The sequence below is a fragment of the Mesoplodon bidens genome, assembly GCF_964165515.1.
Source record: "Mesoplodon bidens genome assembly, chromosome: 17".
Taxonomy (NCBI): Eukaryota; Metazoa; Chordata; class Mammalia; order Artiodactyla; family Ziphiidae; genus Mesoplodon; species Mesoplodon bidens.
The window spans coordinates 2,875,633-3,452,348 of record NC_138174.1 but is presented as its reverse complement, the minus strand read 5'-3'; the positions used below and the strand labels follow the sequence as shown (position 1 = coordinate 3,452,348).

Genomic DNA, 576,716 nt, shown 5'->3' with positions numbered 1-576,716 from the left:
TGCTATATTTTGGACGAGTTTGAGAAGGATAGGTGTTAGTTCTTCTCTAAATGTTTGATAGAATTCGCCTGTGAAGCCATCTGGTCCTGGGCTTTTGTTTGTTGGAAGATTTTTAATCACATTTTCAATTTTAGTGCTTGTGATCAGTCTGTTTATATTTTCTATTTCTTCCTGGTTCAGTCTCAGAAGGTTGTGCTTTTCTAAGAATTTGTCCATTTCTTCCAGGTTGTCCATTTTATTGGCATAGAGTTGCTTGTAGTAATCTCTCATGATCCTTTGTATTTCTTCAGCGTCAGTTGTTACTTCTCCTTTTTCATTTCTAATTCTATTGAGTCTTCTCCCTTTTTTTCTTCATGAGTCTGGCTAATGGTTTATCAATTTTGTTCATCTTCTCAAAGAACCAGCTTTAGCTTTATTGATCTTTGCTATAGTTTCCTTCATTTCTTTTTCATTTATTTCTGATCTGATCTGTATGATTTCTTTCCTTCTGCTAACTTTGGGGTTTTTTTCTTCTTCTTTCTCTAAGTGCTTTAGGTGTAAGGTTAGGTTGTTTATTTGAGACGTTTCTTGTTCCTTGAGGTAGGATTGTATTGCTATAAACTTCCCTCTTAGAACTGCTTTTGCTGCATCCCATAGGTTTTGGGCCATCGTGTTTTCATCGTCATTTGTTTCTAGGTATTTTCTGATTTCTTCAGCGATCTCTTGGTTATTTAGTAGTGTATTGTTTAGCCTGCATGTGTTTGTATTTTTTACAGATTTTTTCCCTGTAATCGATATCTAATCTCATAGAGTTGTGGTTGGAAAAGATACTTGATACGATTTCAATTTTCTTAAATTTACCAAGGTTTGATTTGTGACCCAAGATATGATCTATCCTGGAGAATGTTCCATGACCACTTGAGAAGAAAGTGAATTCTGTTGTTTTTGGATGGAATGTCCTATAAATATCAGTTAAGTCCATCTTGTTTAATATATCATTTAAAGCTTCTGTTTCCTTATTTATTTTCATTTTGGATGATCTGTCCATTGGTGAAAGTGGGGTGTTAAAGTCCCCTACTATGAATGTGTTACTGTCGATTTCCCCTTTTATGGCTGCTAGCATTTGACTTATGTTTTGGGGTGCTCCTATATTGGGTGCATAAATATTTACAATTGTCCTATCTTCTTCTTGGATTGATCCTTTGATCATTATGTAGTGTCCTTCTTTGTCTCTTGTAATAGTCTTTATTTTAATGTCTATTTTGTCTGATATGAGAATTGCTACTCTGGCTTTCTTCTGATTTCCATTTGCATGGAATATCTTTTTCCATCCCCTCACTTTCAATCTGTATGTGTCCGTAGGTCTGAAGTGAGTGTCTGGTAGACAGCATATATATGGGTCTTGTTTTTGTATCCATTCAGCCAGTCTATGTCTTTTGGTTGGAACATTTAATCCATTTATATTTAAGGTAGTTATCGGTATGTATGTTCCTATTACCATTTTCTTAATTGTTTTGGGTTTGTTATTGTAGGTCTTTTCCTTCTCTTGAGTTTCCTGCCTAGAGAAGTTCCTTTAGCATTTGCTGTAAAGCTGGTTTGGTGGTGCTGAATTCTCTTAGCTTTTGCTTGTCTGTAAAGGTTTTCATTTCTCTGTGGACTCTGAATGAGATCCTTGCTGGGTAGAGTAATCTCGATTGTAGCCTTTTCCCTTTCATCACTTTAAATATGTCCTGCTACTCCCTTCTGGCTTGCAGAATTTCTGCTGAAAGATCAGCTGTTAACCTTATGGGGATTCCCTGTGTGTTGTTTGTTGTTTTTCTCTTGCTGCTTTTAATATTTTTTCTTTGTATTTAATTTTTGATAGTTTGATTTATATGCGTCTTGGCTTGTTTCTCCTTCGATTTATCCTGTATGGGACTCTCTGCACTTCCTGGACTTGATTGACTATTTCCTTTCCCATATTAGGGAAGTTTTCAACTATAATCTCTTCAAATATTTTCTTAGTCCCTTTCTTTTTCTCTTATTCTTCTGGGACCCCTATAATTTGAATGTTGGTGTGTTTAATGTTGTCACAGAGGTCTCTGATACTGTCCTCGATTCTTTTCATTCTTTTTTCTTTATTCTGCTCTGCAGTAGCTATTTCCACTATTTTATCTTCCAGATCACTTATCTGTTCTTCTGCCTCAGTTATCCTGCTATTGATTATTTCTGAGAATTTTTAATTTCATTTATTGTGTTGTTCATCACTTTGTTTGCTGTTTAGTTCTTCTAGGTCCTTGTTAAACATTTCTTGTATTTTCTCCATTCTATTTCCAAGATTTTGGATCATATTTACTATCATTGTTCTGAATTCAGACTGCCTATTTCCTCTTCATTTGTTTGGTCTGGTGGGTTTTTGCCTTGCTCCTTCATCTGCTGTTTCTCTGTTTTCTCATTTTGCTTAACTGTGTTTGGGGTGTCCTTTTCGCAGGCTGCAGGTTCATAGTTCCCACTGTTTTTGGTGTCTGCCCCCAGTGATTAAGATTGGTTCAGTGAGTTGTGTAGGCTTCCTGGTGGAGGGGACTGGTACCTGTGTTCTGGTGGATAAGGCTGGATCTTTTCTTTCTGGTAGGCAAGACCGCATCCAGTCATGTGTTTTGGGGTGTCTGTGACCTTATTATGATTTTAGGCAGCCTCTCTGCTAATGGGTGGTGTTGTGTTCCTGTCTTGCTAGTGGTTTGGCATAGGGTGTGCAGCACTGTATCTTGCTGGTGGTTGAGTGGATCTGGGTCTTAGTGTTGAGATGGAGATCTCTGGGAGAGCTTTCGCCATTTGATATTGTGTGGAGCTGGGAGGTCTATGCTGGACCAATGTCCTGAACTCGGCTTTCCCATGTCAGAGGCACAGGCCTCACACCCGGCTGGAGCACCAAGACCCAGTCAGCCACATGTGTCAGAAGAAAAGGGAGAAAAAAAGGAAGAAATTAAGAAAAAAATAAAATAAAGTTATTTAAAAAATAAAATAGTTATTCAAATAAAAAATTAAAAAAATATTAGAATAAAAATTTTTTAAGTAATTTAAAAAAAGAAAGAAGAGAGCAACCAAAGCAGAAAACAAATCCACCAATGATAAAAGTGCTAAAAACTATACTAAAAAAACAAACAAACAAAAAAAAACGGGCAGACAGAACCCTAGGACAAATGGTAAAAGCAAAGCTATACAGACAAAATCACCCAAAGAAGCATACACATACACACTCACAAAAGGAGAAAAAGTAAAAAAGTATCTATATCTATATCTATATCTATATATAAAAAGGAAGAGAGCAACCAATTCAATAAACAAATCTACCAATGATAATAAACTCTAAATACTAAACTAAGATAAACATAAAACCAGAAACAAGTTAGATGCAGAAAGCAAACCCCAAGTCTACAGTTGCTCCCAATATCCACCACCTCAATTTTGGGCTGATTCATTGTCTATTCAGGTATGCCACAAATGCAGGGTACATCAAGTTGATTGTGGAGCTTTAATCCGCTGCCCCCGAGGCTGCTCGGAGAGATTTCCCTTTCTCTTCTTCGTTCGCACAGCTCCCGGGGTTCAGGTTTGGATTCGGCCCCGCCTCTGCATGTAGGTCGCCTGAGGGCGTCTGTTCTTCGCTCAGACCGGACAGGGTTAAAGGAGCAGCTGATTCGGGGGCTCTGGCTCACTCAGGCCGCGGGGAGAGAGGGGTACGGAGTGCGGGCGAGCCTGCGGCGGCAGAGGCCAGTGTGACGTTGCACCAGCCTGAGGCACGCCCTGCGTTCTCCCGGGGAAGTTGTCCCTGGATCCCGGGACCCTGGCAGTGGCGGGCTGCACAGGCTCCCGGGAGGGGAGGTGTAGATAGTGACCTGCGCTCGCACACAGGCTTCTTGGTGGCGGCAGCAGCAGCTTAGCGTCTCATGCCCGTCTCTGGGGTCCGCGCTGTTAGCCGCAGCTCGCACCTGTCTCGGAGCTCCTTTAAGCAGCGCTCTTAATCCCCTCTCCTCGCGCACCAGGAAACAAAGAGGGAAGAAAAAGTCTCTTGCCTCTTGGGCAGCTCCAGACTTTTTCCCCGGACTCCCTCCCGGCCAGCCGTGGCGCACTAACCCCTTCAGGCTGTGTTCACGCCGCCAGCCCCAGTCCTCTCCCTGCGCTCTGACCGAAGCCTGAAACCCGAGCCTCACCTCCCAGCCCCGCCCGCCCCGGCGGCCGAGCAGACGAGCCTCTCGGGCTGGTGAGTGGCGGTCGGCACCGGTCCTCTGTGCGGGAATCTCTCTGCTTGGCCCTCTGCACCCCTGTGGCTGCGCTCTCCTCCGCGGCCCCGAAGCTTCCCCCCCTCCGCCACCTGCAGTCTCCGCCCGCGAAGGGGCTCCTAGTGTGTGGAAACCTTTCCTCCTTCACGGCTCCCTCCCACTGGTGCAGGTCCCGTCCCTGTTCTTTTGTCTCTGTTTTTTCTTTTTTCATTTGCCCTCCCCAGGTACGTGGGGAGTTCCTTGCCTTTTGGGAGGTCTGAGGTCTTCTGCCAGCGTTCAGTGGGTGTTCTGTAGGAGTTGTTCCACGTGTAGATGTATTTCTAATGTATTTGTGGGGAGGAAGGTGATCGCGTCTTACTCTTCCGCCATCTTGAAGCATATCTCGAAACTCAAAATTTAAATTGAATCATAGTCTAGTTAACTTTTATAATTAATTACTCCATGTACAGCCACTGATCATTTCAGCATCCTAAGTCCCAAATCTGAGGTAACTGACGTTTGGCGAAGTCGTTATCTGCTTTTGTCTGCTTTTGATTCCATCTGTGCCGTCTTAACTGCTCTTTGAAATTACAGGGTCCAGGTGTTGTGCAGCTTAGACTTTTTTTTTCGTCTCTTTGTTACTCTTATTTATATAATTGGGTTAATACTGTTTTAGTTGTGACTCATCTAATTTTTTAGAAAACAGCTAATATTTGGATAGCCTTAGGTTTAGGTCAGAGTTTACAGAGATGCAGAGAGTTCCAGACACACCGTTCCCGTTTCCCCCATTGCCGACGTCTTACTACAGCAGGTCTGCCCCAGGAACCCACACTGGTACATTACCACTAACCTGCATTCTGTCCTCAAATTTCATCAGTTTCCCCCAATGCTCTTCTCTGTTCCAGGATCCTGTCTAGGTTCCTAGATTACATTTAGCTGTCATGTCTCTGTAACCTCCTCTGGTTTGTGACAGTTTGTCAGGCTTCCCTCCCCTTGTGCTGCCCACTGACCAGGAACCCTGGAGGGCTTCATGGAAGAGGTCACATCCAGGATCTTTGCTTTACAGCATCCTTTTGATGGCAAACTGATCACTCACTTCTCTGAGAGTGAAAGGGACCCCGACCCTTTGCTTGTCCCAGTCAGCACCACCACCCGTGATAAAGGGAGATGTCACCAGTGTTGATGTCAATCTTCTCTCTTCTGCTGCTGAGAAACAGATGCCTCTTCTGTGAAGCCTGGTCCCCAGTGCGGTTTGTAACTGTCGCTGGTCCCCCGTGTGGCCCCTTCCACTATGGCGTGAGGCTGGGACCCGGCCATGCCCTCATACCCCTGGTAGGGCTCACCGATGGGTGGAAGCCTGTGCGGTATGAGGGACACAGCAAGGACCCTGTAGAGGCACACTGCCCCCACCCCGGACAGGCCGTGTAAGTCCTCAGCCGCTCTGGGGTTGGCCCCATCAGCTGCTCTGAGATCAGGACCAGAGGGTCTCTGGAGGCCCCCAGGGCAGACGAGGTTGCCCAGCCGTCTGGGAGGAGAGCGGGAAGAGGGGATAACATCTGAGGACTGAGGCTTTTGCCAAAGAGAATGAGCAGACCCCTGGGGGTAATGCTTCAATGATCCCATCAGACTGGATCGACTGAATCCTGGGAAATTCCCTCCCCGACGCCTCACTGCAGTGCCCGGGGCTCCTGGGGACAAGCAGCTCAGGGATGGAGAGGGGCAGAGGAAGGGGTGTGTGGGGGGCCCCTGCACGGGCCGTACATGCCCCAGTCGGGTTCATTGTGGGCTGCAGCTGCCGGGGCAGAACCCCAGAGCATCCTCTGTTTCATGTCCCCAGCACTTCTGTAAGTATCGGAGGATAGATGGGCTTCTGCAATTCCTAGTTATAAATTTCATCTTTAGTCATCATTCCTGCAAAAGGGACTCACTACGGGTTTCCAGATAATCGCAGAATACTGTGACAGATGGAGCTGCAGACCTACTTTCTGGGACACGAGGACGCTTTGCCTAATGAGGGAGATGAAACATTTATGACCCTCATGTTTCACTTCCAACCCAAAGCCTAGGATATTTCATAAATATTATTTTATATCAAAGCTTGCAGAATCACTATCCCAGGAGCATTTGATCAGTCAGATATTTCCTCTCTGGAAAGGCTCTTGTGAGATCAGAGCCATGTGTGTAGCTACACAGGACACACGTGCAGTGGGGAGGCCGACTCCCAGCCTGGGCTGTTCAGCCGAGAGCCGCCCCGGGAAGGAAACACCAGGCGCTGCTCTGTTTCATCAGCACCAGTGCTGCGCGGAAGGGATGAAGTCTGCAATGGAATTTAAACAGCTATGCGAGCTTTGGCGAGGTCCAATCCTCCCTGCGCTCTGGGGCACACAGAGATGCGATTTTCAGCACCTCGAAAGGGAGAAAAATGGGGGATCATGGCATAGGATGTAAGCGCTGGGGTTTGCCGGGAGGGGGTGTGCTCACGCCAATGTCACCAAGGAGGAAGCAGAGTCAGGGAGGTGCCGGGGATTTGGACCGAGGTCCCAGGGCTGCTTTGTGGGAACCAGAGTTCAGAGCAACCTCTGGGCAAAACCAAAACAAACCCCCAAGACTTCATCTGTGTAACTTTACCAGGAACTGTACTGCTTAGCATCTCCTTCGGTCTTCACTACAACCCTATAGATGATGTACAGCAAGAAGTCTTGTTCTCATCTGATGTAAGGATCGGAAGCTCAGAGGGACAGTTTCCCAGCTTAGAGCTGGGCTAAGCCTACTTCTGGCTCCACTGTGTGGTGCCCATTTCCCAAGAGTGGGTGAAGCTGGCCGAGGGCAGCTGCTTCTGACGTTTCCCACCGGCTCTCTAAAGGGGGCTGTTCTCTCCTCCTTCAGATCATGGCAGTGCTGGGGGACAGGACTGGTGGACAGTCAGGCCGAGAGCATCCCAACCACGCTCGGACAACCTGACACCGCCAGGCCAACTTCCTGGACATTGTTTGTTACCCTCACCCACCAAGCCCCAGTTTCCTCCTTTGTCCAACGAGGATACGTGTAAATCAATAAACGCACACGCGGGCCCACATGCACACACCCACCCTGTTTGCTGGCGAACAACAATGACACTTAACTTGCAAGACTTTTCTCAGGCTGAACACGCAACAAGTCTCAGTCACCGCATCCTTGCAGGGGCCCTGAAGTAGGGTGACCGTGATCCCCAGTTTGTGAAGGAGGAGGCTGGGGCACGGGCTCCCCACCTGGCATCAGCAGAGCTTTTGCCCCCCAGTCCTGCCTTAGGGTGCCCAGCAGGTGGGGACCGCGCAGGGATTGTGGGACCCACTGTGTCCATAGCCCTGACCACCTACGTGGAACCAGGAGATTTTTTTTTCCACATTTTATTTTTTTTAACATCTTTATTGGAGTATAATTGCTTTACAATGGTGTGTCAGCTTCTGCTTTATAACAAAGTGAATCAGCCATACATATGCATATATCCCCATATCCCCTCTCTCTTGCGTCTCCCTCCCTCCCACCCTCCCTATCCCACCCCTCTAGGGGGTCACAAAGCACCAAGCTGATCTCCCTGTGCTATGCGGCTGCTTCCCACTAGCTATCTATTTTACGTTTGGTAGTGTATATATGTCCATGCCACTCTCTCACTTTGTCCCAGCTTACCCTTCCCCCTCCCGGTGTCCTCAAGTCCATTCTCTACATCTGCGTCTTTATTCCTGTCCTGCCCCTGGGTTCTTCAGTACCATTTTTTTTTAGATTGCAGGCGATTCTTTGAGTGTAACGTCCAACTGTTGCAAAAAGTAAGAAAAATCATTCCAATCGTTCTTGTCTCCTTTTTGAAAGTGTGCTCAGAGCTCATTTCTCATGTCCCGGTCAGGATTCTGAGCGGGCACATGAATGAGCGGACTTCTGAGTGATGCCACGTCCTCAAAGGATCACGTCAGTGAAGCAGCCGAGCCCGGCGTTCAGGCTTTGATCTTGGCCTTGAATCAGGCAGCCAGTTAGCCGCAGCAGATCCTTCTTAATTATCCCAACTGTAACTGGGAAGCCCTGGCCAACCACTCGATATAGGAACACCCGGCATCTGACACCAAAGTCGCGTGTCCTTCCCTTGGAACACATCTGGAACCCCAGTACACACACCCTCACTCCTCCAGAGAGTGGACACGCCACTCACAACACTTTGCTATTATAAAATACCTCTATCATTTTTCAGGTTTAAAAGCCAAACACACAGCCACCTCTGTGCAGAGCGCAGGCCTTGTCCTCGCCACCTGGTCCTCGGACGCCCCATCCCCGAGGACACGCAGAGCCGGCGGCTGGGCTGGCCTCCGCCGGAAGCCCCAGGGTCTGAGGGGCCTTTCTGCACTGGGGGTGCTGGCGGGATCAGTTCCAGGTTGTCCCCAGGACGGGCTGCCTGTCTGGAGAGGACCGCCTACCTGGGGCCTGAGGTCCACGCCTGGCTGACCCCACGTCCCTCCCACCGCCACCGTGACACGGATGCCCCGCGGCCCTCTCTCCTTTCTTCTTCTTCCCAGGAGCCAGTGAGCATCTTTTGTCATCTTTCTTCCTCCATAGCTCACTTGTTTTTGGTTTCAGTCTTTCCACGCTCTTTTCTAAAGCGTCAAATATTCCGGATGGACCTGTGGCATTTTGATGCCACTTTGCTCACCCTGGACATCCCCTAATGTGACACACAGGGCAGATTAAATACATGCTGAACAAACGAATGAACTGTTGCAGGAAGGGGGACCCCTTCCAGGGCCCGAGGGCGGAGAGCAGGAGAGTAAGGAAACCCAGGAGAACTGCTCTCCGCGCGGCTCACAGTCTGGGGTTTACGGTGACGGGGTTACTTTCCGGGTTGTCTCTGGCCAATCATCTTCCTCGGCCCATATTTGGTCTGATTCGGCCCTTCCTGGTGGCGCGCGCAACTCTCGGCCAAGATGGAGTCCAGCGCGAGGGTTTCTGGGAGGCTGGCAGGACCAATCGTCTCTTCCCTCCTCCTTTCGGCCCCGCCTGAATTCTCCCGGTTAGTTCTCAGCGGCAGCGCTGCGTTCTTTCTGAGGATCTCCTGTGGTGAGACGACGCACAGGAGTGGTTAGCGTCCTGTGGCTAAGGCAGGCCGTTTCAGTCAGCGGTTCCCTAACAGGACGAAGGAGTGAATTTCATTTTTGGCCACACAAGCCACACCAGCCAGGCCAAATCCCCCGCGACCATGTCGTTCACCAACAGAGAACTGGGACATATTTCACTTGCTGATTTGGGATCGAAATTGAGAAGCAAGACATTGAAGAAGGTTAAAAAACCGTAAGTACCGATTAAGATCGATCTTAACGAGCTTTTTAATGCTAAAAACGGTCCTCACCTGGTTCCCTTGTGTAAGGAGGGCTCACTAACGGATATGTGAGGAGATGAAGACGTGAGGCGGGTCCTGTGGCCTCAGGAGGACAGAGCAGAAGCCTGTCTCTCAGTCTGAATGGACCTCAGCTCTCAGGGCAGGACTGCAGCGCCTTCTGTCTTTCACTTTGCTTCCACTGTTTTCTGCTATAACTCTATGTATTTCACATTCAAACTCCCCAAGAGGAGAATCCGATTAGTCTATTCCAGTGGTGAAAATTAAATTAACCCCCAATCCAGAGCAGGGATATTCAAACTAAGTAAGCCACGCTCTGGGCTTCCCTGGCAGCGCAGTGGTTAAGAAGCCGCCTGTCGGGCTTCCCTGGTGGCGCAGTAGTTGAGAGTCCGCCTGCCGATGCAGGGGACACGGGTTCGTGCCCCGGTCCGGGAAGATCCCACATGCCGCGGAGCGGCTGGGCCCGTGAGCCATGGCCGCTGCGCCTGCGTGTCCGGAGCCTGTGCTCTGCAACGGGAGAGGCCACAACAGTGAGAGGCCCGCGTACCGCAAAAAAAAAAAAAAAAAAAAGAATCCGCCTGCCGATGCAGGGGCACGGGTTCGAGCCCTGGTCCGGGAAGATCCCACATGCCGTGAAGAAACTAAGCCATATGCCACAACTACTGAGCCTGTGCTCTAGAGCCCGCGAGCCACAGCTACTGAAGCCTGCACGCCTAGAGCCCGTGCTCTGCAACAAGAGAAGCCACCGCAGTGAGAAGCCCACGCACCGGAACGAAGAGTAGCTCCCGCTCGCCGCAACTGGAGAAAACCCGCGCGCAGCAACGAAGACCCAACACAGCCAAACATAAAAATAAATAAATAAAATAAAATAAAATAAGCCACGCTCTAACCTGCTTAAGTGTTCATCAGAAACCAGCAGAAAACAGAAGTAGAAGTAAGATCCGTAAACGCGACCCTGTGCATCCAGAGGGAACGGCCCTTTCTCTTTCCTCCCCTGTCCTCCCACCCCCTTCCACCTCCCTCTCTCTCCGGTACGTACCCCAAACCACACTTGGTGGCTGTGTCAGTCCTTAGCATGACCGCCTCCCTGGCTGAGCAAACCCAGGCTCCCAGCCGGGGAGGTGGGAGGGGAGAGGAAGCCAGACTGGCAGCGTTGCCCAGAGGAGGGGCCGGGGTAGCCAATCCCCAGGTGAGGCGGAGGACCCTGCAGCCGGGGCACGTATCCTGGTGTGGCGCCCTGACATGGTGCCCGCTCTGTGACAGCCTGTTCAGAGGATGTACAGTGCAGAAACAAGTCTCTTTAGGCTGGAGGATTCAGCTCCGGTCCCATCACCCAAACCACGCTTGAGTGTGACTGTTTAATTTCGAGGAAGAAGGCCTGACGTTGCTATGATTTGCCCTGGGCGAAGGGTGGTATTTGTCTCTGGTACCGTGGTCCACTGACAGCCAGTCCCTCTTTTTCCCTGGGTAATGAAATCTCATCTCCATTCTGGGATTGGCTGACTGAGGGGAGATGGAACCAGCTCCAGAGGATGAATCGTGATGAGTCTCAGACAATCCTGAGAATCCTGTTCCCCTTTGTTAGTGATTGGGTTTGGGCAGCAGTGGAGTGAGGGCGTGCAACCCTCTTCTGGCCAATGAGATGTAAAGTCTCGGAGAATTTGGGGAAATATTTTCCTTTTTGATGAGAACAGATGTACATGAAGTGAATTTACCCTTTCCTTCCAGCCTTTGTATATTATTGTGGATGATGGGATGTTTGGAACTGTGGCAGCCATCTTGGGACCACAAGGAGAAAAAAAAAACCAAACAAAACAAGACAATGCAGAGAGGCTGACCTAGAACCTTGATATCATCAAACCACTGGATCAATGTGGAATTTTCTACCTCTACACTTATTATATATAATAATAGGTCACTATTGCTTATGTGCTCTTAGTCAGGTATCCTGTTACTTGCTATCAAGAGCTGGTTGACTGATACATCAGGCACCAACATGCCTTGGGACTTTCTTGGAGAGGCCCACAGTGGTGATGGAGTCTGGTGAAGCTTGTTGTGTACGTGGCAGAAAGCAAGGATGACAGGAGAAGACGGAACAGGTTCTTTTATTTAAAAAAAATTTTTTATTGAAGTACAGTTGATGTACAATGTTCTTTTAATTTATGCTGTGCAGCAAAGTGATTCAGTTATACGTATATATACATTCTTTTTTAAAATATTCTTTTCCCATATGGTTTATCATAGGATATTGAATATAGTTCCCTGTGTTATACAGTAGGACCTTGTTGTTTAGCCATCCTGTATATAATAGTTTACATTTGCTAATCCCAAACTCCCAATCCTTCCCTCCCTGAAACCCCTCCCCCTTGGCAACCACAAGTCTGTTCTCTGTGTCCATAAGTCGAACAGGTTCTTTTTTTTGATAACCCCTAGCTGAGAAACAGCACTAGCTCCCAGAAAATGTCAGGATCCTCTGTTGTCCCCACCCCTTCCCAGATGGTATCTCAGTCAAGGGGACCTATTGGTCTCTCTTGGGAGAGTTTGGAAAGGAAACGAAGGAAGAGACCCCAAAGTCAAGGAATACCCTGTATCTTGCTTCTGGGACATTGGGCTAGGATGAGCTGTGCCTACATGGAAGAGAACCAGCCTGGAGCCATCTTAAAAGGGCCTTCGTCCGAGAAGGTCCTGGGCAGGAACACTGGGGCAATGTCAGAGGGTCTGTGTATGTACGCGGGGTTGCACTGCCGGAAAGCTGGACCCTGTGGGGCTGGGGCTGTGGCGGGGAAGATGAGGGCCAGGCTGGGCCATTGCCCACATTAAGGGGCCAGTGGGTGAAAGGACTCAACAAAGGAGAGTCTCTAAACAATAATTACGTAAAATCCACCCCTACCTGGAAGGAGAGTGAGCTTCGTACACCTGCCAGGTTCAGAAGACACCAGCATTAGATGCAAGTGCACCTGTCAGGTGAGATGCTTCCTGCCCTTGTTTCCCCTCTGGTCCTCCTCCCAGCCAGACGTCAGGCGTGGGCGGAAGGAGGGGAGAAGAGCCCTTTCACTCCGGTCCTCAGGCTAGAATAGAACCGGGCTAGAGAGAAGCATTGGCTTGTTAATAAAAAATTCTTTTAATTATTATGGAAATGGCTCTCACATATACACAAAGGTAGAAAGGATAGAGTAATAAACCACCATTTACTCATCCCCTAATTTCAACGGTTATCAATATGCTGCCTTTTATGTTTTACCTCTTCTTCCCCAATGTGGTTTCTCCTGGAGGATTTTAAAGCAAATCCCAGACACGGCATCACAATACTGATAAGCACTTCAGTATGTGTCTCTAATACATACGGACATTAAAAACAAAATCACCACAATATGTTATTATCACACCCAACCACACGTAGCAGTATTCCCATAATATCTAATATTTGAGAGGCAGCACATGTTAGATTTTCCCCTTGACTCAAAAATGGATGCTTCGGTTCATTTATTCAAATCAGGAACCAAACGGGACTCCCTGTTGCCTTGCATTCATGGGAGAGGCATCTTAGGTCCTCACGTCCCTCCTGATGGTTTTTCACAGCCACTGACGATCATTCCCAAGCTCCACCGTTTCTCTGCAAGATTGTGATTTTCTAAGAATATAATTACTTGCATATTAATTAGCTGGGTTCTTTTATTAAGAATTTTCCCCACCGACTGCTGGGTTTCTCTGAAGTACAGTCTGTATAGGAAAGGAGTCTTCTCTACATTCCATCTTCAGAATAACACGTAGGTGTCCTAGCTGCCTCCAAAGATAACCAATAGGTTTGGGGGTTTTGTTCTTTGTATGTTTAATTTTGTTTGTTTTCGTATTATTATGAACCCATGAGTTGGTATATATTTGGTTGTCATCATCCTTCGTTTTGGCGCTCAAATTTTCTAAGTTTTGGTGAACTGATGAGCCTTCAGATTGGGTCTTGTGTCGTTTTAAAAATACTCTGGGCTCTTAGATGGTTTCCTAGGTTCAGGCTCAAGATGTCAGTTTCATCTTGTACATTTCCTGCCCCAAATCTGACCAAAGTAATTTCTTCAAGGAGCCCTGGTTCCTTTCAGTGGAAAGTGATACTTAGAAACCAAATCCAGATGGAGAAGCATTTCACTTTAAATGAATTTGGAGCCTCAGATAGCACATGGAAGTGGACATTTTTAATTACAGAGAAGTAAGACCGTGCTAAAATTGATGGGAAGACTTCTGTTTTCCAAGGCTGATGAGAGTCGCAGGAACTGCTCTAACTCATGCGAAGCTCTGCGCAATTGAATGAACGTTTCTAGCCTCCGGTCTTCTCATTTGTAAAATGGGAATAGCCGGTACCTACCAGTGGGCTCTGAGGAGGATGAAGTAAGAGTCTGTGTATCATTCTTATGCTAATGATGCTCCCCATGTGGTGGACGCCGTGATAATTATTGTTGTCTCTGAAACACAGAGGAGAGACTCGCCCTTCTTGGAGACAGGAAAGTCACCCAGAGGATGGAGGGTTCAGCTGGGCAGGCAGGAGCCTTCTCACGGTTGACCAGAGGCTGACTGTGTGCCCTGTGGATGCACAGACACCAGCTCTGCAGCAGGATGGAAGGTCCCCATGAGACAGCACGTTGGGCATTCTGATCTACGGGCTGTTACTAATAGGAACTGCACTAGTCACACACAAACCCGGCATCTGAGATGCAACAGTCACCCTGAGAACTGGAATAATGGACAAACAACGACGTGGAGCAGTGGACAAAAAGGAAGAAACCCTGCATCTGGCTGTTTAGAGAGCTGGTTGATTTTACCCACTGCTTCATGTCGAGCTGCGTGCTGAGCATGTGGCTCCGATGCCCTGCAGCCCTGCTGGGACACAGGGCTTCAGGCAGCAGATGAGCCCCGGTCCCCACCTTTACCAAGCAGGCCCACCAGGTACGCTATGGAGTTACGAGTGCCAGGCAGACAGCATCACAAGAGCAAGGCCGCGAGGAGGGGCGTTGGGCCACGAGAAACAGGTGTGTTTGGTTGGTGTCTCCTGGGATTTGGGCTGCTTTGTCACTCCGCACTACGGCAGCAAAAGCTCACTCGTGTGGCGTTGTTGCAGAAAGGTGCCTGCGACTTAGTGGTGAAGAAACAAACGTTTATGTGCCAACTCCACGGGCCTAAGGGATGCCCAGAGAGCCAGTAAAAGAGGAGTTCTGAGTGTGTCTGTAGGGTGTTTCCAGAAGAGATGAGCATTTGAATTGGTGGAGTCAAGAAGACCAGCCTCACCAGTGTGGTGGGCGACATCCAACACGTGGGAAGCCTGAATAGAGCAGCAGGGGAAAGGAGGGGGAGGGGAGTCTGCCCTTGCTGCTGGAGCTGACCCTGCCCTCGGCACGAGTGCTCCTGGCCCTCAGACTGGCACTCACACCGTTGGCCTCCCCCTCCCCTGCTTGGGCCTTTGACTGAGACTAAACTACATCACCTGCTTTCCTGGGCCTCCAGCTTGGAGACGGCAGATCCTGAGAAATTCTCAGCCCCCATAACCGTGGGAGCCATTCCTATAATAAATCTCCTCTTATCTATATCTAGTTTTATATCTATATCTATTGACATATTATTGATCTCTCAGTTGTGTTTCTTTAATGCATTATTTTGGAAAAAAAAAAAAAGAGCACGGATGCCAAAGAAGCTGTGCTTTCTCTACTCACATAAATTTTTTTTCTGCGGCATGTGGGCTTCTCTCTAGTTGTGGCGCCCGGGCTCCAGGGCGCACGACCTCGGTAGTTGTGCCACGCAGGCTTAGTTGCCCGACCGGGGATCGTACCTGCGTCCCCTGCAATGGAAGGCGGATTCTTTACCACTGGACCACCAGGGAAGTCCCTACCCACATAATTTTTATCCTTTGACATTCATGTCAGAAATCATTTCTCTTTAAAAAAAAAAAACAAAACAAAACAACGCGAAAAATGGTATAGATGATCTTATTTGCAAAGCAGAAACAGAGACACCCCAGCACAGACCCTCCCCCTCTTGCCCCAGGCAGGCAGGGCATTGGCCGTTTCTCCACATCTGAGGCTGTTTCCCGCCAGACAGAAGCTTCCAAACGCCACAGCCAAGGGAAGTACTTTGTAAAAGGCCTTCCAGGGAGGAAGGGAAAGCCGGCAGGCACTCTGGCTCTGGGAGTGGAGGGGTGTCCGTCCTTCAGGATGGAGAGCACGACGTAGATGGGGTCTGCGTCCGCCTGATTCTCCTCAGCTGCCCTCTCCATGGAGACACGAGGACCAGTTGATGGTGGTGGCTGGGGGAAAGGTGGTTTGTGTCCCAGCAAATCTGGGAGTGGAAGCAGTTCAGCTGGGGGAGATTATACTTGGAACCCTGAACATAAGTGTTACAATGTTATGTTTTCCAGTGACTTAATGTTTAGGATGTTATTTTATTTGGAAAGGTTATAATTTTCATTTCATATTATTAACTTTTATATAGTCAAATCTTTTAATCATTTCCTTTCCTCAATATATATATTTTTTTAATAGACTGTTTTTTTATGAGGAGTTTTAGGTTGACAGCAGAATTGAGTGGGAAGTGCAGAGATTTCCCATATACCTCCTGCCCCAACATATGCACAGCCTCCCCAGTATCAAAACCCTGTACCAGAGTGGTATATTTCTTACAGTCGATGAACCTGCATCGACCCAGTGTCATCCAAAGACCAGAGTTTACACTAGGATTCACTCCTGGCATTGTAAATTCTACGGATTTGGACAAATGCATAATGTGTAATCACATATATCCACCATTACAGTGCCATACAGAGTAGTTTCACTGCTTTAAAAAATCCTTCCTTCCCATTCACCCCCTGGAAACCACTGATCTGTTTATGGTCTCCATGGTTTTGCCTTTTCCAGAATGTCATAGAGTTGGAACCATACAGTAGGTAGGCTTTTCACATTGGCTTCTTTCACTTAGTCGTATTCATTTAAGGTTCCTCCTGGTCTTTTCATGGGTGACAGCTCATTTCTTGTTATTGCTGAATAATATTCCACCGTCTGGATGGACCACAGTTTATTTATCCATTCACCTGTTGAAGGACATCTCGGTTGCTTCCAAGTTTTGGCAATTATGAATAAAGCTGCTATAAACATACGTGGATAGGTTTTTGTGTGGATAAAAATTTTCAGTTCATTTGGGTCAATGTCAAGGAGCGTGATTGCTGGATTGCATGGTAAGAATATGTTCAGTTTTGTGGGAAACTTCCAAACCATCTTCCAAAGTGGCTTCACCATTGTGCATTCCCACCAGCAGTGAATGTGAGTTCCTGTTTCTCCACATCCTCACCAGCATTTGGCATTGTCTCTGTTGGGTTATGGCCATTCTAAAGGTATGTAATTCCCTCATGACATGACGTGGAGCATCTTTTCCTATGCTTATTTGCCATCAGTACATCTTTTTTGGTGAGGTATCTTTTCGGGTCTTTTGCCCATGTATTAATCCAGTCGTTCATTTCCTTGTTGTCAAGTTTAAAGAGTTCTTTGTACATCTTGTATAGCGGTTGTTAATCAGATGTCTTTTGCAAATACTTTTTTCTCAGTCTGTGCCTTGTCTTCTCGTTCTCTTGATGTTATCTTTTGCAGAGTACAAGTTTTTAATTTCAGTAAAGTCCAGATTATTAATAATTTATTTCATGGATTGCTACTTTTTTTTTTTTTTTTTTTTTTTTGCGGCACGCGGGCCTCTCACTGTTGTGGCCTCTCCCGTTGCGGAGCACAGGCTCCGGACGCGCAGGCTCAGCGGCCATGGCTCACGGGCCCAGCCGCTCCGTGGCATGTGGGATCTTCCCGGACCGGGGCACGAACCCGTGTCCCCTGCATCGGCAGGCGGACTCCCAACCACTGCGCCACCAGGGAAGCCCATGGATTGCTACTTTGGTGTTCTTTAAAAAGTCATTGCCAGGGCTTCCCTGGTGGCGCAGTGGTTGGGAGTCCGCCTGCCGATGCAGGGGACACGGGTTCGTGCCCCGGTCTGGGAGGATCCCACATGCCGCGGAGCGGCTGGGCCCGTGAGCCATGGCCGCTGAGCCTGCGTGTCCGGAGCCTGTGATCCGCAGCGGGAGAGGCCACAACAGTGAGAGGCCCGCGTACCGCAAAAAAAAAAAAAAAAAAAAAAAAAAAAAAGTCATTGCCATACCCAAGGTCACCTAAACGGTCTCCTATGTTGTCTTCTAGGAGTTTTATCGTTTTGCACTGTACATTTAGGTCTACAGTCCATTTTGAGTTATTTTGTGGGAAGGGTGTAAGGTATGCGTCTAGATTCATTGTTTTTGGTTGTTCTGGCATCGTTTGTTGAAAAATGATCTTTGCTTCATTGTATTGCTCTTGTGCCTTTGTTAAAGATCAGTTGACTATATTCATGGGGTTATATTTCTAGATTTTGTATTCTCTTCTATTGATCTGTTTGTCTTTTTTCCCCTCAAATACCATATTGTCTTGATTACTGTAGCTTTACAGTAAGTCTCAAATTCGGGGAGTGTCAGTCCTCTGACTTGGTTCTTGTCCTTTAATATTGTGTTGGCTGTTCTGGGTCTTTTAATTCTATAAACATTAGAATCAGTTTGTTAATATCCACAAAATGAATTGCTAGGATCTTGATTCAGGTTGCACTGAATCTGCAGATGAAGTTGGGAAGAGCTGGCCTGATGACAGTACCGTATCTTCCTACCTATGAACATATCCTAGATTTTACCAGGAGAGTCTCCCTTCTGCAGGACTAATGTAGCTCCCGCCATTCGATTTTTACTGAGTCAGAGAGCCCTCCAGGGCAAGCAGTAGTACTGATGCCGCATTCCTCCTAAAAGATGACAGGAAATTAATTCCATGCTTGTTTTCACAGCGGTTCCCATTTTAACCTCAAAATAAAAATAGAAGTAAAAGATGTTAGTCTAGTGACATGGTTAAACCGAGCTACTATAAATCTTTAATCAGCTTAAGTATTAATATGATTGGGGCATCTGTTACCTCCCAGAGGACCCTGTTATATGTGTCCACTGCCCAACAGTAAGAACTAGTTCTTGGCTCAGCAAATGCCTTGACCACAGGGAAGTACCCTGTCTCTCTCTGAAATCAGACCCAGTTCATCACCCCAATTCAGCTGCATTCTCCTCTTCGCTCCCTAGGATCTCCTCTGTTGAGGGTTTTCCAGCCTTGTGTGGAACGCCCGCATCTGGACTGTTGTGGCTACCGGAGTCCGCAGCACAGAATGCACCACTGTTTTGTGCTCAGCTGACACCGGTCCCTCCTTTTGGCAGCCCCGCCCAGACCCTGCTGCACATCTGTGGTTGACAATGAGTCTCATTTCACATTTGGGCCCTGCCGGGCATTGTCATGGGAACTGAGCACATGCCCAGAGGTTATAAACAAGGGGCTCTTCAGCAACAAATACTAACATGAAAAGAAAAGAAAAGCTATTTGTCTTTCCCTGTAATTTTTGGTTCCCCAGGATTCCTTCTCAAAGCTTCATGAAAACGCTCTGGCTCTGTCCTCCACACTGGTTTCCACCTAAATGGAAGCTCAAAGGCTTCTCTGGAGACAGATGGCAGGGCGGCATCTGTCCTGGGGTCAGTGTGCCCCTCCAGGACGTCTGCCCTCATGAACTTTGTCCAAATGCCCGCGAGGGACAGCAAAGCACAGGAGGTAGTCCAGGACTCTTAGAACAGTCCTGCTGGGGTCAACAGCAGGAGAAGAGGGGGTGTCCTGGAGTGGTCAACCAGAGCAGTGGTCCCTGCTGCCCGCTGTGGAAAGGGTCCAGTGTCGTTGGGGGGAGTCATGGGATGGTGGGGGGAGTGAGGGAGAGGGGTACCCGTCCCTCCCAGGGCGCTCCCACCTGCAGGCAGCCCCGCCCTCACTCCCATCTCCTCTCTCCATCCTCGGGGCTTTGGAAGGTCCTCCTCTGGGCCTGTCTTCCCCCGAGTTGGCCCCTATTCACCTTGGGTCCTTAGGGACTCACAGTACTAAGATGTGAGTCTTGAGCACACTGCTTACCTAGGGGACCCCTCAGCCTCTGTGGGCGTGGGGCATACACAGAAGGCTGCACGGGAGCTGGTGTTTGTTCAGAGTGTCCACACACAGGGGTGCATGTATTTTCTTTTCAACATACACAGTGATGCTGCTTGCTTTTCTACCCATGGAATGACCAACTCACCTTGGTCTGGCAGGGATTTTTATTTTTTTGGCTGCGTTGGGTCTTCGTTGCTGCGCACGGGCTTTCTTTAGTTGCGGCAAGTGGGGGCTACTCTTTGTTGGGGTACACGGGCTTCTCATTGCGGTGGCTTCTCTTGTTGCGGAGCACGGGCTCCAGGCATATGGGCTTCAGTAGTTGTGGCTCGCGGGCTCTAGAGCTCAGGCTCAGTAGTTGTGGTGCACGGGCTTAGTTGCTCCGCGGCATGTGGGATCTCCCCGGACCAGGGATCGAACCCGTGTCCCCTGCATTGGCAGGTGGGTTTTTAACCACTGCGCCACCAGGGAAGCCCTGGCAGGGATTTTAAAATATAAAGACACATCTCAGGAAACCCCTCAGTCCCAGGCAAACCAGGATGGTTGGGCTCTGTTTCTCTAAAGGAAATCTGGAAGATTTGCATATGATTTCTGAAGGTAGGGTCTGTGTTTTTCTGACCTTTGTGTCCCCGAGTGGACTGCCAGCCTCACGTAGCAAAGAGTGCTCAACCGTGATGTGAGAGCTTTTTCTTCCTGGTGGTGTGGACCAGGGGCGCTGAGCGCTCGCACCGTCTCAGCCGTCGCTCTACATGTAGAGGACGCACAGGTAGAACCTGGCTGTTGTGGAGCTAAGTCGGGGGACAGAGATCTTCCTACAGAAAAGAACCCAAGCGATGCCCGGCGCCCTGGGGCTGCCTGGGCCAGATCCCCCCTCCGCTTGCCAGCTGGGCACTGGCTAAGGGCAGAGCTGGTCTGGCCCCGATTCCCTCATTTCCAACAGTGGGGGTCCCTGCCTCTTGTGATCGGGAGAATTAAGTAATAATATATACAAAGCCCTCTGCCTGGTGCCTGACGCATAGGGTAGGCACTCAGCCAACGTTACCTCTTACTGTTGTCAACTTCTTATTATTAACCACCTGGGCTCTTTGTAAAGGGTTCCTGTATTTTCTAATAATGTTAAGGAATTAAATTACACGTGTGGAAAACAAAGCCCTCTAAAGAGAGAAACAGATGATGCCTGGAACTAGCCTACTGTTTGGATTCATATTTAAAAGACAGAAAATGAATCGATCAACTCCAAAGGGGAGAGAATGATTTCATCTGAGTTATTTGAAGAGAAGGTGGAAATATCTCATAAAGGACGATCATGATTGGCAGGAAGATAGATGGATGAAACCGAGGATCTCTGGATTTCATAGGCTTTCCCAACGTTATTAAGATGTATGTGTCTCAGGGAAATAATTTGATACAGTTTAAAGGTTAATGAGTGAATTTTCCTCCTTTATAGAATTGTGAGGACAAAGGACAAAAAGGGCTTGGTCTCTCTTCCACTAACGTCAGCCCGTTTCAGGAGACATCTGTGTATAGTGACATTTATGGTTCATAAATGTTCCTTAAACAAGAAAACCTTGAGGATCACAAGGGTCTTTCAGGACTAAGGGACTATTTCAGCACAACTGGTTTGCAGTTGTCAGTAAATGTAAAATGAGAACATGATTGACTTATTTTAAAGGCACTATGGTTTCACCTCATCTCAAACATTGAAGGCTAAGGAAGCTTTCATAAAGTTTTAAAAAAAATCATACAAAGATGTTGCCTCGCTCATATATCAAAAAAAAAAAAAAAAGGACACATATGCCACAAAGTCACAATCATCTGTTTACTCTGGGACTAGACACAGGACTGGACCAAGCACAGATTAAAATGGCTTGACTTCATTAGCTTAATTAGGGAGTTCCAAATTAGATTTTTGCAGCTAAATTCTTCAGCCGGGCAGGGTGAGCAGCTGTTGCCAGGCGCCGCCTCAAAGGGAGAGCTCGCCCGGCCGTCTGGCCAGCCCCCGGCCCTCCCCACGCTCATCTCAGAGGACCACTGTGCGGGCAGCCCAGGGTGCCACACCCTATGGTCCTGGCTCACTTTGACCCAAAGAGCCCCTGCCAACACTGTTTGCAGGAGAGACCCCGATGACCTTTTCTGTTATTCCTGGTACCTTGAGCTCTGCAGCAGGGGCTGGCTCCAGAATCTGCAGGGCCCAGCGCAAAATACAAATGCAGGGCCCCCTGTTCACAATATATTAGCAATTTCAAGTGACAGTGGGCCACTAGCCCAGCGGGGCCTGTGACACTGGCCGTGCCATGAAGCCGGCCCTGCTCTGTGGTCTGAACCAGGCACATACTTACCATCTGAGCTGTGATCGCTTCTCTCTCTCTCCTCCCAGGTCCTACCTCACCCATCTACTCAGCAAGGATGCTGAGGTCTATAGTAAGTGTGTTTTGTACATAATGCATGCATGATTGGATTGTTTACTGGGTGAGCACCTTTATCTTGATCTTGATAACACATAAACATGGCAAGATTTGGGGGAGGGATAAACTAGGAGTTTGTGATAAATATATACACACTATCATGTATAAAATAGAGAACCAACGAGGACCTACTGTACAGCACAGGGAACTCTACTCAGTATTCTGTAATAACCTATATGGGAAAAGAATCTCAAAAAGAAGAGATATATGTATATGTATAACTGAATCACTTTGCTGTACACCTGAAACAAACACAACACTGTAAATCAATCCAATATAAAATTTTTTTTAAAAAGCAAGATATCGGGCTTCCCTGGTGGCGCAGTGGTTGGGAGTCCGCCTGCCTATGCAGGGGGCGCGGGTTCGTGCCCCGGTCCGGGAGGATCCCACGTGCCGCGGGGCGGCTGGGCCCGTGAGCCATGGCCGCTGAGCCTGCGCGTCCGGAGCCTGTGCTCCACAACGGGAGGGGCCACAGCAGTGAGAGGCCCGCGTACCACAAAAGAAAAAAAAAAAGAGGAAAGGGGATTCCTGGAATTCTCCAGACGCTGGCTCAGCCAGAAATCATCTAGAGCGGACCTAAAAACAATGATCCATCAACATTTCAGCTTCTGGCCGCCCTGGGTTTGGCCTAAAAGCCCTTGAGCGCTTCTCTCGTTGCAACCTCATTCACTAAAGCTTGGAGAGAAGAGCAATAAAATGAACAAATAAAACTAAAAGAAAGGGCTTCCCTGGTGGCGCAGTGGTTGAGAGTCCGCCTGCCGATGCAGGGGACGCGGGTTCGTGCCCCGGTCCTGGAAGATCCCACATGCCGCGGAGCGGCTGGGCCCGTGAGCCATGGCTGTTGAGCCTGCGCGTCCAGAGCCTGTGCTCCGCAACGGGAGAGGCCACAACAGTGAGAGGCCCGCGTACCGAAAAAAAAAAAAAAACTAAAAGAAAAATTGGCAACTTTCTTTAAAAAAAAAAAAAAAAAAGCAAGATATCATCCCTAGAAGTATTCATGAACGGCAATGCACCATCACCAACCAAAAATACCAACAGATACACTAACCTAGGGTTTGAGTAGCACTGAATGACTTTGAGATAGCCAGGAAGACATAAATATATAGACTTCTGGAGGCCTAAAGATGCAGACCTATTGTATGATTTGAAAAATGAAGATCAGCAAGGTCATGGAACCAAATCCTGTGACGCAAATTTTGTCAAAGATCTTTCTCAGCAACAGTACTTTCTATTATTTGGGAATCATAGTGTCCAACGAAGTAGAGACAGAAAACCCAGCCAAGCAAACCAGAAGGAACACTGTAAGCCAGCTGTGTGACAGGGCGACATCAAGTTAAAGGTCTACAGAGCAAAGATATCAACCCAACTCTCTGGATAGCTTCTATGCTGACCCTCTCTCCTTCCAGCTCCTTAGCTGTGGGTTTTTTCCGTCCTTCCTCTCTGACTAAAGAAAGCACCCAGGGGGCTTCCCTGGTGGCACAGTGGTTGAGAATCTGCCTGCCAATGCAGGGGACACGGGTTCGAGCCCTGGTCTGGGAAGATCCCACATGCCGCAGAGCGGCTGGGCCCGTGAGTCACAATTACTGAGCCTGCGCATCTGGAGCCTGTGCTGCGCAACAAGGGAGGCCACGATAGTGAGAGGCCCGCGCACCGCGATGAAGAGTGGCCCCCGCTCGCCACAACTAGAGAAAGCCCTCGCACAGAAACGAAGACACAACACAGCCATAAATAAATAAATAAATAAATAAAAATTAAAAAAAAAAAAAAAAAAGCACCCAGGACCCAGAACACTGCCTTTTCATCAGAGTCGAGTTTGCTTCGGGATGGTTGATGGAGAAGGCTGAGGTATTCCCCGAACCACACGGGCTGCTGGTACCCAGTTCACACCTGGAGTGTGTTTACCTGCGAAAAACCGGAAAGGAGGTGGAGACCCCTGCCCGTCGGGGTCCTGCCCTGGTCCGCGACCTACCAGAGGGTCCTCTCTCCAAGCCCCTCCCTCTTACCCTTTTGTATTCCTTCCACCCTGACTCTTAGATCCTCCTGCCCCTGGGCTGCCTCTGTCTCCCCCTGGGGGCGGGAGCCACATGTCTAAGTGGGGCCCCTTTCTTTCGGAGTATTTCCCTGGGTTTCCGCAAGGACAGGGGATTCTTGCCTGGCTTCCTTGGGCCTTGGTCCTGCCTGAGGGCGAGCGGCAGTTGGCAGGAGACATGGTGGGAATGCTGGTGTGGAGCGGGGGCCCTGGCGGATTCGCACGGGTGAACGGGCAGTGCCATCCACCCTGAGTAACAGAACAGCATCTCTTTCCCGGGTGCAGGAAGAATCGCTTCTGGGCTGCCCAGAGAACCAGCCTCTCGTAATGATTTAAAGAAATAAAAGAAGAGCGCACACCACCTACGAGAAATGTCGTGCACATTCTGAACGAGGAAAAGCATTTTCTTTCCCCTCGCGCTTCCTGTCGGAGGTCGGAAGGGCGGAGAGAAGCTTACTCAGGAATCACCACCTACGAGCCGTGTCTGGCCTCAGACGAGCTGTGAACAGATGCCTCCGAGACGTCCAGGACAGTAAGATGTGTGTGTGCTTCCACGGTACGCCCTGCAAAAATTCAGGGAAACCGCTTCGGACTGAGATCGTAGCGGTCCTTCCGTATCCTCGTGGATGCTTGTGTTTCCTCTGGAAACACGCCTGCCAGCTGCGCAAGGCTGTGTCTGCCTCCCGGCCTTGGCTGTCGATTAATCGGAAGCTACACGTTTGCCAGAGGTAATAAGCCCAGAGCCGCTCTGGTGAATGCCCTGGCTTTGCTGCTCCGAGGAATGAAGGGAACGCGTGGGCGTGAGAACCTCATTGGGCGGCTCCAGCGCTAGGGAGAAAGGATGCTCTGTGCGCCTGGGAACCAGCAGGTGCGCCTTCGGGGCTGCGGGGACTTGGGGCCACCAGTCCGGCAGGAGCCACATCCTCGAGGCATCAGATGGCCCGGGGGCAGTCTGGCAACAGGATGAGGAGGAGTCATAAAAATAGATCTGCCTTTAAAAACATCGGGACCCTCAAGCTTTCACATGAGGTCACGTGAGGTCGGTGGTTATCAGTGAGTGGGCGGGAGCATCAGCCTGTCTGCGCCCTGGGTGGGAAGGAACTGCATTTTCCTGCCCCTCACTGGCTTTTCCTGACTTTTTGACTTTTTAATTTTTCCAAATGGTAATACCATTCTCTCAGGTACTTGCAAATATTTTCATTACCTCTGAAAACTTGGAAAATAAAGCCGTGGACATACAGGAGAATAGAAATCACCCAGAGTCCAGTGACCAGAGATGGCCACCGCTGCTGTCTGACTAAAGTCCCTCCTGGATGCACGTCGTTTTGCATAGTTGAGACTACCCTGGGCATGATGTTAAGATGGTATCTTGCTTTTTTCCTGCTGAGCTCATGTTATCATAAGCATTTTCCCATGTCACGAGAAATTCCTCATACAATAATGTAAGGGGGGGATGTATATTATTAGCAACTGATACAAGAATTCCTTTTAGGGAAAAATTTGCCCCCTTTTTTGAGGAAAAAGCTCTGGAGAAGCGTGGAGACAGATTTGTCCATTTCCCCAGGGAATGGAGAGTGGGCTGGCACCCAGCAGCCTCATCTAAGCCCCTCTGCACATCCCATAATGACACTAAAGTCACCCAAACCATGAAATGCTTGGGGGCCGTGGAAGCTGAGTTCGGGCAGCCCTGGACAAGGGGCTTAGACAGAAAAAATGCATTTGGGAGGAAGGAAGTTCTTGATCATCCACACAGTGAGTGGGAAAGCATTGCATTTTCATAACGTGTGGAGAGGAGAATCAGGGCACGTCAATCCCTGATTATCTGAGACAGCAAGGGACACCCTCTTAGGTCCCTAAGCTGGGATCAGGTTTGCATCCACCATGGTCTTTTGCTGGTTGCCTAGTATTCCATTCAACGGTGGTATCATTTAAATAGCAGTTTGAACAACTTTGTGTTTGGATGATTTCCTCGGACTTTGAAAGCACTAGGGCAAATGGTACAAGCGTTTTAAAGAAATCTGTTGCATTGTCACTTGACTGTTCTCAAGAATGTCCGTGAATGTATAGGCCTGCAGGCAGCGGTGCAGGAGCCGTCTCTCTGCATCTCCGCCAGCACTTAGCTGCTATTTCGGATTTACTCCATATGTCTCCAAGAAGCTTTTTCTCTGCCCAAGGAGAAGTAATTTGTCTTATAAACCCTGTAATGGCTCACTTCCAGCCTTGTAAAGGTGGCGATTATATTCTTTTTTATCTTATTGTTATTAGCATGAGCCCTTGAACTAGACTGTAAGCAGCTTGAAGGGAGCGTCTGCGCCTTTCTCATGCTTGACGTGCAATAAACGTTGAGGGGAGCAGAGACCCACGTTTCTTGGAAAGAGCTGGCAGCGCTTGCTGCTCCAGCTTTACGTCTGCTGACCCAGATTCATAAGAGGATCAGACTGTAAGCAGCGTTGTGATTAATTCCATGAGCGCATCCCTGAGGTTCTCTCTGGGGGCTCTGGAGCCCAGGAGGAGTTCTGGAGGGCTGCAGGTGGGTGGACGGTGCAGTGGTGTCCAGACAGGGCAGCAGGTGGACGAGATGGGGGCAGGAGTCCACCGTCGGATGCTAAAGGGACGAGTGGGGCAGGGGGGGCATTGGCCATCACTGGGGGTCAACAGGGGCTCCGTGAGGAAGTCAAACTGACTGAATTCCTCGTTCTGCCAGGATCACAGGTGCGTCACACCTGGGGAAGGCACACAGCAGGAAGTTTCTGGAACTTGAGCAAAGTGCCGGCGGTGGTTCTTATGCAAAAACGGAAAGAGGTGGGTTGGATGCAAGGACAAGTTAGTGAAGCCAAAGCTGCCTAGCAACCGCCCCATCCTTTGCAAAGCTGCCGATCCATGTCTAGATTGTAATGTGGAAATAGGCTTTAGTGGTGGTTCTCAGAGCTTCGTTCTTGTCTCCAAACAGGCCAATGGTTTTATTGGTCATGTGGCAGAAGATGTAGAAGGAGGAGGTAAGTCGTGAGTCAGATGTAGGTTTGACTAAAAGCTGGAAAGGGCGTGAATACAGTGGCAGGCAAGATCAGGATCCAGAAAGGCTCAGTGGATCAGAGAGCCAGGCTGGATTTCGTAAGACGGAATTTAACGTGGCTCCCTGGAAACAACGGCACAAGTACAGTGTCGGGGACGGGGGACTTCAGGCGACAGAATTGCCATGTGAGGCTGTGTGGCAGTCAGCAGTTCCCATCTGATCCAGTATCCACAGCTACAAGACAGGAGATGATGGTCCTTCCGCCTAGGTGCAGCCTGGACCATGACGCTCAGTTCTGAGCACATCAGAGGAGAAGGACAGCGTGGGTCCCTATCTCATAAAGAACACTTGAAGGAACAAGAAGGCTAACTTCACAAACAGAAGACTCGGAGAGACATCGGAGGTAGAGCTTTGAGTATCCGGAGAGGTGTCATTTGGAGGGTGCATGGACTTCTCTTCTGGAGAGGTGGTGTGGTGGTGTGGTTTTGGTAGATGTTGTGTCCCCAGGTGGCCAAGACAATGTCTCTCATCGCACATGTTCTTCTGTGTTACGATCTCGCCATCCTTTGATAAATAAGTGGAGTTTGGTCATCCTGCGCTCGAGGCTGGGCCACCCTGAGACTTGTTTTGACCAATAGAATTTGGTGGATGTGTCAGGTAACTTCTGGGTCTTTGCAGGCTGAAACGCTTGCTTTTGGGGTCCAGTTGTCATGAAAAGAAGCACACACTGGTCATTTGGCAAGAGCCATGTGGAACGTCAGCTGTCCTTGTCACGTGCCAGATGTGTGAAGCCACCTGCACGTCCCAGTTCTAGCTGCCGTCACACCTCGGTCCTCGAGGGACCTCAGTTGGTGCCAGTGGGACTGAAGATCTGCCCAGCTGAGCCCTGCCGAGATATCTGACCCACAGGATTCCGAGCAAATCAAATGGTCCTTGTTTTAAGCCACTAACATCTTGGAGAGGAATGTTACTCAGCAAGAAATATACCGGACAGTGATTGAGAACGTAGGCCTGGAGCCAGCTGCATGGCCTCTTACTGGCTGTTTGATCTGGAGCAAATCACACTTAATTTCTTTGTCCCAGTTTCTTCTGTGAAACAGGGAGGGCCCACCTCGTGTGATGACTGTGGGGATTAAATAATTTAATGAATGAGAATCACTTGGAACAATCACTGTTCCATGAAACCTGGGGTAGAACGAGGAGGAAGGGATGGAAGCTGTGAAGGTACAAAATAATCCAACTCTGTTGAAAACGCCTCTAACGGAACCATCCAGATGCAGAGTGAGCTGCCTCGGGAGGTGGGGAGACCCCTCCCCTGGGAGCCTCCCAGTCACGCACAGGCAGCTGCTTGTCAGGTGAGGAGGTTGAGGTCCTCTGACCCGTCGCGCAGGGGCCGTGTCTCGCTGGAGGAGGTGCTCAGTGTGCTCCATGCGCTGCTCTTGAGTCGACAGAGATAAGAGCCCTCATCCCGCTCAGTCGTTACCATTTCGAGCTCACCCAACACATTTGATCTCCTGTAATGTCTTCCCATCAGCCATGCGTGTCCCTGGACCGGTCCTCCTGAGCTCAGCAGCACCACTCCTGTAAGATCAAGGCCTTGAAGAGCCACATGGCTTATTCATTACTGAAGGGGTTGTTTGCAGCTCCTTCCTGCCTGTGAAGTCACAGCTGGACCACGAGGCCCTCACCTCTGGGTTTCCTTGCCCAGACCTTGTCCAGACTGTCCCGACCTCCCCAAATGCAGGGCCGAAAAGGCACAAAGACAGGTTCACTTCTTTCCAGCTTCTGAGACAAAGAAATAGCCCAGGTAGCCCCTGAATCACGGAGGCCAAGAAAGGAGCTGCCCACACAGAAGTTCACAAAGAAAGGGAGGCCTGGGTGAGCTGGGGCCAGTGTGATGGGAAAAGGCAGGGAAAACTTCCTGTCCGTTCCGATCTGATAAAGTGTCCCAGCCCTGGTCCCAAGGGCCCCGAGAGATAACAACACCAAAGTCGCTTGCAATTCAGCTGAACACTTCTTACCAGGTCATTCTAGGGCAGGGCACAAGATAGGGAGATAGAAGCAGGGGGACGGGGCCCTGGGTGAGCCTGGGGCGGTTCACTCTCTCCACACGTGGGCCTCAAGGGCAGCAGTCCTGGCGCCCTGAACGAGGACAGAATGACCCAAGAGACAGGGACAGGTGGTCACTTTGCCACTCCATCTGAAGGCCCCTATGGGGTACTGTCAGAGTGCTCCCCATCTGTGCCACCTTGGGGGTTAATCCCTGCCTCGTCTGAGCTGTAATCATTGGCTAATCAGACAAGGCACTCCAAGAAGCCCAGGCCACGGTTTTTGCTTGCTGTAATGACTTTTCTTTCATTAGAGCAGAGAGTAGGTGACCTAGAAATCTCCTGTGTGAGCTTCTGTCTTCCGCTAAACAAAAGCAGACACTCCGAAGAAGCAGGCGTGTTTAGAATGCACAGCCCTCCCTCCCCGAGGGTGATTTTAGTCCTCCCTCCCTGAACAGACAGGAACGAGAGAGCCGCGAGGAGGAGATCACATGATCCTGCTCTTTGCTGCAAACTGGAAAAAAAAGAAAAAAGGGAGGGGGGAAGCCTCCTGGTATTAGCTTGGGCTAATGAGCTCACTGGTGTGTGTCTGGGAAACATCCCAGAATGAATTCATCTGCTGAGATGTCTGTCTTTTGAAAAAAAAGTACCCTTGTAGTGGTGGATGGCAAAGGAGACACAAATGGGAGCCACGTGAAGCCGGCTCAGGGGCTAAGCCCAAAGCAAGGAAGCCCAGGAGGTGGTCAGCATCTGGGCACAAGTTAAGCCTGCCGTTTGGGGATTAACCCATCGTGGAGGTAAACATAGGGTTTGGTTTTTTTTTTTCCAAAGGAGAAAAATATAACATGTAAGTTGCCATGTCCCCATCATACTGGCCCAGCACCTGGGATGGAACAAGGTCCTGTCAGTCTGACCAGGTGGTAGCGTTTCACATTGAACTAAGTGTCACAGTGACGCGTCTTCTGGTCAGCATCCAGGGCTGGCATCGTGCTTGCTTCATGCCAGCCCCCAGCACACGGTAGACGCTCCGTTAAATGCAAATGGACGCAGCTAAGGAGGCCCTTCCTAAGATACTGGAGGTGGCTGTAACCATGGTCAGGTGGTTAAGTCCGTCTCTTTCAAACATTTACTAGATGTAATCGCCTTAAACGAAAAATGTTCTCTTTGAAGGAGAAGGCTTCAGAGTACGAGAGAGCTGGACGTGGGTGATGGAGTTGGGGAGCCAGAGGTCTTGGGATCTAAGACGCCGGCTTGTGCAAGAGGAGGTGGGAAGGAAGGTGAACCCCAGGGGGGAACTCCCTTCCCCGCGTGGCTGCAGGGTGGGTGGATCTGTGGCAGCTGTCTGCTCGAATCTCTTCTCTCCTTCCCAAGTCGTAGGAATGCGGCCAGGCACGGATCCGACGGAATTTCCCACTCTCTCTGTCGCTAGATGCGGCCATATGACTAGTTGTCACCAACAGAACGTGAAAGGAGGTGAAATGCACCACATCTGAGCCAAAGCTTCTTCCAGGGTTTCTTCTCCTTTCCATCAGCTGGATGCAGATGGCAAGAGGACCCCAGGGAGACACGGGGACGTGACTCCTGGGACCCTGTGTGGTTGAGCACGTGGAGGAGACCCACTCCACTGACCTGGACACTCGCCCCGGACTGGGGGGTGAGCAAGAAACAGTCCTCCGCTGGGTTGAGTCATTATATTGGGGGATCTGTTTGTTTTAGAAGCCAGCACAATTCCAAGTGAACACCTTAGAATGACCGAGGGAAGTAACCCGGCAGCTCACGAGACTCAGAAGGGGGAGGTGGCGGCCCCAGAAAGCGAGGCCTCGGCCTCTGATTGAGGTGATGGAGCCACTTGCCTGCAGGGGAAGAACCACACTCCTCACTCTCGTCACCGCCTGCGTTGCCTGAAAGTCAGGGTCCACTTCTGGGAGGTGGGCCCTGGGGCGCCACGAGGACTGACACTACGTAGAAAACTGTCTGACCATTTGTGATGTACCACAGGAATTTGCTGCAGCTCAGAGAGACACAGAGGAGCTGGGGTCCCGGCCATCACGTGGGGGTGCATACGATTCGTTAGCTGTACGGGGGTGCGAGGGGAGGACAATACTGTCCCAGATGGTTAGTATCCGAGCTCCAGTGGTTCAAAGCAGGACAATACATATTCAGGGATTATGTTCAGACTTGTTGGAACACAGACTATGAGAGCGAGTGTGGTGGTGTGTTGTGTGTAGGGGGTTAGGGATGGGCCAGGGCCAGGAAATTAGACTGGCGTAGGTAGGCAGAGATGCAGGAGAGAAGAGAAGACTCACCTGCTGACGTCCAAAATAGACTTTGTAGCCGATGGCTAACACTGCCTCCAGGTCAGCCCCAAAGGAGTGGGGCTGGGACACCCCACGGGCTTAGGAAGGTGAGCGCCCTTGTGTGTGTCCTTGTGCCATTGCAGCAGCCGGTGGGGGGGGGGCTATGTCGTGGGGCGGGGCAGGGAAGCAGGGCAACTTTCTCGACTCTCTGAGTCTGAAGGGAAGGAGCTGAGAAAGGCAGCCAGCACCCCCTCAGGCGTCTGCGTGGTCGTGGTGAGGAGGTGCCCGGGCACAGCACCTCCCTGAGCCATGCAGGTGACTCCTGCGCACCGTCTGTCTGCTGAGAGGGCTGGACCAACCCTGTGTGTGCTGCTGCTGCCTGTGGAGGAGCTGATACAGGGTGGAGCTCCCTTGAGAGGACAGAGGCACACAGAGCGGCCGGTGCTTGGGCTTCTGTGGTTGTTTGCAGCCTCTCCGGCTCACGCTGGTGAGTGCCTGTGCCTGGCCTCCTGTTGACACCTGTGGGCCCACATCTTGGGCTCTGGTTCTGGTTACCATCCCTGCAAGGATGACGTGATTCCCGCGGCTGAGTCTGGCCTTCCCGAATGTGCGTTCATCCGCGACCGAGGCCTGGTGTCCGTCCACACGCCCTCTGCTACCTGACCTCATTCTGCCTGGTTTTGGCTTCCCTGCGGCCACCTTGGTGCCGACAGCTTGGAGAGACCCCGCCCTACTCTGCAATCTGGGATGGAATAGTTTTTTCTTTTTTTTTTTTAACATTTTATTTTATATTGGAGTATAGTTGATTAACAATGTTGTGTTAGTTTGGGGATGGAATATTTTCTGAGTAGCTCCACCCAGGTAGGTAGCAGACCAGGAGAAAAGGGAACCGTTGAGTTACGTTCCCTCTGGATAATCCCAAGAGACCCTAGGATCTCACAGATGGATGTTAGGACCTAGTCCTCGTGGCCACCCCCATTTTATTTATTTATTCATTCATTCATTCATTTATTTATTTATTGTCTGCATTGGGTCTTCGTTGCTGTGTGCGGGCTTTCTCTAGTTGCGGCGAGCCGGGGCTACTCTTGTTGTGGTGCACGGGCTTCTCATTGTGGTGGCTTCTCTTGTTGCGGAGCACGGGCTCTAGGCGCATGGGCTTCAGTAGTTGTGGCTCGTGGGCTCAGTAGTTTTGGCACACGGGCTTAGTTGCTCCGCAGCATGTGGGATCTTCCCGGACCAAGGCTCGAACCCGTGTCCCCTGCATTGGCAGGCGGATTCTTAACCACTGCGCCACCAGGGAAGCCCCCATTTTCTTTCTTGTTCACTCTGGCTGGCAGTGGTACTGTCCCCTCATTGCTGGCAACTCCAGAAGTGCCTCCCATGACCTTGAAATCTGCCAAGGGCCCCCACTTGCTGGAGCACCCATGCCCAGTTTGAGCCCACCAACGTGGATGTCTGTGTCAAGGGCGCTGGTGACTGCGCTGAAGAGTGGAGGGGAGGGGTGCCATCACCATGCTGACAAGGATGCTTGTTGCGGGTAGAATCGTGTCCCCACAAAGATCTGTTGAAGTCCTAACCCCTGGCACTGTGGATGCGACCTTATTTGGAAGCAGGGTCTTTGTAGGTGTGACTGAGGTGTAAGTTCAGCATTGTGTGGAGGTGAAGGCAGAGTTTAGGATGACGTGTCTAGAAGCCAAGGGACGCCAGGATTGCAGCCATCACCAGAAGCCACTGGAGAGGCATGGCCTCTGCCCAGATGCAGCGCTGCCAGCTGCTGTGTGGCCCCTGCGCCCGGATCCCCGGCATTGCAGAGAAGCGCACATTTTGCTCTGATTTGGTCTCCTGTTGCACACCCCCGTGTCCCAGAATCCAGGTGCAAACCCACGGGGCCCAGGCCGAGTGACATCTTCTGAGTGATGACCTGCTGAGCCCAGACCACCTCACGCACTGAGCTTCCGAGTCATTCCAGAACCCACGTGGGTTCTCGCTCCTCATGGGGTGAGCTCTCTCTCCTCAGCAGCCCCAGTTGTGCACCGGGTTAATGTGGGAAATTACGAGTCGTGCTGGGCTTTTTACACCTGCATGTGACTCGTTAGAAATGAGTTCCTTCTCTGAATACACATATACCCGGAACAGCTATTAACCCACAGTGAAAGCTGATGTTCGGGAAAGGCAGGAATCAAAATATGAAAAAGAAAACATGAGACCTTCAGTCTAGCTTGGGGTCTGCTGTGCTGAGGTCCCTCTAGTCCTTATCCTGCCGGCCCTGGTCCACAGCACCCCTTCCCCAGGAAGGAGGGCACGGTAACCCCTGGCCAGGCTCCCTGCAAGGGGCACCCACTCGGGTCTCTCCTGGCAACTGTGCACTTCATCTTGTGGTCTCAGCTTGTACGAGGCCCACAGCATCCCTCAGAGGGCAGGGCCAGGCCTGGGATTTGTGGACAGAGTAGAAGCTGGGTGAGGGTCAGGGCTCGCAAAGCTGGGGCTGTTCCTAACAGTCCCCATAACAAGGACTTTGGTTTGGAGCACAGTTGAGGTCTTCACTTACATCACGGGCTTCTGACGCTTGCCCTGGAGAATAATCGTGGGGGTGGGAGTGCAGATGGACAGGAGTGGGGAGCTGGCATTTCCAGTGGGGCTGGCTGGGGTCCAGAGCAGCCAAGTGGTCTGAGGATGGGAGGTGTTGGTCCCAAGTCGAGCGTCATTTTCAGACTTCATTGATTAAACATTATCCCTTTAAAGACCTGAAGCAAATTTAAAGTAGAGCCTGTGGTCTCCTTAATGGGGATGCTGTTGCAGGGGCAGCTCCTCTGGCAGCCACACCATGGCTTGGAGGGCAGCTTGGAACCCAGCCTTCTCCACGTTGTGTTCTGGGTGGTTCCCTTGAGATGGAAAATTCCCCTCAGGAATCTTAGGACAAAGGCAGGGGCCAGGCTGGTTGGAAGACACCTGAGAAAGCAATTGATGATGATGATGATGATGGTGGTGGTGGTGATGATGGTGGTGGTGGTGGTGGTGGTGGTGGTGGTGGTGGTGATGGTGATGGCGGGCTCGCAAGTGATTCCTCATGCATTTCTCCAGTTTTCTTGTTTTGATTATCCTCGTCCAATGACAAGCACTCCCTTGTGCAGAAAAGACAAGCGCGCACACGTCTGCAGCAAAGGCATGCGCTGTGTACATTTGTGATGCATCCCGCCATTTTGGAATAGCTTTACCCTGAAGCCCCAGAGATGCTTCCTCTATTCCCTTCTTCTCTAATTTTCTGTTCACTCTCTAAATTTGGGTGGGATGGGGCAGTGGCAGGCTGGAGGAGAACAAATGAAAGAAGAAAGCATAACCTAAACAGAGGTGCTTCTGGTAAAATGATCTTCATGGTCACAATCTGTCTTTCAGAGAAAAAGTCACCATTCTGTGCAGTCTTTGGGTCCCCACGCTTGACTGTGAAGAGCAGTGTAAGGTGTGAGAAGCCTTTGCAGGGATTCATGACAATGGCCTTGACTTCCGTCTGCCACCCAACAGCATGAATGGACCCTAACCATCACCCTCCCGAGTGGCCAGAGGGTCTCTCCATCTGTCTGGTCCTTTTGGTGACGTCCTTGTAAGCTGGCCTCCCTCTTTTCTCTGTTGGTCCCCGTAACCAGGCCCTTGGGCTGGAGGACATCTGCGGGTCCCCACTCACACCACAGCTTCTAAAGCTCACCTTCCCCGGGGCCCTCGGATGGTTCCTGCATGCGGGCTCCCTTCCACCTTAGGACCACCAGGGCACCTGCCCTAGGCTGAAGGCTGCTTTGTCCCTTTCTCTTTGCGTTAGGTTCTGTGTCCCAAAGGAATGGTGTCCATCCCAAAGTCCTGGCCAGACTCCTTCCTGGGGTCCCAAGGATTCTCACATAAATGAGACTCATTCAGTCCGTCCTGTGAGATCAGAGCTCTCCAGTGGAAAAGCATGTCCACCTTCTCCCAAATCTCAGGCTCAAGGATGGGGAAGGGAAGAGTTTCTATAGACCACTTCATTTCCTTCTGACCCCAGTCATCAACTCTTTCAGACCCTGCAAGAGTTTATGAAAGAGTTTATTTAACCTTCCACCCCAGGATTACTGCCGTTCTGTAGTAACCCACGTAGCCAAGCAATTGCATGGTGTGTGTAAAAGAATTGAGAGGTTTTCAACTGTCCCCCAGGAGGCTGTGAAGAAATAACAAATGGGTTTCTCCTCATAGGGCTTCATACCTGTTTTCTCCCTATGGCAGTGAGGACGCTGACTCATCAGGGCAAGTGGTCAGTTAGAATTGGGAGAAGTCTGTCTGGTCTCAGCTTTGCAGTCTGTCCTGGCAGAGATGCATGCAAATAGTGGGAGAGAGCTGGGAAGAAAACCCTTTCCTGAATCCAAACTCTGATTTCTCAGTTTTAAAAGAGTGTCTTTGATCGAAATCAACAGAAGAGGGCAACTATACAACTAATAACCCCAAGGCCTAAATTCACACCGTGTTCCATGCTACAGAAGCTGCAATGGTTGTTATGTTACTAGTAACACTCCAAGTTCAGTCCATGGGGATTGGGGCTTCTGAGGCTTCTGAGTAGTGCACAAAAAAACAAAGCTCAAGATGATTAGGGGAAAGATGGATATTTGTATATATGTAAATATCACATGTTATTAAGTAATATTTAATGAATAACAATAATACTGTGTAGTAACTACTATTATTACATATTTATTACATATTATTAAATAATATGAAACATAGATTATATGTAGGCACATGCTTCTCCAAATTTCTTCTTTTTTTGCTAATAAGCCCTCAGCCAGGATCATGAAATCCGTTGCCAAGTTTACCATATTAGCAGCCACTTTCAAAGTCAAAACATAGCAAAGATCCCCACATTGGGCTGTTCCCTGGGACAAGATTTCCTTTTTCCCAGACCAAGCAGCCAGACCAAGTAGCACTGAGGGACACTGCTAGGCTTTTCCTTGCCCCATAGGGGAGAGGACTGCAGGACAGTCCTGGGAGGTGGTCAATGGGGGTTGCAGCAGCAGGGGCAGGAGTAACGCATGTTTCCCGCTGGATGGAAAAGGAGAGGGTAGACCCTGGACTCCAAGGACCACCTGTGGAGTGGACCTCAAACCGGGTCCTCCTTCCTCAGCTCGGTCAGACTGGGTGGTGTCTTCTGTGACCTCAGCCCCAGTAGTTGGAGTCTGGGATAAAAGCCAAGGTTGTCCCAAAGGACCAGTCACCTTCCACCCCAGGGAACTTGCACTTTCATTGCAGAGTTGCTGATTGGTATCTGACGGATGGCCGATGCTTTTGTAGCAAGAATCTGAACCTCAGTGATCCGGGTTCCCCATCGACCCGGAGGCTGTGCTCAGCCCTGGACAAGACAGATGTAAACAGACATCCTCCGTGCCCGCCGGGCTTGGTACCCAAATGATAAAAACGGACATGCAGGGCGTGGGAAAGGCATGAGGAGTCATGAAGTCCGGGGTCGGTGGTTAGAGAAATCAGTGTTTTGTGTCGGGTTGGATTTCTTTGTCCAATCGGGGGCATTTTGCGATCCACGATTGGGCTTCTGAAAAGAGCGATCAGGAGGAGGAATCTGAAGGTGGGGGAGACTGGATGGAATTTGCATTGCAAGGTTACGGCTCTAATTTCTGCAATCAGCTCGAGGAGGCTCCGCCGCCCGCTCTCGCCGCAGAAGAGCTGCAGCACAAAGCCGAGCCGGACGCGAAGTGGGTTAGGGCGTTATATAAGCCCCGGCGGGAGGGGAGATGGTCTTTTCTGCGCGCTCCTCCCGCGGCGGCGGCGGCGGCGGCGGCGGCGCGGCTCCGGTTGATTTAGAGCGCGGCTGACAGCGGGCTGGCGCGGCCGCGCTGACGCCAGGCTGCTGCGTCGCCATGGAGACGGGCGGGCGCGGCGCGGCTGTCAGCGGCGGGCGCGCGGCCGCGGGGGGCCGCCGGAGGAAGGCGCGGGCCGCGGCCGGGACCCTCGCGGCAGACATGGACTTGCATTGTGATCGCGCCGCCGAGCCGCCGGCCGCCGAGCCGCCGTCGGGCAAGATTAACAGAGCCGCCTTCAAACTGTTCAAGAAGAGGAAGCCGGGCGGCGCGATGCCTAGCATCTTCGGGGTCAAAAACAAAGGGGACGGGAAGGGCGCGGGGCCCGCGGGGCTGGTGCGGAGCCGGACGCACGACGGGCTGGCCGAGGCTCTGGCTCTGGAGGGCGGCCGCCGCGAGGAGCCGCGCGCGGGCGGCGGGGACGGGGCGCGGCCGGGCCCCGCGGCCCCCCGGGCGGGCCCGGGCGGCGCGGGCCCCGCGGCCGGCGGCTCGGTGGCCAAGTCGCACAGCTTCTTCTCGCTTCTGCGGAAGAACGGGCGGCCCGAGAGCGGCGGGGCGGAGCAGGCCGACGCGGGCAAGGCCGGCGGCAGACAAAAGCGGGGGCTGCGGGGGCTCCTGGGCGGCGTGCGCTGGCGCAGGAAGGACCGGCGGCCCAAGGATGCGGCACCGGCCGGGCGCGCGGGGGCCCCGGGCAGCCTGGCGCGGCCGGGGTCGCTCACCGCCAGCCTGGAGTGCGTCAAGGAGGAGGCGCCCGCGGCCGCGCGCGAGCCGGAGGCAGCAGGTGAGCCCACGGCGGGGGAGCCGGAGCCGGCCTGCGCCCCGGGAGAGGGCGCCGCGGGACCCGGGCGCGCCGAGCGGCCCCGCGCGCCCCCAGAGCCCGACCCCGAGCTGCGCGCCGGGGAGGGCCGGCCGGCCGAGGACGCCGCGGGGCCCGAGGCCGTGCCGGCCGAGACTGCGCCCCGGCCCGACTCCGAAGGCGGCCGCGCGCCCGCCGCCCCCGACCCTTCTTCGGTCGATCCGCCCTCCGACCCATCGGCCGATCGTATTTGTCTGATGTTCTCTGACGTGACTTCACTGAAAAGCTTTGACTCTCTTACAGGCTGCGGAGATATTATCGCAGACCCCGAGGACGAGGCAGGGCCCAGCTGTGCCAGGCATGCCCCCGCGCCGGGCCAGCCGGGCCCCGCCCAAAAGCCCCCCGGCGTGGTGGCCTACCAGGGAGGAGGGGAGGAGATGGCGAGCCCGGCCGAGGCGGACGACTCGTACCTGCAGGAGTTCTGGGACATGCTCTCCCAGACCGAGGACCAGGGCCCGGGGCCCCAGCAGGGGGCGGCCCCGGCGGCGGCGGCGCCCGAAGCGCAGGTAGCCCCCGAGACCCCCAAGGACGCCAGGCGGGCCGAGGGGGCCAAGGACGCGTCCTCGGTCAAGCGCCGGAGGCTGCACCGGCTCCCCACGGAGCTCCAGCCGAAGGAGGAGCCCAAGCACCCGGACGAGGAGCCGCAGGAAGGCGTCCCCAACAGCGACGAGGGCTACTGGGACTCCCCCACCCCCGGGCCGCGGGAGGACGGCTCGGGCGGCGGCGTGAGGAAGGCGGGCCTCCCCCGGGACAGCGACAGCGGTGACGCGCTCTACGACCTCTACGCCGAGCCTGATGGAAGCCCCGCGGCCCTGCCCGCCGCCGCCGCCGAGGACACGTCTTGCCCGTCCCGGTTAAAGCCCGTGTCTCCGGTCACCGTCACCTGTGCCCTGCGAACGCCGGGGAGCTTGCCGAAGGACTCCAAGATCCCGATCAGCATCAAGCACCTCGCGAACATTCCACCCAGCCACGCGGTGGTGCACCAGCAACCAGCCAGGAGCGAGCTGCCCAGAACCAAAATCCCGGTGTCCAAGGTGCTGGTCCGCCGGGTCAGCAGCCGGGGCTTGGCCGGGACCACCCTCCGGGCCGCGGCGTGCCACGACAGTGCCAAAAAGTTGTGAGGTCTCCGAGGCCGAGGTGGAGGGGCCGCTTGTCGAGGAACACAACTTTCCCCGGAAACCACTGCGGCAAGTTTTGCACCCCTCAGAGAAAGGCCTTTCGGACCGTCCCTGCTCCGAGCCTGGACCAAGGAGGTCTTTGTGTCGCCAGCAGGGGCAGAATACACCAGGCAGGGGGATGCCACACGCGGGATTTCCCCTCCAGATAAGTCCCTGAGAATTCTTTTCAAGCACTTTTTTTTCTTTTTTACCTTTTTAAAAATCTTTTTTTTCTTTCTTTCATTTTTCTTTAATGCACTGAACGCTAGGAAGTCACCTTTACTTGCCTTTGCAGAAAGCAGAACTTAACCCAATCTAAGGAAGCGTCACGCCATGATATTTGGCTGTGCCGGTGTCCAGCTGGCCTGCAGGAACCATGGGGAGAATCAGAGGAGCCCTCCTCTTCCTGACACTTTCCTTCCTTCTTTTCCTTTTCCTTTCCAGGAAAAAAAAAAAAAAAAGGACCCTTTGCTGTATCACTGTGTGGAAAACACCTACAAAGCTGAGTCAGGTAATTTACCTGATGAGCGGAAGCATCACTGATTGGCAGAAACCCCGGTACTTTCAGTTGCTAGGTATGCAAATAGGTATTTATCTACCACTAGGACGATCAAGGAGAGTTTGGATTTGGTGGGTTTATTTAGATCATTTGTTTGGAGAGAAAAAAATGCTCAGCAGAGCAGGTTTCCCTCCCTTTTTTTTTCCACCCAGTGCAGAGATCAAGATCAGGGAAAGATTGCACTAAATGCCAACAGACACAGTGTTTTAGCATTTATAAACTGTAACCTTTTCATGTGTAGATGATGCATATTTTACAGATTATCCAGCTGTCAACCTTTTATAATCTGTCAGTAACCTCGAGTTTAAAATCTGGTTTTATAGCTAGACACGATAACCGTTCCCAAACCATTGGTGGTCTTTTATGTACTCTAAGCGGAAGCAATTCTGTTTTTGTTTTATGTGGGTTCTCTGGCTTTCAGTGCAGGAAAAAAAATCTATTGTGTTGATGTCCCAAAGGAATGGTTCTGCCTTGTCTTGGTTTAAGAGTCTGTTTCTCACCCCAGACCCTGGTTTTCAGAGATTTTACCTTGGTTATAAAAATTTTGGATTCAACCGTTTCTCAGTATGGGGAGTCCAAAACGAGGAACACATAAAGAAAAACAATAGAAAATGTAGTTTTTCCTGTCATTTGACTTCTGCTTTATAGACTTAGGACTGAGCCACATATGTTCAGAATATGACACTGGGAAGCTTATGTATCATAAACATTGTGTGCCAAGATTATTTTTGAAAAGTGGTTGACTTATATGTGTGTTTTCTATTATTTTAGATGAAATATTTATTTCAGAAAGCATTACCATATGCCTCGATAGTTTGAATGATAAACTGAAGCCGCTCCTAGAATGTTCTTAGGGTCTAATGATTATAGAATATCCTCTTTGAAATGTATTTTAGTGTATTTAATCGAAAGACCAGAGCTTCTACTAGGAGGTGATTCACAGTATCGGGAAGGTTACACATATTCAAGTGAAACTACACACATGTAAAAGACACGCACACTTCTCTCTAACTCTCATTTTCCAGAGAGATTCCCTGAGTAATGAACTGGTAGTACCCGTTTTTTAAGTTCGTTTTCTGTTTTATAAAGGAAAGAAAAAGGCAAGTTAAGTATATGAAAACTTATTTTAATAATATGAAAGGAGTAACAAAAGAAACAGCTATCAGAAGAATACAGATCCGGGCCAGTAGCACAAAGCAGGTTGTTCCCCATTTTAAATGTGCAAGTGATTCAATTAGAAGAGGTGGTAGAGATTGGCTAAATTTCTTTATTATTCAGATTACTGGCTTTTATTGTGTCATGTCAGATCCTTAATGTGATTTTAAAGTAGTGTTTTAATATTTAATTTCCTTATGTCTGTAGATGAGGTCTTAAGGCAGACATAGCCTTAAGCACTCTGAATACACCACCAGGAATTCATAAAGCGGCTCACACTCACACGTGCTCATGCACTCAGCTGTGTACAACTAACAGACAAAGGCGTTCACCGTACACTTGGAGATGCTTTAGAAATTAGTTCTGTCTTGAGAAAGGGATTTGAATATGATTCAACGCTGATAGTACTACTTAGACTCCAGATACATTCATTACCCGCCAGTGAATGGGAAGAACATACATTTTATTCCTAGCTGTGAAACAAAGGATCTTTATTTTCTTCCTGTGCATCTTCTTGCAGGGGTTAGAAGGGTCTCCCCTGCATGAATCCATGGCAGAGTTATATCTGTTCACTTGTTCAGTTGCACAGGGAAGGTAGGAGGCCCTGAAGGACTCATGAGGATATTGTAATAGTAAAGGCAACCTACTTATCTATTTTGTAAGCACTGGAACAAAGTATTTTTGTTTTCACAGTTTTGGGACTTATTTCTGCATTTACACCACTGTGCTGTGTCTTGTTTTTATAAGTAAAGGAAAATGTCAGCAGCGTTTGCTTTATTTTCCCCCTGCCTGTCAGTGAACCACTTATGCAAGATTTAAACTATTTTCTTTTTTGTTCTTTTTTCCATATATTTTCCATGGTTTTTTTTTTTAACTCTATCTTTAAGAATTCCACCCACACCAGTCAAATGAAGGATTCAGGCAATGAATTAAATGGCCTCAATCACTTGATGGGAAATCAAGACCAGTCCAGGGAGGTATGTCTTAACCTTTTCCAACCACAGACAAGGGATGGTAGTTGCCTTTTTGTACCAAGGGCTACTTTCTCTCATTCATGCTCATGGAGATTGTTTCCTAGGATTTTAATGGATTTACATTCCAATTGTTATGGGTTGGCCAAAAAGCTTGTTCAGGTTTTTCTGTAAGATGTTACTTTTTGGCCAACCCAATATTAATGCATTGTCTAATTTGGCCATATTTGCTGTTTTTTTAAGGAAAGGATTGGATGTGGGCTGCTGACACCTTTCCTGTGTATCTGTGTTTCTGAGATACTTGGTTGATTAAGTCCCTTTAGTCAGAGTTGGCCAAATTCTATAGGAAAAAGTCACATCGACTGTTGGCCCTGAATTTGTCAGTCAGTTCAATAGCTCTACACAAAGACAGCATGACTGCAGTGTCTGCATTACCTGGGCAGTGTTACTTGGGCCACTGTGCTTCCGTACTAATGCTTTCATGCTTCCGTTAGCCCTATAGCATTTTGAGTAATTGCAAGAGGAAATAGATTTGTGTTATTTCACCTAATAACAACAATGGAATGTAGACTGTTATGGACTTCCTTTAGCTCCATTTCCCACAAATTATCTGCCTACTTAAATACAAAGTGTGTGAGATCTATGAAAGTGATGACTTAGGAGTCTAAGGGTTTATTCATTAATCTCAGAAGTAGTGTTCAGGTATTGGCACTCCCATGAATCTTCATACAACCCTTTGCCTACACAGCTGTCAAAGTACAAAGGTGGCATTAGGGACCAGGATGTCTTTGGCTGAACTTTCCAGGTTTTCATTGTTTACGTCTTTGTCAGGTTAACTTTCAGCGACCTTTTACTGTTAACTCTGTGTGAAGAGATTGGTTAGTGAGCGTTCAGTTTCCGTCATGTTTGCTTGGTGCCCTCAGGTAGCAGTACTGGGACGCTGCTCAGGACGTTGGCCTGTTTTGACATTCGTACGGTGGAACTCAGTCCCCGTTTATAGTCGTTCCTGATTTCTCTCCTGAATTAGGACTATCTGGACGTGGCCCCCTGTGCTTGGCTTCTACATTCACATGCAGTTAGCTCCCCCACCACTGTTAAGAAATTAATCCAAGAATTTTATGCCCTTAAACATATGGAAAAAGAACCACAGTTGCCTCTTGTCTCCCACCACTGAGGACGGCCCATTAGAAGAACCTGAATGAAATAAGAGGAGAAACCCAAATACCCCACCCCCAATCCCATTTCCCTCCCCCTAGCCAGGCAGACCGAGGGATGAACAACACAGTTCTTATTTAGGAGTTTTCAATTCTCCACGCACGAACATTTATAAAGCAGCTCAGGAGCCAAAGGCTAGCATGGAAGCTTGGTTTCTCAGGTGGGAAAGCCAGAGGCCAGCGTTTACTTGGTGAAGAGAGGAGGCTGTAACAGTGTCAGGTGCCGTGGCCATGTGGTCCCTCCTCGGGGCAGGCGCCCGTTCCGTGACCCCATGCTGCTCTGAAGGTTCCCTGATGGCTGTGCTGGATGGCTTCTTAGAGCCTTTTCACTGTGATGACCACAGAGGTGAGACAGTTCAGTTGTAACAATAGCCACTTACAAGGAAAGATGTTACCTCCCTGCAGATAATGCTTCTAAGGACTGATTCAGAATAGCTGTTTCATGATTATGGAAAGCAGCTCCTTCCCAAGCTGCAAAACAAAAGGTTGAAATAGCCACTAAGCCTCCAGAACTGAAACTGGGCACATTTTATGACTGATATTTACTTTAATTCAGTGCAACACATATTCACGGGGCATATACTGGATCTCATGCTTAGTAAAAACCCGTTCAGTTTGGAGCTCACAAGTAGCTGTACTGTAATCAGACATTCTTAATATTCATTAAAAACACCTTTATTTTATTTTACCTACTTTTATTTTGTATTTTTTTGCTGATAGTCTGTGGGGTGGAGCAGGGTGGGGTGAGATTGAACAAGGGTGGTGTGGATTAAGTCACACAAATTCCTCTAAAAGTAAGAATAGTAATTACAACAAGGAATAACGTGTGTTGAGTGCTTACTACGTGTCAGCCCCTTCCAGGAGCTTTACAAATATTTACCTAGCCCTCTCACAGCCATGTGGGTTAGGTAATGCTACCTCCCTCACAGAGCATATTTAATTCATCCTTTTGGTTTGTTTCTCCCCCATTCATTCCATCCCTGCATCCATCCATCTCTTTCTCTCTCTTCACCTAGGACAGGGATAGACACTCTTTAGTGACTTACAGTAATACAAGAGCTAAGAGCTGCTAAATCTCATCACCAGCTCACTTTCAGTAGAAAAAGAGCCAACCCATGTCACACAGCTGAGGATTGGTTTTGTGTCCGAGATCTTGGTGGTCACGTCATTCCCGGGGAAGGCTGCTGCTGGGTTCCAGAGGCAAACAGCCTGCCTTGCTTTGCAGGGATCCTCGCCTTTTGGGGATTAACTTCAAAAGTGTAGATGGGGGCTTCCCTGGTGGCGCAGTGGTTGAGAGTCCGCCTGCCGATGCAGGGGAAACGGGCTCATGCCCCGGTCTGGGAAGATCCCACATGCCGCGGAGCGGCTCGGCCCGTGAGCCATGGCCGCTGGGCCTGTGCGTCCGGAGCCTGTGCTCCACGACGGGAGAGGCCACAACAGTGAGAGGCCCACATACCGCAAGAAAAAAAAAAAATGTAGATGGACATCTCTTCTGTTGTCATGATGATACCTCTGCCCTGATAGGATTTCCGTCATGTGGAGCACGTTTCACTTGTTTTTCTACCTTAAGCCCAGTCCAAGCTGGTTCTGGGTGTCCTGGGTTGTTTGTTGAGATAGTAGCTGGCTCCGTGGCGCCTCGCCTTGACACAGGTCTGAACTGCAGAGACAAGCTCCTGGCTCTTTAGAAAGTAGTGCATCCCACGTTCTGCCTCCGACCATTGAATCCTGGCCTAGATTTTCTGATTCATTCATTCATTCAACTAATACTTTTTGCACACCTATAAGTCAGTCACTGTGAATTTGAGTGTTTTATATTTAATTAAACTAGCCTAACCTATGCTGTGTGTTTACTGCCAGCTGGGATGATGCTCTGTTTTCTTTGACATTCTGTCCACGAGAACCAGGCAAGGTGGGGCTTGGCTTTGTTCTACAGAGGAAGAAAATAACGGAAAGGTAGAATACCTTGTCCGAAGCCACCCATTTAGCAAGCAATGGACGAAATATGAACCAGAAATGTAACTCTGCTGCTTGTGCTTTAATTATAAACCTTTTTTTTTAGCCATGTGATTCAATTTTTGTATGATTTAGTAAGAAACTGATCAAAGTTCTGAATCACAAGAGCCAAACCAGATTTTTATGATGGTGGATACCATTAAAATGACGACTCTTTCAGTTAAAAGTGAACTTGGTTTTTTAAAAAAATTATTTGATGCCTTTTGTACACGCAAGCCTGAAAGGTAGATCTCAGAGCTAGCAGGGTTTTTTTTTTTTTTTCCACACCTGACCAGTCAAAAATTTGGGCCATAGTCACCCATTATTACATGCTAGCAGGACTGCATACAGATTTTATAATCTGATGACTGCTTTGTCAATAATAAAAACCTACAAAAACGTTTTATTCATATATGGGCTACCCACGCTTGATGAAATGCTTTTTTAACGAGAAGCAGTGAAAGAATTCAGTCACAGGTGATCATTGTGTTGAATTGTAAACTGGGGTTATTTTTTGGAAATTATTCAGTAATTGGGTAGAGTAACTTTCTGCTCTATGAGAGAAGATAGATTTTTAATAGAATACAGCCTAGGTCGTTGGTTATTAGAGGCATAATAAACTTTCTCAGATCCCTATCTGGATGATTAATACACTAAAAAAGAAAATATTAAAAATATCTGGTCAGATTATACAAGGGTCTTGAAGTGACACACAGGAAATACTTGTTATCATGTCATAAGATGAAATGGACCCAGGGAGCCTGGGGGAATTCATAAACCTTCCCAAATAACTACCTTACAAACCATAAGTAGTCCCCCACTACACAGTTATTTCTAAATAAAAGAGGAGAAACTCTAACAAAATAATATCAAGCATGTTTATTGCTTCCAGGATACATTTAACTGAACATGGAAGATCCGATGGTGGTCTTTTTACCAAGAATATAGGGGAAAATGGTTTAGATGTTATAGACCAAGTAAATTCCTGTCATTTTTTGGTGGACTCCAGCTACATACCAGGCTCATTGCTAACTTCAGGTTTTGCCCAAGTTATTTATAGGAAATATCTCAGTGTAATATAGGGAATTGCAGGTTATTTGAAAATAAAGACAGAACACAAATGAGAAACTCCATTTCTAGAATTAGTTTTCCTGAAAGTCAGGCATGTCTTTGAGGACAGACTTTTGGCTGTATTATTTTTGTGCACAGGAGGAGAGTTGTTAGTAGGTTTATAGATATTATTTTTATAATAGAATGTTAAAGCCCCCCCCCAAACATCAAAAATTGTCTCCTAAAGTTACTCTATGTTTTTAAGACTTGTTTTAAAAAAGGGTTCTAAATAGCAATAGGGTCTTTTCTCCTTTCTCCTCTCCAGTCGTTTAATGGGATAGATGAACCAATGTTTATATTTTTAAACCTGTAAATATTTTATTTTGGGTATTTTGTATATTTGTTGATATAATTCCATTTCGTGCATATGTATCACCGTGCATGTTGCTGGTTTTGATAGTCACTCTTTCAATGAATGTAAGAAGCTTGGACTAATAGCACTTTTTTTCATTCAGACATCTTAAGGTGAAAACACAGCACTGCCATTGGAACTGTTGTGTTTAATTCAGTCAATAAATTTTGTTGCTCCTTTACATCGATTGTGAATTCTGTTGGTGGTTATTTTTCCAGGATAAATTTTATTTCCAGCCTCTTCAATTTTTAGAATTTATACTAATGGTGATAATGACTGTGTGTGCCGTGTGTGTGTGTGTGTGTGTGTGTGTGTGTGTGTGTGTTTGACCAACAGGAGGCCCGTATTTCTTTCCACACTTTGTGAACAGGTGAAAAGTTACTGTTTGCTTTGAGCAGGTGCCTTTGGCAAAGCTTGTTTGGTATTCTGACTCTGATCTGATTTCTGAGCCTTTTACTCAGAAAATCTCTGTTCCTTATAACCCTCCTTGAGTTGGACTCACCTGCTGTGTGTGACTGCAAGGAGCAGTGAATTGGAGTCTTTCTGAAGAGCTGTTTTCTGTTTCGTTTTGTTTAGGGGGGTTGTTTTCACCTCAGCTGTCTAATAATTCAAATCCATAGTTACCTTTGAAACTTAATGTGAAGAATAATGAGATTGCGCCATCTTGTTTGAAAAATAAGAATTGGAGTCTGCCTAGATTGTTCGGAAGTCCACTTCCCGGAGAATGGGCTTGTCCACACTGCAGTTACTTACATTTCTCTTTAAATAACAAGAAAAAACTCATACTTATCTTTACAACCTGATTAGCATAAACTTCCAAAGGGAGATCTGATTTGTACAGAGAAGAGTCAGAGTAAGTGGACATAGAAGCACAAATAGTGAGACAAGAGATTCACAAAACCTGGACGCCTTTGCTGGCTCCCCCTTTTCCCGGCCCATATCGTCCCTCCTCTTCCCCGCTTTTCCTAGAATTCACACAGAAGGCACCTCACAATAACACACTCAATCTCCCTTTCATGAGGCCACGAGGAAACTAAAGCCCAGGGATGCCATGACTTTCCTGAAGCCTCTGAGGTGGTGAAGTTGGTAAAAAGAAAAGAGACCGAGTTTGGCAACCAAACAGAATCTGGGTTTGCATTCTGGTTTGGACACTTACCAGCCCTGTGAATCCAGGCAGTGTCCCGAACTTCTCTGAGCCACAGTTTCCTGCTCTATACAAGGAGGATAAGGAGATTTAATTGACAGGGTAGTTGTACCATGATTAACTTTCAGAAAGATAGGTGTTGAAAACATAGTATATTTTGTGTATATGTTAGTTGAGCTCCTTTTGCTTTTTAAAAAGGGGGTATTTATAAACATTAAAACTTCATGGATTAGAGTTGAAATACTCTTGAACAGAGACCTTGCTTTGATGTAGGTAGAGGTGAATCAAACTTCTCGGATTGGTGAAGACAGAGAAGCGTGCTGAGGATAGAGGGCTCTGAAGTGTGTTACTCTGAGGCTCATTACTCTGAAATGAAAAGCCTACACGTGCTTAGGGGAGACTAGGGGACGACATCACGGATACTAGCTGAGTATGTGGGGTCTTGGCAGCCTCAAGAGCAATGACCAGACACCATGGTAATCAAATCAGAAGGCAGCTTCCTCCCCTAGACTCCAGACAACGGGCTGTAAGACTTGGGGCACCCAGAACCTCAGGCAGAGAGCCGGGTGGCTTAGTACAGTGGAGAGAAATCGGTGGTGCATGCAATCTGAAAAAAAGTAACCGTATGGGCTTGAGAGATCGGAAATAATTTAAGCTCAAGGGCAGTTTCTTCTGCCATTTCAAGCAACGGCTGAGCAAGGCCTGTGCTCTGAATTGGCCTCAGTTCCTGAATGCCCCCGCCCCGAGTGAGCATCGCCCTGCCCTGGGATGTGGAATTCTGGGGCTTAAGGAGAACACCGTTTTCATACAACATGGCTCTCAAACTCAGAGCATCTCATCTCTCGCCAGGCCAGAGACACACCATCTATTCCTACACCGAGGGGGTTGGTGGCCGCTCTGGACAGGCTGGATGGGTGTCAGCCTCCGGTGTGGGCTTCTCGGCGGATTTTCAGGGTGTCCACAATCCTTACCTTTTATGCTGTTTTCACTGTAGGGAGAACTTTAGGCTGCAAGTTTAGAGTCCCGTGGAAGCAACTGTGTTAGGAATCTAACCCAAGAGCACAGAGCAGTGGAAAAGTGTCCTGGAACCTTTCCTTCCACCTAGGCCCTGCACTTGCAGAGGGCATGTTGGTGCTCAAGGCCAGCAGGGGTGTTGGGTGACACGTGGTGGGGTGGGGAGAGGGGTGTCCCCAAGAAAGAAGGGGCACCTGGGCGAAGACCAGGGTTCAGGGCTGCCGACAGAGCCCGTTGTCCTTGTTAATCCGGGGAGAAGCCCCAAAGAGTGTTCGGGCTCCATCAGAGATGGTTCCCCATTTCAGATCAGCTTTTCTATGTTTTTCTGGCTTCTAGTCCTAGGATTTGAGAGGTTAATTTCCTTCTCAGCTCCTGAGGTCTTTCTAGCCCTGGCACCCTGGGTGAAGGTGGCCTTTAGAGGTTAATTCAGAGTCCTTGGTGGTTATTCTCATGCCAGAAGCCACCTCTGTTTTGGCTTAGTTGGTGGAGCGAGGCACTTCTTAGAGGACTCTGGTCCTCGTGGGCAGCTCAGGGACGACCCTGGCAGGTGTTCACGTGGTCCCAGGCCCGAGTCACATGCTTGTTCGAGCTTTGTCCATCTGACAAGACGTCATACCCATCATATGTGGCAGTAAATGGATTCGCAACTTTGGTTCAGCTCAACGAATATCTAGAACTTAATGTGTTGGGCTGTGTGCTAGACGTGGTGGGTGCGGGTGAGACATAACACTGGCCCCTCTGCTAAGGTTGCTGTAACTTCCCAGTAAACTGCCTGTGCAAATCTGTGTCTCGGTGTCATTTCCCAGGGAGCTCCAACCTATTCTGATTTCCATTTTCTGATGAAAAAGTGAAGCTTAGAGATCTTAAGTGTTTCTGGCAACAGCAGGTTGGATAGAGTTAAATTTTCTTCTTGTACAAAATACTTACCAATGCCTGACAAAATTAATTTTTATTTCTTTAAATGCACAGTTGAGCTCTCCAGGAAGGGAGGCCAGTAATCCCCAGCTGTAACTCCTGATGCCTGGAGGCCTAGAACATGGAAGAATGAGCTGGGGCCATATGGGAGACATTAAATCCACAGTCAAAGCAGAAGGGCTATTTTGTAGACCTTTTTTTGGTAATTGAAAGATCGAGCAGGCACAAAATCTTTAAAGATAAAGATTTGAGCCACACATTTGCACACATATATAACCCTGGACCAAACAGTTAGAGAACCCACACTCTTTTCAAGTACAAACGAAACACGAAAACTGACCACATCCTAAGCCACGAACTAAGTCTTAACACGTTTCAAAAAAATCAGTTCCATACAGAACATCTTCTCTGACTACAATACAACTATGCTGGAAATTATCAGTAAAAAGATAACTAAAGCCACTCCATACATTTGCAAATTTTTAGAAAATACACCTTTCAACAACTTACGGATCAAAGAAATGAGTATAAACATTAGAAAACAATTAGGAGTAATCATTATGAAAACATTGTATATTAAAACCTGAAATGTAGCTAAAGGTTACTTAGAAGGAATTTTATAGCCTAAAATGCTTAGATTAGGAAAAAGTAAGCTGGGGATTAATGAGTTAAGAATCCATTTTAATCAACTGTAAGAAAAATTAGAAAAAGAATAAACCAATAGAAAGTATAAGTAAGAAGTAATATAGACAACAACAGAAAGTAGTGGGACAGAAAACAAAAATACTCTAAAGTGGGTCAACAAAGACAAACATTGATTTTTTGGGGAAAAATATCTAATAATATTTATTAAGAAAGAAATAGAGAAGATACAAGAAAGGTATGGAATGAGAAGATGGGTGTAACTATAGCTGCAGCAGAGATAAAAAGATAAAGAATGCTATAGAAGTTATGCCAATGGGTTTTAAAATTTAGACAAAATATACATATTCCCCCCCAAAAAAAAAATTGCCAAAAGCGACTTGAGAAGAAATAACCTAAGGAGTCCTAAAACTGTGAGAGGCATTGAATTGGCAGGTAAACCTCTTCCTGCCTTTCCAAACAAAGCAACACCATAAAACCAGATGGCAGAATGGATGCGCCACGAAACTTCAAGTCATCAGATAACTTCAGTCCAACCCAACCTCTTTCCTAGAAGGAGGGAAACCCTCAGTGCGTTGTCTGCCATCAGCAAGAGAGGAAAACTACAGACATCTCTCCATCATGGAATTCAGCATTTCTGTATAAGCTGTTGGAAAACCGAAATCTAGTCGTATGTAACACCAATCCTCATTCCAGGAATGCAAATATGGTTCACCTTAAAAAAAAAGTCTATTAAAATAATTCATCACATTAAGAGATTAAGGAGAAGCATATGACATCTCAAAGCTGTGGATTCACATGCCTAAGGCAGTTTTTAATGTTCCTTAACAAATCCAGAATCCGAACACTAAATCTTGTCATGTTCTTGAAACATTCAGGCTCTTAGGACAATGGGTTTCTTTATTTTTTTAATTTTATTGAAGTATAGTTGATGAACGATGTTGTGGACACTGGGTTTCTTTAAACATTTTGTCTCATAACATTCTTTTAAGCAGTTGACCATATTTCATCCAGTCTAAGATGCTATAGGTACACCATTCTCTTCTATATCGTGAAGGAAGAAAAAAATGCTGGCAGTTATCATTGTAAGACACCACTGATTGAGAGAAGTGCCCAATTTTAGAGATGTAAGTTGTTAAAATGCGCATCTTAGAATGGATGAAATATTGATGTGTTTGTTAAGAGTTTTAATAATCGTATTCTTCCTCTTCACTTAGGGAAATGAAGATTTACATGAAAAAAAGACAGTTATCTAAATGTTGGGTCTACAGCTACCAAATGTCCAGACGTTTGGAAGCAATTAATATTTAGTGAAGAAGATACCAAACAGACACAATCAAGGTCTCAAACTTTAGGGAAACGGTCTATTCCATTTTGTGCAGAATTATACGCTGAAAAAAATTCACACATATTTAAAGTTATTTCTCAAGCTTCTCACTTTGAAGAAAACGAAGGCCTACACATTTGACATCTTTGCTTCTTGTCTTTCTCTGTCTGCCAGGCCCTCCAAGTTGGCAGGCAAGAACAGAATGATGATCTAAAACGATCTTTGCCGGTGGCTAGCACCTTAGTGTTTCCCAGAAGACACCAATTTCTCATAGGTGTATGTCTCATACGTACTTCCAGATGGTAATGTGCTTCTTAACAAGCGTCCAAATCTTCTGCCCGCGGCACTGCATTGCAGAAGCTTCCTGTCACATCTTGTTTTCTCGGTCTTGGCCTGATGCATGACCACACTCGCCAGGATGTGCCTGGTCAGTGGGTGTCAGGGAACTTCTTCTGAGTGGGAACCCTGTCCACTGGCTGCTCCAAGCCCAGCATTGTGCTCCAGGGTGTTTGCCTCCGGACTGTGAGTACGTCTGTAAACAGCAATAAGAGGGGAAACCCTAGCTGGCTCCACCCTTTTCCCTGTGGTCTAAGTGCTCCCATTCCAAGGACTTGCATCTTTTCCTTGATCACTTCTTTTCAGACTGTATTTTGGTCGAAATCTTTCTTTCTTCTTCCCATCTTTGCTCTTTGTTCTCTTCACAACCTTCTTTCCTACTGACCTTTAGCCCAGAATTATCTTCCCAGCAATTCATTTGTTCTCCTTCAGGGGAAAATCCATATAATATCTGCTTTTTCTGGGAGGCTTGTCCTGAGAGTTTTGTACTGATAAACTAGTGTTGTCAGGGATTGTTTTGTAATAAAGAATTTGCTTGGTCTTTGTTCCTGCTTCCTGGGAGATAACCTCGAAATCCTTGGAATTTCCTGAGTTTTAGGAGTGTCTTTGTTGTTCATGGTGGGTCTCTCAGCCACACCCGAATTTATGCTAGTGAGGTGACTCGGGATGGGAACTGGTCACCCAGAAAGGCCGGCTGTGTGACTGGAGGGTTGCAACCTCCTGACTTCCTGGGAGGGGAAGGGGCTGGACACTGAGTTCAACCACATGGCCAGTGCTTGAATCACTTGTGCCTATGAAATGAAACCCCAGTCAAATCCCTGAGCGCTGAGGCTTCTCAGGGTAGCCTCCTGGTGGGTGAGCAGAGAGAGGGCACGAAACGACGCTCATTTTGCGTGGCTGGCATCAGGAGCGGATTGCAGTATTGCAGGGGGCACGGTGAAAAGGAAGGCTTGATTCCAACAGGCCCAAATAAAACCTTTTTAAAAATTATTTTTATTATCTATAATGAAAGAAATAAAAATTAATACTCCATTCTCATAGCTTATATATCTAACTGATCGACCAGCTACGCTTGAATCTGAGTCATTTTAGGAGGCTGTTTCTCTGAGCCTTTAAAGACTTACTTTTCCACTCACTGCTTATGGCTTTAACTGGATATTCCTCAGAGGTCCACTGGGGGGACCTGATCTCCTCAACCCTTTGGGCAGCCTGGCAGGGCCTGGAGTGGCTCGCCAGCACCCTGGTTTCGGGGTCCTTAGAGTATGGCTGGGGCAGAGAATGGGGGTCCTGACATCATCCCATGGTACCCACAGGCCTGAGCACATAGTACCCACAGGCCTGGGACCCCCTGCAGTGCTAGAAAGGGCAGGCAAGGTGACCCAGCATCTGCTGCCCATTTGATGGGCGAAGGGTAGGGCTGTGAATGGAGTTTGAGCTGGACAGGGCAGGGAGCAGGGCTCCACAGTCCAGGGTACAGCCAGGCTTGGGGTCAGGAGGCCAGGCCGCCATCGGCCCACCCACCTTGCATGCTTCTGTCTGTTTCTGGCTGAGGGGACTTTCAGCAGAGTGACTGCCCGCAGCGTGATTGTTCTCACACTCACGAGACAAGCACAGGGGAGCTTCCACACTACGGCGTCACTGGTGTCAAAAAGTCCCACTGGGTTCAAAATCCGCTCGCTCTTCTTCCAAGAACTTCCATCACGAAAGAAAAGGCAGAGTTCCTAGACTGTTGAAAGCTAATCTCAACTGTTATAAATGTTTGAGAGGTTTGCAAAGTGGTTTTCAATTTTTTATCACCCATCTATGTGGACACGTTTTCTCCTAGATGGTGACTGTCACGAGCTGGAAAAGAAACATAGAGCCCGGTAAGGCTGAAACCCCAAGAGACACGAGCTATGTACAGGAGAACAAGCTGGAATTTCTCAGGCCAGTTCTCGAAGAAATTTTATTGAAAAGTTTTATAGAAGGTCAGTGTTACGTATTTCCCCTGATACGTCCTATCTTATTTTTCTTGACATAATTATATAATATGAAGAAGATGTAATGTTTTTACCAAGTCCTGTGTGGTTGTTCCCAGGCCCCCTCTGCCTTGCCCCCCAGTGCTGTGTTCCGATTGTCATTCTCTACTGGCCGGTTGTAAAGGGAAGAGCTTGGGTGGGGCCCGGCTCTCTTTGGTCAGGAGGTGCCCAGGCTCAGGTGAGATTCACTCACATGTTAGGGAAACTCAGGATGTGGTCTGCAGTTACCCTCCCTGGTTCACATCAGAAAACTCCATTTATATTGTTCCACGCCCCTCCCCTGACAGCTGTTACATAATAACAGTACCAACACCATAAATCTCAATGGATTCTCATGTGACGTGTAATAGCGAACACAGGCAAATACACAGGTTTGATACTTTTTTTTATTCGTTTATTTATTTTTGGCTGCGTTGGGTCTTCGTTGCTGTGCGCGGGCTTTCCTAGTTGCGGCGAGCGGGGGCTACTCTTCGTTGCAGTGCGCGGGCTTCTCAATGCGGTGGCTTCTCTTGTTGTGGAGCACGGGCTCTAGAGCGCAGGCTTCGGTAGTTGTGGCTCGCGGGCTCAGTAGTTGTGACACGCAGGCTCTAGGGTGCAAGCTCAGTAGTTGTGGTGCACGGACTTAGTTGCTCCACGGCGTGTGGGATCTTCCCGGACCAGGGCTCGAACCCGTGTCCCCTGCATCGGCAGGTGGATTCTTAACCACTGCACCACCAGGGAAGTCCCTTAATACATTTTTAATTAAAGGAAATCAGAGAGCAATGCCATTGTGTCATGCTACTAACTTAAGTGACAGCTGGAGTGGCCTGGGCCTCTGCGTTTAAATGCCATCCTTCAAATGGTGGGAAACCCAATTAAGCCAGGATGTGGTTTCAGGGGAAGCCCCCTCCACGTGACCCTTGGGGGCTCTGGAATGTGTAATTCACCAGAAAGTCACCCCTCCCTGAGCCCAGGAGCAGGGCTTTGCATCCTCCCCACCATCAGCCGTAGGTGTGAGGCCAGCATCTTTGTCTAGGTTTCTTGGCCACATGGGTTTCTTTCTCTTTCTGCCCCTTCCCAGGCTTCCCGCTGGGTTTCCCCGACTCCCGAGGGACCACGCTGTCGCCCAGCCCCAGACAGGTCGAGTCAGGGCCTCTCGTACGCAGGTGTTTCCTGAGTAGAAATCCGTGCAGCCAGTGACTCTACCCTTGCCATCTAGGTCGTTAAGTAAGAGAAAACAGGGAGGAGAGGAGGCGTCGCAGGTGCTCTGAGCCCTGCCGGGCCCAGGGGTGTTCACAGACAGCTCCCTGCTGCTGCCCAGGAAGCCTCCGAGCGTGCTTGGCTGGAGCTGCGTCCCGGGCCTGCCTGCCGTGACTCGGGAGGGGGACAAAGCCCTGTCCCCAGGCTGAAGTCAGGACAGACCGCGCGGTGAAGCATGTGCCCTGCGCCCCCGTGGGGTCAGGCAAGGGGGAGACCCCCAGGAGCCATATCCAGGCTTGGTCTCCTCTTCCTTACAGGATGCTCCTGGGGCCATCTGCCCGGGGTCCCTGATTCCAGGGTGCCCAGGCTGAGGCCGAGGGGGGAGATAGACTTCATCTGAGGCCGAGATTTCCTGCACGAGGTTCAGAGGAGGAGGGTCACGAGGATAGGTGGATACACTGGAGCATCAGGGACCGTCTGATTTGAAAGTAACCGCTGTGAGGGGAGAAAGGCGAGCAAAAGAGAAAAGAGGGCCATGTCCTGCCTTTTGGGGGCGAGCCGCACTGGGGTTCGTGGTCCCCGCCTGTGGAGGCCATAGGAAGGTTCTCGAAGGCACCTGGGGAGGTTTGCAGTGCGTGTCCTTGGCCTTAGCAGGCGGGGCTGCAATTTTGCCTCCTGAGGACGCGGTTGCAGAAAGCTGCGCCCCAGCAAGGCCCGGGGGCCTCGTTTGTCCGCGGTCCTGCTGCGGGAACGCTTCCAGGCAGCTTTTGCTTCATCTGCTCTGTCTTCCTGTCTCTGCTCACCTCCGGGGCAGCAAAAGCGGAGCCTCTGACAGCAGGCAGAGCACCTTCTGAGAACTGGTGAGCATCGGGAGACTTTTTCTCTTTTATATTAGCTCACAAACGTGCTAACGAACATAGACAGCTGAGCAAACGTCTGGTACACAGTAAGTGCTCGGTAAATATTCGCGGTTATCTGTTGTGCCTTCTGTACCAGTTGGAGGTGACGCGATGAATGAATAGTAATTAACCACCTGCCTGGAGATCTGGAAACTAATAAGGCAGGGGGTTCAAGGACATTCTCATATTTCCACAACAACTCTGTGAGCTAAATGGGGCAGGATTGTTAGAACCAGAATCCCAGAACTGTTGAGCTGAGGGGACCTTGGAGATGATGAACTCCAGCCCCCTCACTTACGAATGAGGAAACTGAGGCCCAAGGAGGGGAAACGATCCCCTCGGGATCCCACAGTGAGTGAGGGGAAAGGTCCACAGGCAGAGCCGAAGGCGGAGCTTTGTCTGGGTCTTTTCCAGAGATGGATGGGATGGAGAAGGGCAAGGCTGGCGATGTGAAACCCGTTTTCAGGCTTTTGCTATACATTCAAGTGAGATGTCGGCAGTTCCTGAAAAGGGCCTTATGAATGAAGGCAAGTGCAGAGCAGGAGGGAGAGACCCCAAGATGAGAGGGATTGAGGACACAATAACACTACGTGATGACCAGCCCCCCTGGTGCCCAGGCTCATGGCCATGGTGTGACCAAGCTCGCTCTGTGACCGAGCTGATCGGTCCCCTCTTGTAGTCAAGGTGATTTCAATAGTGATCTGACACCTGTGAGCAAAAAAAGGATCCCGACTAGGGCACTAGGAAACATTAACATTTAACACGTGGTTCTCAAACTTGTCTTTGGACGTTGCGTGTACATGCGCGGGGGCTCCGGGGCTTGGTGAGGTAACGCTCCCTTCCTCCAGCGCAGAGCTGGGAAGATGGAAATGACATTTCCCGTTCCCCATCGAAGCTCGGCTTCTGGATGGGATTCAGACCCTGCCAGTAAGATGAGCCGTTCACAGACCTTGATGAGAAACTGGGCTGCCTCCTGCGACCCCGTGAGCCTCATGTGAGATTGATCTGGGACAGACTGAGAGCAGAGTGGGGCGCAGGCACCCCCTGCCCGCGCCGTTCCTGCCGGAGCTGGTAGAGATTTGGGGCCAGCAGCCCAGTGGTGGCTTTTTGTTTGGAAGCCTTCTCCCCGGGCAGAGGCGGAGCGGTTCCAGTGCGTGGCTTGGGGTTCCTGAAGTTTCACCCTCCCAACCCTCATGGGAACTCTATCCTCCTAGGATAGTCCTTGCTGATTCAACTAGCTGCAGTGGAGTCTGCAGTGTGCCGCTAACACCCTTGACCACTACTGTGCAAAGCCCATGTTTCTAGGGAAACAAACCACAGGCTTTGTCAAATTTTCAATAGGCTTGTAATCCCCAAAAGGCTATGCTCTGTTGGCTGGAGGGATGGAGGGTGGAGGAAGGAGCCCTGGGAAGGAGCAGTGAGATCTCTGGGGGCAGGGCGCTGGAGGGGCCATTCTGAGGAGGATAAATCAGCAGAATCGACTGCTCTAGAGGAGAGAGAGATTGGAATTAGGTCACTGCACTTGGCCGTTTCAGGAAAGTGGAAGCAGAATCCTAATGGCAGCATCCTGAGGAGCGAATGAGGATGAGAAAGTGCAGGGCGTAAAGAGTGTTTCTGAAGCAAACACGCGAAGAAAAGAAAAGAAAAAGGATGAGAGATTGATTTTCAGAAAGAAGGGAAGGTGTTTTCCTTTCTTTCCTTCCTCCCTCCCTCCCTCCTTCCCCCTCCCTCCTTTCCCCCCTCCCTCCTTCCCCCTCCCTCCCTCCTTCCCCCCTCCCTCCCTCCTTCCCCCCTCCTTCCCCCTCCCTCCTTCCCCCCCTCCCTTCCTCCCCTCCCCGTGCCTGATGGCTTCTCTTCGCTGTGGTGAGCAGGAGGGCGACGGGGGGTGTGTGTGGGGCCTGGCAAGGAACGGCGGGGGCTGCCTTGGGTAGTGGAGAGGATCTGGGATCAGTCAGGCTTGTCCAACAACAGTGACAGAAAACCCTGCTCAGCCTGACCTGAACAGAAAGGAAAGCTACTGGTCATGTCGTGGAAAGTCCAGGGCAGGGCTGCACCCAGGAGTTCAGACAAGGCCATCAGAACTGGCTTCTTTCCCTCCCTCCTTTATGTTGGCTCCAGTTCTCAGTGCCACTGACTGGTCCCTGGCAACTTGATCCTTTCCTTGGGATCAAGTACAGTGAAAAAGGAGAGGTTTCCTCCTGGAGATCCTGCCTCAGTCCTGCATTGGCCTGGACTAGACCACTTCGGATCTTAAGTTCATCCTTGAGCCCATCACCGTGGCCAGGGATTTGAATGGCTCTGATTGGTTGGCCCCCAGAACATGTGACTGCCTCTGATCCAGTCACATCGCTGGGAGATTTCAGAGGGAGGAAAAGCCAAATCTGGGTCCCACATTCTAGCCCTAAAGACTGCTGGGACCCATGGTCAAACCAAATCACCAAAGACGGAGGAAGATGAGGTTGACGGAAGGGAGGGAGACAATCAGTGTGAACTACAGGCGTTGCTTTAGTACAAACAGGGCTCATATGTTCTTAGTAAAGGGAACGGGAAGCTTTCTGCTGCCAGGACCAGAGTGTGGGAGGAGCTTCAGATGACCTACAGTCAGAAACAGCCCATGGGGACCCAGCAGAAGAGACTGAAATATGAATTAAAGGATTGTGTGCCCGGCTCTTAGGTTAGAGAGCACAAATACACAGTTGAGTCCATCGGCACAGTTAGGAGACTTTTTTTAGCAGCACTTGGAGTTTGAGGGGAGAAAGCCAAAATGTTGGTAGAAATAGACCCACTGCAGACACTTCTAGCCAGGATGTAAAATGTTCTGTATCATCGACAGTGCACTGACTCATGGGAAATTCCCAACCTGCCCTTGGAGGCCCTCGTTTGGGGCACACACAGACCAAAGACAAGAGCGGATGTGACCCACGGCTTCCTCATTTATGCTTGGGAAAAGTGTAACAACATGCTTTGGAATGGTCCCCAAACAAGGAGGAACAAGGAATGATGAGATGTGTCCTTCGTAGATTTGATGTGCTCATGTTAATCACATGTAACTACGCCGGTACTTAAAATAGCTGGGCCACCAGTGAATTGGTATGTAATTCACACAAACTCTGCTTTCAGTTTTAATTTTATGTTGCTCCCCTTAGGGTATTTTTAGTAGCAGCAATAGTGTTTCTGGATTCCTGATCCCCTCCCTACCCTCAGTCTCAGTTTTTCTCATTCACTCTCTACAATAACTAAGTCTTCTCTCTCAAAGATCTACAGCTGAGTCAAGAAACATTGACCCTGGTGGTGAAATGGGACAGTGAGGGTTCCAATAATTCCCGTGGAATAACTTTGAGACTAAGAGGTCAGAGTATAGGGATGGAATTAAGTATGTGTCAGAGGAAGAGTGAGAGAATAATGTTTTATCTATTGATACTGTAAGCAAATATGTGTACATTTCCAAACTAATATGGTAGGCTGCACCCTATTTCTTATAATGGGCATTTTGCGGCAACTTCCAAGCAAGTCTCTTTGCCTCCAGACCTTTTCCTTCATATCAACTCTGTGGCTGCCCTAGAGCACAGCTCTGCCAAGGCTGCCCTCTGCTCAGATACTTTTAATGCCTAGAGGATAAAGTTCAGGATCCTAGGCATGATAGTCTAGATCCTTCAAACTCTGTCCTCAAACTTCCCTTTCATTGTTTTAATTTTTTATGTTTAAATATTAAAGATTTCAATACACAGAAAAGTTCAGAGAAGAATATAACAGACATCCAAGTGCTCACAACCAAGATTAGACTGTTAATTAGTTTGCCTTGTTTATTTCATATCTTTGTTTAAAGAGAGCCTTACAGGTCCAACGGAAGTTCCCTGATGCCCTGCATGCCCAGGTGACGTTCAGTGTCACTGCCACAGCATCCCTCTCTGCTCCCTTGAGGGAATCACTATCCTGAAGTTGTTCTGTATCCTTCCCACCCAAGTTTATGTGTTTTTGTTAATTATATGTGTCTATAACTATCTAGTATTATTCAAGGAGACAAATTTTTAGATCAATTAAATCATACTATATGTATCATATTCCAACTTGCTTTTTTTTTTTTTTTTTTGTGGTACGTGGGCCTCTCACTGCTGTGGCCTCTCCCATTGCAGAGCACAGGCTCGGGACGCGCAGGCCCAGCGGCCATGGCTCACGGGCCCAGCCGCTCTGCGGCATGTGGGATCCTCCCGGACCGGGGCACAAACCTGTGTCCCCTGCATCGGCAGGCAGACTCCCAACCACTGTGCCACCAGGGAAGCCCCCAACTTGCTTTTTAAGAGTCAATATTTTTGAGATTTATCCATGTTAATAATGTGGATCTAATTCATTTATTTCAACTGCTGTATTATATTCCCATGTATGAATATAACAAAATTTATTTATGCATTCTTCTAATGATGAACATTTATTTTGTTTCTATGCAGCAACGCTCTCATGCATATATGTGGGTTTCTCTAGGGCAGTGGTTTTTCAAAATTGTGTTCTATTAACCTATTTTGAAAACAATACAGATAAGTGCAGAAAGTAATGAAACAGAAAACACAAATGTTACTATTATTTACCAAATCCCTCAAGAAATTGCCATCACGAGGCACAACAGAGAATGTTCTTTCAGTTTTCACAATCAAGAAACACTCTACTTCTGAACAACTGTTTTTTTTCTGTGACCCTTATAGTAATTGGAGCGTGCTTTTTGCCTTGGCTGCTAAGAAGCTTGGCACCAGATTTGTAGCCCACACTGGGAACTCTATAGCACTGCATGGCAGGGATTCTGTGTTCTAATCTCTCCCTGGTCTTTTCCCTCCACTTTATCACCTCAAGTACTGTGTGTGTATTGTATGTGTGTGTGCTTCCCAGAAGCATTTGTGGAGCGCAGCATAAATGAATCAGTGAATAAATAAACATTATTTCAGCAAGACTGCAAGACTAGACAGGGTAGACTGAGCAGATCACATGGACTGTACCCGTTACAGAACACTGCCTAAAAGCTTATCTTTGTCAAGATGCAATTCCTCTTTCAAAATTAATATAGTTTATAATCTCTTACTTTGGTGTTTTCTACTGGGGGACTAAGCTCAACCCCATCCTATATAACTGTCTCAAAGATTAAAGGTTGGAGTGTCATGTTTCCTTGCTTTATCAGTGTTAGTAAAAAAATCAAAAGGACAATTCATGAGCTTGCTAATATCCAGAGGTTAGAGTCAGGAACGAGAAAAGCTGTTATAACTAACCCACACCATTAGCCAGTGGATCCTTCCCTTTGAAGAAAAAGAAGAAAACATAATCTGCCTGCAGAAGAGTGTATGTAAATCATATGCAAATTAACACACTGCTGAAAGTGACTGAAAGCAGTTATCATGTCTCACACATTCAGCTCACAAGAAACGTGGGGTGTAACTAGTTCTTTAATAGTATTTGGGGATCTAGGCCATTCTTCGGCCTCAAATGAATAGGACTTTTCAATGTCTTGCCCTAATTAAACTTTTGTGTTTTACGTTGGAATCTTTTTCCACCTCAACTTAATAACAACTTCTGATGTTCAGCCACTTCATTTCATTATCAAGGTCCTATTTTTTCCTTTTCTGATTATGGAAGCTGTCTGTCCGTAATGTGGAAGGGATTTTAAGTGCTTACTTTTCCCCCTCTGAGCTACTGTTCTGCTTCGGTTCTGTTTTACACACAGATTAGTTTGGCAGTTTTGAATGACTTGGCAGGGCAAAGCAGTTTCTGGGGGAACAAAAAAATTGTTTTAAAGGAAAAACCAGTCAAACCAGAAATTTTTTTCCCAATGGACCTAACTGGTCATGGCAGCCACTGTCATTTTCTGGTTTAGTGAGCAATGAAGTAAAAATGAAATGCATATAAAAACCCCACTTAAGTTATTTTCATCTGGATGGACTTTCTCACCCCTCCCCCAATGGTGGTGTCTCTTAGCGGGCAGGGGATGTGGACAAATTGACCCATCGGGTGAATGGGGAGAGTTGAAAGGTCATTGAATCTCCGAGTCTGGTTATCTTGTTTAAATTACCAGCTGAATCTTGTGCCACACTCTAGAATAATTCATTTCTTCTTCTTTATCTGTTGCCCGAACAGCCCAACAGGAAGATTTAAAATGCAAGAAAAATCAACTGAGATCCTATTCTCCCGATAACAATTCTCGGTTTTCTTTGCAGAGACTTTGCCACAAGTGCACTTTGTACATAGTTGTCTCCAACAGTCTTCCCATCCCCCCCGAATAAGAAATGCCATTTGATCTGAGAGCGTATACCTTCTGGATACAAGGTCTGTTTCAGAGTCTTTGACCTCAGCTCACGAGCATTTGGGGCTGGATGGTTCTTTGTGGCAGGGCCTGTCCTGTTCGTTGTCTGATGTTTAGCAGCATCCCTGCTCTCACCCACCAGGTGCCGGTAGCACCCCAGGCCCCCCGGTTGTGACAGCCCCGAATGTCTCCAGACATGGCCCAATGTCCCCTGGAGGTGGGGGACTTGGCAAAATTATACGAGGGAAAGCAAGGTTGATGAGAGTGAAATCCTGTGGTCCGGGGCCGTGGTGGCAGCCCCTGAGGACGGCACGCAGGCCTGCGTGGCTGATCCTCACGGGAAAGCCCACCAGGTGGATATGGGAACCCCAAACGCCGCTCTGCCCAAATCAGAAACAAATAGTCACTCTCTGTTGGAAATGTGCGTTGTACCAGGTGCTGGATCTTAACCATAGTTCTCTGAGAGGTAATAGCATCCGTGGTTTACAGATGGGGAAACTGAGGCTTGGAGAGGTTAAGGAACCCGCCCACTAGTAAGCGGGGGACCCAAGATTCAGACGCCGAGCAGGAGGACGTAAAGCGCGGGGTCCACTTCCCACCACTGGACAGATCCAGACCTGCAGGCAGGTGCAGCGGGAGGTAAGCTGCACCCACCGGAGGGAAGGAGGGAGGCAGGGAGGCGGGGGGGCGGGCACCTTGTGTCCTGCCAGGAAACCACGCCTGTGGCTGGATTACTCAAAGGCGCTCCCAGCCTCTTGAGCGCTGGTTCGCTTTATGTCGTGGCTGACGGAGTTGATCTGGGCGTCTCCAGTGTTCTCATTAAACTGCACCTGCCCCGGGGCAGGGTGGCACAGAAAGGCAGTTGTCCCCTTAAAGCCCAGGGGCGCACAGGAGGAGGGCAGGACAGGTAGGGCCTTGCAGTCGTGGGTCTGGATGGGCAGCCCTGAGCCCACCTTGCTGTGCGGACTCAGCAGCCCCAGAGAAGCTGGTCGCTTCTCACGTCGGGGTTGCCTGTGTCTTTCTTCCCTGAGGGCCGGAGAGCCCCAGCGAGATGTCTGGGCCAAAGCTGTGGGGTTTGAGGTCCACACCAGCTGGTTTGAGGCTGATTCCAGTCGAGGGAAACTTCTGAGGTGTTAAACGGGTGTGCACTGGGCACCGAGTCCTCTTTACTGAATCCTCATAAAATCTTGAATGAAATCCACGTTTCACGTGATTGCCCCGTGCAGTTGGGGCAGCGATGGGAGATGGGTCTGATGCTGCTCAGTGGGGAGCGGGGCATGCGCAGAGGCGGCCTGGCGGGGCTGGTCCATCCAGGTGTTACGATGACCATAGGGAACAGTCAGGACAGAGCCCCCAGGGTCTCTGTGCCCTCCACACTCTGTGCTCACTGGCACCACCTTGTCACAGCCTCGTGTGGTTGGTGATAACTTTTGCCATTTTACAGTGACAGGAACCGAAGGCTAGGGAACTTTTGCAACTTTCCTAAAACGATGCAGGTAGTAAGTAGCAGGGATTGGAATCTACCTGTGACGGGCTGCCAGCCAGGCTCTTACCTGCTCCGTGGTGCTGTCTACTGAAAAGGAAGACAGGACCGAGGAGTTTGTCAGTTCTCAGGTGTCTTCGTGGGCAGAGGTGTGCTGATATTCTTTTGAGGCAGAGAAATGGGGGCCCTTACAGGGGGTCTGCACCAGCCAAGCCCTATCAGCCCAACTTCATGGGAGACAGGGCAGGCCCCCTGGAGAGACGAACACCCCCATCATCCTGTTCTGTATCACTCCCCAGCCTCTGTGCCCCAGAGGCCAGACAAACACATGATTGTACTCAGGCCTGGTTAATCTCAGAATGTACGTAACTCCTTAAAAGAGAAAAAAGCAGAGCTTAATGATTGCTGTATCGGCCCCTTCAGGTGAAGTATTTGGAAGTTATCATGTTAGCAAGCCCAGCAGTTTAGCCAGTCTGCAGCCTTTTGGCCAGTCTTGTTCTGGTTGACCATATGATGGTGTGCAAAGGGCATTACCCAGCAGCTGGTATTGTTCCCTGAGAGCTCTTAGTTGCATATCATCAAATACCAACCATTAGCCCCAAGGAACAGCTAAAAAGGATGCTGTAATGCTTGAAGAGACCAGAAGTCAGCTATGTCATGTTTAGTTACTGTTTGGAGCTTCAAAGAAGTATATCAAAGTGAAGCAAAGAAGAAGCAAGGGCCCTTTGCAAGCTGGGTTTGGGGACCCGAGTGCGGAGGTGAAGCAGAAGCAACCCACAGGGCCAAGCCAGGACCCAGTGGACCAGAATCAAATCCGAGACGCCAACAGCAAGAATCAGATGAGCCCTTGCTGGCCGCTGGGGAGGCTAGGGATGCCCAGAACTGTGAAGCACCATTACAGCCTTGAGGGAGAGAGAGCTCCGGTCCTCCCCAAAAGAAAACACAAAGAAGACCCATCAACAACATTTTGAATTCTGGGATGGAAGGAGGGAACCTTCACGTTCGTGTGTGTGTGTGTGTGTGTGTGTGTGTGTTTCTACCTTCGATGTGCGGGCACTTTTCTACGTACTTGGGATAGACGGACAACATAAACAAAAAACCCTTGCTCACGTGGAGATCACATTGAAACCGCACACCTCAGATTGGGACTTGAACCCACAGTCTTTTAATTGAGATCACACATCTGGTCTCAAGGCTTAATGAAGCTTAGGTTCTTGATGTCTCATTGCAGAAAGAATTCAGTGAGAGACAAAGTGATAGGTAAGAAGTGGATTTATTTAGAGGGAAACACACTCCACAGACAGAGCATGGGCCATCTCAGAAGGCAAGAGGCCCTGATATATGGCGTGGTTATTTTTTTATTTATTTATTTTTTTGCGGTATGCGGGCCTCTCACTGCTGTGGCCTCTCCTGTTGCAGAGCACAGGCTCCGGACACGCAGGCTCAGTGGCCATGGCTCACGGGCCCAGCCACTCCGCGGCACGGGGGATCTTCCCGGACCGGGGCACGAACCTGTGTCCCCTGCATCGGCAGGCAGACTCTCAACCTCTGCGCCACCAGGGAAGCCCAGGCATGGTTAGTTTTTATGGTCTGGGTAATTTCATAGGCTAATGAGGGGGATGATTATTCCAACTATTTTGGGGAAGGGGCAGAGATTTCCAAGAATTGGGCCACCACCCCCACTGTTTGGTCTTTTATGGTCAGCCTTGGAACTCTCATGGCACCTATGGGTGTGTCATTTAGCTAATATATTACAATGAGTGTATGATGAGGCCCAAGGTCCACTGGAAGTCAAATCTTCCACCATCTTGGACCTAGTTGGTTCAAACCAGTTTTTGTCATGTCCTATGGCTATGTCATTCTTTTAAAGGTTGTGCCCTGCCCCTTTCTCTCCTGTTTCAACATTATATGTATATCTATCTACTTTTCTATGTATACATGTGCAGAGTGTATCTGTGTCTGTATTTATCAAATCACATCCACTTGAGACCATCCTAGCAGCTAATAAAGTATTGATAAACTGCTATTCTTTCTTTAAAGAATAGATGATAAGCATGAAATAAAGAGCCTTTTCACTGACTTTGCAGATTATATTGCAAAATGCAAAAGCACTTTGTTCCTATAGTTAGATTATTATCTTATTGATACTACAAATTGATTTAACAACCTTTTTATGAGAAATGATGCTGTAGGAAGTAAACTTCTGTCCATCGAACACTTGAGCGATTGTGACAGGAATTAGAGTTTTGCGCGATCCAGGTTCTACTGCAGGCATTTTAGCACAACAGGGTAGGGCTTTGGGAGGTACTGGGTTTGGACTAGAGTTTGTGAAAGCCTGGGTTGCCTCAAGGTGTTGACGTTCTTTAGACAGAATAAAATATGTACAGTAAATGACTCATCCACTCAGTCAAAGCTTTCTTGTGGAAGTTCATCCGACTTCCTATTTCAAGACTTGGAAAATAATCCACTGCAGTTGAAAATGCAACCGTTGTCATTTAACAACCACACTTCCTTTTCTTGAAGTTCTTTATCCTTATTTTGTTACTAAGACGTAACAGCATTTGACTGTAACAATATATGGCTGTAATACACTGCGTTTTCCAAAGCCCTTTGCAAAAACTGTGGGGAACTCTTATTCGTGCTAGTGGACAGGCACGCTGGAGCAGCGGCTTTGGGAGTCAGTGGCAGTTTCTTACGGAACTAAGAATCTTCTTTTGCCGTATGATCCAGCAATCGTGCTCCTTGGTATTTACCCGAAGGAGTTGAAAACGTCTGTCCACACAAAAAATTGTATGCAGATTTTTTTTTCATTCTTTTCTCTTTTTTAAATTTTTAAGTTTTTTTGAGGTATAGTTAATTTACAATGTTGTGTTAGTTTCAAGTGTGCAGCAAAGTGATTCAGTTATACGTATATATGTATGTATAAATTCTTATGTATATATATTCTTTTTCAGATTCTTTTCCATTATGGGTTATTACAAGATACTGAGTATAGTTCCCTGTGCTCTACAGTAGGTCTTTGTTGTTTACCTACTTTATATATAGTAGTATGTCTCTGCTAATCCCAAACTCCTAATTTATATCTCCCCCGCCTTCCCCCTATGCCCTTTGGTAACCATAAGTTTGTTTTCTATGTCTGTGAGTCTATTTCTGTTTTTTAAATAAGTTCATTTGCATCATTTTTTTAGATTCCACAAATAAGTGATATCATATGATATTTGTCTTTCTCTGACTTACTTCACTTAATATGATAATCTCTGCATCCATCCATGTGGATGTTTATAGCAGCTTTGTTCACAACTGCCAAAACTCGGAAGCCACCTAGATGTCCTTCAGTAGGTGAATGGATAAATTAAATGGTGGTCCATCCAGACAATGGAATATTATTCAGCACTAAAAAAAAAAAAAAAAAAGAGCTATCAGGCCATGAAAAGACACAGAGGAAGCTTAAGTGCATATTGCTAAGTGACAAAAGCCAATGTGAAAAAGCTACCTACTGTGCGATTCCAATGCTATGACATTCTGGAAAAGGCTATGGAGACAGTATGAAGGCCAGTGGTTGGCAGGACTTAGTGGGGAGGGAGGGATGAATTGGAGGAGCACAGAGATCTTAGGGCATTGAAAGTACTCTGTATGATACTGTCATGGCGGATACATGTCATTATGCATTTGCCCAGAGCCATAGAATGTACGACACCGAGAGTGAACCGTGTGGTAAACTATGGACTCTGGGTGATGAAGATGCGTCCATGCAGGGTCATCACTTGTTACCAGTGCACCATCTGCTGGGGGATGCTGATGCTGGAGGAGTTCACTGGAGGGGGCACAGGGGCTGTATTAGAACTCTCTGTACTTTTGCTTAATTTTTCTGTGACCTTAAAACTGGTCTAAAAAATAAAGTTTATTCGTTTAAAAAAAGAACTTAACAAAAACTGACTGTGGGTTTAATGAAGTTGAGCATTCAAAGATGACCAACCAGACAGGCGTTTTTCTCACTTTGCCCGTGTGACTGATAACAAATTTGTACAGAGATGTTTGTGGGTAGCGCCTTCTGCTCCCCCACCCCGAACACGAGCGTCTTTTTTGCTTTCTGCAAGATTGGCTGGTGCAGCCATGGTGCATGCCCCCCACCCCTTTTGATGCCCTGAAAGCAGCATTGTGTAAGTGCAGCCTCTGTGCCCGTTGGCAATGTTCACTAATTGTTGACAACGCTCTGATTTTTACACTCTCTTTAAAGGATCTTTGTGTGTGCTGATTGCAGAGGTAATATTTCTGGTATCAGTAACCATGGGAATGAATCATCTGTCAGAATGGGTGCCAGCTGCGCCAGTGTCTGGATAGCAGCACCCCCTGCGTCTGCTAACGAGCCACTTCTCATTTGCTGGAGGGAGGACATTCCCACTCTTTCATGTTTGCTTGGGTTTGGTTAAGGGCTCTTTCTTGAGAACCACGTTAGATAAAATAAATCCCATTTACTGAAACCTGGATCTTAAGAGGAAAACATCCCTAGTTTCAGAAAGTAGAGCAAGCCTTTTGTAGAACGAAAAGCCCTTGAAGGTTGCGTGGAGAGGCCGACCCGCCCGCATTCCCCCCGGGCCTTGTCTCCAGCCCCCAGCATCGCATGGAGTCTGTTCCAGGCATGCAGAGAGCTTTCCATCAGCATTCTCCTCTGGCCACTGGAGAAAGGAGTGTAAATATTTCAAAGATTGCTGTTATGAATAATTGAAGAGAAATACAGAAAAAAGCTCCTAAACTCTCTTTGAAGTATGTAATGAGAGCTTTGAAATATGGTAGCATTTTGCCTTATCAGATTGAACTCTCTTCTGTGGGAAGATTGAAGTAGAAATGTAAGCCATTGTTTTCCTCCATGCCACTGACTAATGAAGGGACCAGGAGAGACGGAGAGCTTCCTGACCTTGGCAGAGATCAGAGCCTGCGGGAACGGATGCCCTTTGCATCTATGAACAGACAGGAGACCCTTACCAGCTTTTTCGACACCTGAATCCCTAACCACGGCTGCTTCAGCCCTGTGGCTTTTTTGCACAGAACTAAGGAAAACTGATATCCAGAATACCCGCTGAGTATCCTTTTTTCCTAGTCATTTAGACACGGACACGGGGTCATATGGTCCTGGTGTGGACGCTGATCTTTATGCTGAGCGCTCACCAGCTGCGTGTGAGACGCAGCACGTGTGTATATAAGGCTAACCTGTGGCGCTTTCCGTGCCGTTCTGTGTGCTTTACACGTGTCCACTTGTTTTCTCCTTCAGATCACTCTTTGATGGGGCCACCATTATTTCCATTTTACAGATGAGCAGGCAGGTACGCAGGTTAAGTAACTGGTCCAAGGTCCCCTGGCTGGTAAATGGTAGCACCGGGGTTCACATCCAGGAAGTCTGAGTGCAGAGCCCTTGATGTTGTCTGTCTCTCTGTCTCTCTATCTCTCTGTGTCTCAACACTCTACTGTGGAAGGAGGCGCCCAGGCAGGCTCGATTTCAAACCTCAGTACGGCTACTTGCCATTTGTCCCGTATAAATTCCTTTATCTTACTACATCTAGGCTCCCTTCCCCATGAAATGGAAATCTTAGGCCCGGCTTCACAGGGTCCTTGGGAGCATCAGATGAGATTAGACAGCGTCTTCCCTGGTGTCCAGTGGTTAAGACTCCACTCTCCCAATACAGGGAGCCTGGGTTCAATCCCTGGTCGGGGAACTAGATCGCTCATGCATGCCGCAATTAAGAAGCCCACATGCTGCAACTAAATATCCGACGTGCTGCAACTAAGACCCAGCACAGCCAAGATAAATAATAAATAAGTATTTTTTTAAAAAAGAGATGAGATTACGCACATAAAGCCTTTTAGAAAATCTAACGTGCTGTGCAGATGGGTGATGGACAGGTGAGATGATGACTATAATGATGATTGCTGGAAAGGAGAAGCATAAAAAATACATTCCCAAAGGATATTAAAATAACTGATAAGGATTCAAGTTTCTCAGAATTGGGTGATGAAGAACTCACTTATTTCAAAACATTGTTCCTATGGAATTAGTTTGTAAGTTCAAAATGCATCGTTCCAGGACAAGTCTGAGTCAGTCACATTAAAAGTAGGGTCTTGGGGGCTTCCTTGGTGGCACAGTGGTTGGGAGTCCGCCTGCCGATGCAGGGGACACGGGTTCGTGCCCCGGTCCGGGAAGATCCCACATGCCGCGGAGCAGCTGGGCCCGTGAGCCATGGCCGCTGAGCCTGCGTGTCCGGAGCCTGTGCTCCTCAACGGGAGAGGCCACAGCAGTGAGAGGCCTGCGTACTGAAAAAAAAAAAAAAAAAGTAGGGTCTTGGGATTTCCCTGGAGGTCCAGAGGTTGGCTTCTGCGCTTCTGCTGCTGGGGGCGCAGGTTCGATCCCAGGTCGGGGAACTGAGATCCCGTGCGGCTCGGCCAAAAAAATAAAAAAGAAAGTAGGGTCTTGCCCTGTCATGGTTATTGTTGGAAAATGTCCATCCTTTTCAGAGGGATTAACATAATACGTCACTTAAGAAAACAAGCCATAGGTCCTTTTCTGTATGCTTTGAGGCAACTTAGTGTAGGAACGAGAAACAACTGGCCAGCAAAGTGAGGCCCTTGATGGGAGCTGGTGGAACCAGAACAGTGCGACTCAGTGGTTAGCGCTTTGGCTGATGCAGGGAGGGGTTACAGCTCGGCTGCAGCTCGGGAACTTGGGGAAGGACAACATGAAGTGGCATAAATGGGACCGAGTACAAGGTTTAAGGCGTAGTTAGCAGGATGTATTTGGGAGGGGAGGGAGGAGTTAAGAGGGGGTGAGGGAAGGGCAAAGAGAGACAGAGATGAGAGAATTTGGGGGTTTCAGGCTCAGTAAAGGTCTCACGTTCCACAGCAGGGGGCTCATTTTTCTTCCATCCAGAAATGGTAACCCGACTCTGATTTTCCCTTTGCATGTATCCCCAGTAGAAGAAAGAGCTGCAAGAATATTTAATATCCTTACACATTTCTCTTAAGTGAACTAAAATCATCACTTGCTTTATTATTTTTTAATTTTATTATTTTATTGAAGTATAGTGGGTGTACAATATTATATGTTACAGGTGTGCAATATAGTGATTCACAATTTTTAACAGTTATATTCCTTTTATAGTTATTATAAAATATTGACTATATTCCCCGTGTTGTACAGTATATCCTTGTAGCTTATTTATTTTATACCTAATGGTTTGTACCTCTTAACCCCCTACCCCGATATTCCCCTTCCTTTCCCTCTCCCCACTGGTAAGCACTGGTTTTTTCTCCATATGTGTGAGTCTGCTTATTTTTTGTTATATTTACTAGTTTGTTGTATTTTGTAGATTCCACGTATAAGTGATATCATACAATATATGTCTTTCTCTGTCTGACTTATTTCACTTAGTCCATCCATGTTGCTGCAAATGGCCATATATATATATATATATATACACACACACACACACGCACGCACACATACACACAGACCACATCTTTATCCGTTCATCTATTTATGGGCACTTCGGTTGCTTCCATATCTTGGGAATTGTAAATAATGCTGCTGTGAACAGTGGGGTGCATCTATCTTTTTGAATTAGCATTTTCATTTTTTCCAGATATATACCCAGGAGTGGTATTGCTGGATCATATGGTAGTTCTATTTTTAGTTTTTCGGGGAACCTCCATACTGTTTTCCACAGCGGCTGCACTAATTTACATTGCCACCAACAGTGTATGAGGGTTCCCTTTTCTAAAAATCACTTATTTAAATGGAGATTTGTTTTTTGAACTTAGCTACTAGTGGCCAATAGTATTAAATCTTTTATTATCGTAGCTGTATTCCAGAATCCAATTGACAGGTGGAAAATGTGGAGACTTTGGTCTTTCTAGCAGTGAATCTCAGTGGAACCAGCTTTACCAACAAAAACCCTTGAACAGTCAGTTTTAGCATTGAGTGCCTGAGGCATGAGTGCTCACAATTTGGAAAAGCAGAGAACAGCCAAGAAGGTCTTTTCTGGCACTGGTGAGGGTGGGAACAGAACAGTCCTCCTGGCGGTGGAGCATTTTTGAGCACATTTATCCCATTCAAAACCTTTGCACGTCTTAGAAGGGATCCATTGGTAGAGACGCAAAAGGACAGATGGTGCGTGAAGGAGAGAGACTGATACCGTAGAACATGAATTTGCTTATTAAGAAATCAGCTGCTTGAGATACCATGGCAAGGTTCCACGGAAGACGCATGGGGTGTGATTCAAAGAGGAGAGGGATTTCCCAGCTGTTTGCTCTGAAGTCAGGGTTTGTCTTTGGATCACCATAATTTACAGTCATTTTCTGAAAGCCTCCTCTGTGAGTCTGGGATTCTCGCGTTGATTCCTCGGCCCTCACTTCCAGGCCACTCCTCCGGGACCCTGCCCCTCCCATGGATACCCAGAGCAGGTGCCCAGAGCAGGAAGCATTGATCTGGCTGCCCCCCTGCTCTGGGCCCCGCGCTGGGCTTGGAGGGGGACACGGGTGACTAGGAGACACGGCTCTGTGAGCTTATAGGTCAGAGGAGACCAGGGGGTGGGGGAGATGCCCTGTCGAGGTGGAGACAGCAGGTGTGAGCACACGCAGCGGCCTCCCAGGCGTAGGACGTCAGGGAGCCGGGGGGAGGACTGTGGAGGGCTGAGGCAGCGGATGTGAGCAGGGACATTTTTGTGTGCAAACGTCCGGCTTTTAAAACACCTCTGGTGGAGCAAAACACACGGGGGGGCTGAATCGAGCCCCTGGCCGGCCAGCTGTCATGTCACCATGAGACGTGGGAGGCCAAGAGGCTGGAGGAAGATCCGGTCCAGGACACACCGGTCCTGTCCCCTTCCTCCTCAGAGCAGTAGACTTAGGATGTTAATATTAACAAACAAACAACACACTCCAAGGAGAACAAAAAGCAAATATGAACAGCTTAAGCTCCTAGGCAGCCTCAGAACACGGTGGTGAAGCCTACAGCATCGGGATGTCAGCCCCCGGGTTTGAATCCTGGTCTGGGGCTGGCTGGCTTGTGTGCACACGGGGAGCCACGTCACCTCAGCCTCTTGGTTTTCTCGTCTGCGAGATGGAGGTAACAGTAGTCACCACGTTACAACTGTGGCGAGGATCAAATGAGTTGATGCGCGTGAAGGTCCTGGAAGTGTGTCTGGCACCATAGAAGTGTTAGCTGCTGTCAGAGTTATGGAAACAGATGGTTTCAGACAGGGAGGATCCCAGAAAAAGCATGAAGAGGCGACTCAGCTCAGGATGCCCTCGGTCTCCACCAGCATCTCCACGCTCGCTTGCGTGGTCCCTCCCCTCCAATCCTTGTCTCCATCCTTGGCTGTGCCTTCTTCCCACATGTGAACCAGCACCCCTGGAGCTGTTACGTACACATGAGCCACCTGGAGATCTTGCTGAAACGCATATTCGAGTTTTATGGATCTGGGTGGGACCTGGGATTCCGCACGTGTAAGAAGCACCCAGGTTTTGCCAACTTTGAGAAGCTGGGAGCTGAAGGACTCGCCACCTCCACATCCTCTTCCCAACAAAATTTTGTGTCCTCTCTTGCCTTTTAGTTTCAAGTCTCCTTCAGCCCCTGAGGTGCAGCCCGTGTGCAGCATCCTTCCCCTCCCTTTGCACAGCTGTCCTACGCGGCAGCCAGGAAGGTGGACCCTGCACCCACAGAGCATCCAAGCTTGGGGCATCGCTCCATCCGCCTCCCCGGCTCCCGGTGACTCAGGCCACACGTCCTGCCGTGGGAGCATCTCGTGTGAATAGAGTTTCCGAGCCATCCTCTGATCTCAAGCCACTGTGAAGAGAGTCATTTTTTCCCAGAATAGGCACAGCACAACGGAGCCTTATGCTGTAGGCTTGCTCCCCCCGGGACTCCCACCTTCCTGGCTCTGTTACACCCGCCGCGTGCAGTCTGTCTGCAGCAAACGTGTGAGGAGGCTGTGAAAGCATCTCTACCCCACGTGAGCGATTTGGACACAAGCCACACCTCATTTTTGCCCCAAGATGCCCAAGCCGCAGATATCCCATGAATTTATGAGAGTGTCACAATTCTCTAGGCTAAAACTCCCCCCCAAATCCAGGAATATGGGACCATAAGGCCTCTCTGTGTGTTGGTACTAACTAACCAGCATCCCAGCCACAAAGTAGCGGACAAGAGTGTTATTGGGGCTTCCCTGGTGGCGCAGTGGTCGAGAAACTGCCTGCCAATGCAGGGGACACGGGTTCGAGCCCTGGTCTGGGAAGATCCCACATGCCGTGGGGCGGCTAGGCCCGTGAGCCACAACTACTGAGCCTGTGCGTCTGGAGCCTGTGCTCCGCAACAAGAGAGGCCGCGACAGTGAGAGGCCCACGCACCGCGATGAAGAGTGGCCCCCGCTTGCCACAACTAGAGAAAAGCCCTCGCGCAGAAACGAAGACCCAACACAGCCAAAAATAAATAAATAAATAAATAAATAAAAAAAAAAAAAAAAGAGTGTTATTAACAGAAAGAAGACTCTGTGAATGTCTTTTTTTAATGGGAAAATGGCAGTTACTCCAAGCACAATAACATGACATCGTCTTCCAAAGTTCCAGTGTAGGTGGCCCCAGTGCCACTGATGCGTTGTCAGGGTCAAGGTCTCTTGGGGTTACGGTTGGTCTCCGTCCCCCCCGGACTAGGTGTCACATCAGTGACCCTCCCGATCAGTATCTTGTTGAATCGTGGACCTGTCTGTCTGTCCACTCTGCAAACATCTACTTCAGCCTGGTCACCGGCTGACATGTGGGAGTGTAGACAAGAGAGCAGCTTCGAGGTGGAACAGGAGGGAAGGGAAACACAGGTGATGTGGGTATCGTGTGCTGGGAAGTTTGGGAAGAACAGAAATGAGGTCTGGTGTGGGTCCTGCCCCCCCGCCAGCCCCTTGGGAAGCATGCTCTGCACACCCAGGGAAGAATCTAGACCGTTCTGGTGGAGGACACAGAAGATTTCGTGGGGGAAAATGGAGTTTTAATTACAGAACGATCCTGCAGGTGCAAGAGCACCAGTTTCCCGTGTGATGTTACAGAGACTGGCTCCTTCATCCCTATTGAGGCCCCAGGAGAGACCCAGGGAAGGTCTGATTCTAAGTTAACCCATGAGAAACCAATCTCAGTTTTCCTCAAATTATGGCCCAGAGACCATCCGCCTTGGAATCACATGGGAGCATTTGTTTAAAAATCGGGTTCCTGATCTCAGTCAGAAGCTCTGGGGTGGGGCTCTGGAATTTGCATTTTTAATAAACTCTCTGGTTGATTTGTCAGCACATTCAAGTTTGAGAACCACTGGATCCAGAGGTGGAGGAACTTGCCCGCCACACACACACACACACACACACACACACACAGACACAGACACATACACAGACACACCACACACACACAGACACACAGACACACACAGACACACCACACAGACACACACACACCACACAGACACACACACACACAGCCAAGACCAGGACTCGGCCCTTCTGGTCTGGCAGGCTTCCCACTAAACCCCTCCATCACTCACTAAACCCGGGTGCCCAGCGCCATCCATTGACACTGGTGTTTCTAAGATACTTGTCAAAATTCAAGTTCTCTCTTTTTCTTTAGGGAGCAGGGTTCCGATGATGCATTGCAGGGCATATGAGTAAAAGAAAAGTGTCTCCAAAGAGAAACCCAAAGGGAACCCTCCTAAACTGTGGGTGGGAAAGTAAATGGGTACAGCCACTATGGGGAACAGTATGGATGTTCCTCAGAAAACTAAAAATAGAACTACCAGATGATCCAGCAATCCCACTCCTGGGCATATATCTGGACAAAACTAATTCGAAAAGATACAAGCACCCCAATGTTCATAGCAGCACTATTCACAATAGTCAAGACATGGAACTAACCTAAATGTCCATCGACAGATGAATGGATAAAGAAGATGTGGTACATATATACAATGGGTTATTACTCAGCCATAAGAAAAGTATGAAATAATGCCATTTGCAGCAACATGGATGGACCTAGAGATTATCATACTAAGTGAAGTAAGTCAGAAAGAAAAAGACAAATACCGTCTGATATCACTTATATGTGGAATGTAAAATACAACACAAATGAACATACCTATGAAACAAAACAGACTCACAGACCTAGAGAACAGACCCGTGGTTGCCAAGGCGGGGAATGGAGCAGGGATGGAGGGGGAGTTTGGGATTGGCAGATGCAAACTGGTATCTATAGAATGGATAAACAAGGTCCTACTGTATAGCACAGGGAACTATATTCAGTATACTGGAATGAGCCATAATGGAAGAGAATACGACAAAGGATGTGTATATATATATGTATAACTAAGTCACTTTGCCGTACAGTAGAAATTAACACAACATTGTAAATCAACTATGCTCCAGTAAAATTAAAAAATAAAGAGAAACTCGTTTGCTCAGAGCGGCCCCTGCCGTCTTGGTCAGTTGACGTCTTAGAACCTGCCCCTCCATCCTTCTTTACCACCAAGGGAAAGAGGTTGGTTGGACCTAGAAGTTAAGTTCTAGGTTTCATGGTGAAACACTTGCTTTACTTGTGAAACCTGCATACTACATGTTGGGATGAAGGTTTTCCTCACATGGGATGTCTTGTTCTTGGTGAAGGAAGCGCCTTAGTTTGAGCCTCAGCACCCACTCTGGTCCTGATGGTGACGTGGGTGACGCAGCTCCACCCCCTCTCCTCTCAGGGCTGGCTCCCAGGTGGGACATGTCCTGCAGGGCCCCTGCAGGCTTCAGGTTTCCCGGGGTGGCCCTACCTGGACAGGGTGGGCACAGCGCCCTCATTCCGGGGTCCGACCGAGGATGCCCACTCTTCCACGGCCGTAAGCCCCATCCTCCAGTAATGGCCTTGTCTGTGATAAAGGTGATATTTTGGTGTCCCGTCAGCCTTACTCTCTCTGTTTGAACTGAATTACCTGCATTTGATTGAGTTTGTTTCTTTCTGGAGCTAAGGTGAGACGGAAGCTTGCCACCATGAGTTGTGTGAAAGGACCCCAGGTGTTTTGATGGACAGGGAAACACGGATTTGTTTAGTGGGCAAGGCTGTTCTCCCACGTGGCCTGCTGTTACTGAAGCCACAGAACCATGGCAGCCCCGAGCCTGTGGCAAACATCCCCCAACAGCCCTTGCAGAAAACAAGTCCCAGAGTTCAGGCCGTGAAGACAAGCATGGTGATGTCCCTAAGAGGGGCTGTGAGTCCCTGGTCTGGGACTGGTCTCCCTCAGAGCCTCCACTCTTTGACTTTTTTCACGTGGTGTCACCTTAAAAGTGATGTCATCTCCCACTCTCGCTAACACATCAGGACTTCTGAGTACCGCCTAGACTGTTACAGATGCAGGATGAGTCAAGCATGGCCCCGTAAGCACCATATTCTAATGTCCCGAGCACAGGACGCCTGTGACCTGCTTTCCTGGCCTGGGCTTTGTCACTTCCGGCCTGAGGCTCCACTGGGAGGTCAGGGACTCTAGGCTGCTCGAGGCTGTGTTGTCTAAGCTTCATGAATATGCTGGATGTGTTGTCTGACTCTGAAGGCTGCCTGCCCCTCTTCCAGAGGAAAACTCCTAAAGGCTTCCGGCTGTGCAAACGTGCGGGGAAATCATTCCTTCAGACACACATCAGAGTTGACACGTGTGCACATCTGGATGCGGAGTGGACAGGCCTGTGTCCCAGCTGGAGAGATGGAGCTGTGCCATGGTGATAGTAACAGGGGAGCAGAGGGTGTCCGGCCAGCAGCGAGAGGCAGGGGACAGTTACGACAATGAACACCGCAGGTGTGGGAGAAGGGATCCTGTAGGCTGGAGTGCTCAGAGGGAGGCTCTAGGGGCCACGGCGCTGCCGAGGGGATGAACTGAGGCCTGGAGTGAGGAGGGGATGCCGTGCAGGTCGCCGGCCCCGCTGGTCTCGCTTCCCCTTCCTTTTTCCCTGCCAGCTCCCACCCAACCATCACCTTCACCTTTTCAGCTCAGGGGACGGGCAGAGGTGACCCAGCCCCCAGGGAGCACACGTCCCACGCCCTCTCTTGCTCACCTTGATGTCCCCTGGGACGCCATCTGCCACGTAATGCTCCTGGTTTGCACTGGGGGAGTTGGTAACAGCGGGACAGCCGGTCCCTCCAGAGGCCTCCCTCATTCCCACCCTGTCCCCTAAGTGCCACCTCAGATTGGAGGTGACGATGCTGAGTTCTAGGGGCTGTTTCCTTTATCTGCTAGGAATGCTGGGACCAGGGCCTGGAGAACCAGGCCCTGGGGTGGGGGGGATGAGGGATTGTCATCAGAGGACTGGGGTCCTAGCCAGAGCCCTGGGGCCACCTGAGGGCTGGGGCACGGGTCGGGGTGGTGGTGGACCAGGCCCTGCCTTGCGGTGCAGAACGATGCCTGTGGACAAGCCGGGCTGCCGTGTCCGCACAGGTGATGGGCGTCATCCTCTGCGTGACCGTGGCCACATTTTATTAATCCCTCTTTTCCCAACACCAGGGCTCAATAAATGACTGTCCGTGGCATGAACGAATGGGTCATTTACTGCAAGAACTTTGGGGGTTTTCTTTGTTTCCTTTGCTTTTTGAATAATCTAAGAACTGGACAGAGTTTCTAAGGAACTCGTTGCCCAAGTGGTGTTTCTTAGTGCAGGAGCCACGGGCCCCTGAGTTCTAGCCCAGATACACTGGGTTCCTCTCCTTTCTCTGCTGTGATTCCTGGGCAGGTAGAGGGGGTCCAGCTGCCTTGTGGTCCTCAGCAGCCTGCCTGGAGAGCGTCCAGAGGCAGTGTCAGATGTGGTCCAAAGGACAAACCCGACTTTACCCATTTCTACCTTGAGGATGTGTGCTGAGTGGATGAACCTCTTTGGGCCTCAGTTTTGTCCTCTGTAAAATGGAATAGTAATCTCTCCAGAATTGCAGTGCAGGAGCCGGGCACCCAAAGGCAGGCAGTCCCCGGCACCATTCTGCCCAGTGGTGCCAGGGACACGGCCAGACCTTCGTGGTGTCATTTATTTGCACACCTGTCTCTCCCGCATAAATAACTCTGTCTTTGAAACCTCAGTGTCTGACACAAAGGAAGGGCTCGGTAAATGTTTGTTGAGTGAATAAATGATCTTAAGAAGAGGGAGAGAAAGGAATAGATGAAGTACAGCAGGACCTTCAACAGGACCTGTGATGTATTTTGTTGCGCTTTGTCAGTGAGCTTTTCGAATCTTATTCAGATGTCGAATCACGGGTACCAAAATTCTGAGTATGTAGGTCACTTTTAGAAAAGTGGAACTTAGCCCTGTGGGGTTTATTTCTCACCTAGAGAAAGGTGTGCCTTCTGCAGGCTCTGAGGGAGAGAGCCTCTAGAGGGTGGGTGGTGTCCCCGGAGAAGTGGGTGGGGGTGAGCCAGGTCTGAGGGAGTCTTGGTGTCAGAGTTTGGCCCTGGAGCTGGCCCTGCGCGGGAACCAGGTGGACCATGTGGAGGGGAAGCAAGTGGTCGTGCCCTCGGCTGTACTTGGACTAGAGGTTGTTGCCCATCGGTGCCTGAGGCGCCCTCGCTGTGGTTCTGGGGACTGGGCCCTGTGTGAGCTACGGCAGACGCCCTCACCTGGGCCTGGGATTCATTGCAGGACTGCTATTCCTCTCAACGTCTCCTTTCAAAATCTGCATGGAGAGTTTGCTGGGGAAAGAGGCCTGGATGGAAAAATGCTTCCTCCGAAGTGAGGGCATGCCACTGCGGAATATCCATCACCTCTGGCTAATAAACAAAAATACAGTTCTGACCGTGTGAAGTCAGGGGCCACCGGGGCACCTGGAACATTGTGGGCTGGCACAAGGGGAAGAAGCATCGGCCCCAGTTCCAGCAAGCCTCTTGCTGCTTTGACAGCTCCATAAAATACAGGGTTATCTGCAAAGACGGTCAAGGGGAGAATCAGTGTTTCCACTGCTAACATCTCAAATACCGATGGCACACAGGAACTTGGGGGTTCTGAACTGCTTAATCACTTCACGGCAGAAGGGAGTGAATTTTTAAAAATCCCAGTGTGGCCGAACCTAAAGGAACCTGAGGGAAACATCTGGTCCAACGCCTTCCTTTTGGCTGAAAGTGCAGAGGCATGGGAAGGCCCTCCGCAGGTGCACAGCCCCTGATTGCAGACTTGGGATCCGAATCCCTAATGTGGGGCTCTGTCTGCTCTGCTGTTGCTTCCCCTGACTAAGATGGAGAGCAAACTGTCTACTCTGATTTCTAAACATACATCTAGACATGCCCATAGGCCCGTGGGCTTCTAAGTTCTGCCTACAAGTTGCACTTCATAAATTTTGCTGAAATGAGATCATCAGCCTTTGTAGGAACAGCGTCTTCCTGAAAGGATTCAACCTGACATAGAACTTGTCCACTGGGAGCTCTTCTTGGGCATTTCACTGAGAATGGGACTTTTCTGAGGAGTCCAGACCAAAAAGGTGCATCAGGTAGCAGAGGGACAAAGGCCCACCAGGCGGGGGCGGTGCTGGGCCTGCTTCAGAGATGAGGGAGGGGTGAGGGCCTTGCGGTCCACCGAGCAGGGGGCTCTGCAGCCCCAGCAAGCGGGCTCCAGACTGTGTGGGCCCCGGAGGCCAAGCCAGCTACGGCGGGGGGCGGGGGGGCGGGACAGGGGAGGGGGGCAGCTCTTCCTGGCAGAGGGCACCTGGTGACGCTGCAGGGCATTCAGCAGGCACTGATGGCCCTGGATGGAAACAGATACCACCTCCCACAGCCTCGACCCACTGAGAAAGCTCGGCAGCCAGCCTGGGGCAGTGGGCTGGACCAAGCGAGACCTGCAGGTGCTTAAGGCAGACGAGAGGGATGGCGCCAGGTGGGAGAGGAGACATCTTGGGATTTCCAGGAGGCAGATGGGACTTGGCACCAGCAAAACCGAGGCCCAGAAGTGCAAAGCATTCACCAAAGGCCTGACTGGGCGGTAAAAATATAGAAAAGGGCCATTTTGATTTCCATGTACCTGCTTCTGCGTCTTGTGTGGCTGAGCACTTGTGCATTTCTGTGGCACCGCGATGCTTTCAGTCTTAGGGGCTCCAAGGCCTTAACTCGTAGCTGGGGACGAGGCCACCACAAGTTAAGGGCTGGAAAGGGAAGACAAAGCAAAGATGCTTCAGGCCGGGGGCTCAGGACAGCAGGTGCTGGAATCCGCCCCCCACCAGCCTCCCCTCCCCTCCCCCCTCCCGCCCCAGCCTGAGCTGGGTTAGGATGTGAGATGCCCCAGTTTTGCCAGGATTCAGCTCACTTTCCCTGCCTTCTCATACCCATGCCCTTCTCCAGACTCACACGCGTCCCCTGGCTCAGAAGGAAGGTTTGGCCCCGAGCTTTGGTGCCTGACATGCTTTTCCCGGCTTGTTGCCCACTGACCAGGGGTGTGTGGAGGAAATGACTTTGCCACCGTTAAAATCCTGGTGTGTCTCTTCCTGTCTCATCTCCCACCGCTTTAATTCACCTTCATACGGATTTTCCCAAATACCCTCTCTAGTCTGAGCCTGGCCTCTTGACCCAAACCCAGTCCCTTGTGTCTAAAGGCCAGTTACACCGTGTCTCCCTGTCTCTTTAAATCATTATGTTTCCAAGTGAACTGTCATCCTCATGACACTAGCTCTGCTGGCTTCTCTGTGTCCATCCCAGGCACCCCATCTCCTAGCCACCTAGTGTTATAACCATAGATCATTTTTGATTTTATCTTAGCATTTTTGTGCTGTAAATCCTTCCTTCCAATGTCTCATCACATCTGCATTTTCCTTTCTGGAAACAAAATTGCTGCAAGGGTCCCGGCCCTCACGTGAGTTCAGGTTTGGCAAGGATTGGTAGCAGTTGGTAAATGCTTGTTGGCAGAAATGATGAAGGGAGAGTCTGCTAGTTTGCAAGCCCTCATTAGACGGTGAGTGACCGGATGTCAGGGGCAGTGTCTCGTGCCCAGTGTCTGACGATGTGATGACACAGAGCAACCCTTCTGAACAGGTTGATGGATGCTGGTTAGAAGGAAAAGAACCATCTCCCTGGTCCTGTTACTGAGTCCAAGCTGATACTGCTCGCCATATGACAGGCCAGTAAATCGAGAGACAAGGTGTTGGGACAAGGAATAGGGACTTCATTTGGAAATCCAGCAGACCAAGAAGATGGTGGGCTTGTGTCTCAAAGAACCATCTTCCCTGAGTTAGAATTCAGGCTTCTTTTATTCTAAAAGGGGAGGGAGTAAAGTCCTGGCTCCGGCCAGACTCCAGAGGGGATGTGTTATTTCTTCCTTCCTGAGGTCATTCCTACGCGGGCCTTGTCAGGATGTTTCCTGTGAGCTAAACAAAGGTGTTTTAGCTTTATGCTCAGTACCTGGGGGGCAGGGGTCCCAGAGACCGGCCGTTATGTGTAATTTAAGCTTCTAGGCAACAGCCCTTTAGTGATGAACTTGTAGTAGAACACAGGCTTCTCCCTCTTACGGCCTCTACTCCTGCTAATCCACCTATGGAACTTCCATAAATAGTTTTTTTTTTTTTTTGCGGTACGCGGGCCTCTCACCGCTGTGGCCTCTCCCGTTGCGGAGCACAGGCTCTGGACGCGCAGGCTCAGCGGCCATGGCTCACGGGCCCAGCCGCTCCGCGGCATGTGGGATCCTCCTGGACCGGGGCACGAACCCGTGTCCCCTGCATCAGCAGGCGGACTCTCAACCACTGTGCCACCAGGGAAGCTCCATAAATATTTTTTATTTTCAGGTTTCCTCCTTCTTCAAAAATTTCAGTTTTCTCTTAAAAATCTCCTTTGGGTGTCTTTTGAGAACTCATGCATTTGGCTCAAGGCAGAGGAGAGAGGAGTGAGTGTGTGAGTGTGTGTGTGTGTGAGTGTGTGTGTGTGAGTGTGTGTGGTTAGAAAGAAGTTGAGGCTAGGCTGTATGAGGAGATGGAGTGAGGACAGAAAACAAACCACCCGTCTCACACATTTCCACCCCCTTGGAATTCAATCACTGAGGTTCTGAGCTTTGGAAATGATGACTTGATTGGTCAAGAAGCAGTTCTCTGTTTATTTCCACGGCAAGTTCTCTCTTGTGCAACCTCCTAGGATGGGATTTACATCCAGGACTTACCTTTGAAGGATCTGCCTTCGGTAAAGGCTGAGGCTTTACGAGGTGGATTGGTGACTATGGGCTGGGCCTCTGAGAATGTCTCCTGTGTTGTCACTGAGTTAGAGGGGCCGTGTGGAGGAGGGGACGGTCAGAGCTGACCACTGAAGTGGGGCACAGAGCGCTTCCCTAGTGAGCTCTCCCGACGTGGGCTCTAACCTGCACAGAGGGAGGAGGAAGAAGCACCGCTGATGACAAAGGTGCTGACGAAGATGGAGATGATGATGAAGATGAAGATGATGATCATGAGGATGATGACAAAGATGGAGATGAGGATGATGACAAAGATGGAGATGATGATGAAGATGATGAGGAGGAGGATGACAAAGATGGAGATGATGAAGATGATGATCATGAGGATGATGACAAAGATGGAGATGATGAAGATGAGGATGATGATCATGAAGATGATGATAATGAAGATGAAGGTGATCATGAGGATGATGATGAAGATGAAGATGATGATCATGAGGATGATGACAAAGATGGAGATGATGATGAAGATGAGGATGATCATGAGGAGGATGACAAAGATGGAGATGATGATGAAGATGAGGATGATGATCATGAGGATGATGACAAAGATGGAGATGATGATGAAGATGAGGATGATGATCATGAGGATGATGACAAAGATGGTGAAGATGGTGATTTCAACAACAGAACCCTATCAGGCAACCTGACATCCTGAGAATCCTGAGAATTGGGAGACCAATTCTCCAACCCTATAAATATCACCAGGAGTTGAAGCAGCCTTCAGGCAAAGAGCACATTCCCCCTTGTGGCTGATGGGCACAGGGCTGTTTCAGCTCCTGTACTTGGAAGCAGAAGCAGAGGCAGCGCGGGAAATGATTTGGAGAACTCTGATCCCATTTATGATTTAAATGGCCGTAGGGAAGGGAGAAGGCAGGAAGGTGCTTTTACATCAAGGTGGGTTCTCCCGTGAGCTACAGTAGTCATTTATAGGACAGAGCAGGAATGGTGCCTTCTATTCTATGATCAGTCCTGTGTGATTTTCCTTCCATATTTCAGGAAGCCAAGCCTTTCCCCCAAAAACACCCTGAAGCCACAAATGTAGCCCTGTTGGCTTTTCCAATAAGTGCGATGAATTATTCGGAGGTAATTTGAGTTTTAAAACCGTCTGGTCAATATTGCAGAGAATGGAGTGTCCAGATGATGGCAGCAGTGAGACACTCTCGGCCCATAGTCTTGGAACCTGCATTACTACTCACCGCCAATGAAAACAATCACTAGATATAGAATAATAATAACACATAAGTCTTTCACTCAATATTACTGAATCACAAAATGTGAGAAATAGAGAAAAACACATTTCCTGTGATTTCTGATCCAAGTGCCGTGTGTTTCTATCCCAATTTCCAGAAAGTAAATATTGCGTATGCTGTCGAAATTCATTGCTTCAACAGTGAATGAGGTCTACTGCTTAGAAATCTGCTTTTGCTACAACAGCTGGAAAATGAATTTTGGAAATATCCTATCAAATGTAAACTTTTGGGGAGAGGGGTTTTCTGTATTTTGGGGTGTCTCAGAAGGGACACCAGTCTTTTTCTTAGACAAGGAAACTGAGCTTAGTTGTTTTATTGCCAGCATAAGAGTTAATTTTATTCCCAGAAAGGCATCATTATGTGGGATTGTATATGCTCTTCTTGTTAATGTAAATAGACTGAAGTATAAACTAGTTATTATTCAAAAAGAAATGAAAGGTGTCTTCAAGAAATTTGCCTATATAAGCATGTATATATGTAAATACATATATTTATAGTTTAACATACTTTTCTACTTTAAGAATATTTAAAAGATATATATCCACCATAAATATCTGGTATACAGATATAGATCATAATTCACCTAACAGGAAAGTTCTTTTAAGCCCAATTTCATTTTATATTAAGATTGCAGGGGCTTCCCTGGTGGCACAGTGACTTAAGAATCCGCCTGCCAATGCAGGGGACACGGGTTCGAGCCCTGGTCCGGGAAGATCCAACATGCCGCGGAGCAACTAAGCCCGTGTGCCACAACTACTGAGCCTGTGCTCTAGAGCCCATGAGCCACAACTACTGAGCCCGTGTGCCCCAACTACCGAAGCCTGCATGCCTAGAGCCCATGCTCTGCAACAAGAGAAGCCACCGCAATTAGAAGCCCGCATACCACAATGAAGAGTAGTCCCCTGTCGCTGCAACTAGAGAAAGCCTGCGCACAGCAACGAAGACCCAATGCAGCCTAAACAAACAAACAAACAAACAAATAAATAAAATAAAAGATTGTAGATGGCTGCTGCCTTGGAGGTCTGTACCTTAGCTCAGTGGTATTTTTTAAAGCAGCTGGTCTCCATCTAGCTGTTTGTAGCTGGCAAATCCTGAAACTCATTGTGAAGCAGAGGGCACCTTACCTTAGTAGATGGTCCTGAGTGATGGAAATTGCATTAGGGACAATGCCCGTTAGTCTGGATGTACCTGAAACTCCTTAGAGGACCACAGTGGGGAGGATCAGTTGTTCTTTGGAACGGACTCCGCTAACTCTTACTGCCAGCGACCCTCTGTGTGTTCCGTGCTATTTTGTTATCATTCGTATACATAGGAACATATATACACATAAAAACATACACATACAACCAAGAACATACACACACATGAGAAAATCATTTCTGCATTTGTTTTGTCTCAATTGCAAAGGACCCAAGTTCCAGTCCCACCAGCAAAACTTCCCGGCATCATTTCTAAATGACAGACAGAAAAGCAGGGATGACAAAGGATCCAGACGCTTCAACCAAAGTCCCCTGCAACCTTTGCCTCCACTTCATTTCCTTGTCTGTAAAAATAAGGGCTGTGGATGACATGGCTTCTGAGGGCTCTTTCAGGTTTAACATTTCAGTATTTCTTTTTCTGGAGGCATTGTGAGAGGATTAGGATTTACTTCCTCCCCTGACGTCTGCCCAGCTCTACCAGAAGAAAGAGAGCACACGCTCTCTGCTTCAGCGCATCCAGACCAGCCAGCTGAAGAGACACCACACCAAGGAAATACAGGACTTCCACTGACTTCCCAAACCTAAGTTCTCATTTGGAACATACAGCTTTTACTTTTAGATTCATAAGTCTCAGGTCCCTACAAAGGTGAACGTTGTATTTTCCGTAACTACATTCAGAAAAGCAGTTCTTCCTATTGGTGCATATTACCACTGGCAGGAAGCCAATGTCAGCTCACTCCTGTGTAATTGATCTGTGGCATCTTAGTTTCAAGGCTTAGCCAAAGTAGTTACTAATAGATTTTAGATGACAGATATGGAATTTTCTTCTCTCGTCCTTCAGTGGGAGAATAAGAAGGATGAACTGCAATTAGGTTTTATGGCTTTATGGTAATTTGGGGGAAGCTTAAAATACTATTAAGAAAAAATATTGGAATAGGTATATATGAACAGTGTTTTAGTAGTCTGTTTAATGAACACAAATTTATTGAGTTGACTTGGCAGGTAAAGTGGATATTTTCTTTCATTATTATCGAATTTCACTAAGCTGAGGATTATGTATAGAAGCACCAGAACAATGCATGGAATGCAGTCACTCAACAAATGTTAATGCCATTTTTTGTAGAATGTACTTGAAGGGTGATTATTTGTCATCCTCTCAGGAATACCCAGATTATTTTTGTGATAGCAGCTCACATTAGGAGACTAAAGACCAACAGATTGTCTTAAATAAATGTTGGCTAGTTTCGCACTGGATTTTCCTAGACTAAGGTCTGCTGAGGCCCAAGAACTTTGAAGATGAATCGTCCTGGCAGTGAGAAAGGGTTCATGGTCTGTGGAGCCCATTTTATCCCCTCTGGTCTGCTTTCCTTTAATTTCGGCTACAAAAGCTCAAAGACCAACGTCTCCAGGAGGTTCTGTTCTTGAAGCTTTCCTTGTATACTCTGGAAGGTACAGGAAGCATCACATAGGTACTAAGGGTTCTTCAGATTTTCTAGTGTCACGAGATCTCTAGAAGAAATAGAATGTATATTTTACTGTAGTAAGAAACGGACCTGCCTATCTCAATAGTTAGGAAAACTTGTGAGTAGTTGTTATATTTCCACAAGATCTGCCCCAAAAGAGCCCTCTTTCTTTCTTTTTTTAAAAAAATTATTGATGTATAGTTGATCTACAATGCTGTGTTAAAAAGAGCCTTGTTCTTGATGGACAGCTGAAACTTCTCTCAATAAGTACCAGATGGCAGAGTCTCAGCATTTGTGACATGGGTGGAGGGACAGCAGGTTCTCTATTCATCCCCAAGGTGCCTCGAGATGTGAGCGGTAGAGAGAGGAGTACTGAGCACAAAGGTGCTGGGACTTGGGTGCTCACTGATTATGACAGAGGCAAATTCAGTGAACATTTGACAGAGAGACAGTATGTATTTTTCTAAAGGGAAACAAATGCCTTTTTGATTGTGAGATTGCTCTGACAAAGTAAATGTCAGGGTAATGCAAGTAATAGCCTACGCTATCTTCTATCACCATGGTTACTGATGTAGTGAGTCGTCTTAACTCTTTGGAGAATCAATATTGAGCGGCTTGATTTTTCCATTAACAGCCCTTAGCTGTGCTCTGTTGAACATCACCCCTCCTTTCTCTCTGTGAGGAGCCAGTCCGATTACATAAAACTTGAGTATTTCCAGTTATTAAAATAATTTCATTCTAAAAATAACCAGTCCTGTTTATTTGCTTTAAAACCGTATGTTAATATGTTTTTACTGAGGTAAACATTATGAAGTGAAGTGCATGTATCTTCTATGCAAGATTCAATTACTTTCAACAAATGTATATACCTATATAGGATGCAAGATGAATATGCAAAAATAAATTGTATTTCTGTGTACGAGCTCTTAAAAATCTGCAAGTGAAATTAAGAAAACAATTTCACTACAGTTGCATAAAAAGAATAAAATATTTAAGAATGAATTTACAAAATAGTGTAAGATTTGTACACTGAAATATACAGTACATTGTTGAAAGAATTTAAAGAAGACCTAAATAAAAGAGAAGACATCCCATGTTAATGGATGGGATGACTTAATACTGTCAACATGGCAATATTCCACGAATTGATCTACAGATTAAACGTGACTTCTATAAAAATCCCAGCTACCTTTGGGGGGGCAGACATTGACAAGATGATTCTAAAATGGAAATGCAAGGGACCCAGAATAACCAAAATAATCTTGAAAAAGAAGAACAAAGTTAGAGAACTCACACTTCCCAATTTCAAAACTTACTTTAAAGACCCAGTAATCAAGACAGTATAAAACTGGCATAGGATAGACATATAGATCAATGAGATTGAATCCAGAGTCCAGACATAAACCCTAACATTTATTGTCAAACGATTTTTTAAATAGATCTTTATTGGAGTATAAGTGCTTCACAATACTGTGTTAGCTTCTGCTTTATAACAAAGTGAATCAGCCATATGCATGCATGTGTCCCCATATCCCCTCCCTCTTGAGCCTCCCTCCCACCCTCCCTATCCCACCCCTCCAGGTCATCGCAAAGCACGGAGCGGATCTCCCTGTGCTATGCAGCTGCTTCCCACCAGCTATCTGTTTTACGTTTGTTAGTGTGTATATGTCCATGCCTCTCTCACTTCGCCCCAGCTTCTCCCTCCCACCCCATGTCCTCAAGTCCATTCTCTATGTCTACGTCTTTATTCCTGCCCTGCCACTAGGTTCATCAGTACCATTTTTTTTAAGATTCCATATATATGGATTAATAGACGATATTTGTTTTTCTCTTTCTGACTTATTTCACTCAGTATGACAGACTCTAGGTCCATCCACCTCACTACAAATAACTCAATTTCGTTTCTTTTGATGGCTGGGTAATATTCCATTGTATATATGTGCCACATCTTCTTTATCCATTCATCTGTCGATGGACATTTAGGTTGGTTCCATGTCCTGTCTATCGTAAATAGTGCTGCAATGAACACTGTGGTACATGTCTCTTTTTGAACTATGTTTTTCTCAGGGTATATGCCCAGTAGTGGGATTGCTGGGTCATATGGTAGTTCTATTTTTAGTTTTCTAAGGAACCTCCATACTGTTTTCCATAGTGGTCGTATCAGTTTACATTCCCACCAGTAGTGTAGTTGGGTTCCCTTTTCACCACACCCTTTCCAGCATTTATTGTTCCTAGATTTTTTGATGATGGCCATTCTGACTGGCATGAGGTGATACCTCATTGTAGTTTTGATTTGCATTTTTCTAATAATTGTGATGTTGAGCATCTTTTCATGTGCCTCTTGGCCATCTGTATGTCTTCCTTGGTGAAATATCTATTTAGGTCTTCCACCCATTTTTTTAATTGGATTTTTTTTTTGATATTGAGCTCCATGAGCTGTTTGTATATTTTGGAGATCAATCCTTTGTCTGTTGTTTCATTTGCAAATATTTTCTCCCATTCTGAGTGTTGTCTTTTTATCTTGTTTATGGTTTCCTTTGCTGTGCAAAAGCTTTTAAGTTTAAGTCCCATTTGTTTATTTTTATTTCCATTACTCTAGGAGGTGAGTCAAAAGAGATCTTGCTGTGCTTTATGTCAAAGAGTGTTTTTCCTATGTTTTCCTCTAAGAGTTTTATAGTGTCTGGTCTTACAATTAGGTCTTTAATCCATTTGGAGTTTACTTTTTGTGTATTTTTGTGTATGGCGTTAGGGAGTGCTCTAATTTCATTCTTTTACATGTAGCTATCCAGTTGTTCCAGCACCACTTATTGAAGAGGCTGCCTTTTCTCCATTATATGTTCTTGCCTCCTTTGTCGTAAATTAGGTGCTCATATGTGCATGTGTGTATCTCTGGGCATTCTATCCTGTACCATTGATCTATATTTCTGTTTTTGTGCCAGTACCATACTGTCTTGATTACTGTAGCTTTGTGGTATAGTTTGAAGTCAGGGAGCCTGATTCCTCCAACTCCATTTTTCTTTCTCAAGATTGCTTTGGCTGTTTGGGGTCTTTTGCATTTCCATACGAATTGTAAAATGTTTTGTTCTAATTCTGTGAAGAATGCCATTGGTAGTTTGATGGGGATTGCACTGAATCTGTAGATTGCTTTGGTAGTATAGCCATTTTCACAATATTGATTCTTCCAATCCAAGAACATGGTATATTTCTCCATCTGTTTATGTCATCTTTGATTTCTTCCACCATTGTTTTATAGTTTTCTGAGTACAAGCCTTTTGCCTCCTTAGGCAGGTTTATTCCTAGGTATTTTATTCCTTTTGTTGCAGTGGTAAATGGGAGTGTTTCCTTAATTTCTCTTTCTGATTTTTTGTTGTTGGTGTATAGGAATGCCAGAGATTTCTGTGCATTAATTTTGTATCCTGCAACCTTACCAAATTCATTGATTAGTTCTAGTAGTTTTCAGGTGGCATCTTTAGGATTTTCTATGTATAGTATCATGTCATCCTCAAACAGTGACTGTTTTACTTCTTCTTTTCCAATTTGTATTCCTTTTATTTCTTTTTCTTCTCTGATTGCCATGGCTAGGACTTCCAAAACTATGTTGAATAATAGTGGCGAGAGTGGACATCCTTGTCTTGTTCCTGATCATAGTGGAAATGCTTTCAGTTTTTCACCATTGAGTGTGATGCTTGCTGTGGGTTTGTCATATATGGCCTTTATTATGTTGAGGTAGGTTCCCTCTATGCCCATTTTCTGGAGAGTTTTTATCATAAATGGGTGTTGGATTTTGTCAAAAGCCTTTTCTGCATCTATTGAGATGATCATATTGTTTTTATTCCTTAATTTGTTAATGTGGTGTATCACATTGATTGATTTGCATATACTGAAGAATCCTTGCATCCCTGGGATAAATCCTACTTGATCTTGATCATGGGATATGATCCTTTTAATGTGTTGTTGGATTCTGTTTGCTAGTATTTTGTTCAGGATTTTTGCATCTATGTTCATCAGTGATATTGGTCTATAATTTTCTTTTTTGTGATATCGTTTCCTGGTTTTGGTATCAGGGTGATGGTGGTTTTGTAGAATGAATTTGGGAGTGTTTCTCCCTCTGCAATGTTTTGGAAGAGTTTGAGAAGGATCAGTGTTAGCTCTTCTCTAAATGTTTGATAGAATTCGCCTGTGAAGCCATCTGGTCCTGGACTTTTGCTTGTTGGAAGGTTTTTAATTACGGTTTCAATTTCATTACTTGTGATAGGTCTGTTTATATTTTCTAATTCTTCCTGGTTCAGTCTTGGAAAATTGTACCTTTCCAAGAATTTGTCCATTTCTTCATGGTTGTCCATTTTATTGGCATATAGTTGTTTGTAGTAGTTTCTTATAATCCTTTGTATTTCTGCAGTGTCAGTTGTGATTTCTCCTTTTTCATTTCTAATTTTATTGATTTGCATCCTCTCCCTTTTTTTCTTGATGAGTCTGGCTACAGGTTTATCAATTTTGTTTATCTTCTCAAAGAACCAGGTTTTAGTTTTATTGATCTTTGCTATTGTTTTCTTTGTTTCTATTTCATTTATTTCTGCTCTGATCTTTATGATTTCTTTCCTTCTACTGACTTTGGGTTTTCTTTGTTCTTCTTTCTCTAGTTGTTTTAAGTGTAGGGTTAGATTGTTTATTTGAGATGTTTCTTGTTTCTTGAGGTGAGATTGAATTGCTATAAACTTCCCTCTTAGAACTGCTTTTGCTGCATCCCATAGGTTTTGGGTCGTTGTGTTTTTGTTGTCATTTGTTTCTATGTATTTTTTATTTGTTCTTTGATTTCTTCAATGATCTCTTGGTTATTTAGTAGTGCACTATTTAGCCTCCATGTATTTGCTTTTTTTTTTTTCTTGCGGTACACGGGCCTCTCACTGTTGTGGCCTCTCCCGTTGCAGAGCACAGGCTCCAGACGCGCAGGCTCAGCGGCCATGGCTCACGGGCCCAGCCGCTCCACGGCATGTGGGATCCTCCCAGACCGGAGCACGAACTCGTGTCCCCTGCATCGGCAGGCGGACTCTCAACCACTGCGCCACCAGGAAAGCCCCATGTATTTGCTTTTTTTACAGTTTTTTTCCTGTAACTGATTTCCAGTCTCACAGCGTTGTGGTCAGTAAAGATGCTTGATGCGATTTCAATTTTCTTAAATTTTCTGAGGCTTGATTTGTGACCAAAGATGTGATCTTTCCTCGAGAATATTCCATGTGCATTTGAGAAGAAAGTGTATTCTGCAACTTTTGGGTGGAATGTTCTATAAATATCAATTAAATCTATCTGGTCTATGGTGTCATTTAAAGCTTGTGTTTCCTTATTTATTTTCTGTTTGGATGATCTGTTCATTGGTGTAAGTGGCGTGTGAAAGTCCCCTGTAATTTTTGTGTTACTGTTGATTTCTCCTTTCATGATTGTTACCATTTGCCTTATGTACTGAGTGCTCCTATGTTGGGTGCATAAACACTTATCATTGTTATATCTTCTTGGATTGATCCTTTGATCATTATATAGTGTCCCTCCTTATTTCTTGTAACAGTCTTTATTTTAAAGTCTATTTCATCGGATATGAGTATTGCTACTCCAGCTTTCTTTTGATTTCCATGTGCATGGAATACCTTTTTCCATCCGTTCACCTTCAGTCTATATGTGTCCCTAGGTCTGAAATGGGTCTCTTGTAGACGGCGTATATATGGGTCTTGTTTTTGTATCCATTCAGCCAGTATGTGTCTTTTGGTTGGGGCATTTAATCCATTTACATTCAAGGTTATTATAGATATGTATGTTCCTATTCCCATTTCCTTAATTGTTTTGGGTTTGTTTTTGTGGGTCTTTTTCTTCTCTTGTGTTTCCTGCCTAGAGAAGTTTCTTTAGCATTTGTTGTAAAGCTAGTTTGGTGGTGCTGAATTCCCTTAGCTTTTGCTGGTCTGAAAAGCTTTTGATTTCTCTGTTGAATCTGAATGAGAGCCTTCCTGGGTAGAGTAATCTTAGTTGTAGGTTTTTCTCTTTCATCACTTTAAGTATATCCTGCCTCTCCCTTCTGGCCTTTAAAGTTTCTGCTGAGAAATCAGCTGATAACCTTATGGGGATTCCTTTGTATATTATTTGTTGTTTTTCCCTTGCTTCTTTTAATATTTTTTCTTTGAATTTAATTTTTGTTAGTTTGATTAATATGTGTCTTGGTGTTTTTATCCTAGGGTTTATCCTTTATGGGACTCTCTGTGCTTCCTGGGCTTGGGTGATTATTTCCTTTCCCATGTTAGGGAAGTTTTTGACTATAATCTCTTCAAATATTTTCTCAGATCCTTTCTTTTTCTCTTCTTCCTCTGGGACCCCTATAATTCAAATGTTGGTGCATTTAGTGTTGTCCCAGAGGTCTCTGAGATTGTCTTCAATTCTTTTCATTCTTTTTTCTTTATTCTGTTCCTTGGCAGTTATTTCCACCATTTTGTCTTCTAGCTCACTTATTCGTTCTTCTACCTCAGTTATTCTGTTCTTGATTCCTTCTAGTGTATTTTTCATTTCAGTTATTGTGTTGTTCATCTCTGCTTGTTTGTTCTTTAGTTCTTCTAGATCTTTGTTAAACATTTCTTGTATTTTCTCAGTCCGTGCCTCCATTCTATTTCTGAGATTCTGGATCATCTTTACTATCATTACTCTGAATTCTTTTTCAGGTAGATTGCCTATTTCCTCTTCATTTATTTGGTCTTGTAGGTTTTTACCTTGCTACCTTGCTATGTCACCTGTGACATATTTTTTTGCCATCTCATTTTTTTTTTTTTTTATGAGTGGGATTGTGTTCCTGTCTTACTGGTTGTTTGGCCTGAGGCTTCCAACACTGGATTGTAGGCTGTTGGGTAGAGCTGGGTCTTGGTGCTGAGATGAGGACCTCCTGGAGATCTCACTCTGATGAATATTCCCTGGGGTCTGAGGTTCTCTGTTAGCCCAGTGATTCCAACACTGAACTCCCACCACAGGAGCTTTGGCCCAACTCCCGGTTCATGAACCCAGATCCCACAAGCCACGTGGGGTGGCCAAAAAAAAAAAAAAGAGAGAACAATAACAAAGTAAAAAATAAAATTAGACTAGGAAACTAACAGATGCCTTAGAAAGAATATAAAAATAAAAATACACATGAATCAACAACCAGAAGGTACAACACTACCACAATAGTAAAAAAGAGGAGGAGGAAAAAGAGAAAAAAAAAAAAAGAAGGGGGAAAAGCCCTTGGCTGTGGAGGGCGGGGCCTAAGCACGGGGCGAGGTTTGGGCAGTGGGCGGGGCCAATGCTCAGGACCCACAGGGCTGGAAAAGGCCCTGGGGGCCGTGGGGGGTGGGACTTAGGCTCAAAGAACAGAAGGGGCCCAGGCGTGCCCCCCACCCCTGGTCTCAGAGGGCAGGGGACCTCACCTGGGAGCCCAGCAGGCTTCCTGGGCTCGAGTGGGAGGGGCAAATGCCCTCCTCTCCTCTCCTGCTCCTCCGGTCCTGGAGGGCCCCTTCCCCCTGCCTCTCCTGTTCTCCCCTAGGCCTCCCTCCTATGCCCCCAGGACCAATGCGGTGGGGGGGGGGCTTGGAGGGCAGGGGACCACGCTGGGAACTCAGCAGGCTCCTGCAACCCAAGTGGGTGGGGCAAACGCCCTCCTCTCCTCTCCTGCTCCTCCTTCCGGGAGGCCTCCTCCCTCCTGCCTCTCCTGATCTCCCTGGCCTCCCTCTTATGCCCCCAAGGACCCACACGGCCTGGAGGGGGCTTTGCAGGGGGCGTACCAGTCTGGGAACTCAGCAGGCTCTCCCGCCCGAGTGGACCAGGTGATCACCCTCTGTTCCTCTCCCGCTCCTCCCGGAGGGTCCATCCTGCCTGCCTCTCCTGATCTTCCCGGCTTCAGGGGCGCTGACCCTGTCTGGCCTCTACTTCTCCAACCCCCTCAGTTCCCCTAGTCCTGCCGGTTCACTTGGGGGTTCCTCCCGTCTCCTTGGGCATCAGGGTCCCCCACCAGCAGCCGGCAGGCGCCCTAGTTGTGGGGAGATGCTAACTCCCTGTCTTCCCACACCACCATCTTTGTCAATCGATTTTTTACAAGGGTGCCAAGACCATTTAATAAGAAAGGAATACTCTTTCCAACAAATGGTGTTGGGACAATTGGATATCCACATTAAAATAAAGTTTGACTTTTACCTTATACCATATACAAAAGTTAACTCAAACCATATCATAGACTTACATGTAAGAACTAAAACACCCAGAGGCAAACTCAGGAGTAAATATTCATTACCATGAATTAGGCATTGATTGCTTAGATATGACACCCAAAACACAAGCAACAAAAGAAAAAAAATAGATAAATTGAACTTCATCAAAATCAAAAACTTTTGTATTTTCAAAGCACACCATCAAAAGAATGAAAAGAAAACCCATAGAATGGGAGGAAATATTTGCAAATCATATCTGCCAAGGGGCTTATATCCAGAATATACAAAGAACTCTTACAACTCAACAATAAAAAGACAACCTGATTAAAATATGTTATAAAAATGTATACACCTATGTAATCAGTGACTTGTTCCTTTTTAAGCTTCTAGCTCATGTTCGATTCATATCCCCACTCCAACTCCAGGCTAGACTTTTGTTCTCTCCTTCTTCCCCATTCCGGATCCCTTACTGGGAGGGCATGGAGAAGGGAGAGAAAAAGATGCTGTCTTCTTGCTTGACTGTCTGTTGCAGGTTACGAGGTCCTCCTTGATTGGCTGTGACTTCTTTTCTAGCTCATTGTCTACAGGCTTGATATGGACAAGGCTCTGCCAGTAGGAGCTGTTGTCTTCCAAACTCTTCTAAACTTTGGGGCGCTCTTGGGAACCTTAGCCACATCTCTGGACTATTAGCCAGCTGCTGGCATCAGCTGCTATTCCTCTGACGTGTGAAACTCTGAGGTCCTACACACCCCGTCTTATCTGTCTTTCATGGTCCCCAGACAGTACAATATTGTGGGGATAAACACACGCCCTGATACCTAGGTGCTTAACATCTTGTTGAGGGAACGGTATTGCGTATCACTGGCGGTCAACCCAACATCCCTTTTCTAGGCCCCCTTTCTCTTTCTAAGCAGCACCCTGATTTTTCCCCCACTATCCAGCTCATCATCAGTCCTGGGGTTGGCACTCCTTAGACCAAACCCACCTTTGCAATCTCAACTGATCCTCCCCTCCTCCAGCCAGCACTTGGTTTGGATGGAACTAGGAGAAAACTTGGGCCAAGGAGACACAGGAAGTGATTTGCTGGAGGTTCTGGGGAAATTCTTCCTTACTATGCTGGGAGATCTTCAGTAGCAATTCTTCCCACAAGGATGAGGGAGAAAGTAGCCTCCCCTGCAACGGTCTCACCCCCATGCATCCCTCTGGTGGCACAGAGATGAGCTGGAATGGTGAGATTCCTCGGTGCAACTGGTCCAACAACCAAGAAGACCTTAGGGCTTTCCTTTAGGGAGGCCATATATTTCCTGGCTATTTAACCCAGTTGGAGTTGGATTTTCTGATGTTTTCAATCAAAAGCAAACCAACTGAGTCAGAAGCAAAACAGATGTGAAGGGCAAAACCATCACTTACAGGATGGGGAGGATCAGAACTCAAACCTGTTCATTCTTCCATCTCACACTGCGCACCTAACTAGCGGCGTATTCTCACCCTTGCAGGCCATTAATTAGGAATGCTCGCTACTGAGTGTGATGTTCCCCTTACTAAGAAGGTTTCTTGGTTTTAGATGAATACCACTCTGTCACTAGGGCAGGAGCTTGGTTTCGCAATCCTGAGGGGAATGTGTTGCTCTCACTTCTCCTCCTTTAATTTTTAAAACTCAATGCATATGGGCCTCCCTGGTGGCGCAGTGGTTGGGAGTCCGCCTGCCGATGCAGGGGACACGGGTTCGTGCCCCGGTCTGGGAGGATCCCACATGCTGCGGAGCGGCTGGGCCCGTGAGCCATGGCCGCTGAGCCTGCACGTCCGGAGCCTGTGCTCCGCAACAGGAGAGGCCACAACAGTGAGAGGCCCGCGTACCGCAAAAAGAAGAAAAAAAAAAAAAAAAAAAGTCAATGCATAACTTACACACAATATGGTGCACACATCCTAAGTGTACATCTTGGTGAATTTTTATTTTTATTGTATTTAAACAATTTTTTAATTGGAGTATAGTTGATTTACAATGTTGTGTTAGTTTCCGGTGTAATTTTTAAACATGTATATACTCATTCATCGGCGACCCAGATAAAGATACAGAAAGTTATCAGCGTCCCAGAAAGTTCTCTCTTGTCTCTGTTAGTCAGTGCTCCCACCCCTGCAAAGTTTAGCTGCTATTCCTTTTCTTTCACCATAGATGACTGTGGCCTGTCCTTTACCTTCATAGAAATGGATCACAGAGCATAGACCTTTTCAGTTATGATTTCTTCGGTTTAACACAATATCTGCGGACGTCATCCATGTGGATGCGTTCATCATAGTTTGTCTTTTCGCCTCACTGCTGTGTGCTGCTCCATTCTTTAATATCCCTTTAATTAATTAATTAATTTTTTAATTTATCCATTCTTCTTCTGATAGACATTTGGATTTTCCCGTTCCAGGGTGTTATGAGTAAAGCTGCTACGAACATTCTTGCCCATGTCTTTTGGATCTAGGAACTCACTTATGTTGGGTAGACGCATACAGATGGAGATCCTGGATCGTGGTACATACATCTGTTTTTGTAGAACGTCAAGCAGCTCTCCAGAATGGTTGCCTCCATTAATACTCCACTAGCAATATAACCACATTTTATTTGCTTCACACCCTCTCACTTGGTTCTGTCAGTCGTTTTCATTTTAGCCATTCAGGTAGGGACGTAGTGATCTCACTGTGGCTTTAATTTGTGCTGTAGTGATGACTATACATGATGTTCAACATCTTTTTAGTACTTTCTGTCTATTTGGATATTTGTTAACTGCCTGTTTGAGTCTTTTCCTCATTTGATAAAGTAAAAATGAAATAAAATTGGATTGAGTTTTACTATTATTTTGTAGTTTTTTGAAGAGTCTGAAATGAGTACTTCATCAGACATATGGACTGCAAATATCTCCTTCCCATCTGTGACTTGCCTTTTTGCTTTCAATGTTGTCTTTTTTGAACAGAAGTTCTTAATTTTTTTTTTTTTTTTTGCCACACTGTGCAGTTTGTGGGATCTTACTTCCCTGACCAGGTGTTGAACCCAAGCCACAGCTGTGAGAGCACCGAGTCCTAACCACTGGACTGCCAGGGAACTCCCAGAAGTTCTTAATTTTAATGAAGATCAACTTATTAATCTTTTCTATCATGGCTACTTCTTTTTGTGCCCCGTTTAAGAAATTTTTGCCCACTGACAATCCTAAAATTTATATGAACCACAAAAGACCCCAAATAGCCAAAGCAATCTTGAGAGAAAAGAACAAAGCTGGGGCTTCCCTGGTGGCGCAGTGGTTGAGAGTCCGCCTGCCGATGCAGGGGACACGGGTTCGTGCCCCGGTCTGGGAAGATCCCACATGCTGTGGAGCGGCTGGGCCCGTGAGCCATGGCCGCTGAGCTTGCGTGTCCGGAGCCTGTGCTCCGCCATGGGAGAGGCCACAGCAGTGAGAGGCCTGCGTACCACACAAAAAAAAAAAAAAAAAAAAAAAAAAAGCTGGAGGCATGTCTTCCTGATTTCTAACTATATTATAAAGCTATAGGAATTAAATGCATTCTTTACATGAAAAAATCCTGACTCTACAGGTTTTTTGTTCAGTGTTATTAACAGATACGTAGCCCACCTCACTTGCCAATATCTTCTAGTCTTGAGGGGAGCAGGAGAGTTGAAATCCTCTTCCTTTGTGAAGCTTGTCGATTTGCACGACCTATCCAGAGGACTCCGTGCTGACGGATGCTACCTGGACAGTGATCTAAGCTGCAAAGTTTGCCCAGTTTTTTAACATTGGCATGATACCTAGACCTGACAAAAATTCTGCACATCCAAGATGTCTGATTAAGACAAGATTAACAGCTAGCTCCGTTCTTATGCCAAGTTCATTATTCCTGTATCCAAACAGAAGGTAACTTCTCAGCCTGCTTGGCTGTCTTCCCTAGGAACAAATGAGCCCTCACGTGGACTTTCTCTTGGCCCCTGCACTGGAGGCGAGCAGTGGCATTTGTATTTGGTGGGCGAAGCCCAAGAGGGAAAATCCAAAATGGAGCTCATGAAAATGAGTCAGTATTGGGCAAAGACATTGAAATGAACTTCTTGCCTCCTGATTCCCTTTCTGTGGAATGCGTCTGGGGAATCTGGGTGCAGCAGAGAGTTCTGGGGCTGTCCTATCCTGGTGGCATCCATGGCTCTGGAGCGAGGGCTCTTGGACTCGAGATCTTCTTCCTTGATCAAGGAACCACTACTCTCTTGTCTGTTTCCTGATCTTTAAAATATGCAAAGAAATGGTATCTGGGGGTGAACTAGATGAGAGAATTAGTATAACATGCTTCTTATGGTATCTGGTAAAGTAAATGCTTAATGAATGATAGCCGTCATTATCTGCTCAAAGATTCTTGTGCTCCTTTGTTGTAGTAAAATGGGTATGGGAAGTAGATGCCTCAGCCGTGCTGTCCAATATGTGACTCTAAGCACTTGTGGCTACCGGGCTTTTGAGATACGGACGTCTGAATTGAGACATACTGTCAGTGTAAAATTACCACAGGATTTTGAAGTCTTATTAGTCTGATTTTTTAAAAAAGAACGTAAAACATCTCATGAGTAATTTTTATATTGAGCACACGTTAAAACAATATACTGGATGTATTGCTTAAAGAAAACAAGCTATTGAAATTAATTTTACCTCTTTCTTTTTATTTTTTAATGCATCTTCTAGAAAATTCAAAATGAAACACGGGGCCACTTTACAGTTCTGGCCCCAGAGCTGGCTTAGGCGGTGTCCATGCAGACCTGGGCACTGGAGGCTACGTGTCCCGCCTGCGCACCAGTGAAGGCGTGAAAGGTCACCCCGCACTGCTGAGTTGGACCTGTGCTCAGCTCTGGTGTAAGTATGACGTGTTCTCGCGCCGACATGGTTCAAGCCCCAGGGAATCCACTTTTTACGTCCTAATGCATGTATGTTGGGGGCACTGCTGCTGACTTTGGAGATGGACCTTGCTCCAGATTAACAGGAGAGATTGAGGGCCAGGGGTGGGGGGTGGATGAAGTATTTTGATAAAAGACACCTAACTTAACAAAGGTGTCCTCTCAGCGAGCGTGCGATGGGTTTTGTGTAACAGAGCATCACTTGTCAGGGGTGCGCACATCCTTTGTGCCCCGCCGCGGTCCTGAAGCATCGCGAAGGCACAGATGCATGCTGGGCGGAGGAACCCAGTGGACACGCGGGGCCCCAGACCCTCTTCCCAGCCGCACACCCTTCCCCTCCCTGGGGACTCTGACAGGTGCTCACACCTGTGACCATCCCAGACACCTGTCCTCGGGATCCTGGGAGGTTCCGGAGCCCCCATAAATGTGGCCAAGGCTAGACTTGCCCTCCCTAACACAGGAATATTCTACCATATTAACATGTATGTGTATATATGTGTTTCAGTGTATACATAATGTGTGAGTATTTATCAACTCTTTACATTAGCAACTAGATGGGCATGAAACACTAGACCTGTGATAGCTTTATTCGTATAAATATGTGTATATGTTTTATATATATGCATATATATTATCCTTTGTGATAATATTTAATGAAATTTTGGAGAGAACATGATTTTCAGCTTTACTTAATTTATTTTGGATTAAAATTTTGATCTTAATTAACTATAACATATCTTGCCTTTACATTTTAATAGTCAATTTTAATATAATAAAACTAACTTTTTTGGAAAAATGTATATTAAAACAATTTAATTTCTTCATGTACTCTTCATCTTCATCATATATATTTAAAATTTTCACACTTCAACTACACTTACATTTTATTTTTAATCCCGTAGACAATAATTGTCGAAGAACACAAATTCTGTAAATGGCTTGATGATGAAAACCTAAATAGTGATTTTTGGACTTGAGTCCAAAATATAAAAATCATAACTCTACACATCTTTTTCTGTTCTTCTGTTATGAAGCTCTATTTGACAAGGCAATGGATAGAACATTTTATTTAACTGTTGGTTGAGTTATAACTTTTAATATTTATAACTTTTAAATACTGCAGACCTGTAAATATCAGGAAGTGCCAGTCTGGGAGGCTAGATGGGCTTTCAGTGGCATACTGATTTTTGAAGTTTGTTCCATAAGCTATTTTATAAAATGCATTAGAAGGAAATAGTTCCTTTTAAAATGCTATGACATTTCCTTGGAGGATGTGTGCGTTTCTCCCCAACTTCCTACGTAGATGCATGTGCCTGATCACTGCAGCCTCCTGGTCCATGTTCTCATGTGTGTCCTGGTGTCATGTTAGTATTATCATGGTATATTTCTAAGAATGCGTAGTGCCTACGGATTCTTTTTTTTTTAAATAAATTTATTCATTTATTTATTTTTGGCTGTGCTGGGTCTTCGTTGGTGTGTGCAGGCTTTTCTTTCGTTGCGGTGAGCAGGGGTTACTCTTCATTGCGGTGCACGGGCTTCTCATTGTCGTGGCTTCTCTTGTTGCGGAGCATGGGTCTAGACGCGCGGGCTTCAGTAGTTGTGGCGCACGGGCTTAGTTGCTCTGCGGCATGTGGGATCTTCCCAGACCAGGGCTCGAACCCATATCCCCTGCATTGGCAGGCGGATTCTTAACCACTGTGCCACCAGGGAAGTCCCATACCTACGGATTCTGTTTTTAATAAATTCCATTGGAAGCTGCTTAATGGTTTCTCCTGCTTACTGACTTCCTGCCCCTTGAAAGCACATCTGTGTCCACTCCTCAAATACTGTGAATACTGCATGAGGTAGAAAGCCCATGATACCTGTATTGATGCTGTAAAAGTACCTCCATCTTTCTTTGGTCTAAATGCACTAATATAGGTGCACTCTGTCTGTTTAGGCAGGCATGTTCTGGGGAGTCATGGCTGGACCTTCTGAATTGCCCTCGATCGAAGCCCCAGATTTCTAGTTCCTTCGGCCAGGAGAGCTCATCACCCAACAGATACAATCCCTTTCTGATATACACAGTTCCTTGCCTTTTGCAGGAGAATGCTTGTCTCAAAAGCTGTGTAGCCTTCTACACAGTGATAGCCATCGTATTTATATATACATACATTTAAAAGGCTAAGCAATAATTCTTGAAAATATTCTGTCTCATGGCAAATCTGGTGAAGCAGAAGCACTGACAGGTCCTTAGCAAAGCATGTTCTGAGCCTTTTTCTCAGGGCCTGCCTCCTGTAGGTTGACTGTTCAGTGGTATTTGGTCACCACTTTCCTTTGACTGGAAATAAAAGGCAAGGGACAGGACAGGTAGCTCATCACTTTCTTATCCAAGGTGCTTAACCATGTGACTCCTCCCAAATTATTTACAATAAATATATTTTATTTATATATATATTATATATTATATATATTATTATAATGGCCATTAGCCCGGTGATAGATCCCAAATGTGTCTGGATTTTCATCTAGCCCCGGGTGTTTTGTGTCAACATACGTATGTGTATGGGCCCGAGAAGAGTGGCTCATTATAGAGGTTTGTGTGCAGGTCTGTGTATGTCTTAATGGGCGTGTGATTTCGGAAAGGAGTCCCTGTTTATTTAGAAGCTTCTTCTTTTCGAATGTCTTACACTTGACGTATTCTAAAGGCTGATGTTAAATGTTAACTAGCTAGTGTCAACTTCAGTCTAACGATAAAATCAGACTTGACAGTAAGTTTCTGATCGAATTGCAGGCCTTTCCCCTCCGTGGACTTTGGTCTCCTTGGAGCAGCCTGATTACTTCCCATCTCCCATCAATTGCATTGCCCAGAAAGCCCTGGTAGCTTTGCCTTTTGCCGTTAGGTGTGACGCCCCAGGCAGGCATTCCCCAGCAAGCTCTTGGAAAAGAGGACAGTTTTGCTTACCATTCAATGACCCAGTTTTCCCAGCGGTAGTAGCAGCCATGGACAGCCCAAGGGAAACTAAAAACTAAAACTGAGGTTTGTCAGCTGCAGCCTCCGGCCGCGGGGGGAGAAATGAAATTATCCTTTCGGGGGTGCCTTTTCTTCCCTTGCCCTCAACTTTCAGGCCGTGCCATTTCCAAACGCCTCCCACATCCCAGAGGACATATTTTATGGGAAGATTGTAGTAAAGAAGATGAGTATTTTTTCTTTCAACATTTTAACAGATGAGAAGCTTGTTGGTTTAAGGGTCTCTTGATGTCGCTCCCCCTCTGAGGGGTAAATGTAGTGTGCTGTGATGACGTGACCACAGCCCGTATGGCTCACTTCGTGCTTTCTTTTCTCTCCAGTTCAAGGAACGTGTTCCTAGTTGCTGAGCATCTTTGTTCTTGGAGTGACTCTGGGGCCAGAGATTCTGTCTCTGGCTCCTCTTTCTGTTAAGGGATTGGGATGCTCCAGGAGATGGGGGGAGAGACAATGGAAATACACTTGTTTCCTAGCTTCCCATCATTCCCTGGGCGAGAACCAATGACATGGCCGTTTCTAGATGTACCAAGGAGCTGGGAAGGACAGGCTCGGGAGAGACAGCTCCACTCCATGGAAGGGAGAGGATGGTGAGGTTTGGCCAAGAGCCATCTGCCTTTGGACAAATTCCCTCAGCCTGCAACATCTAGTCTCCTCTTTAGCATCTAGCAAAATCCTGCTCATCTTAAAGGCTCGGCTTCAGTTCCATCTCATTCACCAGGTCCTCCAAAGCTCTCACTGTTGGAAATAATTGTCCTTCTCCCGTATATTGGCTCGTGCCCCATTATGGTCCAGGAAGCTACTTGTTTCCCTGTCTGCCTTCCCAACTGTAGAGGGTGGGTCCTTAAGACCAAGGACCAGAAGCTATTTCTTCCTGTGCCCCCCATGTCACCTAAAATTGCACTGCGCGCTCAAATCAACGTTTCCTGAGTTATCCTGAGAAATATTATTAGAACTGAGGCACTTGAGCATTAAGTATATAACCTTCCTCAAGAAGTATGATACCAGCCAATCGATAGGCACTTGTTAACCACTGGCTACGCCAAACCCAGTTTCTGTATTTAGGATGCTTATAACCTAAAAGAGAGGTAAACTATAAGCCCATTAAAAAAAAAAGAAGAAAATATTTAAACTCTTGAGGTACTGCTTTCAAAACCATCAGAAGACTGGTATTTGACAACCTGGAAACTGGGGAGGTCTCAGGGTTGAAGCACTGCTGTGTACACGGTATGTACATCAAACAGTATCTGTCAGTGAATAAATAACACAACCCAAATCCTTTATGTTTTTTTCCAATATAAATGTTCTGATTTCATGAGTTTTAAAAATCCTTTAAGTATAACTGTACCATATATAAAGTATATATAACCATAATGAAGTTCTCTATAACTTACCTATAGATTGAATCCAAAAGTTGAAATCTGTAAACAGCATTTATATCATTATGATATATATATATATATATATATATATACTCTATATGTACATGTTTGTGTACATATGCACACATTGTATTTACATGGTGACTCTATATATATAGCTTATTGCAAAGTAATATATGATTACATGTAATTCAACATTATAACCTCTGTTCATCTCAAAGGAAAATGCTCATGTGGGCTGTCCTTTTATACATTTCACCATTAGTGATGGAACATTAGTTGTTATAAAGTAAATGTCTCTGTTAATTAATATAACCAATAAAGTAACTAGAAATGTGATAACTTATACTGGGAAGAGGAGCAGGAATGGTAGGAAGTGGTAAATAAAACATTCTCATCTATTGTACCAGGAAATCAATAGTTCAATTGTAAGGCTGATAAAACAATAAATAACCGTGTATAATTATTATTAGAGAAGACCAACTGCTAGAAACACTAAAATCAAAAGGTTAAATATCTGATAAGAAGTCAATATCCAAAATGTATGAGCAGCTCCTACAAATCAGTGCAAAAAAACAAATAAGATGATTAAAAAGTGGGCAAAGGACCTGAATAGACATTTCACCAAAGAAGATATACAAATGGCTAACATGTATATGAAAAGGTGCTCCACATCGCTAATCACTAGGGAAATGTAAATCAAAACCACAGTGAAGTATCACCTCACACCTGTCAGAATAGCTATCATCAAAAAGACGAGAACGAACAAGTGTTGGTGAGGACGTGGAGAAAAGGGAACCCTCGTGCACTGTTGGTGGGAATAAAAAGTGGTGCAAGCACTATGGAAACAGTATAGATGATCCTCAAAAAATTAAAAATAGAATTACCATATGAGGGCTTCCCTGGTGGTGCAGTGGTTAAGGATCCGCCTGCCAATGCAGGGGACATGTTTTCGAGCCCTAGTCCGGGAAGATCCCACATGCCGCAGAGCAACTAAGCCCGTGCGCCACAACTACTGAGCCTGCGCTCTAGAGACTGCGAGCCACAACTACTGAGCTCGTGCGCCACAACTACTGAAGCCCGCGCGCCTAGAGCCTGTGCTCCGCAACAAGAGAAGCCACCACAGTGAGAAGCCCACTCACCACAACAAAGCGTAGCCCGTGCTCGCAACCAGAGAAAGCCCGTGCGGAGCAACAAAGACCCAATGCAGCCATAAATAAATAAATAAATAAATAAATAATAAATTAAAAAAAAAAAAGAATTGCCACTTGACCCAGCAACTCCACTTCTGGGTATTTATCCAAAGGAATTGAAGTCAGGATCTCAAAGAGATACCACATTCCTGTGTTCACTGCAGCAATATTCACAGTAGCCAAGGGGTAGAAGCCAACTAAATGTCCATCATTGGATGAATGGACAAAGAAAATGTGGTATACACATACACGGAATATTAGTCAACCTTAAAAAAGAAGGAAATGCTGCCATCTGAGACAACGTGGATGGACCCAGAGGGCATCGCGCTAAGTGAAATGAGCCAGACAGGGAAGGACAAATACTGCGTGATCCCACTTTTCTGAGGAATCTGTAATAGTCAAACTCATGGAACCAGAGAGTAGAATCGTTGTCACCAGCAGCAGGGGTGGGGGACATGTCCGTGACAGGTTACAGAGTTTCACTTGTACAAGGGGTAACTTGGAGATCTCTGTACAACTAGAGCCCCTGGTTACAACACTCATTGTGCACTTAATTTGGTAAGAGGCAGACCTTATGTTAAGTGCTCTTACTGCAAAAGGAAAAAACAACTTTTAATGAAAGTAAATGAATAAAGGAGGCCGAAGGAAACTTTAGGAGGTGATGGATAAGTCATGGCCTTGGTTGTGATAGTTTCAGGGATGTAATACTTATCCCCCAACTCATCAAGTTGCATACATTGAATGTGTACAGCTTTTTGTGTGTCCATCACACCTCAGTAAAGTGGTCTTGAAAAAAAGTGGTTTAACGTGATTACCTTGGGACTTCCCTGGGGGTCCAGTGGTTAAGACTTCGCCTTCCAGTGCAGGCGGTGAGGGTTTGATCCCTGGTCGGGGAGCTAAGATCCCACAAGCCTCGTGGCCAAAAAACCAAAACATAAAACAGAAGCAATATTGTAACAAATTCAATAAAGACTTTAAAAATGGTCCACACCAAAAAAATCTTTAAAAAAAATAAAATAAACTGATTACCTTTGTGATCAGGAGAAGGCATGCCCCCTATTCAACTAGACTTTAAAAATTACATGTGTGGGGCTTCCCTGGTGGCGCAGAGGTTGAGAGTCTGCCTGCCGATTCAGGGGACACGGGTTCATGCCCCGGTCCGGGAAGATCCCACATGCCGCGGAGCGGCTGCGACCGTGAGCCATGGCCGCTGAGCCTGCGCGTCCGGAGCCTGTGCTCCGCAACGGGAGAGGCCACAACAGTGAGAGGCCTGCGTACCGCAAAAATAAATAAATAAATAAATAAATAAATAAATAAATAAATAAATAAAAATTACGTGTGTGTTTATCTTTGATTCGTTATCTTTAGAAAAACATAAAATTTTAAATTAAGTCTTAATGATTTTTAAAAATATTCCTGAATTTATAATAGCTATTTTTCATTACATAGTTATGTATTCTCTTCATTTATGAATATTAAAAATAAATGCTATCATGTAAAGATCTGAAATTTGGGATGAAAAAAGTGTTTTTCATTTTGGAAATATATTGGGGGGTACAAAAATCATAGTTCAGAAAAAGTAGAGAAAGGCCAGTAAAATTAACAATTTTCCAAGGATAGCTTTCAGACCCCAAATTTAATATATCTAGGAAAAAATAGATAAAATAAAAAATTCTTTTTCCTTCCTACTTTATTAATATGCACATTATGTGGCTTTTTAAATATTATGTTTTAATTTGTATATATATAATGCATTCTGCTTTATATATAATATAAATGTATAACTATATAGTAAATATATGACAAATATGTAATGTTAATAATATAATATATATGTGTTCTCTTGGAGTCAGACTGGGAATTCACATGTTAAGTATGAGTTTTATACTCAAAAATACACATCCTTGATCTTGGGACTTTATGTTGCTAGGTATCTAAGTAACTGACAATCTGAAATAATTCTGTTAAGAAAATCCTTTTAAAAAGTTCCAGTCCTGCAAAGAGGATCAATTAGGAGGATCTGTTCTTGTTACAAAGAATCCATTACAGAGCTTCTTTAAATAATGGTCTTCACGAATATAAAATTCAGTTAAAGTTTAAAAAATTAGATTTATACACAGCTTTTTAGGAACACATCATTTGAAGAATGTAGTCTTGGAAAAAGCAAGTGCTAAGCAGGGTGTGATTAAGATGTGTGATGAATTTTCTGCCTCATTAACAAATGCAAAATGCTCTTTTCTTTCAAAGAAAGGCAGCATAGTAAAGCCATTTCAATGTGTAAATGGATAGGAAAGCAGATTCACAAAGATGTGAATACATCTGAGATTTTATTCCCTAGAGATGCTGCTCACGGACTGTTTACGTGAGAGAAAACCTATGATTCAATCTGTAACTTCATTTTCAGATTTTCCAGAAGTTTGGAGGATTGTAATCCCATGCCCAGGGACACTAAGGCATTTGAAACAAGGCTAGACTAGGCATCAGAAGGTCGTTTCTGCTGGGCAGCTAGTCGGTCCATTGTATTGTGGTTTATAGAAAACCTTGACAGTGGTTGGCAAATGTTGATTTCTGAGGAAAGTTTTTGTCTGGTAGGAAAAGAAACTGAACATATCAAAGGGATATATTCCTTCCAAGATGCTCCTGAGTCGTTGCTGTTGTGTTGTATGGCTTCATCAGAGCTCTAAGTCACCATGGTTTCCAAAATAAAAGGAAAAGTAGATTTGCACGTCTAATTCCTACGCTTTCCCTCTCCCTTTTTTGGAGTTTTCTGTTCATTTCATGATTTTCACCAGTGACAGGTTTGAATGCTCATCTGCTGGAGAGCCCACGCTCTGTAGAAAACCTCTCCTCCTAGATGTTTTTACAGATAAAACTTACAGTAGTCTTATGCACAAATAAGGCAGAATGAAGTAGGTTCTTATGCAAAAAAAGAAAAAAAAGGAAAAAAGGAGAAGTATCACTCTTGGGCTGTCAGGCTAAACTAAAGACCTATCATTTTTGGCAATGATGTTGAATTGTATGGTGGGGTTGAAAATATTGCAGCTGCGTATATTAAGTTGTTCAAAGAGAGAAGTACAACAGTGCTACGAAAATCAGTGCACGTGGGGACCCCATGACAAGAATGGAGAGGGGATCATACCTAGGGCGGTTCTCCTGCCTCTGAGTCCTGAGTCTGGGTCAGAGCTGAGGAATAAACGTCCTAATCTCATCTCGTTAGCCAAACTGGAAACAAAGGCTACAGACCTGCTCTTGTTCATTCTCTCTGGATGAGGACAGACAATGTTCACGGTACAACACGGCCCCAGGGGGTGTGAAGAACCCATTCTAAGTTAAGGAGTAATTCTTAGATAACAGACTAACCTCCATCATTCTGGGGTTCTGTTTTTAAGATTAATATGTCTTTACATTTTGAAAATTTTGCATAGAGGATATAGTTACAGGGTTCAACCTCTCTAAATATGAAAAGGTAAATGATGCAAGCCACCCTCCCATCTCTGTTCCTCGTCCACCCAGCCATCACCAAGCCTTACCTTTGTCCCTCAGATAACCACTGTGACTAGTTTCTTGCCTGTCCTTTCAGAGTATTCTTTTTTTAAAAATTTAGTTGATTGAAGTATAGTTGATTTACAATGTTGTGTTAGTTTCAGGTATACAGCAAAGTGATTCATATATATATATATATATATATATATGTATATATTCTTTTTCATATTCGTTTCCATTATGGTTTATTACAGGATATTGAATATAGTTCCCTATTCTATTCAGTAGGGCCTGTCATTCAGAGTATTCTTGTTTACGTACAAGCAAATCTATATATTCTTACTTTGCTCGCCTTTTTTGTTCATACAAATAGTAATGCACTACGCGCCCTCCTCAGAACCTTGCTTTTTTCAATTAACATTTCCAGTGAACATTCTGCCATATCAGTACACAGAGGGCATTCTCCGTGTTTGTTCAGGCTGCAAAGTGTTGCATTCTATAGATACATGTTAATTTATTCCATCATTTCTTCACTGTTAGATATTTGGATTGTTTTGGGGTTTTGTTTTTGTTTTTTGCTATTAACAACATGCTGAGATGGAATATTTATATAGACATAATTTTGCACCTGTGCAAATATGTCTGAAGAATAAATACCCAGGGATTGCATAGCTGGATCAGAGAGTAAATGCATTTGGAATTCTAATAGACGTTGTCAACAGTCCTCTGTAGAGCTGGCACCAATTTACTCCTAAGAGCCTTGTATACAGGAACCTGTTTGTTCACAGGCTCACCAGGAATCCTTTATCATATTTCTAAGTTTTCCTTCCTGATAAGTGGACAGTAATTTCTCAGCGTTGTTTTAATTTGCATTTCTATTATTATGAGAAAAGTTGAGCATTTTCTCATGTGTAAAACTCTTCTGTTTTTATTTTCCTGCTAACTGTTTTTCTGGTCATTTTTCTACTGGGTTGTTGGTCTTTTTCTTATGGATCTCTGGGAACATGTTGTTTTATTCCCACTTCCTCTTTAGACATTACTTCTAGTTAAAAAAAATTTTTTTTATAATATAGTATTAAACAATTTTTGTCATGACTTCTGGATTTTAAGTTACAATTAGAAAGACTTTTACCACTCCACAATTATAGCAAATTCTCTCACATTTATTTCTAATACTTTTATGACTCCATTTTTACATTTAAATCTGATTCATTTGGATTTTTTTCCTGATATATGTTAAAATGTTCAGCTGCATTTGTTTTCCAGAATGCTGCCTGTTGTCCCCAAACCATTTATTAAATAGTTCTTTTCCCCACTGATTTGAGATGTAATGTTTATTGTAATTTTTTGTAGGTATTTGTGTATATTTCTGGGCTTTTGTTTAATTACATAGGTCTCTCTATTCATGTGTCAGTACGATAGGGTTTTTAAATTTTAATTAATTAATTAATCAATTAATTTATTTATGGCTACGTTGGGTCTTCGTTGCTGCGCGCAGGCTTTCTCTAGTTGCGGTGAGCAGGGGCTACTCTTCGTTGCGATGCGTGGGCTTCTCATTGCAGTAGCTTCTCTTGCTGCGGAGCATGGGCTCTAGGCGTGCGGGCTTCAGTAGTTGCAGCACGCAGGCTCAGTAGTTGTGGCTCGCAGGCTCTAGAGCGCAGGCTCAGTAGTTGTGGCGCACAGGCTTAGTTGCTCCGCGGCATGTGGGATCTTCCTGGACCAGGGCTCGAACCCGTGTCCCCTGCATTGGCAGGCAGATTCTCAACCACTGCGCCACCAGGGAAGCCCAGTACCATAGGTTTTTAAAGAAAAATTAGTGATAACGATTTTACGTTTTAATATTTACCCTTCTTTTTCAGAGTTTCCCTAGCGATTCTTGTTTGTTTGTTTTCCAACATGAATGGTAAAACTGGTTTAATTTAAAAATGAAACAACAATAATAGTAACACAACAATAAAAATACCTGTTGGCATTTAACTTAGAAATTAACCAAGGAGGAACTGACGTCTTTATGATGTTGAGGCTTCCCGTTCAAGTACATGGATTTCTTTCCATTTAAGTCTTCTGTAGATTTTGAAATGTTCTTTACATAATTCCTGCAATTTCTGGTTTGTTAATTTTGATGTATTTTTCCTTTTTTGTTGCTGTTGCAATTGGGCTCTGTATCAGTAAGGGCTCTGATAAGTAAAGAAACGACATCATTTAAGTTGCACAACTTGGGGCGATAAAGAAGAGAAAGGTGGTATTTACAAAAATGTAAACAAGGTACAGAGAAGCAAGAGGGCAGAAGAGTTAGTACTTTTGGGCTGGGAACTGCAGACCTTGGGGCCTCCATTCACACACCAGGTGTGAATGGATAAGGGCAAGGAAGTGTTGGTGTATCCCTCACACAGAGGTCCTCTTAGAGATAGGAACTATGACCTTGGTCCAAGGACACCACCAGCCTGCTGTGATCCCACCAGAGAGAACAGGGGTAGAGGAGGAAATAAATATGGCACCTCCCTTTCCTTCCCCCTCCCCTTAGATCTCTTGCTGGGGCTTTCCATTGGCCAAACCCAAGTAGAGGCAGGAGGTCAGGAGAGCCCATTGGTATAGTTGGTACAGAGCCTTCCTGGGTGGAGTCAGATGCTTCTACTGAATCTTCTACTGACTGTTATTTTCACACTTGAAAGATACTGATTTTAAGATATGGATTTTTTCATCTTTAAAGTAAATTTGCATTCAATAACATTCACAGATTTCTATGATTTTGGCTAATGAATGCAATTATGCAAGCCCCACCAAAATCAAAATAGTAGTATATAGTCATTTAATTATGGATAAGGACTTATGTTGTCTGCCATTTTTCTATTTGTCACATCTCTTTTTAAAAAAATCACTCTAGGGAATTCCTTGGTGGTCCAGTGGTTAGGATTCAGCACTTTCACTGCCATGGGCCTGGGTTCAATCCCTGGTCAGGGAATAAAGATCCTGCAAGCCGCATGGCACAGCCAAAAAATAATAATAATAAATAAAATAAAAAATCACTCTAGTCCTTTTCTCCTGCCTTTTATGTATTAAACAAAAACTTTTTCAGTAAACTGTTTAATTAATCTATTGGCTTTTAAACTAATTTCATTGGTTTTAGTGGTTGCTCTAGGATTGCTATGTTTGTTTCTTAAATGTCATTTTCCATTGTCTGGTGTTAATATATAGAAATAAGAAAACTAGTGTAGATTGGTCTTTTATCCCTGATGGTATCTGGGGCTTTGTGCCCTCTTCCTGACCAGACCCATCTTCTTAGATCATCCCTCTATTTGGCACTTGTGCGGCAGTCAGGGTTTGTGTGGCATGGGGTCACTTTCAGGGGTCACAGTGCCCTCTTAAATAGCTGCATTTATATTTCTTTCCAGAAGACACATGTTTTTCTTTTTCTTTTGGGGGCAGAATGTCCCTCATTGTGTCACTGCCTTCATCTGCAATCCGTACGCAAAAGCACTCCCCCATTTCCACAACCTGTCAGCATCCGCTCAGCTTGTGGAAGCTTTACCTTGTAATTGAGATTTAGGGTCTCTCTGAGGTAACAGTCCAAAGCAGATGGCCTTACTTATCAACACTGGGGAGCTGAACCCATCCATCAGTGCCCACAGTTCTGGCCTAGGATGTTGTCAATGTATCAGTGAGTGACTCGGGGAAAGAAGGTATCCTGTATCTGAATTCAATGGCCTACGTTGTATAGAAGGAACAAGACCACAGCAAACACACGAGACATTTAAAATATGAAATTCTTTCCATTGAGGAGATATTTATAATGATATGGAAAACCTGCTAATATACATTAATCATCCATTTCAAGACGATTCCGACACAGCAATAAAATGGAGCAAGCTCCTAGTACACAACATGGGTGAATCTCAAAAACATTGCGCTCAGCGAATGAAGCCAGGCACAAGGGAATACATATTATAGGATTCTGTTTTGATAAAGCCCAACAATGGTCCACACTAATCTGTGGGGATAGAAACCAGAATAGTGGCTGCTTCTGGGTGGGGAGGAGGAGAGACTGGAAATGGACAGGAGGGACTTTCTGTTCTGTGTCTTTATTAAGGTGGTAATTACATGGGTGTATACATTTATCAAAGCTTATCAAACTGTACATTTAAGATCTGGTTGTCTTACTGTATGTGATTACACTTTAATTTTTGAAAAAGATGAACTGCTTTAATTCAATTTCCTTAAGGCCAGTGTGGATTCCTTGAGTCAGGACTGCCTAACTAAAGCAGTTGCAGTTTTATTTATTTTTTTTACAGCTTTTTTCCCAAAAATGATTTCTGGTCGTGTGTGCAGCACTTTGCCCTGATATGTGTGCTCTACAATAAAAACCAAATCTAATATATTCTGAAAATATATATATATGGGGGAATTTTCAGTTTACTAGGAAGTGCTTTTGTAAAAGCAAACTTTTCTTCTGAGAGAAATGTTTCCTTAATGTATCTTCTAATTACCAACAAATGGAGAGGCCATGAAAAATGTGTAAGTTTAGAGGTAAACCAGTTTCAACCAGCTATGTGAATTAGGCAGATTTAATTTAACCCCCAGAGCTGTGGTTTTCTTATGTGTAAACCTGGGATGCAAAGCGAGACCTTGCTGGGTTGCTGTGCAGATTGAGCTGTTACACGTCCTGAGGGCCCCGCAGTACACAGTTGGTGACCCATTATTGGTGGCTAGTCCCAGGTACAGCAAGGGAGCACGTATGTTGCATTTTTCTTAACCTTACAAGGGCAGAGTCTTGACTGCAAAGAATTCTGCTTTGCGTCTGGAATGAGCTCACAGAGATACTGATGTTCGGTCCACTCCTGCAAGCTGTCTTCTCAGAATGTGGCGGCCGGGCTTCCCTGGTGGCGCAGTGGTTGAGAGTCCGCCGGCCGATGCGGGGGACATGGGTTTGTGCCCTGGTCCGGGAAGATCCCACATGCCGTGGAGCGGCTGGGCCCGTGAGCCATGGCCGCTGAGCCTGCGCGTCTGGAGCCTGTGCTCCGCAACGGGAGAGGCCACGACAGTGAGAGGCCCGTGTACCGCAAAAAAAAAAAAAAAATGTGGCGGCCCATCTCTTGGCAAAAGGTGGAAATGGATCTTCCTTTCTCCTGGCCTATTTCAGAGCCTTCTTGGTGGTCTTCTCACAGCTCCCCGACCACTCTCCACGCTGCTGCTGGACTGTTCCTTTCAAAAAGCACAGGTGCTGGGCTGCCCCCGCCTGACCCCATCCTCTGGAAGATTCCCATGCCTGGAGACTTATGCTGTGCCATGGTCTCCTCAGCGCTCTGAGCCGGCCCACCTCTCCTGGGCCACCTGGCCCTCAACAGTGAAACCGTACTTTTCATTTCTGTAAATTGACGCTCTATCATCTACAAAATGACACCAGCGGTGCCCAAGGAAGGCTGGGCCCACCCACACTATCTGGAGAGTTTAGATGGCCCCAAACCATGTGTTCTAACAGTCATGGTGACCAAGGATTTCACGACATAGCTGCCAATCCTCAGCCCGCTGTCTTTTCTCCCCTTGTCTTTCAAAATAGTTATAATTTTAAATTAAATCTACGTTCACTGTTCACAGTGTCCTGCTTGTGCAACTATTATTCACAGTTGAATATTTAGTGCACTGTGAACATTCTTTCTGTTTTCCTGAAGTCAGTAATTCCCTGGCTTATCAGTCAATTACTAATTTTCCTCAGATCCTCCAAAAACTTTTCCCAAGGCCCAAAAGTTCCAGTGTTTGTTGGCCACGTGCCACCTTGGGGGTCTCACCTCCTCCTGTTGGGCTGGCCCCTGTCTGGGCTCCTGTAGCTGTCACCCTGTGTGTCCTGGCCTCTCCTACATGCATCTGCTTTTGCCTGGATCTTAGGCCTTCCTCTATCTCGTGTTAGTGCCTGTTTTGCATGAGCCTGCCCCCCGTGGTGCACTCATTAGAAGCTGGCACAGGAGCAGCACGGTACCAGTGCCCGAGCTCCAGGGTCTAGGCTCCAGGCCGCGCTGACTGTCCTCCAGGCCTGGGAGCAGTATCACCCTGCACCCCTGCAGCCCTCCCTGGAGAGTCCCTTTGCTTCTCTCCTCCTGTCCTCTGTATCTCACTTTTTTCTCTTTTCCAAGTTCCTTCTTTTAGTGGAAGACACCCTTAAGTTAGTTACTTTCTGCATCTATTTTAGAAAAAGAGAAACTGGTGCTCAAAAGCCAAAGGAATGCCCCCAGGTCTCAAGCTGGTACATGCTGGGCTGGACCTCAGAGCAGACCCTTTTGCTGACCTAAGTGCTTCCCTCTCTGCAGCATCACAGGGAGTGGGCGAGGGGACAGGTGGCAGCATGTTGGGTGTGCAGCAGGGGCCCAGGCAGCCCAGTGGAGTGGGGACAGCTGGGCCGGATCCTGGATCTGCTACGTGGGCTCCAGGAAGTCGTAGGTGACTTGGAAAAGAGGGTTGTAGCAGAACCACGTTTCAGTTCTCAGATTTGGATATGGTCAGGTCCAAAGGTGAGCTTTCTTAAGCTTCCTGCCTTGGCTCAGACCACAGCACCGACGTCCCCTCATTTCAGTCCCTCCGGTTCACTGCTGTCAGCCATCACTGGAGTGACGCACAAGGGGGTCTAGAAGGAACCGCTAAGCCAGCACAGGCAAGTTACAATAGCAGCATCACTGCCATGCAGCTTTCTTTGATGTTTTAAAGGGAAAAAAAAAACCTGCAGAAAGGGATAAGACATGGACATATGAGTGACTGGAAAACAAGGCAGCTGGCCTAACGGGTTTAACTGGAGGCATTAAGGGAAATGTAGACATCTCTTCTGTCTTTTGATCTTGTATTTTCACGTCGTTCACGTTAGCGTATTTTTTATCCTGCGATTTTTATGGCCATGTAAGTGCAAATGGGGCTTACGTTAAGTGGAATTTTACAGAAAAAAAAAAAAACCAGACAAGTGGTATTTTAAAAAATTCAATTAGTTTGTTCATCCCATGTACAAATTTGTTCTTCAAAGAAATATGATTTGGCTTCCCTATTGCCCGTGTGTGTGTGTGTGTGTGTGTGTGTGTATGTTGTTAGTTTACACCGGCTAATCAGAGGCTCCTTCCTGAAAGGGTGACAGTGGCCAGGAGACGTGAAGGGAGTGAGATGAGCCGGGCTGCTCTGTGATGAGAGGTCCAGAGGACAGCCAGCAAGTGTGTGAGGCCGGAGATGCACAGTTTAATGGACTAAAAGCGTCCACATTGCTGGTTAAATGGCATAAATCCATGTATTCAACTTTGTATTTTCATTGCTTTGTCTTTATTCAAGCCATAAACACTTGTTAACTCAACAAGCCTCCTTCTGTGGTCACGAAATAGAAAGATGTCACAGCAGGCTTCGAACATGTGATTTGTCAGTTTCCAAAAGGAAGCTGGTGATGTGTCCACGGGCCCAGCAGGAAAAGCCTCTTCAGGACTCACGCCTGCTGAGCAAGGGTCTCAATGTAACTGTAACAGCATGTGAGGAAAGCCTTCCAGAGCTTTCTCCCGTCAGGACAGCCCAGGAGCCTTCAGCGTCTGTGAGCTGAAATCACAGACTTCAGAGCAGTTATTCGTTTTTCAAATGTGAAGTCAGTCGATGTCAAGTCGGCTGGAGATGACCCTGGGGTTTTCCTCTCTGGCCTGTCACTGATATGTTTTATCTCCACTCAAATCTCTTAAAAGAAAATACCTGTGTCCTTTTAGGATCATTTAGCTGCCAAGGATGACATCCTTGCCTTCTAGGTTCTGGGCAAGGGGTTTAGTGTTTATGAAAGAATCTAAGTGACTTCAGCTTCAGCAAACCAAAAAAACAGATGGACGGACAGACACACACACACACACACAGAGACGATCAGCAGACAGCAGACCTAGAGTGCTGGGTCCTCAACAGTTACAATGTACGTGGATTTCAAAAGAAAATAAGATCAGTTCTGCGGTGCAAGTCACTAAACCGTTTATTAGGTTGACATCGAAGAGTGAAATAGCCTGAGGGCATAAGCTGAACTTTTTTTGTCACGTGTCCACAATTGAAAGATTCTTCCATTTCAGGTCCAATGCCAAGAAAAAAATAATAAACCTTAAATTTAAAAAGTCAAGCGTCTAAAGAGACTTCCATAAAGGAGCCGGATAAAAAGATAAAGGTTATTTACATGGAAAAGGGGAAGACCGAAAAGACAGACTATCAAAACCAAAAACCTGGGGTGCAGGGACAGGCGAGCTCCTGCAGTGGCTCGTGTTTGATTAGGGAGGCATTTCTCTTTGCTGCGCCCGTGGCACCGGCTCAGATGTTCACACCTGCTCAGATGTTCACACCTGCCTTCCAGCGGTGGGGTCGGTTTCCCAGTCTCTCTGCCATCGGTTTGTGAATTCCTGGAGAGTGGGAGCGCATTGCTTTGCTTCCCCTGCGCCGGTCCCAGAGTCTAGCACAGGGTTTGTGCTGAGTCAGTGCGTATCGAGCAAATGAATGAAGGCTGGATGGGGGGCCAACAGTGCTGACTGAGGGTGTGCTCTGGTGCAAGCTAACATCCTGTCAAGGTCAGCCAAAAAAAGTGCCCGTGTAGACGATGATTGTAAAGTAGATGTAATTCGTTCTTCCCAAGGACATGCGCAGGCTAAAATTAGAGACCATCCAGAAAGGATTTAAATAAGCTAACGGATGATGGGTTATTTGAAGGAAGCCAGGAACAGAAAAGATAATACGTGTCACTCAGCTCTGTGTATCCAGCGAGGTGGACAAAGGCGATGGTGCCAGGTGTGCTGAAGGTGCTCAGTAAGCGCCTTTCCAGCTTCCTTTGTGGCTGAGGGCAGACAGCCTGCGTCAATTGGAGGCCGTTCCCAGCCATCTCCTCTGACTTACTCTCTCCCCACGTTCCTTGAACCTGCCTGACCCTCCCTTGCCCAGGCTGAGCCCTGTGACATCAGTTCCTGGGCGACCAACAGCAGTGCTTGTTTTGCTGCCGAGATGGGAGTTCTGACCTAAGACCGCCGACCATACCACCAGCCCCTCCTGGGGGACGCTGGTCACTGAATCGTATTAACCAGAACCTCTCTGCCTTGATTAGAGGCCCCTTCGAATCTGGTGCCCTCACCTCTCCTCACTCTTGGGGTCCCCATTCCCAGCCTGGCCATCTCCCCACCTCCCTCGGCCGTGTTCTTGTCCAGTCCCTCGCTGTCTCCAATGCCTTCCTGCCCTTGGGTCGTCCAGGAGATCTTTCAGGAAGAAATCTATTCCTCAGCCTCCTCTCAAACTTGCAAATGCATTTTATCCCCAAATTCCAACTTACAAATCAAGTAAAAGCCGTTATTCATATTACAGTTGGATTCTTAGCTTTATAAAACCGTGTTTTACAGAATTCTTCAAATTGTGTCTTCTTTTGATCAGAAATTGCCCTTTATTGTTTTTAATTGAGATACGGTTGACATGTAACACTATATTAGTTTCAGGTGTACAGCATTAATGATTTGATATAGGTGTATACTGCAAAATAATTACAAGTCTAGTTAACATTCATCACCACACACAGTTACAATTTTTTGTAATGCAAAGTGTGTGTTTTAAAGCACACTGAAACAATTTAATTTACAGGAATTAGATTTACACATACATGTTACCTCCTCACTATATTTTTATGTCCTTATGGACAACTGCTTTTTTGAAAAAAAACCCCAGGTGCCTGGCATCTTCCTCAAACATAGTTACTGGATAAAGAGTTGCTGAATGAACCAGTGAACAAAAGTCAAAGTGGAGAGTAACAATTTGTTATCGTGTCTTCAATAGCAACAGAGTCGTGTGCACAGTTAATGCTTTGGGGGAAATCTGCCTAACAGTTCTTAAGGGCTTACTCTGGGGCAAATTCACTAGGAAACTCAATTTCAACCTCCCTTCTCTCCCCTTCATGTCTGCCTGGTACACTGAGGGCAGCAGGTGCTTGTATGGAGCAGCATAGCCACAAGGGGATTCTGGGCTGCGGTGATCAAACTTGGCGGCGGTGGTTAATGACACTGTCAGAGCCTGTCGGTTTTGTTTATGTGCCTGTCTCCCTGGGGTGCGCAATGAAAATGGTAAAAAGTGACTTCAGGATCCCAAGGTGACATGATTGTTTGATGCTGAGAATAATTTAGGGCAGTCGACATGAGCCTTTCTTACCCACGTTTGATTTCCTCTCATTTAATTCAAGTCCCACTAATGCACTAGAGCAATTCATGGGAATAATATTGCATCTGGAAATTTGGAGAGATTCTAGCTTGTGTATTTCTGTCTGCATATGGCTTAGGTAAGGATCTCCCCACATAATTAGCCTGACTTGACTTGTGGATTAACTTGGGAGTCCAGGGAGGGGATACGATGCATTTCTGTGTATTTCAAGTGCAGAAGAAATGTTTATCCAAATTAGTTAACCATAGATGATCACAGAAGCTGAGAAAAGAATTAACAGGAGTGGTAATTGAGCCCAATCTCATAGATGACAGTATCCTGCAAAGTATTGGGTCCATGACAAGCTTCAGGATCTCCAGACAAGTGGACGAACATTTCACTGCGTTAGCACATGCTAGTGAGAGGCCTCATTTGTGTTCGGCTACTTCCTTGAGGTCTAGTTGGCATCTCTGGTTGTGACACTAACTTCTGTCTTTCCTGGGTCCCGGTGCTCATGATTCATGGAACTGTGTTTCAGGGCGGCCAAGTCCTCACAACTGGGCCTCCCCACCCTCTCTCTGTTGCCTCTTCGGTCTCTTCCTCATTCTTTGTGGGAAGGGCGATCTGAAATCCAGAAGCACTGTCTGCATGCTTTCACAGACAAATTGACGGCCAGTGCCAGAAACGTTTCTCACCGGACGCTCTCAAAGTGGGCCCTGAGAAAAGATGGGGAAACATGTTTCAAAGTCGTTTACGGGAATCCACATCAGGAGAAAGGCTGGTCGACAGGACAGTTAACAAGTACTTACCGCACATACAGAGTGCAGAGCATCAGATTAGACCAGAGCAGGGGTGCTTGTTTGTCCCTAGGTCCCACAGTGATTTTATTAAGTCTTCAGAAGTGACTAGAGCACTAAGGAAAACCGTGCTGTGTGTTGTCGGTGAGGAAATCGACCTCTCGGATCCTCTTTTGAATCTGTACAGTGGTTAATGGTGGCTGCGGCCAAGAGATAATGCACGTAGAGGGCTAGCGGGGGCCTCTGTTGGCGTTAGCCTGTCCCCTCACATCCTATTTCCCTCTGCAAGGAGAGGACTAGAGATAAGGGTCAAAGTTAGAAAGCAAGGTTAGTTCTCACAATCAGGTAGCCACCACTTTCCAAGGATGTGCCATTGGGCCACCCTCCAGAAGGCGAGAAATTATTACAATAGCTAGCCCTATTATTTTTGTACCCCTCATTTATTATTCTCAGCAACCTCTGAGGTGGGTATTATTACCCATGTTTACAATGGGGGCAACCTGACTTGGAGGTGAAGGACCTTACCCAGCAGTCTGACCGCAGCGTCCATGCAATGACCATCCGGCCACATGGACAAACCCTCTGCCCCTCTGTGTGCATGCCATCAGCGTGGCAACCTTCCCTGCCCACTAAAAACTACTGAAAACATAGCCTAGCCTTTTGTTTGTTTGGTTGAAGAGGAAACAAACTCAGAAGGGTACCTGTATACCTAAGGTCACACAGCTGGTGACCACAGAATTGACCTGAAACCCTGACAGAACACCTGGACTTAGTCTCAGTTGGTTCCATCCAGGAAGTCACGGCACCTCTATACCCTCTGGACTTCCAGTACCTGCCTTTCTAAATGGCTTTATTTTACTTTATAGCGATGATAACTCCCTGATTTTTTGTTTGCTTGAATTCTGTCTGGCACTAGAAGGTTGGCCCCCAGGGCAGTGCCCTGGGCTGTTTCATTATCATTTATCTCCCCAGAATCCACCATCCACTAGTAGATGGGCACCAGTGAGAACCTGCAGAATAAGTGGATTTCTAACATCCGAGAGTCTAAGCACCTGTAAATAGTGAGGGAAAAGGAGCATGGGTCACCTTTTTGGGTTAACAAATTTACATCTTAACGGGGATTTTTCCATAGGACTTTAACACAGAGGAGTAGATTCTATGGTGAAAGCATCATGGCAGGTCGTTTGGGGGTCGAGTGTTAAGCAGAAGAATTTTGCAACCCTGTAAGTCACCTCCTCAGGAAACAACCTGTACCGTGAGGGGCGGCTGGATCTGAAGTCCATGATGTAATTTAGTGATGATTCCTATGATGGACATTTCAGGGAGGAAGGAGAAGCCATTCTGGAAGACCACTTGTCATGTCTGTGGGAAACAGCTCCCCACCAATTGCTTTTAGCGCTTCTCAGTCGGACTGTCCCTGTCCTCATGTGAAGTTTCTTAAGCCTGTCCTTTTCCTTATGCTAGTTTTATTTTCTGAAAATGGGTTCCCATTAGCAACTTAATTGTTTATAAATCAGAAAATCTTTTTTTTTGAGCATGGTGGAGGGCTGCACCACATTAAAAGCAGACAATTATGATGAAATTCAATAAAATCATTGTAATTAGTAAGGTCTGCATATATGATTTTGAACAGCCATGAGGAGCACATAGGTCAAGTCATCTGTTAAAAATCCTTGCCTCCCCCCAAGTTCCCCAATTAGTCTACTACTATAATTAGGACCAAGGGATTTAGTGGGGTCTCCTTGAAGTTTCCTTTGCTCACTTCAGGAATGGAGGAAGGTCGTGTGTGTGTGTGTGTGTGTGTGTGTGTGTGTGTGTGCGTGCCCTCGAAGCCTGAAGGTGGGGAAAGAAACTGTGAAACAGGACTCCTGTGTTTGCTTATTTATGTTACCACTTCCTCCACACCCTGTCCTCCTCTTAGTGTTTGTTTCCAAATCGAACCGTCCCCTCTTCTTCGCCTCGGCTTCCTCAACCCCGAGGATTCAAAAGAGACGGCAAGCGGCCCCGCCTTCTTATGAATATGCAACAGTAAGGGGCTGGGAGGAAGCCGGAGAGGAAAACCCTGCAAGAAACTCACCCTGTCTGCCTGAAACGGCTCCGGGCCGCTCCCAGCCTCTACCACGCCCTGCACGGGCCGGCGAACAATAGCACAGCCCCGGGGCGCGGAGGCGCGCTCGCCGCGGCAGAGGAGTCGCTGGATGTTCGTCGCCCGGGAAACGTGGAGTCGGAACAGCTCTTCAGAGACAGTCTGAACTCCGGCCGGGAAGGTAGCAACCGGACGGGTTTACCGTCTCCGGCCCGAGGGGCCCGAAGGTCCCGTCTTTTGCCCTGCAAATGAGGGGGGCGCAGGGGCCCTCGCGGCGGCGCCCGCCGGGGCCGAGTTCCTCGCCTGCTTCCCCGTGACTTCCTGCCCACCGGAGCTCGGCGCGGGGTAGGCAGTCCCTCAAGAGAGCCCCGCTAACGTGCAGGAATGCTGAGAAAGGTAGGCGGGTTTTCTGTGCTGGTGGTCACCCCTCCCTCACTTTTGGGGAGGGGACCACCCAGCAGCAGGTGGCTGAACTCCTGCGTCCGTGGCACGCTTTCTGAAGCGAGGGTGAGAGGAGGCGAGGGGGAGCGGAGCGCTGGGTGAGCTGAAGGTTTGAGAAGTTACCGCGGCCCCAGCAGGTGCAGCGCAAGCGCCACGCTGCGCCCGGGAGGCGCGAGCACCGGCCGGCGGCCCGCGTCGCCATGGCAGCGGGGGCGGGGCCGAGCCGCAGCATGCGTCGCCATGGCAGCGGGGGCGGGGGCCGAGCTGCGGCGTGCCTGGGTTGCCGGGCGACAGAAGGGCGCGGGGAGGGGCTCGCGCCGTCCCTGGGAGGTTGTCCGAGGACCAGCCACCAAGTCTGGGGTTTCTTTGAAGCTCGTTTCCTGGCCGTTAACTGCAGCCTATTGGCAGCGCTCTCCTTTGGTTAGGGAATCAGTCTTCTCGGCTACCACCTACTCAATGCCATAATACTCTTCTTTTGAAAATACTCGGATTGTGGTCTGATGGAAGACGTGAAAAAGTAGGAAGATATTCCTTTCTAAAGCAACAACAAAAACGTGTACTGTTTCCTCGTTTTCAAGGATATTCCTTAATTATTATCATGTTTAAAAACTAAAATAGAGTACGTGGTTTGGATCCATGAAAACGAATTGACCTTCGGCCTTTCCGACATATTAGCCAAAATCTTTGCTAAAGAAAAGCGCATACAACAGACAGCACTATTAAAAATTCAGACAGTCGCATCTTAAAATGTCTTAGAAAGACACGACTCTCACAATGCACGTGAGAGAATTAATTTCATTTTATTTCACTGGGTATTTTCTTGCATGTTAATGTGCCAAATAATTTTGGCTTCTTATTTTAAAGGTTGTTTTAGCTCTACACTACAGAATAAAGTTGACAAGGACTTTGCATGACCTTTTGCAGAGCAGTGACTGACAGTGACCGTAGTACTTCCCCCTACTCTTTTTTCCTTTTATCCTCCTATAGCTAAAAGTATCTTTTGGTGTTTTTCATCTCTTTCTCCAGATTTAAATTGCCAAAGACACGGGTCTGTTACCAGTACTTAAGATGTGTTCCACGCACTAGTTTATTTCTTCCTCTTCCTCCATTTTAAAATTTTCTACGTATTATTTATTTATTTGTGTATTCATTCATCAGACATGGATTGAGGTTCTGATATGTGCTGTGTCCCTTGCTAGACTCCAGGGAAGAGGAGTAAGTGGTGGGAGGGACACACAAAGTTGCGTCAGAAAAATGCACCGCTTAGGGAGAGGCAAAGGCTGGGAAGTCATCAGAATCCACTATGATACTTTCTCATCTAGAAATTCCACCCAGGATGACCCCTGCTACTGGCCGGGAGAGGTGCACTGATTATTCTTGCCCTTTCAAGGCAAAGGTAGCCATTTAAAATACGAGGAAGATGACGCTCATAAAAGTACAGTAATATGACCCAGGACTTACAGTCAGTAAGTGGTAAAGTCAGGATCCAAATTCAGATATGGCTCCTAAGACATGCGGCTTCTGAAGCATTAAGCCATTTGACCCTATGTGCCTACTAACCAAATTACCATATTTTGAATTTTGTGAATTTCCACCAAAAAAAAACACAACTATGCAGTTTCCTTTTTGGTTGAGCTATTTTTAAAGTCAGGTATTTCAAAAGTCAAATATGAATTGCATTGCTCAAGAATGTATGGTTTTCCTACTGAAATGTTGCTATCGTCAATAATCTTGTTTTCAGGGGTTCCCAAGTAGTTAATGAGAAAATTAAGATTTGGTTATTCAAATCATGTTTTAAGAATATTGGAGATACTTGTGTTTTTGTTTTTGTTTTTAATTTTTTTTTTTTTTTTTGCAGTACGCAGGCCTCTCACTGCTGTGGCCTCTCCCGTTGCGGAGCACAGGCTCTGGACGCACAGGCCCAGCGGCCATGGCTCACGGGCCCAGCCGCTCTGCGGCATGTGGGATCCTCTCAGACCGGGGCACGAACCCCTGTCCCCCGCATCGGCAGGCGGACTCTCAACCACTGCGCCACCAGAGAAGCCCGTGTTTTTGTTTTTTTTTAATTAATTAATTTATTTATTTTTGGCTGCATTGGGTCTTCATTGCTCCACATGGGCTTTCTCTAGTTGCGGCGAGCGGGGGCTACTCTTCGTTGCGGTGCACTGGCTTCTCATTGTGGTGGCTTCTCTTGTTGCGGAACACGGGCTCTAGGCATGTGGGCTTCAGTAGTTGCAGCATGCAGGCTCAGTAGTTGTAGCTTACGGGCTTAGTTGCTCCAAGGCATGTGGGATCTTCCCGGACCAGGGCTCGAAGCCATGTCCCCTGCGTTGGCAGATGGATTCTTAACCACTGTGCCACCAGGGAAGTCCCGGTACTTGTGTATTAAAGCGTTCTGTTGTACAAATAGTTACACAATTAGAATTCTTTAAAGCAAAGTACATTACTTCGTTAGCATTCAGGTTTTTATTACCTTTCCTGATTTTAAATGTTTTCAGTCAGATTTGTTAACTTCTTCTGGCATTGTCTTTAGATAGGTGATAATTGGAAATTGCTGTGTGGAAAGTTGTCCTAAAAAGTTCAGGCATGTACCTGGCTTGACCTGCAGTGAGATTTCACTCCATATACCCCGTCACAGCCCTGAAAACCACGTTGAACTAATTTCATAAGTGTTTTTACAGTTAAAATGTTATTTTCCTGAATAGATTGCAGGATCGATGAAGGCAGGAACCAGATCTTTTGTGTCTTTAGAATCTTTCTCTTAATACCAGCTACAACACTCTTCATAAATCTTAACTGGCTGGAGAAACAAATATAAACTTTATCAGGCCAACAAAATATAGAGTACAAGAAATAATCCTTTAAAATATATAAGATTCAGAGTCACAGAAGTTTTAATTATTTGTTGATTTTTTTTCCATGATACCTCACTATAAAATTCTAGGTAGTACCTTTTTTTTTTTTTTTTAAGATGTTGGGGGTAGGAGTTTATTAATTAATTTATTTATTTTTGCTGTGTTGCGTCTTCGTTTCTGTGCGAGGGCTTTCTCTAGTTGTGGCAAGTGGGGGCCACTCTTCATCGCGGTGCGCGGGCCTCTCACTATGACGGCCTCTCTTGTTGTGGAGCACAGGCTCCAGATGCACAGGCTCAGTAGTTGTGGCTCACGGGCCTAGTGGCTCCGCGGCATGTGGGATCCTCCCAGACCAGGGCTCGAACCCGTGTCCCCTGCATAGGCAGGCAGACTCTCAACCACTGCGCCACCAGGGAAGCCCCGGTAGTACCTATTTTGCAGATAGAAATTTTTACCCCAATTAATTATCCATAGGTGATCACAGAAGGTAGGAAAAGAATTAACAAGACTTACGGTGACTAGTATTTAAGTATTTTCCAGTGTGTTATCTTAATTGAACCTCACAACAACCCTGAAAGTGTAGGGGAGGAAAACTTTTTCCTCTACCCTCTGGTTTTTTTGGCTGGTCTAATAATTTAATTGACATAAGACAGATTAACAGGAGAAAAACAAATTAGTTATGTACGTAGGGGAGTCCCAAAGATATGAGACCCAAGGGCAGGTCGGGCAGCTGAGGCTTCTATACCATCCTGAGCTGAGGAATGGGATGGAGGCCTGAGGCTTCCAAGGGGAAGAGGGTCATGCACAGGACAGTAAGAAGACAGATGTTTGGTAAGTTGATGGTTGCCCAGCCATATAGATAGGTCATTCAGATAAAAGTGATCTCTGGTAATAGCTCCCTCTCTCTGAGTCTGGCCCCAGTCTCAATTCCTTTAGGAAATTGAGGGGGAGGTGAAAAGCCCCTCCTGGGTCTCTTGGGCCCCGATTCTCTTTAGCTCAAAACAATCCACGTGCCGAAGTGGCACATTTTGGGGAGGCTCGTTCTAAACCCCTTCAAAGGGATTCACATCACCAATTTTTTTTTTAATGTATGAGAAAACAGAAGCTCAGAGAAGTTGAGCGTCTTGGTCAGAGTCACCCAGCAAGGGAGAGTCACATCTTCTGATGAAGTCAAGTGATGCCCTTGCAAACCAGACACGCCTGTGAGCTCTGGGGGCCTGAGCCTCTTGACAGACCTGGGGAGTCTGGGTGGAAAATGCCTTCTCTCCCTCTCACCTCCCCCAGGCTCCCCCTCTGTCTGGGAAGAAGGCGAGGGAACCTCTTTCAAAAAGACAAGCAAAGCAAGAGGCAGGGCAGAAGGAAGGGGGAACCAGTGTTCAGAGTTGGTGGTGGGGAGACCGGGGGGAGGGGTGTGCTAGTCTCCTAGGGCTTCTGTAACGAAGTATCCCAGGCCGGCAGGCTTAAACCACACACCTGTACTGTGTCACAGCTCTGGAGGCCGGAAGTCAGCAGGGTGGGTTCTTCAGAGAACTCCCTCCTCGGCTGGCTGAGGCCTCCTCTTTGCTGTGCCCTCATGTGGTCCTCCCTCCGTGTGTGTCTCTGTCCTAATCTCTTCTTGCTATGACACCTGTCCTCTTGGATTAGGGCCCACCCATCTGACCTCATTTTACCATAATTGCCTCTTTAGAGGCCCCAGTCGCCAAATACGGTTGCGTCGGGAGGTCCTGGGGGTTAGGACTTCAGCAGATGAATTTTGAGGGAACTCATTTCAGCCCATAATAGAGACTAAGGAAAGTGAACTTGGTCTATGACCCAGAAGACAAGACATTTCAATTGCTTTACGGTTCCCATTAATTTTCTCTCCTGGCACCGATCAACGTTTGGGTGAGTCGTGGCAGTTTTTTACAACAGTATATTCCACCGGACGTATAAAGAAAACAAAGAGATTCAGAACTGGACTGTTCTGTATTTAGCTTGCTTTATACTTTATTTTCACTCTCACCTCTGCAGGGCCAGCTTCCAACCTTGTCACATTTTGACGAGGGCAGACAAAGCTGATGACGACCCCCATTTCCAGTTAGGTGTGACCTGTCTCTCTGCCTTTTTTAGTGCCGTGGAGTGATTTGAGTCACGTGCACTGCCTGGGAAGCATGATAAATCCAATGAAAATGAAATCACAATACTGAAAGGACAGGGAGGCGTAGATTTTACAGCTCTCAGAGCCATGAAGATAAAAGCTAGGGCAACCTTCCATCTGAATGGCATTTTCCATGCTTATTTCTAACAAGATATGCTCAGCATCGTGTTTCAGACTGTGGAAGGTAGCCAGAAGAATTTGAAGGTTTTCTCTGAGGCACTGAACAACTTACAAGGTTATAATTGGAATGTATTGCAAAGACTCAAATTATGAAAATGCTGTGGTCATAGAATATCAGGGACCAGAGGGAAGCCTGCAGGTCTTGTAGCGAGTGCCTGGCCCTTGGCTGGACTCCACAGAACCTGCTTTGTGAAGGCAGGAATCCAGGCTAGGTTTCAAGATAGCCCGAGATGTTTCCAGAGTTTCCTGCAATAAAGGTTTCAGTATTCACCAAACATCAAAGATCTTTTGTTTGTTTCCTCAATTTCCTTCATTACTTCATATTTTGCCGTCAGAAAAGTTAGAGCATGGGTGTCCACTTTTTTGCATGGAATAACTTGTCATTTGCTAAAAGAGTCTTAATATGTCATTTCTTGGCTCTTTTTGGTAAGTTGAATGGAAACTCTGTCCATTGTGACGAATCTGTTTCTATCACAGTCCCAGGGAAGCCGCCCCTCACCATCCTGAGTTGTGGGTTGTTTTTTATGTCTTCACTGCACTTGCTTGAGTTGTGACTTTTGAGGACTGTCCTATTTACTTCTAATCGTGAGGCCCTGGACTCTATTCTGAAATATGCTTACGGAAGAATGTGTATCCCATACACTTGGGGAAGTTTTTTCCAGGAATACCAAAAGCTTTCAAAATGTGCTCTTTGGATGGGATCCAGCAGCTTTCGTTTTCTTGTGGTTTTTTTTAACATCTTTATTGGAATATAATTGCTTTACAATGGTGTGTTAGTTTCTGCTTTATAACAAAGTGAATCAGTTATACATATACATATATCCCCATATCTCCTCCCTCTTGCATCTCCCTCCCACCGTCCCTATCCCATCCCTCTAGGTGGTCACAAAGCACTGAACTGATCTCCCTGTGCTATGCGGCTGCTTCCCACTAGCTATCTATTTTACGTTTGGTAGTGTATATATATGTCCATGCCACTCTCTCACTTTGTCCCAGCTTACCCTTCCCCCTCCCCGTGTCCTCAAGTCCATTCTCTACGTCTGCGTCTTTATTCCTGTCCTGCCCCTAGGTTCTTCAGAACCATTTTTTTTTGATTCCATATATATGTGTTAGCATACGGTATTTGTCTTTCTCTTTCTGACTTACTTCACTCTGTATGACAGACTCTAGGTCCATCCACCTCACTACAAATAACTCAATTTCGTTTCTTTTTATGGCTGAGTAATATTCCATTGTATATATGTGCCACATCTTCTTTATCCATTCATCTGTCGATGGGCGCTTAGGTTGCTTCCATGTCCTGGCTAGATCCAGCAGCTTTCCACAATGGGTGGTTTCAGAAACAGGTTCATGTGTGAACCAGCTATCATCATCCCAGCCCAAAAGGAATGTGTCCTCCTCAGAGCAGTGCATGCTTAATCAGGGAGGGGCTGGATGCTAGTGCCTGGAGTTTGAAAAGTCAGCCTTGAAAGTTAGTGCAAGTTCCTGAAGGGCACAACTATACATTTCCTCTTCAGATTCGAGCCAGACGTTTGTCTCCCTGGTCAGTTGTGCATATCGGCTGGCACAGGTCCAGGAGGTGGGTTGGTCTGTTCAACGGCTGCTTCTAGAACACCTTTAATTAAGATCTCCCCTCAGAGGCACTCCCCTCAACTTAGGAGAAAAGAAGCCAACACTGATGTATGAAGAGTGAGGAGGAACTGCTGTTCATGGCTGTTGGTGACTTCCCCAGGCTTTGGCCCAGTGAAGTACCCTTCATCCCTCTACACTACTGGAGAAGGTCATGACCTTGAAGTGGCCTGGAAGTTCCCAGGCTTTCAGGCAGTATTTATCAGTCATTCACGATCTTCTCAGGCTGCAGGGCATGAGAAGACATGTCATGGACTTTCTCCTCAAGCAGCTGATACTCTAGCTCAGGGTAAACAGATGTGAAAATAAGAAAGCACAATTCAAGGCTCTGTCGTGTACACACTGGTAGGTGTGCTCCAGACACTAGGAACAGTTGCTCGAGGTGGGCTCAGCAGCCAGAGAATTGCATCCTCTTTTTTTTTCTTTATTTTCTTTATGTTTAAAAAATTTTTATTTTATATTGGAGTCTAGTTGACTTACAATGTTGTGTTAGTTTCAGGTGTACAGCACAGTGATTCAGATATATATATATATACATATCTCTTTCAGGTTCTTTTCCCATATAGATAGAGTTCCCTGTGCTATACAGTAGGTCCTTGTTGATTATCTATTTTATATATAGTAGTGTGTATGTGTTAATCCCAAACTCCTAATTTATCCCTCCCCACCATGTTTCCCCTTTGGTAACTGTAGGTTTGTTTTCTATGTCTGTGAGTCTGTTTCTGTTTTGTAAACAAGTTCATTTGTATCATTTTTTTATTTTTTATTATTATTATTTTTTTGAGTTACACGGGCCTCTCACTGTTGTGGCCCCTCCCGCTGCAGAGCACAGGCTCCGGACGCGCAGGCTCAGCGGCCATGGCTCACGGGCCCAGCCGCTCCGCGGCATGTGGGATCCTCCTGGACCGGGGCACGAACCCGTGTCCCCTGCATCAGCAGGCGGACTCTCAACCACTGCGCCACCAGGGAAGCCCTGTATCATTATTTTAGATTCCACATATAAGTGATATCGTATGGTATCTGTCTTTGTTTGACTTACTTCACTTAGTCTGATAATCTCTAGGCCCATCCAAGTAGCAGCAAATGGCATTATTTCATTCTTTTTACGGCTGAGTAGTATTCCATTGTGTATATGTACCACATCTTCCTTACCCATTCCTATGCTGATGGACATTTAAGCTGCTTCCGTGTCTTGACTGTCGTGAATAGTGCTGCTATGAACATTGGGGTGCGATGCATCCTCTTTCCTCACTGTGGCTTCTCAGATGTAGATCTCCTTCAAGTTCCCATCACCCCAGCCCCTTAACCTGGCCCTTTCCTGCTTTTCCAGTGAGGATGCTCAAGAAATCCTATCTCAGATGAGTTTAAACCAGGGTGAATCTGGCCACAGGATCCGAAGCCGTTATACTCCTGGGAGCTCCCTCGGGATTTGATGGAAATGAAGGAGGGACTGGGCTGAAGGAGCAGGAGAGAGAGCCACTTCTACTGTCTCATCCTGGGTAGGGTCCATAGGTCCTTGGAAAGCCACCAGAAGACTGCCTGAGTCTTCATTTCAAGGACAGAAGGATATGTAGGCAACGTAAGAACAGGAGACTGTGCGCATGGCCACAGCAGGGCAGAGAGGAGAAAAAAAGTGGTCCAAACCCTAGGTGGTGACAGGATAGGGCACCCGCAACTGGTCCTTTCCTGAGACCATGGGAAGAAAATAAACATGGCAGCTAGGAAGCCAGCTCTGGGATACAGACGTGTGCCCTGGGTTTATACCCCTGGAAGCTCTGTGCTCGCCACTCCTGAGCTCTGTACTCCTCACCCACTGGAGCCCAGACCCCCCTCCCCCATGATGATCATCAGTGATTTGGAGCTGGAGGGTCCACTGCAGGGAGAACGGAGTCTCTGGTTCCACTGGTCCTGGCACTTGGAGCTGGCACAGTCAATTCTCTTGTAGGGGGTTAGGTCTGCAGGTGATTTTTAGCACACCACTGTTTCTTGTGCTTGTGTTAGGTACTTGGGGCTGGCCCAGGGACCAGTTCTGTATATCCTATTTGTAAGGAAAATATATGCTGAACTTGAAGCAAGTGAAATGTATGTTTGAGCAGCAAGCCTTTGTGAAATGAAGATCAGGGCAACTGGGAATTTTATCTGGACAGCCAAGGCATAGAGGAATGAGCATTAGAGGAAGATGGGGAGACCTGGGTACAAATATCATCTCTAAGACAAATTCACAAATTTTAGCAAAAAGCGCAATTCCCCGAGGGTTGTTATCTCTAAGAAGGGGGACTTGATTGGATGATTTCCGAGGTCCCGTCGTGTTCTGGAATTCTGCTCGTTCTGAAAGGCAGCCCCAAATGGGATGTGTCGCCTCTAAGAATCCCAAATGCTGGTCAGGTATCCATCCCTTTGCCTTTTATTCGTGAGTCTCCTGGTGTCCCCATGAGTCTGTCATAGTCAGCGATGCTGTTTCCTGCCGGTGTCCGTACACAAGGTTGGGAACGTCTCTCCAGGAAGAGGCTTAGAGGTGAGAATTTCTCAGTTTTCCTTAACTGATTCTTTTGTTTCAGGCCTTTGTAAAAATAAAATTGTCTCCACATGCTCTTGGCTTCCGTGTCTTGGCTGTGAGATCTCAGCCTTGAGAAACCATCAGGCCAGGTAAGCTGTTTTTATTGTTATTTCATCACATCTCAAGGAGAGCATCCCAGGATGTATCCCCAGATCAAATGCCTGTAATTTCCTTTGATTGGAAACATGGAAGGATCTCCTTGTGCAGTGAATTGCAGCATATACAAAGTGAAGGACAATTCTTGGTCACTTTACACGGAGCAGGGAATTTTGAAAAGTTTGGAATTTTGGATCAAACTAAATGGAACCTACACTGAATCTGGCTAGTGAAAATAGATCTCTTAGTTTATAGAATTTATCATCTTGGGATCTTATGTATCAGGTTTCCTTGTAGTGTCTCTATTTAGGTAGTAAATGTGGTGTTTTAGAAACTTTTTTCCTTTCTAATTATATATTTATTTATTTATTTAGAAAGGAAAAAGAGAAATCCACACAAACATTTCTCAAAAGCTTCCAATTAGGCAAATCTTAGGAAAAATGCATATTATGATCTGAAATGCATATTATGATCTGTAGTTAAATAAGAATGTTTTGGTTTATAAGCTGAGTGTACCCATACCATCAGCATGAGATGTATATACAGTTTTCCCTTTGAAAACATTTCTGTCCAAGATCCAAGCGATGGACCTTTATTTCCTTTCTCTGGATCAGAGAGATCATTAAAAGGAATTCTAGCTCGGTACTTGGCTTACTTTCTCATCAGAGATAACTAATTCCATCTCACCTGTGTTACAACCAGGTAGAAGCATTTGATAGTGTTTCACAAGCTAAGGAGTGGAGAAACTAACAAAATTTCTGACTGTGTTGGTTACAGTTTTGAGAACTGTAGTGGGATACACTTAATTCTTAGCATAAAAACATGTCATTGATTTTTTTTTTTAAAGAAAGGGAAATAACATTAATGAGTGCTGACTGTGAACCGGGCATTGATGTATTTATGGTATTTGGAGCTGTTGTTGCTCTTATGTTGGAAGTTAGTAAAATGAGACATGGAGAAGTTACATCACCTGTCAGAGGACACACTGAATAAGTGGAAAAGCTGGTGTCCAACCTCAGAAAAAAAAAAAAGAAAAGAAGAACTTTTACTGTCTAGCTGTTGAATATGTATGTCACTTGAAAATGAGGAACCACATTATCTCTAAGATACCCATGTTTTTTGTGGGATGAAAGACAGCTGGAATAATGTGAAAATCAGTGGTTCCCCTGATTGTGGGAATATATTCTCTGGAGTAAAGTTTAAGCACTTCTAGCATTAAATATTATATTAATCACTATTAGCTCTGGAAATCTGCCCAAACAAGTCATTCTTCCAACAGTGTTTGTCTTCAGCCAACTTAGGCAATCAGCCACTGAATGAGGCATTTTCCCCCCTAAAAGACATGATTCGACCAGTAAGAATTTGGTTATGCAATTAAGTGTTGACAAATTGGGAGGTAAAAACTCTGGACTTGGAAATCTTGGTATTTTGATGATCTAAAGTATAAACAGTTTTTCCCCCTGCAATAAATAACAGCTGTACAAATTTTAATTTCAAATTGGCCAATCTTCAAAGCTACACTGCAAGCTATAAGTTAAGATATGAGGATAATAATCAAGAAAAGTAAAAATGCCATCAGCAGTGAGAACCTGTTTTTTAAAAAAAGAAAATGAAGAGAAGGGAAAATTCCTTTAGAAAATGACCTAAGACTTTTTTTTCCTGTTAAAAAATGAGAAAAGTGAAAGAATTTTCAAAGAATGTTGACCGAGGATAGAGTTTCTTGTAAAAACTATGCTTTTTAGTGGAACTCTAATCAGAAGTTTAGGAGTCAGTAGCCTCTTCTAAAGGCAACAAGAGATAGTATTATCAGGATTTTATGAGTATGATATCTGCTATAATCTAGTCAGCGGCGCTTTGTTTTGGTTGTGGAGTGATGGGCTTTAGTAAAGCGGGCATCCGCGGCTGCTGGAGGGAAGATGCCAGCCAGCAGGGTCATGGGCACCAGTGGAGCCACAGTGGGACCAGGGGATGCCAGGGTGGACCGGAAGGAGGGTGGGGCCTTCACTTTCAAATAGTTCATCCTTGATTATTTCTTTGGAAAAGGTGCTTCTGGAATTTCCATTGGTATCTGATCTATGAGGACAGATTATGAGGGGTGAGAAAGATTTAGCCCAAGTAGTTGGGCTGAAAGCAATGTATGAATTAGACACATGACAGAAAACAACATCTTTTGTTAATATGTTTATTCAAGTGGTTTTACATTAAAAATTTAGTGTTCCTGATAGTTTAATTGCTAAATGAACGTAAAGATATATCCCACTAGCTTACTAAAAATCTATTTTTAATAAACTGATTATTTAAAACATGGATTTTCATAATGGAAAAGATGGCAGCTTTTAGGAAAGCAAGAAAAACTCTATTAAAAATTCTTTAAATTATATTAATTTAAAATTTTTAATTGTTTTTATTTTTTTTAATATATAATTTATTTACATGCTATAAAATGAGAGGGTTATGAAACAGCATCTGCTGAAAAGTAATCTCCTCTCTCCTCCAGGCTTTCACCCCACTAACCCTTCCAGGTCACCCAGCTGCCCCTCTGGGAGGGGCTGGTATTACCAGTTTTTCCGTATGCTTCAGAGAAGGTCTGTGCCTGTATAAGGAAATATGTTTTCTTCTATCCCCCTCTAGTTTTTACACAAGTATTGACATAGTATACATAGTATTCTCGTATACATAGTATTCTGGATCCTTTATTTTTACTTAATGATATATTTCAGAGATGATATATTATGGTATATTTGACATATTATGATATATGATGTATTAATGATATATTTCATATCAGTACATAAAACACTTCTTCATTCTTTTATTTTTATTGTGGTAAAACATACATAACATGAAATTTTCCATTTTTAAGTGTACAGTCCTGTGGCATTACATACATTCACATTGTTGTGCAACCATACCACCATTTATTTCTAGAACTTTTTCATCATCCCAGCTGAAACTCTGTACCCATTAAACAATAACTCCCTCTACCCCCAGCTCCTGGTAACCACCATTCTACTTTCTCTCTCTCAGAATTTGACTTTTTTAACTATCTCAGAATGAGTAGAATCATCTAAATGTTATCCTTTTGTGTCTGGCTTATTTCAGTTAGCATAATATCCTCAAGGTTTATCCATGTTATAGTATATATCAGGATTTCATTTCCTTTTAATGGCTGAATAATATTCCATTGTATGCATATACCGTACTGGGTTTATCCATTCATCTGTCAATGGACATTTGTGTTGTTTCCACCCTTTTTCATTCTTTTTAGTGGCTGTGTAGTATTCTGTTCTATGGTTGTAGCATCTTAGATAAACCAGTTCCCTAGTGATAAGCATCAGGTTATTTCCATGTTTCAGTGAATAACCGTGAACCTGTACTATTTGACACATGCATGTATCTAGTAAACACATTTCTTGAAATGGATTGGCTAAAACGAAATGTTATGGGCACCACACGTTTTGGGCTCTTGCCAGCTGGTCCTCCATGGACGTTGTCCCCATTTGCACCCCCTAGAGACTGCCTGCTTCCCGACCCCTCACTGACACAGTGTCGCCAAACTCCTTTGCTCCTTTGCTCATCTCGTGGTGGAAAACGCTGTCTCAGCATAGTTGCAACTGGCATTTCTCTGGAGTGAACTCTGAGCATTTCAGGGCCATTGTATTGCCTTTCACTGGGACTATCTTCATTTCCTTTGTTCATGTCTCAGGTGGGCTGCTGAGTTTTTTCCTCCCTCTTCTCTATATTGGCTGTTGCTGAAAAATTTGCTTTTCTTTGGCATCCTTACAGCAGCCTGTGGGAAGCTTTTGGAACCCTGCTGTGAAACGGGAATTTTGTCTGAGAATAGTGAAACGTGCTTTTCAACACCATTGACCAAATACTGGCTCGGTGACAGTAATTTTGTTAAGGGGACAGACTTTAGGAGGCAGGAGATGTAGGGGGCTTTATATTCAGAAGAAAGTTTATCTGCTCTCACAGTGTGTTTAAAGGACTTATTCATCTTTCAAAAGGTGGATGCATAAACACAAGACAATATATAACGTGAGATGTACTGAGAAAATAACCGAAAGGTAGCAGGCGTTCACACCCACCCACGGACCAGGGCAGGGTGTTGGCAGGGGGTGGTTTCGGGTATGATGAGGCCTGAACAGAATACGGTTAGGATGAAGCTCTTTAAGAAAAAGAATCCAGGGCTTCCCTGGTGGCGCCGTGGTTGAGAGTCTGCCTGCCGATGCAGGGGACGCGGGTTCGTGCCCCGGTCCGGGAAGATCCCACATGCCGCAGAGTGGCTGGGCCCGCGAGCCATGGCCGCTGAGCCTGCACGTCCGGAGCCTGTGCTCCGCAACGAGAGAGGCCACGCCAGTGAGAAGCCCGCGTACTGCAAAAAAAAAAAAAAGGGAAAGAAATACCACTGCTTGAGTTTCTCAGAGAGTCTGATTGATGGATGGATGGATTGATTGATTTTACAGCACTAAACATTTATTACTTTTCGTGGTTCTCTGAGTTGTTTGGAAAGTTCTCTTGATCTGTGTTGGCTTGGCCAAGGCTGGACAGTCTACAAAGGTATCATTCACATGACCGGCCATTGTTAGACTGGTTAGTCCTGTTTAAAGCTTCTCTAGAAGCTTCCTTGGTCAGAGACTCCGATTTAATTGGTATTTTTCAAAAGCTCCCCCAGTGGTCCGGGTTGAGAACAAGTGATGCAAATTCTAGCGTCGCAGTTGTCGGGAACCTGGTCTATCGGCTCGGAGACACTGCCCCCCATCGCAGGTGTGGCCTCGGGCTGGCCAAGCATACAGGACGGAGGAGGACACCAGCCACCTGGTTACACACCCTCCTGCCTGACGCTGACTGAGGGGGTTTAGAACCGGTTCTGAACCGGGAGGATGGGCTCTGTGAGCCTGTGGGCGGGAGGGAGGGGCTGAGAGGCTGGATGGGGCCGTGGTCAAGGGGCGCGGCCTCCTGACTCTGCGGCCTTCATCCACCAATCCTCAGTTTACCCTTCTGTCGAATGGACACGGTTGAAGACAGAACTACCTCCTGGAGTTGCTGGGAAGATTCAGCTGACACAGAAAAAGTGCTTAGAGTGATAATTAGTTGTCACCTGCACAGGTGTTAGTTACTGTCACAGAGACATGCGTCACCCTCCACGTACACGTGCACCTGCGCCCAGGTTTGCATTCTTGCCACGTTTGCCTTGCTGGCCAAAACGCTTTGGCTGGTTCCTTATTGTCCATGTTAGCTGAGGTCCTTGTCTGGCTGTACTCGCAGGCCTAGGAGTCCATCATATATGGAAGGCGACTTTGGATGTCTCTGCTCTGGACCAGTCTGTGTTCATGTTTTCAAGGGCGTCTTCGTCTGGTTGTATCTCTAGGAGGGGTGTCTCACTTTTCCTCGTGTCGTGTACTGACAGCCCATGATGGTGCTGTCGCCGGTGCTTTCAGGAAAGACTGGAAGCACCAGAAAAGATGGGGTTTAAAAACGTCAACAGGGCTTCCCTGGCGGCGCAGTGGTTGAGAGTCCGCCTGCCGACGCAGGGGACACGGGTTCGTGCCCCGGTGTGGGAGGATCCCACATGCCGTGGAGCGGCTGGGCCTGTGAGCCATGGCCGCTGAGCCTGTGCGTCCGGAGCCTGTGCTCCGCAACGGGAGAGGCCACAGCAGTGAGAGGCCCGCGTACCGCAAAAACAAAACAAAACAAAACAAAAAAAAACGTCAACAACCTGAGTTGCCACACGGAGGGCAAAACGAGCCAGCTCTGTGGCCCGCGTGGCCCCTCAGGATCCTACGCCCGACACTTTGTACCTTCAGGGTCACAGCTTATGGCCCCGCACAGGACAGAGCATCGTGGGGCTGGTTCAGTGACATTTGCCGTCCAATGCAGCAGTTTTGTATGGACGACTACATTTTTATTGATGGTTTTAGTAGATCTGATACTAACTAGTCTGTGACCCGTGTAAGTGGTATTAATATGCTGTTATTTTTAAGTGGGTTGTGCATGGAATCAGGCATATTGTCTTGTCAGCACATTGGATTCAGCCCAGTAAAGGAATTTACAGCAGCACTTCCTTCCTTCTGGAGGCCCTTGGAGAGAATCCATTTCTTGGCTTCTTCCAGCTTCGAGGTGCTGCCTGCATTCCTTGGCTGGTGGCCCCTTCCTGCATCTTCAAAGCCAGCCATCACCTCACTCCGACCTCTTCCTTCATCCTCACTTCTCCTTCTCTGACTCTCCTGCCTCCCTCTTTTCCTTCTAAGGACCTTTGTGATGACATTGGGCCCATCCGGGTAATCCTGTAGGTAGGTGTTGCTATTCTCATGTTATGGGTCGGAAAACACGACTCAGAGGGTCCTTGCTGTTCCTTGTGCCCCATTCCTCTTGAGAGCAGTGGATAATGGAATAGCCCATACTCGTCTGGGTTTCTCATCACTCTTGTAAGGATCCATTGTGATTAAAAGGAAAATCTGGGCTTTTAAAATGATTATTTTTCTACTGTTTCCTTCCAGTTTTATTGAGGTGTAATTGACGTACAGCACTACATAAGTTTAAGGTGCACAGCATAATGATTTCACTTACAGACATCGTGACATGGTGACCACAGTAAGTTCAGTGAACATCCATCATTTCGTATAGATACGAAATAAAGGAAAAAGAAAAAATATTTTTGCCTTGTGATGGGAACTCAGGATTTATTCTCTTAACAACTTTTGTATATAACATACAGCAGTGTTGATTATATTTGCTGTTGTACATGTTGTGCATTACCTCCCTAGTACTTATTTATCTTAAACTAACAATATTGTGAGGCTTCCCTGGTGGCGCAGTGGTTGAGAGTCCACCTGCCGATGCAGGGGACACGGGTTCGTGCCCCGGTCCGGGAAGATCTCACATGCCGTGGAGCGGCTGGGCCCGTGAGCCGTGGCCGCTGAGCCTGTGTGTCCGGAGCCTGTGCTCCGCGACAGGAGAGGCCACAACAGTGAAAGGCCCGTGTACCGGAAAAAAAACAAAAAAACCCCCAGATACACAAAATACTTCTCCTTAGCCATAACTAAATGAAGAGTTAGGAGTGAGATAGTGACTCCATGTACCAACAGCCTATACGCACACTTTGGATAGATACACTCTCTACCAGTGTTCCAAAGTTTTTAACCTGGCAGATATGCTTGCTTCTTGCTTGCCAAGTTGATCAGTGTAGGTTGGATTGACATCCGTCTGTGTGAGGTTCATGCAATATGGAAGCTGTGCCATGGCTCCTTTATTTTCAGGCTGTACAATTCTCAAGGTTTTGTTGTCTTAACTCATTGGCCATCCAGGACTGTGGTGCTTCCCTCAGGGGAGAAAATGAACAGTCATGAAAGAAGATGGGTATTGGAAAAGAATCTGAAAAAGAATGAAAAAAAAATGTATATGGATGGAGGTATGTATATGGATAACTAAATCGCTTTGCTGTGCACTTGAAACTAATGCAACATTGTAAATTAACTATACTTCAATTTAAAAAAAATAATAATATTAAAAAAAGGAAAGAAGACGGAACCTCCCCTCTCATGAATGTTCCTTGAGGTCTCCTCCCAGAACTGGCAGTAGGCAGTACAGGTATTACCAGGAAGACTTGGAATGGGCCAGAACATTGCATCAATTTAATCAATTCCAAGATGACTCTTACATAGGCCTGAAAATATGCTTTCCATCCTATTTATCATCCCAAATTACGTTCAGTCACATTATCCAAGGTGAACTACCAGAGATTCTACAGTGAGATAACGCCAGTAGTAAAATACAAAAAGGCCCTCAGATAGCAAGGCGCCACCCACCTGGAGAGCCCCAGTTGGACTATAAACCCCTTCCCGCCATCAGATTCCCGGCGAAAACTTAAAGCTCATCTCCTGCCTTTAGCTTCTCTGTTATTATTACAACCTACTGTGTGTTCGAATAAGCCCAAGGAATTAATTGATATGCATTTGGAAAATGCGTCCACATTCCCTTTTATATTACTACCTTTTTCTAACCTAAAAATTATCTTTGCCAACCTGCTTTCAGTTTTAAAAGCTATAAGATTTCCTCAAAGCAAGTAATATTTTAGCATCCTGATTTTAAGAGGGCTCTACTTTTTCTGCCTCTCTAGGGAAGGAGTTAAACGCTGGAAGAAGACATCAGCATTTAATGGTAAAGAAATTCTGCTCTTGGGCAGCCTGTATGCAGTGCTCACATTTCAAAATTGTTTTCATTCTTACGTTTTTGTAACGTTTAACCAGTCTGGATGGACATATGAAACCATGGTCCTAAAAGAAATGCATCTGCTTGGAGGCAAGAGTCAGGGATCCATTTGGATGGAGTGAGAATTGCCTGGTGTCTTAGACCAACCGAATGCCCACCGAGTGCCTGGCGGGGGGCCGGGGTCCTGGGCAGGGGCTCACACTGAAGCAGGAGAGAGAGAGTATTTGCAGTTATAAAATGAAAACGAGTTTAAGGATGCTTGGGGAATATGGAATGGTTGGTGATGAGGTACAGCTACATAGCTTTCTTGCACGTAAAGGAACGAATTCGTGTGTTTTGATCACTCTTGGAGCAGGGACGGGGCAAAGGACAGGGACACAGGGGCGAGAAAGCTTTGAGTTCATGAAACTGTTTTTCAAATAGTCACTGTGAAGAAGAACAGCTGGTAAATGTCACGAAAAGGCTCTGAGGACACACAGCGTTTAGAAGGGCATTTCCCAAGGGCTGCACATTCTTTCGGACTTGTCAACAAACCATCAAAGTTGCATACAGGACAGAAGAAGTAACAGCCTCGGCATTTTTGTCAGTGGAGGAGAGGATTCCTTGCTCTGCACACAGCGGCATAACTGACATTTTTTTCCTCCTTAGTAAAGACTTCCATTCCCTTGACCTTGCGAGTTGACCTTCTAAACTACAGTACAGTATTTCTCGCATAATTATCACCTGTTCCAATACGAAGTCACCACGCTCAGACTCACTTCTGGATAGAAGAGACATTCAAAAATGTATGAAAAAACACAACACACATCTGTGTACACAGTACCCATGAAAAAGAACCAATACATGTAAGGCCCTGTTCAGAGCAGTTGGCTACAGGAACGGCCGTAGGTCTGCTGCATTCTGTGAGGATTCGGTTGAAACGCAGGGAAAATACCACAATTTGTGAGTAACTACCCGTGATTCTCTTATAAAGTAGGAGGCTGACGATGGACATAGTAAAGTGTATCTGAGAGGCTATGTGGAGGGTAAGTTACATATCAGCGTTGTCTCCCCACCCCCTTGAATCTTAGGAGACCCACCAGTTGATTGGCAGGTAAACATCGGGCCTTCCTAGCATCCTTGAGCAGCTTACAACATCAGGCTTCCTTGGATTGAGAATGTGATAGAAAAAAAAAATCTGTAAATGGTCTTAATGAGCAACAGTTTCAGGTAAGGGTGTGGCAAGATTGTCCCAGCCTGTCCCCATTTCACCTACTGTGACACACGAAAGAGGGAGAGGCCAGAGGGAGCCCAACAAGCGGAGTCGGGAGGAGCCCTCTGGGGCCAGCGCCAGGCCAGGCCTGTCCTCGTGGTAGCTGCCTCGGCTCCTGATAATAACAGCCAGCGCCACAGCCCCTGTGGGGTCCCGAGCACCGAGGCCCTGAGCTGCCGATCTGGGCCCCCGCCCGGCCCAGCTCATCGACCCCTGGCAGGAATCCCGGGGCATGGGGGGCTATGGTCCCATCTCACCCTGAGCAGCTCAGTCTCAGGGAGGCTGGCACCTCACTTACGGGGCTGCAAGGTGGCCCCAGGGGCCCACCTGATGCCGGCCCCGCTCCTCACACCATCTCCCCCGTGTCACCAGCTCCCAGGCAGGGTGTGGGCGACACTCTAAGTGGGACGAGACGATGCTCCCCGGGAACGGGAGAGGAGGCTCTTGCTGTGCGAGAAACAGAAGGCGCCTTCCTCCTGGAGGCCCGCGGGTGTGCCCACCATCCTTACACACCCGAAGCCCCTCCTCTCAGATCTTCTTCACAAGCCTCCCGGGTGCCCTCAGCCCAAGGGCGTCCTTCCCACCCGGGCTCCCGCTGTACCCCTTAGGACCGGTCGCCCTCCAGGGACCCACAGGTACAGGACCTGGCCTCGCCCACGCCGCACCTGTAAGTAAAGCTTGGTGATGGACTCATGGAGAGGGTAGGGCCTTGGGCGTCCTGTGGGCGTTGCCTCTGGCCGTTGCCTGTCACCATGGGGCCCAGCAGGGGGTGAGGGACCCAGGCACTGGCAAACACGGCCAAGAAGCCAAGGGTGTAGCTGACCTACGATGAAAGGTTGGTGCAGGATTCAGTCACCTGCTGCTTCCACCTTGCATCGCGGCCAGACCCTCCATCCCGCATCGCGAGCGCAGGGGGCTCTGGACCACTCCAGAGCAGGGAGCTTCCTTCCGCTTTCCAAATGAAACACTTTTAGACTTGGGGGCACAGGGCAGCTCGAGGACAAAACTCTCATCTGTCTTGTCCAAGGTTGTCCCTGGGAAGGAGGACATCGGCCTCAGATGGTCCCTGCTGGTCAGTATCTGGGGGACCCTGTTAGGGTGTGCCCCAGTGTCACTGCGACGGGTACAGAGTCTACACCTACTGGCTGCCCATTGGCGGTGGGTTAGGACCCTTCGAGTTGGCCAAGGGGACCAAGGTCGTGGCCCTCCGGTATCCGCGGCTCCCAGGGCTCACCTGCCTCTGCTCGGACGAGCTATGCCCTACCGTCTCCAAAGCCAGCCCCATGAGGGACCTCCCTGGCGGTCCAGCGGTTAAGACTCCACGTTTCCACTGCAGGGGGCGCAGGTTCAATCCCTGGTCTGGGAACTAAGATCCCGCATGCCGCGTGGTGCGGCCCCCAAGATGAATAAAATGATGAAAAAAAAAGTCAAATGTTAAAAAAAAAATTTAAACCCCAGCCCCACGAGCAAGGAGGGGCTGCAGGCCTCAGGGCAGCCGTGGGCACTGCCCATCTCCTGTTCCCACAAAAACGCCACCTAACAAACCACCCAAGTCCAGGGGCTAAAGCAGTAGCATTCATTTAGCCCCTGTGCCTACAGGTTGGGCCTCAGCTGGGCTCGCCTGGTTGGTTCTTCTGGGCCTGACTGGGCTCACCCCCAGGCTGGCAGCCAGCTAGCTCTGGGGCTGCAGCTGGGCAGGTGCCCCCGTCCTCCGGCTGCCTCTCCTGGATGCGCTCTGAGTGGGATGGCAGAGGGAAGGCCAGCAGGTCCAAACCGTGTGGGAAATTTCCGAGCCTCTGCTGCGCCCCGTCTGCGGATGCCCGGCCCACGTCTGAACCCAGAGCCGGGGCGGAGGCCGGCCAAGGTTACGTGGCAAACCTTTGCAAACGGGAGAAACCTCAGCGCGATCTGTGTGAGGCTGGAGCGCGCACTCCCCTTTCGGGCTGCGCGGTTCCTAGGCCCTTTCCCTCGGGCCCCACTTCCCACGCCTGGAGCAGGCCTCTCTCACCTGGACGTGAGTTCCCTGGTCTCCACAGCATCCGATCCATCTGCCTGGCTGTCCCTCCTCTTCCTGACTCCTTCAAGCTGACCGTGTCCACACCCTACTCCGTTTCTCCCTCTGCCATCCCAGCTCGGGGCTGGGGAGCACCCAGGCAGCCACGCCTCACCCTGTACCTCCGCCTGGCACCCGGGACACAGTCTGGGGACCGTGTCCTGGGTTCCACCTATTCTGAAAATGGGGACGGGATAGCTACAAACAATCTTCAGTCCCACTTAGCCTAAAAAAGTACTTTTTTCTTGACCTTGTGAATCCATCAAGGTCTCATTTCTCTCTGACTTTCCTTTTCCCTAAAAAAAGCTTTGAAAGCGACATCCACACCCACTTTCTCCCTGCTTCCCTTCAAGCTGAGTTTTTCTATAGTGTTTTGCCCTGAAAACTACTCTAAAAAGCGGGCAGAGTTAGGAAGGTCACGTGCATGCTTTTATTTAATCCTCGCAAACCCCCTATGAGATGGGTCCGAAGATTATCGTGGCCGTCTCACAAACGAGGGAATCAAAGCTCGGGCTGCTTGAGGAGTTTATGAAGTTGCTCAGGGCAGATAGTGGCAGGTAGGCCTGTCTGATCGCAGGGTCCGTTTGGGGCCATTTTCCTAACCCTGACTGCGGCACTGGAGGAAACCCCTCCACTTCTGGCCACGGGGAGGGCGGTGCGTGAGTCTGCTCAGGCTGCCAGCAGAGTGTGGGACAGAGAGCCTGACGGCAGCCTCGGTTGCCTTCCTCACAGCTCTGGAGGCTGGAAGTCCAAGATCAGGTGTCCTCAGGGCCCCGCTCCCTCTGCAGGCCCTCGGGAGGGCCCTGCTCCGGGCTGTCTCCCGGCCTCTGCTGGTGTATAACCCCCATCTTCAGTGGCTTCCTCTGTGTGTGCTTGTCTGTGTCAGATTCCACCTTTTCATAAGGATGTCATTTAGATTGGATTAGGGCCCAGTCAATGACCTCATCTCAACTAATTACATCTGTACCAACCCTATTTCCAAATAAGGTTCCATTTACTATGCATTCCAACACGTGAATTTGGGGAGGACACGGTTCAACCAATACCAGGGGTCCATGGATCACCCATAAGTGGGCAGCCCAGGTGTCACCCGGGAGCCCCTCCCCAGATGTACTGGGCCAGAATTTGCATTTTAACAAGATACCCAGGCAGTTCCAACACACATTAAGGTGTGGGCAGTGCTGGTCGGACAGGAGTGTGGCAGCGTGAAGCAAGATTCTCAGGATGGTTGTGATTCTTGAATTTCACTTAGGATAGAAATAATTTTAAATACGGACAAAGCAATGCCTACAAAGATGTTTATTCCAGGTCATGCCATAGAAATAAAACATTTCTGTGCAGTAAGTGTTACTTTCTACTATTTTTAGCTGGAAAATTTTTCTATTTCTGGTGACGTGTAAGTTAAAGATGCATATGTGGGCAATGGTTTCTGAAATCTAAACAATGGACTTATAAACAAATTTCTGGAACAACATCTATTTGGTTTTTTAAAAATTTAATTTATTTTTTTTATGCAGCAGGTTCTTATTAGTTATCTATTTTATACATATTAGTGTATATAAGTCAATCCCACTCTCCCAGTTCATCCCACCTCCACACAACATCTGTTTGTAAATTTGGGTATTAGAGCAAATAAGTCACTGGACAAAAGAGTGAACTAAAGAATAATAATTTTGGTTAATGTGTTAATGGCATTGTGACTATGTAAGAAAATGTCCTTTTTTGAGAGGATATTGAGTGATTTAGCAGTGAAATGGCATGAGAAACTGGATTTACTTTTTAAAAAATAGAGCAAAATAGGGCTTCCCTGGTGGCGCAGTGGTTGCGAGTCCGCCTGCCGATGCAGGGGACACGGGTTCGTGCCCCGGTCCGCGAAGATCCCACGTGCCGCAGAGCAGCTGGGCCCGTGAGCCATGGCCGCTGAGCCTGTGCATCCGGAGCCTGTGCTCCGCAACGGGAGAGGCCACAGCAGTGAGAGGCCCGCGTACCGCAAAAAAACCCCAAAAAACAAAAAACAGCAAAATAAAAATAAATGAAATGGGTGTAACAAAATGGAGATGGTTGTTGAAACTGAGTGAGGAGTTCACAAAGGTTCCTTGAAGTCTACTTTTGAGTATATTTGGAAATTTTGAGGATAAAAAAGTTTGAAAATACAGTCGTATAAAGTATTTAAAAATTAACTAATTTTCCCTCAGGTGTTCTCTTGACTGCTACTTCTCTTTCTCCGTTATTTTGGTCAGACTATTTAGAAGTCTGTTTCCCTGTTTCCGTAGTTTCTTCATTTGTAACCAAATTGTGTGTGTCTTCCCCCAAAGTTTATTACTGTTATTTCATAGTCTCCTTTAAGAGCGCGATGGTGTGGTGTAGCTGGGACTGAGGAAGTAATTGCTTTCATTGTTAAGGAAAAGTTGTAATTCACACAGGATTTATCCTCATGCTGTCTTTTCTCTCTGGTTGTAGTTTCTGTGGGATTGGTGTAGTTCTGGAAGATCTACCTTTCTGGGCACTTTCTGGGTTTTTATGGTAATAGTGATCTTTTCTCGACAGAGCAAATGATGACCCCTTTGAAGTTTTACAGCTTCACGGTTGTAAGGTCAAAATGTCTTTTCTGATGGATGGATGGAAACGTTGCAAAAGATCATGTTTTTCATCTGAGCATTATTTATAGCTGTGATTTACCTATGGGGTAACTAACTAAAGGCTAACAAGTAAGGTATCTAAGGAAGGCCATTTAGGTATTGAATGAAATATCCTTTCGTATTCCTTATTCTGCAAGTAAAGTGGATGGCAGAGTGTGAAAAGCTTTAACTGAGCGCAACCATGCGAAGTTTAGAAAATTTAGCTTGAGATCACATTTATACGTCAGAAACCCAAAGAGGTCTCTACCCATTAATAGCCACTGACAACAACTAAGTTACAGCTTATCAGCTTGGCGACCGGCTGGGCTTGTTTGAAGTTAATTGGTGCACCATCCGCCTTTCCTGAGGTTGACATTCATTTGCCATTTACTGCTGACCTGAAATAAAGAGGCAGTTTCTTTCTATATTTTGCCGATTGAATGCATTCTTTTTGAATTTTTAGCTATTTGTGTTTGTGGAAAAATAACATGGCATTTGGATTCCAAAGTTTTGCATGTTATATGAATGGATCATCACAAATCTTTACACCTGACTTCAAAAGCCTTTGGTGTACACTCAGGTGAAAAGAAATTATGAAACACTATTAAACACATCCTTGGTCTGTTTTATAAGGATGTTTTCAATATTTAGGGTGAAGGTGAGTGCTTAGCCCCCATCCACCCCCTGACTTCAGAGGACATATGGTCACAGCTCGGGTGGTACTGAGGGAAAGTCAGTGTGTTTCTAGAGAAGAAGAGGGAGCCTGAAGGTTTACGACTTTTTTTATGAAAGAGAAACATAGTATTTTTGTAACGATATAATCAGTACAAGTTTGATAACTAGTAAAACCAGTTATAATTTCTAGATGTTTTTTGCTGTTTTGTTTTTTGGTAAACTCATCATTAAAGAAATCTATTATTCAGCCATATTTTTATGTTTGGTTTTTTTTTTTGTGGTACACGGGCCTCTCACTGCTGTGGCCTCTCCCGCTGCGGAGCACAGGCTCCGGACGCGCAGGCTCAGCGGCCATGGCTCACGGGCCCAGCCGCTCCGCGGCATGTGGAATCTTCCCGGACCGGGGCACGAACCCGTGTCCCCTGCATCGGCAGGCGGACTCTCAACCACTGCGCCACCAGGGAAGGGAAGCCCCTGTATGAATATCTTTTGAAGTAGGTTTACAGTCATTTGAGATGGAAACTACTGACCTAAGTTTCAAATAACTGCTTGTGTTTATTCTCGGCCTAAAAACGACACTTTCTGCCAAATAAAATTTACCATCAGTGGTAATCTCAAAAGTGAAGTTTTTTGATAACCTCAAAACTGAAATTGATTGAGAATCACTTCAAATTCAACTTCGAAAAACAAATTCAAACTCTGGCTTGACTGTTAACCTCTCACGGCCAGCAAACCCAGTTTCCCTCAGAGGCCACCAGAGGGAGCTGTTGAATTTTAAATGAAAAGTATTTGAACTTTAACAAACCAGGTAAACTAGGCCAGATAATCGGCCTATAAAATGTAATGTGATGTAGTAAGCAGTAGCATAGCTTTTAATTCCTGTTAAAACAAAATTTATGCATATACTTAAGAGACACTGCAGTTAAATTCAGTGAATACTTTTTTTTTAACATCTTTATTGGAGTATAATTGCTTTACAATGGTGTGTTAATTTCTGCTTTACTAAAAAGTGAATCAGTTATACATATACATATGTTCCCATATCTCTTCCCTCTTGCGTCTCCCTCCCTCCCACCCTCCCTATCCCACCCCTCTAGGTGGTCACAAAGCACCGAGCTGATCTCCCTGTGCTATGCGGCTGCTTCCCACTAGCTATCTATTTTACATTTGGTAGTGTATATATGTCCGTGCCACTCTCTCACTTTGTCCCAGCTTACCCTTCCCCCTCCCTGTGTCCTCAAGTCCATTCTCTAGTAGGTCTCAGTGAATACTTTTGAGCCCTTAGTTACAAGGCACTTTATTTTAAAAGGGTATATAAAGAATTCAAATGTTTGATAAACGTTTACAATGTGTATGTCTATGTGTGTGTACATTTGCATTACAAAGTAGAACGTGATCTATAAGAACCGTAAAAAAGAAGCAAAGTACTACGGAGTTTCAGAACAGAGAGGTGGCCCCAGTAAAGGCAGTGTGACGAGGTGGCATTTAGTAATGGCCACAGTCAGGAGGGAGGTGCTTCTGGGGTGTGACAGATGGAACGGGGAAATAGTCTAAGCACAGAACCAGGTAAGCGTAGAGAACCCTGAAGAATCCGGTTTGCCTGAAGCAGAGGTCGCAGAAAGGTGATTACGGGGATACCAGGCAGAAAAGGTCCCTGGGGCTGCACTGGGGCTGCCCATAGATGCCGGAGGGCTTGTTTGTCCCTTTTTGCTCGTGAATGCCAAAGTGTGGCCAGGTGAACCCTTGGCTGGTGGGTGCAGACCCCTGAATGGGAAGCATGTCCTCTACTACCTGTGTCTTCCCCTGTCACCTCTGATCGGGTTGGGTTTCAAACCCACAGAACATGCCTGTAGTGTTTAAAGGTCAGCGGGGTTAGATTTAGATAAAATGCCAGTGTTCCCTGTTCAAGGGCGTTATTCACCAAGCATCTACTGAGCACATAGGTTCTGAGAAAATCTTCATATTTCTTAATTATAGTATTATAAATCTGATGAAGCATTTTTAGAATCTAAAAAAGTAGTTGAAAGTGATCTTCTTTTAAAAATGATTAATAGGTGCTTTGATTATCTTTATTAAGACAATGGCGACTCCTTAGGGTACTTGAAGTAGCTTTAAAAATCTGTGGCCAGGATGTTTTTTCATTTGGTGATCACAGGCAGAGTCAGAAGCTTCCCTGGAATTAAACTCAAGCAAAAATGTATAGTGTAGGTTCTTATATAAAAGAAACAGTACAATAACTTCCATTATTGTTTGTAAAACACAGCGGTGGTTCAAACATGCTTGGGTCCTTTGCAAAGGCTGCTCTTTAGAGCAAAGGGACGTCCTCCTTCTAATTGCTTTTTGGTAACCAGACTGTGTATACATTTTCACTAAAGTATTTCATTGTACTTAATCCCAGAAAGTGCTTATATGCATCTTTTTTCTCCTATGGATGAAGATTTATTTCTAGTCTTAACTAGCATGGACACGCTTCTGTGGATATTCTGTTCATGTCTCCCAGAATCCGTGTATGAGTTTTTTAGGGCACCCATTTAGGAGTTATTGGATTATACTGGAGTTGATGTTCAGCTATAAAAAATAATCCTAAACTCTTTCCCAAAGTGTTTGTACTAATTCATACTTAAAACCAGTAGTAGATACAACTGAAATTCAGTATTCTTGGTTTTCAAATTTCTGCAGTTTGGTGGATAAAAAATGGTATCTCATTATGATTTGAAGTTTACTTTTTGTGACTTCTAAAGAAGTTGAGCATCTTTTTTAATAATTATTAGCCATTCACATTTCTTTTTAATAAAATATGTGATCAAATATTTTGTCCCTTTTTAAAAAAATTGGCTTGCTTGTTATTCATATATTTTGGATACTAATTCTTTGTCCATTATGTAAGTCGCAAATATCTTCTCCCCAATGAGTGGCTTGACATTTCAGCTGTTTTTACGGTATCTTGAGGAACAGAAGTTCTTAATGTATTCAATCTTTTTCCTTTTATGATTAACGCTTCTTGTGAGTTAAGAAGTCCTTTCCTATCCCAGAGTCGGGGTCTCCTATATATATTCTTCCAGAAGTTTGACGTTCTGTGCCCTTCACATTCTGGGCATGTGAACTATTATTTGTTTCTGATGTGGGCAGGGAGGGAGAGCTTCTCTCCCATCTCCCAGGTCTGCTTTCAGTATTAGTTATTGATTCTTTTTCTGTTCTCTGATTGAGTTTGGGTGAGATAGAATTATCTGATCCTTTACTGTTTGGTAAGATGGTTTATAAAACTGTGTATAGAAATTGGTTACAAAATTACTGTTTCTTCTATAGGAAGATTTTTTTTTTTTTTTTTTTTTTTTTTTTTTTTGCGGTATGCGGGCCTCTCACCGTTGTGGCCTCTCCCGTTGCGGAGCACAGGCTCCGGACGCGCAGGCTCAGCGGCCATGGCTCACGGGCCCAGCTGCTCCGCGGCATGTGGGATCTTCCCGGACCGGGGCACGAACCCATGTCCCCTGCATCGGCAGGCAGACTCTCAACCACTGCGCCACCAGGGGAGCCCTATAGGAAGATTTTAAACAAATGATTTACTTTCTTTAATTCTTATGGGTATTGTTTCTTTGTAAGTCAATTTTCTACTCTTTTTTCTAGGAATATGTGCATTTTGTTTGTGTTTTCAAATATGCAGGTCGAAAATGATTATAGGTTAGTCTTGTCGTTTAGATCTGTGTTATGTTACCGTCATCACTTCGTTCCTGATATTTTTGGTTTCGTCTTTGTTTTTTGGTTAATCTTCCTAGAGGTTTATTAATTTTATTAATATTTTCAAAGAATCAACTTTTGACTTCCACCATAAACTTTGGGAAAGAAAAGGATTTTTGTTTTAATTCTTATTATATTTTTTCTCTGATCCATGAATTACTTAGATGTTTTTATAATTTCCAAACATACAAGAAGGGTTTTTTAGTTACTTTGAAAATTGATTTATTAATTATATTGTGGTCAGAAAACATGGTCTATTTGATATCAGTTTTTCAAAATTTGTGAGACCTGATCTGTGGTGTAAATACATGCTTTTGTGAGCTTTGGTTTGTTTTGGTTTGGTTTTATCCCCACAAGGTAGACTAGCACTTTCTTTGCTCATCATTCCCTTTTGTAAATGGGCTCATTTTCTTTCCTCCTGTAGTAAATTCTTCAAAAAGCCTTTTAGAGAGAGTCTCTTGTTTATATACTGCTCCCAATTTATCTGAATGTGTCTGTGTATCTGAAAATGTCTATATTTTGCCATAATTCTTGAGAGACAGTTTTGCTGAGTGCAGAATCCTAGACTGACAGTTATGTTTCTCCTAGTATCGATAGTTTACAGATCATATTCTTCTGACTTCCATGGTTGCCATGGTGAAGTCAGCTGAGAGTCTAATTAGATACAAGGTAATATCTCTTTTTTTCTTTGACTGCTTTTAAATCTTTTCTTTGGCATCGGCATCCTTCAATTTTTTAGTAATGTGTCTAGGAGTGGGTTTTGTTTTGTTTTTAAGTGATCTTGCTTAGTATTCTTTATGCTTTTTAATTCTGAGGATTGATACCCACTGTCAATTTTGGAAAATTCTAATTTCCTGTCCTTTATTCATTTTACTATTTCTTTATGGAATTTCAATTAAATGTTTGTCGGTTCTCATTCAAGTTTCAGTATGTTTACCTTTCCTCCATATTTTTCTGTCTGTTTCTCTGTGTTGGACTGTGGCTTCTAGATCATTGATATTTTATTCAATCATGTATGATCTGCGATTTAACAGTTTCTTTGAATTTTTCATCTCAGTAATTATATTTCTTTATTTTAGAGGTTTGTTTGTTAATGTTTCTGGTCATTTTTAAAACTCTCCGTGCTAATGGTTTCAGTTTCCTCTTTTATTTCTTTAAACATGTAAACATTTTATTTTTTATATCTGACAGTTCTAACATCTAAAGTCCTGGTGAGTCTGGCTCATTATTTATTTTTTTCTGTGGCTCTTTTGTTTCCTTGTATGTTTGGTTGTTTGTTGTAAATCTATTTGTGGGAATTCTTTGAGTGCTGGGGAAAAGATGCATTTTTAGAGGAAGAATTTTTTTTTCTTTTACCAGGACTGTAGGAACACTAAAATTTTGATCTATTTAATGTAAACATTTGGCCTACAATTTTTTGGCAGATAATGTGAATTCGAGACCCAAATAAGTGTTAGGGCTGACTAATAGCCATGGATTCTCAGGAAGTAGGGTTGCCATAAAAAATACTGATGCTCAGTTAAATTGGATTTTCCAATAAACAATGAATACTTTTTTAGGAAAAGTATGTTTTTTTATATAAAACTGAAATTGAACCGGGCACCTCGCATTTCTTCACATGTATAGACTTTATTTTTAGAGCAGCTTTGGGTTCACAGCAAAATTGAAGGCTAAGTATAGCATTCCCTGCCTCCTCAGGGATACACACAGCTCCCCCCAGCATCAGCGTACCCCACCAGATGGTGCGTTTATCACAATTAATGACCTTACATGGACACATCATTGTCACCCAAAGTCCATAGTTTACAGTAGGGTTTATCCTTGACATTGCACATTTTATGGATTTTGGCAAATGTGTAATATTCTGTATCCACCATTATAGTATCATATGAAATAGTTTCACTGCCCTAGAAATCCCCAGCACCCTGTATTTTTATTTGCTATGTCCGACAACCCGACTTGGGAGATTGTTTTCCTTCCACTGAAAGCCAAACCGGGACAGATCACTTTCCTTGTCAGCTGCTTGTAGGGTGTTTATGTTTCTCCATTAACATTTCTCTAAGGGCAGAGCCTTTTATGTGTCTTGCCTTTCTTGGTCTCTCTGGTTGTCCCCCCACCTAACCACCCACCACCCAGGTTTCCATTGAGATTAAAGCTCTCAGCCCTCAGGGGCTGGAAGATGCCTCCCAGCTGGCAGAAAGGTCAGTAATCTCTCACTTCCTTTGGTCTGTCTCACAGCTTCATTCCTGATTCCTCAGGAATGCTTTATGCTCTTGGTACTCATCCATACATTTTAAAACACTATTTAAAAAATGTCAACTCTCGAATTCTTATCTGTTCTGTATCAGGAGGCTTTTTAGGATCTCTTGTCCATTCTGTTGCCAGCAATGGAAGGTATAATGTAGATGGTCTCTTTCAATCCTCACAACCTAAGGAAATAGACGGTATTATTATGTCAATTTCACAGAGAAACTCGAGATTTGGAAACGTTCAATAATTTGCTCAAATTCACAAATTAACAACCCCAATTTGACCCTAGCTCTTCTGATCTCCAAAGCCTGCATTTTCACCCAGTTGGCTGCATTCTCTTCCATTTCTCAATACCTTTTATTATTCAAAGTATCCCAAAGTGTTAAAGCTTATGTTTGTTTACTTAGTTATGATTTCTTGACTTATTTATGCCTCGGTCGATCGGCTGCCTGTGGGAAAAGCCCTCCCGTAGCTGGCCTTGGTGCTAGGGCCAGGCCTGGCCTGGGATTTAGGCAGTACCTCCCCTCTGCTTCGAGGGTCGCCTGAGGGATTTAGCACAGACCAAGATCTTGTCCTCAGCTTTACTGGTTCGGAAACTTGACTGTGTCCGTTTACCTGGAGCTAATCTGACTCTAGTGAACTGATTCATGTGGACAAATCTCAGAGGCCAGAATTCCAATTCAAGGGTATTAACTTACCCTGGGGGGTGGTCTTTTTTCAGTGACCAGAATCCTTGCGTCCACTCTCCAGGGCCTTTCCAGGTGGCAAGGCAGTGGGGAAAACACGTCAGTGACCAGCTTGCTGAACTTGGAATCAGAAAAAGGAAAATTCAGTGACCTAAGAAAATTACATGACCTTCAGGCTGTGGAACATCCGACAAAAGTTAACATTTGTAATAATGGAGATTCCCACCGCAGGCGGGGATCGTGAGGCGCGTACACTGAGCCCCTGTGTGATCACCACGCCCTGCACTGTGGGTGCGAAAGAGAGTAAGATGGTGACCTGCCCCTGGGGAGCTGAGCATCTCGGATCTGCTCTCTCCCTCAATCAACTCCAGAAAATTCTCTTTTATGTGTTTGTGCAGCATGCTTCAGTTAATTCCAGGCCTGGGAAACCGTGTGCCCGGGTCTCCAGGGTGTTCCCAGCACTGTGTGTACCAGCTTCTCTGCAGGCAAGCTGCTCCTCTGGGCCCCTTTCCTCCATGTTCAGGTAATCCTCCACCCATCGTCTTTCTCTGTGTGCTGACTACACAGGGCGTTGCTTCTCAGCAATGACTCACGTGGCACCGCAGGAAGGGGGGACACACCTCTTGAGTTAGTCCCCTTTTGCTTCTGCCAGAGCGTCCCCAGGAGCGATGACAAACATCCTGGGTTTCCTTATGTGTTTGTTCACAGGGTGGCCGACACAGGAAAGCCTGCTGGCGTATTCCTGTAGTGATGGAAAACACGGAGGCTTTGGGTTACAAGGAAGACATTAGAGTTTTGGGGAACATGGGAACGTCTAGTTCATGAGCAGAATAACTTCAAAATAACTTGACACTTGACAGCTCAGTTTGCCCCAAATAGGAGGAAACCTGAATGCACTTGATCCATCGGGTAGCCCTGCCCTGGAGGGTCACTGTAGTTCTGGCTGGTTCTCGTCCTTACAGTTCAGTTCAGTTCAGTTGAGTCAGTAGGTCTGAGGCTTGGTCTTTGTTTTCTGGGTCACCAAAACTGGGAACACTGGGCTTTTGATATAGTTCTGGCCAGGGAGTGTTTGACTCATTTATTACTTTGGCTCAATTTGGGTGGTTAGAAAGGTGCACTTCATAAAATACTTTTAATGGAGAGAAGGAAGAAATTCACATTTTCATTTAGCTAAATAAGGCACCAATTTAACTTTTTTAAGGCATTTAACTCTTGGGGGCCCACAGTAGTTCCCCCGGAGTTAGGTAAGGGATGGAGGCACCCGGGATGTATGGGGTTTGACTAGTCCACCTGGGAGCAGGACCCCTCACCCTGCCTCTGCACGGTGTGTGAATCCACCACATCGAACAAAAGCTGCTCAGAAAATAGTTTCCAAAATCGAGTAAAAATGAAAGTCAACAACAGTTGAGTTGAGAGGCATGTGGAAAGGTGCTGCTTCGTACTTGTTTTTTGTTGTTGTTGTTGTTGTTTTGTGGTACGCGGGCCTCTCACTGTTGTGGCCTCTCCTGTTGCGGAGCACAGGCTCCGGTCGCGCAGGCCCAGCGGCCATGGCTCATGGGCCCAGCCGCTCCGCGGCACGTGGGATCTTCCCGGACCGGAGCACGAACCCGCGTCCCCTGCATTGGCAGGCGGACTCTCGACCACTGCGCCACCAGGGAAGCCCCGTACTTGTTTTTTGATGGGACCAGAAGGGCACCAGCGTTCTCGAGGGCCAGACCCTTGGGTATCAGAGGGAAACTCATTTCCACTAGTGAGAATGCTGATGGGACCTGCGTGCACAAGACCTTCTGGCGCCTTCCCCAGCCCCAGTGTTCTGCTAACCTCCTGGTTCCCGCTCAGCCTGGTAAACTGACTTTGCACTTGACCTGACATGAAGGAGGGCTTAGTAGAAAATGGACACACAGCAGCTGATTTCGCCTCAGTTTCAGGGGCTGGCGAGGCTCTGGGTCCCTGGCCCCAGCTGCGGAGGGACTGCCCAGCATCCCCAGGTCTCATACCAAGTGAGGGGAGGCTCCATTTAGGATACTGCTTGGTGTATTGCTGGGGAAAATCACCGTTGCCCCGGCTGCCTCGCCATCCACCTTTTGGGAGGTGAGACCTATGGTTTGACCGCATGACAGCCTTGGGAGCTGAGTGCCTGGAGAGACGTGATAAAGTGAGATCAGGAGGCCTGGGTAACTGCAGTTATGGGAACTACCCGTCCGCTTTCCTCATTTATCAAGAATGGGGCTTTTCCCTAAACAGAAGGATGGAGGCTTTAGGTTTGCTGTAGCAAGTCCTTATTTATGGAAGAGAAGGCTGTTTATCGACCCGGAGATTCTGAGAATTCCATCCTATTTCTTTCATCCCCGCAGTCAGCCTTCACCATGTAACTAAGACTCGTGGGCGGTGGCTTTCCCCACCCACAGACAAATTCCTTTAAGGACTCATGAGACCATCAACACTAGCAGCTGTTTAAAAGACTGTTTAGACTCCTGGAATGATGCTGGGAAATTCTTGGATTTGTGGTTCTGGGCAAGAAGGGAACTCAAGAGTGAGGAATCAGTGAGAAATCGAGCGGTATAATAATCTCCGTTCAGTCCCAGGGGAACCCTCTTTACAAAAACTACTAGTCTGCTCCTCTTAATAAAGTGACTGCCAAGTAGCAGAGTTTAATGGGAAAAAAAAAATTTACTATCCTTTCTGCTCTGGATCACGTATAACAAGGGAGACCAAATTCTCCATGAAATGGATTCAGTCATTTCATGCTAAATGCGTACTTTAGAGACTGTAGTTCTCAGTGTTGGTTAAGAGCCAGTGAATTCTAACAGGTCCTGATGAAGTGGTTTGGGATGCTGGTCCCTCCTCCATCAATTCAAGTGCTCCCTCCCTATGTGATAGTCTTAAGCCACCTGGTTTAGCTTTGGCCATGGAGACTTGGAACAGAGTGGTGGGAACCTTAGGGGCAGGAATTCCTGGACACACAGCCTGACTTAGAAGAAATAAGAAGCAGACATGAGCAACCACATGCCAGAGAAACAAGACTAATGGGATGCATGTTCCTGAGTGTATCTCGTTCATATGAGTCAGGGGTTCTCAAATCTGCTGGTCTCAGGACTCCCTTTTGCTCTTAAAAACTGAGGATTTCGAAGAGTTTTTGTTTATAATGGGCTAGATTACTAATATTGACAATATTAAACAAAAATAAAATTGAGATGCTTTCAAAATGCTTATTATTTTATTTTAAAAGCACAGTAATAATCCCATGACATAAATAACATATTTTTATGAGAATTAAGTATATTTTTTCAAGACAGGAAAAAAAAAAGGAGTAAGGAGGGTGTCACTGTTTTGAACTCTGCAAATGTCTTTAATGTCCGTCTTAACAGAAGACAGCTGGATCCTCAAATCTGCTTTTGCATTAAACCTGGATCTGTCACAATATGTTGTCTTAGTTGAAGAATGAGGAGAAACAGGAAAAGATAATTTGCGGGGCCCATTGCAAAGTGAAAATGCTGTCCCTTTATTAAAAAATGATTAGAAATTTTAAGAAAGTAGGGACTTCCCTGGCGGTCCAGTGGTTAGGACTCTGAGCTTCCACTGCAGGAGGCACGGGTTCCACCCCTGGTCAGGGAACTAAGATCCCGCAAGCCGAGTGGCGCGGCCAAAAAGAAAACTTTAAAGAAAGCGATAGCAGAGTATGAAGCCAGACGCCCATGAAGCCTACTGTGCCCAAGATACGCTGTTGGCCCACACGCAGGTCACAATAGCGCTGATAGTCAAGGTGTGAGGCAAGGGGACAGTTTATAAAGATCTCTGAAGCCTCAACTTCTGGTGACTTTTAAGGTGACTGCCTTTCAGGTGTGTTTTAGGTGCTTCTCTGCTAGGGGCCCACACATAAGAACCCAAGACTCAGAACTCTCTGAACCGTGAAGACATTTGTAGTCCAGTCCTCCCTGCCCCTTTCTGCTTGCCTGAAACCTAGCTGTTCTTTTGGATCTCAGACAAATCACGTTACTTCTGTGAGGCCTCCTCAACTTACTTAACGACAATAATCTTTCTTCTCCCAATTCCAATAATGTTGTTGTCTGTACCACTTATTTGGCACTCAGTAGATGCTGTTAATTTTAAATTAATTGCCAGGTAAGAGCTTGCTAATTGTTAATTAAGCTAATTGGAAACAGATTCTTTGACTAGTGCTTTTAAAAAAATTTTTTTTTTTTTTTTCTGGCCGAGCATGACGTGGGATCTTAGTTCCCTGACTAGGGATCGAACCCGTGCCCCCTGCATTGGAAGTGCAGAGTCTTAACCACGGGACCACCAGGGAAGTCCCTTTTTTAAAAAATTTGTTTTCCTCACAACTAGCAAAAAAAAATTTGATCAGTGTTTCTTATTCTCGTGGATTAGCTTCTGAGGGTTCAAGTGCCCCCAGAAATTATAAGGAAAATTGTGAATGGCTACGTATATGTCACTTTTTCAGAAGAATGACCCTCTCTTTTCCCCATAAAAAGGTTAATAACAACTAAGCTAGATCCTCAACAGATTGGTCATTGGGGCATTTTAAGCCCAAGATCTGCTATCATGTGGTCCGGAAGGGTCACACAGGCTGCCCATCCTTCAGACCCTCAACTCTAGAAGCAATTCCTTCCTTGATTGTGCCCGTGGGCGTTGTTTTCTCTGCTGTGTGTTTATGTGGGAATTCCAGTCATCTGGTCACCTTTGAAATTCCAGTGGGGGGGGCGGTCTATGTTTGGAAGAGAAGAAGCCTTGGTTTACCCCTTGATTCTGTCCTGCCTCATGCAAACACGAGCTTAGTTCCAGGGAAGCAGGACATGTGCTGAGCCGGGGATCTCCTTTCTGCTGGGAAACAAGCAGGAGGTCAGCAAACTTTTTCTGTAAACGGTAAATATTTTAGGCTTTTTGCAGGTCATATGGTCTCAGTGGCAACTACTCAATCTACCGCTGTTGCAGGAACGCAGCCAGAGAAGACAGACTTGGGTAAACAGTAGACGTGACTATGTCCAAGCTCAGCTCCATTTACAAAAACAGGCAGTGGCTGCATTTGGCCCCTAGGCCAGAGTTTGCCGACCTCTGATCTAATTCACGGCTCCCTGGGACCTAGGAAGTCCCAGTTATAATCAAAGAGGATATGAAAAGCCGGGCAGGTCTTCCAGATCTGTGCATTTCACCCACAGCACATCACTGTAACCTTGGCCGCAAACGTGAGCACACAAAGACAGAGAGTCCTCCTTGTCTCAGGTAACGGCCCAGACAGGCAGCCCAGTGACGTCTGCAGGGAAATAGGGGCGATTTTGTTATCACCCTGCCAGTTCTCATGCACCCTTTACCGGAGACAATAAAAAAGGTTATTGTTTACACCATCGCAAACAAGGAGAGGGCAGGTCCTGCTGTAAAACCCGGATCACTCCCTGATGAGCCTCCTCTGTAATTACTGACCCTTTCTTTCTCTGTCCTGGGCAGAGGATGAATAGAAAGTTCACGGTGTGTGATGTCACCAGGGCTCTGAAAACAGTCTCTCAATTGTTTAAATTCCGCCTTTGCGCCCGCTGTCACTGGACCGCTGGCCAGCTCTCCATCAGCTACTCACTCGCGCTCGCCTGGGCTTCGTCAGTGCCCCTCACCGACCTTCCTGGCGGAAGCAAGGCCCAGGTGGGAGCAGGGATCGCAGGTGGAAACTCATAGATGTGGAAGCTGATTCACAACTTTTAATGATCTGAAAACACAGATTTGCAAATCTGCGCCTGAAAACTTGGCAAGTGCTCGGACTTCTTAGATTCCCTTTTCTTACAGTTTCACCAAAGGCAACATTTCTGGTTTATTCTCAGCAGGAAGCCTTGGATCTCACGGGTCTTGTATCCCGCTGCTCCGTCCCCTCGCGGGATCCAACCGTTGTGTGTTTCTTGTTTGCCTCTAGTAAGTTGCGCGGGACCGGGACTGGGGCGGGAGATTCCGAAGCTGGCTCTGATCCTGTGTCTTCTCTGCCTGAACTTGGTTTCCCGGCAACTGTTAATGCTGCCCTCCTGGATTTGCCCCAAGAAAGCCCCCTTCCCGTCACGTCACCCCCGGTGCTGGCTCCACTGCCCTCGCCCGGCGTTGCTCTCCTGTGTCAAGGTGTGCGGGGGGTCCCCGTGGCCGGCGGGGGCCAACTGTGCTCCAGAAGCCGGGCAGCCTGCGAGGAGGCTGCGTTTGGACCCCCCACCCCCTACCCCAAGCACCATTTGGTCCGATTGTCACCTTCAGCCACGACTCTCCTAAGCTTCCACTTAAAGCCCATTCGGCAGCGATTCCCCAAACGTAGGCCCGGCGGAGATGCTACGCGGCGGACCAAATGGCCAGCGCCTCTGCGGCCGCTGAGCCGGTGCAGGGCAGAGGGCTCTGGCCCTGGAGGGGCGGCGGAGGGAAACACCGTCCTCACGACTCGTCCGGCTGGGACGGGGCTCGGTGTATCTACCTGCACAAACCGTACTTCCACACCAGGCACCTGGGGCTTTGAGCGGAGAGGTTCCGAGGCCTCACGGGCTGGTAGGCGGCCGAGCCAGGATAGGAAGCAAAGTCTGTCCGAGCTCTTTTTAAGAGGACACAGGTAGTAATTAAAGTTTGGGGTGGAAACTCATGACACCCCCGTGCAGGGAGGCCGGCAGACTCCGCTTTTGTGTCCTCGGGCAGGATGGGTTTGGAGAGGGCAAATCGCCACCACTTGCTGACGCTGCAGAAGATGTGCCCCGCCCCCCGCCCCCGTCCCATCGGTCCAGGGAAGGCGGCGCACAAAGCTCAGCTTGAATGATGGGAAATTACCCGAAGAGAATCCAGGTAGGATTTCTTTGTTATGGATGAAAATTTTGCCAATTGAAAGGGAGAAAATAAGGACTTCAAGGCACTTCAGTTTTAAATTCTTTAATAGTTTAAATCTCTCCTCTCTGGCTCTTGCTAATCGTTGATTATAATTCCTTTATAAAGCTTTTTTGAGATCAGAGACTGTGGTTGGCCAGTCACGAGAAACTTGCTCAGGTTAGGTCACAACGTGAACTAAAACACTGTAGTCGTGGCTCCAGCAGGGGACCCCAGAGTGGTGATGGCAGCAGAGAGAGGGCGGCGGGGGGTAAGGTGCCCGCAGGCCCTGCAAAGCTCCATTGAGATGAGGGCAACGGAAGCAGTTTTACTTCTTGAAGCAGCAAACAGAGCAACCTGTGCTGTTATCTGTAGGGACGTTGCGGGATGGGGCTAGGGTGGGGCCAAGATGGTTCCAATATATCCACTTCTCTTGGTTCAACCCTCCGTGTGCTGGAAACACACAGGAAAATTGGGAAAGCTTGACTCTCATAATCAAGGTGACATGTTCTCTTTGTACCAGTATAACCTCCTGGCAATCTCAATGTTATACAGGTTACTTGGATTTTTAAAGGGGTTTTCAACCTGAATTTTCGATAGAAAGGGTTTTTGGTTTTGCTTCCTTCCTCCCCTCCCTCCCTCCTTTCTTTCTTCCTAATTGAAGTATAGCTGATTTACAATGTTTCAGGTGTACAGCAAAGTGATTTAGCTATATATATATATGTATAGAATCTTTTCCATTATAGGTTATTATAAGATATTGAATATACTTCCCTGTACTACATAGTAGGTCCTTGTTGTTTATCTTTTTATATGTTCTTTCTTTCCTCCTCCCCTTCCTCCCTCCTTCCTTCCTCCCTCCCTCCTTCCTCCCTTCCTTTTTCTTTCTCTCTCTCTTTCTTTCTATATTTTAACACTCATTTTCCCAGTTGAAAACCCTTGACTAGCATCAGGTCAGCATAACCTGTGATGCCTACGTCAAAGTTAAACTCCTCAGAATCAGACTCTCACGATTAAATAGCCCTGGTATAAAAGACGTTGTTATATAAAACGAACCAAAAAAGTATCAGTTTTGTCAAATAGCTTTTAGCTCAAAGGGTTTAAAGATATTGGAAACACAGACAAACCTAGAGTTGGGTTAGGAAATCATCGTGGTGTTAAGAAAATGCTTTCTTTCCTGTCTTTTTGTTCTTCTCCCTACCCCCTCCCCACTTCCATAGCTCGTATTTTCATGCCTCCAAATTTGTGGGGAAAATATCAGAGAGTAGAAAAGTTGGGAGGTGAGGGCTGGTGGGGGAAGGGCCGCTGTTAGGGTAGGCGGTACATCAGGGGTGTGAGGTTCAGTCTCACTCACTCAAGGACATGGTCACCCTCGCTGCACCTAAAAGGACGGAGGGAGGGGGTGGGCACAGGAAGCCTGCCCCCAGCCTGAGGACGCCCAGGGCACCTGGTAACCCACCGCAGCTTTGCGAAGGCCAGTTGGGGTCAGAATGAGCGTAAAGGTCAGTATTAATGTATTTGACATTCGGCCTCCACCTTTTCATCATCGTATTAGGAAAACACAATGGGAATTCCTTGCTCTGGGATTGTGTGTGGGACGCGAAGCAGGCTGTGTGTGTCTCACCTTTCAATGTGTGTGGACCAACTTTAGTCACAGGGTCAACCTGCCCTCGGGCACATTTGCTGAAAAATTGTGACATCCTCTGTGTTACAGGAGTGTAGGCTGTAGTCGATTCGTGTAGATCATCAGAGAGAAGGCAGAGACAGTTTTGTGACTTTTCTTTTTATTCCTAAATTTTAGGGACACAGTATTTGCCCTGAAGGCTTATGGATAAGCAACGTTGGTCTCACTGGGAATGTTAAACTCTAACATTCCCAATGGAATGGGGGAAGAAGGGAAAAGTAACCTAAAATTAAAAAGCACAATGGGAAGGCCAGTGATGAAGTGCTAGGCCCCATTCTTTTTTTTTTTTTTTTTTTTTGCGGTACGCGGGCCTCTCACTGTTGTGGCCTCTCCCATTGCGGAGCACAGGCTCCGGACGCGCAGGCTCAGTGGCCATGGCTCACGGGCCCAGCCGCTCCGCGGCATGTGGGATCTTCCAGGACTGGGACACGAACCCGCGTCCCCTGCATCGGCAGGTGGACTCTCAAACACTGCGCCACCAGGGAAGCCCTAGGCCACATTCTTAAATGCTGCGTGTTTACAGTACCGCAGTTTTCAAAGTACGTCAGCTTTCCAGACGAAATCATTGTTTTCGCCCCACCCACCACGTAGATCAGAGACAGGATTGCACGCTCACACACGTACCTGACTCACCATTTCACAGCACGGGTTCACACGTAGTCATCAGGTGTTCTGACCGTGAAGACATGAGCGTTCCTGAATTAACTTAAAGGACAGACGTCAGAATGCCTTGTGATGGACTTGATCTGAGCAGCTTGATCAAAACAGAAATTCCTCTGTGTTAACCAAAGAGACTGTACCACAACGTTCATTGCAGCTCTATTTACAGTAGCCCGGACATGGAAAAAACCTAAGTGTCCATCGACAGATGAATGGATAAAGAAGATGTGGCATATATATACAATGGAATATTACTCAGCCATAAAAAGAAACGAAATTGCATTGTTTGTAGTCAAGTGAATGGCCCTAGAGTCTGTCATACAGAGTGAAGTAAGTCAGAAAGAGAAAAACAAACACCGTATGCTAACACATATATATAGAATGTAAAAAAAAAAAAAAAGGTTCTGAAGAACCTAGGGGCAGGACAGGAATAAAGACGCAGACGCAGAGAATGGACTTGAGGACACGGGGAGGGGGAAGGGTAAGCTGGGACGGAGTGAGAGAGTGGCATGGACATATATACACTACCAAATGTAAAATAGCTAGCTAGTGGGAAGCAGCCACATAGCACAGGGAGATCAGCTCGGTGCCTTGTGTCCACCTAGAGGGGTGGGATAGGGAGGGTGGGAGGGAGACGCAAGAGGGAGGGGATATGGGGATATATGTATATGTATAGCTGATTCACTTTGTTATAAAGCAGAAGCTAACACACCATTGTAAAGCAATTATACTCCAATAAAGGTGCTAAAAAAAAAAACAAAACAAAAAACCAGAGAGGCTGCCCCAGCCAGCCAGTGGCAGAGCCTGGGAATCTGCATTTGACCAGGCCCTTCGGGTTGATTTCGACACTGATGCTCTAAGAAACGCACTTAGAGAAACACCGCTGGGAACTTCCATTAAAAACTGGTTCGCAGAGGTCTGCTGTTGGCTAAATTCAAGTTCAAAGCTTTAACAACAGTGCAACAGTTGATGGGATGATGCAAATGTTGTATGAAGATATATGTGTAAACATATTGTAAACGGGTCTGAGTCGATAAGCCTTTTGCACGTGCGTCTTGGTTAATGATGCCAATCGTGGCTTAGTTGAGCGGAACATACAAACTCACTCAATCTAAGTGCTTCCTGTTTGGTGTTGCCGTAGCCCTTTCCTTCTTCAGCGTACATTCACAGACAGAGAGATGTCCCAGCCTAGCTCGGCTTCCTCCTCGTCCCCCTCTCTGACTCTGTGCTGTGTTACTTCTCTGCTCGACCTGACGTGGGCACTTGCTTTGGCAAATGACATGTGGGGGACATGGCGATACAGGAGCTTAGATGATGGAATGTCAGCCTTGGTTTCCCTTCCACGGTTATTGAGACGTTATTGACATGTAACACTGTAAGTTTAAGGTGTACAACATAATAATTTGATAAATTGTGAAATGATTACTACCAGTTTAGTTAACCTATTGTGAACTCAGTTACAATTTTTTTCTTGTGATGAGAACTTTAAAGATCTGCTCTTTTAGCAGCTTTCAAATTTTGTCTTTTATTTTTATTTTTTTAAATTTATTTATTTATTCATTTATTTAATTTTTGGCTGCATTGGGTCTTTGCTGCTGCACGTGGGTTTTCTCTAGTTGCTGAGAGCAGGGGCTACTCTTTGTTGCAGTGCACGGGCTTCTCATTGTGGTGGCTTCTCTTGTTGCGGAGCATGGGCTCTAGGTGTGCGGGCTTTGGTATTTGTGGCGCATGCGCTTCAGTAGTTGTGGCTTGTAGGCTCAGGAGTTGTGGCGCACGGGTTTAGTTGCTCCGCGGCATGTGGGATCTTCCCGGACCAGGGCTCGAACCCGTGTCCCCTGCATTGGCAGGCAGATTCTTAACCACTGAGCCACCAGGGAAGCCCAATGTTGTCTTTTAAAAAAATCAAACTTCTCCGGTCTCAGCAGCTGTGGCCCCTGCAGTTTGGGAGATGCAGGAAAGAGTTTTTGGCAACCTCTTCTCTACCCGGTGCGGGGAGAAAAGAGAATGCTCCATCTCCCAGATTCTGGACAGGGATTGTCTGATGGTTACATACACACATGTACATGAATACACATTTACATGCATACACGTCACACACACACACACACACGCAGAGTGTCAGGTTCACTGGTAATTTCCAGGCTGTAAGGCACGACTGTCGGCTTCTAGGAACAGAGCGTGCACCTCTGCAAGAGCAAGTGCTCAGTGAGTTTCACGCCACGTTTTGTGTCTCTCGTAATTTTAAGTGGGGGACTTTTGTGTTTATAGGCTTGTATGGGGGGTTGCAGAACATAGGGCCAGCACAACTCAGAAGGAAAGGTCACATGGTTTTAATTCTGTGCTGATTCATCACACATTGATATTTTCTAATAAATGCCCTTCCTGACAAAATTGCAAAGGACAGCGAGTGGAACAAATGACATCATCCTCAAGACAAAGGTTGCGAGGACACTGACCAATGTTAACTGCTTCTCAACCTTGGAAACATGAGTTGTGGTTTCCCTCCACCCGCCCCATTTTGATGGCACTGGTAGAGGTCAGAGGATGGATTTGCAGTGGTCAAGCATTTTGCATTTCCCAGGGTGCTTTAATGTGAGGTGGCGGGGAAAGTGTTGTTGTTTCCACTTTTTCCCTGTAGGGAAACCGAGGCCCAGAAGGTGCACGGCACGTCTGGCCCCGTGACTGCTGAGTGACCCGGCCGCCGCCTGGGCAGCCCAGTGTGTCTCTGCTGCCTTTTAAAATCCACAGTCTCTCTGTTTCTGTTTTCTTTTGTTTTTTCCTTGGAACTCATTCTCAAAAAATAAAACCCAAGGCTGTTTTGTTTGTAAAAGTTTCCTCCTAAAATGGACTTCTTTGTATCACTTTACATCTACATATAGCACTCATTATCAGACCTTTTGTATAAGGATTTTGGCATGCCTCTTGGAAATTTGTATCTGGAAAACTGTCTTCTTTGAATAACGGATCTATTTTCTGTTATCAGATTAGGAGGTTTACGTACTTCTTGTCTTCCAGAAAGCTTAGAGCTAAATTTAATATTCAATCATGGCCTTTGTATTAATTTCCTAAATTAATTTCCTCTCCTTCCATGAGGCTTTAAATTGTGTATTTCAGCTTTATTTTACAGGCACCTTTTATTATGCATGAACGCTTTTTGGAAATAGGCAGGCTGTATACATTTTGAATAAATATTTTTCGATCTGAGCTTAATTTACTACAAACACATCAAATGCCTTAAATAAGGCTGTAATATTACTTCATGGAATTGGGTGAATCATATAATATACTTTTTTTAAAGTTACAAATACTGTAAGAGTAAAAACTTGTTGTGGAAGAAATTTATTGTATAAAATGACACTATAAACAATACCAGGCTTTATGACAACGGGGAATGAAATAAAACCAGTGTGGAAGGGAATTTGGGAAGTTAGATGGAGGAATGCTACCGTTTAACTTTAGTTTGAATTATCTCTAAGCAATTCATATGAAATATCTTGAGGGAAGATCGTTTTTACACTTCACAGAAAAAAATAATCTGCACACAGGTTCCTGAGATTTGTCCTCACTCCAGGCTCTCGGCTTCAACAAGGCTACCTCATCATCATCATGTGGTCACCACTAGAACTAAAGAGCTCCCCCCACCTCCTCCCCGCCCCTCGGAGAGATCTGCCCCGGAGCACGTGTGTGGTCTCAGACGACTCAGATTCCACTCAGAGCCTTGTTTGGCTAATCTGTAAAATGGGACCATAACACCCACCTCAGTGGGCAGTGCTGGCCATTTAACAACGTGAACGGAGTCTCATAACAAAATTTAGGACAAGAAATTTGCGCAGCACCTGACACATATTTCCTTGGAATTTGCATTCTACCTTGTGAAAAAGAGAAAGGTTGCATTTTCTGTTTCATTAACTCCTGGGTGGAGCCCTGTACTCGATGTTTACAAAGCAGGTTTGCTGGAATATGTCGCGCACACAGAGAGAAGTGCATAAGTGGTAAGTGTGCAGGCAGCTGCTGGGATTTTCACACACTCAACACACCCAAGTACTAGCACTGAGATTAAGAAACAGCTTCCAGGTCCCCTCTGGTCCCCTCTTGGTCACTGCTCTGCCCTAGGAAGGGACCCACCCACTGTCCAGACTTCTGGTTTTGCCTATTTGGGGATTTTCCGCAAACGAGTATTGCACACTCTTTTGTGTGTGGCTTCTTTCATTCACCAGGACGTTTTCAAGATTCATGCCTGGTGTGTCTACCACACACCAGCCGTGGTTTGTTTATTCTTGTGACTGCGTCTACCGCACGACACCAAATATATGTGTCAGTTCTACCGATGATGGAAGTTTGGGCTTCCAGTTTGAGGATATTATGAGTAAAGCGGCTGAGGGCCGTCTCGAACTGTCTTAGGGTAAATGTATATACATGTTTCCATGTGATGAATACTGAGGGGTGTAGCTGCTGATTTGAGGGTATGCAGATTGGTGAGCCTTAGTAAATCCTATCAGTTTTCCAAGGTGCCAATTTTTATCCCCACTGGAGTGTGGGAGTGCCTCTTCATCCTCATGGCCACGTGTCATGCTCCCTCTTTCTCATTTTGGTGTTCCCACTACATGGCTGTGTAGTGATAGCTCAGGATGCTTTTAGTTTGCATCTCCCAAGTGACAAATAACTCTGATGTTGTTGTTAACATTACCTTACATTGTTTAAAGTAAGATGCCTGCATACACAACACAGAAAGCAAAAGCTACTAGAAATATAAGCAGAACTTGATAAAGCACAAATATAATGAATGGTTGTAAATATTCTTATTTTGCAATGCAGCAGATCTAGTAAACTTTAAATAATCAAAGATAAATAGGATCCTCACACATCCACAATCTCATGTAATAACACACGTGAAGTTTGTATCCTACAAATACATAATATATCGTTTTCCCTTAGTTTTTTTTTTTGTCCTTTAAAATGTATTAAATTTATAAAATTCAATTTGGTACTTGATGATGAAGGACATTTCAACTAGTTCACGAAAGTCGAGATTTTAGAGCCCTTGGTCTCTCATCAAAATCCAATAAAATTGGATGAACTGTGTAAAGACCAAATCAAAATGCTTGGGGATCAGGGAGCACACTCATAGAGTACCGGTAGGGCAAAGAGGAAGTCGAGGGTGAAATTACAAGTCATCTAGTGTGCATTAAAACTAGAGGAACTGGGCTTCCCTGGTGGCGCAGTGGTTGAGAGTCCGCCTGCCGATGCAGGGGACACGGGTTCGTGCCCCGGTCTGGGAAGATCCCACATGCCGCAGAGCGGCTAGGCCCATGAGCCATGGCTGCTGGGCCTGCGCATCCGGAGCCTGTGCTCTGCAAGGGGAGAGGCCACAACAGTGAGAGGCCCGCCTACCGCAAAAAAAAAAAAAAAAAACTAGAGGAACTTATCCCAAACCTATGGGGTCCAGGGAAAGTTGTAATTCAAGGAAATAGCCTTAAATACCTTCTTGACCCTAGAAGGAATTTTTAAAATACAGGTTAGAATTCATTTTAAGATGCTGGAAGAAAAAAAATAACCAAATAAACCCGAAGGATCTAGGAAAAGGAAACAGATAGGAGCTGGTAATAATGGAGTAAACACAAGGACTATTAAGTCTTTGGCTACGGAAATTCAGTATTAGGTTCAGAAATTGTTACCAACCCTGTGGAGTCAGGCCCAACGAGGGTCCTCCTGCCGGTGTCGTTGGAAACAATAGAACGAGACAGAGTTCGGTTCAAAAGCAAAGGGAAGTTTCCTTCTTTGATCAAAGAACTGGGAAGCGCCGCGTTCTGGAGCGCAAGCTCTCCCGGCAGCCTGTGCGGGGGCTGCTTTATACGGGAGGGGCGGGACTGTGGGCGGGGTTCTTGCGGGGCGGGCGCAGGCGCAGCCGAGCTGCTCAGGCTCCAGACCCAGTGCCGGGCGCCGCCTCTCTGCACACGGCCCACTGCGGCCGCCATCTTGAGTTGTGTGTGGAGAGTGACGCTTCTGTCCCCGGCCCGCCGGGCTCTCGGGTCAGAGGTGCCTGCGCACGGCCCTACAGGCAAGTGCAGCTGGACTAAGCACGAAAGCGGAGGTTGGACTTTATCACCTGGATTCCAACTTATTTTTCCTGAGGACCCCAGTGGGCTTTGATGGTGACAAAATGCCTGAATCTGACCCTGGACAAGGTGAGCGGCCTAAAGACAAATGTGTCGCCTCTCTGGTTATTTTGTTTCCTTTGCTATAAAATAGCAATAGCTGGAGCAGAAATAATAATACCCAAGACAGTGTAAGTGGTCATAGTAAGGTCTAGAAATGCAGTATTGTTGTATCATGACTTCCTGTCTACATCTGCCAAGATGCTCACTTTGGAATACTGCAGACACAAAAGTCACGCACATTTAAAGGGATCGTGGGCGCTCTGTTTATCACGGAGGCCTCTGCCCCGCGTGTGTGGATATTCTGCAGAAAGTTCCTAAACCACCTTGACCGCGGAGCCACATAGACGGACGCCTGCAGGGGCCATACAAGCCAACAAGAGGTGAGTCTGATTATTTTTGTTTGCAGACGCGTTCGGACTCTTTCTGAGCTCTCTGTAGAAGTCAGAGGATGGATGTTAACCACAAATTTATGAGAAATTCTCATAAGGTTCCTTGTCTGTAGTAGATACTAGAAAACAGATATAAAGTTGATCTCAGTAACACGAGATGACGGTCTTCGGTGTGTTCTGGTTGCTTGAAATCTGATAATGCTGACTGGTCAGATGCCCAGAGCCCCGTTTCCCTGCTGGACCAGTTCTCCTGAGAAACCAGCCTCCCTGTTAAAAGACGAGACCAGTGAAACAGAACAAATGCAGGCAGCACGGTTAAGGTGCCTCATGTTTATAGGACAAGAGGCCGGCTCCGACCATGTACCGTCAGGCAGGGGCCACTCTCCCTGAGCCAGGCAGCATCTGGGGAAGGAGGAGGGCGGCCTGGGACGGGGGGCAGCGGGCTGGGTCTCAGCCATGGGCAAGAACTCACCGCGGTGAAGTCGTTTTCTGTGCTGTGTCTCAGGCAGGGGTTTAAATGCAGGGATGGTACTGTACTTTGCTGATGTTGGGTGAAACGTGTCCTCATCCAGCTCCAAATTCAGGATTCCGTGTCGTGTTGACAGTTGGTGTCTCTAGGTTGCAGGGCTGGGCCCGCCCTGCAGGCTCTGTGGGCAGGAGCTGCGCGCCGCCCACGTTTGGTGGTGCTGGTTTGCACAACATAGACTCGACATCTAGAGGGAAGCCTCCTGCACTGGTTGCCTCTGTGACATCCCAGGAGGCCTCCCCACTTCTCAGAAACGTGCTACTTGTTAACTTCTGAACTAAACCATCTAAGTTGTGTGCTTGAGGGTTTTTTTCCCATCACGTTCTTCCAGGTGAGTGTATTGTGAGCTAAGCTGAGTTCTAGATCTAGGTCTGCCAGGGACTGGTTGGGTTGCCGTAAGAAAGCCTTGTTGAGGGACTTCTCTTGTGGTGCAGTGGTTAAGAATCCGCCTGCCAGTGCAGGGGACACGGGTTCGATCCCTGGTCCAGGAAGATCCCACGTGCCGCAGAGCAACGAAGCCCGTGCGCCACGACTACTGAGCCTGCACTCTAGAGCCTGCGAGCCACAACTACTGAAACCCGTGCGCCTAGAGCCCGTGCTCCTCAACAAGAGAAGCCACTGCAGTGAGAAGCCTGCGCAATGCAACGAAGACCCAACGCAGCCAAAAAGAAAAAAAAAAAAAGAAAGCCTTTTCTCTTTGGATTTCCTCGACACGTGAAAGGGAGAGTCCGTGACCTGTACGGGATGCTTTGGCACTAACCCCCATAGCTTCTCCCTTTCTTTTCTCCCCACACAGCTTGTGCCTTGTTGCAGGGTCCCTGTGACCTGCCATGAGGACGTGACTGGCAGATGCAATTTCCAGTCCGGTAGACAGGCTGTGTCTGTGGTCATCAAGATTGTCTGTCTTTGTCTGGACATTTTGGGTGGATGACCTTATCCTGGAGGAGGCGACACTTCCTCAGACGCCGGATATGTTCCGTCCTCGCTGTTCCTGCCCAGTGGCCCCCCACTGACCCCTGTCACAGTCCCCTCCCCCCATGCACTGCGGGTGCAGCCTGTCCTGTGCCATCAGACAGCCCTCATGGGTGGCCTCTGGGCTGCCTGGCTGGCCCGCTTCCAGCCACACCTGCTGACTCCCCTGTGCAGGCTCTGACCACGCTCACCAGGACCAGTTGACAGGGTCTTGCCCCAGGTTCACGCCCCTCGCCTCCTGCTGGGGGCTCCTGGAGGATGCCCGGGCATGGGACTCGGGAATCCTGGGATGCACACATGCACAAACCAGTGCGTTGGGGAGGTTAGTCTCCGGGGGGTGGTCGGTCTAAGGAAGCCTCGAATAATGCTGTGCCCGCTGGTCACGAGAGAATGGTCCCTGTCGGGGCTGGTCCAGGGACAAGGGGAGGAGAGAAGAGGTTCCATAGAGGGGGAGAGCCTCCGAGCTGAATCTTGAGAGAAGCGGGTGGCTTCGGGCAGGCGCTGAGAGGAGGGTCGGGACTGGATGCAGAGGGGGCAGCGCCGTCAGAATCACGGGGAAGGGCCTGCTGGTGGTTGGTTCCCCAGGGCCAGAGGAGGGCAGGGAGGGCGCCGGGGGGTGCCGACCGCAGGCCCCTGGTGCTGCTCGTCTCTGAGCAGCTTCTCTGTCGTGTTCTCTCCCCGCCGTGTCTCCTCTGCCATGTGCAGATGGAAACCTGCCTGGTCACTGAGGGGCCCCAGTGGCTGTAGGCAGAGCTCCGCTGTGTCTCCCTGCCCCATCCTTGCTGGGCCTCGGGGCCCCTCGGGTCTCTGCTCTCCGTACAACTCCCGGTGGAAGGACGGGAGGGCCAGGCCTGATTCCAAAGGCTCTCTCGGGCTCAGTGGCCCAGTTTGATGCTACCATTTTTGTTCCTTGGTTGTCATTAAGAAATGATCTTATATTTAAATTCAGAATGGACCTTCACGTACGTCAGGGTCCTTACTGTTGATGCAGACTCTGTGTGTGTGTGTGTGTGCGTGTGCGTGCGCGTGTGTACTTTTAATCCGTTACCTGAGGAACACGTGTCCCCGGCGGGTTGCTGGGACTCGCCAGCACAGCACCTCTGCCCGACGCCCCGTGTCCAGCCGAGAACTGGTCTCCGTGGACACCAGCCTGATGACAAGGGGGGACGGATGGTGGAAAAGGGTCTTACTTGAGGAGACTCTGTGGACCCAGTAGACTGTGACTAATTTCTCGATGAAAGACACATTCGATAAGAAGAACATAAATATTCAGCGTCTTGGCCTTGGACCCTCCCCCTGCCCCTGGCCCCTACCCTTTGCACGGCGGGAGGCCTGTGCCCAGAGCCTGCCCATCGGCTTCCCCTCCTCCCCCTGCTGGGTTTCTTGTTTGACTCACAGTCCTGCCCAGCTTTTTATTTATAAGAATGTGTCTCCTGTTTCCCATGGAAAATTGTTCCACCGAGCTTCCTGTAGGGATATTTGGGGACTAAGAACCTTGGCTTCTGATTTTTCCCCTCTACTTGACGTAACGGCTCTGAGGCCTAATTCTTTTGAATTGTCTGCTTCCCCTGCTGCTCTTTAGGCTAAAAAACAGCAAGTCTCCTTTAGCATCTTGTTTTCAGTTTAGGAGAACTACCTGTCCCTGCAGCACACATTTCTTTAGCTCCGTGTTATTTTCCTTTTGGATCTAAAACATCCAAGTGTTTGAGGAGCGAGAACATTCTGTCGGCTTTTGCGTTTTACTATCATGAAATGCAGAAGGGGTTTTGTGTGAGGTATGTTTGCAGAGAGTTTCAGAGCTAGGGCACTGCCTGAGACGTTTTCTCCCAAGACCATTTTGACCTCTTTTTCTTTTAGACTGGAATGTGAGTTTCAGGTTTTTTTTTTCCTTTTCATAAAGCAGTGCCATGATCGATAAAAGATGAGCGATAGAATTTGGAAAAATCACTGCATTTAGATGCAAATACCTAGTGAACCATGAGCCACTGAAACCCCCTCTCGACGCTCACGGTTCATGGGTGGTTTGCCTGGAGCTGCTGCATATTCATGTTCAGGTAGAAATGATCTGTGGGGCAGAGGCGCTAACACCACCCCTTGGAGCCGTGAGATTGGGTGGTTCTAACCCTGGACCGAGGAGGCTCAGCCAGCTTGCCGTCTGACCATCCCTCTGGACCTGCCTTGCTGTGAGGTGGCAGGTGCAGAACGGTACTCCTCTCCCCGGCCACGAGGTGTCCGAGGAGCACGCACCTGCGGGAGTGATTTTCCCGAGAGGCCAGGGCCCGTCTCCCCGCCGGCTTTGTCCTCCCTGGGAGCTCGGGAGCCCCTCAGATGTGAGCAGGGCGATGCTTTGGTCTCACGTTTGTCATATTTGGGGGCCGGTGACTCAGCCATCCAGACTCAGACAAGAATTTTAAGAGACACCAAAACAATCCCTTTGTTTTCTTTTTCTTTTTTTTAAATTTAATTTTATTATTTTTTTGGCTGCGTCGGATCTTCGTTGCTGCGTGCGGGCTTTCCCTAGTTGCGGGGAGCACGGGTTACTCTTCGTTGCGGTGTGTGGGCTTCTCATTGTGACGGCTTCAGTAGTTGTGGCACACGGGCTTAGTTGCTCGGTGGCATGTGGGATCTTCCCGGACCAGGGCTCGAACCCGTGTCCCCTGCATTGGCAGGCGGATTCTTTTTTTTTTTTTTTTTTTTTTTTTGCCGTACACAGGCCTCTCACTGTTGTGGCCTCTCCCGTTGCGAAGCACAGGCTCCGGACGCGCAGGCTCAGCGGCCATGGCTCACGGGCCCAGCCGCTCCGCGGCATGTGGGATCTTCCCGGACCGGGGCACGAACCCGCGTCCCCTGCATTGGCAGGCGGACTCTCAACCACTGTGCCACCAGGGAAGTCCTGGCAGGTGGATTCTTAACCACTGCGCCACCAGGGAAGTCCCTCCCTTCATTTTCTTGATGGCTGTTTGAAACCTGGCTGGGAACCAGACCCTTTCAGGAATGGATTATCGTGTGGGTCACGAAATAGGAATTTACAAGGGTTTTTCAAACACGAACACATCAACAGAGGAAGAGTTATCGTGGATTATTTATACAGTTTAGGTGTAGACACCTTTAGAAATAAAATGGCAGGCGGCAGGCTCGGGCTTCCCTCTGTGTCCAGGGTCTGCGGGGGCTCTTGCAGAGCTTTGCCTGTGCTGGGTCACCCCGAATAATAGGCGCCCTGTGCTCGGGGCAGCGTGCAGAGGGGAGGATGTAAAAAGCCCACAAAGAGCCATCACTTCAAGGACGTGCCACATCCTTCCTGTGCTTCTTCCCGCAGGGGAGGGCCCAGTTCCCATCACACCCACAGCAGCCTGGGGTGGTGGGCCACTGGTTCATTTAGCCAGGAGAGAAGGGAGAACCCTCCAGGGGGCGAGTTCATGAGGCCTGCACATCCATTTGCAATAAACGTGGACAGACAAATGTCAGGTTCAGCAAAAGAAGCTCTACCCCAGTGAGTCTTGAAGGAGGAGCGTTCCTGGGAATAACCAGCAAGCTACGTTTGGAGGTGTCGATGGTGAGACTTTAGAAATGTCAGCACCAGAGAGAACCTTCCAGGGTAGGGTGGGAAGTTGTATGATGGTACAAGGATCGTAATCCTGACATTCATGCAAGAATAGCGCTAACTCCTTGTGATACTATGCCCTTTGCCATTTAAAAAAGAAGTAGATTTCAGCTGGCTACCTTTCAGAAGGTGTTATTATGACTATGATTTTACATTTATAATTCAAATTTTTTATGAACAACCGAATGCCAGTTGCTATAATTCAAAATGTGTATGCCAAGAAAGCAAATGCTGTGCCCTGTCTTATTTTACATAGTCTTTGCGGTTTGGATCAGCAAACCTATGGTCGCTGTCAGTCTGGAGGGTGATGTCCCACTTAGGGTAAAGGGGCCTCAGCCTCTGGTCCACATGTGGACAGTGTGAAGCACATGTATGTGTTTGTGGTGATACTGGCCTTTCATGTGACACTCAGTTTCTGTGTTGCTCTTAAACCGTCCCCGGTCGCCCCTCCTCCTCCAGGGGACGTACATTGCTCTGCATCCGTCCTTTCGTCCTTGGTACTTGGAGGCCTGGGTTCAAATGTGGCCTCTGTCCTTCTCTAACTGTGTGGTTTTGGGCACTTTCCTTACCTTCCGTGTGACTCACCACAGTGAGGATGTAAAGGTTCTGACCCGCTGGGTTGTTGTGAGGAGTTTATAAGGAGTTGACGCTGCACGCGGGGCCCAGAACACCTCACACGTCCCCGCTACCGGCCTCGTCCATCTAAAGCATGTGTTGCATGGTGTGGCCTGGTGCCACGTACTGGGCACTGTGCCGGGCTGTGGCATTCAGTGCTGGTGAGAAGAGCCCTCGGGACCAAGGGCCCCGACACCGGTCCTCGGGTGCTACTGGCCCTACCAGCCAAGTGACTCTGGACAAGTCACCCGACCTCCTTGGGCCTCAGTTTCCTCTTTTATCAAATGGTAAAGATGGAGTCAGTAATCTCAAAATTATATTCCAGTTCTAAGTACCCTTGAAGGTCCTAATCCTCAGTCAGGTGGCCTCATGCAGATTCACGGCAGGTGGCTGAGGATTTCTGTCTTCCCCGGCAATGACTCAGAATAGAGCAGTTGTGATATATTAGGTAAATGACCTTGGCAGTGTCAAATCTTATTACGGAAAGTGTCTTTTGAGTGGGTTGGAAGGAGTTATCATGTATTAAGATGAGTGGTTGGACAGTTTAGGGAGTATATTAACAGCAGGTTTTACTGCTGTAGGGAACCAGCACATTTCTCTGTGAAAAGCCCTGTAAGACGTTGTAGCTGGTCTTCATAACGGGAAGTGGGGTGGAAGCAGGTCCTAGGCATTTCACGGATGTTGAAACAGTTGAATGGAGGAGATTAGCCACTTTTTACCAGATGAATAAATAGGTAAAGTTCAGACTAGAACTGATGGAAGGATAGAAGTGCCCAGAACAGCTTCAAGATAGGGTCTGTTGTTTGCCCATCTGAAAGTACTTTACGATCCGTTTAGAGATGCTTTGGAAGTTCCAGAAAGGGGCAGGCTGGCAAAGCTTACGCATCTGGCTCAGCAAATTCATCCGCCTTTAAAGTAGTAAAAGAATAAACGTAACCTCAGATTCATCATGCCTTTTCCATATGAAATATACGATTAATTAAATCCTCCTCCTACACTCTCCCATGGCACCGTGTTCTTCTGTCCTGCATGTCAGCTCCGTGGAGGTGGCAGCGTTATCTGATCATTCACTGTTGTCCCCTTGGAGCCAGCGGTGTCCAGCACCCAGGTGGAGAATTCCTATACACGTGTGTACCTTGAGTGAATGGAAAGCTGGCTTCTTTCAGCGACTCATGTTCTGAGCCGTGGTTACTCAGCTTAGAAGACCGTTACCTGTGTCTGTGTGTTCTGGTGGCTTTGTTTTGGAAGAGGAGTGAAGCTAAGAGTAAGCAAGTTGCTCTGTGTGTCTGGCTAGACAAGTGAACTGGTGAAGTCATGGGTCTGATTTTGCTCCTCGGATTGTTTGAGGTGAAAGGGGAGCGGCCTTCCTTACCTACTGCGGCTTCCAGGAACCTTGAGTTGGACATACGGGGGAGGGGGATGGAGCTCCGGCCCAACCTGGCCCACTGCTCAGCTTTGGCACCTTGCTACCCCCCTGTGCTGGTTGGTCCTCTCAAGGAAGTCCTGAGTTTTCCCTCTCTGTCTGCCAAGGGGTCACCTCTGGGAAGGGGCTTCCTGATGCTCCCCCCACGGAGAGGGCCTCAGGGAAGTCCTGTTCCCGGGTGCTGGGACCACGTCGAGTCAGGCCAAGTGGCTGTGGATCTAACACCGGAGGCATTGAAGGTTTGGGTCCAGGGCAGGGAAGCTGATTTCCCTGTTGGGACACAAAGTATTTCTTTGTTCTCCTGGCTCTTCCTCCACCTCTGCCCTTCCCCCTCCAGCTGCATCCGACCACCATGTTACTAGAGACCCAGAGTCCTGGAGGCTGGCGGTCATGGCCTTTCGGAATCTCCACACCAGGTGTGTCACTGTCACTGCTTTCTTTCCTCTTCTCTGAGTGCTGTGACCCTAAACCAAACTGCAGTGAGTGGCAGAGGAGCTTCCCAGCCGGCCCTGCCCTCGGGGTCCCGGGGCCCAGTGAGAGGCAGGCAGGCTGAGGTCTCCTCCGCACGTCTCCTCCCGTCCTCCTTGATCTCAGTGCGTTATTGTACCTTTATCCCACGGACACTGTGACGAAGGACTGTAGAACTCAGAAAGGAACGTTCGAGGTCAAGTTCACACTTGGCGAGCTGCTGGCCACGCAGCGCTGTGGGTCCTCAGGCGCCCAGGGCAATGCAAGGGGAAGCCCCATTTCACCACGTGGGTGTCCTGTGCATCTGAGGCCACGCGGGGCGGGGGGGAGTCACATCTTTACATTTGTTTCTCTTTTCATGATTATCATGCTCCATAAAGTTTTGCTGACTGTGAAGGGAAACCCAGAAAGTGGACTTTGTTTTTGTTTTAATTTCAGAATTTTATTTATTTTTTTATACAGCAGGTTCTTATTAGTTATCCATTTTATACGTATTAGTGTATATATGTCAATCCCAGTCTCCCAGTTCATCCCACCACCACCACCCCCCGCCACTCAGAAAGTGGACTTTGGATGGCATCTCTTCATCACAAGGGGAGCGAACATAGGCTCCCAAAGCAGGAAGCTGTCTCCATCCCACGACCTGACAGCGTGGTCCGCGCATCAGATTCAAATAACAGCGGCAGCGCGGGCTCTCGCGGGCTCTCGCGGGCTCTCGCGGGCTCTCGCGGGCTCTCGCGGGCTCTCGCGGGCTCTCGCGGGCTCTCGCGGGCTCTCGCGGGCTCTCTCTCTTCCCGGCGGCGTTTGAACCGTTTACATCGTATGGGCTCATTCACACCTCACCACCGTGTTAAGAGAAGGTGATTTTAATACCTCCATTCCAAAACGGAGGAAATGGAGGCAAAACAGAGGGCTTTAGACTCCCTACCTGGGGTGCCATGGCTGTACATGGGATGAAAGCAGTTCTCAAGTTTAAGACTCATCTTTAGGTTGTACGAGCTACTTGTTATTTAAAGTAATAACGACCCTATTAGAGATTCTAGCAAAGGAAATTATCAATAGCTTTCTTGGTTTGAAGCCCAAGGCTTGGAAAATGCCACCTAATTTTGATATTCAACTAATGTATTAATTATTTTTGCTTGATAAAACCATGCCAGGTCAGTGAAGAATAGCTGATTATTTGGGGAATTGTCGAATTGTTCTTTCTTACAGCTTAGATAAGGATGCTACAGGTCCATTGTTTAACATATGAAGTAGCAAAACTTGTTTTTAAACAGTTCCTCGACTGTCTTGGACCCCACTCATATCACCTGGGAAGAGCCTACCTCTGAAGAGCGGGGCGTTGTTTTTTCCAACAGCGATGTCGCTGCGGCTCACGCAGCCCCGCGAGCTCCACGGGACAAGGGCCCGGTCACTGCTGCGGCCACACCACCAGCCCAGCACTGGAACACAGTCGGCATCAAGAAAAGTGTCTTTGATCTACAGGAGTCAATCTCACACTCACACAGCAGCCCCACCCTGCAGTGTCTGCTCAGTTGTTGGTCTTATTTATCTCGCTGGAGTCCTAATAGCTTTGGGGCATTTTCAAAGGTATAATTCATCTTCAGAAGATAAAGATTTGGCACCGTTAAATTACTTAAACTAATGCTTCACTTTTGAGGGCAATTCCCAAAAGAAGAAGAAAGGAAACATTTCTGAGAGTCTGTTATGTACCAAGCACAGGTGCATTCATTTCCATGATCTCACTTAATCCTCACATCAGTTCCGTAACATAACCATGATTCTGTCCATTGTATAATCGAGGAAGCTGAGGTTCAGAGAGGTTAAGTAACTCACCCACAGTCACACAGCTATTAGCTAGTGTGTTTTAGAACCAAGATTTAACTTAGGTGCCTTGGACTCAAAACCTACTTTGCACTGCTGGTGCCGTCTGGAAGAGGAGGCCCAGAGCTGGAGAGAGACGTCACCTCCCAATGGGAGTATTCTGAAGGAGAGCGTAGTCATGCACAGGAGTAAATCCTAACAGGTCTGGTTACATGTCAGCGTGCTTTGCTGTGACCTTGGGCACGTTACTGTCTTTTAATGCTGATGCTATTCCATGAAGAGCTGTGGGAACTTCGAGCCCCATGCCCACCTCTCATGGTTGCCAAGCTCTATTTACTGAGCACAACCAGAATGGCTGCGGGTCTGGGTGAGGGGACGGGGAGACTTTGGGGCACTGGACTGTGTGGAATTGACCTTCTGACGTGCTGACCTCCCCGCAGTGGGGGTAGGGCAGGCACTGTGAGTGAGGAGGGCTCCGCCCGCCCAGAGGTCCATGACCCTTGGTCAGGTCACCTCGCCTTCCTGGAGGCTGCCTTTCTTACCTGCGACATAGAGGGCATTGGATCAGGTGACCGAATCCAGCTCTGGTTTCCATGTTCTTACAGTGCTAGGACCCAACCCGCGTGAGGATTAAGTACGGGAAGAATCGGAGCTTCTGACTCTGACCCTGGCCTCTGCAGGCGCCAGGCCTCCCAGTTGGCTGGACGGCGACGCCTGCGGGCGGGAGCTGGGGCCCAGCAAGGACGGGGCACACTTCTCGCTACCGCCTGGAGCCCCGGGTGGCAGCCTTGACCCTGAAGGCCTTTCTTTGCAGCCAGTGTAACCAACACAGACGCACATCAGTAAGGCTGGTGTGAGTCTTCCGGGGACCCGGACGCCCCTGGGCCCGCAGAGGGTGGGCGTCCTGGCGCTGAGAGCCCATCAGGGCCGAGGCTGCCCATCCCACAGGCCGTAGTCGCCTCCCCAGAAGGCGTCCGTTTCCCATCCTTCACGAGTCTGGGAAGCCAAAGGCGCCCCGTCTCCTGCCAGCTCACCCGGCAGGAGAGCAGCGCGGAGCTGGCCCCTGGGGGCCGGGCCACACACGTCCTCCTGGTGCCTTGGGCCGCGCCGGGCCCGGGGCCACGCTCAGAGCCAAGGCTGCAGACCGGCCAGGGCCTCGGGGGCCTGCCTGCTCTGACCCTTCCCTCCCCCCCGTCCCCGCACACGGGCCTCCAGCCCGCACCCCACGCGCTGCACCATCTCCCGCGCCCTCTGCTTGGCTGTCTGCTCAGCAGGCCCGCGTCCGCCCCACGAGCAGGCAGGCGCCGCGTGGTGAGGCCCTTGGGCGGCTCACGTCTGCCTCCTTGATGCCAGGCTGCCATCTGGCACAGAGGAGGCACTCGGTGAATACCCAGGGGATGAGCCCACGAATCACTGTCACTCTGGACCCGCGCCCAAGACATAAGCCCTCTGGCCAGCCCCCATCCTCTGGTCTTGACCCCTAGCTGGCCTGGGCTCCCTCTCCCCTGGCCCAGGGGCCCCGGCGTCTCCCTCCCAAGCGCTTTGTCCTACCCTCTGGACCCTGGCTGCAGGAAGACAAAGTCCCCTACATCATCCCTAAGTGCTCCCCGACCTCGTCGCCTGGACTGAACCCTGGCTGTCACCCAAGAACACGCCACCCCAAGGCCTCTCCTTCCCCACATCTCTGAACCTCAGGGTCAGGAAGAGGGGTCAGCATCCCCCGCTTCAGTTTCATCTTCTGTAGAACAAATGGAAACAGAAACCCGCTGCCTGCGGCCCGTCGTAGGGTCATGAAGCTGCCCGCTCCATTTGTGGCGTTCCCGTCACCCCCTCCCGCACTCAGGGTCCCAGGGTCACTCTGGGAAGCTTCGTGCAGTGACTCCCCAACTGCCCGGTGTCCCAGGTGGCTCTGCCTCAGCTCCGAGGGCCTCCCGCGGCCACACCTGGAGCTGCTCCACCTGAGAGTCTTCAGTCCTCCATCACGACCTCCCTCCCACCCTCACGGCCCTTCCTCTCCAAATCTCTCTTGCACCTGCTCGTCAACTGCGCCAGACCCAGCTCCAGGCTCCTTTTCCCTGTGAATCGACCCTCCTGTTCCAGAAAACTGAATAAGTTCTAAGGTCACAGTCAGTACATCAGCATAAAAGGAACGAAAATCTGCTGAAAATGGCTTGTGACTCACAGCTCCATCAAGCCCATATCTTATGATTTAGTGACTCGATGACATTTGGATATAAAGCATTACAAGTAGGGCTTCCCTGGTGGCACAGTGGTTAAGAGTCCGCCTGCCAATGCAGGGGATGTGGGTTTGAGCCCTGGTCTGGGAAGATCCCACATGCCGCGGAGCAACCAAGCGCATGCGCCACAACTACTGAACCTGCGCTCTAGAGCCTGCGAGGCACAACTAGGGAAAGCCCGCGCGCGCAGCAACGAAGAACCAACAACAGCCAAAAATAAATAAATAAATAAATAAATTTATATATTAAAAAAAAACATTACAAGTAAATCAAAGGGAAAGGAGAAACTCAGAGCAGAGAAACCTGGAAGAGAGCACCTGAACCAGGTGAGGAAGGCTAATGTCACCACTGATGTCATGAGGATGCATGTACCCCTGATGCGATAATTCCCTAAACCTAAACCTGGTCTAATTACGAGAAAAATATCAAACTCAAATTGGAGGAAATTGTATAAAGTATTTCAGTTCTTTTTAAAACTGTCATGAAAAACAAGAAAAGCCTGAGACACTGTCCCAAGCCAGAGGAGATTAAGGAGCCCCATGGTGACAGCCCCATGCAGTGTGGCTTCCGGACAGGAGCCTGGAACAAAGGGAAAGGCGGTCACTGGCTGCGTCTAAATCCACGCCAGGGCTCAGCTCATAGCTGGGCACCCATCTTGGTTACGTAGTCGTGACAAGCGCCCTCGACAGTGAGGTGACAAGTGTAAAGTGTTAACAAGGGGGGAAAGGATTACGGTGTGCAGGCTTCTCACTGCGGTGGCTTCTCTTGCCGTGGAGCACGGGCTCTAGGTGCGCAGGCTTCAGTAGTTGTGGCATACGGACTCAGTAGTTGTGCACGCCACCACTACTGCGCCACCAGGGAAGTCCCTGGCTACAATATCTTCTATCTTCCTTTTTTTTAAAATTGAAGTATAGTTGATTTACAATGTTATGTTAGTTTCTGTTGTACAGCATAGTGATTCAGTTATACATACGTACATGTATTCTTTTTAAAATATTCTTTTCCATTATGGTTTATCACAGGATATTGATTATAGTCCCTGTGCTCTACAGTAGGACCTTGTTGTGTTTCCATTCTATATATAATAGTTTGCATCTGCTAATCCCAAACTCCCGCTCCATCCCTCCCCCACCCCCCCATCCCCCTTGGCAACGATAAGTCTCTTCTCTATGTCTGTGAGTCTGTTTCTGTTTTTTTTTTTTTTTTTTTTTTTTTTTTTTGCGGTACGCGGGCCTCCCACTGGTGTGGCCTCTCCCATTGCGGAGCACAGGCTCCGGACGCGCAGGCTCAGCGGCCACGACCCACAGGCCCAGCCGCTCCGCGGCACGTGGGATCCTCCCGGACCGGGGCACGAACCCGTGTCCCCTGCATCGGCAGGCGGACTCTCAGCCACTGCGCCACCAGGGAAGCCCCTGTTTCTGTTTTATAGGTAGGTTTATTGGTGTCATATTTTAGATTACACGTATAAGTGATAGCATATGGTATTTTGTCTTTCTCTTTCTGACTTACTTCACTTAGTATGATAATCTCTGATTGCATCCATGTTGCTGCAAATGGCATGATTTTGTTCCTTTTTATGGCTGAGTAGTATTCCTTTGTATATATGTACCACATCTTCTTTATCCATTCATCTGTCGATGGACAGTTAGGTCGTTTCCATGTCTTGGCTATTGTGTATAGTGCTGCTGTGAACATAGGGGTGCATGTATCTTTTTGGATTAGAGTTTTGTCTGGATACATGCCCAGGATTGGGATTGCTGGGTCATATGGTGGTCATATTTTTAGTTGTCTGAGGAACCTCTATACCCATTCTCCACAGTGGCTGCACCAACTTACATTCCCACCAGCAGTGTAGGAGGGACCCATTAGTTCTTATCTTCTTAAGTTTAAAGGTTTATGTAGGCATCATTGATATTTTGATAATGTCAAGTTGTTCTCTCCCAGACAGTGGTGGGAGCTTTCTGGTCGTTGTCTGGATGATGTTATGGTTGAAAAGGGTTAAGTGAGGGAGGGGAGAGTACATTGATTCTGGAAGATGGAGGGGTCGTATGGGGAACTGCAGTGAACGTTTGTTAACACTGTGGCTACCCTGTACTTTTCACCGTTGCTGTTTTGTAAAATTTCCAGATTTATGAATCCCACTATCCCAAGAAAGAACCCAGAAACTCACTTTGCCAGCCTAGGGCACAGATGGGCAACTTCCATCCACCAGTCAGAATCGCCTTTGCGAGATTTCAGTGTGCAAGTTGGAAATTTGAAGCAGGAAGTCCTATGGGGGGTTTACCCTTGCTGATGAGAGTGCGGCTGAGGCCAGCAGTTCTTGGGGGCGGTAGGCTCTGTCCCTGCACCCATGTGACGTTGGTGCAGACGGTGGTGGCCGTTACTGCTGCATCTGTGTCAATGGTCGCATGCAGGACTTGGTGACATCAGTGGCTTGGTCTCATCACCAGCCCTGTATGGCAGCGTGATCTGGGGTCTCCTTCTGGAAGCTTAGCCTTGAGCCTTGTTCTCAAGCCTATGTAATATCTTGCAACAAGAATCTTGACATCAGGAACGTATGGGAGGGAGAAAGAGTCTTAAGTGGGAATCGCATCAGGTCCTCATGAAGCTCCAGGGAGGCTATGGACTCAGCCCCTCTGGTGTGAATGGAAACTCTTGGGGACACACAGCCTCTCATGCCCTGATGACCTTTGCTACCACACAGCCGCTGCTTTGTCTCTGCGCTGATCTGATCTCGCATTGTACTTTAGATCTTGTGCTTTAAAAACTTATGGTAAAATACACGTAACATTAACTTGACCATCTTTACAATTTTTTTTTTTTTTTTTCCGGTACGCGGGCCTCTCACTGTTGTGGCCTCTCCCGCTGCGGAGCACAGGCTCTGGACGCGCAGGCTCAGCGGCCATGGCTCACGGGCCCAGCCGCTCCGCGGCATGTGGGATCTTCCCGGACCGGGGCACGAACCCGTGTCCCCTGCATCGGCAGGCGGACGCTTAACCACTGCGCCACCAGGGAAGCCCCATCTTTACAATTTTTAAGTGCACAGTTCACTGGTGTTAAATACATTCGCATTGTTGTGCATCCGTCACCGCCACCATCCCCAGGACTTTATCGTCTTCCCAAACAGAAACCCTACACCAACTAAACAGTAGCTCCCCATCCCTTCCTGCCCCCAGCCCCTGGCACCCACCACTCTACTCTCTATATCTGTGGATGTGAATACTGTAAATGCCTCATAGAAGTGGAATCATGCACTGCTTGTCTTTTTGTGTCTGGCTTATTTAACTCTCCATAATGTCTTTAAGGTTCACCCATGTTGTAGCAGGTGTCAGAGTGTCTTTCCTTTTTAAGGCTTAGTAATACTCCATTGTATGGATACACGTCTGGGTTGCTTCCACCTTTCATCTACTGTGAACATGGGGGTATATACCTAGCACTTTTAATACTGAAAATAATGACTATCCCTTATATAACACTTTCTGTGTAAGGCACTATTCTTTTTGTTAAATTATTTATTTATTTATTTATTTATTTATTTTTTTGCGGTACACGGGCCTCTCACTGCTGTGGCCTCTCCCGTTGTGGAGCACAGCCTCTGGACGTGCAGGCTCAGTGGCCATGGCCCACGGGCCCAGCCGCTCCGCGGCATGTGGGATCTTCCTGGACCGGGGCACGAACCTGTGTCCCCTGCATCGGCAGGCGGACTCTCAACCACTGCGCCACCAGGGAAGCCCTTTGTTAAATTATTTTATTGAAGTAGAGTTGGTTTACAATGTTGTGTTAATTTCTTCTGTACGCCAAAGTGACTCAACTATATATATATATATATATATATTCTTTTTCATATTCTTTTCCATTATGGTTTGTCACAGTATATTGAATATAGTTCCCTGTGTGATACAATAGGACCTTGTTTTTCTAATTTAATTTTTATTTTACATTGGAGTATAGTTGATTTACAATGTTGTGTTTGTTTCTGGTATACGGCAAAGTGATTCAGTTAGACATATACATATATCCATTCTTTTTCAGATTCTTTTCCCTTATAGGTTATTACAGAATACTGAGTGGAGTTCCCTGTGCTATACAGCAGGTCCTTGTTGAGGCACTGTTCTAACATATATTAATTCCTTTAAACCTGGAAGCAAGCCTGTGAGTTGGGAACCATTATTACCCGTATTTTACCAGTGAGGACTGCAGGGGCTGCCTTGTCTACAGCATTGCACAGTAACAACCAGAAGAGGCAGAACGTGTCACCAGTGCTTGTCTGGGAATATCATGTCTGTGTTATAATGGAAGGTGTTTTGTGATGTGTGAAACGTTTGTGTTTTATATACACATGGGCATAGTTGGATGAACGTTGTGACAATGCCCCTTTTCATCTGGAAATAGTTTAGTACATACACAAGGCCCTACTTCTGATTTATTTCAGTGTTCAGTCCTAGTTTTTACTTTTATTCTTCAGGCATTTGGTTTTGCTCTCAATTTAACATACCTCCATTCTGAGCCAGGTGTGCAGATGTGTACCAATAGTTCATATTTAGGTACTGCAGGTAATCATGCTATGCAGCAGTGATGCTGTGCTGCATCATGTAAATAATAAAAGCCATGTACAGAGGGGAAAAAAACCCTCATAAGCGTTGGGAACTTGGTCCTGGCTGCTTGACTCTGGTGGTGGAACCAGGGTTCAGATGCCCCAGCCTGGCTGTGAGTCGAGACCCTCTGATCTGCAGCCTCTGAGCGTGCTGCCCCAGGGCCTTGGTCACTTCCTCAGAGTGTCACAGTGTCTGATGCTCTGTGTGCTGCTCCTGGGCCGGGGTGTGTCCCTCTGACCTCTGACAGCTGATTCCTTCTTGCCGTTTACACCTCTGTTTAAGGCCTGTCCTGACCGTGCAGTTTTTCTTCATCACTGCGCCTGTGTTAAATCCTTGCCTAGCCTTTCTTCCTCTCTACTTTTTACTATTCTTTGACTTTTTGTTCCCCACCTGTCTCCTGCTGAAGTGTAAGCTCCATGAAAGGATAAGCCTGTGCTTGTTTCCTGCTGTTCACACCCCCATGCTAGAACCTTGATTAGCAAGTTGTAGGTACAGAGTCAGCAAGCAGAAAACAACGAATGGACGCATAAATGGCTGTCTGGCAACTTAGAATCTTACAATAATATACTTGAAAGGAAAACGAAATGTTAGTAAAGGGGAAATCATTCTTGAGTTTATTTAATTGAGGTTAAATAAGCTCGAGTTAAGTACAGTTGCTAAAATGTTCTCCTGTTTCTAATGGCCGTGTGACATTCTGATGCCTGCTAGCTGTGTTTGCTGATCAGATTAGCTGTAACGCTGACATCATTTCTACTTTATGGAATTGGAAAAGTTATGACAAAGTTGCTTATCCAGCTTTGTAAAAGTTAAGTATTTAGTTCAAAGAAACATGGAGATTGTCTGTAATTTCAGCTGGAGTCAAAATGAGTGAAAGTTTTCCTTCTTGCCCTCTAAAGCGGGAGTGCAAAAGATTTCCTGGACAGGGGCCCCTGTGCTCTGCTGCTGGCCCCAGGGCTGCCGTTCTGGGTCTCACAGTGTCACCATGGGATGGGGAGGGAAGCAAGGTCCTCGAGGTCATTTACCACCTTTCTTTCTCCCTTAATTGACATTCTCTCCCTGTAGAAGAGAAATTCTCCCTGTAGAAGAAAGAATTTCTGTTGAAAAATTAGGGCCAGAATAGACTAGAATAGTCTAGAATAGAAAAAAAATACCTAAAACTAAGAAATCATATGGTGGAAAACACTCCGTTTACTATAAAACCTGTTCCTGTCAATCTGTAGCTGCCCAAATTAAGCTGACCATTTTCTTTTCCTGTCTCATACAAACATGTTTTTCCATCTGTAACATAGAGCACGTGTTTACTTTGGACTTCATTAAAGATAATAAGTGCCATCAGTGTACATTTTTCTTTCTGGAAAGTTCTCAGAGCTCCCAAGTACAAACACAGAATCATAGCATGTTACGTGTTCTAGTCATTCAGGAACTGGCACAAATGTGGTGCATAGCTAAACTGTAGTTATGTAAATAACTAACGCATCAAGGAAGACAGCTTGGACCCCACTATGTTAGAAATTAGGACATTTACGTTGTACGTCAGGGCTAGGAATCCAGGTGTTCAATCAAAACCATTTCGTATCATGCCCAGAATAGAAACGTAAGGAGCTGGCAGTGACCACAGCCCTCCACTTGCCTGCTTTACAGACAAGGAGGAGGTCTGTCCCATTGGGAACCATTTATCCCATTTTCCTCATTAAAGTTGTATGAAATACAGCGTCCATACCGATCCTAAACTGTGCAGACTGGACTCCTCCTGGGCAAGGACTGATCATCTTTGTGCCAGGTGGGCACTCCGTCCCCACCTGATGGTAAATGAGGGCTAAGTAGGTGCAGGTCTGCACTTGGGCGAGGACTGGGGGGAGGTGGAGGCTCCAAAGGAGAGCCAGGTTTGCAGATTTTATGTTGTTTTGTGTCTTTATGCTCATTTTGATGTCATTTGTGCAAAAAGTGAAACAAAGCTCTTTGTTAATGGAAAAAATAAATATTAACAAACCAGCAGAACCTGGGGCGTTAAAACTTAAGGCCACATAGGGTCTTATGGCTCTGGTTGCCTGTGTTTTGGGGTGATGCTGCAGTGGGTGTGAAATGTAAGAACTAAGGCCACGGGTAACCCGATGAGATGGGGGGAGGGACACAGAGGGAGGCATTCTGTTCACAAGAAGAAAGAAGATCCAGGATGTCATGCTTCATCCAAAGGAAGTTGCTTCCCCCCAGAAAGAGGAGGCAGATGAGAAGCGGAAGACAGGCTGAGAGCAGAGTTCACGTGGGGTCCCCCGACGTGCAGACAAGACCCCTCTCGTTCTCAGGGACTAGCTGGCCTGCTGGGTCATCAAGGCGATGACCCCCATTAACCTTGCTGTGCTCTTAAGAACAACTAGCTTTCAGTTAGAAAACGGCAGACTCCTTCCCTTTAATTCAGACATTATTGAGGGCACCCTGGCTTCCTTGTCAAGCCACAGTTTTCACCATGACTGCTTTTTGTTAAAATATCGTCCCTTGTGGATAAAGAGAAAGTGGAATTATGTCAGGGAAGAGCACAGTGTCCTTATAGTTGAACTTAATACTAGCAAATGGATTTTTCCAGCGGGTTGGCACTGCCCAACCTATGAATGGGTTCCCTTCCAAAAGTTCTTTGGAACTTGAAAGGAATTTTCCCACAGGAAATAGAAATAGGAATTAGGATCCCAGTTCCAGTCCACAAGAGCTGGTTTAGTTTACAGTAGAGCTGAACTGTAGTTACAGGGGCCATGTTTTCTGAGCCCAAACCTGGGATGCTTGATTTGACAAGTAAACATGTTCTTACTGAAGCAATAGAAGAGAATATGGAAATTGGATTTGCCCAAGGAGACCTGGGATGTGCTATGTTGTAGAACTACAAACGCTGTTTCTCCAGGGAAATGCTGTGCCCGCTCCAATACGGGGACTCAGGCTCGCGGTCCTCAGCTGCTGTCTGACCCCTCCCTGCCCGCACTCACCCTCGGCTTGAAGCCTCAGGAGATGGCCACAGTGCTCTTGGGGCCACTGATCCAGCGGCCACCACTCTGATCCCTCAGCTGGTCCCTCAGCGCCCCCTGCCACGGGCTCAGGCCCACCACAGGCTCGGGAAGAATCCCACCCTTGATCCCAGGGCCTCCGGGGCCGGGCATGGTGTCCTCAGCCCCCTTGCTCATCCCCCACTAACCTAGCAGACTGCTCCCAGCCGCTGTGAGCTTTGATGGAGCTTCCTGGTCTGGTCACTTGGTCTCTGGGACTTAGGCTCTGTTTGGGCCCCTGTGGCCGGAGCCGTGCTGGCTGCCGCTCTAACCGTCCCCATCCAGCCCATCTGCAGACACCGAAGACCCCCGCTCCGTGCTGCCATCTCCTCGACCCGACAGGGTCATGAGAGGAAGGGCTTTGGACCAGAGACGCCTCGGTCTGAGTTCTTGCTCAGCCACTTACCAGCTGTGGGGCTTAAACAAACTGATCGAAGTTTCTTTTCTTTCTTCTTTTTTATTGTTTATTTTTATTGGAGCATAGTTGCTTTACAATGCTGTGTTAGTTTCTGCCGTACAGCAAAGTGAATCAGCTATACGTTTACGTATATCCCTTCTTTTTTGGATTTCCTTCCCATTTAGGTCACCACAGAGCACTGAGTAGCGTTCCCTGTGCTATACATTGGTTATCTATTGTATGATCAAATTTTCTGGGCCCCCAGTTCCTTCTGTTTGGAACGGGGATGATGATAATAGTAGCTGTGATATTTTTCGTGTTTACTACGGGAGAAATACGATTGTGAGAACTTTGTGTTTGCTCCCTTAAACCTCACAATAACAGTCTGAGTAAATGCTGTTATGACCCTATTTTACAAACAAGGAAAGGAAACTGGCACTTCAGTGATTCGCCTAAGGAATCACTTCTAGTAAGTGACGGAGCCAAGATTCTAACCTGGTGTGACTTCAGATCTGCACTCACAGCCTCCAGAAATGGCACGTGTGATGCTCCCAGCCGGGGCCCAGCACGCGGGAGGCCCCAGTAAGTAAATCACTGCCATAGGCAGTTCTGTCCGTCCAGATCTCCATCTCCCGGTAGGTGTGCTCGGGAAATAGCTGTTGCCCTAATCTATAAAGGCGTGTTCCTAAATCCATAATCCTGTGACTGCTACACAGCTTTCCCAGATCTTCCTCAAGTCCAGAGTCCCAAGTGTGTGAGAAGGTTTCAGCCCTGGTTTGCTCATTCATTCATTTATCCATCAAGGCAGTTATTAAATAAATATCCTCTGGTTCCTTACTGTACCAGATACTGTGGACACAACAATGTGCCAGACACAGTCTCTGCCCTCTTGGTGTTTACAGTCCAGTTGGGAGATCAATCCAGTTGTCGTCCAGTAAATGTAAAGTTACACCTGGCAAGTACTGTGAACCATGGTGCGGCGTGCTGTAAGCCTGTCGCTGGATTTGATGTGACCAGAGAATCAGGGAGGGGCCCTTGGTGGACGTGATGTTTCCTTGAGAACTGAAGGGTGGGTAGAGGCCGTGGAAGAGTGAGGACAGTGTGTGCAAAGACCCTGGGGTGTGAGGGAGCGTGACGTGTAAAAGCAGAAACCGTACGGGGTGAAGTGAGGCTGGAGATGCAAAGAGACACCGACCATCCGAGGCCTTGTCATCTACTGAGTGGTTTTATCTTTATACCGAGGACACTGGGGGACTGTGGAAGGGTTTTAAACAGAGGTAAAGTTGGGGAGGGGGTGACGTGATCCAGGTTACGATGTGAGACGGCCACTCTAGTTCACGATGCAGAATGGATTGGAGAGAGGCAAGAGGTGGAGAGACGTAGGGGGTCCCTGGTCTGGACCTTTCCATTTGCGAGACTCTGGCCGAACTTTCTTTGCTGACCTGGTTGCTGATTGCTCTCAGGGAGTCTTGTCTAGAAGGTTTAGCTGATCATCCTGACTTGAGACTCAGTAAGATGTGCAGGTGTGTCACCCTGGAGACTCCTGAGGGTTAGAAGGGGAGGCCCTTCCGACCAGGTGTGCGGTCCAGTACCTTCCTGGTCTGTGCTTCTGACTCTCAGGGGAGGATGCTGTTTCTTGGGGACATTCACGTGCCATTTACGATAAATCGCAAAATCAACCTGTATCTCCGGCCAGCGTCTCTCTGACGATACTAAGACTTTCAAATCAACATCTGACAGCTTCTCTTGCTTCGGGTTCTGTTTGTGCCAAAACAGACATGACACCAGGAATGAGAAGCAAGTGCATTAAGACAGTCGATAACACCAGAATGCAGCAGGAGGAGATGGAGGATTCTGAAAATCTTGCTTCTTGGGTTCTTTATCTTCAACAGGCCAGTCTAAACCTAAAACCCTTTTAACACCAACTTCACCTCTGCCCTCCAACCATCTCTTTCCTTTCACTGTCTGTATGTCAACAGAGAAGTACCTAGAATAAGATCCTGAAACACACCCCAGTGACCTTGATTGCTGTGAGCAAACAACTTGGGGCCTTGCAGCAGATTGGAAAGTCTCCTGCTGTGGAATAAATGGACGGTGACGAGGTGAATTAGGTACCAACGACTTCTCAGAAATTAAGGCAAAGGATGAGACCTGCTGCTTGATTCCAATTGCTCGCCACTGCCACCGTGGCATGCCTCATTGCCTCAAAATGCATACACTGCCCCAAAGGCCCATTCTCACCCTATAAATACAGAGTGGGGCAGGAAGGGAACATCAGAGTCACATTGAGTGACCTGATCAGCACATTTGCAGTTGGGAATTTGAACCCAGTAGACTCTGGAATCCATTGGCTCTGACGGGCCATACGTCACTTCAGAAGGGAATTGCCCCTCAAATTTGCAATTAGGTCTGAGATCTGGCCGACATCCTGGATGTCACAGAGCATCAATCATGCTGCAAGGAGGCACGTACCGTGTACCATATACCGTGTACCATGTACCATGTACCATGTACCCTGGAGCCACAGTCATGTTTCCGGTTCTGTAGGGCTCAGGGCCCAAGGCACTTGTCAACTTTGTGCTTATTGTGTGCTCTGGCGGGTTGTTATTGACTGGCCTCATGTGTTTAAGTCTTGTCTTCCTCCAGAGAGTAAAGCAGCCTCCTTGAGGGTTGGCAGCCGGCTCCAGCCAGCACCCTTCCTAGCGTCTCCTCCACTCCTAGAAACATACTTGAACTTCTCAGTAGCCTTGGTATGGAAGGGCTGTTTCCTCTTAAATTTGTAAGAATTGCATTTCTGTACAGTTTGTTATCAGGGTTTCAGAGAATAAATCTACGATAAATGTTTAATGATTGCAATTGCCTAAGCCTCTTTAAAAATGGACCAGAAGTTAGAGCATCCAAGTGAGGGTGAAAACTCATCTGTATTATAAGAAACTTTTACGGCTGCCAAGATGGATGAGGCACTTTCTCCAGTCTCGGGGTGCTTACAATCTGAAGAGAGAAAGGCATCAGTGAATAATCTGGGGACCGAGGAAGTTCTGCACCAGCAGATGTAGAGCTTCCAGGGAAGCAGGACAGAGACAGATGCCCAGTGGCAAACACGGGTGATGGATGTCAGCTCCTGGCATCGGACGAAGGCTACCTGGCCCAGGTGCCAGCCTCAGCTGTGCCTCCCCAGACAGAGAGGGTACTGGACCACAAGCCACAAGCATGCAGTGGCGTCAGGGCGTAGTGAGCCTGGCCGGACCGAGGACACCTGGCCATATGGGCCTGAGCAGCTAACGGCGGGGCCAGCTTCGGGGGGACGAAGGTGACCTGTCCTCTCTCATCATCTGCTCAGAGAATTATATTCCAGGTGTCAGGGGAGCTCATTTTGTAACATTAATCAGAGTGGATTAAAACTTCACTTTCCCATGATGTGTCCTGCAAGGGATGCTTGGGAAATCAAAAGGAGTCCCTTTTCAGACAGAAACACTGCCCTTACTGGTTTGGAAAACCGGATTCAGCCAAATGATGATTAGATTGGTTCCCCTTGCTGCTTTAGAATTTTATGAAGTTTTAACTGCTCCTTTCCTGGCCTCTCCCACCCTCCTCCCTGGGCCAGCCGTCCCGTCCGAGCGCATGTGCTTTCCTGACACCTTCTGTGAAGCAGGGCTGGGGTCCAGTGAAGGATTTCAGGGGTTTCTGCAGCAGCATGGGGTCATGCGTGCAGTTTGCAAGAGCCCACCGTGCTGTGCCCGCCACCTGGGCTGCCTGCTCCAAAAACGGAAGGTTTGGCTTGATTTCAGTTGAAGGAACATTTTTTTCCTGTTTCCCCTGCTCCTTGGAGAGTGAGAGTGAGAGTGAGAGGGAGAGAGAGAGAGAGAGAGAATCGTGCCTGGAATTGTAATGAGCTCCTAGACCTGTGCCTAATTGTCTTCCGTAACTTAGCAACATGCTGGAAGAGAGAAGAAGAAAGGGGAACAATTTCAATTCACTGGTAAGATGTGGGTGGAAACAAGGGAACAGGGCACCCCAGCGCCCCGGTACAATAAGGGAGGCGTTTGCTAGGTGGAGGAGTGTCTGTGCGTGCAGTTCTGCTGCTTTTGAGAAAGCAGGCGGAGGGGGAGGCTGGCCCACGAGTGATGGAGAAGTTGCTTGCAGGGATGCTTTATGGCTGGTGGAATGCCCGGGAAGGGCGTCTGAATCCTTCACCGTTTGCTTCTAAACGTGTGCAGTGGCCGTGGGCCGGCTGGCGTGGGTTCTGGGCCGCCAGCCCTCTGAGGGCAGCACGGTCTTCCTTTCAAAACCTGTGGGAAGCTGCTGTCTTGTTTTTCTTATGGGAAGAAATACAGTCTACAGTTCTTTAGCTGGAGATGAATTTCTGACCGCCTGGGGCCTGTTGGTGACCAGCTCAAGAGTGGTCAGAACCAGGTTTCAAAGGGTTTTGAACGCTGCCCTAAAACCCAGGAGACATGTGATAGCACTGATTTCCAGTGGAAAAGTCAAGTGGAGGTGGGAGAAAGCCGAGCCTGACCTCCATTTACGAGAAAGAGGTTTGGGGATTTTGCTGAATCAGAGCTAAGTATAAAGCCTGGGGGTGATGGGGGTAATGGACACCTAACGCCATCTCAGGGGAGCTCTCGGAAGCACAGGGGCGGGTCAAGGGGAGACCGTTCTTTTTTTTTTTTTTTTTTTTTTTTGCGGTACGCGGGCCTCTCACTGTTGTGGCCTCTCCCGTTGCGGAGCACAGGCTCCGGACGCGCAGGCTCAGTGGCCATGGCTCACGGGCCTAGCTTCTCTGCGGCATGTGGGATCTTCCCGGACCGGGGCACGAACCCGTGTCCCCTGCATCGGTAGGCGGACTCTCAACCACTGCGCCACCAGGGAAGCCCAAGACCGTTCTTTTGATGGTAGTGCTGATCATGGAGCCCTGGAAGCAGAGTGCGGGATCCCGTTCTGTGTCTGCTTTTCGATGAGCAACATTCACGGGCCTGGGAGTGTCCAGGGGAGGAGTGCAGAGTCTGGAGCCCCTGTGGGTGAGGGCAGCTGCGGGAATTGGGGTGCCCGGCCCCAAGAAGGAAGCCCGAGGAACCTTGGGTCCCCCATCTGCAATAACGTGCCTCGTGGAGATGCTGCATTTGTCTTTTCCTGCCTTTATTCACTTCCCCGTGGTCCAGGTGTTCCTCGCAAGTTCTGCAGGGTCGTGCTGGGCAGTGGGCAGCTCACTCAGTGTTAGCAGAGCAGCGGCTGGCCTCCTGTGGGGGCGTCAGCCTGGGTGAGGGGCAGGGTGCCCCTGGGGGCGCAGGCATTTCCTGTTTCTTGGTGCTACTGGGTTCCAGGGTGTTGTTCGTATCGCAAATGTCTTAACCCGATCGGAGCTAGTGGTAAACAAGCGTCTCAGGCTCTTACTTCTCAGAGGGGGCAGGGAAGGGTCGTGGAAGGAAGGGAGCTTAAAGGAGGGTCTGGGCTGGAGGAGGATTATCGCCAAAGTGCAGGTAGACAGTTAGTGAGGTGCCGTGGGAGAAGGTCCCAGGAAAGGTCGGATGGCAGCGGGCCCGAAATGCCACGCGAGTCACTTTGACTTCTGTTTTGTAGGTAAGGGGTAGGGTGGTCAGATTTGGCAAATAAAATACAATGCCCAGTTAAATTTGAATTTCAGATAAACAACAAATAACTTTTACTATAAATATGTCCTAAATATCACATGAGGCATAGTCATGTTAAAAAAATATATTTATTTGAAATGCAAATTTAATTGTAGTGTTACGATTGGATTTGTATAACATAAATGTCTTTTATGAAATAACCACAAATCATCAGAAAGCCAAATAATTTTTAATGTAAGTATGGCTACACAATATTTGGGACATACTTTATACTTTAAAAAGGTATTTGTTTTTCATCTGAAATTCAGATTTAACGGGGCACCCTGTATTTTCCCCTAAATCTGGCAACTCTGATTCTTATGACATCGGTCAGATTCCCACCCAGTTACACATGCTTGAACATCCCCGTCTGGACCTGCACCTGTTTTCCGTTACAAACTCACATGTGGCAGCTGCCTTGCTCGGTCTCACTGGGGTCTCACGCACACATGCCTTTTGTGAACAGTGTTTGATGTTGATGGAGCTCCCACCTCTGTAGCTCCAGCCCACATCTCCGTCCCAACCACCCTGCCTGTGCGACTGACTCTATCGACATCTCTGCCCAGATGTCCCAGCCTCAAACTCAGCTTTCTGAAGTGAAATTACCTTCGCAGAAGCGTGAGCTCTGCTGTCGCCCTCCGTGGTGGCATCACTCCCTGAGCCTCGACCTTGACACCTCCTCCCTCGCTCCCCCACCCCCCCACCCCATCAGCCCTGAGTCCTGCTGACTCTCTGCCTAGCTTGGTTCCTGTGATTCCATTTCTCTGCTTTCCACTCCACCATCACCACCCCATTAGAGCACGTTGCCTCTTGTCTAGACTGTCTCTTTGTTATTCTCTTTCTAAATCACCCCGTGCAGCAGTCAGATGGGGACATCACTTGAAAATACCAATCTGATCATGTCACTGCCGGGCAATGAATTTCATTTTCATCACGACAGTGTCCAAAATCCTCAGCAGGGTCTGCAAGGCCCTGAATGACAGGCTCTGTGCTGGGGTTTGGGGTACAACAGCAAACCAGACACAGGAGCCCTGCCCTTGGGCACCTTGTAATCTAGACAAGGGAGCAGAAGACAGACAAGTAAACAAACACGGATAATTAGGTCGTGGTTTGCATCACAGAGGAAGCAGACGATATCGCCCTGGGACAGGCAGGAGCCCTTGCTGTAGGTGGGTGATGAGGAGGGGGCACGCGGGAGCCGGGACCTGCCACGTGAGACAGGACAGGAGCCGTTCCAGGCGGGAAAGGCAGAGGGAGCCCGGGGAGGGCGCAGGGCGAGAGGGGAGAGGCGGCCGGAGCTGTAGGGAGCAGGACTGTGTCTGTCACGTGATGGTCAGCAGAGCGTGGCGAGGGCTGGGCAGAGGCGGGGTGGTGGTGGGCCGCTGGGGGACCCGTCCTCAGGGAGTGAGCAGAGCTGGCGTCGGTGAAGCTGTGAGGGGCAGGTGGGTTGAGCAGAGATGTCACCCGCCCGTAGCCCAGGTGAAGCCTGAGTCTGTGAATTCTCAGCTCGGTCCTTCAACTCAGCTCAATAGCTGAATCAAGGCAGTGATTCTAAGAGTCTCGTAGTTTTTCTTGCTTCTGAGGACAATGGATGTTAGAGGTGATTGGAAACCTGCAGGTGAGCTTGCCTGTTACACTTCTGCTAGAGAGACCGGTAAGCTCTTAATGGCCTCGTCTGTCCAGGGGCGGTTGGTTTACCACTGGAAACTGGAGGTGGGGACACCTGGCATTCCACACTGCCGTCCACACTGTTTCCACAGCGCTGCACCAGTTACGTTCCCACCAACAGTGCACAAGGGTTGCCTTTTCTCCACATCCTTGCCAACACTGGTTATTTCTAGTCTTTTTAATAATTGCCATTCTAACAAGTGTTCGGTGATATCTCATTGTGGTTTTCATTTGTGAATCCCTAATGATTAGCCATGTTGAGTGCCTTTTCACGTATCTGTTGGCCATCTGTCTGTCTTCTTTGGAAAAAATGTCTATTCAGATTCTCTGTCCATTTTTAAATCAGATTGTTCCTTCGCTACTGAGTTGTATGACTTTTTTACATATTTTGGATGTTAACCCCTTATCAGATATATGACTTGCAAATATTTTCTTCCATTCTCTAGATTGCCTTCTCGTTTTGTTGATGGTTTCCTTTGCTGTGTATGATCCATTTTTGAGATAACGGTTGGATATGGTGTGAGGTAAGGGGTTCAGCCTCACTCTTTCGCACGTGGATATGCACTTTTTCCATATTTGATGAAAAGACTGTCATCCTCATTGAGTCGTCTTGGCACTCTTGTCAAAAATCAGCTGACCATAAATGCAAGGGTTTGTTTCTGGAATCTCAGTTCTGTTCCATTGACCTGTATACTGAATATCTACATTCATACCAGTACCGCACTGTCTTGCTTATTTCAACTTTGTAGTAAGTTTTAAAATTGGGAATTGTAATTATTCCAATTTTGTTCTTCTATTTCAAGACTTTTTTTTTTTTTGGCCCTTCTAAATCCCTTGAGTTTATGTGTTAATTTTAGGATCAGCTTGTCAGTGTCTACAACAAGACAGCTGAGATTTTGATAGAAATTACACTGAATCTGTAGATCAGTTTGAGAGGTATTGCCATTGTAACATTATTAAGTCTTGGGATTCATAAACATGGGATGTTTTTCCATTTATTTGGTTCTTCTTTAATTTCCGTCAATAATGTTTTGTAGTTTTCAGTGTACAAGACTTGCACCTCTTTTCTTAAATGTATTTATTTAAATTTGTTTCTAAGTATTTTATTCTCTTTGAAGTTTTTGTAAACTAGAATTTTTCCTTAATTTATTTTTAGATTGTTCATTGCTAGTGTCTAGAAGTAGGGCTGATGTTTGTACATTTTTGTATCCTGCAGACTTTTGTATATTTTTGCACCCTGTAAAATTGCTGAACTTGTTTATTAATTCTAATAGGTCTTTGTGGATTTCTTACTATTTTCTATATATAAGATCATGTCATCTGCAGATAGATTTAGTTTTACTTTTTTTCATTCCCATCTGTATGTCTTTTATTTCTTTTTTTTTTTTTTTGCTTATTTGTCCTGGCTAGAACTCCAGTACAATGTTTAAGTGGCAAAAGCAACCATCCTTGTCTTGCTCCTGATGCTGGGGAAAATTCAGTTCTTCACCAGTAAGTACAATGTTGGTTGTGGGTTTTTCAGGTTGGGGAAGTTCCCTTCTATTCCTGGTTTGTTTGAGGTTTTTGTTTTTTTTTTTATCATGACATGGTATTGGATTTTATCAAATTCATTTTCTGTGTCTGAGTTGACTATATATTTTTGTCCCTTAGTCTATTAATTTTAAAAATACTACATGAATTGATTTTGGCATATTAAAATAACCTTACATTCCCAGGACAAATCCCACCTGGTCATGTTGTGTAATCCTTTTTATATGTTGCTGGATTTGGTTTGCTAGTGTTTTGTTTATATTTTTGCATTTATATTCATAAGATATATTGGTCTGTAGTTTTCTGTTCCTGTGATGTCTTTGTCCAGTTTTGTTATAGAACGTGTTCTCTTATCTTCTGTTTTTTGGAGCAGTTTGTGATGGATTGGTGTTAATTCTTCTTTAAACATTGAGTAGAAATCACCAGTGAAGTCATCTAGGTCTGGGCTTTGCTTTGTGGCAATTTTTTGGTTACTAACTCAATTTCTTTACTTATTGTATGTCTACTAAGATTTTCTATTTCTTCTTGAGTCAGTTTTGGTAGTTTATGTCTTTCTAGGAATTTGTCTACGTGATCTGATTTGTTGGCCTACAGTTGTTCACAGTGTTTCCTTATTATTTCTGTAAGGTTGGTAGGGATGCCACCTCTTTCCTTCCTCAAATTAGTAACTTAGTTGGTTTTCTCTATTTTTTTTTTCTTGGTTGGTCTAGCTAAGTTTTATAAATTTTTTGGTCTTTCAAAGAACTAACTTTTGGCGTTGATTTTCTCTATTTTTCTATTCCATATTTTATTTTCATTCTAATCTTCATCATTTTTTTCTTTCTGCTTGCTTAGAGCTTAGTTTGCTCTTCTTTTTCTAGTTTCCTAAGGTTGAAGTTTATGTTATTGATTTGAGATATTTTTTTTAACTGTAGGCACCTACAGCTGTAGGTGTCTCTCTATAATCTGGATTTTGATCAATCTACAGAGTCTCTGGTTAGTTCTTCTGCCCATTCAATTCTGCTCTTCATCCCCCAGTGAATTTTTCGTCTCAGTATGCACTTGGCAACCCAGAATTTCTATTTTGTTCCTTTTAAGAAGTTTCATCTCATTACTGACAGTCTCTATTTGATGAGACATCCTTTTCTTACTTTCCTTCAATTCTTTAGACATGGTTTCCTTTAGTGATTTGGACATATTTGTAATAGATGATTTAAAGTCCTTGTTTAGTAAATCCAACATCTGTGCCTCCTCTGGGACAGTTTCTGTTAATTACGTTTTTCCTGTGCATGGACTATACTTTCCTTTTTCTTTGCATGTCCCACAATCTTTTTTTTTTTTTTTTGTGGTACGCGGGCCTCTCACTGTTGTGGCCTCTCCCGTTGGAGAGCACAGGCTCCGGACGCACAGGCTTAGCGGCCATGGCTCACGGGCCCAGCCGCTCCGCGGCATGTGGGATCCTCCCGGACTGGGGCATCAACCCGTGTCCCCTGCATCGGCAGGTGGACTCTCAACCACTGCGCCACCAGGGAAGCCCTCCCACAATCTTTTGTTGAAAACGAGACGTCTTAAATATTAAATATCCATATCCCCTTCTCCCTGGGATTGATTGTTGTTGTTGTTGTTCTTGCTGTTTGCTTGTCTAGTGACTTTCCTGCATTAATTTTATAAAGTATGCGTTCTTTGTCATTTGCCTGTACTGAAGTCTGCTCACTGGTTGCCTAATGATTGGAGACAAATTTCCTTAAATGCATTGAAGGAATAAGTCTCCCAGCCTTTTATAAGGAGCTCTGTGTGTGTGTGTGTGTGTGTGTTGGGGCATACCTCCAGTACTCCAGCAGACTGTTTACATCTCTGCCTCGACCATCACGCCCTGCATGTATATACTCTTGTCAGCCGAAGTCAGAGATTAAGCCTTCTGGGATCTTGCCTGGGCATACACACAGCCCTGCACATGCATGTGGCCTTCTAGATTCTCAGTAATGTGTCACAGCTTTACAAAGCCCCCTGTAGACATTGCATGCCCCAGAAATTTCCTTTTAAGTTTTTTGTTCAGCTTCTTGTTAGCCTCAGCTGTTATCACCACCTCAAGCAGCTGCCATGTTAAACATTTGCCACTGATTGTGTTTGGTAACTGCCCTGGGGATACAGCTTCTTGCACAGAACTTGCTCTGAGTAAGGTCGAATAAATGCAAACCCTGAGAATGGAGCTTTTCAGGGAGCTCCCATGACGTATTTCTGGGAATGGCTTTGGGGGAGCTCCAGACCCATTCTGCTCCCTCTTGTGACCGCTAGGTTTTCACACTTACCAAGGCACACGATAGTTTCCAGGGCTCCTGTGGAGGTGGGGTTGGATGGGAACAGGGCAAGTTGAAATGCCACAGAGCTCACTGTGGTTATGGAGATTCAGTCATATTGCTCGAATAAAGACTCCTTAAGTTGTCGTGATCTTTCGATTAGTTTACAGGGTTCTGAAAAGGGTGTTTTTGACAACTTTTGTCAATTTCTCATTGTAATGGAGGGTTTTGAAGGTCCTTACTCCACTATTCTGGAAGTGCTTATCCAGTACTGACCTCTTTAGAGGGCTTTCTTAGAGACTGTGCCTTTTCTCAAGCAGGAAATCATAGTCATGTGGTGTTTCAGGGCACCCTGGCAGTTGTAGGAGGGAAGCAATTTTAGGAAGGGGATTCTTAGTGCCTCTGGTCCCAGTTAAAGGGTTAGGTGTTCATTTCACTTATTTTTTACACCCCCAGTAGGCTTTTATTACTTCCTTGCTGTTGCATATGGCTATGGAATGATTCCAATCCATATCACCTGAATGACAAGATAATGGTTTAGATTTTCAAAGCAGATGAGTCAATGAGAGGCAGAATTTTTAAAACAGTGTTGGTAATGAAGTAAGATGAGAAGTAATGAAGAGTGAGAGAGTTTATGAGAAGAACAATTTAGAATAGAAATAAGATTGTCAAAGTTGATCAATTAGAAAGCCCGACCTTCGGGTCTCTTGGAAATGGACTGTATGTGGATAGCACCATGGGATGCTTTCTGTTGGCCTTGAAAGCATACTGCTCTACTGATGTACCAGTTATTCCCCTGCAAACCGCCACATGTTTGTCAGCTTAACATTTCTACGTGTTTAAAGTCGTTGCTTTATATTGGGTATCTTTATGTGGAACTTCTATACTCCGCAGACTCTGTGTCGACTTCTTGAAAAAGCTGCTAAGAATTGAAAGGTTGCTTGATGGAGCCTGAGGCACTCACATTAAGTTGGATTTTTTAATGTTAGGTGTCTGCTCATTAACAAGAAGGAGGACCATTCTCTTTCAATAGGATGTGGGGGCACAGTAGCAGCCTGGGATAATCCATCTTACTTTTCCAGAGCATCTTGGTAAAGCAGTGAGAGTGATCGCATTTCGTTAGCGAGGTCACATTTTACTTGTATTATTTCCCAAAGCAATTAACAATCCATCCATTTTCCCCCCTGACCCTAATAAAGGGGCCCTATATTTCAGAGGGTTAAAAGGCCAGCCACCCCACTGAGAAACATCAATGGGAATCTGCTGTTTCTCTTCGTGACTGAGCCTGGTTTTGAATATATTTTATAACGGGTGAAAATAAACATCTTTGGGTTCACTCAGGCTATTATTCATCCTTCCTGAATTGCATGAAAGTCAGGAAATGCTGGACTTCACTGTCCATTCGCCAGGATCCCATTGTTCTGTGCCGCAGGGGATGCAAAAACTCTGCAGTAATTTGCCAATTTTAAAAGAGACCTTACAGTTAGTGATCTAGGTAAGTGATCAGGTAAAATGACTTCCTGAAAACTAAGGTGGACCTTAGGAGGAAGCGTCTGCTAAATTGTTCCAACACAAATGCAGAGTTCAAGCACGTTTCCCGAAGGACAGCGGAAAGCTCTTGCCCAAACGCTCTTTGAACTCTGACTGACCTCTTTTCTGCTAAGCGGAGTGATCTCGGGAAGAGGCACTATCACGGAGAAGAAAGAGTCACTTTGGCTTGGTGACTAGGAGGAAAGTGCAAGACAGGTCTGTTTTAAATATTTTGAATGTTTTTAATGTTACAGTTTTTTTTTTTTGTTTTTTGTTTTTTTGCGGTATGCGGGCCTCTCCCGTTGCGGAGCACAGGCTCCGGATGCGCAGGCTCAGCGGCCGTGGCTCATGGGCCCAGCCGCTCCGCGGCATGTGGGATCTTCCCGGACCGGGGCACGAACCCGTGTCCCCTGCATCGGCAGGCGGACCCTCAACCACTGCGCCACAAGGGAAGCCCTAATGTTACAATTTTAAGAAAAGTCAAGCTGCTTTAAGAACCAAGAGTCTAGGTTTTAACATTAAAATACAGGACAGACATATGGAGAAAGAGCCAGGTTGTGGTCGTAATACTTTTTTTTTTTTTTTTTTTTCGGAGACTAGTCAAACATTTATTGGCGTTGTTCACAGATTTCAAGTTATCCCTCCATCTCAAAAACTGTGAATTCCACAGTGAGTTTGTGTACAGGTAAATATATTCTTACATAGTTTCTATAAAGCTTGATGTTACATGTAAAACACAAGTTTTGGTATGTCAGATCTAGCTGAGAACTTTATTTTCAATTCTGAAACTCATACATTGCCTCAGAAAAAAACGTATCTGAAGCAAACTCAGTATTTGGGTCGTAATACTTTAAGCAGTCTTTCTCCAGGCATGAGTCACAGGACTGTGTGAATACACAAACTGTGTGCTTGTTAAAATACAGCTTTCTGGGTCTTTCCCTGCCCTAATAAACCACAATCTAGGACTTGGGATTTTATTCTTAATAGTCACTCTACCAGAATTTGATGCACTCTAAAGTTTGAGAACCACCAACCAACAACTTCACGGAACTCCTAGTTTCTTCTTGTAAGCAGCTTAATATCCCAGTGAGCACAAGAGTTAAATGCAAACTAGATACTAGCAGCACAAGCTAAACACTAAACACTTCTCTCCTTTCCTAACTGTGACAGCCCCTGCTTCCTAGATGTGTCCTTTCAGGCAGTTCTCTCTCTCCTTTTCTTGGCTTCTTTAAACCATCTTCATAGCTCTTGCTGTCTTCCCTGTAAACATGTTACCTCCTCCATAATTTTTTAAGCCCCCCTTTTTGGTTCATTTGTCTTCCCAGATGAAGGAAAAAAAAAAACCCTCTTTATTTCTTCTTGTCCTTGCCTCATGGCAAAAGTTAAGGGCAGTTCTGGAATCACCTAGAACTGAGAACATTTCTGTCTATACTGATATTAAAAAGGGTGAGTCTCTAAGTCCAGATCCCTGAGTCTCTCAATTATCCACATATGACCTGAGCTCAGTCACTGCATTTATTTATGTATAATTAATTAATTAGTTAATTAAATTTTCATTGGAATATAGTTGATTTACAGTGTTGTGTTAGTTTCAGGTGTACAAAAAGGTGAATCAGTTATACTTATACATACATCCATTCTTCTTTAGATTCTTTTCCCATACAGGTCATTACAGAGTATTGAGTAGAGTTCCCTGTGCTATACAGGAGGTGCTTATTAGTTATCTATTTTATGTAACGTAGTGTGTATGTGTCAATCCCAACCTCCCAGTTCATCCCTCCCCTGCCCCCATCGCTGCACTTAAACCACGTTGTGTCATCTTTCACCTTCCAGCAGCCACCTGAAGGGTAGCAAAAAGGCGTAGGAGTCCCCTGGGGATTTGTAAAAATAGACATTCCAGTAACCACATAGCTACTGACCAGTAAATGTGAGGCGGACCCAGGGATCTGTCTTTTTATCAAGGGCACCTCCCACCCCAGGTGATTCTGGGGTCCTGAGCCCACCTTTGAGAAAACTTTCCTAGAGACATTTAATTCCTGTAGTCAAGGACAGCTTTGCAGTTCTTACCAAATGTAGCACCCGGAAAAGAGAAGCTCTTCACAGAGCAGAATGCATGATCATCTGTATCATAAAAGCATGCTTTGTCATTCAGTGAAGGCGAAAGGGACATTGGCTTTTAAGTAAAATGGCAAGAAATCGGCAGATTTATTGTCTGCCCTGAGATTTAAATAGAAATGTTTTTTAAAAGTGCTTATAGGGCTTCCCTGGTGGCGCAGTGGTTGAGAGTCCGCCTACCGATGCAGGGGACACGGGTTCGTGCCCGGGTCTGGGAAGATCCCACATGCCGCGGAGCGGCTGGGCCCGTGAGCCATGGCCGCTGAGCCTGCGCGTCCGGAGCCTGTGCTCCGCAACAGGAGAGGCCACAACAGTGAGAGGCCCGCGTACCGCAAAAGGAAAGAAAAAAAAAGTGGTTATAGTCATTCTTCGGAGTGATTTTAATAAGAAAAGCTGTATTTATTATCTTAGTGAATAGGTCAGTTTCCACACACCCAGGGTCCTCCAGAATCTGCCCTCCCCTGGGGGTGTTAAACTACTTCCGCACCATGTTCTCCTGGGCCCAGGAGTGCCGCAGTGTGTGTGTCTGCCAGGCGCTTATGGCGTTTGGGGTCCTCACTCTGATGAGGTGTCTTTGCAGGTCTTGGGGGAGGCAGGGAGACCTGATGTGGCCCCAGCTGCACCCAGATTCTGTATTTCAGGCCTCTCCCCAGCCCAGGGGTTAGCCTGGGTGTCACCATGCTGCCGTCGTGCTGCAAGCCCCCTCCTTGGGGTGCAGGCCTGAACAGCGGATGTCAGCATGAGCCAGACTCCCGGGCACCTGGGAAATTCTGGAACAGACCCGGCTGTAAGCTTTGGGACAAGAGCACCAACAGCTTGACGTGGGCACATTCTGGCTGCCAAACTGCCATCCCAGCCTGTCCCAAAGCACTGCTTTGTCGCAGCAATTCAACCCCACCAATGTCTGTGTCCCTCCGGCCACATGGCCAGGAGGCCTTTGGGAGTGTGTGGTGTCCAGTGGATGGAGATCGGGTTAGTGTGGAATACCCAGGTTTGGACCCGTTTTCCACTGGTGCATTCAGTGATACAGAATAAATATTTCTGCTTGCTCAGATAATTGTGAAAAACACATGAACATTTTTGAGGAGAATTATGTAACTTGAAAAATCTCCCACCACAAGATCTCTCAAAATGCCGGCACACAGCCTAGTGGGGAGGGTGGCGTGTACGGCAGAACACTGGCATCTGACAAGGCTGAGGGGTGGATGCACAGACATTCGCTGTGTTAGTCCCTGTTCTTTTCAGTATGCTTAAACTATTTCAGAATAAATAAACAGAATTCACGTTTGTGATAGCCTTTTCAGACTCATAAAGTAAAAACCACCTTTCTGCCTCATCCACATCAGAATTATCAAAGGAGAAAGAAAGGAAGGAAGGAAGGGAGAGAGAGAGAGAGAAGAAAGAGAAGAAAATGACAAGTGTTGGTAAAGATGTGGAGAAATTGGAGCCCTTGTGCACTGCCAGTGGGAATGTAAAATGGTGTAGCTATTATGAAAAACAGTATGACAGCTCCTCAGAAAATTAAAAATAGAATTACCATATGATCCAGCAATTCCATTTCTAGATATGTACCCAAAACAATTGAAAGAAGGGTCTTGAAGAGATATCTGTACACCCACGTTCATAGCAGTGCTATTTGCAACAGCTGAAAGGTGGAAGCAACCCAAGTGTCCATTGATGGATGATGGATAAACAAAATGTGGTCTGCACATACAGTGGAATACTATTCAGCCATAAAAAGGAAGGAGGTTCAGTCACATACTACAGTGTGGATAAGATTGAAAAGATTATGCTAAGAGGAAGAAGCCAGTCACAAATTGGCAAAGACTGCATCATTCCACTTATATGAGGTACTTAGAGTAATCAGACTCGTAGAAACAGAAAGTGGGATGGTATTTGCCAGGGTCTGAGGGGAGGGGAAGATACGCAGTTGTTGTTTAATGGGTACAGGGTTTCAATTTTACAAGACAGAGAGTTGTGCAACAACGTGAATGTACTTAACACTACTGAGCTGTACACTTAAAATGGTTAAGATGGTAAACTTTAGGTGTGTTTCATCACAATTAAAAATTTTTAATTTATTGAAGTATAGTTGATTTACAATGTTGTGTTAATTTCTGCTATACAGCAAAGTGACTCAGTTATACATATATATACATTCTTTCGTATTCTTTTCCATCATGGTTTATCACAGGATATTGAATATAGTTCCCTGTGCTCTGCAGTAGGACCTTGTTGTTTATCCATCCTGTATACAATAGTTTGCATCTGCTCACCCCAAACTCCCACTTCTTCCCTCCCCCACCCCCCTCCCCCTTGCAACCACAAGTTTGTTCTCTATGTCTGTATCACAATTAAAATTTTTTTAAAAATTTAAAATCCACCTTGGATAGTCAATAAAATTATACTGGGTATTGCCTCTATCCACAAACTCCTGTCCTCTGGGGAGGCAAAGCTCAAAACAGAGAACCTGAAATGTACCTCCCTTTCCCTGCATGAAAATGTGGCTTCCCAAGTTAACTGTCTCAGCTATCCTGTCCCAGAAGTCTTCCTGTCCCAGAGAAGTGCTTCGATTGGTTGAGTTGTAAAAATTCTCATTTCTGCCTTTGAGATGAGTCTTGTCTGGTGTTAACAGACCCATAACACCGCATCTCTCAGCCCCCCTTTAGCTCAACCATGTTCTTGTGACAAGAACCCAGAAGATGTCGAGGCTAGATCTAGCTCTTTCTCGCAGAAGAAATGTAACACAGTGACTCTGCCTGCCACTAAGCACCTGTTCAGCTGTTCACATCCCAGCTCAGCCTGCGTGGAGTTCCTTATCTCTCAGCTCTCACCATTGACATCACCGGCCATACCTGGTTTTATGCTTTTGTTCGGTGACTTTTCATTGTGAACCTGCTGTGTGCCAGGCACTAGGCTGAGCCTTGAAACACAAGAAAGAAAAAAAGAGATGCAGCCCACACCCTCCTAGAGCTTATAGTCTTGGGGAGGATATAGACATGAAACAAATTAATATAGAATTTAAAATTATGATTAGAGCTATAAAGAAGAGCAGTGTTACAACTGAAAATCACCAGGAGGTGATTTGGATAGGTGGAAGGGACATGGTTTTTCCTACGTGAAAATTTGGCCCCCAGGTTAACTTTCCCTGCTATGCTGTCCCCTGTGTAGGCTCTGAGTCAGAGAAGGGCCTTGGGGTGAAGTGGTGTTTTAACTGATCAGTCCTGGGTGAGCAGAAGTTAACCAGGAAGAGATGGGGAAGAGAAGAGCATTCCCTGCAGAGGCAGCACCGGGGCGCACGCCCCGCGGAGGAGGGAGCTCGGTGGAAAGCCGGTGTGGCTGGACCACAGACGGAGGTGCACTGTGTGTGGTCAGATCATGCCGGGCCTTGGAGACCATGCAAAGAACTCTGGATTCTGTTCCCTGTGGAAGGGGGTGCTTTTAAGGGTTTAAGCAAGAGCGTGCCATGGTCAGAGTTAAATTTTCAAAGGTCACTCAGGTTGCCTCGTGTGGAACGGATTGTTGGTGGTGGGAGAGGAAGCAGGGAGTCTAGTTAGGGGGCTACTGCAGCAGCCCAAGCACAGACGGAAACGGTGCCAGCAGAGTCGAGGCGAAGTGGAGATAGAATTAACAGGGCTTCCTGGTGGAAACGTGCCGAAAGCGTGAGGGAGAGGGAGCTGTCCAGGCTCCAGCAGGAGTAACGGGGTGGACAGAGGAGGCGTTAGTAGCTCTTATACATGGACAGTTCACACCAAGCTTTGTGCTAACACCTTACGCTACCCACTTAATCCTCTCAGTAATCCCGTGGGGTGGGTGCTTACGAATGAAAAATTAAATAACTGTCCTGAGGTCACATGGCTAGTAAGTGGTCAGGAAATTCAGAACCTAGTCTGCCGACTCCAGGACATAAAGTTTATGGGAAGACTAGAAGAAAGTCAAACTGGGGAGAAAAGAGCCAGAGCTCAGTTGTGACTCGCCCAACGACCGCTTCCTCCTGGCTCAGATTCCGGGGAGATGCAGAGTCTATGCATCTTTCTGAATCCCAGCATGAAATCAGAGAAAGCAACTAGACTGGAGAAGCAACCACCTCCAGGGACCACAGTTAAAACAAAACCAGGTGCAAGATGTCGCTCGAACTCAAGCGGGTACAGCCAAACCACCAAAAAAAAAACAGGACCTGGGCTTCCCTGGTGGCGCAGTGGTTGAGAGTCTGCCTGCCGATGCAAGGGACACGGGTTCCTGCCCCGGTCCGGGAAGATCCCACATGCCGCGGGGCGGCTGGGCCCGTGAGCCATGGCCATTGAGCCTGCGCGTCCGGAGCCTGTGCTCCGCAACGGGAGAGGCCACAACAGTGAGAGGCCCACATACCGCAAAAAAAAAAAAAAATAGGACCTGCATGGAGAGAGGAGGGGGCTCTCTGGGCACCTGACCAACTTACGTATGGAGAGGAGAACCTCAACGTCGCCAACAGGTGGTCGGCAGGAAACGTGGTGGGCGATCCGAGAACAGCAGCGGAAAAGGGGGAGGTTTTCCCCACCCTCACTGCCTACCAGGGCCCCACCCTCAGGAGGAACCTGGCAGTGGAGTCAAACTTGAACAAGACAGGGACGACAGAGATGGAAAGAGAAGGTCCAGACAGAAGTGGGGGAAAGGACACAGTCGGTCTTGTTGATACCACGTGCAGGAAGCAAGAGGAGCTCTGGGAAGTCAGAGCTGCTTTGACCAGGCCTCCTGCTCGCCGAGCAGGAAACCTGATTTCACGTGGAAATGGCCAATAAAAAACGCCAAGTACAAGTCCCTACAAAGTCACCCTAGAAAAAAACAAGGGCAGCAGGGAAAGCTGTATTCACAGAACAGAGCCAAAAGGAAGCTTCCATTTCAAAGCAATCTAAAAAAGTTTTTAATACAGTGATACAAAACATGAAAGACTGCAAAGTAAAATGGAAAAACTCAGAAGTAACAAAACAGGAAATAATTAGAAATAAAAGTCATTTCAGAAATGAAGAACCAACCAAAAGGAACTTGGGAGTCAATAAAGAAAACAGATGATACTTTAAGAGAAAAAGAATGTGAGAAGGAAGAATTTTTTTTATACTTTAAGAAAAAGAAGAAATGAAAGGAATGACTTTTGCAAAAGGGTTTGAGAGAGAAAATGAGAAATATTTTTAAAGAAGCAAAAGAGAGATACAACCTACAAATATTGAAAATCCCTGAAGAAGAAAAGCAAAGAAGGGAACAAAGCAAATATAAAAACTATCTTTTAAGAAAAATTTTCTGAAATGAACAAATTTTGACACTACCTATTGACCTTCTGATGGAACTGACAAGTTCTGTGTGTTGGGCTGGGTGCAGATAACAAAAGTGTTCATCGTACAATAGCTCATTAAGCCAGGGCGCTGTGACTTTTGCTTTTTATGGCTTTCTCTATGTTTTATTTTATAATAAAAGAAAAAAAAATTTAAAGGAACCTAGGAGTACCTCCTCATCAGAGCCCTATGCCTCTGACAAGATAATTTCTTGTGATTTACGATCTTTCAGTTTCCTTAGCTAACCTTTTTACTAAGTGACATACCTTTCCTCCACTGCATTAACATTTAAGAAGATGACACTCTGTTCACTCTAAGGTACCAACCAGCTCTCTAAAGGAGAGGAAAGTAACTTTCCATGTGGTCCTGCTTGTCAGCTTGTGCATTTCGTTTTCAGATGGTTTTGCTCTTCTGTGGCTCACGTGTCTGGAAACGTGCTGCTGAGACCTGGTTCTCGGCCCTCCCTCTGTCAACTCTGTCCAGGAGAACATGACACTTTTTACATTTCCTTGTCTAGTGCTCGTAGAATGTTCTGCTGGAAAACACACGGAGATGATTGATTCTACTCAGCCCTCTCTAATAGTTACTTACAAGGACTGAGCCCCGTAGAAAGATGAAAAAGTCACAGAACTCATTGGAGCAAAGCTGGGGACTGGAACTTTGATTTTCTAATCCCCCGGTTCTGCTTTCTCTTCGAAAGCCTCTGTCTAGACTAGGACAGCTTTTTGTTTTCACTAGGACAGCTTTTTGTTTTCACCTGAGCTCCCTGCTTCTCTGCCGCCCACACTTCTCACCTTTGCTGATAAGATTCACCCTCCTGCCAAGGACCCCATGCCTTTGAGCCAGCGTTTTGATAGTAATTTCAAGGGTGCATTCCACTGGCTTTCACAGCGTTGAGAAGGGGAAAAACATCTATTTGGTGTGACCAACGATATCGCAGTTATTACTGAGAAATACGGCCACCATTAAGAGGACACGAGTCACATGTAATAAGGACTCAGTGGACTCTTTCGAAGGGAAATTCACGTCCCCATGGGAATCCGGGAGACCCTGCAGCAGGTTAAGTGTGACTTTTGGTGCCTCTGCTCCGTGGCTGTGGGCCCTTTGGCTGCCCCCCACTCGGGGGTCCTGGGCTTCTGTGCCCCCTCCCTGTGCAGCTGCTGCCCCCAAGGGCCAGCTCCCCTTGACCACAGGGACATCCCCGCCCAGGGCTCCCTTCTGTTCCTCTAGCTAATCTGATGTCCTTTTACATTTAAAAAGCCATAGGCCTGTTAGAAAATCTTGAAAAGTACAAAGAAAACCATCGCCCACTATGAATATCTGACTATTTTTAAAGTTTTTTTTTTTTTTTTTTTTTTTTTTTTTTTTTTTGCGGTACGCGGGCCTCTCACTGTTGTGGCCTCTCCCGTTCCGGAGCACAGGTTCCGGACGCGCAGGCTCAGCGGCCATGGCTCACGGGCCCAGCCGCTCCGCGGCATGTGGGATCTTCCCAGACCAGGGCACGAACCCGCGTCCCCTGCATCGGCAGGCGGACTCTCCACCGCTGCGCCACCAGGGAAGCCCCCGACTCTCTTTTGCCTGTTGATCCTGCCCTTGCTTTCCCTCCACTCTTTCTCTTCTCCACTCTTCTGTCCTTTCTTTTTCTCATCTATTCCCTTCTCCCCCCGCCTACTCACACTCACAGACACATAAGATTTTCAAAAAATGCTCTTAAAGTTTACATACTGTGACATAATGATAAATACGTATTTGGTCTCTGCTTGTCCCCCTTTCCTGGCACACAGCTCCTAAAACCCTTGTGTCGAGTGTCTTTTGCATGCTAACCAGATGACCTGGGTCTGGGGGTCCCGGGGAGCCTCAGGATGGGGACTGGTTGCCAGGGGACCAACCATGTGATTGGAGGGTTAGAACATCCAGCCCCACACCTGCCCTCCAGGGAGGAGAGAGGGACTGGAGGTTGAGTGAATCACCAGTGGCCATTGATGTAATCAGTCCTGCCTGGTAATGAGACCGCCATAAAAATCTGTAAAATGTGGCATCCAGAGAGCTTCTGGTTTGGTGGAGGTGCTGGGGGCTTGTGCACCCGAAGAGGGCCTGGGAGCTCTGTGTGCCCTTCCCCTATACCTCGCCCTGTGTTCTCATCCATCTGGTCATTTCTGACTTCTTTATAAATAAACCAGGAATGTAGTGAGTGAACTGTGGTGCTGAGTTCTGTGAGCCCTTCTAGCCATGACCAAACCGGAGCGGGGGGAGATTGTAGGAGCCTCCCATTTTGGGAAAACTGGCCATAAGCACAGGTGACAGCCTGGACTCAAGTGGGGTGGGTAGTCTTGTGGGATGGAGCCCTTAGCACAGTGGGGTCTGTGCTAACTCCAGATGGATAGTGTCGGAATTGAATTGAATTTTAGACACCCAGTTGGTGCTGGAGAATTGGTCAGCATGGGGAAAAGCCCCATACATTTGATGGCCAGAAGTGAAGAAGTGTCATGATAGTACTAGAGGGCAAAGGAGGAAGCTGAGTTTTGTCTCACACACACCACTTCGTCACACAGAGGTGCCCTGAGCATTCTCTACTTTTGGATAAGAAGTTTATTCTCAAGTTGAGAACACCTGCTGGACTTGATTTTTTTTCATGTTTTAATGCTAACCTACATGGTTATTTGCCATCAAATTTAATATTTTTTGTTCCTTTAATCCTGTTTAATACTGCTATGTATTCAGTGACTCTATTTTTTTATTGTGCTAAAAACACATATAACCTAAAATTTATTGTCTTAACAATTTTTAAGTGTGCAGTACAGCAGTGTTAGCTGTATGCACGTTGCTACACTGCAGATCTCCAGAACTTTCCTTCCTATAAAAGGGAAACTCTACACCCACTGAAAACCCACCCGTTTTCCCCTCCCTCCCCAGCCCCTGGTAACCACAGTCTGCTATGAGTTTGACTCCTTTCAGTACTTCACAGAAGTGGAGCCATACACGTTTGTCTTTTTGTGACTGGCTCATTTCATCTCGTACGTCCTCAGGGTACATACACATGGTGGCGTATGACAAGATTTTCTTCTTTTTTAAGGCTGAATAATATTCCACTCTGTGTCTATGCCCCATTTTGTTTATCCATTCACCTGTCGATGGACATTGAGGTTGCTTCCACCTCTTGGCTACTGTGGACAAAGCTGCATTGTACATGGGAGTAGACATCTCTGTGAGATCCTGGTGGTTATTCTTTTGTATTATATACCCAGACTGGCAATGCTAGAGTGTATGGTAGTTCCATTTTTTAATTTTCTGATGAATCTCCACTGTTTTTTATAGTGGCTGCACCATTTTACATTCTCACGAAGAGTGCACAGGTCTCCCTTTTCTCCACATCTTCACCAACACTTGTTATTTCTTGCCCTTTTGATAACAGCCATTCTAACAGGTGTAAGGTGATATCTCATTGTGGTTTTGATGTGCATTTCCCTGATGATTAGTGATTTTGAGCATCTTTTCATATGCTTTTTGGCTTTTGTTTATCTTCTTTGGAGAAAGATCTATTTAAGTCCTTTGCCCATTTTTTAATCGGGTTATTTGTCTTTTTATGATTGAGTTCTAGGAGTTCTTTATATGTTCTGGATATTAATCCCTTATGAGATACACAGTTTGCAAATGTTTTCTCACTCCATAGGCTGCCTTTTCACTCTATTCAGTTTCCTTTGCTGCACAGGTTTTTTTCACAGCTTTATTTAGATGCAGTTTATGTATAACGTTTCATAAATTTAAGGTACACAGCATGATGATTTAACATATGTATATATTGTTAAATGGTTACCACAATGAGATTAGTTAACAGATAATTGCCATTTTGTGGTGTGAGGTGATAATTTTTAAAACCTACTCTTTTTTTTTTTTTTTTTTTTTGCGGTAGGCGGGCCTCTCACTGTTGTGGCCTCTCCCCTTGCAGAGCACAGGCTCCGGACGCGCAGGCTCAGTAGCCATGGCTCACGGGCCCAGCCGCTCCGCGGCATGTGGGATCTTCCCAGACCGGGGCACGAACCCGTGTCCCCTGCATCGGCAGGCGGACTCTCAACCACTGCGCCACCAGGGAAGCCCCAAAACCTACTCTTTTAGCAAATTTCAAGTATACAGTACAGTGTTTTAACTGTAGTCACCATGCTGTCCATTAGATTCCCAGAACTTACTCATCTTAGAACTGGAATTTTGTACCCTTTGACCACCTTCACCCATTTCCCCAATTAGTATCAGCCATTATTGCTTTAAATATACTTTCTGTCCCTTTCTCTTTCTCTTTCCCTTCTGAGATTCCTGTAATGCATATTTTCTCTTGATGGTGTCCCATGAGTCCTGTAGGCTTTCTTTACGCGTTTTTCATTCTTTTTTCTTTTTGCTCCTCTGACTGCATAATTCCAGATTGTCTGCCTTCCAGATCACTGGTTCTTCAGCTCAGTCAGGTCTGCTTTCGAAGCTCTCCATTGAATTCTTCAGTTCAGCCATTGTATTCTTCAGCTCTAGGATTTCTGTTTGTTTGTTTTTGATGTTTCTATTTCTCATTTTGTTCATGTGCTGTTTTCCTAATTTCATGTCGTTGCCTATGTGTTCTTACAGTTTGCTGCACTTCTTTAAGAGGATTTTTCTGAGTTCTTCATCAGGGAGTTCACAAACCTCCATTTCTTCAGGGTCAGTTACTGGAGCTTTACTAGTTCCCTTTGGTCGTGTCATGTTCACCTAATCCTTCGTGGTCCTTCATTCCTTGCATTGTTATCTGTGTATCTGAGTAAGTGGTTTCCTCTTCCAGACTTTACAAGGTTTGTCTTATCACACATGGTACAAAACAGCCAGAGTACCAAAATATATTGAAACATGTAGGTTATATATGTATACCTATATATAATTGTATATGTAAGTAAGTATATGCATATATTATATATGTAATATAAATATATATCCAACAAAATTGGTAAATGGTGGTATTTTCCAGTGGCAGGAAACATCCTTCTGAAGATAAACGTCAACTCAGTATCCCTCTCATAATCTCTCCAGGTGGGGAAAGGACAGGGGCCTTTCCAGGCCCGTCGTGTTCTCTCCTTGAACTGGGGTTAGAGAGACTCTACCCACACACAGTTGAGGATGCAGGACAGTGTTAGCTGGGGCTCCCGGGAGAGGGCCAGCTGTGCACCCACCTGGAGCCCCCTGAAGCCGGGCTCTGCACCACAGGACTGAATGCCCTGGGCAGCTGTCGTGCACACAAACCCTGGTGCACGCTCAGGACCATGCAAGCACATGCACTTTCTCCTCCCAGAATCAGCACTTACTACTATCTCCCTGTGTGTTCAGGTCGTCTGGCGCCCTGGTCTACAGAAAAGTCTTTTTTTACTCCTTTTAACCCATGCCTCCTCGCAGCGCCCAAATAAACGCAGGGGCTATGTTTCCAGCTTTGCATGAGAGGCTGCTCTGTGACGCACAGCTCAGAGAAGCGAACTCGTCTGTTCTCCAGGTGGGATTCAGGTGTGGTGTCTGAGGGGCAGGGAGGACGGACGGGGGAGGAATGAGATCAGGATTCCCTGTGGAGAAGCCCACGCTCAGGCATATATCCCTTTACGGGGAATTTTCACCCTTTTTCATAGATGTAGCACTGCATCCAGAACTGCCGTTTCATCGCTCTTGTGGGGGAAAAGAATAGCAAAGGTGATCGTCCCCTGTGCTGCTGCACGCCCAGTGTGTGACCTCTCCTGCTTGTTAGCTGAGGAGGAGTTGCTCTAAGTAGGGCTGATCTCAGCACTTTTCAGTGATTACTTCATCTGTTTCCTGCAGCCTTTCAAATTTCAGTGGCCTTAAATAATCCTGCTACATTAAACAAAAACGCACCGGAAGTGGACCTCCCTCTCGGCTCAGCTCTGCGTCAGCAGGTCCTCTCCCTGCTTCTCATGTTTTTATCCTCCAACAGCAAGGACACTTGCCGCCTCTCTTACCAAATCTCTTTAACAAAGAATCTTCATTCTAGAGTCTAACCAGATTTGATAGAGTTGAATTTGATTAACTCATTGGATAGAATCTAAAAGTTGTTTGTCCAAAAAAAAAAAAAGGGTATCCATAAACTTTTAAGCAATCTGTTACCTTACTTTACACTTACAGAAAGTTTTAAGGCATTTAAAAAATTGCAACACAGGGCTCCCCTGGTGGCGCAGTGGTTGAGAGTCCGCCTGCTGATGCACGGGACACGGGTTCGTGCCCCGGTCCGGGAGGATCCCACATGCTGCGGAGCGGCTGGGCCCGTGAGCCATGGCTGCTGAGCCTGCGCGTCCGGAGCCTGTGCTCCGCAACGGGAGAGGTCAGAACAGTGAGAGGCCCGCGTACCGCAAAAAAAAAAAAATTGCAACACAGTTTTGGGGAACAAGTTTTATACTATGTTTATAGCACAATTAAGCACAAGAGCAATAATAGTGGCCCTGTGATAATCATTGGCCCTGAGGCCTCCCCAGGCCACCTCCACACTCAGCCAGAAGCAGGAGGGACAGGAGGAAAGGCTCCTCTCCTGGGTCGTGGGTCCCGTCCGAGCACAGACTAAGTGAGGCTCGGGGCATCTTGCTTTATGAAATGCATGATCACTTCTTGTGAATTGAATTGAAATTGAAAATAGCTGCTGAAGTCCAAATTAAGTCTGACCTGGGTGGGTCAACAACTTTTTTGATTTCAACTGCATCTCAGCCACGGAAAGCTTTGCTGATAAAATCCGATGTTCCAGAAGAATCTTGACCCCCAGAAGCTCTTGCTTTGATGTGAATTTTCACCAGGACTTTAATGGTCTTTCCAAGAGGCGGTAAATATAGACACAAAGAGCTGGGCTCCTCTAGGCGCTGGAAATGCCCCCACCTAGATCTGGGGACAGAGCTGTACTACAAAGATATGTTCTGGTTTTGTTTTTGTTTAATCTATACCCTCATTTAAAATATTTTATATAAGGTAGGCAACTTACCATTTCATTGTAAACACTTTATTATGCATCTTAAGAGATAAGGATCTAAAAGAAAATATGTAACCACAATGCTCTTTTATTCTAAACAAAATTGACAACAAAAAATAAGTTGTATTTTACTGCTTGTCACTTATACTTCAATTTATAAGGAGAGAGAGAAATGGCCAGGGTCTGAGGTCGGGTCGGGGAGAAAGGAGGGGACAGGAAAGGACTGAGGAAAAGGTGGGGGAGGAAGAGGGCTCTGCGTGTGCAGCTGTGTGACCTTGACCCCTGAGCCTCCTTCCCTGTCTGTAAATGGGAGGCTGGTTCCTCCTGCTTCGGGTTCTTGGGGGAGTTTAAATGAGAGTGCAATAAAGCACTTGGCCCAGTACCAGCCATTTATCAAGGTAGTTATTATTATTATTATTAACTATAATTTATCCTTCATAGTTTTAGGAAAAAATTTTAAAGTTATGATAACCACCATTCTCCGTTCATAGTCTCTTTGAGCCATATTTATAAAAACAAAAGCCTTTGGTGATGTATCTGCTGCTGCTCAGGGAGAAGAAAGCAGACCATTGTCAGTGGCCTCGTGCCGGCCACACACACAGGTCTATTGACCTTGCACAGCTGTACGGCTCGGCGCCTGGCACGGAGCTGGGCGCCACGGTGGGACGCGTTGCCAGGCACTGTCCTGGGAGCCCAGCACTTCGCTGCCAGTTTGCCCAGCAGCCGAGTGGACGGAGGGGTCCAGTCCTGTCACTAGTCCCTGGGCTCAGATGATGTACGAAGTGTGAACAAATACTCAGGAAACCTTCTAAATCGTGTGATCAAGATCCAGACCCTAGAGCCACACTCGGCACAACTCCTGCTCACCGCTGCCAAGTTGTGGCTCCTTGGGCAACTTGCTCAGCCTGTTGGTGCCTCAGTTTTGTTTTTTTGGGTTTTTTTTTTGCGATACGCGGCCTCTCACTGCTGTGGCCTCTCCCGTTGCGGAGCACAGGCTCCGGACGCGCAGGCTCAGCGGCCACGGCTCACGGGCCCAGCTGCTCCGCGGCATTTGGGATCTTCCCGGACCGGGGCACAAACCCGTGTCCCCTGCATCGGCAGGTGGACTCTCAACCACTGCGCCACCAGGGAAGCCCCTGTGCCTCAGTTTTTACATCTTTAAAATAAAGATAATAATGGTACCTACCTCACAGATTATTACAAGAATTAGAAGAGTTCATGATCCATAAAGTATTGGGCACCAGGTACTGTGTTTGCCATTACTATTTTCTGTAGGCCAGGTGCTGTGGGTAATGGAAAGATACAAATGTTGTGCTTTTAACGGTTTATAAAGGAAATTACTTATCCGAGCAATATGTAACAAGTGTGAGGCTGTCCACCACATGCATAAATGCGGAGAAAATGCCAGTAAGGAACGGGCCCCGTGGGGCGAACAGTCTTGTTTTGTTGACCAGTATAGATTGAATGGGGCCTTTTTAAGAAAAGGGTGTTTGGTGTTTGACAAAAAGGATAGGTTGATTTCACTTCATGTTAATTTAAAGGGACCCTGGTTCCATCAGCCTATAAAATGAAGGATTCAACCCGCTCAATTTTTTAAATAGTTCTGATTTGAAACTTCTGAGAACAGGCATAAATCCAGAAATCCTTACAACACTTTCCCTTAAATATACATATTAAGGAAAAGTGTTTTATATACACATACATATGCGAGCATCTTCGTGGATAAGCATCAGGCACAGAGACAATCGTTTCTTGGAAAGAAAAGGCGTCCTATTCATCTACTCACGTTTTCACTCATGGTGACAATGACAGGAGCGCGGGGAAGGCAAGTGAAGTGTCAGGTAAAGGTGTGCAGTCCCTGAGCTAGGAGTCTAGATGGCAAGGAAAATTACTCAAGGCTCAGTGATAGATGACAGTATTCAGAAACCTAGAAAGCATTCAGAACTAGATTTTAATATATTAATTTACTAGTTAATTACTGTTTGTCAATATCATGGGCTTGCTCTTGCTAAAGTCCTAATCTCCTAGCCTGGCTCCCACTGACCTCTCCAGCTTCATCGTGTCCACTCCCTGCCATCCGCCCTGCTCACAACCACTGTGCCGTACGTACCCTGTCGGGCTTCAGCACATAGTACTTTGTGTTCCTTTTTTCTAGAACGATGTTATCTCCGTGTCTCTACCTCATGAACTCATAGCCATCATTTTAAAAGCTTCCTGCTTACCACCTTCTCTGCTCAGACTTGTTTGCTCCCAGGCAGGCGTCGCTGGTCCTCTGAACTCCCACGACATGTTATCCGTCCCTTCTTTACGGTACTAATTGGGCTGTTACGATATTTTTACATGTCAACTTCTGCTCAGTGACAGGAGGCATCCTGGGATTTCCAGCACCAAGCACAGTGTGAGGAAAATCAGTATTTATGGAAACTCAGTATTATGGAAACTCAATAAATAAATGTTGAGGGAATAGAAAGAGAAAAGGCGAGTATATGAAATGAGCTAAAATAAGCCTACAGAAAATGCGTTTTAGGGTAGACATGGAAAGAACATGAAAGGTCTCTGTTATAGGCTGATCTCCCCCACCCCAAAATTCGTGTGCTGAAGTCCTTAACCCCCAGCACCTCAGAATCTGACTGTATTTGGAGATGGGGCCTTTGAAAAGATATTTAAGTTAAAATGAGGCCATTGGGAAGGGCCCTAACCCAAAACAATTGGTATCCTTACAAGAAGAGGAGATTAGGACAGACCCAGGTGGAGGGAAGACCATGTGAAGGTGCAGAAAGTGGTGACTGTCTGCACCCCACAGGGAGAGGCCTCAGAAGGAACCAACCCTGATGACCCCTTGAGCTTGGACATCCAGCCTCCAGAACTGTGAGAAAATAGGTTTCTGTTATCTGAGCCACTGAGTGGCTGGTTAATATTAAGTAATAGAAATCTTCCCCATCTTTCATCTCTCGTCTGTTAGAAGCTGAGTTATCTTTCCTCTGCCCTCAACTTTTCCTTGTATATGGAAATGTGAACTATTCCACCACTGGAGTTGGTGGGAACCATGACAGATTCTCCTCTCACGTCCGTTGAACAGTTGTTGAGGGGAGACCAGCCCTGCTGGTTCCTGTGTAGCCGTGGGTCAGCGGGCAGCGTGCACAGAACAGTCCCCGCGTTGTGTCTCGCTGGGTCTGAGTCCCAACAATTCCACCGGCTGGCTCGGGCTCCAGAGCAAACCACAGACAAGTTCAAGGTGAGGGCCAGGTCCCCTCTACACATACCCCACGCTGCAGGTCTAAAGCCAAGAACCTGCTAAAAGAAATGGGAATAATAGGTAAGCTTGTAGAGAAACAGACAACAAAAGAAAAATCTTGTTCCTGAATTCACTCGAGATTCCAGATAAAGTGGATCAGGTGCGTTTGAGCGAATGTGGGAACGCGAATTCGAAAGGTAACCATGTGCACACCTCTGCGGGCCTTTCTGAACATTTGAGGAATCGACTGATAGGATTTTAGTTGCATTTCCTCTCTGAAAGCTATATTTCTGGGAACATTCAGATTAGGCACAAACGTGAAGGGGAGATAAAGGCAGTAAAATAGTGGGGGAAGGAATGTGCACTTGCCAGAGCAGTGGAGGGAATGAAAAAGCTTTTACAACTCTATCAGGGAAAGGAAATACTAGAAATTAAAGTAGATATATTAAGTGATGGGGAGAGTGAAATCCAAGATGATTACAAAATGGCTGGGTACTCAAATGCCCTTTTGAAGTCTCCCTTTCACGACAGAAAATTGTAAGGCCCTGGCTCTCTGTTCAGTCCCAGTTACCTGGGTTTTGCTGGTGAAAATCTCCTATGTACACAGGAAGCAGTGAAAGCTGTACGCAGAACGGGGAATGTTCACAGTCTAATGCACTGCTGTGTAGCCCCAAGAAGCCAGGAAAATGGTTTGCCAAACTTGAAAAAAACCAACAAAACGGAGGCCCTAGCGAGGAATAAAAACAGAAGCAAATGAACTAGCTTTTGATTTAAATAAGCTGGTTCTCTCAGAAAGCATTAAAAATGAGTGTTGTCTGTTCTGTGTTTATGGAAATTCACAGAGAAGAATCATCCCCTCTCACCAAAGGCACCTGAATGCTGACTTCAGCATCTTTATGTTTACGGATCTTTGAATGACACATGGGAAATAGAAAAGCACAGCGGTCATTTCTATTAACAGTCTCTTCCCTTTATTTTGAAATTTTTATTGAAGTTATATGTGTCCATGGTAAAAAAATAAATAAAAATCAGGGAGTTGAGGAGGGGCAGCTTCTTGTAATCATGTTTGCTTTAGACCTTTTGGTGGTAATTCCCGTGACTCTAAATAAGATGCTGATATGGTTCGTTATCTATACATTCGTATATGGATTTAGGGTGTCCCTTGAGCCTCTGGCAGGAAAGAAGTTCATTTGCGCTCTTCTCCCAATTTTAATGCTTACTACGTGTAGTTTTTCTGTTGGTCACCTTCGCACCTTTGTGCCTAGGCTGAAACCTCTATTTCTTGTTCCTCTAACATTGGACTTGACCCCTCCGTGTAAGATGTGGCCTGTTTATTGTCAGAACTGAAGCCTCAGTCGATCCCTGGGATGCCTGGGCTGTGCAGCGTGTCCCCCTGGGGAGTCCACCTGGGCAGGACCTGCTGGATGCAGGGACTTGCTCGTCTGTGCAGAATCACTTGCCCTGAGAGAGGGATTCTCCCTGGGCAGTGTCCTTAGCTTCTCTTTAGAAGAAGCCTCCACTGTGGGGTGGAGTAAATGCGCTGGTTTCCATGGCATGCGGGGTGGGGAGCCGGGCGCTGAGGTTTCCCCCTGACGACTTCCAGTTGGTTTCTGGTTTTCAGCACCTTCCCTTGTTCATACTCTTTACGCCCATTGGCCCCGAGCCCAGAGCTTCCCCGGGGTTTTGCCAGGAGGCTTGCCCGCCTCCCTCCTGTGTGTTCTGGACCGCAGCTCACTGCACTCAGTTTTAACCATCAACAATTGGCTCTGTCTTCTAGAAGGGTTTAAAATCTCTCTTCCACTGATGACAGTCCCTGTGTGTGTGTGTGTGTGTGTGTGTGTGTGTGTGTGTGTGTGTGTGTGTGTGTGTGTGTGTGTGTGTGTGTGTGTGTGTGTGTGTGTGTGTGTGTGTGTGTGTGTGTGTGTACACACATGTGTCCTGAGTCAGCCATAGGGAATCAGAGTGAGAACTAATGGACACTTTAAAAAAAGAGCTCGTACCATAGGGAATCAGAGTGAGAACTAATGGACACTTTAAAAAAAGAGCTCGTACCATACATACTCTTTTGGAGGCTTTTGTACCCCCCTTAGCCATATGTTTTGAAGTGTTTCCTACATCATTATTATTTTTCAATTTGTGCATAGTATTCCATTATATGGATAGACTGTAATTCACTTAACCAGCACCCCATTACTAGGCATTTAAGTTGATTGTGAATTTTGCTCTAGTAAAATCATCTGCAGTGAATATCTGTGATAGTGTCATCTGAGGCATCATTGACGGTGTCCTTGGGAAACATTCCTGGAAGTGAAATCACTGAGTCAAAGGGATTCCTTTCCCTTACAGGTTATTTATTACAAGATATTGGTTACAGTTCCCTGTGCTATGCAGTAGGACCTTGTTGTTGATCTGTTTTATCTATGGTAGTTTGTGTTTGCTAATCCTAATTTATCCCTCCCCTCCTTTCCCCTTTGGTAACCATAAATTTGTTTTTTATGTCTGTGAGTCTGTTTCTGTTTTGTAAATAAGTTCATTGGTGTCATATTTTAGATTCCACATATGAGGGATATCATATGATATTTGGTCTTTCCCTTTCTGACTTACTTCACTTAGTATGATGATCTCTAGGTCCATCCATGTTGCTGCAAATGGCATTATTTCATGCTTTTTTATGTCTGAGTAATATTCCATTGTCTATATGTACCACATCTTCTTTGTCCATTTATCTGTCAGTGGACACTTAGGTTGCTTCCACGTCTTGGCTATTGTATTGTAAATAGTGCTGCTGTGAACATTGTGGTGCATATATCTTCTCAAATTAGAGTTTTTGTCTTTTCTGGATATGTACCCTGGAGTGGGATTGCTGAGATCATATGATAACTCTACTTTTAGTTTTTTAAGGAACCTCCATAGTAGCTGCACCAATTTACATTCCCACCAACAGTGAGGAGGGTTCCCTTTTCTCCACACCTTCTCCAGCATTTATTATTTGCAGACTTTTTGGTAATGGCCATTCTGACCACTGTGAAGTGATACCTCACTGTAGTTTTGATTTGCATTTCTCTGATAATTAGCAATGTTGAGCATCTTTTCATGAAAGGGTTGTACATTTTTAAGGCTTTTGACACACATTGTCAAATTGCCTTATAGAAAGTTTATATGTTTCTCACTCCCATTGTAGGCCAGTACTACTTTTCTACCAACCCTGGATGTCATTATACTTTTAAACTTGCAAATTCGACAGGCGAAAACACCATATTATTTTAACAGTTCGTGACTCTGTTGTTAACTGTTTAGTTGCAGCTATATGAGGACTCATGGCACTTGGTTTCACCTTTCCTGGCTGCCCACAGAGGAAGTGGGGAGCCCGTAGAATCAGTACTGCCGTGTCCCCTGCCGCCTAAGCCTGCTCCCCCCGAGCCCTCGGCCCTCAGCCGGGAGAGTGCTGGTCAGGGGGCAGGAAAGGGGGGGCAATGCTGGTGGCTCAGCCCTTATTCCCCCTTGTCCAGTGATGCCACAAGGAATAAGGGACACGTGAGGACAGACCTGAGGAGTGGGCTGCACTTTGGAGCCAAGTTTGAGGGAACTAGGTCCACATTCACTGAATATTAAAATGAGTCCATGGGTCAACCCCAAAGCCCCTGAGCCTCCTGAGCTGCTTCCCTTGAATCTGCAGCCCTGGGCACTTGGTACCCTGATCCAGGCCTCAACTTGGCTAATACCTAGCGGAAGGTAGGGGAGAAGCAGGGTTTGGGGGTAAATGACCATTTATTATTTATTTATTAATAATTATTTTTATAATATCTATTATTTATTATCATTTTGTATTATCAGGCCTTTATTGAGCCCCTACTGTACTAGATCCTAGGGACATAGAAACAAAGTAAATACATCCTTGCTGACAAGGTGCTTGAAAACGATTTAGGGAATAAACACTTAGCCTATGATAATGGAGTGATAATTTTTTTTTTTGCGGTACGCGGGCCTCTCACTGTTGTGGCCTCTCCTGTTGCGGAGCACAGGCTCTGGACGCGCAGGCTCAGCAGCCATGGCTCACGGGCCCAGCCGCTCCGCTACGGAGTGATAATTTTATAGCCCATAAAGCAGAGTACACAGAGGCGGGGCAGATCTTTCCAGTCAATAACCAGCTTCAGGTAAGGGTGTGAGGAGTTAGGTGAGCTGACACCAAGGCTTTTGGGCCGCTGGTAAAAACTGAAATATGTTGTGTTATCTGTGAGTATAACATTCTTGCCCCTTCTTTATTCATAAAAATAAAGAGACTAGGGAAAAAAATATTTCTAATTCCAAGAAAATAAACTGTAACATCTTCCACCCATTCCACCTCTATTGCCAGTATCTTAATTCAGATGCTCCTGATTTTTTCTCTCTAACATGGATCCTGGAATCCACCCTTACATGGGGGCTTCTGTTGACTCCATATATTTTTTAAATTGAAGTATAGTTGATTTATAATGTTTTGTTAGTTTCAGTTGTACAGCAGAGTGATTCAGTTATATACATATATGTATATTCTTTTTCAGATTCTTTTCCATTATAGGTTATTACAAGTATTGAATATAGTTCCCTGTGGACTCCATATTTTTATGTAAACCAATTTATCATTTTTTCCTCTATTGTTTGTGCTTTGTCTTATTCGAGAAACTCTTTCCTCTACCCCAGTGTCATATATATTCTACTTTCAGTTTTGTACATTTAGTTACGTCTTCATTTGGCTAGAATTATTTTTATAATATGAGATATGGATACAATTTCCTGTGTATGATGGCTGTTTGTCCCAGAATCACGTATTGAATGGTCCATTATTTCTACCAAGTTCTAGCGCCACCTTGTCATATACTAATTTATCATGTATATGTGGGTCCATCCTTTCGGATTCTCCATCTGTTCCATTGGTGTAATTGTCTCTGTTTCTGTTATCATACTGTTTTAATTACTATAGCCTTATTATACATCTTCATTTCAAATAAGTCGTGCTTACTTCTTTTTGAAGATTATCTTTGGTCCTTTACTTTCTACATGAATTTTAAGAACAGCTTGTCAACTTCCTCAAAATATCCTGCTGGTCTTTTGATTGAAATTGCACTGATATTTAGATTATTTGGGAGAAAACTGCCATCTGTATGATATTGAATCTTCCCATCCGGAAATATTATAAATCTCACCATTTTGAAAACATCTTCTTTAATTTCATTCAGTAAAGTTTTATGATTTTCTATACAAATATTTCATATATCTTTTCTTAGAATTATTTCTAGGTACACATAAATTTTGTTATTGTGAATGGGATTTCTTAGTGACCTATGCTAATTGTTTTTTTTAATATAAATTTATTTATTTATTTATGGTTGTGTTGCTGCACGCAGGCTTTAGTTGCGTGTGTGGGGTCTGCTCTTCATTGTGGTGCTTGGGCTTCTCATTGTGGTGGCTTCTGTTGTTGTGGAGCACAGGCTCTAGGCACGCGGGCTTCAGTAGTTGTGGCACACGGGCTCCGTAGTAGTGGATCTCAGGCTCAGTAGTTGTGGCGCATGGGCTTAGCTGCTCCGCGGCATGTGGGATCTTACCGGACCAGGGATCAAACCCGTGCCCCCTGTGTTGGCAGGTGGATTCCTAACCACTGTGCCACCAGGGAGGTTCCATATACTAATTGTTTGTTGCTGGTATATGGAAATGCTGTGGTTTTCATGAATTGATTTTGCAGCCAGCAACCTTTCAGAACGCTCTTCTAGGTTTAATAATTTATAAATACCAGGGTTTTTTGGGAATTTTTAATTTAGACTATCATTCTCTGTGGTTAATGACAGCTTTTTCTTTCTTTTCAATCCTTAAATTTCTTTTTTCTCTTGTCTGCTGGCTAGATCACTAGTGTAATTTTTAATAGAATCAGCAATAGCAGATCTCTGCTCTTTATTTTTTTTGAAGGGAAAGCTCCTAATATTTTACCTTTAAAGACAATATTTGCACTAGATTTTTGAAAGATGCCCTATATAAAATTAATAAATATTTCTTGAGTTCCTAGTTCACTAACAGTAAACTAGGAACATTTCACTATCTGTGGTGAAATAGTTATCGAACTGAATCAAATACTTTTGCTGCGTCTAATGAACCAAGCTTTTTGTTTTTCCTTTTATCTCTTAATGGGGTGAATTACACATAAATTTTCTAATGTGGAGCCATTATAGCAATTCCTACTCGGTCGCAATAGCTTTTTTAAAAATACATTTTTGGAATTTGCCTGATAGTATCTTATTTTGGTTATTTTGCCCCATGTTCATAATCCAGAGTGACTTGTAACTTTGTCATTTACACTGTCCCTGTTTGAAATTGTTGTGAAGATTGTACTAGGCTTGTCCAGTTAGTTGAGGAGCATTCTCATCCCTTCAGTTCTCTGGGTCTTTCTGAATGACTTCAGGATCGCTGTCCTTGAAGACTTACTAAGTGCTGGTTCCTGGTCTCCTCTCCCGTCATTCACGGCAGCAGCATTCATGTGGCCGCTTCCACTTGTCTCCTCGGGCCCCAGAATGCTCTCATTTAGGACAGAAGCATCCCTGCCCACCATGCCTTCCTGCAGACCTGGACTACGTTCCTGGCAGGACGCTGGTGAGGACGGGGGTCTCTCCTCTGGCCTTGCAGACAAAGCCAAGGGGTGTGGCCTAAGCATCCTCTCGCTCCCTGAACTTGCCGGGTCAGTTCTCTACTCTGAGCTTCTTGCCCCGCGGCACTTCATCCCTCTGCTCTGCGCACCGCGATGCATCATAAATAAAGGTGCACGTTCTGTCTCCAAGCAGAACACGAGCTCCAGGACAGTGAGCCTTGTTCTTCATTGCAATTTCCACGCCGAGTGTGGCACCAGGCACCAAAACAGGCAGGCACTGTTTGTTGAATAAGTGAACGAAATGTTCTGATCTGTTAAACACAAACAGCTCGTTACAGATCTAACGTGCGATCTGTTATCCTACCAGTTTCTAAGCAGACATTCTGATGCCACCTGGACGTATACTAATTGATCGTATGAGCAAGGGTCCGGCTTAGAGTTGCTATTTATTCCACTGGTGTAATGGTCTCTGTCTCTGTCACCATGCTGTTTACATTACTACAGCCCTCTGTAAGTCTCAGTCCTGCGCTGCATTTTCTGTCTTGGTCCACAGTCTCCCCCGGCTCCTGGCCTCAGTGCACGGGGACTCAGCCTCCCTCTGCAGGGTCCTCAGTGCCCAGCTGTGCTATATGATGTTGGCTGAGATTGCTTCAAATTCTTACCCATGCATTTACCCTCCTGTGCTCTTTCTCCTGCTGTGTCGGCCAAGACCTCCTCTGTATGGTTCAGATAGCCTTGCACGCTTTCTAGAATTGTTTTATAGTTCGTCCTCACAGACTCCCCTCAGCAGGAGGGGCTACTTACTGTGATGACCTCCAGTCGAGGCAGCCTGACTTCCTAGAAGCTGGGGTGCCTGGGGCAGCATCCCCCAGGCAGCCGGGTGGACGCTGTCTCTGGGGCACTTCCTGGTCCTCTTCCCTCACGTGTTCCTGGAACACTTCTGAAGAGGCGATCTGGACCATGTCCACTTTAAGTTTTAGTTTTGTAACTAAACCACTTTGTGCACATACCGAGACATTCTTACTTCAGTTATTTAATATTTTGGGCAAAAGTTGTTTTCGCTCGAACCATCGTTAGTGGTGACACCAACTCTTTTTTGAGCTGGTGGTTTAATAAGTTACTTCTGTAAAGCAGCTGGGTTACCTTTTTAAATGAGACAAGGAAATAATACAAGTTATAGAAACACCCACTCAAGCGAGGAGGAGGTCCTGTCAGTTTGCAGAGTATTCTCTGGGGTTATGGGTTTTCTGTTTCGTACAGATCGCTTGAGTCATGCAAAGGTCGCCTACGAGTCTGGATGTGCAAGAGAAATTTCACTTCTCTTGCGTGCTTCTCTGAGCAGCGCACGGGTCAGCCGCAGCCTGATGGACAAATGTCGACCTTGGTCAGGTTTCTAAGTCAGATGGGCAGCGAGGCTGGACAGGGGCTCCCCAGAAACAGCTTCTGGAGAGGCTGGAAGTCAGTTCCTCGAAGGTGGACAAGAGAAGGATTGTTGTTCCTCTTGCTGGGGGCCTATCAGATCTGATTGTGTGTTTCTTCATTGTTTCCCGAGTGTTAGAACTGAGGATGTGGAAGCCAGCTCACTATGTGTGTGTGTGTGTGTGTGTGTGTGACGTCGAAGCCAGCTCAGTGTGTGTGTGTGTGTGTGTGTGTGTGACGTCGAAGCCAGCTCAGTGTGTGTGTGTGTGTGTGTGACGTCGAAGCCAGCTCAGTGTGTGTGTGTGTGTGTGTGTGTGTGTGTGTACACACACAGACGCGAGGCCACGGCCCTCCCCCCGCTCACCAGCCCTCTGACTTTAAGAGCACGGCTGCCTCAGCCATGTTTCATGTTTTCTGAATTCAGATGGTTTCTTCCAGTTTTGATTTTTGCTTTTGGCAGCAACTTGAGGTCAGTCCAACTGCTCTCACTTTGCTTTTGAAGCCTCCCAGCCCCCCGGGGTAGGTCTGGAGTTTGGCTGTGGAGTTCCAGAAACGTTCTCCGGGGAGCAGACAAGGTAGGATCACGGGAAACGAAGGGGCCCTGCGGGTCCTCAGGTCTGCCTGCCCTTCGAGCTGGTGGAAATAAATACATACTCCTTAAAGGCCATCTGAGTGCTTTCCTCGTCAGGAGGGGACCCTGGAGGAGCTGACCTCAGGCATCAGCCGTGTGGACCAAGAGGCTCCCAGAGTGGCGGTTACTGTTACCCCCAGCTTAGCACTTACGACAGTAATAAGCCGGCTTCTGGGGGTCAGGAGCTCAGGAGCAGCTCACCTGGGTGGCTCCAGCGCCGGGTCCCCCGATGTCAGAGGTTGGCTCAGGCTGCCCCACCGTGCGGGCTGGACCGCGGCTGGCAGAGCCACATCGAAGATGCTCACGCACTCACCTTGCAGGCGGGCGCTGGTTCTCGGCGGGAGGCCTCAGTGCCTCACGTCACGGCCTCTCCAAGAAGCCGTCTGGGTGTCCCCACGTCACTGGTGGGTGTCCCCCAGGGAGAATGATCCAGGTCAGCACTGTGTCCGTCAGTCACGACCTTGTCTCAGAAGTCACGCCGCCCCCGTTTCTGCAGGGCCGTGCTGGTGGCACGGGCCGGCGTGTCCCTAGTGAGGGCAGCACACGGGACGGCGGTGGGGGGACATCGTGGAGGCTGGCTGCCACCGTCACACCCTGGGCACACGTGCCACACCTCGTGCCCGGATCAGCACTGGATCTTCACGAGCACGACGGCTCTGCTGGTGGTTAGTGTCCCCCCATCGTACGGATGAAGAAATGTGAAGCGTCTCAGCGAGAGTGAGCCGCCGGCCTGCTGTCTTGTAGATGGAAGGCGTGAAGGTGGGATTCCCAGCGAGGCCCGACCATCCCTGAAGCCGGAGGAGCTCAGCACTCTGCTCAGCTTTAATTCTTACCGGACGGCACCAGACACTTCTTGCAGTGGAGCAGCAGTACCTACACTGCAGACTGAACTGGGAGATAAATGCAGATTTAATGACAGAGGGAATCCTCTACCGATACACGGGGACCCCCAGCCGGCTGCACGAGGAGTGAGGAGATGCCAGCGCCTGGGCCTGTCTAGACTCTTCTTCCTCCTGCTGCTTTGCTGCAGCTCCCTCTGTCCTTGCCGGGCCGTCCAGACTGCCCCGTATCTGGACCCTTACGCCCTGGGATCATTCCCAACCTTGCCTGCAGTTTCTCACAGTCTCAACAATAAAATACTTTGTCAAATATATTTCCTCGTCTTCAGGGATCACCTTATTTGATTAATCACTGCGTAGATCTGAACAAATGATGGGACTTTGAGAGGTGTGTTCATTTTCCAATTCTCAAGAACTGTCTGCAGTGTGTGATTTTTCTCTGAGCTTTGTTGCCTCAGAAGGAAGCTCCCTGAAATGGTCCTTAAATTCCTTTTAAAAAATGAGAAAAGAGCAAGGAAACCATCCCAGACCCATGATTGCAGCAGGGCTTCAGCAGCCCCTAGTTTGCTCTTCACTTCATTCATTCGTGTTTGGGCTACAGAGATACAGCTTGGAGCTGGAGGGTCTTTATGTGAAGAAATGATTTTTGTTCACATTCTGTTCTGCTTCAACATTATAATTGTGGTCCTTAAAAACCCCACCCTATCAAACTCATGTGATAAAATTTACCCTTTCATTTGCTAAAAGGGGACTTAGAAGGACTTGAATAATGTTAGTGGCCGTAAAGGAGCTGCAGTAGTAATCTATGTTGATGGCTATTCGTTTGATTTGTTACACCAACTACAGCTCATAAATTGATTGGTAAAAACTCTGAAAGAGAGAACGGAAGTCCTGACGTTGTGAGGCAGCCCTGCAGAGCACGGGAATCCAGGTAGAACCTACCAGGAACCGGGAGGCGGGTCTGAGCCAGGCTGCCTGGCGTCCCTCATCCCGTTTCCTTGATGCCTGAGAGGGCTCACGCCCCGCACCCTCTCAACTTGCCAACCGGGGCCTACTTCTCTCTAATTAATTGATCCATTTTTCCTCATTTGCAGCAGGAAAATGCAGAGTTGGAGAAATGCCATGTGTGCCAATCTCCGTATGCATTTACGGTAGTTACCAAGTGTGTCTGGGCAACTCTTGGTGTCCGTGGATTCCTCACACATGGTGTGTTCAGGAACCAAGGGAGCTCAAAGCACAGGAAACTCAATTCACTAAAATTCAGCATCATGACAAAAAGCACATCAGATGCGCGCCATTCATTCTGCCTGGCTCTCAACCTTTAGCTGTGAGTCACCTGGGGGCTCGTAAACCGCAGGTGGCCGGCCCTGCCCGCCACCCCCCAGAGGCTCTGATGCAGTAGGTCTGGGGTGGCTCCTGGAAGTTGGTGTTTCCCGCAAGTCCCTATGATGCTGGTGCTGCTGCTTTGGGGACCACACTTTGGGAACCACGTGCTGGACTGTTTCCCGAGGGGAGGGACCACATTACCGTCTGGCCGTCTCTATTCCTGGCTTGGTGCCTGCACCTGGTTACCTCTCCATACCTGACAATGACAGCAGGATGGAGAACCAGCTCATATTTGTTACCTACGATGCGCTCGTCCCCGAGGGAAGAACGTCACAGGGATTACCTCGTCGAATTTTCACAGCCCCGTCAGGGAGACACTAACCCCATCCCCATGGCACAAAGAGAACCGTGGAGCCCTGGAGAGTTGCGGTAACACGCCTGCAGTCACACGCCAGTGTGGAGGGGGCCAGGAGAAGTGTTCGGGGGTTGAATTGAAAAACTGAGATCCTCAGGCAGTGTTCTCCTCTTTGCCATTGTTTGCAAGTTCTTATCAAGTCCTTGCCAAGGATAAAGGAATAGTTTACAACTCGAAAATCCTATACAAATGCAACAGAAAAGTTTTCAGATTGATATTGAGGGAGAAAACCTGCCTTTGCAGGTCTTTCCTCAGCATCTGGTGGGTGGTTTCCCGTGGACCCGGGCGTCAAGGGAGTCACCTTCGTGGGGCAGCTCCCAGAGCTGCTTCTCAAGACTCCTTTTGCTCCCGCTGAGGTGGGCATCTGTGATACCCTCTGCTGGGTCTGAGCAGCTGCCTCTACAGAGGGTCCTGAAAAGTGCTCACTTGCTCAGAGAACCACAGCTTTCCCCAGTCTGTCTCCTAACTTAGCCGAGGATCCGAACTTGTCCTGTGGGCAGTCTTATCTCCTGTCTCCTCTGTAACCAGCCCTCCCAAGGGCTGGACCAGCACCAGCTGCCCAAAGCTGGGGAGGGAGCCTCTCAAAGCCCAAGACAAGTGGAGACCCTTGAGGGCAGGTCCACCGATGCGCTCGGGTCCGTCCACATGTCCCCAGGAGAGTGCTTTGAGAGAACATCCCAGAGCGGAATACCCAGGCGTTTTAGACAGAATTTCTTCCTGCCAGCATTACCCCTGGGGATCAAATGCTGGCATTCCTTCAAACAGCCTGTGGCCTCTTAGTTATGTGCCCCTAACGTGACAGTGAGGGGCAACCACCGAATGCCGCTGTCGGTGTGTCTGTGGAAGGTGGTGGGCTCCCGCCCTGCTGAGATCTGTGTTTGGCCCCGAGATTCCTCCGTCCTGCAAACTCCTGGGAGTGTTTGCTTCTCTGCAAAAGTTGGATTCTATGACTGCTGCTTAATTTCCTAGTTAGTGATTATCAAGAAACTGGCGTGTGACTGCAGGGAAACACTGCAGAATGCAGAAGACTTCCTGCCGCTCTGGCACATGGCCTGGGTTACTCACATTGGTCTTGCTGTGATTTCTGGGAAGATTTATGGCGTGAGTGGTCTTCCCTTGCCTCTGTCCCCACCATGCCCAGCAGCAGGAGGAGCTGCAAGGAAAGTAAGTTAACTTTATCTACATTGTCTATGCGTAAACTATGGTCTTTGGGGTCAGATTGCCTGGATTCCAACTCAGGCCCCGCCTCTCACTCACTGTGATCTCAGGCAAATTACTATGCTGCTCTGTGCCTCCATAGTCTCACCTGTAAAATGGGGATCATAGTGGCCCCCAGTTCCTAAGGTTCCTTGGGGATTCAGCGTTAATGCTTGTGAAGTGCTTAGGCAGATTCTGGCGTAAACACTCCATAAATGTTGTTGTCATTATCACTAAATGCTTAAAATCGGAATCAAAGTATCAGCTAAAAAAAGTCTCTGTGCAGGATTAGGAGCTGGAGGGGCTGCCTGGTGTTTTGGAATCCTTGCCAACCAGGCAATTACAGTTTAATAGAGAGAACCACACATGTACGGAGAGAGGCATTTGCTGCGTTCTCCGTACAAATGGGAATGTAGGCTTGGCGCTTCCATGAAAGGTGGGCGGAAGCTTCCTGGGACAGAAAAATGCAAGATAACAAATGATAAAGAGGAAGTAGGCATTGTCTCAGGCTTGCTTTTTTTTTTTTTTTTTTTTTTAAATTATGAAAGCAACGAAGGCCCATTGGGGAATATACAGGGATGTTTAAAGCAGAAATAAATCACTTAAAACTCCTCCACCCAGAGAAAACCATTGTTAATTCCTTAACAGATTTCCTGTTTTTGGCTTTTGAGAAAAGCTGGGCACACGGGCCCTGGGACAGGATGGCTCAAATGCCCGGGAGATCCGACCCGTGTACCACGTGGCCGGCCCCAGGCGGACAGGGTCCACGCTGGGGGGGCGTGCGCGGAGCCCTGGGCTCTCAGAATCATAACCAACCTCCTTTCTCTCCTTGCCAGGCCCAGCCTGTTCAGGGCTGAGTCTTGAAGCATCAGAAAGCATGTAAGGTCACCAAGAAAGCAGCTGTCTGAGTTCTTTTAGGGAAAACAGCTGATGAGAAACTGATTTGGGGGTTTTAAAGTTTTTGTTTTGTGTGTTTGGGGCGTTTTAACCACATGGTGAAGAATCCCTCTCATTCCCCGCCCGTGAGTTGAGAGGCGCTGTAGCCACGCCGGGCTGGCCTCTCCAGGGGACCAGGTCTTCCCAAACGAGGGTGGACCCCCTCCTAGAGCGCTGTGCTGCCTTACAGACTCTGGTGGAAATGGCAGTTCTGGAAGTGGATTTGCTCGAAGGCCAGCCAACAAGCCTACCTGAGTGTTAGGCAGTATATCAGCCTTTCGAAAGCTAAGGAAACATTTGACTCCTGGTTGTAAATTTCGTTCAGTTGTCTTGAACTGTACAGATCCTACTGTTGTCCCCTGTAACACACAGCAGGGGGTCCAGTTACTCCAACTTATGTCTTTTTTTTACATGTATTTTTTTTTTTTATTTTTTTTTATTTTTTTTATTTTTTTGCTGTACGCGGGCCTCTCACTACTGTGGCCTCTCCCGTTGCGGAGCACAGGCTCCGGACACACAGGCTCCGCGGCCATGGCTCGCGGGCCCAGCCGCTGCGCGGCATGTGGGATCTTCCGGGATAGGGGCACGAACCCGTGTCCCCTGCATCGGCAGGCGGACTCTCAACCACTGCGCCACCAGGGAAGCCCTACATGTATTTTTATATAGTCAATGTTTGGCCCATTTTGTTGGTTTCTAACATTCCGTACAGACTCGTCCAGATGTTTGCAGAGGGACCAGACGCTCCTAGGACAGTATCAGCTTCTTCTTCCACGCCAGCCTGCCTGACCCGGTTTATGAGAGCAAGCCCCTAGATGGGGTCAGGGGTCTGAAAGGAACTGAAACTCCTTCACAGGGTGAGACGGCGTGGAGGCAAAGGCGAGGCCTAGAGGCTGCCGTGCGAGGTGGGGTCTCTCCACCCTGCGCCCAGTTGGCTCCACGGCCCACCCCGCGTCCTCTGTCAGGCTCCTAGTGTCTGCCCACCCCCGCCGTCACTGAAGCTTGCACGCAGCGGTGGCTTCTAAAGGCACTGACTCTGGAGCTGGCATTTGGTGGCTCTGAGCCCACCTCCTCTGGATTCGTCAGCAGATGAGTCTGGAGGCCCCGTTCCTAATGAGGGTCAAGTCCTCTCATTGCACTGGGGAAGGGACATTCGGGGCCTCGGGGTCCAGGGCAGGGGCAGAGGGGAGACGGGGGTGAGAGGAAGATATTTGCCTCTTTTTTTTTTTTTTTTTTTTGTTTGCGGTACGCGGGCCTCTCACTGTTGTGGCCTCTCCTGTTGTGGAGCACAGGCTCCGGACGCGCAGGCTCAGCGGCCATGGCTCATGGGCCCAGCTGCTCCGCGGCATGTGGGATCCTCCTGGACTGGGGCACGAACCCGTGTCCCCTGCATCAGCAGGCAGACTCTCAACCACTGCGCCACCAGGGAAGCCCAGATGTTTGCCTCCTGACAGAAGCTGGTGCGTGGTCACGCTGTGGTGAGGTGAGGGCCTCTCCATTCCTCCTCCAGCACAGATAGAGAATGCAGTGACCCCTTGAGGGGACCCAGGGAGCAACCTAAACTTCCGTAATAGTCACCAGTTAGAGGTCCACTTGGTTTAAGGAGCCAGGGAGAGTTCCGGAGAGCTGTCAGGCCACCCAGCTGAATTAATAACCAGGGAATTGCTTCCTTATACATGGCTAAGGTGTTCAGGATTCCAGGGATGAAGTGTGTCGTGCCGGGGAGGGGGGAGGAGGAGGGGGTCATGTTAGAGGTGAAGGGCAAGTCGGGGAGCGGGTAGACGTGCTTTGGTCGACCCAAGACAACGGCACAAGAGGTGGGGGCAGGGTGCAGGAAGCCCCGCACTCTTCAAAATCGTAGACGCCGCGTAGACATCTGGCCAGTTCACTGGCCGAGTAAAGGAAGGACCAACAGGAGGGGAAAGTGAGCCCACTCGAGTGTGGATTTCAAACACCCCCTTTTCCCAGCGATGGATCTCCCAGCAGCCGAGAGCAGCTGTCTTCAGCTCTGCTTCAGGCTGGGCCTGCGGCTCCTGGAGAGACGGGGACGAACCGGGTGCAGACAGGACAGCCTTGGCCTAGAAGTGATGGGGAGCATCCTCCCCGCCACCCCCAGCCCATGGTTTGGTCCCGCTGCAGTTCCGCTCCCTTCTCTGCCCCCGTGTGCTGCAGGGCTGCCTCTCCCGGGCAGGCAGTGGGGCAGGGCCACTGGGTCTCTGCTGCGGTGATGGGTGCTTGGTCTGGGCGGGGCCCCCGGGGGTTGGGGGGTGCAGCCTGAGGCCTGTGACACAGCTTGTCACAGCATTAAATTAACCAGAAACGCAGTGAGGGGCTCAAAGTGGTCTCACGACTGCCACACTCTAACCAGCCGGTCAGCTGACAGATTCCTCCTCGGGAAAGGCTGGACTTGAGTCATTTTCTGAAGCCAGTGACATTTGGTGTTCAGCCTGGAGTTTCCCTGGACAGAATCAGGGAAAGAGACCAGAACATGGGCATTAATTATTATTTTCATTATTAACTTGCCAGCTCTTCACTAATCCGTACCACGAATCTTCTCTCCCTCTCTCTCTCCCTCCCTCCCTCCCTCCCTCTCTCCCTCTCCTCTCTCTCCCTCTCTCTCTCTTCTCTTCTCTCTCTCTGTCTCTCTCTCTCTCTCTCTCTCTCTCTCTCTCGATTATCAGGAAAACCAGAGGTTGTAAAGCCAAACAGAAATGGGTTTGAATTCCAGCAAGTCCACTCTCTCACGTATGGCCTTGGGGAGATCCCCGAACCCGCCGGAGACTTCCTTGCAGGGTCTGTAAAGTGAAGTTGATAATACTTACCTCATCGTGCTGTTTGAGGATCTAATTAAATAACCCCAAAGTCACGGGAGGAGTGCCAGTCAGGGCTGGTGGGAGGGGCTGACATGAAGAATGTGTCATAAAGGAGTAACTCGCCAGGTAGGGGAGCCACAGGGCCTGCCTGCCCTGGCTGGTGGCCGTGGAGGCATCGGCCCCAGGAGGGGGCTTTTGCAGACCCGGAGGTGGAGAGGGCTGCCTTGCAGGCACCGTGGCCTCCGTGTCCCCTCCCTCCCTCCCTCCCTCCCTCCTTCCCTTCTGGCTGGGCTCCCAGTTGTGCAAACCCAGCAGAAGCCCGAAGGCATGGAAGCCCGGGTGTAGTCCACTCAAGGCAGCATCGAGGGCATGGAAGCCCGGGTGTAGTCCACTCAAGGCAGCATCGAGGGATGCAGCCGGGTGGAGGAGGTGAGCCATAGGCTGAAACAGAAGCCGCGCGGCTCGGGAAGGGCTCCAGAGATGAGAGCTGTTGTGACAAGTCACTTCTGGTCCAGTTGAGAGCGTGTCAAGCCTGGAACTTGAACGTTTCTGGAGAGAAGTCATCTCGTTGAGCCACAAAGCATCAGTCCATCCCGTACACACAGTACATGCCAATCAGGGTTCGCTGAACAGTCGACAGATGCTGGAAAGGGCACGAAGTACTGACTAACCAGCAGGTGTAACGTTGGGATGGCACGGAAGAGAAAGCACAGTATGATCAAGAGGACGATGTTGTACGTCTCAGCGGCACGTCCCAGATGGGGATAAAATAGAAAACAACCATGGCTTCATCCGTTTCTTGCTTTTCCTCCCCCGATGAGTTTGCATCCAGGGCTTCCTGCTCGCCCCCGCACGCTGTCTCTGGTGTCTGCGGGTTTTCTTCGAAGTTGCAGGGGCTCTTGCTGGCGCGGGCAGGCTCTGGGTGGATGGAACCTCTAACAAGTCATTGTTAGGCCGCGAGAGCCTGGGGTGTTAGGGAGTAACGCGATCTTCACAGGCGGCCCCGTAGGGCTGCGTCCCGGACCAGGGCCCTTGCCCTTAGAACTGGGCTTCTTCCTGTGCTCTGTGGGGCGACCGCATACGTGCACTTGTCAAGCCCGGGAGGGGAGTGACCTTCTGCTTGGGAACCTGCCTAACCTGCTCCGTAAAGATTTCCAAACTGTTCTGAAGCAGCAGCTTTAATGTATTCTAACCCCATGCCCGGCCAGATTTTTCTGGTTTCTGGTAGCTGTTTGGAGACAAGGGTAAAGCCCAGGTAATTCAGTAGTGGGCAGAGCAAACAGGAAAGTCCACTGGGCCTCAGGTCACTACTGGTCGGCCTGTTCTTCGCTGTCCCCAACTAAGGCTTTGGGAACCAGCTGTTCCTGGGCCCGGGAATCTGCAATTTTACATCCCGTTGATGTGACATCCGGGCTTGTTTTGGCAACAGGATTCCTGGAAGCAGAGCAAACAATATATCTTTAAAGAGGATTTGAGCGTGAAGATGTCCTACCTTCTATTCAAGAACCTGCTTATTTCCCACTGAAAATATGAATGAAAGGTTAGCCTTTAGTTTATCTTACTTATGAAATAATTTCATGCTTACATTTTCAATACATTTCATGACACGTTGATCTTTAAAAGCTGGTAGGAAAGCAAGTGAACTGACCACTTTGAAAACTTTCTCTGCCAGCCAAAATCAGATTATTTTCTTTATTTAGGACAATAGTGGTTACAGGAAAGTTGCAGTGGAGTACCCATCTAATCCGCCCCCTGCAAATGCTGAGAAAAACTCAGCACCAGGAAAACAAGCACCCTCAGCTGTCAGCGTGTGCCGAGCCATCCACTACTGAGACGCTCGAGGGACCGCTGGTTTTGAAGGGGTGGCTTCTGCAATGTGGGCCTTGGAGCCAAAGTCCGGCGGTGCCTGCTGTCAGAGGGCCTGTGTGGACTTTGGTGCCAGGCCCGCTTTCCCAGCCCTTACTGACTCGGTGACACGGTGACATGGTGGGGGTCAGGGGAACATCCAGTGATCAAAGAATCAGGGAGAAATCTGTCCTGTGGGAGGTGGGGGGTGGATGGGAATCCACGCCTGACTTTAATCCTTAAATTCCCAGGGAGATCCTTTAACCCTTTGTGTTTCAGGATTTAAGAAAAAAAAAAAATCTGCTGAAAACACAGATTGGGGCTGGTCTGTAGGAGCGCTGAGGGTGTGACAGAAAGTTTAAGCCTGACTTTTGCTGGAGCCCTGAGCCTGAAGTTAGGAAGAGCTGGGTTTGCCCTGCTCCACAGCCCTGGTGCTGGCCTGAAGTCAGCCCAGAAGGAGGGCTCTCCAGGTCTGGGGTGAAAGGAAGAGCTGGCGGCTTCTGACCCCAGCAGGGATCTCTGGCCGCATGTGCTTTGTGTCCTGAGTGTGTGTGCCCAAGGGCTGCGTGATGGACATGTGTTGATCACTCAGAACACACAATGTACTGTCCGCAGAATTCCTGCCAGGAACTGACCCCAGCGCCCCTCTTCCTGCCCGGTGAGCGGGGCCGGTGCCGGGCTGCCGGGAGTCCCTCCTCGGACTGAGGACCACACAGCAGCTCTGGGACCGGAGGGAGGGGCGGGTGAAAATCCCAAGACCCTGGGCCAGAGGTCCGGGCCCTGGAGGACCCTGCAGCCCCAGCCTGGGGCGCCCTGTGCTGCTTCCCGATGACCTGTGGTCTTTCACCTGGGTTCCATATCTATGCGTTAGCATGTGGTGTTTGTTTTTCTCTTTCTGACTGACTTCACTCTGTATGACAGACTCTAGGGCCATCCACCTCACTACAAATAACTCAATTTCGTTCCTTTTTATGGCTGAGTAGTATTCCATTGTGTATATGTGCCACATCTTCTTTATCCATTCATCTGTCGATGGACACTTAGGTTGCTTCCATATATGTATATGTATAGCTGATCCACTTCGTTATACAGCAGAAACTAACACGCCATTGTAAAGCAATTATACTCCAATAAAGATGTTAAAAAAAACCTCACCTGGGGCCCCTCCGACACCCCAGCATCATAGGGAAGTGCAAAGAGGGGGTGCGGTGCCCGGAGGCTGCCCACCCCGCCCTCCCCTTCAGCAATTTTGCTTTCCGCCCTGTGCTGGCAGTGCACTCTCAGACTTCCCTCATCCCCTGCTTGGGGCCAGGCGCTGGAGGACGTGTGTTTGTACTTTGTATGAGGGAATTGTGCCAGGGAAGCCTAAGTCCACTCAGAGCCCCGGGCTGAGGCAACAGAGGGCGGCTTTGCACAAACAGGACGACGGTGCTGGTGACTAAGTGGGGCCCCGAGCTTCCTCAGCCGAAAGGAGAAAGCTGTCCAGTGTCTCGTGTGAGCCGTGCGGACACCCGCCCATAAGTGGGTGAAAAGGAGACTGCATAGCAGACAGGGCTCAGACCACCATCCCGGGATCCAGCTGGGAGGAGGGAAAACATGAACAGAGGAGAGAAAAAGGGCGAAAGGTCAGAGACGAGCAAAGTGGGGCTGATGAGAACTCTGGAAGCACATGGGGGGAAAATGACTTTGCTGATTCATGGGCCACATTTCAACTCACGACTGGGTGTCAAGAGGGCAAGCTGCTTATCAGGCAAGGTCAGAAGCTGAGAGGAGGCCTGCTTCCCGGGATAAACCCTTCCACACCCACGACCCTGAGGACATAAGGGAAGAGTTCTTGGTGCTGAAGGTTTAACAGCTTCTCAGGATAAAACCCGGACCACGTGTGAAGTCGTAAACACCTGTCCTCTGACCAGGAAGACAGAAATCCACAGACCCAGTAAACACACTATTGTCCTGGACTTAAATAAAGGCCTGTTCAAGTTTCCACTGCCTTTTGAATGTTTTACTTTCTTCTCTGTGGGCTTTGCATATGTGATCTAAGGAGCGGGGCCTCTCTGCAGATAAGCTTCTTGCGAGATAGCCGTGGTGAGCTCTTGGCAGGGCTGCTCACGTGCTCTATCCTGATTCACGTATTTGTCTCCCTGTGTCTCTCTGTTCCCCTGTGTCCAGAAAATAAAACCCATCCTAAGGGACAAGGATTTTCCAGTGAGAAAAATTCCAAAGATTTTTATATAGTCTTGAAAGTAATTCAGAAAAGGACTTGCATTTGAACAAATTGCAAGGAATGCTTTGAACAAAGGCTGCATTGTTAAAGTCCACTTGGTGGCTGCTTTGAAGAAACCAAAGTTTACTTGGGTTTTTAAGTTCTTCTGCATTTGCTTACAGCAAAAAAAAGAAAAAAAAAGAGCATTCATACCACATGCTGTGCATACCTTGTCCCATCAGTGGTCCTCTTCCTGGAACGCTTCCTGGACTCTTGCAGACACCCACGTCCCTCCACTTAACCTGACCAGGACCCGGGTGTCTCCCATCCAGACAGAGAGCACCTGGAGGGCAGGGTCAGTAGCTCAGAATCCAGACATGTAGGATAAAGGGGCATTGTGCTACTTCCGGACATCTAGGAGGTACAGTCTGGATGCTGAAATGTTGGGATTTACAAGACATAAATCCTAACTGTTTATGAGAACCATAGGACCACGGACTTGAAATGGGAAGTGTAACAGAAAATCCAGGATGAACACAGCTTTCACATGGTCATATTAATTACTTTAAGAGATGGTTGCTTTGAACCCTTCTCTGGGAAAATTGAAGTTTTGCTGAGAAACAGGAGAGACAACTGTGGAGCTTGGCTATCTTGGTGTATCGGAACACTGGTGGTGGGTGGGGAACTGGAGTGAGAGGGGACAAGGAGATGACTGTTAACTTGGCAACGTGAAATAGCGGAAGGCAGGTTCGAGGCGTTGGCAGCTGTAGCAAACACAGCCCACCGTCCATTCCTTGTAACAGCCCAGGTTTTGTTCAGGGCAGCGATGTGCACTTAAGGCACCCAGCCTCCCAGACTCCCTTGCAGCTACGACTGACCAGGTGACACGTTTCAACCAATCAGATGCAGGTGGAGCCCCTGGGCAGGGCATGCAGGAAAGCTTCTCCGAGAAGTAACTGCCAGGCATCATTTTGACTTTGCCCTTTGCCCTTCTCCCCAGGACACAGAGCTGGTAGTTACAGATGGGAACCATCTTGCCAAGCATGACAGAACAGGAATATAGAAGAAACCTGGAACCTGGTTACATGATGGAGCTGCCATGTCAGCCTTGGGTGGCTTTTCTCCAAATTTCCTGTTATGGGAGAAAAATAAACCTCTATTGAGTGAAGCCAGCATGACCTGTCGTCAGGTCTGCATGGCTGGCCAAACGCAAGCCTGGTTTATGCCGCCCTGTGGGAGAAAGGACACAAGCAGGCAGCCTGAGTTCTCGCTCTGGCTCGGTCCTTATTTATTTACTGTACGACCTCAGGCAAATCACCCAGTTCTCCTGGGCATCAGGAGACAGCTCTCTCCAAAGGCTCCAGGGGAGTACCCTTCTTTGCCTCTCCCAGTTTCTGCTGGTGTCCTTGGCTTACAGGTGCATCCTTCCAATCCCCACCTCCTTCTTCACGGTGTTCTCCTTATGGGTCTCTGTCGACATTTACAAAGACACCAGTCAGATTAGGGCCCACCTCGATCCAGTATGACCTCATGTTAATTTGACTACATCTGTAAGGACCCTATTTTCAAGTAAGGTCACATTCACAGGGGTTAGGACTTCGCCCTATTTTGGGGAGAGAGGGAGGACACCTGCCAGCAAGAGGTTCTTTCATTGCCACGTGTTACATCAAGGTACTGCAGAAAGTCATGTTTTTTAAAATTTTAGATTTGGATTTTAAAGACATATAAATTAGTTGTTAAGATTTCAGAATACTGTTTGTTAACCACCGGAACTATAAAAATAAACTCTGGCAATCTGGAAAGGTAGAAAACACATTCTACAAAGGGTCAGCTGCTCCGGCTTTTCCTGGTTCTGGCACTGCTTAGCTATGTCACATAGAACAATTGGCTTTATTGACGTAACTATACTTGTTCCAAAGTCTGTAACCCACAGGGTATAGACCACTGTTAAGGCCCTTTCTGATTCTAATAACCTGTGGCTGCAAATGCCATAAGTTAAAGCCATTTGCTTCGGTTTTCACGTGTATATTTGTAGGGGTAAAAGGCCCTTCAGTTTTGTGTTTGGTAAACACAAGCCTAATAGTCTAGGTTAGAGTTAGTTTATATTTCAGCCATTGTTACCCTTGAATATGGTGTTGGATTCGGGGAAGGTCAAGAGCTCTGACGGATGCTAAGATGCTCAGACAATCAATCCACACTTTGTTCTTCCTACAGGAAGAGAGGATATTTTCAAAATATAAAAGGCTCATTGATGTCAGAAAGTGCAACTAGTGATTCAACTATAGGGTTTTCATGTTCAAAGGCCTTAGTGGGACCTGGGGTAAGAGGTTCCGGAACCCAAAACAAATAGGGTCAGATGTCGAAGCAGAACTCCTTGGATCAAGAGCCACCCTCTCTCTGCTGAGGTCAAACGTTCTGGTTCAAAAGTTGGGTTTCCTGTGTGTTTCTGTCTGTGTGTAGGTCCTTCTGAAATAGCTCTCTGTAGTTTATGAGGCATTCAGGACCATAGTCAAGCTAGGGATTGTTTGTGAATCTCCGCAGTTCACTTAAGTGAAAAAGCCAAGAATTAATATGATGGGGGGTGCTCACAACATCTGGGCTAATTTTCTAACTTCTTCACTGATGAGCAACACTCTGCTTCTCCGATGGTTCTCTGCTGCATCTTAAACATTATGATCACTAAAGTATATCTCTGTTTCCTATGATCTTGAAGAGGAGTGGTGAGAATTAATATTTTAAAAGTTAACTTGTTATGTGTTCTGAGGAATTCTAATGGAGGTCACGTTTTAACGTTGGGCCAGTGCTTTTGACTCTCCCACCACTTCCTGCTTCCCTGCACGTTCTAGTCACCCTCGACTCGTGAACAGGTCACGAGATTTCACAAGCCCACACTCCCTCCTGTACCTGACAAACTCCTACTCATTCCTCAAAACCTTACTTGACCTCTCCTCCTAGGCTAATCCTTCTCTCCCCCATGTTCCAAAAATACTTTGCATGTTCCTCTACTGTAGAGCTTTTCAATAGAACATGACTGTCTGCTGGAATATAAACACTTCATGAGGGCGGGTCTGGGTTCTGTTTGTCCTTGCAGCTTCAGTGCCTTCTATCCAGGAGGTATTTAGTGGATATTTGTTACTTAGTAAGAAATAGGACAACCTGTAACCGTTGTTGCCTTTTTAAATTTTTTTATTAATTTATTTATGATACAGCAGGTCCTTGTTGCCTTTTATGTCACTCACTGTGAAGCCTCAGATGGGTGAGAACAACAGACCCAGATGTACTGTAAAGTGAAGGTTGTCAATTTTTTTTCCGATTTCATCACTTCGAGGGCGGTAATGTGCTGTTACAGGGCACACTAACCACCACTTGGACAAGTCTGGTGTTTTCCTTTTCTTCGAAACTGCTGTTTAACTCGGGCTGGCCAATGGAGTGTTGGGTCTTCATGGAGCTGTTTATCCACGGGCTCAGGCATCTCAGAGGGACCTTGTAGAAACAACACCCTAGAAACAGCGTTTCCAGGATTGAGCTAAACATGACTTAGAAACGCTCTACGGATGCCCCAGCTTGTGTGATTATAAAAAAGTAGACCAGGCAGTGCTTTCTTCCCCATTTTTTCACTTTTCACTAGAAACAATCCAGCAAGTCTTTTCCAATTATGATTTACAGTCCTGATGTTAGAGCAGCTTTGGACAGTGTTAATCATTTGCAGGGAACACTGTTTTGTTTTTTGTTCTTTTGCTTTTAGCCTTTACATTCAAATAATTTAACCTTAAAAAATGTTATAAAAGTAGGAGAGAGGTCCCGTGTATCCTTCACCAGCTTCCCCTGATGCGGACACCTGGTGTGACCACAGTGCTGTGATCCAAAGAGGATGCTCACACTGGCACAATTGTACTCACTTCATTTGGAATTCACCGTTTCTCCCACTAATGCCGTTTTCTGGTTCAGCGTCCAGCCTGGGATCCCTATTACATCTTGTTGTCAGACTAAACTGTTTTCTCAAACTGTTATGTTTCTTTAGTCCCCTTGCCTTTCATGACCTTGACAAAGACCTTTCAAAGAGCCACATCAGTTATTCCCTCCAGGGAATTGTCAGGGATTTGTCTGACATTTTCTCACTTTAGTTTTTTATTTTTATTTTTAGAAACATTTAAACATTTATTTATTTATTTGGTTGTGCCAGGTCTTAGTTGTGGCTTGCAGGCTCCTTAATTGTGGCATGCAAACTCTTAGTTGCCCCGCGGCCTGTGGGATCTAGTTCCCCGACCAGGGATTGAACCTGGGCCCCCTGCATTGAGAGCACAGAGTCTTAACCACTGGACCGCCAGGGAAGTTGTTTCCTCACTTTAGATGGAGGTTATGCATTTGGGGCAGAAATACCACGGAAGAGATATTGTACCATTTTCAGTATATGTAAAAACTTTTCACATTGGCTTTTTGTGTGAGTGCTGGAATTCGCTCCTTAAAAGATAACTGCTCGGGCTTCCCTGGTGGCGCAGTGGTTGAGAGTCCGCCTGCCAATGCAGGGGACGCGGGTTCGTGCCCCTGTCCGGGAAGATCCCACATACCGCGGAGCGGCTGGGCCCGTGAGCCATGGCCGCTGAGCCTGCGCGTCCGGAGCCTGTGCTCCGCAACGGGAGAGGCCACAGCAGTGAGAGGCCCGCGTACCACGCAAAAAAAAAAAAAAAGATAACTGCTTTTTTTGTTTTTTGTATTTATAATCTCTGGATTCTCAGGAATTTGGTAGATCACTCAGTGGCTTAGTGTTTGGAATCATGATTCGTGAACCAAGATTCCGTTTGGAGGTCGTTGCTTTCCCTGCCTCTGGGGGATCAGAAGCGCCGGAGCTGGCCTTCCTGCTCTTTGTCCTGTCGGCAGAGACTCATCATCAGCCAGCGGCCTCTCCTCTTGCCCACGCAGCTCTCAGTTCCACCCCCGCCTTTTACTGACTCCACACTGCTTCTGGGGTTGGGTGCATCGGGAAGCTGCCCCCCTGCCCCAGGGACAATGATGTGGGTCTAGGTCACGTTTGGGAGGGGAGCCTGGGCAGGCGGAGGGAGGAGGGAGGAAAACTGGGTGCTCAGGCTGCAGCCCCCGCCTCCATCGGGCCAGGGCTGCTCCCAGGGTCCTCGCTGTCTGGCTTTCCGGCCCTTCCAAACCAGAGGATGCCCTGGGAGGAGGGTCACCGTGTCTGCGGTAGAATCTCTAGACAGCTGCGAGTGCTGGAGACCTGGGGGGCCAGCACGTGTCTGCCTACCTCTCCTTCTTTGTCTCCACCCCGCTTTTCTCCAATATTAAAAAAAATCCTAAGTGGAAGATGAGGGCTGGGGAGGGGAGGGCATCAGAATGAAAGTCTTGTGGAGGTTTGGATCCTCCAATACTCTGGCAGCGCTGACATTGGTATACTCTTTTATTTATTTATTTTTTTGCTTTGCATTAAAAATTATTTTTTTATTTTATATTGGAATATAGTTGATTTACAGTGTTGTGTTAGTTTCAGGTGTACAGCAAAGTGATTCGGTTTTACATATACGTGTATCTATTCTTTTTCAAACTCTTTTCCCGTTTAGGTTATTAAAGAAAACTGAGTAGCGTTCCCTTAGCTCTACAGTTGATCCTTGTCGCTATACTGTAATATTTGGGATCAGTCGATGCCTAGTTCTATTTTGTAAAGATGAACGACCCAAGGTAGAAAAGAAAGATGTGTTTTTTAAACTTAAAAGTCTTTGTTTTCCAAGTTGTAGTTTTTCTTCCCAGGCTTTAGAACCATGAGGTCAGGTGTAAAGAGAGATGTAGCACCTGAGCTTGCGGATGTCGCAGTAGCACCCACACTTAACCCCAAACACCCTGCAAATGAAAACGTACAACACCCAACACTGGGGGCTTAACTCTGTTCAGAGACTTTCTGGCAGTTTGATTCCACATTGTGCAGAGGGACGGTCCCAGAGGTTCTGTGGCCACCCCCAAACTGGACGGAGGGCTTATTATTTATCCGGTTTCCTCATCTGTAAGATGGGAATAATCACGCCTACGTCATGTGGTGGCCCTGAAATTAGAGAAGGTCGCATTGGTGAGTAGTGCCTGGTCCAGGGTCAGGCCCTTAGCACATGGGGGAAGGGGGGGGCGTGGGGAGGCCACCATTCTCTGACCCTCAGACCTTGTGTTTCCACGAGCCATGCGTGCTCTATCCTAGGCTGTCAGAATGCTGGCCTGCTGAGGTCTCGTTATTATCCCCACTTGCAGGGTAGAAACTTAGCTCCCAGAGAGGCTGAGCCTCTGCCTCTGGTCACACAGCTACAAGTGATCGAGTTAGGATTTGAACCCGGGTCTGTCTGGTTCCGGGACCCACCGTACCCCACGCTTCACGTACATCACGAGCATCACACTTAGGCTAATCTGAGGACACAGAGGACTTCAAGTGAAATGTTAGCAGACGTAATGAAAGTGATCTCAGTCCTCCGCAGGAAGAGTCAGAGGGGGGAGGCCGGCATTTAGCTAGGTTTGAGCTAGGAGAGCCGGGCAGGGTGAGTAGATACTTCTTCCAGCTCCCAGCTTGCAGATCGGAGAGCGAAGGTGTTTATCTGACACGAGATTTGTTAGGCTTTGGGGGGCCGTCTGGGGAAAGTGCCAGCGTGTGCCATGGGAAAAGGGGTTCTTCGGGCACGTGAGCTTTTAACGACCAACGGGATGTGGCTTTGCCTTTCGTGTGACACACACAAGAATCACAAAGGAACAAAGTTAACACATGAGAGTGATATGGCTGACTTAATCCGTGTTTCCGGAAATTCTCTGTCCAGTGCAGGGAGGCTCCACCATAATCCAGGTGGGAAGAAATATGCATGAACAAAAAATAGAGTCGGTGGTGCCCGCTGGGGGCGGGGTGGTGGTGGGGCATGAGGGAGACGGGGAGGGAAGTACACCTGGTGGACGAGAGAACGCCAGCTGGGTCTTGAGCAGAGAAGGCTGTGTGCTGGCGGAGGGGATGTGGAGGGAGGAAGGAGGCGGACAAGCACCCCGCCAGCAAATTACAGGCGTGCAGTGTGAGGCCTGGTCTGCCTGCAGCTGAGTAGAGGGAGTGGAGACACTTGGGCTGAGCAGGTGGTGTGGGGTCCTTCGGGAGAGCCCTGGAAGCTGGAGAGGAGAAAACGGCTCTGGGCATCTTGGCTGACTGGAGGAGGGTGCACCTGGGGAAATGGTATTTTAGGCAGCATCTGTCGCCATCCTGCACGGGATGAAGGGAGTCTCAGGCACTGGGCTTCGGGTATCCTGGTCCCACTGACAAAGCTCGTCCCAATGCGGAAATGTTCGCTAGGGATCATAGCCAGTCCAGCGTGAGTAGCCCAGCCCCAGCAGAGCCGCGGAAGGGAGCACCAGACTCTCTGAACCTGACCCGACAGTCCTCCAGGTCCGCCAGCCCCTTGTCCCCATGCGCAGGGAGCAGCCCTGCGATTCCCAGTGGCTTCCTTGTGGGCGGGTCGACAGGAACGTCGTTGGTCTTAATTTAAAGATAGGAATGGATAACTAAAATGGCTACTAAGGAGAAACATACCTAAGTCTGTAGTCTTATCTATGTAGCCTTAATATGATAAGAAATAACATATAAACTGGTGTGATACCTAATGTAGAGGAATGTAGGCTATAAATAACCTCTAAAATGTTATTTTAGCTGAGATCATTACAGGAAGTGTACAGAAAAAAAATTGCCCATAACTTTCTTACTTGACCTTCAGGATTTTAAAAATGTCATGATTACATTATACATTCAGTTACCATGTCCCCTTGTATTAAAGCATTTTCCATTGAGCTTGGCTACGTGCTGTACAACCTTATACACCTTCTACAGCACTGTAGAATATCCCATCCCACGGATGGGCTGACATTTGTTCACTCCTTTCCCTATTTTTGAACATTTGTGCAAGTTCCTCCTTTAAGAGACGTTATTGGGACATAAAAGGTTTTCTTCCTAGAAAAACCGTGCAGTTCCACGTGGAAATAAAGGGAAGGAAAATTTGGGTGATTCTTGATCTACAGTACTAGATTCTTCTCGAGATAGGCCTCTAGGTGAGTTTATGATTCTTCACCGTCTCAGACACTCTGACTCTGACAGGTGGACTGTGGTACCTGGTGGGGAAGGTGAGAGTGGAATGCCTTTTCAGGGACTACGGAGACTGTATTTCAGAACTACGCATGAGAAAACCACTAGTCTGATTAATGGGCACGGTGAGGGGGATGCCATGGGGGTGTAGCGTTTGTAGGAATTTAGGTGAAGGTAGAGGGAGGTGGGATGAGGAGGAACGTGGTCCTGACGGCCTGGTACATTCTTTTGGCTGAAGGGGGGGTTTCTGTAAAGCTTTGTAGCTCAAGTGACTGCCAGACTGGGGAAGGACCTCAGGATAAGGAGAAATTTGTGCTGGTTCACGGAGATTCCATGTGTTGGCGCTTGGTGCCTCGGATGAGGCAGCGGAGTGAGAGACACCCGTCCGCAGCCCCCCTCAGCCACGTCCCTGTGGGCCCGGCTCTCTCCATCTGTGCCCTCCGTCCCAGTCCTCATCACTCACAACCCTGAAACCCTTTCCATAAAGCTACCTGCACCTTCTTGTTTTACTTTTTAAAAATATTTATTTATTTACTTATTTAGGCCGCGCCAGGTCTGAGTTGTGGCACGCGGGATGTTTGTTGCAGTGTGTGGGCTTCTTCGTGGTGGCGTGCATGTGGGATCTAGTTCCCGGACCAGGGATAGAACCCGGGGCCCCCGGAATGGGGAGCATGGAGCCTTACCCACTGGACCATCAGGGAAGTCCCTTATTTTTAAAAATTGTGGTAAAATACACAGAACATAACTTGTCCCATCTTCACCGTTTCCCTATGCACAGTTCCCTGGCATTAAGTACATTCTATGATGGCAGCCGTCACCACTGTCCCTCCATCCGTCTCCAGGACTCTTCACCTTGCAAAACTGGAGCTCTCCCCGTTCAACACTGACTCCCCCGCCCCCTGGGAACCAGCGTTCTCCTCTGCGTCTCCATGGTTTTGACAACTGTCACACGTACGTGGAATCACACCCAGTTGTCCTTCTGTGTCTGGCTTATTTGACTTCGAATAATGCCTTTGAGTTTCATCCGTGTTGTAAAAGGTGTCAGAATGCCCTTCCTTCTTAAGGCTGAGCCATGTTCCATTGTATGGATGGACCACGTGTTGTTTGTGCATTTACCTGTCATCAGGGGACACTTGGGCTGCTTCCCTCTCTTGGCTGCCGTGAACATGGGTGTGCACGTGTCTGTTTGAGTCCCTGCTTTTCATTCCCCCCTTTTAAAAGCTGAAGCCCTATATTTGCTTTTGCGTTTCTCTACTAGGAATCTAAGGTGCCCTTCCCACTGTGCAGACGTTTCAGTAGGATTATCGCTGTTGTGTCAGGGCTGTGCTCCAGAGCCGTGAGCGTCTGAGCGGTCTGCTCAGCCCTCTCCTGCCATGAGCCCTGCTGTCTTGGTGCAGTTTTACAGAACAAGAGGGGTGCTCGTGTGTTTATTCAGAAATACATGTATGCATCACCTCACAGCAGAGATGCCTCTAGAGTTGGATGACAGTAGCTGGGGTCCAACAGTGCACTGATGACCTTGCAAACTTAACCGAGCCCAGGGTCTTCCTCAGTAACTGCCCCCCAGGTCCACTGGGGGAGCAGCTGACCCGAGGCACCAAATTCCGACACCTGGGCCGCACACCACAGGAGTTCAAGACACCATCATTGGATGAAGAACCTAGGGGTAAGACGGGAATAAAGACACAGACCTACTAGAGAATGGACTTGAAGACATGGGGAGGGGGAAGGGTAAGCTGTGACAAAGTGAGAGAGTGGCTTGGACATATATACACTACTAAATGTAAAATAGATAGCTAGTGGGAAGCAGCCGCATAGCACAGGGAGATCAGCTCAGTGCTTTGTGACCGCCTAGAGGGGTGGGATAGGGAGGGAGATGCAAGAGGGAGGAGATATGGGGACATATGTATATGTATAGCTGATTCACTTTGTTATACAGCAGAAACTAACACACCATTATAAAGCAATTATACTCCAATAAAGATATAAATAAAATAATTAAAAAAAAAAAAAGAAAGCGAACTGAGCAGAAGCTGGAAACCCGAGAGGGAGCTTGGTCAGAGAGCGGAGAAGCCCTGGGAGCGGTCGTCTTGGGCCCATGACCGTTCACAAGGCTTGAGTGACCAAGCAGACTGGATGAGCAGAAGCCGGAACCACACGCCTTCTGGTCCGGCAGGACCCTGTGTGCAGAGACTCTGAGAGCTGGCGGAGGCCACAGCGGGCAGCTCAAGGGAAGGAAGGAGGCAAGAGTCACGGTCCATTTCGGTTAGAGCTGCCTGTTTCTTAGCCGTGGTTTCCGCGAGTGTTTCTACCAGGAAAGAAAGGCTTTCAGCGTGCAGAGGAGGTTTGTGACCGCCCGCCGTGGTGACTGGTGCGCTGGAATGTAGACTCAGGCCACCGGCAAAGACGCAGGAGGAGGACTTGCAGGGTCTCTTCAGCCACTCGATAAAGTTACTTGTGACTGAGAAAGGAAGGGGCTCAGACACCCACCGGGAGTCCAGGATTCAGGTGGAGCCGTGTCCTCCTGAGGGCTGAGGAAAGATGGTATCAGTCTTGTTCTCAGCCTCGTTCAGCCTGAAAAATCTCCAGCTCTGCGTTCTTGGGTTGTTTGATGGAAATATTAGAACAGAAGAGAAAGAGCCGCTTTTTGGCTTTTCAAATATATGATAAGGTAGAACATATAATGTCAAACAAAATGTCCAGTAGCTTAAAGATACGACTAGAATTTTCCAGACAAAGGGAAATAACGTCTGTTTGTTGGGAGGCAGGCCTAAGAGGGTGGCTTGCTGAAAGCAGCCATCTTGCTCTAGAGGAGGGAGAGGAGGAGGGAGAGGAGGAGGGAGAGGAGGAGGCATAAAGGGAGAGAGAAGAAGGGCAGAGAGGAGGGGTCACGTCTGCTCCCCCCTGATGACCACACTGTGGTGTTTTTTTGTTTTTAATTAATTTATTTTATTTATTTTATTTTTGGTTGAGTTGGGTCTTCATTGCCGCACACGTGCTTTCTCTAGCTGCATCGAGCGGGGGCTGTTCTTCGTCGCGGTGCGTGGGCTTCTCATTGCGGTGGCTTCTCTTGTTGTGGAGCACGGGCTCTAGGCACGCAGGCTTCAGTAGTTGTGGCTCACAGGCTCAGTAGTTGTGGCTCGCGGGCTTTAGAGAGCATGCTCAGTAGTTGTGGCGCATGGGCTTAGTTGCTCCGTGGCATGTGGGATCTTCCCGGACCAGGGCTCGAACCTGCGTCCCCTGCATTGGCAGGTGGATTCTTAACCACTGCACCACCAGGGAAGCCCCACACTGTAGTTTTCACTTTCGAGTGCATCCCGTTTTGCTGCAGTGCTTTAACCACCTGTGGGATTCATCCCATGAGTGGGTCCTGCAGCACCAAATAAAACAATCTAAGAAGGAGAGAATCTCAGATGCGTCGCAAGAGGGGAGTGTCACCGTTGCTGGTAAATATTCTTTCCCTGTGTCTATGTTCATCCATGTGTCACTGGGTCATGACGTCAGATATGCTTCTTACTGTGGCTGCAAGTTTGAGAAACATTCTGACATTTGCCTGCCTTCTGATCCTGGATCTTCCTTTTCAGTCAAAGAGAATTTTGTGTCCAAACTGGGCTCCTGTTAGACCCTAAATTGATGGTCTGGTTGATTCCGATGCTTATTAACGACTTTCCACTGTCACCTACTCAGGATCGCCCCAAAGGTGCCCCGAACCCAGCGTGTCTGCCAGCTGAGGTGTAGGGAAGGGTCCTGAATTTAAAGCTGAAAACTTGGAGGTGAATTTCAGGTCAGCCACAGAAATTGTGCTTAAACTTCTCTCCAAACCAATCCAATCTTTTCCAGTCCATTTTAATTCAACAGATGGTCATTGAATGCCTACTAGACCCTGGATATGACGCTAGATGACACTGGGCACCAGGGACCCACGAAGCTCGCAGGCTGATGATGTAGATAAGCCCATGACCCTAAAGGACCTGTGGGCGGAAAGATGAGAGGGACTCAATCCTGCCTGTGACGTGGGGACTGAGTCTTGAGGAATTGCCCGGTGGAGAATGCAGGACTGTTTCCAGGCACAAAGGTCCGGGGAAAGCTCCTGGTGTGGGTCCTGAAGCAGCATGTGGCCGGCTAATGCTGAGATTTCAGCAGACCACGTCAGAAAACGGGGAGTTGGTAGACGCACTGGCTGTGGGCAGGAAGTGCCTCAGGTCTGAAAGGCCTCCCTTCTCCTCCTTAGCCTCAGACCATGACTTCAGTTCGGCCTCTGGACAACCCGTCCCTCCCCACGCCCACCCCAGGCACATCCCAGCCCCAGGCTGGCAGCACTGCAGGGCTTACCTCCTGCCAACCATGGAGGGCAGGTGATTGCCTGAGGTACGTTTCAGCATCCCATCCTGTTAGGCGCCTGATGGGTATGTGGATACTCTTGGTGGGGGGACTTTGTTCAGGCAGGGTCTCCTTCTTGACCACTTTCCAGACTTGCCCTCCATCCCTGGATTCCAGAGAAACAGAACAAGTAAAATAATTACTGCTGCCTAAGGCTACATACACATACTATATAACTCCAACTATATGACATTCTGGAAAAGGCAAAACTACAGAGATGGAAGAAACCTCAGTGGGTGCCAGGGGTTAGAGGGGAGGGAGGGATGAACTGGTGGAGCACAGAGGATTTTTAGGGCCGTGAAACTATCCTGTGACAGTGTGGTGGAGGATGCATGGCATCGCGTCTGGCAAAACCCAGAGAACTGTATATGAAGAAGCGTGAACCGCCGTGTAAACAGTGAGCTTTAGTTAATAAGGATGTATCAGTACTGGCTCAGCAACTGTAACAAATGTACCACACTGATGTAGATGTTAGTAATAAGGGAAACTGTTGGGGGTAGAGGGGTTATGTGGGGACTCCCTATACTTTCTTTTTTTAATTGAAGTATAGTTGATTTACAATGTTGTGTTAGTTTCAAGTGTACAGCAAAATGATTCAGTTATATATATATATAATATATATATATATATAACTGAATATAATATATATTCTTTTTAAGATTCTTTCCCATTATAGGTTATTACAAGATATTGAGTATAGTTCTCTATACTCTCTATACTTTCTGATCCATTTTTCTGTAAACCAAAAACTGCTCTAAAAAATAATGTCTATTAACTTAAAAAGTATATACTTACTGCCCTTAAAGAGCTCATAATCTCTTTGGTCAGTGCTAAGACAGCCATGTGTCTGAGAACATATTAGGGTGTCACTGACTATGAAGTCATGAACCCTACCCAGGAAGCCGGGGAGGCTTCAGAGGGGAAGTGGGCTGGAGGTAAGCCAGACAGTCCCTGGTGCCACCAGGCAGATGTGGGTTTGCCTGCAGATGTGCTCTGAGTGGTGGTTTATGTTCCACACTCTCTGCAGGTCAGGGGATGCTGGACTCTACAGAGATTCTCTCATTTCATCCCCGCTACAGCAGGGCAGGGCTATTATTTCTATGTTACAAGTGAAGAAGCTGAGGTTCAGAAGAGCTTGTCCAAGGCCACGCAGCTAGTGAAAGCTGAGAGAAGGGGGAGTCTGGTGACCTGCCTGCCCCTGAAGCCGGGGCTCCATCAACCGGGTAGAGATTACCTCGGGGAGAGGGTTAGGGGCATTCTGTGTCACATGCAGGGGTCAGAGGGGAAAAACAAAGATTGGTGGGTAAGGGCCTCAGTCAAGGTGATTTAATAAAGAAGATGGATTTCAGGAGTGGCTTGATCAGGCAAAGAGAAAGTCTGTGGAGAACCACTCTAGTCATCTAGTCAATGTGCATTCCCAGTCCCAGATTCACGGGGTCTTTAGAGCTGTGAGAACCTCTTTGGAATAAGGACATTGTAGAGATAGTGACTCCCCTCCTTATCCGGGTGGCTTTGTGTAAATCCTGGGCAGCTGGTAAGAGCTGGGCACCTTGTGTTACTGTCCCCTCTGCCCTGTCTGAGGGCGGCCCTGCCCGTCAGGTTTCCTCCAAATCCAGGTGTGAGAGCATCCCTTTGCTGAGCACAAGAGGATGGCACTGCAGACAGACGCTGGGGCGGGCTCCTGCCACGTCTCTCACCTTTTATCGGCCTCTGTGCCCCATTCCTGGGCAAAGAGCAAGGAAAACTCCCCCTGCTCTTCCCCTAATAGATACTTGTGTGCCAAAATAATTTGATGAATGCCAAACATTATTCTTTCATTCTAGGAAACTTAGATATCTTCTCTAATAAACTGTAGAAGACAGCAAATCCTCCTTATCCATTCTAATCAATAAAAACAGCCACCATTTACTGAGATTTAACCACGTGCCAGCTCTGAGCTAGGACATTATCACACTTAATCTTCACCCCAGGGTTTCACAGATGAGGGGGACTCCTGGGGCCCCAGGGCTGGAGTGGAAGACCTGGGCTCTCGGGTCTTACCTTCCACCGCAGGGGCCAGCCCATCCCCCTCGACCCCCTCCCCCCTTTACAACCAATTAAGAAACAAGACACTGGAGACGGACAGATGAAGATAAAAATGTCAGTGATATCACCAGTCGAGTCAGTTGGAGAATGTGACTTTAGGTATGAGAAGAGTTCTTGCTAAAATTCTCTGAGTGCCCCCTGCCCCCCAGCCAGCTGTAGAGCTTCAGCCACTGGTTCCACACCCGCCCTCCACCCCCCAGGTGACAGTCACGGACTACAGATGGCTCCCTGCAGATGTCTGGGTGGAGAGGTTAGAACGGAGTGACTCCTCCGTGCTTCCGAAGAATTACTGTTAAATTACTAATAAATTAGGTCTGTTCTATCAAGGTAGGTGGACCAGTGGGTTCCTCCCACCAGTCAGTAACTCCTTCTTTGGCGCAGAGGGTGGGGCCTGAGGCTGGACGTGTTACTTTGTGGAAGCTCCTCAAAGAGAAAAATCTGAAACGCGGAGAAAGGAGTTTCCTTACTGCATGAGTCAGCTCAGGCTGCCAGGACAAAATACCACAGACTGGGGGGCTTAAACAGCAGGAATTATTTCTCACAGTTCTGGAGTCCAAGATCAAGGCACCAGCAGATTCGGTGAATGGTGAGGACCCACTTCCTGGCTTGCAGACAGCCACCTTCTTGCTGTGTCCTCTCATGGTGTGGAGAAGGAGAGAGAGACAGAGACCGAGAGAGGGCTCTGGTCTCTCTTCCTCTTCTTATAAAGGCACTAATCCCATCATGGAGCCCCACCCTCATGACCTCATCATCTAAACCTTAACAGTCCCACCTCCTAAAACCATCTCATTGGTTGTTAGGCTTCAACATATGGATTTGAGGAGATAATCACTCAGGCCATACACTTCCCTCCCTTGTCCTGTGTGACCTCCGGTGAGTCTTTCAACTTCTCTGAACTTTGTTTTCTTCATCCATAAAACGCGAAAGATAATAGTACTCTAAGGGCTGCTTTGAGGCTTTAAGCAGAGAACGAATGTAAAGGACATAAAACGTTAAGTGCTCAGAAAGTGTTAACAGAGGGACACATACTTTCAGAGATGTTATTGTGTGAAAAAGCGTGCACCGTCGACCTGCTGAGAGCCGGTGGTTTGTATCAGCGCCGGTGTACAATGACTCTTTGGTGAGAGCTTTGCACTGACTGCTAACGGGATTTATAGAGTTTAAGCTGCTGGTCAGAGTTGGGCACCAGCAGATCACTAAGAGAAAAACGTCCAAAGAAACCTCTGGAAGTTCCCCTTGGTGGGGAAGGTAGAATGCAGATGTCAGCTTTGTTGGCAGGCCTGTGAGTGATGGCTGGTCGTGTGGGCAGAGAGAGCTCACTGTGGGAGATTTAGAGCCTTTTTACGCAGAAGCCACAGTGACATTCCCCATGGAATGAGGGAGGCTGAAGGAAGCTCTGAGATGGCTGGTCCGCATCACTCATTTAGCAGATTAGGAAAGTGAGAGCCGGCGAAGTCTGGTGATTTGTTCCCTCGATGCGTGTTAACTAGTGCTGGCTCTGGATGTGGAGCACCCAGTCTCTCCATGTCAGGTCCTGCTTTGTCCAGTAAGTTAATAATCTAAAACCAGAAATAGCTTTTTATCTCAGGAGCTCCAGAGTCCCACTAAAACAAAACAAAACAAAATTTGTATTTTTTAAAGGACAGGAACTAATAATTATTAAGCACCTGTATGTATTATACCAGGAGTCTTATATGGGCTAAAGTTTGGTATTAATATTTTCCAACCAATCCAGAGAGGTGGGTTTCCCTTTTCACCGAAGGGGAAGCTGACAGTCAGCAAGGTAAAGGGCTAGCCCAGGTCACAGGTATCAGGGAAGCAGGCCGAGTCTTTACAGCTCTAGAGAAATCATTTACCTGAGAGCCAGTGTTCATGTAAATATTAAGAACAGTTTCCAGGCAGGCAGAAATGATTCTCTGAGACACAGATTTTTTTTTTTTTTTTTTTTTTTTTTTTTTGTGGTACGCGGGCCTCTCACTGTTGTGGCCTCTCCCATTGTGGAGCACAGGCTCCGGACGCGCAGGCTCAGCAGCCATGGCTCACGGGCCCAGCTGCTCCGTGGCACGTGGGATCTTCCCGGACCGGGGCACGAACCCGCGTCCCCTGCATTGGCAGGCGGACTCTTAACCACTGCACCACCAGGGAAGCCCTGAGACACAGATTTTTTTAAAAACGAATAATCAAAAATTTCTCCTCAGATTTGTGCTAATTCCAAAGAGCTAATTTAAAAACTATCAATTTAGCCCTCGATATCCTTTTTTTAAAACAGTACTGAAATAGACGTCATTTTTAACATTTGTGAGAGCTTCATGCAGGTTTCGTTAACGTTATAGAAAGTAGAAATAAAATGAAATATTTGATATTAGCCTTTCATGCTTTGTCTCTAAAATTTTCCATTGCTTATTTATTTTAGGTTGGCCAAAAAGTTCGTTTGGGTTTTTCCGTAAGATGTTACAGAAAAACCTGAATGAACTTTTTGGCCAACCCAATATAATATGTTTCTGCTTTAAAAATATATATTCACTGTCAAAAATTTGGGGGGGTTTCAAATAAAGATCCAAACAATAAAATAAAAACTTGCCCATATTTCCACCACCCAGAGATAATGACCATTAGTATTTCGGTGTGTGTGCTTTAATTAATGGGCTGTTATTTTAGAGCAGTTTTGGGTTTACAGGAAGACTGGGAGGAAAGGAGAGTCCCCCCATCCCCCCAGTTTCTCCTGTTACGGGCATCTTAACATCAGTGTGGCACATTGGTTGCGACTGATGAGCCAATATTGATACGTTATGATAAACGACTTTACATTAGGTTTCACTCTTTGTGTTGTATATTCTACGGGTTTTGACAAACGCATAACGACCTGTGCCCACCGTTTTGAGTATCACACAGAATAGTTTTCCACTATTTAAAAAAGCATGTATAGAATTAATTTTGACTTTTCATTGTGTAATTTAATATTTGTATATGTTCTTTAGTTTTTACATAGTGGTTATTCTTCTTTGATTATAAAAGTAACATGTATAATTATAGTGCTGGCAACACAGAACCACTCAGATGAATCATCTAAAAGACAGCAGTTTTTAAAAGAATGTGTTTATTTTATGAATTCCATTAGGTGCACATCAGGAAACAATCATGGAACTTTTAGGGCCCAGATCCTAGCGCAGAAGGGTTTCCTTCATCTCTGCGGCTTTCCTTAATGATTGCGCCATGAGCCACCCAGGAAGGGTGAGAGTTCTGAGTGTGTTCACCCAGACAGTCCACGGAAGACCTGCTCTAGGTAGGTCCTGGGGAAGTGGGTAGGTTTAAAAGTCCTCACCTAGGGTTTTTGTTTGTTTGTTTTTTTTAATGAATTTATTTATTTATTTATATTTTTGGCTGCGTTGGGTCTTCATTGCTGCGTGCAGGCTTTAGTTGCGGCGAGCAGGGGCTACTCTTGGTTGCGGTGCGCGGGCTTCTCATTGCGGTGGCTTCCCTTGTTGCGGATCATGGGTTCCAGGCGAGTGGGCTTCAGTAGTTGTGGCACACAGGCTCAGCAGTCGTGGCTCGAGGGCTTTAGAGCGCAGGCTCAGTAGTTGTGGTGCACGGGCTTAGTTGCTCCGTGGCATGTGGGATCTTCCTGGACCAGGGCTCGAAACCGTGTCTCCTGCGTTGGCAGGCGGATTCGTCACCACTGCTCCAGCAGGGAAGCCCTCACCTAGGGTTTTCTTTTTCAGGAAAAGTGTAGCCAGGGCGCCTTGGCCTGGAGTGACCTCCTCCCTGGCAGAGGTGGGGCGAGGGGGCAGTGAGGGGCGGTTGCCTGGGTGACGCGGCTGCCCCTCCCGCCCAGGGCCGATGCTGGGGGGTTGATGAGGTGGAGGGGAGCCGGGTTTAGGGGGCCGGGCTGGGGGGTGATGTCATGGGTTGCTGGGGGTGGATGGAAGGGAGCCCGGCTGGGGGGTGTAGCTGGGTGGATGAGGAGTTAGGGTCGGGGGAAGTGTAGCGGGGCGGGCATGTGGTGGGGGGATATCCTCGTGGTGGAGCAGGGTGGGTTGGGAATGTCTGCGAGGATGGTGGGGACAGCAGGGCCGCTGGAAAGGTAGCCGGGGACGGAGGGGGCTGGCGGGGAGGAGAAGAGCCGAGCCAGGGGCGTGGTGTGGGGGCTGAGCTGGGGGCGTGGCCTGAGGCAAGACTGGAGAGCCCAGCCAGAGGGGTGGCCTGGAGCCAGGTGTGGCGTGGCCTGGGGGGCGTGGAAGGAGAGCCGGGCCGGGGCGTGGCCTGGGGCCGGGCGTGGCATGGTCCGGGGTGGTGGGGTGGAAAGGTAGCTGAGCCGGGGGCGTGGCCTGGGGCTGGGGCGTGGCCTGGGTTCAGCGGGGGCGAGGCCTGGGGGGGTGGAAGGAGTGCAGGGTTGGGGGCGTGGCCTGGGCCGCGGGGGCGCGGCCTGGGCCGGGCGGCAGCGGCGGGCTGGCTTCAGCGCCGCGCTCCTCCCCCGCAGCCCAGCCCGCCGCCCGCCCGGAGTCCGCGCACCCGAGCGGAGGCTCCTCCGAGAGCCCGGCGTGCTCGGATCTCCGCGGCGCCAGGACCAGCCCTGGGTCGCCGGGACGTCTTGGATCGGCCGACTTTGGAGGCTCCTTCGAGCGGGGCCGCGGTAGGTGAGGCTGCGCCGAGGCGCCGGGCGGGCGCCCGGGTGTTGGCGAGGAGCCCGAGCCCAGGAGCTGAGTTACCTCGACGCCGGCCCCGCAGCCCAAACACCGAGTTCGCTCGGTGAGCTCGCTGCGGGGCTGGGCGGCCCGAGGGCGAGGGACCCCCGGCCCCGCGCGCCTGGGGATCCCCAGACTTGACCCGCGCCCGCCGCGGGCTGCGGGCGGGACAAAGGCGCGGGGCGCCCGCGCCGCCCAGGGGATGCGCTGGAGATCTCTCCCAAAGCGAGTTTCTCCCCGGGTGCCCCGGGCCTCATCTCCCGAGAAAGGTGGGACCCTGCGTCCGGCGACCCTGAACTGGAGGGGTGAGCTCCAGGGCTGGTTTGCTTCCACTTATGTTCGGCGAGGTGAGGGAGTGGGCACGCCAGCCCAGGGGGACGCAGACCAGCGCTGCGCCTCCGGCCAGGGAGCTCAGGTGACCTGGGCTGGAGGCCACCATCCGGCTGGGCAGTCTGAGCCCCGGCAAACCTCCCCTCCCTCCAGGTGCGGAAAAAAGGCCAAACCAACCAACCATACAAACAGAACTCTCCGTCAGTTGCTTCCCAGCACTGGACAGTCTTGTTGATAAACAAAAGAATAACTTGAGTTTATTTAGCACTTGTTACCAAGGCCATCTAAATTCATACATCATCCGCTCCTCCTCCCACGGTTTTCCCTGCGTCTCACCTCATTTTCCGTGTTGCCTGGTGTTTTCTACCCTATTAACCCCTCCAAGTCCCCAAGTACTGTGTTCTTCTGTAACAGGTACAGAAGTTTCACCCGTTTTATTTTTCCTAACAAATGCTCCGTTTCCATGCCCGCTTCTTGCAGACTTCCCCACCGCAGTGTCCTTGGGGGCCTGGTGATCACCGTCCTCCCCTCGGTCTCTGCCCCCTCCCCCCATCCTTTAGAGTTTTATGTGACTGTTTCTTACCCAGCATTCTAATTCTCACACCCCTCCTTTGGTCCTCAGATTTGCCACCTTCCTCCCACTCAGGCTGGCTGTCTGCCTTTTTGCCTGTGCTCCCGTGCTGTGGGCTGTCTTGCCTTTTACCTACTTCTCCCTGTGCTTTTCCCGCCTCCAGAGCACACCTTGTTTCGGTTCCTCTGGTTGTTGATTTCGCTGCTGCATCACCACTCCTCGGTTCCCTTTCTTCCCTTCCAATCGGTCCTCCATTACCCTGCAGACGTCTTTATTTCAGAAGGTCTGAAAGTGTCACAAGTAGGCAACCAGCTTCCCCAGGACCCCTGTGGACGTCAGGACCTTCCCATCTGCTCCTGGTTCTGTGTGTGTTCTTACTGAAGAAGTAGTATCGTATGTAGACAAGTTCTCCGACTATGTTGATATTGATGTTAATATGAAGAGTAGGTAGCAGTTGTCAAACGCTTAGTAGGAGCCGAGCAGTCTTCCAAGGGACGTACACACAGTAATAACTCATGAATCCTCCTCGCTTCCCTGTAATGTCGATGCGTTCCTAGCCCCATTTTAAAGATGAGAAAGGGGAGGCTCAGAGAACTTTAAGTACCAGGCCCAGTTTCCTGTGGCTGTGTGGTGGGAGAGCCCCTCTTCTCGCCAGGCGGCTGTGCTCCCAGGCCATGCTAACTTTGGAACTCATATGTGGGCTGGGATTCGGCCTTGGAAATGAGGTCATTATTTGCGTGTTTTACTTGGTCTGCAGTTTACAGCTGTTGAGGGCATAATATCTATACTGTAGAGCAGTGTGTGGGGAAAGCCTAATGCCTCCTGTCCCTCAGAAAGACTGGGGACACTGCCTGGGCTGGCTTCCAGCTCACTTTCCTGAAGAGACCACCTGGCCCCCTTGGCTACAGGAAGGCTGGAGGAAAGCTTCTTGCAAAGACCGTTGCCAGCCGGCTCCTCCCCTGCAATGAGAGGTCAGTTTCACTTTAGCTGGCCAGATCTTTAGGGTCCTTGAGAGCCCTGTGATGTGGTGAGTCTTGTTTATTTCTGTTTCATTATACAATTTAAAGCCTTGTTCCTATATCTCCTTCACCTTCCTGAAAGTTGGAGGCAAGTGTTTGTTCTTTGGCAGATGCTGAAGCAGAGTGTTGGGAAAGTTTTATACTTCGATGGCTGGAAGGGGCCTTACATTCCACAGACGAGGAAACTGTGGCCCAGAGAAATAAATGATATGTCCAGGGCAGGCAGCGGGACAGTAGATCCCCGACCTACCGACCTCTGGTTCAGGACTGTCCATGCATGGCCCTGCAGCTTGGTGGGGTGACCTCTGGGCTTGCTGTGAAAAGCAGTGAACGAACCCTTTCCTTCCTGAGCTGAGAGGCATTGGGAGGATTCATTTGGAGTGGAAATTGTCAGTGGGTTCTATTTTTTTTTTTTGGTCTGAAAACTAAACATTTAAAAAATGTTTGCTTTCGATATACGTCATGGCATAAATGGGATCCTAAAATTGCAGAAGTATAAATTCAGATGTTTTTAGAAAGAAATATTTTTGTTTTCCAGAACATGAGGCAGGAACGCCAAACATACATTGCTTTCTAGAGGCAAATCGTACAATCCATGGCAATTTGAAAATCAGTAACTGGAACGATGAATTGTATTTTCATTTGCAGAGAGAAAGGCCTTAGTACAAAGCGCTCATGTGATTTCCTCCATCTCCGCATCTCAGATAAAACAGGGGTGAAGGGGGAGCCTGTCCCGTTAGGTGCTGTCTCTGTGTTGGCTCTGCCACGCCCCACCCCCGTCTCCCCCTGGCCTCGGGCTCCCAGCCAAGCTCCCCCATTCCCAGGTCTGCTCCCTGCTGTCTGGTTCATCTCTTTCTCCAGGAGCCCTCGGGGAACCTGGAGGGTGCTGCTCACCCAGGATTGCTCAAGCCGTTCCATAACTGCCTTTCTTGACAGAATCCAGCCCTAATGCCCTAAGGTGTGTGTTCCATGTAATTAACTTCTCTCTGATGCTCCAGAATGAGATGGGTGGCTCGGTGAGTCCTTGGGAGAATTGATGAGACATTCACTGTCTGTGTTCTGTGGTTTGGATGAGGCTCATCGGTGTAACTGCGGAGCAGGTTAGGTTTACCGCTCCCCTCGCACAGGGGAAGGAATCGAATGTCCTGGCCACAGCCCCGTAGGAAGAGTCAAGGCTGAGATTTGAATGCGAGGCTGCCAGGCCCAGGAGATCCACACGCACGTCCAGCGTCTCTCTGCTCTGAAGCCCATAACCCTCCACAGCAGCTTCCCAGAGCCTTTTACGAACTAGAGGAGGGAAAATGAGGGGCACGTGGGGCCTCGCGGGAGTCCCGGACCAGCCCTCCGCAGTCTCCCTTCGGGGCCACGGGCGCTTTCTGACTGTGGGCGGCAAAGCCCCAAGTGGACAGAGATGGTCCTTGTTTCTCATACATGGCTGTGGCCACCTGCTGTGGTCGGGATGTCAACATTTGTGGCCACAGGTAATGCTCTATCCTGTGCTCGTGATCTTCAAATATTACCTCACCTAACCAGGACCTTAAAGGACCTGATTTCTTGGCCAGAAATAACCTCTGCCTGTTTCCATGACACAGGACTGCTCTTTGTCACCGTGGAAGCAATGCAAGCTCAGCGTTGTCATTTCAGGGACCGTGTGCCTGACTCAGGACATCTTTTGCTCTGGTCAGATCTGAGCTGGACCCCTAATTCTCTCTCGGGGTTCAGCCATGGGCCTGGGGATCTCTAAGAGGACCCTTCCTGCTAATCTGGGAGAGGGAGGGGCCAGCCTTTTCCTTCTCCCATTAGCACCGTTACAGAGTTTGTTCCCTAAGCCTGGCAGGCTGTCCTTAGAGAAAAACAGAACTCAGGTCCGAAAGGACTAGACTGGAAGGTGTGGGCGGGCGAGATGTGGCCTGCAGGAAACTGGGATCTTTGCCCGCCATCTCTGGCAGGTGCGGGGTGCTGGGGCCCCACGTTTGTTGTCTTAGAGCAGAGGGGGCAGGAGGCCAGGGAGGAGATGTGTTCCTGGTATCGGAACTTTGATCACAGGCTTTCCTGGCAATTACTGTTCTCCATAATAGAAGCAGCAAGCGGTCTTGTGGAGGAGTGTTAAAATTACAGTCACATTAAACGAGGTCAGGCCCTACTACGTCACCACCACGTGTGCTGTATAAAAAGAGAGGAGGCCCGAGTCCTAAAACCACTTAACCCATGTGGGCTTTGAAACTTGTCCACTTCGGATGTTGGGACTCTCTGCGGCTGAAAGGAAAAACAGCTTCAGAAAGTTTGCTCCCTTCCCCCCTTCCCTTTTATGTGCTGGATGTTGGGGATGGAACCAGCCCCTGCCCTCGTGGAGGCTCACACTCTCTCCGGTGGGAGTGGTCAGCATGTGAAAGGAAAGACCTGTAGCAGGAGAGGGATCAGTTTATGGGGAGGGCGTTAGGGGAGCCCATGGGAGGCCGAGGATCCAGGAGGGCTTCCTGGAGGAGGAGCTAACCACAGCCAGGGCTGAATAGGAGGGTGCAGGTTGGGGAGGGGGCTGACAGAGGGAGGCATTGTACCCTCTGGGGACAGAATAAGCAGAGGTGGGGACACGGACCTCAGCTCGGGGATGCGGGACCCTCAGACAGTTCTGCCCATCATTCATGACTATTAACCATTTGCCCAGAGCAGTGGTTCTGCATCTGCATCTGCACCAGCAGAGAATTTGTTAGAAAAGCAAATTCTAGGGCTCTCCCCTGGACCCACCAAATTAGAGTTTCTGGGGTGTGTGTCTGTATTTTAACAGCCTTCCAGGTGGTTTTCACACACGCTGAAGTTTGAGAACTAGTGCTTTAGAATGCATGCTTTTCAGACACCCTGAAAACAGCTGCTCTTCATTGCTACCTGGTTGTCCTTCAGAGTGGCTGTGTTCGGGCCTGGTTGGACGTGTCACACCTCCCTCGAGCCATCAGCTGTCCAACCTTCTCGTTCTTCTCCACCGTGTACACCCTCACAATTTCTCTTGCCCGCCCTGCTTCATTTCATCACATACTAGTAATTTATATTATTTCTATGACATGATTTCTTAGTGTTTGGCGGTCGTCAGGTAAACTGGGTTCAGGTCCCAACCCTGCTGCTTGCCCGCTGTGAGACCTGGGGGAGGCGTTGACCTCTCTGCCTCAGTTGCCTTATCTGAACAATGTACATAATGGTACCCATCTCTTCACTGAGTGTTTCAAACTTTGCTGGACATTGGAATTACCTGGGGGGTCTTTAAGAAAGGTTGATGCCTGCTCCCATCCCCAAATTGTAATTGGTTGTGGGTGTGACCTTGGCATTGGAATTTCCCAGGGGCAGTGAAGTTGGGAACCATGGTCACAGGCTGTGGTGCGGATGAGTCCCCACTTGCAAAGTGCTCAGAAGGGGGTCAGGCCTGGCTCCTCTGTCTGATGGGGGAGGGGAGGCTCTGTTGGTTCTGTGATGGTGGGGGAGAAGGTAGAGCTGTGTCGCTCGTTCTGTGAACACTTGTTGGATGTCGAGGGCCTGTCGGTTTGGGGATCTCCTGGTGACTCCGTCTTGTTCTGAGACTTAGGAGGTGAAGTAGCCCAGCACAGTGGGTCTCCAGGTCTGATTCTCTGAGCATCCGCTGGGCAGGACTACAGAGGTCCTGCGTGAACAGGGCACAAGGGCTGCCACCCCCCAGCCAGCATTCCCAACACGGGACACCCTTTTCCCTCCTCTGTGCAGAATAACATGAATTTTCGGAATATAACCAGCTTCTAAAATCATGAAGGAGCAGTGCTTTTCAGTGAAAATGGGAATCGGGCCCCCCTAGGGTTCTGACCCTGCTCTAATCTGTCATTTGAACTTGGACGCCAGTCTTCTAAATTTATTTTGTTATTTTTGGCTGCATTGGGTCTTTGTTGCTGCACGCGGGCTTTCTCTAGTTGCAGCGAGCGGGGGCTACTCTTCGTCGCGGTGCGTGGGCTTCTCACTTTGGTGGCTTCTCTTGTTGCGGAGCGCGGGCTTCAGGCGCGCAGACTGTAGTAGTTGTGGCACGTGGGCTCAGTAGTTGTGGCTCGCGGGCTCTAGAGCGCAGGCTCAGTAGTTGTGGCGCACGGGCTCAGTTGTTCCGTGGCACGTGGGATCTTCCCGGGCCAGGGCTCGAACCTGTGTCTCCTGCGTTGGCAGGCGGGTTCTTAACCACTGCGCCACCAGGGAAGTCCCAGACACCAGTTTTCAGACACACAAAACATCTCTGGACTTGATCTCTCTTTGGCACCTGAACTGTCTTCTAGGACAGTGTTCCCCAACCTTTTTGGCACCAGAGACTGGTTTTGTGGAAGACATTCTTCCACGATGGGGGTGGGAGTTTTTCCAGGATGGTTCAGGTGGTATTGTGAGCGAGGGGGAGCGATGGGGGTGATGGGGAGTGAGGGGGAGCGAGGTGGGGGATGGGGAGCGAGGTGGGGGATGGGGAGCGGCAGGTGAAGCTTTGCTCGCTTGCTTGCCCGCTGCTCACCTCCTGCTGTGCAGCCCGGTTCCTGACAGGCCTCGGACCGGTTGGGGACCCCTGTTCTAGGATCTAAATGTCACTGTGTTATAAATTATGTATTTCTAACCGTTGTTTGAATAACATACAGTCTTTTTTCATACCCTGTCCTGTCACATATTCATCCTACCTTCATTCATTGTTTTATTAATTCAGCAAATGTTGATGAGTATCTGCTTTGCATCAGACACCAAGCTGGCAGTTTTATCCCTTATTTCCTGTGGAAGGACAAGCATGTCTGTCAGCATGTAGAAAGTGTTTCTTTAGGTGTTAGTTCATAGCTGCAGCCTTCTCTGTACCTGTCTCTTTTGGTGACATAATTACTCCACTTTTAATAATAGAACATCTGAAGGACATTTTTCATGTTGACTCCATGGGCCTTCTTTGAACCCTGCTGAGATTAATTAAATCAAACCCCATGCAACAGTTATCCTAAAATATCCCGACAAGTTATTAAAATCCAGTTTGCCTGGAGCCCGGAGTCAGTGACCCACAGTCAGTACCTTCAGGATGAAATCCGCAATCCAGTTTAAGGTCTGGGGGTTCCTGATTTCTTTTAGTCCAGAGTCCGTCCTAGTGGTTCGGCCAAATTAATTAAAGAAATGAGAAATAGGGGAATTCATATCTCGAGTTTATGATTTGTTCTCTTTCTGTGGAAAAGTTAGATTCTGTTTTTGGTTTTGTTTTGCCATGCAGGGCATACAAGGAACTGATGTTTACTCTTAGGTTGCCCCTAGTACATTTAAATGTGTGTTGCAAGTAGAAATAATTGATTCACTATATTTGTTCTGCTCAGGCCTGATTACTAAGTGAAAATCTACCACCGGGGAAACTTTTGTGTAGCCAGCACACAAGTAGCTCAGTATTATGGTAAAGACTGGCCTCCATTGTGTGGTCTTAACATTATCAATGGTGTTACCCACAGACTGAATAGGCTTTAGAAATACAGGCCTTCACAGGAATTGCCCTGGCTTAAATGTTCCATGGAGCCTTCTGAAATAACATCCCCCAAACCTTCATTTGAAACAATAAAGAAGGAGGGGATATATGAATATCTACAGCTTCAGTTATATCGAAAAGGATTAGGTATTTAAAATGAGAAAAGTTAAAAATATATTTTAGCTTTAAGAATCTGAGGTTAAGAAATAATCCAAGATACATCGGGAAAGTCAACAATATTCTTCAAAATGGTATGTTCTAAGATCTGCCAGACCTGCTTTCTCTGCTTTTTCTACCTTTGACTTTTCTGAAACAAATCTAAACTCCCCAGAGTGGATTGAGTGGCCCATCTTACTGAAGAGCCTGCTTGTTTTATCAAGTCAAGCCCAGCTCTGGCGTTGGAGCATCTCTCTGAGTCCTCAGGCTGCTCTGCCAGAACCGTGGTGTCGTGCACTTCCCAGAAAAGGATGGGGGACTTCACTGTTATGGCCCAGCTCCAGTTCTGGGGTGTGTGTGTGTGTGTAGGTCTAGGGTAGGGCCAGCCTGTGTGCTCTGCTGAGTCAGTGTGTCTTGGAACCAGTGACGTTCCTGCCTAAGCGCCTAAGTTGGGTCTAGACTCCTGGCCTCCCTAAGAAATGAAGCAGTGGAAGTCTGGATAAGGAAAGTGGCAGCCTCTTTTGAAGATTCATTTTTTGATGACGAGTCATGGCAAGGTGTGAGGAAGAAGGCTGATTTGTAAACTTGCAGCTTGTGGAATTGGGCTGAATGTTGGGATTTTCTTTTTCTTTTCTTTCTTTCTCCCTCCCCTTCCCTTCCCTCTTTTTCCCCCCTGAACCATGAGGCATGTGGGATCCTAGTTCTCCCGACCAGGGATCAAAGCCACGCCCCCTGCAGTGGAAGCGCTCAGTCTTAACCACTGGACCGCCGGGGGAGTCCCTCTATTCGTGTTTTCAACGTGTTGTCCTCGCCCGACAGCATCAGTGTCAACAGCTCCGCTCACGGTTGAGCCGTCTGAAGGCAGACCCTGTGCCCAGACTCAGCTCTTGAACTGCCGCGTGCTTGGCAGAGTGTCCTGTGCTCATGGATGGTGGCGGTGCTCACTGGGACGAGGGACGGTCCATCCATAAACGCGGTCGTGGTTCTGGCGGGGGAGGCGCTGGCATTGTCCCGTCCCGGCTAACTCCTTCCCTCCAGCCTCGCCTTCCGCCTTCCCTTGTTAGATTCTGCGTTGGGTTGGAGGAGAGTGATGTACGTTAACCTCCTCTGGACTTTCTCTCAGGCTAGAATCTTCTGCTTCCAGGGACGGGGTACGCAGAGGGATGGAGAGGGTGCTCCGTTAGTCCCCGCTCTCCCCCTCCATCTGCTGGTCTGCGCCTCCCATGGCTCCACTCAAAATTAGGAAAAGTACTCAGGCTGAGAGAACACCGTCTGCCTTCCTTCTGATACAGAAGTAACCTCGTCGGAGGAAGCAGGAACTCTCCCTGCTTTTCCTAGTCTTTATTTCTAATCTGACCCCTCATCCAAGGTGCTCCCCCTGAGTGGGTGCCGACCCAGAAGCCTTCAAGTGGGACACGGAAGCAAGAATATTCTAGCATTACAAGATCAGTGCCTGCAGGGGGACAGGTCAAAGCGTACAGTACCACTGCCGCTGCCTAAAGATGTCCAAGTTGGTAATGTGGCTCTTACATTCTCAGACCAGCACATATGAAGGAAGTTTATCACACTGATTTCCTGGGGGCTGTTTCCAAGCCTGCTGAGATTAATTAAATCAAACCCCATGCAGCAATTATTCTGAAGCAAAATGGCTTATTAAATTCCGGTACATATGCTGGATTACTGAATTTGTATTGTCCAACTAGATGATTACGTTTTTGTTTGTTTCCTATTATAGGACTTTAATATCCTTTTTTTTATTTCTGTGGGTGGATACAACCAACCTCTTTTGGTTATTCTTTCCTGCTGGGATGAGGAGTCTCTAGGGAAGAAGGAAATGCCTGCTGTCAGCAGGACAGTACTGTTTTCTAGGCTTTCCTGGAAAGTTGTTTCTGTAGAACTAGGTCTTTCTCTCCACACAGTGCCTCTGTTTTTCTTGGGCTGGGGATTTTTAAGAAGGCTTTGTGTCAGTTGGAACACTTGTCTTCTGAGATGAAGATAGTGGCCATCTGTGCAGATCGGTCCGGGAGGAACAGAAGGTTGGCTCAGCAGGAAGGTTCCTGGTCCCTTGTCACCCGGACCCGGGGCAGCCACTCCTCTGTGTGTGCTTCTGGGTCAACTAAAAAGACCTGGGAAGCACTTCGGTCATTATTGAGAGAGGATTTTTTAAAAAAACATAATGCTGTTGGAATCATGTGTGTGTGTGTGTGTGTGTGTGTGTGTGTGTGTGTGTGTATTTCACTGTTTCTTCCAAACAGAAGAGTTTCTTTCATGTGATTGTTTTAAAGAGAACTGGTCATGCAGTGACCAGTTATTACACATGACGTGCCTGGCTAGTGAACTTTTCTCTTCCTTGTACAAACTCACAGCTGCAGGATTCAGGAAGAATTAACTTGGAACACATTTCTCATGGGCTTTTAGATGAAAAGGTATTTCCCTGTTGGGAGGATCCCACAGCTTTTACCTTAGAGGAGTGGGAACTTCAGCCCCATGTCGGGATCCACTCACCGAGGGCTCGGGAGGAGATCTGGGTGGTTTCGGGTTCCCAGGGCAGGGTGCAATCTGAGTGCAGAAGCCCTTGGAATGCGCTGCCCATTGGCCGCCTCGTGTGCTCCGTGCTGCCTTGGCGAGAGGCGGAGGGAGATGGAGTGGTGGCCCTCATCTCAGAACCTGCGGGACAGATCTGAGCACCTGCTGCTTCTATGTGAAGGACCAGATGCTTGAAATGTTACCGGGGTGAGGTGGATGGTTTCAAAGAAGTGGTTATAGAGAGCTGGTAACTACGGTGATGGCCCAGCAGGGAGGTGGCCACACCTACTTGCTGGTGCTTGATGGGGTATCTACGCGGGAATTCAGACAGACTTCTGGCATCTGTCCTGGGCTCTCCGGCTGAACCTGTCTATGTCAGTCATGAGGTTTGGATGGTCAAGGAAAGGTCTCTGTAAAATACCCAAGTCCTGGTGTTTGGTTGTGTGGAAGACGCAGCAGTGGTGCATAGGTGGTTTTCTTTAGCTGGACTAACGTTGGTAAGAGTCAGCATCTGACACAGAAGAGGCAAGTGTTGGCAGAAGAGAGTGGGAATTCGAGAGTTCAGGCAATGTGTAATTGTATTCGTGGAGAGTTTTAAATTCTTATTTAATTTAAAATATTAAGCTTTTTTATTTTGAGATAATTATAGATTCACATGCATGGTAAAATACAGTGATATTTACGTGATATTGTACAACATCACAACCGGGATATTGACATTGATACGTGAATATAAATAACATTTCCATCACCAAGAGGGTCACTTGTGTTGTCCTTTTATTTCAAAAATGTTATAAACTTCGAATCGTACAGTGTGTTAGGTATTGCTTTTCTTACTCAACACAATTCTCGGAAGATGATACCACCCCTTCTTTGGATATGGGCCTTGCATGTATGTTCTCTGACTCTGCAGCTTGTCTCTTTAACCTCTTAACAGGGTCCTGTGCAGAACAGAACTTTTTCATTTTGATGAGGTCTAATTTATTGATTTTTTTTCCTTTTATGGATTATGCTTCTGGTGTCAAGTCTAAGAACTCTTTGCCTAGCCCTAGATCTTAAAGATTTTCTTCTATTGTTTTTTAAGTTTTATAGTTTTACATTTAAGTCCATGACCCATTTGAGTTAGTTTTTGTATAAGGTGTGAGATTTAGGTTGTGGTTTTTTGTGAGGTTTTTGTTTGTTTGTTTGTTTTTGCCTGTAGATGTCTAATTGCTCCAGCCCCTTTTTTGTTAAAAAGGCTATCCCTCTTCTGTTCAATGCCTTTTGCACCTTTATCAAAAATCAGTTGGGCGTATTGGTGTAGGTCTGTTTCTGAGTTCTCTTTTCTGTTGAATTTAGCTATGTGTCTCAGCCAATATCACAGTCTTGATTACTATAGCTATGGGTCTTGAAATTGGGTGGGTTGATTCCTCCCACTTTATTCTTTTTCAAAATTGTTTTAGCTAGTCCAGCTCCTTTCCCTTTCTACATAAATTTTAGAATAATCTTCTCATATCTACAAAAAAATCTTGCTGGAATTAGGGGAGAATTGACATCTTTACTATGTTGAATTTTCCAGTCAGTGAACACAATATGTCTCTCCATTTCTTTCATCAGCATTGTCTAGTTTTAAGCGTATAATTTCTGTTCATGTTTGCATAGATCTACACCTAAGTATTTCATTTTTTGGAGCACTTGTAAATGGTATTGTATTTTTTATTTCAATGTCCATGTGTTCATCGCTAGTATATAGAAATACAATAATTATTTTTTTTTGGATGTTTAACTTGTATTATTTAACCTTGTAGAGCTCACTAATTAGTTCTAGCAGTTTTTTGGTAAATTCCTTGGGATTTTCTATGTAGACAGTTAGGTCATCTGCAAATAGGGATGGTTTAATTTCTTCCTTTCTAAGCTGTATGCCTTTCATTTCCTTTTCTTACCTTATTGCACTGGCTAGAACTTATCATGCTGTGTTGAATAAGAGTGGTGAGAGCAAAGTCCTTGCCTCTTCTTTCTGATCTTAGAGGGAAAACATCCTGTCTTTTCACCATTAAGTATAATGTTAGCTGTAGGTTTTTGGTAGATGCTCCTTATCAGGTTGAGGAAATTGCCCTTTATTCCATTTTTTTGAGAGTTTTTTTTTATGATGACTGAATTTTATCAAATGTTTTTTCTATTGATTGATAAGATCATATGATTTTTTTCTTTGGCCCATTAATATAATGAATTATATTGATTAATTTTCAAACATTGAACCAGCCTTGGATCCCTGGAATAAACCCAAATGGAATAAACCCCACTTGGTCATGTGTATAATTATTTTTATATATTGCTGTATTCTCTTCTGTTTTATTAAGCATTCTTATGTCTATATTCATGAAGGATATTGGTCTGTCTGTAGTTGGGTTTTTGTTTTTGTTTTCATTTGTTTTTAGTGGTGGTGGTAGGGTACTATCTTTATCTGGTTTTGGTATGAAGGTAATACTAGCTTCATAAAATGAATGGAAAATGTCTTCCATTTCCTGGATGACAAAGGGTGGAATTGGTGTTAATTCTTTCTTAAACATTTGGTAGAATTCTTCAGTGAGAGCATTTGGGCCTGGAGATTTCTTCTTAGTGTTGAAATGACATATTCAATTTCCATAAATGGTTAAGGTCTGTTGAAGTTACCTATTTCATATTGTGTGAATTGTGGTAGTTTTTGTTTTTTGAGCAGGTGGTCCATTTTGTCTAAGTTGTCCAATTCGTGTGTATAGAGTTGTTCATAGTATTCCCTTATTATCTTTTTTTTTAAAGAATCAATTTTATTTATTTATTTATTTTTGGCTGTGTTGGGTCTTTGTTGCTGCACGCGGGCTTTCTCTAGTTGCAAGGAGTGGGGGCTACCCTTTATTGTGGTGCACGGGCTTCTCACTGTGGTGAATTCTCTTGTTGCGTAGCATGGGCTCTAGGTGTGCAGGCTTCAGTAGTTGTGGCACGCGGGCTCAGTAGTTGTGGCTCATGGGCTTAGTTGCTCCACAGCATATGGGATCTTCCTGGGCCAGGGCTCAAACCCATGTCCCCTGCATTGGCAGGCAGATTCTTAACCACTGTGTCATCAGGGAAGTCCCCCCTCATTATCTTTTTGATGTCTGCAGTGTTGGTAGTGTTACCTTATTCCATTCCTAATATTGGTATATTGTGTCTTCTTTTCTTTGTTCTTTGTCAACCTTGTTAGAAACTTTGTAAATTTTATTACTCTTTTAGAAGAACCAGCTTTTAGTTTTACTGATTTTTGCTGTTTCTCTGTTTTCAATTTCTTTTATATCTGTTCTTGCCTTTATTATTTCTTTGCTTGCTTTGGGTTTATTTTGCTCTTTCTCTAGGCTCTTGAGGTGGGAGTTTAGACTACTAATTTGAGAAGTTTCTTATTTTCTTATGTATTTATTTAATGCTGTAAATTTCCCTCAGCACTGCTTTAGTGGTGTTCTACAAATTTTGATATGTTGCATTCTCATTTTCATTCGGTTAAATGTATTTTTAAAATTTCTCTCTAGACTTCCTCTTTGACCTGTGGATTATTGAAAAGTGTGTTGTTTGGTTTCCAGATGTTTGGAGATTTTCCTTTTATCTTTCTGTTATTGATTTCCAGTTTATTCCATTACGGTTGGAGAACACATTCTGTATGATTTCAGTTCTTTAAAAATTTTTGAAGTTTGTTTTATAGCCCAGAATATTGTCTGTCTTGATCTGTGTTCTATGTGCATTTGAGAAGACTATATATATTCTGTTGCTGTAGGGTGGAGTGTGCTATAACTGTTTAACCCTATTGGTTAATGCTGTTAATCCTGAAGTGGAGTGTTTTGTTGTAGTGATGTTAATAGTTATTATTTGTTTCTTGCTTTTGTTTTTTTCTGGTGAGGGAAGGGGAATGAGGATTAGGCAGTGAAGAATTTGAAATCATATTGTCTGGCAAGAAGAAGGAGACTAAAACTCCATATTGCCAATTTAGGGCAACTTTGACACCCATCCAAGGAAAGAGTAGAGTTTATATTCTCTGTAGGTACCAGAGGCCCAGTTTATGACACCATTGTTTTAGGATTAGAAAGTCTGAACAAAACCATGCTGGATCTCAAAATTAGAGGTCAGACAGCTAAAGTTGCTGACCAGGACTGGAGGAAAAGGATATATTTCAAGGTTGTTTACATTACTTCTTGTTGAATAGTATTTATTAGTTAACTGGCTTATTGCTTATTAAGTATTCAATCTTTAATTAGATCTACAGCAGAGTCATGGGTTTTTGACATAAAAGGTATATTATTAATCTGTTCTAAAAAGTTTGTTATGTAATTCCTCTATTCCAGATATGGTGTTAGTTCCTGAGAATATAAAAATAAACTAGAGAGACATGGACTTAAGTATTTTTTATTCTCCCACAGAAGAAAAACCTAGAAATCTCAATGGCTTCCACAAAGACTGATTACTGGAAAACATAAGAATAAATTAAACCTTGAAGATTATTTTAGTTTCAGATGCTGCAACTTAAATATGAAAAACAGTATTAAATATGCTGTGCAGGGAAACTATTTTATTACATGGTTGTATAGTCACTTTCAATTAAAAGCCTGGCATTTCCTGCAGGTTTCCTGTGTGCCAGGCACTGAAGTGAGTGCAGGAGATGTGGCTTTGCTTAGCCCCTGGTATACTTTTTCTTTCTTAAGTCTGATTGTTATAAAGATAGAGGCCAAGTGTAAATTTCTTAAAGTTTATATACATTTTTATGTATTATTTCTTGAGAAATAGAAGCTTCCATGTATACTGAAAATTTTTATTTTCATCATTTTTTCAGTCACACAACTATATAAAGAATATCTACATAAGTCATGTTGAATTTAAATACAAACAGATCCGGTATCAGTGTCAGTACTGGAGTTACCTCACATCGTTTTGTAAACACTAATTAGTTTAACCTGTTTAACCAGGTATATTCTAGAAGGGCAGCAGAGACCTTGGTCTGTTACTGTTCATGTAACACAACAAAAAGTGAGAAAATACAGTTCAATATATCACAGTGTGTGCTCTCTTTTTCACAATGGCATCATAGTTTCCCTTTAATAGCTCTTTCTCAGATCACGAAAACATGTTATTCTCCCAGAAAACCAGTTGCTTTGACTAATGGGGCCAGGCCAGTCCAAGGACAGATTAAGCACACAGGAACCTGTCGTGATCCCTGGAAATGGTCCTGTCTTCTTTCTGTCACCTTGGGGCCCTTTAATTTAATCACCGTGTTTTCTGTTAATTCTCTAAAGAAGCTCCATCTGTCTAAATGAATGGTAGATGATTGGTTGATCATCTATTTTTGATATTTTACTTTTATTTTAAAAATTTTTTATTGGGAATTCCCTGGTGGTCCAGTGGTTAGGGTTCCCCACTTCCACTGCAGGAGGCCCAGGTTCAGGGAACTAAGATCCCACAAGCAGCGTGGGGCGGCCAAAAAAAAAAAAGATTTTATTGAAATAGAGTTGATTTACAATGTTGTGTTCATTTCAGGTGTACAGCAAAGTGATTCAGTTATACATACATATATAAACATATATATCCTTTTTTTACATTCTCTCCCATTATAGGTGGTTGACAGACTATTAATTGTTAAAAAATAACAAGCTCATGCTTTATTGTTTATCATTTTATTAACGAGCGTCCTCCTTTCTTCCTAGTATAAAAAGAAGCGGAAAAGGGTCTATTCAATTTCTTTGTTATTCCTCAGTTCAGTTAATCACAGCATGGCAGACATGGACACCGCTTTACTTCCCTGATTCACCATTATTTTTAACTGTGACATTAAGTTCTTAGAGATATTTGGAAGAAAGTGATCAAATGCCTCTATAACAATTCAGGCGTGTATCCGTTGGTCTGGCTGATACAGTTTGCCTTAGATAAATCACGTAACTTCTTTGACCCTGTTTCCCTGTCTGTGAAGTGAATCTGACTGATCATAAGGGACCCCGCCTATTTAGTTATGGCTGTTTTCACTGTCATCTTTGGCTGGTCTCTGAGCTCCAGTGGGTAGAGAGCTGTGGCCGGTGGTCTTTGTATCTGTGACAGCCCCAATGTTGCAAATGCGTTTGCCTTTTGGGGCCAGGCATGTAACAGGAGCTATGCAGTTTGGATGGAAACTCAGTAGGTTCTGCCTGTCGGGTCCCAAGGGAAGATGGCCCAGTGTTAGCAAACTTTCTTATTTTCCAAGAGAATCCAGAAATCTTAATGCAAGTGAAATATCTCTATTCTTTTTTTTTTAATGTTTTATTTATTTTATTTTATTTATTTTTGGCTGTGTTGGGTCTTCGTTGCTTCGTGCAGCCTTTCTCTAGTTGCGGCGAGTGGGGGCTACTCTTCGTTGCAGTGCCCGGGCTTCTCATTGTGGTGGCTTCTCTTGTTGCAGAGCACGGGGCTCTAGGTGCGCGGGCTTCAGTAGTTGTGGCTCGTGGGCTCAGTAGTTGTGGTTCACGGGCTTAGTTGCTCCATGGCATGTGGAATCTTCCAGGACCAGGGCTCGAACCCGTGTCCCCTGCATTGTCATGCGGATTCTTAACCACTGAGCCACCAGGGAAGCCCAAAATCTCTCTATTCTTAAAAATTGAAAATGAATTCGGTTTTTAAAAGATTCCCCGTGTAGGCCAAAAAGGCCCTGAGAGCTGTGAGATTCACGCTGAAAGCCCGTGCCTGCCAGTCCTGAGCATGCTCTTAAAAACGTGTGTTGGGGCTTCCCTGGTGGCGCAGTGGTTGAGAGTCCGCCTGCCGATGCAGGGGACACGGGTTCGTGCCCTGGTCCGGGAAGATCCCACATCCGCGGCGTGGCTGGGCCCGTGAGCCATGGCCTATAAGCCTGTGCGTCCGGAGCCTGTGCTCCGCAACGGGAGAGGCCACAGCAGTGAGAGGCCCGTGTACCGCAAAAAAACCCCAAAAACGTGTGTTGAATTAGCAGCAGTTTATTGAGCTGCTTTATGATATGGCTGCCACAAATAGAGATCTTTTAGAAACATCTGAGAAACATGCATCTGTCTTCTTGTAGTAAGAGCTTGTTTCACTCCACAATTGTGACATTACTTGTTTTTTTTTAAATTTTTATTTTATATTGAAGTACAGTTGATTAACCATGTTGTGTTAGTTTCAGGTGTACAGCAAAGTGATTCAGTTATACATATACATGTATCTATTCTTTTTCAAATTCTTTTCCCATTTAGGTTATTACAGAATATTGAGCAGAGTTCCCTGTGCTGTACAGTAGGCCCTTGTTGGTGACCTATTTTAAATATAGCAGTGTGTACATGACATTACTTGTATATAGTGATTAATAGGACTAGTAATAACAAGTACCATAATAAGCATGCTTACTGTGTGCCATGCAGTGCTGGGAGGGTGTTATTATCTGCATAAGAAAGATGCACATATTGAAGATCAGGAAGTTTAAATAATGACCTGAGCTGACACATGCTGTCTAATGGCTGAGCTGAGATTGTAACCCTGTGGTTCATTCTTACCGTTCCTGCCTGTTACCACCTTCTTACTCTATTAAGAATGAATGGACTGCACGCCTGAAACTAACACAACATTGCTGATCAACTATACTCCAATATGAAATAAAAATTAAAAAAAAGAATGAATTGGCACCACAGCAAAGCCACCAGCCTCATTTGTTTCTTTTTTAAACAGCTTTATTGAAATATAATTGACATACACATACTACTAGATATAAAATAGATAACCAACGAGGACCTACTGTATAGTACAGGGAATCATACTCAATATTTTGTAATAACCTATCAGGGAAAAGAATCTGAAAAAATATAGATATATATGTATAACTGAATCACTTTGCTGTACACCTGAAACTAATGCAACTACAATTTAAAAAAAAAAGAAATATAATTGACAGACTGTGCCACTCATCCATTTAAAGTGCAGAATTAAATTGTTTTTATTATATTCATGGAGTCATGCGAGTCATCCGCACGGTCAATTTTAGAACATGTTCATTGCCCCAAAAAGAAACCCCCACGCCCACTAACAGTCACTCCCCTTTCCCCCCAAACCCCCAATTCTTTGTGCAGTTAGTTACCAATAAATAATGACTGTTATAACTGATGGCTTAAGCTCCTTTTAAAGGATGAAGCTGATATTAGCCATATTTTAATATTCATATTTAATATTTATCTAGTATTAACCATATTCTAGTATTTGTTTGAGATAATAGATGATTTGGTTCAGTATATGAAACTTTAACAGCTGATTAGCTGAAATTTTTCCTCATTAAATTCTTTGACAAAGGAGTACTCTTTTTTTCTAATAATTCTTTGGAATGTCTCTGGAAGCTGTTATAAAAGAATGTAATTTTCCCTTGAGGAAATGCCTAAGGTCATGGGCTCCAGAGTCAGCCGGCCTGGGCCCAAGTTCCGGCACTCACTGGCCTGTGATTTTCCCCGCTTCCTGATTGTCACACAGGATGAAGACCTGCGTCCTAGGGCCTTTTAGAGTGCTCAGAGAGGTTCTCCACGAGGGGCACTTCACACAGGAGGTGGTGTTCAGTACGAGCTAAGGGTTAAGTGATTGTGCTCCCGTATTCATCATCAGTACCTGGGGTAGCCTGGCAGCCAATACATGTCTGAGTGAAAAGTTGCATTGAAATTATTAACCTACTTGTGGAAAACTCCTCTTCGGTTTCTTTTTTTTTTTTTTTTTAACCTGTAGGAGGAATCCCGCCTTGGGAAGGAAGCCTGGCTGGGTAACATGCAAGCTATTTCTAGAAAGGCTGAGTCTTCCCACCACCCTTAGTGTAAAGATGAGATTAGCGTGACTTCAGTGCTATGATTTTTATGGTCCTGTCTTTATCCTTCCTTAAGCTGTGTCCCTTAATTTTTCAAAACCTTCATTTCTATTAATTTTGGGTGCTACTAATGGGGTTATAGTTTGCCGTGCGGATTTTATCGGCATTAGAAAATTCACTGTGTTCTGCATCGTTAAGCAGACCCATTAAACTAGGCCTAGTCCATCCAAACGCGCCCGATGAGACCCCGGGGGGTGGGCTGGGGGTGTGTACGGCAGGGACCCGCATGTCGTGGCACTGTTCTCCGTGCTGGCGGGGGGCCTCACGGGGGCGAGGGGCACCATGTTTGTCATTGCTGCATTTGGGATAGGGTTTTATGGAGCTTCTCAAGAAAGATGTCTACTCACATATACTTCCTGCTCAGGGTAACTGGCCAGCAAAGGTAGAGAAAGATTTCTACATGCACACATGACTTCCTAGCAATAAGGTTAAAGCCTCAGTTTTTTTTTTTTTTTTTTTTGAGTTATTATTTCCAGTACTCTCTTGGGTTCTTTCTCTTACTGAGTCTGAATCTCTTCATTTCGTTTTCTTTCGTTTGTATGTTGAGGTTGCTTTAGCAGAGGGCTGAGTGTTTCAAAAATCACACAAACTGAACATACATTTTTCACCTCTTAAGTCAAATATAATGAATACAATCTTCCTTCCACGTAGACATAACTCTTCCCTGTGGAAAATGCCATCAAAGCACACCAAGGTTGGTGGCAGAACTAGACACATCTGACCAGGCGTCCTCACTCCTTAAACTTAGGACCCAAAAACGCGTCACGTCCAAAAGTGGGAACTCTTTCTGCATGGGAAGTTTTCAGAGATCCAAAGCAAGGCATTTATTACTTGATAACGCTCTCCATTTGCTGACGGTGGCCTTACCTGTTGGCGCACCGGGCCTGGGGGTGAAAGAGAGGTGACCTGCATTGCTCTCCACACTGGGATTGGAAATTTAGAGCATTTGTTCAAATCCTGATTTTGCCCTGCGCGATTTTTTCCTTTTTTTTTTTGCGGTACGCGGGCCTCTCACTGTTGTGGCCTCTCCCGTTGCGGAGCACAGGCTCCGGACGCGCAGGCTCAGCGGCCATGGCTCACGGGCCCAGCGCTCCGTGGCATGTGGGATCCTCCCGGACCAGGGCACAAACCCGTGTCCCCTGCATCGACAGGCGTACTCTCAACTACTGCGCCACCAGGGAAGCCCGCCCTGTGCGATTTTTAAAATGATCATGTAAGCATCCTCTGAAATGGTGCTACCTGGGTTTTTCATATATTGGTTCACTTCCTACATACAACACAGTGAGCAGACATTAGTACCCACACCCTGTGAAGGAGACTAAGCTCGGGGAGGTTAGGTAACTTGTTAAAAGTCACCCAGAAAAGCTAATTTCCTTCACAGGACTGTTGTGAGAAGTTACATAAAGTACTAAGTGAAGAGTCATTAGCTGCTGCTTTTTTTTTTTTTTAAACATATTAAAAATCATTCAGTTTTATTAATTAACATATATTAAGTTCCCACATAGCCTAAATAAACCTTTAACAATCCACCTGTGATTCTCTATCAAAATAAAGATTACAGGAATTCAGAAGGATTCTTGTTCTTCTGGTAGAATGATCTGAGAAATGTGATTTCCATGGTTTACAAAATGGAGGCTAATTATTTAGTAAACAGGGATGTATTATACATTAATTTTATAACATCTTATGGAAGAGTTACCTATCCTTTTCTTGGATATCGATGAAGATGTATTTATTTCAAACATGCCAACTAATATTCAAGACTTGTGTCTATTGATTTAGTGAACGTTTATCAGGATTTTAATGAACTACCATCTTTTTATCCTAAAAAGCAATTTAAAATTTAGAATGATCCTCTGTCTTAGTTGAATACAAAGAATGATTCCCTGAACGCTTAACTATAGGAATGTTTTATTTTATTTATTTATTTTTTTTTTGTGTGGTACGCGGGCTTCTCACTGCTGTGGCCTCTCCCGTTGCGGAGCACAGGCTCCAGACGCGCAGGCCCAGCGGCCATGGCTCACGGGCCCAGCCGCTCCGCAGCACGTGGGATCTTCCCGGACCCGGGCACGAACCCATGTCCCCTGCATCGGCAGGCGGACTCCCAACCCCTGCGCCACTAGGGAAGCCCGGGAATCTTTTATATCTACTTCCCCATGGATGTTTAAAGACACTGTAATGTAAAATGTACAATGAAAATCTAAATGGAGATGATGTTTGTCACTGATTTAAAACATTCCGGGGCTTCCCTGGTGGTGCAGTGGTTGAGAGTCCGCCTGCCGATGCAGGGGCCACGGGTTCGTGCCCCGGTCTGGGAAGATCCCACATGCCGCGGAGCGGCTGAGCCCGTGAGCCATGGCCGCTGAGCCTGCGCGTCCGGAGCCTGTGCTCCGCAACGGGAGAGGCCACAGCGGTGAGAGGCCCCCGTACTTCCAAAAAAAAAAAAAAAAAAAAAAAAAAAGATTCCCACCTCATATAGAAGGACTTCTCTTATCTTTGAGGTATCCACAATCAAGAACCTGAGTTTACATTTCACACTAGAAAGAAAAGCATGTAGTAATTTGAGAATTGAATTAATTGTTTTCAAGTCACCTCATATAATGACTGGCTCCTTCTTTATTCGTGGCAGTGTTGACCGCCATGTTTGAATGACTGATTTTGAATAGGTATCTGGTATCTGTGCTCACTGAGAATGACTCATTTCGAGAAATCAGTGTTAAACTCATTTGAATGTTGAAATTCCCAACAGAAAATCCTCTGGGAAGAATTTTTGGTTCTACCTGAACCCAAGTAGTCCGACTGCTTTTGTCCTGAAACCCAAACCATGCAGCTGAACAGAACCGCCCCTGTTGACTGGGTCACAGGTGGGCCCAGCTGTCACCTGTCCACACACCCACTGCCTGGTCCCAAGCAGGCACCCTCCCATGTATGGGAAAGAGGGGGAGATGTACAGATAGGGCCGGCCGCATTGCCAAGATGATCACATTCTCGTTGTTGTTGCTAGTTAGGGTTTTTCTGGAGTGTGTATTTAACTTGTTGATTTTTTTTCTCTCTGATGTGTAATTGTTGTTATACATTAACTTAATGCCAGTCAGCAGCATGAACCTACAAATCACACTGGTGGGTTTTTGTGTTCTGTGCAGGACAAAGTTCAAAGCTCTGATAATTTCATGGTCTGAGCTCTCCTGCTGAGCCACCAGGACCTAAAATAAATTCATCCCTACTGTGGTGTGACCTCGGTGGTGGCCTTTTGAAGACTTGGAAAGGTAGGATGGGTCCAGTCTGCTGTTTTTAAATGAAACAGTTCTTTCGTTATCGTAATGGGGATCGGAGTTAAAGGAAAACGCATTGTTTTATTTTTGTTCTGAGCTTAAGGTCAAGTGGTAGCGTGTACCGAAAGTGAGCATTGCTTTACTGTTGCGGAATTTGAGTGGATATATGAGTTGTTCCCCAGGAAATAGATCACGCCTTTCAGGGCAGGCGCTGGGAATCAGTCTTTCGAAAAGTGCATTCGTTTTACATTGTTTTGCTTCTCCAGGGGACCTACTCTGTAATTGCATTTATTACCAATTTGGGCATTTCCCCCCTTTATGTAACTTAATATAAGCCTTTCCTAATAATGGAGACCAGAGCGCCTCACTGTGCCGTGTGTTTGTGGCGCTGAGTAGATGCTAGTTTGTGTGACCAAAGAATATACAGTAAATGCTTTTGTTTATAACTGTTCCCAGCACACATGACAGGCACCAGGTAAAATTTTATTGCTTGCTCTAGGAAAGATTTTTTTCACAAGGGATTTTATTTATTGGCAACGTTCTGCCACGAGTATGATTTTTTTAGGGGCCTATAATTTAGATTTTTCTGATTCAAGGCTATAATTTACTCTAAAGCTACTTGGAAATCCATTCTGTAAGAAATAAACCAATGCAGAGAATTAAGGGACTGAGATTTGCAAGGGCCAAATTAAGTTAGGACTTTGATTTTACCTCTGGAAATAATTTACTTCTTCAATTTTGAGTCCATTAGTAGCCTGTCATTTTTGGCATCATGATTATTGACAGTTCTGCATATCTAGTCTTTGAATATGCTCTCATTTCAGAAACCTTAAGTAAATCATTGGTCTTAACATACAAGGCATGGCATTTTAGAGATTGTGTGAGGCATTTTATTGAAAATTTCTCATTACCTGGATTTAACAGTTTCTTCCAGAAACAACTGAAATGAGAGAGCGAGAGAGACCCAGAAGTTGACTGGCTTTAAGGAATGAGCTCATATAGTTGCGGGGCTGGTCACAGCGCAGTCTACAGGGCAGCTCGCCAGGCCGGAGAGTCTAGCAGGAGCTGATGTCGCAGTCTTGCCCCGAACGCAATCCTGAGGCTGAATCCCTTTCTCTTTGGTAGACCTCAGTCTTTTAAGGCCATCTACTGATGGGATGAGGCCCACCCACATTATGGAGGGTCATGTCATCTGCTTGACTCAAAGTCTCCTGATTCAACTGTTCATCATATTTTTTAAAAGTGCCCTCACAGCAACATCTAGACTAGTGTTTGACCAAATAACTGACACCATGGCCCAGCCAAGCGGACACGTGACATTAACCATTACCGCCGTCAAGTGGGGAGACATGGATTTGACAATTTACCTGTGTGGATGATACAAAGTTCTCTTTCCTCTACCTGCTCACATGATGTGGAGTTAATTTCACAGTAAAGGTGGAAAATTAGAAAGCTGGGGAGTAACCACAGGAAAATTCGATGCCCCACCAGTGATGAGAAGCGAGAAGTGTGACTAAGGACGCAGGGGAGGACACGTCAATGATACGCCAAGGTCACGTGCTGTGGCTGCAGGGCTGAAAGTAGCCTTCAGACAGGGAAGGGTGTGCGAGGTGGAAGAGCAGCGGCAACAGCCCAGCAAAGGTGACGCCCCGGTGCCCCAGAGCCCCAGACCTGCACACAGACGGAAGCTCAACAACGCGCCCTGACTCAAGGCTCCAGCAGAAATGGTTTTCGCTTGGCATCAGGGTTTGAGTCAGGCCGCTGTGCCCAGCCCCCTTGCTAGAGAGAAGTTACCTTTCAGGATTTTGCAGCCTTAAATTTCAGGAAGTGAAAACAAAGCACAGTAACTGAGTGGCACGTTAATTTTCTGCATGGAACACACAGGTTTTAGAGAGAAGGGCTCCACGGGGCAATGTGTTTGAATTGAGCAACAGAACTATTGGAAAAAATCCATCAAATGGAGAGAAAAAGAAAGCAATTCCAAGAGATAGGGTAGGACATCATAGTGCCTTTGGCTTTTGTGAGTCCTGGGGAAGTTCTAATTGGCTAATTTATCAAGAAAGCGATTCCATTTCCACAAAGTCACACTTCGTCTGCTGTTCAGTTAAAAGGGCCTTGGTGTGGGTCAGATGGGTAGGAGCGGGTTTGTGCAAACGGGGCAGAATCAACAAAGAGCTTTTTATTAATCCTTTTCCTTCGGGAGGCCCTTCCAGCAGATGCCGAGCTCTACATTGTGACACTTTGGCAGCAAACTCCTTTTTTCAAAGCAGCGTCACCTGTGCTGTCATTGGTCACAGGCTCCCAGGCTTCCAGACCCATGAATTCCTTCACGGTCCCAAGAAAGGAGAGAGTGCCAGGCCAACCCACACCTCTTTTTCTGAGGCCTCAGGGTGTGCGGGGACCATGCCCAGAGGCCACTGAGCTCGCTGTGGCCCCCGAGGGTCCGGTGGCTGCCTTTCTGCGTGGCCGCAGCCGCCTCTGGTTCTCAGCCAGCCGTGCTGCCCGGTGTCCCTACGGCCTCCTTCTACAGAAGTTTGACTGAGGCACGGGGAGCAGCCGCCCATCTCCTCCCCCTGCGTTTACTTCTACTCGATATAATTTGGTGTACATCATCCAGGTAGTGAAACTACACTTCAAGTTAAATGGCGATCTCCGAATTTTCAAATCCACGGCCTTTTCTCGGTACTCCTGGATTCTCTGCAGCCGTGACCTGTCGATCGGCCTCCTCGAAGCTCTGCTCGGTGGCCGTGCACCTGCCCGCCTGGCTCTGCCCTGCCGCCGCTCCCCAGCGCGCTGAGGGCACGTCCTTCAGCACGGGGGGCTCTGGGGCCCTCCTCCCCTCAGCTCCAGCCGTTCACTCCCTCCGCACATCCCGGCACACCAGGGTCTCTTCTGAGTCAGGAACCAGTTCTGTGCACGTCTAATGTGGCGGCAGAGCCCAGCCACCGGCTCTCAGAGGGCCGTGTCCCCTGCCTCGGGTTCCAAGGGACAGAGTCGGTCAGCCCACTCCCGGGGCATGGTGGGGCGGCGGGGAGCGCGGAGGATGTGGCTGGGGAAGAGAGGCACGGGGGGCGGGTCTCAGCGGATCTTGAGAGGCTCCGTGGCCACGGAGGCCTCCGTGCGGGTGGGGTGGCGCAGACCTGCGGAGACGCGGGCGGACTGAGGTCCAGAGCGTCCGCACGAGGTCGGATGAGAGCGTCCTGTTCTTGTGCTGCTCTCTGAACACCCGGCCCGGAACCTCGCACGTCCTGGGAGTCCCTTACGGTTTATGAGAGTCGGTGTGAGTCAGGGCGGGTGTGAACGATGAGGGCCTGAGGACCAGGCTGGGGAGGTTGACTTTCGACCCAGGAAGGGACGGGAGCGTGGCAGGTGCTGGCTGTGATTGGGGACACACTTCAGGACCTTTCCCTGAGGACATGGCATTGAGTGCGGGATGGATGGAGAGCAGGAAAATGATCACAGATCTCGGTGAGAAGTAGCACAGCCTGAGGCAGGGGATGTGGATGTGGACATGGACACAGAGAGCTGGGGGTGAGGGCGGGAGACAGGTGAGGACATGGCGGGGGAACGTGGGGTGTTCTCAAGCCATGGGTGCGGACAGCGGGGAGAACAGGCAGCGTTAGCAGGAGACGCTGGAGGTTTCCTTGTCTCGGGGGCTGCTGAGAAGAGGCCGTGGGTCCTGGTGGAGATGCTCCTGGTTCTTAGGAGAGTTCATCCCCAACCAAGCAGGGAAGGCGGGGGGTGAGTGGTCCCTCGGGCACACGGAGCTGGAGAAACCCCCGTGTGCAACAAAAGGCAGCTGATGAGGGACGGGGAGCAGTGCCAGGTGCAGCAGCGGCCAGGGCGTCCCGGGAGCCTGGAGAAGAGTGGGGGTCACGGTGTCCCAGGCTGCAGGGCAGTCGGGTGGGAGGTGGGGAGGCCACCTTGGATTTGGTGCCGGCAGTAGCACGTGGGCAGTAGTCTAGCAAGAGCGGTTTCCAAATGCAGCGAAGCAGCCGCAGGGTTGAACGTGCAGCAGTTCACCCCCGGACGGTCCTCCGTGAGGGCTCCGCCCGCAGACGCGTGCTGGGATGGAGCTCCAGCCACGGGCAGGGCTTATGCAGCCTGGTCCCTCGAGGCGTTTCCGAGCAGCGAGGTGAGATGAGTCATCAGGGAACAGGGATCCGTTGAGAGAAGTCCAGACGGGAGGGGTCCTGAGGACCGTAGGAACACAGGAGAGGGGCGGGAATTGGAGAAGAGAGTGCGGGAGCCTCAGCTCTGCGAGCGTCTGGTCCATCTTCCCACCTACAGGCCCACGTTTTAGGCCCTGACGGCGCCTCATGGGTCTTCGCTGCCTCTGGTGACGTGGGCTCTGGCAGCTTCCCCCGAACATGGAGAGGGTCCTCGAAGAACAGATTCTAGAGTGGTGAGACCCCAGGTGTACATGGAGCTGAAAATGCACGTTATGTCGGGTGAGTGCCCGTAGACGCGGTGGTTTAAATGTGCATTTCTAGGTGTCCTGAACTTTTGTCATTCAGAACAGGATTTTTATATAATTTTATTTTTATTTTATTTATTTTTTTTTGCGGTACACGGGCCTCCCACTGTTGTGGCCTCTCCCGTTGCGGAGCACAGGCTCCGGACGTGGAGGCTAGGTGGCCATGGCTCACGGGCCCAGTCGCTCCGCGGCATGTGGGATCTTCCCGGACCGGGACACGAACCCGCGTCCCCTGCATCGGCAGGCTGACTCTCAACCACTGCACCACCAGGGAAGCCCCCAGAACAGGATTTAAAAAAAAAAAAAAAAAAGAAAAAGAAAGGAAAGCTCACGTAGCTAACATCACGCTGAGATTTCTCTTTCCCTTCTGGCCTGCAAGAGCAGGGCAGGACCTGGAAAGGAGAGTCCGGGCCCTTTGCTGGAGGCGGAGCAGCCCTGTGAGAGTCAGGACGTGGCCGACGGGTGGGACGCTGCTCTTGATATTGCGGTAGTTCACGGACCATGGCGTTGGATCACTGATTTTTCATCCAACCTTCCCCTCACGTGACTTTTGAAAAGACAGTTACTTCATGTCTTCTTAACCTGTGACCGTTTTCTAACTGTGGTCCTTTGATGACTGCATCGGTGATATTCAGACTGAGTTGGCCACTGTGCTAAGTTGGGTTTCTTCTCTGGCCGAATCACTTGTCTGCTGTTTAAAAATTCTACCTGCTTAAGGTATGTGGAGTCTTGACTTCACTGGCTGGGCGTGAGTCAATGATTTCGTCTGTACTGTCCAAGGACAGCTGCAGGATGTTTGCCTGTTGGAGCAGGAGGTAAACCGGTGCACCTTGTAAGGGTGAATTACGGCTAAATTTGTGGGAAGAAGGCAGTGTAGCTTTCTGAAAGTTTCCCCATCCCCTCCCTCCAGCGCCAGCCTCTGGCAACCACTGGTCTGCTTTCTGTCTCCATGGACTTGCCTGTTCTCGACATTTCATAGAAATGGGATCACATAGTATATGGGCTGTCGAGACTGGCCTCTTTCACTTAGGATAATATTTTCAGTGTTCATCCACGTGTAGTATGTATTAGTGCTTCTTCTTGTGGCCAAGTAGTATTCAGATCTACGGGTACATTATATTTGGTTTATTCGTGCATCAGTGGGTGGACATGTGGTTTGTTTCCATTTTTTTAACTCTTAGGAATAATGTTGCTGTAAACATTCATGCGCATGTCTTTGTGTAGACATGTTTGCGATTCTCTTGGGTAGATAGCTAGGAGTGGAATTGCTGGGTCGTATGATAACTTTGTATTTCATATATATATATTTTTTTGCGGTACGCGGGCCTCTCACTGTTGTGGCCTCTCCTGTTGCGGAGCACAGGCTCCGGACACGCAGGCTCAGCGGCCATGGCTCACGGGCCCAGCCGCTCCGCGGCATGTGGGATCTTCCCGGACTGGGGCACGAACCCGTATCCCCTGCATCGGCAGGGGGACTCTCAACCACTGTGCCACCAGGGAAGCCCTGTATTTCATATTTTTTGAGGAACTGCCCAACTGCTTTCTAAAGTGGCTGCACCATTTTACATCCCCATCTGCAGTGTAAGAGGGCTCTGATTTCTCCACATCTTTGTCAACACTTGTTATTGTCGAGAACAATACAGTATTCTAGCAAACTCCTAATTATTCAGGCACTGATTATCTGTGAGGTGGGTTTTCTAGGATTTTGGTTTCTCTTTCTTTCTTTGTCTTCCAAGCAACTGACCTGTTGGTTTCACTTCAACAATATCTAGTTTCACTTCCCTGGGGATAGGAGGGAAAGTGGGAGAAGTTAAACTGGTTAATGTAGGTACATATTAACACCTGTTAACAAGTTGGCCAGAAAGGTTTAAGGAGAAAGGCTGACTGTGTTAGTTTACATGATATTTTGGATTAATGGCAAGTAGCTCTCTGTAGGACCGGGGCTGTGTCCTGAGGTACTGTGATAATTTGTAAATTTTGTGTCTTCTTTAATGCAAATATTGAAAATTAATTATTTTCTATATTATCTGAATGACCACTGTATAGGAGAAACTGCAACTTAATTTTATCGCCTCTGTTTGCATTTGAATTTAATTTCTTGGTGCCAAGACATTCAACTAAAGTGGCGATACTTAATTTCATGCAGGGTTTTCAAGACACCTTCAGGGGTCTGGGGTAATATTTCCAAGAGCTTCCTGTGTTATTCACATATGGTGAGGGGGTGTCATGGTCAGTACCTCTCCGGTGTTTTCTGTGAAGCCCCTGTGACGATGGTGAGCTGGAAGGCACACTCGCTCCAATGGGGTGACGGCTTGGCTTCAAGAGGTCCTTCGCCAGCGAACGTCACTGTGAGATGTCACCTCAGTCTTTAACAGTCGCGGAGTTTACATTCCGTCTCCTGATGGTCACAGAACAGATAACTGACATTTATCTTACTACACAACCAAGTCTTAAAAAACAAAAGATCAAATAAAAATAGCTTCAGCTTTCCACGGCACTCTACGAAATGCTCCAGTTTACATGGAACACATTTTTACTCCACGCCATTCATTTATTTAATAAATGTTTATTGGTCCCTGAACTAGGGATAAAAAAGTATACAGATGTTATCCCTAATTTTTTTCTTGAAGGATTTCTTTTCCTTTTTTTATCTGGATTTTTAAAAATTGATGTATAGTTGATTTACATTGTTGTGTTAGCTTCAGGCACACAGCAAAGTGATTCAGTTATATATATATGTATATGTGTGTGTGTGTGTGTGTGTGTGTGTGTATTCTTTTTCAGATTCTTTTCCCTTATAGGTTATTACAAAATACATACTTAGTTCTCTGTACTATACAATAGGTTTTTGCTAGTTATCTATTTTATATATAGTGGTGTGTATATGTTAGTCCTAAAAGATCCTACAAGGTACTTGAGGAAACATCATTAAGACCTGATAGAAGAAATCAAGTCAACATGAAATGAAAAAGACGCAGGGATGCTGTGGAGGAGATTTGGGGGCCGGGGGCTTAAATATTCATGACTAAGTCATTGAAGATGACAGTTTACAGCTGAAAGGACCTGAGTTTGTGTCCCAAGTTCTCATGCTTGCTCTGTGACTTCTGTCAAGCGACCTGCTCTTTCTAAGCATCCCTTTGCTTCCCCCAAGGGATCAGGCATGGTTAAGTTCTTATTGGAAATTTCTGGAACCGGGACCATGCTGAGAGGCAGTGTGGTGTGGAGAAGAGAGAAGAGGTCAGGCTGCTCTCCTATCAGTGCCCAGCTCAGGCCTCCTGCTGGGAGCCCTGGACCCCCTGTGAGTCCCAGGACCCACTGTCCTCTGGGTGAAATGAAGGTAATCAGAGCTGCGTGTGGAGCAGAACCAAGAGTGACCAGACTGCGTGGATCCTGCATCCGTGGGGGCATCCGATGTGGAATCGGGAGGGTGAGCAGAGCAGGGGGACATTTCCAAAAGCTCCAGGAGCTAAGTAGCTCCGTGTACCATACTGCAATATAATATCGATAATAATAGCATAGACAAATGAGAGATAACAAAGATAGAAAGCACTTAGAGGGTAGAAAATCACGAAAAAGAGATGGGAATTTTGAGAATCATCACTTGGGGTTATGGCTTTTAAAGAGTCAGGTAAAGATGGCAGCTCTTTTTTAAAACAATTCTGGTTTCCTCTTTGCCTGCTTGTTCAAACACATGGATCGTCTGTTACAGTGTCTGGCAGTTAATGTTCAATAAATGTCATTTGCTCTCTAAAGAAATCGGCAGATCAGGAGGAAGCAGCATATCTTAAGAGACGATAATAGGCATGATTTCTAAATTAGACTCGAGTACTGGGTTATCTAGAAAAAGAGACCCAATCTGAGGAGAAAGAGTCCAGGTTGAACTAAGCAACCAGTTGCCTGTGTAGGTGGGCAGTGATCAGATATTATTGGAAAAGTGGAACTTGGTTATTTAGAAATCTTAGCTTTGTGATAAAACTTTTTGTTGTTTTTGTTTTTATTATAACTGCTACAAAATCTACAATATTTGTATTATAAAAAACAGTTAAGAGTATATGATAACAGTGACAAAAACTGTGACATAACACAGACTCAGTAGAAGATTATAAAGATGAAAAGAGTAATGGGACAGTGGTGACTGAATACAGATTAAATTTATCAAGGTACAATTTTCAAAGTGTTGAAACATGACTAGCCCACAGATCCATTGTGAGCTTGTGTGAAAGACATCTAGCTGGTGAGTGAGGGCAGGGGGCTTGGGGTGCTGAGGAATTAGACCGTCTGGCAGGAAAGGCTGAAAGGTTTGCTAAGTTGGAGACAAAACCAGTTAATGCCTTACAGGCAGTAAAACCGTGACCTTTGTGGTTATCTTTTCTGTGTGGCAGAAATGGCCTGCATCTCTACTGGCCACAGCTAATCTGCAAATTAATCTGTAACTTACCAGATCAGCACAAAATATCACTTCGAAATAAGGCACATTCTCCTAGAGAATGAAATGGCCTTTGGGTGGTCCTGTTGGAGCCGCTCTGGTGTGAAAGGTGCCACCCTTTGCTGGGTTTCCATTTCTGGATGTTTAAAATGTGTATAAGGATTCGAGAGGGACCATTAATATCACTGAACTTACCAGGATGCCTGGGACTCGGCGTGCACGGGGTGTCCTGGGGGCAGGTCTTTGTCCCTGGCTCCAGCCGCCCAGTGACATGTTTCCTGGAAGCAGAGCCCTTGTTCTTGCAGCTCCTCCCTTCGCCCACCCCGTCCTCTCCTCTTCACTTGTTTTGTTTCTAAACTGACCGTACTCAGTGTCAGGTCCTCACAGCCTCCCTGCCCCCGCACAGGCAGGGACTCCAGAATAAAGCAGCAGGCCTATTTCAGAGACAGATGGCTTTGCTGGATGTTCCAGAAACAAGAAAAAAATGGCTAGCGGTCTCTCAAACCCTTTGTCATGAAGTCCTTTAGACTCAGTAACAACGTGCAGGCGTCTCCCGCCGGGGCCCGGGTACATGTGGTTCGATGCCCGGTGAAGTCTGCTCAAGTGTGGTCTGGGGTCACCGTGGAAGCATCGTGCTGTCTTATTCTTGGGGCAGCACAGTTCACGCCGGTTTCCTAAGTTAAGTCTTGCGGGAACTTAAAACTGGACGTCTGCTTCAGCAAGTGAGCAGGTGCATTTGTTCCACTCTCTTCTCCTTGTCCTTGCTCTGCAAAGCCCGGAGTTGTGTGGCCTGTCCCACCTGTGGTCACAAGCATGTGGACCCTGGGAGGTGACTGGGGCTCAGCAGAGTCAGAAGAGCTTTAACCAAGTGATGACCCGAGGGCGTCTGCGGTGGGCGGTGCCCTCCCCAAAGGGCCCTGACTGCTGTTTATGGAAGGATTGTATTTTTAGGAGATGTAGTACGTATTTTCAGGATCCCAAAACCGTAAAGGTGGAGGAAACCTCAGAGGTGATGTATCCAGCCCCCAGGCCCTCTGCGGTCTGTGGCCGCTGGGCCATCCTGGGGGCTAGACGCATGTTCCTGATTCCTTGATTGTTCGTAAATTCTTTGATCCAGAAGGAAAGCAACCATATTCTATGCACTGATTCTCCCAGAGGGTGCACATGTGAGTAAATCTATACTTCTTCCCTAGGAAAATCCCTAAAATTTGTGTTAAAAGCTGAGTATCCCAGGATCCTTCTACTGTTTGTGAAAGGACGTGGGTACCAGGTCATTGTCCAAACCGATCTGCAGTGTGTCTGTTCTTTTAAGATGTGGTGCTTAGAGCTGGATGTATTATCCCAGGTTAACTGGCCAGGGTACGGGTTAGGGGAGGGCTCGGAAAGACCATTGCCTCTTTGGTCGAGCTCGGTTCCTATGCTGTGCGTGGAGTTGAATGTACTGGAATTTCTGAGAGTCGCGTGACAACGTCGGATCACAGTGGCCACCCGGCTTTCTACATCTTTGGGTTCTCTGTGTCAAGTAGTCCCATCTTAGCCATGTATAGGTAATTTTTAAACCTAATTTTTTTAAACCGTGAATAGTTATGATGGTAAGCAACACCATTAATAATAATATAGGAGTTTTATCAAACAGAAAGAGTAGCATGATGGTTACTAGCCTAGCACCGGAGTCAGACTGTCTATGGGTTCAAATCCTATCTCCTTTGTTTATTACTATATGACCTTGAGATAATTCAGTGGGATTGTGCCTGTAAGGTACTTCCCAGGGCTCCTGGCATGTGGTCAGTGATCTGAATGGGAGCAGTTATTCTCTTTGCCCAACTCCTCTGAGCTCTTCAACAGGCATTTTGCTATTTAACCCAAATCCAACTTGAAGAATACCATTATTTTCCCCCTTTTTCTAGATGGGGGAACTATGTCACTTGTTCAGGGCTATATGGCTGCTGAATCTGCAGTAGGAATTTGAACACAGGTCTGTCTGATGCCAAGTGATTGGTACAGCTACTTAGTCCTATTAGATTATATGGTTTTTTTTTTTTTTTTTGCGGTACGCGGGCCTCTCACTGTTGTGGCCTCTCCCGTTGCGGAGCGCAGGCTCCGGACGCTCCGGACGCGCAGGCTCAGCGGCCATGGCTCACGGGCCCAGCCGCTCTGCGGCATGTGGGATCTTCCCGGACCGGGGCAGGAACCCGTGTCCCCTGCATCGGCAGGCGGACTCTCAACCACTGCGCCACCAGGGAAGCCCTATATGTTATTTTTATTAGTATTTGCTGACTCATCCTTCTAACACTGGTATATCTTCCAAAAGATGACTTCATTAAATATTTAATTTATACAAAGAATATTTGTAACATGTATAAGTTTAACAACCCCTCCTGAGAGGTAACCATCACTCTGAATTTTGGGCTTATCACTCCTTAACTTTTCATTATTGGTTTTCCACATAGATAAATATTCCTCAGTAACACTTTATTCTTTATAATTTCCTAGTTGAATAAGCATAACGTATGAGATGTGACCATAAGGCAGTTGTTTTTCCTGCTCTCCATGGGGCCTGTGAATTGATTCTGTGCTTCTTTCCTTCCCTGACCTCCATGAAAACCCAGGTAGGTGCCCTGACTCTCCCTGTCACTTGTGGGTCATAAAAATCTCACAGTCACTTCCAGTTTAAACCAACTACTCACTTGTGCAATTAAAATGCTCGGTTTCATGTAATAATCCAACTTTCACCTTGTGATACAATCGAGGCTCTTGACCTGGCACCTCCCTGTCCCCCTCCACCCAGAATATGGCAGGTACCCCAACCGTTGTTCTTTCGTGTGAACTTTAAAATCAGCAGGTTGGGGTGGCACACAGAGTTGGGACGTTGATGGAGGTGTTCCTGAGTCTTGGTGATGGGACGGTGCTGGTTCTCCCCTTACCAGACCTTGGTCAGGTGAGCATATGGTCACTGACTCCAGGGGCACGTTTCTGGGTACTTACCTGGATGAGCGGGGACCCTCTGTGTTGTGCACAAAGCTCTCAAGTAGTAAAGGTCTGTGTCACTGGCTTGACCGTCCCACTTACTAAGCAGCTCTTTGTTTCTTTATGTTTTAAATTTATACCCTTTTTTAGAGTAGGTTTAGGTTTACAGAAAAATTGATCAGCAAGTATAGTGTTCTCAAATACCCCTCTGCTCGACATACGGCTTCCCCTGCTGGTGACATCTCACATCGGCCTGGCACAGTTGTTCCAGTCCACAAGCTGACACTGACACCTTGTCATCACCCAGGGTCCATGGTTTACATTAGGGTTCACTCTTGGGGTTGTCCGTTCTGAGTCTGCACAAGTGCACAGTGACAAGTATCCACCATGACGGCATCACACAGAGTGGCTTCCCTGTCTGAAAAATCCTCTGTGCTCTGCCTGTTCATCCCTCCCTCCCCTTAACCCCTGGGAGCCACTGATCATTGTCTCCATGGCTGTGCCTTTTCCAGAATGTCATATAGTTGGAACTATCCAGTATGTGGCTTTTTTGGATTGGCTTCTTTCACTTAGCTTTATGCTTTGAGGGTTTCTCCATGTGTTTTTTTTTTCACATGGCTGGTGGCTCAGCTCTTTTTAGCACTGAATACTTTTCTGTCATCTGGATGCACCATAGTTCATTTCTCTAGTCACCCCCTAAAGATCATCTTGATTGTTTCCAAGTTTCGGCGACTGTGAATAAAAACTGCTATAAACATGTCAGCTATTTTGATTTGTTCTCTTGGGTAAAATGAGACATTCAACAAAACTCTTTATCGCCTCCAACCCTCGGAAATCCGGCTGAGAACTAGGAACAGGACCAGGAGGGTGGGAGACACTGTGGTCCCCGAGAGGAGGAGAGGCGGGAGGGGAAGAAGGGGGAAGACGGGCTGGATGGAGCCGAGAGCATGAGGATGGGGATGAGGTCCTTTAAAATGGAGAACAAAACCCAGAGCAGCCGACAGTGGAGGTGGGGGAGCTCTGGGGGCTGCTGGGTGTACGGGACTGGTTTTCAGCCTGTAACCGATGTCACGCGTGGAGCTGCCCAGGAGGGCCTGGGACGTGGGCAGACTTGGTGGATGCTCCTGCTCTGCGGGGCGGGGGTTGAGGGTGGTGTCACATCAGCTGAAACGCAGGAGCCCCGCCGTCCGGGCCCCGGCGCCCCCTTGGGCAGCCCCTCTCGATGCCCAGGGAGATGGTCCCTCCTGCGCGCACACCCGGAGGGCCTGCCGGCCCGGGAGCCTGGCTTTCAGAGGAGAAGCGTTGGCTCACACCCAGCTTTGAGAGCTCCTGGTCGCTTTGCTGTGAGGGTCTCTCTCGTGGCTTCTTCGCTGCTGGTCACAGGAAGGGAGGTTGCTCTCCTGTGTACTTTAGGAAGTCCACACAGGCAAACACTGAGCAATCAAAATCTTCGTTTTAAAGCCCCTGAAAAGAGCGGTGCAAGAACCGTCAGGAGCGAAGGCCTTTCCTGAGGCCGCTGGTGATGAGGACGGAGACCCGTGACTCCTCCGAGCTGGGGACTCGGGAAGTTACTGTGGCTCTTTTGTGGTGTTCATGCTCTGGATACTTAGAGTAAATACATGCCTTGCCTTGAGTTATGTGTCTAAATCCTCTTCCGAATGTTTATTAGACTATTCCCGAGGCCATGATGCTTGATATCATCAATTTTGTGCTTTTAACAGCTTTACTCATATAATCTACATACCATAAGATTCACTCACTGCAATTGTACGATTCAGTTATTTTTAGTAAGTTTTACAGAGCTGTGCAACCATCGTCCCCAGAAGAACCCTCGTGGCCGTTTTTAGTCACTGCTTGTTTCCTCCCCAGCCCGCGGCTACAGCCCTTGACTTGCTGGGTAGAGTCACCCTTCCAGGACACCTCCGTGTCACCAGAACCCAACAGCGTGCCATCTGTGTGCTGTCTTCCTTCACTTTGCCCTTTAAGGCTTCATTTCGCTTTTGAAGGCTGTCCATGTTGTAGTAACATTTATTTTTATACAATTACAATAAGTAACTCTATAATACTTGACTCCTAGATTCTTTGCTACATCTGAGTGTATTCTTCCTTTTAAAAGGTAATCACTTTGCTGTGTGTTTGCAAGTTTGTTTCTTAATTCTTCCAGGATTCAGTTTCAGAAGGACTTGAATAATTGCTCTGTGGAGGAGTTTGATCTTCCTTTGACGGGGCCCCCAAGCCCTCTTTTGGTTGTAAAGCCGCGCAGTCACCCCAAATAGGTGGCCAACAGCCGTAAATATTTTGCCCATGATCATAAAGGGGTGCTGGTCCCACAGGGAACAGTGCATTCTTGAGACCAGCCTGGGGACATGTCTCTTCTGCACTCGAGCGGACGGGGCACCCAGCCAGCAAGCTCGTAGAGCCCAGTCCTGGGCCGGGGGGTATGCAGCCAGCACAGTCCATAGACCACCCCCAGCACTGGCCTCCATCAGAGACCTAAGTTCCTGTATTTTAGCCTCACCTGTACTTTGAGGTACGATATTAGAATGCTCCTGTGACTTTGTGTGTGTGTGCAAATTGGGGAAGAAAGTTAAAATTGGGGTTTAATACCTGAAGGGAGTAGGAGGAAGGATGTCGCAAAGTAACGGACAACAGAGCTGCTCTTCTGTCAGAAGACACAGGTGGGGACACTGACAGCTCTCATGAGACCGGTTTGTCTTCTGTTCTGCGTCTCCACTTACATCCCTAATGACTGGAGATCAGAAATTTTCACTGCGCAAAGGTAACAAAGCCCCGCACCGGAGATTAGAACAGTGTAGGGAACTCCACCAGTTCTGTGAGCCAAAGCCTCCCCGAGCTTGTCCACTCTGGCCGCAGAGTAGCTGAGAAGGGAAGAGTAAACCCTCACTCACTTAGGAGTTAGTAAACGGCCCCTAGAATCATGCACGGGTTTATTCTGTGAGGATTTCCGAAGAGCACACGTTTGGAGCTGGCTCTTTGCAGAGGACCCTTCTGGGCAGGATGTACATTGGTGCCTGGTCACCCTCATCCCTCAGCAGGAAAGGAAGCCATGCCAACATTGCAGCTTTCCCCATCTTTTTCTCAGTTCATCACAGAGACACGAGCTTCGTTTCATTGTCTGTTTTGGTGACGAGTCAGGTGTCAGGTTCAGCAGAGGGCAGACCTCCCTGGCCCTTTGCGTGGCTTCCCTGAATTCCGTTGTCAGGGATGGGCCATGGGTCCCTGTGTGGGTCTCCGTGTGTGACCAGTGGGTGACAGTCACGTGTGTTGGAAGAGCCTGATCTCAGGAACGTGGGGCCTTCCCTTCACGCCAGGGCCAGTTCCTAAAGGCGAAAATTAGGATACGGAATTGTTTGCAGCTTAAATTCAGTGGCCCCCTCCAAGTTTCAGACTTATTTCTCATTTTTCTTGGTAGAGAGGTGGGAAAAGAAGCCAGAAAGATTTTTTTGGATGTTACAGCGCCCAGTTACTTCAGGAGAAGAACCTGGCAGTCTCTCCCACAGGGTAAGGTTACTTTGAAGGCATCCAGACTCAGTGTTTACACGGAGGCCCTGGATGTTTCATCAGATATTTATTGAGCTGCTATAGCTGCCAGGCGCTGTGTGTCCACGTGGACGCTAAGGATGATGAGGACAGGCCCGTCCTCAAGGACATGTGCACGTTTCTGAGCGAGCCACTCCCAGAGTCAGTCAAGAAGGCCCCGTCGGGGGAGGTGCCGTCCAGGCTGATCTCTGCTGCGAGCAGGTTCAACCCTGGTCCAGAGGGCCCCAGACTTCCTTAGTCCATGTGTCCTGGTTTCTCAGCAAGTCTCTTATGCAGCCCCTCAGCCAAAAGAAACACCTAAATATTCCATTTATTAAGTAGTTTTTAACTAACCATCCAAAGAAGGCTGTTTCTAAGTGTAGAGAGAGAAGAAAATTAGAAATTTCAGAAATTCGTGTGCTTGGTTCAGTTTGAAGGCAAGCAGAAGTCTCAACATGAATACACACTTTTTGTTGAAGACTGGATATAGGGGGTTTTTTAACCGAAAGTTTTACAAAATTATGTGGAAAACACAGTATTCCCAGAAAATAGGAATCTCTGATGATGTTTTTCTTGTTTTCTGGACAAGATTATAATCTCCTTCAGAACAGGCCTGTGTGGACCTTGGCGTCAGTACCGGTGAGCTCTCAGCACGCACACAGAGACCCGTTACGACAGCGATAGACTCAGTGAGAAATGTCCCAACCCTAACCGAGGGGATTGAGAGCTATCCTTAGGGCCAAGGCAGACTCAGGAATTCAGCTTGAAAATGCAGTGTGATCGCAAAAACATCAACAGTAATTGTCGTAAAGGCCCCCGTTCCTGTTTCTCTGTTAAAACCCAGTTACGTTCTCAGTTGTCTCCGGAGGGCAGGGGCTTTGACTTCATTTAATTTCTAATTTTAGAAGATCGGTTGAAGCTCAGTTGTCACACTTAAGGCGTGGGGCGGGGGAATGAAAGACGGAAAGACGGTTCTTGTCAAGGTCAAGTCAGCAAAGTAAAATGCGGACCTTTGTCAGGTGCTCCCACCTTCCATCAGCTTCGGTTCTGGCACTGATGTCACTTCTGAAGGAGCCTGTCCAGGTGTCCTAACGATGCAGACTTCCTTACAATTGCTTGTTTAATCATGTGTCTCCCCAGGGGGATAAAGGTCTGCGGTGGCTGAGACGGTGTCTGCTGTTCCCCGCTCTCCTCCTCTGTCTGTCCCGACACCCGTCAGACAGGAGGGACCAGGGGGACCTCCTGGAATGACTGAAGGAACGGACGATGCCTCACATGAGGTTCTTTCTTGTTACAAGATGAAGCCGCAGGAAGTCCATTTACATGGAAGCCATCAGTGCGTCTTTCTAATTTTCTGCACTCAGGTGATGCCATTACCTGCACGTGGCCCCGAGCTGCTTGTGTCGCTGCCCGGAAGCAGTGAGGAGAGATTTCTCCCAAAGCACAGTTTCTTGCATCAGAGCGTTCGGTCTAGGAGCAGTGATGGGGACTGCTGTATCATTACAGTTCTGAAAGGATTGTTAGCAAAGAAATGAAGCAGCAGACTTGGGCAGGGTGTTGTTTTTGCAGCGGACGTGTGAGGCCAGAGGAGGCCAAGGACAGCCCACCTGTTCCCAGCACCGCAGAGGGGCTTTCCCATCCTTCTTCTACTTCTGCTACCATACGAGCCCCTAAGCCAAAGAAATCAGGTTCATCTTTTTATTAATTCCTATTACGAATTGAGTATAATACACTAATAATTAATGATAATTAATATAGCGAGCACATTCCTTACTATTGGTAACAGTTTATTTACATTAGGAATTTAGGGGGGTTGAGCAGATGATAGAATCTTACAAGAAAATGTGTTTTAAATTCTGAACAATTGACTTCTACATTGACATTTAGAATACCACGTGTCCACGTTGGAGATGTCAGTTACTTACAAGTCATAGTCAGGGTTGAAAGGAGTCCTGAAGCATATGTTATCCATCTGTAGGGAGAAAAGATAGAACTAGTTTAAGCATGAAGTAATGGCATTTCCCCCACGTCCATGTTTAGACATCCCTTCTCCAGTCCTTCATTGCGGTCTGGCAGTGACCTTTGACCCGGCAGGCTGGCTGGAGGGTGGAGGAGGTGCTCCGATCTTCGATCACAAAGCAGTGACCTGTGCAGGTGGGGCCTTTTCTGCACCCCCATGGAGCCCGTGGGAGATGCTCCTTTTGCCTCAGTCCAGATTCGCCTGTAAGAGGCTTACATCTGTTGAATTTCCAACAGAGAAGTATTGCACTTCTTTTTGATCTATAAATTTGATGTAGAATTCCATTTCCTGTTTACCTTTTTCACATTAACCTGTAATGATAAAACATGCTTTACAGGGAGAGGTGTCCTGTTACGAGCGGGACTGATATTCCAATGAAAATATTCTGTTTAGGATGCATTTGCTTCTCCTGAAAACCTGTGAGGTGCTCTCAGGGGTGTTGGGATCCTCTTACCCCAACCCGGGGACCCCCTAACTCTCTGAGGCTGGTCTCACCGAGGAACGCGCCTGGCCTTGTCTGTGGTCGCCGGGTCCTTTGCAGCGACTCTTGGGGGCGGGGCGGGGAGCAGACCTGTGTCTTTTCTTGGTCGCCTGGGGCTCACCTTCCCCGAGCCTCCTGGGAAATCCGCCCACCTTGCTCATCACCCCCCTTCCTCCACTCTCCTTTTTTTAGGTTCAAGATAGTTCCGTCTTTGTTATTCTTCAGTTTTTTTTAGCACCTAAACTGGTTTTGAACTTTTCAGGAAAGACAGAATATAATGCTTGTTTCATGTCAGGTTCTCCGAGCGTCTGACATACTTAGAACCTTATTAAGCTTTGTGTCAAGGGAGCCCTGTCAGTGGGGTGTGATGCCGGGGTTTTCCCGAGTCTGACATCTGCTCCTGTCTTCCGTTGGGCTTCTGGAAGCTTCTGACATGAGAGAGCCAGAAGCATCCCTTCGGGTGAACGGGGCTGAGGAGTGGGACGGAGCCACCTGGTGGCCAGTCTCCCCACGGGCAGAGCTGGAGGCTGGCTGAGGTTGGGGGTGTGAGAGCCCGCGGGTTAGGGGCACAGGCCGGGGCGGAGGTCAGAGCTGAACCTGGGAGGAGAGGAAGAGGCTCGCGGGCTGCGGCTGGAGGGTAAGGTTAAGGGACGGAGCAGTTCGCACGGCCTGTCTCCTGCGCCAGTAGGTGGTGGGCGAGTAGAGAGAGTGGACACAGGAGGGGTGTCACCGACCACTGTCCAGTGAGAGCTTGGAGTGCGCAACTCCGGGAGCGGTGCCCTTCCTGTAGCAGGGGCCCTTGGCAAAGAAGCCGAGCGATGGAGCAGGCCATACGATCCCATGGCAGCTTCTGGCCCAAGACTTTGTCGTAGAAAGAACGGTAAAACCGCACAGAAGCTGCCGAGGAGCTCTCCTGAGTTGCCTGCGAGTCCCTTTGCAAAGGACAAACATGAACTGAGAAGTTGGCACTGAGCGAGGGCCTGAGGTGCGTGTGGCGTTCTCCTCCGCCAAGGTTTCCTCGCCCTGGGGGCCGGTTGACCCTTCTGAGCCGCAGGAGAGTGAGGCTGGGGCCCCCCGAGTAGAGGAGGTCTCCTTTGTGCTCGAGCACAGTGTCTGAGGCCCTCAGCATCCCATCTTCAAGCCTCAGAGGGGCCACTGATGTCCCCTGGGGCGGGCTCGTCACAACAGCCCCTCCTCGAACAGAGTGGCCCCAGCGTAGCTCCTGTGGGGCTGCCCCCCCCCCCCCCCACTGTGGAGGCATGGGTGCGGGCGCCTGCTCAGGGACAGTGGCCGGTCGCCACTGCTCCGTTCACATTGGTACCCGGGGTGCCTCCTGCGGGATGACGTCCATGAAACAACAGCCAGATGTCAGTTCGGTTAGAAGAAGACGTTTAAACTTGACAAACAGGGCATTTCAGCAACTGCTTTGCTGTGAACAGTGTGAGGATGCCGGATGCCGACTGAACAGAGCAGGGGAGGGTGTTCTCTGGACCCCTGTCCGTAGTGATGGCAGGACGTGCTGCTCCCACACCCCCTAAACTGAGACCTAATTGGATGGAAACGGAGTGGAAGGCTGATGTTGTTTCCTCCAAAAGGCAGTGTTATCAGCTGGGGTTCTATGCCCAGAAAGACATTTTATGCAAAAAGACAAAACCAAAAACCTTGAGCGGTAACATAAGTTCAGGGAAAATACAACACCAACATATATACCCTTATAAACGGTTTTTACCAAGTGCTGGGTATACAAGCTGTGTTGATCGTTGGAGGGGGTTTCTGTGCAGCCTGCCGGGTGAGCCCAGTGACGCACAGCTCCAGATTTCTGCTAAACGGCCTCTCGCAAGCAGAATCGTTGCTTTTGCTCCAGTGACCTTCAAAGTGCCTTCAAGATTAGGGCCACCCATGTGGAAAACTTTCTTTACTCTGAACTGTCACTGCAGGGGAGGCCCTGTTTCTGTGGTGACATCCTTTTTGGCATTGGCTGCTGGCATGAGGTAGTCCTCACCGAGAACTTGGGAGGTTACTGCTGCAGACTTACCGAGAGAAGGATGGGGGCTGGGGAGGAGGTGCAGGAACCGAGTCAGGCCATCTGCAGCTCCCTCCTTGGCCTGCCTCTCCTGAAGTCTTCAAGGCTCTTTCAACCCCCGGGTTTAGAGTGGGGTGCAGGACGTGGGGTTCAGAGGCTGGCACTTTGCTGAGCCTTGAGGTCACGGCCAGGAAGCACAGCTCAGGTGCAGACCTACCCTAGCACACCTGGCTAGACCTGCCCACCCCTGACTTCAGAGACCAAAGGAAGGTTTTCCTCTCTTTGGCCTAAGGCCTGCCTTTGCAAACCCTCAGAATTGACAAAGCAAACATCCATTCCCTACTGGGAAACCCCATTCTCACATGCAGGAATGCGGTTTAGCCTAGTAACCCAGATAAGGCCAGCCAGCCAGTCACACCTTGTATAGAATGGACACCCTTCCCAGTGCCTCAGTCTTGTCCTCTACGGTTTTATGTATACTTTGTTTTAGACACTTAAATGATTGGGTGTTTAAATGAAGGCAGAGCTCGGCTCTTTTTTTAAATTATTATTTTATTTTTTAAATTTTTTAAATTAATTAATTTTTTTATATATATATTTTTATTAGTTTCTGCTTTGTAACAAAGTGAATCAGTCATACATATACATCTGTTCCCACATCCCTTCCCTCTTGCGTCTCCCTCCCTCCCACCCTCCCCATCCCACCCCTCCAGGCGGTCACAAAGCACCGAGCTGATCTCCCTGTGCTCTGCGGCTGCTTCCCACTAGCTATCTACCTTACGTTTGGTAGTGTATATATGTCCATGCCTCTCTTTCGCTTTGTCACAGCTTACCCTTCCCCCTCCCCATATCGAGGATGCCACGTCCACGGGGGAAGGACAGTCTCGCTTTGAGATGTGGACACGGGGGTCCAAAGGGCGAGGGAGAGGGTTTTGTATTAAGGACCAGGCAGTGGGGAAAGGAACTTCATCCTCGGAACCAGAACCCACCATTGAATCTTAGATGCATTTTCCTATGGAAATGTTATAAGTTATGGTTCAATTCACTAGATTATCGGTTAATGTGGTTTGGTGGACAGAGTCTATGGGGAAATAGATTGCCCGTAAGTGACCCTTTAGAATACAACCTGGTCATAAGGTGTGGGTGCTAGAATTTGAGCTCCCAGTAAGAGTCTTGATTTCAGCAAGGTTCTGGGAAAGATTTTGGAATGAATAAGAGAAGGAAAGGGCCTACCAGGAAGGGAAAGGGGAGGATAAAATGGGCAGGCTCAGCAAATGGCAGCACTGAACACCCTACAGTGCACAGGCCAGCCTCACAGCTGAGGAGGATCTGACCCTGGACGTGCAAGAGGAGGGGGGTTCCCATCCTTCATTAGTCAGTCACTGGCTGGATGCAGAGCATGCAGAGTTCAATAAGACCTGGTCTCTGCCTTCAAAGAACTTTTCAACCTTACCGGAGTTACGTGGAGCGAGCAGACAGAGAGCAGAGTTGCAGAGCAGCGTGGCGAGTGCTGAAGCAGCAGCGCCCACAGGAGCCCACAGAGGACGGGCATCTGAGATGGGGAGAAAGGAGAGCCTCCAGGGAAGAGCTGATTTGAGTTAGAGACAGGCGGGGCGCATGTGTATCCGTCAGGAAAAGAGAAGCATCTCTAGATGTTCCAGAGAGACCCTAACTGAGGGGTTATTTTGCTCAGCTGAGAAACGGGAGAAGCCAGGAGAGCTCAGATGGACAGTAGCAGGAAGGTGCTGTCTCCCGAGGCTGGAGGGACAGGGGGGACAGGTGCCAGTGCCCCCACCCCCCCGCACAGGAGCGAGGACAGGCAGGGACCCCAGCAGTAGCGGGAGCCAAGGAGGGGCACAGCAGCTTCTGGACGAGCCCCGGCAGTGGCCCAGGCAGAGGGGACGCCCTGTCATCTCCCTCCTTCCCGCACACGGCGTCTCCCGCCCGTGCTTCCCACTGGCCAACCTGACCGGAAGCCATTAGACAGGGGAGCCTGGGGACCATGGTCCCCTGATACAGAGAGACAAGAATGGCTGCGAAAGACTCTGAGAGCCAGCGAGGAAATGGCCCAGAGCATCGCAGTGCGAGGGACTGTGGCTGTAAGTCACCCAGCATCCCTAGAGGGAGAGGTATGGCATGCTGGGCTGAGGTGTGACACCTTCTGAGGTCTGGAGGCAGCCAGCATCCCTAGATGAAGTGACACATGTCCGTTTGCACTCTGGGAAGGACACTGCGGCTGAATGGGAGGTGAGTTAGACCACAGGACAGGGGACTCGTCAGGGAAGCCTTCCAGGTGGACGCACTGATGGCGGGGGGCCAGGCCAGGATTGTCGAGATGCGCAGTCTAATCTCTTAGGCTAACCGATGAGGTCTGGAGGGAAAGGAAGAGGGCTAGGGTGACCCTGGGGTGTGGCCCGTACGTGGCAGCGCCTGGGCTGGAACCCAGTCCCCTGCTGCCCAGCCTGTGCTTTCACCTGTTGTAGCTTGACGGAGGGTCCTGATCTTTATGGCTAGGAGTTGGATGTTCCCTGAGGCCATATTCTGCCACGCGGTGATTCGAGGCTCTGTGCTTTTACCCCTTTAGCATCCAGATTTCAGTGTTTGCTTCCAGTGTCACATTTCCTATAATTTACCCGAACATGTAACGAAAACCTCGTTTGTACATTAGCCTGGTATGTATTCCTGAATTTCAAATTCAAGTACAAGTTCTTATTTAAAAATTACTGGTCATGGTTGTTTTCAGAGAATTCTCATTACGAATGAAAAGAAATGTTCCCTTCTAAAGTTCAAACAATCCAGAATCCAGCTGCTAGACAATGGATTTCACAATATTCCCATCTCAAATTCTTTCTTGTAGTTCTGTTCATAAATATCTCTGGCTGAGCTCCCACAATTTACAAGACTTGCTACAAAACCACTGATTGAATCGCAACCCTTGTTAGTGAATAGAGGTCAAAGTATTAGTTCTAAATAATGCAAGTTGGTATGTTACTCGGAAATTCCAGGAAAAGCTTTTTTCCGTGATTTTCAGTTTCATTCCAAGCAGCAGACAACAATCACGTTGTTCATGGAATAGTAAGTCACTGGTCTTTTAAAAAGCATGTTGCCTCAATTAGAAACTCAGATATGCATGTATTTTACTGGATCTGTATCCTAAAACTTATATAAGCTTTAAGTACATACTTAGACTTTTGAGTGTTGTAAAAATGTGAACATCTTCACATTGGGATAATACGGTGGTACGTAATGATGAATTATTAGCCTTGGTACCATTACTGACAAGGCAGGATAACGGATACAAAATTCACATCCAGATAAACTTAAATAATCTTAGTGTGCAAAGCACAGTTCTTACTCTCAAAGAGTTAACGGTCTTGTTCTGAAGGCAGCCACATAAACTCGTTAAAATGATAAATATAGATCAGTATAATAATATGCTTTTATAAAGCAATTTGGTGAGATGCCTGGAACCCAGAGAGTAAGGGGTCTAATTCACTTTAGGGGGATCAGCAAGGGATTCTCAAAGGTGACAGACACCTGCGGACGGTCTCAGAGTTAGACTAAGGGGAGGTAGGTTTTTCTAAAGCTGTTTTCACCGAGTTTCCACTATTACATCAATCCATCCTTCCAACTACATTGTTCTCCTTAATGTAGGGTGAACAGTCATCCCGCTTTGCCAAGAACTTTCCTGGTTTCACCCTGAGAGTCCCATATCCTGGAGGACACCCCATCCGTGGGCCAACTGGGACAGCTGGTCACCCAAACTTACTGCCCCCCAATCTTCCTGTACCCATGCCATTTTCCCCCTAGAATGGGCAATCACCTTGTCACTGCCTTGAATTTATCATGGGGCCTACATACATCCAACACAGGCCAACAGAGGCTCATGAATTGATTGGTTGTTTGAGATAACACATAAACGTTGGCACCTCTTATTTTATAGACAATGCTGAAGCACAGATTACTGAAATGACTTTACTCAAGATTCAGGTGGCAGTTTAGACCTAGACCTGGCCCCTGGTCCTCCACAGACCATTCTCAAACTCCCAACGGTAAAGCAATGTTTCCCTGCACCCCTTGAGCCCTCAGGGTCAGCTTAACAGTTGGGTCCTTGGTTATAGAAGGTCTCATAGTGCCCTCTGGTTGTGGTGTCAGTATGTTGTCTTTGTCCAGCCAGATTACAAGGCAGGGATCCTGTCTGCTCTTCTGTGTCCAGGGTAGGTCATAACAAGACTACTATTATTATGTAATGTGCAGTCAGTGGACTTGACTTGCGACTGGACTTGACAGTTGGCACAGACTATCCGCTTCATTTCAAGATTGTGAGAAGCTGCAACAACCCCCATGCCCTGTCCCTCCCAGAGTAGGTGAGGATGGATGGGTGATGCTGGGTGTTGGATTCATTCTGCAGCTGGTTGTAGGTTTCACATCCACCCTCGGTGTGGGGATGATTTGAGATTTTACTGATATGGTTCATTCAAATGCAACCCACAGCTCTTCAGGCCCCTCATTTCTCTGTTTGAACATTAGACTGCAGAGGGCATGTGGGCACCCCATCCATCTTCTGATGAGTGGAACTGGGTAACTGGACATCAGAAAGGCTCCAGGGTCTACATCCATGTAGCCTTCCTGGTCCTGGATGGAATCAGTGCTTTAACCACGATTCTCCCTGGAAATCCCTCCTCAGTGGGCACAAGGTAGGGGCAAATGAAAATGAACCCATCAGAGAATTTGGATGAGGTCAGATTTTTTTCTGCATGTGAGAGGAATAAGCCAAATTGGGGCCTGACCTCAGGGTCTTTATACAACCTGTTTCTTCTCTTCTGCCTTTAATGTTGCCTTCGGAATATCGGCCTTCACTGCTGTCGTGAGGACTTCCAGGATTTGACTTAAGTCCGGGTTATGTCATAAGGCACTGAACTTGGATTCATGCCTGCGTTCAAATCCCGTCTCTGCCTCTGTCTTTGTTCATTAGTTTGAAGCAGTGAGGAAGCACGTAGGCTTTGGGGTGGGGGAGCCGCAGGACCCCCAGATGAACTACCTAACCTGCCCAAGCGTCCATTTGATTGTGTATGAAATGGACATCATTCGGTTGACCTTGTAGGTTTGCATGACTCCTCAGTGTCATGGTGTTTTGAAAGCACTTAGTACAGGGGCCTGACATGCGAGCACTTTGTAAGCGGTGGCCCTTTCGGATTACGATCATCCTCCCTCCCTCCCTCCCCCCCTCCCTTCCCTAATGGTTCAGTGAGTGCGGGGGAGCATGCTAGCCCTTACAGGCGTGCAGTGGGCTTCTGGGTCTGAGGGAGCAAGGTAGACGGTGCGGGTATTTGTTTAATTTGAATTTCTGTGTCTGAATTTCTAATGTTTCAGTATTATCCTCACCTCCATTCCCCAGCCAGTTATAGAGTCCTCTGACAGAGGCCCTTCTAATGCGGTTTCCTTCACAGAGCCTGACCTGAGGCCACCTCAGCGTGGTCCCTCCTGCTCTTGTGGCCCTGTGGCGCTTTGTAGCTCTGTCATTAGAGTTTGGGGGTATTTTGTAGACCATATGCAGCTAAAAGTGTCTTGGTCTCCATCACAATGCATCCTTGCCTGAGGCCTCTTGTATACTAAGCACTCAGCCTCCTACCAGCTGCATTAAATTTAACCTAGTTCAGCGTTTCCCTGTGACACATTTAGAAATAGTGTTGGGTTTTGTGTGTGCACATGTGTGTGTCTGAGATAACTGAGGATGTCTTCTATTTAAAGAGAAGACATAGTCTTGAATGATGTCTTGGCTTTTTCATTCTAGAAGTTTTTCAAAAGTTTCCTTTAACGAGTTCCAGTGGATTTCTGGGTTTACCATCATATTGAATGCACAACCTGTAATTATCTTTTTTTTTAATGAATGCGTAATTTGCATTCTTCCCTCATTTAATGCGAAATGAATTAGGAGAAAAAAGTAACATTTTAACTTAATTTAAAATAGGTTTTATGTAATCGGCCCTGTCAGGGGGCAGGTCTGGTTTTCTGTTAGCAATTATTAAACAAAATAGATGAGCCCCCATTGATAGAGGGAGGCTCTTCTGGGGGCAGACGGCTAACTCCCTGCTTTGTTTTCCGCTGCAGGCGGTGATCACGACCGCGGAGCCCGATGTGCACGGCAGGCGGGAAGGCCAGGCCGGCGGCCTCGGGCAGGAAGGCGTGCGCGCGGAGCCGGGGGACACGGAGGCGCGCGTGGGTCTGAACCGCGCTGCCCTGTGCCCGCGGGCTCCCGGCCCCCAGACCATGACCACGGCCCAGAACGGCCACGGGCGCGGAGCTGCGGTCCCCGGTCCCATCTGTGATCCCAAAGACCCCGGCATGGTGACCTACCCGGCGTGTCGCCACGGTGGCTGCGGCGGCGGCGCGGGCGCCCGGGAGGCACGGCTCAGCCCGGCCCGCCTCCTGCGCCTCTTCTCCGCCGGCGCGAACAGGACGCGCGCCGACCCCGAGCGGCCCCGGCCCGCCGGCCTCGTGGGCAGCTCCTCCACGTGGAACGCCCTGGCCTCCTTCCGGAAAATGGGGTCCTTCAAAAAACTGAAGACCTCGGTCCTCCAGGGAATTCAGAACCGGGAGGGATGGGACGCCGCCAAAGAGGGGGCCGAGGAACGCGACCTGGGCAAGGTGGTCCCCAACGGTGCGGCGGCCGGAGCCCCCGCGGGCAGGTGCCCCCCGGGGCCGGGCTTCGCGTCCGACGGCTCGGACCCCGAGGAGCCCGATGACGGCTTCGCGCGTGGCGCCCTCCGGTCCCGAAGCATCCGCCGCGCCTACGGCCTGGGGCGCATTCGCCTCCTGGACCCGGAGCCGCCCGCCCCAGAGCCCGCGGCGAGCGAGGCCCCGGCGCGGGAGCCCGAGAGGAACGGCGTGTGCAGGCGGAGCAAGAGCACGGACAGCCTGACCTTCCTCAAGAAGAGCTCCTTCCGGAGGAAGTCGGCCTCGCACCTGGCCGAGCTGCGGCGCGCGCCCGAGAGCCGGGGCTCGCGGAGGACGCTGAGCGGCTCGTCCGCGGACTCCGACAGCTCCGGCGGGGCCCCATCGAGGCCCAGGCGCTGCAGGAGCCCGCTGCGGGCCCCGGACCTGGCCCGGGTGCTGCGGCTCGTGGGCGGCGGCGCGGCCGGCCGGCCGGGGGATCCCGGGGGCGCCCCGCCCGGGCCGCGGCCGCACAGCCGGCTGCACGATGACTACTCCCGCCGCGCGGTCGCTGGCCCCGAGCGCGGGCAGGGGGGCGAGGAGCCCCCGGACCCCGGCCTGGCGGGTGCTGGGGGCTCGGCTGGGGACGCGGCTGCCGGAGGTGCCGTTCCTCGCGCCCCCGGCTCTTCCTCCAGGCCCCCGGCCCGGGAGGTGTCAAACAGAGGTTCCAAGGAACCAGGCCCTGGCGACCGCTCTCCCGTAGAGCCCGAGCCTCCTCTCGGTCCTCCGAGGCCCACCACGCCCAAGCCCCCCAGCCCTCGGAGCCCCGACGCAGCACCTGCCAAGTGTCCCAACAGTGTCAGCGCCCTGTCCCTGAGTTCAGTGGACAGCGAGGAAAGGGCAGACGGGCCCGTCCAGAGGGAGCAAGGTCCCGGGTCCTTCCAGGATGCGGTGCAAACCGCCTGTGACCTGGGCAGTGAGAAGAGCGGCGCTGGCAGCCACCCGCAGCAGAGCCTCGGGGGGGCGAACTGTCCAGAAGAAAAGACGGATGAGGTAAGGGCCGAGCGGGACATCCTTGGTTACCCGCCACATGACGGGTGCCTGTCACAGCGCCACCCTCCCTCCCTCCCCGGAGATGGCCCGAGGGCACAGCATGTCCCTTCTCTTGCCTGGAGGCCGGAGTCCTGAGCTGATTCTCTTGCCCTCACGGTTATTCTTGTTAAGTTGCTGTTTGCCAGGCTCAGGAGTAATCTTTCTCTGTTCTGAAGTGAATTGCTGTTGTGTGAAACCCCTTGAGACGGCATTTGCCATTACAGTTGCTTCAGAAGGCAGGTGCCCAGCCATGCGCTAGATTTTGGGAGAAAAGTTGAAAACATCTCTTCTGTACTCCATGCAGCTAGCTAATAGGGGCTCACAAAATTTCGATTTTTGAAACTTTTTTTTTTTTATTACCCAGAGCTTTCTTCTCTTTCTACTTTAAAGTGTTTCCATATCCTTTCCAACAGAGTTCATGTGAATGAGATTCCTTATGAAGAAACCATTACATATTCTAAGTTTGCTTTATTTCCCGGGAGTTGAATTAGAAACATGCAGTTTGATACCTGTCAATGCCTGAGTGATGATGGTTCAAAGGAATTTTTATGATGGTTACTGTACTTATTTATTTAATTTATTTTTTACTGGTAACTACATACTTTAATTTAAAAACAGCCTATTTATCTAAAGCAGCATGTACTTATTTTTAGAGTAGAACATAAGCATCTCATGAATTGAATTCACTAATAACTGTCAAGGCTCCAAGAGCAGTGGTCTTTTCATATCCTGTCAAGAATCCGGACAAGCTTACTGTGTAATTTTCACTTTATAAATGCATTCAGTAATGTTCCCTTACAAAGCTGAGAGCCGAGGAGATGCATGCATGTGTCCATATTGCAAATTGTTCTCTCCGTAAGTTCCTAGACTATATCACAGGTATAAATGGGTGCTTGCAACGGTTCCTTCCCACTGATCCCCGGAGAGGACCTCAGTTTTGCCTTGCTGCCTGCAGATGAGTAATGATACAGCAAACCTGGAAGCCAAGGCAGCCTCTGGACTGTTTTTAACCTTTGCTTTACAGGGAGTCTTAGAAGGTAGAGCCTACCACACATCACTTAGAGGAGATCCAAGTCTGCCTCATGGGTCCCTGGGTAGCCAGAGAAGGGAGGTTGCCTTGCTTTTTCTGGATCTGGGTTTGCATGGAGACCTGGGGCGGCCAGTCTGTCTTCCAGAGGTCCTGTATGTTGATGACCACTTGCTCATTTGCATATTTCCAGAGAAGTCCATGGAACAGTTATAAGCACACGAGACTAGGTGTCAGTTGTGGGAAGGACTCCCGACTCTGCTCTGGTTTGTGTTGTTGATCAAGGCCTGAGCCGGTCTGGGCTTCACCTCTCCCTGGATGATGAGATGAAGTGTAATTCCTTACACCAAGCACCCTGTCCTGCCATACTGAAGGTTCAGGACACCCCCCTCCTCCTTCAAAAGAGGGATTTGCCTAGTTCTAGAGGGTTCTTTATGCTAAAGGTGGAGATTTTATTTTCTGCTTAACAAAATCAGTAAAAAAAAAAAAATCATTAAAATATTTTATTTCTGAGCACATATTAACTAAACATATTCAAGAGTTAAGTTTCTAACTTAGTTACTTCCCAGGGTAATTTTTGGCCATTATATACTTTTACATGCATATTTGCTGTTCTTAGTTTATATCATTTAGTTTCTATCCACAAGGGATCACCAAAGAGAGAAAGCAGAAGGACACAAGTTATATTAATAGTGCATGCATGTTGATAATTCTACGGATTTTCTTTAAGATATTCATTACTTTTTTAGGTTGCATTCATTTCCACAAAATTCTCATGTAGCACATCAAGCTTCCTCTTGTGCTTTTAGAGTAAATTTCAGAAAGAGAAAATACAGTGATGATTTTGCCCAGTTTGCATTGCATACATTGGTAATCTTTAGTGTTACTTGCAGAGAAGTACTTGCAAAATATAATCTGAAACGTCCTCTTTTATTTTGACATTTAGAAACAAAGTGCAAACAAAACAAACTAAGAAGCACCTTGCAAAATGCAACGGTTCCAACCTTCATGGGTTAGAAGCAGTATTTATCAGTCTTATGTAGCCTCCCATAAAACTAAGTAACAGTCTTTACTATATTTTAATGTACACTGTTATTTTTTAATTTATTGATAGTATGGTTCCACTATATGTTTATATGTTTAAAGCTATTTTGAGCTGTGGTTATGGTTGAATTTTAAAAAGTTGAAACCTGTGTATATTATGATGTTATTTAAGATGCATATGCATCGTGAAATTTTCAATAAGGGAGAATAATTTTTTTAATTTAGAATCATTTATTTGTAACATACTACTCTAAAAGGGACAAAATCTTTGAAAAACTACACACTGTTTAACAAGACTGTGTCCAAAAATAGCCTCCTTAGCGTTGTACCCCTGCCACCTAGTGGTAAGCTTTGTTGTAGCAACGATGATCTGGGGAATGAGACTGAAATTGTTACTTGGTTGTGAAATGCAGCTGAGCATTTATACCTGTTGCCCTATAAAGGTACAGACACGGGGGTTTAGTGTCGTTGCTGGTGTTCCTGCAGAGTCACACAGTTAACTCACTGGCTGAATTAGGTCAGCGGGAGGGGGCCCTAGTTCCTGGTGGTGCTGAAACGTACCGTAGATGAAGCTCCTTTAAGTGATGAGAATCCATTGTAACTCCTTTCCAGGGAGCTTAAGTCTTCTTTTGGTAAATGTTTCTAGTTTGGTTGGGGTCCCAGCTCTGCAAACGTTAGGCAAGCCCTTGAACTTCTCAAAGGTGGAACGTGCAAGAGCCTTCTCTGCCTTGGAGGCTTGTAAGAACCAAGGAAATCGTGTGGTGGACGCTCAGCCCAGTGCTCCACACTGACTGGTGTTGTCTGGTGTTCACTATCCATTTAATGATTTTTCCATCCTCAGTTGAACTATCCATTTAATGATTTTTCCATCTTCGATTGACCTGATTTCTTCAGACAGTGGCCAGTTAAGGTCAGTTTCTTCCATAACTGGTTGTTAACACTCACCATGTTACAGGCTTCTGGAGGATTGTGAGATTTATATGTTTATTCAAGTAACACGTCACATCAAATTGTGGAGTACCTCCCAGGTGTAAGACACTCAGGTGTAGCTCTAAGGAATGGTGGGTGATGTCGAGGAAGATTATTGATTACTCAAGATGTATCTAAATCATAGTAGAATATGCAGAATGGGTTAAGTTCCTCAAAAGAGGTAAAACCATAATGCTGTGGGATTTTACAAGAGTTGTAGTTCTTACCCACGTACCAAATCAAGGAAAGCTTAAGAGGGGTGATCACATCTGATTTGAAGAAGGTGAGATTTCTGCAGGTAGTTACGGAGAGGAAGGTGGGGCATTTCAGTGGTCAGATGTACAGCGATTTTATGTGATTTGAGAGAACAGGATGTAACAGTTTGATCTGGTGTTGCAGAACCGTCCCAGTTAAGATGAAATTGTTAGGTTCAGATCATGGACTCTTGGATTCCAGATAGTCTATACGTTACTTGATAAGCATTGAGGAATCAAAGATGTTTCTGAATAGAGAAGGGCCAGGCTCAAAACTGTGTGTTGGAGAAGTTAATTTCACCATCAGTAAAGAGGAAAATTAGAAAGGTGACCAGAGGGCAAACTATCAGGAACTTATTGCCACAGAGATCTCGGAGGTAACAAGGCTCTGAAACACGGGGGAGGGAATCCAATATGTGACAGAGTGAGGGAAACAACACAGAATAAACAAAGCGTACCTTGTCATTCATTTATGACCTACCTGGGTGTGCCAGACACGGAAAACAAAGAGTTAAAAAGCAAGTGGCTGGGCTTCCCTGGTGGTGCAGTGGTTGAGAATCTGCCTGCTAATGCAGGGGACATGGGTTCAAGCCCTGGTCTGGGAGGATGGGAGGATCCCACATGCCGCAGAGCAGCTAGGTCCGTGAGCCACAATTACTAAGCCTGCGTGTCTGGAGCCTGTGCTCCGCAACAAGAGAGGCCGCGATAGTGAGAGGCCCGCGCACCGCGATGAAGAGTGGCCCCCGCTTGCCGCAACTGGAGAAAGCCCTCGCATAGAAACGAAGACCCAACACAGCAAAAATTAATTAATTAATTAATAAAAGATAAGGAATGATTAAAAAAAAAAAGCAAATGGCTCTTATTCTCATGGGCTCAAAGTCCAAGTGGTAGATTGGGATGTATAAGAGTAATTGTGATAACTAACGTGTCAGGAGGAATGTACTAGGCGCCTTGGAGCAACAAAGACAGGATTCTTAGCTCTGGGTGAAGAGGGCATGATGCAGGGGCAAACACCGGAGTGGGGTCTTGAAGGAGATCAGGATGGGGATGTACCAGGTGGCAGTGGAGGGAGAGTGGCAGGGCCTTCCAGTCCAGGTGGAAGCGTGGGGAGGGGGCAGGTGTGGGACACGGGGAGGGGCTCAGCCAGGGGAGTGACCTGAGCTTCCTTTCCTCCACTGTAAACTGGCAAGAGTGGCTGCCGGCTGCCTAGAGGCTGCCCAGGGTCGTCGGGAAGGTTAAATGGGTGATGCACGTGGAGTCCTTAGCTGCCAGCTTTGCTGTACCGTGTCCACAGGAGGTGAGTCTGCTGTGCTTATTGCTGGACAGGGTGGCTGGGTGAGCGGGAGCGATGAGATTGGAGAGGCCCATCAACACGATCAGGAAGGCCCTCGCTGAGCCACGCAGGGTGTGGACTTGACCTTGCAGGCTGTGGAAAGCCAGAGGGGTGTGAGGCAGGGACCACGGAGTGCGGCCGGCTACACAGAGAGGCTGGAGATGGGACGGCCCTGGGGACAGACAGAGCCCCTCGAAAGTCTGGTCCAGCGGTGATGAGCGCTGAACCAAGGCCATGGAAATGGGGCAGGGGCTGATTCCAAAGTGATTTTGCAGTTTATGTTTTTAATTAGCATTGGAGTGTTTGGGGGGGGAAGAGAAGTCAAAGGTGACTGCCGACGGAGAGGGTCCTGTTGTGTTGGGACCCAGAATCAAGCCCCAAAGACACTGGACCAGCGCTGAACTTAGGTCGTCACCCAGCGCTTGCGCTAACACGATGGCAGCTCAAGGGGACCCTTACAGTTGGCTCCAGCACTCCAATGTTTGAGGGTCTTGTAGCTTTCTTCCTCAGGGACTTGTGCCCTCAGAATCGTCGGAAGCCCTCGCAGTATGCAGCCTTATGCAGTTGAGATGATTTGAGCTCTGGACTGGGAGACTTTAGTTCTGCGGGATGCAGTGTTATTCCTGCGTGGCGCTTCGACCCGCCAAGGTCACCATCCCCGCCCGGGGCTGTGCGGCCTGGGCGCCTGGGGACTTCACGTGCCCCGCTGGCCCCGCCCCCGGGCCACTGCCCGCTGTTTGCTGCTGCCCCTGAAAAAGGGGATTTCTGTGGCGTCACCAGGTACACCGTCACTCAAAGAAAGCCTCTCTCCAGCTCCTAGTACTGGAACAATCACTCCAGTAGGTGAGGAGGAGCTAAATCAGGCCGATTTTCAGCGTGGATTAGGAACTCTGGAGCTTTATGATGCTCACAAGGGGTACTTCATACATAATGATGGTTCCGAGGTACTGTTTTTTCTGTAATTTAATCAGAGACACAGAAATATTGCAAAATTTTGACTCTTTGCAGATTACTTAGACATTACTCTCCAGGTTACTTAAATAGGTAATTGGGAAATTTAAACAGTTCTGCTGGAGGTTAGAATTATCCACAGCTGTTTCACAGAGCCTAGAAATTCCAGAAAGATGAGGTTGCCTACATAGAGGTAAATGTAGTGACCCTAGAAAACCTGCCCAAGATTTTTAGGAGCTTTATGGAGGTATAATTTGCATGACAAAATTCACCAATTGTAGGTATACCTATATACCTGCGCAAGAGCCTAGTTTTTATAGAAATTACTGTAATAACCATTTGTAGTCAAGTATAAATGATATACTATATCATATTTGCTATGAATTTTAAGCTTTCAAAAGTATATGAAATTCTTAAATGATATGAACCAGTATCACAGTGTATTTGTCAAAGATTTAGTATTTTTGCTTATTTGGTGCCTTGTTTTAATTTGTGGGTAACAAAGGCATAATAAGGCCTTAATGAAGTTATGAAATGTAGAAAAGTAGTGTCAGTATTCTTTGGGGGAGATTTGAGCCTGATGATTAAGAAACTGATGGCAGTATATATGTTTTTCTCCTGTTTTTCTCATCTTAAGCTTCCCTATGATAATCAAGAGGAAAGAGTGTCCAAGGTTGGGAATTACTTTCCAGTTGGCCCGGTGACACATGCTCACTTTGATGTGTCTGCCATGACCATCAGAAGGAAGGCCGTAGGCATGAATTGACAAGAACATCAGCACAGTTTGTCACATGTCCCTGAATAAACCGAATGTTACCTCTGTTTCTCCTACCAGGGACAGTGTGAGGACACAAGGACAATTAGAATGCTCCGTTCACTCAGGAAGAGCCCAGTGAAGCTGAGGGGAGGACTTCAGGGGGTCGCCCCTGGTTCAGGAACGGGGGGCAGGGAGCCTCAGGATTGGGTGCCAGCCAGGATGCCAGCATTTCCGAGTGGTGGGGAGGCTCTCTGGTGTAGAATAGTCGGGCTTTGTAGGAGGGCTGCCCAAGTTCAAGTCCTGGCCTGGCTGCTAACCAGCTGTACGTCCTTAAGAAAAATACTTGACTTATTTAAGCCTCATTTCTTTAAAAATGGAGGTAATAATACCTATCAGGAGTAAATGAAATAATGCATATAAGATACATACCACAGTGCCTGGAACATAGTAGAATATTATTAAGCTTAATACCATTATTATTAATCTTATAGTTTATCTTGTCATATTATAAACTATATTATTATATTACATATAATATTATATATATTATTAAACAATATTATAAAAATTATATTAATTTTATAATTAAAACCAAAATATTACTACATTACATATATATTATAATTAAAATTATACTATTGGTTATTAGTAATCATTAATATTAACAATAAAGCATAAATATTAGCTTTTATTATATTCATTGTTCGTTAAAATTGCCGCCTTTGGTCAGACCCTTCAGTACAAACCAGTTAAATTCTGCAAATTACTTCCCATCTTGTAGCCCAAGTTTCTCACAGTTTGGAATCGGACCACCCAGGATGCAAGGTAAAGAGGCACAGGTCCTGAGCCCCACCTGGAGCTACTGAATCAGAAGCAGTAATCTGGACCTTTAACATGATACCCAGGGAAATACCTCAGGCACTAAAGCTTGAGACGTGCTGTCCAGGCCGAGGCTCCTCTAGGTACTGATATCCTGTATGTTAGGTTTGGGCATTTCTCTTCCACATCTACCCCCGCTAACTCTTTTTTTTTTTTGGCGGTACGCGGGCCTCTCACTGTTGTGGCCTCTCCCGTTGCGGAGCACAGGCTCCGGACGCACGGGCTCAGCAGCCATGGCTCACGGGCCCAGCTGCTCTGCGGCATGTGGGATCTTCCTGGACCGGGGCACGAACCCGTGTCCCCTGCATTGGCAGGTGGACTCTCAACCACTGTGCCACCAGGAAAGCTCCCCCCCACCCCCGCTAACGAAAGAGAGGCATTAACCCTTGAAAGAGTTAAACATGACTTGTAGTCCTGTTTTTTTCATTGAACTCTATTAACTGGATACGAATCTCTATAGAGTACAAACAACAGTTCCCCAGGAATGAAATTACAACCTTTCAAGCAAGAAATAAATGGTGGAATAAAGAATTTGGTCTAAAATATGTTGATCAGAAATTGCTACACCCTCTGCTGGGGACTGGAGTTTTACCAGCTCCCTTTGGAACTTTAAGAATGTCATTGGGCCTCCCTGGTGGCGCAGTGGTTGAGAGTCCGCCTGCCGATGCAGGGGATACGGGTTCGTGCCCCGGTCTGGGAGGATCCCATATGCCGCGGAGCGGCTGGGCCCGTGAGCCATGGCCGCTGGGCCTGCGCATCCGGAGCCTGTGCTCCGCAACGGGAGAGGCCACAACAGTGAGAGGCCCGCATACCGCAAAAAAAAAAAAAAAAAAAAAAAAGAATGTCATTGGCTCTTACAACTACAAGTATCAGTAGCAACCGCTCATGTTTATCGGATGTTTTTTCAGTGAATAAAGATTCTTCTCAGCCACCCTGTCAAGGAGGTCAACATTTTTGGATTTGGGTTTTTGTTTTTAAACAATGAATAAACTGAGGCCTGAAGAGGTTACAGGCCCCGCCCAAGCCCCGCAGTGGGGCTGGAGCCGGGCCTTTGACGGAGTCCAAGGCCCAGGGGAAGTGTCTGCTGCATGCAGACAAATTGTAACCATTGGCTGGTTTCCTGATCTTTGGTGGAATCTTTTCATCTTCCTTATCTGTAAAACAGAATTTAAAGTGTCCACTGCAAGGCTTTTAAGATTAAATGAGATGGGATCGGCAAAGGCCAATTTTCAAACGCTGGTGTCATCGCTCTCCAGTGCATTTCCTCTCCATTTCCTTTTTTTTTTTTTTTTTTTAATTTATTTTTGGCTGTGTTGGGTCTTCGTTTCTGTGCGAGGGCTTTCTCTAGTTGTGGCGAGCGGGGGCCACTCTTCATCACGGTGTGCGGGCCTCTCACTATCGCGGCCTCTCTTGTCGCGGAGCACAGGCTCCGGATGCGCAGGCTCAGTAGTTGTGGCTCACGGGCCTAGCCGCCCCGCGGCATGTGGGATCTTCCCAGACCAGGGCTCGAACCCGTGTCCCCTGCATTAGCAGCAGATTCTCAACCACTGCGTCACCAGGGAAGCCCCTCCATTTCCTCTTTTGACTCTGAGTCCAGTTTCCCTTGCCCGGAGCTCGGGCCTCCGCCCACCACAGCTGGCCGCTGCCCGGAGCAGTGTCCTTCCTCTTGGTTTCCAGGTGGGGTTCGGCAGCTTAGGGTGGGCAGGGCAGGTCACTGAGGACCTTCATTCAGTCCCTTTTCTGGCAGTTTTGGTGGGTCACCCGATGGCACAGGGCAGGAAGCCGCTGTGGACAGTGGAGGGCTGTGACCCCAGGGCCAGAGCCCTGTCGTGCCTGGAAGGGCAGAGCCTCGGGCGGGGAGCCTTAGACACAGTGTGTGACTGATCCAGTCCCTAAATGTTTTATATATTTACTTAGAGCAGGTTCCGTTGTAAGTCTGGATTTGTTTCTTCTCTTTCTGAAGTATAAATTATTCATCTGTAATTCTTTTACTGCAGGTTTTGAACTAAACGTCCTCGAGACCTTTTGCAGCATCGCGCGTTCGATTCTCACAGAACACCTTGGTGCCACCCCGTGGTCTTCCTTCCCTCCGGGGTGGTCCCTGTTCCCACAGCCCCAGGAGCTCTACCCAGAGCGCTCCTGGGGAACAGCAGATCTAATCAGGCTCAGGGTTTACTTGACTCCTTAGGTTCATGGGCTGGACGCTTTCAAGTGTAAAGGAGGGGGTGACAGAGTGTATCTGACGTCAGTGAGTGTTGCTGAAAGGAACAGCGGGTCCCCACGAAGCCCTCACTCCTCTGGAGTGCTTTTCCCACCCTCCCGTCACCATGCCCTCGTCATCCACTACCTCCTGTCATTCCGTCCCGGGCCCCTTTCTCCTCCCAATGCAGGAATGCTTCCCGCTGAGCCTAAAATATGGAAGAGAGACGTTTGAAAAGGCCTAAATCTTTCCTTTTACACTCTGTCGCCAGCAGAGGAAACTTGTTGGTTAGAAAAGATGCATTACCTTGCCCCTCACATGTCTGGTACCAAATAGGAGACTTTATTTTATCTTTATTGTATTTATTTATTTTTGGCTGCATTGGGTCTTCGTTGCTGCACGTGGGCTTTCTCTAGCTGCGGCGAGCGGGGGCTACTCTTCGTTGTGGTGCGCGGGCTTCTCATTGCGGTGGCTTCTCTTGTTGCGGAGCACAGGCTCTAGGCGCTCAGGCTTCAGTAGTTGTGGCGCATGGGCTCAGTAGTTGTGGCTCGCGGGCTCTAGAGCGCAGGCTCGGTAATTGTAGTGCACGGGCTTAGTTGCTCCGCGGCATGTGGGATCTTCCCGGACCAGGGCTCAAATCTGTGTCTGCTACATTGGCAGGTGGCTTCTTAACCACTGCGCCACCAGGGAAGTCCCAAATAGGAGACTTTAAAACAGGATTGTTGACAATAGGGGAAACAAAATTGAAGTCGGCTTGTTTCCAGGGTACATGGAATTCGAATCGGTTATGAAAGAGACAGGAATGGGATGGTTGATTTCCTGATCTAAGATATTGTTATAGGTTTTGAGATATTTAGTTATCCTCGAGTGGTAACTTAAGTTCATTTTTATAAAATCATGTATAAATGTAGGGTGAGGACAGCTTCCTTGCCACCCAGAACTTCTCACTTATTTGCTCCTTTGTCCACCAGTCACCCATTCATCCCTTGACCCGTTCATGAAGCTTTGTAAACTGCCGGTTTCCCAGGCTGCAGACTCTGGGGATGTGATGATGGTATTGGATAATTTGGAAAGAATGTAAGTAGCTGCTGTCATGTGACACTCAGATAAATAAATCAAGGCTATAAAAATATTGCAGTGGTTTTAACAGAGGCACAGGAAAAAGAGCTCAGAACCCAGGGGAATTTATGAAGTTTTCCTGCAGGAGGTGATATTTCAACTGAATGCTGAAGGATAAAATTTCCAGATTGACAGGGGCAAAAAGGTATCGTAGCGGGAGCAGCCTTTCCCTCATTTCCAATTGCCTCAAGTGGTGTGTGGCAAAGGTGAGTTGTGTGGTGTGGCTGGTGAATAATTGCGTGTGAAGATGGAGCTGGAAAGGCACATTGGATGAGGTTTTGAATGACCCCGGGTTGGTTCTGGGTGACAGCCAGCCACGATCGGATGTGTGTTTTAGTGGTAGGATGGAGAGTGGGTTGGAGACAAGGAAGCGTTAGGAGACTGTACCATGGGACGTGATGGACTAGATTCCTCCTGAGATTAACCATAGCTGTGGCTGGGGAGGGAGAGGGAAGTGTTGAGGGGCGCCCAGCGTGGGAGACTGGGTACCTGGGATCTCCTCAGCTACAACACAGAGGCAGTCATGATTATGAAGATGCTATTCTGCATTCTACTCCAGTGGCCCTCAGTTTCCTTGATTGTAAAGACATTCTGGGCTGTTGATTTGTATATTTGTGCTGCCAACTGTGGCTTGAAATGCGTTGATGCTGGGAACACAGACGTCATCCTTCATTGTCCTCCACAGAGAGTAAGCTGGGCCCTGCTTCCCCTTCTCCTTTCCCCCTCACAGATACCAAAACCCACGAACGCTCAGGTCCCTTACATACAATGGTGTATTATTTGCATATTACCTACTCACATCCTCCCATATACTTTAATTCATCTCTAGATAGCTTTTTTTCTTGGCCATGCCATGTGGCAAGCGGGATCTTAGTTCCCTGACCAGGGATCAAAGCCACGCCCCCTGCAGTGAAAGCTCAGAGTCTTAATCACTGGACCGCCAGGGAAGTCCCTTTCCCCCTCCTCCTGATTCCTCTCCCTCTCTGTACAAAGGAAGTCAAACAGCATTAACAAAGTCTCATGTTCAAAAAGGTTTAGACCCAGCAAGGATCTCATTCAGATTTGACAGAGAAATTAAAACCTTTACAGACAAGCAAAAGCTAAGAGAATTCAGCACCACCAAACCAGCTTTACAACAAATGCTAAAGGAACTTCTCCAGGCAGGAAACACAAGAGAAGGGAAACACCTACAATAACAAACCCAAAACAATTAAGAAAATGGTAATAGGAACATACATATCAATAATTACCTTAAATGTAAATGGATTAAATGCTCCAACCAAAAGACATAGACTGACTGAATGGATACAGAAACAAGACCCATATGTATGCTGTCTACAAGTGACCCACTTCAGACCTAGGGATACATACAGACTGAAAGTGAGGGGATGGAGAAAGATATTCCATGCAAATGGAAATCAAAAGAAAGCTGGAATAGCAATTCTCATACTAGACAAAATGACTTTAAAACAAAGACTGTTACAAGAGACAGAGAAGGACACTACACAATGATCAAGGGATCAATCCAAGAAGAAGATATAACAACTGTAAATATTTATGAACCCAACATAGGAGCACCTCAATACATAAGGCAAATGCTAACAGCCATAAAAGCGGAAATCCACAGTAACACAATCATAGTAGGGGACTTTAACACCCCACTTTCACCAATGGACAGATCATCCAAAATGAAAATAAATAAGGAAACACAAGCTTTAGATGATACATTAAACAAGATGGACTTAATTGATATTTATAGGACATTCCATCCAAAAACAGCAGAATACACTTTCTTCTCAAGTGCTCATGGAACATTCTCCAAGATCATATTTTGATTCACAAATCAAGCCTTGGTAAATTTAAGAAAATTGAAATCATATCAAGTATCTTTTCCAACCACAACGTTATGAGACTAGATATCAATTACAGGAAAAATCTGTAAAAAATGCAAACACATGGAGGGTAAACAATACACTGCTAAATAACCAAGAGATCAGTGAAAAAATCAAAGAGGAAATCAAAAAATACCTAGAAACAAGTGACAATGAAAACACGATGACCCCAAACCTATGGGATGCAGTAAAAGCAGTTGTAAGAGGGAATTTTATAGCAATACAATCCTACCTCAAGAAACAAGAAAAATCTCAAACAACCTAACCTTACACCTAAAGCAGTTAGAGAAAGAAGAACAAACAAAACCCAAAGTTAGTATAAGGAAAGAAATCATAAAGATCAGAGAAGAAATAAATGAAATAGAAACAAAGAAAACAATAGCAAACATCAGTAAAACTAAAAGCTGGCTCTTTGAGAAGAAAAATAAAATTGAGAAACCTTTAGCCAGTCTCATCAAGAAAAAGAGGGAGAGGACTCATCAATAAAATTAGAAATGGAAAAGGAGAAGTTACAGTGGACACCACAGAAATACAAAGCATCGTAAGAGACTACTACAAGCAACTCTATGCCAATAAAATGGACAACCTGGAAGAAATGGACAAACTCTTAGAAAGGTATAACCTTCCAAGACTGAAACAGGAAGATATATAAACAGACCAAACACAAGTAATGAAATTGTGATTAAAAATCTTCCAACAAGCAAAAGTCCAGGACCAGATGACTTCATAGGCGAATTCTGTCAAATATTTAGAGAAGAGCTAAAACCTATCCTTCTGAAACTCTTCCAAAATATAGTAGAGGGAAGAACACTCCCAAACTCATTCTACGAGGCCACCATCACCCTGATACCAAAACCAGACAAAGATACTACAAAAAAAGAAAATTACAGACCAATATCACTGATGAATATAGATGCAAAAATCCTCAACAAAATACTAGCAAACAGAATCCAACAGCACATTAAAAGGATCATATACCACGATCAAGTGGGATTTATCCCAGGGATGCAAGGATTCTTCAGTATACACAAATCAATCAATGTGATATACCATATAACAAATTGAAGAAGAAAAACCATATGATCATCTCAATAGATGCAGAAAAAGCTTTTGCAAAATTCGACACCCATTTATGATAAAAACTCTCCAGAAAGTGGGCATAGAGGGAACCTACCTCAACATAATAAAGGCCATATGCAACAAACCCACAGCAAACATCATTCTCAATGGTGAAAAACTGAAAGCATTTCCTCTAAGATCAGGAACAAGACAAGAATGTCCACTCTCGCCACTATTATTCAACATAGTTTTGGAAGTCCTAGCCATGGCAATCAGAGAATAAAAAGAAATAAAAGGAATACAAATTGGAAAAGGAGAAGTAAAACTGTCACTGTTTGTAGATGATATGATACTATACATAGAGAATCCTAAAGATGCCACCAGAAAACTACTAGAGCTGATCAATGAATCTGGTAAAGTTGCAGGATACAAAATTAATGCACAGAAATCTCTTGCATTCCTATACACTAATGAAAAATCTGAAAGAGAAATTAAGGAAACACTCCCATTTACCATTGCAACCAAAAGAATAAAATACCTAGGAATAAACCTATCTAGGTAGACAAAAGACCTGTATGCAGAAAAGTATAAGACACTGATGAAAGAAATTAAAGATGATACCGACAAATGGAGAGATACACCATGTTCTTGGATTGGAAGAATCAACATTGTGAAAATGACTATACTACCCAAAGCAATCTACAGATTCAATGTAATCCCTATCAAATTAACAATGACATTTTTTACAGAACTAGAACAAAAAAATCTTAAAATTTGTATGGAGACACAAAAGGTTCCGAATAGCCAAAGCAGTCTAAAGGGAAAAAAACGGAGCTGGAGGAATCAGACTCCCTGACTTCAGACTATACTACAAAGCTACAGTAATCAAGACAATATGGTACTGGCACAAAACAGAAATGTAGATCAATGAAACAGGATAGAAAGCCCAGAGATAAACCCACGCACATATGGTCATCTTATCTTTGATAAAGGAGGCAAAGATATACAATGGAGAAAAGACAGTCTATTCAATAAGTGGTGCTGGGAAAACTGGACAGCTACATGTAAAAGAATGAAATTAGAACACTCCCTAACACCATATACAAAAATAAACTCAAAATGGATTAGAGACCTAAATGTAAGAGCAGACCCTATAAAACTCTTATTAGAGGAAAACATAAGAACACTCTTTGACATAAATCACAGCAAGTTCTCTTTTGATCCACCTCCTAGAGGAATGGAAATAAAAGCAAAAATAAATGAGACTTAATTAAACTTAAAAGTTTTTGCAAAGCAAAGGAAACTACAAACAAGATGAAAAGACAGCCCTCAGAATGTGAGAAAATATTTGCAAATGAACCAAAGGACAAAGGATTAATCTCCAAAATATATAAACAGCTCATGCAGCTCAATATTAAAAAAACAACCCAATCAAAAACTGGGCAGAAGACCTAAATAGACATTTCTCCAAAGAAGACGTACAGATGGTCGAGAAGCATATGAAAAGCTGCTCAACATCACTAATTATTAGAGAAATGCAAATCAAAACTACAATGAGGTATCACCTCACACCAGTTGGAATGGGCATCAGCAGAAAATCTACAAACAACAAATGCTGGAGAGGGTGTGGCGAAAAGGGAACCCTCTTGCACTGTTGGTGGGAATGTAAATTGATACACCACTATGGAGAACAGTATGGAGGTTCCTTAAGAAAGTAAAAATAGAATTACCATATGACCCAGCAATCCCACTACTGGGCACATATGCTGAGAAAACCATAATTCAAAAAGACACATGCACCCCAATGTTCATTGCAGCACTATTTACAATAGCCAGGTCATGGAAACAACCTAAATGCCCATCGACAGATGAATGGATAAAGAAGATGTGGTACATACATACAATGGAATATTACTCAGCCATAAAAAGGAACAAAATTGGGTCATTTGTAGACATGTGGATGGATCTAGAGACTGCCATACAGAGTGAAGTAAGTCAGAAAGAGAAAAACAAATATTGTATATTAACGCATATTTGTGGAACCTAGAAAAATGGTACAGATGAACTGGTTTGCAGGGCAGAAATAGAGGCACAGATGTAGCGAACAAACGTATGGACCCTAAGGCGGGAAAGTGGCGGGTGGTGGTGTGATGAATTGGGAGATTGGGATTGACGTGTATACACTAATATGTATAAAATGGATAACTAATAAGAACCTGCTGTATAAAAAGAGTAGACGTTTGAGGGAAAAAAAGATGTGGCGTGTATATACAATGGAATATTACTCAGCCATAAAAATAAATGAAATTGAGTTATTGGTAGTGAAGTGGATGGACCTAGAGACTATTATACAGAATGAAGTAAGTCAGAAAGAGAAAAACATATACCGTATGCTAACACATATATATGGAATCTAAAAAAAAAAATGTTCTGAAGAACCTAGGGGCAGGACAGGAATAAAGATGCAGACGTAGAGAATGGACTTGAGGACACGGGGAGGGGGAAGAGTAAACTGGGACAAAGTGAGAGCGTGGCATGGACATATATACACTACCAAATGTCAAATAGATAGCTAGTGGGAAGCAGCCGCATAGCACAGGGAGATCAGCTTGGTGCCTTGTGTCCACCTAGAGGTGTGGGATAGGGTGGGAGGGAGATGCAAGAGGGAGGAGATATGGGGATGTATGTATATGTATAGCTGATTCACTTTGTTATACAGCATCAACTAACCATTGTAAAACAATTATACTCCAATAAAGATGTTAAAAAAGTTTAGAAAAACAGTGGGCTTCTGACATTCAGCTCTAAAACATGGTTCTTGAATTTGGAATATTCAGTTGTCCTCAACCATTAAACAATTTCTAAAGAGGAAAGCAAGTTCATTTTTATAAAATCATGCTTTTTATTAATTGAAAGCAAAAAAGTTTGAGTAGACCTCTCTATTCTTCAGCATGTGTTTCAGATAAAATACATTTTAATGTGGAGTCATTATGTGCATTTATTTCATAATATGATGGTTTTTAACTGTCTCTTCACTTTTCATGAGTCCACACGTAAAACAACAACCTACAATTCTATCATTGCTCTACCTGGATGTCAAACTAGCATGGTGCTGCTGTTGATTCTGAGATGGTAGGATGGTGGGGTTTTAGTTAAGCCCAGAAATGGAATTCCTATGAATGATTTATTACAAAGGCAGGGGAGGGGGGCACTTCCAGAGCCCAGATTTTTCATAGTTACTATTAAGGGTTTTTTAATGCTCGGAGAACTGGGCAATCAGTAGTAAATCAAGTGTCCACATGTGTGTTAATATTTGCTTTTTTTTTTTCTTTCTTTCTTTTTTTTTTTGGCGGTACGCGGGCCTCTCACTGTTGTGGCCTCTCCCATTGCAGAGCACAGGCTCCGGATGCGCGGGCTCAGCGGCCATGGCTCACGGGCCCAGCCGCTCCACAGCACGTGGGATCTTCCTGGTCCGGGGCACGAACCCGTGTCCCCTGCATCGGCAGGCGGACTCTCAACCACTGCACCACCAGGGAAGCCCAATATTTGCATTTTTAATGAATTACCTATTCTGCCTGTCAAACAAGTTACAAAGGCCGTAGGCTCACAAACTCATTTCAGCACATTTTATCATCAATTTTCCACACGTTAGGACAACTGAAGTATCTATTACCACCACTGTGCTCTCCAGGGAGACGAGAAGCATTAATTGCGTATGTATTTTAAATAAATGGCCTGAATCCAAGGGACAAGGCCACTGCTTTCCAGATTACAATAGTTCATTTCTCTCTCTCTCTTTTTTTTTTTCGGATTTTTAAAAGCTACGTCAAAATTACTGATGCACATATAATCCCATTCCATAAAAATCAGAACAGCTTTTGGCTGGCCATTTGCGTTTTACTTGCTTTTGGAATTCTAACAACCACTAAAGATTCTTACAGCTTAGAACCTGGCATCTGAAATCACAGCTGCAGCACAGTGGTAAGAATGTAGAATGTAACCCAGCGTTCACAGCTGCTTTGCCTGTAGAAAAGCTGTGGAAGGAATATAACCCAGTAAAGTACTTTCTGCTTTCCCATCTATTTCTTGCTCAGGCCCATCCAGAGCCAGGCTAAGTCCAAACCTGGGGCCTGAGAAGGGGAGAGACGGGTTGATGATGATGCCTGTCCCCTCCCAAGATGGCCCTGAACTGGAGAAGCCAGTGGCGGGTGGAGCTGAGCCAGCGGACAGGCATGGTTTTAGGGGGTCGTTCGCTAAGCGGAGGGCGTTTGGCCACTTAACTTATTTCAGAACCGAGTCAGCGGCTGCCCCTCCCCGCTCCTCCTTCCTTGGGCATTTTCGCTCTTACAGAAGTCCCTCTTCAACACTGATTGTTCCTTAACTCACCTAAGTGATGTCAGAAAAGATCCACGACCCCCTGCAAGAGTTCGGGGTTTGGGTTAGGAAGCCTTTGTGGTAGGAGGTGTGTCCAGTGCGACTCACCTTCTGCCAGGATGATCCCCAACTCCTACCGCTACGGACAGTAAGAGAAAAGGCAGCTGTGGAGAGAGAAAGGCTATTGCACTGCTTGTTCTAAAGACTAAGGACCAGAAACCTAGTAGGATTCCGTACATGAAACAAAACCGATACTATTTGAGGTCCCGGTATGATGGGTGAAGGGAAAGTTTCGGGCTCGGAGGACAAGAGAGAGCAGGAAGGGAGCAGAGAAGCCAGTGGAGGTGAGAGGCTGCGGGCGGGACAGGGGGGCGGGGGATGGAGGGGGCGGCGCATGCGGTGTGCTCGCCGCCGGGCAGGGGAAGGGGTCACAGGGCAGGGTGCACCGCAGCCTGGAGGGATGTGGGCGTGGTGGAGCAGCCTCACGCCGTCTAGTGTTTTGGGAAGTTGCTGCAAAGGGTTTTCACCATAAACCATAAAACGTGCTGGCATTTTTCTTCTCTGCAGCTGCAAAGGGAGGGCTCGTGTCTGCGGGCCTTGCAGAGATGACATCAAATGAGGTGCCCGAACTCTCTCCATTCAGCCCGTCGCCTGCTCTGTGACTGGCTTCTCAGCTCCAAAATGGGGGGCATAATGTCCTCCTGACTGATCTGAACATACAACTCTAGGTAGATAGGAAAGCAAGTTGATGACAATTTCAGATTTGTAGGTACAAATGTCTAGTTAAAAGATACATAAGCCCCAGGGGTGGATACAGTGGTGACGCTTGTCAACCCTGCTGTTCAGTAAATTTGAAAGTTGCTAAGAGAGTAGACCCTAGAAGTTCAAAGGGGAAGAGAAAGTTCTTTTTGCTTCTTTTTTTGTATCTGTATGAGATGACAGACATTAACCAAAGTTGCTGTGGTGATCATTGCAGTATACGTGAGTCAGATCGTTATGTTGCACACCGTGAACTTAAACAGTGCTGTATGCCAATTCTATCTCAGTAACACTGGGGGAAAAATCACTTTTATGTAAATGTAAGATATTATCCCTTTGGTCTTAAAAGTAACCAAAAAAGGGAAAAAACTGTATTAGGGCTCCAACTTCTCTCTTTCTAAATGTGTAAATATGTCCTTGTTCTTGCCTTCAGCTTCTCAAAACATGGTAGTTGATCTGGGATCTTATGAGTTCCCTCCTCACTTAAATTCCTAGGACACGTGTTGACAACACACCCCATTCCCGGGACTCTCCCGAGCCGAATATAACGGGCCTGCTCAGGTGCTTTTTTTTTTTTTTTCTTTTTTTGCGGTACATGGGCCTCTCACTGCTGTGGCCTCTCCCATTGCGGAGCACAGGCTCCGGACGCACAGGCTCAGCAGCCGTGGCTCACGGGCCCAGCCGCTCCACGGCATGTGGGATCTTCCCGGACCGGGACACGAACCCGTGTCCCCTGCATCGGCAGGCGGACTCTCAACCACTGCGCCACCAGGGAAGCCCCACAGGTGCTTTTTTATGATGACACATTCATGTTCACTTAAGGGAAATAAGGTAATGATGTGTAGCTCTGAACAGTGAGATGCTACTATTTTGATTTTATAATAAATAAGGTCTAAAATGTCATTTTCTGGAGTTGGAGCCCACCACTGGTCCCACAGGCTACTCCGCAGTGATATTATGTAAACTAGGAGTTTTTTTTTTATTGGAGTATAGTTGATTTACAATGTTGTGTTAATTTCTGTTGTACAGCAAAGTGAATCAGTTATACATATATATATTTACATTTTTAAAATATTCTTTTCCATTATGGTTTATCACATGATATTGAGTATAGTTCCCTGTGCTCCACAGTAGGACCTTGTTGTTTATCCATCCTGTATACAGTAGTTTGCATCTGCTGACCCCAAGCTCCCAGTCCATCCCTCCCCCAACCCCCTCCCCCTTGGCAACCACAAGTCTGTTCCCTATGTCCATGATTCTGTTTCTGTTTCATAGGTAGGTTCATTTGTGTCATATTTTATATTCCACATATAAGTGATATGGTATTTGTCTTTCTCTTTCTGACTTCACTTAGTATGATAATCTCTGGGTCCATCCATGTTGCTGCAAATGGCATTATTTCATTCTTTTTTTATGGCTGAGTAGTATGCCATTGTATATAGGTACCACATCTTCTTTATCCATTCATTTGTTGATGGACATTTACGTTGCTTCCATGTCTTGGCTATTGTGAATAGTGCTGCTATGAACATAGGGGTGCATGTATCTTTTTGAATTATAGTTGTCTGGATGCATGCCCAGGAGTGGGATTGCTGCGTCATATATGATAAATCTATTTTTAGTTGTCGGAGGAACCTCCATACTGTTCTCCATAGTGGCTGCACCAACTTACATTCCCACCAACAGTGTAGCAGGGTTCCCTTTTCTCCACACCCTCTCCAGCATTTTAAACTAGGAGGTTTTAACTTATGTTCATCCAAGGACTACATCAGTGGAAATCAGGAAGTGGGAATTTTATTATTTTCACTATTTTCTCACTAAAAGATAGTTTTTCCTTCTATTATGAATGTAGGCATCAAACCAGAGCAATTTTAGCAACACCTGTGATATAACCACCATGGAAATCACAGATCTTTTTCACATCTTAGGACAGTTTTTGCTGATATTCTTAAAATATCTCGTACTGCTCAGTACAGTACTTCAAAGTGTGACAGCTTTTAGACCTATCTCCAGTCCTCTCAATTCATATTACCTATACTACTATATCAGGATTTTTAAAATATTTTGAAAATTGCGTTTCAAAATAATCAGCTTCATTCATAATACTATCTTGTCCTTTTTTCTGTAAATGTTTAATGTGTATATATTTTTTTCATTGAGGTATAGTTGAGGTACAATAGTACATAAATTTCAGGTATATAACATAATGACTCACAATTTTCAAAGGTTATATTCCACTTATACTTATTATATAATATTGGCTGTATTCCCTGTGCTGTACAATATATCCTTGCAGCTTATTTATTTTATATATGGTAGTTTATGTCTCTTAATCCCCTCCCCCTATCTTGCCCCTCCCCCCCACTGGTAACCACTAGTTTGTTCTTTCTGTGGGTCTGTTTCTTTTTTGTTCTATTCACTAGTTTTGTTTTATTTTTGAGATTCCACATAGAAGTGATATCATACAGTATCTGTCTTTCTCTGTCTGACTTACTTCACTTAGTATGATATTCTCTAGGTCTATCCATGTTGCTGCAAATGGCAGAATTTCATTCTTTTTTATGGCTGAATAGTATTCCATTGTGTGTGTGTGTGTGTGTGTGTGTGTGTGTGTGTGTATCACGTCTTCTTTATCCCTCCGTCTGTTGATGGAAGAATACACTTTTTATCCTATGCATTTAAGATGAGATTTTGAGAAGCGGTCTGTGGCTTCCCCAGGCACAGCTATCAGAGCTTCGCACAACGCCGTCTCCTCTCGGCTCCCTCCAGACACTCGACAGCCAAGGGCTGGAAAACTTACAGACTTCTGTTTTCCTTCTGTAACGGTACACGCCTTGGACGCGGGTGGCCGAGCAGAAAAGGCAGAAATTTTGAAATCAGACAGACTGGGGTATAAAATGGGCCCCTCCCCTTTCTGGCTCTAGTAACGTGAGCAAGTCATTTTATTTACTGTAGCCCTAGTGTCCTGATCAGTAAAGCGTGGCCCCTACCTCGTAGGGTGGTTGTGAAGATTAAATACGGAGACGCGCCTGGTGTGGTTCCAGCAGGTCACAGGTGTTCCAGAGTCACAGCTGTCGTTACGTAACCTTGTTCCACAGTCTCTGCCACATGCATGGTCGAGATGCTTTTCCTTCCCCCTCCAGCCCGGTGCCTGTGCTGGGTCCCCTGCGGAACCCAGGCCTCTGACGACCTGTGAAAACCTGACTTCGCTCATTGTATTCACCTGCATCTTCACAGTACCTCTGGCTCATGCAGAGGAAAGTCTCCTTACTTTATTTTATTTTATTTTATTTATTTATTTTGTGGTACGCGGGCCTCTCACTGTTGTGGCCTCTCCCGTTGTGGAGCACAGGCTCCGGACGCGCAGGCTCAGCGGCCATGGCTCACAGGCCAAGCCGCTCCGCGGCATGTGGGATCCTCCCGGACCGGGGCACGAACCCGTGTCCCCTGCATCGGCAGGCGGACTCTCAACCACAGCGCCAACAGGGAAGCCCTATTTTATTTTTTAATCTTCACACAGTCTGAATATGCTTGCCTGTGATATTTTCTTCTGAGTTACCTTGCTGTGCTGCTTCCCTGGAGCTACTGTAACAAATTACCACGGGGGCTAAGACGGCTGACATGTATCCTCGTTGCTGCGGAGGCCAGATGTCTGCAGTCATGGCTGGGCAGGCAGGGCCCCACCCCTGGAAGCCCAAGAGGTGGAGCCCCTGCCTCTTGCAGCCTCGGGGTTCCCTGCGGGCTCCTCGGATCGCTCTGATCTCTGCCTCGGGCCGCACGTCTTTCTCCTTCTTGTCTCTGTGTCCAGATTTCCCTCCTCTTCCAGGGACACCAGCCATTGGATTAGGGCTCATCTACTAGTATGACCTCCTCTTAACCCCACTGCACCTGCAGACTCCGTACCTGCCACTATGGTCACATTCACAGGTATGGGGGTGAGGACTCCCAGTAGATCTTCAGGGGACACAGTTCAACCCCAGCTCTTGCTGTCGGTCCTAGAGACTCAGCGTTAGACGGGGTTCTGAAGGGACGTGTGTGGGATCAGGGTTTTTCCCTCAGGTTAACGATTCACTTTCACTGTGGTTTCAAAGTATGTTTTGAAGTGTCTAAGCAGAGGTAACGAGATCTATTTTGGCTTTTACTTCTGTAACGTAAAGGAGGGAATCTTGCATAGAAGAAAAAAATGCAAACCGCCCCCCAACTAGGGAAAGTATTTTAAAACTATGCTGGGAAGCAAGAATTAACGAGGCCACGGACAGACGTTGGTGATGGGTGTGGGTTGGTCCCGGGTGGGTCTGCGCTGGGCTGCTGGGCTGTGAGGAGAACCTGGGCCAGCAGAGCTCCAGCCCAGGCACTTTCACCCAATGAGAGTGTGTTTAAAGCAGGAAGAAACTCTCGGAGGGCGGGGATGTGGTCACCTGCTGTTCCTTCACAGCGTCTGGGGCCACTGCCTGTAGCAGAGTCTGGGGTAGGTCCTGGCTCGTTGGGTGCAGAGTGTCCTTTGCTGGGTGTTTGTATTTCCGGGAAGAGTCGCACTCAAGCTGTGTTCCCCGGGACGAACCAAGGGTGTATTTCAGAAGCACATAATGTTTGCTAAAAGAAGACTCAGTTTTAGAATTTGCGGGAAAGTTCACATTTGTTTTACTTGAAGGTACCTGTCTTCTGGCAAAGCCTCGCTGTTTGAACGTGAGCTTAAATCTGAGGGGTTTCCCCATCCCTCTGTTCCTCCCTCTGTGCTTTTGCTTTGAATAAAATGGGACATTTCAGTTTTATACATTATGATTCTATTAACTAATTCCTGCACCTCCTGGGGCATCCGGTACCGCTCAGAAGGCAGGCTTTCTCCTTTCAGGTCTCGGTGGGGCTGTACGGTACTGATGTGTCACACGAGAATCACAGTTGGTTCTCCTCGTGCTGCCCTGTGGGCACGAGGCTTTACGCAGTCAGTGTCTGATTTCCTGTCCTCTGCACACCTTCCTTTACCCGCCCCCATCACTTCCTGGAGCCTGTTTGCCCTCAGAAGGATTTGTTACCTGAGCAACTAAGACAACTGCTGGTTCTCCTAAACCCATGTCTCTTTCTCTCTGTCTCTCTTTTTTTTTTTTTTTGGCATCAATGAGGAAAGCAGGCTGCAGGTTGCATATGTGCAAAAAACAAAACCCAAAAAACCCACAAAACCCCACCACCAACAACAAAAACAACTGCACATAGATTTGTGACCAATTTATTGCCTGCAATTTTGTTGTACTGTTTTTCTAGCATGTTGTTTCCCCACCTTTTTATCACTGGGTGATGATATAAATGGGTTTATTCTCACTGTGTGCTTAAGTTGTCTGTGCCGTTTGATTTAGTAATTGAGTTAAACAATCCATAATAGCCTGTTTTTTATATGTATGTACTGCAAAAAAAAATATTAACTTTTCCATGATTACTCTCATATTTTCCCACGGTGTCGGGGACACCCTCTTATACATTCTTTTCTGGAGGTGTGTGAATTAAACTGACAGAAGACAGATGTTTATTCATGTGAGTAAGTGGGAGTTCACAGGAAGCTGTGGCTCCAGGAACTGGTCAGCCCTGGGAACTTACAGAACATCCTAGTAGGGGAAAGTGGGTGGGAAAAGGCTCTCACGGGAAAGCAAGTGACTTTTAGGAAGATAAGGGGCCTGTAGGTGAACAGCTGGGAGACAGGATAGTTTTGTGCCTCTGTCTGTTTCGGTGAGGGCTTCTCTCAGTGACGAGAGTCAATCTTCCGTGGCTGGAAGAAAGAGAATCCCGTCCCAAGGGAGGGGACTTAGGACCACTGAGTTCTGCTTTCACGCAGAAGAAAATCCTGTTCCTAAGTGCCTTCCACTCAAAATGGTGTTTATGCTACAGTGGTGTATGCTGGACCCTGTCCCTGGTGACTTGAAGTAAAGATAGTGGTCCAAGCTGTAAGAATCGAATCAGCAGGTAGCAAGGGAGTGGTGTTTGCTACAGCCCTCTGTCTCTCGAGCAGAGGTGACTTGGTATACGGGAAGTGTCGTGGCTTAGTGGGGACAGAGGTTACAAGGCCCATCCCTGGTGTCTCTGTTGCCGCTAGCTGGCTGCGTGGCCCTGGGCAAGTCACCTCACTTCCCCGGGTCTCAGCTTGGAAATACGGGACGTGCCTTTCTGGTCTCAGTTGCCCCTGACTGGCGAGAGCCCAGAGTCCTTGGGCCAGTGCTCAGGGCGGGGCTGCAGGGGGACGTCCGCCCCGCCGGGCGGTCGGCCAGGGTGGCCCGCTCTGCCTGCCCTGCAGTCACAGGACTTGCCTGGTTAGCCCAGCCCTCCCCGGGCTGGGCTCTGTTCTCTTTTCACTTGGTTGTTACAGGATGTCTTGGGATGGAGGAGCGGAGGGCGCGGGGCTCGCGGGACTGTGCCTGCACGCTCTGCTGCCCCCCCCCCGCTCCCACAGAGCCCGCGGCGGCCTCCCCTGAGCCCAGACTTGGCGGATCCTCTGGGGGAGAGCTCGTCTCCGGGTGGGCTGAGGCCTGGGACGGTTGTTCCCTGGCACAGTGTTTTAAGAGCAGCGATCCACCAGGGCCGAGGCGGGCGGCCCTCTGACTCGCCGTGGTCGCAGCTCATCCTCCCAGGACCCAGGAGGGGACACGCAGAAGCAGGCCTGCAGACCTGAGGCCCCTCGCCTGGGGGCCCAGCGGATCCACACAGAGGTCTGCCCATTTCCACGCCGCGTGGTCTTCTTCCTAGTGCGTTGCCTTGCCTCTGAAAACGTTACTTGAAAACTTAGAAAGTCTTGCCGACTTCAGGGCCGCAGACTCTCCAGCTGTGGGATTGTCTAGTCTGGAATCTGAGACCCTGAAAGGTTAGTGGTGACTAGTCCCAGCGCACACAGTCAGTTAGTCGGCTGATCTCGTCCTTGGAGCCCCTAGTTCAGTGCTCGCCCCAGCAGACGAAGTCCCCAGGTGTGAGGACCGTGCTGAGCAGCCCACACTCGATCCTCTCGAAGCACCTTCTGTCTGTGAACGTAGCTGAGAGAAGGTGCCTCGGGTTGCAAAGTGCAGCCTTAGGGCCGTTTCTCCTACAGGCCTGCGTTACCCTGCCTGTTATGTATATTTGAGGAGACACCCGTCACCGTGGTGCTGATTTTCTTAGTATCTTGTATCCTGGCTCATCATGGGTCACCAAACATCACTAATGAAATTAGGGTTTTAATTCAGCCTCCAATTAAAGACACGTTTGCTTCTTCTCATCCACGTCTCAGTCACATCTTTCTGGTACGCAAACAATTTGGGGGGCTGGGGAGGGGTCGGGGACGTCTGGCTCGTACCTTTTCTTTACCCTCCTGGAAGTCGCCCTCACCTAACTTGTTCGCCTTTGAAAAGGTTGTGACTGAGGGGTCCTGGAGGCGGACCTCCGCACCAGAGGAAGAGAGGCCGGAGGCTCAGAGGGTCCCCAGGAGGAGATGCGGACCCGGGAGGAGGTCACGGCCCCGACCACTCTCTGACTACGGCCAGCCGGTCAGCCTAAGTCTGTCCATCCCTGAAGACTCGATCGCCGTAGACCCCCAGAAAGAGGACACTGAGGACGGTGACCACCAGCCCAGCGGGGCCCCCATCGACCCTGCAGACCAGCGCCCCCCTGCTGGGGGCTGCCCCCGGGGGGCGCCAAGAAGACGCCCCATCTCCGTGATCGGCGGGGTCGGCTTCTATGGAAGCAGCCAGGCGGAGGAGGGGGAGGCCATTCTGCCCCAAGTAAGCCCAGGCGCGCTGCCACCAGAGCCACTCAGCCCTCCAACTGCCTGGCCTCTGTCCTCTGGCTGCAAACTTACCAGGAAACTTAACGCTTTCCTTTCTTCTCTCTGCCTCAAGGATGACGTCATCTGCTCACAGCCTTTCTTCCTGGCTTTGAAAACATGCATGAATTAGAACTAACCCACTGACATTTGGATGTCTCTTACTAATCCTCTGTCTTTCTGGGATCTTGAATAATACGGGAAACTGGTTTGCTGTTTGTTCTGAATCGTCTGGGGAAAGTAGCCTTGCATATTTAGTGAGCTTCCTGAAAGAAGAAATCTGGAAAGAGAAAGTGTCGCTTATCCTTAAAATGTAAAGATATGAAAAAAATAAACCAATTTTTTTCTAGAGATGAGAAAATAATTTTTTCTACCATTTTCTTTCTCTTTGCACGTCAGTTGCAGCTTCGTAACTGTTTTGACAATAGATTAAAATCTTGCTATTATTCCCTTAGTATACTTTAGTAATTCAACAAGTGTTTATCAGTTACCCAGAGAGCCCTTTGAAGCTACAAAACATTTAAATAAAGGCCCTGTTCTGAAGGAGTTTCTATTATTTGGTGAGACTCATACACCAGCCATGGTCCAGGGTTCACAGAACCATACATGACGAAGTGCCATTTTCATTTTTTTTAACACTTGCTAGTTGATATCACAGATAGCCCATAAATTCTCTTAAAAGGGCAACTCCCTATTGGTATTGGATTTTATGTTTACATTCTCCCTATAAGCCCAGCACAATGCTTATTTATAGCAGATACCCAAAAACCTCTTGCTTAATTGAACTAAACGGAACTGAATTCTTAAGGTAAAAAACATTATGTTGAAGAACACCTCACACTTTTTGTTGTTCTAAGGTGCTGTGCACGCTAGGGAATAATTCTGGAAGGCGGCTCTGCTCACCAGTGTATCACCAATGCCACACAAGAAAGAATTCTGAACGAAAGCAAGCTGTAATCTGTTTTAACTTGAAACACAGCCTAGGGGAGATGTAAAGCATTACAGACATTTTTTCATTTCAGAGCGTCCAAAAGAAATGGAGTAAGATAATTTTGTGCACTCTAAGCTCATTTAGGGAACTGGGTAGAAAAATACTGAGAAAACCTACGGAAAGCAGGGACCAACTTGGCCTTGAGTGTAGTTGTAGGGACAGTTCATGTGGAAGGTCACAAGGGCATACAGATGATTCTAAATTTGTGGAAAACCAACTCTCCTCTTAGACAAGGCTCCACGGCCCTGTTAGTTTAGGTGGATGAGAACCGTGCTCCACAAATGCTGGTCCCTGCCTGCAGGCGGGTGTAGGGCGGAGGCCGGGGGTGGGAGTGGCTGGCGTTGCTTCTGCTTCCCTGGGGGTTGCTGGGCGGAGGGGGGGGCACCACTTCCTCCTCTAGCTTCCCCTGCTCCACGCTGGCCTTTCCTGAGTGTCCCCCGGGGATGTGTCCTGGCAGGTGGCCAAAACGTGATGCCCTGAGGGGTCGGCACTGGGGTTTCCGGTTAGAGGAAGGTCGTCCTTGAGCTTGTGCCGCCCGGGCTGCGATCGGGGCCTCGAGGTGAGGATGCTGAGCTCCCGGGGCCCCTACTTCCTGCCCCTTCTCACCGCCTCTCCTTTCCTTTGCAGCCGGCTGCCCGGCCGCCCGTGCCCGCGCACCAGGTGCCGCCCTACCGCGCGGTGTCGGCCCGGCTGCGGCCGTGCGCCTTCTCCCAGAGCACCCCCATCGGGCTGGACCGCGTGGGACGCCGGCGACTCATGAGAGCATCCAACAGTGAGTCTTCGCGGGCCTCCCTGGTCCGCTCCCGGATATGGGGGTGGAGTCCTCCACCGGGCGGCTTCCATTCAACGGAGGAGCCCGGGCCATTGCGCCCCGTCCTCCTGCCCTGGGCCAGGGGTGGGGAGGGCTCACTGGGTGTCAGGAGCTGCCCCTGCAGGGGCCGGCTTATCGCCCCCGTCCAGGGAGGGTGCCCTGTGGGCTCTGAGCCATCACGGTGACCCTGACCTTGAGAAGGTCTGGGGACCGAGTTCCTACCGTGGAGGAATGAACTCCTGACCATGAAGGGGCTCCTGGGGAGGATTTGTCTTAACCTGACTTTCAAAGCTCTTTCTGGGTGTTTGAGATTCACCAGGACTGTTTGAGCAGCACGGAAGAGTTTTTTATCTAATAGATTTGTTCATATGCTACCTTAGTCCCTACCCGGTAAATACTTGCTGACCCGAATTCATGGAATGATTCAGGTTCTTGAGAGAGCACGTTGACGTCCGAGCCGCCCGCTGGCTGGACAGTGTGGCCTGGCCGGGCGCACGGGGCAGGAATAGGACGGCCGCTTACCGTGGGGCAGACACCGCCCCGTGTGCTCTGCCGGTTGGTTCCTCTGGTCGCGTGAACCCCGTGCTCTGGCGGATGTTGTTGTTTTCCTGCTTTTACAGACCAGAAACCCCAAGTGCAAATAGGTGAACCACCCAGGATGTGGCAGAGAAGGGACTTGAATCTACAGTCAGATAGAATTTTCACTGCAGGCCCATGTTTTTAACCCCTGAACTGTGCGGCTCTAGAGAGACACAGCAGACTGCCGACGACCAGACCCTCGGTGGCCGCGTTTACTGTCTTACCTTTGAAAAGGAGCATCGCGCGGCGAGCGTGAGTGCTGGACGAGGCGCTCGGACGCCTGGGTTCTGGGCGGCGCTGCCGCCCACCGGCCAGTGGGCACGACCTCCACGTGACGGTGGTGACCGGAGCCGAGCCGCGAGAAGGGGCGGGATTTAAAGAGCGTTCTTTGCAGAGATTTGAAGGAGGCCGAGGGCATCGCTCGGCGTCTTTACATTTCAGGGAGAGGGAGTGGGGGGCGGGGACCACAGAGGGTGGAGAAGGGAAAGGGAACAGGTGGGGTGAGGCTCCGCTCATCCTCCCCGTGACGAGGGCATCGAGATGGTGACGACAAGGTCGCTGATGGATTGTGACCCAGAAATGGTGGCAGAGGGTGTCCTGGGAGGGCCGCGCCTGGTGCTGGGCGGTCAGGGCGTCATGAACGGTGAGGGTGAGGGAATGTCTGTCCTCCACATGGTGCCGCCTGGCTTCTACCTCAGGAGGAATGCGGGCTGGACTGTCGTCAGACCAGGTGAAAAGGAAAGAGGAGCCGGGGGGCGGCTGGAGGCCGAGGAAGCTTTCGAGCATCTCTTGCTTTTGTGGTCCTCTCGGCCGAGCAGGTGGGGCCCCTGGGATCGCCCCCACCACCACCCCGTCCCGGGGCCCCTGCCCTCCGGCTCCCCCGCCACCTCCTCAGGCCAGGCTTCCGCCCACGCTGGTCAGAGTTCCTGTTCAGTTCTTACTGCTGTTTCCCTGTGAGCTTTCCCCGGCGTCACAGGGAATGGAGTCCCAGTCCCTTAAGCGAGTTTGCGGGCTCTCTGCCGCCTGCCCGCCCCGGCCTGCCGCGCTCACACCTCCTCCGGCGCTCCCTCGCCGCCCGGCTCTCCGATCGCTCTGCCCAGATTCCCCTGCCTTCCCTTCACATACGGCCACGTTCATTCCCCTCCAAATTCAAAACCCACTGCCCTGGGGACCCTTGGAGACAAATGCACCATCATCTTTCTGCACAGCAGTTGCTTCTCTCCAGCCCAGTCATCAGCGTCTGGTGATGCACTTCGAGAAAGTTGTCCAAAAGGAGAGAAAAGGCTGCGAGCACACGATGCCTTCAAAACGTTACTTGTGATGGAAAAAAAGTTGAAACAATGGAAATGTCCACTTTCAGTGGGATAGTCCAGTGTCATATGGGCGACCACTTCAAAACAGTTTACAGCGTCGTTAGGGAAAGCCCGTAACAACGTGGAAAATGACCGATGTAATATTAAAGTGAGAAAAAGGGAAATAATGTTGTATTAGTTTGCTAGGGCTGCCGTCACAAAGTACCACAGACCAGGTGCCTTAAATAGCAGGAATGAATTGTCTCAGTTCTAGAGGCTGGAAGCAGGGTGAAGTCCTTCTGGGGCCCGAGGGGGACCCTCTGCGGGCTCTCTCCTGGCTCCTGGCGGCCTTGGGCCCCCTGTACCTCGGCATCTGGATGCATCTCCCTTATCTCTGCCTTCATCTTCACATAGCGTCCTGTTGAATCAGGGCCCACCTTAATGATCGCTTGATCATCTACTGAGACCTATTTCCAAGTAAGACCACTGTCACTGGTACTGGGGGTTAGAATTTTAGCATCCTTTGGCACGGGGGGGACACACTTCAACCCATAACATACCATGATTGCAGCCGTATATGACGTGTACACATGTGGTCAAAGGTTTACCAAGAATATGCAAAAATGAAAATAGTGTAGTTAGGTGGGTAGGAGTATAGATGGTTTTTCTTCTAACCCTGTACTCATACAAACAGCTTATTTCTGCACCTTCTGTGTTTTGTTTTGAGTTTAGTGTTCTTTTGTTGAGAAGCAACAAAAACTAACTCTACCTAGTTGGAGCAAAAGAGAATGTCTTGGAAGGGTGTCAGGTGTTCCCAGAATTGATGGGGTGGCTGGGAACCTGTCTAGGAAGTGGACGGGAGCCTGTCTAGGAAGTGGACGGCAGTCGGGGTTGCTCCTGGAAGTCGGGGAGCCACATGCAAGGAACCGAGGAAGGCACAGTCTGTCTTTGCCTCTGAAGTCGCTCAAGAGGCAAAGTCCCAGGATGGGGTTCAACTCCCCAGCTCAGGTGACGTGTCCACCACCTGGGGGCACTGGGACAGAGTGGAGGATGGGGTCCTCCAGGGATGGACCCCTTGTTTTTGGTAAAAGGACGCAGGTACATGGATTCCCTGACCATGATGGAGGGGAGGGTGTTCCCCCAAAGGAAATCCAAGTGGTGTTGGAAGTAGAAATAGATTCTGGACAGACGCCCCATTTGTTCATTCATTCATTCAGTGTCTGTTGAGCACCTGCCATGTGCCAGGTGACAGCCATGAGCACAGCAAAGCCCTTTACCTCACACATGTTCTAGTGCGGGGATGATAAATTAACAAGGAACTGTAACATGGCAGGTGGCACACCGTAAAGAAAGATGAAGCAGGTAGACGGTATTCGTTTTTAAAAGAACATCGGGCCTCCCTGGTGGCGCAGTGGTTGAGAGTCCGCCTGCCGATGCAGGGGATACGGGTTCGTGCCCCGGTCTGGGAGGATCCCATATGCCGCGGAGCGGCTGGGCCCGTGAGCCATGGCCTCTGGGCCTGCGCGTCTGGAGCCTGTGCTCCGCAACGGGAGAGGCCACAACAGTGAGAGGCCCGCATACCGCAAAAAGAAAAAAAAAAAAAATAAAAGAACATCGTTTTAACAATGATGCACCTATTCCACGTCTAATTAAAACCCTCTCACTCCTTCCGTGGAGGGAAACAACCCAGAGGCTCACCAGTCACTGCAAACGTCTCCCAAGTCCAGGGCCTCTGAGTACCTCCATCTGTGCTCCAGCCCCACTGCAAAGCCTCGTCAGTGTTTATGCCCAGAAGTAAGTCCAAGCAACACACCCTTCCATAGTGGAAAGAGGTGGAGGAAAGGAAATAGAAAATACATAAATACTGTGTGTACATACACACGTGATACCAGGAAAGGCCGCTTCTCTTCTCTGCCTCTGGTTGTGAGGCACACCTGCTACTTCTGACTCTGCCCGACTTGACCCCATCGTTTGCTCCGGAGCCTCTTCCCCGAGCCCTGCCTGTGCTGGTCTTTGCCAGCTGAGGTGCTCCGAGCCTTCACTCCAAGCTCTCAGCTGGTACTGATTCTACTTGTTTAGTCACCATGGTCTCCTGTATTCCCCTCTCTTAGTCAAAAATCAGTCAATCTACCAAAAAAAAAAAAAAAAAAAAAAAAGTGTTGAGCATCAGCTCTGAGCCAGGCACCACTTTCACCATTTGGAGAAAAGCAGAGAATAAAGCATCACAAAGCGTTTACATTCCAGCATTGAAACAGATTCAGTAAGTGGATAAGTAGGATTAACTCAGGCACTGATGATCCTTCTGGAGAAGGTGAAGCTGGACAAGACGGAGGGCGACCTCGTGTCCCTATGGAGGTGACATTGGAGCCGAGACCTGGAAGATCTGAGAGAGGAGAGGTCCCAGCAGAAGGAGCACCAGATGCCCAAAGCAGGCAGGAACTTGGTGTGCCTGAGGTTCAGCAGGAAGGCCGGGGTGCCTGGAGCTCGGGAGTCAAGGATGGGAGCGGACAGTGCTGCCTGGAGGTCAGAGAGAGGCTGGATAGAAGGGGCGTGGCAGGTCTCGAGAGGGGGTCGGGGTTATTCCGAGTGAAACGGGAAGCCGTTGCCAGCTGGGCTTCAGAGGGGAAGGCTGTCTGGGGAGAGAGGGCAGAGGAAGAGGCTAATTGGAAGGTTGTTGCGTTGGTCCAGTTGGGAAATAATGTGGCGGCGACCACAGAGGACACCCATGTGTCCCCTGGGCGCTCCTTTTCCAGAGCACGAGGCAGCTTAAAAGGCGGTCCTTGGCTCCGAGTCAGCGGGGCCAGGGCTGGGGGCTCTGGTGGAAATACTTCTCTCTTGGGGGAAGAAATTCAGTTTTGACAGAGCTGAGTTCCCGGATGGAAATAAAATACTTTGTCAGTGTATTATTAAGTGATCCCAAAGCCCTATGTCGACCTCTTCATTTCTGGGCTATATGAACATCACCCTCTCTCCGGGGAGATTCCAGCAGGGGTCTGATAGGTAAGGCAGGCAAATCCGAATCTAGAATAAGTGTCTCTTCCAGTAAGGGCAAACCCTCTACCCCTCTATTATGGAAAGGGTCCACTGTAATCAACCCCCCACAAGTAGGCGTCTGGGTCCTTCAAGGAACCGTATCATTAACTTTGTTGAGGGGACACCCTGTGGTTTAGCCCAGGCTTGGCATCTGTGGCTGCCACGAGAGCCATTTTATTTTTTTAACCCACTGAGTCAGCATCAAGACGACCAGGAACAAAGATGGACATTTGCCCCGTGGGACATAATGTCACACGGTTGTCAAACAGCCTCATTTGCAGTGGGACTCCTGTGGGACAGGTGATTTCCCGTGCTTTGAGTGCATTCTGACGTATCCAATCACACCCCTTCCCCAAAGCCGTCCATGAACCCATTTTGTTCTCTCCAGGCTCCCCCAGTGGCTCCTCAGGCAAGCCATTTGCTCTGACCGTGAATCCACACAGGCTAACCCCTCACTGAGGCCAGAGTATCGCTTAGATTTTACTGCTGGGGGGACCTCTGTTTCCGGGGGCACCAGGGAAGTGACAGGAGGGCTCGAAGGAAGAGTTGCAGTAATGGGACCCCCGACCCCAAGGTCACTTGGCTTCTCCATGAGGAGGCCCTGAGTCTGGAACCAACTTAGATCTGGGAGTTGAGTGAGGTCCCTCAATTCCCTGTGGTGGTGGCTCAGGTGCGCCCTCTGCTCACCGGAGTTGGCCATTTCCCGCTACATGAGACACGCAGTACCTTCATGGAGGCCCTCATCAGTTTTGTCCCCCAGGAACCCTGTATAAGTGAAGCGCAGCTGGAGATCAGGTGGGTCACACCATCCCAGTGACCGAGCAGGCCCTGCTGCCTAGGGCAGAAGCCACGCCCACTTTCCCGGGTGGACATCCCACCTCCATGGGGTCCTGGACTCCTTGAAATAGAAGCCTCTCCCGCTGGCTCCCTGGGCCCAGGGAGATTAGCAGCAGGTTGATGATAATGTAGGTGCCACATCCATCATCTGGTTTGGGAGGTAAGCCCAGGGGAGGGTGAGGACCTGACACACCAGCTCCAGCGTTTCTGTCCCCAGACTTCGCACCCCTGCTTCTTCATCTTCCGAGAGCTGTGGCCTCTCAGCTGCCATGTGAGTGGGTTCCCATCCCACCAACGTGCTGGAGTGGCTTCCCCGCCTCAGGAGCCCATGTGTTGAACGCAAAATCCCTGGTACATGCCGCCCAGATGGACAGATTCGGTTTGATCTGAATTATGTTTAGTAAATGCAGTGTGTGTGAACCTTGTTTGGATTCTGATACCAACCAACCGGCTGTAAAAAGGTCATTTTGAGACAAGGGGGGACATTTTCACATGGAATCAGTGTTCAGAAAAGGAATTATTGTTAATTTTGTTCATAGGGACAATGATAGTGTAGTTATTTTTAAGTCCTTGTTCATTGGGGTACGTACTAATATTTGTTGCACGAAATGATACATGGGAGATTTGCTTTAAAATATCCCCCAAATTGTTGGGAACTAGTTGGGAAAAATTGGTAAAATATTAATCCTTCTGGGTTCATCATATAGTTTCTCTACTTTCATGTTTGTTTGCAATTTCATAGAATAAAAGGTTTTAAAAATAATGAAAAGGGTGTTTCCTCTGCCCTGATCAAGTGTTCTCAAAACCTCCAAATCCCAGAAGTGCCCGCAACTAACATTTTCTCAAAATGTAGAAATGTGAACATTAGCAGTTTAATTTTTCTTAAGAAAGGAAGACCTAATCCTTTTCGGTGAAAGTGACGTCCTCCTTCTCAGAACTTTGCAGAACTTTGCAGAACTTTCTAGAACCAGTTACTTCTCTCTGGCTTTGTTTAGAGCTCTTGTCTCACCTCCTCCCTGGCCCATATGTCTCTGAGGAGAGCTTACATGGAGCAATCCTTGGTCACGCTTACCCACTGCACGGGTGTGGTGTTGGAGTAAGAATTCCACCGTGAATCACAGTGGTACTCAGAAGTGCTTTTCTCAAGTTCACGGCTGGGGGGGTGCCAGCCTATAAAAGCCCTGTGGCTTTGTTGGCGATCGCGTTTGTGCCCCTTGCTCTTCCTTGGGTCTGAGCAAGTGTGCCTGTGCAGTGCTGACTTTCTCCTAGGGAACTACCTTTGCTGCCTTTTATGACGTTTTCTCTTACATCCAAGGCAGCTTCTTCCATCACAGCCTGATCTTCCCATACTTATTTCCGTTCCTGCCATCTTTCCTCTCATAACTAGTCTACCTGTTCTGATCAGAAGTCAGATTTGATCGCCCTTCAGAATTCTTATTTTCATGTCTACTCATGCTTCTCTTTCTACCCATCCCATGCATCAAGTTCAGATTAGTTTTCTCCTGTGATGTAAACCAAGTGATTGTCTTAACTGTCTCCCAGGAAGAACGACATCCAGTTTCCTTAGCTGGATGCAATCTTAATGGGTCACAAGCAAAGGAATACAGCATGCCACTGAACCAGGAGATTTGCGTATGCCATTTAAAAAATATTTGTTACATTTTCAATAAGGCTTTTACTCAACCAAAAAGTGTTAGAGTATTTTGTAATCATGCCGAACCACAGAGGAAAGAAAACGACAAGATTAGATCCAATGAAAACTTATTATAAAAAATAGAGAAAATGACTTTCTGGGGAGACACAAACATGAGTTGACTTGATGGACTTTTTATGGCTTTTTAAAATATTTCGTCCCACATGCTGTGTGGAGCGGCCAAAAAAATAAAATTAAAAAAAAATTCAAAATTACTCAAATGATTACTTGATTTGATTTTTTTTTCACATCTTAATTTCTTATGAATATAGTCACTTTGCACGCTAGGAAAGAGAATCATGTTAGACCAGTGTAGCCCTCCAGTGACCTGGGCCAGAACTGCTGGATCCGCAGCAGAATCATGTCAGCAGTTAAGCCGTCACCCATGACGTTGTAAAACTCTAACTCATAACCACCTGTGTACATTATATTTTCGTTAGGAAACAACCAAAAAATCCAGTCCTTAAGGGCATGATGCACATGAATAATATCTTGTTCTATAAAAGAATAACCCAAATTACACAAGTGGCTGCCTGTGTGTGAAGCACATCTGTCTGGCCAGTGTTGCTGGGGGAGGAGGTATTTTGAAAACCTCTGAGGTTTAAAAATTCCTAGTTCTGCTGTCAGTGAGGAAGCAAGAAAACAGTGCGACAGACCGCACTGCTATTGATCAGGGTCAACCACGAGAATATAAATTTAGAGATAAGGGTGGGGAATTGGATAACTTAGAAATTTCCAAACTAATGTACTTAATGACGAGAAATCCAGCATGCTGCCTTTTTCCTTTTGCCGAGAACACACTGAGGCCCGTTTTAGAGACGCGTCCAGGTCTGAAAGGGGGTGGCAGGTGTCGCCGCGAGTGGGTGCCTGCTTCCTCCGTCCGTGTCCGTGGAAAGGCCAGGCGGGAGCTCCCGCGGGGGGCCGGTCCGGTCCCACTTAGCCCATCATGAGCCCGGCGACCTCTGTGGGGTGGACCTGTACACTCCCGAGCCCCGCACGGGCGCTGCCTTCCGCCGGGGCCCCAGGGGGAGCGGCCGCACGTGCGCGGCGCTGGAGGACCTGGGGTCCTGCGCGCGGGGCTGCACACGGGGCTGCACACGGGGTCCTGCACGCGGCGGGGAGCTGCCGGCGCGCCTCCCGCAACTGCCGCCCGCTGACCCCGCGCAGCCCGCACGCCAGCCTGGCTTTCCTCTGGTGAAGGTTCCCACACAGCTTTCAGGTTGGTTTGTCTACGGGAGAAAGGCGTGTGTCAAGACGGTCCACTGTCTTTAAAGCCCAGTAGTTTCAAAGGGCAACTGAGGTTATCACTCGGGATATCCTTCCCCGCCTGCAGCTTCCAGTCCCTCTGTTTGGTTTTGTGCAGAGATGTATTTTCTCAGCCACGGAGAGATTTCCTTATGTATGTGCTTATTTACTTTCCTGCATTTAGGAACTAGTATTGCTTGTAAAGGCCAGTTTTTCCAACCTCATTATGAAGTTGATTATCTTAATATCATTAGGAAATGATGTAGGACGTGCCATTAGGACATGGTCAAACTGTGGCATTTCAGGACGCGTCCAAGGTGCGCTGAAACCTTTCTGACTTGAGCTTTCAATACTCTCTTGGGTTAGGAGACACCTCATTTGTATTGATCCACTGAACACATATATCTGCTGTTGTGTAACACATATGTATATATCAACATGAGCCCTACGATAAGTGAGGCACTTTGTGGAGGCTGGCTGCTCCCAGGAAGCCAGAGACTGAGCTCATGGAACCTCCCGGCTGGTGTCCAGACCCGGAAAGCCACTGCAACAGCAAAGGAGGTGAGTGTAACCGCAGAGCAGGCAAATCCCGTCTGGGGAGTCCCCAGGCTTTCCCCAGAAAATGACGTCAAAGCTGAGACTTGAAGGCTGAGCTGGAGTTAGATGAAGTGTGTTGTTGGGAGAAGGTGTATTCCAGGCTGGGGGTGATACCGACCAGGGTTCTTGGCCTCCTTAATCAATAGAAATTGATTAGAGGCCAGATGAGAAATTCAGGCAGGGCTTTACTGGGACCCCTGCAGCAGCAGGGGGGATTGAGAACAAGTAACAGTTTCCCTTGCTCCCTCATTCCCCGAGGGGCGGTGGGGGGGGGGGCGAGCTGGTCCCTTATAGGGGGTGAGGATAGGGGTGTGTCCAGGGGTTGCACTGGAGGGGTGGCTTAGGCAGTTGGCCCACCACTTAGGTGGTGCTCAGGGCAGGGGGCATGCGCTGTGCCTTGCCATTGCTCCAGGCTCTTCAAAAGCAGCAGTTGAGTTTTTTTTAGTCTTTTGTATCTTTTTGTCCATAATTTGTCCCAACTGCGCATGCATGCAGTTATTTTTAGTCCCGTATAGTTTCTTTGTATTTTCTTGCTGGAGGAGAGGTTTGTCCAGGTGCAAGCGTTGAAGCGCTGGCAGCAAACGGTCCCAGATGTCAGGGGAACAGCATGTGGGGAGTGTAGGAGCCAGAGGAGAGAAACTTGAGAAACCCAGGTTTGGGTCACCCTGAGAAACTTTCTTAACCCAGCCATGCGCTCATCAGATGGAAGTGTCCTTGGTGTGGACAAGGCCTGAGCCTTGCCCAGGGCTCGCTTGGGGGGCGGCGCCCTCTATGCCACTCTCATGGGTGGAGCTGTGTCCTTCTTGGGAGCCAAGGGCATGGCTCCAAGCTGGCTACGGCAGCTGTGGTCATTACTGTAGTCACGGAACTAGTTCAGCTCCATAAGCAAATGAAATGTAGATATGAGACTCAAAAAGAGATTCATATTTTTGAAAACTAAACACTTTGGAGAGGCTTAATCAAGGTGAATTGCTAAAAAATTATTTTCAGTCAGATAAAAATTGAGAGCTGTAAAACATGGAAAAATCAGGAAATCTGTACTCAGAATGCTTCTGGTCGTTACTTTAAAGCATCCAGAACTGGTGATCATAGTTGACGCATCATGGCTGTGACATGCAGAATTCCTGGCCCATGATCACAGGGGGAGACCTCTGGTCCTCGAAGATAACAGAGGTGAATCAGCTGCACCTTTGTACGTTGAAGTTAAGGTGTTCTGGGCATGATGCGTGTGTCATGTTTTTGACTTGGGCCTTTCAGGCAGCCAGACTACCTGGTGGGAGGGCCTTGCAGCAGCCCCTGAGGCTGTAGCGAGATGGGCTGAGGGGCAGGGTTGAGAGGCGGGTCTAGACGAGGGATCAGACTACCAGAGGTCGGACAGAGCCTGCCCATTCAGGGCCTCCTGTGAAGGGGGTCAGACTTTATCCTGGGGGCAACCAAGAGACGCAGAAGGGTTTTAAGTGGGGTGGGATGGTCAGGTTTGCATTTTCGTGATGTCACTGGCTAGATTGTGGACCTGCCTGGGGACAGAGGAGACAGTCAGTGGGCAGAGCCCTGAACTAGAACACGACGGTTCTCCTGGAAAAACGAAGACCTGGAGGTCGAGCAATTGTCCGGATGTTTTGGGGGCAGAGACCCCAGTGCCCCGGTGATGGGGGGAGCATAGGAGAAAAGCACATGAGTGGGGGGCTTGGGTCTGTTCCAGGCATCGAAGTTAGAGGTGCAGGTGGGACAGCTAGGTGGAGATCTTATCCCCTGGCCTTCACCATGAGGGTCTCATGAGGAGGTGGCCCAGGCTAGAGGGGAAACTGGGGCGTCAACAGCAAGTGATGGTTGTTCTCAAAGCTGATGTAGGGAGAGGTACCATCCAGGGTGTGTGTGGAGTGAGAAAAGAGGGTTGGCATTTGGGAGCCAGTAAAGAAAGGAATCCACAAAGAAGATAGAAGAGGAGTGGGGCTTCCCTGGTGGCACAGTGGTTAAGAATCCGCCTGCCAATGCAGGGGACATGGGTTCGAGCCCTGGTCCAGGAAGATCCCACATGTTGCGGAGCAACTAAGCCTGTGCGCCACAACTACTGAGCCCTCGTGCTATAACTGCTATAGCCCACGCACCTAGAGGCCATGCTCCACAACAAAGAGAAGCCGCCGCAAGGAGAAGCCCATGCCCGTGCACCGCAACAAAGGAGCTCCCGCTCACCGCATCTAGAGAAAGCCGTGCACAGCAACAAAGACCCAGTGCAGCCAAAAATCAATCAATCAATCAATCTGTAACTCTGTTTTTAAAAAAAAAAAAGAAAGAAAAGGAGTGGCCAGACAGGTGACTGGTGTCCAGATGTCCAAGGATGCTGGGCTCCAGGGAGGTAGCGGTTACGATGTCACCTGTGCCCAGGGTCAAGTCGGATGCTCTGAACCATACTCATGGCTCCAGCAGCAATTAGGAACTTGTGGGTTTTGAGAAAAGCGGTTTCAGTTGGGTGAGAGGGCAGAGCCGGGATGTGGGAGGGTGTCTGCAGGATCGTGCGGGGAGCCCAGACCTTATGTGTGAGTCGGGGGGGATTTTATCTGTTTTGTTTATTGGCGTTGGTTTTCTGATTTGATAGCCGAAAATTTCCCGTAAGTGCTAGGGCTAATTAAAAACCTTTGACAACTCACTTAATCTAATCGGTAAGGCCCTAGGGCACCAGGAGTCCGTATGGAACAATATTCTGTTTAATTATTATCCAAATATAGGTTAAACTGATGTAAAATGCAAACACTCAGGTTATAGGAAAGAAGAAGGTAACTCGAATGAATGTTTTCTGTTGACTCTCTTGATCCAGAATTTCAGGCCTTATCAAAGATTTTCCAACATATCACCCAGAGACGCCTCTCCACTTTTTGTTAAAAGGAAAGAAGAGGGCTCCCCTGGTGGTGCAGTGGTTGAGAGTCCGCCTGCCGATGCAGGGGACACGGGTTCGTGCCCCGGTCCGGGAGGATCCCACATGCCGCAGAGCGGCTCGACCCGTGAGCCATGGCCGCTGAGCCTGCGCATCTGGAGCCTGTGCTCCGCAACGGGAGAGGCCACCACAGTGAGAGGCCCGCGTACCTCAAAAAAAAAAAAAAAAAAAAAAAAAAGGAAAGAAGAAAAGAAAAGGAATGGCAGGTGTTGAAGGGTGTGTGTGATGCCTTGAGATTATTTTAACCAAACCTTGTCTGATCTCTTATTGTTTGAATGAGCTCCTTCTGCGTCTGCTTTTCCAAAGTTTTCTTTCAATGATGAATCAGAGAAAATATTTAGTCGGATCATCCTTGCTCAGGACCTGTGGAGGGTGATCGTAGCGGAGCTCTCGGGAGGCTGGTTGAAGGGTCGGTGACATCGAGCCCTGATGGTCAGGTGTGCACGTGCGTCGGGTCTGGAGCTCTCCCGTCTCCAGCCCGCTTCACGCTCTCCTGCCAGTGATGGCGGGCGCTGGGTGTATTTATCTGTGAAACAAGATGATTCTGTTCTCTTGTCTTTAGGCGGGTGTCTTCCTGCCTCCTGACACCATCCTGGCTAAAATATCTCCCTGCTGACCACACCGTGAGACCACGTGGACTCCACGGTCAGACCGATTTAGAGCCAGGAAAGGGTTCCATCTGCAGGCGCAGGCCCTGCAGATACAGACACCAGGGCCTTAGACCGCAGGCCTGCATGTCTGAGAGGTGTGTGGGCTTGAGCAGCACTTAGCTGCTATCTCAGCCTTATCAGTGCCCAGAATCAAGAGTTGTTTTTTTTTTTTTTAAAGGAACACAGTGTTCTAGTTCCTGTCTCAGAAAAACATCATAACGTTTCTTTAACGTTTTTCCAGCAAACTTAAAATTCTCATCTTCTAACATTTAAAAGCTTCTCGATTCTAAGACGTGTATTTGTTCCAATCATTCTAAACTACAGAGTTTAAAAAGTTTTCAAAATATCATGTGTCTAATGCCAAGTCTAAGAAATTGGATTTTTTAGAAGGAAAAGAGCAGGGAATTATATTCAGTATCCTATAATAAACTGTAATGGAAAAGAATATGAAAAAGAAAATATTTATATATACATGTACAATTGAATCACTTTGCCGTACACCTGAAACTAACACAACGTTGTAAATCAACTAGACATCAATAAAATAAATTTAAAAAAAAAAAAGGAAAAGAAAGAGCATTAAAAGTCGGGGGAAGGAGAGCAAGAGAACTGAACATGGAGCAAACCATGACCAAGCACCCAGCCTCCGCTCGCGTCACTGGTCTTGCGGACGGAATCTGAGGCTTAAAAACATGCCATGCTTTTTACTCGCTCGCTAATCGAGATCTAAGTCCTAGATGGTGAAGCCAGGGATCCAAGCAGATCAGACAGACCCCAAAGCCCACATTGCTCCATTCCACTTGCTGTCTCCCAGGCACTGTGCTTTTGCAGGAACAGAGCACAGAGTTATTTCATTCATGTGCCCAGAAGTTAAGCCCACGTGTCAGTTTTTAAGTCCACACCCTAATAATTGGCTTTGATTACAACAAAGAAAAAAGTGAAACTCATCCATTATCTTGTTTTGCTCTTGTTATGTGTGAACCATATCCTAAGGATCCAAAGACAAATAAATACAGAAAAGAAGTGAAATGTGTCCCAGGCCTTGAAGGATGGAAACCCCACATGGTTGTTTACAGAAGACAGGAAAGGCCTCCGTCTTAACGTAGAGGTGGCAGCTTATCGTTTAAAGGACAATTTTGTATCTGTTTCTGAATTAGTCTAAAAGTTGTAGTCAGAGCCGAGGACCCCTGTCTTGTTTGGGGCGGTTTTGGAGTGGGAGGCATGGGGTGGGGTAGATGGGAGGGTTCACTGAGGCATTGAGGGCACATCATCCGTCCGTCAGGGTGGATATATGCACACGGTACCTCGGGTGGAAGAGCAATAGCTTTGAAGACACACCTCCCCATCCTCTGCCTTTGGTTCTCAGCGGCTTGTTCGTGTCCCCCCTGCTCCGTTTCCTGTGTGTCTGAGTGATGGGGCCTCCCCTTTGCGTTAGGAGTCTGGCTGCTGCATGACGTTTCAGGAAGACCTAAACGGAGCCTACCTTAGCCATCCTCGGGCAGGCAGCTTACCGAAACAGGGTCTACAGTTCTACGTCAGTATGTGCTGGAAAACGTTATGTGTCGTGTTGACTGTCTCTGGTGGTGTTTTCTTATGTTTCTCTGGAAAATGGCATGACTGTGACCTGTAGATTAGTACTAATGTTTGTCTTTAATCCATTTAGAATAAATGGATACTCTGGATACTCCGTTATTTATGCTGATAGACAAGGGAATGTGGGTCTGAGTATCTGACGGCAAATGTAGCTGATTGCTTCCTGTTCAGAGATGCCCCCACTGCAGCTTTGGGAACCGCAGCCCTGTATCAGCAACGGGGACAGCGAGGGAGTGTACTCAGAACCCTCGCCGTGTTCCTCTTGATTCTGGGGGATGGTTGCTCAGGTGGGGGTCTGGGCTGGGGCTCAGTCCAGCCGAGGGCAGGGGCTTCCTCGGTTCTGACGTGCACCCAGCCTTGAGCTCATTTTCTGAAATTGGCAGTAGTGCTGGGCTGGAGAATAGCATGACTGTCCTCGGGGCCACCTGCCGCCCTGTGCCTGTCCTGTAGCTCTTGGTAATGGGGCCTTACCCAAGCCTAGAAAAGAGGGGAAGTTCTAGAATCTTCCCAGGTTAAGGACATCTCCGAGCCATGCAGGGAGGCTGCAGCTTTGGTGAAGCAGCAACAGCTGGGAAACGTTTGTTGCTGAGTAGATACCCAGTGCTGGCGATCTTTTTCCCCAATATCAGAAGGTGGCCATGTAAGAAAACCTGTACCTGGACTTCCCTGGTGGCACAGTGGTTAAGAATCCACCTGCCAATGCAGGGGACACGGGTTCGAGCCCTGGTCCGGGAGGATCCCACATGCCCCGGAGCAGCTAAGCCCACGAGCCACAGCTACTGAGCCCGCGAGCCACAACTACTGAAGTCCACGTGCCTAGAGCCTGTGCTCCACAACATGAGAAGCCCGTGCACTGCAAGGAAGAGTAGCCTCCGCTCGCCGCAACTAGAGAAAGCCTGGGCTCAGCAATGAAGACCCAAGGCAGCCAAAGGAAAAAAAAGAAAACGAAAACCTGTACCGTATTGTACTTAAGAAGATGCCAAAAATTCAGAGCTAAATGGAACCTTAACGACCACCTGCTCATATCAAGAACCGGTCCTGGACAGGTGGAGGGATGAGCACTGGTTTGAGTTTGAGGTTCCACTGCTAACTTACCTTGCCAGCAGCCTCCTTTTCCATACGTATGGATGTAACTATGTAGGGGTCTTAGGGCCACTGGGCCGAAAATAGCCTTACTGTAGAGTAAAAATGATCATAACATTCCACGTGATTCTGACTTTTATTTTATCATCTCTGATTTCTAAATATTTGATATTAATGTATAATTTGGATTTCTCCACTTTCCCGTGGGACTTAATCCCTTGATGAATTCTTTTCATGATACCAGTAGTCAAGGTTGGTGACAGCCTAGTCTTGACCACATAGCAGCATCTTATCCAGGGAGAATAGATTCGTGTGTTGGCGGGGGGCGGAGGGGTTGGAGGGAGGGAGGGAGGGTTTTGGGTGGGTGGAGGAGGTTAAGACTTCCTTCAACTATGCTTAAGGTCTTTGTTGCAGTATTCTTATTGATCTGGTAAATATAGGCTCTAATCACTAAAGAACTTTCCAGACCTGAAAGTCTAACCTTCTCTGTAGCTTCTTCCAAAAATATCTTGGAAGCGTTTTTTGGGTCATCTTCCTTTGAGAAGTTGCCCCACTGAAGTGCAGTTTTTGTTTGTTTATTTACTTTTTTCCTTCTTTTTATCTTTATGTTTGTTTTGAGTGTGTGTGCAGTAAAGTAAGTTTACTTAGTGAATGCCTTTGGTTTAAGATCCTAAAATCCCAAGGACCTTAATCTAGCATCCTGACCCCGTCCCTGGATTTAGAAAAAGTCCTTGGGAAACAGAAGCTGCCCTTTGTACCAGCTGCCCAGGGAAAGGGAAAGGGAGCCGTAGAACCAAGTTAAGACAATACCAAGGAAATGTGGCCAAGAGAGCTTCTTTGTTTTGAAAACTTGCAGTTTTAACCAGGAAAAAATTTTAAGAAAATGAAAACACTCTGGATTTTATTTGCCTCCTGCTGGACTTTAAGCTTTGTTAGAAAAGATGCTCATCAGAATTAATTCCCGCTTCACTGCTTTGTGTCTCAGTATTCAGTGTTTCACTTGTTCATTCTAACGAAAACCAGGTCCACCCTTGCATTCCATGGTCGTCCTCCAGTTCTGAATTAACACTTCTCAAGCGTGAGTGTGCCTCTGACCCAGATCCCTGGGTCTGGCTAAAGTCAGGCTGTGATTCCACAGGCCGGTGGGGTCTGCAGTCTTCACTCCCCGCCAGGGACCCGCTCTCCAGTCCCCCGGCGCCGCTGGTCCCTGGACCGCACCCTTTGGGGCAGTAATACGTGTTATCGTAAACAGAGAGTTTTGTGGCCTTATGGGAAATTCTGTGTTAAACAAGGTGACACAGATGTCACAATCTGGATTTGTAGCCTGTGGGGATTGACGTATCCTCTGGATTTCCAGGAAGTAGATACAGTGTTCAATGGTTTTCAGACATTTTTCATGGACCATATTATGCTGGTATTCCACATGGGATATAGGAAAGCTTACCTCACAGAGAGTGGTCTGCCCTGAAAAACAATTTCAAGGAATCTTTTGAGTCCATCATTTAATGAAGCACTGCCTTTATTAAGAATAGATATGCCCTGGGAATTCCCTGGTAGGTCTAGTGGTTGAGACACCATGCTTCCACTGCAGGGGGTCAGGGACTGAGATCCCACATGTCTCACAGTGCGGCCAAAAATATATATATATGGGGGGGAGAGGGAGGGGGAGGGAGGGAGGGAGAAAGGAAGAAAGGAAGGAAGAAAGCACAGGTGTGCCCCTATTGAATGAACTATTAGTCATTTAAAAAATTTTTACTCTTTTTAATCATTGTTTAAAAATACCTGCAAGGGGTAGATTCAGAGCCGATCCGGTTTTGTGAGTGGTGTATGTGTGCTCGCAGGTTTCGCCTTTGTTGTGGTTTATTGAAGCCTTCACTGGATTTAAAGGTGGGATGCACCAAATCAATAGAAACAGCCACAAATAGTTAAAGATGAGAAAAGCCTATGATAAAGCACATAGTCAGCGTGGGTGTTGTCACTGATCATGCAGCTTTGCCCATCGAGCGTGGTCAGTGGACCTGAGGTTTGTCAGAATAGCTGCCGCATGATCTGTCCTGTTCATTAATCCCGAAGAAAGTGCCCGCATTGTTCTAAACTCGGTGATATGTTCTCAGGAACCCTGAGAGCGCTCTCGGAGCCTGGCTGTCCCCGCTGTACAGACCAGACACGGAGCCCCTGGAGGTTTGAACTGGTGGAGTGATGCCAGGGGGCCCATCACCCCAGAGCCGGCACGCGCTCACAGGCTCAGTTTTTAGCCAGTTACTGGGGGGCGACCATGTGATCCCTACTCTGTGTATACCATCTCCTTGCTCGTTAACTTAAAAAGTCAGCATCTTCGTGTTGTGAGGAAATTGAAGGAAGCTGTTTGTTAATAGGTGTCATTTCACAGTATGACTTGCTCGTTGTAGATAACTGGGGAAAAAGTATACAGGAAATAAATAACCTGTGTCAGCTAGAGAGAGCCTCTTAAAAAAAAAAAAGACAATTCTCTTTATTATAGAGAACAGATACTTTATATAGTAAAAGATATGCATATCCTTGTCACATCGTAGAAGGTACACACATATTTACATATATGTTTTTAAACAAATCCCACTTTTAAAATGAGTTCGCAGATTTGCAGTTAACATAGTGTAATATCACAACTGAAATTTTTGTCATGCCTTAGTGTGAAATCCCAACTCCAGGTTTGAACCTAGCAACCTACTTCTTCCCCCATGAAATAGGTTCCTTCTTTTTTTTTTTCTGAGCCCGCCGCTTTATTTTAATTGAAGTACAGTTGATTGACAGTGTTGTGTCAGTTTCTGCTGTACAGCAAAGTGATTCAGTTATACATATACATACATTCTTTTAAAGTATTCTTTTCTATTATACTTTATCACAAGATAGTGAATATAGTTAGCTGTAGGAGCCGGTTGTTTGTCCATCCTGTATGTAATAGCTTACATCTTGAAAGCTCTCTTCGGGTCTGCCTCGGGCTTTGGGATTGTAATGAAGAGCTGCAGGCGCCTTGCCTTTCTCCCACCGTCATCGGAGGCTCTCGGGGCCCCTGGTAGGCAAATGTGGTGCCTGGTTTCCTGGGTGGCCGTCTGGCCTGCGTTTAGGCTTTCCTCCCCGCCGTCCAGTCTGAGGCTGTAACCTCAGCTGCCCGTGGGCGGGCGCTGTGAGCAGTGAGGCTCTGGCCGGGCAGGCACAGGCGTCAGCAGTGAATAAGCGAATCTGTCGTCTCCTCAGCCAGAGCCTGTGCGAGTCTCCGTGATGCTCAGTCACCCCCCAGCCCCGCTCTGAACGTGGCTGTTTTCCAGACAGAAGGATGGTGGCTAGAGGGGAAATTGCAAGATTCTGGAGTCTGGAAAGCCTTCACCTGGGTACGTGTGCAGAGAATGGACGCCTGTGTCTGGCCATGTTGCCGATTCCCGTCTGTGTCCTTGCAAGTTGCAGGGCTCTCTCTGCTGCTTCTTGTCGGATGTGTGTGTGTGTGTAAGAGAGAGAGAGAGAAAGCTCACTTGTCCTGGCCCGGGGTCCTGAGGGCAGTTTTAGGCATGGCCACAGTGAATCAGAGAAGCTGGTTTGGGTTACAGGACAGCCATTGGTATGAAATAGAAAGTAGTAAGAATCAAACGTGGACTATCCGTTATGTTACGGATCTGGTTTTTGTTGTGCTAGTTTTTGCTTCTGTTACATGAAATTTCTTTATACAGGAGATTATTGTTGGGGTCCGTAACAGTGTTCCTTGCTAATTTGGGGTGTGTGAGGTTTAAGGGTATAAATTGACTTTTGAAAAATACTGTCGACTGTTTGCGAAAGTGTTATTGTCCAAGGCTCAGTTACTGTATGGTGCTTTATCCCACCTTGCTTGTCAGTGTTTTCATGAGTGTTGTCAGCTAGACTAATTCCTATTTAAGTGTGAAAGAAACATGGTTCTCTGATACTAGGAAGTTATCATTTGGAACCCATGTATTCTTTAAAAGGAGTAAGAAAAAATGCTTCACAGAAAGAATTCTGGCTGACGGCTACACATGGATGCAGTAGGATGCTTTAAAAAAAAGAAGTCTTGTCGCTGTTTTTGCCTTAAATCAGTAGCTCAGGCTGAAATGAATAGGAATTACAGGTGAGTCAGGTCAGCCTTGGGCATTGCAATGCAGCGTGTATTTTGTGCTTCTTCCTTGTGTTGCTTGGCTTTCTGTGCAGGCCGACAGCAGACAGGGGTGTGATTAGGGCTTCTGCTTCTGGCCTCTTCGCTAACAAAAATTTAGAAAAAGAAAAAGAAGTAGCCCGATATTCCTGCGTTCAGAGCACAGGCCTGCCTGCCAAGTGGCTGTGCGTGTCACTTGAGTGGCCGGTGGTCCCACTGTCCGGCGTGGAGGAGTGCTGGCCGCCCGGCCTCACCCTGGGCGGGGGAGGGGTGTGTGCGCCTGTGTTTATCCCAGGGCAGCCGGGCCTGGTGGAGCCCGCCCCCCGCATTCCTCTGCTCCTGGGGCGGGCACGGGTCCCAGTCCTCATTCCCAGTGTGCGGAGGCCGAGGGAAGCTGGACGCAGCCTCCACGCTGAGCAGGATGCTCTCCTGTTGCTGGGATACACAGCTGGTCAGGCCTCCTGCGTGGGGTCCGCGCCCCCATCCCCGTGTGCCCTCCGGCTCCCGCACTCCAGCCCTGCCCGCCTTTGATGAGACAGCCTGGCTGTAAAGAGAAAGGAGGCAGCTCGGCCCGAATCTTCTCTTTCCCGCTGGTTCGGTGTGTTCCCGGGACCGTCTTTCATGTACTCGCTGTACGAAGCGTGTATGTGTGTGTGATGCAAACGCAATGTTTACTCAGCCTTAAGAGACATGCCAGCGTAAAATAAAGCGGAGAGCTTGCTGAATGGGGGGCTCTGTTTTCTTTGAGATCCGTGGTTGGCCAGGGGGCCTACGGGACAGCTCGGCAGCTCCCGGGAGGGATGTCCTGCAGGGACTGGGGGCGGGAGCTGTCCAGTCACTGCGGCCCAGAGAGGCCAGGGCCAGGCAGGTGCACGGCAGGATGGCTTGGGAGCCAGACAGATCTGGGGTTGAATTCCAGCCCCACCTCTGGGGAGCAGTTCCTTAACCTCTTTGAGCCACAATTTCCTCCTGTTTAAACAGGCAGTAATAGTTCCAGGAGGCATACATGGCTTGGATGAGATGATTTATTTAAGCGCTTAGCACAGTGCCTGGTACACACTGTGAGCTCATTCCGGGGATGCGGTGAGACTGGAAGGGTTCCTCCTCAGGATTTGTTCAGCCAGCCTGCAAGGCAGCTGCCAGGAGCTGGGAGGGGCGTGGTGAGCAGCCTCGAGCTGCCAGGGGGCGGCCGAGTGGAGGAGAGGGGCGAGGCTGGGATGGATGGGCAGCCACGGTCAGAGCCAAACCCAAGGAAGAGAGGAGAAAACAGACTGCAAGGGACAAGCCCAGGGTAGAACGCCAGGGCTCGTGGCAGGACACTGAGGAACTCAGAGCCTAAACCCACGTCTGGGTTGGAGGCTGAGGACTGTCCAGCGGCTGCATCCCCAGGAGCACAGAGACCCTGGCGGTGGTGCTTGCCCAGGGCTCCCGGCCCAAACCCCAACCTGCCTGTCTCAGGGCTCGGAGTGCCCCTTCCGCAGGTGACAGAGAGCATATAGGATACACCTCTAGAGCAGGATTTGCCTTTACGTTGAGAAGAAGGAAAAATTTTCACTTTTAGTGGTTTAAAACAAACCTTTTTAAACTCCTTGTAGAAACAGTGCACCTTGGAGGTTTGGTGTAAATTACGTTCTGCTGTGACGTGACTCCCATCACCGCTCGGGCGTCAGAAGGTAGCCGAGGCCCTAAGTTGAGTCCACATGTAAAGTTCTCTGCTGGGAGGGCTATTTCCAGAAGACCCGTGGTCATTATAGAAGGTTACCAGTGAAGGGTAGTGCGTCCATTTCTAGTACCTTTTTGACCTTCTTAATGTCAACATGTTTAAAAGATTCAAAAATACTGTGTATGGAAAGTGGTTTGAAAGTCTAAATTAGGCTAATAGTGACTTTCCTAAAAGCAACATTAAATTCTAGACAGGAAGAATTTCGTGCTTTAATTCGGTGACCTGACACTGACTAATAAGCATGGTTCTTGTCCCTGAGGAAGTCAGAGCTGGGGCAGGAGCGGGGCAGATGTGAGGGGACACACACACAGCTAAGGAGGATATTGTAGTGAAACGGCTAAAATGTAATGACAGTGTAAATATGGTGAACGTTTTAAAACCGGAGACCGTTACTGCACAGGGGCAGGGAACGTAGGCGGGAGAGTGGAAAACCACAACCCATCACCGGGGAGTGAGAGCCTGGCCGCCCCGAAGGAGAAGGGGGAATTTGATGGGCTCTTTGGGTGGGGACATCGCTCAGGTGGACAGGTCAGTGTGGACCAAAGGATCGCATCCTTTTTGTAGGACGCAGGGAACGCTCACAAAGTGGCTAAAGTGGAGGTGTTCAAGCAACGAGATCAGAATCCACTGTTCTCCAGCTTATGTTGCTGTGTAGACGGGCCACACAGCGCACGTCCCAGGGCGGACCCCTGCACATGGGGTTAAGGAAGTTTAGCTTGAGTGCCTGCGGTTTCCAAATGTAGCCAGGCGTCAGAATCGCTTGGGGAGCTTTGGAAAGAGATTCTCAGCAAACACCCCCTCCTGCCCACCCCCTCCTCCTGGAGGGCCTGGCTCCCTGGTCCAGAATCTGTGTTTTCTGAATGCCCCCCTGTGATGGGACGCCATCCGCCCTAGAGGAGTGGCCCTGGAGTCGGGGGGCGTGTTCTGACATCCAAGGCCTCCTATGGCCGGGTTCATGCCCTCTGTTGCATCTTGGGGCTCGGGAGCTGCGCCGGGTGCAGGGACCTGGCCGGTGGTCCAGACACGGCTGCAGCAGCTCCCCGTGAAGGCCACCCTGGGCTCTGAGCGCAGACCGCCCACCCGCCCGCCTGGCTTTGCCGTTTCTGCTCTTAGGATGGCACGTGAGAACAGCTTATCTCCAATCTGAGGAAGCCTGAGTGATCAGCAGGTTTCCTAACGTCCGTATTTGTAATGGATTATTCTAAGTACGGGAACTTCCCTGAAGTGACCCTTGTTTTAGTGGGACACCCCTGGAGAAATGTTGTGCCGGTCAAGCGATCAGTGTCCACACCCATGTGGCCTGCACGGCAGGTGCCCGGGTATGACACGTGCCATGTTAGCTCTTACCTTCCCCTGATCTGTCCCCTGCCCTCCCCGACCCCGTGTGACAGGTAAGGGGACAGTTTTCCCCAGCTGCAAAGAGAAAGGAAGGCTCGGGAAAGCTCGGGGCCTTTTCAAACAGGGCCTGGCTGGGGTCCCAGCAAGGTCTTGTGCTTTTGAAATTCCATCCCTTTGATCAAAAGTCCTTAAACGTGCAAAATTAAGCCAAACAGGAGAGATCGGATGTGTGTCCTGAGAAAAATTCCTGCCGGGACACGGGCTGGGGGCCTGTTTGCCGTGAGAGCGGGACTCAGGATCCTATAGGAAGGCCTTAACCTCCGGTGCGTGTTATAGGATAAAGTTTTCCGTTGTTGGTGATGTGTGATGTGTCCTGTCCTAAAAACTCACCTTGAGGATCAGTTGTCAGGTTTTGTCCCCTCACAGATGTGAAATCCAGGTTCAGACAGAGGAATGTCACCCTCCCCAAGGAGTGTGGACACTGTTCATTGTTGGCCTTTTTTATAAGACTCCCATTGTCGGACTTCCCTGGTGGCACAGTAGTTAAGAATCTGCCTGCCAATGCAGGGGACACGGTTTCAAGCCCTGGTCCAGGAAGGATCCCACATGCCGCGGAGCAACTAAGCCCCTGCGCCACAACTACTGAGCCTGCGCTCTAGAGCCTGCGAACCACAACTACTGAAGCCCGTGCTCCACAACAAGAGAAGCCACCACAATGAGAAGCCTGTGCACCGTAACGAAGAGTAGCCTCCTGCTCGCCGCAACTAGAGAAAGCTCGTGCGCAGCAACAAAGACCCAATGCAGCCAAAAATAAAATAAATAAATAAATTTATAAAAAAATAAGATTCTGCAAGCCTCGCAGCGTGGCCAAAAAAAAAGAAAAATCAAATTAAAAAAAAAAAAGACTCCCATCGTCTCCACTGTCTGTGGCAGTCCTGACTGTACAATGGCACGTCCTCTATGGCTACAGGGTTCTCTCCTGAATGTTTCTGAAGCTGCGTCAGGCCAGGGCTGGAAACGTGGACGGGGTTTCCTCAGATCGGTTCATTCAGGAAGTGAGTAGAGATTTGGGGGAAACAAGGATTCAGGGGCTGAGTCTGAAGGTATGACTGTGTGATGGGACCAGTGGATGAAGGGGGCGGTGGTCCACCCAGCGTGTCCCCTCGAGACCCGGGACGAACAGGGGATGTCGACCATGATGATTAGACAAGCCACGGGATAAATTTGTGTTACAGAAACGTAGAATGTTTATGCACATTTACTCTGTGGTCCCAGAACTGTCCCTGCAGAGGTGTGTGCTGTCATCAGCACGCAGAGCCTTTAGACCAGAAGGATATTCTCGCCGGGCGTGGTGGCGGCTTTGACAGGCATGGTGGACGAGCAGCAGGTCTGCTCTCAGCATCCTCTGTCTAGGAGTTCAAGGTTTTCATTTCAATTTGCAACAGACTTTGCTCAACGTTTACAAGATCCTTTTCAAACACGGCTTTTCCACACCTACTTATTCAACAAAAGTAATAGTATAGCTGGGAAGGACCTGGAGACACTGGAACCCCACGTGCCATTGGTGAGAGTGTAGAATAGTGCGGCCACCATGGAGAAAGGTGTGGAGGTTCCTCAGAAAAGCTGAAATCGAATTTCCCCATGACCAGCCATCCCACCTCTGGATACACATCCAGAAGAATTTACAGCAGGATCTCGAGGAGGTATTTGCATGGCCACGTTCAAGAGGCAGAAGCCACCCAAATGCACCTGGACAGACAGATGGTGTTAGGTGCAGTGGCATGTTATCCCACCTTAAAAAGGAAGGAAACTGGATACAGGTAACTCCATGGATGAACTTCGAGGACACTGTGCTAAATGGAATAAGCCAGCCACAGAAGGGCAAATACCGTGTGATTCCACTCACATGAAGGATGTAAAGTGTTCAGATCACAGGAACAGAAAGCAGAAAGCTAGTTGCCGAAGAATGGGGGTGGGGGAGAGGAGAAAGAATCAGTCTTTAATGGGGACAGAGTTCCAGTTTCTCAAGGTGAAAAAGTTCTGGAGATGGTTGTACAACAACGTGAATGTACTTAACGCTGCTGAACCTGCATGAATCTATGTCATGCAGAACACCCCTAAATAAAAAGTCACCACCAAAAAAGAAAAAAGAAAGAATGAAACTTAATCTCCGAGAAAGGCACCGTGTGAACCTTCGTCTGCAGTGGAAGGTTTTACGTGACACACGCTCCTTGGTGAGGAGATGCTGTCGAGCCGGGGCTGCTGGGTGGGGTGGGGGAGGGCAGCCGTGGGGAGGAGGTCTGCCCAGCAGGGTGGGCTCTGGGTGGGAGAGGGGACTGTTTTAACTGGCGGGGCCGGGGTAGATGGCATCCTGCAGAAGAATTTGTGATGACGCAGCAGATCCCTGCTGTGTGGTTTCTTGCACACACGGTGGAACCATGTTTTCCGAAGTTGGCCTTGGGGCAGCATGGGGGTGGCCCGGGGCAGGGTGGAGGCTGGAAACAGGGAGGCCCAGGTGTGTACCCCGCCTCCCCGCAGCCCTCGTGCCCCCAGATGAAGAGGTAAACTTCATCGGCAGTTGGCAGTCCACTTAACTGCGTGCCTTCTGCATGCCAGGCATGACACTGCGTGCTGGGGGTAGAAAAATAGACCCCGTCTCTTCTCTCAAGGGAGTTCCGGCCTCAGAAGGGAAACACACACGTAAAGGCGGCAAGTGTGGGCATGACAGGGAACCGTGCTCCGTGCAGATAGAGCCTCAAAATGTACCACCTAATCCCCCCCCGTCCAGACGCTGGAAATATCCAACTCCATAAAATGCCTGTAAATCATGGGACAGAAACACAGGGAGCCATCAGCTTAGAAGGGACTTTAAGACCATGAAAGCAGTTAAGGTCCCGAAGGGAAGAGGATGAGGTCAGTCAGATGAGCTGGGAGTGGGGGGAGGAAACGGCGAGCAGAGGACCGTGAGCGACGCGGAAGTGCTAGGATGTGGGCACCGCGTGATTTCTGACACGGATAGCAAAGGCGCCCTGGGAGGGCCAGGCCCCCGGTGGGTGGGATGCAGACGCCCTGGGCTTGGGGCCGGGCCCCCGGTGGGCGGGACGCAGACGCCCTGGGCTTGGGGCCCTGCTGCTGCCCCAGCCGTGTGGTGTTGGGGCCTCAGTTACTCATCTGTAAGGTGGGAAAGCTGATGGCACCCGCCCTCAGCCGCGCCTGGCACACTGCAGACGCCCGCTGAGCTGGCCTTGCACTTTGTGTTGCCTTTCAGTTGACAGGGTGCTCTTGTGTATGTCATTTCACTTGAGGTTCCCAGCAAACTAAGAATAACAATTATTGGTGGAGAACTGACAAATGACCCGTTGAGAAGGGTATTACCATCCGCATTTGCAGGTGAAAAAACAGAAAGGGGTGACCGAGGACTCCCACTTAAAAAGAAACCCATCGTGCTGCACGGTTGTTGGAAACCAGTCTGTCTGGCCCCGAAGCCCCGCCCCGCTCTTGCCTGTGTGCTGTGTTTCCATCCGTCCGTCAGGCCTCCAGCAAATATTAACGAAGCACCTGTGTGCCAGGCAGTGGTCCGGGTCCCAGGAGTACAGTGGAGAACAAAGCAGGCAAAAATGACGGGCTTTAGGTAGTTTACCTTTTAGTTGGGGGAGACAGATGAAAAGCAAAGTATCTTAGGCGGTGATAAATGCTGTGGGGAAAATTGGGAAAGAAGACTGGGCGGTTTTCCGTGGGATGTCGGGGAAGGCCTTGGGGAAGGGGACAGGCCCTGAGGAGGGGAGCCAGGTGCAGGAAGCGGGCAGCTGTCAGGGTCAGAGCTGACTGTAAGGGGGGGGAGATACGGTGTGTGTTTTGGGGGGGTCTTCAAGGACCTGGGCTTTGTCCCCCGTGGGTGGCTTGGGGCAGGGGCCTGAGTGGTCCGATGTCTGGGGGGGTTTAGCACGATCACTCTGGCGCTTTGGTGAGACTCGTGGAGGGGGCGGGGCGGGGGCGCAGAGGGGCTGCTGCAGTGACCCAGCTCGACGTGGCCGAGGCTTGAGTCGTGCGGAGCCGTGGGGAGCCGTGGGCAGGTTCTGGACACGCGCTGAGGGGAGGGTCCGGATTTGCGGACGTGTCAGACAAGGGACGTGAGGCGGAAGAGTGACCTCTGAACAGATGGGACATGTGGACTTGTGCCCATCGTACAGATGGGCACGTGGGGTGGAAGAGGCCCAGAGGCTGGCTCCAGCTCATTTAGCTGGAAAGTTGGTCAAGCTAGGACATTTACCAGGTGCTTTCGCTCCGATTCCTTCGCTGGTCCCCGGACACACGGCGTCTCTCCCGCCCGGGCCCCACCCCCACCCCGCCGAGCAGGCTGACAGCATGGGGACCACCTCATTTCTGCAGCTCAGGACACGCTGACCTGAGGGACCCAAACGCTCCCGTGAGGCCCCTCGGCCGGAGCTCTTTTCCAGGCGCTCGTGATGCGGTCAGACACCGTCCAGCATGCTAGGTTCACGTCTGTTTCCAGATAACTCTATCCTCTGCCTCCCGTAAAGGTTCAGCCTTTTTTCGACGGAATCCTTTTTTCATTAAACTCCTGTGAACTCTGCGTTTGCACGTTATCACCTGGCTTTTTTCCCCTTTACTGATTTTCGTAGCAACGCCAGACAAGGTGGTAAAGAATTCTCCTGGGAAACGCAGTTCGGAGGGTCTTTAGGGACAGTGTGGTTTCTGACTCCCCTGTGGAGGGGGGCCCCGGTGTTTGACTTTCCTGAGCGCAGCAGTCCCGCTGAGACGGGCGGAGGAGGGGTGCTCGGGGCTCAACGCGGCCTTCGGTGCTCTGGGCCCCGACAGACCAGGCCCCGCTGTTAACCACCGTGCTAGTGGGCGCAGTGCTGCGGCAGCTGCCCCGAGGGCCCCGGTTAGAGGAGGGTTGCAGCCTTACCGTTACCTCCTTGGTAGCCTGATGAGAAAGGCTCGTGCCTTTACTGCAAGTGCGTTTGCTTCCTCTGGGCTTTCTCCCCACCCCCCAGACGCACCCCAGCAACAGCCAGGTGACTTCGTGTCCTCTGCCTGAGAGCGCTGTGACCACAGCGCAGGGCAGGAGTGGCTGCATGGGGCCTGAGGATGGACACGGACACACACACACACACACACACACACACAGGCACACACACCCTGGGAGCTGTGCATCAAGCGAGTGGCAGGGCCGGAGTGAGGGCAGGAGGAGAGCCCTAGGGGCCTGGTGTGCAGAGCTGGGAGCCGGTCCTGGGACGGACAGGTGTCTGCAGGGCACCTGAAACGTGGCTCGCCCAGAGGGGATGGGCTGGGAATGTAAGATGCACATCAGATGTTGAAGACAGTACAAAATAAAGACTAGGAAATATCTCACTTTAAAAAATAAAATGAAACACAAATTAAAAATAATAAGAAAAGATAATATCTAATTTTTAAAAACAGGTTCCTCAGTTTAGAAAGTAGACCTGTCCCCCGAGGGTAAAGTTACTAGAAATCCCGACTCTCAGGTCCTTGAAAGAAGCAGGGCGCACGGAGCTGTCCCACTAGCATCCAGCTTGGCCTTCACTCTCCTGCCCCACCAGCTCCTCCTCGGACTCCCTTTCTGGAAAGTTCTCCCAGTAATTCGGGAGTTTCCGAATCATCGTTGATTTCCTCCTCTTTGTTGGTGCCACATCAGCTGGACATGCGGGTCCTTGCACTTAGCTTCCGGCGGCCGGTTCCGTGTTGCGGCGCGGTGGGCCCTCCCGATCCAGGTGACCCGCCTTCCCCGCGGTCTCCTGGGCCCAGCGTCCGCCCCGCCCGCCCCGTGCTGAGGCCAAGTCGCTCTCCTTCAGCACAGCCACGACCGTGCTCGCTGCCATCACCACGGTGGTTCCTTTGAGCGAGTCCCAGCCACGGACCAAGGATGCTGGGAACGTGACACACATCATCCCACCTAACTCTCCAGAAAGAAAGAAACTGCCGTTTACAGTGGAAGCGTGTGGAGCTGGGAGAGTCTGAGTTGCCTGGTTCCGGCGGGCGGGGCTACGGCTCAGACCCAGCCTCCGTCACACTAACCTGGTCTCTTTTTGCGGTACCAGGGGCCTCTGTTCAAACCTGCTGCTCCCTTGCTCAGGCCCTGCGAGGGCAGCCCCGGTGCTTGCTCTAACCTTTAGACTTGCCTTCCAGTCGCATCCTTTGTCAGATGTTCTCGTGCCCAAGGCCAGCCACGCTGCGTCCTCAGGCAAGAGTCAGGTCCCTGTGCCATGGGGCCTTGTCCTCCTCCCAGGGGACGGTCAATGACAGACGAGCCTTGGGGAGGGGCCTGCTGTCCCAGCAGGAGGTCTGAGTGCCAGGTGGTCCGTCCAAAACACCACACCCATCCTCATGAGGGCTTTCTCTTATTTTGGTAAAGGTGCCAGCTAACTGCTCATTCTGACACTGAGTTCTGGCCCTTTGCTCTGTGACAACTAGGAAGCATGGTGCGTGGCTTCACTTACGACACCGTCAGCACCTTCTGATTTTAGCAGCACCTGACTGTGCCTTGCAGGGAAACGACGGAAGCAGGACACTTTTTAAAAAAAGGATTGTATCAATTACTTTCCACTTTCGTTTCCTCCCCAGGCTTATTGACACATGAGTTAGAAACATTATCCGTATTTTTTATTTCCACTGTGGAGCACAGATTTCCAACTAAATCACACATCATTCACTCAGTATCCTGACTCTCAAAATAACCCTGTGCATCACCGTTGGCAGTAGTCTCTGAAATGTCCCCTTTCTCACCGACAGGGACACTCAACCCCCGCTCTCCTTAGCCTCAACTGCTACCTTTGGATTAATAGATCAGTTAGACATTTTCTAATGGTCTCTTATTCTGGGTTAGATACAAATGATTACTTTCCCCTGAGGGCACGTTCTCAGAGGTCATAGGTTTTGTGGTTATATTTTTGACATTAGCTGTGTCCTTTAAACTGCACCGTCTCTCTTTCTCTCTCTCTCTCTCTCTCTCAGTTTCTTCTGATGGCGGTGCGGAGTCATCTGCCCTAGCGGATGACAATGGCAGCGAGGAGGACTACAGCTATGAAGACCTCTGTCGGGCCAACCCCCGGTACCTGCAGCCGGGCGGGGAGCAGCTGGCCATCAACGAGGTACTGGGCTTAATTCCACACGGCAGCAGCTAGTGCAGGAGGCCTGGTTTTCAGGGCCCGGAACCCACTCGTACTTTGCTCTCTGATTATTTCTTAGTGAACATATGCTAAAACCTAGAATTCTGGTTAGAAAACCAGTATGGTTTTCTTGCATTTTCAAGGTTGATTTATGTGATTAAGTGTTGCAAGTAACTAACTAAAGTCACCCCTCCCGGTCAGGGCAGCCATTCTTATGCTTGGAGAGGGCTTCTCAGTTCAGGATATGCCCTCCCTACATTTGTTATAGTACATCTAGGAGGTGAACGTTACTTACTGTCCACCTTTTAGCAAACACTCCGAGACTAAGGCTGAACGACTTTCTAGCAGATGTTAGAGCTGAAGTTAACCACGTGTTTCTCACCACGGATCTGGGCTTCTCCCCGCCCCTCTGCATCTTTTTTTTTTTTTTTTGCAGTACGCGGGCCTCTCACTGCTGTGGCCTCTCCCGCTGCGGAGCACAGGCTCCGGACGCGCAGGCCCAGCGGCCATGGCTCACGGGCCCAGCCGCTCCGCGGCATGTGGGATCCTCCCCGACCAGGGCACGAACCTGCGTCCCCCGCATCGGCAGGCGGACTCTCAACCACTGCGCCACCGGGGAAGCCCCCTCTGCATCTTTAGGCCTTTTTACAGAAGTCTTTCCAGAAGGCGCCTCTAGCCTTTGGAGCTCATGAACAGAGCGTGTGGAGTGTAACTTCTCAGTGGCAACATCACCAGTTGTTGCTATAGGATCCATGGTGTCCCCATGACATCCCGGGAGCTGAGTGGTTGCACGGCCCTCCGCCCCTACAGCCGGCTTGCGGAGGAGCTTAAATTACCTGCTGAATATCCAGACGTCATGCTGTGTTCTCTTTAATTGCAGTAAACGACACAGTGAGATGCAGAGTCTGCTTAGATTGTGAGGAAAGAACGGAGAGCAGGTTCTGGGTGACGCCCTGAGGGGCTTGCAGGAAAGGGTGTGGCGACCTTTGACCGCTCGGCTCCAGGATGTCTAGTTTGGCTGCTCAGAAGCCCTTTCCAGGGCGAAGCGTCCAGATAGTCACACTTGCTGGATGACTGATGCCCAGATGAGTGGACCTGGGGGTTCCTTTAAGAGCACAGGAGGGGTGCCCGCCTAGGAATTCTCCCCATCCCTGTCGTGTGACGTCACACGCTGAGCGCCGTCGGCGTGAACGCTCGGGGGCCGGGCGAGCTCAAGGTCCCGCGCTCCGCGCTGAGCGCCCGCCTCTCCGTTCCAGCTGATCAGCGATGGCAGCGTGGTCTGCGCCGAGGCCCTGTGGGACCACGTGACCATGGACGAGCAGGAGCTGGGCTTCAAGGCCGGGGACGTCATCCAGGTCCTCGAAGCCTCCCACAAGGACTGGTGGTGGGGCCGCAGCGCGGACAGGGAGGCCTGGTTCCCCGCCAGCTTCGTCCGAGTGAGTGCCTTCCTGCCTCTGGGGGCTCAGGGGCAAGAGCCACTGTCCCCTCGTCATCCTCTGAACCAGACCTCCTAGAGGCTGGGGTGTGGGAAGGGAGAATTCCCACCGGGGTCGGCGGGCCGGCTGGTGCCGCCGCTGCGTTTGCGATGCTCAGCTCGGCCCGTGCGGGCCCGGCGCGCGCCCCTGCCCCCCGCTCCCCGCTCCCCTCCTCACTGTCCCCGGGGAGTGGAAACCAGGGGCAGGCCGGGTGCCGCCCCGCTGACCTGTGCCCTGCCTGTGACCGCAGCTGCGGGTCAACCAGGAGGAGCTGGCGGAGGGCCCCAGCGGTGCCCCGGGCCAGGAGCCGGCGGAGGACGCGGGCCGGGGCCGCCACAGGCACCCCGAGAGCAAGCAGCAGATGCGGACCAACGTCATCCAGGAGATCATGGACACCGAGCGGGTGTACATCAAGCACCTCCGGGACATCTGCGAGGTGAGCTTGGGGGCCTCGGGGCACCGTGTGACGTGCCGTGTGGCCCCTCCGCGCCCAGCCAGACCCTCTGTGCACGCGTGTTCCTGGAGCCCCATCGCCGCCCCCACCGATGGTCCCTGTACAGGCCACTGGCTCACCAGGTGCTGGTCCACCCTGGGCAGCGTGAGCGGCCGGCTGTCTTCAGGGTGAGATGCAGCGGCCTCCTTGGGGGACTTAGCTGCCACGGGTGTTCAGAGGGAGTGACATTCAGGGGAGGCGGCACCTGTAGGGGAGACCCAGGTGACTTTACGAAGAACCGAAGGTTTGTCACCGTCCACCAACCACTGCCTCTCACCTCTGGCGCACAGCGAGACCCCGAGTCATGCAGATGCAGGCGTCTGGCGACGTCCCGGGCTGTGTCCCCCAGGGTCTGGGATCCCGCTCAGCACCCAGGTCTCTCCCCGGTGGTATTTTTCGATTCTGTGGATTCTTTAGAGTGTTTCTCTAGACCGTTGTGGGACCCCTGGCACCCGCTGGGTCACTCCGGCGTCCTGGCCGTGAATGCTGATGCCTGCGCCTTCCATTCAGCTGCGAGGGTCCAGCAGGAGGCAGGCCAAGTGCGGGCCGCGCTCCCCCCCGCCCCGCTGTGTGGTTGGACTGACCCGCAGATGAGGACCGCCCGGCGTTGGGCGTATTTGTGGCAGCCGTCTTGTTCCGTGTGAACCTGCGGTTGAGGGAGTTCCTCTGAAGTGGCATTTTAGGGAAACAGTCACTGCTGATAACTGCTGAGCACGACCATGCCCTTCACCGGCTAACTTGACCCCATGACACTCACGGGCAGGTCCCACGCGCCCCCATTACAGATGAGGAAGCCCAGGCACCGAGGAGTGAGCAGCGGGGTTGGGACGTAAACCAGACCCACTGGCCTACAGCCTGTTAAAATTCATCCCCAATAGTCAGTGGTCTGTGTCTTACCGTATAGTCAGTTCAGTCTGTGTAATTACACGGTGCCCATCTGGGGATAGTTGTTACACGTTTTTATGGCCTTTCCTTCCTACCTCCGTATCCTACCCAAGCCGCATACAACCAGGGCATTGGGCGTAGGGAATTAGTGGTGCTCTGATTAGTGCAGGCCTCAGATTAGATATCTACGGATCTGTGTTGTTTCCTGTAGAAACTGGGTGATGGTGGAACCCTCGGCTAGGCCGTTCTTGGCTCTGGGCCGTGACAGTGAGCGTTGCTCACTGAGCGGCTCAGCCAGCGATGGCATCTGTATTGGACAGGCCTTCTCGGCTGGGAAATGGACTTAGGAATGAGAGAATGGTTATCTTAAGAGTTTAGAAAAAGTGTGATAGTACCAATTTTTGAGCTCTAACATTTGAAACCAAGCCTTGCTTTCCTATTTTGTAGGGCTACATTCGACAGTGTCGCAAGCACACGGCGATGTTCACGGTCGCACAGCTCGCCACCATTTTTGGAAACATTGAAGATATTTACAAATTCCAAAGAAAGTTCCTGAAAGACCTTGAGAAACAGTACAATAAAGAGGAACCTCACCTGAGTGAAATAGGGTCCTGCTTTCTTCAACACGTACGTCACCCTCCACTTCTTACTGGTAGCGTCCGGCTAACTCATTTTGAAATGTTTCTCCCTGAAGCACAGGGGTCCTCTTTGTTTTGTTCCACTTTATTTAATTTCTTTGTTTGCTAGATTAATTTCCTGCAGGATGGAGGTGTCACTTGTAAATTAAGGGGACTGCTGTGTATGGTTGATCTTTACCTGAGTGCCCCAAGTCCATTATTTCAAAATCTTTTCAATTTTATGCAGTTTCGACTTAGGGGTTGTATTTGGGGTAGTTTCTAGTAATACCTACCAGGTGTCTGTTATATGTTTATCGCTGTGTTCAGGGCTGTATGTCAGCTCCTGTACTGCTGTGTCGCAGGTATGATTATTTTCCCCGTGTTCCAGATGCAGAAGCTAGGTTTCACCCAGAGAGTAAGTGACGCAGGGTCACACATTAGTAATTGGCAGAAGTGGATTCAGGCCAAAGGCGTGCGGCTCTGGGACCCAAGCCTGTACCTGCCTCAGAACAGCCTCCTGATGCTGGCCTGAGCTCGCGAACTGGTGACTGACTGTCACTTTTTAATACAACAGATTTCAGAGGAAGAAGATTCCGTCCCCAGCCAGAAGGGTCAGGGCGCAGTACCAGTAGTGCTAACACCAATGACCGGGCTAGTGTAGCACTCCTCTGGGCCCAGCAGCGTTCCGGTGGCTGTGGAACAGGGGCCGATCCTCGGGTGGACTGTCTTTAAACGGCTGGAGACGCTGTTGCTGGTGGTTGTCTCCAGCTGGAGGGGTGGGCCCGTGAGGGCTCTGGGCCTGTTTGGGACTTCGTAGGAGAACTTTCTGGCCAGAGCAGGAGGTTCACGGGAACAAGTTGTAGGAGAGAAGCTTCCAGGTCAGCCAAGGTGAGGCTGAAGAGTGGCACGCGGATCTTGCTGTGGAGGACAGGGGAGCCTAGCTTGGGGACAGAGGTGTCACTCCTTCGGGGGAGACAGGGAGGTGGGCCTGGGCGAGGGTGCCAGCAGCAGGGACGCAGAAAGGGGTTTGGCTGGAGAGGTGGTGAGCCAGAGGACAGCCGGGTATAAACTGGGGTAGGACCCAGGCCGAAGACACTGCAGCTGCGGGCAGGTGGACATGTGTGAAGGAGGCGGCCTTGGGGCTGAGGAGCCTCGGGGGGCTGGGCGGGGCCCCCTCGGAGTCCCGGGGGGTGGGGCAGCCTGGAGGAGGGGGTGGAGGTGGCCCCTACGCGGATGGCAGGTGGCAGGGTGGGAAGGAGACCTGTGACCAGGAGATGGGGCCTTGCGTCCTCCTGCTCACGTGGAGAAGCCCACCTGCCCGGGAGAGGAGAAGGGACAGGCGGCAGCCAGGCGCAGGGACAGCACCGCCCTCTTCTCCTGGATCAGGCAACACAGGGGGTGACACAGAGGGCGCCGCTCCCAGGCGCGGCCCGTGCGCCCGAGACACCCTTTCGGGGTCTGTGGAAGGGGCCTGGCGTGGGCCGGGGCCCTGCGTCCTCGGCAGCCTCTCCCTCCACCCCCAGGGTCTGGATGTGGCCCCTTCCCACGGGCCCCCTGTCCAGGAACCTCCCCGGGGGTGGGGGCGGGGGCGCTGGGTGTCGTGCGTCCTCGTCAGGGTCCAGAGCCGCCCTGTCCTGACGGAGCCGTGCCTCCCTTCCCAGCAAGAGGGCTTCGCCATCTACTCCGAGTACTGCAACAACCACCCGGGCGCCTGCGCCGAGCTGGCGGGCCTGATGAAGCAGGGCCGCTACCGACACTTCTTCGAGGCCTGCCGCCTGCTGCAGCAGATGATCGACATCGCCATTGACGGCTTCCTGCTGACGCCCGTGCAGAAGATCTGCAAGTACCCGCTGCAGCTGGCCGAGCTGCTCAAGTACACCACCCAGGAGCACAGGTGAGGCGCCCACGAGGATGCAGGGTCACGTGAGCCCTCCGCAGGGGACGCGGGGCGGGCGCAGGGGAGGGGCTTCCCCTGGACGCCTGCACGCGGGGGCGGGGGGTGGGGGGGGCGGTGCGCAGCGGGGGCGGGCGCAGGGGAGGGGCTTCCCCTGGACGCCTGCACGCGGGGGCGGGGGGTGGGGGGGGCGGTGCGCAGCGGGGGCGGGCGCAGGGGAGGGGCTTCCCCTGGACGCCTGCACGCGGGGGCGGGGGGGCGGTAACGGGGCGGGGCGGGGGCTGCGGTGCCCTCCTGATGCTCTCTGTCAGCTGTTGGGAAGACGTTTCCAGGTCGTTTAGAAAGTTTAAGGTTGTTAACTACTGAAATGGGGTCATCGAAGAGCCTCCCGAATATCCATTTCTAGAGATATTAGAAAATAAGAATTAATTCTTAAACTGTGTCGTGAGCAGGTGGGGGATTTTTATTGTGTAGTCTGTCATTATAATTGACATGTGCTTTATAAATACTCTTTTGTAGCTACTCAGTAGAGAATAAAAACAATTAAAAAAATAGACTGCTGTGAATACAGTTTCAGAAATATTTTCTTTCCTCTTATTTATCCTTAAGATATTTCAGGCCAGCTCACCCTCAGAGCAGTACAGTCAGCCCTCGGTATCCATGGAGATTGGCTTCAGGACCCCTGGACACTAAAATCTGAGGATGGTCAAGTCCCTTATAGAAAATGGCTCAGTATTTACATATAACCCATGCGCAGCTTCCCAGATAGTTTAACTCATCTCTAGATAACTTCTGATATCTAATACGATGTAAATAGTTGAAAATACAATGTAAATGCTGTGTAAATAGTTGCTGGCCTATGGCAAATTCAAGTTTTGCTCTTTGGAACTTTCTGGAATCTTTTTCCCAAATATTTTCAATCTGCGGTTGGTTGAATCACGGATGCAGAACCCCTAGGGATGGAGGGCTGGCTGTGTTGTTATATGCTGGAACAAAAAGTTCCTTCGCAGAGGGGTGAGGACACAGAAAACTTTGAACTCTGAAAGAGTAGGGAGTCTCAAGGGCGTGGCGTAGTGTGTCGGCTCCACTTGGGGACACATCCTCCTGAGATCCTGTTGGACCCTGAGCCCTTTCTGGTCCAGCTCAGGGCTTGCTCCGTCTCCTAATCCCGTCCACCCTGTTCCCTCTGGTTCTGAGCATAGGGCTTCTCGTCACGGTTACCTGAATGCTCCATCTCCCTCTGGGGCTTACTTTGTGAATTCTTCTGAGGGACCCCAAAATATTGACCTCTGCTTACCGAGTAGCAGCTCCTCACTTCCCTGCATGCACAGAACAACGTCTGACCGTGCTGTGACTGTACGTGAGCTGTCACCCGTTATGTGTTAGAGCAGGCCTGCACCCTCTCTGAGATGTGGGGAAGGGTCTCCACCACTGGGCCCCTTTCGCCGGCAGCCATGGGGTCCTTGCTGTGTTCTCAGCAGCCCACAACTGGCAGGCCGGTGGGGACACAGCCGTCGTCCAGCAAGGTTTTACGACAAAGCTTATTGTTTTCGATGAGAACCAGACCTCATCCGTGACATCCGTGTCACAGCACAAAGCATTCACTCCTCCTGCAGCCCTCGGAAGGACGGTCTTGAAGGCGTCTAGTGGGAAAAGGGAGCGGAGAGAAATTGTGCCCAGAGGAAATCTCCTGCAGCAAACCACACGGCTCTGGGTTTTAACATCTAACTGTTGCCCTGAGAGCAGTGGGATTCTCCACGGCAGCGCCTGCTCTAGAGGGTGCCGGGGACAGGTCATTCTACTGTCCTCTGCGCCTGGACTCCTGCGGAGAGACGGGGCTGGGAAAGGGGTCTTTTCGCAATTAGATGAGAAGGTCGAAAGAGAGAGCTGGGTCGCTAAACAACATACCCAGATGATGATGTTAGTTTCAAGAATTAAGGTGAAAGGAATAAGAGAAAGGAGTTGATTGAAATAAATAAAAGGAAAGAGCTATGTATGTTTTTCTTTTTCTGATGGAAAAATCAGAAAACTTTGACAGAAAGGAAATAGCAAAGTCAAGCGTGTCACAAATTTGAAGACATTTTTTAAAAAAGAATAAAAAGTCATCTTGATGAGGAACCTGGGGAAATAAATAAGCAAATTAAGAAGCAGAACATCTGGAAAGACAGGGAAGCTACGCCAGGAGTATGCTCATCACCCGTCAACACTTCATTTTTCTCTTTTAAGGGCATTTTTCACTATGAGGCATTTGCATACTCTGGCTGTTTCAAAAAAAATCATTTGGAAAGAAATGACAAAAAGCCCATTTCCTTGTCTGAAGTAAAACAAAACAAAATATTTTTAAAAACCATTACACTCTGCCTCTTTCCTGGAATTGTACAGAAAAACTTGTGGAAAAAAAGTACAATTATTTTGCACATTTTCTTCATTGCTGGAGCCCTTTCTGAGGGGGTGTTTGCTCCCTGTATTTTGGCAGCCCCTGTGTGTCACTTTGTTCTTCTTTTCTGCTCCGCTTCTGTCTGAAGACAGTGGGGTCTGGTCTGTCCGGGAATGGGGTAGGGGGGATGCCCAGGGACCTCCCAGGAGTACAGAGGTGCGGTGTCTGGTACATAGACAGCAGAGTCTGCTCTCAAGGCTTTTTTTTTTCTGGCTGTGCAGGAGGACTGCAATCCAGTCCTGGAAGACACAGGAAAGTGTGTGTGTGGGGGGGAAAGACTTAGCTCGTTAGCTGGGCGGCCGGTTTACATGTCCCTGAATTATTAATGTGAAGCGAGACTTGAATGTAAACCTTTCCGGCCCCAGACACGCTCTCTGGCAGCCTGTGTGCAGATCGGAGCTTCAGTTTTCCTGGTGCCTCCAGGGTTAGAGGAGCTGCTGGGGGAGACATGTGAGTCTGATTTGACTGTGGCTGGTAGAAAGCACCAGAAGTAAAGGTGCGTGGATGAGGGAAATGGCGTGTTCGCAGTGACGTAACTCATTCGTGTCCTCCCCTCCTGTCCTGACTCAGAGCCAATCACCGCTCTTGAGAATGGGTGGGGATCATTAAAGAACTTTCTATGGCAGAACCAGCTCTGTGAGGATTAGAGCAATAACAGAGGCCTGTCTTTTCTTTATTCATGAAAATAGTCCGTCGTCACTGTGACTAAAACTTATTTCTCGTGGCCTTTGTTTCATTTCAGTGTGGCTTCTGGGAAACGAACGGCAACATTCTTATTCCACAGAATTCTGGGTGGCGTTCGGTCGGCTCCCTTAACCTCTGCGAACTGTAGCCCATTCACGAAGGAACAAGGGGAGGGGAACAATGGCCATTGTTTAAAGGCCATCTTGTCTAGACTGTCGGTGTACAGTCACGGATGGAATGTGTTACTTCGTGGGTCCTCATTTGCAAGGTGCCCATCACGTGGTTCAAATTAACCCCTCCCTTTGCAGCGATTACAGCAACATAAAGGCAGCGTACGAGGCCATGAAGAACGTCGCCTGTTTGATCAACGAGCGAAAACGCAAGCTGGAAAGCATAGACAAGATAGCACGGTGGCAGGTGTCCATCGTGGGCTGGGAGGTACGTGGGAGCCCACCCGCTACCCGCGGCCCATCGTGGGCTGCGGGGCACCTGGGAACCCTCCCCGCTCAGCGCCCAGCTGGACCCACACACCCCCGACCTGTGGTCTTCTGAGGCGACGGCCCACTTTGTGTCCCGTGATTGGTGCCCTGTGCTCTTGGCTTTACTGGCATGACATTTTGATGCACATTGTTAAAGCTACCAGTCAAACGCTTTACCTTCCACCTCCACCAGGGAGTCCTCTGAAGAGTGTCCGTAACCAACTTATTGCGTACACCCTGTCTCTCCTGCTTGATCGTGGGCTCCCTGAGAGCAGCTGGAGAACGCTTACGGTGCAGGTTATGTCACGGCGGGGGTGTGACTCTCGTATGATCTGGGCGAGACTGATAGTCCATCTGTGTGATGGGGAGGGAAACGTTACCTGTCTCGTAGGGCTGTTGTGAGGATCGCCTAAGACGGTGCCATGCAGCACTTGATACACAGCCTGTGGTGACGGCCCAGTGCACACGCGCACACGTACACACACACGCTTTTATTTATTAAAACAGCAGTGACAGTAGCTAGTGCTTGTACTGTGTTCACACATGCCTGGCGCGGGTCCGAGTCATTTAAATATATGAACTCATTTAACCCTCTCGATAGTCCTGTGAAGTAGGAACTATTATTACCCCATTTAACAGATGGGGAAACTGAAGCACAGAAAGGTGAGGGAGCAGAATGGGACCCACGGACCACTGCCCCTGAGGCCATCACAGAGGACAGTAAGCCCACGTTGTTCAGATGGTTTTCAGACACAGGAAGAGTCATCCTGCATCAGATTAATTGGTCAGAGCTCACTCTCCCCAAGGATTGTGAACGTCTGGACGGAGAAGTTAGGTTTTTAACTAAAGCAGGTGACAGCAGTGAGCACTGGAGAGACTCTTCTTTCAAGGCCCTCGTGGACTCTGGGAGTCCAGACGGGACCTTGGGGTCCGTGGGTCTAAGTCTCCTGTGAGCCAGGAATCCAGGGCACAGAATCGCTGGAGGCAAGTAAACAGAAAAGCTGTTTTGGAGTCGAGATCTTTTGCCTCCAAAAACTATTGTGTATAACTGGGACTACAGGAGGGTAAAGTCTTAAAATCAAAGGCCAGTGTCGTACCAACTACCGCAAAGGGTCATGGGATTAGACCCGGCCTAAATATTACAGAAGTGTGTGTTTCCTCCTGTTCTTGGACTCTGACATTTAGGGGATAATTTCTTGTCAGAAGTTTACCAATTTCTTGCTGGCTGTTTGCCATCTGGCCTCTTGTTTCCAAGACCCTGAGCTAGTTACGCCGGGGAGCTGCATAGAAGCCCCCCTGAGTCTGCAGCACTGAGCCCCTAGCCACAGGGGGCCTCCTTGTTCTCGGGGGTCGGTCCAGGCCAGCTGCCATTTCGGATCCTGATTGGATCCCACCCATCCAGAATTTTTCACCAGATCTTTCTGATAAGGGAGACCCCTCAGGTAACATAGGGGCTCAATCACATTTTCCCATGGAATAGGGAAAAGAGAAGAGTTTTCCTGCCCAAGGAGGCTGACGGCCGAGGTTTGACTGGCCTTTGAGGCCCTGCCTTGCGCGTGGGCCTCGTGTAACTGGCCCGCCCGTGGGGATTCGTGCCAGGGCCTCCCCCCGCCAGCTCCCCCCAATGCCCGGTACCCTGAGACCTCGCGTCGGGGGACCTCAGGACATGTGTCCACCCTTCCCTCCAGGGCCAGGACATCCTCGAGCGCAGCTCGGAGCTGATCCACTCTGGGGAGCTGACCAGGGTCACCCGGCAGGGCAAGAGCCAGCAGCGGACGTTCTTCCTGTTTGACCACCAGCTGGTGGCCTGCAAGAAGGACCTGCTGCGGAGGGACGTGCTCTACTACCGCGGCCGCACGGACATGGACGCCGTGGAGCTCGTGGACCTGGAGGATGGCCGCGACGGTGCCCGCACCCTCAGCGTCAGAAACGCCTTCAAGCTGGTCAGCAGGACGGATGACGAGGCGCACCTGTTCTGTGCCAAGAAGCCTGAGGACAAGGCGCGGTGGCTGCAGGCCTTCAGGGACGAGCGCAGGCGGGTGCAGGAGGACCGGGCGATGGGTGAGCCCTTGGGTCTCGGCCCTTCTCCTGCCTCTCCCGGTTCACCCTCCACGGGGAAAAGACCAGGGAACCACAGGTCCTGATATTCCTAAACCTGCTTACGAGACCGACAGGGACAGGTGTGCCGTGGGTCCTATTGTTGGACCCATTTCACAGATGAGGAAACTGAGGCTGAAGGCACCCGCCCACTCTTAGAAGGCGGGTTGTCACTCTTCACGTGTCCCGGTAGGGAGAATGTTGACGTGGCCGTCCTGGTGATAATCCTCCTCCTTTTCCACCCTCTTCAACCCCTTATACTTACTTCCTGAAGGATTAAGGCTCTTTGCTTCGGGTTATGGAGCAGACCTCAGGGTTAATGTGGGTTCGGTGCAGGTTTTATTCTGAAATGTTTTCACTTGTTTTGAATACATATCACGTTTGTTTCTGAATCCAGGAATGGAAATTTCAGAAAATCAGAAGAAGCTCGCCATGTTAAATGCTCAAAAGGCAGGACACGGAAAGTCAAAAGGTAAGTTTTGGAGAAGGTTTTTCCCCTCCTTCGTGTGTGTGTGTCAGTACTGGAATTAAGATGGGGAGAAATGCCCAAAGCTGTTAGGTATGACTGACTCTTAAGTGAAGGAGAGAAGTGTGGGTAAAACAAGATGTTAGTTCAGAGCAGCGGACGCTTTAAAAACCAAATCTGCATTTGGTTCTGAACGTGCTTTAGTAGGTGCTTACATTTGAAGAGGAGTCTGTACAAGGAGTTTGACTTGGGGCCGAGGAGATTCTAGACCCCCCTGCCCTGCCCTCTGAGCCTCCCCCTGCGGAGGGAGGGATTATCCGTCCACAGGCCAGCCAGCCCAGGAGTCTGCGGCATGTGAGGAGGAAATCTCCAACCCCAGACTACTTGTCAGTTGAAGGCATGTCCTAGTTCAGATGAGAAAAAAAGATGTAAAAGTTTACTGTGTCAAGCAAGGAGCGAAAGCAAAAGATCCTCTGGCTTCTTTGGAGCCTGGATTCTCTACCCTGCAGGCACATTCCGTGGCAATGACCTGGGCAGGTTTTACAAAATACCAAGGCCCGGGACACGGACCCCAGAGTCCACACATGAATAGTATAAATATTCTAGCCCAACAGAAATGAAACAATAAGGATTCTTATTCCAAAACTACGTGTTGTGTTTCTGCAAACTTTATTCACGTGAAATTTATCCCATTCGGTATTTTCCTACCCGAAAATGCAAAAACGAGGACCAGTTGAGCCCAGGACTGATGCACCGAGAAGAATTTATTACCAGAACAGCATTTAGCAAAGCCCTGCTTCCTCTGCTCAAATGAGGAATTCCCTGCCTCCGCCCCCCGCCCCCGCCACACACACTAAGTTAACGGATATCTTCAAGGCAGAAAATCTCATTTTAAGTATTTCTTGCATCTCCACTTTGGATGGCAGGTGACTGGTAAATGTCAGTTTGTTAGGATTCACTAGTTCCCGTCCATATCTTCCAAGGATCACTGGCTCAGCGGCCAGGCAGCTAGTTCGAAGGAGCGCTCATGTTTCTGGGGGTCGCCTGTCCTGCACTTTCCATGAGTTCTCCCATGGCATCCTCTCTGCCGCCCTGGAAGAGGAGGAGAGCCTTGCCGCAGGTCAGGGGCGGGGAGGGGTTGTGGATGGAGGCCTCTCTTCTTCCCAAACTCCCATCCTCTCCTCTTTTCACGCTGACTTTCACAGTTAGCGTGTGGTCTTGTAGCTAATTTAACACAACTTTCTGACCACCAGTGCGCAGGTTTTATGTGCCAGCTCCACAGAAACAGTTTCGGTTCATTCGATGAGGTATCAGGGGCACTGCTCTAAGCACGTAACTTATATTCACTCATTTAATTCTCATAAAAACCCAGTGGGCACCGTTACCCCATCTCAGACATTGGAAAACTGAGGCTCAGAGGAACCGAATAATTGCATCCCATAAGTGGCGAGCAGTGTGAGCTCCAGGCTCTCATAGAAAGCACTTCACTGCTTCTCATCCACACAGACGTCCAGTTCCAGTCCTGCCCGTGAAATTTACACAGTGGCCCTGGGTTTCTGTTTCCTTCCCGGTCACTTGGCTGTCACGGTACCGTCCTAGGAGGGTTATAAGTGAGGATTCAGTGCGGTAGTCTGTGTCCCGATCGGCACACGGGGTCTGAGTGTGTAAGTGTCAGGATGGCCGTTCGGGGCCCCTTTGGGGGAGGGGACTGGAGGGTCGGCCTGGGGCGTGGGGACCGGCGCCTGCTTTTCCCTTCGGGCCGCCGCCGGCGCTGAGTCCGTGGCCCTCTGCCCTCCCCACCCCTGCATCAGGCTACGGCGGAGGATGCCCCTCGGCCCCCCCGCTCCAGAGCCTGCGGCCGGTCCACCAGCGCCACGTCACCGTGCCCGCCAGCCTGCCGCAGCAGCAGGTGTTCGCCCTGGCGGAGCCCAAGAGGAAGCCGTCGCTGTTCTGGCACACCTTCAACAAGCTCACCCCTTTCAGGAAGTGACGCGGGGGCCGGGGAGAGGGGCCCCCGTGCCCCTCCTGGGCCCCGTCCAAGGAGTCTGCTCCGCACGTGGCACAGGGATCCGGTGCTGAAAACCTCTCCTGGGGACGCAGTGAGGAGGACCTGGCCTCGCCTGCAGTCGCACAGGCCCAGCTGCCTTCTCGGAAGGGAGGGAGGGCGGTCATGACGCACAGCTCCAGTGTCCCCTGGACCGCTCCCCGCCGTGAGCCCACCGAGGCGGCCGGCGCCGGGGAACCGGGGTGGGCTCTGGAGATGCTGGGCGGGGAGCCGGGGGCATCGCCGAGGACGAGCTGCAGTCCAGGCCCCGGGCGGGGCTCCCCGAGGAGGGTGGGCAGGGTCACTTTGCCTTCGGTCTTGGAGGGGAGGGGAGTGCCGGGGTCACGGGGTGGCGGGCGGTGACCGCAGCCCCGTCGGGGCCCTGGGTCCCCTGGTGTCTTCCTCATCCATGCAGTCGCCAAATGGTGGCCCGGACTCTCCCGCAGGCTCCTGCACACGTGGTCCAGGGCCCGCAGTGCACAGAGACGCACGCGCTCCAAAGACGCCGTTGCTTTCAGGGCGCAGGGAGTCCGCTGCTGGCTTTGTATGCTTGTCCCCGCCCGTGTGCCGCTCCCCGAGCAGAAACCTGAGAAACTTCACGCACGTGCACTTCCAGTAGGAAAACCGATTTCCTTTCGTTTGAGGACGAAGTGAACGTGCAGACCTCCCAGTTGAAATGTGTCCTTAAAAGAGCGTCCGCGTGCCTGTCCCTCCCGCTGCCTCTGTCCTCGCCGGTCAAGGGACAGTGACACGTACCTTCTTCCACTGAAAACCGCGAGGCTCAAGGGTCCTGCTTCCTCCACGTTTGAAGCCGACTTTGTCCCATACCCCCGAGCAGAAGTGCCAGCCGTGCCATGATTAGCATGTCGACAGCTTTCTGAAGATCGGTTCCGTATGGAAGAGGCCTCACGAAATAGATCCAGACTCGGAGCAGCCTGCTCTAGCGAGGGCCACGCGGCTGACGCCGGTCGGCAGCAAGCTCCTTGCCTTTTCTCGATGGTAAATTTTGATGAAAATGGCTTTTAAACGTGCCGGGAGGAAACAGGCTCTGCCAGAGAGACACCTTTCCATTGACCTCATGCACCGGGCGGGGGTCCTGTTACGTGTCTTGTGGTTTTCTACTCGGGAATCTCTTTTTGGTGTTGAAACCTCGAAAGTTCTCTTTTCTCCCCAGTCCCTGCTTGAAAATAAACACACCTGTAGGGTCCTAACGGGACACCTGAGACTCCAGGTGTGGCCCCCCTCCTCCTCACACCCAGAGCTGTTCCTGGGGGGCGGGGGGACCCAGGCGGCGCTGCCTCTGCGGACCTCGGGGCCCAGGTCCCAGCACAGAAGCCGCTTCTGTGAGGAAGCTTCTCGGGAGGTGCCGTGGGTCCACGTGCTCGTGTGTGTGTGTGTGTGTGTGTGTGTGTGTGTTTCCTTTCTGAATAGACTTCTCAATTTTCGTTGCATTTATATAACTGACCTTTTTACTAACAAGATATAATGGTAAATTTTGAAGACTGTGCTTAATATGCTTTTCGTGGGCCACCTCAGCAAACATTGTCGGGCTTCTGTGCTAAACAGAGTTGTTTGTATATACGGCAGTTGTGAACAGTTGGGTTGCTTTTTCTTTTTTTTTAAATAGAATTACTTTGAGGAAGTGAGGAGAATCAGTTGCTCATGTTATATTTCCAGTGAGGACTCACCTCCAGTGCAGAAGCACGCAGAGGGCCCCCACCTCCCCCCACCTCCCCCCATCTCCCCCGTTGTCCAGAGCACAGGGACAAAGGGCTGGACGTGCTGTCGGCAGCCCTGGTCTGTCTCTCGGCTGAGCCCCGACTCCTGGCTCCACCCTCCTCCCCTCAAGCTTCCCAACAGAGGAGCAGGAAGCGTGGACACCAGGGCACGTGGTGACAGCCCCTTGGTCAGATGTCCATCCTAGGTGGCTCCTGCTTGGATTTCCAGGTGATTTAAAAACTGCTGAAATGCGTTTAAAAGGATGGAACGTTCTTTGTCCTCTTTAAATCTGTGTGTCTAGCTTGGGTTTAAAGCAAAAGCCTGCATCCTCTACAGAATAGATGGCTTGGTGTTCTGTTTTTACATTTGCCGAACTTCCTTCTTGATTTCTCACATGTTCCACTTGGAGAGAAAAAGAGAAAAAAACGAAGAGCCCCCTGTACAGGTTGTGTGAATTTCACTGGGAATCTCACTTTCTGTCTTTTTCTCTTTTTAACACTACACTGCGTGATATCGGTGGACCACGCCCCCGCCCCCCCAAAAAAAGATGGCACAGCCTTTCGATGAATTTCACTTACTCTGTCATGTTTCAGAGTTTGCCAACTCTGTTGAAAGACCTTTGACATGGCCTCAGGTCCAAAGCAGCCTTCTCGGTGTTTGATGATGCCTAACGTGTATAACAACCTTGCAGTAGATTGTAAGCAATCATACAACAGGATACCTGTGAAGTCCTGGAGAAATGGCATTCTTTGTCTTTGGCCTGCAAACTGGAAGAAGATGGCAGGGATTTGCCAGGGCTTTCCTGGGACACCTTCTGTGTCTCTTGCTCTCGGTACATCTGATCTCTTCCCACCCCACCCCCCTGCCGTAGACCTGATTTTGTAGTTGAAAACATTTCACCCCCATCTCCACACTCCTTCTGCATATCGTCGTGCCTTTTTATTCGTAATACAAGGACTGACTCCATGCCTGTGCAGAAAATCCCCTCAATCCTACATTGCTCTTGTCTAGACACAGCAAAAGTGCATTTAATTCAAAACCGGTTTCACAACAGAAATCTTTTGTAAAAGCCATGCGCCAGCATTTTATCAGTTGGGAATCTCTACAGGCCCTGACTGCTGATTCTCCTCAATGCAGATCAACTTAGTTACCAAGCCGGAATAGAAAAAAACCCGACCACCTGAGTTAGGGAAGAAATTGCGGTGTAATATTTTGTTGAGGAGAGGAGCAACAGACGTGTCCCTCACAGTTCAGTGCCAACAAGTGTGGATAAATGTGGCTCACAGGCCAGAGATGCCAGGCACACATCGAGACGGCCAAACTGCCCCAAAGCAGTTGTCCCTGGAATAAGCTTAGCCTGCACGTTGTTCTCCCTGTTAAGATTTCACCTGGCTGATGCTGCTCTTCTCAGGATGGATGCAACGAAGGTGGAGTCCAAAGGATTCTGAAAATAATAAGTAGAAACGGTGATCTTGAAGAAAAAAAAACCAAGGAGCATAAATATCGGATGCAAATTTAGTAACAACAAACTTAACATTACTGTCTTTAGTTGTTTATTAGGTATTTGACGCTTGAATGTAGAAAATACTGTAACTGATTCTGTAATTTAACAGTTGGTCTCTTTTTGTAAACATTAGCATCCAGTGTTTGACTTGCCTACTTCGCAAGGCTTTTGGTGACCTGTTGCTTCAGTTCTAACTCACCAGCATCAAGGTGATGTTATCTGTATAGGTCAAGTGACAGCTTCCAGATGGAAGAAGTGGCTGTTGACAGCTGAATTGTGTTGTACAAGATCGCTGTAACTTGATATGTATTTTCTCTGAAGTTTTTGTAAAAAAAAAAAAATATTTACAATGTTATTTGAATGATTTCTTGTAAATGCTGTGAATCTATATTTGTTGTTTTGTATCTGTATATTAAAGTTAATTTGCCAAACTGGCTCTAGTAATGCATTGGAATGTGTGTGTGTGTGTGTGTGTGTGTGTGTGTAACATATATATATTTTTTGTTTGTTTTTGTTTTTGCGGTATGCAGGCCTCTCACTGTTGTGGCCTCTCCCGTTGCAGAGCACAGGTTCCGGACGCGCAGGCTCAGCGGCCATGGCTCACGGGCCCAGCCGCTCCGCGGCATGTGGGATCTTCCCGGACCGGGGCACGAACCCGCGTCCCCTGCATCGGCAGGCGGACTCTCAACCACTGCGCCACCAGGGAAGCCCATGTAACATATATTTTAAATGGAGAGTGAGTGCTAGGCGGGTTTCTGGGATTTGCAGCTCCTTCCTTGCCTGGACACTGACAGATTTCTTCTCAGCAAAAAGCATCCATTAATGAACTGATGAAAACTGCTGGGGTGGGTGCAGGAGAAGGAAGGCTCTGAGGGGAACAGAGAGGGGCCACTCGACTTGAAAGAAGCCACCGAATACCGGAATGAGACTGGCAAAGCCAAAGCTGGAGTGAGAAGCACAGCTCTGGCTCTCGGGGGTGCAAGGCAGATGCGGGCCCTTCCCGCTGGTTCCAGGTCCGCAGGTGGCCCCACTCACTTAGCCTTGGTGAGTGGGCGGGATAAGAATTTCCTTCCCTAATTAACAGCTCCGCAAAGTTAAGCAAATAGCCCATTGTTGCTGTGACCGTCATCGGGAAAGCGGCTGCCGCAGCGCCCCTGCTCAGCTGTTTACTTGTAACAACAGCCTTCTGCTTCCCTCCTCGGGCTGCACTGAAGGGGCTTTGCCTAGGGGGCTGGGGGTGTGGAAGCTCTGGAACCTCACCCCCCTCGGAGGGCAGTGCCCGCAGCTCAGGAGGGCACCCCGTGGAGGGAGGAGAGAGCTGGGGGTAGGGCCGTTCTCAGAGGGGTTCTGGGGAGACGGCCCAGCACGGGAGCCACCCTCCCACCGGGCACCAGACAGACGGTGAAACGGGCGATCCTCACATGGGGCGTGTGCTCCAGGGGGACAAGCATTAGAACGCAGCATGCATTGTAAACATTTGAGTTCTAGAAGGACTTCAGGGACGAGGGCCTTTCCTGGGGGGTTGGGGCAGGAGGCAGGGCCCACGCAGACCCCCGAGGGGGAGCCCCGAGCAGCCCTGGGTGAGCTGCTGGGATCCAAGTGCGATGCGAGTTGAGACACCAGTGGTGGAAGGTGCATCTCAGGGCTGCGGGCCGGGGCGCTGGGTTGTACCGGGCGGAGTCTAGGCGAGGAGAGCTGCTCCAGGGGCAGAGAAAGGGAGGACTTAAAACCAGAGGCAGGGGGATGACTGGCGAGACAGAATCCAGCAAAGAGACAATGAGGAAGGAGAGAAGGCCGCTGTCAGGATGCTCGGCGAGTATGCGGGTCCCCGTCATCACCTGGGTGGGTGCCCGTTTCTGCCGTGGGTGCTGGGCGCTGCCGCCATAATCGGATACAGGAAGGGGTGGCGTGGAGGGTGGGTCTGTGACTGTCTGGACCACCCGGTGGAAGCACGGGGCTGGGATGCAGATGGGGGAGGGCTGAGCAGAGAGAAGGCAGCTGGGGGTGAAGATGCACCTGGAGCCCCAGCCTCAGCCCTGAGCGAGGCAGAGAAGGGGGAGGAGGCCCGGGGTGGGGAAGGGGACGGGAGGGCAGAAGGAAGAGCCTGTCCTCAGGGCTGGGTGCTGCCCACACGCGTGCCCCTGAGAAAGGACTCAGGTGTCCGGGCAGAGTTAGGGGTCAAGAGGCCAGGTCCTTAACCTGTGACATAGTTAAACCCCGCCACTGCCCTGTGACGCTGGTACTGTTTTGCCTGCCATACAGAGAAGGAAACTGAGGCACAGGGTAGGGGGTTACCTCTGTTCAGGGGGGACTCGCCCTGCACCCCACTCTCCCTGGGGCCTTGCATTCCAGCTTGGCTCTCAGAGTTGGTTCTGTGAGAAACAGCGTCGGGTGCATCTGTTCTCTCGATGCTATTTTTAAGTCAGAAATCAATGTTAATAGACACTGATGGGAGAAGATAAGAATCAGTGATCACATGGGATCGAAAAAATAGTTCACCATGTTTTTCTTAGTGCCGTGTGTGTGTGTGTGTGTGTGTGTGTGTGTGTGTGTGTGAGAGAGAGAGAGAGAGAGAGAGAGAGAGAGAGAAGAGGACAGGCATTAAACTCTTAGGCACTCGAATGCCTACACTAAAAGCAACTACACAGAGTCAGAGAGATCTAGTTAAGGGACATCAGCTCTGTGGGTCCGGGATCCCATCGAGGCCTGACAGCACCGTCTTCAGTTTGGTCCTGTTGGCTCGTGATTGATCGCGGGGAGGAAGCAAAGGCCAGACGCCACTCTAGGGGGAAGGGCCTGCCGTGGGGACGCCTCCCTCCAGACCCACCTGGAAGCTGCCTCACCTTCTCTCGCTACCGAGACTCTGTCGTACAGAGTGAAGTAAGTCAGAAAGAGAAAAACAAACACTATGCTAATGCATGTATATGGAATCTAAAAAACTGGTTCTGAAGAACGTAGGGGCAGGACAGGAATAAAGACGCAGACGTAGAGAATGGACTTGAGGACACGGGGAGGGGGAAGGGACGAATCTGGGATGAAGTGAGAGAGCGGCATGGACATATATACACTACCAAATGTCAAATAGATAGCTAGTGGGAAGCAGCCGCATAGCACAGGGAGATCAGCTCGGTGCTTTGTGACCACCTAGAGGGGTGGGATAGGGAGGGTGGGAGGGAGACGCAAGAGGGAGGAGATACGGGGATATATGTATATGTATAGCTGATTCACTTTGTTGCACAGCAGAAACTAACACACCATTGTAAAGCAATTATACTCCAATAAAGATGTTTAAAAAATAATAATTATAATAAATCGAAAAATAAGAAGGACGGAAAGAAGGAGCTAAATTGGCCGAACTAAGTGGTGTTGCTGGAAGATGCCCCTGGCTCAAGTGTTGCCTCCACTTTGGAAGTTCTTCCAAGACACCTTGTGCTTACTTGTTCCCTCCCCTTCCTGCTGTTTTGCAGATCTATCCACTAGGGGATTGCGTGGCAGGAAGGTGTGATTTTTATTTAGTTTGCTCCTGATCCCTTGTTTGCATAGCACCTGTGTGCCGCCTGCAGCCCTGGGGTTCAGGTAAGAGCCTTAGGAAACAATTTCTTTAAATTCAATTGAAGGCATCAGAGTCCTAAAGCCACTCTTATATTACTGGTGTGTGATAATCCTGCTTAAGTAGGTATCTGTCTACGGGGCTTTGGGTAGGAAAGGGGTTAAGCCAGTTCCGAAATACATACTTAAGAGGCTAAACAGGAGACAGAAGCAGATTTTGAAGTTCTTCTGCTAGAACTCTGCAGACTGGCTGCGAGGAGGGATGAAACCGTAGAATAAATCATGAGAATTAGCAGACCTTTCTAGAGAGCTTTCTAGAGAAGCCCATGGATTATTTTGCACAAATGTTAACATGTACCTTTTTATATTCGTGGCAATACTAACTTACCCAGTGTAGTTTAAAACAAGGCCTTCAACATATGTTGAAGAAGAAATACATATGTACAAAGTATAGAGAAAGTCGAAGAAAATGTATTCATTGAAGGCAATTTGGAGATTTAGGTTCTTGGACTCTCACTTCTGGGAGGGATGCTGGGTTCACTTACCCCTTGCATTTTTTTTAACCTTTAGAGGCTAGAGGTTTGGAGACCCAGTAAAGATTGCTCAGCTGGCTTCTGGCAGGTCTTTATTAAATCTTTGTATTTGGGCAAGTAGGAATCTTGAAGAGTAGAAACCTTTAATCTTGGCTGTGAATTAGGGACAACACGTCCTTGGAGACAATTAATCAGGAGGGGCCCTGAGTAACCTTTCAGAAAGAAATTCAGTAGTGAAGGAGAATGTAGATCAGGCATAGGAGAAACAACCCAGAAATCAGAGGTAAGAACCTATTCTATTTGGGTCTAAAAACAGTAACTCCAGAGCCATTTGCAGTCTGTTTCCCTCTGCCCCTAAACCGTTTCCGTGTGTCAGGTTTGTGGGGTCACAGGGGCTTCCCAGGGTCCCTCCTTCCCCCCGACTTGACATTCAGCAGAAGGACTGTGTCCTTTCTCTTTGCGTTCACATGGACTGTATTGCTCTAAGGCAGGGCTTGCTGTGGGATTTTTCATGTATCACCTGAAGGGTTTTTGACCCAGTGGGTCCTCAGCAACTTTGTCGGGCTGACTGACTACAGATGTCAAACCCTCCTCACTTTGGATGAGCACACACACCTCTGACAGCTGAAGCCTTGTCATCCATCAAAACTTAGGCTTAGCTCCAGGAGGGAACCTAAATAACAGGCTTGGGCAAGTTAGCAGCACGTGTATTTCTCTCTCACGTCAAAGATGGGCTGGGAGGGCAGGCCTGCTCTGTGCTGTCATCAGAGACCAGGATTCCTCTGTCCCCAAAGTGTCGCCCTCCAGTTCATGAGGGAGGGCGCACCCCCTCCTGTGAAGGTCCTGGTCCATCAGGTGCACGTATCACTTTTACCCACTTCCCACTGGCCAAAATCTAGTTTCACGGTGATACCTGGGCTGCGAGGGTGGCTGGGAGATGAGTCTGTTGTGGGCAGCCACGTGCCAACTAACATTCCTGTTACCGTTAATGATGGTGAGCAGGGGCGTTGGAGAGACTAGCAGCCTCTGCCAAGAGCGTTGACAGGGACTGGATGCAACATCCAGCCACCTCCCGGGTGATGATTTGCATGTGGTTGGAACCAGGATAATATTTATTTATTTATTCATTTATTCACTGTCATTCATTCATTCAACCACTCAACAAATATTTGACTGTAAGCGCTGAAAAAAAGTAGGAGGATGCAGTTGCTGTCTTCAACAAGCTGTTACCTGTAAGCGATGCTGGTCTAGGTGCTGCGTGGAGAAGGGGCGGGGGGGGGCAGTGATCAGAGGAGACAAGAGGGAGCGTGGGAGCGGGGGAGGGAAGGATGGGAGATGGACGGGGTCCTAGCTGCAGTGCACTCTGGAGAAACACCAGAAGTAGGAATTAAACATTGAAACTGAGGAGCCAGCCAGAGGCTTTGTGAGAAACGCAAATGTAACTTTTTATTTCGGAAAATAACACATGAATGTAATTTCTAGTCTGTTCCTTCCTTGTGCAAACGTCATGTCCTTCTTCTAAAAAGTTTTTCTTTAGAGATGGTGCCACAACTTATCTCACTGCTTCTTTGGGAGCAAAGCATGTTCCTTTATTCATGATCCTTTGTTGACGTTTGTCTACCTGCCGGGCCTGGGGTGATACGTCTCCGCCCGTGTCAAGTGTGCAGAACCAGGAAAAGAATCACAGAAGGATGGATGTTTGCTTTTATCTCAGCTCTTCTCTGGCTGGAGAGCAACATGGAGTTTATCCCAGTTTGACACCTGTATGAGCTCCCGATCTTTTTTATTACTGGACTAATTGTAACACATTTTGAAACAATTAAAAGGGAAAAATATAGACCCCCTACAGAGGTTGGTCTGTGCAAGTTAGATTTGACTACGACCAGTCACTTCTGAGTTAAACAGAAGAGGACGGTGTAGCTTATTTATGGAATTTGGCTCTAAGAAAACTCAAGTCAATTTCCTGAAATGGCGTAAGTTTGTGATTTTAAAGGGAAACATCTGCCTTTCCGTCCCAAAATACTTTTATTTGCATCAAACTGCACCCTGAGACACACAGAGGCTTCCATATGATGGCGATGTGATCCTTTGGATGACAGTCTGGCTGGGTTTTAAAAATGTATATGTAGAAATGGTTTTATAGACACTGTAAAAAAGCATTTTTAAAAAAGAAAAGCTCCCATAACCTCACCATTCCAAAGCAACCATGTGCATTTGGATATATTTGCTTCTAGTTTTTGTTACTATGCATGTAGGCACACGTTGCTTTATTGCGCTTCACAGACAGTGCATTTTGTCACAAAGTAAACATTTGTGGCAACCCTACATTGAGAATTTGCTCACTTCATGTCTCTGTGTCCCATTTGGGTAATTCTCACAATATTTCAAACTTTGTCATCACCATTACATTTGTTCTGATGATCTGTGATCTTTGATGTGACTACTGCTACCCGCTGAAGGCTTAGACAATGGTTAGCATTTTTCAGCAATAAAGTATTTTTAAAATTAAGGTATGTAGGGCTTCCCTGGTGGCGCAGTGGTTGAGAGTCCGCCTGCTGATGCAGGGGACACGGGTTCGTGCCCCAGTCCGGGAAGATCCCACATGCCGCAGAGCGGCTGGGCCCGTGAGCCATGGCCGCTGAGCCTGCGTGTCTGGAGCCTGTGCTCCGCAGCGGGAGAGGCCACAATGGTGAGAGGCCCGTGTACCGCAAAAAAAAATAAAATAAAAAATTAAGGTATGTAAATTGTTTTTAAACATAAGGCTATGCACACTTAATAGACTACAGTATGGTATAAACATAACTTTTATGTGCCCTGGAAACCAAGAAATTTGTGTGACTAAATTTTTTTCTGATCTTCACCTTATTGACAGTGGTTCTGGAACCAACTTGTCTACTCTCTGTCTCTGAATTTGACTATTCTCAGTACCTCATGTAAGTGGAATCACACAGCATTTGTCCACATGTGACTGGCCTAGTTCAGTGAGCACAATGTCTTTTAAGGTCCATCCATGTTGTAGCCTGTGTCAGAATCTCCCTCCTTTTTAAGGCTGAGTCGTATCCATCATATGGATGGACCACATTTTGTTTATCCGTTGATGCATCAATGGACACGTGGGTTGTTTCCACCTTGTAGCGACTGTGGACAGCACTGCTGCTGTGAACATGGCTGTAGAAATATCTGCGGGAGTCCCTGCCCTCAGCTCTTCTGGATGTATACCCAGGAGTGGGATTGCTGGAGCAAATGCTAATTCCATGTTTGCTTTACTGCTCAAAATGTGCTTTCATGCACAATGTGCTCAAATTTGGTTTTTACAGTAGCCCTGTGAGGGAAGCATTATTCTCTTCTCTGGCTGCAAGAAGGAGTTTGCCCAAAGTGAAACGGTCAGTTGGAGTTTCTTTGCCCAGAGCGAAACAGTCAGCGGGGGTTTCCTGACTTGGAACGTGGCTCTCTCCTGGATCGCCCACCATTAGAGTCTCCCCAGTCACACGCATCCTTCCAAGGACAGTGTCCTTCGATTGTGAGCGGCCAGTCTGCTCCCAGCTGCCCCCCCGTCCCGCCCTGACCGTGCTATCCGAGCTCGGCCACTGCAAAGAGCAGAGGCTTTGTCGTGGCCCCGGCGATGTGAGTTTCTCCCTTCAGACTGTTTCCCTCTTTCCGTTCAGGTCTGTCATCTGAGCCATGAGGACCTGGTGGCTCCTGTTCGTCTCCGGAGTCTGCGCAGGGATGGTGAACTCACAGGACACCTGCAGGCAGGGCCACCCTGGCGTCCCTGGGAACCCGGGGCACAATGGATTGCCTGGGAGAGACGGACGAGATGGAGCAAAGGGCGACAGGGGGGACGCAGGTACCCACCGCCTGTGCCCGCAGCTGCCCTCCGCTCGTCCCCCTCCTTTCACCTCCTTCATTCATTCATCGCCTGTGTGCTCACCGCTGTCCATCCATCCATCCATCCATCCATTGCCCAGAAGACACTGATGGAGAGCCTGCTCCAGCCAGATCCAGGCTGGGTGGGGGGTACAGGGCAGCATGAGCCATGAGGACCCCTGTCCTCGTGGGCTTTCCCACTGAGCGGGGCTGCCTGTCTGCTGGCCATGATCTCCAATACTCCAGGGCCGTTTTCAGGAGCTTGTGATGTCATAGATCTTTCTGCCTCAGGCGACAGGTATGAGGGATTTTTGGCACCGGGTCCTGGAGAGACATCGACGGCTAGGTCCCTGCAGAGAGCACCCAGCACAGCGCAGGCCTTGCCGTGAGGCAGGTGGCGCGGAACGCTGCTCGGGTATCACTGCTGTGTCCCGGGACCTCCCCGCGGTTTGGGGGCTTGGGGACAGGATCCAGCCTCTGGGAGGGACAGTCCCAAAAGCCAGGATGTGTGAGTGGTTTCCATGACAAAAACCTGTAGGCTTGATTTCTGAATGGGGTTCTTGAGCCCTGGTCTGACCATAGGGTCATACACCTAAGATGTAAGCAGAGGTCCCATCTGGGTGCAGGAAGAAAACATCAAAACTTCTAGGGATATCTTAAAAGATAAATTTAGGTGAAGACAAAATTTGAGCTTTTAAAACGTTTACTCTATGAATCCGTGTGAATGGCCTCACTTGGTCGGTTTGCAGATACACGTGTCATTTGAGGCCTGGACCGTGTCCCGTGGGAAGAGTGGTGGCCCACAGTGTGAGCAGGCTGGCCGGGACCCTCCCGCGTTCACTGACCTTCAGCGTGTTGGGATGTTTTTCACTAAGTGTGCCTGGACCAGGGGGTTCTCAGATGATGCTGCTGAACTATCACAAAGAGATGGGTGCTGAAAATATCCCCGCAAAAAAACTCATAGTTGAAGGTGAACTTGATAATGCAAGCAGTAAAGAATCCTGAGAAGGGCAGAGCTACCATTTCTATTCTTAATGTGAATTCTTCAAACGTGCATTAGAAGGAAAAAACAATGATGAAGGTCTGTCAGAGTTGTCAAGACGCCTGCCCCCGCGACCTGGAAGTTAGTATAACTGTGGGCAGGTGAATTTACATTTACCTTCCTTGAGATGCCTTTGTCCTGACTGTGGATGTCCCAAGGGTATCGCAGACTCATAGGAAGCTGCACACTAATTAATTAAGGCATTTCAGGACTCGTGAGAAATGTGAACACAAGCCGCTGTCAGTTTTCTCAGTACGTCGTATGAAAGCTTCACCAAACTTAATGATAAACATTTAGAAGCCTCTTTTGATATTTCTTAATTATACCAGGGAATTAGATATTCCTCTGGCAAAATTAAAATGGCATAATACACAGAAAGCAATTTCAGGATGGACTGAAATTAATGCTTTGCCAGCAAGTGCTGTTAGAATATGGATTTCGAAAAAGCCTTTAAGATTTGGAGAAACAAGAATTACTCAGTGTGGGAAGTCTGCTGTACAGATGTGTGACATTCCAGGTGTTTGGAGGTGTTTCCCTGCTCAGGGCGTTTGTGGTCTAGTGTTTACTGCGGGGGCTGGATGGGGCAGCGGGTCACCAGGGGCAGTGTCCCTTCTCCCCAAGCCCCACCTGCACTCGGCGCTGGGCTTTCCTACCGGATAACACCACCTCCAGTGAGTCCACGCCGCTTTGGGGCAATAGGCCCGTCTCATTTCTGGGGAGTGAAAGGCCCTGTCCAAGTGAATGGCAAACCCTCCATCTTATTGAAATCCATCCCTTATCCTCCCGCTGGGACCACGTGTGTACATGTATGTGTACATGTGCGCACACGTGCGTGCGTGTGCCCGCATACGCGCACAGGATGCCCTGTGTCTTCGAGATCCCTCCCCCCCCGCCCCCACCACTCCCACGCCCCTCCTCACTGCGAGGACCGCCTTGGACCCACCAGCGGGCTGGGCCGGGAGGAGAGGCGCAGGAAGGCATCGCTCACATGATGCTGTCGGAACCCGTCTCCGCTGCCCTCCAAGCGTGACGGCCCGATGCCGGCCTTTCTCCTGGGCGGCTCTTTGTGGGCCTCCTGTATCATCCCTCGGAGTGGACGATGCACTCGCTGCCTGCACCCCTGGGGCTGGGGCACGTGCTCTCCGCGGCTGCAGTTTTCTCACCTGGCCCCACGGAGGCGCCCGCCACCCAGGGAACCTCGGCGCTTGCGCAGCGCTGGGCAGCCTCGCCGGCTTCTCCTTTACACTCTTCTCGGTGGAAGTGTCGCATCCGTCTCCGTGACTCAAACTGCGGGCTCACAGCCTCGCTTTCTCTACGTCTGAGTCCCCTTTGCTCCAGAGCCGAGGCAACATTTCTGCAGGCCAAGGGCGCGGGTGGGGGCCGGGTCACAGGCCCCCGTCTGGCGCTCATCCTCTCTCTCCGGCTCAAGGGCACATGTGTGCGCTGGGTGGTCTCTCTCCAAATTTGGGAGGTTTAATTTAAAACGCTCGTTATAACATATTTTATACACACAGAAGAAGATAGATGGAGAGAGAAGACAGATGCTCCTGTATCCAACACCAAATTTCTCTATCTCTCCGCTACTCATTCTCTCTCCTTCTTCCTCCACGGTCCCCGTTCTTTCAAGTTTCACATACTTCCTTAAGACTTGCATGCTACATATATAGTTTATTTAGATTATATACAACACACGTTTCTTAGAAGGATATTATATCACATTTCTCACACTAAAAATTAACTTAATCTTTGTCTTACCGTTTTCAAATGTATTTGTGTGTATGTTTTATTTTTAAAATTTATTTATTTTTTGGCTGCGTTGGGTCTTCATTGCTGCGTGGCGGCTTTCTCTAGTTACGGCGAGCGGGGGCTGCTGTTCATTGCGGCGCGCGGGCTTCTCCTTGCGGTGGCTTCTCTTGTTGCGGAGCACGGGCTCCAGGCGCGTGGGCTTCAGTAGTTATGGCTCGTGGGTTCAGTAGTTGTGGCTCGCGGGCTCTAGAGCGCAGGCTCAGTAGTTGTGGCACACAGGCTTTGTTGCTCCGCAGCACGTGGGATCTTCCCGGACCAGGGATTGAACCTGTGTCCCCTGCATTGGCAGGCGGATTCTTAACCACTGCGCCACCAGGGAAGTCCCATGTGTATGTTTTATAATGAACATGTTTTTAGAACATTACCTGTACATAGCTTACAAACATACATGTGTGGACATAACATAGGATGCTGGTGCTCGGGGCAGCCTGTTCTGAGCATCAGGACTCCTGGGTGCAGCAGAACCTCATGGCCTGATGTCCCAGTGGGTCTCCACGGCACCTTGACCACCACTGTAAGGCGCTAGAGAGATCCTTCTGGAACCCTCTCTCCCATCCCAAGTAGTGTGGTGTAACCATGGTCATCTGCGCTTTCATAGGAGGCTAGTACTTCCACTCCACTCCCCACAGAGTGATGGGAAAGGAGCACAAATGACAAAGCCACCCCCCCCAAGTCCTTGTCACGTGAGAAACATGCAATCGTGATCATCATCCGAGCTGGCTGCTTGGGAAGCCCACCCATCCACTGCACAACCCGCTTCTTGGCGTGCTCAGAACCCTTGCTGCTTGCCCCTGCCTGCCCTCCCCCAGCAGGTCTGTGAGGGGTGGGGTGTGCGGGTCAGGCTGGGGCTCCCCGGGACCCTCCGTCGCTGACTGGGACCCACATCGAGGGAAACTGGAGCTAGAATTTTAACTTCTGCCTATTTTCTCATTTTCCATCAGGCGAACCAGGACATCCTGGTGGCCCAGGGAAGGACGGGATGACCGGAGAGAAAGGAGAACCAGGTCAGAGATGGCTTTCCATCCTGCTGTGCTCGCAGCCGGAGCCGTCAATGATAGGATAGGAATTATTAAGTGCTTACCAAGGACAAGTCCCTTACGAGGCTCCAAGGATGCTCCAGTGAAAAAGGCCACATGGTCCTTCTCTCCAGAAGCTCAGGGTTCACTGCAGAGATGGGCAAACTTTCCATAAAGGGCCAGATAGTAAATATTTTCAGCTTTGCGGGCCACAGGCTCTCGGTCACAACTACTCAGCTCTGCCGTCATAGGGAAAAGCTGCGTAGAGGATGCCTTAGTAAGTGGGGCTGCGTTCCATTGAAACCTGAATTTTACATACTTGTCATGAATCTCAGAACGTGATTTGTGACCATTTAAAAGTGTCAACTGTTCTTAGCTTGCGGGCTGTCAAAAACAGGCGGAGGCTGGATGTGGCCCTTGCTCCATAGTTTGCTGAAGCCTGATTTAGCACTGGGCCCTGAGGCGGGATGCTGGATTCTGATCAGCGTCCCAGGTGGCACTGCAGCAGAAGGTGGCACTTGAGCCAGGCCCTGGAGGCAGGGAGGATGCTGGCAGCTGTTGCCGAGGGGGAGGGAGGATGGTTACCACGGCAACACGAACAGTGTTCTCGCCCCACTGGGTCGTTCTAAGTGCCTTCCATGTGCTGACTCACTTAATACAACAGCCTATAAAGGAGGCACTTTATTATCCCAGCCGTACAGGTGAGGAACCAGGTGTAGCTGGGGAATCAGCTTGTGCATAAGCGGTGGCGACTGGGCTGGATCCTGGCGTCTCACTCCCGAGCCGGGGCTCGGACCACGGCTGTCCAGGCAGGGTGTGGGAAGCGGGAGGCGCCGGGGAGGGGGGAAAGCAGAACCACGAGAGCGCCACGCGCCGGGCGCGGTGCACAGGTCGGCAGACGCGGCGAGCAGTGAGCGCCCGCCCAGGACGCCCTGACTCCAGTGAGGGGCTTCTCGGGGGGGCGTCACGTCATCAGGGCTGCGAGTCAGCTACCAAAGCAGCCCTGGTGAATCTGCTGTTTGCCTTCTTCCCTCTTCCGAAGATGTGTCCCCTCAGGGACAGGCAGAGAGCTGTCATTTCTTTTGTTTTTGGCCGCTTCGCTCGGCACGCGGGATCTTCATTCCCCACCAGGGATTGAACCCGTGCCCCCTGCACTGGAATCGCAGACTCTTAACCCCTGGGCCGCCAGGGAAGCCCCAAATAACTGTCATTTCTAACGTGAGCCCCGATGCTGATGTAGTAGAGTCAAAGGGTGTTTTGTGCACGTGTGTGTATCTGCACAGTTTAGGAGTGAATTAACTTTCAAACCCTGAGCATATGCTGAACCTGTGCGCTGCCTTATCTCATTCGCTTGCTCAATAATAGAAAAACCAAAGTTGTTTTCACAAGCAGAGATTCACAAATCATCTCTCCCTCTGTTCTTTCTTGTCCTACCTAGGAGCCGATGGAAATGTTGAAGCAAAGGGCGTCAAAGGTGATCAGGGCTCAAGAGGCCCCCCAGGGAAACACGGGCCAAAGGGACTTGTGGGCCCCATGGGAGAGAAAGGCCTCAGAGGGGAGACCGGCGCCCAAGGACAGAAGGGGGAGAAAGGCGACGTGGGTCCCATCGGTCCAGAAGGGCCAAAGGGCAGCACCGGACCTTCGGGCCCAACTGGTTTACCCGGCCCCGTGGGCCCCACTGGAAAGCCGGGTCCCAGGGGAGATGCCGGCCCCTTGGGGCCCCAGGGTGAGCCCGGAGCCCGGGGAATGAGAGGCTGGAAAGGGGATCGAGGAGAAAAAGGGAAAATTGGGGAGACGCCAGCCTTGCCCAAAAGCGCCTTCACCGTGGGGCTCACGGTGCTCAGCAAGTTCCCTCCATCAGACGTGCCCGTCAAGTTCGACAGGATCCTGTACAACGAGTTTGGCCACTACGACGTGGCCACGGGGAAATTCACCTGCCACATCGCCGGCGTCTATTACTTCACCTACCACATCACCGTTTTCTCCAGGAATGTTCAGGTGTCTTTGGTCAAAAACGGGGTAAAAGTCCTGCACACCAAGGACGGTTACACGAGCTCCGAGGACCAGGCGTCCGGTGGCCTCGTCCTGCAGCTGAAGCTCGGGGACGAGGTGTGGTTGCAGGTGACGGGAGGGGAGCGGTTCAACGGCTTGTTTGCGGATGAGGACGACGACACCACGTTCACGGGCTTCCTCCTGTTCAGCGGCGCGTGATGGGTCGGGGGGCGGGGAGCGGCTATAACTGTCTCTCCATCTGCCCGAATTGGCTTGCTGAAGACGTTATTTGATGATTTTACCACGTTAATTATATCACCACTGTCATAACCATAAAAAGGTGAAAGTGGGAAAGTGATTCCTAAAACTGAGGCTATAGAACTCACTATCCTTCCAAGAGTAAATGTAAAAATACCTGCTCTGTTTATTACAGTGTATTTGATATTTTCCCTCATTCCCATGACCTGAAGAATCCTTTGCTCGGGCGTTCCTTGTGGGGAGTGTTTTGATATCATTTTAGTGCTCGAAGGAGCCGTGTGATGATGTATCGCCCATCTGAGTTCCTGAGGACATTCCAGGGAAAGAAAAGGAAGTGTTTATTCCATCTGTGACTAATAAGAGTTTGGGCTGGTGACAATGGCACAGCCCAGGAAACTGCAGGACACTCTGCTCACTTTCTATCTTGGGTTTTCATCACCACTCAACTCAACAAACAGTTGTTAGTAAACTGTTTGCCAAACTTGACTCTGTTTTAGTTTTCCTCCGTATCCACAGTTCCGTTATCTGCAGATTCAACCAACCATGGTTGGAAAATATTTGAAAAAAACAAAAATCAGAGGCTTCCCTGGTGGCGTAGTGGTTGAGAGTCCGCCTGCCGATGCAGGGGACACGGGTTCATGCCCCAGTCCGGGAAGATCCCACATGCCGCAGAGCGGCTGGGCCCGTGAGCCATGGCCGCTGAGCCTGCGTGTCTGGATCCTGTGCTCCGCAACGGGAGAGGCCACAACAGTGAGAGGCCCACGTACCACAAAAAAAAAAAAAGGAAGTTCCAAAAAGCAAAACTTGAATGTGCCAACCTGGAAACTGCTGACATAGCATTTACACTGTACTAGGTAACTTAGGTAATCTAGAGGAGAACTGCCCTGTGGTCCAGCGAATAATCCCCTCCTAAAATTCTGGAAGCGTTAACTATGCTTACGTTAACTCCATACACTTTTCCATTAGCTGAGAGCAACTAATAAAGAAGCAAGAGGAGACAAGCCCGGTGCACATTCAAGCGACAGCATCTTCCAGACCACAGCCTGGGACTCTGACGGACTTAACAGCCGTTCTCGCCACACGTCAACCACGTCAGCGCAGTTGTTACAGTATCTTCATTCCTCGGGAAAATGGGAATTTTCTGAATTATCATTATAAGCAGTCAGCACTGCTATAGATGAAAAGGTGAAAAATTACTTGGTTTTGGAAAACTTTGGATATATGTGGAAATCATTTCTGTTTATAGGTATTTTATTGGCTTTCCTTAATGTATGTTTCTTCTAGAACAGAGCCAGGACTTGGGTGAAGCACGTGAGACACCCCAAGTCCCCCACTTGCCTTGGTGCCCTAACGTTGGCCCAGCTGTAGGGACTGATCATTTTCTTTATTGAGCCAGAGTGTCCTTATGCTTTGGCTTCTTTCAATTACAATAAGCCAAGCTGTTTTTCCCCAAGTGTTAAGTCTGGTGTTGTTATGGACCAAACAATTCGTGTACTAACTCCCTTCTATTTAGGGTCAGAACTTTATAGGTGAGATAGGCGTAGAGGAAAAAAGTACAATTTATGACCAGAACGTTGGATACAAGCTTTCGTAAAATTCTTTTTTTTTTTTGCAGGGCAAATGTAGAAGATGAAATGTAAAACATGTTATAAAGAACTTCAAAAGGATAAAGTTGATTGGGGAGGTGTCTGATCTGCCATTTGGAATTATCTCTCATCTGCTGTCTGTGGATCTGGTCTGCAGTTTTTACAGGTCTAACTACGCCAGGCTCCCTGAGACTCAAGACACCTCATTAACGTAGCACACAAGTCAGCATCCTTCGAGGGTGTTTTTACACTTCAATGTTTGCATTAAAAATGGTTAGGAACAATTCTGGGCTAAAGAAAAGCTCTCAGATTTGAAACTCCTTTTAAAAAATATGATAAAGTAAGTAGTTTTGTCACATATATTGATGAATATTTTTACATGGCAGATTTGACATCTGTGTAAGGGCCTGCCGCGCAGGCCTGCGATGTGGGGTGGCCGTCCCCAAGGACCAACCAGCCACAGATAAAGCGGTATTAATCGCCACGGAGTTAGGACTTTGGGGATTTTAAATAATTTGGAATCTTTGATGAAAAAGTCAGCAGAAGATGAAATCACGACTTACCGTATGTACACAAACAAACGCAGAATTTCTAGTTAAGCTGTAGAGACTTGTGTAAGCGTACCCCGGCACTTGCCTTTACTAAATGTTCATTGTTCTCTATCTTTTTATCACTGGGGCTTTTTCTCCCCACCAGGCTACTCTGAAAACAAACTCCGTTTAACAGTAAATTGTTGTGAGGACGGAAAGGGGCGGGTTAGAAGCCCGCCCCAGTTGGCCCTCGCTTCTGGCCCCCTGGAACTTCAGAGAAGGTTCCGGGGCTGCTCACACCCAACAGGTGTTCCCAGGAGCAGACTCTATCTCAGGCCCACGCATTCAGGTGAGATACAAGGTTCCGTCGGCTCTGGTCCTTGGTACAGGGACACGAAGCATCCTTCGGCACGGCACGCAATGCCCTGCGCGCCGGGCGCTGGGGGACTGGATCAGGGGCGTCCGGTTCCGCCCAAAGCCGAGGCCCAGCAGCAGGTCCCCGCCCGCCCACGCCAGCCTCCGCGCTGTCCTCCAACAGGGTCATCCTCACGGGCCGTCCAGGGGATGCTCTGAGCTCTGCACAGCCTCCGCTCGCGGTCACCGGGAGGGCGACCCCCGGCCCCACCCCTCACCTTCTCCGCCGCTGCCGTCCCGCCCCCGTACTCCCTCCGTCGGTGACTGCAGCTTGGCAGATTCCACCCCCAACAAGCTGCGTTGTCGATTATGTTATCGATCACTGCGAGTTTACAGTCGATGGATGGAGGTCCACCGACAGCTCTGGCTGCAGGGCTGGGACGTGCGGGCGCAGTGCCTTGCGTCTCGCATCCTCCTGGAGCGGAGGCCGACGGAGGGCGACGGGTCTCGGTTCAGGGTGCCGGGCAGCTGTCGGCCTGCCGCCGACGTGTGTTCTCGGCAGCGGGTGCGAGGCTCCGCGCCGCGCAGACCCTGCCATCCCCCCGGCCACGTGGGAGGGCGGGGCGTCCTGCGGTTCCCCCTCCAGGCGCGCGGGGGCGCTAAACGCGGCGGCCCGGGAAAGCAGCGGGTGACGCTCTGGCCCTGCGGACGCCGACGTGCGCTGGCCCCGCGGCCTAGTGCCCTTCCCGGAAGCGCGGGGTCACGTGGTAGGCGGGCGCTGCCGTGGAGACGCGGTGTGCGCGCCGGCGGGGCTGCGGGCTGGCTTCTGGAGTCCGGTTTCGTGGGCCCTCGCGCCGCGGAGCGGCTGCAGCGGCGCGATGCTGTGCGCCCGGGGGCTGGGCGGCCTCGGGGCCGGGCTCCGGGTCCGGTGGGTCAGCACCAGCTGGTCCCCGGTGGGCGCCGCCTTCAACGTCCAGCCGCAGGGCCGCCGTCTGGACCTGTTCGGCGAGCGCCGGGTGAGCGGCCCGCGGGACCCGGGCGGGGTCGTCGGGGTCCGGGCGGCGAGCCCGCCTCGCACGGGAGGGAGGTGTCATTTGCCCTGGGTGACCTTGCGGGCGGACCCCCCTCTAAGGGGAAGGTGCCGGGGGGCGGGGCGACCCCAGGTTCGGGTCCAGCACCTGCCCAGCGAGGGCCCCAGGTGCAGTGGTCCTGAGCGCGTCCCCCAAACTCACAGCCCTGTAGCTCAGAGCCGGCCCCGGTGAGGCGCGGGCCGCGCGGTGAGCTCACCTGCGGCCTCGGTGTCTTGATACCAGGACCAGCTTCTGTCAATTAGTGTAATGAGTCTTTCCATTTATGCCCGAAGTGACGTCATTAATATTTTCCCAAGCTTTTCGGCTTTGTTTCTTTTTCTTTAAAACACCGAGTTGGAGAAGAGTCTGTTGTCCTCTAAGGTGGTGCAGGCCATCACGTAGATTTTTGCCGGAGAAAATCACTGACTTTTTGTGTTGTTCCTAGTTGTTTGTGTATCTAGGCGGCCCGCTTGGTGTCTGGCATTCAGTAGATACTCATTATTTTTTTCTTTTTTAAAATTTATTTTATTGAAGTCGAGTTGATTTACAATGTTTTGTTAATTTCTGCTGTACAGCGAAGTGACTCAGTTATACACATATACATCCTTTTTCGTATTCTTTTCCATTATGGTTTAGCCCAGGATATTGAATATAGTTCCCTGTGCTCTGCAGTAGGACCTTGTTGTTTATCCGTCCTGTGTATAATCGTTTGCATCTGCTGACCCCAAACTCCCACTCCTTCCCTCCCCCACCGCCCACCTCCTGAAACTCATTATTGAATTAATGACTGAATTAAAGGTGAAAGGAAGGAAAGCTTGGAAGGGATTTACCTGTGCCTGCTTTACTTTGCATTTATGGATTTTGTTCACTTTGCACTGTTACTTTTATTTTTGCCTTCTTAATTTTTTCATTATTTCTGCTATTGCCTTTCTTGGAAAGATGAGTCTGGGATATAATTACAGTGAGCCTAATCATGTGAGTTTTTCTTATTTAACGCCCAAATTTCTTTGTTTTAAAATTATTTTATTTATTTATTTATTTATTTTTTGCGGTACGCGGGCCTCTCACTGTTGTTGCCTCTCCCATTGCGGAGCACAGGCTCCGGCCGCGCAGGCTCAGCGGCCATGGCTCACGGGCCCAGCCGCTCCGCGGCATGTGGGATCCTCCCGGACCGGGGCACGAACCCGTGTGCCCTGCATGGGCAGGCGGACTCTCAACCACTGCGCCACCAGGGAAGCCCTTAAAATTATTTTTGAATGAAATTTGCTACACCAACTTCCATGGGGCTAAATAACGTTGGTACTGACATAATTGGTGTGAGAACGAGCACAACTTGTGGGTAATGAGCAAGAAGACGTGAGGGGTAAGCTTGGTTATGGGTGGATGAAGTAGATCTAATTTTAGCTTTATTAATTTTTCTTTTGTACATCATAATTTCACGTGTTGATATCAGATTTTCAAATACGTGACTTGGTTTTTGATTAAAAAAAGAAACCCAAAGGCTTATGTAGTTTTCTAGTATCACCATAACTTGGTAGGCTGAGATTTAGAATTCCAAGAGGAGTGTGGGGAGGTGTGCTGAGACGTGAAAATAGTCTGTAATTGAATCATATTAAATCATTGTAAAAACCAAATATATTTTTGGTGCTAATTCTGCTCTGCCTCTGCCTGTCTTTATTTTCTCCAACTCGTTAATATATTTTGAAAAGAAGTTAACAACTTTGTGCATTCCTTCTTGCAGAAACAGTGGGCCTTGTCAGGCCTGAAAGCTCCGCCTCTTGGTGTTTCCCGCAATTGACATGTTAGGCATCTCTTGACACAAAGCTGTCTAGGCAGCGGTCTGGCCCTGTTAATTTGCCTCATTCGTGAGTTCCTGTGTTAGGCCCTGCGTTGGGCAGCTGGTTAAAATGGTGAAGAGCGGGGTTCCTAGTCCTCGGAGCTGCCCTCCTGCAGAGACAAGACTTTCCAATGCCAGTTGCAGTACACGTGCATGGAGAACGTGTGGGCGTTAGGGATGCTTGGAGCAAGTTCAGGTTGCGGCTTTCCCACTGTTTGCTAGTGACCACAGGCATGTTCGTTTAACCTCTGAAAGTGTTACCTTATCTGTAAAAAGGAGATTGATAGTTTGTGCTCTAGGATTGTGTGATTTTACGTGAGAGAACCTGTGTAAAGTACGTGGTACACTTCTGGCATGCCGTCGACGTGTAATAAGTGTTTGTGGTTTTTGTCTGCCTTCCTGGGCGTCCTAACAAGTGCGATCGAACTGGTACAAGAAGACGGTCCTTCCTTCCCATTAGATAGTGATTTTTATCTTTATCAAGGTGTTGAAATGCTTTTGGAAGGTATAAAATTTGCTGCCAGTTTCCGCCTATGACTTGGCTTAGCATGTTTATTAAATCTTTCTAAAATATATATGTACTCAGTAATCAACTCACCGTCCCTATTTCATAGTCTGTGGAGTGCTCGATGCTGCGTCCTGGACCTCACTTAGTGCCGGGCAGGGTCTTGAGAACTTACTAACCTTGTTCCTGTGTCCGTGCTGTGAGACACAGCACGTATTGTCATCCCCTCATGCCTGATGAAGAATTAGGCCAAGGAGGAGAGAGAACTCGACCAGGGTCACACAGCTGATAGTGGTTACAGCTGACATCTGTGTGCCAGGCACTGTTAAAATGTTTTTTAAAAACGTGTGTCGTTTAATCCTTGCCACTTTGTGAGTTAGGTTCTGTGGTAGTGACAGCTGGATTTTGAACCCATATCATTCTATTTTTGTTTTTTATAAAATAATTAAAAATTGAAGAAAATTACAGTCTAAAACATTTTTAGTGTCATATGTGGAATGTTGCGTGGAATGTGAAAGTGATACCTGTGATGACAGGTGTCACCATGATACGAAGTATCAATGAAAACCAAGATTTTGTTTATGACAAAAGTATTTGTATTGCATACCCCCAGGTCATGTTTTTAGTTATCAGTGGAAACTGTTCTTTGGGTTTCAGGGCCTGTTTGGAGTTCCTGAGCTCAGCGCCCCAGAAGGATTCCGTGTCGCCCAGGAGAAGGCCTTGAGGAAAACGGAGCAGCTGGTGGGCCGTGTGTGCTCCGCACCGCCGGGGCCCCAGACCGTGCTCATCTTTGACGAGCTCTCGGACTCCTTGTGCAGGGTGGCCGACTTGGTAAGACGCCGGGCTTGGGCCGCAGACCACCTCTCAGTTTTGCAAGTTGAGCTCAGTGTATTGGGTTCAGTACTGGACTGTAAAGTTAGGAATATCTGAACTGTGAGAGCTCTTGGGTGTGATCTGTTATAGTGAGGTGTGCTGTTGAATGGGAAGAATGTACAGGAAAGGTCAGATTTAGTACTCGTACTTTAATATGTATATTTAATAAAATAAATATGTAATGGAAGATGATTACGCACATGGCAAAGATTCTTCGTGTGACAGGTTCTTCCTTTATAAAAATGTCTACCAAAATTCTAGTAGAACATTTATCTGTACCTTTACAATACAATTAATCTTAGAAAAAAACTAGTTTTTATAAGCCTTTTCAGGAATGTCTTTTCTGATCAAAAATAAGGTTTTGACATCAAACTGATGGTATCAAAGGCGTCTTTTCCCCACGTTTTGAAGTTGAGATAGAAGTGCCCGCAGGTCTCTCCGCCAGCTGAGACGCCCACGGCCAAGGTGGAAGCAGGCTTCCCTCTCTGCCCAGGGTGACCGTGACATCGTAGAGGCGCACCAGTCCCCAGTCGTGGTCACGCCTGCTCCTGTCTGTACAGCTCTTTCTCTTTTTTTTTTTTTTAAAGTGAAAGCTTTGCTTATCTGCTGGTGCCTGACTTACGTCCTCCCCTATGTGACAGAGGATGTCACAAGCCTGCATCTGACATTATTATTATTATTATTTTTTGCTGTGTTGGGTCTTCCTTTCTGTGCGAGGGCTCTCTCTAGTTGTGGCAAGCGGGGGCCACTCTTCATCGCGGTGCGCGGGCCTCTCACTATCGCGGCCTCTCTTGTTGCGGAGCACAGGCTCCAGACACGCAGGCTCAGTAGTTGTGGCTCACGGGCCTAGTTGCTCTGTGGCATGTGGGATCTTCCCGGACCAGGGCTCGAACCCATGTCCCGTGCATTAGCAGGCAGATTCTTAACCACTGTGCCACCAGGGAAGCCCACAGCTCTTTCTTTACGTTCATTCTACGCGCAGCCCCACCCTGGCCGGGCACTGGGAGTGTGGTCCGACCTCGTGGAGCTTATGTTCTGGTGCTGGCTGTTTTGTAGCTCTTACAGGCACTGGACCCAGCTAAGAGCTTCACCTGGATTGACTGATTCAGCCTTCTGGGCATGTCTCCACCTGTCGACCACGAGGTTCAGTTCCCCGGCCCATGAGCGGTGGGGCTGGGCTTCGCGTCCAGGCACTCTGGCTGCAGAGGCCTCACTCTCCACGCTCCCAGGGCTGCTACCGCCCGGGCCGGGTGGAACCGTACCTGTAGTGGCAGGAAGCGCCTCCCCATCTTGTGAGAAAGTGTTTATTTTCAAAATTATTACGCAGTAAAATCGACTTCTTTTAAGGGATGGTGCAGGTCTGTGCACGTGGACTCTGTGCACGTAGCCGCCCCGCGGTCAGGCTGCGTAACTCTTCCATCACCCCCAGAGCGCTCCCTGTGCGTCGCACCCACCTCGCCTCTCACCTCTGGCAACCTCTGATCTGTTCTCCATCCCCGTAGTTTGTCTTTTCTTACGTGTCACGTAAGTGGAATCATATTTACCGTTTGAGGCTGACTTTCTTCACCAGAGGGGCAGCTCCCCGTCTGTGGTTTCCTTCTTGCTCTCAGTGTCTGCGCTGAGCCAGTCACACCTCCGCTGTCCTAGACCCACAGCTGTAGGTTTCCCAGTTGTAAAGAGATCGGCAGAGTATCCATCCTGAGGGCGAAGTGAGCTGTGCCGCGGGCTCCGTCCCTGCAGGATGTGCTCAGCGAGGGCTCGTCTTGTTGGGGGATGTGGGAGACGTACTGTCAGAAAAGAGGTTTTGAACCGTCTCTGCTTAACGGTGCCACTGAAATCTGAAAGGAAAGCGCTGGTCAGCAAATTTCACTTATTTGTAATTGAGTATTGGCTTTTGCGGTCAGAAATCCCAGAACTTACTGGGTGTTTGTTGTCTTAGCCTCTGTCTTAATTAACCAGTGTTCTAGCATTTTTTCCACGTTTCCACTTCTGCCCTTCACTAAAAGATTTTAACTTCTCTGCACCATAGCTTGCCCTATTTTTGAAGTTTTTTATATTTATGAAGTTTGGTAATGTCTCATTCAAAAAGACTAGGATGTGATTTATACATGTAAATCTTAGGGTCAAAAAGCTCAAAGAATCTTCTTCCTTTTTTGAATTTTTAAGATTTTGCCGGCTAGTGAGATCAATACCATGTAAGGCATGAGTTTTATAAACTGGTCATTTTGTTTTCTTTTTCTTTCTTAACACAGTCCCCGTGGAACTGTATTATTTTCCTCACCACTTTCACAAACGAGTTTTAAAACGTATGCAGGTGTTTTGAATTTTAATATTGATTGTAAATTGTGCAGCATGCAGATGAGTAATTTATATAGCATCTTTTAAAGTTTACACAGCTCACTTTTCAGGTGCCTTAGTGCAGATGTTATCCTACTGTTACGGCAAATGTTGTATCAAACTATGGATTTATATGTTTCTACATTAAAAACTTTGATAATAAAATTAGGACATTTTACTTTGTGGTGATTTTTTTTTTTTTAAGTTTATTTATTTATTTTTTTAATTAGTTTCTGCTTTATAACAAAGTGAATCAGTCATACATATATATCTGTTCCCACATCCCTTCTCTCATGCATCTCCCTCCCTCCCACCCTCCCCATCCCACCCCTCCAGGCGGTCTGTGGTGATTTTATTTCACGTTATAGCCATACATGTTGTCTTCATGAGAATGAAGAAAATATGCAGTATTTTGTAGTTTCCCTGCATTTCTGTTTTGCAGTGTACTGCAGTTAACATGAAAACTAAAATCTAGTTTTATGAGATTTCATTAAAAAAAATAAAAAAGGCATTCTGGCTTACTTAAATTCTAAGGTCAGTATAACAGCTCTAGTCCTGTGCCAGATAGGCTGCAGCTGGGGATTCCTATTTACTAAAAGGCAGTCTTTGTTCTCTGCACAAGGGCTGGAATGCAGTTAACTCAGCCTTGAAAGGACACCAGGTGTGAGCGTTAACTAGAAGCGCCTCCAAGCGATGTTCCATGGGCCAGGTAGGAACACTTAGGTAGAAAGCTCCAGATTATTTGAAGTGAGAGTCTGCTCTTTTGAATGATAGAAGTAGGAAGAATTCACTTGGTTTTTACATTTGCAGGAGGGAGACTTCTCTAAAATAAAGTCAGTAAGAGTATTTTGGAATGTATTTGGAAATGAAACGGACTTGGCTCCCGGGAATAACAGAATTAATGAATGTTCAGGAAGAAGCTGCTCCTCCCACCGGTTTGGGAAAGTTCCAGTAATGGAAATGCTGGGTCAAGGCAAATGGCACATTTTAAAGCTCACGTTTTCATTTTCGCCCTCAGACCCTGGAAGCAAGCTCCCCATCAAACGCCCTTTTGCTTTTGTCTCCCCTCCATTAGGCCGATTTTGTGAAAATCGCTCACCCCGAGGCAGCATTCAGAGAGGCCGCGGAGGAAGCTTGTCGGAGCATTGGCGCCATGGTGGAGACGTACGTGTGCCCCTCCTCCCGGACCGTGCTGGGCCGCGGGGCCCCCGGGTCTGTGCCCCAGGTCGTCCGTCTGCAGGGCTCGCCCCGCCGTGGGGGCTGGGGCGTGGGGTTGGTGTGTGAGCCGCAGGGCTGCCCGGGGCGGGCGGGTGCGGGGAGCCCACGGCCTGACTCTGGGCCGCCTCCCTGTCTGCTGTCCCTCGGTTTCCTCACTGGTCAGGGGAGTGGTGGAGTGATCTGTGCCTCAGGGCTGCTGGGAGGAGGACGAGACGGTAAATGCAAAGTGCTTGTGGTGCTGGGGGCGTGCGGTGGATGCCCGGGGTCCTCGGTCTCCTCGTTGAAGGGATCGTCAGCGTCTCGGGAGCGGGCGGGCAGCGCGAGCTGGCAGATGGCCGTGTGGTGGAATCGCTGCCGCCCTAGAGCTGTGGCCACAGGGCGAGAGGTCAGCGTGGTCACCTCTGCCCGGTGGCCTTGCGGTCCCCTTGGGGCTGGTGTTGGGGGCATCTGGGCACATCGTAAAGGCAGTCTGGGAGCTGCGGCAGGCACAGGCTGGGGTGAAGTCGGTCAGTTGAAAGGGACTCGGAGTAAATGTAAGCGTGCTGGTCAGAGTAACGGGGAGGGGGCAGGGTGCCCACCAGGACGGGGGTCAGCCAGTGCGGGCGCCCGGCCCCCCGGCTGCAAAGACCTCGGGACCTGTGTCTCCCAGCCCAGCGGAGGCCCCTCCGTCCCCCGGGGCTCGCATGGGGTGTACGGCTGCTGCTGGCCGGTGCCCCCAGCAGCGTTTGCCCTTTGGGGATGGTGCGTGCGAAATTCGGCTCCTTGAACGGGTAAGCTGGTCCCTGCAAACTCCAGACCCCAGCGTGCTGAAGGCGCTGGAGCCGAGGGCTGCCGGGCAGGTGAGCGAGAGCGCCGGGCCCTGCCCAGGGCCTGTGTGCTGCATCAGCAGACGTGGGCTCCTGGTACTGCGGGAGGACAGCCGGCGCCTTGGTCGGTAGAGAGGTGGTGTCGGAGGCTCGGCCTGCGGTCCGCCCTTGGCCGTGGAGCGCAGCTCAGTCCTTTGCTGGGACCGGGCCCTGCCCCCCTGGGGGGGCGTGGGTGCTGCCGAGGGACCTGGCCGTCGTCACCGGACAGAACCCAGAGCCTTGCCCTCCGCCCTCCTGAGCGCTGGCTCCTTCTCTCCCGTAGCCTGAGCTGCACCCTAACTGCCCAGGGCAGCTTTGAGTAGGATGCCTTCCGGTGCCCGAGTAGAATCGACTGACTTTTCAGTGGTGGAAAAGCAAAGATAAAACTGGACGTATTTGTTTAGAATTAATGCCAAATATAGACTAAATTACAGACTTATCTCGGAGTCCTACGATGTAGGACATGATGTGGGAGATGTGCTCAAACCTCGGACGTGGGTCCGGCCGGCCACCTCGGAACAGCTGCCCTTGGACGTGGGCGGCCGGGGGCCGAGCAGCCAGAGGAGGCGGCCGTCCTCGCTGACCTTCTCCTGGTTCCTGGGGCTGAGGCCGAGCCTGCCCCCCTGCTGAGCGTTTCTCGGCGGGCCGGGCTGCCTTGGTCCCGCAGGTTCAGGGTGGCCCGTGAGCACCGTGGCGACAGAGGCCCCTCGGTTCGTATGAACCTGCAGAGGTTTGATTGTGTGTGAGCTGCCCGGGGAACCTGACCGCCCGCGAGCCCCTGAGTGGACCTGGCGGGCAGCGCTCAGCCCTTGCCCTTCCCCGAGGCAGGAGCTCTGGCCCGCACTATGCTCTCGGGAGAGGGACTCAGGAGCTGTCGGTGGTGCTGCGGGCGGGCAGGCAGTGCTGGGTGGGCCGGGCCCAAGTGCGGCCGCGGACAGTAGCCGCCTCCTCTGGGAGTGGGGGCCATGCCCAGCGTCTCGCTGAACCCTGGGGGCCACCAAGGGTCTAACCCTTTCGGACCAAGGGCATGGTAGCCGGGGCCCATGTGGCTGCAGGGTGTGGCTCCGAAGCCTGTGCCCTCGAGCTGTCCCCGGTGTGGACCCGCCCCACTCCCCCCGGGTGAGCCAAGGCAGCCCAGGCCCGGCGCCCAGTCAGGACTGCAGGTCTTTGCGTCTGTTCCTCCCCTCCCGTCCCCGCTCCTCTCCTGTTAGGGAAACCAGTGGTCCTTGGCATGTTGCCGACGCGGCTGGTTCTCGATGGAAGCGGGGTCACGTCCTGTCTGCTCTCCTGTCCCCAGCTGTGGACTGTGGCTTTAAGTTTGTGCTTTTACTTTCCGGGACAGTTAGTACTAACACACTTCCCGTCCCTTACTAACTGCGGTCATGCCATTCCTGGTCCAAAGGAAGAAACAAAACAATACCCCAAACCTTTGGCCTCTGGCCATGTGGATGCTGGAACTTGACACCATTCTCTTCACTTAAAGCAAAAAGAGAACGTACTAGAAAACCATTTAATTTTTCTTATTTGTAATTTTTCTAGGTTGAACACAAATGTGGAATTATATCAAAGTCTGCAAAAGCTATTAGCTGATAAAAAACTTGTGGATTCCCTTGATCCAGAAACCAGGTAGGTACTCCTTCCTTTGCGTTCATCGCGGTTGTGACCGTGGAGCTGAGCTTGAAAGCCATCCCCGCGCTCACGACCCCTCTGTCCGGACGGTTTCTCCCCACGTGACGAGTCCCACACCCTCCTTGGACGCCACTCAGACGGTGTCTCCTCCGAGAGCTCTGTGCCTGTCTCACCCCGGCCTGCCACCCAGCTCCGCTTCTCTCAGTCCTCACGCTCCCAGCCTCCTCTCCTCTGCCCGTTTGTCGGCTCAGCTTTCCCACCCGCTGGACGGGAAACTCCTCGAGGGCAGGGCCTGGTCTGATTTGTTCGCTGCTGCATCTTAGCACCCCACAGCTGCGGCCTGCAGCAGGGCCCTCTCCAGGGAATGGGTTCCTGTGAGCAGCTGACGGTCCCATTTGGCTGCACTCCTAAAGTCCCGTCACTGCTACAGCGGGAGCTGAAGGCAGAGTGCTTCTGTTTACTGGTGGATGTCGTCAGGGTCCTTGAGGTGGTTGGCTTTCGTTCAGACCATTGATGATTCTGAAAGGAACAGACCTAATTCTAACGCAGTACACAATTTTTTTTTTTTGTGTGTGGTACGCGGGCCTCACACTGCTGTGGCCTCTCCTGTTGCGGAGCACAGGCTCCGGACGCGCAGGCTCAGCGGCCATGGCTCACGGGCCCAGCTGCTCCGCGGCACGTGGGATCCTCCCGGACCGGGGCACGAACCCGCGTCCCCTGCATCGGCAGGCGGACTCTCAACCACTGCGCCACCAGGGAAGCCCCACAAACATATTTGATACAGGACTGTGGATATTGTATTTCTTTGCTCAGATTTATTTATTTATAAAACGTGGTAGAGTTTGTCGTTAATCCCCCTATATGTTATTTGTGTCATGGCACAGAGACGAATGTCTTTTCCTGCCTTTTGCACTTGTCTATCTCCTTTTTCTTTATGGGATGCTTACTTGGCCCCGTCTGCTTCCTCCTCTGTTGTCTGTCTCTGTACATGGCCTGTGACCCCCAAGTGAAGCCCAGCCCGCAGGGATCAGTCAGTGGTGGTGTCTCATGTTGATCTGGTGTACGAATGACCACGCCGTGTGAGAAGCAGGGAGGGGTTGTCTTCACCTGTCTGCCTGTAAGCAGTTACCTGTGGTCCTGTTTCAGTTCATTGATCCTGATGCTCAGGATATGGGTAAAGCTGGCTGTACAATCATAGCAATGGGTCTTTATTATAATTTTCGGTTTGAGCATTATTACCTTTGTTAGCAAAATGAGTAAAAGTGGAATGCCTGCTAATTGTGCTGGATTTATACCGAGCTGCTGCTGACTTTGAGGAACAACAGCTTGTTCACGATCTGACTTTACTACAGATTTGCTTTCCCATATTTAATGTGTAAAAATGGAAGTAGACTGGCAGACCATTTGAGGTACAGAGGAGTTGTGCTAATTGGACATGTACCACATTTCTAGATGTTACTAAGATGCCAATAGGACTTTTATTTTTATAAATATCTTTTATTTATTTCTGGCTGTGTTGGGTCTTTGTTGCTGCACGTGGGCTTTTCTCTAGTTGCGGCGAGCAGGGGCTACTCTTCGTTGCAGTGCACGGGCTTCTCATTGCGGTGGCTTCTCTTGTTGCAGAGCACGGGCTCTAGGCACATGGGCTCAGTCGTTGTGGCGCGCGGGCTCTAGAGTGCAGGCTCAGTAGTTGTGGCACGTGGGCTCTAGAGTTCAGGCTCAGTAGTTGTGGGGCACGAGCTTAGTTGCTCCGCGGCATGTGGGATCTTCCTGGACCAGGGCTCGAACCCATGTCCCCTGTATTGGCAGGCAGATTCTTAACCACTGCACCACCAGAGAAGCCCAGGATTTTTAAAATAACAGAATGATAAACACATTGGGAAAAATAACCTGGGTAGAAGATCAATATTCTGGAAAGGAAAGGTTACGTGTGAGTGGAAGGAAACAAGAATTGGAAGAGATAATTATCAAACTGTCATGGCACTTGTATATCATCAGGAGTGTTGACTGGCACCCAGGAAGCACCTTGCATGTGGTGAAGGAGAAGTCAGTGCCTAAAACAAAGTATTAGAGATTTAATACATTACTTTGTCATGAGAAGATAACGTATAGAAGAAGTGACATCATCATCACATTCTTGGGTGCATTCCTTGGAATACTAGTTTTGTGAGGTATTAGAAAGTATTCCCAGAAGGGTCCCATTGATCAGTAAGTTTGGAAATCGGACGTATTAATGCGTTTTCCTCTCTTGGAGAATTTCAGTATATTAGAGTCTCTGGGAAGCCCAGCCATAAAGAAACCTGTTTCACTTGGGGTTTTCCAGAACCATCAAGAGTTTTCTTGTTTGCAAAGAATATAACAAACACACTCCAGAAAATATGATGGAGGGAAAGTCCCAGTCACAAGAGCAACAAAAGCTGTGATACAGCTTGGAGTACACTCAGGAGGGCAAAGTGCAGAACCTCCACACACACAACCCCCCCGCAAGGCATGAAAGATGATATTTAAATGGAGAAACATGCTGTATTCTTAGATTAGAAGAAGAAAACTCAGTGGTCTCTACTGGTCTGTAAGTTTGATGTTATCCATCCTACATCTAAAGAAGATTTTTGTTGTTGTTATTTAAAATGATTTTAAAGTCATAAACAGTAAATATACCAGAATAGGCAGGAAAGATCTGGTAAAGAAAAATGCTACAGAGGGATTTGTACCAGATAGTAAGACATATTATAAAAATACTGTATTTAAAAGAGCATCAGGTGCATTATACTTCGGCCAGAAGGGTCCATTAGGTCAATGAGAGAATAGAGAAATTTCAGACACAGACACAAATGTCTGTAGGACTGTAACACAGGATAGAAGTATCGTTTCTCATCAGTAGGGAAAGGCTTGGTTTTCAGTAAATGATGTTAGGCCAATGGAAAAGTAAATTAATTTAAGATTTAAATATCTTTAAAAAAGAAATCCTAGAAGTATTGATAACTTGGAATGTGGAAGGTCTTTCCTCACAGGGTACCAAAATCAGAGCACAAAAGGGAAGATTGATTTGATCATATAAAAATCGCAAGCTTTGGTCTGGCAAAGCCCTTCCACATTCAGAGTCAGAATAGACAATGGAACAGATGTTACTTACATGATAAAGGTTAATATAGTTACTATGTTTAGAGGTGTTACAAATTACCAAAAAAGAAAAAAAGCGAACCCTCTTAGAGAAAAATGGGTAAAGGATTCTCTTCCTGAAACTCTTATTTCACAAAGTAAGGAATGGCAACGTATGGCTGTTGAACGTGTAACTGTGTAGTGTGACACTGGTACTAAGTGGGATGTCATGGCTGGAGATGGGTCTCCAGTTAGAGGCCTTGGCTGGATATTGGTTCCCCAGCTCTCCAGGCCTTAGTTTTCTCCTCTGTGCCACCATGGAAGCCCTAAAAGCCATGTTTTTGAAGAATATTTAAAGATACAGAGAACTGTTCAATGTTTGTGATATAATTTTACAAGAAAAAGCAAGATACAAAAGTCTGTGTAGTTGTATCCCAGTGGGAGTCCTGGTATAACACGTTGAAAGTAGATTGGATAGAAGCCGGGGGGACGTGGTATCAGCCACAGTCGGTTGCCATGGAGATAGTATCTTCACGAGACCAAAGATGCACCTCGGACTGTGCTTCTGAGGATAAGGGTCCTGTTGGGTATCCCCCCAGACCACCTAGCCTGGCCCCCGGGGACAGGGGCTGTTTCGGAGCCCAGGAATCAAGTTACTGCTCCTTAAGTCCACACAGAAAGTCAGCAAACTTTTTCAAGTACCTGCTGTGTGCTGAGCACCAAGCTGCTTTCTGGAACCTTACCTTATTTAAGGAAACATGTTCTTCATAGCCTTAAGAGAAAGAAGAAAGAAAAAGTCATGTGTTGGAAGGAAATACAAGAATTTTAATAGTGGTTATCTTTGGTAGGATGAGTGATTTTAGTTTTTTCATGCACTTCTACAGTAAAGCTGTTACATGATAAACCTATGTTATGTAACACGATAAACTTACTTACCCAGTAAATTCCCACCCCTAGTTGATCCCCTCGCCGTCTTTCTTTTCTCTTATTAAAACAAAACAGAAACCACCTTTGCTGGAAGAGAGGGTGTGTGTGTTCTAGGTTGACTGTTGTGAGGATAGGAGATGGATGGGAGACAGAGATGACGAGGACAGTCCGGGGCTTGAGTGGAGCCCTTTACATTATTTCAGAAAGAAGGTCTGTTGAAGTTTCAGAAATTTAGAAGAAATTTAATTCTGTTCATTCAGTGTATTGGCACAATAATCAGGAAGATGAATATATCCATTATAAAAAGTCAAGAAAAGCAGGAGAATAGATCAAATATTTGGATAACTTAATTCCAGAATAAAGTAGTTTTAAAAAAATACTACTGGGACTTCCCTGGTGGCGCAGTGGTTAAGAATGCGCCTGCCAATGCAGGGGACACGGGTTCGAGCCCTGGTCCAGGAAGATCCCACATGCCGCGGAGCAGCTAAGCCCGTGCGCCACAACTACTGAAGCCCGCGTGCCTAGAGCCTATGCTCTGCAACAAAAGAGGCCACTGCAGTGAGAAGCCCGTGCACCGCAACGAAGACCCAATGCAGCTCCCCCCCCCAAAAAAAAAAACTAATGAAGCAAGGAGTGTTACACTTGAGCTTGGTTCCCAGAATGCAGCAGGGTTAAGAAAGAAAACAGTTCTCCTTAGCCCAGAGATTCCACTTCCAGTACAGCATCAGAGAATTTACTGTTCTAATTGGCTGCCACTAGTTGGAAGAAAAACTGAAAATGTCATGCAGAAAGCCTTTGAAAAACTATCCAAGTATAAACTGTTTTATGTTTTTAATTATTGGGATTTGGATGGAGTTGAAATAATCAATCATCACGGTGGCCTTCACAGGTTTGCACTCTGTGAATAAAAGAATAAGCTTCTACATGAAATGCTAATCTTAATTGTTTTTCATGTTCTGCTGTACCTATACTGGCTTATTTCAACGTTGGTTGAAGCTAGGTTTTGTTCCCTCTTTGTCTGCTATGCTTCAGCTTCCCATAAGACGTTTATAACCCAGCAGTGAAGTCTCCTGCCACATGACTTGCCATCATACGGCCTCAACACAACCATTAAAAAATTTCTGTGTTTGTCCAACGTTTAAGCTTGTGGAGTGGAAATCATGAATGCTATTGGAGCCTGTAGCAGAGGCCCCAGATTTGGTCGGAGGTGGGGGACAGTGTTTAGAGACCTCACCGTGGTGGATAGGGTGTCTCACGACTCAAGGACTTCTGACACGAGGAGGGCCTTCCTGTAGGGTGGCGGACTTGGGGCACGGTGGCCCGTTCAGGGTGGTGGCAGTGCGTCCTGGACTAGGATGACGGTGGTAGAGAAGTTTAGAGGGGTTAATTTGGCTGATTGCCCCCCCCCCCAATAAATAGCTACTATTTACTGAGCTGTTTTCATATGCCAGTAAATTAGTGATATGCAATTATACATGACTTACATTTTAGTAATACTGACATAAGCGCTGTGATATACACTTCTGCTTCCTGGTCCCCCGATGTTTATCAGTCACATTTACTGATGAGTGATGGTAGATCATTGTCTCCTGGGCATCAGGGACCATGTTTCCACCCTAATAGATCTGAAGAGCTGTGTGTCCCAGCCCATGCCTTTGTGGCCCAGCATGGTAATGTCTTGTTTCCAGGTCACACAGGTTTTCCTTTCATTTAGTATGTTATGAGTTCAGTATTTTTTGTTTTAAAGAATAGGTGGATGCTTTCTTTTTTTTTTTAAATAAATTTGTTTATTTTAGGGCTTCCTTGGTGGCGCAGTGGTTGAGAATCTGCCTGCTAATGCAGGGGACCCGGGTTCGAGCCCTGGTCTGGGAGGATCCCACATGCCACGGAGCAACTAGGCCCGTGAGCCACAACTACTGAGCCTGCGCATCTGGAGCCTATGCAATAAGAGAGGCCGTGATAGAGGCCCATGCACTGCAATTAAGAGCGGCCCCCGCTTGCCACAACTAGAGAAAGCCCTCGCACAGAAACGAAGACCCAATGCAGCAAAAATAAATAAATTAATTAATAAACTCCTACCCCCAACATCTTAAAAAAAACATTATTTATTTATCTATTTTTGACGACGTTGGGTCTGCGTTGCTGTGCATAGAGTTTCTTTAGTTGTGGTGAGCGGGGGGTGCTCTTCTTTGTGGTGTGCGCGCTTCTCATTGCGGTGGCTTCTCTTGTTGCAGAGCATGGGCTCAGGCGCGTGGGGTTCAGTAGTTGTGGCATGTGGGCTCAGTAGTTGTGGCTTGCGGGCTCTAGAGCACAGGCTCAGTAGTTGTGCCACACAGGCTTAGTTGCTCCGAGGCATGTGGGATCTTCCTGGATCAGGGATCAAACCCGTGTCCCCTGCGTTGGCAGGTGGATTCATAACCACTGCGCCACCAGGGAAGCCTGTGAGTTCAGTATTTTGATTCCCCTGTTCCCTAATGGGAAAGTAAATCATCTTAAATTAGCTTATAACTAAAAAGGGAAAGATGGGGACTTCATGGTGGTGCAGTGGTTAAGAATCCGCCTGCCTGTGCAGGGGACACAAGTTCGATCCCTGGTCCAGGAAGATCCCACATGCAGTGGAGCAACTAAGCCCATGTGCCACAGCTACTGAGTCTGCAAGCCACAAGTACTGAGCCTGCACACCTAGAGCCCGTGCTCCGCAACAAGAGAAGCCACTGCAATGAGAAGCCCACGCACTTCAACGATGAGTAACCCCCTGTTCACCGCAACTAGAGAAAGCCTGCGCGCAGCAGCAAAGACCCAATGCGGCCAAAAATAAATAAATTAATTTCAAAAAAATAAAAAGGGAAAGATTAACTTGTAAGTATAAAATATTACAGGAGAAAATTCCTGAAAAGTTGCCCCTTGCTTTAGATGTTATCCAGGATACTTTCTGTTCTGCTGTTGCTTTTTTATTGCTGCTAATACTTGACATTAGGATGAAATTGTTACATTAAGGAAAGGTTAGGAAAATTAGGGCCTGTTGTGAAGTTTGCAGATGAACTTTACGATCATTAAAAACTGGATTTCTACAAAGCACACTGGTACTCATTCTTGAAGTAGGCATCTTCCCTCCTAAGTCTAAGCTGACTTAGCCCAAGGGGAAGAGGATGGTGGCTTGAAGCTGATGAAGAGTCTGCTTTTTGATAGCAGGAGTGAAAGGTGATGTTTCAGATATTGCTGACCTGTTGAAGGGTATTATGATGGTCTTTGAACTCCCTAAGCACTTTATTTGTACCCCTGTTAGGAAACTTATTATTTCTTTTGCCTTGTGTTCATTCATTCAAAAAGTACTTATCCCCGTCTGGGCCACGCCTTACGGATGAGCAGAGCATCGTTCTGTTCTGTACACGTGCTGAGGAGGAAATGTGTTACAGTTCTGCATGCACACCTTCATGCAGAGTTCAGGCAGCATGTGTGTGTCCCACAAGAACTTAATTTGGTGCGTTGTGTATAGTTTGCAGCAGATATTCTTGAAGGAAAGACAGTTGAAAAGATGTTCATTTTTTCCTCTCTAGAAAAAAGCAGAAAATTTGGCCTTGTTGGAGTAATTGTCATTCATTGTCAGTGTAAGGCTTGTTGTATAGTTAGCACGGTGTATCTGATACCAAATCATCCATAGGAGAGCTTAAAGCCCAGTCAGTCAGCCAGCTGTTTTGCCTGACTTCTAAGATGTTAAGCTCCTGGTTTCAAGCAAACAAATTTGTCTGTGTGTGTGTGTGTGTGTGTTGAAACATCCGGCTTTTGGGCAGTAAGGTTGAAAAAGATGGATTTATTTTGCAAAAAACTGATTTTTTTTTTTTTTTTTTTTTTGTGGTACGCGGGCCTCTCACTGTTGTGGTCTCTCCCGTTGTGGAGCACAGGCTCCGGACGCGCAGGCTCAGCGGCCATGGCTCACGGGCCCAGCTGCTCCGCGGCATGTGGGATCTTCCCGGACCGGGGCACGAACCCGTGTCCCCTGCATCAGCAGGCGGACTCTCAACCACTGCACCACCAGGGAAGCCCCAAAAAACTGATTTTTGTTCATAATTATCATTACCTGTTCTAACCTGGCACCTATTTTATTTATAGGCGAGTGGCCGAACTGTTTATGTTTGATTTTGAAATCAGTGGAATCCATCTAGACAGAGAAAAGGTAACCTTGTTTTTTGGCTCCTCTTGTTTTACTGATATCTAGTTGGTATATTGTTGATGTGGTTCTTGTACGTTGCTTGAATTTCCACATTATAAAGACACCTAGGTCGTTTATGTTTTAACATTCTCCTGTAAGTTGTATTTGAACATAGTGCTCTCTGGAAGTTGGCCTGTCACCCAGGGTAATTCAGAGTTAAGAAATGACGTGAGATGGTTGGGGCGTTTTAGGTGTCACGGAAGTGGGATGAGATGGGCCGTATCAGGAAGGCCAGCTAGTGAGTCGGAAAGCTGGCGCTGTTGAAGATTAGGGTCTGGTTGCAGAAGTACAGGACGTGTTGTTGAGATCCAGTGCAGGTGTGTTTGTTGATGTAATACCTGTCTTGGACAGACCCCCATAGTTTCATTCTGAAAGCAGTAAGCATGGGTTATATAGTGTTGAAACTGGGATGGGAGGAGGCTTCTTTGTCCAGACCCCTCATTTTACACGTGTGGGAACAAGGCAAAGAGATCTGTTCAAGTTCCCATCCTTTGTCTCAGGATCTCTCACCCTGGCTGCTGCTCATCCCAATGAGTGCTTATTCACTTCAGTATTAAGCTCAGGGCTGGAAGAATGGGATGGTTCAACCAGCACCCAAAGAGCTGCCTGCTGCAGTGTCTCACCCTGCCTTCCTGCAGCCTGGACTGTTACGGTGCTGCTTTCTTTTTTAGATAAATATGTTTCTCCTGGTAAATATACGATAAAGCCACTTACCTATTAACAGAGATTGGTTTATCAAAGTGTCTTGGAAAGTAGAGGGCAGGATATTGAGAATACGTGTCACATACATAGATGCTGTCATTTTGGTTGGTGCTGAGTGTGAGTAATTCTGAGGCCACTCACATGTCTGTGTACTTGTGTGGCCGTAAGGACTCAGCACGTGACTCCTGACCTAACCCGGCAGTCCCCAGGGCTGATAGGCTCTACTGCAAACTCAGATTGCCTGAAATGGACACATTTGCCCCTTTCCAGACCAGTTTGTTACTAATACTTCTCTGTACCAATAATGCCACCGTTCTCTGAGTCACCCAAATCCAATTTTGGAGTCAGTTTGCATTTTTTCCATTCTCAGTGCTCTCGTATCTCAGTGACCAAGTCCTTAGATTGTTTCTGTAGGGCTTCACTTGCCTCTGTCTGCATCCCCAGAACAACTCACCTTGATCCTTATCACCAAATACCTGGGCCATCCTAAAAGCCATTGTCTTCCTACACCCACTATAAGTAACAGTGATTAAGCGTTTGCTCTTTAAATCACAATATTTCTCATCAGATCTTCAGAGCAGCTTTGAGGCTGGTACTACTACTATTCCTGTTTCATGGGTGAAGACGCTGAGGCACCTAGAGGTCATGTGATTTCCCCAAGGTCACAGAGCTTGTAGGTGGAGGAGGCTATTACATAGGCCAAGCCGACTCCAGGGCCTGCCCAGCTGCCCTGCCTGCAGGCCTTCTGGCGGTCAGTCTAACCTGTCTGTGACCATTGGAGTACTTTCCTTAAAGTGCTGATTCAATTGTTACTCTCCCACCCAGAACCTTCCAGTGCCTTCCCATTGCCCATTGAAAGAGTATAAATGGCAATTAATACGTAGAACCCCCAGCTGTCCCTGCCCCTACCCCCGTGTTACTCATGGCCCTGCCCTCCCTGCTCTGGTCCTGTGTCCCCTGTGGGTTTGCCTGTCTGAGATCCCCATTAAGCCTTCATCTTCGGGCCATGGTGTCTGCAAAGCTGTTCTCAACCCCCCAGGTGGAATTTTGTGTTCATCCGAACTCACATTTTACTTATTTCACACATAGGACATTTATCTTTAGGTGGTTATTACTGCGTTGCTTACCTAAATCACAGGCCTCTCAAGGACAGGGAGTGTGGGTTCTCTTTTTTCACGCACAGGAGTTTCAGACTCAATAAAATAATGAATGTGTGAGAATCATAATGATGCTCACTAACATTCATCAGATTCGATATTTTCAGGAGGAAGTTTGCTCTTAGAGAATCCGGGAGAATAGTTTTATTACTCTGTAGAATCTTCATGAAAGATGTTTTTGAAACTTTATTAAAAAGTAGCATGTCGGGTCAGGGTCAGCTCCACCAGCACTGACTTTGCCGCTTTTATCTAACGTGTGTTCTTACACGTTACACAGGGACAGCTGCCCCTCCTGGCAGGTAACTCCCTGCGAGCCACCCACGGTGAAGATGCAGTAACGTCCACCTGCTGAACTCCCATGTTGTCACTTCAGTGTCTGTTGTCAGAGGTGCCCCCCAGGACAGGGGGCAAGGGCGGCAGAGCACGCTTGCAGAGAGCTTGAGTCGAAGCCGCTAACACAACCCACGAACCGTACAGGCCTGCCTTCTGTCTGTGTTCTTTCCAGGTTATTCCCTACTTACATTTTAGGGTCTCATGAATACAATTAAAAATGAGAGGAAGTGTGTTCTTCAGCAATCATTTAATAAATGCAGCAATTTCACAGCATTCTTAGAGCTCCGAGTACCGCATGTTTAATTATGTCCAAATGATGCAATGATATACTTAGCAGACTGTTGGTGGAGTCGGGAAATGAGCAGTTTTTATTTTTCCAGGGATTGTAACAGGTGATAAACTCCTTGAAATAACTAATTTTATCCCTTTTTTTTTTTTTTTTTTTTTTTTTTAAATAGTAAAAGCTTTGAGGAAAGTTTTTGGAACTATAGTATAATTTCCAGATGTCTTTCTCTTTTGTTATTCCACTGGTCACCATTAGGGGGTGACAAATGGCCATATCAGAAACAAAATAGGCAAAGAGACGTCTGGATGATAAAGATGTAGGAGTATCTGAAAGCTTATTTTTCCTATGCAGTTTGAATTTTCTGTCTTGAACGTTTCTGTTACTAAACTACACTGCGTTTTTTCCGGCAGCTTATCCAGGGTACAGCTGCATCACACGCGGTTATCTTTGAAAAAACACCAGTGCTGCCTAATCGTGTTTTAGGGTCATAGCGTAGTTTAGAACCTCTTAATGGCTATCGACCCCCTTGCCGGGAAGTTTGCCTGTGATTTCACCTGAAGCCCGTCCTGAGCCCAGGTCTGGATGCCTGTCTAGTTTTCCTGTAACAAGTGCCTGAAAATTCACCTCTTGTCCCCAGGAGGACCTGACCACTGGTGTGGACCTCAGTTTTAAGGACCTCATCCCAGACATTTGTGGCACCCCTTTGATGGCACAGGTTTTCTCAGGAGATGGTGTCCTAGGGGTGTGACTGACGAGAAAACCCACCCCATTCTGTCACTGTCACTGACGGCCTGAGGCCTGACGGTGCCAGCCATGGGGCTGGGACACGTGGTCCTGCCCCCGCAGCCCCGACTCCAGCCCTCCTCACCTCTCTGCTGCTGTCCTGCTGTAGCCCCGCAAGTGGGTGCCCAGCAGAGCTTCGGAAGTGCCCCTTCGCTGCGCCTCAGTGAGGAGCTGCGTTAATTATACCTTCCTTCCCCTGCCCTTGTATCTGATCTTTTAAGACTGAGAATGTTTTCTAATCTGCCCTTCAAATACTTCATGTATTTAGTCTGAAAATACTTTTAAGTATCATATCAAACAGATTCAACTACTCCCTGGCTCACTTAACTAAGAGGTTTTCAGGGCCAGGGGAGGACCTGGACTTCCCAGTGTTGTTAATTTCACAGATGCGTTGTATAACTCAGACTTTGAATAGAATGTCTTAAAGCCTAGAAGCACTAAAAAAACCGTAAGATAACTTTTTGGTCAGGATATTAAATATCTATCAAAAGTAGAGTTAACATTTGTAGTACATTACTCTGTATTAAACATTTATGATACAGATTATATTCAGTATTCATTTTATCACTTAATATATTTAGTATCTTATTAAATTATAATTCAGCTGTATGTGTTGATTTGCTCTCTTCATAGATCACCTATTAAGTTTTGAAATATTACCTAAATAACTTTTATTACTGCCCCCACGTACAGCGTAAAAGAGCGGTGGACCTGAACGTTAAAATCTTGGATCTGAGCAGTGCGTTTCTCATGGGAACCCACTTTCCCAGCAAGATTGAGAAGCATCTCCTGCCGGAACACATTCGGCATCACTTCGAGCTGGCCGGGGACCACGTGCTGGTGGATGGTCTGCGTGCAGAAGTGCCGGATGACTTGGTACGTGCGCTCTATCCTCCATGCAGTTTGGTCCCTGTACCGGGGCCACGTCTTTTGTGACCCCCAAATTCAGTGATGAGATAGTCACACCTTTAAAAATACGTTAGTGTCACCAAGCACTAAAAATTGAACTGGGGGCTGTTAATTCTGTAAATGCTTTGAATAATGACAATGGTTTGGTGACTCTTGTATCATAAAGGGCTCCTCCTTTTCAAAGTATGACGAGCAGCAGCAGTGATGGCCATTCTGGGGACTCAGACTTTAATTGCATGTAGTTTTCACGTCACCTGGTTAAAGGTGCTTCACGGCACGTGTGTTGGCTAAAATTTGTGCCACCCTGCACCATAGTAGAGAACCCAGTTGAGTATGATTTGTCTCCCACACCAGTGACGAATCCAGAAGCTTTATTCACTTTGTGGAGACCATTATTCTAAAGCGTGGCTCGCCTGCAGAACAAAGTGGGGGAGGTACCCTGTATTATGATGGTGTAGGACTTTGTACTGTGCATGGATGTCTTTTACCTTTCACTTTCTGAACATAGGTGCGAGAAGCTGCTTATAAAATTTTTCTTTATCCCAATGCTGGTCAATTGAAATGTTTAGAAGAATTGCTCAGCAGCAGAGACCTTCTGGCAAAGTTAGTGGGGTATGCTACATACTCCCACAGGGCTCTCCAGGGAACAATGGCTAAGAATCCAGGTAAGCCTGTTTATCCAGCTTTAAGGGCAAAGTAGGGTTTTTATGAGGCTGAACTTATGATTTTAAATAGCTCTCAGTTGCTGTTCTATTTTTCATATAGTCAGAGACCAGTTACTGAGATTTCTGCTTCTTTCTTAGGAAGAATTTTTAAATAGAGCTAACAGTTTGGAATGTATTCTGCCCAACCGATGTATTTTATGTACACACTGAGAGCAAATCATACTTAAAATTTCACTGATGATGATTTGAATTGTTTTCACTTTAACTCAGCTGGTTTCTGTGCTGAGCCTAACCAGATTGGTTAGAATTAGTGTCAGAGAGAATATTTCTGCTGAAGTCAAGGTTCAGTCATGTAAAAACCCCTCCTTTCAGAGAGAAGAGGGCTGCTTCGCAAAGTTGGCGCTGGGGCGGGCGTCGGGGGAGCATCTCTGCTGGGTTTGCTCCGTTCAGTTCTCTGTGATTTATGATGTATGAGGGAGAATGGTTTGCAGTGAAAACGATACAAACCTATATAGCATATCTTTCAAATGTATATAGCGTATCTTTCAACTGTCAATTACAGTTACATTTTAGACACTGAGTCCAGGGTAGGGTGGCCTCGATGGTGGGGCTGTTCAGACCCAGGTGTGTTGTAGGGGTTGGGTTTGCATGACTCGGTGACGGGCTGAGTTGGGGGAGCAGATGGCCGCAGACACCCGGGGTCTCTGGCCGTGCGTCGGGACAGACGTGCCGATCGCGGGGTCGGGGGGCACTGGGAGGGGCTCTGCGCTGTCTCTGCCCCTCCCGTGTTCCCTGCAGTGTCCGTAGCTCCTCGGAGGTTTTCTTGAACCCAGCATGCCATGTTTCTTTCTCTCTTGTGCACGCCGTCCCCTCAGCCTGGCCTCACTCCCGTCGGTCAGCCGTGGGCACGTCTCCCTCACTCGAGGCCTGCTTGCTGCCTGCGTGTCTGTCTGTCAAAATCCTATCCAGGGTGTCCGTGCTGGGCTCCCGCCACCCCCTCCATGAAGCCTGTTCAAACGTTTCCACGCCCCTTGGACTCCTTCGCCCCTGAACTCTTAGCACACTTAAAGTTGTGTTACGTACTTCAGCTCCCAAACAGGTATTCTGTTCCCTCGGGTGCTCTTCCGTAGTCACTGTTGTCACCACGTTGTTATGATGACGTCTTATTATTTTATACTGTATGTAATAGTTACGTAATGCCTACTCTGGGCCGTCGTTGCCTTTCATTCCTCTATGGCCGTGTGGGATACACGGTTGTATCCACTTCGCGGACGAGGAACCGCAGGTCAGGTTGATTGCTGAGAAGTGGCAGCGCTCAAGCCCCGACCCGGGCGCTCCATTCATGCTCCTCCCAGGCCACCCGAGACCACATGCCCCTTTTTCTGTGTCACCTGCATCGGCTCTTTCAGTCCATTGGTTCAGCAGATATGCACTAAGTGCCCACTGTGCGCCAGATGTTATTCTGGGCGCTGGATATAAATCCGAGTAGAACAGGTGGGAATCCCTGCTTGTGCGCAGGTGACAGAGGAAAGCAGAAAAGCAGGGGAAGAGTCCGGTCTGTTCCTGGCGCCTACAGGTTGTGGAGAAAGTGGTTCAGGGGAGGGAGGACTGCGCGTGTCGGAGGTGCGCGGCCTTGTGCGGGCCGCAAAGGCTGGTGAACGAGGCTGTGAGTGGAGGGTCCAGATGGGGGCCCAGGTGTGTGGCCGTGAGGAGGGACGGGGGGAGCCCGCGGGGCGGGGCAGGGGGTGGTCACAGCCGAAGGAGGCTCGTCCCTGGGGGAGGCGGGTTTGATCCGGGACTTCAGTGGTCACGGCCCCGCCCGGGGGGCTGAGACCTGCCACGGGGAGGGGCACCCGGAGGGGCTTTGCAGTAGCCGCAGTGAGGGACGCGGTTGCTCCAGGCCGACGGCGTCTGTGTAGGTGCTGAGATGTCACGTTTGGGGCATGTGGCACCCGAAGGGAGAGCCAGGCCTTGGACATGAGCCACCGGGAAGACAGCTCCTGCTGACGGGGGCGGGGCAGGAGTGAGGTGGGTCTGAGTTAGGTGTGAGGTGCCGGTTGGTCAGTGCAGGTGGAAACACTGATGGACAGTGAGGCGCACACACACGCCGGGACGAGACTGGTTGGCTCGCCTGGACGCTGGGGGCGGGTGGGAGACTGAGCGCCGGCTTGAGTGACGTGCACTGGAGGTCGCCGGCCCCGCAGTGGCAAGCGCCCGGGGTGATGGCCAGCAGGTCCCCGGCTCACAGGGTGGTGAGCGTGGAGATGTCTTGGAGCTGGACTCTGCACATAGTTGGGTTGACTGTGACCTGTGTCCTCGAGGGATTTAACATTCGGTTGGGGAGCCTGGATGTATACATATAAAGATAAACCTTAAGACAGGTCAGTGTCTTTTTAGTTGCAAATGCATAGAATATAGAAAACAATGTCCTAGGATTTTAGGAGCGCAGGAAGTTTGCAGATGCGTGGATGGTTGTTGAAAATTTCCTGAGGGAAGTGAAACTGGAGGTGGACAGTGAGGAACAGGAGGGGTACAGGTTTAGGTGGACCCCACGTGACAGATGTGTCAGGGGGTCATCTTCCAGCGAGGCATGCGTTTGCCCTCAGGCCGTTTCAAACTCATTCTTTTTTATTGAATACTCCGACGGTATTCCAGGTAGATTAATTGAGGTAGATGTCTCATATGTAAGAGAGCTAGGAAAACGAAATAGGTGAAAGTTAGTAAAAAATGGTTAGTTTGAAATAAAAAGCACACACAGGTATATGTGAAAACAGTTCTCTATGCTAGCTGGTTTGATATCTGGAAATAAAGACTTTATTTTAAACTAAATAACAGTTGTTTTTCTTAAACCATCTAAACCGAGGCAGTGTTTTTCAGGTTACGAGATACGGGCTGGTTCACCCCTGATGGTGGGGAGACCCCTGGGTTCCTGGTTTAGGTCCATCCTTTCCCCAGCCTCTTATTTTACTCATATTTTACTCAGAAAAGAGATAAACTGAACAAGAAACTGAAACATATAAAAGACCATGTGGAAAATAGAAAAACAGTGTGTGTAGCCCACTCTCAAATACATGGGAAAGCTCTGTATATGTTAAATAGTGGCAAAAAGTGCTAAATTCAAAAAGTCACATGAAAAATTTCCTATCATGGGAAACAACAGTAAATCCACTACATTGCCTTTATGGGTTTGTACAATATAGTGACTTACGGCTGAAGTATTTTAAGTAGTAAAAAAAAAAAAATTCCAATAGAGCCTAAATTTTTTTGTTTGTTTGTTTGTTTTTTGCGGTACGCGGGCCTCTCACTGTTGTGGCCTCTCCCGTTGCGGAGCACAGGCTCCAGACGCACAGGCTCAACGGCCACGGCTCACAGGCCCAGCTGCTCCGCGGCACGTGGGATCTTCCCAGACTGGGGCACGAACCCGTGTCCCCTGCATCAGCAGGCGGACTCTCAACCACTGCACCACCAGGGAAGCCCGAGCCTAAATTTTTAATGTTCTAATTTTGCAATATTTTCTTTGGATACTGATCCTAAATAGATTATTCTGCTGTGTATATAAAAATAAAAATATTTACCCAGAAAAACACTGATTTTTAAAATCTGATGTTTCTAAGTTGTAGTGATTTTTATGAACAGATCAGCCTAGCTATCTCTTGAAAACTCAGAAAAAAATTAGACATGTCTGACAGACATTTTTTTCCTTATACATATGAATAGATAGAAATAGATTGAAACTTTGGATTCTTTTTTTTTTTTTTTCTTTTTCTTTTTTTTTTGCGGTATGCGGGCCTCTCACTGTTGTGGCCTCTCCCGTTGCGGAGCACAGGGTCCGGACGTGCAGGCTCAGCGGCCATGGCTCACGGGCCCAGCTGCTCTGTGGCATGTGGGATCTTCCTGGACCGGGGCACGAACCCATGTCCCCTGCATCGGCAGGCGGACTCTCAACCACTGTGCCACCAGGGAACCCTGGATTCTTTTCTTTTGTTTCCCCTTAACTGTTTTTATTTTGGGGTATCATTTAAGGCTTTGATTATTACTATGTCACTTTAATTCGTTTATTTAATAAAGATCATCATCATCTAGAAATGCCTAGTATATGTTAGCAACCCAGCTTCCCTTTGAGAATCATCACCTTAAAGGCATTGTAGTGTATGGATTTATGATCACCACATTATAATTTTAACAGGTATGTACATTTTATTTTATGTAGTTAAAGATATTTTCTTTTGGATTTTCATTTTAGAGACTGTCATGCAGTTCCTTGAGAAGCTATCTGACAAACTCTCTGAAAGGTTCGTTTTTTTAATTCTCTTTAGAGTACATGTTATTTAGTTAGGGTTTTTTTTTAAGACTTGATTTATAAAAAAACTGTAAGTGACCTGTTAGGAATATAAGTGTTGGAATATTGTGTCAGATCTGTGGACTGTTCAAGAGATGAGATGAACAGTGAGCCCTACTTTGAAAGTGCACAGTCGTCCCCCGAAGGTGACGGTCTCGGAAACTTGGGCCGTCCCCTCTGGTGAACCAGCCACCTGTCTTTAGGAACTCATCATCGATAGGGACTTCTTAAAATTTCCCAGACCTTTTGAAACTATATATTTTAGCTTGTACCATCCGTTTTATCATCAGCTGGAAACGTAGTATTTCTCTCCTTTCGGCCTCAGCGTGGGCGGCTGGTGGGGATGGTAGATGGATCTGTTTGCCCTGCTATGTGCTTAAGAGCACTCTCAGCGGTCCCTCTGTCACAGCCGCCGGCCTTCTCCCTGCCCAGCCCCCTGGGCTGGCCCTCGTCCTCGGGGCCACTCTGGTAGTGCTCTTTCTGGGGGCCAGCCCCCCAGGAGCCTTCAGACACCCTGGCTCTAGGATGAGGCGTGGCACGTTTGTGAGAGACCGTGATCTCTCCTGTGGCACTGCCTAAAACCTCATTTGCTGCCTGACTGCACCAGCATGTTAATTTTAGCTCCAATTTCCATTTTCTGTTATAAACTCATGCCTAGAACACAGTCCTCTCCAATTTGGATTATATTTATAAATTCTAAAATTATCTTTCAATGCAGTGAGCTATTGTGGCTTTGATATAATGAAGTAGTGTTGATTATGCAGTTATTTGGAACTTTATTCTACTTTGCCTTGCTGGTTAAGCATTATTCTTTTTCACTTATATGTAGCTATAGATTATATTTTGAGCAAACTTATCTTCAGGTTCTTATAGTGGTATGTAGGAGTTCATTCTAACAGAAATTTCATATTCTGCAATTATTAAGTGCATATTTGATTGTTGCCCAGCTGGAGTTTTTTGGTAGGGGAAAAACTATGAATAGCAATCTTAAATATAATCTATGTTAATATTCTTTTATAGGAAGTAATTTGTTAGCCTCTTTTTTAAGGTGTAGCAAAAAGCAGTGCTTCAGAGTTCACTGATTAACACTTTGCACTTCGCATGTTTCTGTTAACACTGCTAGTTTTTCCAGGCTTTTAGTACTTTCAAGACATATCTCTGCCAAGATGCTTTTTAAGGTAGAAATTGTAGTAATTTACTGATGTGTATATTATCGTTTCTTCTAGCACATGTAAAATTTGGTTAATACTGGTTGCATTTGCACTACAAATTACTTCTAATTTTATCATGAATATTGGAAAGTAGCATAAGCAGACCAGTTCTTTTATAATTAATTATGAAAATTGTGTCCTAACAATGAATGATAAACCTGTTTTACAGAACTCTAAAAGATTTTGAGATGATACGAGGGATGAAAATGAAACTAAATCCTCAAAATTCTGTAAGTGACCATCTTGGGATATTTTTATTATAATATAAACAGTCTGTCAGCTGAGGTCTTTATCTTTTGACTCTAGAACTTACTTGTGATTTGCTGATGGTGTATATAGTCTTGTTTCTTCTGATCCTTGGATTTGGGGAATAAAGTATTGAAATATTTGATCCAAATGTCTAAGTCTGACATTCCAGTAAATCCAGTGTTTTTGTTGGTTAGTTGCTCGCTCTCTCTCTCTCTCTCTCTCTCTCTCTCTCTCTCTCACACACACACCCACACACCCACACACACACCCACACACCCACCCCCATACTGTCTGTTAACACAACCTGTGTTAATATCTGCTCACACAAAGGTTGCCTCTGTTCTATGGAGAGTTGGCATCTCTGTGCAAAGCACCTGTAGGGGGCTCAGGGAGGGGGTGACCTGGCCGGTGGCAGCTTCAACATCAGTGCTCACCTTGCAGTTGACACGTTTGTTTGCTAACCTGTGGAGCTCAGTTAAGTAGATCAATGTTGACGGACAAAGTGTAACCCGTCCTGAAAACACTGAATCTTAAGATCAAATGATTACATGATCCTTCCAGTCAGACTAAGTGTCCTTAGGGCCAGAGGGTGCCCTGAAAAGGGGTGAGATCCCAGGTGTTAGGGCTCGGGTCCTCATCTGGCTCGGGGGTGCCACGGGATTGCTGGGGTGTCTGGGCCCCTCTCCTGTAGCTGCTGTTGGTGGTCATTCTTGGTTGCTGGTGGCTGCTGAGCAGGGTTAGAAACTCTTTACCAGCTTCCCAGATCCAACCACCATGAAATGGAGTAATTCTGTCATAGTCACTGATTTCAGGAGTAGCATGTGAGATTGTTAACTGGTAGTCAGAGCTGTATCTAGCAGAGTAACGGATTAGCCATCCACCCACTTTGGCTTGGTAGGTAGGTCCACTTAGGAAACTAGATCATGGATCAGAATTTAGCTTGGTGAGCACAGGAACAGAAAAGGTGAAGTGTGTTGCCAAAAGCTAATTCATTAATATGACTCGAAATTGTTCTCCCTGGACATGTTTTTGTTTGTTTGGTTTTTTTTTTTTTTTGGCTGCATTGGGTCTTCGTTGCTGCACACGGGTTTTCTCTAGTTGCGGCAAGCGGGACTACTCTTCTTCGCGGTGCGCGGGCTTCTCATTGCAGTGGCTTCTCTTGTTGTAGAGCACGGGCTCTAGGCACGTGGGCTTCAGTAGTTGTGACACACGGGCTCAGTCGTTGTGGCTCGTGGGCTCTAGAGCACAGGCTCAGTAGTTGTGGCACACGGGCTTAGTTGCTCCGTGGCATGTGGGACCTTCCTGGACCAGGGCTTGAGCCTGTGTCCCCTGCATTGGCAGGCGGATTCTTAACCACTGCGCCATCAGGGAAGCCCCAGACATGTTATGTAGCTACTGATGCCGGCTGTTCTGAGGATGTGTGGGAAATGCCCAGCCTTCTCTCCTGAAGCCCCCGTTTTGGTGAAGGTACCACTGTTCACCCTGCTCCCCTAGCCAGAACCGGGACTAAGTCTAGACCAGGGGTTCTCAAACTGCTCCCTGGAAGGCAGCACCTGGGCACTTGGTAGAAAAGCAGGCTCTCGAGCGCCACGTGCTGTGTGTCAGTGAGCCCTGCGGGTGTTCACACCCCGCCCCCGCCCATAGTGTCAGGTACCGAGGCCTGCAGCTTCTGCCTTCCTGGGAACTCTGTCCCCTGTCTGTGCCCATTGCCACAGCCCTGGCTGAGGTCATTATTACTTCTCCCCAAGACGACAGTGACTGGTTTTCTAGCCTTTTGTTCTGCTCCCCTCGAAGTTGTCCTGCATTCCAACTGCTTTGCTGGGTGCCTGGCCCACGTTGGATGCGGAGAAGGTCCTGTGCACTTACTGGGAGTGGGAATGACTGAACGCAGGGCCGCCAGAGGGATTTTTCTAGAACACTGATTGGGCCTCGCACTCTTTTGTTTAACATTTTCAGGTAATTATTAGATTTACTTCCCATTTCTTAGCTTTCCCGCCAAGCCCTTCGTAATCTTTCCTGGACCTCCTCCTCTTCTGCCTGGGAGCCCAGTCAGTGTTCTCCGCTCACTGACACCTGCGTGATGCTCGTGTGCTCTTTTCACTTACTTTTTGCTTTGCTTTCCCTTCTTTTACTTTATTTTTATTTATTTTTTATTGAAGTATAGTTGATTTACCATGCTGTGCTTTGTTTTATTTTTAAATTGTAACTGACATTTATGTGCCAGCAAATGCCGTACATCTGGATTACGTGCTCCCACTCTTCACAGCCCAACTCAGGCTGTGTCTCCTCCAGGCGTCTCCTGCCCTCCCCTGTGATTTAACACCCTTCGTGGGCTGTTTGGCGTGGCACAGCGTCATAGACGTGACACACTGTTCTCTGACTGGCGGGCCGCTTGTCTTCCTGCTGCCTGGCCCGTTGTCAGCTCTTGGTACAGGGATGGTGTCTTGTCTCTGTTGCATTAGAGCCTGCGCTCTGTCTGGCACGTAGCAGTAAACAGTCATCTGTTGGAGGCCGTGAGTGCCAGGAGCTGATCACTCAGGGGCCAGAGCCCCAGGGCTGCTGTCCGTGCCCTTCAGGAGCTCGTGGGCAGAAAGAAAGGAAGCCTCCACGTCTTACCTTGGTTCCCTTCCCTGATAAAAGTATGAGCGTGGCGCATGAGCAAGAAACCTTGTCCTCAGAGGAGATCACGTCTAAACCGAACCTTTGAAGAACCTTGGTGATAAGGGTGGAAGCCTCGTTCCCGGAGCTCTGCTCAGTGCCAGGTGTTTTGTTTTGCAGTTGAAGTGCATTTAGCAGTACTGTGTGGGAGATGCTGTTGATTCATTCAACAGATAACCCTTGAGGGACTGCTGTGTACCAGGCAGAATTCAGGGGCCAAGATACAACGGGAAAATTGCAAACAAAATCCCTGCCCTCATGCAGCTTATGTCGTAGGGGAAGAAAAGAGATAGTAAACACATGAAAAAAATCAGCATTGTGCTAGTCCTGTGGTGATAGGGACTGTGGGGGAAATAATGCAGAAAAAGCGGATGGAGGCTGTTGTCTTATAGGGGCTGGGCAGTGAAGACCGCCCCCCGCCCCCCCAGGAAGATGGCACCGGAGCAGCCCTGAAGAAGTGAGGGGCTGGCGACAGCCAAGGAAGAGCCCTCTAGGCAGAGGCCAGACGGAGGGGTCTGCCTTGCGGTGGAGGAGCAGCAGGGTGGGGGAGGGGGGCGCGGGGTTGGGGAGGAAAGTGGGGAAGCCCTGGGAGTCCGCACGCTGTGGACTGTGGGCCTGGACCCAGGCCGCCTGCTTCCCGGCCTGGCCTCTGCCTGCTCTCTGTCACCTGGCAGCTTGCGGGGAGTGTGGTCCGCACAGCTACCCCAGCTTCCTGTCACTGTTCTGTACAAGGTGTCAAAAATGGTTGTTCTCGTGTTTCTTTATGACATATTTTCTTTGCCAAGATTAGCGTTAATTCTGCCTTAGTTACGTTTTAAATTGTTGCTCTCATTTCTGGGATCCACCCTAAGCTTCTTGCTTAGATTTAGAAAGAACTCTAGTCTCACCTTTAGTTCCCTAATCTTACCTGCAGTATGTTTTATGGATTAATACACGGGTTACATTTTGGGGAAAATTTCAGCGTGGCTAATTTAATCTATCAATTTTGACTTTCATTAGTTTACATTTTAGAATGACATTTGTTTCCCTTTTCCCGAAATTCTGCGATTATGCCTTATTTATACCTCTCAACTCACTGATTGCAGGGAAGTCAAAATAAAAAGGCACGTATTTCCTGCCAAGTCACGAATTTTTAGGCTTTTTATTAAACTTTTTCTGGCATCATAACAGGTATACATTTTATAAGTTGGCTAAATTATTGATTAAAATTGTGAAGTAGTCAACAGCTTCCATAACAGTGAATTTTTCCTTCGTAGGAATTAATGCCTTGGGACCCCCCCTACTACAGCGGTGTGATTCGTGCAGAGAGGTACGTTTTTTGAGAAATACTCGTATGTGAGAAGGAAGAAAGAAATATGTATTGAGCGTTTTGCCTGCTAACTGGGCAACGGTCCCTTCACTCGGTGCCCACGTTACAAACCTGCGTCCCCTCAAGCTCAGGCCCTGTGCTGGAGTGGCCAGCATCTGCCCTCAGGTCACTTATCCGGGTTGGGAAGCCCCTCCCCCAGGCCTGTAGTGGTCCCTCCCCCATAGCTCGTCCTCTGTGGCCTCTGTCATTCCTGTTTACACCTTGTGAGTATCTCCCGCATGGCTGGAATCCGGCCCCTCCGCCTCCTGTGGGTGCTGTCCAGGCTCTTTCTAGACTCTGAGCTGGAGGGGCTGGGACTTTGCTAGAACCCTCGTCGTGTCCCGTTTCGGGCCCAGGGTGGGTGCTCGGCAAATATTTGTTGAACCAGTAGAGGAATACGGTAGTACTTGGCATGGCACAGTGTGGTTTTCTTAATGTTTTCTCATTTTTATTGGAACACGTCAGCATGTTATTGGCACATCTGGAAGGATATAAATGAAATAAGGATTTGGGAAACTTATGTTGATAGAGGGGCTCCTCTGGCTTCTGTGTTCCTCTGTGTCTATTAAACTGTGGCGAACTAGGAGCTATGCTTTTTCCCTAACTATACCCTGTTTCTGTCATTTTTATGTTTGCTTGTAAACCCACAAAATATGGAGGCCTGTTCAGAGTGAACACAAAAATGTTTATGTCCCAAGCAACTTTATATCTGCAAGAGGAATATATTTTTTAAGAATCTCAGAATCTTAGCCTTTAACAAATCCTTAACATTTTTCTCTTATGGTTCATTTTTTAGATATGCAGTTAAGATTGACTTAGGTCCTGGAAGAGAATAAAAGTTTTGAGCTGCTTTCTTTACTAAAGCTTGCTGGCATATATCATGATAATATACTTAGTCAGTTGGTATTAAACTTCGAAGTCTTTTGGTTACCATGCATTATATTCAAGCATCAAGCAAAGGGTAGTAAGCACCTCACTAAGATTAGACGCCGCTTATTCTAATGGTTTCTTTCGGCATTTGTCATAGAAGCAGAAACCTGTAGCTTTTCCTGTTCTTTCTGCCCCGGCAGCAGGAGGTGGCCTGAGATCAGTCAGTGTGTCCAAGAGCTGACCCACTGAGTTCCCTCCCATCTTTTCCCCTCTGTGGCCTCTCTTTACGTATCTGTTCCCCAAACCAGTCTTACTTAGAGAGCATAGGTGTCTCCCAACCTGTAGGTAATAATGCTTTGTCAGCTGGTATTTCTTATACATGTGTCCCAAATTCAGCATCAGTCACCTTCTCTACGAAAGCACGTAAACTGTAGTTCAGAATCTATAATAATTTGATCCTGATAAACAGTGAGTGCTTAGAATATATTATAGCTTAACATAAGGTATGCTAGTGATAAGACATTACTTCACAATTGTGTTTTATGGCTGCAAGACTTCAGATCCTGCTCTTACGGTTGCATTAAAAAATAGCATTTCTCTCTTAAAATCCTTTCAAAGACATAGCATACAGGAATGTTAAATTTTTTACTAATATGTTCCATATTTATGTAAAGTTTTTAGTTGTATTTTTGACATTGGAAAGTCATGTGAATTAGATGTCCTTGTTTCTTTCTAATTTTTGCCACTGTGATTTTTATGTGGTGTTCCTCTGCATCATGTCCCCCACCCCTTATTGTTACTATTACTATTATTATTTTTGACCGTGCTGCGTAACACGCAGGATCTTAGTTCTCCGACCAGGGATCGAACCCATGTCCCCTGCAGTGGAAGCTCCGAGTCCTAACCACTGGACCGCCAGGGAAGTCCCTCCCATCCCTTATTTTTTAATACCTTAGCCTTAAATTTAAAAGCGATATTTTTGTCATTTAACTGTGCTCTGTAAGTGTAGCATACCCAAGTGGTGGTTCTGTGGAAATTACATGTGGATATTTGAATACTTGGAAAGATAGAATCGATGATGAAGTATACGTACGCATTAATCAGGGTGTGCGATCCCTGAGAAGTCTGACAGTGATCTTAAACAGAAGCTATCGAATAAAGGGGAGTGAGTCCTCCATTTATACAAACGTGCACCACGGGAAAGTCTTTCTGCTGCTGCCTGACTCCGGACTCAGTACTTGGAGACCCCGGAGACCCCGAAGGTTGGGAATTCTGACTTCTCTGCCCCCACCACAGAGATGGGGTCTTCTTGTCCACATGGGAGGATCGGGGGCAGCGTGGCCCTGTGGCCAGGAGCTCCTGAGGGCTGAGGCCCCGGGCAGGCCTGGCTCGCCTGTGACACGTGCTACACACAGTCTGGGAAAGTGACCTATCCTCAGCCAGCTTGTATTTTTAGTACTAAAATAACATTATTATGTGGAATTGGCCTTCTGTAGACCTTCTTCTAGAGAATGGTCCCCTCTAAGAGATGCTTTGTAATTGTCCTCTCAAATCTTTTGAAGGAGGTTCAGTTCTGCCTTAACGCTTCTCTGAGAAAACACTCATCTGAAATGTAATGACTGTATTAAATGAGTAGCAGAATACTCTTCAGAGAGCTTTTGGTGAGAGAGACAGCACTGGACAAGGGCCCACCTCGCCTGTGCGTCCTGGTGGCCGTGTCCAGGGCGGGGGAGCCTGCCTGTAGCCGGCAGGACAGCACACAGGGGTCCCTTCCGTCTTCAAGGTCACGGGCCCACTACCGCCTTTAGAATGAAGCTGGAGCGTCGCTCAAGGCCTGCGTGGCTCTAACGAAAGGTACACACATGCCCTCTGGTTCTCCCTCACCACCCCCGTCCTCCTCAGGTTACCTCGGCCAAACTGAACCCTGTCCCCTGCCTGGGCCCTTTCTGTCTCAGAGACTGCGGCTTCCTGCCCTACCTGTGACGTTGTGTCTGGAGTCCCCGAAGCCCCCCGGCCTGTGCTTACAGCCCAAGTGCCGCACGGCCAGGCGCTCACAGTGTCCTCTGGGCCTCACTGTCAGCCACGCCTGGAAGCACAGAGCAACGCTTGTCTTGTCTCCTCTGTTTGAAGTGCAGTGGGGAACATGGTCTGGGCCCAGGAAATGTGTGCTGGTTGACAGCTGTTGTTGGAGCCTGTGTCTACACCAGTGGTTGGAGGTCCATAGTAAAAGCGACCCAGTGATCACTATTCTGGTAAACATATTTTTGTGGGTGACATTTTTTATCTGTCAGGTTTGTTGAAGGCAGCATGACCTCTGGAGGTCTTCATGATGCTCCTTTGTTGAGAGGTTCCCCCAGGCTGGCTGGTTCTTAGAGTAGAAATCACCACTCTTCTGGGACCACAGTGTAACCCACCTGACAGCCACAGGGAACTTCAGTTCACTTATTTGGCTGTTAACTCAGTAAAAGAACCAGGAAAAGGGATGCAGAAATGCTTTAGATGGGATTGTAAGAATTGGGGGTTTAAAACCTCTATTCTGAGTAGCTTAAAAGGCAGAGGATTGAGTTTTTGGTTTGCAGTGTCAATCATCTTGATTGACTAGAGTAGGCTGAGAGGCGCGGGTAGTGGAGGAGAAAAGAAAGGGAAAATGTAATAGTTTGGGTTTGAGGCTAGAAGGTAGAACAAAGTGAAGATTTCTAAATCCTCTTTAAATGCCTCTACTTGCAAGTAAAGACTAAAATGTGTGGTTTGACATGAAATGAAAAGCGGAAGGGGCTTTCCTTGATTTGAGCTTTTTTTCAAGTTACCCAGGGACTTTTTTTGGCCTACATGTTAAACACTTAAGATTTATTTCACGTTTCTTGATGTTCGCATAAGAGAAGAAAGAGCCTATTAGAAAGATAGGAAATTGTGTTTTAAAATTGTGAGAGGTGAGTCCTGGAAAACAGTGGCAGAAGCAGCTGATGGGGAATCTTAAAGAGCAAAACTACCTTCATTTTTTTTATTTTTCAAGTTTGAAATTCTTCATGGAGGAGTGAAAGTAATTCTTTACGAAAAGCGTATGTGCAATGATTTTATTTAAAATGTTTATTTTTGAAGAGTTAATACGTTCACGTGGTTGGGAAAAAACTGAAAACAACATAAGTATCCATTGAGGTATTTCAAATGCTGCTCACAGCCTTCCTCCCACCCCTGCCCTCCAGAGTGATCATTCTTACAGTGTTCAGTGCATCCTTCCAGTGTTTGATTTTTGTTTTTAATGCTCGAGGACTTTATTTCTTTTCTGCCAAGGATGAGTTTCAGTGAATCACATTTCACTTATTTTGGTGCTGTTTTATAGAATGATGTCATTGGGGTGTGGGATTCAGTATGGTTTATTCCTTGCTAAGGTATATTCTGAAATGTCTGGAGCGTTCACATAATGAAATAGGAATGTTGTGTGTTTTAAACTATTCATAAAGCATTGGACTTCCACGGAAGGATGGTGTGGTGTTTCAAGATACTACAACTGCTTGATACGTGAAATTGTGCAGTTTATTTGTGAAATTGTGCAGTTTATTTGTTAGTACATGTATACTGAGCTCGTTGCTTTCAATTTTTAAGAAAATTAACCTTTATAATGAAAACTTTCAAAATAAACAGAAATAGGGAGAATAATATAAGTAACCCCCATATACTCATCTACCAGATGAAGTAATTATCAAGGTTTTGCCATGTTTGCTTCACTGGTCTCTTTTATTTCTCCCTTCCTTCTTGTTACTGAAGTATTTTAAGCTGAATCCTAGCCCTTGTGTCACGTCACTCTTGTGTATTCTTTCCCTCTCTCAGTACGTGGCTGTTTTCTTATATGACTCCAGAACCACCAGAACCCAGTTAAGTTTGCAGCAGTTCATGGGCGTCATCTCGTACCCTGACTACACCCCTGTTTCCTTGATGGTCTCCAGTCTGTTTCTTCCCAGTTGGCTTGCTGGGCTTTCTGTCTGAGTCTCTTGCTCCAGAGCCGGTCCCCACACGTCATGCTCCAGCCAACCTTGTTCACATTGCCACTTGCTAAAGAGACCAGGTCGTTGGTCCTACAGAATTTCCAAGCTCGTGGACTGATCTGGTTGCCTTCACGTGGGGTCGTTTCTCTGGTTCCTGTCTTCCTGTAACGTGGATCTTGTACCCCTCTCCCCCCTCCAACTGTTGGTTGCACTGTCTTGTGTTTCACGTGTGGCTATTTGATTCTACATATTGATGGAACTGAAGAAGCTGCGTGAGAGGCTGTCATAATAGAGGTCTCCCTGCTCTCCTGGGATTTGGCTCCAGCCTCTATGATGTGGTCCTGTCACCTGGTGCCACGTCAGCGTGACTGTGGTCATCCTTTCCCCTGAGGTTCCCTTTCCTACCTCTCTAGGGTGAGGATGAAATTGTACTGTGATCTGTGTTAAGAGCAGTTTCCAGGACTTCCCTGGTGGTGCAGTGGTTAAGAATCCACCTGCCAATGCAGGGGACACGGGTTCGAGCCCTGATCCAGGAAGATCCCACATGCCGTGGAGCAGCTAAGCCCGTGCACCACAACTACTGAACCTGCACTCTAGAGCCCGCGAGCCACAAGTACTGAGCCCGCATGCCACAACTACGTGCGCCTAGAGCCTGTGCTCCGCAACAAGAGAGGCCACTGCTTTTGAGTAGCCCCTGCTCTCTGCAAGTAGAGAAAGCCCGCGCGCAGCAACGAAGACTCAACTCAGCCAAAAATAATTAAAATAAATAAATTTGAAAAAAAAAAAAGAGCATTTTCCAGTGAACCGTGTATCTGATCTCCACCATTAAGGAAAAGAGCCCCCTCCTTACCAGGCAATTTGGCTGGAGCTGTTTTCTTGCCTCTGGAGTCAGAAGTCAAGATAGGACCAAACGGACGATGGCCAGTTCTTTATGAAATAGAGACGAAAAAGGTATTTTCAGTGTGTGGTTACCTGAAAGGGAAACAGGTTCCTACTAACTTTCGGTTCTTTCACTGCTACCTTACCTGTATTTAGCTGGAGAAAACAGTCATTCTCCCGGTGGCTTCAAGATGACAAGTTTCGTGGTGTCATCCAGCTGTCACACTGTGATCCTGGCGAAAACATCATTCCTCATGCCAGAAACATTCTGTGTGTTTCATTTTCCTTTGGTGAATTTGAAAATAGCTCCTCTGACGGTGTCGTCACACATGTATGTCTGTGCCTCCTAAGTGTCTGTTATCCGTCGTGTTCGTCCTGCAGGGACCCTCTGTAAGCACTTGACGGCTGTGCAGATTCCCACACCTGCCTTAACTTACTGAATGGAATAGGGTGAGACTGAAGCCTGTGGTGCCTGCAGTTTCAACCGGGATTCACTGACGGTACTGAACTGTGTTGTGTTTTCACTAAGTTCAGTGCCAAGGTTTTTGGAAGTAAAGTCCAAGTTCTTTCTTTACCTTCATCCCAGGTGCATCAGAAGTTGACATATAAGTCTGACTCATAGAGTGTGCTTCAGAGAGACACTGACACATTGATTTTTTTAAAAAACTTAAATTACAACAAATGAATTCTTCAGTGGAAAGTCTCTTACTGACTAGTATTTCTGTACTTACTTTAATGATAGCGTTCCTGATGGGGATTTTGAGATATTGCTAAATTCTATTGTTTTTAATAAGAAAGACAATTTATACCATTTACCATGTTGATTATAATACGTTCTTTGAAAACTGAAAATTTGTAAACCCACATGTAGCATATTTTTAACCAGAAGAAATAGAAGAGAATTTACTGAGCTTCACTTATCAACCATGGTGGATGAACAGTAATCTTCTTCCAGTTTTTTTCTGAGGATTCTAGAGATCTCTTATTTCTGCATTCAAGTCAGGGGAAAAACTTTACAACAAATAGCAAGCAGTAAACTTCTTGCAAAACTAGGAAAGAGTTTGAGGTGATGAAACCAAATCCTCCGAATACAGTTAAATTTTACTGTGTTTAGGTTGGGCTGTGGCTCTCACGTGCTGTAAGGTTTTATATGTCACCTGTTGTGCTTTTCTCTTGTTTGGGGGGTGTCTCTAGATGACGGAGGAAATTTTTTTCTCAGTGGTTTCTCTTCGAGTAGGACAGTCATGGGGACCATGCTGCGAGGAGGTATCACGGCAAGCGGGGGTGTCCGGCGTGGTGGCCCCAGGGGCACAGGGGGAAGCAAGTCCTGCTCCTCGGTTCTTCCGGGGGTGGGGGGCTGCCTCCTGAGCCCGGCATCCTGGAGGGCCTCAGTGACCTGTGACAGTGAACATCCTGTGAGTTGCGGATGTAAGCTGAGTGCACAAAGGCAGGGCCTGGTCTTCAGGGCGCCTCTGGCAGGGGTGTAGCTGCTGGAAATACTTGGAGCTTCCTGAATCCCTCACAGCCTCTCTGGGCCTCTCCCTTCTGGCTGCTCTTCAGGAGGGAATTGCCTTTCGTTTGGGAGGGTCATGGAGAGCCTGGTGGGGCACCGGCGTGGGGGGTCTCTTCCTTGTGCTGTGAGGCTGCTGAGTGAGGCGGGTGGTCTTTGTGGTTGAACCTGTGGTGCCCTGTGCAGCCGCTCCCTCCCCTGGGGCCCCTTCCACCCCCCACGCCCTTCCCTCCTTCCCTCCTCTGCGGCTTCTCCCTGACCCCCACTTCTCCCTGCTTCTCCCTGACCCTCCCTCCCCCTCCCTCCCCCGTGCTTTTCCCTGACCCTTCCCCCCGCCCCCCACCCCCGTGCTTCTCCCTGACCCCCCCAACTTCTCCCTGACCCTCCCTCCCCTGTGCTTCTCCCTGACCCTCCCCCCCACTTCTCCCTGACCTCCCCCCCGTGCTTCTCCCTGACCCCTGCCCTGTGCTTCTCCCTGACCCTCCCCCCGTGCTTCTCCCTGACCCTCCCCCCTTGCTACTTCCTGACCTCATGCTCTCCCCCCCAGCAGAACTGACCACAGCCTCGTCTTCATCCCCTCTGCACTCACGCCCCTGTCACTTGCATTAGGTGCTCTTCATGGTTTTGGGGCCTTACTCTTTCCACACTGAGTGTCATCAGGCACATAGTAGGTGATTAACTCGCAACATTAAGTCAAGCTTCCTGACAGAGTGTCGCTGTGATGGGCGGAGTGCCTGCTTTTCTCCAGGCACAGTGCCGGCTTCTTTGCGTGCATTTGTCTGATAATCAGCGGAGCCTGGGACATATTGTATTGGGTTGGCCAAAATGTTCATGTGGGTTTTTCCGTAACATCTTATGGAGAAACCCGAACGAACTTTTTGGCAAACCCAGTAGTTCATTTTCCTGGTGAGGACGTTGAGACCCCCCAAAACCAGAAAAAAAAACCACTTTCTCTCAGAGCACAGACGGAGATGGAGCCGAGGTTTTAACCTCCAGCCCAGGGCCTTGTCTCCGAGACTGCCGTGGGCTGTCGCCAGCCTCTCCCAGTCTCAATGTCCTCCAGTAAAATTGAGTAATAATTCTAGCCTCCCCTGTCTCACAGGACTATGTCAGGAATATGGGAGGCTTCTGACGTGAAGGTGCTTGGCAAATTGTGCAGCACCGCGCACGTCTAAGATAACGTCATCTCACACCGTTAGACGTGTTGCTTCAGCAGTTATTCTAACTTTATTATGTATCATCAATCTCTTCCTTTTGATTAACTTTCCCTTTGCCTGCAGAGGTGCTGAGATATTCCTTGTCATGAAACAGCCGCCCTTCCCATGACCCTTGCAGAGATTGAAGTCCTCGTTTTTTCTTGCCAAACCTCCCCCGGCAGTCTAGACTGGATGCCTCCTTTCTCTGGTCTCTGTCGTCTGACTTGTGGCCCTGACAGTCAATCAGACGGTCTCTCCGAGTTACCAGCCGCCTGCCACGCGTACAGTTCGGTCACTCGCTTTAGCCCTCCACACCCCCACCTCTGCGGTTCCTGCTGGTACTTAGTTCCTGTTCCCTGAAGTTCCTTCTTCAGTACAGGCCCTCGGCCCCTGCTCCCCACCTTCTCACCACTGCTCATTTTCCCTTCTGGCTTCTTCTCTAAACTGGCCGCACTTTTTTGTTCGCGGGGTGCAGCTTTAGCAGTGAACTCAGGGTTTTGACGCCCGACTATTGGGAAACGTGACTGAGGACGAACATCCAGGTGTAGCGCTTCCTTTAGTACTTCCACCGGTAACACGCTTGTGGGAGGGACCTCAGTGCCGGGGCCCGAAGAAAGCAGGCCCGCAGCTCCCTCCTTGGTGTCATTTACTCCCCGACCGCTGTCATCTGGTTGAAGAGAAGCCTCAGCCCTCCTGCTCGGTCCTGTCGTAACCTCGGGGAGATGACTCGTCTTTGTGTAAACCTATTTTCGTACTGGCGAATGGGGGTAATAGTGTGACCTTGTAGGGCTGTTTCTGCTGTTACGGGAGAGATATATAAAGGGCTGAGCCCAGGGTCCTCGTGAGCACTTGTCATCCGCAGCATCACCCAAATGACCGTGGGTAAGCTGTCATTTTATAGATTAAAGTTAGGGAACATGGACATACTTGCCCTAAGGAGTCCTCTCTTGCCAGGGTAATGAGTCTTTGCCTTCCTGACTGTGTCGTTCACCACGCCAGGCCCGTCTTCAGCATTTCTGAGCCCCTCTCCTCCTCCTTCTAGCTGCCGATGTGGCTGCTCCTGCACTGAGTGCATCCTTGGGGGATACCCAGGAGAGGGCGGCAAAACGGAGGCCTGTAGCTCAGTTCCCCTCCTGACACCTGGTAATCTAACAAGGTCATCAGTATAGCTGCATCTCTGTCTCTGTGTAACAGAAAAATTCAGGAGGGTGAAGTAGCATGTGGCGTCGTGTTGTGCCGGGACCAGTAGATGTTATCTAAAAGTGATACACCAGTAAATAAATAGTTAAGGATTTTAAAAGTGGTGGAGGAGCAAAACCAAATTGCCAGAGAGAAAAAGAAGATTCGGCCCACAGAGCCAAAGGAAGAGAGGCCGGGAGCCCTGAGGTGCGTGGGCCCAGGCCTTCATGCACGGAGGGCAGGGATGCACATTATCACAGCTTGGGGGGGTGGGCAGGATGACTTGGCAACACCTGTTTAAAAATCTAAAATCTCATCCTCTATGCAGCATCGTCATTTCTGGATGGATTCCACAGAGAGGTCTGTACCTGTCTGGCAGGGTGTTTGTATGCTGGTGTTTGTAGCGGAGGTGTACTAACGGCAGCTGACTGCCCAGCTCTGGGTGCATTTTCTGTAGAGAAGTTAAAATTGATACAAACACGATCAGAAGTCCAGCTCCTCCTATCACCGTGTGTGGGCCGTTTCAGACAGTGTCAGGGGTGGGACACTCCCTTTCAAGGTGTGGACTCTCACTGGCCACACACACCAGGGAGTGGACGCTTTGGAGAAGTTATGGCAGGTGCTTGTTGTGGACCAGAGCTTTATGTGCCGAAGTGGACAGTATTTAAAAGTGCATTTTTGTTAAAAATACAGGAAAACATATTTTTGTTAAAAATGTGTGTTAAAAGGAAATTGCAGGATAGGAATTGTATGATTCTGTATGTGTGTCTGTATATATATCTGTATATTTCTGTACATGTAGATGTGTATACACACACACACGTATAAGCCTTCTTACACAGATAAAATGATGATACACAAGAAGTGGTTTTCTCTAGATGGTGGGACTGGTAAGCCAGGGGATGTCATTTGAGAGTTTTTTAAAAACAGGGAGTTTATATTACTATTATTATTATTATTTTTTTGCGGTACACGGGCCTCTCACTGTTGTGGCCTCTCCCATTGCGGAGCACAGGCTCCGGATGCGCAGGCTCAGCGGCCATGGCTCATGGGCCCCAGCCGCTCCGCGGCATGTGGGATCTTCCCGGACCGGGGCACGAACCCGCGTCCCCTGCATCAGCAGGCGGACTCTCAACCACTGCGCCACCAGGGAAGCCCTGTACTTTTTAATGCATTTGTTCTCAGTCATTTCAAATGAATACCATTTGCTTTTCATCATTCGTAATCATTTCATTTAGCGTATACAGAGTGGAAGTTGTATGTGGAGTATTATACAAGCCTGTATTCTGTACTTAAATTATTTTCTCCAAGCTAAATTGTCTCCTTGAGCTTCGCTTGATTACCATATGTAGGTGTCATGGGCATTAGGCAAGTCAGTACATGTTTTAGGTTATGCATAGGCTGTGTTGTTGTAGCTCTACTATGTTTCTTTTCTATAAAGTGAGTTTCTTACAGCCAACATATAGTGGGTCTTGTTTATTAATCCATTCTCATATTCTCTGCATTTTAGTTGTTACATTTAGACTATTGATGTTTAAAGTGATTAGTGATATTATTGGGTTAAAACCTACCATGTTTGTTACTGTTTTCTATCTGTTGCCTGTATCTTTTTTTCTTTCTTTTCTTGTCTTCCACTCTTTTTCTGCCTTTTATGGTTTTAATTGAGTATGTTATATGATTCCAGCTTTTCTCCTCTTTTCACTGTTTGAGGTAGTTGCCCTAAAGTTTACAATATCCGTTGACAAGTAGCGTGAGTCTCCTTCCCAGTAGTACCTGCTGCTGGTTGGTTAGTGCGGCACCTAGCTCTTCTTTCCAGCCCCTCCTAGCATTGCTCTCATTATGTCACTTATCCATAAGCTATAATCACCTAATACATCATTGCTGTTGCTATTTTGAACAAACATAAAACAGAAGAAATAGAAAGTTTTTAATATCTTCATTTATTTCTTCTAACCCTCTTCCTTTATTTACGTGGATCCAGGTTTCTGACTTACATTATTTTTCTTCTTCCTGAAGAACTTCTTTTAACATTTCTTATAAGTCTGGTCTACTAGTGAGAAATCTCCTCAATTTTTGTTCGTCCAAGAAAGCCTTTATTTCTCCACTTTTGAAGGATAATATTGTTGGGCACAGAATTCTAGGTTTGTGGGTTTTTATTTCAGAACTTTAAGCATTTCACTCCATACTCCTGTTGCGTGGTTTCTGGAGAGGTCTGACATAATTCTTATTGTTGCTTTTTAGGTGAGGTGACTTTTTTCCCTCTGGCTTCTTTGAAGATTTTCTCTTTGTTTTTGATTTTTTGCCACTTAAATATATATGATCTGCCTAAGCGTTGTGTTCTGTTTTTTCCTACTTGGTGTTCTGACCTTCCTGGATTTGTGGTTTGGTGTTTGTCTTCAGTGTGGAAAGTTCTCAGTCATTATTACTTCAAATATTCCTTCAATTCCTTTCTCTCTTTCTTCTTCTGGTTTTCCCATCATGTGTGCATTGTACCTTGTGTGATTGTCCTACAGTTCTTTGGGTATCCTCTTCTGTCTCTGTTTTTCTTTTTTGTCTTTGCATACCAGTTTTGAAGTTTCTGTTGACGTTTCTTCAAGCTCACTGATCCTTTCCTCGGCTGTATCCAGTCTACTGATGACTTATCAAGGGCATTCTTTATTTCTTTTGCAGTGCTTTAATTTCTAGCATTTCCTTTTGATTCGTTTTTAGAGTTTCCATCTCTCTGCTTACCTTACCCATGTACTCTTGCATGTTTTCTACTTGTTTCTTCAGAGTGCTTGGGATACTAATCACAGTTGTTTTAAATTCTCAATCTGCTAATTCTAACATCTCTGACATATCTGAATCTGGTTATGGTGCTTGTTCTTTCTCTTCAAACTGTGTTTTTTGTCTTTTAGCATGACTTGAAATTTTTTGTTGAAGGTTGGATATGGTATACTGGGTGAAAGGAACTGAGATAATTAGGGCTTTGGTGTGAGGTTAGATGTTTTTCTGGCCAGGAGCCGGGCTCTGCCTGCTTTTTCCATTAACCCTGGGGCTGGAGGTAACTCTCCTTTGGTATGCTCTCTTTGTCTCCCCTGTTTGTTTGGGTTTGTCTGGAGACTTCTGCTTAACTAAGGTCTGGGACCTGCAGGCCTGGGTTGTGTCCCCTGTTGTTTTACGGGAGCCCTGCCGATGTGGTGCTGATGTGTGGACAGAGGAGATGTGATCTGCAGGCCTGTGGTTACGTCTCGGTCTGTCAGGGGCCCTGCGTCTCAGCTGCGCCTTTCACAAGTGCTTTCCAGCCCCCTCCACTTTGATGAGATGGGAAGGCTGGGGGGCGCGAGGTGGGTATTCTCTCTGGTGAGAGCCTCTCTGGAGGGCAGGCCTCATTAAGAAGAGCAGAACGTGCTGGCGTGGTTCATAATGGCTACTTTTTCCTTCCTCTGCTGGAAGATGGGGGAATAGTTCTCCATCATCACTGTGAGAACCTGGTGGGGCTCCTGGAGGGAAAACTCATAAAAGTGTAGCGATTCCCTCTTAAACTGGGCCTCCCTGGAATTTTTAACCCTCAGAAAATTTGTCGATTGTAGTTTGTTTTCCTACCTTGGTACTAGTCTCCCCTGGAGCCTCCTGTGAATTGTGGCCCTCTGGATCTGCCTGCCTGCCTCTCCAGTTTTGGGGCACAGCGATTTGCTCTGTGACCTCACTTCTCTGCTGGGTCTAAGAAGAGTTGCTGATATCAGTTTGTTCAGCTTTTTACTTGTCGTTAGGACAGTGGTGCCCTCCAGGGTCCTTATATGCTGGACCGGAGACCAGAAGTGGCCGTTATTTCCTGTTTTACAACACATCCCCCTTCCCCATTTCTGTGATACCCCTGTCTTTAAATTCTCTGCCATCTCTTTTTTTTAAATTTAATTTTATTTATTTACTTTTTATACAGCAGGTTCTCATTAGTTACCTGTTCTATACATATTCGTGTATACATGTCCATCCCAGTCTCCCACTTCATCCCACACTCCCCCTTCCCCGCTTGGTGTCCATACGTTTGTTCTCTACATCTGCGTCTATTTCTGCCCTGCACACCAGTTCATCTGTACATTTTTCTAGATTCCACATACATGCGTTAATATACGACACTTATTTTCTCTTTCCGACCGACTTCACTCTGTAGGACAGTCTGCCGTCTCTGACTCTTCTTCCTTGTCTTCCTTTCCACCCCCTCGCCTGGAAGTCCAGGGACCTGCCCTTGACTCTCCTGTCAGCCCCGCCCCTTCTCCTTTTCCAGTTCACACTCTCCTCAGCCATACCGGCCTCCGTGCTGACTTCTCCCATGACCTCAGAGTCAGTGTCTTCAAAACTGAATCTCTTTTCTTCTCCTACAAACACACCCACCCTCCCCTCTTCAGTTTGTGTGTGTGTGCGCGCATGTGCATGTTCATTGCTCTGATTAAATGGCTCCTACCCACGCGGTTGCTCAAGCCAGAGACCTGCATGTTAGTCCAGGCTGTTCTTTCTCCCTCAGCCTCCAAATCCGGCCACTCACAGTCCTGAAACTTCTTCATCTAAAAGAAGAAGAAGCTTAGGTCTGGCTCCTGGTCTTAGAGCCCCTGCAGTTGCCCCTGTTCAGACCCTCGCTGGGTGACCCCCGCCCTCTCTGTGCTGCGTCCACTCTGCTCACCGGCAGCCTGGCAGGTTCCAGGCACCAGGTCACTCCTCTCGTGTCTGCAGAAGTGATGTCCCACGTCTCCCAGGCCGCAAGCAACCCCATAAGATATTAGGTTATCCTCTTTAGGATAATCCACTAGTCCTCTTTAGATTTATTTTTTTTAATCTCAACTTATAACAATGTCTTGTTTTGAAATGTAATAGATCAGTAGCCCATGCCTATAATTTATAAACTACCCATGTTAAGGTTGAATACTCCAGTTATTTTATTGACGGGGATGCACGATCAGAATGTTGGGAGACCCCGTGCCTGGGGCACAGTCCCCCTCCTCCGGCTCGTGGGCCGGGCTCTCGGTCCCCGGACCCCCTGCGCGGTGTCGGCGTCTCTGCCCCTCTTTCCCGCCTCCCTGCGTCTTGAGCCCTCGTTCAACCCCCGGTCACTGCAGTGGCTCTGCTGCCTCGTGCCTTCGTGCTTCGGTTGCACCGCAGCCTCTCCTGGGCTCCCCTCCCACCTCCACTGCACAAGGAGGCCCTGGCCCTCGCCACCCCACTGTGCGTGCCCTGCCCTCTCTCCCTCAACACCGGCCCCTGGGCCTGCTGGGTGCCTGCTGCTCTGGGCCCTTCCGTCTCTGCCCACTTCCACCCCGGCGTCCAGCGGTCCAGTCGATGGCTGCGTGAGTGAACGAATCAGTGAGCGAGGGCGCTGGACCACTGAGGCTCTTACTCCACTGAGGCTGCTTTTATGAAACAGTGATCAGAAGCTGAGTTGTAAATCGGTGGATTCTGTACCGAAATGTCACTTGTGGTGCAGTTTATACTCACTCACTAAATCCGGTCCCCCAGTTAGTAAGGAGCGTAAGTTTGTACATATTTGGTTAATCCCAGGAAGTAGAAATAGATTCAGTACTTACTGTCATTCTAGAGCTCTTCTTTCTGGCTATGGTTATAAGGTTTGGCCTGACGTAATGATTCAGAAACATTCACATCACGCATTCTGGGTGTATTTTGGCTTATGTTGGAATAAAAAACATAAAAAAGTTGTTTTGGGGTGAAGAATGATTAATATTACGAGAATATTATCCTTCATTTAAGATATATAACAAAAAGATAAATTAAGATCTGATTTTTATATGACAGAGCTTCGGAGCTTTTTCCATTAACAAATATTTTACCGGACGTGACATGTGACCTTTTTTTTAGAATATAACACATTTCATAGAGCGAGTTTTACCACTACAGTTCCAACTGGTATTACTCTAACTACAGTTATAATCAGACTGCTGTTCTTCTGAAGAAGACTGAGTCTGAACGTCCCTCAGAAGATAGAAACCTACCATGGGTTTTCAATCCTTTCTTGGCTCGTAAATTGTCAACGAGAAGTTAGCTGAATTTACCTCGAGAAACTGAAGCAAACGGAACTGTGATTGAGCTTCTCTTCCTCTGTAGGTACGACAGCGAGCCCAGTTTGTACTGCCCGTTTTTCTCCCTGGGCGCGTGCATGGAAGGTCTGAATATCCTGTTTACCAGGCTGTTAGGGGTTTCGCTGTACGTGGAGCAGCCCGCAGAGGGAGAGGTGTGGTGTGAGGACGTTCGGAAACTGGTAAGCGGCCCGGTTGGAGTGAAGAAGCCGCGTTCCTTGTCTCCCGGGTTTGGTACTGAGTTAACAGCAGTTTCATGTCAAGTTAGCTTTGCCCCGATGGTGCTTATCTTTGCTTGATGCAAGATCCAAATCGCCACGTCTGATTCAGGATGCTGTAGAAGAAACACTTTTCTCTAAGCATCAGTTGTTGCCTGAAATTAATGTAAACATTTAACAGCAGAGTTATTTCTCTGAAAAAAACATTTGCTTTTAAGGAAGTTGGTAGAAGGTTGAGTCTTTTATGTTGACAAACCCTGGTTAAACGAACGTGCGTCATTGCCCTTCACGTCCCCGCTGTGCCAGGTGTCGCCTCTGTTAAGTCCAGCTCCCTCAGGCACCCGCCACCCCTTCCCGCCCGCCCACGGGGCTCACGTTCGCGCCAGATGCTAGCCTGCGGCCTGTGTTCTTGGTGAGACTCCTTGGACAGTCAGTCCGAGCCTGGGATCCACCCTCTGTCAGGGCCGCTTCGTGTGAGGTGCGACTGTCGTCGTTTTTTCCTGCTAAGATTTTGAGGCTTTATGGGCCCTAAGGTAGTGGTGTTCTCCTGTTTTACTCTTTGCTCGCGTGCTTAGCGCATGGTTCGTGAGAAACGCGAACTGTCTTGTGGCCTCTTGGCTGCGCTTCGTGCTCGTAGAGCAGGTGGCGGTGGAGTCGGGAGATCAGCGGGGAGCGTGGCTGTCACCGCGCTTCACAAAATGACAGCGGTGGGTGATGTGCAGACACAACGTGAAGAGAGTGAAAGGGCACGATGTGGGCGATGAAGAGCTTCCCCAGCTCAGGAGGAGCCCCTTGCGGCCTTGTTCATGGCCCAGACGCCTTGAGCAGTCCCCGACACCAGGTAGATGCTTGGTAGACGCTTGCTGGAGTAATGAACATATGCTTGCAGGAAGCCCTAAAGCATAAGGTTGCCGTTCTTTATGGCAGAGGCCCCAGGTTGTGCAAAGATGGAGACCAGCTCTCCTGCGAGCTGGGCCTCTTGGAAGCCTGATTTGGGAGAAGGATGTCAGTGGCGGTATTACTTACTGCTCTTCAGCTGAAGGCAGACACTGCGTATTGTTCCTATATCCCAGGGTTATAGTTGGTGTGCTCGCGTATGCTTACGTCCTAAGATGGGAGGAGCTATAATTTTGTTGCTAAAATGGTCCAGCCAGCACCCCTTCCCACCTCTTGCGGGTGGTGTGGGCCCAGTGGCAGAGCCGCGTCGCTGGGGACTGCCAGTCAGGACGCAGGGCTTGCGGAGGAGGGTGTCCTCTTCCGACAGAATTCCCAAATCATAGTTGTCCTGGAGATGCAGGAGAAGAGGTTGAGGGCAAAGGGGAAGCCACCTCGAGGTCACGTGGGACGTAGGAAGTAATGAAACGTCTGTATTTGTAGCTCTGAGTGTTTTGTGAACAGGTTCTTGTGCTAGGAATGTGTTTCTTCTTTTAGAGTTTCTAAAGGCCTCATTCCCCACTAAATTCGTTTTTTTTTCCCCCTAGGCCGTGGTTCATGAATCTGAAGGACTGTTGGGGTACATTTACTGTGATTTTTTTCAGCGAGCAGACAAACCTCACCAGGTGATGCTTTGTTTACAAAATGGTCTCTCTAAAGTAATCAGCAGTTAATTTGTATTGATGTGAACTTTATACCTCACTTTTGTAGTTCCTAATATTTAGAAGGCATCACTGAGGACTTCCCTGGTGGTCCAGTGGTTAAGACTTTGCCTTCCAATGCAGGGGGTGTGGGTTCGATCCCTGTTTGGGGAGCTAAGATCCCACATGCCTTGTGGCCAAAAAACCAAAACATAAAACAGAAGCAGTATTGTTAACAAATTCCATAAAGACTTTAAAAATGGTCCACATCAAAAAAATATTAAAAAAAAAAAGGCATTACTGATGATGGCTAAATATATAAATTTGAAATTAGGGTAGAATTTAAAGCTAATAAAACTTATGAAGGTAATTACATAAATCTGTATCTGTCTTTTTTATCTGGGTCATAATGTCAGTAATAATGGTAGCTGACATTTGACCGGCCCTTCTGTGTGCCCGCCAGTGCTCTGAGTCCTTTTTCACGTCACATCTTTGAAAGTTCACATCAGCCTTTTGGACTGGACACTGACATTATGGGGAAGCTGAGGTCAGAGAGGTGAGGTCACTACTTGCCCAGAGTCCCACAGTTAGAAGCGCTAGGATTTGAACCCAGACTTTCTGACTAGAGCCCCAGCTCTCAGGCACTTTCCATACTTGACATGGACCTAGTTTCAAATGGCACAAGATGTGTCCCTGGGGAGGCCCTATCAACCACCAGTTCACTCCTTATGCGGAAAAGTGAGGTTCAGTTCCTTGAGCTGCAAACCAGGTTTCCTGGTCGATCAGCTTCAAGCAGTTTTGGGCAGCTTGATTGGAATTGTCAAGAATTCGGGTTATTAAGTTACAACAGAAATAATGGTACCTTATATTTAAATAGTGATTTCACAGTTTCCAAAGCAATTTTAGCAGACGTGAGCTTATGAATCTGGGCAGCTGCTCTGGCGTTTGACAGGGGGGAGGTGAGTCTGGTGCAGGTGAACTGGTTTCCCAGGTGATTCGGCTGCTAGATCTGGACGGTGGGGCCAGAGTCTGGGTCGCTGACCTCTGTGTCCTCTGTTCGTTCTCTCTGCTTGAAAGGCTGGAGAATCCAGGTTAGTGATCTGAGCCCCAGCTCCTAGCTGCCAGCCTGGGTGGTTCAGGTTTGAGATGCCGCAGCCCTAGCTGTGTGCCCTTGGACACGTGACTTAGTATTTCCAAGACTCAGTTTGTTTTCTTATCTGAAAAATGAAATACTTGCCTCATAGACTCATTGTGAAGAGTAAGTGATGAAGTGTATGCGAACCGAGAAAGATACTCCAGGTCCCTTGCTTTGTGACAGTTGAGAGCTCGTCACCTCCAAGTGATGGAGACGGTGGTGTGCAAAGTGTCTCCTGGTTCATCGCCTGACACAGAAGGGGCTCCGTTAACGCCAGTGCCCCCCCGCGGTCCACGGCTGTCCCTTCCTACCTGCCGTGAGCACCTTGAGGGCGTAGGGCTAAGCTCAGTGGTGACTCTGTCCCCGGTATCTGGTATAGCATCACCCAGCACATGGAGTGAGGGAATGAGTTCATCAGCACAAGCTCAGTGTATTATTGGTGCTTTAAAAAAAATTAATATGTTAGCAAAATAAAACGTATTGGGTTAAACGTGTCTGTAACTAAATAAGTAGAAGAATGGAATTAAGGTAAAATTTGTACTCGCACATTTTGATACAGCTTTATATTGCCCTTCAGTTGACCTCAGCCTCTCTTCCCTTGTGTTTTCTTAAAGGACTGCCATTTCACCATCCGTGGGGGCCGATCAAAGGAAGACGGGGGCTACCAGCTCCCACTGGTCGTTCTGATGCTGAGTCTTCCCCATTCCTCAAAGAATTCGCCAACGTTATTAACTCCTGGGATGATGGAAAATCTTTTCCATGAAATGGGACACGCCATGCATTCAATGCTGGGGCGGACTCGTTATCAGCATGTCACTGGTGAGCCAAGAAGAGGGGACTTGAAACATGTACGTTTCATTTTAAATTGGAAAAGGCTTTTCATCTAGGAATCTGTGGTCATTTATCACAGATGGCGTCATCTCGTCCTTCCAACTGTGATGCTACGCAATCTTCGTTACATTTTTTTCCATCCTTGACAACAGTTCTCACCAAGGAATGTCTCAGTTGCCTGTCTTTTCAGTTTGTACCATTTTACATTTTGTCCTATATTATGTGGAATTTCAGTCTGTGGCTGTGTGTATGAATAAGCGTATCTCCTTAGCCAGGAGCACAGACTTAGCAAGTGAATAAGTGAATGAACCGTTGCCTCTTTTTATCCAAAACCAGTTAGAAAACCTCAAGGCATGTTGAAAAGGTATGACCAGGTGCTTTGTATTTCTCCTCGCTTTCCCCTGCGTAAAGCTGTGGTGCCCCTGCTGGCGGGTTGCCGTGTCGGGTGATGCCCCAGGCTTCCCTCCTGCTTATCGTCTCTGAGTCTTAAGCTTGCGATCAGACAGGGTCAGTCAGCCTTAGACCACCTGGGCAAGTGTTGGTCTTCAGTATTTAATAAATAACTTTACACACGGTCTTTTGGGGGAGGAGGAGGTATTTGAAAAGACTGCGGTAGACGGGCCGGACAGAATCATAAAGTGTCACCGAGACATGCTTACAGGATTTGTTCTTTAAATAATTTTGAGTTTGAAATGTTGCTTTTCTGTATTGAGGATTGACCTTGTTACCAGAAGCAATCAATAGATAAAGTACTTTTAAAAGAAATGAAGGATACGGGCACTTGGTGATGGAATTCATGAATTAAATTCAATTGCTGTGTTAATTTAGTAAGAATGTTGTAATTTGTGTTTCAGGTATAGCCCAGCATAGCTGAAGACAGTTTTGTTTGTAGAGGGTGTGAGCCGTTGCTTTACAAGGTGTTCTATCCAGCTGTGCAAATATTTTGTTTTACTTCTGATACGTGGGAAAATAAGAGATTATTACAAACTTTTCTGTAAATATGTGCAATAATTTTGTAGAAGTAAAATATTGACTTAATGAATTAAAGATTATCCTAGTTCATCAGAAGTACAAATAAAACATTTTAAAAGAGTGTTTGTAGTAGGATGAACGTGTTGATGTGATTCATGCCCACTTTTTTCTTTCTCCCCCATTTTAGGGACCAGGTGCCCCACTGACTTTGCCGAGGTCCCTTCTATTCTGATGGAGTACTTTGCAAATGATTACCGAGTGGTTCACCAGTTTGCCCGACATTATCAGACGGGGCAGGTAGGGAGCGTTGACTTTCTTTACCGTCCTCTGGGGCGCGGGGGTGGCTTTTGTGACCCGCGGGGTAGCGGGAACTCTGACTGCTTTTTCAGGACCTTCTCCGAACCAGAATCCTTCTACCGTTTCCTGATTCCCTTTCTTCAGCTGTAGCTACAGTCATGTGTTGGCAACAAGTAGCTGCCCTTTATTATATGCCCAGTAATGTCCCGTCTAGTCCTCAGAGCCGCCCCCTGAGGAAGGCGCTGTGTCCTGTTTCCAGAGGGGGAAACAAGCCTCAAAGCCTGTCTCACCTCAAAAAAGCCTTTGCTCTTCCCTCTACCCTTTATGCTTCTGAATATTCTCTCGGTCTGAATGTGTGTGTTGTTTGGTAAACTATGATGCCATATTTCCCCAATGTGTTTGGGTAGCATCTACGTGATGCCAAGTCTGAAAATTCCTTAGTTTTGAGGTTTAGGTTTAAATAGTGCCTTGTAATGTTAAAGGTTTTTAAGTTCTGTAAAGTAGGATTAAGTGAGCGATACTTTAGCTCTAATCTAACTGTCAACATTGTATGTTTACTGTCTGCGTGTCCCACGGAAAATGTATTCTTCTCTCAGAACTTTGCTGATACACTGTTACATTAGGTAGTGTTCTTCCGCCCTAAACTGCACCTCCCTGAGCGCCTGTGTACAATTATAGTCATCTTTGAATCTTCAGCATTTAGAATTGTGCCTAACACCAAAAAAGCACTAAAAGAAATTAAAGGAAGGACTGAATGGACTCAGAAAAAGAAGGGCCCAAACCCGCCTTTATTTGTGACTCTCTTTCCGGTTGTATCTCTGGATGCGTAATGTGAATTGGCGGTTTCTATTTTTGGACTTGATTTTAGCCATTACTGTCAACTGTAGAGTAACGGATGAGCTCCTGGAGAACTAATCTGAGTTAGTCTCCATCATAATCTGTTTCTGTGGCTAAGAGGACAGAATTGAGATATCTGTGATCCAGTCAGCTACCTGCCATCAATGTGCAGAGCTGCTCTGGGGATTATGTCAACGTAGCCGACGCCATAGAAGCACGTAGCCCATCAAGCAGTGGCCTGGTCCTCCCGGCTCCACGCTTCGGGGTCCGGGAAGGAGGAGGATGGCCTGACGCAGCGGCTGCTCCCGTAACCGCCCCGTGCCCGTCCTCGGGGGCACGGATGTGCTCGGGCACAGGGCGCAGGCTTGCGGGGAGCCGGCCCTCTGCTGGGGCCTCGGGACGGGCTTCACCAGGAGCTCCTGGAGGAACCGGGTCGAGAAAAAGTACGTCGGTGGCAACTCGCCGGTGCGCTCGCAGCCGCCCTCATCCGTCCCGTTGCAGGACGTTTACTGAGGCCGTAGGCGAGTCCTTCCGTCAGGACATGGGCTCCGTTCTCAGCACCTGAGAAGCAGCGGGGAGTAAGTGCGATGGCATCCCTGCACTCGTGGCCTGGCGTCTCGGGGCGCAGAGCAGGGCTGAGGGCAAGGCGACTCCAGCCGAGGGACAGTCCTCGGGGCTCAGAGATCCCGAGACAGATAGGACGGCGTGTGTGGCAGGGTCAGCGAGGGGGGGTAGGGGGACGGACAGGGACGAACATGGGAATGTCCTCGTGCTCAGAACCTGCACCCCGTCTGTCTCTGCGCCCGCCTTGCCCCCACCCTGGGAGTCCCGGCCCTCGGCTTGCCCGCCTGGTGACGAGGGGGATTCTCCTGTGTCCCGGGCTTCCCCTCGGGGCTGAGTCCCTCCTGTGACTCTGCCCCGGCCCCCCTTCTCATTAGCCTCCAGCCGGCAGCCTCCCTGGAGTCCACCTTTGGACCCGAAGGCTCGTCTGTCCTTTGCTGCGGTCAGCGGTGACGAGGGCCAGAGCCAAGGTGCCGGCAGCGGGGCTGGGAGAGGAGCGGCCGTCGGAGGCTTGGCGGGAAGCGCCTGCGGCTGGTCAGATGGTGGGGAGGGTCCGAGAGCAGGGAGTCCGGGAGGAGGGCCACGTCTGAGGAAGGAGGGCGGGTCTCGCCTTGGATGTCCGCTGCACACACGGCCGCTCGCGGCGCCGGCCTGAAACCCAGAGCCAAGTGGACACGCGGGCGTGTGGGGCCAAGTGGGGGGAGGTGGTGGGCGGCGTGTGGGAAGGTTAGAAGCGGCCCTGAGAGGAGCTGCCTGGGGGCTCCGGTTCCCGAGGATGCGCGGAGCGGGCCGCCTGCGGAACGGTGGCGAGACCCTGTCGGCGTCGGACCCAAGTGCTGGGCTGAAATGCACCACGATACTGAGGTCAGTTTAAAAATATTGTTGTCTGTTTCCAGAGCAATGAGAAAAGCCAGCAAGGGCTAGAACCACTGCTTGGAGGGTGGTGTAATGTCCCCAGAAAGAGACAGTTCCTGTTTTACTACTGAATTCTTCAGTCAGAAGAACCATTTTTGAACAAGATCATTTCAAGAAAAGAATATTAAGTCCAAAACTCCACTCCAGACGAGACGAGATGGGCAGCGAGCAGCAAGCTGCTGTGGATTAGTTCCCATTTCGGACTCAGAAGGCGCGTGCAGTGGGCCGAAGGGATTGCAGCCACGGCCTCCACAGCAGGAACCAGTGTTGGGACCTGTGGAGTCTGGAGAGGGCGCCAGAGGCACGGGGCACCTCGAGCCTTGCAGAGGACTGACTCGCCTCTTCTTGTTGCTGATTAAACACCAACTGGCTGGATGCTTTCACTTTACGGGCAGTTCTAGACTAAGGGCAGGAGCTAAGTCCCTCAAATCTAACTCTCTCTAAAGAAACAACGTTAGTTAAAGAGGAACAGCAGAAGAGGAACAGCAGGGTGCGTCTTTCTGCTTCATTTCCTGTCCTGCTGCACATCGGGGGAAAGAATTTTTCCCTGTCACATGGTCTATTCCAGAGAGCTGTCCTCCTCGGGAGAATGTGTTGGTGACTTATTAACACCGAGAAGTATTGTATCTGAACCTGAGCATCCCGGAGCCAGTGGATGCCTTGTGGTCACAGAATTAGCAGTATGCCTCTCAGATCTGCAGGTGCCACACGGCTGTCAGGAAACAAACACCAGAGGTTCTCATTTGAGGTTCAAACCGTCTTGATAGGCTACAGCATCAAAGCTGAAGCAGAATTAGCTGTAAATCAATCTTAAAATCAGGCAGAAAAACAGACTTGGTAGCAGCTCCCGTGGAAACATCCAGGTTTTTAGACGTGATGAACTTGATGTGAATCAGCGGTCTCGGGGAGTTCCTCCCAGGCCTCGGTCGACCTTAGGCTGCGTCGCAGGACCTGTGGGATCTGAGGAACGGGGCTGTTGTCTGTCTTCTCCACGCTTGTTGGTTCTGGCCTTCAGCCTGACCCTTCCAGTTGCGTCCAGCGGCTCCACACTTCTGGAAGCACAGGCTTCGTCCTCCCTTGAACGTTTTCGTACGCAGCTCCTTTTTTAGTCATGGTAAGACACGTATTACGTACAACGTGCCAGCTTAGCCGTGTTTCAGTGACTGTTCGGGGGTGTTAAGTGCACTGTCGTCGCTCGCTTCCCTCACCACCGCCATCCCCAGACGCTGTTCGTCCTGCACGCCTGGCCAGGCTCTGTCCCCGTTAGACACGAGCGCCTCAGTTCCCCTCCCCCAGCCCGTTAGCCAGCACTCCGCTCTGTTTCCATGAATTTCACTCTTCTAGGGACCTCATATAAGTGGAATTTTACAGTATTTGTCCTTTTGTGGCTGGTTTATTTCATTTAGCATAATGTTTTTAAGGTTCATCCAGGTGTAGCCTGTGTCAGAATTTCTTTCCTTTCTAAGGCTGAGTGATTTTCTTTGTGTGGATGGACCACATTTTGTTCAGCCATTCATCCGCTGAGGACACTTGGGTTGCTTCCACCTCTCAGCTACCGTTGTTACCAAACTCAGGTTTGGCTGCTCACTGCTCAAAAAGCCAATACTTGAGAGACAGGTGCTGGTAGGAGCAGAAAGTTTGCTTTATTCAAGAGGCCGGCGACCTGGGAGAAGGCGGACTCGTGTCCCAGAACGAGTACTGAAGATGCCGCTCAACCATGAAGGTTTTTCAAGGGAAAACGGAAGTGATCTCAGTGAACTGTCGAGGCCAGACTTGTCGCTGTCCCTGCTGCGTGCAGCCTTGTCCACTCCTCGTGGTCTCTCCTTAGGTGCTGTCTTGTTCACAGTCTGCTTGCGAGACTCCTGAACGGGGGGCTACAGACTGTTATGAGAAACAGTGTTGATCCCGTTCTCTTGAGGCCAGTTCTTAGTGTTGTGCTAGCCAGAGATTCAGTACTGCTCAAGATGGAGCGGCTTGCGTCACGGCTACAGTCTGGTCATCACGCAGCATAAACTCCTGTGCGGTTGAAAGGGGCGTGATGAGTGACAAAGACGCTTCTCTCGCTCCTCCCCTCAGGAAGTTCCAGGGGATTAGAAGCCCTGTGCCGGGAACCAGGGATGAAGACCCCATGTATATTTCCTCCTGGATCCCAGGAGCACACGCCCTGTCTCCCTTCGCAGGGTCTGCCTCGTCCGTCCCCCTTGTCCTCGGTCCTCAGTTTCCAACCCCGTCTCCTCCTGCCTTGTCCCCCCTCCTGCCAGCACGCCTCTGCCCTCGGCGCACCGCATGGAGCAGGGCTGCCAAGCCCGGGGCGTTTCAGGCTATGGGGACTCTTGTTCCTTGTGGGATGACAGTGACATCGGTGATCTAGAAAGCACCCTGAGAAGAGGCTGCCATGTCATGTGAAGTTGGGAACCCCTTCCTCTTAGGAATGTTGTAAGAATATGGTTTTAGACCAGAAAAAGAAGCTGCAGTCTGTCCTAATATTTGAAGGATACCATGTAGAGGAAGAAAATATATCTGCCGTGTCATTCCAGAAAACAGTAATACTGGGAACAGTGGATGGGAATCAAATAAAGCTGATTTCAGCTCAGCAGATGCTTCTCAAAAACGATTGGAAAGGAGATGCCTCTGAAAGTAGTATGTTTTTATTTAATGCTTAATGTTGCAAAATCATATTGTAGAATGCACATCTAGGAAACCAGCACCCAACTTAAAAAGTCAAGTGTTACCACATGCTCCTCTCTGGAGGTAAGGACAGTCTTGAATTCCTGTTAGTTTTTTGATGAAAAATAGTTGTCACACATAAGTTATTTATTCCTCAGCGACATAGTGTTTAGTTTTGTATTTGAGTTTTAAAAAAATATGGTATTATACGGTTTCTAACCTTCTGTGATTCTTTTTATAATCCTGGTATGCCTAAGATTCATTGGTGTTGCACGCAGGTGCAGTGTATTTACTTTCAGTTCAGCATAATCTTCTGTAATTTATGTACCCATTCTTCTGTCATTGAAATGGGTTCCTCCAGGTTTACTAGTTCATCTGTATCTGCTGTGAACTTTTTTTTAACTTTTCTCCTCACATTCATGTGCATGATTGGAATTGCTGGGTTTGTAAGGTGTGTGCATCTTCAAGTTTATGAGGTAATGCCATGTTTTTTTTTTAATTGAGATATGTTTGACATATTGTAGTAGTTTCAGGTATATAACTTAATTTGGTATGTGTACATATTGTGAAATGATCACAATAATTTTAGGTAACATCCATCACCTCAGATAGTTACGCTTTTTTTCTTGTGAAGAGAACTTTTAAGATCTACTCTTTGAGCAGCTTCCAGACACACAATATAGTAGTATTAACTGTGGTCACCATGCTGTACGTGACATCCCCAGACTTTTCCACCTTACAACTGGACGTTGGTACATTTTACCCGCCACCTCTGGCAACCACCAGTCTGTTCAGTTTTTTTGTTTTTTTCTTAAGATTCCACACATAAATGAGATCACGCAGAGTTTGTCTTCCTCCGACCCACTTCCCTCTCCGGGCTGCCGTCCGTCCAGAACGTTCACACTTACTGACGCTTTTCGGCAGTGGTTCCCCTCGCACCTCATCCTCATCAATGTTTGATGCTGTCCGAAGTTTTAATTTTGCCAGTTTTGTGGTTGTGAAATGGAATGCTGTGAGGACCTTCACTACCAGCAGGACTCCCCGAGTACGTCTGGGTTGAACATCTTTATATGTCTTCATTGTTCATCTTTGTTTTCTCTTGCACGCCTGTTTCTCTTCTCATTTTCCTGTGTGACGTTCGCCTTTCTCTATTGATCTCTCAGATTTCTTGACATGTTGGAATAATAATCCTTTGTCATCTGTATGTCTGCTCTCAGTTTACAGCTTGTCTTTTCACTTTATGGTATCTTTTGATGGATTTAACTTCATTTTCATTTTGTTGAATCCAGCGGTCTTTTCGTCCTCGTTAATGCTTTAAATATCCTATTTTTAAAAACCTTTGTTTCCCTAGAAGTCATAAAAAGACTCTTCTGTTTTTTCCTGAAAGTTTTAGTGTCTTTCCCTTATCTTTAGGTCTTCAATCAAGTTGGAACTCCTCTTTGTGTTTGGTGTGAAGTGGAAATGCAGTTTCCCTTCTTCCTGGTGGATGACCAGTTGTCTGAGCACCGTGTACTCTTTGTCCAGTGACCTGGGGGGATGGGTGCCCAGTGCCCACCTGTGTGCACTCATCTGCTCTGGGGTCCCCCTCATTCTGTTGTTCTGTCTGACCTGATACCAGTGCCGTGCTGTCTGCATCACTACAGCTTTGTAATAAGTCTTGACGTCTGATAGGGCACATCTTTTTTATTTGTTTTTCAGAAATTTCTTGTCAACTCTTGGGCCTTTTTTTTTTTCCTACACATTTTAGAGTCACCTTACCCATTTTCTTGAAAAAAAAAAACTATGGTAAGAGTTTGGTTGGGGTTACATTAAATCTGTAGGTCAGTTTAGGGAGAACTGATATTTGAATATTGAGTCTTCAGACCATGATTGTGACACACCTCTCCCTTCCTTAGGTCTTTTAAGAAGCGTTTTAAAGTGTTTTCAAACTTCCTTCCAGAGAGTCTTGCTTAACTTTTATTAGATTTAGTCCTGGATGCCCTACCTTTTTGATAGCTTTATAAATGTATATTTAAAAAAATTATGTTTCTACTTGTTTGTTGCTGGTGTTTAAATGTGCAATTTATCCTTTATTGGATATATCTTATTTTTAGGAACTTTGCTAAACTTTCTTATTAATTCTAATGACTTGTCTATGGAATTTAAAAAGTTTTTTAACCAAACAGTTACTCTTGCTGCAAATAATAAGCTATATCTTTCCTGTCCCGTTCAGAGGGCTTCTATGTCTTTATTTTGTCCCCCTCGAGTTACAGGACCCTCCAGTACAGGAGTGACGTGGAATAGAAGTTGTAATATGAGCATCATTTGCCTTTGTCCTGATTTTTAAAGGAAATGTTTCTCATGTTTTACCATAAAGCAAGCTGTGTGTTGTCGTAGGTTTAGTAGAGATAACAGGAGAAGGCAATTCCTTTCTATTCCTAGTTAACTAAGGTTTTTTTTTCTTTTTAATCATTAACAGTTATTGCATTTTATCAGACTTTTTCTGCATCCTTTGAGGTAATTGGGTGGTTATTTTCCGTTTGTCTGGTACTGTCGTGAATGTTAAAGTTAAGCAACCTTTGCAAGCCAGGGTTGAATGACTTTGGTCCTAACTTAATGTTATTTTTTTAATACGGTGCTGGCTTCAGTTTGCTAATATTTTGTGTGTGGAGGATTTCTTGTGTCTGTGTTTATGAGAGAGATGCGCTCGTGCTTTTCTTGGTCCTCTCACTCTTGATGGTGTTGGTATTAAGTATAGCCCATTTCATAAAATGAGTTGCTGAGAGCTCCTTCTTTTCCTTACAAGCACTTTTATGAAATTGTAATAACCGGTTTCTTGAAACTTTGTCAGAATTCAGCCATGAAACCATTCAGGGTCTATCATTTTCTCTGTGGGAAGATTTTTTAAATGACTGATTTCCTTAATAGTCACAGGAGTCTTTGGCCTTCTTTTCTTCCTAAGTAAGCTTTGCTAACTTGTAATTTTCGAGAAATTGACCCATTTAACCCAAGTTTTCAAGTTTATTGGCATGAAGTTATTTATAGCGTTCTTTCATGTTTCAGGTCCTGCCACATCCGTGCTGGTGTCCTTCTCATCCCTAGTATTCTGCTCTCATTTTTTTCTCTATTAATCTTGGCAGAAGATAAGTATCAGTAGTATTTACAAAGAACTAATGCAAACTTTGTTTATCCTCCCTGTTTTGTTTGTTATAGTTCATTAGTTTCTGTCTTTATGATTATTCTCTCTCTTCTTCGTTTTTTCCCCCAATTTCTTAAGGTGGACACTTAGCCAATTGAGTTTCAGTTTTATCTAACATGTGCATTTACATTTTAATGCTATAAATTTTAAACTGTGTGATGCAGTGCTTTAGCTGCGTGCCATGATTTTAATACAACATGTTTCTAATGTTGCTAATTTCCATGGTAATTTCCTCTTCGACTAATGAGTTTTTTTGAAGTGTAGTTTACAATTTTTAAACCTTTGTAGAGGAGTTGTTTATCTTTTTGTTATTGATATCTAATTAGTCCGACTGGTACTGATTTTGCATTTTGTTGATATTTATTTTATGGCCTAGTGTGTCATCAGTTTTCGGAAATGTTCTGTTTGTGCTTGCATACACTGTATATTTTCTAATTGTTGGGCTTGGGGTTTCAAACCCTTCTGTTAAGTTAGCCTTTTAATTGTGTTGTTTAAATCTTTGATATATGACTAATTTTTATGACCTAGCAAAAATTGAGAGATGTAAGGCTTCCACTAGGATGCTGGATGTATCATTTTTTCCCCTTAGTTTTGTCTCTTTTTAAAAATTATTAAGACTTTATTTATTTAAAGCAGTTTTAGGTTGGCAGCAAAATTGATGGGAAAGTGTAGAGATTTCCTATCAACCCCCTGCCCCTACTCTTGCATAGCCTCCACTGCCATCAGCATCCTCACCGGAGGCTGCATCTGTAACAGCTGGTGAACCTCCACTGACATGTCCACAGTTTACATGGGGTTCACTTGTGGGACCGTACGTTCTGTGGGTTTGGGCAAATGTATAATGACACGTATCCATCATTATGGTGTCATACAGAGTAATTTCAGCGCCCTATAAGCAATTTCATTGCTTTTTGCTCTATTTTGAGACTATTTTGTTCGGTGCGTAAAAGTCTAGAGTTGAGCTATTCCCTTCTTCTTCAGGTGTTAGCCTTTTAATCTTCATCATGCTTCTTGTCTTCACGTTTTTTCTTTTTTTTCTGGTAATTTTGTAACCCCCAGCTGCATTACTAATCACCAGAGATATAGTCCATTGACTTTCAAGAGAACCTAAATTGTTTTGCATAATTTTGTCCATTAGCCACTGCACTGAAATGTTTGTTGTTCTAGTTATCTTTCTCACAAAATACTTATCAAGCAATAAATAATAGAAGTTAACATTTATTATTTCATATGTTTTTTTCTTATTTAATCTGTCCAGCAGTGTATGAAGTAGGTACATAGTTATCCACACTTTGTAGGAACTAAAGCTCAGACAGGTTAAGTAATTTTTGAGGGGTCACACAGTAGTACTCAAATCAGTATTATAACATTGTGGGTGTTTTCTTTTTCCAGTTTTTCCTAGTTAAAAATCCCTTAATATCGTAGGAAATGGCTTATACTTTTTATACAGTACGTCTCACAAAAAAAGCAGACCCATTTCCATAGTAAGTGTTATTTTTAGCACAGTTCTAGTGCTTTCATTTTAGAACTGTTGTGTGTTGCGTCATTATAAGATTTAGCTTGTTGCCTTCATTTGTGAGAGTTAGCCCAAGGCTAAAATTTCTTAAGATGTATTTCCAAGGAGACATACAGCCTTGTAATAAATCTTCTCCTGTCATCCTCCCAGGAGATATGAATAAGGATTGAAGGTAAAAATTATAGTGCAACTAGAACTAGATTCCTTTTGGCAAGTTTAAGTTGTTTTGAAACGTTTCTTATTTTCGGCTTTAATGCTTCTCAGTTATGTCTAGACAAGACCATTGAACCGGAGAGCAGAGGCAGGTCTGACCCCAGCCCCACTGCCAGTGCAGGTGGCCTAGATCAGTCACGGAACTTTCTGAGACTTCTCTGCTCTTTTATATAAAATAAAAATTTTAAAGTTAGAAACTAAAAACTCATAGCTCCATACTCACATCAAACATTCTAGTCAGTCAAATTTAATAATATATGCCAACTGTAAACAAGGTAGGACTGCAGTTTTTCTTAGGAAAAAAACAGAAGTTAGACTCTGTTGCACATTACAGTGTTTCACGTTGAGCCCTGTACAACTTTCTCTGTGCCGTCCGAGTCTGTGACGCTATGCAAGCATTTCCAAAGGTTCTTTCGTGCCATCTTAGTTCGTAAGAAAACACTAAACCACTGAAGGTCAAGTAAAAAGGACGTGAGGCTATCCGCTCTGGGTTTAGAGCTGAGACGTCGCCTCTTAGGGCCTGGCAGCAGTTTCATTGTATTGATGATGTGCCATCGGATTATTGACCAACAGCAAAGCAGACAGCTTGAGACACGCCAAATCCAGTGGTTTCCCCGCCGTAGACATATGCCGAGGTGGAGGACTCAGGGTGCTGGGATCAGGCTGCGAATCGAAGCTGCTGACTCGTGGGCGGGACGGCTGTGGTGCTTGGCCTGCTGCTTCTGAGGCCTTTGCTTGTTTGAGGGGACCGTGTCTCAACAAGTTTGTGTCTTTAGCTCCAGCACGCTCCCAGGGGATTTCGGTGGTAGGAAAACAAGGATTTGTACCAGAGGATGTCTTAAGTTTGAATATTTGTGCAGCTTCTACCATAATACATTTTCTAAATGCTCATAAATAAGCCAGATATTTTATTGCGGTGCCTTGGCTCTGTAAGAATTTGATGCCAAAACTTTTTTTTTTTTTTAGTAAATGGTGTTTTTTCATTTATTTATTTAGTTTTTTTATTTCTGTCTGCAATGGGTCTTTGTTGCTGCACCCGGGCTTTTCTCTAGTTGCGGCAAGCGGGGGCTACTCTTTGCTGTGGTGTGCGGGCTTCTCGTTGCGGTGGCTTCTCTTGTTGCGGAGCACGGGCTGTAGGCACGCGGGCTCAGTAGTTGTGGCTCGCGGGCTCTAGAGCGCAGCCTCAGTAGTTGTGGCGCACGAGCTTAGTTGCTCCGTGGCATGTGGGATCTTCCCGGACCAGAGCTCGAACCCGTGGCCCCTGCATTGGCAGGTGGACTCTTAACCACTGCACCACCAGGGAAGCCTGATGCCAGAACTTTTAACGTGACGCTATTTGATGCAGACTGGTGAGTTGTCAAGTGAGGGAAGATGTCTGACAGATTTATGAGGTTTCCTGTGTACAAGTTAAGCACACAGGGAAACATTCAGAGAATTCAAGTAATGCCAAGTTTGCTAACACATTTGCACTTTTGACAGTATTTCAGAAACCTTACCAAAATGTTGTGCTTTCTGAATATAATAGGAAATCTATTAATACTTTAAATTTCTGTTCCCATGTGTGGTCAGCAGACAGTGCAGCTGTGTTTACCCTGAGAATACAGTGAACCGCGCCCTTCCTCGTGAGGCGGGGCAGTCGGGAAGTTCTGGGGAAAGTTCGCTGCACAGGGGCCGCTGTGTGATCTGTCCTCCAGGCCTGAACGCTGTGAAGAAGGAAGACGGGGCCATTCTCCGTCTCACATGACAGCACCCTGACCTGAAGCCACCAGGCCCAGCTGTACACATGGATACCCTTTGGCAGTGTTTAGAAAGACACCTGAGCTACCCGCAGGGACTTCAGTTTCTTCCAATCAGTCAGTACTTTGCACAAGTTGATTGAATAGCTATTACCTCACCAAATTGTCATAATCATTTTTTGCAGCTTTAAAATTTTTTTTTATTTTTAAAATTCTCATCTTACAAATGAGAAAGCAGGATGCCCAGAGCCTCGCCTGCTGTCAGAAAGCAAATGAGCAGCCTCAGAAAATGCCAGCCTCCAGCTTCGGCAGCCACCTCTGTGCTGCCTTCCTATAGCCAGTTCCTTCACTCATAAGATTAGGACGATCTCATTTTGCTCGCCTTTGTTTTTCAAATCATTGTGATGATTATGTTTTTCTGAGTCAGGGCATCTCAAACTTTAATATGCATGAAATCATCTGGGATCTGGTTAAAATGCAGATTCTAACTCGGGCGTGGAGCGGCCTGAGATGATATATTTCCAAGAAGCTTCCAGATCACACCAAGACAGCTGACTGCACCTCAGAGTCTGGTTGGGGCTCCAGAAATTTACATTTGAGACATGGATGCATCAGTGGATTTGGAGGAAGACATTAACTAAATGCTAGAAATAGGAGCTCAACACCCAGCAGATCCTTGGGGTCTTTGGTGTTGATGCCGAACCCTGGCATTTACTGCTGACAGGCTGCACTGTCATTGTCATTGCCATAGTCACACAAAGCCAGAACTCAATTCTTCAGAACTCAACACAGCATTTTTGTTTTTAAATAAGGAACAAAGATAATTGTGGAAAAATTCATACTGAATTATTAAAATAAATTAGAACAAATAAGGTCACCGTAGTTAACTGTTGGCATATTATGTTCTAATTGTATAAATAATAATTCTGCCGTTTTTCTGTTTCTCACTGGGGGGGGAACCTACAATGTCTTTCTACATTTTATAGCTAAAATGGATCTTTGAAATAGAAATAACCTCCTCTACAGTAATACAATAGGCATAATTACTTGTGAAGGTAATTGCCTTTCAGTCATTTAAGTAATTGCTGTCATCTGGATTCCTGTGTAGCTTCACCTGTACCTCTTTTGTGGCACATAGGGCATTTCCCATGTGATTAATTTTGACGTACATCCCTTTTCTGGGTCCTGGCAGAAGGATCTAGGGTCCGTTGTAGTGTACCTGGCTGCAGGGTAGGGTGCCGTGCACACAGTGGGTGCTTCATAAAGGGAGTGCAGTGGACCTCCCTGTTTCTGGGCCTGCTGGGCTTCCTCTGTGCCTCCCAGAGAGGGGCAGGGCCGACTTCAGCTCTGGGCTGTTCGTGCCTTGTGGGCTGCTACAGAGACAAAAACTGCAGGTGTGGGTTTTTTTGAATTTTATTTTATTTTTAAACAGCTGGTTCTTATTAGTTATCCATTTTATACATATTAGTGTGTATATGTCAATCCCAGTCTCCCAATTCATCCCACCACCACCACCCACCACTTTCCCCCCTTGGTGTCCATACGTTTGTTCTCTACATCTGTGTGTCTATTTCTGCCCTGCAAACCGGTTCATCTGTACCATTTTTCTAGGTTCCACATATATGCGTTAATATACGATATTTTTCTCTTTCTGCCTTACTTCACTCTGTAGGACAGTCTCTAGATCCATCCACGTCTCTACAAATGATTCAATTTCGTTCCTTTTTATGGCTGAGTAATATTCCATTGTATATATGTACCACATCTTCTTTATCAATTTGTCTGTTGATGGGCATTTAGGTTGCTTCCATGTCCTGGCTATTGTAAATAGTGCTGCAGTGAGCACTGGGGTGCCATATGTCTTTTTGAATTATAGTTTTCTCAGGGTATATGCCCAGTAGTGGGATTGCTGGGTCATATGGTAATTCTATTTTTAGTTTTTTAAGGAATCTCCATACTGTTCTCCATGGTGGCTGTATCAATTTACATTCCCACCAACAGTGCAAGAGGCTTCCCTTTTCTCCACACCCTCTCCAGCATTTGTTGTTTGTAGATTTTCTGATGATGCCCATTCTAACTGGTGTGAGGTGATACCTCATTGTAGTTTTGATTTGCATTTCTCTAATAATTAGTGATGTTGAGCAGCTTTTCATGTGCTTCTCGACCATCTGTACGTCTTCTTTGGAGAAATGTCTATTTAGGTCTTCTGCCCAGTTTTTGATTGGGTTGTTTTTTTAATATTGAGCTGCATGAGCTGTTTATATATTTTGGAGATTAATCCTTTGTCCTTTGATTCGTTTGCAAATATTTTCTCCCATTCTGAGGGTTGTCTTTTCGTCTTGTTTGTAGTTTCCTTTGCTTTGCAAAAGCTTTTAAGTTTCATTAGGTCCCATTTGTTTATTTTTGTTTTTATTTCCATTCCTCTAGGAGGTGGATCAAAAAAGATCTAGCTGTGATTTATGTCAAGGAGTGTTCTTCCTATGTTTTCCTCTAAGAGTTTTATAGTGTCCAGTCTTAATTTAGGTCTCTAATCCATTTTGAGTTTATTTTTGTGTATGGTGTTAGGGAGTGTTCTAACTTCATTCTTTTCCATGTAGCTGTCCAGTTTTCCCAGCACCACTTATTGAAGAGACTGTCTTTTCTCCATTGTATATCCTTGCCTCCTTTGTCATAGATTAGTTGACCATAGGTGTGTGGGTTTATCTCTGGGCTTTCTATCCTGTTCCATTGATCTATATTTCTGTTTTTGTGCCACTACCATATTGTCTTGATTACTGTAGCTTTGTAGTATAGTCTGAAGTCCAGGAGTCTGATTCCTCCAGCTCCGTTTTTTTCCCTCAAGACCGTTTTGGCTATTCGGGGTCTTTTGTGTCTCCATACAAATTTTAAGATTTTTTGTTCTATTTCCGTAAAATATGCCATTGGTAATTCGATAGGGATTGCATTGAATCTGTAGATTGCTTTGGGTAATATAGTCATTTTCACAGTATCGAGATTCTTCCAATCCAAGAACATGGTATATCTCTCCATCTGTTTGTATCATCTTTAATTTCTTTCATCAGTGTCTTACAGTTTTCTGCATACAGATCTTTTGTCTCCCTAGGTAGGTTTGTCCCTAGGTATTTTATTCTTTTTGTTGCAGTGGTAAATGGGAGTGTTTCCTTAATTTCTCTTTCAGATTTTTCATCATTAGTGTATAGGAATGCAAGAGATTTCTGTGCCTTAATTTTGTATCCTTGAACTTTACCAAATTCATTGATTAGCTCTAAGTGGTTTTCTCGTGGAATCTTTAGGATTCTCTATGTATAGTATCATGTCATCTGCAAACAGTGACAGTTTTACTTCTTCTTTTCCAATTTGTATTCCTTTTATTTCTTTTTCTTCTCTGATTGCCGTGGCTAGGACTTCCAAAACTATGTTGAATAATAGTGGTGAGAGTAGCCGACATCCTTGTCTTGTTCCTGATCTTAGAGGAAATGCTTTCAGTTTTTCACCATTGAGAATGATGTTTGCTGTGGCTTTGTCATATATGGCCTTTATTATGTTGAGGTAGGTTCCCTCTGTGCCCACTTTCTGGAGAGCTTTTATCATAAATGGGTGTTGAACTTTGTCAAAAGCTTTTTCTGCATCTATTGAGATGATCATATGGTTTTTAGTCTTCAATTGGTTAATATGGTGTATTACATTGATTGACTTGCATATATTGAAGAATCCTTGCATCCCTGGGATAAACCCCACTTGATCGTGGTGTATGATCCTTTTAATGTGTTGTTGGATCCTGTTTGTTAGTATTTTGATGAGGATTTTTGTATCTATATTCATGAGTGATATTGTTCTGTAATTTTCTTTTTTTGTAGTATCTTTCTCTGGTTTTGGTATCTGGTTTTGGGAGTGTTCCTTCCTCTGCAATTTTTGGAAGCGTTTGAGAAGGATGGGTGTTAGCTGATCTCTAAATGTTTGATAGAATTCACCTGTGAAGCCATCTGCTGCTGGACTTTTGTTTGTTGGAAGATTTTTAATCACAGTTTCCGTTTCATTACTTGTGATTTCTCTGTTCATATTTTCTGTTTCTTCCTGGTTCAGTCTTGGAAGTTTATAACTTTCTAAGAATTTGTCCATTTCTTCCAGGTTGTCCATTTTATTGGCAGTGTTGCTTGTAGTAGTCTCTTAGGATGCTTTGTATCTCTGCAGTGTCTGTTGTAACTTCTCCTTTTTCATTTCTAATTTTATTGATTTGAGTCCTCTCCCTCTTTTCTTGTTGAGTCTGGCTAATGGTTTATCAATTTTGTTGATCTTCTCAAAGAACCAACTTTTAGTTTTATTGATCTTTGCTATTGTTTTCTTTGTTTCTATTTCATTTACTTCTGCTTTGATCTTTATGATTTTTTTCCTTCTACTAACTTTGGGTTTTGTTTGTTCTTTTTCTAGTTCCTTTAGGTGTAAGGTTAGATTGTTTGAGATTTTTCTGTTTCTTGAGGTAGGATTGTATTGCTGTCAACTTCCTTTTAGAACTGCTTTTGCTGCATCCCATAGGTTTTGGATTGTCGTGTTTTCATTGTCATTTGTTTCTAGGTATTTTTTGATTTCCTCTTTGATTTCTTCAGTGATCTCTTGGTTATTTAGTAACGTATTGTTTAGCCTCCATGTGTTTGTGTTTTTTATGTTTTTTTCCCTGTAATTGATTTCTAATCTTATAGTGTTGTGGTCAGAAAAGATGCTTGATATGATTTCACTTTTCTTAAATTTACTGAGGCTTGATTTGTGATCCAAGATGTGATCTATCCTGGAGAGTGTTCCGTGTGCACTTGAGAAAAATGTATAATCTGCGTTTTTGGATGGAATGTCCTATAAATATCAATTAAATCTATCTGGTCTATTGTGTCATTTAAAGCTTCTGTTTCCTTATTAATTTTCTGTTTGGATGATCTGTCCATTGGTGTAAGTGAGGTGTTAAAGTCCTCCACTATTATTGTGTTACTGTCAGTTTCCTCTTTTATAGCTGTTAGCAGTTGCCTTATCTATTGAGGTGCTCCTGTGTTGGGTGCATATGTATTTATAATTGTTACATCTTCTTCTTGGATTGATCCTTTGATCATTATGTAGTGTCCTTCCTTGTCTCTTGTAACATTCTTTATTTTAAGTCTGTTTTATCTGATATGAGTATTGCTCCTCCAGCTCTGTTTTGATTTCCATTTGCATGGAATACCTTCTTCCATCCCCTCACTTTCAGTCTGTATGTGTCCCTAGGTCTGAAGTGGGTCTCCTGTAGACAGCATATATATGGGTCTTGTTTTTGCATCCATTCAGCAAGCCTGTGTCTTTTGGTTGGAGCATTTAATCCATTCACGTTTAAGGTGATTATTGATAGTATGTTCCTATTACCATTTTCTTAATTGTTTTGGGTTTGTTTTTGTAGGTCCTTTTCCTCTCTTGTATTTCCCACTTAGAGAAGTTCCTTTAGCATTTGTTGTAGAGCTGGTTTGTTGGTGCTGAATTCTCTTAGCTTTTGCTTGTCTGTAAAGCTTTTGATTTCTCCATCGAATCTGAATGAGATCTTTGCCAGGTAGAGTAATCTTGGTTGTAGATTCTTCCCTTTCAGCACTTTAAATATATCATGCCACTCCCTTCTGGCTTGTAGAGTTTCTTGTAGAAATCAGCTGTTAACCTTCTGGGAGTTCCCTTGTATGTTATTTGTCATTTTTCCCTTGCTGCTTTCAATAATTTTTCTTTGTCTTTAATTTTTACCAGTTTGATTACTATGTGTCTCAGCATGTTTCTCCTTGGGTTTATCCTGTATGGGACTCTCTGCACTTCCTGGACTTGGGTAGCTATTTCCTTTCCCATGTTAGGGAAGTTTTTGACTATAATTTCTTCAGATATTTTCTTGGGTCCTTTCTCTCTCTCTTCTCCTTCTGGAACCCCGATAATGCGAGTGTTGTTGCGTTTAGTGTTGTCCCAGAGGTCTCTTAGGCTGTCATCATTTCTTTTCATTCTTTTTTCTTATTCTGTTCCGCAGCAGTGAATTCCAGCATTCTGTCTTCCAGGTCGCTTATCTGTTCTTCTGCCTCAGTTATTCTGCTGTTGATTCCTTCTAGTGTATTTTTCATTTCAGTTATTGTTCATGTCTGTTTGTTTCTTCTTTAATTCTTATAAGTCTTCGTTAAACATTTCTTGCATCTTCTCGATCTTTGCCTCCATTATTTTTCCGAGGTCCTGGGTCGTTTTCACTATCCGAATTCTTTCTCTGGAAGGTTACCTATGTCCACTTCATTTAGTTGTTTTTCTGTGGTTTTATCTTGTTCCTTCGTCTGGTACATATCCCTCTGCCTTTTTATCTTGTCTGTCTTTCTATGACTATGGTTTTCGTTTCACAGGCTGCAGGATTGTAGCTCTTCTTGCTTTTGCAGTCTGCCCTCTGGTGGATGAGGCTATCTAAGAGGCTTGTGCAGGCTTCCTGATGGGAGGGTGTGGTGGTGGGTAGAGCTGGGTGTCGCTCAGGTGAGCAGGGCTCAGTAAAACTTCAATTCGCTTGTCTGCTGATGGGTGGAGCTGAGTTCCCTCCCTGTTGGTTGTTTGGCCTGAGGCGACCCAGCACTGGAGGCTACAGGCTCTTTGGTGGGGCTAATGGCAGACTCTGGGAGGGCTCACACAAGGAGTACTTCCCAGAACTTCTGCTGCCAGTGTCCTTGTCCCCGTGGTGAGCCACAGCCACCCCCTGCCTCTGCAGGAGACCCTCCAACACTAGCAGGTAGGTCTGGTTCAGTCTCCCCTGGGGTCACTGCGTCTTCCCCTGGGTCCCGATGTGCACACTACTTTGTGTGTGCCCTCCAAGCGTGGAGTCTCTGTTTCCCCCAGGGCTGTCGAAGTTCTGCAGTCAAATCCCACTGGCCTTCCTAGTCTGATTCTCTAGGAATTCCTCCTCCTGTTGCCAGACCCCCAGGTTGGGAAGCCTGATGTGGGGCTCAGAACCTTCAGTCCAGTGGGTGGACTTCTTTGGTATAAGTGTTCTCCAGTTTGTGAGTCACCCACCCAGCAGTTATGGGATTTGATTTTATTGTGATTGCGCCCCTCCTGCCGTCTCCTTGTTGCAGCTTCTCCTTTGTCTTTGGATGTGGGGTGTCTTTTTTGGTGAGTTCCAGTGTCTTCCTGTCGATGATTGTTCAGCAGTTAGTTGTGATTCCGGTGCTCTCGCAAGAGGGAGTGAGCGCACATCCTTCTCCGCCATCTTGAACCAATCCTCATGCAGGTGTTTTAATAAAAGAAACTCAGGCAGGGGTGTAAGTTATCTGATGTACGAAGTTCATTCAGTCAGTGTTATTTTGAAGTAAATTTGCAGTAATGCTCTCCAACCCCATTGAAAAAGGGGTATAGACTGTTTCAGAAAATTGTTTCTGAACAGCTCTGCACTGAGTTTGTAAGGGTTGCGAATTGCTGAGCGTAGTTGAGGGTATAACTCGAAGTACTTTTGTATTGAAATGACGTGGCTCAGTGAGAACAGCACTGATAGCAGGAGACCCTTGAAACAGAGCACAGTGGAAATCTGCCTGTCTTTACTGTGGAAAAGGAGCCTTGCAAGAGAAGACTGTGGGGCTTGGGGCTGGCCGTGGACATGTCAGCGTGGCCTGGTTGTCAGGGCCGGGCAGTGTATGGGGCTCAGGCCCCAGCCACAGGCGGTTTGGAGCAAAGAGGTCCACGTTTGTGCAAGGCAAGCACTGCCGTCAAATGTGTTTGTGTCAAATTGGTGAAAGCTTTCAGTCCTCAGACTTTCTGGATTGTGGAACTCCAGTGGAAGGATCTAGTCCTGTAGTCAGAGCAGTTTGAATGAGGACCTCACTGAGTTCTGCTCTGTCCATGGCCCAGCTGTGAAAGTTGAATGAAACTTTAAGGTTTTTTTTTTTTTTGCGGTACGCGGGCCTCTCACTGTTGTGACCTCTCCCGTTGCGGAGCACAGGCTCCGGACGCACAGGCTCAGTGGCCATGGCTCACGGGCCCAGCCGCTCTGCGGCATGTGGGATCTTCCCAGACTGGGGCATGAACCCGTGTCCCCTGCATCGGCAGGCGGACTCTCAACCACTGCACTACCAGGGAAGCCCGAAACTTTAAGTTTTATGTGCCTAACCGCAATTCTGACCTCATTGTATTTTTTGGTGGGGGTGGGGTACGTGGACCTCTCACTGTTGTGGCCTTTCCTGCTGCGGAGCACAGGCTCCGGACACACAGGCCCAGCGGCCATGGCTCACGGGCCCAGCCGCTCTGCAGCATGTGGGATCTTCCCGGACCGGGGCACGAACCCGTGTCCCCTGCATCGGCAGGCGGACTCTCAACCACTGCGCCACCAGGGAAGCCCATCAATAGTAATTTTTAAGTTAACAAAGTCTCCTAGAATGTAAACCCCTTGAGAACTGGGATTTTCATCTGTTTTGTTCACTGATATATCACCATAATGGGCAATCAGTAAATGTTTGCTGAGTGAATTATCACTCAGCTGCACACAACCCTGGCTCCCACTCGAGACAAAGAAACCATTAGAGTCAGACTCAGGGACTTTAAAATAACTAGTAACTGAGATAATTTTAAAGTAACTCTTGGATGGGGATTTAAATAACTGTGTTAAAGGATATCATGGATAAGGTGGACAACATGTATGAACAGATGGAGAAGAGAGATGGAAATGATGAGAAACAGTCAAGTGGAGATGCAGGAAATAAAGCCATGGTATCGTATATGAGGAATTCCTTTGAGGGGATCATCCGTACACTTGACACAGCTGAGGAAAGCATGAACTTAAAGATAGGTCAATAGAAATTGTCCAAACAGAAATACAAGGGCAGGGGGAATGTTAGGGGGAGGGAGGGCAAAATAGAGCATCCAAGGAACTTTGGGACAATATCAGATGATGTAACGTACATGTAGTTGGAGTTCCACAAATGAGAAGAGAGAAATAAGGCATAAGAAATAGGCGAAGGGATAATGGTTGAGAATTTGCCAAAAATGATGAAAATCAAGCCAGCAATCCAAGGCGCTTAGCGAACCCCATGCAGTATAAATGAAAACAGTATACACCAAGACACATAGTAGTCAAACTGCTGGAAACCAAAGCTAAGAGAAAAGCATGAAGGAAGCCAGAGAAAAAAAGACACGTTACCAACAGAGGAACAAAGACAGAGATTATAGAGGAACGCTCGTCTGAGAGAAAGTCTGAACTGCAAGATCCATAGCATGAGATATATTTGATTAAAACATCAGAAGGAACATTTCCTCATTAGCACCAATCTTCTCTAAATATGAACTGGACCCTGCAGATGAGGAACTGGCTCACTGTTTGATAGCTAGTTCTGCTTAAAGTGAGAGAAAATGTTTTCAAAACGTGAGTTAAGGACCAAGTTCTGTGGCAGATGTTGAAATAGGGAAGATATACTAGTAACACAGTGAAACGAGATTTCATTGTTCTTCTAAAAGCCTTAAGATGATCACAGAGTGGAGAAAGTGTCCTTTGCTAAAGCTGGGTAATTTGAGGAGACATGTACTTCATTAAGTGTACTTGACTGTTTTATAAATGAAAATATAAACAGGAAACAAAGTACACTTTCTTATTAAGAATTTGATTGTTAGGTGCTACAGAGAGAGAACTGTTTAGCTGTAATTCCTGTCTCCTAAGAATTTTTAAATCTGAAACAGACCATATTTAGAGAATATGTAGGTAGAACAGTAGAATGTAAATAAAGTGGACGAAGTCAGTGGTTATTGTGTCATATGGAGCACTGGAATCGTGAGCAGTACTGGCTACCAGTTAGTCAGCATCTGCTCTGTGAAACCTGACATGATACACTTTTAAAATACATTATCTTGTTCAATCGTTATCTGTTTCTCTGAAACTGTAACATGGTCGTTTTACAAGTGAGGAAAACGTGGCTTAGAGAATTCAGTGATTGGCTCTTCACTGTGATTGCTTAATCTGAAGGTTATTCTTGATCTGTAGCATCCTCTGTATGCTTTTCACTCTGATGAACACGGCAGCATCCAGATCTGCAGGGGAGCAGACAACGTCACATCATGGCTGGGACAGGAGACTTCGTGATCAGTACAAGGGATAGTTCCTACTTTGGAAATCATGAAGATCGTGGTACAAGCTGGTAAAACACGCAGCTGATTCTATGGTGAAAGAGCCGGTATCATTTCTACTGCCTTGGACTTCGTTAAATTTTCATTTTAACATAATGAAAAAATCCTGTTTGAGGTTCAGGCGTTTTAAAGCGTTTTCTTTTCTATGTGGTTGCTCACTGCCTGCTGGCTTGGATGTATTCATTCTGTCTTTCTTCAATATATCGATACCAGAGGTGAGCCCGTACTTTGACTTCAGGAGCCAATACTGTGAAACATCTGTGCTATTCTGTGGACACATCCATCTTTGGAATAACAGCAAAGATTGAATTATTGGTGTCAGTATTGGTTGCCATGACTCTGGTTGGTAAAGTGATATTCACAGAAGAAAATCTTGACCAGGAAACATTGTTTCTAATTTGAAGTTTAAGATTTAACTTCTAAATATTGTATATTAAAAAAAAATTGTATATAGGGGATTCCCTGGTGGTCCAGTGGTTAGGATTTGGCGCTTTCACTGCCATGGACCCAGGTTCAGTCCCTGGTCAGGGAACTAAGATCCCACAAGCCGTGTGGTGCAGCCAAAAAAAAATTGTATAGAACTTAAGATCAGTGTGGATGTTATTTAAATTTTGTTCTACTTTATCTTTGTTATTGTTTTTTAATTTTGAAAAAGGCAGTACTTTCTAAGGGAGTAAATATATAACTCCCTTCCGTGAGCTGAAGTACATTTATTAATTCCAGTTGACTAACAGCCCAACTAGATTAAAAAAAAGAACATCCATTTTCTTGTTTACACCACACACAATATAAATGTATTATTTAATTTGTGATTTGATCAGTTAATAATCCTTTCCTCTGAACTGTTCTGTTAGGACAGTATTTACCTTCTACTTAAATGTTTCCTTACATTTTTGGTAAACATTCTTTGTATTCACTACTGTATGTACAGTGGGCCTTGAATACATAGTTTGGGGAGGGTTTTTTTTGTACTTTTTATTTTGAAATAATTGTAGGCTCATAGGAAGTTGCAAAAAGTAATCCAGGAGTCCCATGTAACCTTCATTTCCCCCAACATTTTATAGAACTGTGTAGCACATGTGGGTTTTCTGAATACGTAATTGTTTATTTTCCTTTTTGGCCGTGCCACTTGGCTTTGTGGGATCTTAATTCCCTGACCAGGGATCAAACCCAGGCCCCAGGCAGTGGGAGTGTGGAGTTCCAATCACTGGACCATCAGGGAATTCCCTTGAATATGTAATTTTTTTTGTCTTTTTTTAAAAAAATAAATTTATTTATTTATTTTTGGCTGCGTTGGGTCTTCGTTGCTGCATGCGGGCTTTCTCTAGTTATGGTGAGCGGGGGCTACTCTTCGTTGCGGTGCGCGGGCTTCTTATTGCGGTGGCTTCTCTTGTTGCGGAGCACGGGCTCTAGGCGTGCGGGCTTCAGTAGTTGTGGCACACGGGATCTAGAGAGCAGGCTCAGTAGTTGTGGTGCACGAGCTTAGTTCCTCTGAGGCATGTGGGATCTTCCCGGACCAGGGCTCGAACCTGTGTCCCCTGCATTGGCAGGCGGATTCCTAACCACTGCGCCACCAGGGAGGTCCTGAATATGTAATTTTTGATAAACTGTTTTCAGTTGTCTGTTTGTGCTCTTTTGCGTTGCACCTTTTGTTTTATTGTAAACCTGACCAGGAAAGAATTAAGCCTCCTTAAATTTGTCCCTTTGTTTGCCCTTGATAGATGGGTTTGAATCTTGGGAGACACTGGCCTCAAAGTAAGCTACTTACAGATGAAAGGGGTCTGTTGGGTTTGGTTCTTAGATCCAGTATTGGCATTTCCTCCTCACTGTCTCCAGTCAGGACTTGTAAACCTTACAGAGAGCCGGGACCACGGCCATGGACGCCTCTCCACGCCCCGCTCGGTGCCTGGGCCTTCCCTCCGGACCTTGCTCCCCATCCACCTCGACCCCCTGGCCGGCCCTGTCTCTCTTCCCCCTCAGTCCAGCCCCAGTCATGCCCCAGCTGCTCACTCTGCTCTGGCTGAGGTCCCTGGTGGTGTGTGTGTGTGTCACTGCTCCCCACTCCTGGCCCCCTCCTACGGCGCGTCTACACTGCAGCCAAAGGATCTTTTCAGAACACAACTTGGCCCAGGTGACTTCCTTGGTCATAACTCACCAGTGGCCTCCTGCAGCATCTGAGGGTGGGCACCCCGTCCTTGCCTGGCTGAGCCCCCAGGCCCCTCTGCTCAGGGCCCTTCTCCCTGCGGCTCCCACACCCCGCTTCATGCCTGTTCACTTTGTAGGTCCCACTTTTACCTTGTTCCCTCAGTCAAGCCCTTCTAGGTTATGGTTTCACACTCGTGTGCAGGGTTTTCCTTCCTCTTGCTCGTTGTAGCTCTGTTTATGGTTCTGCGCACATGGGCAGTGCTGCTGGGACCCCGTCTCCACCTCCTTCTGTCCCTCAGGTCTAATAGAGTGCTTGCCCCCAGGAGTTTCCATTGTTTGTTGATAATCCTTCCACACGTATGATTTTTTTATGTGAAAATAAAACGATTAAAGCTTTGTAAAGCATGAAAAGCCCAAGTGCAGCAGCAGGTCCTGTCAACAGAAGGTATAAAGTAAGGTTTAAAGACAGCTGAACATCCTGGGCTTCCCCGGTGGCGCAGCGGTGGAGAGTCCGCCTGCCGATGCAGGGGACGCGGGTTCGTGCCCCGGTCCCGGAAGATCCTACATGCCGCGGAGCGGCTGGGCCCGTGAGCCATGGCCGCTGAGCCTGCGCGGCCGGAGCCTGTGCTCCGTAATGGGAGAGGCCACAACAGTGAGAGGCCCGTGTACAGCAAAAAAAAAAAAAAAGAAAGCTGAACATCTTGGTACAAGCTGCTGGCGTGTATGACTTCACTGAACCTTGACTTTTTTAAATGCTGTTGCAGGAAATTTTCGTTTTATGTCGGGAAGACCCAGGCCTTTTCCCTGCACCAGAAGTTACACTGTGCAGCTTCCTTCAGTCTGTGTCTTAACTCTTGAAAAATTGCCTTTTTTGGCTGGTTTGCTTTTCGTACGCCAAACGGAAAGAGAAGAGAAAAGGCCTTATTGTCTGAGCCTTCATCCCGTACTGCAGAAGTCAGGATCATTCTTGTGTTAGTTCACTCCTGCTGCAGATGTGTACTGAGTGTCTGCTGTGTGCCAGGCACTGTGCTAGGCCCTGGGGAGATATCTGTATAGATACATAGACACAGATGTGCACACGTGTACACACACGCGGCAGTGCCTGCTTCCCCTTCCAGCTCACCAGTGGTTAGTCTATACATCTGTAGTGCAGAGTAACCTGCCATAAGTCTCTTACATAATTTGTTTCTCTTTAGAAGGGCTTTTAACTTGATTTATATTGTAAATAGAATTGTATAAAATGGCAGCTGTCTTCAAGTAAACCACCAGTATTAATGATTTTGAAGTAGAGTAAGATTGGCTACAGCACTTCTTCAGCTACATTATTAGTTTATTTGTAAGAGAATACGTGATGTTATATGATTACACCTAATTAGTCTCGTAGAGGAAGCCCTAAATTGTATAGGGACATTAATCAGACTGAGTTTCCAAGCCCTGCAATTCTTTCAGGTTGGAAAATAAAAGAAGGCACAGTTCATTATCATGGTTATTTGTCAGGATATGTGTTCGGCTCCAGAACTGACTGGCACCGTGGACTAGAGTTTATTTCTTGACTTTGTGACCTTTGATTCCTGTCATCAGTCATTACGTGCTCTTAAAGGTCACCAGAGCACTTGAACGGACTTTCATTGCTAACAAAGGAACAGAAAAAGCACTAACTTTTCCTAACGTTTTAACTAGAGTTTTAAAGAACAGCGCCAGTGTCTGACTTCCCTACAATCCTGTATTTTCATGTACCAACCCCTATTTGATAATTACCACTTTCTGAAATTCAGTGGAATGTATTCATCCTTTATCTTGTTCTTGAAAATATTTCAAAGTTATTATTAAACCAAAATGAAATTGTATCATTTGATGTTATTTTTAACCTTCCTGCCTCAAAAGTACACAGTGCAGTTTACTCACATACATATTGTTTTGTTTTTCAGTCACTGCCCAGAAATATGGTGTCTCGTCTTTGCGAATCTAAAAAGGTTTGTGCAGCAGCGGACATGCAGCTTCAGGTGGGTGTGTGCCTTTGTTCTGAAGTTTTCCACAGATATTATTCAAAATAAATGTATAACTTTAAATTCTTGCCAGTGCTACCCATTTATTATAATAATTACGCTTCCAAAACATCTTTTGGCTGAGTTCAGAGAACTTGACCTTGACTAATCATTTGGTCTTCCAACCATCCTTAGGAAGTAGGTGTCAAATAAGGTTATTTCCCAATTTCAGTGGAAAATCAAAGCATGGAAAAGTTTTACCTGACTCCTTCTAGATGGTACATTTCAGCAACCAAGTTATATCTTTTTGTTCACTTTGTATCTTTTTTTAAATTTGTGGTTTTAGATGTGAAGTTTAAACAGTAATGACTTAGTTTTTAGTAAAACTCAAAGCCAGTGTTCCAGGTTTCCAGATAAAGACGAGAAACATTTTATAAACCATCTGGATGTCAGGTCTGTGTGATACCAGATGTTTAGGTTATTTGTAATTTCTGAGATTGTTTATGGAATTCTTCCTCTTCATCAGATCTTGAGTGTTATGTAAACACAGCCTAAACACCCCTCTTTCATCTCAGGCAGTATTCACTTTCTTATGATCCAGTCACCTGTTTAAAAGCGTAGCCACTATTGAATTGTTTTATAGGTGTATAAAGTTCAGTCCCTAGAAAGTAATGAATGTGCTCTGTTTTTGGGGGCCTTAAAATACACGTTTCAGTGAAGAAGATGCCTGCTATAGACGAAACCATGGATTAACATTATTCAGTGTCTGTTTGTATCACACAATTGCAAAAAGATTTCTGGATTATTTGAAAGGTTAACCTTACTTGGCAGAAGTCTTCTGATTGACTGGTGTCTGTCGCGGGAGTCCCACCTTTTAAAAGCCCGTGTCCTGGCGTCCTTTGCGACACTTGTTCCAGTGATTTTCTTCTAAGAAGGAAAACCAACCTTTCTATACTTCTGCCCTCCAAAAAGAACAAGGAGAGAAAGGGAGGCGGGCGTTGAGAAGCCGGAGGAGCAGGGAGGGAAGGAGGCTCCCGCCCGAAGGGCCGCTGCTTTCCTGTCACACAGCCGTCCCCCGAGCCGTGGGGACAACCCAGGGTGGAAGGGAGTTGCTGCAGATTTCTAAGCGGGTATCAATAGTGGTTTTTAAATTGTGCCTTTTAAATTTTTATTTATTTATTTTTTGGTGTGCATTATTTAAAAAATGGCTCCTGTTTTTCTGCAGCTCTAAGGTTCTCGGTCCCAAGCACGCAGGACCCCCTGGGTGGGCTTATCTTTTAGAATTGTTTGGTTCGTCAGCAAATGAGCATGAAGTATTGGGGTGGCCAAGAAGTTCGTTTGGGTTTTTCTGCAACATGTTACAGCTTTTACAGAGAAACGCGAACGAACTTTCTGACCAACCCAGTATTGTTACTCGTTACAGAACATAGAATGGAAAGAGCTGTATTTAGTATATGTTTAGAGTTTGCCAGTTAGAGCAAAGCAATATTTAGGAAATGTCTGTATTTTTCCAGCGGAGGTTTAAACTTGACTTTATGATTTAGAACCATAATTCTGCATCTAGATGAAGCCAGAAGTTAGAGGTCATTTAAATTTTTTCTTTTATACAAACTAATCCTCACTTCTTTCAAGTCAACAGCTGCACATTCTCTACAAATTCCTATTTTGAATCCGAAAGATATGTAGCGGAAACATAATCACATGACAATATTTTCCTTTAAAATAAAACATTTTCTACTGGCTTGCTTCAGGTAAAATTCAAACAATGTTAATAAGTCAAATGTTGCAGTGAAAAAGCACTTTACTTTAGGTTTTCTGTGCAAAATTTAGCTTTCAGAGCTCGGTAAATACGCAGCAGGGTTCATGTTTAAACTCCCTCCAATGCTTTACTCTCCTGTCATGTTTCAGTGGCCTCTGTCCTCTCCTTGGAGGGGAGTAAGCCTTCCCTGCCAGTCACCTCCTTAAGTCAGGGTCGCCCCGCCCAGCAGCTGCTTCCTCTGTGCCCTGACAGCAGGGCTGGGGTCGGCCTCGGTCCTGGCCTCAGACTCCGACAGCTGCTCCTGAATCCTTTGTGACACCCTTGCTTCCTCACCTCACTTCACCCCGCCTTGCACCTCTCATCGACAAACTAGGATTCTCACCCTGTCATTTCTCTCATTTAATTATATCAGGATTCTAGGAAGAAGCCAAACAGTATTTATTAGCTCCTGGGGGTCACAGGTTATAGCTTAATTTTTTCATATTTCCATATATATATATTTTTTTCCATATATGTGTGTATGTGTGTATATATAGTATTGTGGTCACAAATTTAATTTACTACACTGTACAGAAAGAGTACCTTATAGATAGGGTTCAAAATTCTTTAATATCCTTAATCATGAAGAGGTTGAGAGCTTTCCTTTTCATCATTACCATGGTCTTAAATGTGGTATGAAATACAAAATACATCTCAAGCCACATACACTTATACTTGTGACTGCCCAACTGCGACTTGCAGTTATTATTCTGGTAGACTTGTAATATCTTTGGTCACCTGCATCATAGACGTTAAGCGTGGTACCCAAACTAAATAGGTGCGTTCTCCCGTCCAGGTCTTTTATGCTGCACTGGATCAGCTCTACCATGGGCAGCATCCCCTGAGGAGCTCGACCACAGACATCCTCAGGGACGCCCAGGAGAAGTTCTACGGCTTACCATATGTCCCGAACACTGTGAGTCTGGCGTGCCGACCCTGCTGTGTGCCATTGAATGGGTGTACGTGTCAGGTGGGCGGGGTGTGAAATCCTCTCCTGGATGTTGAGGTTTCCTGTGGGGCAAATGCTAGAAACGCCGACTCACTCACTGCCCCCAGCCGTCTGTTTACATGTACTTATCTTCCTCCTGCCGGCAGGATTTTTCTAGATTCCTAGGGAAGTGGGCTATAAAAAGGCCCTCGGAGTTAGTCTGTGTTCTTTTTCATTATTTATTTGTGACGAGAAGAACTAAGATGAACGTGATGATCGGTCCCCAGCCGCTCTCACTGCAAAGAGAATCCACGCTGATTGAGGACCCGCTTGTGTCGGGACCATGACGGGCGTCATGTGGTGCCCTGTCGGGATGGAGAGCGGGCGCATCACCGCCATTCGCTGAGGACTAGGTGCCAGACTCCGTCCGATTGCTTGGCAAAACCCTGACTCAGAAGGACCCTGTGAATTCGATGCTTGCCCATCACAGGGGTGCATGGGGGGCTTGTGCCAGTTACGTGTCTTGTCTAGGGTCACGTGGGTAGTGAGCGGTGGTGTTGGGATTCCCACCCAGCCCTGAAGCCGTGTGTCCTCATCAGCCCAGGTTCCGTGAGGAAGCTGCGTGGTGGGGAAGAGTGTCCCTGGGTCCTGGCACGAGACTGGCGCTTTCGTATCACTTGGGACCTCAGGTCCAGGCGATGGGAACCCGACTCCTAGTGGCCTAAGCAGAAAGGGTGTTTATTGAGCCCCGTGTGTGGAAGGTGCAGGGGTCGGCCTGTTTGGTTGCCAGTTAGCTGGGTTGAGTTAGTTCTTACACAGTATTGTTAGAAATGTTTCTCCTTCCTTCGTCTTTCAGCTGTGTCTTTCTCTGGATTTGTCTTGTTCTTAGGGAGGTGGCCCTGACTTGGTGGCATGGTGGTCACGAGAAGGTCCAGCTTAGCCCATCTCATAGAAAGAAAGCTCATTTGAAAATGCTCTGTAAGCCATAAAATGCCAAATAAATGTGGTTTCATTTGTTTCAGTGTTGGATACCAGCATGTGTTGTGCTGAGTTTAGGTTAATCAGTAAACTGTAACTGTCCATTAGATCTTCAGGTCCTAATACTCGAACATGTGGGACTGTTCATCTTTACCAGACAAGGAAAGTCACAGGAAATTTCATCTTCATAAGACTCCTTATCAGCAGTGTTTGATTGTCATAGAAGCTTGGTCATCTATTTGTGATACATAATGCTAGTCACACTACCTACCTATTTTTGACCATATATAGAAAAAATTTATTGTTCCAGTGTGTGTACTATTGTGTACTTGAATTATCTATATTAGTGAAAATCTGTAATAATAATCTCACTGTTCATCAGTGGAATCATAATAACAATTGCCTACATTTAGAGAAAAAAGACATTCTTTAAGGGTGTTTTCCAGTTGATGGAGCATTGCCTGATCCACGTGCTTTTGTGCCTGTGTGGTTATGTGCTCATTTTATATTCTTCTTTTTTTTTTTTTTTTTTTTTTTTTTTTTTTTTTTTTGCGGTACGCGGGCCTCTCACTGTTGTGGCCTCTCCCGTTGCGGGGCACAGGCTCCGGATGCGCAGGCTCAGCGGCCATGGCTCACGGGCCCAGCCGCTCCGCGGCATATGGGATCCTCCCAGACCGGGGCACGAACCCGTATCCCCTGCATCGGCAGGCGGACTCTCAACCACTGCGCCACCAGGGAGGCCCTATATTCTTCTTTGTTAGTTTTAAAATCAGTGTGACTTGATCTCCACGTGGTTATATCACCAGTGGGTAGTAAACTTGTAGGGACACCAAAATTAGGAGGAACTGGGATGCTTTCTGAAGCCACTTCAGCTTGGCCGAGTTGCTCACCCCCAGCTTTCTTTATCTTAAGTCTTATAACAATGGAGCTGTGTCTCTTTTTAGAAGAAAACCCAGGAAATTCCCTGGTGGTCCAGTGGTTAGGATTCGGTGCTTTCACTGCCGTGGCCGGAGTTCAGCCCCTGGTCGGGGAACTGAGATCCTCTAAGCCGTGCAGCATGGCCAAAATAAAAATAAAAACAATGTTAGAAAAATAAAAAATTTTTCCTCACCATGCAGGTTTCTTTTGTGTAGTAATTAAATATACAAAGATGAGGTGACATTGGTACCCAATTCTGTATCAACTATCAGTAAATTATTTTTAATTTAAAAGGAAGGATGTTGTTATTAAGTCCACTATCCTTATTCTAACTCCTTTGAGAAAATATAAAGGTTTATCTCTTCACTGGGATTGCCTCCCCCATTCATGGTCAGTAGCTGTAGCTCTTTGTGTCAGTTGTTTTTGGAGGTCTTTAGAAGAAGCATAGCTACATTTAGAGAAAAAAGGCATTCTTTAAAGGCTTGTCTTTTTTTTTTTAACGTCTGAGAGTTTAGATTTGCACAAGTGTTCTGTTCTTCCTGTGTAGCAACTTCGGCCTCTCATCCATTTGTCAACTCATCAGGAGACCCGTAACAAACCTTCCCGTAAACATAGAGAATAAGACCAGGGTGCTCGTTGGAATTCTGCAGTGTAGTATCCATCAGGACAGTGAGACAAGAAGAAAAGATAGAAGCGCTGGAAAGGAAGATACAGAACTGTCAGTATTTGCAGGTGGCGATTGCTGAGAAAATCCACAGTGTGTACAGGTAAATTAGTAAAATTAATGAGAAGTTAGCAACTTTTCTAGTTAAACAATATATAAAAATTTAATCCATCTCTGTTTACCAGCAGCAAACAAAAAAATTGTAAATATACCATTAAGGCAAGAAAAAAATATAAGGTGGTGCCTCCCCAAACACTTCTTTAAAAAGCCTATTATCTTTAATTTCCAGATCCTAAATAAACGAAGAACTGAACCATATTTATAGATAGGAAGATTTGATATAAAAACAAAGCACTTTTTCTCCAGTTAACCTGTACACTTAATGTAATGTGATTCTCCTCGTTGGCTGGCTTGAAGCTAACGAGCTGAGCGTATGATTTTATGTGGAAGCGCGATGGCCAAGGAGCAGCTTTGAAGGACAGTGGCAGGTGGGTGGGCTTCCCTGTCGGGATCAGTACTCAGAGGAGGCTGTAGGAACTAGGACAGTGTAACGATGCTGCGGGGGCTGCAGGGACAGACGGTGGAGCGGAGCCTGGGACCTGAAGGCTGGCTCAGCACATGTGCGGCCTCTTGACCAGAAGCTGAAGAACACTGCGGGTCTGTGGGCCGAGAAGAGGTTGGTTTATTTTAAATGGTGCTGCCGCTGTCCATCATCCATATGGAAAAGATGAAACTTGGATCTGTCTCATGCTGTGAGAAGTAGAGGTTTAAATTTGTAGAGATGATGGGAGTGTCTTTCTGACAGCTCCTTTCTGTTCCTGCTCAGACCCGCATGTCATACAGACAACACAAAAGACATTAACTGTAAAACAGAAGACTGATACATTCCACTGTATTAAAAGTTGCGTTTTCTGTTCATCAAAAAACCAGGTGAAAAACAATGAAAAGCTACAGACTGGAAGTAGAGGTTTTCAACACATGTAACTGGAAAAGGATTTTTTTCCCTTTAAAATTAATTAATTTTGATTGTGGTACAAAAAACGGCATGAAAGATACCATCTTGAACCATAAACAAGACGAAAAGACAACCCTCAGAATGGGAGAAAATATTTGCAAATGAAGCAACTGACAAAGGATTAATCTCCAAAACATACAAGCAACTCATGCAGCTCAATATCAAAAAAACAAACAACCCAATCCAAAAATGGGCAGAAGACCTAAATAGACATTTCTCCAAAGAAGATATACAGATTGCCAACAAACACATGAAAGGATGCTCAACATCCTTAGAGATGTTGTTAGAGAAATGCAAATCAAAACTACAATGAAATATCATCTCACACTGCTCAGAATGGCCATCATCAAAAAATCTAGAAACAGTAAATGCTGGAGAGGGTGTGGAGAAAAGGGAACACTCTTGCACTGCTGGTGGGAATGTAAATTGATACGGCCACTATGGAAAACAGTATGGAGGTTCCTTAAAAACCTACAAATAGAACTACCATAAGACCCAGCAATCCTACTACTGGGCATATACCCTGAGAAAACCATAATTCAAAAAGAGTCATGTACCAAAATGTTCATTGTAGCTCTATTTACAATAGCCAGGACATGGAAGCAACCTAAGTGTCCATCAACAGATGAATGGATAAAGAAGATGTGGCACATATACACACATATTACTCAGCCATAAAAAGGAACGAAACTGAGTTATTTGTAGTGAGGTGGATGGACCTAGAGACTGTCATACAGAGTGAAGTAAGTCAGAAAGAGAAAAACAAATACCGTATGCTAACACATATATATGGAATCTAAAAAAAAAAAGGTTCTGAAGAACCTAGCGGTAGGATAGGAACAAAGACGCAGATGTAGAGAATGGACTTGAGGACACGGGGAGGGGGAAGGGTAAGCTTGGACAAAGTGAGAGAGTGGCATGGACATATATACACTACCAAACGTAAAACACATAGCTAGTGGGAAGCTGCTGCATAGCACAGGGAGATCAGCCCGGTGCTTTGTGACCACCTAGAGGGGTGGGATAGGGAGGGATATGCAAGAGGGACGAGATATGGGGACATATGTATATGTATAACTGATTCACTTTGTTATAAAGCAAAAACTAACACACCATTGTAAAGCAATTATACTCCAATAAAGATGTTTAAAAAAAAGTAGGTATAATTTTAGACATTTAGCCAAAAATAAATAACCATCTTGGAAAAGACGGTGCCTTGAATGCACTGCATAAGATGACCTCGGCGTTCGTTGGGGCGTGCGGTGAAGCCGTGTCAGGATGCCGTCTCACTCTCAGCCGTCTTGTGACAGAGAAAACCACAGACGGACCAGTGCTGGCCAGGCTGTGGAGTCACAGTCACACGCAGGCAGAGTTGCATTTGCCATGACTACTTGGAAATCAGCGGGGTGTCACCTCTTAAAGTTGAGGATGGACCCCGTGACCCAGAAGTTCACCTCCTACATGGAACCCAGAGAAAGTGTTGTCTTAGGTCCTAAGCGTTGAGGATAGGAATGTGTACAACAGCACTGTTTGTAAATGGGGGGGAAAGGAGGGGGCTCTGGGAAGAACCCACGCGATTGTGAGCACAGAAACAGGTGAATGATTTCGGGCATATTCATCGGCTGGGATACTGTGCAGCAGGGAAATCGCGATGATGAGCTTGAGAAGCAAAATGTAAAATAAAGAAAAAATGAGCTTCAGAAGAAATAGATTTTGTACATTTATATAAAGTTCAAAATCATGCAGAACTGAGCAGTGCATTAGCATAGATCTCTACATACGTAGTAAAACTCTAAAGAAAACGAAGGAATAGTAAGCCCAGAATTGAGGCCGTGCCTGCCGCTGGAGCCGGGAAGGGGGAACACAGAAGTCTTAGAAATAGTTTATTTCTTAAACTGATGAATAGGCTTGTGGTTGATAGATGGGTCATTCTGTAGAATACAGGAATATCTTCTTGGTATGTAGAACATACCCTACATGTTAAAAGGCTGTTTGGGCTGCCGTGTATGGGGTAGAGAGGGGTTGGGGGACCAGCTGGAAAGTTATTCCCACGTTGGGACAGTGCTGCTGGCAGCCTTGGCGGGGGTGGGGGGGTCAGGCGGGTTCGGGGACCTTGTGGAAGGTGGGGAGCCTGGCGGGGCCGGGGCGGGAAGCTGGGTTCAGGGCGACTGCCAGGTTCTAACGTGAGATGGACAGGAGGCTTCTCGAGTCCCCCGAGACCAGAGGAGGGGCAGTTTTCCCCGCAACTCATCTCCAGAGATTGTTTTTCTCCAATGAATCATTTTATTTCCTCAATTAAACAATGAGAAAAGGGAAATATAATTTATACGTCAGCCTACAGCACCTTACGGCTTTCCGATGCATCGTGCAGCTGGTACAGAGGGTACGCTGGGTACTGGTTTTCGTTTCCAGAGGCAGGCTTCTCCCCAGAAGGGTGGGTGAGGAAAAGAGGCGCCTTCGTTTTCATCGGGCCCTGCGTTCGTCCTCGCCCTTGCTGGGCTGTGCCCTCACCTGGGCCAGCATCCCTGGGGGCTGAGCACCCCTCAGGCGCGGCTCGGTGACCCTGTGAGGTTAGGTACAGGAGGAAGAGGCGGCTGGGCGGGCAGAGGAGGGTCAGAGGCCCGGGAGCCCACAGACCCCCTTGGTGCTGGTGCTCCCGCGGCCCCCGGGGGCGGGAAAGGGTGGCGTCAGTGAGACAGGAAGACGGGAGGGGCGCAGACGGGAAGGCTTTAGTCTGAGGTGAGGATGCTGTTGGATCCATGGGTCTGAAGGCCAGGAAGCAGATCCTGGCGGGAGCCGTGTAGATTTGGGAGGCGTTCACCTACAGAGAGGATGCTGTGAGCTCTGGAGGGGGACAGCGCCCCTGAGCGGGGGACCTGCAACAGGCGGCACACCCGGGTCAGCCGGTGTCGGTGGGGAAGATCTTCTGATTAAAATTTCAGTTTTTGCTGGTATTTGAGAAAAAGCTATTTCAAACGTATTTCCTGTTTCTACCGCTACTACAGTATAATGCTGCGCCCTTTTCTATTAATTTAGGGTTACATTGTGCCCTGTGGCTTGGGCCATCAGTTGTAGGACATTAATCGTGGGTGTGTGTTGTGAGTTCCCAAAGAACAGACCGATGGATAAACTTCCATCAGACAGCTCACCTGTGACCTGAGGGCTTCCCGTCTTGAGACTGCTCAAGGTTTCCAGCAGATTCTTAAGCTGGTGTTGCCGCTGTCATGACGATATGTGCAAGGACAGTGGCCGCTAGTTGACCAGTTGGGAGTTGGAGTGCCGTCAGGGGTGACCCGGTCGTTTGTCCAGTGTGCTCACCCCAGTCAACGTTCATTCACGCGCCGCCCCTGACCCCGGAGGGCTGAGCCTGCAGAGGGGAGGGAGCGGGAGAGGCTGGGGGCAGCCCGGCCGTGTGCGCTTGCCTTGTGTTTCCCTTTGGTTGGTTTTTCAAGAGTCTCAAAAAGAAAAAAGGTAACAGAAACACTCGCCACGAGAGGATGTCATTTGTCCCCACAGTTGGGGTGCGCTACCGCTAGAGGTTATTTTCTCTCCTGCTCACTGAAGATCTTTCTTCAGAATATATATGTGAGTGTGTATAGAGATCCATGCAGATACCTGACATGTGCATTCAAGCACATGAAGAATTACAGTTTTATAGCTTTAATTTTGAATGTATATTTCAAAGCTCTTCATAGGAGATGTCACAAGTTCAGTTCATAATAAAATTGTATCAGCTTATTTGACTTTATGTGGCGTCAAGCATTAATGAGTTTATTTTAAAAGCTCTAATTTTAGATTAACTGATAAAACACTAAGATAAGGAAATATTATCAAATGATTTCTACTATCTAGATTAAAATGGCAATCAGATGTTTTCTTACTAGTTATTTTTAAAGAAACCCTGGTGAGAGAAAGCTTTGATCACGTGGGAGCCTTTATATAGAAATCCGAGGTCTGCTTTTGACCTTTGGCTATTCTTACCTCACACTTGCTCAGATGTTGGTTCAGAGAATGGCATAAAGGTCTCTTTTTTTCAATGTGTATAAAAAAAAATACTGTCTATGAAACAGTAGAACTAGACCCTATGGTGGTTAAAAGTTCATCATTTTCTCTCCAGAGAATTCAACTTAAATTATTTGGTAGAAATTCTCATTTCTCCTATTTAGCTCTTTTTCCCCCTGGGGAAGAAGTTACATTTCCTCCTATTCTTATGCCCTGGCTCTTGTACAAATGAAAAAAGTCTCCTGGGAGGTAAAGGCATGCCCAGGTGGCACAGTTTGGAGTATCTGATGTTGCTAAGCAAATGTTAGATTAAACAAAACAATATTTATTTTTTTCTCTATCTTAAATACAAAGACCATATGGCACATATCTAGAAAAACCTAAGTGGTTAATTGCATGTTAAATTCCTTTCCTCTTTGGCTGCATAAACAACTGAGAAAATATTTACCTTCTCTGTCATGCTAGATTTATTTATGACTTTGTAACTAAAACACAGAAGTGTTATAAATTGAAACTTTAATCTCACAATTGACTCACTTTCTAAAAATTTATATGGTTTCAGTTTGTGGGACAGCTGCAACTCTAGATTTCACTCATTTAAAACATGAGGAAATTATGTGACTACCCGGTTGTTTTTATAATGTAGTCCTTTGAGCCAAGTCACCGACTTTCATTTTCATCTTGGTTTTCATGAATAATGCTATGCTTTTTTTTTTTTGCCTGCAAATTCACATAGAATTCACATAAGCTAGATAAAATGAAATTTAAAAATCCAGGATATTCATTTGTTCTTTACCAGGTAGACTTTGCGTTTTAAATAATACACATGTGTCTTGTAGATTTGATGCTGTTTACATTTTTAGAAGCTTCCGCCCTAGTGATCGTCTGAGTGAGTCACGTTCTTGTCCATGGTGAGCGTGGGCAGGATGCAGGGAGCTCGGGGCCCAGAGGGCTTCTCCTGGTGTCTTTTTATACCTGTGCCCCTGGGACTCTGGGGGCAGCACCAGCCCCCTGTAAGAGGCCTCCAGTTGAGTGATGCTCATCTTACATTTTAACTGTGTTTGAGTCATGCATGCATGTGACCAAAAATCAGAAGGCGTGAAAGGGTTTGCAGCTGGTCTCCCTCCCACTCTGGCCCCGTCCCCTGAGACACCGTATCCCGTTGTTCTCTCACACGCACCTGAAGATGGAACCAGCTCCCACAGACACAGAGATGCGTCTCATCTGCCTCTGCTCTGGGTGGGCAGTTAGTGAGCAGCCCTTGTCTCTGCAGCGAGACCTTTTCTCAGTGCGCCCTGGAAACCCTTCGGGGGTGGGCCTTCCTGCCGCGGTCCTGAGGGTCCTGCACTCTGGCCTCAGGCTGCGGCGCGCCCCCTGCCCCTGCCCGGAGCCCGCTTCTCTTCTCCACACTCACCTCCCCGGAAGGGCCGCTTCTCCAGGCCCCGTCCTTCCTCTGTCGCACAGGCTCACAGAAAGCAGGTCTGCCCTCCCTGTCCTTCAGCCCACGTTCTCATTTCTTGATGTCATTTGACTAATTCCTATCGTCCCAAATGGAGTGAAATTCCCTAAGAGCAAGGCCCATTCTCATTTATTCACCGCTTCTCCAGGGCCCCGCACGGTATGCAAGGTACACGCCCAGCAAGTATTTATTGAAGATTTTTCTAACCTTTTTATTGGACATAACTTACATACAGTGTACAAATCCTGATGTACAGCTCCATGAATTTTTATATACGTACAGACGTTTGTAACCACCACCCAGGTCAGGAGACCAGCATTTCCAGGACCTCAGGAGGCACTGACCCCTCAGTCATGCACCTTCCCCACGAGGTAACCCCTAGGCTCTGCCTGTTTGAGCCCCGTGCAAGGGCTGTCGTGTGGTTTGTACTCTTGGGTCCTTGGTGACCCAGGTGAGCACAGTCCCGGTAGAGCCGTGGGAGTGAAGGTGCAGTGAGTGCGGGTCAGGAGAGGACGGAGGGCGGGGACTTGGGGACGCTCGGGTGGTTTCCTGCGGGGGGAGAGGAACGGGGCTTGGAGGGGGCGTGGGGCGGAGAGGCTGTTTCTCTGTTGGGTTTCATTTTGGTTTTTAAGGAGAGAAATGACACGCAGAGGCTGGTGGGAAGGATCTGCAGAGACTGACAAGTAACGCTGCCTGAGAGTGATGGGGACGTAGCCGGGGGTGGGTCTTCCACAGACGCGCAGGGTCAGCCTCGCCGGCGCACGCGGGAAGAGGCCCGGGCCCGGAGGGGCCGTGGTGGACGTGCCCTTCGGGCTGCTTTGTTCTGTGGTTCAGGACCCGGGCCTTAGGGGGTGAGTGGGGACATGGCGCTGCCAGCTCCCGAGACGGCGTTAGGGGCCCGGGGCCCACGGGAGGCAGGCGAGGCCCGCCGGGCCACGGCACGGCCGTGGGGGCTCAGGTGATGCGCTCTGGCCAGAGCTGTGGCTCTGCCGGCACGGGAGGAGGTGGTGGCCTTGTGCAGAGCTGTCCTGATGACCCACCGTGGGCTTGCCGGGCAGAGAGAACATGAGTCCCGGGGTGGCGGGCTCAGCGGGTCCCGAGTCCCGGCGGGGTCTGGGACCCGCTCCTAGAGTGAGGGAAGGGCCTCGGAGACAGCGATGGCGCAGGTGTAACCGTGGGCGCGAGACGAGTTGGGGCCGAGGACGGCGACCCCCAAGGAGAGGAAGAAGGCCAGGGCGCCGTGAGCTTCCTGTCGCTGCCGTCACAAGTCTCTGCCCATTTAGTGGCTTAAAGCGGCACAGGCGTTTCTCCTCTCACGGTTCTGGAGGTCAGGAGGCCGAATCGAGCCATGGGCTGAAGTCACTGTGCCGGCAGCCGGCCCCTCGGGGGCTCGGGGAGGCTCGCTCCTGCGCCGCCGCTCTGGAGGCCGCACGGCTCCACCCTTGACCTGCTTGCTTCCCTCCTGCAGGGACGCGGGCGGTGGCGTTCGGGGGCCACCCACGTAACCCGGGTGCTCCCGCGGCGTCCTGTGAGGGGCAGGTTCTGAGGCCGGGGGAGGGGCGTTTAAGGACTCCCTGTGCGGTCGCCGGCGTCCTTTGAACTGCGACAGGAGCAGCCTTGGCGAGAGCGAAGGTGAGCAAGGGGTGGCCGCAGCCGCGGGAGCGGGGAGCTGGGCGGCACCGCGGCCTCCCGTCCAGGCCGGGGGCCCGGGGTCGGGGCCGAGATCGCGGGGAGAGCCAGGTTCCTGTTGCAGCAGAAGAGTGGACGGGGCCGTCAAGGGGGCAGGTGAAAATCCAGGCGGTTAGGTTTCCGAGAGCGCAGTGGAGAGTGGGCGGGGGAGAGGGGAGGGCGGGGAGTGGGACCCACGGAGGGGGGTCATGTGGCCCCCTGAGCCAGCAGGGTGGCGGTGGTGACGGAGCAGGTAGCCCTGTGGACGCAAGACCTGTGCGCGCCCGCCCGGCTGCTCCGTCCTCACAGTAGGTTCCGCAGAGTGGGATTGCTGGGCCGCAAGTCACGCACAGTTTATTTCCCGCACACGTGCAAAGTTGAAGTCCAGATAGCGTTCCCTTGACAGTGTGATAGGCCAGAAATGCTGTAACTTATTTTTACTTGTAATTCTTTTATTACCAGTAAAACCAACATCTTCCCCTATGACATTTTTCCATCTGTATGGAAGTTAGGGGGTGAATTGCCTATTTTTGTCATTTTCCCATATTTAGGTTGATCTTTTTGTTACTGATTTTTATAGGAATGTTAACCTTTTATCTTTTTTGTTGTAAATATTTCCCACATCTTGTTATTCAGCTTTCAACTTCGTTTGTAATTTTTTTTTTTTTTTTTTAGCTTTCAGGTTTTATTGTCAGTTTGCTTGATGGTGGTGATTGTTGTTTTTAGTTAAATCAGGCTTTTCTCTGAGTTTCCTGTCACGCTTAAAAATAACTTGCTAGCCTGAGAATATTTAAATTTCTGCCAATGATTTCTTCTAGACTCTTGTGGTTTTATTTTTTACTTTTAAATCTTTGATTATTTAAGCTTCTAGTGGTGTAAGGTATGAGATTCGGAACCAGCTTTACTTTTTCTAATTGGTTTTTGAAAAACCCACCTTCCCCACTGGTTTGAAAAGGCCTCCTTTATGAGATGCTGAGTTTCGTATACAAGATTTGTGTCTGAGCTTCCATTTCAGGGCTCCTGCTGAGAGGCTGGATAATCATTTGTGAAGTTTTTTGTTGATTATCAGTTGTTTTTTTGTTTGTTTTTGTTTTTTTTACACAGATGCCTTACTCTGTTATGGATCTGCTTGTTCCTATAACACCATTTTATATTTACTGGTCTTCTTCTTAGAAGTGCCTCATACATCTTGTTAAATGTATTCCTGTTGTATGACTTTTTTTTTTTTTTGCTGTTTTGAATGGGTCTGTAAGTCTCTCTTTCCCACTTCCTCTGGCTGTTTATCATTGGCACATAGAAAGTTATTTATTTTAGTTTGTTGATTTTGTGGCTGGCATTCTTAACACCTACTGCTTTTGATACATATTCACTGGATTTTGGAGGTTTTCCAGATACCGCTCTCTCTCTCTAAATCTGTATTTACATAGATAGATGAAACCTCACAACATGTATAAATAATGTTTTGCTGCCCCTTTTCAGTATTTCTGTGACCCTGGTGTCCTTCCCTGGTCCAGTGGCTTGAACTTTCACAATCGCACCAAGTAATACTAGGGGCATGGAGCATCCTGGTTGTGTTCACGGTCTCAGTGGCATATTTCTGGTTGGATCTGTGATTTGAAAGCGAGCCAGCACGTGTGTTTGAGACTATTCCTGGATCAAGAGCGTGTATTCAGATTATGAAGGCAGGAGTGAGGCAGTGAGGTGTGGACACAGGCAGGGGGGCTGCAGTTCTTGGGGGCAGGGGGGGGATGAGCAGCAGAGGCTCCCCCGAGGGTGAGGTCACCCCACGTGGTGGGTGATGCAGGCGCGATGCTTGTATGGACCTCTAGGCCAGATGCCCGCTCGGGGGCCTCAGATGTTCCTCTGTGACGGTGAGCTCTGACCTGTGTGGTTATTGTGGAGAGGGAGTGAGATCATGCATGTCAGAAGCACTCAGCCCAGTGCCTGGCACGTACTGAACACACAACAAATGTTAAGTATCATTGCTGTTACTATTCTTGTCAGTGTAATACATGATTATTGAAAGCGGGTATTTCAATGATACAGATGGTGTGTGGGAAAGATAATTTCATCAGTTGCATGTAGGATGGCTGAGAGCAGAAGCAAGTTAATACATTACAGCAGATGGACATCCCTGTGTGTTCGGCATTGTTTGGTCAGGCTGTTGAGGCTGATCCCTGCTCCGCAAGGACAGCTGTGGGCCAGGCCACCTGAGTCCCTGGAGTAGCGCGCCCACGGCCATGTGCTCCAGCACTGTTTCCCCGACCAGGTTATTCATGTATGAGAATAGTTGACCTTGGAGTCGTTTACATCTCGATTTGTAATGTATATAATTAATAATTATGAAAGCAAGCACCCAGCTAGTTGCTTTATTTAATACACTTTCTTTTCAGGTCCCTAACTGAGTGATGACGTGATCATTCTTTTCACATGTGTATATTTTTTCAAGTCTCAGGGAAGCTTTGAAATACTTGCTGATTTATGGAGAGTAAAAAGTGAACCAGACTTTCTCAGAACATTTAGAAAAATTCAGACACTTAAAAGCTAAAATCAAACAATATTTGAAATGATTTATACAATTTCAGCAATAACTTTTTTCCACTTAAGCCAGCGTACAGTCTAAACAGCCCTTTCATGCTCAGTCCTTTAAATGAAAGCAGTGGAAGTCTATAAATCAAATGATCATTTACATTTATCTCATAACACTTTCTCTAACTCATTTTCCCTCTTAAAACTTAGTATATCCTCCAGAACCAGTCCTATATGGAATTTAAATTAAAGCGAATAAGTAAATACATAAGAAGATCTTGGAGAATAATATCCGGCCACAGCTTAGTTTAGAAAAGCACAGTATCGCGAGAAAGCAGCGTGACGGCAAGTGCTGCCGCGCGGGCTCGTTTGAAATGAGGGAACCACTGTAGGTGGTTGGTCTTGGGGGTGAGAGAGTAACCAGCCCCGTCTGTCACTGGGGAACCACGGCCGCTGGTCCCGGGAGGAACCACAACACTTCGACCTGATGATTTCTGATAACCTCGTATTTGAAACAGTTTACTCGTAAGTTGCAGACATCGCTCCCACGTACCTTCCCCCAGCTTCCCCAGTGATGATGTCCAGTGCTAGCATGGTACGTCGTCCAGTCCGGGAAGCGACGCTGGTACGGTCCTTACTCGGTAACCTGAGTTACTTTCACGTGTGCGTTTGCTCATTGTGGTCAGTCCTGAAACTGACTGTCCTTCGTTTCCCAGGGTGCTGCGCCTCAGAGCGCTTACAGCTCATGAGCCTAATCTATAACCTGCAGCTCCTTCTGTTCAGTTTCGAGGATGACCAGGCTTCATGATCACCCTGGAGACAGGACAGTAGAAGCAGGATCAGGAGAGATGGGCCCATCATCCGAGAGCCTGCTTTCTAATCACTAGCGTGTCGAGCGCTGCGGAGAGGGGCTCTTTATCTCTTCATCATCTGCTTCCCTGTTGGGGGAAATCCACTATCTTAAGATCACCCATCTTAAGCTTTTTCATGTGTTGTTATATGCTTGGCATCTCTCTGTACTTACAGTAGCACTGATTTTCTTATCAGTGTCTTTGAACTGTTAACTCATTGACTTTCAAGCATTCTGACCAAACCCACAATACAGAATGCTTACGTTGTGGTCCTTTATAGAAATGTTTATGTACGTTTAGGTATGTAAAACTGAAGAAAAAGTACCACGGACTAAAAGTTACTCTAACTTTGTGCACTGTACTCTAGTATTTTCCCTTTTTTTAAATTTTTAAAAATGCTTGTTACAACCTGCTGTATTGGTCTCACCAACCACTGTAGAAAATGGCCTCACAGTCTGAAGACCACTATGTTAACTGACCTTGTCCCATTCTTTGGCTTATTCTACCATTCTTTCCCGAGTCAACCAGACCTTTTCAGAGAGAGGTGCTTTACAACGACGTCATTTAGAAACAAACCACGACTCCCATTTGATCCCAGCCCTGCCGTTTCTCCTCATGGGGTACTTCATTTGACAGACATTGTCTTTTAGGAAAGATACGTGTGTGTATAAGATAGTGTGAAAAATGACATGATGCAGTATGGGATGCTCTATTGTAGAGTGGGGAGTGTTCAGGTTTGCCTCAGGGAGTATGAAATAACCTCTTACCTGGGCTTGGTCACTTCTTTTTTTGTGTGTGTGTGTGTCTCCCTCCCACCCTCCCTATCCCACCCCTCCAGGCGGTCGCAAAGCACCTAGCTGATCTCCCTGTGCTATGCGGCTGCTTCCCACTAGCTATCTACCTTACGTTTGGTAGTGTATATATGTCCATGCCTCTCTTTCGCTTTCTCACAGCTTACCCTTCCCCCTCCCCATATCCTCAAGTCCATTCTCTAGTAGGTCTGTGTCTTTATTCCTGTCTTACCCCTAGGTTCTTCATGACATTTTTTTTCTTCTTAAATTCCATATATATGTGTTAGCATACGGTATTTGTCTTTCTCTTTCTGACTTACTTCACTCTGTATAACAGACTCTAGGTCTATCCACCTCATTACAAATAGCTCAATTTCGTTGCTTTTTATGTCTGCGTAATATTCCATTGTATATATGCGCCACATCTTCTTTATCCATTCATCTGATGATGGACACCTAGGATGTTTCCATCTCCGGGCTATTGTAAATAGGGATGCTATGAACATTTTGGTACATGACTCTTTTTGAATTATGGTTTTCTCAGGGTATATGCCCAGTAGTGGGATTGCTGGGTCATATGGTAGTTCTATTTGTAGTTTTTTAAGGAACCTCCATACTGTTCTCCATAGTGGCTGTACCAATTCACATTCCCACCAGCAGTGCAAGAGTGTTCCCTTTTTTCCACACCCTCTTCAGCATTTATTGTTTCTAGATTTTTTGATGATGGCCATTCTGACTGGTGTGAGATGATATCTCATTGTAGTTTTGATTTGCATTTCTCTAATGATTAAAGATGTTGAGCATTCTTTCATGTGTTTGTTGGCAGTCTGTATATCTTCTGTGGAGAAATGTCTATTTAGGTCTTCTGCCCATTTTTGGATTGGGTTGTTTGTTTTTTTGTTATTGAGCTGCTTATAAATTTTGGAGATTAATCCTTTGTCAGTTACTTCATTTGCAAATATTTTCTCCCATTCTGAGGGTTGTCTTTTGGTCTTGTTTATGGTTTCCTTTGCTGTGCAAAAGCTTTTGAGTTTCATTAGGGCCCATGTGTTTATTTTTGTCTTTATTTCCATTTCTCTAGGAGATGGGTCAAAAAGGATCTTGCTGTGATTTATGTCATAGAGTGTTCTGCCTATGTTTTCCTCTAAGACTTTGATAGTGTCTGGCCTTACATTTAGGTCTTTAATCCATTTTGAGCTTATTTTTGTGTATGGTGTTAGGGAGTGATCTAATCTCATACTTTTACATGTCCCTGTCCAGTTTTCCCAGCATCACTTATTGAAGAGGCTGTCCTTTCTCCACTGTACATTCCTGCCTCCTTTATCAAAGATAAGGTGACCATATATGCGTGGGTTTATCTCTGGGCTTTCTATCCTGTTCCATTGATCTATGTTTCTGTTTTTGTGCCAGTACCATACTGTCTTGATTACTGTAGCTTTGTAGTATAGTCTGAAATCAGGGAGCCTGATTCCTCCAGCTCCATTTTTCGTTCTCAAGATTGCTTTGGCTCTTCGGGGTCTTTTGTGTTTCCATTACAAATTGTGAAATTTTTTGTTCTAGTTCTGTGAAAAATGCCAATGGTAGTTTGATAGGGATTGCATTGAATCTGTAGATTGCTTTGGGTAGTAGAGTCATTTTCACAATGTTGATTCTTCCAATCCAAGAACATGTTATATCTCTCCATCTATTTGTATCATCTTTAATTTCTTTCATCAGTGTCTTATAATTTTCTGCATACAGGTCTTTTGTCTCCTTAGGTAGGTTTATTCCTAGATATTTTATTCTTTTTGTTGCAGTGGTAAATGGGAGTGTTTTCTTGATTTCACTTTCAGGTTTTTCATCATTAGTATATAGGAATGCCAGAGATTTCTGTGCATTAATTTTGTATCCTGCTACTTTACCAAATTCATTGTTTAGCTCTAGTAGTTTTCTGGTAGCATCTTTAGGATTCTCTATGTATAGTATCATGTCATTTGCAAACAGTGACAGCTTTACTTCTTTTCCGATTTGGATTCCTTTTATTTCCTTTTCTTCTCTGACTGCTGTGGCTAAAACGTCCAAAACTATGTTGAATAAGAGTGGTGAGAGTGGGCAACCTTGTCTTGTTCCTAATCTTAGTGGAAATGGTTTCAGTTTTTCACCATTGAGAATGATGTTGGCTGTGGGTTCATTATATATGGCCTTTGTTATGCCTCAGTTCCCTCTATGCCTACTTTCTGGAGGGTTTTTATCATAAGTGGGTGTTGAATTTTGTCGAAAGCTTTCTCTGCATCTATTGAGATGATCATATGGGTTTTCTCCTTCAATTTGTTAATATGGTGTATCACGTTGATTGATTTCCATATATTGAAGAATCCTTGCATTCCTGGGATAAACCCCACTTGATCATGGTGTATGATCCTTTTAATGTGCTGTTGGATTCTGTTTGCTAGTATTTTGTTGAGGATATTTGCACCTATGTTCATCAGTGATATTGGCCTGTAGTTTTCATTCTTTGTGACATCGTTCTCTGGTTTTGGTATCTGGGTGTTGGTGGCCTCATAAATGAGTTTGGGAGTGTTCCTCCCTCTGCTATATTTTGGAAGAGTTTGAGAAGGATAGGTGTTAGCTCTTCTCTAAATGCTTGATAGAATTCGCCTGTGAAGCCATCTGGTCCTGGGCTTTTGTTTGTTGGAAGATTTTTTATCACAGTTTCAATTTCAGTGCTTGTGATTGGTCTGTTCATATTTTCTATTTCTTCCTGATTCAGTCTTGGCAGGTTGTGCATTTCTAAGAATTTGTCCATTTCTTCCAGGTTGTCCATTTTATTGGCATAGAGTTGCTTGTAGTAATCTCTCATGATCTTTTGTATTTCTCCAGTGTCTGTTGTTACTTCTCCTTTTTCATTTCTAATTCTATTGATTTGAATCTTCTCCCTTTTTTTCTTGATGAGTCTGGCTAATGGTTTATCAATTTTGTTTATCTTCTCCAAGAACCAGCTTTTAGTTTTATTGATCTTTGCTATCGTTTCCTTCATTTCTTTTTCATTTATTTCTGATCTGATTTTTATGATTTCTTTCCTTCTGCTAACTTTGGGGGGTTTTTGTTCTTCTCTCTCTAATTGCTTTAGGTGCAAGGTCAGGTTGTTTATTCGAGATGTTTCCTGTTTCTTAAGGTGGGATTGTATTGCTATAAACTTCCCTCTTAGAACTGCTTTTGCTGCATCCCATTTTGGGTCGTCCTGTCTCCATTGTCATTTGTTTCTAGGTATTTTTTAATTTCCTCTTTGATTTCTTCAGTGATCACTTCGTTATTAAGTAGGGTATTGTTTAGCCTCCATGTGTTTGTATTTTTTACAGCTCTTTTCCTGTAATTGATATCTAGTCTCATAGCATTGTGGTCGGAAAAGATACTTGATACAATTTCAATTTTCTTAAATTTACCAAGGCTTGATTTGTGACCCAAGATATGATCTATCCTGGAGAATGTTCCATGAGCACTTGAGAAAAATGTGTATTCTGTTGTTTTTGGATGGAATGTCCTATAAATATCAATTAAGTCCATCTTGTTTAATGTATCATTTAAAGCTTGTGTTTCCTTATTTATTTTCATTTTGGATGATCTGTCCATTGGTGAAAGTGGGGTGTTAAAGTCCCCTACTATGATTGTGTTACTGTCGATTTCTCCTTTTATGGCTGTTAGTATTTGCCTTATGTATTGAGGTGCTCCTATGTTTGGTGCATAAATATTTACAATTGTTATATCTTCTTCTTGGATCGATCCCTTGACCATTATGTAGTGTCCTTCTTTGTCTCTTCTGGTAGTCTTTATTTTAAAGTCTATTTTGTGTGATATGAGAATTGCTACTCCAGCTTTCTTTTGGTTTCCATTTGCATGGAATATCTTTTTCCATCCCCTTACTTTCAGTATGTATGTGTCTGTGGGTCTGAAGTGGATCTCTTGTAGGCAGCATATATATGGGTCTTGTGTTTGTATCCATTCAGCCAATCTGTGTCTTTTGGTTGGAGCATTTAGTCCATTTACATTTAAGGTAATTATCGATATGTATGTTCCTATTCCCATTGTCTTAATTGTTTTGGGTTTGTTATTGTAGGTCTTTTCCTTCTGTTGTGTTTCTTGCCTAGAGAAGTTCCTTTAGCATTTGTTGTAAAGCTGGTTTGGTGGTGCTGAACTCTCTCAGCTTTTGCTTGTCTGTAAAGGTTTTAATTTCTCCATCAAATCTGAATGAGATCCTTGCTGGGTAGAGTAATCTTGGTTGCAGGTTTTTCTCCTTCATCACTATAAATATGTCCTGCTAGTCGCTTCTGGCTTGCAGAGTTTCTGCTGAAAGATCAGCTGTTAACCTTATGGAGATTCCCTTGTGTGTTATTTGTTGCTTTTCCCTTGCTGCTTTTAATATGTTTTCTTTGCATTTAATTTTTGACAGTTTGATTAATATGTGTCTTGGCATATTTCTCATTGGGTTTATTCTGTATGGGACTCTCTGTGCCTCCTGGACTTGATTAACTATTTCCTTTCCCATATTAGAGAAGTTTTCAACTATAATCTCTTCAAATATTTTCTCAGTCCTTTTCTTTTTCTCTTCTTCTTCTGGAACCCCTATAATTCGAATGTTGGTGCGTTTAATGTTGTCCCAGAGGTCTCTGAGACTGTCCTCAGTTCTTTTCATTCTTTTTTCTTTCTTCTGCTCTGCAGTAGTTATTTCCACTATTTTATCTTCCACGTCACTTATCCGTTCTTCTGCCTCAGTTATTCTATTGATCCCATCTAGAGTATTTTTAATTTCATTTATTGTGTTTCTAATCATTGCTTGATTCATCTTTAGTTCTTCTAGGTCCTTGTTAACTGTTTCTTGCATTTTCTCTATTCTATTTCCAAGATTTTGGATCATCTTTACTATCATTATTCTGAATTCTTTTTCAGGTAGACTGCCTATTTCCTCTTCATTTGTTAGGTGTGGTGGGTTTTTATCTTGCTCCTTCTCCTGCTTATCGTACTGTGTTTGGGGTCTCCTTTTTGCAGGCTGCAGGTTCGTAGTTCCCATTGTTTTTGGTGTCTGTCCCCAGTGGCTAAGGTTGGTTCAGTGGGTTGTGTAGGCTTCCTGGTGGAGGGGACTAGTGCCTGTGTTCTGGTGGATGAGGCTGGATCTTGTCTTTCAGGTGGGCAGGTCCACATCTGGTGGTGTGTTTTGGGGTGTCTGTGGACTTTTTATGATTTTAGGCAGCCTCTCTGCTAATGGGTGGCGTTGTGTTCCTGTCTTGCTAGTTGTTTGGCATAGGGTGTCCAGCACTGTAGCTTGCTGGTCGTTGAGTGAAGCTGGGTGCTGGTGTTGTGATGGAGATCTTTGGAAGATTTTTGCCGTTTGATATTATGTAGAGCTGAGAGGTCTCTTGTGGACCTGTGTCCTGAAGTTGGCTCTCCCACCTCAGAGGCACAGCACTGACTCCTGGCTGCAGCACCAAGAACCTTTCATCCACACGGCTCCTCAGTTTGGGATGATTCATTGCCTATTCAGGTATTCCACCGATGCAGGGCACATCAAGTTGATTGTGGAGCTTTAATCCGCTGCTTCTGAGGCTGCTGGGAGAGATTCCCCTTTGTCTTCTTTGTTCGCACAGCTCCCAAGTCTCAGCTTTGGATTCGGCCCCGCCTCTGCGTGTAGGTCGCCTGAGGGTGTCTGTTCTTCGCTCAGACAGGACGGGGTTAAAGGAGCCGCTGATTCGGGGACTCTGGCTCCCTCAGGCCGCGGGGGAGGGAGGGGCACGGAGTGCGGGGCGAGCCTGCGGCAGCGGAGGCCAGCGTGACGTTGCGCCGGCGTGACGTTACACCAGCCCAAGGTGCGCCGTGCGCTCTCCCGGGGAAGCCATCCCTGGATCCCGGGACCCCGGCAGTGATGGGCTGCACAGGCTCCTCGGAAAGGGGACGTGGATGGTGACCCGTGCTCGCACACAGGCTTCTTGGTGGCGGCAGCAGCAGCCCCAGCGTCCCACGCCCGTCTCTGGAGCCTCCTTTCAGCAGCGCTCTGAATCCCCTCTCCTCACGCACCAGGAAACAAAGAGGGAAGGAAAAGTCTCTTGCCTCTTCGGCAGCTCCAGACTTTTCCCCGGACTCCCTCCCGGCCGGCCTTGGCGCACTAACCCCCTTCAGGCTGTGTTCACGCCGCCAGCGCGCCCTGACTGAAGCCCGAGCCTCAGCTCCCAGCCCCGCCCGCCCCGGCGGGTGAGGAGACAAGCCTCTCGGGCTGGTGAGTGGCGGTCGGCACCGGTCCTCTGTGCGGGAATCTCCCCACTTTGCCCTCCGTACCCCTGTGGCTGCGGTCTCCTCCGCGGCTCCGAAGCTTTCCCCCTCCGCCACCCGCAGTCTCCGCCCGCGAAGGGGCTCCTAGTGTGTGGAAACCGTTTCTCCTTCACGGCTCCCTCCCACTGGTGCAGGTCCCGGCCCTATCCTTTTGTCTCTGTTTATTCTGTTTTCTTTTGCCCTACCCAGGTACGTGGGGAGTTTCTTGCCTTTTGGGAGGTCTGGGGTCTTCTGCCAGCGTTCAGTAGGTGTTCTGTAGGAGTGGTTCCACGTGAAGCTGTATTTCTGGTGTATCTGTGGGGAGGAAGGTGATCTCCACGTCTTACTCTTCCGCCATCTTCCCCGGAAGTCTTGGTCACTTCTAATTCAGACTCCGCCCGAACTGAAGCCAGGGTAGAAGGAGGGGAAGAGGGACAAGTGACGTGTGACAGGAGGAGGGGTCTGAACTTTGTGAGCAGAGCAGGGACGTGAGCAGATATAAACAGAAGGGGAAAGTTATCATTTCAATACAGAGGATGAGGTGGAGGGTACAGAGATTGAAGGTAGGGAGAAAAGAATCTATCCAAGTAACAGAGAAAACAAATGTAAAAATGTAGTGAATTTACCATATACTTAGACACATCCATTTTTATTTGTAAAAATGATCTACTTGATCATCTTGATAATATTTCATTCTCTCCTATCTCAGCAATGCATTCACAAAATCTTTTTACAAAATATGTTTTTATCCAGCATTTCAGCTGTTTCATTCAGGAGGGTTGTTCGAAATACCACATTCATCGTGCAGCAGAACTGAGGTCCCTCCATCAAGTTTCTCTTTCTTTCCTCAGGTCTTCCTGTTATGCTTTTGTTGAATGTTATGTTGGGAGATTGCCTTCATTTATTTTTCTTCCTACTCTTTTTGGCTTGGTTGGTTTTAGTTTTGATGTTCATGATTATATTTTTATTGCCAGTAGCTGATGCATCTTCTTTCTTTTTCATAGCATCTTGATCTTGTTTAATGAATGCAACTTTTTTGGTTACAAAAATAAATGCACATAGACCCTGCCCTAAAGCTCTTACAATCCAGGCAAGAGATGATGAGTTTCTACATCTGGGCATTGACAGTAGGTATGTATATAAGGGAAAAATATAAGAAATGTATTGAGATAAAATTGTCAGGACTTGAGGACTGATCAGTATCTGGGGATAAGGAATCAAGGGTCAGTGCTGATTCTCTATCTGATAAAGAGCATCTAGGAAAAACCCACAGCTAACATTCTACTCAGTGGTCAAAGACTGAAAGCTTTCCCTTAAGATAGGAGTAAGACAACATTGTCTGCCTTCTATTTAATATTGTATTATAGGTTTTAACCAGAGCAATTAGGCAAGAAAAAGAAATAAAAGACATTCAGACTGGAAAGGAGGAAGTAAAGTTATCTCTATTGTGAGGGACATGATCTTGTACATAGAAAATCCAAAGGAATTCACAAAAATCTATTAGAGCTAAAAAAACAGGTTCAATAAGGTTGTAGGATATAAGATCAACAGCAAAATAGCACAGTTGTATTTCTGTACTCCAGCAATAAAACCCCCAAAGTTAAGAAAACAGTTTAATTTACAATAGCATCAAAAATAAATTGATTTTTAGGAATAAATTTAACAAAAAAGTTTAACACTTGTATACTGAAAACCATAAAATATCACTGAAAGAAATTAAAGAAGACCCAAATAAATGAAAAGATATCTTGCATTCATGGATTAGAAGACTTACCAATTAAGATGGTAACACTCTCCCAGTTGACCTGCAGATTCAATACAATCACTATTGAAATCTCAGCTGCCTTTTTTGCAGAAACTGACAAGCTGATTATAAGATTCATATGGAAATGCAGAGGACCCAGAGTAGCCAAAACGGTCCTCCTGAAAAAGAAGAGAAAATTGGAGGACTCACATTTCCTAATTTCAAAACTTACTACAAAGCAGTAGTAATCAAGACTGGAATTACAAGAGTAAAGTCACCAAAATGGTAATGTAGGAGATCCCAGTCTCAGTCCCCCACAGAGATCAACAGTTAGCTATCCCTGAGCAAAAACATCTCTGGGAGAGTCCTAGAGTCCACTTCAGAAATTTCAGAAACAGTTAAATAAAAATAAAAAGCCTTAGAAAAACCTCACAAGACTAGAAGGGAGCAGCTGCACGTTGCTGCATCCTGCCAGCCTCCTGCCAGCCTCCTGCCAGCCCCACTCGACGTCCAGAGGGAGCTTCCCCGACGGACAGCGTGCACCTCACTGGGAAAGGAGGGGAGGGGAGGTGACCAGCCTCCGCAGCCTTTCAGACGCGTGCAAAGGTCCACTTCAGTTTCACCCACCCCACACCAGCAAAGGTGAGATGTACAGAGATGGCGAGGAACCAGGAGGAGAAGCCGGGGCCGCCAGCAGCAGCTGTGTCGCAGGAGTGATGGCGGATCACAGACCTGCTCTGCAGACAAACCCAGCACGTTCTGCCGCCAAAGAAACCAACGGGCAGCACGGCGCAGAGCCCTGTAGGTCTCACCAGTGTCCTCCCACAGGTACACATGTGCCCTGACACCTGAGTCCCTCCACTTCCTCTCTGACCCCTCCTGGTGGAGCCTGGGAACTGCACCTCAGGCCTCTGCAGCTATGTACGTGATTGCAAGACGCCAGCCTAGACCCCTGGGGCTGACCTCCACTGCCATGTATGCCTCAGGGCTCAGTAACTGACCCCAAAGAAATGGAGATCCAGGAACTGTCCAACAGAGAACTCAAAATAATTGTTCTAATGATACTCAGAGAATTAAAAGAGAGCACAGAATAACAATTTAATGATATAGAGAAAACAGTACAAGAGCAAAATGAAAAGTTCAACAAAGAGATAGAGAACGTAACTGGAGAATTCAATAGACAGCTTCAACAGCAGACTTGACCAAGTGGGAGAAAGAATCAACAGGAGACAGATCAATCGAAATGATCCAGTCAGAGGACCAAAAAGTGAAAAGAGTAAAAACACCTGAAGAAATCCTACAGATTACTGGGACACCATCAAGAGAAGTAATGTAGTTATCATCGGAGTCCCTGGGGAGGAGAGAGGGCGAGAAGGGGTGGAAAGCTGATTTACAGAACTAACGGCCGAGCATGTCCCAGTCCTGGGGAGTGACCTGGGTACCCAAGCTCAGGAAGCTAACAGGGCACCCTGAAATGTCAATCCAAAACAGTCTTCTCCAAGATACATACTAATAAAACTGTCTAAAATCAAAGACAAAAGAAGTTTTAAAGCTACAAGAGAAAAAATTCTTTCATACACAGAAAACAACCCCATAAGGCTATCAGCAGTCTTCTCAATAGAGACCTTATAGGCAAGGAGAGAATGGGATGAATATTCCAAGTGCTAAAAGAAACTGCCAACTAAGAATACTTTACCCAGCAAAGTTGTCCTTCAGAAATGAAGGTGAGATGAAGACTTTCCCTAATAAACAAGAGCTGAAGGAATTCATCACCACTAAATCTGCCTTGCATCACTAAACCTGAAAGGAATTCTTCAAGCTGAAATGAAATAAGGCTAATTAGTAACATAAAAACATAAAACATATTGGTAAAGACAAGCATATGATCAGGTTCAGAATACACAATATTGTAACATGGTGTTAACTCGAGTATAAAGGTTAGAAGACAGAAGTATTAAAAATAGCTGTTGTGGGCTTCCCTGGTGGCGCAGTGGTTGAGAGTCCGCCTGCCGATGCAGGGGACACGGGTTCGTGCCCCAGTCTGGGAGGATCCCACATGCCGCAGAGCGGCTAGGCCCGTGAGCCATGGCTGCTGAGCCTGCGCGTCCGGAGCCTGTGCTCTGCAAGGGGAGAGGCCACAACAGTGAGAGGCCCGCCTACCGCAAAAAAAAAAAAAAAAAATAGCTGTTGTGGGCTTCCCTGGTGGCGCAGTGGTTGAGAGTCCACCTGCTGATGCAGGGGACACGGGTTCATGCCTTGGTCTGGGAAGATCCCACATGCTGCGGAGTGGCTGGGCCTGTGAGCCGTGGCCACTGAGCCTGCGCATCCGGAGCCTGTGCTCCATAATGGGAGAGGCCACAGCAGTGAGAGGCCTGTGTACTGCAAAAAAAAAAAAAAAAAAAAAAAGCTGTTGCTATAGTAATTTGTTAATAGATACACTATATAAAAAGAAGTAAATTCTGACATCAAAAACATATAAGAAAAGGAATAAAAGGGTAAATGTTTTTATGTGATCAAAGTTTAATTGTTCTCAGTGTAAAACAGACATATCTATAACATGTTTTACGTAAACCTTATGGTAACCATAAAGCCTTAAACCTACAGTAGATTCAGAAAGGATAAAGAGAAGGAAATCAAAGTGTACCACTATGGAAAATCATCAAGTTACAAAGGAAGTTAATCAGAAAAGGAACAAGGAAACTCCAAGTGAGCCAGAAAAACAATTAAGATGGCATGAAAAAGTCCTTACCAATCAATAATTACTCTAAATGTAAATGGACTGAATGCTCCAATCAAAAGGCATAGAGTGTCTGGAGGATTAAAAATATAAAACCCAACAATAAGCTGCCTACAAAAGACTCACTTCAGGTTTAAGGACACAGACTCAAAGTGAAGGGATGGGAAAAGACGTTCATTCAAATGGAAAACAAAAGAGAGTATGGGTAGTTATACTTAGGTCACACAGAAGAGACTTTGAGCCAAAAATGGTAACAAGAGACAAAGAAGGTTATTAGATAATGATAAAGCAGCAATTCATCAAGAAAATATAACAGTCATAAATATATATGCACCTAACATCAGAGCACCTAACTATATTAAACAGATACTAACAGATTTGAAGGAAGAAATGGACAACCTTATAATAGGGGACTCCAGTATCCCAGTTTCAGCAATGGATAGATCATTCAGACAGAAAATCAACAGCAAAACGCTGGACTTGAGCCATGTTTTATATAGATGGACCTGACAAACACAGAACATTCCATTGAACAGCAGCAAGATATGCATTCTTCTCAAGTCCATGTGCAACATTCTCCAGCACAGATATGATAGGTCACAAAACAAGTCTTAGCAAATATAAGAAGACTGAAATCATACCAGCTATCTTTTCTGACCAAAATGCCATAAAACTAGAAATCAGTAACAGGAGGAAAGCTGGAAATTGCACAGATATGTGGAAGTTAAACAACATACTCCTGGAAAACCAACAGGTCAAAGAAATCAAAAGAAAAAATTTAAAATATCTTTAAACAAAAATGAAGCAAAACATAAAAAATTATGGGATGCTGCAAAAGTGGTTCTAAGTGGGAAGGTTATAGCCATAAACACCTACATTTAAGAAAAAAGAAATACCTCAAATAAACAATCTGACTATAAACCTCAAGGGACTAGAAGAAGAAGAACAAAAAAAGAAAACAAAATTAAACTCAGAGTTAGCAGAAGAAAGGAAATAACAAAGATGAGAGAGAAATAAATAGAGACTAAAAAGACAGTAGAAAAGATCAATGAAACTAAGAGCTGGTTTTTTGAAAAGAAAAACAAAATAGACAACTGTTAGCTATACTTAACCAAGAAAAAGCGAGAACTCAAGTAATACTACAAATGAAAGAGGAGACATTACAATTGATAATACAAAAATACAAAGGATTGTAAGAAGACTATGAACAATTACACACAGATTGGACCACCCAGAAGAAATGGATAAATTCCTAGAAACATACAACCTGTCAAAATCAAATCATGAAGAAATAGGAAATCTGAACAGACCAGTTACTAGTTAGTAAGGTGATTGAATCAGGCATCAAAACTCTCCCAACAAACAAAAGCTTAGGAGAAGATGGCTTCACTGTGAATTCTGCCAAACATTTGAAGAAAAAAAATAGCAATCCTTCTCAAACTCTTACAAAAAAAACAGAAAAGAAGGGAACACTTTGAAAATTAATTTTATAAAACCAGCATTAGTCTGATGCCAAAGCCAGACAAGGACACCAGGAAGGAAAATTGGAGACCAGTGTTCCTGATGAACATAGATGCAAAAATCCCCAACAAAATATTAACAAACCAAATTCAACAGTACATTAAAAGGACCACACACCATGATCAAGTGGAATTTATTCCAGGGATGCAAGGATGATTTAACGTCTGCAAATCAATCAGTGTAATCACCATATTAATACAATGAAGGATAAAAATTACATGATCATCTCAATAGGTGTGATGATTTGTGACCTTGGATAAGGCAGTGGTTTCTTAGATTTGACAGCTAAAGCACAAATCACCAAAAAAACCAAAAAGATAATTTGGAATCATCAAAATTTAAAAACTTGTAGTCAAAGGACAGCATCAGGAAAGGGAAACAACAACTCAGAATGGGAGAATAGATATCTGATGGGTATTAATATCCAAGAGTACATAAAGAACTCCTATAACTCAACAATAAAAAGACAACCCCAATTAAATATGGGCAAAGGATTTCAATAGACATTTCTCCAAAGAGGATACACAGATGGCCAATGAGCACAGGAAAAGATGCTCAACAACATTAGTCCTTAAGGAAGTGCAAAATCAAAACCACAATGAGATTTACCACTTTTTGCCCGCTGGGATGGATATAATAACAAGAGACAATAACAAGTGTTGGCAAGGATGTAGAGAAACTGGAGCCTTAATACACCTCTGGTGGGGATGCAAAGTGGTGCAGAAGGTTTGGAAAACAGTTTGGCCAGTGCTCAAAGTTAACACAGTTTCTGTGTGACCCAGCAATTCCACTCCTAGGTATATACTCAGAAATGAAAACATATGTCTGCCCCCAAATTTGTACACTAATGTTAACAGCAGCTTTATTCATAATAGCCAAAAAGTGGAAGCAAACCAAATGTACTTTAGTTGACGTCTGGATGAATGGATATGCAGATACTGTATATCCACGCAGTGGAGTATTATTCTGCCATAAAAGGGAATGAAGTCCTGGCACATACTACAACGTGGATGACTCCTGAAAACAGCACGCTAAGTGAAAGAGGCCCAACACAAAGTGCCAGTTACTCTATGACTCCATTTATATGAAATATTCAGAATAGGCAAATCCATAGGGACAGAAAGTAGAAGGTGGTTGTCAGCGGCTGGGGGAAGGAGTGCAGAGTGAGTGCTGGCGGGTAAGGGGTTTCTTTGGGGGATGATGACGATTTGATAGTGGTCATGGTTGCACAGCTTTGTGAATAACTTTAAAATTAAATTTTATGGTGTGTGAATTTTATCTGAATTTTTAAACAGAGTGAATGCCGCAGCCACCGGGGGGCAGGGCAGGGCTGTGATGGGGGACACTTGGTGGGCTGTGCTCCTTCCCGCGAGGAGGACGTTGAACTGCTAGGCCAGCTGGAGGTCAGCTAGCACAGAAGGTGTGCTGGCTGTTGTGACGTGGAGTGAGACTTAGTACCCTAGAGATTTAGAAGGAGGTAAAAGGCCATCAGTCCATTTCAGCCTTAAACAAGCCACTGCTCACAGCTGACCCTTTGGAAGATCACACCTTGAACTTTCACACTCAGGAGATATGAGAAGAAAGCCTACCCGTAGCACCTATTATTATAGCATTGTGAAGTAATGCTAGTTGATAGTATTTTTTGTTTGTTTGTTTTTTTGCGGTACGCGGGCCTCTCACTGCTGTGGCCTCTCCCGTTGCAGAGCACAGGCTGTGGACGTGCAGGCTCAGTGGCCATGGCTCACGGGCCCAGCCGCTCCACGGCACGTGGGATCCTCCTGGACCGGGGCACGAACCCGTGTCCCCTGCATCGGCAGGCAGACTCTCAACCACTGCGCCACCAGGGAAGCCCCTGATAGTATTTTTATATGAAATTTATAATAATACTTAGGTGTTGATTCATTTTATCCAGCACTTGTTTTGAGTTGCAATAGTGTGCACTGTTGGGCATTACCCAGGTTTTCCGTATGTTTCAACCACAAATATAGCAGCGTTTTGTGCGGGGGGGTTGGTAAGAAATTGCTGAAAGCTGTTACATCAGGGATTTTGGACATTCTTCAGACGAGGTAATCGGGGAGGACTGACGCCATGTTGATTGAAAGCAGGCAGCCTGGTAGTTTCAGTGGGTCAGTCACGAGCTTTATGTCAGTTACTCTGTACAAAATGCAGATAGTGACACGACCTGCAGATGACATAGCATCGGGAGCCCCGGGCTGCACTTCTGTGCTGCCGCTCAAGGAACTTCTGGCAGGGGCCCAGGGCCTGCCTTACACGTGGGGCAGGGACTGCGTGCTCCAAGGGGGAGCGTGTTCTTACCTCTCTGTAACTCAGTCTCATCTCACCAGGAGCATCACCCTTAGTGAGACATATTTCTTCACTGCACACGTCTACCTTTTGTATTAACACATCATAGGCAACACAAATGAAAGTTAATAGCAGATATACTTTTAATATGATGCAGAGGGACCTTTCACCGTGCGAGTTAGGAAGTGAGTTTGCAAAGTGGCAGTTATTCCAACCAAGGTAGTTGGGTACATATCTTTTGTCACTTCAGAAATTGACTCTGTGTGTGTGTGTGTATAGTCAGTACATTATTTTTTTTACCTATTTGTTGACATCTTAATAATTTCAGGGATTATTGAAACTAGTTAATTACAGAAAGAGAATTTGGATTTACAGATGTCAGTTATGTCCAAATTACAGCAGTTTGGTTCTAATTTTCCTACCTTTTTACCTGCTTTCCGTGACTGTCTCTTGAGGACACCGTGCTAGTCCCAGTGTTGTCCCCGACTGCGGAGGATCAGGTCTGTGGCTGATAAATGGAGGCCCCCCCGGCTGGCAAAGTGCGGCCTCTCCCCTACTTGCCGTCGTGTAATCCGCACGGCAGCCCTGCCAGGCGGGCGTGGTCAAGGTGAGGGTCCGGGAGTCTCACAGTGATCAGTGCCAGGCCGGGTGGCCCTTGTTTAGCATCCGCCTCCCCGGCTGCAGTGTGGCTGTGAGGGCGGCGTCTGTGAAGGCTCCCCTGTGCATGGAGAGGTGGATGACTTTGGAGCCATCACACCAAAGCTCCCCGGCGGGGAGCGCGAGCACGTGCGCACCTGTGGGTAAGGTGCCGGCCGCCGCTGCCGGTGTAGATGGCAAGGTCTCCAGGAGGTCAGGGGAGGAGGAACGGCCTCTCCAGTTTTCTCTCTGTGGAGACTTTGAGGGCACGATAAAACTCCTTTGGAACTGGGAAAGTATTTTGAAAATATGAAGCAAGTGTGTTTTCGTCCCCACGTCCATAGATCACCTTCCCCAGCCCGTCCACAAGGATGATCCGGGTGCTGACCAGAGAATAGAGGGGAGAGGGGCACCATGCTGGTGGTGGTGGCCCTGAGCCCAGGACTCTGGTCTGACACCGGGGACACGCTGCGCCAGGGTCCCAACCAGCAAGAGAGGAGGGAGCTGGCCGCACAGGCTTCCCGCTGCCGTGAGGACGCGGCGGGCTGGGGGGAGACCTCCCGTGTCCCCCACCATCGGCAGTGCCCCATCATCACCGCTGGAGAAGGCCTGGAGCTGCAGTGTCATTGGAATGGAAACGGAGGGAGGTAGGGAGGGGGCCGCACAGGTTCCTGACAGCCGGTGTGCAGAGCGAGGGGGGGAAGCTCCCGGGTCCCTGGCCTGTTGGCTGCAGGAGGTGCTGAGCCCTAGTTGACATCAGACGGTTCCAGGTGTCCTCCCCTCTTTGTACCTCAGCTTGACCTCACAGGAGAGGGGGCGTCTGGCCGGTAGGTTGGAGACACTAGTCACACACCTCTGAGGGGCCCTGGGAGCGGGGACGGCGGAGCTGCGGGGGCCCCTGCTCCCACCGGTTCGGTACCGGCCCCGCCCCCTGCTCTTGGCTAGTCTCCCTGCCGCGGAGTTCCTGTTCTGTGCTCGCTTCTTCATGCACGAGCAGGAAGTCCCGCATCTACGAAGGACACGCCCATCTTTTCCAGTTGGCCTCCACGGTGGCCCCGCCGCCTTTGTTGAACTGCTTAGTCATGAAGACAGTAGCAGCCCCTCTCCTTGGTTGTTTTTTTTTAACGTATGTATTCTTAAGCCATTCTGACGGGTGTCAGGTGATATCTCATTGTGGTTTTGACTTGCCTTTACGTAATGATTAGCGATGTTGACAGTCTTTTCACGTACTTGTTGGCCGTTTGTTAGTTTGCTTTGGAAGAAAATGTCTTCAGATCCTCTGCCCTGTATTAAGCAGACTGTTTGTTGTCTGCTGAGTTGTATGGATTCTGTACGTATTTTAGGTATTATATAATGATATATCATTTGTTATATGATCTGCAAATATTTTCCCCCATTCCACAGGTTGCCTTTTCATTTTGTGGATGGTTTCCTTTGCTTTTCAGAAGCATTTTAGTTTGATGTTGCTCAGCTTGTTTAATTTTGCTTTCATTGCCTTTGCTTTTGGTATCAAATTGAAAAAATCACTGCCGAGGCCAACCGAGTGAAGGAGTATTTTCCTATGTTTTCCTCTTAGAGTTTTATGGATGATCCATTTTTCTAGGTTGTCCTTTTTGTTGATGTCTAATTGTTCATGGTAGTCAGTTATGATCCTTTGTATTTCTGTGGCATCAGTTGTAGTGTCTCCTCTTTCATTTCTAATTTTATTTGACTCCTTTGTGCATTTTTTTCTTAGTGAATTTAACTAAGTTTGTCTATTTTGTTTAACTTTTCAAAAAACCAGCTCTTAGTTTCACTGATCTTTTCTATTGTCTTTTTAGTCTCTATTTCATTTATTTCTGCTCTGATTGTTATTTCCTTCCTTCTGCTGACTTTGGGCTTAATTTGTTCTTCTTTTTCTAGTTCCTTGAAAAGACTAAAGCTAAACGCGGCATATTGTTGGGTCTTGTTCTTAGTTTATTCAGCCCATCTGTGTCTTTTGATTGGCGAATTCAATCCGTTTACATTTAGAGTAATTATTGATAGGTACGGACTTACTGTTGCCGTTTTGTGAGTGTGTTTTGGTTGTTTTAGTACCAACACCAGAGCTTCCGGATTGTGTCTTGTCCTTGTGGAGGCCCGCCTTGCTCCCCTGGGCTGCCCTCCTGACCACAGAGGCTCTCTTTTTCTGTGGAAGTCCTTATTACTTGACCACGGGTTCCTTTAAAATGAAGAATCTGCCATTTTTTCCTTGAGATGTTACAGGCAAGGGGAAAAGCAATATTAAGGAGCTTTGATTAGGAAGAAAAAACCCAGATTAGGAAGAAAAAACCCAGCATGTCTAGTTTCCAGTTCTGTTTATTGCTTTTCACCTAATTATCTCATTTAATTAGATTAACGTTACCTTCCCATGTTCCATCTAATAAATGCATTTCCATGTGAATTGGTTACATCTTTGTTCTGCTCATGGATTTGCTTTTGATAGACACATACAGGTATTTCCAGGGGGTTTTAAATTTTGTTCTGCAGAGCTTTTTTCTCAATATTTATATATAAATAGAGTTGACGGTTAATGTTTTGTGTTACTATTAATTCCCTAAAGAGATTCGGTCAGGTAGTTAGAAGTCATTTTTTCTTATAAGACTGGGTCTAGTCTCCTTAAAATGAGCCGTAAGTCTGCCATTAGCAGAGAAAATGGTTTCTAGTTGTCATTGAGATCTTATAAAATTCCCACATGGGCACTTTGGAAATTATTCAGACTTCTATGGTAACATGAAGGAGGGATTTGTGGCTGCTGCGTATTTTTATATGTTGGAGAGCAGTGTTAACATTGTAACTATTGTCATACTTAGGATTGGTGTCATTGTGCTTCAGCCACATTCTTGCCGATGTCAGTGCTGAGCCACCCGCACGTCCCCGAGTCCTCCCCCTGGTCCAGCAGTGTCAGCATTTTAACTTATTCTTGGTATAATACTCGCTCTTACATCAACTTGTATAGGGGCTTTCCTTTTTAGCTGTAAAAATAGCTACGTGGTGTGTTCTGATATGTGTTGAAGCTGACGTGATGGAAATTAATTTACAAGTTGTAGGTGTCAAGTATAAACCCAGGAATATGGCATGGGGATCTGCTGGGGGGTCAGGAATTGAAATCAAGACGGTTGCAACTTTCACATTTGTAGGCAGCACGTTAGATGCTTTTGTAGGTCCCACGTTAGATGCTTTTGGGGCGTGCAGTGGGGTGTGCAGTGCAGAGCAGCAGTGAGGTGTGCAGTGGGGTGTGCAGCGGGGTGTGCAGTGGGGTGTGTAGTGGGGTGTGCAGCGCAGAGCAGCAGTGAGGCAGGGGCCCTGCGTTAGACAGACAGCCGGGCCTGAATCCTGTGTGGTCGTCTGTTGGAGTACAGGCTAAGTTGCTGTGACAGAGACCCCCAATACGGTGATGTAAGTAAGATGAAGCTCCTTTCCTCCTGCCCAGCAAGGCAGAGCTGAGCAGGTAGGGCCAGTGGGCTGGCGGCTCCTCCGCATGTGGCTTATCTGAGTCCCAGGTGTGGGTCCGGTTCTCACTTCTCTAAGGGTAGCAGGAAGGGGAAGGAGGTCGAGGGCGTGAGCAGCTCTTTTGAAGCACCTGGGAAGTACGTTCTCTCCATTCACATCGGGTTGCAGGAAGTAGGTGCACAGCCACCCTGAGCCCAGAGGAGGCCTGGAGAACTGTGGCCACAGGCCTTGCTCCAGCTGAGCAGCAGAGGGGGCAGTTCTGCTTCTGAATGGGCGAGGGGTACTGGGCAGTCTCTGCCGGCAGCCTTGACCAAATTACGCTTTTGAGTCTGTTGTAAAATGGAAGCTGTTAAAATATTTACTGAAAATTATGAAGCATTTGTAAAAATACCTTCCTCAAAAGATATCCATGGGCTTCCCTGGTGGCGCAGTGGTTGAGAGTCCGCCTGCCGATGCAGGGGATACGGGTTCATGCCCCGGTCCGGGAAGATCCCACATGCTGCAGAGCGGCTGGGCCCGTGAGCCATGGCCGCTGAGCCTGTGCGTCCGGAGCCTGTGCTCCGCAACGGGAGGGGCCACAACAGGGGGAGGCCCGCGTACCATAAAAAAAAAAAAAAAAAAAAAAAAAAAAAAAGATATCCATGAAGACACAGGGGTATACATTTAATAAATATAGGTGCCCTTCCATATTTTCCATTTACTTCTCTTGTTAGTATTTCTGGACACAGCTCTCATGTTGAAATAGATAACGGCGTTAGTTTCTATCACCACGGGACAAACTACCGCGCGCCTAGTGGCTGCAGCAGCACACAGCTCACGGACCCCGCGGGTCAGGAGGTGGAGCCCCGTGTGGCCGCGCCCTGTGCTTGGGGCCCCACAAGGCTGCAGTCGGGGTGTTGGCCGGGCCCACGGCTCACCTGGGGGCTTGGCTGCTTCACCTGGGTTCTTGGCAGAATTCTTTTATTTTTTCAAATTGTTTATTTATTTGAATTATTTATTTTTGGCTGCATTGGGTCTTCGTTGCTGTGTGCGGACTTTCTCTGGTTGCGGTGAGTGGGGCTACTCTTTGCTGCAGTGCACGGGCTCTAGGCATGCAGGCTCAGGAGTTGTGGCTTGCAGGCTCTAGAGCGCAGGCTCAGTAGTTGTGGCGCACGGGCTTAGTTGCTCCGCGGCATGTGGGATCTTCCTGGACCAGGGCTTGAACCCGTGTCACCTGCATTGGCAGGCAGATTCTTAACCACTGCGCCACCAGGGAAGTCGCTCGGCAGAATTCTTGTCTGTGCGCTTGTAGGATGGAGGTGCCCAGTTTCTTGCTTCCTGTCAGCTGTTGGACACCCCTGGGCCCCAGAGGCCACCCCCAGGTCCTAAATCCCCATCCCAAGATCCCACAGGGTCCCTGCTGGTGGGCCTTCCCACCAGGGCCGCTGGCCTCGGGCAGCAGGAGGGTTTCTGCAGTGGGTCTGCAGACATCTCAAGTAGATAACTCGCTGTGGCTGTGACATCCTGCCTCCTTTGCCAGCTCTGGTGGTCAGAAACAAGGCTCTGGTCCTGCCACACTCACGGTGACGGGATTTCACACTGGCATCCACGGAGGCCCCCTGAGAGTGTATCCACCACAACGGCTGTGTTTCATCTAAAATAAATTCTCAGTTTTATTCCAAACTGAGAATTACTGTTTGTTTCGCATTGTTGTTTCATGGGTTTCGGTAAAATGTCAGTGGGGACTTTTTATTAAATTAGAAGTACTAGTCTGTATTACTTCATGGGAAACATTAAGAAAGAGAGAACACGAACCTGAGAAGGCAGGTGGGAGGGGGTGTCTCCTGCTCACTATTGTGGTTGAATGGACACTGCTGGGTGCCCAAGGTTGGGTGTCATGGGACATAGTCCACAAGCCAGCACTATTGTGCTCGGAGAATGTGAAAAGCCCGGCGGTCTGCCCACAGAGCCTAGCCTAGCTCAGGAGTTTGCTGCTTTCTGTCTTGCTGTCCTTTAGTCCTATTACAGCAGCTGCACTGTGAAGCCTGTGTGGTGCTGCTGGCCCATGGCTTGTTTAGAGTCTGTGAAGCTTGACGGAGATCGAATCACACATGAGGAAACACCACACAGCTGCCATACATTTGGTGCCAAAACTAGCCTCAGAAGTTGTAACTGTCATATAATGTAGTCAAAGAATTCTTTAAAAAAACAAAAGGCTATTTTTAATAGCCTGAGATCCAAAATGTGTTTGTAGCACTGTGATGTCCTCTTGTTGTGATCTGGATGTTATTCCTCATCTCAGTCCAAAGTCCAGTCTGTCGGGAACACGGAGCATCACTGTAGTGACAGAATCCTGTAGTGTCCATCCATCTGTCCACCTGTCTGTCCACCCGTCCAGCAGACAGCTGCTGAGTTCCTGCTGTGCTCCAGCCCCGTGCTGAATCTAGACACAGGCACAGCCTCGTGGACCTTGCTCTTAAGGAAATTTCAGTTCTGTGTGACCCAGACCAAGAAAGCAGTGATGTCGTTTCTGTTCTCACATGGTTTAATATTCTGGTAATAAGATTGTTTTAAAATTTTAGTTAAATGCACTTATACATGTGTAACTGGAAGTGGATAAATGTGCTATTTGAGAGGATAATAGAAACGATTAGCTCGGTCGTTCAACTTCTAACACTTAGTTACTGGGTGCTGACTCTGCACGAGTCCCTCATCTAGGTCTGAAACTGAAACCAGGTGTAAGTGACTGGCTACTTTGCCGCTTTCCATTCCTGGGCCGTCTCTGATTTGGACAGATGAGTGTCCTGGGTAAGGAGGGGGCTGTAGCAGGTGAGGATCCCTGGAGGGCCTCCCGCCAGGGCTCCAGCTGGCAGCTGTGCTCACGGGCCCCCCCACCCCGCGCTGCCGCTCCCGCTCCAAGGTTTTGTCTGAAGTGCGGATCGCTGAGATTGTCTAACTCAAGACAGACAGATGGAGGGCTCGCGTGAGGATGGGACGGTCCCCACCTCTAGTCAGAACAAAAGAGATCTGAGTGCTTTGTTCTTAAGACCAGATCCTCACCTTGCGCTTCAAAGGATGGGTGAAAACTTTTGTTCATCTGGCAAAGGTCCCTTTCAGAAGAAGGGAACTTGGAGATAAAAGGAAGAGGATAACAATTCCAGAGCTTAAAGTGAGATGCTGTCTTTTATTTTTCCAGGTGAAGGAGTGAAGTGGGACTTAACTTTAGGCTGAATGATCAGTTCAGCGATTTGTGGTCACACAGCAGTGGGACTGTAGGTCTTAGTGTGCCATAAACTTACAGACCGCTGATGAAAGGTGTCAGGTGGAATAATTTATTTAGCATGCCTTGAGGTATGGAAACCTGTCATTTAAGAACAAGACAGCAAGGTGTGCGCCATGCCTAAGTAGCTCTGTCCAGGTGGGAGGCTGCTGGGAGGCAGGCGCTGTGGACTCTCTGTGTCCAGGTCTCCAGGTGTGGATCCTGCCGGGCCTCGGCACCTCTGCTCTGCCGGGTGCTGGCACCTGTGCCTGGGGGTCTGGTTACTGTGACAGCCTTGCGATGGTACCGCCCAGCACCAGCGGTGGCCGCGTGGAGTCGGGGACCACGGCCCTGGGTTGTGGTGCCCCACCCCTGGGGTCTCGCCTTCACAGAGGGCCGGGCGAGACGTCCCACACAGACGGAGGGACACAGCTCGCAAGCCCGCCCTCGCTTCCAGTCGCATACTGGTTGGAAAGCGGACACCCTTTCTAGCAGTGGTGCCATGACTGTGCTGTGAGCAGCTTATGCCTTTGCACTTGGATAACCCTCTTTGACTAACCACCCAGAACGTACTTGTTTTCAGCTTGTAGGTCCAGAAAAAGAACAGTATTTGTAGGAAAAGTTTTCAGGTGGAAGGGTATCCTTCCCTGGGAACTCACGTGGCCTTTCTTATAGTAACAACGTCACTGTCCTCAAAAAGAACGGCACCCAGTGCCAGGCCAGAGCGCCCTCTCCCGACCCAGTGGCCGGGCTTCCCAGCAGGCCGGAATCGGGGGACGCGCGTGCTGCCCCGTTGCTGACGCTGCGCCGTGTGTCCGGGCGTCCTCCCTGTTTCTGCCAGACGCGAGTCCGGGGCAGTGAACCTGTGCAGAACAGTCCGGCGTCAGGGTTGGTTCTCCTGAGGCCGCCTTCCTGCCCCGTCCTGGCGTGGTCTCCCCCGTCGCACGAGGACCTACGTGTCCAGCCCTGGGGCCGCCCGGTGGCCTCGCTTTACCTCCATCACCTCCCTAGAGGCCCGTCTCCACAGACAGTCTAACTCCGAGGTCCTGGGGATCGGGGCTCGGCATGAGGGTTCTGAGGGGACGCGCTGTAGTCCTCCCAGTGTGCACCACGTGGAAAGTAACCCCCGTGAGGGGGCCCCGAGGGCGCCACATAACAGGCACGTCTGCGGGTGCCTGCGTGCCTCCCTGCACTGGGCCCAGCCTCACCACCTCCCGTTTCCTTTCTGTCCGGCAGGCCTGGCAGCTGCGCTTCAGCCACCTCGTGGGCTACGGCGCCAAGTACTACTCCTACCTGGTGTCCAGGGCAGTGGCGTCCATGGTCTGGAGGGAGTGCTTTCTCCGGGATCCATTTAACAGGTAAGAAGCCGGGGGTCTCACGGCCTGCTGCGTCCCCGCAGGATGCTGGGGCCTCTTCCCAGCGGGAGCCCGGACCTGGCGCCACGGGTCCTTAGAAGGAGCTTCCTGTGAAAGCCGAGCGCTGACTGAGGCCTGGTCTCACGGTCATTCAGAGCTGTCTGTCTGCACCACACAGGTCGCAGGGTCAGGCGGCCTCGCCGCGCAGGTGGCGATGCCGGGAGCGCCCTCGAGTTTCCCACGCAGGTTATTACATTAGTCCCAGCAGCCTTGGCAGAGCAGGAGTTTCCGTAAGAGGAAACTGAGGCTCAGAGGGGGTGATCTGTTCAAGGCTTCACAGTGAACGACTGGACTAAGATGAGAACCAGGTCTGCTGATTGCTAGTCCCGTCTCCCCCCTCGCCGATCCCCTCAGCTCTTCGGCAGTGAATCATCACATTCAATTCCGGGATCTCTGAACTTGAGTCTGATGTAACAGAATTCTTAGACGTGTCACAGCTCGGTGCCCACGTGCTGTTGTGTCCTCCACCCCCTGCACACTGTAGACATTTGGTCTGCTTTTTAAATTTTATTATTTTCAAAGGCTCTGAAGCCCAAATTGAGTACCATAAATCAATTCTGGGCATTATAATTCTTTACTGAAGATTTCTATAAAATAGGCAAAATACTATCTTGTTTAAGGGAATCACACTTTACTAGAAAACCATATACTTTTAAATACATGTATTCCCCAGTATTTATATCTTGTTTATGTATGCATTCTCACCTACACATGCAGTTGCTATACCTTTATGGGCATGTAAAAGTAAGCTAGTAAAAAGGCTCAGTGGACTAGAAAATTTCTGACCTCTACCAAAAGATCCCTTTTGATCCCAGTCCTGAAAAGTCTCCCGGTTGGAAGCAGCAGGGCCGAGGCCAGGCGGGGCCTCTCAGCTGCCCTGTCCACGCCCCCTGCCTCGGGGCAGCGGGGCCTCAGTGCTCCCTTCAGGGTGGAGCCAAGATGAGCGTTTGATGTCATCCTGTTGCTGAGGGTGAAGCGCTGGCAACATCTCCGATTAGAGACCCTGTTGGCAAACTTGCCCACGTAAAGCTCCTCCGGAAGTAGTGGAATGAAAACATACTTTATTTAACTTCAGTTATGTGCATTAAAGGAATCGCATTTTCTATTTAAAGAAAGAGAGTGGCCATGAATTTAGAGAATTTCTGTCTGCCCCCCTTCGAGTGTTACGGACACTGTTCCTTATCGAATCCAGCTGACGAAGAGCAGCACACAGCAGAAATGTTCTCTGTTATCCTTAGCCAGGGCTTCCTGGTGTAATTAACCCTCTCCTGACAGCTTTTTTGACTTACTCTTGGGTCAGAGTGTTATTTTTCTCTCTGTTGGGTGCCATTTCAAATTCTTTTTTGATAGAAGAGCATAAATGATTTCAAATCTCACTTTAGATGAATCCTATAGATGATGGAGAATGGGGTATGATTTTCTACTTGTTCTGTACCACATAAATCCTTTCTAGAAAGAGCATGCTTGCTCTTATAGTAAATGTATCACTGCTGGTCTGTCTTCGTAGAGTAGGTTAAAAATCGGTATGAGATTTTTAGAAGCCAGAAGATAATGAAGGGAGGCTTTTCTGAATTTGATATCAGTGTGGCTTCATTTGGGGAACTCGGGCGGGGGTGGGTGCGTGCATGCAGGCTCCAGTGACAGTCCTCTTCTTCCCAGGGCGGCGGGGGAGCGCTACCGCCGGGAGATGCTGGCGCACGGTGGGGGCAAGGAGCCCCTGCTCATGGTGCAAGGTAAGCCCACGTGAGATGTGCTTTTTGTTTTTTAAGGTTTGTGTGTTAACATTAGCACTTTGGGTTTTGTTTTGTGTCATCTGTGATGAAAGATGTTTCCAATTTTGTCTATTTGTTTTTTCTTTTAAAGACATGATGCTTCAGCTGTGCACTTTGTTCTGAGCATCTGTTTCATGGTGTCCCAAATAAGTTAGTGAGTGTGATTTATTGAGATTGAGAAAAAATTTCAGGCTTGAACTCTCAAAATGTTACTAATACTCTAATAGGAAACTTAAGTTATTGTAAATTCTCAGAAAATTTGCTTTCAGATTTTAATAGGTTACAGTGTGTTTCTCTGGCCTAAAGAACTCATTTCTTATTCCCTTATGAAGCCTAGCAATACATTTGTTAGAAATTCCAAGGCATCAGGGTGGATTTTTTACTCAAAAAATTAGAACCTAATTCTTCTCTTAGACATCTCACGATGCTTGTTTTCCTAGGTGTTTTTTAAGTATTTCCACTGAAAATTTAATTGTGAATGGAGGTGACCGTCATGATGTTTCTTAGAATGTTCTCAGAAATATTTCAAGGAAACGTGGGTGATACTGGGTGCTCTCAGGACGCCGGCAGTTCTATGCGGCCGGTCCCTCTGACTGTCTGATGAAAGTGCATTCAGGAGATGACTCCCAGTCTTAGGGGGATGCTGTCTTCCTAGTGGTAACGGAGCAGTCCCGCTCGTGATGGGTTGAGGTGACGTCCCTTGCGCACATCTGTTGTACCTGCTGTCCCCTCGGGCAGGGCTGTAGCTGCTCACATGCCAGGCACTGGAGGTGACAAAATCCTGCTGGGGACCTCGATTCCGTCAGCTTTTCTGGGAGGGTTTGTTCGTCCAGGCTCGGTCAGCCAGCCCAGGCTGCCTGCAGTGTCCTGTAGCCCTGCTGTGCTTTGGGGGTGACACCCTGGTCTCCCATCAGTGATTGCGCCTCGGGCCACCCTCTCGACGAGGAGGCTTGTGATGCCCCCCACTTTTCTGGCTGATCCTGCCGGCCCTTGTTGAATTCTGCTACGTCCAGTCACTGTTTTAAATGGGTTTCGTGTACTGATTGATGGGAGTCTTCCAGCAGCCCTCTCAGGTCGGGTGATCAGTACCCTCTTACCGATGGCGGAACAGCTCAGGTCCCGGCCCTGTGGTGCAGCAGAGATGTTGGAGCCTGGGACTTGCGACCACAGGGACCGAGCTCTGAGCAGCTCCCTGGGTAGGAATGCCGGCCGCGGGCCCCTTGTGGACTCGGGAAATTACTCGGCTCATGACATGGCGCCCTTTGGGCTGGTAGCTTATGGTGCCGCGTGGACAGCCCGCTGTGAGTGGGGGCAGCAGAGGCTCCAGGGCTGGTCCTCATGCGGATGTTCTGGTGGGAAAGCTCTCTCTCAGCAGCGGTGCTTAGTTTATCCTTCCTGACACCAGGGTCTAAACGCCATCTGCACATAAATATTAGCTTACATTTGGCTCCAGCAAAAGAAAAATACTAAATCCTTTACAGTGTTGTCTTTTGGTTGGTGTATTTTTCTGCTCTGCTTCCGAGATGGTTTTATCATCTCTGTGGAAATTCTGTTCTTCGTATGAAACATTTTTGTGTGAAGAAAAAATATTTTTCCACACTGAAACTCACACTCATGAGAGAAAAACAAGCCTGTGGTTCAAACTAGAAATGAGAACGTATTCAGGTCACAGCCGACACCAGTGATAGAACAGCTCGGCTTGTAAGCGTTGCCCACCTCCTTAGTCACGTGATCTGTTACACGGCGGGTGGACGGGGCCCACGCAGAGGGTGCTACGCCAGTCGTCACTCCGTAGGGTTGGGTTTGTAAGACAAGATCAGCAGTGGTGTCCCCTCTTCCTGTGTGCGAACGGCCAGCCTGCACCCCCAAAGCAAGAGCGTCCTGCATGGTGGCTGATAGCATCGGGGTGGCCCGAGGGGTGACCGAGAGTACTCAGCGTCGTGATACGAAGGCATCGACATTCTAGTTGGTATTAATTCTGGGATGGAAATGCAATGTTTAAAGGTGCGTCATCTGTTTTATTTAACTACTTACTAGGTAAATGCGAAGACGTATGTTAAGTAGCAGAGGGTAAAGAATCCGTACCTTCCAGTTACGTCCCTCTGTGACCAAATGCCACCTTTGTTAACCTTACTGAAGACACAACAACGCTTCAGGTGAACGCCGAGCCACTCCTTAGAGTCAGGATCCCGTGCTGGTGCTCTTCGTATGACCTACTCAAATCCAACACACCAGTGCTTTTGATCTCTGAACGATAAACACCTCACAGGTGAACCTTGAGCTTGCTCGCCTTCTTTAGAGTCGCGCCTTCTTTAGAGTCGCCGTCAGGTCTGAAGGGAGCGCCGCCCTGTGTGCCCAGGAGCCTCAGGGAAGATCCACGTGTGGCAACACAGATTTTTCTTCAAGCGTCTATAGTTTTTTCTTCTCAAAACTCTAAACACCATTGGAAGAAAACAAAATAGTGGTTAAGAAAGGAAGTATTTCCTTCCTCGGGGGGCGGCAGGGGGGAGCAGTCACATTGCACGGTAAAACAGAATTGGATTTGCAGTTACCAGCTCTGGTGCTTACCAAATTCCTTGACCAAGTCGATTTCCATAAGGGACACAAAATGTGATTTGACTTCAAAACACTTCTTTCTAAATTGTGTCCTTACCTAGTGTTAAACGCATCCATAGCACATGTAAGGATGTCATAAGCAGGATATTCAGTTACTTAATCCTCCACTAAAACACAAGGTGGCAACACACCTGACTGAATTCAACTCTAATTGCCCAGGATTCTGGGGTGAGTTGAACTCTTTGTACATTCCATACAGTGTTTTCTGGTTTAAGTATCACATTTCTTAGTAATAAGAGAACTTAGTTTTTGCTTAAAATAAACCAGGATGATACGACATTTTCATTCATTTTGCCATTTTTTAAAACATATACTAGAAAACTTTTTAGGTGTGCTGTGGTGAACATGACCCAGAGTTCCGTTTCTGCAGAACCATTTCAGAAAACGAATGTCTCTCTAAAAAGATAAACGTACAGTGAGTTTGTAACAAGGAGGTAATACCTGGTACCCACCTGGAACGAGAATTGTTTCTACCACAGCAGGTAGAAGAGGGGTCGGAGCTGTATTATTTCAGCAGTTCAAGAACAACAGGTGAAGTCCCTGCAGGTTACATCTTCCATTGTAAACTGCTTTATCTTTCTTTTATGTTATCCAGAATTCTTGAGTAAATGGCCCTTGTTGAGTTTTTAGGTTCAGATGTTACTTATCTTTAAATAACTAGGAAAAAACCAACACACTGAAAAATCTCCGCTTGCCAGGTGCTTCCTGCTCTGCTCATGTCATCCCTCCAAAGCAGGTCATATTTCCCCATTTCCATAGATAACGAGGCTCATTCTCCTACGTGCCACCTTCCTCCCGATGCCTGCGTCTTCCTCGGTTGATCTTTGAAGGCTGACTTGACACTGAGTTGGTCTTTAGAATGTGAAGATGTCAGTGGCCTGAGCCTTGAGGCCTCAGGGATTCCCAAAGTCTGTGTGTGTTTTCAGTGTCATGTCCTAACTATTCCCACTGACACTGGCAAGGCCTGCCTGACATCCACCGACGAGCAGGAAAATTTTCCGTAATGTTTTCATATAAGCTCTTTAGACTTCTGTGGCAAAGCTGTCAACTTGGTTCATGATCGCTTTTAGTCACAGTCATTCCCATGGGATGACTCTCACCACAGCTGCGTAAGCATGGTGCCCGCCGAGTCTCACGTTTCTGCCTCTGGTTATGGATCCTGTGTGCTCTCGCCTGCAGCCTTGGCACAAAGAATTTTGTGGGGAAAGGAAAGGTTAAAGCCCAAGACTTTAGCGTTCCAAGTGGTTATTTTTAAATATTAAACAACTTTATTTCTGTTCTCCTTTTTAGAAAAGAAACTCTTAGCTTTATGACTTTTGGCCAAAAGCAGTAGGAAAGTAGAGATATAACATTATAACTTGACAGTTTTAAAAAGGACGAAACATCAGATAAGATAAGATGAAAAGGAACAGTAGATAAATTCTCAGCGAAGCTCCCTTCAGTCTGTTTTTCTGTATTGCCAGACTGACTTGTGGAACCAAAGTCTAGAAGCCCCAGGCCTCACCGTAAGCTGATTAAAATCACAAGAACTCACACTTCTGCAGAGCTTTGTGGCTTTCAAAACACATTCGTTGTTGCCATAACTATCCTATATCATCTCTTCTTACTACATCATACTCTTATTCAAGAAACAAGTCAGAAATTTGTGGTGTGTGTTCCAAATGGTCACCCTCGTCCCCCAAGGAGATTAATACAAACAGTGTACAATGGTAACTTCTCTCCTTGGTCCTAGGAGCAGGCAGGGCCCGGAGCTTGGTTTGACACCTTCTCCCCTAGAGGAAGCAGGGCTCCTTGGGGGAAGGGCTGATTCCAGGGCTGGCCTGCAGCACCAGGAAGGAGGAAGATGCTCAGGAATGCACACGAGGATGGGCACGTGTGTCATGGGGGACAGGCTCCCACTATAAACGAACCCTCAACAGCCAGAACGTCAACAATTTGAGCAAAAAAGGCAGCATTGGGATGTAACACAAAGTATAAAGTGTGTATCCATGAGCCCGCCCTGACAGGAATGAGTGAATGAATCAGCGGGGCAGACCTCCTGGGCAGGAGTTCAGATGGTTTCCGTAGGTGCCCCCTGCCCCCTCAGTGTGGGCTGCACGGTGACCTCCCCCTTTCATACTGTGCTCTGGAAGGAAGGGAGAATGACTTTACATGAAACTTGGCCTCGGCCAGGTGTTCAGGGTCAGCACCAGCAAGACGAATCATGCTGTCACGACCCCTGGTGTGATGAGAAGGGCACCTCACCTCTGGGGTCTTCCTTCCCAGGGCGTCACAGACAAGGAGCACCAGAGTCAAGCCTTGGCCCTCTGAGAGGAGGAGATGGCTAGGCCCGCGCTGTGCCCTGGCGCCTGCAGCAGGGTGTGCTGTGCACACCACCCGTGGGCACCTGCTGCGTTAATGCATACTTAAGTGTTAGAGTTTACCTGCAAGGGCAGATGTCTGCTGTGCCGTTAACAACGTGTTATGGGGGTTGAACAAGATGGTGGAATGGAGGAGGGCATGGAGCTCACCTCCCCCGGGGAACACATCAGAAATACATCTACGTGTGGAACTAGCCTCACTGGAAACTAACTGGAAACTGGCAGAAGGACTCCTGTACAAGCAAGGCTGCAATGGGGCAGGAAAGGAAGAAAAGTGATCAGGTCTGGACCTGTGCCCCTGGGAGGGGACTCAGAGGAAAAGAGAGATGGCACAGGCAGAGACCTGCTCTGAGCCGTGAGAGGCACAGACTGGGCACCTCTGTCCTGGCGTCCAGCACAGGGCAGATGAGCCCCAAGCCACAGAGGAAAGGGCGGGTTGAAGGCTCCTCTGGTTCTGGCCAGGTTTCCACCGGCTGCCTTGGTGCACATTCCAGCTCCGCATACTCCACGTCACCAGGCAGCACAGGGTCTACGGCAGAAGACTCATGTGGGATCCAGAGGCCACCAGGGCCAGACAGAGCCTGGACAGGGTGGTGGCAGCCAGTGTTGGCACCTACTCGAGCCAACCTCCCTACTCCCCCTGAAGCCCAGAACTCTGACAGCAGCTGCTCCACCACAGCTCACAGCCCAGTGTGCACTGAGGCTCCACCTGGGCCCCACCCGCCCTGCAGTGTGGTCCTACAATGGGCAGGGGCGGCTGTGAGGGACAAAGGGGACTTTCGCCTGAGGCTTTCTCCACAGAGCCAGGGAACACAGCGGGCACTGCACAGGCCGTGCGTCAGAGACAGCCCAGACCTCTGGCTACAGCCAGCCTGTGCCAACAGCCTGCACAGGCCCCCTTGCTTCAGCATCCCTGCCTCTGCAGCCAGGGTCCCAGTGTAGGGAGAGCAGGGAAAGCACACACGTACAGGGAACAGAGCCAGCCCAGGCCTGACCCTTGGGGCTTCTCCTCCAGCACCTTGGATCAGATCCCACCCCCAGTAGGGCAGTGATGGCCACTGAGCAGAAGGGAAGTCTTGCTTCACACCCAGCTCCAGCCCCAGCTCCTCCACCCCCAGCCCCACCCCCTACCACGGTGAGAGCTTCCAGCACACCCTGAGGAAGACATGACTTGTGCACATCAGAGCCAGCTTCCCACCAAAGGCACTAGACACACACCGTCTGTACAGGGCCAGTGCCTCATAGGAACGTGGTCCCTTCAAGACCATGATAGGAAACTGTTGCACCTAAGTTCATAGAGGCAGAGGAACTGCTCTCAATTGAAGTAATAAGAGAAAAACCCCTGAAAAAAGTAGTAAAACAGAAATAAATTATCAGATAAAGAATTGAAAGCATTGGTAATAAAATTCTTAACTGAATTAGAGAAAAGAATACTTGAGCACAGTGAGAGTTTTAACAAGGAACTAGAAAATATGAAAAAGACCCAATCAGAAATGAAGAATTCAATAACTGAAATCAAAAAACACACTAGAAGGAACGAATAGCAGACTAAGCGATGCAGAAGAACACTTCAGGGATCTGGAAGATACAGTAATGGAAGTCACCTGTTCAGTACAACAAAATGACAAACAAATGTAAAAAAATTAAAAAGGTTAAGAGATCTCTGGATAACATTAAGCGTACCAACATTCACATTACAGGGGGTCCCAGAAGAGAGAAAAGGGTACTGAAAATGTTTTTGAAGAAATTATGGCTGAAAACTTCCCAAACCTGAAGAAGGAAACAGATATCCAGATACAGAAGCACAGAGGGTCCCAAACAAGAGAAACCCAAACAGACCCACACCAAGACATTATAATTAAAATGGCAAAAGTTAGAGAGAGAAGCCTGAAGGCAGCAGCAAGACAAAAATAGTCATATACAAGGGAATTTGCAAAAGGCTACCAGCTGATTTCTCTGCAGAAACTTTGCAGGCCAGAAGAGAGTGGCAATGATATGTTCAAAGTGCTGAAAGGGAAAAGCCTGCAACCTAGGATACTCTACCCAGCAAGATTTTCATTTAGAATCTAAGGAGAGAGAACTTCTCAGACAAGCAAAAACTAAGAGTTCATCAATGCTAAATCTACCCCAAAAGAAATATTAAAGAGTCTTCTCTAAGTGGAAAAGAAGTAAGAATCTACAGGAAAGGGAAAACTCCTACAGGAAAGGGAAAACTCCTACAGGAAAGGGAAAACTCCAATAGGAAAGGCAAATCTATAATAAGGACTGAGGATCAACCACTTAAATAAGCCAGTACAAAGATTAAAAGACAAAAAAAATGTAAAAGCAACTATAACGATAATAAGCAGTTAAGTGATAAACATGAAATATAAAGTATGACATCAGAATCACAAAATGGGGGGAGGAGTAAAAAATGTGGATCTTCTAGAATATGAAGTTAAAGGACTATCAGTTTCAAACAAGTAGGTAAAATTATAGATCAGTATATATATAAGCCCCATGGTAATCACAAATCAAAAACCTACAATAGATACACAAAAACTAAAAAGAAAGGAAAACAAGCATACTGCTAAAGAAAATCATCAAACCACAAAGGAAAAAACAAAAAGAGGAAATGAACAGAGAACTAAAAAAAGCAACTGGAAAACAAGGGAAAAAATGGCAGTAAGTACATACCTATCAGTAATTACTTTAAATGTCAATGGACTAAATGCTGTGATCAAAAGACATACGGTGGCTGATTGATTGGATAAAAAAACAAGACCCTTCTATATGCTGCCTACAAGAGACTTACTTCAGAGCTAAAGACACACACTGAAAGTGAGGGGATGAAAAAAGATATTTCATGCAAGCAGAAATGACAAGACAGTGGGCATAGCAACACTTATATCAGATAAAACAGGTGTTAAAACAAAGGCTATAACAAAAGACAAAGGGCATTATACAATGATAAAGGAACTCAATATAAGAAAAAGATATTACACTCATTAACATATAGGCACCCAGTACAGGAGCACCTAAATATATAAAGCAAATACAGACATAAAGGGAGAAACTGACAATAATACAATAATCTTAGGGGACTTTAACACCCCACTTACATCAATGGACAGATAATCCAGACAGAAAACCAATAAGGTAACAGTGGTCTTAAATGACACAACAGACTAGTTTGACTTAATAGATATCTACAGGACACTCCATCCATATAGCAGAATACACATTCTTCTCCTGTGCACATGGAATGATCTCTAGTATAGATTACATGCTAAGCCACAAAACAATTCTCAAAAAATTGAAGATAGAAATTATATCAAGCAATTTTCCCCAACCACAACAGTCTGAAACTAGACATTAGTTACAGAAGGAAAAATGAAAAAAGGACAAACACGTGGACACTATAAAAACCAATGGGTCAGTGAACAAAGCAAAGAGGAAATCAGAAAATACCTCGAGACAAGTGAAAGTGGAAATACCACTCTCCAAAATCAGTGAAAGCAGAGGGAAGTTCACGGCAAAACAGGCCTTCCTTGCAGCCGCAGAGCACAGGGAGATCAGCTCGGTGCTTTGTGACCGCCTGGAGGGGTGGGATGGGAAGGGTGGGAGGGAGGGAGATGCATGAGGGAAGGGATGTGGGAACGGATGTGTATGTATGACTGATTCACTTTGTTATAAAGCAGAAACTAATTAAAAAAAAAAAAAAGAGAAATCTAGAAACAATAAATGCTGGAGAGGGTGTGGAGAAAAGGGAACACTCTTGCACTGCTGGTGGGAATGTGAATTGGTACAGCCACTATGGAGAACGGTATGGAGGTTCCTTAAAAAACTACAAATAGAACTACCATATGACCCAGCAATCCCACTACTGGGCATATACCTTGAGAAAACCATAATTCAAAAAGAGACATGTACCAGAATGTTCATTGCAGCTCTATTCACGGTGGCCCGGAGCTGGGGACAACCTGGGTGTCCATCATCGGATGAATGGATGGAGAAGATGTGGCACGTGTATACAATGGAATATTACTCAGCCATGAAAAGAGGCGAAACTGAGCTGTTTGTAATGAGGTGGATGGACCTGGAGTCTGTCATACAGAGTGAAGTTAGTCAGAAGGAGAGAGGCAGATACCGTATGCTAACACATATATACGGAATTTAAAAAAAAAATGTCGTGAGGAGCCTAGGGGCGGGACGGGAATGAAGACGCAGACCTACTTGAGAATGGACTTGAGGATATGGGGAGGGGGAGGGGTGGGCTGTGACGGGGCGGGAGAGAGGCATGGACGTGTATACACTACCAAACGTCAGGTGGATAGATAGTGGGAGGCAGCCGCAGAGCGCGGGGAGATCAGCTCGGTGCTTTGTGACCGCCTGGAGGGGTGGGATGGGGAGGGTGGAAGGGAGGGAGATGCATGAGGGAAGGGATGTGGGAACAGATGTATATGTATGACTGATTCACTTTGTTATAAAGCAGAAACTAATTAAAAAAATGAATAAATAAACTTAAAAAAAAATGGAAAAAAAAAAAAAAAAACTACAAATAGAACTACCATATGACCCAGCAATCCCACTACTGGGCATATACCTTGAGAAAACCATAATTCAAAAAGAGACATGTACCAAAATGTTCATTGCAGCTCTATTCACAATAGCCCGGAGCTGGAAACAACCTAAGTGTCCATCATCGGATGAATGGATAAAGAAGATGTGGCACATATATACAATGGAATATTACTCAGCCATAAAAAGAAACGAAACTGAGCTATTTGTAATGAGGTGGATAGACCTAGAGTCTGTCATACAGAGTGAAGTTAGTCAGAAAGAGAAAGACAAATACCGTATGCTAACACATATATACGGAATTTAAAAAAAAAATGTCATGAAGAACCTAGGGGCAAAACGGGAATGAAGACGCAGACCTACTTGAGAATGGACTTGAGGATATGGGGAGGGGGAAGGGTGGGCTGTGACAAGGCGAAAGAGAGGCATGGACGTGTATACACTACCAAACGTCAGGTAGATAGATAGTGGGAAGCAGCCGCAGAGCACAGGGAGATCAGCTCGGTGCTTTGTGACCGCCTGGAGGGGTGGGATGGGGAGGGTGGGAGGGAGGGAGATGCATGAGGGAAGGGATGTGGGAACAGATGTATATGTATGACTGATTCACTTTGTTATAAAGCAGAAACTAATTAAAAAAATGAATAAATAAACTTAAAAAAAAAAAAAAACAGGCCTTCCTTGAAACACAAGAAAAATCTCAAATTAACAGTCTAACCTACCACCTAACGGAATTAGAAAAAGAAGAACCAACAAAGCCCAAAATCAGGAGAAGGAAGGAAATAATAAAGATCAGAGAGGAAATAAGTAAAATAGAGATTAAAAAAATAGGAAAGGTCAGTAAAACCAAGAGCTGGGGTTTTTTTTTGAAAAGATAAAATTGACAAACCTCTAGCAAGGCTCACCAAGAAGAAAAGAGAGAGGACCCAAAGAAACAAAATAAATGAAAGAGGAAAAGTAATAACCAATACCACAGAGATAAAAAATCATAAAAGAATACTATGCCAATAAACTGGACAACTTAGAAAAAATGGACAAATTTCGAGAAACATACAGCATGCCAAGACTGAATCAAGAAGAAACAATTTGAACACACTGATCACTAGTAGTGAAACTGAATTTGTAGTTTTAAAAAACTCCCAGCAAACAGAAGTGAGGACTGGACAGCTTCACAGGGGAATTCTACCAAACATACAAATAAAAGCTAATACTTATCTTCCTCAAACTATTCCCCAAAATTGAAGAGAATGGAAGACTCCCAAGGTCATTCTACGAGACTACCATTACCCTGATACCAAAACCAAAGATGATACAAAAAAAGAAAATTACAGGCCAATATCTTTGATGAATATAGATGCAAAAATTCTCAACAAAATATTAGCAAGCCAAATCCAAAATATGTAAAAAGAATCATACACCATAATCAAGTGAGATTTATTCCAGGTACGCAAGGATGGTTCAGTACTTGCAAATAAATCAATCAGTGTGGTACAACACATTAATAAAAATCAAATGATCATCTCAAAAGACACAGCAAAAGTATTTGACAAAATTCAGCATCTATTCATGATTAAAACTCTCATCAAAGTTGGTATAGGGGAAATATATCTCAACATAATCAAGAACATTTAGGACAAACCTCGGCTACCATCATACTCAGGAGTGAAAAGATGAAAGCCTTTCCTCTAAATTCAGGAACAAGGCAAAGATGCCCACTCTTGCCATCAATTTAATATAGTATTAGAGGTCTTAGCCACAGCAGTCAGACAAGAGAAAGAAATAAAAGGCATCCAAATTGGAAGGGAAGAAGTCAAACTGTCACTGTTTGCAGATGATGATATTTTATATAGAAAACCCAAAATCTCCACCAAAAAACTATTAGAATAAATAAATTCTGTAAAGTTGCAGGACACAAGATTAATATACAGAAGTCTGTTGCTTTTTCTATCCACTAATAATTATCAGAAAGCAAAACAAAACAATCCTATTTAAAATCACATCAAAAAGCATAAAATACCTAGGAATAAATTAACCAAGAAGGTGAAAATCTAGACACTGAAAACTATAAAAACACTGATGAAGGAAACTGAAGATGATACAAAGAAATGGAAAGATATCCAGTGCTTTGGATAGGAAGAATTAATATTGTTAAAATGGTCATACCTCTCAAAGCAATCTACAGGTTTAATGCAATCCCTATCAAAATACTTATGACATTTTTCACAGAACTAGAATAATCCTAAAATTTGTATAGGACCCCAGAAGACCCAGAATTGTCAAAGCAATTCTGAGAAAAAAGAACAAAGCTGGAGGCATAACCCTCCCAGACTTCAGACTGTACTATAAAGCTACAGTAATAAAAACAGTGTGGTAATGGCACAAAAACACACACAGATCAGTGGAACAGTGAGCCCAGAAATAAACCCAATGCACCTATGGTCAATTAATCTACAACAAAGGGGGCAAGAATAAACAGTGGAGAAAAGACAGTCTCTTCAAAGCTTAACAGCAAAGGAAACCGTCAATGAAACAAAAAGACAACATACAGAATGGGAGAAAATATTTGCAAATGGTATGACCAACAGGGGGTTAATATAAAAAATATATAAACAGCTCATACAACTCAGTATCAAAAAAACAAACAATCCAATCAAAAAATGGGCAGGTCATCTGTGACCTGTGGCCAACAGGCACATGAAAAGATGCTCAACATCGCTAATTATTAAGGAAATGCAAATAAAAACGACAATGAAAGATCATCACACTGGTCAGAATGGCTGTCATCAAAAAGTCTATAAATAAATGCTGGAGAGGGTGTGGGGAAAAGGGAACTCTCATGCACTGTTGGTGGGAATGTAAACTGGTGCAGTCACTATGGAGAACTGTATGGAGGTTCCTCAGAAAACTAGAAATAGAGCCACCGTATGACCTAGCAGTTCCACTCCTGGGTATACTATGTAGAACAAAACGAAAACACTAATGTGAAAAGATACATGCACCCCAGTATTCATAGCAGCACTGTTTACAATGGCCAAGACATGGAAGCGACCCAAGTGTTCATCCACAGATGAATGGATTAAAAAGATGTGATCTCACACACACACACACACACACACACACACACACACACACACATGCAATGGATTATTATTCATCCATAAAAACGATGAAATTCTGCCCTTTGCAGCAACGTGGATGGATCTAGAGAACATTATGCTTAGTGAAATAAAAGCAAGACAAATACTGTATGATATCACTTATATGTGGAATCTAAAAACTAAAACGAACATATACAGCAAAACAGAAACAGACTCACAGATACAGACAACAAACTAGTGGTTACCAGTCGGGGGGCGGGAGCGGCAAGATGGGGTAGGCGATTAGGAGACACAGACGACTGTGTGTAAGACAGATAAGCAACAAAGACACACTGTACAGCACAGGGAATTATAGCTGTCATCTTGTAATAACTGAGTATAATTCATAAAAATCCTGAATCACTATGCTATACGCTTGAAACTAAAATAATATTGTAAATCAACTCTACTTCAAAAAAATCGTGATGATTATTAGAAAAGGGACAGGTTTTTATTCACATTATGAAATTTTTTCTAAATATTTTGTCGACCCAAATATTTTTTGTGATATAACTTTTATAACGCAAAAGAGAAACAGGTCTAGGAAAGACGTCTGTCACCCAGCAGCTCAGCGTCTCCCGCTGCCCTGAGTCCAGTCCCCACGTCTGCTCAGAAGTCTGGACACCAGCTTTGCCTTTGTGCCCTGCTCGCCCACAGCAGGACTCCTGCTTCCCCGGCCTCAGTCCCTGGTGGTGGGGGAGGGGGGCAGGAAGCTGCCGTCCAGGCCATCCACTTGCTCTGTGAGGCACTCTGCCCCCCTGCAGAGCTTTGCCTCTAGAAGCAGCGTGGGTTTCTTACACGACACACACCTGGTGTCCCACAGGGCGTACGTACTAAGACAGGCCTGCCCTGGTGTTTTATAATTCACCTAATGCACGACCAGGTCAGTCTGGTGGATTACTGAAGTTACTTAAGGAACGGACGTTAAAGTGGAGAATACTTTCCTGCTGGGGGAGGTCGGAGATGCATTCTGCCACCTCTTTTCCGGCACTGGGCACTGCACTGTTACAGGTGAGTCCACTCTCGGGGCTTTGCTGCAGCAGACTCTGGCCGCAGCCCTGGCACCCCGTCCCGCTCTGCCCGGAACCCGTGGGGACCTCTGGGGCCGAGTGCTCTCAGACACACCACCTCCGGGCCTGAGACTGAAACCCCTGTCCAGGGTGTGGCTTTAGTTCAAAAGTATTACTGCAGTGTCCTTGTGTTAGTGACCAGTAAGTAATCTGATTGAATGAAAAAAGCTTTATGTTAGTTGTTGATGAAGTTAATTCATTTAACTTAGCGAATATTTAGCAAATACTTGCTGCTAACCAGGCATTTCAGGGGACACAGAAATAAGAACGATACGGATCCTGCACTTCCTTGAGGGTGTAGCATCCTGTAGGAATGACGGAGAGGAGCCCCTCTGGGCCGTGCAGGCTGAGCCTGGGCACACGGCGTGGGGACCTCAGGACTCCGGGGGTTCAGCCCTACGAGCTACCTTGCACCCGCGGACGAGGCGGCCGTGAGCACCGGGGGAAGGGGCCGTGCGGAGGGTGCATACCCAAGTGGGCAGGACTGGCCGCTGCCTCGGGGGCTCTGGACACGCCCCTCACGCTAGCAGCCACGTCCACTCCCCGACATGTGTCCAGTCTGTTCTGGAGGCGGGCTGCCCCCTTCCTAGAGCTCATCACATTCTTTGTTTATGAATAGCAAAGGTCGAGCTTGGAGAGAACAAATAGTAGAGTTAGAGACGCGAAGAGCTGAGGCTGAAAGACAAGGCCGGTATTTCAAAGACACGACAAACCAGGAGAACACGTGGGAGATGCCCTCCCGGAAAGAGCGCCGTTTTTCACTTTCCTGAACAAATGGACTTTGGGACCCCAGGAATGAGCACCTCCTGTGGGTTACGGTGTCTTGTTGACACATCAGGCAGACAACCGCGTCCCGCGTGCTAGAAACCGATGGGCGTTCTGTATAATTCGGGGTGTAGGGTGGTGGGAAGCACATGCGCATCGATCTCTTCACCTGGGTAGGAGGAGTCGGCCTTTACCAGGAAGTGACAGGCCTTTCCTTCTCTAAACTGAGCCCAGAAGCCTCTACTACCCTTGGATTTCCCCCCTATTTTATTGTCATATGTTCCAGTGAATAAATTCAACCAACATAATTTTCGCTAGCAAAGATGATGAAAAGCCTCTGGGAAAGTAGGTTTTAAACAGAATTTTAACTTGTAACGTGTCGACTGCACTTTGCATTGCACACCCCGCGTGGTTCTGGCCCTGGGCCAGTGTGTCCACTGCACGCTCACTGGCGGTCATGGTCCAGCCCCTGCTCCTGCCCTCCCGCTTCCAGATAGTCTGCTTTATAATAGGTTTACAACAGATGACAGCACGCCACAAGGAGAGCCACTCTCCGGAGAGGAGTGGGGACAGTGGCCCCTTAATGCACCCGCGCTGCTCTGGGGGGCGTGCGACTCCCTTCACGGGAACAGAAGTAAGGCTGGGAGAAGCCGATGGGCCCCCTCGGTGGTGCAGAGCCCTTTACCAGGGCCCGTCCCCCTGGACAGGCTTTCAGGCGCTGTTCACTTCGGGTGGGCCATTTTCTCTGAACAGCAGCGGACTTGCTCTCTGCCTGCTGCGTGCATGGAACGGGCCTCTCCCTTTGTGTAGCATCTGGGACGGCGCCCCTGGAGCCTGACTGCACTGAGGTCTCAGAGCCTTTCTCTTGCGGGTGGATACCCTGTAGGGGACTCACTCCAAGAAACACCAACTGTTCTGTTTCCAGGTCATGTTGCGTAGACAACGTTCTAACAGGAACGTAGACAGTATTCTTTGGAGTCTTCTGACTGCTTAGGGGAAACATCATAACGTGCTCTTTAAAGATGGTCATTACAGATGATGCTCCTGACGCGCGGGTACAAGTGTGCTGTTAGGAAAGCAGGTGTCACCTCCTCAAAGCTCTCACCCGAGACTCCCAGCTGACAGGATGGGGCTCAGAGCTTCCAGGGCTAAGGAACCAGGGGCCACAAGCACCGTGGCAGGGCTGATGCTGGGGATCCACTGAGGAATCTACACTCGAGTCCACTGATACAGGGTAAACTCGTACTGGTAGAGACTTCGAGCAGATTTCAGTGGAAGAATTGAAACTGACATTTGCTAAGCACCTCCTGGAATGTTGCCAGAGAGCGTGGAGATGGGAAGTTTCTCCTGGTTTAACTGGATCATCTCCTGACAGATCCTTTGCAAGGTGTCTTCTCATGTTTGCGTCTTCTCAGCTAATATCTCTAAAAGAAACTTTTCCCTCGTGACTCTTACATAAGATCACTAATAATGAAACTAGATTAAGGCATGATTATACCTAAACCTAATTTTCTTCTTTGCTTAACAGTTCATCTTTACATTAAAGTGTGTAAGATAGAATAATCCCTCCTTAATCTCAGAATGTGCACATCTCACAGCACTCGACTACCACGATCAGGTTCTTCTCTGACCCCATCACGTGTCAGGGGACGTCAAGTAAGACACGTTTAGTTTCTTAATCCCTCTTCTTATAGCACTGAGATGTTTAGTTTAAGCTGCAGGGTCAGGACAATAGCTAAACTCCACTTACATTTTCCCTTCAAGCAGTTTAAACAAAACAGAGCTTTAAAAAATTCTCAAAATCTTAAATCACACCCTCAGAGTAACTGGAATCTCAGCCCCACGTTCATTTTTGTCTTCTGCTTGCATGTCTTCTTTTCACTTCAGGGGGAATTTTATTAACATGTTGCAGTAGCTTTGTGTACTGATTTTCCTAAGATGCTTTATGTTGGATATTACCAGTAAAACTAACTTCTACTACTTTGGTGTTCTCCAGTTGAACGGACAGGAGAGAGAGCAGTGCTGGCAACGTAGCAATAATGAGAGCCACTGTGCCCCCGTGCTGGGTGCTTTGCCAGGTGCTGTGCTAAGCACGCTGCACGCTTAGGTAACCTCTTCCTGCCCGAGGTCCCACCGTGGCGAGCAGTAGGACCAGGATGCAAACTCCGAGCCGCCTTGTGTGGACTGCTAGTCTCTTAAACCTCTCTTTCAGGTTAGACCAGGAAGCGTCTGCTTTGGAAGTAGTTGCGTGCACGTTGCACTGTGTCTCCCCTCTGCGCTTTCATAATTTTCGTTGACTGAGTTGCCTGGTACACTGATGCTCAAAGAAGATACTGTTGCATTCTCCGGGCAGGACATCACAGAGACAGATCTGAAAGGCCGCACATGCTAACTAGACCTGACAAGGTGTCAGCTGCCTTCCACACAGTAGTGGTTTTACGGCAAAATAAGATTTGCTGAGCGAGAATGCATGAACACAGGGCCAGCTGTGCTACTTCACAACGCACTCACTGGCGGAAGCCGCCTTTTCTCGCACACAGTAACAGGAATACGTGAGAAAAGCACGTCAGGGAAGCAGCCCTAGAATTTAGTGGCGCTACAGGACCTACCACACAGTTTCAGTAACAGGGTGGATGGCAACCCTGAATAATAGCCAAGTAAATAGAACCCCTCCGCCTTGGCTTGTCTGGATATTTACTCAGCGTGGCCTCTGCAATAGCTGAGCACTTTCTGGAAGAAAGCAGTGGAAGCGGGCACCTGGCTTCCCAAGGCTGAGGCCTCCCTTTTGTAAACGCGCTGAGTTTTTCAGAGGGTGTGTACATGTTTAACGTGTGGGTGTGTTTGTTTAAGGAAGACATGGAGCTTCAAAAGGCTAGATGTTTTGTAACCCAGAAATGTAACCGGTAAATGGAATGGTTGAATCTGAGGATGAAACTAGAATAAACTGATTAGTAAACAGAGCACGTCTGTGGGCTCCCCTGGCTGGGTTAGCTCCCCCCCCAGCAGGAAGCCCTGCAGGCAGGGACCCCAGACGCAGAGCCATGTCTCCAGTGTGACGGGTATTAGCCCAGCCGAGGGGGCAAGAGAGTTCTTGAGTTTGCAGGAGGAAAGGAATTTCACTTTCTGGCTGACATCCTCGTTCTCCCGAGAACTGATGGCAGATAGCGGGAGCCACCTTTAGGAAAAGGTGTGGGCAGCTGCAGCCCTGCAGCCCAGGAAACTTCAAAGAAGAGAAAGATGAGCCAGCTGCCCGAGGCCCGGGAGAGACAGCTCTGGAATGAGCTCTGATCTCATGAAGCTCAGGCCAGCCTCTTCAAACTGCCAGGCCAGCCTTTGTACTGGAATTCTCCATCAGTCTGAGCCAAGTCTGACACGTATAATTATTTCAGCAGAAAAAGCAGCTGTGAACCATCACGATGGGTTTAGAACCGAGGGTGGTGTTGGAGACATGCAGACTCCTCACTCGTTGCCCAGTCTGTGCGGATGACCCGATGTTTGGTGACGGGACGGAGCCGCGGCAGCTGAATATGTAGGCGGATCACAGGCTCAGCAGTTGTGGTCACTTCTTTCTTAAGTTGTGGTTAAGTGCACATAACATAAAATTTACCGTTGTTGCCATGCACAGCCCTGTGCGATCACCACCACTGTCCATTGACAGGACTTTTCCATCATCCCAGTGAGCTCTTCTCGATAAACCTTTATCACAGCTGCTAACAGGTAGAAAATGGATTGACTCTAGTTACTTCTGTTTCCATCTTTCCGTAGATAAACAGTTATAAAAGCAGATGGCAAAAGCCAGAAAAAAGCAAAGCAAGCAATGATTCATTAGCTGGGTAATTAGCTTGTGATTGTGTTTGATGATAATATCCTAAATACTTAATCAGAGACCAGAGTTTTGAAATTCAACTTGTGCAGAAAAATAAGCAACCTCATCCTTCAACTCTTGAACTTTAGATCTGATGGTTGCTGTTACCAGTTATGGAGCATTTTCCATGAGTTAAATGTACTTTATTTAATCCTTATAACAGTCCAACAAAGTAGATGACATTATGCCAAATTTTATGATCTTCACACATTATATTTCACTCTACCAGTCTGCCTCTGCTCAGGCTGCTTCTAGTAGAAGAAGGGGGTCCCAGAAGTTAAGTGACTGGTCTGAAGTCCCTAACCAGGTGGCTGATGGGGTGGCTCAAGCCCCTGCGTCAGTGCCTCCTAAGGAAGAGTTATCTTTCCACTCGTTTCCTCCTTGGTAATAACCCTTCAGAGGAAAACATCGGGACAGTCGGAGAGGAGAATGGACTGAAACTGTGAATTACAAGGTGCTGTGCAGAGGCAGGGACCCTAACACCCTAACCTGCCCAGCGCCTGCTCTTGCACGGCAGCTCTTCTGCTGCTTTTCAGAGCTGGGTTGTTGTCCCCTAGATAAATGACAACTGTAGACCTTAAATAGAAACCTGACAGACATACCTTCATTGAAACCAAGTACTGGCGCTGTGTCTGAAAATAAGAATATGGCTGCTTTCATCGCTGATTTTAAAAGAACTCCGGGGGGTGGTTACGCATCCTGACCACCTCAGGCATTGAGGGCCTGGCCTGACAGGGGTTAGGACCACACCCCCCTCCCTCTCTGGGGCAGCCGGGGACACGCACCCGACCCATGGACCTCCACTGCACCTTGAGGCCCACAGTCAGAAGGGTGTTCCCTTCCCCAGTCCCACAGGAAGGAACCCATTTCAGGAGGACCCTGGAGCTGCTGGGGCAGTGTTCCCGCCCCCTCGCCCTGCCCACCTCCCACTGCAGCGGCCAGGGCTGCGGGCAGAGCCGTCTCTCTCCCCACTCGGGCCAGGGCCGCTCTCCTCTCCCCACCAGTGGGCCTGGAGAGAGGGAATCTGATAGGAAAGCCTGCTTGTGTGTCACCTGTTTACTTTATCTGCAGGAAAGAAGACATGGTCATTTAAATGAAAAAAGAAGAAACAAAAACCACCTGCTTCTGGTCTAAACCCTGAGTCTAGAAAGTTGGTCCTTAATCAGACAGAACCATCAGTGTCCCCCGGGCAGCGCTCAGTCCCTGTCCATAACGTGTGAACTCATCTTTTCATCAACTGGCAATCTCCTTGAAAGAAACAGAACCAACTTAGACTGACAAGCAGAAAAGGAGTTTGGGGGGACAGTGCAGAGGTCGCCACGGAGTCAAAGGGAGAAGCCGAAACACAGCTGAGAGCGCGCGGCTTTCGGGGCCAGCGAAGGGCGCGGACGAGCTCCTCGGGGTTGCCGGGTGCCGCGTTCAGCCGCCCCGTGGTCCGCGGCTGCTCGTCCTTCCGCCCCGGGAGGGCGCAGGGGGCGCGGAGCCGGGCGGCGAGGCCTGCCCCCCAGCTGCCCCCGTGCCGGGGCCTCTGAGCAGAAGCCCCTCCTGCCTCGCACCCAGCCTGCGACCCTCGAGACCGTAACTCAGGGCCGTCAGGCCTTTTAGGGCAGCTGCCCCGTCCTTCGAGGTCCCGGAACCCGTGGTTTGAGCAGAGCCGTCAGGACCAAAAGGTTCGGGCTTGTCCCAGTTTCTATCAGCGTATTTGCCTCTCTGGTAAAACGAGGGAGAAAAGAAACTAAGTCATCCCCCGCAAGTGCTGTGGCCCCGAGGAGGGCGGGCAGGTGGAAGCCCGCCGTCCTTCCGCCAGGACTCGGCCAGCAGGCCCGGCGCACCTGCCTTTCTTACATCACCGTCCACGCTTCCCCTTTCAGGCGTGAAGCTGCCCTCGGTTTTGTTTTACTGTTTCAGCCCCCGGCCCCCGACTCAGGTGACGTCCACAGACAAACGTGTGTAAGCTCACCCGCTCGTGGACTCGGCACCTCCAGCCGGGTTCCCGGGGCCCCTGCGAAAGTGCACGTCTCATCACCACCCTTTTAAGGCTAAGACTTGAAGACAAAGGGGACACGCGTTCGTCAGTTTTAAAAACCTCAGCGTTCTTGGAATCATTTTTACCATCCACACACATAAAAGCCAGTTTCAATTTTTCTCATTTGTGGAACTGCCTGAAAACATTGTTTCTCTTTTAATTCTTTGTGCAGAACTTAGTTCAGGTTGACACTTGCCAAACACTTCGATCTAATTAAAGCGAGGACACCGCAGCCATGTTCCCGGGGAATCCCTGCCCCGGTGACCCCCCGTCCCTCTCGGTGTGGATTCCCTCCTCTTTGAACCTTCGTCTTTACCAGTCACGTCACACACACAATTACTGAACCATTCATCTCCGACGGGGTTTTATTTAAAACTGCCCTGAGCGTGTTACGTTTTTCCCCCGCTGCCGCCACGCCCGCCGTTCTCTGAGACACAGAGGTGGCTGGAGGTGGGCCTCGCCGGGAGCGTGTGCCCCTGAGGTGCGGCCACGGAGGACGGATCAGGGCCCTGTGAACGTGGGCAGCTTGTGGAGGGGACGTGACGCTTCACAGGGACGGGAGGGCCAAGCTTGACTGCGCGGGTCGGCTCCCCTCCGCCGTGCTCCCCAGGGGGAGTGACCGTGCCCGTGGGTCCAGCCCTGGGCCTGCCCCGAGCAGTTGGTTCCCCGGTGCTCGGTTCCGGGTCACCTCCCTCCAGACCCCAGACGCTCTGCGCTGCCCACCGGGTGCCTTGCCTAGGCCGCCCCCTCCACCGCAAAGGCCCTAACTCGAGCCTGAGCCTTCCCCGTCTCTCACGTTTCTGCAGAACCCCATCTGCCCGGCGGAGCCTGCGGAGTCTCTACCACACACGTCATCCTCCTCCCTCTGTTCTCCCACTGGCTGCCGTTTGTGTGCTGTTAACACCCAAAGCTGACTCTTCCCCGAACGCTTCACGTGGAAAGTTTTCAGGCATTCAGAAAAGTCCCGTGAACTGTAAACACGCATATACTTGCCCTTTAGAGTCTACAGTTAACACTTCGCTCTGCTTTGTCACGTATCCATCTGTCCATCCTCAATCCACCCATCATATATATATTTTTTCAAAACAAGGTGCAGAGATTAAGTACGTTTTACCCCAGACACTCTGTGTGCGTAGCATTAACTAGAGTTCACTGTTGGTTATGTTTCTTTCTGAGGTAACATTTACATGTGGTGAAATCCTTAATGCTCCGTTTACTGAATTTTGACGAGGTATATACCTGGGTGTCACAAATCACGGTCCAGATAGAGAACTTTCCCATCACACCAGGACCTTCTGGGTCGGTCGCCATCCCCACTCCCGAAGGCAACCACCGTTCCAATTTTTTTTCGCCATGGGTTAGTCCGGCCCTTCTTGGAAGTGAATATAAACAAAACAGGCCGCGTGTGCTCTGTGGGCCCTTGTGTGCAATGCGCTGCGTCTGAGGCCACCCGGGGTATTGTCAGCGTCAGTAGTTCTTTCCTTCTCATTGCTGGTGCCATTCCATTGTGTGAAGACAACATGAACGTCCACCTGCAGCCTGGTAATGGGAACTTGTGTTGTTCCACTTGAGGCTGCTGGGAACGTGCCTTCATTTCTCTTGGTTAAAACCTAGGAGGAAACAGCTGGGTCACGGGGCAGGTGTGTGCTGGGCTTCATAGAAACTGCTGGACCTTTTTCTAAAGGGTTCTCGCATCTCACCCTCTACCCCTGCTGGACGACAAGCCATGGCGCCCAAGGCCTTGGCTGCATTTGGTGTCTTCAGCCCTGGGACTTCAGCCGTCCTGGAGGAACATCGTGGTGTCTCTTTGTGGCTTTAATTTTCTTTTCCTGGATGACAGTGATGTTGTGTGTCTTCTCAGGGCCTGTTAGTTCCGTGTTTATTCAGATATCTTTTTTTTGTGCAAGGTCTGCTCAAATCTTTCGTCCATTTTTTATTTTTATAAGTATTTTTATGATGAGTTGGAGTTCTTTATATATTCTGGATACCAGTCCTATGTGAGATATGTGTCGTGTCAGTATTTTCTCCCATTCTGTCATTTACCTGTTCATTTTTTTAATGGTTTCTTTGCAAGGCAGGAAGTTTTAAATTTTGATGAACTCTAATGTATCTTTTTTTCTTTTATGGTTATTACCGTCTGTGTCCTAAGAGACCTTTGCCGACCTCAGAGTCACAACGATATTCTGTATTTTTTTCTAGACACTTAATAACTTTAGCTTTTACGATTAGGTCTGTGCCCGTCTCACATTAATGGTTCTGTACGGTATGTGATGGGGTCAAGGTTAATTTCCCCACACGGCTGCCCAGTCCCACAAGGTGTGCTTCTGTGGCTGTGTGCTTCACACAGCAAACACTCAGGGCATGTTAACTGCACTGCACTGACGATTTAGAGGAAATAGGGACTCTGGCAATCTTTTAATGTCTTGGTGTTGGAACTCATTTTACAGGATCCATCCCCCAAATTAAACACTGGTGAGAGAGCCCCGTTCAACCGTGAGTTAGCATTACCTGCCAAGAGCACAGGTCGGGGCCACAGGGTTGATGCTTGAATGTTGTCTTTGGCTTCTCTGAGTGAAGAGTGGAGATAAATTCAGCTTTTTATTGAAGTGTTACTATACGCTAGACAGGGTGCCTCACTGCTTTCCAGTACATCTTCTTCTTCTAGCTTTACGGCAGCCTTGTATGTCAGACGAGGAAATCTGAGAACCAGGCATTAGGAGTTCTCCAAGACAGGCAGGCCTGGAGGAAAGCCAATAACTTGTGTCTGATGTAAGACTTCTGCAAGATAATTAACAGTTGAATGATTTTAAAGTGCACAGGACTTGATAATAACACTTGGCAGGTAATTAAACATATTAAATTCTGAATCAGCCCAAAGATAGCTGAAAAATTAAGTCTTCTGACATCACTCCAAGTGTACAGTAATATGTGCAAAAGAAAAACCCCCGGGAAACATATTTGGCTCTAAATCTCTAAGCTAAGAGTTGATTAGATAGTAAAAAAGGCATTAAAACAAGAAATAGCTTCGGGGCCCATGCACTGCCCAGGACTTTTTGAAACGTCCTCACAGTCAAGCTCGCAGTTCACAAAGCCGAATGTCCCCTGACCGTGCAGATTTGATGTATGTCTTCGTCCCTGTGTATTGTCTGCGGAGAATGAGCCGGCTGATATTTTCTTCGTTCGCAGGTATGCTTCAGAAGTGTCCTTCTATCGATGACTTCGTAAATGCCCTTGTTTCCGACTTGGATATGGACTTGGAAACTTCCCTCAAATGATGGGAACACCGTGAATCCTTTAACTCAGTCACGGAGATATCAATTTTGTTGTAAATGCTACAGCTTTGAACGTTTGTTTCTGATTTCAGCATTCAATTCTGTAATAATTTATGAAAAACCTTAAACCAGTGGAACTTGGAATAAATAATTTTTAAAAATTATGCTGGCTTTTAGCCTGTTTGTTTGGCAGATTTTTGAACATAAGGAAATCCATTCAGTGAGTGAGTACAAACCAGAACACAGGGGTGTCAGCATCAGGGGCCAGACACCCCCTCAGCCCAGCCCCGCTTCTGGTGAACTTTCCCCTGTCCGATGACCTTTACTTGGTTAGAGACGTAATAAAAAGCAAAATTATTTCAGTTTGAAGCAGTCTTCAGAAAGATTACTCATACAGTTCCTCTACATGTTTTCTTATAGGTAGCTTTGAAAATGGAATAGTCAGTTACAGTGACCGAGAAACCAAGTGTGGTTTCCAAAGTATTTGTAATCGGTTGCGTTGGCTTTTCCTGTGTGTTTAGGAATACACTAGACAGATGGACTCAGAACAGAGGGGACCTGAACTCACACTTTTCTGACTTGACAATGAATATACAAAAATAACTGCAGGTACAATTAGTAAATGATGTATCAAGTCCAGTGACTGATAAATACAGAAACTGGGATTCAAACCCTGTCTTTATCCTAAACATTACTGCATACTGTATCACTATGTGTTAATAAAAGAAAAGAAAGACACTGTTTAATAGGCTTTTCCCACCTTCAAAGTCAATAATTTAATTATAGGCTTTCGTTTAAAATGACACCTGCTAGCGGCCTCTTCCCGCTTCTCACTAAAAGACCAGTGATGATGCAAAAAGGCAGGATTACAAATCCCCAAAACGAGGACACATGTCCAACCTACTCATAGAACGTGGAGGAATTTCTACAAGCGAGAAACAGATGAGACAGGATGAAGAAACGTCCGTGACCCACGCATGCCGGGTCCACCTGGATGCTGGGGTGAGGGGAGGGGCGACCCTCCGTTCTCTCCCCACCTCCCGTGGGGATAAGAGATAACACGCTGTGCGCACCAGCCCGGGAGCCGCGGCCCCGCGAACCTCCCGTGGGGCTTCCGCGTTAGCCACACGAGGCCTGGTCTCCTCTCCCAGCCCCTCCCCGGTTGGCGCTCTCAGTCTGTTAACACGTGGAAACCACAGCGCAGAGAATCCCTGGGCGGGAAGGAGGGCAGGCCTGCAGCAGTCGCTCCCCCGTGGGAGGTGTGGGGTGATGCCACAGGGACAGCCGGGCGCCCGCGTCCAGGGCAGGAGCAGCTGCTTCTGTCCCCACGCACACGGTCTGTGAGCTGAGGGAGGCGACGCTCCTGCTGACACGGACGCTAACTCTCATCGGGAAACGGAGCCGGAGAAACTGGTGCCAACCTGCCGTCCGTTACAGGTAAGTCTGAAAAGGTGCTTTAACAGCTCCAGGTGTACCGAGCCACCGGCCCCTGGGCCCTTATCCTCCCTTTTCAGCTGAGGGTGAGTGAGCAGAAAAGGAAATCCGTGCGGAGCTTCAGAAAAAGGAAGGCAAGATCACCTGGAAGATGCGGGAAGGTCCCAACTTTGAACACTATTCTTAAAAGGAACTAAGGCACACTGTAGAAAACATCTCTGCCATTCTTAGTGAGACTTGAGAAAACATGGTATTTATGAAGCCAAAAGCCATAAAGAAAGAACAAGCAGAAATTTAAAATAGGCGAATCTAAAAAAGAAGACAGGCAGAATAAGGAAAAAAGAAATGCAGAGAAACTGAAACAGTGCAGTGATTTAAAACATGATCAAAGCAGAAAAGACCAAAACTGTCAAGGGGAAATGAGAAGCATCTCACTCAGAGTGCAGGTTAAATTCAGGGACACGGTGAAAGCCAGCAGCCAGGAAGCAGCGCAGAATCCCGAGGACAAAGCCAGGACAGCTGGAACAGAAACAGCAACAAAACCCAAATTCTCGTGTCCTGCTATGTTCCCAGTGCTCAGAACAGTGACCAGCACATAGTAGGAGCTCTGGTGAAGGCATACTAGTCAATGAATTTAAGGAAACTTTTTTGAGATGAAAAAAAACGGATGTGTAATTTAAAAGGGAATCCTTGATGGCTGCCCAACACTAAATGTGCTTAATGCCACTGAACTACATACAATTAAAAACGGTTAAAACAGTAGTTTTTGTTATGTATGTTGTACCACAATTTTTTAAAGCAAAGTAAATAAATGCAGGCAAAGAGAGAGAAGAGAATCCTGCATTCCAGATCAAAACAAAGAAAACAGTAAAAAGAGACCCCCCCGCACCTAGACAGACTCTGCCTTTCATTTGGAGAACTTAAATATAAATACAATTAAAATTATAAGCCAACTGATCCCAAACTGGGCCATTTCCCAGGAGTTGTTAGTGTTCCACGAACTCAAAAGGGTCCCAGTGTTAAATACATTTGTAAAATACACGTGAGCTCTGTGTTTCACCATATGCACATCAGCAGTCCTGCACTCACAACACCTATGTCCCAAACGTGTTTGATGAGGGGGCCCACCCGCTTTGTTGGAGGACCTCCTGATGACATTTGTCAGAACACTGGGGACTAACTGCTGAAATCATCCAGCTAGAAACAACAGGCATACACAGAAAGGAACAAAACGGACAGCACTCCCAGAATTCAACTGTTCATCGCTGTGAAAGCCAAAGGACAGTGAAAAGTTTTCAGAGGTAAAAGGCTGAGATGCAGAATGGCATTCTCAGATATACGAGGGAGGGCTCAGGAGACATCTCAGCTTTGTACCTTTCTTTAAAAATCACCAGAAGAATAAGTAATTTAGATCGAGTCAAAGCAAAGGAAATCCCTAAGGAACTTGTAAGAATTCTGAGGGGTCATTGCCTCTTTTCTCAACAACAGCTGGATAAATCATAACAGCAAATTATTTTATTATGAATGCTTTTCCTTATGATGGGAATAAGCCCACAACACACAGCAGTTCCTCTGGGAAAAATTCTCTCCAGTACTTTACGGTTTACCAGCAGCTTCCAAAAATGCAGTTTAAACTACTTATGTGCTAAAAAAATAATAATAATAATCTAGAGAAAGAACTGGAGGATAATGAGTAAAATGCTAATGTGATTGTCCTTAGTGTTGAGATTTTGGCCTTTTATTTTTCTTCTATTTCCAAATTTTAAAAAAATAGGCAATGTGTTCATTTTAATATAATTTAAAATTTACAAAAAGTTTAATCATGACAGAGCTAAACTTAAGAGCATGTTTCCAATTCTGAAGGAATGCTTGGCTGATGTAAGCAAATTCAGAAAATGCTTCTGAGACATTCAGGGAACAACCCATACAGTCAGAAACTTTACTAATACCCAGGGGTTAGTGTGATTTGCTCAAAGTGACTGAGATAAAACATGAATAGCAGTAGTGCTTGACATTCATTTAGCATTTTTCAGTTCACGAAGAACTTTATCACACGGTCATCTCCGGTGCGACCCATCACCCAAGAGATAACAGGGCGCAGGCAGTGTCAGGACTCTGTCGCCACAGTGGGGCAGACAGGCTGGTGATGCGTCGGCTGCTGAGCTGGTCACGCCGATGCAGGACTCCTGGACTGTGCCCCCTCCCCTGCACACGGGTCTTCAGGAGAGGATGTGGATCTCCTGCAGGGGCTCAGGTGCACATTCAGACAGAGCGCTGGGTGGTTACAGGGCCCACTGGGCCTGATGTTGCGCATGGTCTTTCTGCTTGAGGAAGCCTGTGCCCGTGGACAGACAGGCGATGAGACATCACAGCATCAGACCAGGAGGGATGAGGGGTGGGAGGAGAGAGAGGAGAGGCCATCTGGAAAAAGTCTTCCACAGAACTTGCCATCCAAGTTCTGGGTGGTGGCAGGTGGCAGGGTGGCACCTTAGTACTCTTTAAATCGTGACTTGATGTTTTTAGAAACCATGTGGGAAGCAGCGCTAGGACAAGCCTGTGGTGGCCATTGTGATGGTCCTTTATGATAAACTGCTTAATCCCCATCCTTTGAGTAAGACTGTCCAGCAGTGATGCGCTGTTCTCCAGGCCCGTTTCTCCCTCTCACCGACAGAGAAACTAGCAGGACCGTGTTAGGTGCCTTTCTGCAATCCCGACGCACTGGGCCAAGGGTAACTGCTCTCCACAGGCACCTGATCTATTTATTATTTCCTCCAACTTTATGTTTATTTTCCTATTCATTTTCTTATGTCTTGGGTTAATTTTTAATTTTCAGCCTTTTCTCAGATGTGCATCTCAGTCTATAAACTTTCTTCAAAGTACTGCTTTAATTACATCCCAGAAGTGTTCACATGGAGTATTTTCATTATTATTCTATTCAAAATATCTATTGTAGTCTAATGGGTAATTTAGAAGTGTATCTTTATTGCATTGTGGTCAGAGTACATATTCTGTACCATTTCAGTCTTTTGCAATTTATTGAGACCCACTTTAGGGCCCTGTATGTGGTCAATACTGACTGTAAACATATTAGATGTGCTTGGGAAGAAGGTGTATTTTTTAGTTGTCATGTGCAAGGTGTGTTTTCTTCATCTTTTGTCTGCTTAATCTGCTTTAAGACATCTGAAAGATGTATTAACAATCTCTTGCCGTAATTGCATATTTATCTATTTCCTACTGTAATTTGGTCAGTTTTCGCTTTATGGATTTTGAGGCCATATTGCTAACTACAAACAAATTTAGAATTATATCTTCCTGGTAAATTTTTAAATTATTATGAAGTGATTCTCTTTATCTCTAGTTGTACCTTTTAGCGTAAAACCTATTTTGCCTGATTTATTATAACTACACAAGTTTTCCTTTGTTTAATATCTGCATGATATATTTTCTGTTACTTCACTATCTAATTATTTGGTGTGTCTTTTATACATGCTATGTTGCTTCTTATTCTGATACTCTTTTTTTTTTTTGCAGTACACAGGCCTCTCTCACTGTTGTGGCCTCTCCTGTTGCGGAGCACAGGCTCCGGACGTGCAGGCTCGGCGGCCATGGCTCACGGGGCCTATGGGATCATGCAGGGGACACGGATTCGTGCCCCAGTCCGGGAGGATCCCACATACCATGGAGCGGCTGGGCCCGTGAGCCATGGCCGCTGAGCCTGCGCGTCCGGAGCCTATGCTCTGAAACGGGGGAGGCCACAACAGTGAGAGGCCTGTGTACCGCAAAAAAAAAAAAAAAAAAAAAAAAAAACTTTCATGGGATAGACAGTTCTATGTTAGTAGTTCTTTTCTTTCATCACATTATACCATGCCACTACCTTTTGGCTTCCATTACTGCTGTTGAAAAGTCAGCTGTCAGTCTGAATCTTACTTCTTTGAAGGTAATCTTTTTATTCCCTCCTGCCTGGCTCTTTTTAAGATTCTTCTCTCTGTTATTTTGTAGTTTCGCTATGATGTACTGAGTTGACCAGTTTGTTTGGGTTTTTGTAAGATCTTACAGAAAAACCCAAACGAAATGGCCAACCCAATATCTAGCTATAGACTTATTTATTACTTATTACCAAGCCTGTTGGAATTTATTAAGATTCTTATATCTGTAGATTATTTTTTCATCTGTTTTTGAAAAATTCTGAGTCACTGTCTTTTAAAACATTGTTTTGGACTGTGTTCTTCTGGGACTCCAATTAAATGTATGTTAGACCTTCTCACTGTGTCTCTTCCCTTCCCTTCTCTTTTTTCCATCCTTTGTCTATCCTTGCTTCATTCTAGGTAGTTTCTACCTGGTCTGCCTTCAAATTTACTAATTCTGTCTTCAGTTGTGTCTAATATGCTATTAAATCTATCCAAGTTCTTAATTATTATGTGTTTTCCATTCTGGACTTTGTTTTTGGTTCTCTTTTTCAAATCTGCCATGGCAGTTTTACTAGTTTCCAATTTCCTTCTGAAAATTTCAAAGTCAACTCTTATCTTCTTGAATATGGTAAACACAGTTTCTTTACAGTGTTGTCTGATAATTCCAACATCTGTTGTTTCTCTGGTTTTTCTTCATGTATGCCTGTTTGTCTTCCACTGAGTACTGGAGATTATATTTGCAAAATTATTTCTAGAAAGGGTTTGAGTCCTATGATAATGCCATCTTTCTCTAGAGAGCACACAAATACTAGTATTCTGGATCACATGCTTCCAACTTTAGGACTAATGATTTTCTGAGCAACTCAGAAGACTGAAAAGTGGGCTGAAATCCATACAGGAGCTACTTTACTTCTAGTTCTCCTTTCTCCCTTCAGTATCCAGTCCTAAAGCAGCGGAGCTACCCATACTTCGAGCTGACCCTGACTCCTTAGAATGGCCTGCAGGACTGTCAGAAGTGCAGTACAATCTCACATCTAGCTTTTCCAGGTTGGCAAACATTTCCAGAGCAATGATGCCCTGAGTGCCCAAGCTCACCCCTCTAATTTCCTATTCTCCCCCAGATTTCAACCAGTTTCATGTCATATGGTGAGGTTTTGAATGTTTTTAAAAGATTTCAAGAAACATCTGATCTAGTTTTTAAAAACTGTTTTCTGTGGGGTAGTCCAAATGCCTAATCCACCATTACCAGAAACCTATAATTCTGTTCCTCTAAGATCTAAACATAGAATTACCGTATGATCTAGCAATTCCACTCCCAGTTTTACACCCAAAGTTATTGAAAGCAGGAACTCGAATTTATATTTGTGCACCAATGTTCATTGTAGCATTATTCACAATAGCCAAAAGGTGAAAACAACCTAAATGCCTATCAACAGATAAATGGATAAACAAAATATGGTGTATCCCTATAATGAAACATCACTTGACCATAAAAAGGAATGAAGTTCTGGTACCTGCTACAACATGGATGAAACTCAAAAAATTATGCAAAGAAGCCAGACACAGAAGAACAAATATTGTATGATTCCACTTACATGAAATATCTAAAATAGGCAAATTCATCACAGACAAAAATTAAAATAGAGGTTACCAGGGGCTGGGGTCAGGTAATGGGGGAATTATCATAGAGTTACAGAGTTTCTGTTTCAAGTGATGCAAAATTTTTGAAAATAGAGAGTGGTGATGGTTGCCCAACAATATGAAAGTAATTAATGCCACGGAATTGTACACTTAACAGTGGTTAAAATGGAAAATTTTGTGTTGTAAATACTTTATCAACATGTTACATAGTGACTGGTTCAAGATGGTGGAGAAGAAGGACGTGCGCTCACTCCCTCTTGCAAGAGCACCGCAATCACAACTAACTGCTGAACAGTCGTCAACAGGAAGACACTGGAACTCACCAAAAAAGACACCCCACATCCAAAGACAAAGGAGAAGCCACAATGAGATGGTAGGAGGGGCACAATCACAATAAAGTCAAATCCCATAACTGCTGGGTTGGTGACTCACAGACTGGAGAACACTTATACCACAGAAGTCCACCACTGGAGTGAAGGTTCTGAGCCCCACGTCAGGCTTCCCAACCTGGGGGTCCGGCAATGGGAGAAAGAATTCCTAGAGAATCAGACTTGGAAGGCTAGCGGGATTTGATTGCAGGACTTCGACAGGACGGGGGGAAACAGAGCAGGATTTGATTGCAGGGCTTCAACAGGACGGGGGCGGGAAACAAAGTGTGTGCATCGGGACCCAGGGGAAGGAGCAGTGACCCCATAGCAGACTGAACCAGACCTACCTGCTAGTGTTGGAGAGTCTCCTGCAGAGGCAGGGGGTGGCTGTGTCTCACCCTGAGGACAAGGACACTGGCAGCAAAAGTTCTGGAAGTACTCCTTGGCATGAGCCCTCCCAGAGTCTGCCATTAGCCCCACCAAAGAGCCTGGGTAGGCTCCAGTGCTGGGTCGCCTCAGGCCAACCAACCAACAGGGAGGGAACCCAGCCCCACCCATCAGCAGACAAGTGGATTAAAGTTTTACTGAGCTCTGCCCACCAGAGCAACACCCAGCTCTACCCACCACCAGTCCATCCCATCAGGAAACTTGCACAAGCCTCTTAGATAGCCTCATCCACCAGAGGGCAGACAGCAGAAGCAAGAAGAGCTACAATCCTGCAGCCTGTGGAACAAAAATCACTTTCACAGAAAGACAGACAAGATGAAAAGGCAGAGGGCTACGTAGGAGGTGAAGGAGCAAGATAAAACCCCAGAAAAACAACTAAATGAAGTGGAGATAGGCAACCTTCCAGAAAAAGAATTCAGAATAATGATAGTAAAGATGATCCAGGACCTCGGAAAAAGAATGGAGGCAAAGATCGAGAAGATGCAAGAAATGTTTAACAAAGACCTAGAATTAAAGAACAAACAAACAGAGATGAACAATACAATAACTGAAATGAGAAATACACCAGAAGGAACCAACAGCAGAGTCACTGAGGCAGAAGAACAGATAAGCGACCTGGAAGACAGAATGCTGAAATTCACTGCTACAAAACAGAACAATGAAATGAAAAGAAATGAAGACAGAAATGAGCCCTCTGGGACAACATTAAATGCAACAACATTCGCATTATAGGGGTCCCAGAAGGAGAAGAGAGAGAGAAAGGACCTGAGAAAATATTTGAGGAGATTATTGTCGAAAACTTCCCTAACATGGGAAAGGAAATAGCCACCCACGTCCAGGAAGCACAGAGAGTCCCATACAGGATAAACCCAAGGAGAAACATGCTGAGACACATAGTAATCAAACTGGTAAAAATTAAAGACAAAAATTATTGAAAGCAGCAAGGGAAAAATGACAAATAACATACAAGGGAACTCCCATAAGGTTAACAGCTGATTTCTCAGCAGAAAATGTACAAGCCAGAAGGGAGTGGCATGACATACTTAAAGTGATGAAAAGGAAGAACCTACAACCAAGATTACTCTACCCAGCAAGCATCTCATTCAGATCCAATGGAGAAATCAAAAGCTTTAAGGATAAGCAAAGAGAATACAGCACCCGCAAACCAGCTCTATAACAAATGCTAAAGGAACTTCTCTAAGTGGGAAATACAAGAGAAAAAAAGGACCTACAAAAACCCAAAACAATTAAGAAATAGTAACAGGAACATACATATCAATAATTACCTTAAACATGAAAGGATTAAATGTTCCAACCAAAAGACACAGGCTCACTGAATGGATACAAAAACAAGACCCATATATATGCTGTCTACAAGAGACCCACTTCAGACCTAGGGACACATACAGACTGAAAGTGAGGGGATGGAAAAAGGTATTCCATGCAAATGGAAATCAAAACAGAGCTGGAGGAGCAATACTCATATCAGATAAAACAGACTTTAAAAAATAGAATGTTACAAGAGACAAGGAAGGACACTACATAATGATCCAGGGATCAATTCAAGAAGAAGATGTAACAATTATAAATACATATGCACCCAACACCGGAGCACCTCAATACATAAGGCAATGGCCTAACAGCTATAAAAGTGGAAATCAACAGTAACACAATAGTGGGGGACTTTAACACCTCAGTTACACCAATGGACAGATCATCCAAACAGAAAATTAATAAGGAAACACAAGTTTTAAATGACACAATAGACCAGATAATTTAATTGATATTTATAGGACATTCCATCCAAAAACAGCAGATTATACATTCTTCTCAAGTGCACACGGAACACTCTCCAGGACAGATCACATCTTGGATCACAAATCAAGCCTCAGTAAATTTAAGAAGATTGAAATCATATCAAGCATCTTTTCTGACCACAACACTATGAGATTAGAAATCAATTACAGGGAAAAAAACATAAAAAACACAAACACATGGAGGCTAAACAATACGTTACTAAATAACCAAGAGATCACTGAAGAAATCAAAGAGGAAATCAAAAAATATCTAGAGACAAACGATAATGGAAACACAATGATCCAAAACCTATGGGATGCAGCAAAAGCAGTTCTAAGAGGGAAGTTTATAGCAATACAATCCTACCTCAAGAAACAACAGACATCTCAAATAAACAATCTAACTTTACACCTAAAGGAACTAGAGAAAGAAGAACAAACAAAACCCAAAGTTAGTAGAAGGAAAGAAATCATAAAGATCAGAGCAGAAATAAATGAAATAGAAACAAAGAAAACAATAGCAAAGATCAATAAAACTAAAAGCTGGTTCTTTGAGAGGATAAACAAAATTGATAAACCATTAGCCAGACTCATCGAGAAAAAGAGGGAGAGGACTCAAATCAATAAAATTAGAAATGAAAAAGGAGAAGTTACAACAGGCACCGCAGAAATACAAAGCATCCTAAGAGACTACTACAAGCAACTCTATGCCAATAAAATGCACAACCTGAAAGAAATGGACAAATTCTTAGAAAGGTATAACCTTCCAAGACTGAACTAGGAAGAAACAGAAAATATGAACAGACCAATCACAAGTAATGAAATTGAAACTGTGATTAAAAATCTTCCAACAAACAAAAGTCCAGGACCAGATGGCTTCACAGGTGAATTCTATCAAACATTTAGAGAAGAGCTAACACCCATCCTTCTCAAACTCTTCCAAAAAATTACAGAGGAACGAACACTCCCAAACTCATTCTACAAGGCCACCATCACCCTGATACCCAAACCAGACAAAGATACTACAAAAAAAGAAAATTACAGGCCAATATCACTCATGAATATAGATACAAAAGTCCTCAACAAAATACTAGCAAACAGAATCCAACAACACATTACAAGGATCATACACCACCATTAAGTGGGATTTATCTCAGGGATGCAAGGATTCTTCAATATACGCAAAGCAATCAATGTGATACACCATACTAACAAACTGAAGAAGAAAAACCATATGATCATCTCAATAGATGCAGAGAAAGCTTTCGACAAAATTCAACACCCATTCATGATAAAAACTCTCCAGAAAGTGGGCATAGAGGGCACCTATCTCAACATAATAAAAGCCATATACGACAAAGCCACAGCAAACATCATTCTCAATGGTGAAAAACTGAAACCATTTTGTCTAAGATCAGGAACACGACAAGGATGTCCACTCTCACCACTATTATTCAACATAGATTTGGAAGTCCTAGCCACGGCAATCAGAGAAGGAAAAGAAATAAAAGGAATACAAATTACAGTAAAACTGTCACTGTTTGCAGATGACATGATACTATACACAGAGAATCCTAAAGATGCCATCAGAAAACTACTAGAACTAATCAATGAATCTGGTAAAGTTCCAGGATAAAAAATTAATGCACAGAAATCTCTTGCATTCCTATACACTAATGATGAAAAATCTGAAAGAGAAATTAAGGAAACACTCCCATTTACCACTGCAACAAAAAGAATAAAATACCTAGGAATAAACCTACCTATGGAGACAAAAGTTTTGTAGGCGGGTGTCCCTTGGGGAAGATGGTGGAAGAGTAAGACACAGAGATCACCTTCCTCCCCACAGATACACCAGAAATGCATCTACACGTGGAACAACTCCTACAGAACACCCACTGAACGCTAGCAGAAGACCTCAGACCTCCCAAAAGGCAAGAAACTCCCTACGTACCTGAGTAGGGCAAAGGAAAAAAGAAAAAACAGACAAAAGAATAGGGACGGGACCTGCCCCAGTGGGAGGGAGCCGTGAAGGAGGAAAGGTTTCCACACACTAGGAGCCCCTTCGCGGGCGGAGACTGCGGGTGGCGGAGGGGGAAAGCTTCGGAGCCGCGGAGGAGACCGCAGCCACAGGGGTACGGAGGGCCAAGCAGAGAGATTCCCGCACAGAGGACCGGTGCCGACCGCCACTCACCAGCCCGAGAGGCTTGTCTGCTCACCCGCCGGGGCGGGCGGGGCTGGGAGCTGAGGCTCGGGCTTCAGTCAGAGCGCGCTGGCGGCGTGAAACACAGCCTGAAGGGGTTAGTGCGCCACGGCTGGCCGGGAGGGAGTCCGGGGAAAAGTCTGGAGCTGCCGAAGAGGCAAGAGACTTTTCCTTCCCTCTTTGTTTCCTGGTGCGTGAGGAGAGGGGATTCAGAGCGCTGCTGAAAGGAGGCTCCAGAGACGGGCGCGAGGCGCGCCTGAAAGCGCGGACCCCAGAGACGGGCGTGGGACGCTGGGGCTGCTGCTGCCGCCACCAAGAAGCCCGTGTGCGAGCACGGGTCACTCTCCACACCTCCCCTCCCGGGAGCCTGTGCTGCCCGCCACTGCCACGGTCCCGGGATCCAGGGATGGCTTCCCCGGGAGAGCGCACGGCAGGCCTCAGGCTGGTGCAACATCACGCCGGCCCCTGCCGCCGCAGGCTCACCCCGTACTCCTCCCTCCCCCACGGCCTGAGGGAGCCAGAGTCCCCGAAGCGGCTGCTCCTTTAACCCCGTCCTGTCTGAGCGAAGAACAGACGTCCTCCGGCGACCTACACGCAGAGGCGGGGCCGAATCCAAAGCTGAGCCCCGGGAGCTGTGCGAACAAAGGACAGAAAGGGGAATCTCTCCCAGCAGCCTCAGAAGCAGCGGATTAAAGCTCCACAATCAACTTGATGTACCCTGCGTCTGTGGAATACCTGAATAGACAACGAATCATCCCAAATTGAGGAGGTGGACTTTGAGAGCAAGATTTATGATTTTTTCCCCTTTTCCTCTTTTTGTGAATGTGTATGCGTATGCTTCTGTGTGAGATTTTGTCTGTATAGCTTTGCTTCCACCATTTGTCCCAGGGTTCTAAACATCCTTTTTTAAAAATTATTTTTTAATAATTATTTTTTATTTTAATAACTTTATTATACTTTATCATACTTTATTCTATTTTACTTTATCTTCTCCTTTTTCCTACCTTCCTTCCTTCCTCCCTCCCTCCTTTCTTCCTTCCACTAATTCTTTCTTTCTACTTTTTCTCCCTTTTATTCTGAGATGAGTTGATGAAAGGCTCTTGGTGCTGCAGCCAGGAGTCAGTGCTGTGCCTCTGAGGTGGGAGAGCCAACTTCAGGACACGGGTCCAAAAGAGACCTCTGAGCTCCACGTAATATCCAACAGCGAAAATCTCCCAGAGATCTCCATCTCAACACCAACACCCAGCTTATCTCAACGACCAGCAAGCTACAGTGCTGGACTCCCTATGCCAAACAACTAGCAAGACAGGAACACAACCCCACCCATTAGCAGAGAGGCTGCCTAAAAACATAATAAGTCCAAGACACCCCAAAACACACCACCAGATGTGGACCTGCCCACCTGAAAGACAAGATCCAGCCTCATCCACCAGAACACAGGCACTAGTCCCCTCCACCAGGAAGCCTACACAACCCACTGAACCAACCTTAGCCACTGGGGACAGACACCAAAAACAACGGGAAGTACGAACCTGCAGCCTGCAAAAAGGAGACCGCAAACACAGTAACATAAGCAAAATGAGAAGACAGAAAAACACACAGCAGATGAAGGAGCAAGATGAAAACCCACCAGACCTAACAAATGAAGAGGAAATAGGCAGTCTACCTGAAAAGAATTCAGAATAATGATAGTAAAGATGATCCAAAATCCTGGAAATAGAATAGAGAAAATGCAAGAAACAGTTAAAAAGGACCTAGAAGAACTAAAGATGAATCAAGCAATGATGAGCAACACAATAAATGAAATTAAAAATACTCTAGAAGGGATCAATAGCAGAATAACTGAGGCAGAAGAACGGATAAGTGACGTGGAAGATAAAATAGTGGAAATAACTACTGCAGAGCAGAATAGAGAAAAAAGAATGAAAAGAACTCAGGACAGTCTCAGAGACCTCTGGGACAACATTAAACGCACCAACATTCCAATTATAGGAGTTCCAGAAGAAGAAGAGAAAAAGAAAGGGACTGAGAAAATATTTGAAGAGATTATAGTTGAAAACTTCCCTAATATGGGAAACAAAATAGTTAATCAAGTCCAGGAGGCACAGAGAGTCCCATACAGAATAAATCCAAGGAGAAATATGCCAAGACATATATTAATCAAACTGTCAAAAATTAAACACAAAGAAACATATTAAAAGCAGCAAGGGAAAAGCAACAAATAACACACAAGGGAATCCCCATAAGGTTAACAGCTGATCTTTCAGCAGAAACTCTACAAGCCAGAGGGACTGGCAGGACATATTTAAAGTGATGAAGGAGAAAAACCTGCAACCAAGATTACTCTACCCAGCAAGGATCTCATTCAGATTTGATGGAGAAATTAAAACCTTTACAGACAAACAAAAGCTGAGAGAGTTCAGCAGCAACAAACCAGCTTTACAATAAATGCTAAAGGAACTTCTCTAGGCAAGAAACACAAGAGAAGGAAAAGGCCTACAATAACGAACCCAAAACAATTAAGAAAATGGGAATAGGAACATACATATCGATAATTACCTTAAATATAAATGGACTAAATGCTCCCACCGAAAGACACGGATTGGCTGAATGTATACAAAAACAAGACCCATATATATGCGGTCTATAAGAGACCCACTTCAGACCTAGAGACACATACAGACTGAAAGTAAGGGGATGGAAAAAGATATTCCATGCAAATGGAAATCAAAAGAAAGCTGGAGTAGCAATTCTTATATCAGACAAAATAGACTTTAAAATAAAGACTATTAGAAGAGACAAGGAAGGACACTACATAACGATAAAGGGATCGATCCAAGAAGAAGATATAACAATTGTAAATATTTATGCACCCAACATAGGAGCACCTCAATACATAAGGCAAATACTAACAGCCATAAAAGGGGAAATCGACAGTAACACACTCATAGTAGGGGACTTTAACACCCCACTTTCACCAATGGACAGATCATCCAAAATGAAAATAAATAAGGAAACACAAGCTTTAAATGATACATTAAACGAGATGGACTTAGTTGATATTTATAGGACATTCCATCCAAAAACAACAGAATACACATTTTTCTCAAGTGCTCATGGAACATTCTCCAGGATAGATCATATCTTGGGTCACAAATCAAGCCTCGGTAATTTTAAGAAAATTGAAATTGTATCAAGTATCTTCTCCGACCACAATGCTATGAGACTAGACATCAATTACAGGAAAAGATGTGTAAAAAATACAAACACATGGAGGCTAAACAATACACTACTCAATAACGAAGTGATCACTGAAGAAATCAAAGAGGAAATTAAAAAATACCTAGAAACAAATGACAATGGAGACACGACGACCCAAAACCTATGGGACGCAGCAAAAGCAGTTCTAAGGGGGAAGTTTATAGCAATACAATCCCACCTTAAGAAACAGGAAGCATTTCGAGTAAACAACCTGACCCTGCACCTAAAGCAATTAGAGAAAGAAGAACAAAAATACCCCAAAGCTAGCAGAAGGAAAGAAATCATAAAGATCAGATCAGAAATAAATGAAAAAGAAATGAAGGAAACGATAGCAAAGATCAACCAAACTAAAAGCTGGTTCTTTGAGAAGATAAACAAAATTGACAAACCATTAGCCAGACTCATCAAGAAAAAAAGGGAGAAGACTCAAATCAATAGAATTAGAAATGAAAAAGGAGAAGTAACAACTGACACTGCAGAAATACAAAAGATTATGAGAGATTACTATAAGCAACTCTATTCCAATAAAATGGACAACCTGGAAGAAATGGACACATTCTTAGAAATGCACAACCTGCCAAGACTGACTCAGGAAGAAATAGAAAATATGAATAGACCAATCACAAGCACTGAAATTGAAACTGTGATTAAAAATCTTCCATCAAACAAAAGCCCAGGACCAGATGGCTTCACAGGTGAATTCTATCAAACATTTAGAGAAGAGCTAACACCTATCCTTCTCAAACTCTTCCAAAATATAGCAGAGGGAGGAACACTCCCAAACTCATTCTACGAGGCCGACATCACCTTGATACCAAAACCAGGCAAGGATGTCACAAAGAAAGAAAACTACAGGCCAATATCACTGATGAACATAGATGCAAAAATCCTCAACAAAATACTAGCAAACAGAATCCAACAGCACATTAAAAGGATCATACACCATGATCAAGTGGGGTTTATCCCAGGAATGCAAGGATTCTTCAATATACGCAAATCAATCAGTGTAATACACCATATTAACAAGTTGAAGGAGAAAAACCATATGATCATCTCAATAGATGCAGAGAAAGCTTTCGACAAAATTCAACACCCATTTATGATAAAAACCCTGCAGAAAGTAGGTATAGAGGGATCTTTCCTCAACATAATAAAGGCCATATATGACAAACCCACAGCCAACATTGTCCTCAATGGTGAAAAACTGAAACCATTTCCACTAAGATCAGGAACAAGACAAGGCTGCCCACTCTCACCACTCTTATTCAACATAGTTTTGGAAGTTTTAGCCACAGCAATCAGAGAAGAAAAGGAAATAAAAGGAATCCAAATTGGAAAAGAAGAAGTAAAGCTGTCACTGTTTGCAGATGACATGATACTATACATAGAGAATCCTAAAGATGCTACCGAAAAACTACTAGAGCTAATCAATGAATTTGGTAAAGTAGCAGGATATAAAATTAATGTACAGAAATCTCTGGCATTCCTATACACTAATGATGAAAAATCTGAAAATGAAATCAAGAAAACACTCCCATTTACCATCGCAACAAAAAGAATAAAATATCTAGGAATAAACCTACCTAAGGAGACAAAAGACCTGTATGCAGAAAACTATAAGACACTGATGAAAGAAATTAAAGATGATACAAATAGATGGAGAGATATACCATGCTCCTGGATTGGAAGAATCAATATTGTGAAAATGACTCTACTACCGAAAGCAATCTACAGATTCAATGCAATCCCTATCAAACTACCAATGGCATTTTTCACAGAACTAGAACAAAAAATTTCAAAATTTGTTTGGAAAAACAAAAGGCCCCGAATAGCTAAAGCAATCTTGAGAACGAAAAACGGAGCTGGAGGAATCAGGCTCCCTGACTTCAGACTATACTACAAAGCTACAGTAATTAAGACAGTCTGGTACTGGCATAAAAACAGAAAGATAGATCAGTGGATCAGGATAGAAAGCCCAGAGATAAACCCACGCACATATGGCCAACTTATCTTTGATAAAGGAGGCAGGAATGTACAGTGGAGAAAGGACAGCCTCTTCAATAAGTGGTGCTGGGAAAACTGGACAGGGACATGTAAAAGTTTGAGATTAGATCATTCCCTAGCACCATACACAAAAATAAGCTCAAAATGGATTAAAGACTTAAATGTAAGGCCAGAAACTATCAAACTCTTAGAGGAAAACATAGGTAGAACACTCTATGACATAAATCACAGCAAGATCCTTTTGGACCCACCTCCTAGAGAAATGGAAATAAAAACAAAGATAAACAAATGGGACCTAATGAAACTTCAAAGCTTTTGCACAGCAAAGGAAACCATAAAGAAGACCAAAAGACAACCCTCAGAATGGGAGAAAATATTTGCAAATGAAGCAACTGACAAAGGATTAATCTCCAAAATTTATAAACAGCTCATGCAGCTCAATAGCAAAAAAACAGACAACCCAATCCAAAAATGGGCAGAAGACTTAAATAGGCATTTCTCCAAAGAAGATATACAGACTGCCAACAAACACATGAAAGAATGCTCAACATCATTAATCATTAGAGAAATGCAAATCAAAACTACAATGAGATATCATCTCACACCAGTCAGAATGGCCATCATCAAGGAATCTAGAAACAATAAATGCTGGAGAGGGTGTGGAGAAAAGGGAACACTCTTGCACTGCTGGTGGGAATGTGAATTGGTACAGCCACTATGGAGAATGGTATGGAGGTTCCTTAAAAAACTACAAATAGAACTACCATATGACCCAGCAATCCCACTACTGGGCATATACCCTGAGAAAACCATAATTCCAAAAGAGACATGTACCAAAATGTTCATTGCAGCTCTATTCACAATAGCCCGGAGCTGGAAACAACCTAAGTGTCCATCATCGGATGAATGGATAAAGAAGATGTGGCACATATATACAATGGAATATTACTCAGCCATAAAAAGAAACGAAACTGAGCTATTTGTAATGAGGTGGATAGACCTAGAGTCTGTCATACAGAGTGAAGTTAGTCAGAAAGAGAAAGACAAATACCGTATGCTAACACATATATACGGAATTTAAAAAAAAAATGTCATGAAGAACCTAGGGGCAAAACGAGAATAAAGACACAGACCTACTTGAGAATGGACTTGAGGATATGGGGAGGGGGAAGGGTAAGCTGTGACAAAGCGAAAGAGAGGCATGGACATATATACACTACCAAACGTAAGGTAGATAGATAGTGGGAAGCAGCCGCAGAGCACAGGGAGATCAGCTCGGTGCTTTGTGACCGCCTGGAGGGGTGGGATGGGGAGGGTGGGAGGGAGGGAGATGCATGAGGGAAGGGATGTGGGAACAGATGTATATGTATGACTGATTCACTTTGTTATAAAGCAGAAACTAATTAAAAAAAAAAAAAGAGAAATCTAGAAACAATAAATGCTGGAGAGGGTGTGGAGAAAAGGGAACACTCTTGCACTGCTGGTGGGAATGTGAATTGGTACAGCCACTATGGAGAACGGTATGGAGGTTCCTTAAAAAACTACAAATAGAACTACCATATGACCCAGCAATCCCACTACTGGGCATATACCCTGAGAAAACCATAATTCCAAAAGAGACATGTACCAAAATGTTCATTGCAGCTCTATTCATAATAGCCCGGAGCTGGAAACAACCTAAGTGTCCATCATCGGATGAATGGATAAAGAAGATGTGGCACATATATATAATGGAATATTACTCAGCCATAAAAAGAAACGAAACTGAGCTATTTGTAATGAGGTGGATAGACCTAGAGTCTGTCATACAGAGTGAAGTTAGTCAGAAAGAGAAAGACAAATACCGTATGCTAACACATATATACGGAATTTAAAAAAAAAATGTCATGAAGAACCTAGGGGCAAAACGGGAATGAAGACGCAGACCTACTTGAGAATGGACTTGAGGATTTGGGGAGGGGTAAGGGTGGGCTGTGACAAGGCGAAAGAGAGGCATGGACGTGTATACACTACCAAACGTAAGGTAGATAGATAGTGGGAAGCAGCCGCAGAGCACAGGGAGATCAGCTCGGTGCTTTGTGACCGCCTGGAGGGGTGGGATGGGGAGGGTGGGAGGGAGGGAGATGCATGAGGGAAGGGATGTGGGAACGGATGTATATGTATGACTGATTCACTTTGTTATAAAGCAGAAACTAATTAAAAAAATAAATAAATAAACTTAAAAAAAAAATGGATAACCAGTGGACCTACTATATAGCACAGGGGACTCTGCTCAATGTTATGTGGCAGCCTGGATGGGAGGGGAGTTTGGGGGAGAATGGGTACATGCATATGTATAGCCGAGTCCCTTTGCTGTGCATCTGAAACTATCACAACATTGTTAATCGGCTATACTCCAATATAAAATAAAAAGTAAAAAATAAATAAATAAATAAATAAATAAATAAATAAAATAAAGACTACTAGAAGAGACAAAGAAGGACACTACATAATGGTCAAGGGATCGATCCAAGAAGAAGATATAACAATTGTAAATATTTATGCATCCCACAAAGGAGCACCTCAATACATAAGGCAAGTACTAACAGCCATAAAAGGGGAAATCGACAGTAACACATTCATAGTAGGGGACTTTAACACCCCACTGTCACCAATGGACAGATCATCCAAAATGAAAATAAATAAGGAAAAACAAGCTTTAAATGATACACTAAACAAGATGGACTTAATTGATATTTATAGGACATTCCATCCCAAAACAACAGAATACACATTTTTCTGAAGTGCTCATGGAACATTCTCCAGCATAGATCATATCTTGGGTCACAAATCAAGCCTTGGTAAATTTAAGAAAATTGAAATTGTATCAAGTATCTTTTCCGACCACAATGCTATGAGACTAGATATCAATTACAGGAAAAGATCTGTAAAAAATACAAACACATGGAGGCTAAACAATACACTACTTAATAACGAAGTGATCACTGAAGAAATCAAAGAGGAAATAAAAAAATACCTAGAAACAAATGACAATGGAGACACGATGACCCAAAACCTATGGGATGCAGCAAAAGCAGTTCTAAGAGGGACGTTTATAGCAATACAATCCCACCTTAAGAAACAGGAAACATCTCGAGTAAACAACCTGACCTTGCACCTAAAGCAATTAGAGAAAGAAGAACAAAAACCCCCCAAAGTTAGCAAAAGGAAAGAAATCATAAAAATCAGATCAGAAATAAATGGAAAAGAAATGAAGGAAATGATAGCAAAGATCAATAAAACTAAAAGCTGGTTCTTTGAGAAGATAAACAGAATTGATAAACCATTAGCCAGACTCATCAAGAAAAAAAGGGAGAAGACTCAAATCAACAGAATTAGAAATGAAAAAGGAGAAGTAACAACTGACACTGCAGAAATACAAAGGATCATTTACTACAAGCAACTCTATGCCAATAAAATGGACAACCTGGAAGAAATGGACAAATTCTTAGAAATGCACAACCTGCCAAGACTGAATCAGGAAGCAATAGAAAATATGAACAGACCAATCACAAGCACTGACATTGAGACTGTGATAAAAAATCTTCCAACAAACATGAGCCCAGGACCAGATGGCTTCACAGGCAAATTCTATCAAACATTTAGAGAAGAGCTAACACCTATCCTTCTCAAACTCTTCCAAAATATAGCAGAGGGAGGAACACTCCCAAACTCATTCTACGAGGCCACCATCACCTTGATACCAAAACCAGACAAGGATGTCACAAAGAAAACTACAGGCCAATATCACTGATGAACATAGATGCAAAAATCCTCAACAAAATACTAGCACACAGAATCCAACAGCACATTAAAAGGATCATACACCATGATCAAGTGGGGTTTATTCCAGGAATGCAAGGATTCTTCAATATAAGCAAATCAATCTATGTGATACACCATATTAACAAATTGAAGGAGAAAAACCATATGATCATCTCAATAGATGCAGAGAAAGCTTTTGACAAAATTCAAAACCCATTTATGATAAAAACCCTCCAGAAAGTAGGCATAGAGGGAACTTTCCTCAACATAATAAAGGCCATATATAACAAACCCACAGCCAACATCCTCCTCAATGGTGAAAAACTGAAACCATTTCCACTAAGATCAGGAACAAGACAAGGCTGCCCACTCTCACCACTCTTATTCAAAACAGTTTTGGAAGTTTTAGCCACAGCAATCAGAGAAGAAAAGGAAATAAAAGGAATCCAAATTGGAAAACAAGAAGTAAAGCTGTCACTGTTTGCAGAGGACATGATACTATACATAGAGAATCCTAAAGATGCTACCAGAAAACTACTAGAGCTAATCAATGAATTTGGGAAAGTAGCAGGATACAAAATTAATGCATAGAAATCTCTGGCATTCCTGTACACTAATGTTGAAAAATCTAAAAGTGAAATCAAGAAAACACTCTCATGTACCACTGAAACAAAAAGAATAAAATATCTAGGAATAAACCTACCTAAGGAGACAAAAGACCTGTATGCAGAAAATTATAAGACACTGATGAAAGAAATTAAAGATGAAACAAATAGACGGAGAGATATACCATATTCCTGGATTGGAAGAATCAACATTGTGAAAATGACTCTACTACCCAAAGCAATCTACAGATTCAATGCAATTCCTATCAAACTACCACTGGCATTTTTTACAGAACTACAACAAAAAATTTCACAATTTGTATGGAAACACAGAAGACCGTGAATAGCCAAAGCAATCTTGAGAATCAAAAATGGAGCTGGAGGAATCAGGCTCCCTGGCTTCAGACTATACTGCAAAGCTACAGTAATCAAGACAGTGTGGTACTGGCACAAAAACAGGAAGATAGATCAATGGAACAGGATAGAAAGCCCAGAGATAAACCCACACACCTATGGTCACCTTATCTTTGATAAAGGAGGCAGGAATGAACAGTGGAGAAAGGAAAGTCTCTTCAGTAAGTGGTGCTGGGAAAACTGAACAGGGACATGTAAAAGTATGAGATTAGATCACTCCCTAACACCATACACAAAAATAAGCTCAAAATGGATTAAAGACCTAAATGTAAGGCCAGAAACTATCAAACTCTTAGAGGAAAACATAGGCAGAACACTGTATGACATAAATCACAGCAAGATCCTTTTTGACCCACCTCCTAGAGAAATGGAAATAAAAACAAAAATAAACAAATGGGACCTAAGGAACTTCAAAGCTTTTACACAGCAAAGGAAACCATAAAAAAGACCAAAAGACAACCCTCAGAATGGGAGAAAATATTTGCAAATGAAGCAACTAACAAAGGATTAATCTCCAAAATTTATAAGCAGCTCAATAGCAAAAAAACAAACAACCCAATCCAAAAATGGACAGAAGACCTAAATAGATATTTCTCCAAAGAAGATATACAGATTGCCAACAAACATATGAAAGAATGCTCAACATCATTAATCATTAGAGAAATGCAAATCAAAACTACAATGAGATATCATCTCACACCAGTGAGAATGGCCATCATCAAAAAATCTAGAAACAGTAAATGCTGGTGAGGGTGTGGAGAAAAGGGAACACTCTTGCACTACGGGTTGGAATGTGAATTGCTACAGCCACTATGGAAAAGAGTAAGGAGGTTCCTTAAAAACCTACAAATAGAACTACCATACGACCCAGCAATCCCACTACTGGGCATATACCCTGAGAAAACCATAATTCAAAAAGTCATGTATCATAATGTTCATTGCATCTCTATTTACAATAGCCAGGGGATGGAAGAAACCTAAGTGTCCATCATCAGATGAATGGATAAAGAAGATGTGGCACATATATACAATGGAATATTACTCTGACATAAAAAGAAACGAAATTGAGTTATTTGTAGTGAGGTGGATGGACCTAGAGTCTGTCATACAGAGTGAAGTAAGAAAGAGAAAAAAAAATACTGTATGTGAACACATATATATGGAATCTAAGGGGAAAAAAAAGGGAAAAAAAAGGGTCATGAAGAACCTAGGGGTAAGACGGGAATAAAGACACAGATCTGGGGACTTCCCTGGTGGCGCAGTGGTTGGGAGTCCACCTGCCAATGCAGGGGACACGGGTTCGTGCCCCGGTCCAGGAGGATCCCACATGCCGCAGAGCGGGTGGGTCGGTGAGCCATGGCCGCTGAGCCTGCGCATCTGGAGCCTGTGCTCCGCAGCGGGAGAGGCCACAACGGTGAGAGGCCCGCCTACCGTAAAAAAAAAAAAAAAGAAACAAGACACAGTCCTACTAGACAATGGACTTGAGGATATGGGGAGGGGGAAGGGTAAGCTGTAACAAAGTGAGAGAGTGGCATGAACATATATACACTCCAAACGTAAAATAGATAGCTAGTGGGAAGCAGCCACATGGCACAGGGAGATCAGCTCAGTGCTTTGTGACCACCTAGAGGGGTGGGATAGGGAGGGTGGGAGGGAGGGAGACGCAAGACGGAGGGGATATGGGAACAGATGAACATGTACAACTGATTCACTTTGTTATAAAGCAGAAACTAAAAAAAAAAAAGAAAAGAATATGGGGCACATATATACAATGGAATATTACTCAGCCATAAAAAGAAACGAAATTGAGTTATTTGTAGTGAGGTGGATGGACCTAGAGTCTGTTATACAGAGTGAAGTAAGCCAGAAAGAGAAAGACAAATACCGTATGCTAACACATGTATATGGAATTTAAGGAAAAAAATGTCATGAAGAACCTAGGGGTAAATCAGGAATAAAGACAGTGACCTACTTGAGAATGGACTTGAGGATATGGGGAGGGGGAAGGGTAAGATGTGACAAAGCGAGAGAGAGGCATGGACATATATACACTACCAAATGTAAAATAGATAGCTAGTGGGAAGCAGCTGCATAGCAAAGGGAGATCAGCTCGATGGTTTGTGACCGCCTGGAAGGGTGGGATAGGGAGGGTGGGAGGGAGGGAGACACAAGAGGGAAGGGATATGGGAACAGATGTATATGTATAACTGATTCACTTTGTTATAAAACAGAAACTACAAAAAAAAAGAATATGTGGCACGTACATACAATGGGATATTACTTAGCCATAAAAAGAAACGAAATTGAGTTATTTGTAGTGGGTAGATGGACCTAGAGTCTGTCATACAGAGTGAAGTAAGTCAGAAAGAGAAAAAAAATACCATATGTGAACACATATATATGGAATCTAAGGGGAAAAAAGGGTCATGAAGAACCTGGGAGTAGGACGGGAATAAAGACACAGACCTGGGGGCTTCCCCGGTGGCGCAGTGGTTGGGAGTCCGCCTGCCGATGCAGGGGACACGGGTTCGTGCCCCGGTCCGGGTGGATCCCACATGCCGCAGAGCTGGTAGGTCAGTGAGCCATGGCCGTTGAGCCTGCATGTCCGGAGCCTGTGCTCCACAGCGGGAGAGGCCGCAACGGTGAGAGGCCCGTGTACCGCAAAAAAAAAAAAAAAAACAAGACACAGACCTACTAGAGAATGGACTTGAGGATATGGGGAGGCGGAAGGGTAAGCAGTGACAAAGTGAGAGACTGGCATGAACGTATATACACTACCAAACGTAAAATAGATAGCTAGTGGGAAGCAGCCACATGGCACAGGGAGATAAGCTCAGTGCTTTGTGACCACCTAGAGGGGTGGGATAGGGAGGGTGGGAGGGAGGGAGACGCAAGATGGAGGGGATATGGGAACAGATGTACATGTATAACTGATTCACTTTGTTATAAAGCAGTAACTAATACACCATTGTGAAGCAATTAGACTCCAATAAAGCTGTAAAAAAAAAAAAGTTTGTAGGCAGAAAACTATAAGACACTGATGGCTCAATAACAAAAGAACAAACAACCCAATCCAAAAATGGGCAGAAGACTTAAACAGACATTTCTCCAAAGAAGATATACAGATGGCCAACAAACACATGAAAGAATGCTCAACATCATTAACCATTAGAGAAATGCAAATCAAAACTACAATGAGATATCATCTCACGTCAATCAGAATGGCCATCATCAAAACATCTAGAAACTATAAATGCTGGAGAGGGTGTGGAGAAAACGGAACCCTCTTGCACTGCTGGTGGGAATGTAAATTGATACAGCCACTATGGAAAACAGTAAGGAGGTTCCTTAAAAACCTACAAATTGAACTACCATACGACCCAGCAATCCCACTACTGGGCATATACCCTGAGAAAACCATAATTCAAAAAGAGTCATGTATCAAAATGTTCATTGCATCTCTATTTACAATAGCCAGGGGATGGAAGAAACCTAAGTGTCCATCATCAGATGAATGGATAAAGAAGATGTGGCACATATATACAATGGAGTATTACGCAGACATAAAAAGAAACGAAATTGAGTTATTTGTTGTGAGGTGGATGGACCTAAAGTCTGTTATACAGAGTGAAGTAAGCCAGAAAGAGAAAGACAAATACCATATGCGAACACATATATATGGAATTTAAGGGGAAAAAATGTCATGAAGAACCTAGGGGTAAAACAGGAATAAAGACAGTGACCTACTTGAGAATGGACTTGAGGATATGGGGAGGGGGAAGGGTAAGCTGTGACAAAGCGAGAGAGAGGCCTGGACATATATACACTACCAAACGTAAGGCAGATAGATAGTGGTAAGTAGCCTCATAGCACAGGGCGATCAGCTTGGTGCTTTGTGACCGCCTGGAGGGGTGGGATAGGGAGGGTGGGAGGGAGGGAGACGCAAGACGGAGGGGATATGGGAACAGATGTACATGTATAACTGATTCACTTTGTTATAAAGCAGAAACTAAAAAAAAAAAAGAATATGTGGCACATATATACAATGGAATATTACTCAGCCATAAAAAGAAACGAAATTGAGTTATTTGTAGTGAGGTGGATGGACCTAGAGTCTGTCATACAGAGTGAAGTAAGTCAGAAAGAGAAAAAAAAATACTGTATGCTAACACATATATATGGAATGTAAGGGGGGAAAAAAGGGTCATGAAGAACCTAGGGGTAAGACGGGAATAAAGACAGAGATCTGGGGGCTTCCCTGGTGGCGCTGTGGTTGGGCGTCCGCCTGCCGAAGCAGGGGACACGGGTTTGTGCCCCAGTCCGGGAGGATCCCACGTGCCGCAGAGTGGGTGGGTCGGTGAGCCATGGTCGCTGAGCCTGCGCGTCCAGAGCCTGTGCTCCGCAGTGGGAGAGGCCACAACGGTGAGAGGCCCGCGTACCGCAAAACAAACAAACAAACAAAAAGACACAGACCTACTAGAGAATGGAGTTGAGGATATGGGGAGGGGGAAGGGTAAGCTGTGACAAAGTGAGAGAGTGGGATGGACATATATACACCACCAAACGTCAAATAGATAGGTAGTGGGAAGCAGCCACATGGCACAGGGAGATCAGCTCAATGCTTTGTGACCACCTAGAGGGGTGGGATAGAGAGGGTGGAAGGGAGGGAGACGCAAGAGGGAAGAGATATGGGAATATATGTATATGTATAACTGATTCACTTTGTTATAAAGCAGAAACTAACACACTATTGTAAACCAATTATACTCCAATAAAGATGTTAAAAAAAAGACACTGATGAAAGAAATTAAAGATGATACAAACGGAGAGATATACCATGTTCTTGGATTGGAAGAATCAATATTGTGAAAATTACTATACTACCCAAAGCAATCTACAGATTCAATGCAACGCCTATCAAGTTACCAATGGTATTTTTTACAGTACTATAACATAAAATATTAAAATTTGTATGGAGACACAAATGACCCCGAACAGCCAAAACGGTCTTGAGGGAAAAAAACGGAGCTGGAGGAATCAGACTCCTGGACTTCAGACTATACTACAAAGCTACAGTAATCAAGACAATATGGTAGTGGCACAAAAACAGAAATATAGATCAATGGAACAGGATAGAAAGCCCAGAGATAAACCCACGCACCTATGGTCAACTAATCTATGACAAAGGAGGCAAGGATGTACAATGGAGAAAAGACAGTCTCTTCAATAATTGGTGCTGGGAAAACTGGACAGCTGCATGTAAAAGAATGAAATTAGAACACTCCCTAACACCATACACAAAAATAAACTCAAAATGGATTAGAGACCTAAATGTAAGACCGGACACTATAAAACTCTTAGAGGAAAACGTAGGAGTAACACTGTTTGACATAAATCACAGCAAGATCTTTTTTGATCCACCTCCTAGAGGAATGGAAATAAAAACAAAACTAAACAAATGGGACCTAATGAAACTTAAAAGCTTTTGCACAGCAAAGGAAACTACAAACAAGACGAAAGGACAACCCTCAGAATGGGAGAAAATATTTGCAAATGAATCAATGGACAAAGGATTAATCTCCAAAATATATAAAAAACTCATACAGCTTAATATTAAAAAAACAAACAATCCAATCCAAAAATAGGCAGAAGACCTAAATAGACATTTCTCCAAAGAAGACATACAGATGGCCAAGAAGCACATCAAAAGCTGCTCAACATCACTAATTATTAGAGAAATGCAAATCAAAACTCAATGAGGTATCACCTCACACCAGTTAGAATGGGCATCATCAGAAAATCTACAAACAACAAATGCTGGAGAGGGTGTGGAGAAAAGGGAAGCCTCTTGTACTGTTGGTGGGAATGTAAATTGATATAGCCACTATGGAGAACAGTATGGAGGTTCCTTAAAAAACTAAAAATAGAATTACCATATGACCCAGCAATCCCACTACTGGGCATATACCCTGAGAAAACCATAATTCAAAAAGACACATGCACCCCAACGTTCATTGCAGCACTATTTACAATAGCCACGACATGGAAGCAACCTAAATGCCCATCGACAGACGAATGGATAAAGAAGATGTGGTACATACATACAATGGAATATTACTCAGCCATAAAAAGGAACGAAATTGAGTCATTTGCAGAGATGTGGATGGATCTAGAGACTGTCATACAGAGTGAAGTCAGAAAGAGAAAAACAAGGATCGTATATTAGCGCATATAGGCGGAACCTAGAAAAATGGTACAGATGAACCCGTTTGCAGGGCAGAAACAGAGACACAGATGTAGAGAACAAACGTATGGACACCAAGGGGGGAAAGTTGTCGGGGGTGGTGGTGGTGTGATGAATTGGGAGATTGGGATTGACATGTATACACTGATGTGTATAAAATGGATTACTAATAAGAACCTGCTGTATAAAAAATAAAATTCAAAAATTCAAAAAAGTTATATATTTAATTATGCAATATGCCAAAAAACTACTGAATTATATACTTTAAATGGGTAAATTTTATGGTATGTGAATTATATCTTAATAAAGCTGTTTAAAAAATAAATCTATAATTATGCTTTATCAATATTTATCTCCTTACTACACTGTGAAGCCAGACGTGTATCCTTTCATCTTTATTTATTCAGTAAATAGAGTGCCTTGTATACGGCAGCCAAGCTGGCTGCATCTTTATCAAAGCTTCACTGATCAGCAAATTCTTGCTAAATGATCTTTTGCCATAACAGTTTTCTTCCTGACAGTGGTAGATATGTGTACTTCCTTTCTCTACTCTGTGGGTAACAAGCTCCAAAACATAGTGTTGGACTGGAAGTGTAATTGTTTCTGTATATGATGATACAATTCCATTTTGTTATGAAATTATAACTTCCTGAAAGTACCTAGTACATATTAATGCTCATAATTCTTATTTCCCTCCCATTTCAAGGTACGTAACCACTTTTTATTTAGTTTTAACACCTTCAGAAATAGATGAAATATTGTCACATAGAGAAAGTTAGAATGAAGATTGATTTTCTCTTGCTATGCAAACTAACTCTGTCAATGTATCTTCTTCCTACACGATTTTTAGAAACATAAACACTTTGTTTACTCACTTGATTGCAAATGATAGAATGCAAACTTGAACTACCTTGAATAAAATGGATGATTTCTTGTGAAGATACTGTTAGAATGTCTCCAACCCACCCATGAACAGTCAGCAATAGTTAGGATGCTTTGGCTGCAAATAACATAATTCTAGAATCAAACTGGGTTAAAGCACAAGGGAAAAAATTGTCATGCCACATGGTTATGGATGATCAAGTGAAAAACAGCCTTAAAATATTTCATCTTCATATACTGAAAAATTGGCCACTTCAATTCTCACCATTGAACGGCTACAGGTGGGACATTCAGAGCTGTACCTGCTTACTCTCCTTATGAAAAGGGTCCTGGGCCCCTATCTCTTAAAAGAAGGGGTGTTTTCTAGAAGTTGACATTTCCCTTCCCTAACTGATTGATGTATTTCCAAGTACTGTATATCAAAAGGGTTTGGAATGGGATTTAGAAACTCCAGGCTTAGGACTTGAGTCAGTTCAGCTTCTTTGAGGAGTAGACGTTGAGACAGGAGATGCACTGGAGGAAATGTCTGTAAACGATAAACAGGAGGTAGCAGAAGGAGGCAGGAAGTGCCTTTAGACACCGAGGCAGGTCTGTCTGACCCCAGTGAAAGGAGAGGGGTGGAGAAGGAGTATCAGGCAAGAAGAGTCTCAGCATAGCTCTGAGGAAGTTTCAGGCAGGCCACTGTGGAATCCCCAGGTCAAAACTGCCCGTTAGATGGGTTCTGCATCCCACAGAAATTACCCAGCATTCATATGGAAATGGACTCCCAATAACCAAAACCATCTTGAAAAAGACAAAGTAGGAGAACTCACACTTCCCAATTTCAAAACTTACTACAAAGCTACAGTCATCAAGACAGTGTAGTACTGGCATAGGGACAGATATATAGATTGAGAGAGTAGAGAGTCCAGAAGTAAAGCTTTACATTTACGCCCGATCGGTTTTTGACAAGGGTGCTAAAACAATTCAATGGGGGAAAGAATAGCCTTTTCAACAAATCAGAACAGCTGGATATCCACACACAAAAGAATGAAATTGGACCTCTACTTCACACCATATACGAAAATGTACTCAAAATGGATGATAGTCCTAAATGTAAGCACTCAAACTATAAACATAACTATACATTTTTATGACTTTGGGTTAAGTAATGGCTTCTTAGATATGACACCAAAAGCACAAGAGACAAAAGAAAGGAATAAACTGGACTGCATCCGAATTTTAAACTTTTCTATTTTGCTATAAATTAAACCAACAAGAAAGTGAAGAGACAATCCACAGAATGGGAGAAAATATTTGCAAATCCTATCTCTGATAAGGGGCTTGTATCCAGATATATAAAGAAATTTTATGATTCAATAATAAAAAGACAACCCAATTAAAAATGGGCAAAGGATCTGAATAGACATTTGTCCAAAGAAGGTATACAAAGAGCCATACAAATAGGTATACAAATAAGCACATGAAAAATGCTCAAAATAGTTAACCACCAGGGAAATACAAATCAAAACTGCAATAACATACCATTTCACATCCAATAGGATGGCTACAATAAA

At 47.1% G+C, this 576,716-nt stretch overlaps 4 protein-coding genes across 9 annotated transcripts; all 4 read left to right on the top strand.

The window, feature by feature from the left end:
- Window positions 1-37,338: 37,338 nt before the first annotated feature.
- Window positions 37,339-39,255, top strand: AMER2 (APC membrane recruitment protein 2; the record flags this gene model as incomplete). 2 transcript variants are annotated; one of them, XM_081214898.1, is made up of 2 exons in its annotated part: window positions 37,339-38,059; window positions 38,378-39,255. In XM_081214898.1, the coding sequence occupies 2 exons, from the start codon at window positions 37,339-37,341 to the stop codon at window positions 39,253-39,255; spliced, it is 1,599 nt and encodes a 532-aa protein (XP_081071024.1). The 2 variants fall into 2 exon arrangements, with proteins under 2 accessions (XP_081071024.1, XP_081071023.1); XM_081214897.1 differs by having other exon boundaries at window positions 37,339-39,255.
- An 83,256-nt stretch (window positions 39,256-122,511) lies between these two features.
- On the top strand, window positions 122,512-383,889 carry SPATA13 (spermatogenesis associated 13). Of its 3 annotated transcripts, none has more exons than XM_081214378.1 (13): window positions 122,512-122,613; window positions 306,957-308,552; window positions 334,573-334,941; window positions 336,601-336,745; window positions 366,511-366,647; window positions 367,922-368,101; window positions 368,391-368,576; window positions 369,966-370,145; window positions 371,797-372,029; window positions 375,459-375,588; window positions 377,318-377,690; window positions 378,124-378,198; window positions 380,004-383,889. In XM_081214378.1, exons 1-13 carry the CDS (start codon window positions 122,602-122,604, stop codon window positions 380,180-380,182), a joined length of 3,795 nt encoding a protein of 1,264 aa, XP_081070504.1. In that variant the 5' UTR covers window positions 122,512-122,601; the 3' UTR covers window positions 380,183-383,889. The 3 variants fall into 3 exon arrangements, with proteins under 3 accessions (XP_081070504.1, XP_081070505.1, XP_081070506.1); XM_081214379.1 differs by lacking the exon at window positions 122,512-122,613 and adding an exon at window positions 258,526-258,670; XM_081214380.1 differs by lacking the exons at window positions 122,512-122,613; window positions 306,957-308,552; window positions 334,573-334,941; window positions 336,601-336,745 and adding an exon at window positions 354,070-355,686.
- Window positions 383,890-391,163: 7,274 nt separating this feature from the next.
- C1QTNF9 (C1q and TNF related 9) lies at window positions 391,164-399,254 on the top strand. Of its 2 annotated transcripts, XR_014013611.1 has the most exons (4): window positions 391,164-391,388; window positions 395,198-395,260; window positions 396,711-398,707; window positions 399,138-399,254. XR_014013611.1 is itself a non-coding variant. In XM_081214861.1 (3 exons), the coding sequence occupies exons 1-3, from the start codon at window positions 391,223-391,225 to the stop codon at window positions 397,481-397,483; spliced, it is 1,002 nt and encodes a 333-aa protein (XP_081070987.1). In that variant the 5' UTR covers window positions 391,164-391,222; the 3' UTR covers window positions 397,484-398,809. The 2 variants fall into 2 exon arrangements, 1 of the variants encoding a protein (XP_081070987.1); XM_081214861.1 differs by lacking the exon at window positions 399,138-399,254 and having other exon boundaries at window positions 396,711-398,809.
- Window positions 399,255-400,749: 1,495 nt separating this feature from the next.
- On the top strand, window positions 400,750-546,313 carry MIPEP (mitochondrial intermediate peptidase). Of its 2 annotated transcripts, XM_081214382.1 has the most exons (19): window positions 400,753-401,008; window positions 404,062-404,235; window positions 407,690-407,778; window positions 410,217-410,303; window positions 418,443-418,506; window positions 422,497-422,679; window positions 423,221-423,377; window positions 427,621-427,669; window positions 429,097-429,157; window positions 433,091-433,143; window positions 448,893-449,046; window positions 450,564-450,641; window positions 452,406-452,610; window positions 453,782-453,891; window positions 479,710-479,784; window positions 482,361-482,480; window positions 520,531-520,652; window positions 522,369-522,442; window positions 546,064-546,313. In XM_081214382.1, exons 1-19 carry the CDS (start codon window positions 400,871-400,873, stop codon window positions 546,150-546,152), a joined length of 2,082 nt encoding a protein of 693 aa, XP_081070508.1. In that variant the 5' UTR covers window positions 400,753-400,870; the 3' UTR covers window positions 546,153-546,313. The 2 variants fall into 2 exon arrangements, with proteins under 2 accessions (XP_081070507.1, XP_081070508.1); XM_081214381.1 differs by lacking the exon at window positions 522,369-522,442 and having other exon boundaries at window positions 400,750-401,008.
- Window positions 546,314-576,716: the final 30,403 nt, after the last annotated feature.

Coding starts and splice junctions, on each gene's coding strand:
- C1QTNF9 (XM_081214861.1), top strand. CDS start 391,223: ATGAGGACCTGGTGGCTCCTGTTCGTCTCCGGAGTCTGCGCAGGGATG. Junction 391,389..395,197: donor GGGCGACAGGGGGGACGCAG/GTACCCACCGCC, acceptor ATTTTCCATCAG/GCGAACCAGGACATCCTGGT. Junction 395,261..396,710: donor CGGAGAGAAAGGAGAACCAG/GTCAGAGATGGC, acceptor TGTCCTACCTAG/GAGCCGATGGAAATGTTGAA.
- SPATA13 (XM_081214378.1), top strand. Junction 308,553..334,572: donor CAGAAGAAAAGACGGATGAG/GTAAGGGCCGAG, acceptor GCCTTTGAAAAG/GTTGTGACTGAGGGGTCCTG. Junction 368,577..369,965: donor ACCTCCGGGACATCTGCGAG/GTGAGCTTGGGG, acceptor CCTATTTTGTAG/GGCTACATTCGACAGTGTCG.
- MIPEP (XM_081214382.1), top strand. CDS start 400,871: ATGCTGTGCGCCCGGGGGCTGGGCGGCCTCGGGGCCGGGCTCCGGGTC. Junction 433,144..448,892: donor GGTGTGATTCGTGCAGAGAG/GTACGTTTTTTG, acceptor CTTCCTCTGTAG/GTACGACAGCGAGCCCAGTT. Junction 450,642..452,405: donor GAGCAGACAAACCTCACCAG/GTGATGCTTTGT, acceptor GTTTTCTTAAAG/GACTGCCATTTCACCATCCG.